Source organism: Schistocerca americana, chromosome X, assembly GCF_021461395.2.
Source record: "Schistocerca americana isolate TAMUIC-IGC-003095 chromosome X, iqSchAmer2.1, whole genome shotgun sequence".
NCBI lineage: Eukaryota > Metazoa > Arthropoda > Insecta > Orthoptera > Acrididae > Schistocerca > Schistocerca americana.
Window position 1 is genome coordinate 255,398,544 of NC_060130.1, and position 533,447 is coordinate 255,931,990.

At 40.7% G+C, this 533,447-nt stretch overlaps 3 protein-coding genes and 1 non-coding gene across 5 annotated transcripts; 3 read left to right on the forward strand and 1 right to left on the reverse strand.

Annotated features, from left to right (window-relative positions):
- Positions 1 to 973: 973 nt before the first annotated feature.
- On the forward strand, positions 974 to 171,920 carry LOC124555716 (run domain Beclin-1-interacting and cysteine-rich domain-containing protein). Of its 2 annotated transcripts, XM_047129723.1 has the most exons (8): positions 976 to 1,966; positions 11,069 to 12,043; positions 84,148 to 84,216; positions 94,451 to 94,569; positions 112,712 to 112,931; positions 121,924 to 122,055; positions 128,392 to 128,562; positions 171,559 to 171,920. In XM_047129723.1, exons 1-8 carry the CDS (start codon positions 1,646 to 1,648, stop codon positions 171,676 to 171,678), a joined length of 2,127 nt encoding a protein of 708 aa, XP_046985679.1. In that variant the 5' UTR covers positions 976 to 1,645; the 3' UTR covers positions 171,679 to 171,920. The 2 variants fall into 2 exon arrangements, with proteins under 2 accessions (XP_046985680.1, XP_046985679.1); XM_047129724.1 differs by lacking the exons at positions 121,924 to 122,055; positions 128,392 to 128,562; positions 171,559 to 171,920 and adding an exon at positions 120,749 to 121,013 and having other exon boundaries at positions 974 to 1,966.
- Positions 171,921 to 176,763: 4,843 nt separating this feature from the next.
- Positions 176,764 to 280,433, reverse strand: LOC124555693 (MAP kinase-activated protein kinase 2). The gene is made up of 8 exons (XM_047129696.1): positions 279,961 to 280,433; positions 271,437 to 271,576; positions 244,192 to 244,256; positions 228,846 to 228,953; positions 216,198 to 216,296; positions 189,829 to 189,904; positions 189,539 to 189,749; positions 176,764 to 178,352 (listed from the first exon to the last, which is right to left on the reverse strand). Exons 1-8 carry the CDS (start codon positions 280,108 to 280,110, stop codon positions 178,128 to 178,130), a joined length of 1,074 nt encoding a protein of 357 aa, XP_046985652.1. The 5' UTR covers positions 280,111 to 280,433; the 3' UTR covers positions 176,764 to 178,127.
- Positions 280,434 to 388,339: 107,906 nt separating this feature from the next.
- Trnas-uga lies at positions 388,340 to 388,414 on the forward strand. Its single transcript has one exon. It is a non-coding gene; the product is annotated as a tRNA-Ser (tRNA).
- Positions 388,415 to 390,512: 2,098 nt separating this feature from the next.
- Positions 390,513 to 494,542, forward strand: LOC124555202 (katanin p60 ATPase-containing subunit A-like 1). Its single transcript, XM_047129047.1, has 12 exons — positions 390,513 to 390,786; positions 421,565 to 421,755; positions 431,433 to 431,529; positions 434,255 to 434,438; positions 444,721 to 444,910; positions 444,988 to 445,078; positions 445,166 to 445,287; positions 457,405 to 457,584; positions 457,667 to 457,809; positions 472,385 to 472,497; positions 480,928 to 481,054; positions 494,095 to 494,542. Exons 1-12 carry the CDS (start codon positions 390,783 to 390,785, stop codon positions 494,291 to 494,293), a joined length of 1,641 nt encoding a protein of 546 aa, XP_046985003.1. The 5' UTR covers positions 390,513 to 390,782; the 3' UTR covers positions 494,294 to 494,542.
- The last annotated feature ends 38,905 nt before the right edge of the window (positions 494,543 to 533,447 follow it).

Consider the following 533,447-nt stretch of genomic DNA (forward strand, 5'->3'; position numbering starts at 1 on the left):
AGTGGCTGCTAAAGCGAAAGCAGTTTTCTCACGTAGATTTACTGCGAGAGTTGCAGGGCGAACCTAAAACATGGACAAGTATATTCATGTTTCTTTTTATAACAGCAGTTAATTTTCTATTATGTTTGCACACAAATATATTATTTTGAATAAACCTTTGATAAACGTATGTGACATATATTGTTTTACATTACCTCGTGTTCCATTTCCTCGCATATTGACACTCCAATTTCATCTTCAATTGTACTCCTGCTTGGTCTTGGCGTTTCTTGATCACTAAGAAAGCCAAGCAGATCAAAATACTATAACGTTGGCTGGTATACTTGATGTACTCCTACACCAGATCTTCTAGATTTCTGAACTTTGGATGACTCTTTTCGATAAACAGTTCGCAACGAATTTTTTTTAATTACTGTTTCTCTGTTTGCCGAGGCGTCAACTGCCCACAATTTTTCAATTAGAACATTGTATGCTGCTGTCTTTTTGTCTCGGTCACTATATTCTTTACTCTTAATCTTCCACAAACATGGGTGGTTTCTATTTATTTCAATGAATTCACTTACAAACTCTCGAGAACACTGACGAGTATCAGCCATTTTAATGCCCTGTGCGCTCAAATACAAACACTAGGTTGAGCTAACAGCTGTTTCGCGCCAGATTTGCGACGATCTCCTGTCCACACGCTCTAACTTGTCTGCGCAGATGTGGTTTGAACCCACAGATTTGAGAGGTTTCGCTCAAACCTCCAGCTCCAACTTCCAGGTTTGCACACACCTCAGGTTGGCGCAAATCTTCTGTCCACACGCAACGATCTGTCTGCGCAGATGTGATGTGCGCAGACCTTTGCGCAGAGAGATCGTTGCGTGTGGACGGGCCTTTCGACGTTGATTCTCGTTCGCGAGTAGAACATCATTGGTTTATACCTAGGAGCTTCGACCAGTATCTATGGTCGAAGCCTAGGAGGTTAAAATTAACTTCCTTGGTTTATTATCACATGGTAATATCACTACACCTTCGACCATAAAATATCTATGGTCGAACACTCGGTTAGTAAAGTCACTGATGTTTCAGGTGATTCTGACAGTCAGAGAAGTGGAAGCATGTTGTAGAGAACGTCAATTCAGAAAGAGCTTGCGTGGATAGACAATACTGATGGAACAATAGCAGCCTAGTTGTTTTTTTTCTTGTTTAAATGACGAATACATTGAAGTCTAAGGAAAAACTAGATCTAAGAAGACGTCTCGTCGACAGAGTTTGTGCCTTACGCATTTATATAAAACAAGGAAATACGTTGCATCGTCGCTATTCAACATGAAGTGCATAAGGATACACAACAGAATGAGCGTGGAAAGTAGTGCTACTTGAAATTAGTACAAACTAATTGTCTAATATGGTACGCAGTAAAGTCCTGGATTGTTCTACGGGTTCTTGTGTTCGATATTTTTCGACAGACTTACTACGCTTCTAGAGATTAACATTGTACGGACTCATCGTGCTGTGCTGTAGAAATTTGAAGTGTTGATGTGCCTGTTTGTGTGTTTAAACAGCTGTCTCTCGAGAAATACCTTGATTTGGACAACGTCATACAGTACGAAATCCCTTGGGCATCGCAGCAATTTCTTGTTAACATCGACGACCTGTGAAAATGAATGCAATAATTCGGAGTGTTACCGCTTTTGGTGGAAGAGAGAACATGGTGAAAGATTCTTTGATGAGCCATTTATCAGAAAGTGTGAAAGATATACAGCTTCAACACACTGAGCCTCAAGATGCTGCAAAAATTGTCAGTAACAATGACACAACGAACTCACTGTGCACTGTACTGGAAGCTATATTCATTCACGGCTTGAAAGATACGTTCTTAAATAGAGTAAGCCAGGCAATCGGTGCAGATCCTGACCAAAGACCTGAGCCAACGTTTTGGGGACCATTATTGGTTTTTTCTCATCGCGAAATAATCGATCAGGTTAGACATTTGACCATTATGTATTTGTTAAGTGCATATATACATTGGAAATCTCGTATAACCACTAACAACTTACACGGTATAAATTTGTCATTTACATTCTCTCTCTCTTAGAACAGTAAATAAGACTATCTGTTATATTGTCAGTGTTGTGCATCAACTGACGATGGATATGCATTTGGATAGACCTGATAAACTTCTGGACAGAGCTCGGAATAAGTTAGTATCAATGACGTTTTCTTTCATTTGACTGTTCTAGTAGCTCATGTGCTAATACTTTCTCCAGCACTCCTTTTAAGTTCACATAACTTATCAAGAGAATAATCGAATTTGGTAAAGTCAGTGTGGTTGATTGATGAAACTTGAATGTAGGCTGTACACTCTTCGTTTCCTCTCAACTTCATCAATGAAAGGGAAGAAGGAAGATAAGCCTTTGACTCCTCTTCATTTTACACTATTGAGTGTTGTAGCATAATTTTTTTTACAGAGAATTGGCGACAGTTATACTGGTAATCACATTTCATGTACTGTGTTTATAATACTGGTACCCCTTTATTTCCCTATGTTTGTATGTTGTCTGTTCCCTGAAAGTTACGTGTATACCAAAATACTGCAACCATTACCATGTAAAAACAGACTGTACAGAAACCATTTCTGTGATTCCATACACACTGTTAAGCAACAGTCACATAAGAAGCAATTTAAAATAATATAAGATAATGGTACATTTTAAAATTTGCTGCTTATGATTAATTCATCCAATCTGCATATTGGTATTACGTGTTTCTTTTTTTTCCTCTCCTAAGTGAGTCCTAAGGTTTTTAAATCAGTTTTGGTCTGCTGTTTCCCCAAATTACGCTATAGGAAATACTGCAACCATCCACTGGTCTTTTTGAAAATAATTTATTGTACCATTAAGAGTTTCGGGCCAGCGCCCTTTGTAAAAATGGTATTGTTGACTTCTTTGTAAGTTTTACATTTGTCTTCCTGAACTGAACTACCGTAAATACAGTTATATGTAGTTCAGTTCATTCAAACCTCATGGAATTGATAGAACGACATACATCTCCGCTTTCAAATTTGTATCAGGGGTTTTGTTGAACCAAAAACACCACAACATAGCAGACAAATAATCTGCCATGCAGCCTTTCAAGAAAAATTGACCTTGCATCAGCATATTAACAGTGGTCAGAAAACTTGTAAGCAAATTTTCTTGAGAATTTTTTAGAGTTGCATCAGATTATTCTGGGCAATTAATATTTGCATGTTGAACTTCGCATAACATAAATATAAAAAAATATAAAAATCAGATTGCTGCTGTGTCTTACACATCAGCATATACAGCTACATAGCAATGGTCCCGAATTTAAAGTTCATAAAATACTAAATTAAAAACATAAGACAGGAACACAGTATCTCCTGAACCTCATTAAATCAAACTACTCTGTGCATTGTCAGGAGTCAGTGTGGCAGTTAGCTTAAGCCCTGGGTTATATTTTATATTTGTTCCACATGAAGTACCACTTCGTGCTTTTAATGTATACCATATGACCTCTTTGCTAGCGTACAATTTGTGAGAATTACTTCCATGAAAAAGTGCACAACAGTTTGGTACTCGGATACCTCTGAAACAGTGAAGTACCTGTATGACCTGATACAGTGGGTGGCACACAGTGGTTCACCATCCTCAGCACAGAGGCTAGGTATATGGCTAGTCCTATAGGCACATGGGTCCAGCCAAATACCGTCTTGGTTGATAGCACTGGATGTCTATGGCTACTTATGTCTTGTTGATCCATAAACTGTGCATCCATAATCTAGCCAGGGTCTAAATTTGTGATAAAGGCACTTAAATATGTTCAGTGTCTTGAGGAACCTAGGCTTTTTTTTTACTGTTATATTTTGCTTGTCCCCTCCCTAAAACCCCCAGTTGCCCTCGGATGTCCCATTACTTTGATTGTATTTTTGGTGGGAGATGTTCTTGTCTTATTTATACGTATTTTCATGTTTGTTGCCGTGTATATGTGGTGATATCATAGGCACAATATTGGAGATGCTTAGAATAGCCATTTCCGCCATATTGATGACGTAATGGGTCAAAGCAGACGGGTGGGATCAGACACTTCCGTATTCCCAATAATTAGCATAACAGTAGAGTTTTTGTGAAGATAATGTTTTTTATAACAAATGCTCAACATGTAGGCAGTCATTCTTCAACAATATCTGTAGACGAGGAACAATGTTTTGAACAACACTGTACAGCATATCAGTAGGTATGGTGAAAAATTGCCGTCGGATGTTGTCTTTGAACATCCCTATGGATGATTGCAGCAGACTAGGGCCATCATGTAACCCCACAACCAATAATCTCATTGGTTGAGGCCTGAGAATCTGGGAGACCAAGCATGACTGGAGGGATGGCGCAGCACGTTATCCTCACCACATGATGTGGACAAGGGGTCTTTCACACTTGTAGCAATGTGGGGTGGAGTGCCACCCTGCATAAGTAACACCTCCCAGCAGGTATTCATCAGGCTAGGGATGATGGGATTCTGTAACATATCAGTGTACCTCGCACACAGCATGCTGGCAGTTTGAAAAGCAGCACCTTGCATTTCCTCAAAGAAAAGGGTCCAGTCACAATTGGTGTGAAAAATTCATGACACCGTAACTTTCTCATCATGCAGTTGGGTTTCCATGACAGTTCTAAGATTTTCAGTACCCCAAATTCTGCAGTTGTGGGTGCTGATAGACCCTCAGAGTGTGAAATGGACTTCGCAGGTCCACAGCACATTAAACAACCAGTCATCATCTTCCCGGATTTCTTTTAAATTCCCCCACTGCAAATGTTTTCTACATCACAAGGCCAATGGCTAACAGTTGATGACACTGTTTTTTGAACAGATAGCGTAGGAGGGAATGCCTTGGTGCTCTCCAAACAGTACTGCGTGGGATGCCGGTTCGATGTGCAAACAGGTGTCACTATGCTTGAGATGACCCCACTAAAGTCTCAATTTTTTCCTGAAATGCCCAAGCAGCAGTAACGCTTGCATGGATGTAGACTTCCCTGGTGTATACAGTTGATGAAAAGCTCTCAGGTTTCCAGGTGGGTGGCAGTGTTATGACATTGCAGCAAGTGATGTAGTCATCATCTTCTGGCGAAGCGTAAACATTGTATGGATGCTGTTCTACATATATCTGCTATGTGCCCCTCTCCACCTGGCCCTGGGAGGCTGGGTACAGAGAGGGTGACAGGCACAGTGTGGGGGAGGGGGTGAAATCACCACCATTGTCCTCGCGAGACAGGACCAGAATGCTCTAACCCCCACCATAGCAACTTCACTACACCACCCCCCTCTGCCTGCCAGCCATTCTGCACCCAGCCTCCTGGAGCAAGGTGGAGGGGGGGGGGCACACCGCAGATATAAGTAGGATGGCATCCACAAAATCTTCACCAGAAGACTATATGTACGTCACTTGTCGTAATGTTGTAGTTTTACAATACTGCCACCTGAATGGATACCAGAGAGCTTTTCATCAGCATTAGCTGATGGTTGTTGGTTGCCCAATATGGGGCTGATTGTCCAAACAACCTGTGGCTTCTAATTTTGTGATTTTCTTCACAGCAACTGCACCATTAACCATTCAAATACCCTTCTTATGGCAATAGGATGATAAATCTGCAGTAGTGGATTCTCCCGTCTGATTATAAGGCTTCACTAACGGCGCCATTTGTTGTAAAGTCAACATGTGACAATTTATTTATTTATTTTTTTCATCTAACCCCCTCTCACTATAGCTCATTTTATATGAGATTCTCATGCAGCGTCACTGATTTTTTGCTGTCCAGTACCATCTGTTGGCCAACTTTTTGCACTTGTTTTTTTTTATTTCAATAAAGCCCCATGTAATTTTAGGCATAGGTGTCAGTTTTTACATCTCTACGTACATTGTTCTGTCAGTTAGTGCATTTTCAAAATGTTAATGGACTGCATATAAAATATGTACATATTAGGTGTTACTTGCACAGGAAAGTCGATTTTATAGCTGCCTCCAGCTATATGATGGTGGATTGATACCTCCTGAATATATAGGAGGGGATCAGGAGCTTCCTGGTCTCTAGGATCCAGATCAGGCAACAGTAAACCATATGCTCAAAGGTATTTGCTACAAAGTGCTTTCAAGAAGTACTGACACATGTTTGAGGTGGTGGACTGCAGTTGCTTCTCTCCCCAGTTTGGAAACTTGGCCTGATTGCACATTTTATTTTTTAGGTTTTTTCTTGGAATTTTCTCCTAGTTGCAACAGCAGACTGTACATGATTTGGTCTTGTCTGGGTGTAGTACCAGGAGACTCTGATAGTGATTAAGTCTAGGTGTGGCATTTGGGGGCCCCCTCTTCCATCGCAGCTGCTCTAAGTTTCCTACTGTGCTTCCTGGGAATTCTTCTGATGGTATGTGTGCTGAAGTGATGGAACGGTTGAGTGCGTCCAGGAAGTTTTGACACACTCTTCTTGATCTCATTAAAAATACAGTGGCATTTAGCCCTCGCCACCCAAAAAGCTGAGTGTTTCTCAGTAGATAGTCAGCATCTGAACTTTCATTTTCCCACCAGTCTGATCCTGATTGTGGAGCAGCACTCTTCATTCCAGCAGGACAGCAACAGTCTTCGGGACCGATGACCATAGCAGTCTGGTCCCTTTAATCCCCCAAACCAACCAAGAAGCAACAGTCTTCATGGATGTCCTAAAGGCGTTGGGGATAGATGAGTCAGTGGGTTCGTGGGTCACTGTTATAATGTGATCCACCCATTCCTGAATGCTGTCTTGACATTTAAAGTGAGCTAACAGTACAGCATCTAGTTCACCTTTCCAAGCATCCACTTTGGCAGCTTTCTTTTACACACTTCTTGGTGTGCCCTACATATGCAGATGGGGGAATTGGTCATGGCAGTGCAAATTGCCAACTGCTTGACACTGAACAGTGTCTGAAGGGCAGGACTGCGTATTGATATCTACAGAAGAGAATGACCAATAGTGGTACTGAAGTGTATGCTCTGTCCCAGTCCAGGAGGAGTAATACTTCTAAATACATGACATTCTCAAAAGCTGGAACCTGGCAACAGATGGTGGTCGACCCCTGTGCACGAACATCCCCACAGAGGAGGAATGGTTGAGAAGTTTGTGAATTACAAGAACCTCTTAAGATAAATCTTGATTAGGAAGCAGGTACAGAGAGCATAGTGTCATTCCATTGGGCACACTCATACTATTTGAGCAACTGGTGGTGGTGGTGGTGGTGGTGGTGGTGGTGGTGGTGGTGGTTTGTGGGTACACATCAACTATGGCAGGAACTGCTTGTAACCTTAAGTTAACTGTTCTTGCTCCTTCATGTGTGTCCTGAACCCATTCATGTTCCAGTGCACTATGGGATCTATTTTGTCATTTTTGCTACAGAAATTAGATGGATTGTAGTTTAGGGTTAAAAAGAGGGACTGGTTGGTTCACTCTGACAGACTATGTATTCCTTTATTTTCACGGACGTGTCTTCTTCAGATTCACCATGCAGAAGAAAATGGTGTTGTTTGGCAAATTGTGCTTCTGTTTATTTGTATGGTGTTTTTCTTTTGGTGGCAATATTGGTGGGGATGTGTGCTTTGTCATGGTGCTTACTGTGCTTTGTAACACATCCCACCGAACTATAGAGTTTAAAGACTGGATTAATTGAAAATAAAGAAAAATTATGATGGTTTTAATACCTCAGGTGTTCATCAACCCTTCCTCCTCCACTTAAGTACAACTTGCAAAACGTTCATACAGCTGTGTTAAACTGTCAGAAAAGTGCTTCATTCAGATGTTTTTAAACTTTTGTGTCACATTGGGTTGAATGTTATGTCATTAAAGCATTGAACCTTATGTGAATTGTTGTACTAGAATTGCCTGCATTTTGGATTTCAGTCAAGTCATGAGAAGCAGCCCTATGTCGTAGGTCTTTTTTGGGAGTCAAGGTGTGCAGGACTAACTTTGCACACACTATGGTCACACAAACATAACTTTTATCACCAGGAATAAAATCAGTTTCTTAACTCTTTTGACAGATGGTATATTTCTAAGTGGAGCTTACCCTTTGTTCCCCCTCTGTACTCTGTGGCTGTTCTGCTTTTTACTGAAGTGAATGTAATGTTTTGTATGCAATGTCGACTTTGGCAACTGGCTTCTCAACCATTTGTAAATGCAGGTTGCTGCCTTGATTTGTATAGTATTTGCAGCTCAATGTAAGGTACTTGTTTGGCGGTGTATTTCTTGCCCCTTCTTTTCTGCCGGAGATATTTTGCGATTTTGAGTCTGCAGCAAGTTCAGTGGGAAAGTCAATTTAAAATTGGCAAAGTGAGTAGGCCTATGTGACACCTGCTTTTTGAGCCGCCTTGTCTTATCTACCACAATTGCCTTCCATTTATATGCAAATGACCATATCACTGTCACATTTACATTGTGGAGGACTTTGGTATGTATGGCCACACTTTTAAATGGAGGAATCCTTCCTTGCTGTATTCTGTCAATAAAAGTCAGAAGTTGGAATAGGCAGCAGTCTTCCCAATTTCACTTTGCCATGGAAGCAATTCACACAAATTGTCTGCTAGCAAAGTCATATGTTATACATTAAAAGCACGACATAGTGGTACTTGGTGTGGAACAAATGCAAAACCTAACCAGGGACGAAACTAACGGCCATGTTGGCTCCTGAAAATGCATAGAGCATTTAATGAGGTTCAGGAGATACTGTGCTTCTGCCTATGTTTTTAATACAGTGTTTAATGAAATTTAAATTGTGGACCACTGCTATATAGCTGTGCTTGCCAATTTGTCTACCAAGTGAACACACAGTGATCTGATTTTTGTAATTTTTTAAAATATTTGTGAAGTTCAGAACACATATATTAATTGCCCAAAATAATTTGATGCAACTCTAAAAAATTCTTGAGGAAATCTAGTTTGAAGTTTGCTGAACGTTGTTACTTTGATGAAGCAATGTCGATTTTTCTCGACAGGCCACATGGCTGTGCGGTAAATTGCTTGCTTGCCATGTAGGGTTTTAAGTTGACAAAACCACAGGTACAAATTTTGAAGCAGACATGCTTGGTCTTCTAGTAATTCCTTGAGCATTAAAATACATATCGGCAGAACAAAATCAGTAGCATTCCAGGCAGGCAATGCTGGTATAAGTCTAGTTTTACTCATTGTTTTTTCACCCTTATCTCCCCCCCCCCCCCTTTTGGTTCAGTTTGGATAGCTACAGCATTCAAATATAAACTTCATCAAATCTATGCTAATTGACAAATACCTAATTGATACTTTTATGAAAAATGCATGTTGTCTTATTTCTAATTACATATCTCACACGAAAAATCCAGGTTTCATTGCAAATGTACATTCTTAATTGTTAATATTTTATAAAAGATGATTTAAGTTTAAAAAAATTAAAAATTTAATTCTTTTTCATCCTTGTGTATTTTATGATTCAGGGAAATGGTCAAAAGCTTGCCAGGGATGGGAATTGAAACTGTGCCACATACATGGTGGGCAATCATTCTACCATGCAGCCACATGGCTTTTCAAGAAAGATTGACCTTGCTTTACCGGATTAAAGACAGAACTCCAAAGATGATTTTCTTGAGACTTTGAGAGTTGCTTTCAACTATATTTGCTGATAGATATTAGAGCTCTGGACTTCACCCATGTGGTACACATGTAAGATGGCTACTCAGCTGTTTTCTCAAATGTCCTCAAAATTTATTTACAATTTGAATTTAATATATTCCATGCAATATTACATACAGGCAAGGGAGCCAGTATGATGTATTTGTGCTGAAAAATTGCTCATTTGTTCATAATCTCTAAATATACTTACATCTATACAACATATGTACCCAGCAGACAGAAATGCCTGCAACATCTAGGACTCTCATCTTCTGAAAGGCTGAGAGAAGGTTTCCTGGATACTGGGGTACATGGGAATTAGTAGAGGCAGCACCTCGTGAAGCATACACTGAAATTGCTGTGGCCCCATGATTGTCTCTGTATGCTGTATCCTTACTGGTGAGATAACGAGTCTTAAGATAGTTGAAAGAAGACTGCTGGAAGCAAAAGACAATAAGCTGCAGCTGGTAAAAGTAAACTACATGGTCTAGCATACCAACACCTGGCCAAGAAATTGAGATGAAATCAGGTGAAACAAAGCTTCGTGCTTCGGTGAGAGCACTCACCGGATATGCTCCTTAGATTATGGAGAAAGTTTTAATGTGTCACCAGGGTGGCTGGCTCATTCAGTTTTTTATTTTATTTATTTTTTATTAATTATTCAGCCACACACACTTTCCTGTGTTGTTATTTTGACCAATACTGTGTATTTCAGTTAAAATTTTAACAGTGCATTTTAACAATGACAGTTTTATGTTCTGTGTGATTTGTTATGCCTGGGTAGGTGAATGTGTACAAAAATGGTGGTGTGCAATTGCAATTTTGAATGAGTTTAACGGCTGGATGATTTAACATTTAGATTGGCTTTATTGTTCCAATTATTAAGGCAGCTACATGGTTGGTCATCTTTTCTGTTCTAGCAGTCTATTTGACTAGGCCATTTTTCTTATGATGGTCCATTTTTTTCCCAGCAATCATTACTGTCTGGGTCGTGACTTGTTGTCCCTTGCGTATCAGTATTGCCTTCTCCGTGCGTCCTTGTTTTCATCTTGTTGCTGCATTTTGGTATCTGTCTTAACTTGCATTCATGTTACCATACTCTGGCTGTATTACCTATTGCTTCTGGGATCATGAGGCACTGAATCTTCTACTAAGGAAGAGGCGGTGTTGAGCAACAGGTGCGTACATTGCAAGTGAACTGATTCTTTCTTGCTACGTGGGGATATGTAGGAAGAAAATTTCCTAGAAAAGTGTTAGTTGTCAGGTCTGCCACATAGCCTTCATCAGTCTCTTGTAGTTTTGCTAACAGCTGTTTGTTGTACGTATTTTGTAGAAGTGAGAGATCATATTGCAGTTAATACAATGTTAATATTTTATTTATTTATTTTCTTTTTTTTTCCATCCAGGTAAATTCGCTGAATCTTGTTACAACAGATGTCGGTCGTTGCAGAGTGTGGCTCCGTATTGCATTAAATGACTGCTTGCTTTCAAGGTATTTGGAAGCAATGAGGCAAGATGGAAGTGCCCTTAAACCTTACTATCGAAGTTCTGCATTTGTTCGTGATGGTGAAAGGTTAGATGTTGCTCAGCGATTGATTGAGGGAATAGAAGGAATTACTGCTACACTGGCATGCAATTCCAGTTTACTGAATGTGTGGACCAATACACCATTGCTCCTTGCAGGCTTATGGACACCACCATTGCGGGCCTGTCCAGTAATGTCTGGTGTTGACATAGCTAGAACCCTAGATGATAATTATTGTATACCGCCTGCAGCTGAGAAGTCACCTAATACATCAGTATCACTGCCTGCATCTCTTCAAGAATCTGGAGTAAGCAATGTGTTACCACTTAGTGAAGATGAAGCTTTGAAAATAATTTTAGGTACACCTGTTAATGATGCACCAATTTCTGAAAGACTTAGGTTAGAGACAGAAAGGTCTAGAGAGGAAGACTCTGCAAAAAAGGTAATAGAAGATGAAAATTTGGAAGGACAGAAAAATGGAAAAGATATACCTGTGAGACCAAATGATACTAGTCATACAGAAGAAGGTTGTGAATCTTCAAGTGTTGGAAACTCTTTGTTCGGAAGAGTTGGATGGTCCTCTTCCTTTGATGAGGTGATGGAACAAGGTTCCTCTAAAAGACTAGAAGAAAATACTACAAATGAGAAGGAGAATATTGTTTCAAGGACGACTTCTAGTGCAACAGTAGTGATGCATAGCAGGTTAAGAAGCCCAAGTGAAGTCCAAAGCTACCATTCTTTGCTTGAAAGCTACAATTTGCAATATGTCAAGACTCCAGATATGAGAGAATTTCTCCAGCGCTTTGAAAATTGCTCCAGTGAAGCTGTGAATCCTGGAAATGGCTCTGATGATCCGGTAAGTTAATATTTAGTGAAATATTATAAATTCTATCTAAACATTAAAAAAAATTTAAATGATGTTTTGATATTGTGTTAGCTGAAATGACTTCCTAGTTAATTTTGTGGACTAACAGGTTAGTCCTATATTATTTTGTTCACGTTGTCATGATTGGCCAATTTAATTTTTGCCATTTTAAATTGCACCTACATAAATTGGCAATGCAAAGAAATTGGGATACTTGGAACAAAAATAATATAAGAAATTGTCTAGTCATATGAAAACAATGTTTTGTAGAAACAATTAAAACATGATTTACTGACTGTCATTCAAAAGAGTGTACAGTTAAGCATGTTGTTTTAACAGGCCATACAATAGTGTCTGTTAAATGACCAGAAATAGATGGTGTAGTCCGCATGTACCAGAGTTCCTATTTAAACTGTGGTAAAACCCTGTTAAGTACATGAGCATTATTAACAAACCAACTGTCAAAGGCATTTCTTCTTACCTCAGGACTGCAGAGTAATAACCAAGGAATTCAAAACTCTGTACATATAGACCAGTTCATATAAAATAACAAAGATCATGTCCATTTAGTCAATAGATCTTCAGATACCTCTTACTGCAGTTGGTATGTTAAGGCGTAAAGAAGTAAGGCACTAGAGACAGTCTTTGCACAACACAAAGGACGTGACTAATTGGGTGGCAGAGTACATGTGACATACCTGAGAGGGTGATGGTGGGAGGAGGCGTTGAGTTAGAGGAGCCCCTTCTTAAGCTTAGTGATGAAATGCTTGCTGAAATTGAAGCTGGATCAGCAACATTACTCTGAGAGGTTTCACCCTTGTAGATCAGAAAAAAACAAAATGTTAATGCGTTACTAGGAAACTGCACAAGCATTCCTGGTGAGGCCCCAGAATTAGTCTTATTAGTTCTTAGGAACAGATAGTTGGCTATAAACAGAAGTGAACAGCAGTGAAATCTAGGCGCCGGTGGTGTTTGCGTATTTATTGCCGTAAATAACTCTGTAGTATATAGTGAGGTTATTATCGATTCTGAATGTGTGTGTGTGTTTGAGTGACGGTAAGCATCAAAGGTCAGTCAAAGTTGTTAATCAGATGCTTTTATGAACCACTTGTCACAGTCTTTAGTGCCAGAGTGCTTCAGAGAGAACGTGGAGAATATAAAGAGTTAATTTCCTGATTATGTTGTAATAGGGATGGGATACTAGTGCAATTAAAACTCATTCTGAAAGTCTCATCTGAAAATTGCTTCGAGTAGATAGTTAAAGAACTGATGTGTGAGGGCAATGCCTTAGACCACCTAGTGACTAGCAGACACAAACTTCCCCCCTGCGGGTCCGGGGTAAGAATAGGCCCGAGGTATTCCTGCCTGTCGTAAGAGGCGACTGAAAGGAGTTTCAACTGTTTCGGCCTTCCATGTGATGGTCCCCCTTGGGGTTTGACCTCCATTTTTCAAAATTCTACAGAAGTACGAGCCTTTTGGGGAAGGACGCCTTACGTGGTGTACCACTGGTCCTCAGTGCACTAAGACCTTGGCACTCAGAATTGTACCGGCGTTGTAACCATACCCACTATTCCTCAAATTGGGCCTAAATGCCTGATGGGTTGTACAAGTTACGCCCATAGTGCATCCCCATCTGCACCTACGATCATGATGGACTTTCCATGGCACCAGAAATCCAGCACGGTAGCCAGCCCGTTGTGGTGGGGTCGTCATGTACCCTCTAGGTTGTAGCCCCCCCGACAACACAGGGATCGTACTGCCGATACCTGAGCTGCACCCTCCCCACGTCGGCCAAGGAGTAGAAGCCCGTCTCCTTGGGGCATCAGGACTCCCGGCAACGGTCATCCTGCCAGGTGGCCCTTGCTGAGGCTGGGTGGCGCCCGTGGGGAGAGCCCCTGGTCGGAGTGGGTGGTATCGGGGCGGACATTTCGCAGATGAAACGTCAACACGTATCAGGTCGCTCTGCGGCTGAGTCTTTCAAAAGGAAAGGTACTGTTTCTAGTTCTGGTTCTCCTGCCCTTTCCCCCTTGGCCACTCCCTGGGAGGAGGGACAGGCCCGCCGGCTTGGGGCGAAGTACTTCCCCCGCCATTTGGTCTGTTCTCGAACCGATGGGGGGACGTTCGCCACCTCCAAGCCCATGTTCTTTGTTCAGCACATTGAGGACATCTTCGGGGAAATCGAGGCTCTCAGTAAGATGCGTTCGGGGTCCGTTCTTATAAAGACCACCTCCGCCACACAGTCGGCGACGCTCCAGGTGTGCGACCGCCTAGGGGACATCCCAGTGTCCATTGTCCCGCATCTGGCACTAAATAGGACGCAGGGGGTTATTTCTCATCGGGACGTCCTGCTGCAATGTGATGAGGAGCTCAGGGCCAACCTGGAGCGCCGAGGCGTGCATTTCGTCCGGCAAGTCCAGCGCGGCCCCAAAGACCGTCGCATCGACACCGGGGCCTTTATCCTTGCCTTCGAGGAGGACATTCTCCCAGAGAAGGTAAAGGTGATGTGCTACCATTGCGACGTGCGACCTTACATCCCGCCTCCTACGCGCTGTTTTCGGTGTTTGCGCTTTGGGCACATGTCGTCACGGTGTGAGGCTGAGCCCCTTTGTGGCGATTGTGGACGTCCTCTTCGTGAGGAACATACATGCACCCCACCACCTCGGTGCGTTAATTGTCCTGGCATCCACTCGCCTAGATCCTCAGACTGCCCCGCATATCAGAAGGAGAAGAAGATACAAGAACTCAAAACTTTGGATCGGCTCTCTTATTCTGAGGCCAGGAAGAAGTATGACCGCCTCCATCCCGTGCCGTTGACCACTTCATTTGCCTCAGTTGTGTCCACTCCTTCCACGGTATCCTCACCCCTATCCTGTACCCCCTCCGCCTCCTCCGCCCATCAGGGGGCTCTGCCTCCGCCTCCCAAATCCCTCCCTTCCAAATCCTCCTCCCCCGTGGCCCCCGCCCCCTCTGCCCCAGGGGCCACCCTTCCTCCTCCTCCTCCTCCTCCTCCTCCTCCTCCTCCTCTCCCCCCGCCACCTGAGAAGCGATCCTCTTCTCAGGCGTCCATCGGGGAAACGTTCCGGACCCCAGCTTCCAAGGTCCGGCGTTCCAAAACGGACCCCCGCGCGTGAGGACCTTCTTCGGGTCCAGCCCACCATCCCTGTGCCTCCTCGGCCTTCCAAGAAGGCCTCCAAGAAGAAGTCTCTATCCCCCTCTCCACCCCGGCGCGTTTCGTCTGACGCTCCATCCGTGAATCGCTGCTCCCGGCCGTCCTCAGTTTCGGCGGGACGCTCTGCTGCCAGGCGCTCAGCTGGCCTTTCGTCGGCAAATGATGCTGCCCCTCCTACACAACCAGGGACAACGGCCGCAGCTGGCGACGACTCGATGGAATCGGATCCACCTCCCGCCGGTTGTAGCATTGTTCCCTCGCAACCTGGCCCTCCGCGGACGTCGAGGTGACCAGCTCTTCCCCCGTCTGGTTCCCCCAACTTTTTGACTAGCGATGGCCTTGTTACATTGGAACATAAGAGGTATTCGATCTAATCGGGAGGAATTACAACTGCTGCTCCGCCTGCACTGTCCGCTCGTCCTTGGTCTCCAGGAAACCAAGTTGCGCCCGACTGACCGTATTGCCTTTACCCACTATACCTCGGAGCGGTATGACCTCACCCCTGTGGACGGTATCCCAGCTCATGGTGGGGTCATGTTGCTCGTTCGGGACGATGTCTATTACCGTCCCATCCCATCCCATTGACCACCCCACTCCAAGCAATAGCTGTCCGTGTTACTCTTTCTGCTTTTACTTTTTTCAGTCTGTACCATCTACACTCCATTGTCATCTGCTGTTAGTCGGGCTGACATGATGCACCTGATCGTTCAGCTTCCCCCGCCGTTTTTATTGTTTGGTGACTTCAATGCCCATCATCCCCTTTGGGGCTCTCCTGCATCCTGTCAAAGAGGCTAACTCTTGGTGGATGTCTTCAACCATCTCAATCTTGTCTGCCTCAATACTGGCGCCCCGACTTTCCTCTCGGACTCTACTCGTACCTACTCCCACTTGGACCTCTCGAACTGTTCTACCACTCTTGCCTGTCGGTTCGAGTGGTATGTCCTTTCTGAGACCTATTCGAGCGACCACTTCCCCTGTGTCGTTCGTCTCCTGCACCACGCCGCATCCCCACGTCCTTCGAGCTGGAACATACCGAAAGCTGACTGGGGACTTTACTCCTCCCTGGCGACCTTTCCGGACCACGATTTTCTCAGTTGTGACAGTCAGGTCGAATACCTCACGGCTGTTATCATCAATGCTGCCGAACGTTCCATTCCTCGTACTACCTCTTCTTCACGTCACGTTCCCGTCCCCTGGTGGAACGAGGCTTGTAGAGACGCTATCCGTGCTCGACGACATGCTTTACGCACCTTTCGCCGCCATCCTACGTTGGCGAATTGTATTGGATACAAACGACTCCGAGCGCAATGCCGTAGAGTCATCAAAGACAGCAAAAAAGCTTGTTGGGCCTCTTTCACCAGCTCCTTTAACGGTTTTACTCCCTCTTCTGTCGTATGGGGTGGCCTGCGCCGGCTGTCGGGCATTAAGGCCCGTTCCTCGGTACCTGGCCTGACCTCAGGTAATGAGGTCCTCGTTGATCCTGTGGCTGTCTCCAACGCCTTCGGCCGGTTTTTCGCGGAGGTTTCAAGCTCCGCCCATTACCACCCTGCCTTCCTTCCCAGGAAAGAGGCAGAAGAGGCTCGGCAACCTTCCTTCCACTCGCTGAATCTGGAAACTTATAATGCCCCCTTTACTATGCGGGAACTCGAACATGCGCTTGCACTGTCCCGGTCCTCTGCTCCGGGGCCAGATGCCATTCACGTTCAGATGCTGGCACACCTTTCTCCGGCGGGCAAAAGCTTCCTTCTTCGTACCTACAATCGCGTCTGGACCGAAGGTCAGGTCCCCATGCGTTGGCGTGACGCCGTCGTTGTCCCTATACCCAAACCCGGGAAGGATAGACACCTTCCTTCTAGTTACCGCCCCATTTCTCTTACAAGCTGTGTCTGTAAGGTGATGGAGCGCATGGTTCATGCTCGGTTAGTTTGGATTCTTGAATCTCGATGGCTACTTACCAATGTCCAATGCGGCTTTCGTCGCCGCCGCTCCGCTGTTGACCACCTTGTGACCTTGTCGACATTCATCATGAACAACTTTTTGCGAAGGCGCCAAACGGTAGCCGTGTTCTTCAATTTGGAGAAGGCTTATGATACCTGTTGGAGAGGAGGTATCCTCCGCACTATGCACAGGTGGGGCCTATGCGGTCGCCTGCCCCTTTTTATTGATTCCTTTTTAACGGATCGAAAGTTTAGGGTACGTGTGGGTTCCGTATTGTCCGACGTCTTCCTCCAGGAGGGAACGGAGTGCCTCAGAGCTCCGTCTTGAGCGTAGCCCTTTTTGCCATCGCAATCAATCCAATTATGGAGTGCATTCCACCTAATGTCTCAGGCTCTCTCTTTGTTGATGACTTTGCGATCTACTGCAGTGCCCAGAGAACATGCCTCCTAGAGCGCTGCCTTCAGCGTTGTCTAGACAGCCTATACTCATGGAGCATGGCAAATAGCTTCTGGTTCTCTTAAGAGAAGACGGTTTGTATCAACTTTTGGCGATATAAAGCGTTCCTTCCGCCATCCTTACAGCTCGGTCCCGTTGTTCTCCCATTTGTGGAAACAACTAAGTTTCTAGGGCTCACGTTGGACAGGAAACTGTGTTGGTCTCCGCATGTCTCTTATTTGGCGGCCCGTTGTACACGTTCCCTTAATGTCCTCAGAGTTCTTAGCGGTTCATCTTGGGGAGCGGATCGCACTGTCCTGCTTCGCTTGTATCGGTCCATAGTCCGATCGAAGCTGGATTATGGGAGCTTCGTCTACTCGTCTGCTCGGCCATCCCTCTTATGCCGTCTCAACTCCATCCACCATCGGGGGTTACGTCTTGCGACCGGAGCCTTCTACGCTAGTCCTGTCGAGAGTCTTTATGCTGAAGCTGCCGAATTACCATTGACCTACTGGCGCGATGTACTGCTGTTGTCTATGCCCAACCACCCCTCTTACCAGTCCTTCTTCGCCGATTCTCTCGACCATCAGTACGGGTTGTATGTGTCTGCCCTGCTGCCCCCCGGAGTCCGCTTCCGTCGCCTGCTTTGACAATTGGATTTTGCCCTCCTTACCACCTTCAGAGAGGGTGAGAGCCCGACACCACCTTGGCTCCAGGCTCCGGTTCATATTTATCTCGACCTCAGCTCACTCCCGAAGGAGGGTACTCCGGCTGCAGTGTATTGCTCACGGTTTGTCGAACTTCGTGCTCGACTTGCCGGTCACACCTTTATTTACACCGATGGCTCCAAAACTGACGATGGTGTCGGCTGTGCCTTTGTCGTCGGGGCCGCCACCTTTAAATACCGGCTCCTCGACCAATGTTCAAGCTTTACGGCCGAGCTTTTTGCTCTCCATCAGGCCGTTCAGTATGCCCGCCGCCACCGCCATTCATCGTATGTACTCTGCTCTGACTCACTCAGTGCTCTTCAGAGCCTTGGAGCTTCCTATCCGGTCCATCCCTTGATTCAACAGATACAGCAGTCCCTCCATTCTTTCGCTGATAATGGTTCTCCTGTCAGCTTTCTGTGGGTTCCCGGACATATAGGAGTGCCTGGGAATGAGGCTGCGGATGCTGCAGCCAAGGCTGCAGTCCTCCTGCCTCGGCCAGCCTCCCATTGTGTCTCGTCATCTGACGTTCGTGGGGATGTTTGTAAGAGACTTGTGTCGTTGTGGTGGGATGCTTGGTCAACCCTCCAAGGAAACAAGCTCCGGGCAGTAAAACCGCTCCCAACTGCTTGGAAAACCTCCTCCCGACCATCTCGGCGAGAGGAGGTCCTTCTGACCAGGTTGCGGATTGGGCATTGCTGGTTTAGCCACCGCTACCTGCTCTCCGGTGACCCAGCCCCGCAGTGCCCTTGTGGTCAGGCATTAACAGTGCGCCATGTTTTATTGTCGTGTCCCCGCTTTAGTCAATCTCATGTTGTCCTGTCCCTGCCATCCACTTTACCGGATATTTTAGCTGATGACGCTCGAGCAGCTGCTCGTGTTCTGCGTTTTATAACTTTGACTGGCTTGTCCAAAGACATCTAACCTTTTTATTTGTTTTATCTGCATCTTTGTCAGGTCTTTCTGGTGTCCCCCCCCCCCCCCCCTCCCCTTGAGTTTTACTAGATTCCATGTGCTCTAACAACGGTGACTGGGCGCTAATGACCTCAGTAGTTGAGCGCCCTTAAACCCCACCAAAAAAAAAAAAAAAAAAAAGAGAGAGAGAGAGAGAGAGAGAGAGAGAGAGAGAGAGAGAAACTTTTACAATCGGTCAATGCTGATGGAAACAAATTGCAGAGTATCTAAGAAGTCAACATAAAATAGTTAACCCTTAGGGTGAAGATGTGGATTACAAATGGGTAAAACTGAAAAGTGTTGTATGATATGTCATAGAGAAGTATGTGCTGAGTAAGGGTATGAGAAATTGAAAAGCCCCACCATGATTTGAGAGCTAATTTCTACGAATGCAAAGAGATCTTCATCTCTGAAGAGAACTCAGTCTGTTAGACAATCAGAAGCTGAATGAAGCCAAAACGAGTTTGAGGAAAGCAATGTGAGGATAATTGACTGAATTTCAAAATAAAGTTTTGTCAAACAGTTTGATTAAAATTCTTAAGCTTTGGTCTTACAAGTCAATAGATAGATCTGAACCATCTATTCTGTCACTCCGTGACCATAGAGGTAGGTGGACAGATTGGCGGCCATGTCATTGTCAACCCTTAGGTGTCAGCAGATGTGGATATGGAGGGGCATGTGGTGAGCACACTGGTCTCCCAGCCCTTGTCAATTGGCACTTGAACCTGAACATAAATTAATAACCGTAATATATTTCAGTTAAATAGGTAAACTGGTCTGCTACTATTTGGGTATACTATTGGCAACAGATTAGTGGAAACAGTAACTACTGTAAAATACCTAGAAGTAACCATCTGGAGCAGCCTAAAATGGAATGACAACATAAAACAAATGGTAGGAAAAGTAGATGCAAGACTGAGATTCGTTGGGAGAACCTTATGGGTCCATTCTTTTCTGTCAGCCTATAAAATGAGTGATTTTTACATTTTGCTTTTTTTATTTTTTGAAAAACTGATGAAAAAATAATGTGCCGGATTTTTGAAATGTAGATGTAGTTTTGTCATGTGTTTTCGGTCATGTTTCGCAACAACTAATGAATAAATTGAAATAAAAAAATAGCGTATTACTGTTTGTGAACGTGCCCAAAGAGTAATTCTGCCAAAGTTAACTCGAGCAGGTGTAAAATTTAATAAAGAGGAAAAAGGAAAAGAAGGAAAGAAAAATTAAATGATGAAATTAGGTCTGGTTGCGTTGATTGTGCCAGATCTTCTTCATCCCCCACCTCACCCTCACTCACTCACTCCCTGCCTGCCTGCCTGCCTGCCTGCCTGCCTGCCTGCCTTCCTTTCTTCCTTCCTTTTGGAATTGTGCAAATCAACATTGGGTCCTTTTGGAATTGTGCAAATCAACATTGAGTGACACTGTTACTGAACGGAACTGTAACCCGTGCATATGATTGGCTCATGCCACCACTGAATATAACTATGAAAATCCTACAGTGGAATTGCAATAGCTACATTCATTGCCTTGCTGAACTTGGGATTGTTGTCCCTTTGTCGAGCAGTTTGCATAAAGCTACGGCAAACTCAATTTCCTACAAACTTGATCCACAACTTCTTGCCAATATCAAGTGTGTTTTAAAAATTGAACTTTGCAAGATCACCAAAAGGACTGTGTATGTTGGTATTTGCAAGTATATTTAGTGACCAAATATTGCTTAATACCATATTGGGAGGCTGTAGCTGTACGACTGTGGAAATCTAACCTCTGACTGGTTAGAGAGGCGTCATATTGAGAAATATCTACGATTCGACCTTTTGGGATTTTGTGCAGGATTTGTAGTGTGTTTTCAGTGTTGTCAGCATCATGGTTTTTCACTTGTGAGGTGTATAAAGATGGATTGGCTGTTGTTTATTTCTTTCATGTATTCTCTGAATCCAACAATGAAATATCTTCCCGTCTGTCGAACATAAAGTTTTGTGCAGTTATTGCAGTTAATTTTGTAGATTCCAGAATGTAAGTGCTTGGGGAGTATGGTTTTTCCTGAACATAATTTTGTGTTAAAAATATTTGTTGCTCTAAAGGCTAATTTCACATTTGTATTTCTTAGTAAGGCTTTTTATTTTATCAGATAGTTTTTCCGTATTGTTTGTTGGTACATAGGTGGTCTTCTTTTTAATGCAGTTTCTCTCATTAGCATTATTTTATGATTTATGGGGTCTCTTTTAGCTGTAAAATCGCATTAGGGTCATAATTGTTCTTGTATGTGATATATTGTAGTGTACTTGTTTCTGTATGTATGACCTGTTGCAGTGACAGATTGAGCTTTCTGTTTAGCACAGAAAGAATGCATATTTGTGAGATTTTGGATGTGAATATTTATGGTTAATTATTCCATCTGTAGTGGTTGGTTTTCAATAGATTTCAAATGAGTGTTTGTAGTTGAGGTAGTAGTTGTTGATTTTTGTGAGGTCCACAAAGTTTATAGATTTGTTTTTATAAAGTTCTAAATGAATTTCGATTTAGGGTGTAAATTATTGTATGCCTGGTGTATTGTTTGTATGTCGTGATAATTTCCTTGTATGAGTAGCATTGTCATCAACATAGCAGTAACAGTAAATGATACTTTTTTAGGAAGGGATGTTGTGAACTCAATAATTTTGTTTCTAGTTTATTAAGGAATATATCTGCTATAGGTCCTGCAATGTTACTCCCCATAGGCACACCATCTAGTTGTGTAAATTTTATCATTAAACTGGAAATAGTTTTGCAAATAGGTTATTTTGAGAAGTTATATGATTTCGTGTATACCTTCATGTGGTAATTTTCTTAGGAGTCATGAGATTATGTTCTCTAATATCTATTGTTTCTTGTAAAGGTACGTTAGTGTAGAGGTTTGTTCTGTCCAATAAAAGAAGTTTGGCATTATGTGGGATTTGTATGTTATTTATTGTATTCGCAAGTATTCTGGAATTTTTACAGTGTAGTTTTTCCCGTATTTGAAATATTTCATCAGCAGTTTGTTGGGTGTATTATTAATTCAGAAAGTTGGGCTGTTAATACTGTTAACAATTGGACACACAGGAGCTAAAGGTTTATGTATCTTTGTCTGTAAAGCATTGTGGTTCTTGGGTTCGTTACAATATTTTGTTTCAGTTTGTATTTCAGTAGTATTGTGTTGGAATTTGGTTTCTGATTTGTGCTGCAAATTTGTGGGATTGGTGCTTAGTTCAGTTATGTTATTAGTTTCACAGAAATTTTGCTTTAAGTAATCATCATGGTTAATTACCATTATCGGATTTAACTGCTAAAGTGTTGTTTTCTGTCGATTTTTGATTTATTTTTGGAAGAGTATTTTATTCCATTTTTGTACGTTGGTTGCATGCATGGCTTTTTTTATTTCTTGTTCTATGGTATGTAACTATTTTTGTTGTGGCAATGAGGTGATTTATCTACTTGTTGCAGTTTTCATGGTAAGATTGGAATTAAGTCTTTTGTTTAATAGGTTTTCTTCATCTTTCGTGAAAGATATATTTGTAAGATTTTAATGTGTGGGTAGAACTGGAATGGTGATAAAATTTCTTGTGTGGGTTGTGGTGATTGGTGGTGTGCAAATTTTAGGTTATTTTCTTATTGTGCAATTTTTGTATCTGTGTGCTAACTTCAGACACAGTTATCACTAAAATTAAATATAATGTCAGACATTAGAGGAGTAACACTGTTAGTACTAGTACACTAGTCACCTTTCCTCAATCCATTATCAAATGATGACTACTTGCGTGATAGCAGTCGTTTTTCAATCATCTTGTCCTTACCATACCACCACTCAAATGGTCACCTCAAGGAGGATTACTGGAACACTTATAGTTCAACCATAATTTTTGACACTGACACTAGGGGAAAGTGATGATCCTTTACAGGATATAAACAGTGTGACGCTGCATTAATTAGAGATTGCAATCTCCATTTCTTCAGGAGCTCCCCACAAAAGTAAGTTTCAGGTAAAACCAAGAAATTACCTTGGTTATTAAAGATTGCTGAAGGGCCCTCCAGCAAGTCAAATAATCTGTCAAGGATAATTGACTTACTTAGACTTAACTCCTCCAATGATAAGTAGCATATCGGGTAACGTGTCTCTCCCAACAAACTTGGATCAGCTGCCAGGATTCCAGAGTCCTCCCAGTTCATCTATCGATTGGAGATCCTGTGCAGAATTTTGTTTCCAGATGTTAAAAAGTCTTCCTCTCCTTAGATATCCATCCATAGCTTTCCACAATAGTGCTGATTTGGGGTTCCCCCATCTTTCATGCATAGAACATGCCCAGAATCTTTAGTCTTATTTCAGCAATGATTTTTTGCAGGCTGCATAGACCAATTCTTCTCAGCTCTTCATCAGTTGAAATGTGATCACAATAACTGATCTACAAAACTCATCTCAAGCATCACTGGTGAAGAACATTGAGATTGTATGCTCATTTTATTAACACTTTCCACATCTCGCATGCATGTATGATCATTGGTAGGATTATACAAGAGTACAGCTGAAGCTTTGTGGACATAATTATAGTCAATTGCAATATGGCTCATGTCTGTTGGAAGGCTGCAGAAGCTTTCCCAGTTCTGCTGCTGCTGTCTGCATCTGTGTTCCCATTATTACAGATAATACTTTCGAGATATGAAAATTATTCAACATCTTGTAATCCATTATTTTGAACTACAATTTCCGTAGATACATTTCCATTTTTTATGCACTTTGTGTATGTCTTATCACTGTACGTTTTTAGTACTACAGAACTGGTAATTCCATCCAACTTAGTAGTCATTAGTTGTAAACTTTGTATCATTTTTGCCGGAAGAGTGGTCATCAGCAGAATCCAGATCCGTAACCCTAGATTAATCATTCCAACATGCATTCATATTGGAGTTATCCATAGTTCTCATTATGAGATCTGATTAATATGAAAAAGAATGGTGAAAAAATGTAGCCTTGTGTAACACCTGTCAGAATGCCAAAGAATGTTGTTTCCATTATCCTTTTTTGTGCTACAACTTGAATCTAGATTGAGATTTCAGAAAACATCAATGAGATGACCAGGAACTCCATATAGGCTTAAAATTGTCCATAATGATTCATGGTATAAACTGTCAAAAGGTTTTTTGATTAATGAAGCTTATATTCACTGGACAGTTAAATTCCACTCGTTGTTCTTGTACATTTCACAGAACAAATATTTGGTCAAAGCAAGATCTTCCACCTTGAAAGCCAGCCTGTTCTTATAGTGGTCCTTTTTTTTATAGAACAAGGCAAAGGAATTAGTTGCTTCTAAAAGTCTATGAGCTTTGACCCTTTGTCTAATAAAGAGTAGTGTAAAATACATTGCCACCATCTGTACCTGAGCTTCCCATCTGGAGTGCCAAGATGTGTAGCATTTATGATTGCCAGCTGGCATCCACTGTCCTTGAGTGCCTATGTGGCTAGCCTTGTATATTGACCTGTTTACTATTGTCAGACATATCGTAGTAAGATCTGGTCGAGTATCTGCATCTAAGAAATACCCTCTTGCCATCTGTCAGTTCTAATGACAGTGTCGTCGTAACAGCCATCTGTGCCACTTCTGCTGTGCAGCGAGCTACCTTAATTTCAGTATTAACTGTATTTTTCTTACTTGTCACTTCTTCTTCCGTGTGTTTTTGCTTTTAGGAAGCTTTAATTGTCGAGTGCTAGTAATAGTGTTCCATAGATTTCGTGTTTGTTTTGAATACAGTCAGAGAGAGTCCCTTTAGTCAACCATAGTGTCAGTAGTGCTAGTGTTTGTTTTCAATACAGTCCAGAGAGAGGTAGTGCTATTTTCATTGTTTTCTACAAGAAGTGTCTAGCAACCACAGTTTAGTCGACAATCAACCGTCTTTAGTGAATTAGCAGTCTAGTTAAAAGTTGATTAACTCCCTACAGTAAATTGATTTCTTAGGATGGCTAGGATGTGTGACTGCTGTGTACGGATTCAGGAGGAGTTGGCCACTGTTCGAGAACAGCTGAGCATGTTGATGGCCGTGGTCAGTCTTCAGGCTGCTGCCTCGGAGTGTAGCGGCATTGGGGAGTCTGGTGCGTCGCATGGTACACCCTAGGTGTTACATGCTTCACCCACTGTCCCTGCTGTCGAGACATCTTCGCTGGTACCGGGTGCAGTTGGGCCACCCTTTCCCTAAGGGGAGTGGCGGGTTCAGCGGCGTTTGCGGCGGACGAGGCGGAGGGTCAATGTGGAGGCTGGTTGTGTGGCATCGCCCGCTCTGCCTTTGAGGGGACATGTGGCCGCTCCTTCAACAAGGTCCGACCAGGCACATGGGGGGAGGGGTTTATTAGTTATTGGGAGCTCCAACGTTAGGCGGGTGATGGAGCCCCTTAGGGAAATAGGGGAAAGGTCGGGGAAGAAGGCCAGTGTTCACTCTGTCTGCTTGCCGGGGGGTCTCATCCGAGATGTGGAGGAGGCCCTGCCGGCAGCGATAGAGAGCACTGGGTGCACCTGATTGCAAATTGTTGCTCATGTCGGCACCAATGACTCCTGCCGCCTGGGTTCAGAGGTGATCCTCAGTTCGTACAGGCGGTTGGCGGAATTGGTGAAGGCAGAAAGCCTCGCTCGCGGGGTGGAATCTGAGCTAACTATTTGTAGTATCGTTCCCAGAACCGATCGCGGTCCTCTGGTTTGGAGCCGAGTAGAAGGCTTAAACCAGAGGCTCAGACGATTCTGCGGAGATCTGGGATGCAAATTTCTCGACCTCCGCTATCGGATGGAGAAATGTAGGGTCCCCCTGAATAGGTCAGACATGCACTACACGCCGGAAGCGGCTACAAGGGTAGCGGAGTACGTGTGGAGTGCACATGTGGGTTTGTTAGGTTAGAGAATTCCCTCCCTAGGCCCAACAAGACGCCTCCTCAGTCGCGGCAAGGTAGGAGTAGGCAAAATGCAACAGGGAATAACAATATTAATGTGCTAATAGTAAACTGCAGGAGCATCTATAGAAAGGTCCCATAACTGCTCTCATTAATAAACAGTCACAATGCCCATATAGTACTAGGGACAGAAAGTTGGCTGAAACCAGACGTAAACAGTAATGAAATCCTAAACTCAGATTGGAATGTATACCGCAGAGACAGACTGGACAGTGAAGGGGGAGGCGTGTTTATAGCGATAAGAAGTGCAATAGTATCGAAGGAAATTGATGGAGATCCGAAATGTGAAATAATTTGGGTGAAGGTCATGGTTAAAGCAGGCTCAGACATGGTAATTGGATGTCTCTATAGGCCCCCTGGCTCAGCAGCTGTTGTGGCTGAGCACCTGAAGGATAATTTGGAAAATATTTCGAGTAGATTTCCCCACCATGTTATAGTTCTGGGTGGAGATTTTAATTTGCCGGATATAGACTGGGAGACTCAAACGTTCGTAACGGGCGGCAGGGACAAAGAATCCAGTGAAATTTTTTTAAGTGCTTTATCTGAAAACTACCTTGAGCAGTGAAACAGAGAACCGACTCGTGGCAATGACAAACAGAACCGAACTATTTGAAACAGTTAACGCAGAACAGGGAATCGGTGATCATAAAGCGGTTACTGCATCGATGATTTCAGCCGTAAATAGAAATATTAAAAAAGGTAGGAAAATTTTTCTGTTTAGCGAAAGTGACAAAAATCAGATTACAGAGTACCTGACGGCTCAACACAAAAGTTCTGTCTCAAGTACAGATAGTGTTGAGGATCAGTGGACAAAGTTCAAAACCATCGTACAATATGCGTTAGATGAGTATGTGCCAAGCAAGATCGTAAGAGATGGAAAAGAGCCACCGTGGTACAACAACCGAGTTAGAAAACTGCTACAGAAGCAAAGGGAACTTCATAGCAAACATACACATAGCCAATGCCTTGCAGACAAACAAAAATTACGTGAAGCGAAATGTAGTGCGAGGAGGGCTATGCGAGAGGCGTTCAATGAATTCGAAACTAAAGTTCTATGTACTGACTTGGCAGAAAATCCTAAGAAATTTTGGTCTTATGTCAAAGCGGTAGGTGGATCAAAACAAAATGTCCAGACACTCTGTGACCAAAACAGAGGATGACAGACTAAAGGCCGAAATACTAAATGTCTTTTTCCAAAGCTGTTTCACAGAGGAAGACTGCACTGTAGTTCGTTCTCTAGATTGTCGCACAGATGACAAAATGGTAGACATCGAAATAGACAACAGAGGGATAGAGAAACAATTAAAATCGCTCAAAAGAGGAAAGGCCACTGGACCTGATGGGATACCAGTTCGATTTTCCACAGAGTATGCGAAGGAACTTTCCCCCCCTTCTTTCAGCGGTGTACCGTAGGTCTCTAGAAGAGCGTAGCGTTCCAAAGGATTGGAAAAGGGCACAGGTCATCCCCGTTTTCAGTAAGGGACGTCGAACAGATATGCAGAACTATGGACCTATATCTTTAACGTCGATCAGTTGTAGAATTTTGGAACACGAATTAGGTTAGAGTATAATGACTTTTCTGGAGACAAGAAATCTACTCTGTAGGAATCAGCATGGGTTTCGAAAAAGCCAGTCTTGTGAAACCCAGCTCGCGCTGTTCGTCCACGAGACTCAGAGGGCCATGGACACGGGTTCACAGGTAGATGTCGTGTTTCTTGACTTCCGCAAGGCGTTAGATACAGTTCCCCACAGTCGTTTAATGAACAAAGTAAGAGCATATGGACTATCAGACCAATTGTGTGACTGGATTGAAGAGTTCCTAGATAACAGAACGCAGCATGTCATTCTCAATGGAGAGAAGTCTTCTGAAGTAAGAGTGATTTCAGGTGTGCCGCAGGGGAGTGTCATAGGACCGTTGCTATTCACAATATACATAAATGACCTTGTGGATGACATCGGAAGTTCACTGAGGCTTTTTGCAGATGATGCTGTGGTGTATAGAGAGGTTGTAACAATGGAAAATTGTACTGAAATGCAGGAGGATCTGCAGCGAATTGACGCATGGAGCAGGGAATGGCAATTGAATCTCAATGTAGGCAAGTGTAATGTGCTGCGAATACATAGAAAGATAGATCCCTTATCATTTAGCTACAAAATAGCAGGTCAGCAACTGGAAGCAGTTAATTCCATAAATTATCTGGGAGTACGCATTAGGAGTGATTTAAAATGGAGTGATCATATAAAGTTGATCGTCGGTAAAGCAGATGCCAGACTGAGATTCATTGGAAGAATCCTAAGGAAATGCAATCCAAAAACAAAGGAAGTAGGTTACAGTACGCTTGTTCACCCACTACTTGAATACTGCTCAGCAGTGTGGGATCCGTACCAGATAGGGTTGATACCCCCCAGGGGGTCAACAACTCTTTTGTGGACACGTGCGTAGCGAGCACGGGACCCCGAGATACTGTGGCTCTCCTTCCTTTCCGGGCTGCATACCTTCCCTTCCCTTTCCGCATCATTTCCCCGTCCCCCATCTTCGCCCCCCCCCCCTCCCCCTCACCTCTGGCTCTTTCCTTCCCTTTCTCCCCCTCTGGGAGTATGGTTTGTGCCTACGTCCGGAGACGGACGCTCGAAACTGTTCCAAATTCCTTGCTTTCTACACTTGCAAGTCCTCGTCCTTCCTCTGTCCTTCTCTTTTCCTTCCCTCTTCTCCTTGCCCTTTTCTCCGCTGCGGCGTTTGAGACCCCCTCTTCTTTCCTTTCCCTTTCCCTTTTTTCCTCCCTGTGCGTGTCTGAAGGCCGACCCACGCACTTTCATGCGTAGCCGGTGACAGGGTAACGTGTAATTCCCCACCCCGGGTAGACAGGTAGGACACGTACGTACCCCCTGGTAACGGCCAGGCCCAGGGAGGGGTGATTACCCGAGCTGATGCCTTCCGAAAGTGCCGATTGGTCCCTCCGTCCGTTTGTCGGGAGGTGTGACCTGAGGTGTGAACAATCACCTAAGGCGGGTGTGCCCTCGGTGAGGGCCCCCACAAGGGAGGAGCGCGCCATCGGAGACGCCGGTAATCATGGGGGATTCTTCCGCAATGGTTTCCTCACCTTCCACTATGTCTGCTCACAAACGTAAGATCACTGAGTCTCAGCCACAGAGGGTTCTTCCATCGTTGCCACAGTTCCTTGTTGTTTCTCGGTCTGACGAAGGTCACGACTTCTCCACGGTCAACCCTTTCATTATTCAGAAAGGTGTCGACGCAATTGCAGGTCCTGTAAAGTCTTGTTCCAGATTACGGAATGGCACCCTGTTGTTAGAAACACACAGTGCCCTCCAGGCTCAAAAATTGCTGCGTACTTCTCTGCTCCACACCTTCCCTGTCCAGGTGGAACCGCACCGTACCTTAAATTCCTCGCGTGGAGTCGTTTATACACGCTCCCTCGATGGATTGTCTGACAAAGAAATTCAGCACTACCTGTCTGACCAGGGTGTAACGGCTGTTCATAGGGTTATGAAAAGAGTTGACACGAACATCATTCCAACCCGCACTGTCTTCTTGACATTTGACAAAGTTCGACTCCCATCGAAAATCAAAGCAGGCTATGAGATAATTTCCGTTCGCCCTTACGTTCCAAACCCTATGCGTTGCTATCGATGTCAGCGGTTCAATCACACCAGCCAGTCCTGTTCCAATCCGGCCAAATGTGTTACGTGTGGCAAGGATGCCCATGAGGGTGCTTGTCCACCTCCATCCCCTCGCTGCATCAACTGTATGGGTGACCACGCTGCTTCCTCTCGAGATTGCCCCGTTTTTAAGGACAAAAAGCTCATCCAGGAAATAAGAGTGAAGGAAAAGGTGTCGACCTTTGCTGCTCGAAAATTATTCGCCAGTCGACAGCCCACCGTGCCTCAGACAGGAAAATACAGCACTGTCCTTGCTTCTCCTCGGCCAACAAAGGAGGCGGCCACGCAGACTTGCGACCTCACCTTTAGTACCACGGTCGTCAGATCGGCCAGCGCAAAGATCGCCCGTTCAACCTCACCACTTTCGCCTGCCCACTCTCTGGCTCACCCTTCGTCGGGTTCTGCTAAATCTCGAGCCAAAAAGTCAGACGCCAAGTCTTCGAAAAAAGAGCATACTCGTGAAGAGTTTTTACGTACCGCAACTTCACAACCATCGGTTCCTCCTTCATCTAAACATCGTACTTCCAAGAAGGCTACGAAGAAACACAGTTCCTCTCCTTCTCCGCCAAGGCGTGTCCCATCTACAGCACCACCTGGCGGAACTCGCCCTCGGCCGTCTTCTGTGTCGCCGAGGCGCACTGCTGGTGGCCGGTCAACCGGCCGATCGCTGGTGGCAGGAGCTGCTCCTGACCAACCTATGGATCAGGATCTTCTGCCTTCGACTGAATGCCATTCCATGCTGTCGGTCGCAAGCTCTGAGCAGTCATTGAGTTGACAGCACCCTTGGTCACATTCCTCCATTTTCTGTTCACCCTATGTCCATTATCCACTGGAATATCCGTGGCATTCGAGCCAATCGGGATGAATTGTTGATCCTCTTACGATCCTACTCGCCGGTCATCTTCTGTCTTCAGGAAACAAAGCTGCGTCCCCATGACCGCTTTGTTCTCCCTCATTTTCAGTCCGTCCGATATGACCTCCCCTCTGTTGAAGGCACTCCAGCCCATGGAGGACTCATGATTCTTCTCCATGATACTCTCCATTATCACCCAATCCCCTTAAACAGTTCCTTCCAATCTGTCGCCGTCCGTCTTTCCCTTTCTGGATACACGTTCTCTCTTTGTACGGTATACATTCCATCGTCCACACCAATGGCACGAGCTGATCTCCTTCATCTTCTTGGTCAGCTTCCACCCCCCTATTTGCTGGTTGGGGACTTCAATGCCCACCACCCGCTTTGGGGATCTCCACATCCTTGTCCACGTGGCTCACTATTGCTAGACGTGTTCCACCAAGCGGATCTAGTTTGCCTCAACACTGGGGTCCCCACATTTTTGTCTGCCTCCACGACAAATTTATCTCATTTGGACCTTGCGGTCGGTACTGTTCCGCTAGCTCGGCGCTTCGAATGGTTCGCCCTTGATGATACACACTCGAGTGACCACTTTCCATGTGTTCTTAGACTGCAGCCTCAACTGCCATATATGCGCTCGCGACGCTGGAAGTTTGCCCAAGCCGATTGGACACTTTTTTTGTCTCTAGCGACATTCGATGACCGTCGCTTTCCCAGTGTCGACGATGAGGTCACACATATTACCGACGTTATTCTTGCAGCTGCGGAACGTTCAATACCACGCACCTCCGAATTGCCCCGGCGCCCCCCAGTTCCTTGGTGGAACGAGGCATGCCGTGACGCAATACGTGAGCGGCGACGTGCTCTTCGCATTTTCCGTCACCATCCAACTCTTGGCCAACTGTATCCTATATAAGCAGCTCCGTGCGCGATGCCGTCGTGTCATCCGCGATAGCAAGAAGGCAAGCTGGAAATTCTTTATTAGCTCATTTAACACCTTCACTCCCTCCTCGGAAGTTTGGAGTCGGCTTCGACGATTCTCAGGCGTGCCTAGTTTCTCCCCGGTCTCTAGGCTCACTGTCGCGCATGATACCTTCGTGGACCCCGTCGCAATTTCTAACTCATTGGGTCAGCACTTTGCTGAGATTTCGAGCTCTTCAAATTACCCGCCAGCGTTTCTCCCGAAGAAACGAGCAGCAGAAGTGCGACATCTTGCTTTCTCCTCTCAAAATCACGAAAGCTACAATACTGTTTTCTCCATGTGGGAACTCCAACATGCCCTCTCTTCTTCTCGCTCCTCCGCCCCAGGACCGGATGGTATCCATGTCCAAATGTTGCTGCATTTATCAACCCATAGTCTGCGTTACCTCCTTCGCCTTTATAATCGAATTTGGACCGACAGTACCTTTCCCAGACGATGGTGGGAAGCTATTGTCGTTCCCGTTCCGAAACCTGGAAAGGACAAACATCTCCCCTCTTGCTATCGCCCCATTTCTCTCACGAGTAGTGTCTGTAAGGTTTTGGAGCGTATGGTGAATTACCGTTTAGCTTGGTGGCTGGAATCCCGCAGTCTTTTAACACCAGCCCAATGCGGATTCCGAAAGCATCGTTCTGCAGTTGACCATCTTGTTGCTCTCTCCACTTATATCATGAACAATTTTCTCCGGAAACGCCAAACGGTAGCAATATTTTTTGATCTGGAGAGAGCATACGATACCTGTTGGAGGACAGGCATCCTCCACACACTGTTCTCTTGGGGCTTTCGAGGCCGGCTGCCCCTTTTTCATCGTGAATTTATGGCAGAGCGCACATTTAGGGTGCGGGTGAACACTACTCTCTCCCGTACTTTCTCCCAAGGAAACGGGGTACCCCAGGGCTCTGTGCTGAGTGTTGTACTGTTTGCCATCGCCATAAATCCAATTATGGATTGTCTCCTTCCTGATGTCTCGGGCTCCCTCTTTGTGGACGATTTTGCGATCTACTACAGCTCTCAACGGACCAGCCTTCTTGAAAGACGTCTTAAAGGATGTCTCGATCGCCTCCACTCGTGGAGCATCGAAACCGGCTTCCGTTTCTCACCCAGTAAGACCGTTCGTGTAAATTTTTGGCGACGTAAGGAGTTTCTTCCGCCCTCCTTACATCTAGGTCCTGTCAACCTTCCGTTTTCCGATGTCGCTAAATTCTTGGGTCTTATGTTTGACAGAAAACTGTGCTGGTCCTCCCACGTTTCCTATCTTTCGGCTCGCTGTCTGCGTTCCCTTAACACCCTCCGTGTCCTGAATGGTACCTCCTGGGGAGCGGACCGAGTGGTCCTTCTCCGCCTCTATCGCGCCTTAGTGCGCTCGAAATTGGATTATGGAAGCATAGTCTACTCCTCTGCTTGGCCGTCTATTCTTCGGCGTCTCGACTCTATCCACCACCGTGGATTACGTTTAGTGTCTGGAGCTTTTTACACCAGCCCTGTGGAAAGCCTTTATGCTGAGACTGCTGAACCTCCGCTGTCCAATTGGCGGGCAGTCCTTCTGAGTCGATATGCTAGCCATCTGTCTTCCATGCCTGCTAATCCAGCCCATGACCTTTTTTTCGACGCCTCCTTTGATGTAGGGTATGCAGGCCGCTCCTCCTCCCTACTACCCCCGGGAGTCCGCTTCCGTCAACTGCTCCATTCTCTTTCCTTCCGCTTTCCTAAAACCTTCTTGACAACTTGGGGTACAGCACCGCCTTGGCTCCGTTCCCGGATCTACTTGCTCCGTGACCTATGTCAATTTCCCAAGGATGGTACCCCTACACTTGTTTACCGTCGGGCATTTGCTGCTCTATGTGCACAAATGACGGATGCCACAATTATTTACACAGACGGCTCGAAAACATCGTTAGGTGTAGGGAGTGCCTATATTGTTGGCGACATCCCAAATCACTTTCGGCTTCCCGACCAGTGTTCGGTTTATACTGCGGAGCTTTACGCTGTTCTCCAGGCTGTCCACTACATCCGCCGCCATCAGCGGATACAGTACGTAATCTGCTCAGATTCTCTCAGCTCTCTCCTCAGTCTCCAAGCTCTTTACCCTGTGCACCCTCTGGTCCACCGGATTCAGGACTGTCTGCACTTGCTCCACCTGGGGGGTGTCTCGGTGGCGTTCCTCTGGCTCCCGGGACACGCTGGTGTCTGTGGGAATGAGGCAGCCGATATTGCAGCCAAGGCTGCAGTCTCTCTTCCTCGGCCAGCTATTCAGTCGCTTCCCTTCACCGATCTACGGAGCGGTTTATGTCGCCAAGTTGCTCATTTATGGCATGTGCATTGGTCAACACTTCCCCATAATAAATTGCGGGAAGTGAAAGCCCTTCCTTGCGCTTGGACCTCTTCCTCCCGAACGCATCATCGGGAGGAGGTAATTTTAGCTAGACTCCGGATAGGGCACTGTCTTTTTAGCCATCGACATCTTTTAAGCGGCGATCCTCCCCCACTCTGTCCCCACTGCTCTCAGCTGTGGACGGTCAGACACCTTTCAATTGAATGCCCCTATTTTAATCCGTTACGCTCTCGTCTACAGCTATCGCCTGATCTATCGTCGATTTTAGCAGATGACACGCGCTCAGCCGACCGCGTTCTCCAGTTTATTAGTGCCAGTGAAATGACGTCAGTCATTTGAAGCTTTTTTTGGGGACAACCAACCCCTTTCGATAGTGGATTTTTAAGCATTCCTTCTGCTTTTAGTTTCTCAAATTTTATGACTTTGTTCCCATTGCTGCTGGTTTTAAATTTCGGTTTTTTCCTGTTTCCTAAGTCACGGGCTGGGCGCTAATGACCATAGAAGTTTTGCGCCCTAAAACCACAAACAAAAAAGATAGGGTTGATAGAAGAGATAGAGAAGATCCAACAGAGAGCAGCGCGCTTCGTTACAGGATCATTTAGTAATCGCAAGAGCGTTACGGAGATGATAGATAAACTCCAGTGGAGGACTCTGCAGGAGAGACACTCAGTAGCTCAGTACAGGCTTTTGTTAAAGTTTCGAGAACATACCTTCACTGAAGAGTCAAGCAGTATATTGCTCCCTCCTACGTATACCTCGCGAAGAACCCATGAGGATAAAATCAGATTAGAGCCCACACAGAAACATACCGACAATCCTTCTTTCCACGAACAATACGAGACTGGAATAGAAGGGAGAACCGATAAAGGTACTCAAGGTACCCTCCGCCACACACTGTCAGGTGGCTTGTGGAGTACGGATGTAGATGTAGGTGTAGATGTAGACATAGACATAGAGTAGCCACCTGTCCTTTATCACACATCTTGTAGAGTAATATAGTGTTGCTTTTAATTAGTGTGAACTCCATAGTGCCCTGCCATTGTACCGTGATAAAGCACCATGACTCAGTCAAAATGAAACAAACTTTCCTTGTAGAAGGCTGGTGTCATATTTTATCCTTCAACCATATCTGGAAAGATGGAGAGCTTGTAACTCAATTGAAGAATGTCACAATAAACTCCATGCTGAACTGTCAGAGTCAATGACCCCAGAAAGACCTTAAAGACAAAAAATGAGTCAGTCAATATTGCACATGCAATAGTGGTGGATGTCATGGTGACAACAAAAGGTACTTTACTCTATGCGTCTACCACCAGCAACCACCGTGTGTTCCAGAATGGGCCTACGAAATAAATATGGATGTGCTGCCATGGTCTGGATGTATGTGGCCACTCAAACAAACATTGCATTGAAGCTGATTGATGTTCCACACAAACATTGCAATAAGACATTTTGTCATTTACTCGCTCCAGGCATCCATGCCCTGCCAACTACAATGATGTCAGGTTAGGTGTTTCATGCAAACTATGCCCCGATGACCTTGATGCAATAAAATCAAAAATTCCCATTGCAGGGAGTGAGGAATCACAACACATGCAGCATCATTCTCTGTTTGCAACAGCGGAACATGTGACTACTGGCTGGGGATCGTCTTTCAAACTACAGTAGCAGTGTGATAACATGATTTGTTGGATGAATCAAATGTGTTGGCACTGACTGGTAACCAAGACAAGGACAATATCAGAACCAAACCTTGCAGTTTTTACACTGTCTATGGTGGGACAGACTTGGAAAGATTGAAGAGGGTTGTTAAATACCAGTGATATGCAAGCAAATAGAACTCCTGGCTGTACAGATATTAGTGGAGCTTGGTAACTGACTGTAATTACATTGCACTAAAAGTTTTCGATGCAAAAGCGACAGGCTTATTTGAAGAGCCAATTCTATGGGAGAGCACAGCTCCAGTCCCATAAGATGATGCTTCCACAGATGACACTACAGGCTTAACTAAATCAAATAACAACCACTTAATAATGCATCCTGTAACTGGTGAAATGCATCCCAACATTCTCAGGACCACACAAAGGAACATTTTTCTGGTGGAGCCAGTTCAGTGGAGCAGCAATTCTCACAGCATTTGCAATGAATTTAATATAATAGGTAAGCTTCCCCATGTCAGCTATGATCTCCTTAATATTATAGGGCATCTGTTAGACCGTTCGTGGTGCCCACGGGGCCCCGATCTATTGCAGCCCATTCTTCCTTCCCGGGCTGAATTTCCTTCCACGTTCCTCTCCTTCCCCCTTCCTTGTTCCTTCTGTGCTGCCCCATCCTCCCCTCTCTCGGTGTTCTTATGTCAACCCTGGCTATCCACCTGATTTCCTGAATTCCTTGCGGTTTTGTTTCCCATACATTTTCTCTTTCGTCCTTTGTGGTGTTTTTGATCCCCCTTTGGGGTTTGACCTCCACTTCCAAATTTTCTGTTTGTACTGTGAGCCATTTGGGGAAGAACTCCCCCCACCCCTAGTGTCTACAGTGTGGATTCCTCTTCCCCCTTCCTTCCCCGCCATAGCCCCCTCTGCCCTGCTAGGTCACCAGCAGGTGTAGCAGGTGTGGCGCTGTTGTGTACCCATTTGGCTGATGCCCCCTGACAACACAAGCATCACACTACTGAAAGCTGAGCTGCTCCGTCCCCGTGTATGCCAAGGAGTGGTTGTTTGTCTTCTTGGAGCATCAGACCTCCCAGCAATTACTGAAATGCCTACTCTCAAACGGCCGACTCTTCGAATGGTGAAGGATTATCAAATGCTGCTTCATACGATCCAGCAGCCTTCCCTTCCCTGGCTACACTGTGGGAGGAGGGCCAGGCTCGCCTTCTTGGTATGAAATGCTTCCCCAGGTACCTTTGTACTAGGATGGGTGGGGACACATTCACCACCACAAAGCCATTGCTTTTTGTGGAGAATATAGAGGACACATTTGGTAAAGTGGAGTGTCTCAATTTGATGCGGTCGGGCTCCCTGTTGATCAAATCTCCCTTTTCCACCCAATCTGCAACCCTTCATGCTTGTGATGCCTTACGTTTTGGGCATATGTCTTCCCACTGTATGGCGGACCCTCTGTGTGGTGACTGTGGACAGGCACCCCGTGAAGGAAGCCCCTGTGTTCTGCACCCTATGTGTGCCAATTGTCATAACTGCCATTCACCTCGCTTGTCAGATTGCCCAGCTTACAAGAGAGAAAAGAAGATCCAAGAGTAAGAGTCCCTGGATTGCCTGTCTCATGTTGAAGCTCACCAAAGATGAGACTCCATCTGGTGTCACTCTCCTCAACTTTTTCCTCTGTTACATCCTTTCCTCCTCCTATGTCTTAGTTACCTCAGTCCCATATCCTCCCCTCCCCCTCCCCCTGCCCTGCTGTTCTCACGACTTCCCATTCGGGGGCTAGTCCCCTCCCCGGCAAAAGAAGTGGCCACATTCGTCAGCACCTGCCGCTGATGGGGCTTCCTTCAGAGACCCCTCTCCCGGCATCTCTCGGGCCAGAAGCCTACTACTGCAACACGTCCACGAGATGCACCATCTGTACGCCCCAAGGTCTCGCACTGTCTTTAGATGCCAGATCGTGCAGGAGCCTGTACTCCCTCTGTGTCTGCCCTCCTTCACCTGAGGAGGAGGAGGAGGAACGCGAAATGCAAGTCCCAGGACAAGGCCCCCCAACCCCCTGCCCCTCCCCAGAGTTGCCATCTCCCCCCTTGTAACCTGAGTCTGATATCTTATTTATGGATGTCACCCTTTCCTTGTAAGTGATGACCACTGACAGAGTGGCATGACCTCGTCTCGGCTTCTTTATGTCGAACTTGGACTCGCACCTCACAATAATCCAGTGGAATTGCAAGGGATACTATTGTCACCTACCAGAAATACATCTTGTGTCCTTCTATTCTGTGTTCTGCTGTGTTTCTTCTCCTCAGGGACTTCAATGCACACTACCCTCTGTGGGGGAGTGCTGCTTCGACAGTAGGGCTCTCCTAATTGACCAACTTATTAGACTTCGATTTGTCTCTCCTCAATGATGGTTGCCCTGTCCGCTTCAGTGCTGCTCATGGCACCTTTACTCTTACCAATCTCACGATCTCCTTGCCTGCTCCAGTGGCCTCCCTACGTGTCACCTCATTATGATCTTTGTGACAGTAACCACTTTCTAGTGACTCTATCATTCCCCTGCCACTGCCAGGCAGACAGACCCCCACCTTGGGCCTTCCATAGGGCCAATTGGCCTTTATGTACATCTGCAGTGCACTTCAGTACCTCTCTCTCGAATTGCATTTATGTGGTTGTGTAGGGCATCTGTGACCCTATTCCTCAAGCTGTCGACACTGCTGTCCCCCCTATCCACAGACTGCTAACGAGTGCTGCAGTGATTTAAATGATACCCTTCACTGACCACCCTCCTTGCTTTTAAGTGTCTCAGTGCTAACTCTCATTACCTTATTAAGCAGAGTAAATAGAAATGCTAGGAGTGCTATGGTTCCTCCCTGGGAACGTATAGCTCTTCGTTGCAGGTTTGGTCCAAGCTCCAGAGCCTTCTGGGCCGCCAGCTACAGTCAACTGGCCTGAGTCTTATCCTCCAAGGTGCTCTGCGTACTGATACGTTGGTTCTTGCAGAACACCTCGAGACACAATTTGCGATGGCATCAGTGTTCTCTTCCTATCCCGCTACCTTTCTCTGGCTGAAACACTGTGTTGAACAGACCCCTCTCTGTTTCAACCCCCACCATGCTGAACCCTTTAATGAACCATCCAATGAATGGGAATTCTTGCAGGTTCTTACCTCTTCACATGACAGCCCCAGGCCCTAATTCCATTCACAACCAGATGATCAAACACTTGGAAGTTACCCAGAGGCAACATCTACTCAGGGTCTTCAACCGCATTTGGCTCATGGCTGTGTTCTTGTCACAATGGTGAGACAGTATAGTTATCCCTGCCCTAAGCCCGGGAAGAACACAATGTCTCTAGACAGCTACCGCCCGATTAGCTTGACAAACATACTTCATAAACTGCTTGAGAGGATGGCTACCTTCAGATTATGTTGGGTCCCTGAATCTTGGAGCAATTTGTTTTCATATCAGTGTGGCTCCTGGGAAGGATAATCTCCAACTGATCATTGACTCACATTGGAAACAGCAATCTGACAGGCTTTTACTAACCACCGGCACCTTGTTGTGGTCTTCTTTGACCCACGTAAGGCGTATGACCCTTCATGACTAGGGCTTTCGCAGACCCTTCAGATTTTTATCTGTGAGTTTTTATCCCACCAGCTGTTGTGGGTTAGTGTTGGCACTCTACTCAGCACCCCTCAGATTCAGGAGAACAGCTCCCACAGGGTTCTGTGTTAAGTGTCACACTCTTCCTCATAGCCATCAATGGGCTTGTGACCTCTGTTGGGCCTGTGGTTACCCCAGCATTGTATGTCGACAATTTTTGCATCTGGTGCAGCTCCCACCTAGTAGCATCTGCTGAGCGCCAGTTCCAAGGCACCATCCGACAGGCCTCTCTGTGGGCCATCTCCCTTGGCTTCCAGTTTTCTCCCTCTAAAACGCGGGTTATGCATTTTTGTCGTTGACTCACAGTACACACCAATCCAGAACTTTATTTAGGCGACCATCTCCTTGATGTTGTTGCACACTCCTGTTTCTTGGGCCTTATTTTTTATAAACTGATGTGGCTGTCCAATATTCATCTCCTGAAGACTATGTGCATGCAGAAGCTTAAAGCTCTCCGCCTCTTGGCCCACACATCTTGGGGTGCTACTCTTCTCCATCTTTACTGTGCTCTGGTCTTGTCCAGACTAGATTATGGTAGTCAGATTTATGCCTCAGTGGCTCCTTCCACTCTGAAGATACTTGACCCTGTTCACCATTGTGGGGTGCATCTGGCAATTGGTGCCTTTCGCATTAGTCCCATTGACAGTCTCCTCACAGAAGTTGGTATTCCCCCTCTACAAATACAATGGAACTATCTCCTGGTTTCTTACATAATTGCCATTTGCTGATTCCCTGTCCTCTGTGCAAGCAAGGAATGTCTCCCTCCTGATCATCACCCACGGGTGGGATTGCCAGTTGGGATGCATCTCATTTCCCCCCTTCGGGATCTCCATCTGCAGTCACTGGAATGCGCTCCATGTATTTCCTCCCATACCCCTCCTTCGATGATGCATTAGGAATTATATGTTCCAGGGTCCTAAGGTCTCTGTCGCCCCTATGGTTTTCTAGCGTCTTGTTCTTTCATCCTTGCAGAGTTCTAGGATGCCAAAATCTACTACACTGATCTTTCTAAGACGACAGACAAGGCGGCATACGCTTTCACATCTCCTACTGGCTTAGGACACAGTTTATCGCTGGGATCATGTAGTGTGTTCACGGCAGAGCTGCTAGCCCTCCATTTTTTTCTCAGGCCTCCCTCCACAGTGTTTTAATACATACCGACTCAATGAGCAGCCTACAGACTATTTACCGATGCTACTTTCATCATCCTTTGGTCCCTGCTATCCATGACCTCTCTGCTCTTTGCTGTGCTGCCTGCTCAGTTGTCTTTCTGTGGGTCCCAAGTCATGTGGCTGATGTTTGGCTAGAGGAGCAGAAACCTACTCCCCATTCCCCTGTGGATATGCGAATCTACATCAAATCTTTCCTTGCCCAAAAGTGGAATGCCATCTGGTACGCTACTACTCTCGGCAATAAACTCTACACAATCAAGGAGACACTGCAGTTTGGCACTCTTCCTTTTGCTCCTCTCTGAAGGAGTTCATTGTCTTATGATGTTTATGCATTGGTCGTACTAGGCTCACTGATTGTTTCCTCTTGCGTAACGTATCACCCCACAATGTGGTTGTGGAGCCAGACTGACAGTATCCCTCAATTGGTGGAATGTCCCCTTCTTTTGGCCCTTCGTCTTCCAGATTCCTTAAATTTAATATTAGCAGACAATTCACGGATGGTTGAACTGGTCATCAGTTTCCTCTGAGAAAGGGGTTTTTATTTTGAGATACAAGGTTTGCTTTACTCCCGGATCAGGGACAGGGTGGTTGTGGTTTGGGCCTCTCTACATGTTTTCCCAGTCTGGGACCCATGACCACATCCTCTTACGAAGACTGCTCTTTTATCCATCTGTTTTCCCAGTTTGTAAATTGGACTACCTTTTATAGCTTCTCTTGCATGTGTTTTAACATCCTTGTTTTTATAGTTTGCTTCTTCTGACTGGGTCCACAGCTCATGGTCTAGTAGTTAGTCTTGCTGCCTCTGGATCACGGGGTCCCGGGTTCGATTCCTGGCCGGGTTGGGGATTTTCTCTGCCTGGGGACTGGGTGTTTGTGTTGTCCTCATCATTTCATCATCCTCATCATTTGTGATTAGATTGGATTGTGAAAAAAATGGACAGTGTAAAAACTGGAACTTTGTACGGGCGCTGAAGACCGTGCAGTTGAGCACCCCACAAACCAATCATCATCTTCTGACTGGATCCATTCACTTTTAGCAGACCCTCTCTCTTCCGTGTGTAACTTTGAAATTGCGCAACTGATGACCTTGCCATTTAATTACATAACAACCCTGAATTAATCAGTCAATAGATAAATTTAACCCTTCATAAACCTGGTTCAAACAGTTCCTTGTGCATAAGACACAAGTCAGAAACATTAGTGTAACGCACTGACAGGCTGATCTTTAACACATTGTCTTGTATGCATAAGCTGAACAAATCGAACAAGTCCAAACCAATGATGTTTGCTCTGTTTCTAGAGCAGAGTACAAGAAATGAAACACATTTCGTAACTTCATGAAAAGTTGGCAGCAAACTGCACATGTTGATTACTAGAATTTCATGTCTGACAAAATAAAGTAAGCTGCTGTAACTTTGGGCTACCAGTCCTTTTCATGTGTGTCACCGAGCAAGGTGGCGCAGTGGTTAGCACACTGGACTCGCATTCGGGAGGACGACGGTTCAATCCTGCGTCCGGCCATCCTGATTTAGGTTTTCCGTGATTTCCCTAGATCACTCCAGGCAAATGCCGGGATGGTTCCTTTCAAAGGGCACGGCCGACTTCCTTCCCCATCCTTCCCTAATCCGAGCTTGTGCTCCGTCTCTAATGACCTCGTTGTCGACGGGATGTTAAACACCAATATCCTCCTCCTCCTCATGTGTGTCTTTATTAGTAAGGGAAACAGATGCACCCATGTCTAACTGCAGTTTGTCTTTTGAGCCCCTGTAATGTGGACAAAAAGTTTGTTTTTCTGTCTGTGAACCACAGCAATGTTTTCCACAAGGTTTAAGTACAAGCTTTTGGTTGTGATGAGTCTAATGACTTTGCCATTACAATATGCACTTGTCAATATCTACGCTGAAGCTGTGTGCCCATCTGGTGCAGGCTGTTGCAATAGCCTAGACTGCCTAGTACTCAGTGTTTGAACATGACCTTGTGCCCCACACTGGAAACTTTGTGTCACAACATGGACAAGCTTTCCAGTCAAGATTCGAAAAGCACTGAAGACAAGCTTTCCTACCTGTATTCTGTAGTACATGTCACGTACCATAGAACTGAAAGTTTTTACGTCCACATTTAATGTTTGTTTGAGTCCTGTTTTTATCCACTTTAACACTATCACAAACTTTAGACTGAGTGTCTTGAGCACTATTAACAACAGGAGTACATGGAGCCACAAAATCAAATTCAGTTGTGTCCATAATAGTTTGAGATTTCACAATAGACAAAACTGTTTTCAGATCAGGATCTGACAATATTAGAATAGCAGTGTAAATACATGTGTCTGACACATTTTGTGTGGTTGCATAACATAACATAACATAACATAACATAACTGTAACAGAGTCCACAAGAACGCTTGAAACCTATATTGTTGTTTTAGCACTCAGAGTTTGGTAATCCACTATTTTGAGGTTTGTGTCGGCTGTTGCTTGAGTCAAAAAAGTTGAAACCTTGCTTCTGTGATATGAACCTGTCTGTTGTAATTTTTGTTAACCCTAGAACAGACCCAGGCAGATTTTGTTTTAGAGATATCCTCAATAGTACACTACTTTCGCATAAGCCATTTGTTGTAGCCTTCAGTTAATGTTCCTAGAGGCCATTCCTTGTTTCATCATACCTCTTTGTTCACCAGTTGATTGTTGAAATGGTAGAAAAAGGGTTCCGGGTCTGAGAGACCCAGTCCGTCTGTTAGCTTTTCTTGTTTATGCACTTTTCTTGTTATACTGACTGTAGGCGATAAAATTGCTCGAAAATGGCTTGACAGTGCCCACTAAGTGAAGAAGAAATTGAAAAACTTACTAGAAAGTGATAATGAGGATTTGGAAGTAGATCCTAATTTTGTACCTGAAAGTGATCACAGTGCAGAAAGTGAAATGAGTGATGAACAGCTGAACAACGAATATAACATCGTTATTCCTGCCAGAAATATGAGTACACTTACTAACACTAATTGAGGGTCTCTCTCAACTATTGTGATGGTCCCTCTTCCAGTGAATCGTAACCTAGCTATTTGTCGAAAGACGGGCAAACTAAATGACTGGAAAATGTTCCCAACAAAAATGTCTGTACCAGAACTCACAATATGATTACACATTTGCCTGATGTTGAGAAGTCATAAGTGCTAACATCAGTGTCGAGGCATGGAAATTGTACATAGACAACAATTTGTTCAATTTGAGGAGAGAAAGCACAAATAGTTACGTAGATAATGTAAAACCCCTTTATAAAAGTGACGCAAATACTGCAAGAAACCTGAAAAAAATAGTTAAAGGCATTTTTGGGTCTTGTACATTTGACATTCTTCACGGAGGCAGAATGAATATAGAAGAATTTTGGGACACTGCGAAGATTTTGTTTTTTTTGACATGTTAGATTAGATAATATTCATACAAGAGAGGAACATAAAAAAGTGTTAAGCTGGCCGTTGTAAGTGATGTTATGGACAGATTAAAAAAAAAAAACTGCACAAGGCATTACACAACAAAGAAATAAGTTACAGTGGATGAAAGGTTACTATCTTTTCAGGGACATTGTTCAATCAGGGTGTACACACCTTCAAAACTTGGGAAGTATGGGATAAAAATATTTATCGTGGTAGATGCAACAACATAATATGTACAAAATTTGGAAGTGTGTGTGGGACAACAACCTGTAGGTCTCTACCAAGTGAGTAATGCAGCCGATGATTTTGTGCCCAGGCTTGTAGAGCCCAGGCTTGTAGAGCCCAGGCTTGTAGAGCCCAGGCTTGTAGAGCCCAGGCTTGTAGAGCCCAGGCTTGTAGAGCCCAGGCTTGTAGAGCCCAGGCTTGTAGAGCCCAGGCTTGTAGAGCCCAGGCTTGTAGAGCCCAGGCTTGTAGAGCCCAGGCTTCCATCTGCCCGCTCCATCTGTACTTTGTAGAGTTAAGCAAACAAATCGATTTGGTGTAGCTAACCACCTCGGGACAAGAGTCGGGGCACAGTTTTAAGTGCAGCCTATACACATTGGCTCCAACCATGGAAAGAAAAAATACATTGCACATCATGCTCGCAATGTGTGCAGTGAAGGGGGCCTCCAGCTTCTCCCGATATTCTGACCATTCCTCTTCCGTACTACTGAATGTGCGAAACTTGGGTGTAGCAAATGGTAGCAAACTTGCTTGCTGTGGTAGGAGGGTTGTCACCTGTTGAACATTGAACAGCAGTCATTCAATCTGCTGCTGCCGAAACTGAGAAACTTCGGACACATTTCCTGTGGCGACTCATGCATGGTTAAGCACTTGATGTAATACACAGAATGAATTAAAGACACATGGCAAAAGGCAAACACAGGCATAAAATGCATAGGAAGAACATGCACACACCAACACTTTGCAAGCAGGTGAGGCAAGTCTATAGAAACAGTCAGTCTCAGTGCTTTAAAAAAGTCATTAGTGTTCTGACGGGTTTGATGCGGCCTGCCATAAATTCCTCTCCTATGCCAACTTCATCTTGAAGTAGCACTTGCAACCTATGTCCTCAGCTATTTTCTGGATGTATTCCAATCTCTGTCTTCCTCTACAGCACCGTCTAGTACCATGGAAGTCCCACTGATGTCTTAAGAGATGTCCTGTCGTCCTGTCCCTTCTCCTTGTCAGTGTTTTTCACATAGTCCTTTCCTCTTCGATTCTGCGCAGAACCGCAGCATTCGTTACCGCAGCATTCGTTACCGCAGCATTCGATACCGCAGTATTCATCTGCAGTTCCACATCTGAAGTGCATCAGTTCTCTTCTGCTCCGGTTTTCCCACAGACCGTTTCACTACCATACACTACTGTGCTCCAAACGTACATTCTCAGAAATTTCTTCCTCATATTAAAGCCTGTATTTGATAATAGTAGACTTCTCTTGGCCAGGAATGCCCTTTTTGCCAGTGCTTGTCTGCTTTTGATGTCGTCCTTGCTGTCAGTCACTGGTTATTTTGCTGCCTAGGTAGTAGAATTCCTTGACTTCATCTACTTCATGACACTCAATCTCGATGTTTTGTTTCTGGCTGGTCTCATTTCTGCTACTTCTGATTACTTTAGCATTTCTTTGATTTACTCTCAGTCCATACTCTGTACTCATTAGACTGTTCATTCTATTCAGATGATCATGTAATTCTTGTTCACTTTCATTCAGGATAGCAATGTCATCAGCAAATTGTATCAATGATATCCTATCCACCTTGAATTTTAATCCCACTCCTAAACATTTCTTTTATTTCCATCATTGCCTTTTGGATGTACAGATTGAACAGTAGAGGCAAAAGACTACATCTCTTCTGACTACCTTTTTAATCTGAGCACTTTGTTCTTGGTCATCCACTCTTATTATTCCCTCTGGGCTCTTGTACATATTGTATGTTACCCACCTCTTTCTACAGCTTACCCCTGTTTTTTCTCAGAATTTCGAACGTCTTGCTCAATTTTACATTGTTGAATGGTTTTCCCAGGTCAGCAAAACCTATGAACATGTCTTGATGTTTTTTCTTTAGTCTTGCTTCCATTATCAAACACAAGATCAGAATTGCCTCTGGTGCATTTACCTTTCCTAAAGCCAAACTGATCGTCATCTAACACAGCCTCAATTTTCTTCTTATTTGTTGTACCGGACAAAAATACTCATTGGTACAGTGATGGGTTCTTTTATGTTGCTCCAGGAGAAGGTTGAGTGGATATTAAAACACACAAAATATTAGAGCACTTTATTGTAACATAAAGATAAATTACATAATTTTGTACAATCTATTTACACAGGAATGTCATGAGTATTTGTAACTGCCGTGGAGCATTAACAGATCTCTTGGTACTGACAAGATAAGTCTCTTCACTCGAAGTATAACTGGCAGGAATTTGAGTTCGGAATAACTCAATGTTAGCATTGCTGGTCTAGTGGAAAGACGATGTGGTCATCTTCATCGATGATTGAGGACTGGGGAAGAGCAGTACTGTGCTTGACCATAAGTAAGAGAGCAGTGGGGCATATCAAAAACCTTCTGGGCATGCCTAAGCAGATGTTACTTATTTGTTGATGATTCTGGCAATGACTATGTTCACGTGGGGTTGCATTACAAAGTACCAGTCTTGTTTTGACACCTCATTCTTCAGGTGACAGCACAAAAACAATATACTTGACTTCTAAGAGAATTGTGTATTCCTATACTAGACATTTTACCCTCACTTCTGCTGCCTCAAAAAAACTGAGAACAGTTTATAATTGGCAGCAGTGTATATTAACTGCCACTCCTGTCAAAGCCTGCTGAAATCTGGCTCATTCATAGCCTTCTATATATTAATATTTCATGTTACTTTGTTTCATGGCATGTTCTGTCATAATGAATATGTCCAGCAACTCAGCTGAGAACAATAGTTCAGTATCTTTTGATTTATTTGCTGCATATTGCAGATTTTGATGTAAAATACATAATTACAGTCTTGAGTCACTCTAATTCCATTTACTATGTTGCTTTTTTTCCCCTCTAGGAATCAAAAAATTCTGGTCTTTTGGGTGAGCTGGCTTCGTGCGTCTCGTACCCAAGGATTCATTTTCTTTTGCTAGTATCTTTTCAGGCAATGGTACTGTAACACTTTTCCCTATTCATACTATTGCCTAATGCTTCTAATACTTCTTGAGGCATTTCCCTCTTAACATAGTTGTTTCTATGAAGACCATGTCTTGTGAAATGGTCTCACATTACTGCTTGCTTCAGTGCATGTTACATGGGGTTTAAGCTGTCATTCTTCCCACACTCTGTATGTGATGGAATGGGAAGATGCCCTAGTAACTTCTACAGTGGTAGATACCCTCTGCCATGCACTTCAGTGGTTTGTAAAGAATGGAGATGTTGGAACATTCTAAAGATTTTTGTAAATTTCATGTTTGTTTCAATTGTTTCCTAATTTACATCAGATTTCATCATCAGATGATATCTGTGTTGACTCCTGACAAATATGTACATGTTAATTTTTTTCCAGTGTCTTTTTGAGAACTCTGGTGGAAACATTGCCTTCAGTTCTGTACTCATCATTTGTTCCACCCATTATCACACATCATCTCTCACTTTTGGTTAATGTGGCACAGAGTTTTGTGTTCACTGAGGATAGCTCCTGATTTCACAAATGCTGTTATTTTTAATGGGTCTGCATATCTGCTATTATAGTTGTAGTTCCTCTTCTGTGGCTGCTTGATACTGTTGCCCTCTTGAACTTTGTTTACCTGCATCTCTCACACATTTGTTATTTGCCTTGCAAAAAACATACCTGTGGCAGAAGTTTAAATTCTACAGCCCTATTTACATTTGTATGTTGTTGTGTCTTGTTATCCTCAAATGATAACAGCCCTAATCTTTTCATTGTGACAAGTTTGTTTCACCTCTTCCTGTTCGCAGTGAGAGAAATTTTTTTACCTGAGAGTTAATTGTTTCTTCCTTTTCACCTTCTTTAGCACTTCTCATCGGTGTTCTTAGTCTTGTCACATGCCTTTCTGCTAATTCAGAGTCCTTTTCAAGTTATTTTAAAACACATTCATGAATGTTACTGTAATATTTCAATAAAGCTGTTGCTTGGAGATTGCACATCCCGACTCCACACTCACAATTCAGGTTTACAACTTGAAACTCGTTAAACAAATGTAATGTAATCATTTTTGTATCACTTTGCATGATGTTCTCTTTAAACTTTACATGGTTGTTATTTACACATCTGTTGACCAACATGTCTTCTTGTGGCACCATCTTCAAATCATTGCATGTGTGTGTGTGCATGTGCGCGTGCTGAAACAGTTACCTAACAAAATAAGATATTGGAAATTAAATCACAGTAGGATTGTAGAAGTAAAAAAACATTATTCTGTATACCAAATGAAACTGGACATTGTAACTAACAAAAGTAGCAGAAATTGTGGCTTCCAGAAGAAAGAGTTCCATAGCCAAGAGAAATAATAAAATTTAGAAATTAACTATTGAAGTTGCACAAAACCTCTCATCAAGAGAAAAACAGCAATAAAATGAAAATGGATATTACAGACAAGGATCGAGTAAGTAGGAAGGCTTTGTGATATGCAATGGATGTTTCTAATTGCCAAATTATTAAAGCAGGATATTGCATTACTGTGTTTGTTCAGAGCAGAAAATTCTGTTAGACTCGGCAAAAAATTTGCCGAACAGGCAAACTATATTGTACAGTTTCATGTAGGATTGTTTCAAACAGAAAATTAATGTAGTTCTACTGTCTAATGTAGAATTGTTGTCTAGACTGTATATTTGCAGTGACTACAGTGCCAAATAGGCAGTCTGTAAAACTACACACTTGGAAGCCTTCAACTAATCCTGGATGACAACATAAATGGCAATTGTTGTATAAAATTAAATTTTTAATGCATTTAAAATACATTTTTAATGTTAACAGTACAAAAGTAACAGCCTGTGTTTGAGCTGTTTTATGGAAAGCAGCTTCATGTTAGTGCACACTAAACAGAAGCTTAATTTTATATATGTATAAATCTTTTCACATCAATTATTCAAACTTCTTATGTGTATTTGAAAATTCAGTCAGTCCTTTGCCATTATTCATATTTAATTAAAACTACGAAATTTCTTAATTACTAGGATTTTGTTAAAATGAAGTCAGTTATCGCTCTACTGTTCTTGAATTATGTGAATGTTATAAGTAAAGTAATTTGTTTCATTCTGAATGATTCAATCATTTGTAATTTCATGCATGTGCCAAGATTATTTGATTGTTCTTTCTTCTCACCATGGTTTTGTAATTCTTAACCATATAACATGTACTGAAACATGAAACAAATTTACTGTTCTCTTTATTCCTTTGTAACTTCATTTAAAACTTCATTGTTTTACTGCATAACATTGTACATCCAGTGCACTATTAATTGGACTGATGACCATAGATGTTAAGTCCCATAGTGCTCAGAGCCACTATTAATTAGTTTCTTAAGGAAAGTTGGGTGATGAACATTATTCTTACTAGAGAGGCAAAGCATGCTGTGAATGTATGTGTGAACATGCAAAATATTGGTTGTAGTAGTGCATGTGTACTCTGTCTACTTGAAAAAAGTAATGCAGTGAGAATTTTGTCCATTATCAGTCATGTACATGACTCTTATCACAATTAATAACTATGTAATCTAAAAACATAGTTGGGTCATTCCATGTCAATTCAACCAATTTGAGAAAATGTTACAGCTGATAGTCTCAGATTTGCTGAAATTTAGCACACCAATGCTACCAACTATGGAGCACTTTTGTACAAAATTTTAAGTTCCGCTGCCAATTAGTTCCAGAATTATGGCTTGTGAAAGAAGGTGGCGTGACCCGGAAATTGCAACCCGCATCTGGCAATCTATCTTCAGACCCAACTTCAGGTCTTAATAACTTTGGAACTATTCCACACAGACCAGTGAAATTTTTACAACCCAGTAACATCCACTTACAGAACACTCTTTATGAATCAAGACACCAACAACATATTTCTGAGGAAAAATAAAAAATTCCAAAATGTGACTAAAAAATGTAATACATTAAAAGGCACATATTGTAGGTGCCCTCTGTGCCAAATATAATTCACTCAAAAAGGGTATAAATTTTTTTGTGGTAAGCTTAATGTGGCCTAAACACACACAGAACTCATCATGCCCATATCAGTCACACAAACAGAGTTACTTGCACTCGAAAATACAAAAATTTGAAAAATTACCTAAAACATGGATTTTCTAAGTGTGGTAGCACAAAAGGGACAAGTGGTATCCAAGCAAAATTTCACACACTGCATAAGTATACCATAATATAATACGTGGCAAAATTTCAACTTTGTTATTGCAAGGCATTTGTGTACAATAAAAGTTGACAGATGTATTTGGTTATGTTTCTTTTAACACGATTTAGCAAGTAATAGTGATGATGCAGACAGTTAGTTTCAGATAAAGCTGCAGCAATTGTTGGGAACGATTAGGCAACAGAAAGTTAAACAATGGTAGTTTTCAGGGACAGAATGAGTCATTGTTAGGCAGGAACTACAAAGGAAACAAGCAACAATTACAGGTTACTCATGTTTTTAAGATTATAATTCAGACTGGTCAGTATTGTTGTGGAAAGTCAGTATGGAGGCAGAAAAGTGTACTAGTGGCGCTTTTGTTCAAACAAGTTGCAGTATTGGTATAGCACATGCATCTAATGTCATAAAAGAACATATGGAACAAAATGTGGCATTTGCTTTGTACTGTATGATCTGGATGAATCAGACCAAGATTTGTTGCTATGGAGATCTGGGATACACCCTGTGGCCACAAGTACAGTTCCAGGAAACTTTAGTGTTTATCATCATATGAAAGTGTTTCTGGATGAGTATTCTTTCCTACAAAGAAGTTGTTTTGATCCATTTCAGATTCATCAGAAGACAGTGAAGTGTAGCCTCAGAGAAATTGATATAAAATCAGTATTGAAAGTGAATCAGTGCATGGGACTAAACATGAAACCAGGACAAAAGTTATGTTCCAGGTGTGTTACACTGCTAAAAAATAAAGAATATTCTGATAATTTACATGACAGTGACAAAGAGTATCAACCACCTACAACCACCGCGGATGAGCAATTAAATACTTCAGTGACTGCTCTTGGTTTGTCTCCCATGAAGACACATAAAGTTGGGAAAAAAAGACAGGCCCAGCTATGGTAGAAGAAAACTACAAGAAGCTCAAATAGAATTAAAACACACAATAGCTGAGCTGACACACTAATGGTGGAAGAAGAACAACTATCTGCTCCAAAGGAACAGAAATCTTGCCAGAAATGCTCTGATTTGGACAAAATTGTGTGTGATTTGAAAGAAAAATGTGCCATATCCACATGCCAGAAAAAAGTAGCTATTCTTACCCTTGCACCTTCCAGCTTGTCTATTGACTACACTGCAAAGAAATTCAATGTTTCTACATATATGGTAAAGCAAGTAGGAAAATAAAAGCAACCCAAGGAGTGCTTCCACAACTTCAGCATGCTCGGGGTAAGCAATTGAGTTCAGAACTAAAGGTGCTAGTGTCGGAGTTTTATGACAATAATGACTACAGCTGAATAATGCTTGGAAAAAAGACTATGTAACGGTGAAAATGGGAAATGTACGTGTACAGATGCAAAAAAGACTGTTGCTATGTAACATATCAGAACTATATGTAGAATTCAACGAAAAGTATCCCAATACGAAAGCAGGTTTATCATCTTTTTTCAATCTTCGGGCAAAATGGGTTGTGCCTGTAAGTGCAAGGGGCACACACAATGTTTGTGTATGTGAGACCCATCAAAATGCTAAGCTGATGTTTGCTGCTATAAAGGATTCTGGTCTGGATTACAAAGGTGCAATGAAGCTGCTAGTGTGTGACATCAGTTCCTACCAGTGCATGACACACAGATGTGAAAAGTGTCCTGGTAAGACAAATCTTGCAGAACACATGAATAACAAACTGTATGGTGAACTCCTTATGGATGACGACGAACTTAATTCTTATAAACAGTGGACACACATGGATTGCACAAATCTTGAAACAAAGCAAAGTACACTGGAAGATTTTGTTGAAATGTGTTGTCAAAAAACGGACAAACTGACTACGCACAGCTTCACAGCAACAGCACAATCAGCTATCTCCAGTTTTATAAGGATAATTTGAAACAAGATGAAATTATAGTAATGCTAGACTTTTCTGAAAATTATGCATTTATAGTTCAAGATGTCATCCAAGGATATCATTGGGACAATGGTCAAGCAACTCTCCAGCCATTTGCGATTTACTATAGAGGTGAATCAGGTGATGTGTCTGTCATGAACCTGTGCATTTTTAGTGACTGTTTAATTCATGATGCCATTGCCATTCGTGCCCACGTTCACACTGTCGTGGCATATGAGGTGAAATCAGTCAAAGAGTTGCTAAAAAGCAGACTAGAATACATTAAAACTGTTGCAGGCACAAGGAGTCCAGCGGACTCTGACAATGTGCAGATGATCGGACTGTCCGGTTATAACTATAGGTTCATGCACACCTTTGTGTCTTCACAGTGTGTCTGACTCGGGATTCAGAAGCAAAAGCAGCAACATACAACCAGGTTGATATGTCATTGCTGTTTATGATGATAAATGGTACTTAGGATGTGTTGCAGAGTGCTGTGAAGCAGAAGGTGATGTATTTGTGAACTTCATGGCACCAGCAGGACCAGCAAGATCATTTCAGACAGGTGTTGGATTCCTTTTGAACATATTCTTATGACAGTTCAAGTTACTACCACAGTGTCAGGAAAACAGTACAATTTTCCACTCAATGTACAGAGTACAGTAGCTAATGTGTGGGAGAACTTCTGTTCGAAGCACAATCAACTGGTTTTTAGCAGTTAAGGTGTGGTAAACATTAATGATAGGTTGTGTTAATCTGTCTATATGTTGTTGCTTAGTGATTAAACAGTTGTGGGAGAGGATAAGAAGAGGCAGAACAGTTTACGATAAGTTTTTACAAAATTGTTTTGTGGGACAATGGTCAAATCACCAAATACATCTGTCAACTTCCATTGTATACAAATGTCTTGCAATAACATGCTGAAATTTTGAGATATATATCATTATGGTCTACTTATGCAGTGTGTGAAATTTGGCTTGGATACCACTTGTCCCTTTTGTGCTACCACACTTAGAAAATCCATGTTTTTCAGGTAATTTTTCAAATTTTTGTATTTTCGTTTGTTTGTAACTCAGGTTTTGTGACTGATATGGGCATGATGAGTTCTTTGTGTGTTTAGGCCACATTGAGCTTACCACAAAAAAATTTATACCCTTTTTGAGTGAATTATATTTGGCATAGAGGACACCTACAATATGTACCTTTTAACGTATTACTTTTTTTAATCACATTTTGGAATTTTTTATTTTCCCTCAGAAATATGTTGATGTTTTGATTCATGGAGTGTGTTCTCTAAATGGATGTTACTGGGTTGTAAAAATTTCACTGGTCTGTGGGGAATAGTTCCAAAGTTATTAAGACCTGAATTTGGGTCTGAAGATAGATTGCCAGATGCAGGTTGCAATTTCCGGGTCACGCCACCTTCTTTCACAAGTCATAATTCTGGAACTAATTGGCAGGGAAAACTAATACTTTGTACACGAGTGTTCCACACATGGTAGAATTAGTGTACCGAATTTCAGTCAAATCTGAAACTACGAGCTGGAGCCCCTGGTTGAACTGACATGAAATGACCCAGTTCAGTGTTGGGGTGTTTTAGGAGAATGTTAATTATGATAATTGTTAGTGCAACATATATGTATTAAAATAGCAGCATTCTTAACATTAACATCTTAATAACAACACCAATAATAATTCAACATTAAATAATCGGATACAATGCCTAGAAATAATAGTTTCAGGATATTGTACAGATTATTCTTCTGAATACATCAGTTTACATGTAACAATAAATTTTACATTATTGCTGTTTACATTTGTTAATATACAAATAAGTGTTGCAAGAATTTTTCCTTATCATTAGATCACTTGGGAATTGCCTTGAACTCTGAGCTAGACATACTTTAAAACACAATCATGAAGATAAAAAAACTTATCTGGGGAATAAAATGGATTTTAATTTAAATTATTTTTAATTGGTCTTTTAATTTGCTAGTAAGAAGGGCTGTGAGGCTTATTGGTTGGGCTTTGGCTAGCTTCAGCCCAGCTTCAAGTGTGCTTTGTTAACATAAAGATGTTCTGCGGTTATTTACATATTATCTTAATTTTTGTCTTGTATAATGCTGGTGTAGGTCAGTTTGTTTGTATTTATCATTTTCACAACCAATATTACTTTTAATGTATATTCACCAAAAATGGTAACCTTGCCTAATTTTAGAAACAGGTTCCAACATGATTCTCTAGTCTTGGCACCACAAATAATTCTGATAGATGAAGATAGTAACTACTCTCGAAAGAACAGATACCATTGATGACCGTGCAGCTTCTCTAGAATAAATGATAATTAATTGAAACCCTCAGCTGCTGACAGGTGTTGTTGATATACCTCAATGGAGACAGCTGAAAAGATGTGCCCTGACCAGGACTCGAACCCGGGATCTCCTGCTTACATGGCAGACGCTCTACCCATCTGAGCCACTGAGGACACAGATTGCAGGGACTTATCCCTTGCACGTCTTCTGTGAGGCCCACATTCCCAACTGTCCACAATCTACATACATAATGTACCTAATAGATATTTTCCCATCCATGGCTACCCAGCCATTGACCTTTGTCTGTGCAAATTCGCACAGGTTGCCCGAACTCTTACGGGAATAGTCACCTTAGTGTGCGCGAGTAATGAGTGGATGGGCAAATATCTATTAGTTACATTACGTATGTAGATTGTGGACAGTTAGGAAAAAAGGCCTCACGGGAGGTGTGCAAGGGATAAGTCCCTGCAGTCACTCTATTCATCTGTGTCCTTGATGGCTCAGATGGATAGACCATCTGCCACGTAAGCAGGAGATCCCGGGTTCGAGTCCCAGTCGGGGCACACATTTTCAGCTGTTCCCATTGAGGTATATCAACACCACCTGTCGACAGCTGAGGGAGGGTTTCAATTATCATTTAATTCTGATAGCTTTTTCTGCAATGTTAATAATGTGCTTGGGTTGGTTGGTGTTGTTGCAACCCATATTTTCACAGCATAGTTAAAATCTGATGAACAGTGAAAATGATAAGCAGTGCTTAGTACACGCTTACCCTTAAAATATTTGACTATCACAATTATGGCAAATATGTTTTAGACTGCTTACAGGCGAAATAATCGAAGTGCATGTCCCATTTGAGGATGTCCTGAATTACGATTCCCAAGAATGTTGTCCAGTTTTTCGTTTTTGCAATGTCATTTCCAATGGATAATTTAATACCAGAATCTATTTGTTTCTTAAATTTCATTATTGCAGTCTTTGAAGTTCTTACATTTAGATGTCTTTCACTGAAATATTTGATTGTTTCATTGGCTACACTCTTGCACAGCACCTCCAGACTGCCATAACCTTTGTGTTTGCACACAATTGAGGTATCATCAGCCTACAATATCCTTTCAGAGTTAGAACAGAGCTGTATATCATTAACTTAAATCAAGAAAAGAAGAGGTTTCAACATGGAACCTTGAAGCACCCCATATTTGATACCATTAATATTGAAGTTGAAAGATACACTGTTTCAAATATTAAAAATGGTTTCCTGCTGCTCATGTGTGATTTTGTTAACTGTAATAATCAGGTTCCATGACTTGTCAAGAAATACTGTTGCTGACACAATGAAAAGTTTGTGAAACAAAGCTATTTTATTTGAACAATGAAACATTTTGTGTCTAGATAAAATTATCGAAAAGGATTGCTATGGTATTTTTATATTTTTGGAGTAATTTGTACACTGTATGTTCTGTTGGTTCAAATGGTGGTGGTAAGTGATAAGAAATAATGGTGTCTCCAGCCCATTGAAGTATTATCAGATTTGCTTTATGTTTTTGTTGATTTTTTAATGCTAGAACTATTTAAATTTACTTGTATGTAAGTGTGGCCGATATCTGCAAAAAAAAAAAAAAAAAAAAAAAAAGACATGTTGTCAGAAAAGTTGTGTGGCACTGCTTTGTATACAATGAAGGTTGTAGTAGTCGTTATTTTGTGTGTGCATGCATTTATTTTTTATTCATTCGTCCACCCACCCTCCCTCCCTCACTCAGATAAAGAAATGTTCATGGAAACCTCAATGTAGATAGTTTATATTATTTATCTATGATGTGTGGCATGAAAAGAAAGGATCTTAATTCTGACAGGCCACTCTGGATGACAAGAAATAAACGATAATAAGAGCTCTGTGGTTTGTTTCCCATGATTTTTGTCATTTACTTCATGTGGCACTGGTTTATAAATGGACTGTGTGTGATTTACGTAACAGCAGTGACTACCCACACATGTATGTTCAATTAGGTGGTGCACTACTCAGTCTAGATATATATTTGTGTCTGCTCTAAAGTATTTGTTGCAGGATTTGTGGGAATACCTAAGGCACACAGTAACACAAAAATGCTTGTTATTTCTTATTAAAGTGTTCTAAATTGGCAGCATGGTTTAATAATCATGAAAAACAAAATACACTCACATAGTAACTATAATGGGAATGAGGTGTTTGAAAGTTTATTCAGTGGAACAATTAATGAGGGTCTAGACATGATTTTGCCATAGAAATTGTGTTACGGAACTCCAAAGAAACAAAATTTGAAACAAAACATACAGTACTTTAGTAATTTGTGTATAGACACAAACATGTTAGTAGTTTTACCAGAAAACACCAGTGAAAATTAAAAGCTATTTAGCCCTCAAACACAGGACCTGTCCCAAAAGTTGCTGGAATGAATTTTTTAAAATCATTTATTCAGTGTCAGGTTACAATCTTTTTCAGAACTTTCCAAAGTATTCTCCCCCTGCTGTGATGTACCATTGCCAATGCTTCACCCAATCATTGGAGGTGCTGTGGAAGTCAACAGGAATTTCCTTCAGTAGTAATCGAAGCTGCTTTTAGTGCCTCCAGCATCCCATGCCAAGTTCCCTTCAGGGTTCTTTTGATCCTTGTGAATAAAAAAAAAGTTCGCTGATGCCAGATTGGGGCTTTACGGCAGCTGGGACAGCATGGCCACACCCATTTTGGCCAGCAACTTGGAGACAGTGAGTGTGGTGTGACTTGACAAGCATTGTCTCGATTCTTGATTTGCTCATCCTTGCTTCTTTGGGCGAGGAGACTCCTTGGTGTGCCACTCAGTGCTCGGATACTTTTTTCAGGATTTTACTCAAAATCCACATCCTGTCCTCTGTGATCACATTATCCAAAAATTCTGGGTCGGTTTCATAGTGCTCGTGCAATTCCTGGCACTTCAACAAATGCTGTTCCTTCATCTCATTTGTCAGGACTTTGGGCACAGACTTTCCTCATTTGAAGATCCTAAGTTAAAAATAGAGTGAAAAATCATTTTGAGTATTTCACACTCCTCTGCAATTATCTGAACACTTAATCATTCGTCCTTGTCCATAAATTGACGCACTTTTTGCACCAAGTTTTTCATTTGTGATGTTTGTGACTATCATGAGCTGTCATCTTCGTTGGACTCCCGACTTACCCAGAACCTCTTGTGCCACATGAAAGTTTGGCTTTGTTTCATTGCCTCATCACCATAGGCTTTCCAAAGCATTTAGCATGCCTCCGCCCATTTTTCCCCCATTTCACACATGACTTAATTGCACAACACTACTCCAGAAACTGGTCCATTTATTGTTCAGTGAGGATGCAGTAGATACCTCTGCGCAGTGTGTGGCCTTCTCTGCGCAGTGTGTGGCCTTGGCTCAACGGCTTTATCCAAGGCAACTGTCACTGTTGTTGTTCCGAAGCTTATATCACCCACCAACTGCTCCGCCCCAGCAATCAGCACTGCCAACTACCAAAAATCATTCTAGGAACTTTTGGGACAGACCCTGTACTATGCCAAACAACAAAATTGTCCCTCCTGCAGAACCTTTTGTTATGAAATAGAAGTCTAAGTTCTTTGCTGCCCTTCAAGTCTGAGAAAGTTTGGAAACTACCCACCATTCTTCTTTCATGTGTAGCATTTGTGATAAGATTCTTCATCTAACACTAAGATTATACAGTTGCATGCAATAATTTTGGTGTATGTCCATCAGTTCCGGATTGAACATAAAAGATCATTTTAGCATTCTCACAAATGGCACTTATTCATTTGTTAAACTGGATTTAGCTCATCTGGTGTCCCATGGGACTTAGGGTAGTAATTGAATGCACTGTTACAGCTGAGGACTGCTTAACTTGCAGTCCTTCATGATTGATGTCTTCTCCACCAGTGATGGCGTCTTCCAGCAGGAAGTGATGAATAAATCACCTTTGTTCCCCTGTCACTTTGAGCCATCCTGCACACTGACAAGCTGTTCCTTGTCTGCTCATAATCGTTTGTCAGTGCCTGCTGACAGATTTTTTTCTGGATCATTTGTCTCTTTCTTGTATTCAAATATTTTGTCAGTAAACAGAATTCTATATTATATCAAATTGGCTCTTGAATTTTGTTTATGATTTGTGCAATGATAGTGTCCTTGATAGCCTATACTGTGATACCTGTTGTGTCATGACTTTGTTGTCATTCTTACCTGGTCGTCCCCATTGTTTTCGAAGAGAGCTCTCATCTTCTGCCACCAGTCTACATCTGCTCTACTTTCATCAATGTGACTGTCCTTACTGATACTGGCTGCTATTTGTCCCCATTATATGATTGGCACCTGTGGTATACAATGAAAACACTTATTGTATATCTTACACACAGTTTACCACAGCAGTCTTCCAGAATAAATTCAGTTTTGGTAAAAATACATGAGCTGAAGGAAGCACAAACAATTCAGTGGCCACCGTGACACGTATGGCTGTAAGCAGTGATAACTGCATATTAATTGGCCCGCAAGACATAAATTGGAACAAAGTGACTCCGAGTTAATTGTAGATTTGATGCAAAAAGTATTATTTGTCATAAAGCAACTAATAGTGATAAAATCACGGTAAAACATAAGCCACAAGAAAGCCTATACACTATTTGATCAAAGTATCCAGACTCCTATTGATGGAAATTGTGTGTGTGGCTACACTTTGCCTTTACGATGGCTTGAACTTTGCTGGGGACACTTTCAGTAATTTGTCTGTACTTGAAAGAATGGCAGCCCAATCTTCCCGTAGAGCCAAAACCAGAGAAAGTAGTGATGATGGGATCTGGAGGAAAAAATCAACGTTCTAACTCCTCCTGAAAGTATTCCATTGCATTCAGGTTTTGACACTGAGTAGGCTACTCCATTTCAGGAATGTTGTCTATCTCACAGATGCTACTTTTATGACAGGGTGCACTGTTGTGATGATGATCCAGTTGGTAATCATCTCCAAACTGTTCCTCTACTGTAAACAGTACACAACACTATAAAATGTGGTCATATCCTTCCAAATTAAGCATTTCCTTAAGCACAATAAGGGGATTACAACCGAATCGCAAAAAACATCCCCATATTGTACCACCACCACCACCACCACCTCCTCCTCCTCCTCCTCCTCCTCCTCCTCCGTACTTCATTGCTGGCAATTCATATGATGACAGGTAATATTCTCCAGGCATTTGTCAAACCCAGAACCTTACTTTGGATTGCTACAGGGTATAGTGCGATTCGTGACTCCAAATCACTTGTTTCTTGTCATTAAGTGGCATTGCTGTTTACTGCACTGACTGCAGAAGTGTGTGGCTTACGAGGAACAGCCAGACCATTGTCTCCCATTTGTTTTAACTCCCTACTCAGTCACTGTGCAGACTGGGCTGCTGGTAACACTTTGAAACTCATGAGTTGTTCCTTCCAGTGATGCAATTTTTTACAACTACCCTGTATAATGCTCTATGGTCCCTGCCCATTGGTACGTAAGGTATGCCTGACCTTGGTTTAGCTGTAGTCATTCCTTCACAACACATCACCAACAGTTGACTTTGATAGCTTTAGAAGGATTAAAATGTCCCTGATAGATTTGTTACTCAGGTGGCATCCAATGACTAGCCCACGTTCAAAGTCATTGGACTCTTCTGACTGACCCATTTTGCTGTTACTTCTTCTCTAATGACAACACAATAGTCTCCACCTCCTTTTATACAGGAAGGTCTGCCTCGCATGGCATCTAGTGGTCAATTCCATGTTACGTAGGGGTGTCCAGATACTTTTGGTCAGATAATGTGTAATGTACAATAGAAATTGCAGTGATACTCACTAATGTACGTAGGTCTTGGGGGAACAAAGGCAGAAGACAGAAACGAAAAAGTCTACATATTTTGTAAATGATAATTAATGCACCATATGGAAATAATGTGAAGAAATATACACGAACCAAAATAATAATTTGGTGTCATTATGTAAAAACATGAAAGGTCAAGAAAATTTAAAGTAAAATAATAAAGATCTTAACAGTATATTGATGTTGAAATCAAGAATTCCACATAAGCATTTGCAGAATGTTATATACAGCAACAGTAGACTAAATGTAAAAAAATGTATACAAGACACACATGTATTATTATATCACTTTTATATCTGGACAGTGTTATAGTTACTAGCATGTTTAGCTAAGAACTGATACAACCGATGACACTGTAGTATTCAACATATATTTAACAAAAGCAGCTACAAACATTTAAGACAAAACTGTTTTCTCCCTCTTTGCTTTGTGTATCCTTCCTCCACTTAGGCGTTTGGGCTCCTTTTTTTCTTCTTCCACCCTGTGTACTTCTGAAGTCTGGCCCACATGTGTGACGCATAACAAGTGACTGGGTAACACATAATTCCCAGCCCTGGGCCGACAGGTAGGGTTCGCACCTACCCCCTGGTACAGGCCAGGCCCGGGGAGGAGTGATTGTCTGAGCTGCTACCTTCCCAAATTGCCAATTAGTCCCTCTGTCAGGTGTTTGGGAGGTGTGACCTGAGGTTTGAACAATCACCTAAGGCAGGGGGGTTCCCTTGTGAAGGGGACACCCCAGTTGGAAGGAGCATGCCATAAGAGACACTGGCAATTGTGGAGGATTTTCTTGCAAAGAGCCACTCACCTTCACAGTACATGCTACGAAACATAAACAGAATTAGGCTAATCATTCAAAGAACCTTCCAGCTGCACCATGGTTCCTCATGGTTCCACATACTGAAGACAGTCAGACCTTCACAGTGGTAAATTGGTTTATTATTCAGAAAGGTGTTGATGCAACTGCCGGCCCTGTGAAATCCTCCTTTCATTTACCGAATGTCACTTTGCTTTTGGAGACTACTTCTGATTCGCAAGCACAACTACTGCATGCTGCTTTGCTTCTCCATGGCTATCCTATTTGTGTCAAGGCCCATAGAACTCTGAATTCTTTCCATAGTGTCATTTACACTAGAATGCTTGACGGTCAGGCCAAAATCCAAACATACCTCTCTGATCAGGGTTTCATTGCCATCGATCAAGTGATGAAAAAGATAGATGCCTCCTTAGCCTCCACAAATAAGCATTTTCTCACCTTTGATAGAGTGGTGCTTCCGTCCAAGATCAAAGTAGAGCTATGAAGTTATCACAGTCCAACCGTACGTTCCGAATCCGAAGCGCTGCTACCAGTGTCATCGTTTCAGCCACACTTGAATGTCTTGTCGACACCTGGCCAAATGTGTAACCTGTGTTGGGATGTGCATGAGGGCGATTGTCTGCCTCCTTGTCCCTACTGTATCAACTGCAGTGACGACCGTACTGCCGCCTCACGAGATTGTTTCTTGTATCTTGATTGGGCTGTCCAGTAGATCTAGGTGAAGGAAAAAGATCCTTACCCAGTCACTCGCAAGTTACTGGCTAGTCGCAAACCGTGTGTTCTACCATATGACACTTATAGTACTGTTCTTGCTACATCACGCTCCATGAAGGACATGGCCACACAGACATGTGACCTCAAATTCGGTTCTGAGGTTGTGCAATTGCCCAGTGTCATGGTAGCATCACCATCCCCTCATCCAGCTGTTCAACATGCCGTCATACTCTTGCCTCATGGGCCGAAGTCACCAGCTACACAACCAGCAGGCCGTATAGGACAGAAGGCATACTACCGTGAAGACTTCCTACATCCCCCAAGCCAACCAACACCTGAGTCTTCCTCTGCTAACCAGAATGGCTGAAAGGAGTCCAACAAAGGCAAACAGTCTTTTCCTTCGCTGACTCAAAGATCCTCTTCGACGGTGTTGCCACATGGTACCCTTGTCCGGCCGGCCTCTGTGTCACTGGAGCGCACCACTAACCATTTTTCTGTGTTGGACTCTGCATGCCGACAGCATGAGAAAGTTGACACTTCCATGGACCACGTGGAGCAGTATCCTCCTGCCTCTGTGCCGTGTAGCAGCGAGTCATCCTGTATGAGCAGCACGACTCCCCCATGAGATTGAATGCAGACCTTGGGGGGAAGGTCAAGGTCAAAACACACCGGAGAGAAATGCGAAAGCCACCAAGGTGACACCTCTTCGTTTTCTCCTCATCGTGACTCTCTTCCAATCGAATGTTTGCGGCCTTCGATACAACAAAGAGAATTTACAGCTGTTTTAGAATTGCAGTGTCCACTTGCACTCTGTCTTCAGGAAACAAAATTGTATCCTCACAACCACTTCGAGCTTTTGCATTTCTTTCCGGTCTGTTTTGACCTTGACCTTCCCCCCAAGGTCTGCATTCAATCTCATGGGGGAATCGTGCTGCTCATACAGGATGACATTCACAGTCAACTCATCTCCCTGTCTTCAAGCTGTTGCAGTTCACCTTTTCCTTCCTCACTTGACCTTTCCCCTTTGTACCATTTATAACACTCCGTCATTTGATGTCACCAGGACAGACTTCCTCCAGATTACTGCGCAGCTACCTCACCCATTTCTGCTGCTTGGTGACTTTAATGTGCACCATCCCCTTTGAGATTCTGCCAGAACCTGTCAGAGAGGTGCCTTCTTGGCTGACCTTGTTGATCATCTTAACCTCTTCTGCCGTAACACAGGAGCACCCACACTCCTTTCTGACTCCTTGCACATCTATTCCCATTTGGACCTATCCTTCTGCACTGCCCAGCTTCCCCATCATCTTCAGTGGCCTGTTCTTTCTGACACCTACTCGAGCGACCATTTCCCATGTGCTATCTGTTTGCTGACTCCTACCCCACATGCGTGCACACCCAAATGGCAGCTTACTAAGGCCAGTCAGTTTTACTCCTCCCTGGTGACTTTCGTCGAACAAGATTTCCCCAGTTGTGAGGATGAGGTGGGATATCTTACAAACGTTATCCATATCGCTGCAGGACATTCCATTCCTCACACTTCCACTTCACCACGCCGTGTCCGGGTCCCTTGGTGGACTGAGGCATGCCATGATGCAATTCGCACATGGGGAAGTGCTCTCTGCGTTTTTAACCATCATCCTACGATGGCAAACTGCCTTGATTATAAACAGATGCACGCACAGTCTCGTCGCATCATTTGCGATAGCAAACATGCTAGCTGGATTTCATTCATTAGTTCTTTTAACAGTTCCACTTCCTCCGATGGCTCTCTGGGACTGATATCCATTCCCCAATTTCTGGTCTGACAGTAGCAGACAATGACATCATGGACCCTGTTGCTATCTCCAACACCTCGGGCCACCATTTTGCACAAATTTCGATCTCTTACTACTACCACCATGCCTTCTCCCATCAGAAGTGAGTGGAGGAGGCTCAGGCAACACTCTTCTCTTCTGAGGATTGTGAATGCAACAATGCCACCTTTACTATGAGGGAGCTAGATCATGCTGTCACTTCATCCTGATACTCTGCCGCAGGGCCAGACGCTGTTCACATTCAGATGTTGCAGCACCTTTTTCTTGCGGGCAAGCACTTTCTGCTTAATACATACAACCGCATCTGGGCAGAGGGCATGTTTCCCAGACACTGGCGTGAAGCCACTGTCATACCCATACCTAATCCCAGTAAGGACAAACACCTTCCTTCTAGCTATCGCCCCATCTCTCTCACCAGCTGTGTTTCCAAGGTGATGGAATGTATGATTGATGCCTAGCTGGTATGGTGGCGCAAGTCTCGCGATTTACTAACCACTGCACAGTGTGGATTTCGAATGTGCTGTTCTGCATTTGGCTATCTTGTCACTTTGTCCACCCATGTCATGAATGGTTTTCTGCGGAAATCCCAGACTGTGGCAGTGTTTTTTGCTTTGGAGAAAGCTTACGACACCTGCTGGAGGACTGGTATCCTCCGTACTCTCTACACGTGGGACTTCCATGGCCGCCTGCTCCATTTCCTTGAGGAATTCTTAAAAGACCAAATTTTCAAGGTCTTTGTAGGTTCTGTGTTGTCAGACACCAGGAAAACAGTGTGCCTCAGGGTTCCATGCTGAGCATCGTCCTCTTTGCTATCGCCATCGCCATTAACCCTCTAATGGCCCATCTCCTGCTGGGCCTCTCGGGCTCCCTTTTTGTTGATGATTTTGCCATCTATTGCAGTTCTCCACAGATGTGCCTCATTGAGCAGTGTCCACAGCAATGTCTCGATCATCTGTACTCGTGGAGCATTGACAATGGCTTCTGGTTTTCCTCTGACAACACCATTTGTTTGAATTTCAGACGGCACAATTGGTTTCTCCTACCATCTTTACATCATGGGCCTGTTACTCATCAGTTCGTTGAAACTACTAAATTCCTGGGGCTCAGGCTCTATAGGAAACTCCCTGGGTTCTCCCACATGTCTTACGTGGCAGCCACCTGTATGCGGTCCCTCAGTGCCCTATGAGTCCTCGGTGGCACTTCCTGGGGTGCAGAATGAACCACCTTCCTCCATTTGTACCGGTCCCTTGTCCATTCACCGAGCGAGGTGGCGCAGTGGTTAGCACACTGGACTCGCATTCGGGAGGACGACGGTTCAATCCCGCGTCCGGCCATCCTGATTTAGGTTTTCCGTGATTTCCCTAGATCACTCCAGGCAAATGCCAGGATGGTTCTTTTCAAAGGGCATGGCCGACTTCCTTCCCTATCCTTCCCTAATCCGAGCTTGTGCTCCGTCTGTAATGACCTCGTTGTCGACGGGACGTTAAACACCAATATCTCCTCCTCCTCCTTGTCCATTCGAAACTAGGCTATGCTTTGTTTATGCATCTGCATGTCTGTCCCTATTACATCGTGTCAGTTCTATCCACCATCGTGGCATCCATTTGGCCACTGGCGTCTTTTACACTAGCCTGGTTGAGAGGCTGTATGCAGAAGCTGCCAAACTACAACTGTCCTACCACCGTGACTTTCTCGTCAGCAGGTATACATGCCGTTTGTCTGCCATGCGTGGCCACCCATCTTATGGCCCCTTCTTTGATGACTTCTTTGATCACCAGTATGGAGCGTGTCCCTCTTCTGTGTTATCCCCTGGAGTTCGCTTTCAGCTCTTGTTCTGGCAGCTTAACTTCAAGCTACCTGCAACTTCCCTAGTGGGTGTGAACCCTTCACCACCTTGGCTTCATGTAGCAGTGGCCCGTATTCACCTTGACCTTCATTCGCTTCCTAAGGACACTACTCCAGCCGTGCTTTGTCGCTTTCAGTTTCTCGACCTTTGCATGGAGCTTTGCGATAGTACCTCTGTATACACTGATGGCTCTCGTACTAACCGTGTTGTCAGATGTGCTTTCGTCATTGGCGCCGACGTTTTCCAGTATCAGCTTCAGGACACTGCTCAGTATTTACAGCAGAGCTCTTCACTCTGTATTGGGCCACAGAGTACATCCATTGAGACAGGCTTTTCAATTGTATCACCTGCTCAGACTCGCAGCACACTTCAAAGCCTCTGTGTGCTGTACACCACCCGTTTCTCAGTGCAACGGGTCCAGGAAAACTCTTGATGGAGTCACTGCGCTGCTTATGTTGGTTCCTGGTCATGTCACTCTGACAGGAAGTGAGGCTGCTGATGCTGCTGCCAAGGCTGCAAGTCCTCATACCTCAGTCCACTAGTTCTTATATTCCCTCCAATGATCTCTGTGTTGCCATCAGTCAGGGGGTTGTGTCACTTTGGCATCGCCACTGGTCCTCCCTTCATGGGAATAAGCTCCAGGGTATTGAGCTCTCCCAACGACTTGGATGACCACCTCTCGATCCTCCCACCACGAGGAGGTCATTTTAACTAGGTTATGTATTGGGCACTGCCTTTTTAGCCACCACTTTGTGCTCATTGCACTCAGCTTTTAACTGTCTGCCATTTCCTGATGGAATGCCCATTTTTTAACCATTCACATTCCCATGTGGATTTGCATCTGAGTTATCGCCCATTTTAGCGAACGATGCATGGGCTGTCGACTGCGTTTTACTTTTTATCCATTGTAGCAAAATGGTGAAGGCCATGTAATTTTTAGTTCTGGACCTTCGCTTCTCTATGTCATATTTTATAGACCTTTCTCCGTGTGCCAGTTTTTAGCTGTCATCTCTTCCATCGATTGGGATTGACGTGTAGTCATTTCTAACTCTTCTCTTTGTCTTCATGTTTCACAGTTTTGACATGTGCTTGTATGACCCTAGTTGTTTTTGCACCCTAAAACAAAATGAAACAAAACAAAAGTTGTTAGTAGGTGTACAGTGTAATAATAGCAAAATCCTTAACTCTTTACATTTATGTCATAACAAGGCATTATTTAGAATGAATGAAGATGAAATTACTAGATAAAATAGATAAAAGTTGTGCTATTTAGAGAAATTCATTGAGAGACACACAGACTGTTTCATGCATCACCTTTGTTTGCTTGTTGCTGACTGAGGTGTTACCATGGTCACCTCACAGGGGAAAAAAAATTAAATGACTTTGTGGCATTGTTGGCCGGGAGGCCCCATCTGGAGAAGTTTGGCCATTGAGTGCAAGTCTTATTTCAGTTGACACCAAATTGGGTGACTTATGTGCCGGTGATGAGGATGAAATTATGATGAGGACAACACAACACCCTTGCCAGGAGTGTAGAAAATCTCCAACCCGGTCGGGAATCTAACACGGGCCCACTGCGTGGGAGGCAAGCACATTACCACTCACCTAAGCAGGCAGACACCTCACAGGAGATTCATATTCAAAAGGAATGCCATCCAGCCACCATGTTTAAGGTTTTTCATTATTTTCATAAACTTTTTGAGGCAAATGTGAGAATGATTCCCTTGAAAAATACACAGCCAAGAATCATCCCCATCTTTGCGCTACCTGAATTTGTTCTCCATTTCAAATGACATCATGAAAATGGCATTAAACTCTAATATTCCTTCCTTTTTTACAATTTTTTTTATATTTCTACAGTTTTAGTTTTGAGCTGTGTGGTTGCATATATTCCTTTCATTACTTCAAGTTTTAGTGATTTTTTCTTCTTTTTATTGCTAAATTCATATTTTTATGAGGGCATGCTGAAAATTAATGCCTCCAAATTTTATAAGAAAATATTCCTGTATCCTTTTAAATAAAATGAACCTTATTAACATTCTACACTTTATTCTTCATGTCTTAAATATTTATTTCTTAATGTAGTCACGCTGGTGGCAAACAGATTTCTCTCAATGAGTGACCAATTTGTCAATAGTGTTACTGTAGAATGTGTGACTTTTTGGTGGAACTACAACCTCACCTCTGCTTGCACCAGATCATCACTGTTAAAGTGAAATCCTCTAAGATGTTCTTTAAGTTTTGGAAACATGAAAATTGGATGGGACCGAGTCCGGACTGTATGGAGGATGATCGATGATAGTGAACCCAAGGCAATGGATTGTTGCAGATGTCACAGTGCTTGCATGTGGTCTGAAATTATCATGTTGAAGGAGAGGGAGCTCCATGTGTGGACAAGCTCTTCAGATTCGAAACTTGATTACAGAATGGTGTTTCCCACACACCGACATAGTTATGTTACACAGTGCCATGTTACACACGACAATTCAGAGCCCTCTAGCGACAGAGGGCTGCAGATATGTAGACATGAAGAATAAAGATGTAGAATGTTAATAATGTTTGTTTTATTTAAAAATGTGTAAGAGTTTTCACATAAAATCTGGATGTATCACTTTTCAGCACGCCATCGTATTATACATTTAAACAATGTTGAATAATTAAATTCATCTGTCCTGGGCATTGTTAACATGTTTGAAATGAGATTCGTTTGTAAATTTTCTGTTTAGCTAATACCTTGAGTAATTACATATCCTAGCATCACACATGCACCACAGGATCAAGAGGATATGTTTGTTAATAAAATAAGTACAGTTATTGTGGAAACATCTACTAACCTCACCATCTGGACCCCAATATTAAGCACCTAGCTGCAGGACATGCTTTCTGAAATTCTTAAATAATTTTTTACAATAGAAAAGTGTCATTGTGAAATGGTGTTCATAACATTTGATGAAGTGGATACTCTACATACTTTTAGTGGGATATGTGGGATAAATGTGCCACCAATTCCCATATTTTACTAGATCATGTTTTTTAATTTTGGGACTAATGACTATCTAAATTTTTTTTCAGTTTGCATATACCAAAGTCATAGCCTTGGCTATGTTATACCGCACTGCCTCATGTCTAATTAGCACTGCATATTTAACACAATACCTGTCTAGATTGGCTGTGTTCATGATTGTGTACACACAGTTGGCTTCTGAAATTAATTGCAGCTGATAATAGACATTTCAGAGCAAGAAGATTTTTTTTTTTTCCAGTCTACTGACTGGTTTGATGCGGCCCGCCATGAATTCCTTTCCTGTGCTAACCTCTTCCATCTCAGAGTAGCACTTGCAACCTACGTCCTCAATTATTTGCTTGACGTATTCCAATCTCTGTCTTCCTCTACGGTTTTTGCCCTCTACAGCTCCCTCTAGTACCATGGAAGTCATTCCCTCATGTCTTAGCAGATGTCCTATCATCCTGTCCCTTCTCCTTATCAGCGTTTTCCACATATTCCTTTCCTCTCCGATTCTGCGTAGAACCTCCTCATTCCTTACCTTATCAGTCCACCTAATTTTCAACGTTCGTCTATAGCACCACATCTCAAATGCTTCGATTCTCTTCTGTTCTGGTTTTCCCACAGTCCATGTTTCACTACCATACAATGCTGTACTCCAGACGTACATCCTCAGAAATTTCTTCCTCAAATTAAGGCCGGTATTTGATATTAGTAGACTTCTCTTGGCCAGAAATGCCTTTTTTGCCATAGCGAGTCTGCTTTTGATGTCCTCCTCGCTCCGTCCGTCATTGGTTATTTTACTGCCTAGGTAGCAGAATTCCTTAACTTCATTGACTTCGTGACCATCAATCCTGATGTTAAGTTTCTCGCTGTTCTCATTTCTACTACTTCTCATTACCTTCGTCTTTCTCCGATTTACTCTCAAACCATACTGTGTACTCATTAGACTGTTCATTCCGTTCAGCAGATCATTTAATTCTTCTTCACTTTCACTCAGGATAGCAATGTCATCAGCGAATCGTATCATTGATATCCTTTCACCTTGTATTTTAATTCCACTCCTGAACCTTTCTTTTATTTCCATCATTGCTTCCTTGATGTACAGATTGAAGAGTAGGGGCGAAAGGCTACAGCCTTGTCTTACACCCTTCTTAATACGAGCACTTCGTTCTTGATCGTCCACTCTTATTATTCCCTCTTGGTTGTTGTACATATTGTATATGACCCGTCTCTCCCTATAGCTTACCCCTACTTTTTTCAGAATCTCAAACAGCTTGCACCATTTTATATTGTCAAACGCTTTTTCCAGGTCGACAAATCCTATGAAAGTGTCTTGATTTTTCTTTAGCCTTGCTTCCATTATTAGCCGTAATGTCAGAATTGCCTCTCTCGTCCCTTTACTTTTCCTAAAGCCAAACTGATTGTCACCTAGCGCATTCTCAATTTTCTTTTCCATTCTTCTGTATATTACTCTTGTAAGCAGCTTCGATGCATGAGCAGTTAAGCTGATTGTGCGATAATTCTCGCACTTGTCAGCTCTTGCCGTCTTCGGAATTGTGTGGATGATGCTTTTCCGAAAGTCAGATGGTATATCGCCAGACTCATATATTCTACACACCAACGTGAATAGTCGTTTTGTTGCCACTTCCCCCAATGGTTTTAGAAATTCTGATGGAATGTTATCTATCCCTTCTGCCTTATTTGACCGTAAGTCCTCCAAAGCTCTTTTAAATTCCGATTCTAATACTGGATCCCCTATCTCTTCTAAATCGACTCCTGTTTCTTCTTATATCACATCAGACAAATCTTCACCCTCATAGAGGCGTTCAATGTATTCTTTCCACCTATCTGCTCTCTCCTCTGCATTTAACAGTGGAATTCCCGTTTCACTCTTAATGTTACCACCGTTGCTTTTAATGTCACCAAAGGTTGTTTTGACTTTCCTGTATGCTGAGTCTGTCCTCCCGACAATCATATCTTTTTCGATGTCTTCACATTTTTCCTGCAGCCATTTCGTCTTAGCTTCCCTGCACTTCCTATTTATTTCATTCCTCAGCGACTTGCATTTCTGTATTCCTGATTTTCCCGGAACATGTTTGTACTTCCTCCTTTCATCAATCAATTGAAGTATTTCTTCTCTTACCCATGGTTTCTTCGCAGCTACCTTCTTTGTACGTATGTTTTCCTTCCCAACTTTTGTGATGGCCCTTTTTAGAGATGTCCATTCCTCTTCAACTGTACTGCCTACTGCGCTATTCCTTATTGCTGTATCTATAGTGTTAGAGAACTTCAAACGTATCTCGTCATTCCTTAGTACTTCCGTGTCCCACTTCTTTGCGTATTGATTCTTCCTGACTAATGTCTTGAACTTCAGCCTACTCTTCATCACTACTATATTGTGATCTGAGTCTATATCTGCTCCTGGGTACGCCTTACAATCCAGTATCTGATTTCGGAATCTCTGTCTGACCATGATGTAATCTAATTGAAATCTTCCCGTATCTCCCGGCCTTTTCCAAGTATACCTCCTCCTCTTGTGATTCTTGAACAGGGTATTCGCTATTACTAGCTGAAACTTGTTACAGAACTCAGTTAGTCTTTCTCCTATTTCATTCCTCGTCCCAAGCCCATATTCTTCTGTAGCCTTTTCTTGTACTCCCTCCCATACAACTGCATTCCAGTCGCCCATGACTATTAGATTTTCGTCCCCCTTTACATACTGCATTACCCTTTCAATATCCTCATACACTTTCTCTATCTGTTCATCTTCAGCTTGCAACGTCGGCATGTATACCTGAACTATCATTGTCGGTGTTGGTATGCTGTTGATTCTGATTAGAACAACCCGGTCACTGAACTGTTCACAGTAACACACCCTCTGCCCTACCTTCCTATTCATAACGAATCCTACACCTGTTATACCATTTTCTGCTGCTGTTGATATTACCCGATACTCATCTGACCAGAAATCCTTGTCTTCCTTCCACTTCACTTCACTGACGCTTACGATATCTAGATTGAGCCTTTGCATTTCCCTTTTCAGATTTTCTAGTTTTCCTACCACGTTTAAGCTTCTGACATTCCACACCCCGACTCGTAGAACGTTATCCTTTCGTAGATTATTCAATCTTTTTCTCATGGTAACCTCCCCCTTGGCAGTCCCCTCCCGGAGATCTAAATGGGGGACTATTCCGGAATCTTTTGCCAATGGAGAGATCATCATGACACTTCTTCAATTTCAGGCCACATGTCCTGTGGATACACGTTACGTGTCTTTAATGCAGTGGTTTCCATTGCCTTCTGCATCCTCATGTCGTTGATCATTGCTGATTCTTCCGCCTTTAGGGGCAATTTCCCACCCCTAGGACAAGAGAGTGCCCTGAACCTCTATCCGCTCCTCCGCCCTCTTTGACAAGGCCGTTGGCAGAATGAGGCTGACTTCTTATGCCGGAAGTCTTCGGCCGCCAAAGAAGATAACGCTGTTTTATCAGTGCTCAGACACACACTGAGCAATATTCCTACTAATTGCTATTTTGATGAAACTGTGTGTCGTATGGAGCTCGGCCTGGACTTATTCTACGTCATTTTTGGTACACTGCAAGGGGTCAGATACCAATTTCAGTAATAGGTTATTTATTTACTTTTTACAACAATGATTGTATTTAATGTGCTGAGCAAGATGAAAAAAATACCCCACAAAAGTATATGAATCTAATAAAATTGTTTGATTTTGAAGCTCTGTGTTTTATTTCATGAATCAACATCAGATAAGGATTTTGAAGTAAACAGAACTAGCAATAGGTGGTCTACAATGATCAAAATATATATCTACATTGAAGTAGAACTTAAAATTGTGTACATTTCAGTGACGCTTGCTACTTCAGAAATGCAAAGAACACTGCAATTGAAATAACAGGAAAGATATTGTAGCTATATCATTTCAAACTCAAGAAAGTATCACCTTGCTCAGATTAACACACAAGAAAATTGTAATTGATAACATCTACACTTATTCATGAATGTTGTGTGTCAGATCTTCATTTGAATATCCTCATTTACATATTCTGTATTGAATCTACACTGCCCACACATATTAATGTGACCACCTGTCAAAACCCCGCATAACCACCTTTTACAGCACAGACCGCTACAAGACGTGCAGGAAGAGAGTCAATGAAGTTCTGGAAGGTTCCAACAGGAATGTGGAGCCATGCTGTGAGCAGCTGTGCAAGGTTTCCCAGTTGAGGATCCATGACACAAAAAGCTCGATCGAGGTGGTCCCATAGATTCTCAATTGGGTTTAAGCCCGAGGAGTTTGGTGGCCAGGGGACTATGGTAAACTCACCCTGGTACTCTTCAAACCATGTATATACATTGTGGGCTATGTGACACATTGGATTGTACTGCTGGTAGATGCCATTGTGCCAAGGAAAAACAGACTGCATGTAGGGATGGACATGATCCCCAACGATATTTGCATTCTTGTATTGATCCATTGTGCCTTCCAGAATGACAAGATCACCAGGCAATGTCAAGAAAATATTCCCCAGACCTTAATACTCTTTAATGATTGTTGCAGCCTCTTTGCTTTCAAACATTTCACACTGTGCACACCAACGACCATCTGTCCAAGGGAGCGTAAATGTGATTCATCTGAAATATTGAACTACAAAAGTAATATAGTGAATTTTCATTCAGATTTTGGCTTCACTTTCCTGTCATTTTAGTGAACCAATCCAGGCATACATTGTTAAATTCATAAACAAAGCTAACCCCAATTTCTTTCCTTATCCTTGCCTAATCTGTGCAACTGAATATGAGCTTTTCTGCTATTACTTCTTTGTCAGTAAGATATGAGATTGAAGGATAGAGTCAGTGTTTACTATTTCCAACAATAATTTCGAATGTCAAAATTTAGTTGCAGATGAAAGTGCTTCAACTGTTGAAGATTACAATAAAATGGTATTATAGACTGTGTTTCACTGCAATGGCAAAATGCAGCCTATTGGCAGCATTTTTTTAAAATAAAAACTGCTACCTGTTCCGCAGTGGTATCCCAAAAATATGAAATATGGGCAACTCTTTGGGCCTAGTTTTATCAGTGCCCCAGAATCAAACGACACATTGTGTCACAAGACATGGGAAGTATTTTCATCTTGTTCTGCTGTGCCATGTAGCCTAAGTTCCTGGATGGCTTTTATTGACTCGATGAACTGTCTTGTTTCTACCATTCATTCATTTATTCATCATGTTCTGTAAAGCCGAGTACACACTGATATACTTATTTTCCTTTTTGGAGTATTGGTATGTTATGACATCCCAACGAGAGTACTAAACCACGTACTCCCAAAACAGTGAATTTGGCATCTGAATGATAAAACTCCATACTTGTTAACAATGATATGAAATTGCAGCATATTATACACTTAAAAAAAAAAAAAAAAAAAATGCGCCACAAAGCAATTATCCAAATGGGATAGAAATCGGGTGATGTGACACATGTGTACACACAAACAAATTTTTACAATTTCAGAATTGGACAATTTATTCTTGAGAAAGAACTTCACTAATTGAGCAAGTTAATAACACGCTGGTTCACCTATAGCCATTATGCAAGCAGTAATTCGGCTTGGCATTGATTGATAGAATTGTTGTATGTTGTCCTCAGGGATATTGTCCCAAATTCTGTCCAGTTGGTGCACTGGATTGCCAAAATTCTGAGCCAAATGTTCTCAATTTGGGACAGATCTGGGGACCTCACTGGTCAAGGTAGGGTTTGGCAAGTGCGAAGATAAGCAATAGAAACTCTCCTCATATATGAAAGGGTATTATCTTTCTGAAATTAAAGCCCATAATGGTTTGGCATGAAATGGGGGGGGGGGGGGGGGGGGGAGACAACGTGGGGTGTAGAGTATTGTCAACATCCTACTGTGCTGTAAGAGTGCCCCAGATAACAACCAAACCAGTCCTGCTATGAAATGTAATGGCACCCAAGACAACCATTCCTGGTTGTCGGACCATATGCCGGGTGACAGTCAAGTTGGTTTCCTACAGCTGACCAACACATCTCCAGACACATCTTTGCTGGTCATCAGGGCTAAATTCAAAGCGGGACTCATCACTGATGACAGTTCTGCCCAACCAGTGAGATTCCAGGCCCTGATGACGAGCGAAGGTGTGTCTGGAAATGCACTAGATAGCAGTGGGATACAAACCTGTCACCCACCATACAACCTGACAACCAGGAGTGATGGTCTGGTGTGCCACTTCATTTAATAGCAGGAGCTCTTTAATTATCATCTGTGGCATCCTTACAACATAGGAGTACGTCAATGATAGTCTACATCCTATTTTGTTGCCCTTCATGGCGAGCCTCCTGGGCCTGCATTTCAGAAAGATAATACCTGCCTGCACATGGTAAGAGTTTCTGCTGCTTGTCTTCATGCTTGCCAAACCCTACCTTGGCCAGCAAGGTTGCCAGATCTCATCCCAATTAAGAACATGTGGACATTATGGGCAGGGCCCTCCAACAAGCCATGATTTTGATGATCTAATGTGCCAGTTGGACAGAATTTTGCGTGATTTCCCTTTGGACAGAATTTTGCATGATATCCCTCTGGAAGCAATCCAGCAACCCTATTAATCAATGCAAAGCCGAATAATTGCTTGCATCACAGCTAAAGGTGGACCAACACATTATTGACTTGCTCAATTTGTTGAAGCTCTTTGTCTTGAATAAACTGTCCAATTCTGAAATTGTAAAAATTTGTTTGTCTGTAAGTGAATGTTACATCTGCCGATTTCTATCCCATTCAGATAATTCCTTCATGATCTTAGAGTGTATGATGTAGTCACTACTACAGCAATACTGTGCACTATACTTAATATACTTGTGGGTCCAGGGGTAAGAATAGGCCCTGTCGTAAGAGGCGACTAAAAGGAATTTCACACATTTCGGCCTTTATGTGATGGTCCCCTGTAGGGTTTGACCGCCATTCTTCAAAATTTTCCTTAAGAGTGAGCCAATTGAGGAAGGGCGCCTTACATGGTGCATCATGTCCATCGTGCATTGAGATCTTTAACCCACTTTCTCATCGTCGCATTTCCATCCCGCTCATTCTCCATCTCTTGGGCGAGGACACCTTCCTGGGTACGTTTTCCACCTGCATCGGGGATGACCATGGACTTCTTTCCACCTGATATCCAGCACAGTAGCCAGTCCGTTATGGTGGGGCTGCCATGTACCCTGTTGATTGTAGCCCCCTGACCACACAGGGATTGCTCTGTTGATGCCTGCGCTGTTAGCTCCCCATGTATGCCAAGGGGTAGATGCCCATCCCCCTGTGGCATTGGGACTCCTGGCAATGGCCATCCTGCCAGGTGCCCTTTGCTGCGGCTGGGTGGCGCCCGTGGGGAGGGCCCCTGGTCAGAGTGCGTGGCATCAAGACAGATGACACGTGATGAAGCGTAGTCCATGATCTCTTGCTGGTGGTGAAAGACCAGCAGTCTCTAAGCATTCATGAGCTCAATTCAATGCACAGAAGTACGATCCCAAATCATTCCCCTCCATGGCCGCACCATGGGAGGAACGTCAGGCTAAGGATGGCAGTGGATCTAATTCACCCAAATACCTCATATGTTTGAGAGCTTATGGGGAATCTTTCATGGCAATGAGGCCTCAGTTTTTTGTTGAGCATTTAGAGGACAATTTCGGGGAGCTGGAGGGATTGTCCAAAATGAGATCTGGGTCAGTCTTGATCAAAACAGCATCCTCTGCCCAGTCTCGTATGTTACTCGCTTGTGACAAGCTGGGGGATGTTTCTGTAACCATCATGCCTCATAAGAGCTTAAATAAGGTCCAGGGTATCATATTTCACAGAGACCTTCTTTTGCAATCTGACGACGAGCTGTGCTCCAATTTAGAGTGGTGAGGTGTACATTTCATCTGGCATGTCCACCGGGATCCGAGGGATAATCAGATTTTCACCTGTGCCTTCATCTTGGCCTTCAAGGGGGATACATTGCCCTAGAATGTCAGGGTTATGGTCTACCGCTCTGATGTAAAGTGCTATATTCCTCCCCCGATGCGGTGCTTTAAGTGCCGGAAGTTCGGCCATATGTCTTCCCGCTGTACTTCCAGCATCACATGTCGAGATTGCGGACACCCATCACATCCCAATAATCCATGTGCCCCGCCTCCCATCTGTGTCAACTGCAGAGAGCACCATTCACCTTGCTTGCCAGACTGCAGGATTCTCCAGAAAGAAAGGAAAATCATGGAATACAAGACCCTGGACTGACTGACCTACACTGAGGCTAAGAGAAAATTTGAACGCATGCATCCTGTACGTATGACATCGTCTTACGCCACTGCTACAACAGTTCTGGCAACATCTGCTCCGCCAACCCCAGTCACCTCTCAGAGACGGAAGACTACACCTGCGCCCTTGATGATGGGAGGCATTTCCCTTCCTGTTGCTCCCACACCACCTACTTTTGGAGCAAACCCCCCACCGCCCCGCCCCCCCAACCATCAGGGACGTCTGTCCCCACTTCTAAGCCAGAGAAGCATAAGTCTTCTTCGGCTTCTCTCACAAGGAAGGGGTCCCTTGGGTCACTCTCTTCCCAGGTTTCTGCTAGTGGGAAAGATGACACCCGCCAGTGGCTGAAGAGCTCAAAAGAATCTAGTCATAGGACTTCACGCTCATCCTCAGTCCCGGAGACTGAGCCAGTGAAGTCCTTCCAGACAGGGAAACCCAAGGAGCAGTGAGAGAAATCCAAAAAGAAGACCCGTAAGACCAAGGAAATTGCGGTGGCACCCGCACCACCACTACCTACAAGCTCTGTGTCTGAGAATGGGGTGGAGATTCTGGCGTCCGCTGAGGACCTAGATCTCACCAGACCCTCAGACACAATGGATATAGACTGCTCAGGCACTAAGTCGGTGGCAGCAGGTGACCCTGAGGCGTAAACTGCCTCATTGAATGTTCCGTGCCTTCCCAGTCTCACGGTGACGTCATCCTCCAGTGGAATTGCGGCGGTTTTGTCCACCGCCTGGCTGAGCTACAGCAACTGTTAAGCATTACACCTGCTATCTGCCTTGCCCCCCAGGAAACTTGGTTCCTGGCAATGAGGACCCCTGCCCTCCATGGCTGTAAGGGATATTACAGGAACCGTAGTGACTACAATCGAGTGTCAAGTGGGGTTTGTGTTTATGGTCCTCAACTCAGTCTGTAGTGACACTGTACCCCTTCAAACGCCTCTTGAAGCTGTGGCTGTCAGAAGAAGGATGACACAGGAAATAACTGTATGCAATGTTATAGCTTCCTCCTGATGGTGCAGTACCCCTGAATGTATTAGCTGCACTGATTGATCAACTCCCTAAACCTTTCCTACTTTTGGGAGATTTTAATGCCCTTAACTCCTTGTGGGGTGGCACCGTGCTTACTGGTCAAGGCAGAGATGTCGAAGCTTTACAGTCTCAGTTCGACCTCTGCCTCTTAATTACTGCAGCCGCCACACGTTTCAATGTGGCTCATGGTAGTTACTCGGCCATTGATTTATCAATTTGCAGCCCAGGACTTCTCCCCTCTATCCACTGCAGAGCACATGATGACCTGTGTAATAGTGACCCCTTCCCCATCTTCCTGTCACTGCCCCAGCATCAGGACCATGGACGCCTGCCCAGATGGACTTTCAACAAGGGAGACTGGGAAACTGTCACCGTTGAATCTCCCCCACATGGTAACATCGATCTGATGGTTGAGCAGGCGACTACAATTGTTTCTGCTGTAGAAAACGCAATCCCTTGCTCTTTAGGGTGCCCCTGGCGTAATGCAGTCCCTTGGTGGTTACCAGAAGTTGCTGAAGCAATTAAGGAGCATTGCCGAGCTCTACAGCGGCATAAGTGGCACTCTTCCCTGGAGCTCCTCTTAGCATTTGAATGGCTCCGTGCCCGCATTCGCTATCTTATCAAACAACAGAAGCAGGAGTGTTGGGAGAGATATGTCTCAACCATTGGGTGCCATATGTCCCCTTCCTAAGTCCGGGCAAATATCTAAAGTCTTTTTGGGTACCAGACCCCAACAGGTGTTCCCGGTGTTACCATAAATGGAGTCTTATCTACCGATGCAAACGCGATTGCCGAGCACTTTGCTCGAGCCTCTTCATCGGAGAATTACCCCCAGCCTTTTGCACTCTCAAACGACGGCTGGAAGGGGCAGTCCTCTCATTCACTATACGCCACAGTGGATCCTATAATGCCCCATTTACAGAGTGGGAGCTCCTCAGTGCCCTTGCACATTGCCCCGACACAGCTCCTGGGCCTGATCAGATCCACAGCCAGATGATTAGACATCTCTTATCTGACTACAAGTGACATATCCTCATCATCTTCAACTGGATCTGTTCCAATGGTGTCTTTCCATTACAATGGTGGGAGAGCACCATCATTCCTGTGTTCAAACCTGGCAGAAACCCGCTTGATGTGGATAGCTATCTGCCCGTCAGCCTCACCAACATTCTTTGTAAGCTGCTGGAACGTATGGTGTGTCGGCGGTTGGGTTGGGTCCTGGAGTCACGTGGCCTACTGGTTCCATGTCAGGGTGTCTTCCACTAGGGTCACTCTACCACTGATAATCTTGTGTCCCTCAATTCTGCCATCCGAACAGCCTTTTCCAGACGCCAACACTTGGTTGCTGTCTTTTTTGACATACGTAAAGCATACAGCATGACCTGGCGATGTCATATCCTTGCCACATTGTATGAGTGGGGTCTCTGGGGCCCGCTCCTGATTTTTATTCAAAACTTCCTGTCGTTCCATACTTTCTGTGTCCAAGTTGGTGCCTCCTATAGTTCCATCCGTAGTCAGGAGAAGGGAGCCCCGCAGGGCTCTGTATTAAGTGTGTCTCTATTTTTAGTGGCCATTAATGGTCTAGCAGCAGCTGTCGGGCCCTCCGTCTCACCTTCTCTGTATGCAGCTACGACTTCTGCATTTCGTACCGCTGCTCCAGTACTGGTGTTGCTGAGCGTCTCCTACAGGAAGTCATCCACAAGGTGCAGTCATGGGCTCTAGCCCAAGTTTTCAGCCATGAAGACATGTGTCATGCATTTTTGTCAGTGTCATACTATTCATCCAGAACCAGCACTTTACCTTAATGTCGATCCATTCACTGTAGTGGAGACATATTGATTTTTAGGTCTCGTTTTCGATGCTCATTTGACTTGGCTTCCTCATCTTCGTCAGCTTAAATGGAAGTGTTGGCAGCACTTCAGTGCCCTCCGCTGGCTGAGCAACACAAACTGGGGTGCAGATCGCTCCACACTGCTGCAGCTCTATAGGGACCTTGTTCAATCCCGCCTTGTCTATGAGAGAGTGATTTATGGTTCGGCACCACCCTCAGCATTCTGTTTGGTCGACCGTTTCCACCACTGCGGAGTTCGACTTGCGACATGAGCTTTTAGGATGAGTCCGGTGACAAGCGTACTGGTGGAGGCTGGAGTGCCTCCATTGAAGATCAGACGTGCACAACTGCTGACTAGTTACATTGCACACATTCATAGCTCTCCTGAACATCCTAATTACTGTCTTCTTTTCCCAACCACGCCGGTTCACCTCCCGCATAGGTGACCCAGGTCATTGCTAATGACTGCAGTTCGCATGCGATTGCTTCTGTCTGAACTGGAGTCCTTCCCTTCACCACCTTTCCTCGAGGTCCATTCATGTACACCTCCGTGTTGTAGCTGTAGGCCGAAGCTTTGCCTGGACCTTTCGTGTGGCCCTAAGGACTCCGTTAACCCTGGGACTCTGAAGTGGTTTACACTGATGGCTCGATGCCTGATGGTAATGTTAGCTTTGCCTTTGTCCACAGAGGCTATATTGAACAGCATTCTTGCCTGATGGCTACAGTGTATTCCCTGCAGAACTGGTGGCCATATCTCGTGCGCTTCACTATATCCGTTCATGCCCCGAGGAATCATTTCTTCTGTGTACTGACTGCTTGAGCAGCCTACAAGCTATCAACCAGTGCTACCCTCACCATCCTTTGGTGGCATCCTTCCAGGAGTCCATCTATGCCCTGGACCGGTCCCATCATCAGTGGTGTTTGTGTGGACCCCAGGACACGTCGGCATCCCAGGCAACAAACTCACCGACAGGCTGGCTAAACAGGCTACGTGGAAACCACTTCTGGAGATGGGCATCCCTGAACCTGACCTGCGTTCTGACTTACGGCTTTGAGAGATGGAATGGCATAACAGTACGCACAACAAACTGTATGTCATTAAGGAGACTTCGAATGTGTGGAAGTCTTCCATGTGGACCTCTCGTAGGGAATCAGTTGTCCTCTGCTCCTCATTGGCCACGCTTGGGCGTCCCACGATTACCTTTAGCAGCGTGAAGACCTGCCTCAGTGTCAGGACGGCGCCTGGTTGACAGTGACCCATATTCTGGTGCACTGTCCCACTTTGACTGCCCAGCGGCGATATCTTGGGTTACCAGACTCGTTGCCACTCATTTTATCTGACAACGCCTCATTGGCTGATTTTGTTTTACGTTTTATTCGTGAGGGTGGGTTTTACCGTTTGATCCAAGTTTTAGCGCACGTCCTTTGTCCCTCTGTGTCCTCCACCTTAGTGCTTTTAGGGTGGAGGTTTTAATGTGTTGCAGAGTGCCTGGCTTTTCCTTTTTATTCTCGTGGTCGGCCAGCCACTGTAATCTGCTTTCTTGTTTTACTCTCTTCTGTTTCTAACATCTCTGTTGTTTTCTTGTCCTCTTTTGTTCCTTTTATTGTTCATTGCCTTTCCTTCGTTCTTGTGGTTTTTCCTTTCTTTCCATTTTGTGTTATATGTCTCTTCTGTTTTATTCTCACACTTTTGGCATTGTTTTATTAGGAACAAGGGACCGATGACCTCGTAGTTTGGTCCCTCTTTTAAACCAACCAACCAACCAACTTGAGTGGTATTCAGGTATGAATAAAATTTGTATGTGTGTTTGATTTTGACGGTAATAACCCAAGGCAGTTCAATATAATGATTTAAATAATGAGAACTTCATAGGTTACTCATTTTTTTATGCTTAGCACAATGTGTTTCGAGAAATTATTCTCATTTTCAAGTGCATTTGTGCATTGGTTTACATGAATATGTTTGGTGAAGTTTGCAAGTGTGATTTTCTGACTCTCTTGCATCTTTTTAAAGTTAGACTGCAAGAGAGGCAGAAAATCACATATGCAAACATAATCAAACATATTCATATAAACCTATGCATAAATGCACTTGAAAATGAGAATAAAGTCTCAAAACGCATTGTGCTAAGCATTAAAAAATAAGTAATTGGTGTGCCTGTATTTAGGCTAACTGCACCCTGTGACCAACATACGCCGATGTGTCGTCAGCGTACATGGTAATAATGGAGTTGTTGTCTAGGATATTTGGGAACTCATTTACATAAAATTTAAACAAATGCAAAAAGATGTAAAGTGGAGCATTGTGGACAGCAAAATTTATATTTCTTATCTTTGAACTTCTTGTTTCAACCCTCTCATTTATCACGTGCAACTTGTGAACACCGTTGCTTATCTTTTAGGCACAATTCACTTAAAAGCATCAGCTCACCACTGGCATCACTGTTTATGAGTATTATTAAGAGTGCACCATGATGGACTCTGTTAAAAGCTTTTGAGAGGTATAAACATACTCCTGTTGCTTGGTAAAGCACTCTGTCTTCAGGTCACAAGTGGCCCATCGGGACCATCTGACCACCGTGTCATCCTCAGCTGAGGATGCTGACAGGAGGCGTGTGTGGTCAGCACACCACTCTCCCAGTCGTGACAATGGTTTCTTTGACCAGAGCTGCTACTTTTTGGTTGAGTAGCTCCTCAATTGGCATCACGAGGCTGAGTGCACTCTCAAAAACGGCAACAATGCATGGTGGCACAGATGGTCACCCATCCAAGTGCCGGCCACGCCCGACAGTGCTTACTTCAGTGATCTGACGGGAACCGGTATATCCACTGAGGCAACGCCATTTCCTGTTGCTTGGTGACCTTCATTAATATTCTTTAACACACAGTGAACAGACTCTACTCCCACAGACATTGTTCTCCAATCATTTTTCTAATTATACTCCTTTATGATTTTTGCATAATTTTCTCTGTTACTTTGCTGAAGGTTGGGACTAAGGCAACTATTTCCCCCTTTTTATACAAAGATTTGACTACACTCAGTTTCAAACTATGTGGCAATACACTTTTCTTAAGTATACAGCTTATTAGGTGGACTAATGGTGTGGGTAACTCTTACTTCCGTTATCTTCAATGGAAAAGGAAAAATTTCATTCCAGCCTGCCAATTTTTTATTCATGAGGCTCATTAGCTGCAGAATTGCTGTAATTGAAGGTAGCTTACAACCATTCAGTTCATTTTATTGTTTTACCTACATGGCCAGTCCCATTTCACTCAAATATCATTTTCAGTGGTATCTATCTATAAAGTAATAGTTAAATGTATTGTTGATAACAGAAGAATCAGAAACATTATCATTATTTAGATTTAATTCAGTATGATTAATCTAGTTTTCATAGTATTGTTTGTGATTTCATTCACTACTAATTGGCAAGACTTTGAGACACAATCAGAACTGTGTACCTACTTGCTAATACTTTCTGCTTCTAGCCTCCTAACTTTATCATTTAGTTATTAGTAAATTCTTGAGCATAAGTTCTTTTATGTTTAATTACATTTACACTGCCAATATATGATGCCTTGAACCACTGGAAGTTTGAGACAGGTAGCTGACACCCCATTGAGCTGAAAGCTAGCTTACAAAATATAGGTGCTATTTTTAGTAGATGTTCCTGGAAAAATGAACCCTTTCAGCTGAAATATTGAGTTTTTTTAGTTGAGGTACTGTTGGTAAATAATGTACACATGTAACTTTTCTTAAGAATTGAAAAAGTTTGTGAACCTGACACAATGTGGTCAACTTTGAATTGCACCCTATAGCAATTCATACCACTTTGTGAAATGACTTTTTATTGTCTCAGTTTTGCATACATTTATTTTTATCCAGATATTTATTTTGTAATATTTATTTCTTAATTCATTACAACTGAAAAGTTTACAACTCCGAGTTAGTTTAATACAGTCATAATTTCTAACACAAGATCCTTAAACGTTATTATCTGGTTACAGTAAAAATTAAGATAACAAAGATGTGGATGGATACTTTTTATGGACAACATAAATGTGTGCTGCCTGATTTATTTCAGTCACCAGGTGACTCATTTCAACAAATCTTAATTGCTCCCTTATATCACCCGATATAGTTTTTCTGTTAAGAATGTCAAACCTTGGTTATGTATCAGTTTGGATAATTGTTTGTATTTTATTTTCAGTCTACTTTTTCATCTGAATTTTATGTATTGCCCTTTCTATTATCATCATCAGTAAAAGCCAACCCAAGTGTGAAAATTTTCTTGTTGTGTCATTACAGTACTCTGCACTCTATGGATTGGGATTTGAAGTTGTTCCGAAGTCACCAACTTCACTGTTTGATATACCTGTGAGTATTGTGACTGTATTTTTCGCTTTCATACTTCACATTTGCATCTGTATATGTATGTTTGTCTGGATGGATGGGGTGGGAGGATGTAAATTGTTTCATTTCCCACATATGTGCAGATAAGAAAGTGATACTTTATGTAATATGCAAATAAATTGTTACTTCAGTGTAGTTTACTTTTCAGTAATGAAAACTTTAACAACAGTGTTACAGATACATTGTTTTTCAAATAAAATGTTTCTTTGTGACAAGTGGAGAGAAAATGAGCTACCAGTAGGTTTGATGGGAAGAGTGTGATGCCAATTTTTGCATCATTGTCTGATACAACTAGGAAGGTCATGGCTGTGAACCATGTAGCATGTGGAGATCAAAATTTACACTAAGATGATGGTTGAAAATACAGTAGACAGTGAATGTTATGATTGCAAGTAATGTGAGATCTAATCAGAAGTTATGAAAAAAGAATAATTTTAAACAGCTACATATGGTCAAAAAAAGTTCCAAATCAAAGTGTTGGTCCAGACAAGTGAAGTGACAGTTGTATTTGTGAATCAGCATAATGAAGGTTTCAAATTCGAAATATAAACTGCTGAGTCACCCAAGTGGTCAACTATTTATATCCTGTTACAGACCAACAGCTATCTGCCATGATCCCTGGCGTCGCAGCAGCTGAAAGCTGAATTATTTGCCTTACAAATAGCATTGCTGTTACTCTCCAAGTCTGTCTCCATACTGCTGGAATGGCAGTATATTAGATACCCCTCCCCTTTAAATGGCCCATAGGGCCAGTAGAGGCTGGGGTGAAACTGAGAGTGGTGATACAGAGGGGCAGGCATCTGTGCAAACAGCTCAGTGACAATAGATGCCATGGGCATTGTCACAGGGATTTGTTCTTCCTGTTAGGATGGAACTTCCACAGCTTGGGGCAGTAGTTTTTTCTCCACAAACTACCCATATTCTGTTGCCCACGATAATCTTGGCATAATGAGTTGATACAGGGTGCAGAGGTCGTATTCTTGCCTTGCTGGGAGCATGGCCAGGAGCTTTGGTGGGTAGTGTTGGAAGTCTGGGACTTAGCGATCTGGACCTGATACAGTGAGGAGGCATAACTGGGAGTGGAGGCCATTTCAGGCGGCTACTTGGACACTGATGAGGTTGTGTTGGACATAACATAATTTGACTGCCAGTGCAGGGAGCTGATTGCAATGGCATACAAGGCACTCTTGTTTGCTCCCCCCCTAACCAATAATGATCCATTGGGTCTACCTTGGTATATGGCCATACGTGCAAGCTCTGATTAAAGAGTTCATGTGATAGTATGAGCATGACTGTGTGGACTGGGCCCACTGAGTCATTCTCAGATTGGAAAGGGTATGGTGCATGTGTCCTTGTAACACATCACCAAGACTGTGGTCATATTCAGGTGTGGATCCATACTAAGAAAGGAAACATTTCAGAAGTCACCATCATCATCATTTTATTCACTTGGGCCTGTAAAGTTCCGACCAACTGCTCTCCTTCAGAGTTTGATGCAGGGTGAAAAGGAATGGTGGTCAGATGTAATATGCTACTTCTTTAGCAAAAGGAACAGACTCACCCAATGTGCATTGTTGGACATTGTCAGAGGTGATAGTGGTGATGCTCCCTTTGTGGTGAAAAGCATTGATAGAGCTCTAATTACAACTGCTGATGTCACTGATGATATCCGTGGGAAATTAGACAGACTCTCCACAAATAGTCACATGGCCCCTTTGAACAGGCCTGCAAAGTCAATGTGTATGCTGGCCTGTGGCTGTTTGAAATAAGTCATGGAGGAAAGTGTTGCACCAGTTTCAACTGACTTCACACACATTTATCAGGTCCAGGCTGCATGTTCACTGGTGGGTCAATGCCTGGCCAATATACATGACACATTGCCAATGTATTCATCCTTGACATCCCCTAGTGTGCCTTCTGTAATATCTTGAGGATGTGAGGCCAGATGAAACCTGAGATCACAAACCAGCACACTGACTCCCCTGTGGCCAGTGGAAGAACCTCTGATTAACACTGAGTCTGTAGTGCAAAGAAAAATATATCCATACGTCAGTCCATTGTAGCTCTTCTATATGCAGAATCAGTTAAACATCTAAGTTAGATTCAACACTGATACGGGGGGCATTCGGTAAGTAATGCAGCACATTTTTTTCCCTTGGCCAATTTCGATTGAAAAAATGTGGAATTTGTTTTCAGCCCCTAAAGTTTCATGAAGTTCTGACAGGTGGCAATGCTATAAATACCTTCACAATAGTCTCTGTAACGGGGATGCATTCCAAGCAGTGAGCTGTCATTGAGTTTCTTTTGGCAGTAAACCAAAACATCACGGATATTCACAGGCACTTGCAGAATGTGTGCAGAGACCCAGCAGTGAGCAAAAGCACAGTGAGTCACTGGGTGAGGCATCTGTCACCATCACAACAAGATCGCGCAAACCTGTCTGATATCCTCAATGCCAGCTGGCTGTACACAGCTGTTAACCCTTGCAATGTTGGAACTGTTCATTGCCACAAAAGTGCAAACAAACTTCTCCTTCTCCACAACACAAGGCCTGGCACAAGTCTGTGCACCTGAGAGGAGCTCACAACACTTCACTGGACTGTTCTTCCTCATCCTCCATACAGTCTAGATCTTCCACCTCCTGACTTCCATCTGTTTGGCCCAATGAAGGATGCGCTCCATGGGAAGCAGTATGTGGATGATGGGGAGGTTATTGATGGAGCAAGGTTTTTGCTCCGACATCGACCAGTAGAGTGGTATCGTGTGGGCCTACAGACCTTCTCATTACGGCTGCATAAAGCCATCACATTGAATGAAGATGATATTGAAAAATAAAGTTGGGTAGCCAAAAGAGTGCGGAATAATATGGTCTATTGGAATCCTGAATAAACCCAACCTCTTTCTGGGGGGAGGGGGGGGGGGGGGGGGGAGGTATTGCGGCATTTGTTGAATGATGCACCTTGAATATGCTTTGAAATCAGTGCAAATATGAATTGTGCCATTAGGCTTTTTGTTTGCCACAGTGGGCATCACCCATTGGCTAGATGTGACTGGTGCTACAACATGTGATGCTTCTATATGGTGGAGTTTTGCATTAATACACTTTTATTTTTACTTATTTATTTGGTCCATGCATCTTATAATGTACAGATGTACAAAATATGGAACAACTAGAACATTTGTACCTAGAACAAGATAGAAAAATAAAAAGAAATTTTATGCACAGTTGACTACTGTGTACATAGTATTTCCAGGACACAATTTTTCATAAGATTTAAATTTTTTGGGGAGAGGATTAGATCATATGGCCAGTGCAAGTTTGTCTTCAGAGACTCATCAACATAATAAAAGGTGTTTTTGATTAACATTTCCTTTACATTACTTCTAAAAGTATTGGTTCTTTTCCTAACAGATTGGGATAGGATAGGGATAGTTTGCTGAAGAATTTCTAATCTTATCACAACTTCTACTCAGTTTGGCTCACAAGATGAATGTTTGCCATGAATCGTATGTCATATTTGTGCGTTTATCCATTGGTAACAAACGAGTCAAAGTTTTTCTTGTTTTGTTTTACAAAAATAATTGTTTCTGGAATGAAAAGACAGGGCACAGAAAATACACAGCAGTGAGGATTAAAATTACAACACTGTGAACTGATAATACAACAAACATCATATGAAGTGTACTTCATGCTTGAACATTCAAAAAATCAGCATTTCAGTGCAACCACACAAAACAGGTTGAAGTAACATATCTGCATTCCTTAAATAATGGAACACTATGCTGTGGTTTTCACATTTAAGAATTAGATTAGATTGTTGATTGTTTGTGTGAAAACCAGATTACATTTTGTGAAACAGAGAGAAATGCCACCTAGCATGTGAAAGAATTCAACAGTGACAGAATTATAGCATATTGAGATTGTGTTTTATCGTTCCACGACATTGCTGTTAGCGATGGTAGAAATCCCACGACTATCATAGTTATGTGACTATGGAAAGAGAGGGCTTGAGAGGACTGTACTCAACACTGTGCAGTATCTCAGTTGTTCTGATATACAAGAATAATATTGGAGCTAATGGGATATCCCTCCATTCTGCTGTATAACCACAATCAAGTGCTCTTGCATGTTATCAGTGATGTTTCTTGTGTACTCGGTATGATTTCTGCTTTGGGTAGTTATCTTGGAAAACTTTAATGTAAAGGGCTTCTGTAAAGTTTGGAAGGTAGGAGACGAGATACTGGCAGAAGTAAAGCTGTGAGTACCGGGCGTGAGTCGTGCTTCGGTAGCTCAGATGGTAGAGCACTTGCCCGCAAAAGGCAAAGGTCCGGAGTTCGAGTCTCGGTCGGGCACACAGTTTTAATCTGCCAGGAAGTTTCATATCAGCGCACACTCCGCTGCAGAGTGAAAATCTCATTCTGGAAACATCCCCCAGGCTGTGGCTAAGCCATGTCTCCGCAATATCCTTTCTTTCAAGAGTGCTAGTTCTGCAAGGTTCGCAGGAGGGCTTCTGTAAAGTTTGGAAGGTAGGAGACGAGATACTGGCAGAAGTAAAGCTGTGAGTACCGGGCGTGAGTCGTGCTTCAGTAGCTCAGATGGTAGAGCACTTGCCCGCGAAAGGCAAAGGTCCCGAGTTCGAGTCTCGGTCGGGCACACAGTTTTAATCTGCCAGGAAGTTTCATATCAGCGCACACTCCGCTGCAGAGTGAAAATCTCATTCTGGAAACTTTAATGTAGCTTTAATCCTTAACTTCTCTGCACTCCTGTGCTAATGTTCCTTCATCTTTTGCCAATGAAAGGCAGTTACATACCTACATACATAATAGGGACACCATTTCAGCCTGTGTTAACTTCACCCATTTGAGACTACCTCTGCAAGGTGCCTGAATGGTGCCTTGTTGGCAAGCCATATGCACTGTCTCGTGTGATTTCCAACATATTCGTATCCTGCCATCAGCATGTACTGTCTGTAGTCCCTTTTAATACTTGATTTTCTCTATGGGACAAAGATCGGGCAATTGAGTTGGTGTCTGAATAACAGGGGGAATTATAAAGAAGGTTGCTTGAATAATACTTTTGTTTCCATTGATTATTTTCACTTGTTGGTTCACTACAGCCCATAATGCCTCGGCACCACTCCTAAAGGTTGGCAGATGAATTGTGATCCTAATCATATTTGATACCTTACTTTTCTGTGGCAGAGAATCTACCTCCCCATCCTGTTCACAGGGCACTTTTTGTTTTCTTGTATTTTGCAAATATTATTCAATGTACTTCCACCATCCATAACAGAAATAATTTCAGAACACTTGCTGTGCACTAGATTTAAACTTTTATTACAGTTTTCTTGGTCTTTCACTATCTAAATACTGTTTTTGTATGTCACTTTTACCCACTTACTATCTGAAGAAATCAAATTGTTTGCTTCAAAGTTTTGTGCACAGCCTAGTGTAAATTCAAATAAATCAGAGTATTCCTCACATGAAGCATCCAAGTTGCTATCCAGAATACCATTAGTTAGCACATTAATTGAAACTTGTATTTGAAAACCAAAGTCTGTAAAAGAATGTTGCTACTGGTGAAAACACCACAAAAAATGTTATTAGTATAACGTTGACTGTTACTTGTGTTTTTAAAGCAATAGGCTAGTTACTACATGTTACCAAACAATTTTTAGTTGGCTGCAAAGCTGGTGAACCAATATGCCAGTATGTTCATCATTAATTAAGGATACAGAAGCTCTGATATCCACTTGAAAAAATTCCACGTCCATGTTGTCGATGAACAGTTAGATCATCAGTTTGAGTAGAGATTTGATACTCACATACGCTTTGCAGTGTAGTGCCATGTATGACACCGACTGTGAGCAGCTTTGACTGATGACAGCCACATGTCAACCTTTGTTGCTAGGAAAACCTGTAGAATTGTGCTGTATAGAATTGCATTGGCTGTGACTGCTTTCTGGACCACCACCTCTGAAGGTCTCACTCTATGGTGGTACAACATGCAATGTGTGGTTTTTATGAGCAATAAAAAAGGTGGAAATGATGTTTACGTTGATCTCTATTCCAGTTTTATGTACAGGTTCCGGAACTCTTGGAACCGAGGTGATGCAAAACTTTTTTTGATGTGTGTATATGCCTGCTTCAAATTCTTCTGACACTTATTGGAACTTTGTCTAGCAGCCACTACATGTGTTTGTGTCTCAAAATGAGTGAAGCAACACCAGCTATCAAATGACAAGCTACTGAGGTCTGTGAGTGATCGTGATGTAGACCCAACTTGTAAATGTGGGTGCTAGAGGACAGTAGCAAAGTAGACTGAACATGAGAACAAGAAATGGTACTAGCCATGAAAAACAGCAGAAACCATTGGAGATATGTATTCCAAGGTTCCATTAAATCCCAGAAACCTAAGTGCTAACAGTGCCAGTGTAGACACCAGTGGTGCTGATGTTGACAGACATTGTCTTGCCCTGCTATATGCTCCAGCAGGTCACTCTGCTGTTTCTATAGTATAGGGTGGTTTTAAGTAAATTTTCACTACTTGAGAGGGCTCCCACAAATAAAGAGTGATCATAGGACAGTGAAACTTTATGGAAACGTTTGTAAGGACTTGTGGAAGAGCAATAACAAATAAACCATTGAAAGAAAGACATTTAATTTCCAAATGACAGGGTAACATTTGTTAATTGTGCACCACATTTACATCCCATGTTACAAATATTGCTCAATACAACAACCATCTGCATCCACAATGGCTTGTAACCACATTAGAGATTGCTCTACTGCTGCTTGAAACATCTCCGGTGGGATATTAGCTACCTTCCTCACTATGCTCATCTTCAGTCTCCAACGTGTTAGTGTCCCACTGATAAACCCTATCCTTCAGGTATCTCCACAGCCAGAAATTGCTTAAGTTCAAATCTGATGATCTCGGTGGCCACATAATTTGGAATGATCAATGAATGATTCAGTTTTCTCCAAATGTATTACAGAGTAAACAAGTGTCCTCATGAGCATTGTGAGGTGGATCTGCAACATGCATCAAAACAGTCGAGTCCAAAGCGCTTCTCTCTCAAAGAGAAGGGATCATGTGTTTGCAAAGAAGATCACATAACATGTGCCATTCATGCTGCATGTCCTTGGTCCTTAGGGCCCAAGTTCCTCAAAGAAAAATGGACCAGTCATGAACTATGCTGTGAAGCCCCACCACACAGTGACATGTTCACCATACAGGGGAACTTAATGAACAATTGTTAACAGCACTTTTCAGATGGTGAACCAAGGAATGTTCAGCTGTCCTGACACTGCTTGAAGTTCACACATTTTGTCCAGCATTCTCAGCCATCGCAACAGTAATTTCTTCAAGATTTGTTGTGTAATTGGCCATGGGCTTCTCCCAGGAGCAGCTCCAAAATCTCTAGTTAATTCAAACTTCAGAATAATGTTCTTCAACCCCAGTGCATAAGGAAGACCTCCCCATATTCCTTTAATATGCCAATACTCATGAAGAGCAGCAACACTGCAGTGCACTGTCAGAACTTTGGAAATTTGTGGTAAGGTACTGCTGAGGTCATCTGTCCCTAGGCTTACACACTATGTAATCTAACTTAACCTAATGACAAAACATACACACACACACACACAAACACACACACACACACACACACACACACACACACATACACACATGCCTGAGGGAGGACTTGAACCTCTGACGGGGCACTGTCAGTACCTCATTTTTATAAAGTTGGATGCCTGTATGGCAAACAGTTTTCCATCTACACTGGGTCAAGTAACAAAAGTTTAATTATAACCGTCCTGTGTTTGAATGTGGTGTTTTTGTTCCTGTTGTTGTTTATTCAAACATAGTTCCATATAAAAATCCAGGCCCAGAAAAGTGGGGTAACAGTTGTTATTTGTAGATTGGCATATCAAAGGATTCAAAAATGAGATACAAACTGCTGATCCAACCACCAGACTGAGTATTTATTTTCTGTTGTGGGCCAACAGCCATCTCATGCAACGTGTTTGTGATGACCCCAGGAGGTGCAGCAGTTGAAACTGGAACTATCTGCCAAACTCTGCCACCACACTCCTAGTATATCTCCATATTTCTGGGTTGGCAATATGTCAGACCTATGGTGAAAGCATGTAGGGAAAGAAGAAGAAAAGAGTACACAGAGAGATCTTGAGGCAAAGTAGTTCAAGGAAGACAGCCTAAATCCATGAGGAAATCTGTATATGAGTGAAGACAATGAGTTTGGACAAAATTTAATAGAATGCGCAGTCATCACCATGTTGTGTGAAGTGCTAACGTGAACATAACATTAATAATAATAATTTGTTCAAAGACCAAGTCATCTCTTACAATCTGGAGACTAATACAATATAGGGATTTTGTAAGATCACTGTTCTGAATTGGTGAAATATAATTACTGTTTAGAATTTATAAATGCAGCTTGTGTAAATACATAGGCAAATATTATTTTATTTTGAGGCTTCAGTCCATTTTTTATTTGTTAATATATGGGATGATTCACAATTTATCTTTTTTTTTAATGTTTAGTAAACAATATTATTTTATGCATATCTCTCTCTCTCTCTCTCTCTCTCTCTCTCTCTCTCTCTCTCACACACACACACACACACACACACACACACACACACAAATTGAGGAAATCAGCTGTGACATGGCCCTCTGGTTTTGAAAAATGAGTAACTCTTCTTTCCATTGAACATGATGTTTCTTTTAACTTCAGTGTATGTGAGAGCAATCTCTTCAACAAAATTGTTATTTTTGCATCCCATGTGTTTCTTGGCTATATTATATGCATTGTTTGTATTTGACAAGTAAGTAAAACGTCTAAAATATTTTTATTACATTTCACAAAGAAGAGAATATAAAGAAAAGAAAGTGATGAACATGCTAATCAAAACTTTCAGGAAGTTCAGTATCTTCTGGAAAGTTATATATGGATAGGGCTAGCAGACAAATGCTATATATGTGATTTAATCCTGTTATTATGACCACCTGCTACTACCCAGAGTAGCCATTCTGTGCAATATGGAAGACAGCTAGACTGACTGGTAGTGACTCATTCAGTTGCTTGCTGGTAATTTGTTACATGTAGCTGATTGAGACTGTGTAGCAGAGGATTCACAGAATCAATGTGGCTAGCAAAGTGGACCCCACCAATTCTCATTTCCATACAAGGCCTGGAACTGGGTGGCCAAAGAAGCACATGAAAGTCCTGATCATTTTCCTGTAACTGTTCTTGGAGATTTACACCAATATGACATGTTTCACTGTCATACTAAAAGACTGTGTCAGACAAAGGGTAGGTATTCATTATTTATTGGTGTGTATGATGTGCAAGTATGAATTTGTAATGAAAGCAAAATACAGTACCTTGCAAATGGATGTGCTCTGTGGAACCTCATATGCAGCAGGGCTTGTAGAACTGTCATTATAAATACATATCTTATATACCTATCATTCTAACTTATGATATGGCGGTTCTCATGTATCATATGCTGCTGAGATCAAATTTTGAGGTGGTCATAGTAATGTGGACTGACTGAATAGAAGACATTTGTGTCCGTGTTTCTCTCTCTCTCTCTCTCTCTCTCTCTCTCGCTCTGTCTCTCTCTCTCTCTCGCTCTCTTTCTCTCCCCCTGTGAGTGGACTTTGCTGTCCATCAGGCGCAGCACATTAGTAATGCTGTCAAAACTTTCTTTTCCCTCTCCGTTGGCAACAGTTTCACTCTGCAAAACAATTTGCTATGAAAAATATAATTCCGCATATTAAAAATGTCCCTTGAATAATATTGAACTGCAATTAAACTATAATAATTTATAATTACTAGTACTGTATGTCAACCTGTTATTGTTTGCCATTCAGCATTAGAATCTGGAAAGAGTTAATGAAGTATTGGGAAAAAGTAATACAGTTGTACACAGTAGAAAGTCATTTTCTGCTTCACAAGTGCAAAATTTGGTGTTTCTAGATGTTACATAGCTTTAATTCATTATTTCTCTTTAAATCTCCTCTACTATCAAGAAAGTGGAGGCGACTCTCTCTTCATTTGGACAAGTCATTTTGAAATACATTTTACAATTTATTTTAATATATGATTGTAGTGTGTAAATTACCAACAAAGATTTTCTTATGTATACATTACATGTGTTTTAGGAATTTACGTGTTTCGTTCAGCAGCTAGGGAAACTTGCAAGAGAAACTGGCCTCGATGCACAAAATTATACTTGTAGAGGGTGTGGAAGTGCTGTTGGAATTAATGCTGGGAAAGCTAGGTATGGATGAGCACACTCCACCTCATCTGAAAGTACTTATATCTTTCTTACTGGAATAAAAAGATAACTGTGTAAAATAAGTTTCATAGACACTCACATTTATTTTGTAAACTTTTTTGTCATCTTGAAATTTGGCAATATAACTTAAAAAATGTGAAAATGAAAAATAATTAAACAGTGTCATACATAATGAAATATGTACAATGTAAGTTTTAACACTTCCTTATAAGTATAATACAGTAAAGTAATGCTACACAATATTTGCATTTACTAATTGCAACTTAGTAAATGTGCAATGCAGTAAATGAAATATATTGCAGGTGATATTGGTGATTTCTGGCAGTGACTCGTAGAGCTTCCTAAAGCTTATTCTCCAAAGAATAACTACTTTTCACGAATCACTCAGGTGAAGACAAGAGTCTAAGTCCATCATCAATTTTACAATGTTATGATGCATCCTGTTTGTTTTTCTTAACCTTTTATTGATAAACCACTGAAAATGTGTGCAGGCCATGCACTATAAGGTGGATCGTGGAGGTTGGCACCGAAACTACTATTGGCTGCCTCAAACTGTCTTGGTTTTTGCAATTTGCAATAAGCTGATATCCATTTGTGTAAAGTGTTTGATTTAATACCTTTGAGGCTAAGAAATTATTGTGGGTTATCATGTTAGGATAATTTATTTAACTTGACCTTAACCATTTTTATTTACACTGGATTTTCCCCCCTAGGTGAAGTGTGTTAGACAGTACATTCACCAGAGATGAACAGAACTTCACAACAGAATGGTCTTGAACACCTGAAATAGTTTTTGTGAGATGAATAGCTGTAGTGTGTGTCTCACGTAATGACTGATATTGACACAGCTTTTAGTTCACACTTATGGGTTTCATTGGTTTAGTTGCCTGGCCTCCCTGTCCTGTGTCATAGATCCATGTCACTCACACCTGTAGTTGAAATGGGGACAACTTCCAAATATCATGTAGGACTCCTTTTCACCGTGCTGACAGCAGCATCATAGCATGTCATGGACTCCATGACACTCAGAAATCAAGTCATCTTGATCCATGAACACTCACATCCTGTCCATAACTCATAACTAACCATAAGAGCTAGGACCAGAGCACATTTTAAAGAAATTTAGAAGTGATGGAATGGTGGACTGTTGTGATGTAGGCAAACAAATCAATTTAAATGATTTAAACATAAGGCCCATTTATCTTTTGTTAATGAGAGGCAATGACAAAAGTATCAGGAACCTCATTTCATCCCATGTAAACCTCGCCCATGTGAGAATACCTCCACTGGCTGCCTGAATGGTGCCTTATTGGCAGGCAGGGTGTATTGTCTCATGTGATTTCCAACATACACATACCCTGTCATCAAAGTGAACTGCCATGTACAACAACTCATGACTTCAAGTGATCTTTTTCCATTCATTGTGTGTTAAATGATGATGATTCTGCTCCCATGCTAATTGCTGTACCCTGTGCTGTGCAATTTTCAGTGGTTGCTGTGTGGGGCAGTGGCTGCTGTACCCTATGGCAAGGTGATGCTTTTCAGTGATATGCAGTGAAGGGTTCCATGGATGATGTTTAATTCTCTTGAAATTTCTGGGTTTGCAGGTGTAGCTGATGGCACAAAACTATGAAATAACGTTTTGTCCCCATCTGGAAGAAACATCTTCAGAGATGTTTGGTGGTATTTTATCCCTGAAGATGTCTCACAGACAAAGGGGCCAAAATGTTAGTGAATAGTTTTATTTATTGGCAATGGTCTCTCTTCTTGGAAGTTTTAGCAAAAGTATGAATGATATAGTAATAAAATATTATATAGAACAGTCTTGATTGCATAAAAATACTTTTATTCATAATTGGTGACTGTTTTCAACCTGATGTGGATCACCTTTGGATCGTACTCTGTTTTTTAGAGTGCAGTAGAATAAAAGGAAACATGTAATGTAATGAAATTTAAGTTAAACAGAAATTATGTGATGTTATACCCAGTGATAATGTGTGGAGACAATGGAACTGTGGATACCACCAACTGCTGACTGTGTGGCTGTGTCAAGGAGTTTAATAGCAGAAGCCCTGCTCCTTGCCCGTCATCCTACATCACCTTTAGCCAATAGGATACAATGTGTGTAATACATGTCATACAGTATAATATAAACCTTAATAGAGGCTGGAGCAGAGGAAAAGCATGTTTCTCACTATTGAGTAACTGAAACCTGGTTTTATTTTTAAAATATCTCGCATTCAGTTATGGCACTTTTTGCATTTTTGGAATCTAATTACCTTAATTAGGTTTGTAAAATAATGCCGTTGAGGCCTGATGTCCTTCCTGCTGGACATACAAATTTGGATCCACTCCTGGAAATTACACATGGCTCTCTCCAACATTTTATTCAGTGCAGCTTCAATTTCTGGACAAATGGAAATTTTGAGATCATTGATTGTGCAGTGCTTGTTCATGCACGCTCTTGATTGCAAGTAGCGTGACAAAGAGAACTCACAGATCAATAGATCGGGTGAGTGTGGGGGTCAAGGACACCACCATACCGTGAAATGACATGTCCTGGGAACATTTGTTAAACCACTTTCTTTAATGCTCTCACCATGTGAGCTGTGGTACCATCCTGTTGGAACCACATTTCTCTCATATTCACTTGACACATTTCAAGTTCAGAATGATGAAAGTTGTTTAACATTTTGATGTAGCATACTCATGTCACAGTAACTATGGTTCCTCCCTCTTCAAAAAAGTAAGTCCAACAATCCCTGGAGGTGCTGCATCACAGTGTCACTTTTGAGCTGTGGAAGAGATTTTGGTGTAGTTCACGTGGGTTCTCTGACACCCCGTGCTGACAGTTCTGTACAATTAACTTAACCATCCACATGAAAACAGGCTCCATCACTCATAAGTACTGGGACATCTGCATCTTCTGTAAGTATAGTGTCCACCATGCCACAAAATTCTCTGCACTGCACAAAATCCATTTCACTAAGCTGCTGGACAATCATTACTTTTTGTGGGTGAAATTTGAGATCATCAAATAAGATGTGATGTGACATACCCAGTGACGCAGCCTGTCGCCTAGTGGATTGTTTTGGAGTAGCAAGAACTGCTGTTCTCATCTGTCTATGTTTTCTGGAGTTCAAACTGAACTGGGAAGAGCAGGTGGTTTCTTTTTCATCACAGATCCAGTACTGCTAAATGCTGCAACCCATCAAAATATAGTGTTTTAATATTGGAATGTGTCTTGAAGTCTGACATGAAACTTTCGAAAGATAAGACATTGAACCATGACCTCAGAATCATTGTTTCTAAAGAACTACTCGACCATGAACACACAATGCTCTACACTCCAATCCTCCATGGCTACTGAAACTGCATTGTCTGAGCTGTCTGCCAATGGTCAGTCAAGGTCAATACCCCCACTTGTCACCCAGTACTAGCAGTTTAAGAAACGTGCTTTTCCTGTGCTGTAACAATTTATATGTTATGCAGTTAAAATGTTGTATAATGTAATGTTAAAAAGTGTAATTGACCAGCCAGTGGCATCAGTTAACATATTACTAGACTGCCCTGTGCAGAACTTTGTGCACACCAAAGATGGGCTATAGGATGCTGCTGTTTATGTAACAAGCAGACACCTTATTGGTAGAGATCAAAGCTGCTACGCTGCTGCCATACTGCAGTTTGGCCACGTATGACCTACATATGTAAGTTGTCCTTCAACACTGACAACCAGTATTTTATTCAGTGCCATGTACTGCAGAAAATCCGTGTAACCATTGTCCAGCTTCGCCAGCAATACCACAACCGTAATAATATGTACAGAGTGCTATGTAATCGTTGTCTTGAATTTAATTACAAATAACTGTTTGTAAAAGTTTTCTACATTGGAGCTAAAGTATGGAGGAAGTAGCTTAATCTACCCATAACAATTTATATGTTGTTCAGTTTAAATTTTACATAGTATAATGTGAAAAAATGTAATTGACCAGCCAAGGGCACTCACTATCACATTAATATACTAAGTGCTGTGGGAGTTTGTGGGCACCAAAGGTGGGCTGTAGAACATCTGTCATTACCTAGCAACAAGGACGCCTTATCAGTAGCTTAAAAAAGGCGCTGTACTGCTTTCGGTTCAGCCGAGTATGGTCTTCATATTTGTGATGCAATATTGTTGGTTGGCACTGAAGGAAGACTTGCAAACAATGCAGATATGAAGATCATACATGGCCAAACCAAAAGCAGTATGGCAGAAGCACAATATCTTTGGTCATTATCAATAAGGCATCCACATTACTAGGTAATCAGCGACATGCTACAGCCCATCTTTGGTGTCTACAAAATCCCACAGAATGTAATCCACTAATTTGTTAACCAATGCCCTAGGTTAGTCAGTAACAGTTTTTAAGGTATATAAAGTTTTAACTGTAAATCACATAAATTGCTATTGTATATTAAGCCTTTTTCCTTTATATTTTAGTTCCAATGCAGAAAACGTTTGTAAACATTTATTTGTAATTAAGTTCAAAACAATGATTACACAGCATTTTATATGTGTTATTAGAGTGGCTGTGTTACTAGCAATGCTGGACAATGATTACAAGTGTTTTCTGCAGTACATGGCACTGCATAAAATGGCGGTCGGCGTTGTAGGACAACTGGCAGCCAACACAAATATGAAGACCATTCATGAATGGCCAAACTGATTAAGTATTAATAAAGGTTTCTCGGGCTTCCAGCCATGTCAAGTGATTTGAAATCCACGAGCTTTCGGCTGAGTAATCCTCAGCCATTGCCAAGTGGTGACTGTCTTCTGGTTGCTGCTGCTGTCCTTATATAGCTGCGCTGCCTTCCGTGACATCACTGGTGCCCACTCCAGCACCATATATGGTAATGTATGTGTTGTGCAGCTGCCGTGCCTGTGTCAACCTTCCAATGGCCGGGTCCCACACTGTGCTTAGCTGCAGGCCGCCGTCTTTATTGAGTGTATTGTCACAATTTTTTATTTCGTTCGCTTCTTTTATTATGCTATCCCAAAAACTGTTAGTCTGTGTGATAATAGATGTCTCGCTGAATGCAATATGATGACTGTTTTCTAATGTGTGCTCTGCTACTGCTGTTTGCTCTGGGTACCATTGACAAAAACATCTCTCATGTCCTACACAGTGCTGTTCAATGGTATGCACTGTCTGCCCGATACAGAACTGTCCACACTCACGTGGTATTTTATATTCTCCTGGCATTCTGAGGCCTATGTCGTGTTTCACAGGCCTCAAGAGTTGTCAAATTTTTGCTGGAGCCCTGAAGACCGAATTGATTTTATGCCTCTTTAGGAGCTGGCGTATATTTCCTGTTAATGAGCCACAGAACGGCAAGAATGCTAACTTCTTCAAATCCTCCTTGTAGTCTTTCTCATTACGTATTTTCAGAGAGATAGCTTGCGAAATCTGACGGTTGTTGTAGCCGTTTTCCTTGAATACTTTCCATAAGTGGCTCAGTTCCTTCGGCAAGTTTTCAGACTCAGAAACGGTTTCGGCTCAATGCACTAAGGTCCTCAGAACAGAACTTTCCTGTGATGGATGGTGATGGGCCCATGTGGGTGGGTTTCCGGTAAATGCTGTGGCTGAGACACCCATTTGCTATGTGGCAGACGAGGACATCAAGGAACGGCAAGGCACCATCTTTCTCTGTCTCCATCGTGAACTCGATTTTGTCATGGATGTTGTTGTAGTGCTCCATGAATTCTCCCAGTTTTTCATGTCCATGAGACCAGCCAGTGAACGTGTCGTCAACATAACGATAAAAGGAACTAGGCTTTTCAGGAGCCATATCCAGGGTGATGTTTTCAAAGTACTCCATGAACAGATTGGCTGCAACTGGAGCTAATGGGCTTCCCATCCCAACACTGTCTGTCTGGTTGATATATTCTCCATCATACAACAAATGTGATGATGCCAGAGAGTGCTTGAATAAATCCACAACACTGTCGTCAAATAACTGGGAGACAGATCTATAGAGTCTTTAATGGGAACGCGCATGAACAATGACACTACATCAAAGCTGACCATAATATCCCCTTCTCCAAGACTGATGAAGTCAGCTGTATTCTTGATGTGGTGCACACAGTGACCAACGTGTGGGATAAGGAGGTTGGTAAGATGTTTCGTGAGCCTGTAAGTCGGCAATGCAATGGTGTTCACAATGGGGCGTAGAGGAGTGTTCTTCTTGTGAACCTTTGGAAGGCCACACAATGTAGGTGGTCAAGTTGCTTGAGGGAAAGGGAAGAGATTTTTGATGACATTCTCTTCCAGCGAAGACCTCTTGAGAAGCTCTGACGTCTTCCTCATTATTCTTGAATTTGGATCCTTTGACAGTTTTTGATGTCTCCTCCTCCCGCATCAACCAAATAATGATGGCTGCATTGCCCTTGTCAGCTGGCAGGACTTTGAGGTGTGGATCGTTGCAGAGTTCCCGAAGATCATTATGCTCAGCTCTTGTCATGTTCGAAGTTGGTGGCTTGGATTTAGAAAGAATGCGGCTCATTTCTCAGCAAATGTCTTCTGCAGTTTCACTGGGCATCTTGTGAACTGCTCGTTCCATGCCACTCATTATTTCAGAAAAGGGGGTGCATAATTAAGCCTCATCCTGAGAGCCGACATGGCACCCGCATCGATGTTTCTGGTCGTCGTGTTGATAATGACACGTTCTGTTGTTTTCCACTCTGCTCCATGCTGTTGCTGTTAAATCCGGCCGAATTTCCCTTTCTGCCTTTCTGTGTTTGCCTGCTGAGATGACATTTGTTGTGCTACTGTGGCTGCATCAATCCTTTCCCAGTCCAAATCTGAGAGTGACTCCGACAATCACAAGTGGACGGCGATTAGCTCGCGTCCATTTGCATCCAACTGCTTTCTAGTATGATGTATCCTCTCTCGCCGTGAAACTATGCACTCCTGATTACAGTATGTCAGTGGTGTAGCATCTTTGATCACTGTTGATAAGGTGTCCATGTCACTAGGTAACGAGCAGTGTCCTACAGCCAACCTTTGATGTACATAAAATCCCACATAAGTCAGTCTAATAACATGATGCCACTGGCTGGTCAATTATATTTTTTAACATTATATTATATAAAATTTTAACTGTAGAGCATATAAATTGTTACATAACTATAACTTACAATAATACCCAGCATAGTATTATGGTTTATACTCATGAAGTATAACATGTATCACTTATGTTGTATCCCACTGGCTAACGATGACAACCCGCCAAGATAGCCAAGAGCGCTAACGCGCTGCTTTCTGGACTATGGTAGGCGCGCCGGATCCAGATCGAATCCGCCCAGCCGATTAACGACGAGGGCCGGTGTGCCGACCAGCCTGGATGTGGTTTTTAGGTGGTTTTCCACATCCCACTAGGTGAATACTGGGCTGGTCCCCACGTTCCGCCTCAGTTACACGACTCACCGACATCTGAACACATTCGCACTATTCCATGAATTACACTAAACACAGACAGCTGGAGTACACGAATTCCACCCCGGGGGTACAGGGTGGCAGAAGGAAGGGCATCGGGCCACCCCTTCATACTAACCTTGCCAAATCCGTTCCTAACAATGCCAACCCTGCGTCAGTGTGGGACATAGCACCAGTGAAAGAAAGAAAGAATTGGCTAAAGATGACATAGGGCAACAGGATAGGGGTGGGGCTTCTGCTATTTAACTCCATGACACCGCCACATAGTCAGTAGTCGACATCAGTGGATGGCATCTACAGTACCTGCCCCATGCCATCATCTCTATACGTCATCACTGGGCATTAATGTTTATTACATTAAATGTTTCACTCTTTTCTTTTGTACTCTAAATTACAGATTATAGTCCGAAGATGATCCACATCAGGTTAAAACCAGTCACCACTAATGAATGAAAGTGTTTTTATGGGATCAAGACTGTTCTATATAATATTTTATGACTAATTCATTGCAATTGCTGGTGTTCCTAATATGTTGGATTCTGAATTATATGGCTGCTCATCAGTTGTTGGCCAGCATTGAGTTGGTGAGTTATTTGATGTGCAGTGACCATTCTGTCTACTATCACAGTTTATAATAATTGATGACAAACTCTATTACTCACCCATTGTTGGTCGCAGATGCTGACTCTGGTGGCTTCTGTTTTCCCTGAGTCAAGACACTCAAATTACAACCTTGACTCTGTGTCACATGAAAATGTCGTTGTATGCAAGACCTCAGAAATTGGATGTCATGTTTGTCAGGCACCTATAATCTGGCCACAGAATGCATTGACATAGCGTATCCTGCCTATCTCTTGCTAAACTTCCAGTATTAGGTCTGACAGTGTCTCAGTCATTGTCATGAGAAATTATTCCATTCACTTTTGACTGGAGTTATCTGTCTGTAACACAGCGTGTATCTCTTATTCATTGGCTAATGGTTGTAGTCTCCTAATGCTAAACAGCAGCTCTCAAAATATAATGTATGAATTAGTGATGAAAGTTGGAGGGATAGGAGTGGAGCACTTGGTAGGAAGCTGTTATAAGATTTGTGTGTGTGTGTGTGTGTGTGTGTGTGTGTCTTGCTGGAAGTATAGGGGACAATAATAGTGAAGCAAGATGGTATAAGATGTATGGTTAGCCTTCCAAAAACAGTAACTTATGCTCAAGGGGATATGTACAAAGATCATTCCATAAGTCGTGACAACTATGGTATATCTTGTGATAATGCGACAACATGAAACTTCAACGATGTGCATTGGAGTAGTACGGCAGTGTGTATCTGAATGCTCACATAAAATAGGGTTCCAGTACAGAATGTCATGGCAGAGGTTGAAATGGAATACATGCATTGGAACTCTATGTAAATTTATTGCGCACAAGTACAAATGGAACAAGAATGAATCAAAATCAACTTTTGTGTGTCGAAATAGTCCCACAGTGCATACAGCATTTCCAGCAGTGGGGAAGTCGTTGAATGTCATTGGCACTGCCATCAGTGTGCGCCACCTGTTGCCGAAATGCCAGGAAGACATTCACTCTGTTTGCATAGTACGTCCCACACAAGGATTTCCTTAGTTGTGGAATGAGGTTAAAGATTGAGGTCTGGTGAGTAGGGTGGATGGGGAGGATCCATCTTGTAGCACAATCAACCTCACACTGAATATTTCAGGCACTAATACCAAGCCATCTTCGCATGCAGTCACAAACTGTCAGTTGCTTTTGGTAATGTTTGCCACAGACTTCCAAATGTATTTACTGTGATTACAGCATTGCCATACATTCACATGAGAAACCATAGTTACCATGACTTATGGAATGACCCTCACAAGATTTATCTATTGTGATAATTGCTGCATTAATTGTATGCCAAGTATGGGACTGCGGGTGATGAAGTGACCTTCACTCCATACTGTTCATATATTGACCGTTAACCATTGAGCTGTTTGCTCTCATGAAGAACAGTGTACACGAGATAGTCATAAAGTTTTAATTGCCGCCATGAAAACAATCAAGTTGTGACCATGAAGCTTGGTTATGGTCTTAGTCCTTCTCTGCATATTTACCCTACAACGTGACACGTATTTCCCAACAATGGGTCACTTGATGGAGATATTGATTGGAGACATCTGCATTTGGGCCTTTCAGGAAACATTCTACCTCAAAATTTATCTCATTGTCATTGTAGAAATGCATGCCACACAATGCTTTCTCTATCTGATGACTGAGGAAGAAGCCACTGGGTGCAAAGTCAGGAGAATATGGGGAAGGGGTGGGGGGATAATCATGAAATTTTGTAGCCTAAAGAAGCAGCATATGTGACTGTCCTGAGCATAATGAGTTGGGGTGTACTGCAGATGGGAACAGGTGGAGAAATCACCCATGGTACTATGTGAGACCAATCACATAATAAATTTGCCAGCACAGGAGTCCTTGCTGTGGAGGAGGGCTACCAAGCACACTTGTTCAGAGAAGCTCTAGAGATCCTCAAATATGACAAGAAAGAGTAAAGTTTCAATGTGAGTGTATCCTTGGTACCCATGCTGCAGTGAATGAATGACCAGGTAGCAAGTGCAAAACCACAGTGTTAATGACCAGGAAAAAGCCGTCATATGTTGACCTGACAGGCGTGTGTAAGCTGCAGCTGTGAGCTCAATTCCAATGAGCCACCCACAGTGGAGGGTGAAACCTTGACCATGCCAGCCACTTTTGCTGGCGAAAAGTCAGAAAAATCATCAATTGAATGTCGGCCGAAGAACCCGAGACAGAAGCTAACAGGCAGTCTGTCAGCAAGTGGCTGAAAAAGCCTAAATAATTTTGTAAAAAGCTAATTATGTAACTTTATTTTTTATGGTGATAATTTAAACTTTGTAACTACCCTTGATATTTATTTATTTATTTATTCCATGTGATCTGATGGTACACAGTGTGTTGCAGATGTCGGAAAATATCATTTAACATTTTTAACATGTATTAACGTAAGCATATAGTATCCTAATGTATTATATTGCTCAATGTTTTCAATTTAACACAAACAGCAAGATTACTATTCTAAGTATTCATTTACCGAGTAAAAACAGTGACACAACAAATATGACTTCACGGCTTTGCTAAATTTTATGCTGTCTTCGATGGACTTAATACTAGTGGGAAGATTGTTGAACAGTTGGAGGCCCTTGTGGAAAACTCCCTTTTTACACAGTTGAGTGTTTGTATGTATATCATGCAGGTTTGCATTTTTCCTGGTGTTGTGTTCATGTATTTCATTATTTTTTACGACTCTGGGGTGAGTTGGCACTATGTGTTTTCTGAAGAATTTTAGAGTCTCAAGAATGTAGAGGCAAGGCAGTGTAAGGATTTCCAACTTTCTGAAGATGGGTTTGCAGGAGTCTCTGGGTTTGCTCCCAGTAATAATCCTCATTGCTCTCTTCTGGATTCTGAATGTACTCAGAGCAGTTGGAGCATTTCCCCAGAATATTACACCATATTTTAGGTGGGCTTGTATATTAGTGTAGTATGCACTGGTTAATGTTTTCAGGCTAGCACATGTTTTCAGTACACTCAATGCATAACAGCCAGTACAAATCCTGGCATTTACCTTTCCTGTATGTGTATTCCATTTCAGGTTATCTTGAACCCACAGACCTAGGAATTTGAAGACAGTGTTGGTATCTATTGACTGGTTATTTATAGTGACAGATGGCTGAGAGGAATTTGCATTTTGTGTTGTGTGGAAGTTCATGGAAGCTGTCTTTTTGGTGTTGATAGTTAATCTGTTGATTTTTGCCCAGTTGCTGAGTTGATCAGTAGCCAAGTTCACAGCTTTTTGCACAGCCTCTGTATTCTCCCCTTTGAGGAGTACAGTTGTGTCATCAGCAAATATTATTGTTTTGTGTGCATCAACATTCAGGCCCAAGTCATTAATATATAGGAGGAAAAGTAGGGGTCCCAATACTGAGCCCTGTGGAACACCTTGCTTTACAGTTTTATTACTTGATAGTATTTCGGTTATTGAGTTGCTTTGTCTATTAGTATATTTCATGCTGACTCTCTGCATCCAATTGGTTATGAATGTAGCAATCCAGTTGTTTGCAAATCCTCTGATACCGTGGTGTTCTAATTTTTCCAGTAATATCTTGTGGTCAACAGTGTCAAAAGCCTTTGACAGATCCAGAAATATGCCTGTTATGGGTTGTTTTTTATCTAACAGTTCTAAAAGCATATTTATGCAATCATATACTGCAGTGTCAGTAGATTTGTTGCTTTTGAACCCGTGTTGAGCTAAACTTAGTAAATCTTTTTTTTCAATGAAGTCCATCATTTTTTTGGACATTATTTTTTTAAAAACTTTAGAAAAGCAGGATGAGATTGAGATAGGCCTGTAGTTATTCATATCTTTATTATCACCTTTTTTGAAGACAAGAATTACTTTAGAAAGTTTCAGAGCTTCAGGGAAGATACCTGCCTGGAAAGAACAGTCACAGAGGTGAGTTAATGGTTCAGCAATTGTGTGTTCACAATTTTTGATTACAGCTGCTGGGATACCATCAATTCCAGCTGAATATGAATTTTTTAACGCTCTGAGGGCTTTTGCAACATCATATTCAGTGACTTTGGTAATGAAAATTGACTCTGCACATGTGTGATATTTTTGGTTTGCTGGTTGGTAATTTGTGTTAGGATTATTTTGGACCAGTTTTTCAGCTATGCTTGTAAAGAAATTGTTGAATGAGTTCACCACAACTTCGGGATTAGATATAGATTCATTGTGGAGTTTGATTTCTATGTTCGTATGTGAAGCTTTCATTTCCCCTCTTTCCCTTTTTATGATATTCCACATTGCTTTTACTTTATTGCCGGATTTGTCGATGTACTCATCATTCTGCATCCTTTTTGCTTGTCTTATCACTCTTCTTAGGATACATGTGTAGTTTTTATAGTATTCTGTTAGTTGGGGGGAGTCACTACTTTGTTTACATAACATGTGGAGTATTCTTTCATGTTTGCAAGAGATTTTTATAGCTGGTGTAATCCAACTCTTGTTTCTATTATTATTTATTCTTACTGGTTTTTGTGGAAAGGCCTCTTCAAAGTGGTGGATCATTTTGTCAAGAAATATGTTGAATTTCATTTGACATCATTGGCTGTGTAAATCTCTGTCCACTTTTCTTTACTAAGGAGGGCATTTAGCTTGTTCAAGTTCTCTTGGGTGAAAACCTTCGTAAAGTTTTAGGTGGGACTGGGTTTGAGGTATCTTTGCTAACATCGACCTTTAGAATGACAGCTTGGTGGTCACTGAATCCTGCATTGTATACTTCTAGAGTTGGGTTAAGTTTATTTCTATTTGCAAAAATTTGATCTAGAGCTGTCTTGGATGTGGGTGTTATTCTAGTGGGCTCGTTTACAAGGCCATGCAGATTATAAGTTTTTGCAATGTTAATCAATGATTCCCTGTTTCTGTTGTGGGTGAGAAAGTCTATATTAAAGTCACCACATATAATCACCTCCTGTTTCCACTGACTTATTTTGAATAGAAACAAGTCCATTTGTAACAGAAAATCAATACTACTGGAGGGGGGATGGTAGATTGTAGCTACAATTAGATTTAGATCTGTAAGCTTTATGGCTGCACATTCAAAGATCTTATCTGTTCCTATTTCCTTTAGGGTAGGAAGTGGGCTATATTCAATGTGTTGTTTGATGAAGATGGCAACCTCACCATGTCCATCATTTGATCTGGAGTAGTGTTCACACAATTTGAAGTTGGGTAGTGAGATTAGCTTAACCACATCAGTGCAGAGCCAGTGCTCTGCTAGGCATACTACTGAGATATCACTGAGTTCACTGGTCAGCAAAATGCTTAAGTCATCAGTTTTGTTGCTCAAGGATTGGACATTGTGATAATAGATTTTCAGGTCAGAGTGGGGTTTACTCAGGGGGGCTCGAAGTCATATTTACTGTGTCACTGACCTTTAGTTTAAATTGTGCTGTATTCCAGGTATGTTGACTTCTGAGCAGTTGTGCTGGTTCTGTTGGTCGTCCTTGGCAGCCATCTCATCTTCCAGGTGGGCCTGAAAAGTATCCACATGCACTTCACACTGTTGAGGCATCACATTGACGTTTTGGAGGGATGTCTTGATAATGTTCACCATCACATTATTGATCCTTTCAGGTTCCTGACCTTTTTGAGGGGTCAGGGGGTTTGTGTTTCGTCTCTGTGACTTCATGACCCATTTGTCTAGTGTAGTTTGCACAGTATGGCCACTATTACTCTTTTTATTTCCCATCTTGTTTGTCTTTATCCAATTGCTTATTAGCGTCTGTTTATGGTTTCTGACTTTTGGTTTCTTATTGTCACCCATAGTTGTCAGGAAGGCCAGTCTATTGCAGATAATCTCCTTGCCACATTTGTTTAGGTGTAAGCCATGTGTTGTGAAGTGGTTTCTGGCTAGTCTCTCTATTTCAAAGTTCACAGCAATTCTTTTTTTGTACGCGTGTTTAGCTAAATTCAGAGCATGTATCAGGTGGAGGTTTGCAGTATTAATTTTACTATTTAAATTTTGAACATCATATCTCCTGGGCATAGGATGGATAATGATATTCATTTTGTGACTTAGAGCGAGTATTGGTTCCAATGGTTCTACCACATGCTTCAACATTAGATCGAGAGGTTTGTCTATGTCATTAGAACCCCCCATTACAAAGTATCACGTGTACCGAAGCATCTTGTCAAATATTCTGCATTTTTTATCACTTCATAAAGGTTGACTGTATGCCAATGAAAGACTTACCAAAGTACAGTTAGTGACTCAAAGCTCAGGTCAACAATACACTGGACAAATTTTAACATAGCTGACAATGCAATTGTGTATTAAATATGATAATGTTTCATTTAATTTTAATGGGAAGTCAGCAATCTTCCATACTTTTGCTTGTAAGACTGAAAACTTTTGACATAATTCTAAGGACATATTGATGTAACTCTACTGCATATTTCATGCTGTTGACCACTTTGTTACAGATTTGGCAAATTGTCTCTGAACACTTTCAGTAGCAATTATTATTATTATTATTATTATTATTATTATTATTATTATTATTATTATTGTTGTTGTTGTTGTTGTTGTTTCTCATTATTTTGTTTGCAGTTAATTCTTTATTTTCACTGTTGTATGCTGGACCTTATCTAATCCTCATTTCAGCTTGTAACATGTTTTTCTTGCTTCTTCCCTTTTAATCATTGTATTATCCAATGGTCTTCCCTATTAAATACACCAGTTCTCATCAGATCAGTGCAGTTAAGCAACATTGATAGTGGTCAGTACTCGAATGGGTAAATACTTGGCTATGTCCTACACTGTTGGCTGTTTTCCCTTTGCCTTATGGTAAAAGGGAGGAGGGATGGTGGCATAAAGTTAGTGTCAACCAGTCTTTGCACCCATGTCCTGGATTAAATTCCAAAACCTCTCCTCAGTCTCTCATGAAGCAAGGGGACATGGTACAGTTGATGGTGATCCATCCATCAGATGGGGATGTTAAGCTCAGCAGCCCTCTTGGTGCTATTCGAGAGGAGTAGGCTATCTGCCAGCACTGGGTTTCACCCTCTGCCTTTTCTCATCATCATCCAACACAAATAGTGCAGTCACCTGCACTTACCAGATATAATTATGTGCACAATTCTCTCACTTTGCGAAGGAAAGGTGCCATTGTATGTGTGGGACAGAAAAATTTGTCCGTTATGGCAGTTGAAGCCACCTTCAGGGTCTTCCAGCCAACGGTACCATACTGCTTCACTTTTTTAATCATTGCATTTGCAAGTCAGCAGCTATATAGATTTAGGTTTCCCATGGTTACCCTAAACTTCTTGAAGGCAAATGATGAGATGGTTGATTTCCTACCACATCCTTCCTTAGTCTGAGCTCCTGTTCTGCCTCGAATGGCCTCATTATCGATAAGATCTTACACCTTAATCTTCTTTCCTACCTTCCTTCCGTCCCTCCTTCTGTCCTTCCTTCCTTCTCTATTTTCCATTTGATGTACTGTAATGACAGTGATGTCTTTTGACACATCAGTCATGTTGTATTTATTGTGCTAAGTGTCCATTGTCCTTAAGCTGTACTTCTGCATTCATCAAAGGATAGTCTGTCTGTTACATCATCATAGTTAATACAAGATGGTATGTGAAACCCTAATCTTCCTTTAATTCAGGGTAATTGTAAATTATTGGACAATTTCATAATGATTTATATATCCACTGAAAATGAACTTGCATGTATGTGGCTTAAAGCAAATTATAGTGCTTGTTTAAGATCGCTGCCAGTTTCCTTCCCCATTCTTTTTCAAATAAAATTTGTTTAATGTCTCTAATATTCTCATCATCAGTGAGGCATTGAACCCTAATCTTCCTCCTTTCTCCCATTCACAGATCTGCAAATGCAGTTTCCTTCTGTGAAGCCACATCAAATGTCCATGAACACTTGAAGAACTCTCATAATCAATGGTGTATGTGTGAGTGTCTCAATCCCTACATTGCAAAAAGTGGCAGAAAATAGTTTAGTTTCACAGAAACTGAGAACTGAGTGAACAAGGTAGAAAGAAGTTTATTTGTGAAAAGGATAGATTGCTACTCACTGTAAAGATGACACATTGAGTTGCAGACAGGCACAACAAAAAGACTATTACACATCAGTGGTTCCACCCACATATCCGTCCATATTAAACCCACTAACCACACCTCCCTTTTGATAGCTGCCATCCCTTCCACACAAAAAAATCTCTCCTCTGCAGTCTGGCCACCCAGTCCCAACCCCTTGCCACAGGGATCATATCCCTGTGGAAGACCCATGTTCAAGACCTGCCCAATCAACCCTCCCAGCACTTCCTATTCCAGTCCTATCACAGGCTTGTCCTACCCCATCAGAGGCTGGACCACCTGTGGAAGCAGCCATGTCATACACCAGCTCTGCTGTAATCATTACTCAGCTTTTTATATTGGCATGACCAGCTGTCCACCAGGATGTACAACCACTACCAAACTGTGGCCAAGAGCAGAGTGGACCACCCTGTGGCACAACATGTAGCTGAACATAACAGGTTTGATTTCAATGGTCGCTCCACAACCCTGGCCATCTGGATCTTCCACTTTTACCACCACTTATCTGAACAGTGTGGATTGGAGTTATACTTGCAACACATTCTCTGCACTCAAAATCAGCCCAGCCTCAACCTATGGTAACCTACTGTAACCCATATCTTCCACCCAACAGTTTCTACCCCCACCCTCTCCACTCGATCTATCACCCCCCTCCCAATTAACGTCCCTTCGCTCTCATTGTGCACCGCTCTCTGTCAATGCACCCACCAGACTTTCCACCTCTCTGCTCCTCTGCTTTACCACTCCCTGTTTCCCTCTTCCCTCCCCCATAGCCTCCTGACACTGTGCCCAGCGGCCTTGTTTTGCCACCACCTAGTCCCAGCATGCTCCAACAGGCAGTGCCCACTTCTCTCCCCCCACACCTGTACCCTGCCATCCCTCTTCCACTCCATTCCGGATTGCTGCTTTAGTTTGACACAGTTGAATTCTGGCCAGAGATAGCAGTCGTGTGTGAATGAGGTGTGCTCGCTTGTGTGAATGTGTATGTTTCCTTTCTGAAGAAGGCTTTGGCTGAAAGCTCAACTTACAGCTGTCTTTCTGTTGTGCCTGTCTGCAATTCAGTGTTTCATCTGTACGATGTGTAGCAATGTGTGTTTTTCATAATATTGTTGATATTTTACCTGGACTTTCCATTGTAAGAAGCTTATTTGTGATATGTATGACCTGTAGTGCTCCACCTCTTACCTCACCCCCACCCTTTAGGACTGATATAAGAGGCAGTATGTGACAGAGAGCAGTCAAATGTGTCTCATTGTATGGAAAAATTCCAGGAGAAGTTTTGTAGCCAGACCACGCACTTTATCACTGGCATATGTCTACACCTCTGTGGCTTTTCAGATCATTGAACCTCTCACCAACAGAGCATGCCACCTGTAGCAGTATCATAGTGTATAGGATGTAGAGGTCTAATGAATATTGTGCAAGTTATCATCTATAATCGGTGTAGGTTGATGACTACCCAGACCAGATCGTGTATCTAACTTAATGGCAACCTGCACATTTTGAGAGCATGTCTGGATATGTGCAGCTTTCCTGCAGTAAAATGTTATCTTCCTCTGATATTGTAATTGTTTACTTTTATCCACAGTACTGCATGCTCTATGAGGATTCTAGTAAAAGACAATTCCATTTCTCACCCTGGCTGTTATATAATGGCTGTCATTTGTACCATGATGAGCTGATTTTGCTGTTTGCCATTGTACTCCTATACTTGTAAATTTACACTTCCACCCCTTGTGGGTGTATAAAAATGTTTGTCTGACATTTTAATTTCTAGCAATTCCACATTCCCTTTCTGGTTAAACTATTTTATTTCTAGAAATTAGTGGTCTTTACAGGTAATTCATATTGTAATTTTGACATCTTGATATTTGGCAATGATTTCTGTCATTTAATTGCACTTGGTTTTTCTTCTCATCTTTTTTGAAAGAAATTCTCGTTCACATCATTTTTTCAGGGTTTGCTCCTTCAGTGGTGGGTACTTCTGTTCTGAATGCCATGTAGGCGAAGAATGGATCATTCCAGCGAGGGTAATACATAATTGGGATTTTCGAAGATATCCTGTTTCTGTAAAATCTGCTGCATTCTTGGCTGATGTGCAGCATCATCCTCTTTTGGATCTGAAAGTTCTGAATCCACGGCTGTATTTGGCAATAGAAGAAATGACTCAGCTTCAGGTGAGCAAGTTCTCTCATTCTGGTTCCATAATCATATTACCTATTGCAATATTGTAACTGTCCAATAGTGGCTCAAGTGTAGCTTCTCTTTGTGAAAAACATCATTGTATGGATTCAGTTTTGAAAGTACAGTACACAATTCCTGTTACATACACTGATGAGCCAAAACATTACGACAACTGACTACAGCAAGATTGAATGCTGTCTGGTGGTATTGCAGGAATTTAACATGGTAATATATGTATATAAGCAGAGTAGAGACGAATTGGGGTATCAGAATCATTCTGGTGACAATACAGGCTGCAATAGGGGAAATCCACTGGCATAAGTGACTTTGACAGAGAAACCTGGGAACGTGCATCTCAAAAACAGTGAAGCTGTTTGTGTGCTACTGCCATGAGCATCTTATGGAAACTCATTGAAATAATTAGGCAATAAGCTTTTAGAAGTCCATGCCTAATCACAGAATGTTGAAGTCTTAGGCTTACCCACTCTTTAAAGCAGAACAGGTGCTGATGTGTCACAGATCTGATTTGTTTGGTTTTGTTTTGCTTTAGGGCACAAAAAACGACTGGGGTCACATGTGCCCAAGTCAAAACTATAAAATACAAAGACAGAGAGGAGTTATAAAATGATTATATGTCAGTCCCAACTGACATAATAGAAGACAGCTAAAAACAGGCATGTGGAAAAAGGGCTAAAAACGTCACCATACAGAAGCGGAGGTCCAAAACTAAAAATTAAATGGCCTTCGCCATATTGCTTTGGCGGAGAAAAAGTAAAACGCGGTTGACGTATCACGTGTCATTTGCTAAAACGGCCAATAACTCAGACTTCAAAGCCAAGCGGGAACATAAACGGTTAAAAAATGGACATTCCATCAGGAAGTGGCAGACAGTTAAAACTTGGGCGCAATGTGTACAAAGTGGTGGGGTAGCGCCCGCAGTCTAGTTAAAATGACCTCCTTCCGATAGGAGGGCTAGGAAGAGGTCATCAAAGCCACTGGGACAGGCTGAATAATCCTGAAATTATACCCAAGAAGGGAGGACCAATGGCGATGCCAAAGGAACAACACCTCCTGACAGAGGGCAACACAGAGATCATCAGAGGGAATATAGGAAATAGCGGGCTGAGGTATGAGGACTGCAACCTTGACAGCAGCGTCAGCAGCCTCGTTTCCTGGCAGACTGACATGACCAGGAACCCAGAGAAACATCACATTGGCTCCACAACGAGTGAGCAAGTGACAGTTTTGCTGGACCCGCCGCACTAAGGGATGGGCAGTGTACAGTGCACATAGACTTTGAAGGGCGCTGAATGAGTCTGAGCAGAGGACACAATTGAAAAGGCTGTGTTGCCGGATGTACTCCTTGGCCTGATACAGGGCGGAGAGCTCGGCTGTAAATACTGAGCAGTGTGCTGGAAGCCAATATTGAAAGACATGGGTGCCAATGACGAAGGAACACCCGAGTCCACAGGCAGTACGAGAGCCATCAGTGTATACAAGGGTGGGTACTATCACGAAGTTCCATGCAAAGGTTGTGAAACTGAAGGCGATATAGCGAGGTTGGAGTAGTGTCCTTAGGAATCGAATGAAGGCCAAGGTTAACATGGGCCACTTCATGAAGCCAAGGTTGTGAAGGGTTCACACCCACCAGGAAAGGTGCAGGTAGTGTGAAGTTAAGTCGCCGTAGGAAGTGCCAAAAGTGGACTCCAGGAGATGACAGAGAAGAGGGACGTGCCCCATACTGGCGATCAAAGGAATCATCAAAGAAGAAGGCATAGGACGGGTGGCCACGCATGGCAGACAAACAGCATGCATGCCTGCTGAGGAGAAAGTCACGGCAGTAGGACAGCGGTAGTTCAGCAGCTTCAGCATACAGACGCTCAACCAGGCTAGTGTAAAAGGAGCCCGTGGCCAAACGGATGCCACGATGGTGGATTGTGTTGAGATGGCGTAAGAGAGTTGGATGTGCAGACTCATAAGCAAAGCACCCCTAGTCTAGTTTCGAACAGACAATGGACCAGTACAAACAGAAGAGGGTGGTTCGATCGGAACCCCAGGAAGTACCATTGAGGACACATAGGACATTGAGGAACCGCGTACAGCGGGCTGCCAGGCAAGACATATGGGAGGATCAAGAGAGTTTCCTATCAAGAATGAGCCCCAAGAATTCCGTAGTTTCAATGAACAGAAGGGCAACTGGCCTAAGATGTAAAGATGGTGGGAGAAACCAATTGCGTCACCAGAAATTCATACAGATGGTTTTGTCAGTGGGAAATCGCAGATCTGATGACAGACTACAGTGCTGGAGGAGGCACAAGTGTTTCACAGTGCATTTGTCAGTGCACATTGTTGAATAGGGAACTTCTCAACGGACATTCCCTACATGTACCCATTTTGACCTAATGACATTGTCAATTATGGTGTCAGTGGGCATGGGATCATTGAAACTGGACCATGAACCAATGAAAAATGTTACCTGGTTGGATGAATCACATTTCTTGTTACACCAGAGTGATGGTCATGTCCAGATACAGATACAGGTGAAAGAATGCTTTAAAAATGCCCAAACATACCCTGTGCCACAGACACAGGTTGATGGGGGCAGTTCTATGCTATGAGGTGCACTCATATGGGCTTCCATGGGACCTATGGTAGTAATTGAAGGCACCCTGACAGCTGTGAACTACATGAATATTATTGTGGCCCAGCACATTCCTTTATTCTTGTTGCCTTCCCTGAGAATGATGGCATCTTCCAGCAGGGTAACTGTCTGTGTCACAAGGCCAGACTCTTGCTACAGTGTTTTGAGGAGCATGTTGATGTTTTGGCCATCAAATTTGCCTGAACACATCTGGGATGCTATCAGGTGTCAGCTCAACGTACACAAACCATAAGCCTGAAATTTACAAAATGTGTGTAGATATCTGATGCCACATACATTCAGAGATTCCATGCCATGTGTGATCACTGGTGTATTGCTTTCCTGAAGTGCACAAACACACCGTAAAGCAAGTGGCTATAATGTTTTGACTCGTCATTGTGGATAACTACTGTCATGTGGAAATGCAAATGCCAGAAAGTACACATCAGCCTACTGTGTTGTTTTTGTAGCCAAGAGGCAAAAACATTTGACTAATGCACAGATACACTTTAAGTAGTGGTTCAGTAATCTGTCTGCTATTCAGCATCTTACTTGTTATTCATAAGCAAATGAAGGCCAAGCACATGTGGTAAGCTCAAAAACTCTTTTTACTGCCCTATGAATCAAATCAACACAAGCACTCCAATTAACATTGAAGACAGACTCTTTCATGATGAGTCTCAGCACTCATAACACTGATTTTAGTGAGATATTGTTTGATACAAGTCTTAATTTTGAGTGGGTCCAATTTGCATTATATCACTATTGCGGTTGCACATTTATGGTTCTGTTGTCTCCTTCTTTGTGAATTCTGGATTTTGTTATAGGCCTACATATCTGAAGTCATTCATCACCAAACAAAGTTAATTGTCTGTACTTTTGAAAACCTATGATCAAAGACTGTGAACTGGATAGTTTCAACTTTCTCAGAATCACTGTCAACTGTTGACAACAAATCATAGGTAGTCAATTAATCAGCTTTATCCAGTATCCCCAAAAGAAGCTTTCAGTGTCATCAACTCCTAGTTTTGTTCAATTGGTTATGATGAAATCAGTAGTAAAATAATTAAATATTGTTTAGTTCAACTTAGTAATATATTGAGTTACTCGTGTAATGAATCTTTTTGTGGTGAAACTTTCCCAGACAGACTTAAATGTGCTGTTATCAAGCAGTTTTACAAGAAAGGAGGCAACATGTTAATGATGAATTACAGTCCCATCTCATTACTGTTAGTATTTTCAAAAATGCTCAAGATAGTAATGCACCAGTGGTCACCCATTTGGAGCGAGTAAGGATTAGTTATCTAGAGATTTTCTTTTTGAACTCACTTCTGTGCTCTGAGTTTCCTGCTGCTGAGTCCACTCCCACCTCGTCCACCATTTTAGCACATGATGCGTGGTTCCCACAGGGAGGTTGCTGAAATGAACTTATACCTTGGCAGAGCTTAGGTCACAAACCTCGACCAATAGGAAAATGGGAGGAGATCATGTGAGGCATAAGGAGATCATGTGAGGCATCAGATTTTATGAGAGGAATGTAGGTTCCAGAATTGGCTTTCTCTCTGCCAGCTTACTCCGATCTGAGAATATGCATCTTTTCCTTGTTCCACTATAACCTAGTTAGAATGTTCCCTCCAAGACAATGGCTGGCTGACCACATTCCCTAGGTGCTAGAGCACTGCATCCACATGGCAGAACCATGTCAGCAGTGCTCGCTGTCCATCACTTGCTTTGCACACGTTGGCATGCGGCCAGCAGTTTCAGCAGTTTGTATCAAGTGGCTTGGAAAAAAAAGGTACATTCATTTAATAGATGACAAAGAATTGGACCAATAAATGTCATTGGATTTCAAATTTATCTATTATTCATAAGACTTTTTATTCGCAGATGACAAATAAATGTTTTTATTTGTGTAAGTGAATAATGTTTCGAATAATATTTGTTATTCACAAATAATTAATAATATTTTTTATCACAAATAATTAATAATATTTTTATCTATATTCATTATACATCATTAAAATAAATTTTGCCCAACTCTGATGGTAAGCAAAGTGCATGACGCATGCGCACACTGGAGATTCTCAGCCTATGTGCGAGTGAATGCATGCGCGTGCCTTCCGCTTGAAGAAAGCATATATCTTGCAAATTAAGTCTCACCTCCTTATGTGGAATGTATCACTTACTACGAACATCGGTGATGACAGCTTGCAACAAATGGAACAAAAATTCACTATATTATTCGCTACGATAGCATTTCATGCTCACATTAGCTACGGCATTCACAGCAGAGTGATCAGAACACTACTGAACACTTGTTGGCCATCAGAGAATGCATAATGTAAGTGCGCAGAACAAGCCTAAACTCGACCACTCCAACTATACGCATGGCAGCATCGGTAAACTTTGGCAGCTTCCACAAAGTGTACTCGCTCTCTCTGTCGTGCACCGTAGCCGTGTGAACACCACGTAGATTTGGCACATGCTTGCAGTGCTCTATAAGTGTGCCCATTGTTCAAATGTGTGTGAAATCTTATGGGACTTAACTGCTAAGGTCATGAGTCCCTAAGCTTACACACTACTTAACCTAAATTATCCTAAAGACAAACACACACACCCATGTCCGAGGGAGGACTCGAACCTCCGCCGGGACCAGCCGCACATTCCATGACTGAAGCGCCTTAGACCGCTTGGCTAATCCCGCGTGGCTGCCCATTGTTACCCGTATCATGTATTACATGGTCTGTAGCTTGCCAGTGTGCCTCTTCTTATTTAAAAATACCCCCTTTGTTGCCCACTCCTAATGCTGACTCCTCAGGCACCTGAATGATGATGTATAATAAACTTTATACATATTTAGTACAGAAAAACATACTTATTACCAAACAAATTATTTCAAAAAGAACTGTCAACTGACATATTGACAGATGATATACTGTAATCAGTAAATCAGAAATTACTACCATTGGGAATATTTTGTGACTTGGCTGAGACTTGCGTGTGTGAACCGTAATATTGTAATGCGAAAGTTAAAATATTACAGAATAATAAGCACAACAGGTTCATGGTTTTTATGTTATCTGAATGACAGAAAGCAATATTTGTCAGTTCCATGTCAGGCGCATAACAATGGGCACTTGGAGTTTAGAGAAATCAGATGTGGTGTTCCTTAAGGTTCTATTTTGGGTCTTCTGCCATTTCAACAAGCAAAATTTATACCTTTTGCACACAATACAAGCATAAGAATAAAAAATAGTACCAGTCTCTTTATAGAAAAGGCAATTAATGAATTATTCAGGAACATCATCAGATACTTTCAAGACAAATTAATTATCATTGAATTTTGACAAGATTAGTACATAAAGTTCAAGAGTCTCACAGAACTCTGGAAGCTGTAAAGGTAGGTTTCCAAATACAAGAAGTAGAAAGTGTTACGTTTTTGGGACAACTGGTAGATCACAAACTCAATTGTTGTGTGAATCTCCTTTGTTCAGCTATGTTTGTGGTACACATGATCACTGCTATAGGAGATTTAAAACTGAAGCAGCTAGTTTATTCTCCTTATTTCCATTAACTAACAAGTTATAGAATCATTTTCTTGGACAATTCAAGCTACAGGTATTATATTTTCAAAAAACAGAAGTGTATTGTAAGAATTATATGTGGTGTTAACTCAGAAACATCCTGCTGAGACTGGTTATTTGGACAACTATTTCACAATTCATATATTCATTTATGTCCTTTGTTATTATCATTATTTCTCTTTCCTTAAATATTAGAAAGAATTGTGAATATGACATTAGCACCAAAAAGAACCTCTACAAAGACTTCAAGATCTTAATTTAAGTACAGGTACACATGTATTCGATAACCAACCAGAACACATTAAATGTCATGTAGATAAGATAGTGTAATTTAAGACTGAATTAATGAACTTTCTTTTGGGCATTTCCTTTCACTCCATTGAAGAGTGTCTTCACAGAAACTCTTAAATTTAATAACTTAATATTTTAGTTTAATACAGCGTGTACATAAAGTCTGGGAACACTTTCAATTATTTACTGCACAAGAACTTAACATTGTACAGGTGTCATACATATTGCTTTTAGAAGAGAAACTCTGATTATTTTTATTTTTTTTTTTTTAAATATTACAAACATTCAATATGCGAACCATTAGTGACCCGGCAGACGTTAATATGGTAATCGAATTCTTGCCATACCTGTCCCAGCATGGCATCATCGACTGTGACAGTCACTTCCGGTATTCTCTCCCGTAGCTCTGCTACATCACATGGTAGAGGCGGTACATACACCAGATCTTTAATGTGGCCCCACAGAAAAAAGTCACACGGAATGAGACCTGGTGATCAGGGAGGCCATTTCATGAAACAGCACCTGAACTCGCCATGTTTCTGACTATAATCTGTTCATCATAAGAATGAACCTGATGTAAACAAACACAAATGCAATGATTGGTCAGAAGCTGTGATACACAAACATTGGTATTGTTACGCTCTTGGAAGTAGGTCCTACTTATGTGTTATATATCTTATTACTAAGTTACGTTAAATGAAACTTACAGATATTGAAATGTATTAACAGTCATCAACGTTTTTCTTAATCACGCTTTAGCTATGTAGTTTTTATTTAAAAAATCATGTACAGTCACAGCATCTGCAACGTTGTGCTCTGATTGTTGTACTGTTAATGCGCAGCATGAAAATGGCTGAGGCTGCTATCTGTTCCGTAGTGAAACATGCGCATGGAACACAGTTAAAAAGTGTTGAGAAATAGGCTCTTCTTAATGTTTTTCATAAATTTACAGAGATAATTGGCTTTGAAGTTTTTGCAGTGGTGTATATACTGATACTGCAGTTGATGAACATATCCACATTAAACGTTCAGTGCAGTCGGAAGTGGAAAGAAATGTGAACTAAATGCGGTTATTCGTGCATCGGTTCAAATCTCCCCACTATATTTTTTTTCCTCGTTCAGTTTGAAATACCTACATCTTGTAATTATAAAACTCATCATTTTTTTATGAATAATGTACATCTTCTTGTTTCTAATAAACATGAAAAACAATCATTTTCACAGCATCGAGCACATCACACAAATGCTGCATTTTTGCATTTCCTATTGTACCATTACAATATGAACCCGACAGAACTGATCTGGAGCCAAGCTGTGGGATTGGGCCGGAGAAGTAACAAGACTGTTAAGCTGCCAAACATGCTGGAACTAACACACGCAGCTTTTTCACACCTCACTGCCGAATTCTGGTGGGATATAGAGCGGCTTATCATAAATGAAGAAGAGAAAATGCTGTGCCTGGTTGGCCTCGTGGATTCTGTTGTTGATAGGCTCTTTATCAACATAGCAGGTGACACTTCCAGAACTCAAATGTATTTCTTGGATTCTGATAAGGAAGGAGCTAAGAGATTACCAGATGACTGACCGTAAGTAATACCTTCAGTGGTTTCAATATGGTGAAATCCTTCAGTACTCTCTTACGTTACACACAGCTTATGTAGAAAAAATTACCCTGTGGTTAAGTCAGGTATTTTCATCATCCTTGTTTATAATTACAATAGTACGTTAGCTAAAAACAATAATGTGTAGTGGTTTTCGTCTAGTTGTCTAAGGAGCGTATTGTGGGGGATATGCAGTGTATTATTTCATTCTGCTTAAAAATTAAATGACATCCAGTGCTGTATTGCTCCTCTGCTCGTCTCTTTCTATGTATGCACTACAGTGGGCCACATCACTGCAGGCTATCTGTACCAGCTTACAGGCCAGTGCTGTCCAAGTTAAATGCACTGGTAAAGCTGTTGTCCTGTATTATTGCTAAGTCGATGTGCCCGTAACCCACAGCAAAAAACGTACCCTTATTATTGTACTTGACAGTACTTGAGACGGCTTGGCTTTAATCCCATGTGAAATGGAAATCCAATGAGGTTCCAGCAAATGCCTAAGAATACATAGTGCAATGTTCACATCAGGTTTATTCTTATAATGAATGGATTATAGCACTGACTATTAGCAAGTTAACAATCTATGCTGTGGCGGTAGATATGTATGATATCTGTACAGTGTTTGGTTCTTGTGCAATAAATAATTGAAAATGTTCCTGGACTTTATGTGCACCCTGTATATAATTAGAATTAGTGCTGTAATACAGTAATGTAACATTATTTCACTGTTTTGCACTTAAATTAAATGTATATCTTTGACTTCTTTCCACATCCCAGAGAGCACTCTCCATGAAATACAACTCATTTAATGTAATGTAACTGAAAACTAAACTATTTCAATGTATGACATAATCATAATGTATTACAGACTCTACGAATACAGCTAAATCTTCTTCGTGCATACCTGTTTACATGCAGGGAGCCTGTCATTGAAGATCTTCAGAAACATGTTTGGCCAAGAGAATATTTATATGAACATGTTCATCTCTACGCCGTTTCGGTAAGTGTCTTAGTTAACTTTATGTTGTATAAAATTCTCATGTCCTATCATGTCCTAGGTATGTCAAGGCAAAGTCAGAACTGAAATCTCAGATCACTTGTGTTGTTGTATATAACTTCTGTATATATATATATTGGGCTTTTAGTGATTGGGGCTGAATGAGGTAGTTTACCATTACAATACTGGATGTACCACCTACAGGAATATTAAAGAGGCTGTTAGAGAAAAGAGAAAACCAGTAATAAGAAAAGAAGTGGAAGCTGAAAATTGGAAGGAATATATAGAGAGGCTGTACAACAGGAACGAAGGGAATATTATAGACAGTGAAGAGGAAGTAGATGAAGGTGAGATGGGAGATGTGATACTGTGAACAGAAGTTGGTAGAGCGCTGACAAACCTAACCCAAAACAAGGTCCCTGGAGTAGATGGAAGTTCCCTCAGAACTGCTGACATCCTTGGAAGAACTAGCCATGACTAAACTATTATACCTGGTGTGCAAGATATATGAAACAGGTGAAATACCCTCAGAATTCAAGAAGAATGTAATAATTCCAGTTTCAAAGATATCAGATGCTGGCAGGTGTGAATATTACAGGACTATCACTTTAATAAGTCATGGTTGCAAAATACTGACACAAGTTATTTACAGCAGAATGGAAGAAGTGGTAGAAGCTGACCTCAAGGAAGATCAGTTTGTGTTCCAGAGAAATGTTGGAACATGTGAGGCAATACTGACCCTAAGACTTATCTTAGAAGACAAGTTAAGGAGAGCCAAACCTACATTTATAGCATTTGTAGATTTGGAAAAACATTTTGACAATGTTAGCCAGAATACACCCTTTAAATTTCTGAAGGTAGCAGGAGTAAAATATAGGAAACGAAAGTATATTTACAACTCATAAAGAAACTGGAAGGCAGTTGTAAGAGTCAAAGGACATGAAAGGGAAGCAGTGGTTGAGAAAGGAGTTTTTCAGTCTTTACATTGAGCAAGCTGTAAAGAAGAGCAAGGAGAAATTTGGGAAGGGCTTTAAAGGGAGAAGAAATAAAAACTTTGTGTTTTGTCAATGACATCATTGTAATTCTGAATTCTGTCGGAGAAAGCAAAGGACTTGGAAGTGCTGTTGAATTGAATGGACCGTGTCTTGAAAGGAGGATATAAGATGAACATTTAAAAAAAAGAGGTAATGAAATGTAGTTGAGCTGATGGAATAAGGTTAGGAAACAAGGCACTGAAAGAAGTAGATAAATTTTGTTGTTTTGATGCTTTCCCTTGGATTCTGTGGTGCGGCCCACAAAGAGAGCATCACTTGCAACGCCACCTGTTTGGTAGCACACAGAGAGCAGGCCGTGACAAGATATACAAGTTCACCATAAATGCCAGGCCAAAACACAGCTTGGTACGTGAGAACCTCGAATGTCCCTGTTGTAGGAGCTGAAGTACATTCTGCCATAGGGTGGTTGGGATCACAACTCTAGGCAACAGCCTCTTTGTAGCTAAGAGAACAACACCACCAAACACTGGAAGGCAGTGATGGAGTGCAAAATAGTTATGCAAAGGATCAGAAGCCTTTCCTGGAATCATGTCCAGCCAACCATTCTGAATATGAACAATATGACTCAAAACCAAGTCAGCAATGACAGCGTTCCCTTGCGCTGTATGTTGCACCTCAACATCTAAGTGAAAACAAAGGAGTTCATCCTGATGAAAAGTAGGATCAGGCCCTATCAGAAGCCAGGACTGTTCATCCTCAGAGGCATATTGCATGGTAGGCCGAAAAGTTTCATAGTTTTAGTGAGACAAAGCAGAGTGAGTGAACAACAAAACTGAGGACTTGTGGTCAGTAATGAGGTGAAATTTTTTGAGGATATAGACTAAAGCAAGTGCTTCCTTTCCAGCTTGGGAGTAGCGCTACTGAGTGGAGCTGAGCATTTTTGATGCATAAGCTATCAGATGTTCGGAAACATCCTTACCCCGATGTGCGAGAACAGCCCCAAGGCCATACTGAGAAGTGTCTGTTGCCAAAATGAGGTGGTGGCCAGGATGGAAAGTAGCCAAATAAGGATCAAAATGTAATTTAGATTTCAAAAGTGTGGACGCACACTCGCAGGCCAGCATACGCTGAAAAGAAAAGTTCTGGTGGAGCAGCTCATGGAGGGAATCAGCAGATACTGCCATACCTAGAATAAATTTGTGATAGTAAGCAATTTTATCTAAAAATGCATGAAGTTCTTTGACATTTGTAGGGCAAGGCAGAGTTGTGACCGCAACAACATGATGACATAAATCCCGAGAAACCTCGAATCCAAAGTACACTATGGATGGCTGAAAAAAGTGTGACTTGGCCAAGTTGCATTTCAACCTTGCAGTATGTAAGACTGTGAACAAGGTGCTTAAGTTACGTGAATGCTCTCCTGTGGAAGGAACCGTCAGTATGGTGTGATTGAGATAGTCGATACAGCCTGGAACAGACATCGACAGTAGTTACAAAAAACGCCGAAAAATCGCTGGGGCACTAGGCATATCAAACAGGAGGCACTGACATTGGTACAACCCAAAGGGCATGTTAATCACAAAGAGCCATTTAGTATCCCCAACCAATGCAACCTGTAAATAGGCTTCAGTTAAATCAGTTTTGAAGGAGAACTGGCCCCCAGTGAGTTTAGCCAATCATGTGGACGGGGCAAAGAGTAGGTGTCAATGATAGATTGAGAATTAACTGAAACTTTAAAGTCGCCTCAGAGCCAAAGCTGACCAGTCAGGTTTGTACCAATTCCTTTAAAGCTAATAAATTTCAGATTGTTGATTGTGGAAGTCTATCGTGTGGCCTTCCAAAAACTGAAATAGCATTTATGGCACTTGTCTCATCAGGCTCTTGCCTTTGCCTTGTCTTTTTCAAAAAATCAAAAATGAATATTGTCAATACACAGAATTGTAAGGCAGAACCATCAGATGGATATAATATAAGGGTTTGAGTATGAGTCAGTCATATCACAGAACTTAAGAACAGTTCTTTCTAAGAAAAGAAATGAGATATGATTTGAGTGATTGTAAATGATAGATGTGTCAAGTTCGTGGAAAAAAAAGGCTCAGAAGCAATGCAATGTGCCTCAGGTTGTAGCTGGATTTCATCATAAGTTTCCAGGGCATACAAAAGATAAGAATTTTTTAAAGATAGTGTGATTTTATCAATGTGTTTACCTCATAAACATTGTACATAGAAGTGTTATTCATTGTATTATAAAAGTCTGTGCCAAAATTAGGGGCTGAGGGGTGCCTGTTCTTCTTTTCCTACTGAGCCAATTGATTCACACAACACTTCTCTTGTATGTAATAGAACCTAACTGTGGTTAACAGAGAGAGAAAAATGAAACTTAAAAAATAAGAGTCATCTTCTGTTCATTCTCTCAGCATTCCTCAAAGGATCATTCCAAAATTTGACTGTGTGTGCACTGACACTTTACAGCAAGGAGGGTTGTGTGCCTGGGAAGCTGCATGTGAAATTACCATGTTCCACAGCAGTATCACTTGAAAATTCGACCACTATTCTGAGAGAGAAAACATTGAAGATTTTCCTAATATTCATCACCACAGTCAACAAAACCAGATGATTTATATATTTATTTATTTATCAGCTATTAGATGTAATTAATTGACGTGTAAAGTGAGGCATCTTTTGATATGAGCATTATATCTTCCATAAATGAATATTTCGATTACTGGAACTTTGACATAAATGAAAAGAAAGAAAGAAGTTTAACAGAAAAATTGTACAATGTTCATCAAGAACAGGAATAGGCCCAGTACTCTTCCCTGTGGTTTCCCTATTTGATCTTCTTTGTGCCTGAGAATTATTTCTTACTACTTACATCTAATATTTCTACTTTCAGGCAACTGTCTGTCAAATAATATGTAGTCAGTTTGTGCGCATTACCTCAAACCCATAAAACTGTACACTTTCTATATGTATCTCATGATTTGTTTATAAATGCCATAACAGTCTCTGAACACAAGTACTTGTTTATTCAATTACCGGCTTTGATCATTTTGATGGTCTTCAGTTTGATCTAAATACATAAATGTGCATATGTTATTTAAAAAAGTGCATAATCGTAGGCTATCAATGGTAAGAAGCAGTGTCATAATATATATAGACTGGAAAGTTGGCAATATATATCTGTCTCCATGAAGTTGACAGTGAAAGCAATTAAAGTAGTACATTGTCATGTGGATTAAAATCGTGACAAAATAATAACCACATATGTCCCGTAATATTAGATCATCACTTTCACACTGTGCTTGTAACACCGGTGCAGACAGATGAGAGGTTGTGGCCTCGAGGTGTTGTAGGCTGAATACAGTTGTATTGTAGCCTGAATACAGTTTGCAGTGGTGTAATACCAAGTTGGAAATGTAATGTCTGCATACAACTGCACTGCTAGACTGAATACATAAAATGCAATTAACAGCTGGAGATATAATATGAGACAATGGGGAAATAATATGAGCCAACGGGGAAATATTAGTTTAACTTCTGAAGGTTAGGTACAAATAAATGATTGCCTGTATGCAGTACATTTAAGTTAATAGTCAGCAACTTGTCAAACGATAAAAAAGTCGTGGACATTGCAGGTGTACCAAAAGCAAATCTGAGGAACCATTAGTGGCAAGGGGCCAAGAGATAATGAAAATAGACAGACTGAGGAATAAAATTAATAAAAGCTCCAAGGCTAAACAAAAGTATGATAATGAACTAAAAATTATAATCGATAGTGTCTAGAAGTAGTCTGTAGCATGTACAATCCACAAATAAGTGAATTGAAAGCAGCATATCAAAATATGTATTGTACGTATTACAGACTACTTCTAGGTATTATCTGTTGTAATTTTAACAATAGTTCATCATCATACTTTTGTTTAACCTTGGACCTTTTATTAATTTTATTCCTCAGTCTAATCGTTTTCATTATCTCTTGGCCCTGTGCTGCCAGGGGTTACTCAGATTTGTTTTTGGTATGTCTGCTGTACTCATGACATTTTTATCATTTGTCTTAACTGTACTGCACATGGCACATACATTTATTTACAGCAACCCCTCACAAGTGACAATGCCACTTACGGCTACATATTTCAATTGCTTCATCTGTCAACTTCATGGAGGCAGGTATGTTTTACCAACGTTCCAATCTTTGTGTATTACGACACTGCTGATTATGGTTGATAGCCTACCAATAAGCACAGTTTTTATAACATATTTATATTTCTGTATTTAGATTAATCTGAAGATTATAAAAACAATCAAAACCAGTAACTGAATAAGCAAATTCTTGTACTCAGTGACTGTCGTGTCATTTACAAACATTTCACAGCGTTAGAACGCTGTCAGCTTTACAGTGACTATGTCACTCCTCATTGATATCTCAAGATTAACTAAATCAAAAGCTTTTGACAGCTCACGAAATATCCCAGTTGTTGATTTTTCCATGTCGAATGCCTCTATAACATTGTCAACAAGTTTTTGATTATGATCAGTACCTGTCAATTACGGTTTGTAGGTACCGTGAGAAGAATGAAAATTAACTCCATACTGCCTTTTGGGGGACATCTGGAAGGACTTTATTGATGTGAACAGTAGGTAACCTCCTCCATATGATCAAATTGGCCTCTAAACGCCCTTTATGAACAAACCCCTCCACTCTAGTCTATGAAGGAGGTTGGCAACAAAATATCTTGAATGGAACTTCGATCAAAAGTGTTGGTTTCTCTTCACCAACAAGTGCAGATGGTAATAACAGAAGTGTATGGTTGTGGCTAGATACCAATTCACAATACCCGTGGGTCATCAGGGACTTGAGTCAAGGTCAATATTATGTCAGATGCCTTTCACTGCCATCAAGGCTAATTTGCAGTGTCAGAAAAGAATCCTCCAATCCAGGTACGGCTCCTGGTTTCCATACTAGGGAAGGCTGTGACATTTATAAGTTGCAATTAATCGAGCAACATCAGAAAATGATCACCGATTCAGGTGTAATTTGTAGTTTCCATACAAGGGAGGGCTGTAACATTTATCAATTGGATCTAATCTAGACCTTGGGGTATGCTACTGATGAGTCCATCATCAACACCAAGATTTCAAGGGGCAGATGGGGGGCAATATCACTTTGTAGCTAAAATTTTGTATTCTGTATCTTGGTTCTATTTCATAATCAACTACGAAATAAAACAAAGATTTTTTTAGTCAGGCGTACTTTTACATATTTTGATAATATTATATACTGGCAAAAAAGTGTTTCTCTCAATTTGGCTGTTTGCGTTCTAAAACATTTTCTGCTTTTCAGGATCTCTTTCAAATTCCATCAGGTTCTCTTGCACAATTACTGCAGCGTGTTGTTTCATTTGGGCGACAGCATGTTTTAAACTGCTGGCTTTGCAGTCAGAAAGGATTCATCTGTGAAGTCTGCAATAATCCCAAAGTAATATACCCATTTGATGTGGACTCAACATATCAGGCAAGTAGTTATATTAGTTATACATTGATTTTTTAACAGTTTTGCTCAGTATTTTGCTTTGAACAGCTTTATAGAGAACTTAAGCTCATTTCTCTCAGTATATATGCTAGTTTTACAGCTGTTATATTTTATATGGTTTGTAAAACATAGAGGAAACTGTAATGCCGATACCAATTAGTCTTTGAATTAAAGTAATAATAATTTGTAATACGTATTTGCGTGCAAGAATGGACATTATCAGCAGACTGAACTTCGATCACTCACAGGTTGTCAACACAAGAATTGCCAGGTAACAAGTGATGCCAGTTTCCTGAAAACCTCTGTCAATTTCCAGCAGCCAGTTGTTTTTAACTCTCATTGAGATGGCAAGACATGAATTCTTTTCGTCAGCTTATTGTTATTCATTCTGAGAATGTGACCACAAAATTTTAATCATATTTACCTGAAATCGAAGACATTTTCTCAATATGCTGTATAATTTCTGAAATTACCTTTTCCTCCAAATTCCTCCTAAGCAGACTGAGCCAAAAATTTTTCCCTATAATTTTTCTTCGTTGATTTTCTCTGTTTTGAATTAGTGATTTGCCTCAAATTACCTAAAATATAATGTTTTCAGTTAATTTAATGTTTCAGAATAATGATTTCTTTTGTTACATCTATTCAAGGTGATTGTGTAGGGTTTTAGTAATAAGGAGACAGTTTCTTTGTTACTTTGCAACTTAATCCTAAAGGTGAGCCAATTTCCCCTAGGTATCTGAATTTAGGTACATGAGACATTTTGTCAAATTTAGTTACCAAATGTTGTTCCTTCCATTTACTGAGTGTTTATATATGAGGCTAATCCCAAAAGTAAGGTCTCCTTTTTTTTTTATAAGTACAGAACTGTGTTTGTGTGGCAGTTGATCACACTGTTATTGAAGAGTGCTTCACGTGCTGTGTGTAAACATGAGCACGCCGCACTGAGGCACTCAGTCTTGGCTTGGCAGCCATTGAGAATGGAGCTCCCATTGGATGTTACCGCCAAGTGTGAATTGCACACAGTTATTCAGTTTTTAAAACGTAAAGGGCACTGTGCCAATTGAAATCTATCACCAATTGACAAAAGTGTATGGTGAGTCGTGCATGGATGTCAAAAATGTTTGTAAGTGGTGTAGAGAGTTTGCAGCTGGTTGGACCGAAATTCACGATAAACAAAGGAGCGGGAGACCATCAGTTTCTAAGGAGACAGTGTTGAAGGTTGAGCAAAGCATGCATGAAGATCAGCAGATCACCCTGGATGATCTCTGCACGTTGGTTCCTGAGGTTTCTCAAAGCACCGCTGACAGAATTTTAACGGAAACATTGAACTACCGGAAGGTGTATGCAAGATGGGTGCCACGCATGCTGACTGAGGACCACATGCGGCAACGAGTTGATGCTTCCCGCGCATTTCTTCACTGCCTTGCAGCCGAAGCGGACAACTTTCTGGACTCAATTGTCACGGGTGACAAAACCTGGGCATACCACTTTACACCTGAGACCAAGCAACAATCATGCCAGTGGCAGCATCCTTCTTTAAACAAACACAGTCTGCCAGTAAAGTCATGACAACCGTTTTTTGGCATCAGAAAGGGGTATTATTGGTCGACTTTATGCCCACTGGGACCACAATTTATGCTGACAGGTACTGTGAGACTCAAACGGGCAATTCAGAACTGAAGAAGAGGAATGTTGAGCAAGGGCGTACACATTCTCCATGACAACGCTCGCCCACACATCGCTCGGCAAACCGTTGCTCTCTTGCAACAGTTTCAGTGGAACATAATCACCCATCCACCCTATAGTCCTGACTAGGCACCCAGTGACTATCACCTGTTCCCCAAGGTAAAAGAACATTTGGCCGGAAAGCACGTCAGCTCCCATGACAGGGTGAAAGAAGAGGCTCATAACTTTCTAAACAGCATGGCGGCGAGGTGGTATAACATGGGCATACAAAAACTGCCACAGCGTCTACAAAAATGAATCGACAGAAATGTTGATTATGTCGAAAAATAGCTAAATGTTCAAGCTGTAAACTGATGTAAACCATTGTAGAAATAAACAGGTCTATGTACTTATAAAAAAATAGGAGACCTTACTTTTGGGATTACCCTCGTATTACATAAAGTTACAGCCTCGGCAAAAACATCTTCAAGTTAATCAGAGAACCGACTCATGAAGATAACATCTTAGATATGCTGGTGACAAGCAGACTCAAACTTTTCAACTCAATTAGTGTAAAACAGGTATAAAAAGGAATACAAAGAAAGCGTAGAAGATATTTATGCTTAGCAAGAGTGACAAACAGATTTCAGATTACTTGAGTGGTCAGCTTGGAAATTTAATCTCCAGCCCTCACAGTGTTGAGCATCTATGGACATAGTTCAAGAGCATTGTATGTTTTTCTTTAGACAAGTATATGCCGAACAAAATTGTGAGGGATGGAAAAGACCCACCATGCTGGAAAGCTGTCATGAAAGGAAAGAGTGCTTCACTGCAAGTGTAAACATAGCCAAAACCTAACAGACAAGCAAAAACTAAATCAAGCCAAAATTAGTGTAAGCAAGACTATGCTTGAATCGTTCAATGAATTGGAAAGTAAAATTCTACCGATTTGACAGAAAATCCTAAGAAGTTTTGTTGTTATGTTAAATCAGTAAACTGATTGACGCCATCTGTCCAGATACTCTGTGGCCTAGTGACATTGAAGTGTAGGATGATACAGAAAAGGCTGAAGTATTAAATCTCTTTTTCCAAAACTGTTTTGCAGAAGAAGATTATACTGTTGTTCCTCCTTTAAATTGTTGCACAAGAGACAAAGTGATAGATATGGAAATAAGTAACCATGGGGTAAAAATGCAATTGAAATCACTCAACAGAGGAAAGTCCATTGGCCTGATTAGATATCATCTCGATTCTGCATGGAGTATGCAGTAATGTACAGTAGGTCTCTAGAGGAGCAAAGTGTTCCTAATGTTTGGAAAAAGGCATAGGTCATTCTCATTTTCAATAAGGGACATCGAATAGACACACAAAACTGTAGGCCTTTATCTCTGATGGCAGTCTGTTGTAGAATTTGGGAATATGTCTTAAAATACTAGTGTATTATGACTTTTCTGAGGAATCAACATGGGTTCTAAAAACAATGATCATGTGAAATCCAGCTCACACTGTTCATCCACAAGACCTAGAAAGCAGTAGATACATGTACCCAGATAGACTCCATTTTCTTTTGCTTCAGGAAGGCATTTGATACAGTTTTGCACTGCCACCTAATAAACAAAATAAGAGTGTATGGAATATCAGAGCAACTGTATGATTGGATTGGAGAGTTTGTAGCAAAAAGAACACAGCAATTTCATTCTGAACAGAGAGAAGTCTTCACCAAGGGAGTGTTATAGGACCATTACTTTTCACAATATACAGGGTGTTAAAAAAAGTGTTGAATATTTTGATAGGTGGTAGTAACCATCAAAACAAGAAAAAAATTACAGTAAAGATGGGTCGAGAAATGCATACTTTCTGAGATCTGTACACTCGTCCATTGTGGCTAAAGGTGTTAGGTTGTGAATATGTCTGCCTCCATTACAGACAAGGTAAACATCAAGGAAACAAATACTGTGTGGGTACAGAGGTTGCCTCAGTTATCTGTCAGCAGGGTTCACTATAGTACATGTCTCATTGTATTGATGACATATTCTAGTGTACACATCAGTCTTAGCATTGGGTAGTCTATAGGCAGTTGAGTTTTGTTGTAGGTAATTTAGTTTCAGTCTTGTTAGTGTGCATTATTGTGCAGTAAAATACTTGCAATGCTGGCTATGTAATGTAGTGCTGTATCTATACTTACAAAAATGGCTTAATTGTTATGTTTACTGTTATTGTGATGCCTGTACTGTTCTGTAGACGAATGGTCAGTCATTTTATTTTCCCGTACACATGTTAGCAATGGAAGCATATTACCCCACAAGTGATGTGGGGATTATGATTTTCTGCTATGGGCCAACAGATGGAAGTAGCCTCTGAGTCCATGCCTTCTACACAGAAAAAGATCCATGTGTACCATCCAATAAAATGTTCGGCCACCATTTGAAGCATCTTAAGGACATAGGTTCTCTAGGATCCCACAGGGCGAACTGTGGATGGCCTTGGTCAGTCACATACCTCAGAGCAACATAAGGCATGAACCAGCTCTTGTCTGGGCAGTAATACATGAATAATTGCTGGACCCATACCATGTTCAGTGCATCCAGGCCAGATCATCACCATAGCAGATTGCAGTTCCATCAATGGCTCCTTTCTGTGACATATTTTATTTACCAATGAGGTGGGGTGCAGAAGAGATGACGTTTCGAACATTCATAACAAGCATCTGTGGACTGATGGAAATCCCTATGCAGTTGCAGAAAGAGGGCATCAACATAGTTTCTACATCAACATATGGATGATAAATTACTGGGACCTACCACAAATATTAAATGGGGTTCACTATCACCAATTGCTTACTAACATGCTTCCTTTAAGTTGTTGGAGGATGTGCCTTGTCAGCAAGGCTATATGTATGGTTTATGCATAATGGTGTGCCAGCACATTTCCTTCACAGTGCACATGGGCATCTAACGCTGATGTTTCAGGACCATTGAATTGGCCGGGGAGCTCCCCACACTTTGGTCTCCCTGTTCCTAAGACTTCAGTTCCCTAGATTTTTGGTTATGTGGATACTTGAAGGCATTAGTCTACACCACACCAGTCAGTGATATCCAGACACTACAGGATCACATCTTTAATGCATGTTAGCACTTACAACAACCACCATTTGTATTTCAAAGAGTGTGTGATTCCTTACGGCAAAGGGCAGAGGGGTTCATTGCCATGGACATACATCATGTTGAGCACTTCCTGCAGCAAGTGTCATGAATGGATATCAGGTTGAAGCTCTCCTGTGAACAAGTATACAGATCTCAGAAAGTATGCATTTCCAGACCCATGTTTATTGTACTTTTTTGTCCTGATTTTGGTGGGTAATACCACCTCCCAAAATATTCAACACAATGTTTTATCACCCTGTATATAAATGACATAGTAGATAACTTCGGAAGTTCCATGAGGCTTCATGTGGATGATGCTGTTGTATACAGAGAAGTCACAACACTAGAAAATTGTATCAAAATGTATGAAGAGCTGCAGAGGATTGACACTTTGTACAGGAAGTGGCAGTTGACACTCAACATAAACAAATAGATAGAAAGGCCCTTTATTGTATGATTACATGATTGCAGAACAGTCACTGGAAGCAGTTACTTCCAAAAAAATATTTAGGAGAATGTGTACAGAGTGATTTGAAGTGGAACGACCACGTAAAATTAATCACTGGTAAGACAGATGCCAGGCTTGATTCATTGGAGCAGTCTTCAGGAAATGTAGTCCATCAACAAAGGAAGTGGCTTACAAATACTTGTTCAACTAATACTTGCATGTTGCCCATCAGTCTGGGATCCGTACCAGACAAGAATGGTAGAGGAAATAGAGAAGATCCAAAGAAGAGCAGCTTGTTTCATTGAAGGTTCATTTAGCAAGTGTGAAAGCATCGTGGAGATTCTCATCCAACACCAGTGGCAGACACTGCAAGAGAGGCATTCTGCATCACAGTATGGTCTGCTGTTAAAGTTTTGAGAGTGTATGTTCTTAGAAGAGTCAACTAGTGTATTGCTTCCTACTATGTTAATCTTGCAAAGAGACCATGAAAAGAAAATTGAGAGATCTGAGACTACACACAGACTTACCAGCAATAATTCTTCCCATGAACCATACGCAACTGGAACAGGAAAAGGGGGAAAGTGACAATGGTACACAAAGTATGTTCCACCACACACAGTAAGGTGGATTGCAGAGGACGGATGTAGTTGCTGAGGGAATGAGATTAGAAAATGAGGCACTAAAGGTACTAGATGAGTTTTGCTACTTGGGCAGTAAAATAACTCATAATGGCTGAAGTAGAAAGGATATAAAATGCAGACTGGCAATAACAAGAACAGCATTTCTGAAAAAGAGGAATATGCTAACATCTAATATAAATTTAAGTGTTGGGAAGTCTTTTCTGAAGATATTTGTCTGGAGTTTAGCCTAATACAGAAGTGAAACGTGAACAGTAAGCATTTCAGAGAAGAAGAGAATAGAAGCTTTTGAAATGTGGTGCTGTCAAAGAATGCTGAAGATTGGATGGGTGATTTGAGTAACAAAAAAGGAGGCACTGAGCTGAATAGAGAAAAAAATGAAGTTTTGGGTCAACTTGACTAAAAGAAGGAGTTGGTTGATATGACACATTGTGAGGCATCAAGGAATAATCAGTTTGATAATCGATGGAAATGTGGAGCATAAAAATTGTAGAAATATCAAGGATTGAATACATTAAAGAGGTTCAAATAAACATATGTTGCAGCAGTTATATAGAGATGAAGAGACATTCACAGGGTGGACTAGCTTGGAGAACTGCACCAAACCAGTCTTCAGAGGTTAGAGGCACCATGTCACTCATTGCGCGGCCCCTCCTGTCAGAGGTTCAAGTCCTCCCTTGGGCATGGGTGCGTGTGTTGTTCTTAGCATAAGTTAGTTTAAGTAGTGTGTAAGTCTAGGAACCGATGACCTCAGCAGTTTGGTCTCGTAGTAATTCACACACATTTAAACATTTTTGAGGACCACAACAACAAAAATTAAAAAGATATGTAGAGGAAGCATTGAGCAGCAGACAGGTACGTTTAAAAGTAGGCTGTTGGAAAAGCTACCAGACCAAGTCCTTCGTCAAATGTAGACACATGTTCACTCATGCACAAGTCACACACACATTGTCACTGTCACCTCCGGGCACTGAACCCCGACTGAGTAAGTAATCTTGGTTGAGGTGGATAGTGGGCATACGGAAGAGATGTGAAATGGTGAGGGGGAGGGATAACAAGGGAGGTTGGACAGAGATGCTGCAGTACTGCCTGTGTGAGTGTGTAGGGATATGGAGGGGACATGATGGTGGGCTGCCACTAAGTACAGCATCTGGAGGCTGTGTTTTAGTGGGAGGACAGGCAGAGAAGAGGAAAGGACTATGTGGGTGCACTGGTGGATGAGGGGGGAGGGTAGAAGGCATGTGTGAGGCTGTAGTGGAAGCAGAGCAGGGAATAGAAACAAGTGGAGGACAGGGACTAGCAAAGATTGAAGCCAGAGGGATTATGAGAGAGTTGCAGGGAAAGTTCCCAGTTGCGCAATTCAAAAAAGAAGGTGTTGGCGGAAAGTACCCAGATAGCACAGACTGTGAAGCAGTCATTGAAGTCGAGTATACTGTGTTAAACTGCGTGCTCAGCAACTGGGTGGTCCAGCTGTCTTTTGGGTACATTCTGGTGATGAGCCTTCAGGCAGACAGCTTGTTAGTGGTCATGCCCATGTAGAATGCCACACAGTGATTACATATAAGTTGGTAGACCACAAGGTTGCTTTCACAGGTGCCCCTGCCTTTGATGGGGTAGGAAATGTTTGTGACAGGATTGGAGTTGGTAGTAGTGGGAAGATATATGGGACAGGGATATGAGCCATAGGGCAAGATGTTTGGACCACTGGTGGAATAGGGACGGACAAGGATATTGCATAGGTTGTGAGGGTGGCAGAATACATTTGTGGGAGAGATGGGAAGTATATTTGTCATTTTTGGGTATGATGAGAGATAGCTGAAATCCTGGTGTAGAACATCATTCAGATGCTCTAATCCTGTGTGGTGCCAAGTAGAGACCAGAAATGAGATCTGTATTCTCACTTTAAACTCACCAATGGGTGTCACCGTATGCATGGAGACTAAACTCGACACTCGCTACCACTGCTCAGTAAACTGAAAACTCGTCACTTGAGCTTGTTGTTGGGTACAAGTGGACTGTACAAGTGTAGAAAGGGGAGTGAGTACACAAGTTCATAAGTGTAACCACATACTTGTGGCATTGTCACTACATACACAACAGTTGGGCAAGACGATTATCTATGGCACAATCCGTATCACTTCAGGCAGGGGGGTTACCTTCATAGTCTCAGATGTTATTGCATTTAGCATATGTTAAAATTCAGGCGTAAGTAAGAAATATATATTTTTTTGTTTTCTCCAAACAAATTCCTGCCCCGAGATGACACTGCGAACACCATCTCAAAGGTGCTAATTTCGGAAAAAATTTTAAAACGCTGTAGCTCTGTAACAGTTCTAGATATTTTGTTAGAGTTTTTTTTTTATTTGAAAGACAATTGCTTTATGATTACAATGGTATCCTCCATTTGGACATATCTGTCAAAGTCCTTTTGAATTTTTTTTTATAATTTACAGATTTTTTTTCCTAAAAATGCCAATCCAGAAAAGTTATATTTTTTTGTGTTGTACTATATTCTCTGTAAAGGAGAGCCTCCACTTTTAAGTTGGACACGTCTTATTCCGATCCCCCCCCCCCCCCCCCCCCCCAAGGGTAATGTATGTCTTCACTGAAGTTGTTTCTTACTAATTTCTTTGTTACAGTGTTTATTTCTATTGTGTTTGTTGCAGTTATTTCCTATCAGTTTCTTTGTTGCAGTTATTTCTTTTCACTTTCATTGTTGCAGATATTCTTACACTTCATTGTAGTTTCTTTGTAGTGGTTGTTCATTGCAGGTTTCTGTGTTGTTCAGTGCTAATTTGTTTACTGAAGGTGCTTCGAAGAAATCTGAGACCATCCAGTGAGTTCTGTGTTTTCATGAGGAGTTTTCCAATTGACACAGTTGCAGTGTGTTTTGTGAAAAGGACTGTTTGAAAAGTCTCCTGACTGGGGTCATGGGAGAGTGAAGTGTGCTGACTATTTGCATATCCATAAAAGAGTGCTATAAAAGACAAACAAAAAAACAGACTTTGTTCAGGTTGGGAATAAGTTTTCTCATTTGAAGATTCTGTTTCAAAGTGAAGATGTTTCCAGTGACGACTCTTTGTGTTCTAAATGTTTTGACAGAATAACAACATTTATAATATCTGAACAAGGTGAAGCCTCCCATGGTGCAGATGATGGAGATTTTGCATCAGTAGAGGAAGACGTAAATAACCTGAATCAATCAACTACAGTGGTAGGTATTGGTCCTGTTAAGAAACTGTGGTCAGTGAAGTCGAGTCATAAGCTCTATGCCTCAAGAAAGTGCAGAGAAATTACTAAACCTGTAGATCAATACACTACAGCAAAACTGACCACACTCTTCAAAGTAGAAATTTCATCTTCAGAAAAAATGAACCAAAGCACTCTTGCATCTCTTTCCAGGAATTTTTCACAAATTTCAATTCAGCTGTTGAATATTGTGCATCCTACAGTGAAAAGGTGCAAGTTTTAACTATTATCCCAGAGAAATTTTCAAAGAAAACAATTTTGAAGCACATTACATCAGTATCAAAGTACATGGGAGACAAATCAAGAAATGTGAGGTCTGTAAAAGGAGTCTTTGGAAGACCAGATCCCTATTATGGTCACCCTGTCGAAGCAACTCAAGTTCAAATAGTGCAGTCATTTTATCTGGAAGATAAATGGGACTCTTCTCACCAGAGTGCCAACAAAAAAGACACTATAACTGTACAAGTTGAAGGTCAGAAAGTTGCGAAAGTGAAGGGGTACATGACTTACAATATAAAGAAACTTTTGCAATTTATAAGAGCAACTATATAACTTTACATATTGGAAGATCAAAATTTTATGCGCTATGACCTAAGTGGGTAGTTCCACACCCAACTACAGATGTCTGTTTATGTATGTACTGTGCAAATTTTGAACTTTGTGTGGTAACTTTGAAGAACTTACTGGAGCGTGTGACATATAACACCTTGGTTGGGCGTGTGAAGTCATTAGTGGTCTGTGACGTAAAGCGAGAGACTTGTTTGTTTCAAGAATGTGGTGACTGCCCTGGAAAGGGAGGACTGTCTTTACAGAAACTTGGCCTGAAGGGCGTAGCAGATAACTCTGTAGAAATTATGTATGCAACATTGGAGGAAAATAAACTAATTAAGAAAACTGTTGCCTTTGACAGTTTCATTGATGAATGTGGTAAATTGCCAGTGAAAGCAGTACCATACCAGCATGTGAAGAAATTGCAATAACAACACATTGCAGAAGTGAAAGGCTGTGCACAGGCTGAAGAACTATGTTTAGTGCTTCACTGTGATTTTGCTGAGAACTGGTCTGTAATTCTCTCACAAGAAGTACAAGGGTATCATTGGAGTAATGACCAGGTATCAATTTTTACAGGAGTGACATATTTTCAAAACAAGACCACAAGTGTTGCAGTCACAGGACATGACTCAGTACATGCTTTGCTAGCAATGCACAAAATTCTTCAACTGCAAACAGGGGCAGAGAAGATCATCATCATTTCTGATGGTGCTCCTAGTCATTTTAAAAATCGCTATCAGCTGTTTGAACTGAGTAAGTCACTTGTGCCAACTGACTGCGTATACAGTGCTACTGGTCATGGGAAGGGGCCTTGTGATGGTGTACGAGGCCCGCTGAAGCACCATGCTACAAAACATAATCTTCCCAGGCCAAATACAGCTGTGATTCAGAATGCTGAGGATTTCACGAGAGTTGTGAAATCTTACACATCCACAGCCCTCATTCTCTTGTCCAAAGAGGGAATCAAAGAATTCCGTGAGCAGAAAAGGAAGAATGGTCCAAACAAACTACGCCTGTGAAAGGCATTCAGAAGATACATTTTTGGACTCAAAGTGATGGGTGAACTCATATTGCACATACTTTAAAGAGCAAGAAAGAAGAAATTTTGTTCATTTGGCCAACACCTCAGAAACAGCAGGATAACATTCAGATTCACAACTTGAGAAGGGGGCTGTTTGTGCTGTATGTATATGACTGTGATTGGTGGATTGCAGTGGTTATAGGCATCAGTTATGAGTTAAATAAAATTGTAGTGAACTTTATGCTACCACATGGATCAGCTGCTGGATATAAGTTTCCAGCTGAAGGACAGCAACAATGCAATCAGTGCTCACTTCCTGTTCACAATGTTTAGAAGATTGTAAGTGCTCCATTTCCTATTGATTCAACAGAAAGGCATCACTATATATCAATGGAAGATATTGAAGCAGTGGAACACATTTTTAATTCATTGACTGGCTAATTTCAGTACAAAACAGAGTGCACAGAAGTCGTATAAATTGAAAATTTTAAGTCCTTGGACCTTTCACATACATTTTGGAACCATTTAAAATGCTTGAAAAATGAGTCTCTTACTCATCTTTCAAAACTAAAATTATGTTAAACAAGACTAGGTTTTGATTTTTATGAACCTGTTGTGTGATAATAAAACAGGCTTTATGTATGACAAAAATTTGAATTGTTCATTAAACATGTTCAACCTAAAAGTGGAAGCTCTCTTTTTCAGGGAATGTAGAACTATGTGGTACTAATCAACAGAAAAAAAATCAAAATTTACTGGATTGGCATTTTTGAAAAAAAAAAAATCCATAAATTATAAAAAAGTTCAAAATGATATAGTAGAACTTTGACAGTTAAGTCCAAATGGAGGATTTCTTTGTAATCATAAAGCAATTATCTTTCAAATAAAACAAAACCAACAAAATATCTAGAACTGTTCCAGAGATATGGCATTTTAAATTTTTTTCCAAAATTTGCATCTTCTGTATCTTGGAGCAGAATTTGTTTTTGAGAAAACAAAAAATACATGTTCCTTGCTTAGTCCTTCATTTTAACATATGCCAAATTCAATAACATCTGAGACAATGAAGGTAAGACTTTTTCCTAGCCTGCCTGAATTGATATGCACCTTGTACTGAAACCACCCACCGCATTTTTTTGTCTGTATATGAAGGCTAATCTCAGAAACTACTGAAGGATTTTGATACATTTTTAATAGATAGGCTGATTCACAAGGAAGGTTTGTGCATATTATTTATTACCACTGTGCCAGACAACATTCTACCTTGCACTACCATGGAGACTGCCTTAACATGCCTGTTTGTAGCTGTGTTTATTAAAAACCAGCCTGAGATCACTTAATGATGCTTATGAGTGATGAGACAACTCTTTTTCACTGGTTATCATAACTTTAAGAAATTCCTGAGAGACAGTGGTCCCCCACCTAGGCATAACAAGGAGATTGTTGGAAATGCTCATTAAATTTAAATAGTATTATATCATATTAGGGGCAGTCAAATGAAAAAGAGACAGATGGGATAAATGTAAGTATACTGTCTATTATTTCAAAAGTAATCACCACAACTGTTAATAGGCTTATCCAACTAGACAAGACAGCCAATGCCTGTATGGAAAAATGTTTGTGGTTGCTTAGGGAACCATTATTGTGCTGAGGCGAGCATCTCTACACTTGAAGCAAATCAATGACCATGATTGTCTTTCTTCAGGGCTCAAAAAATACAGGAATCACAAGGGGGGAGGTTTTGACTGTATGGAGAATGTGAAAGGGTTTCCCAACAAATTTCTGTAGCGTAATCGAAGCAACAGGTACGCCAGCTCTGTGAAAAAAATTAATGACCTTTTTCTTTGACTGCAAAGGCCTGCTGCCCATTGACTTTCTATAACACGGCCCACAATTACTGCACTGCGGTACATGGACACTTTGAAAAAAAAAAAACTTAAGTGCACCATCCAGCCCAAATGCCCAGGAATGTTGATGGGTGGCATCATTCTGTTGCAGGATAATTCCTGCCTGCATGTTGCTGAGGTGGTTTCAAGTATACTGCAAGAGTTTCTCTAGGAAGCCTTTACACATCCTCATCCTGAAGAAAGACATTTGTGCCCGTCAATTTACTTTGGATGAAAAGTTGCACACAAGCGTTCAATCATGGCTCTGTAGGCAGCAGCAAATATTTTTCCATGAAGGTATTGACTGTCTTGTATCACTGTGGGATAAATGTATTAACAGTTATGGTGATTACTTTCGAAATACTTTTTTCCATCTGTCTCATATTCATTTGACTGCCCCTTATGATATTTCATTAATATGTGAATAGTATCAATATCAATTGACCTAAGTCACAAGCATTTAATAGGTCATTGTGGCTCTGAACCAATAAAATGTCATCCATGACATTACGGCCCAGTTGACTGTGATGCTCAGTAACAACTAAACCTCTGACATTTCTCTCACTAGATCCACTTGATGCCGGAATATGCAATAAACAGGCTAGAGAAGGTACTGTCATTTCATTTTCTTTCCACTTTCCACGAATATCAGTTTCTGACCCTGCATCTGCTTCAGTAGCAGTGATTGAAAGGTACAACAGTACTTCGAGGTGTTTGTTCACATGGTCCAAATTTCTCACATACATCTGGAACGTCAGTGGATGTTGCGGTATTGATAGGCCTAGTGTACTTACGTGTGAACCATGAGCAACTAGAAAGAACATTGATCACAGTTTGTCGCAACTTTCCCTCATAATAATGTTCCAAATTCTTAGAGTAATAGTGTTGTTCACTCACCTGAAAAATATTTACACAAAGAACACCATCTTTTTTGAAAACATTATCTCTGTCTTCAATGCTCAACATCAAAAGTTCACAATGTGGTGAACACAAAAGTGTTGCGCTATTGTAGTACAAGAGCAGTTTAATCTCGTCATTCTATCCATCTATGTAACATTTAAATCTTAATTTAAGTATTGCCTTGACATCACTGTCTAATTCATTAGGACTCAAGTGATTATCCAGAAGTTTACTCCATCAGAGAAGTACAAAATGGAGAGTTGGATAGTTTTCTCATTCTAGATCATTACTAGTTTCTTTGAATGGCTTGATAAACAGGATAAGCTCATTTAGGATCTGCTCATCTATGTTCTGAAGTCTACTTAACTCCTTTTGTGGGAGGTACTCCTTAATCTCAATCAGTGCACCAGATACTGAAATCAGCATGTCTAGCAAAGTATTCCAACAGACTTCAACCTCTTTGTTTGAGTGTTTTTGTGAGTCTCTTTGAAAGGCTTGCCTCTTACAGCATTCCACTAGTACTTAACATAACTTTATATTCCCTCATACACAAGTTAGTTTTGGCTATGATTGTGAAAACTCTGATTTAAAAGTATGTTTGAACAAAGTGTTGAGATAATGGCAAGTACAAGGAAGTCTAGTGAAGTCTTTCAGAGCTGTATGTGTGTTCTAACCTTGATCTATTAAGAAAGATGCTGACTTCATTAAGTCCTCAGAAATTTGCAAGGACTCAGAATGGTAAACAAGCTCCTATAACACATAAGCTACTATTTTGATCTATTAAGATTTGCAAGGACTCAGAATGGTAAACAAGCTCCTATAACACATAAGCTACTATTTTTTTTCTTATAAGGAAATAGGGTGGTAAATAGTAATGTGTTCTTCATGTACCATGTTTCACCAATACTGGATGATACACTCACTGTAGTGCAGGTTATTTTATGTGCACCATCCATTTGTATATCAATTTGGGAAGAAGTTCTTTTATCAGTAATAGCAACAGTCACTCATGAAACCAACACCTTTTTAATAGCATCAGCAATGAAATTACTTGGTTTTTAACCGTAATCAAATGTCATAGTATAGCTTCCACATCACATTCGCTACCCATTTCACCTCCTACAGTCCTGAGTGCTTGGCTTGTGATTTTGAAACCTGATGTTTGAACCATACTGAATGGTCGAAGATCTTCGCAGCACATGAGTGCCACTGAATCACAAATAGCGCACATTTTCGGCACAATGATATAACAGTGAGTTTTAGTTATGTACCTTGTTTTTTTTTTGATGGAGCACATATGTTTCCCATGGTGGAGGTTGCATAAAAAATAATATAAGCAAGATAATGAAATTGGTTTTTGGAAAATGAGGGGAGAGCATTTTTCCATCTGCTTCCGTATCTTCACAATATCCAGGTAAACCAGATTTTTTTCAATGGAATAATGTAACTTTTTAAGGGCAATCAATAGCTGGTGAAATGGGAATCAGTGCATGTTTGCAACAACACAAGTGAAGAAATTAGATGTTTATTTTTTATAACAGCCAACACAATCATCTCATGAGAATCAGACACTGTATTAATATTTAAAATAATTCTCATTTATTGTTTGGTCTCAGTTGCACTTTTTCAATTACATGGCATGTTACGATCACTCTGGATCATCTGCAGGTCTAAGTAGTTGTGTCAGCAACCCATCTTGTTTATTCAGAATCTCATGTTCCATTCTCTGTATGAGGCAATATTCAATTAAGAAAAAACACTCTGACACTCTGCGATCATTACTGAAAGAACAAAATAATATAAGCTGTTTACACCAGCATTATGGTGTGTTGAATGTCTTTTCGTTGCACCCTTTGGAACACATCTTTGTGAATCATACTTTTAATTTGATTCAATTAAGACTTCATTTTTACTATTTATGTATACTACTCATCTTATTTGGCTTGCCAGCAAGGTAAAAAAGTCTCTTGTGGTGGCCATTTTTGCAGTAGCTTTATAAATTGCAATAGTTTAAAAGAAAGATGCCTTTGTAGCATGAAAAAGGTGTCTTTCTTTAAACTATTGCAATTTATATTCCAGCAAGATAGTGGAATCATGATTTTTTTTCCCCCTGAGTGCCATACAGCCGTGGGATAATGCTTGAAAGGCCATTAAAACAGCATCCATCTACTTTCTTGGCCATCATTTTCTGGGCTGGACCTCAGCAGAGTATAGATATGCAAGGGTATCTTGATTGTCATCTCACTATGTATTACCTGTTATTTCATTAACAAAGTATTGTTCTGAAATCATTCATAATTGCAGAACTTCATATCAGAACTTACATTTTGGCATAGTCAAACAAACTACTAGTCACTGCAGAAGGTGCTATAATGCCAAAACCAGTACCTGTCTCCCTCCCCCCCCCCCCCATTGCCCCTCCCCCTCTTTCCTAACAGGAGTCTTCCTTTTAACATTGCTCGACAAAATACAACATGGTAAAATTGATATGTTATAGATCTGAAGTTTATGTAAAGTTCAGAGGCAAACACATCTAACACTTAAATATCTTTTATCTCATGCCATTATTTAAAAGACAAAACTTGTTTCAATGGAGCATCCAACTATGAGTATCTAGGTTACTCTATATAAACTGTCATCATTTGAAATTCATACAGTTTTATAATGCTTGAATAAAATGATATACAAACAGATGATTTTTACATTTCCTCTAATAATGAAAGATATGTGACTCACGTTGATGCTTTTATTTCCTTATTTGTGATACACTGATTTTGGGACCAATAATCAAAAAGCATATTGCTGCACATTACAAGCATATAAATAACAACATTATTTGTCAGAAATGAGCACCTGTTTTGTAACATATCCAAATACTGGCAGAAACATTATCGAGACAGGCGGAAGGAAATGGAGTCAAACTGTAGGAAATTACTGTCAACTGACTTAGTTTTAGGAGTAATATTTTGATATCAACCTGAATGGTAGTGTACCTAGACTTAAAGGGTCAGTATGGAATGAAACACATTGAAATCACCATTAAAGGAACTCAGTAAAGGACCTTCCACTTCATTTCATCACAGTTGTTTGGTATTCTTCACCAGATGGCATCAAATAGAAGGCAGCCCAGGAGGAAAGGTCAGTATTCAAGGATATGCTAGGAACAATCATTCAAAGCAAGAAGGTCTAGTAAACATGGGGTATAAAATGCATACCTTAAGAGCTATGAGCACTTCTTCAACTTTGATACTGTGAAATAAGTAACTTCTGCTGCTGCAAGTTCTTTGCATTCCATATTTTGAGAGTATGGACCAAAACAAGAAAAAAAGTCCTGCAAACACATGCTCTACTGTCCATACCTGAAGAGCTACAAGCACTTGTGCATCTTCACTACTCTGAAACACATCTCATCTACTGAACAAGTGTTCATAAATCTTCAGGGATGCATGTTAGAGCCCATGTTTGCCAGACAAAATTTTCTTGTGTTGGTCCATACTACCTCCTCCCAAAATATGGGAAGCAAAGAGCTTGCAACAGAAGATATTTGTTTCACAGTATTAAAGTTGAAGAAGTGCTCATAACTCTTAAGGTAGGCATTTTAGAGCCCATGTGTACTAAACTTTTTTGCTTCAAATGATCATTCCTATCATATCTCTGAATAATGAGCATTCCTCCTGCACACCCTGTATAGAAAAGTCAGATTTCCCCTGGATCAGTAACTATTCTTTCTCAAACAATATCTTTCACTGCTCATGAATGAGATGAATAGAAAATATATAATGGCTATGATAAATGTTATTTTTGTTATTAAATACTGCTCATTTTTAACACTTTATTAATTACATTTTAACCCAGTAGAATTGTGGAACATTGAACATAGCAAGAAAATTATGAACACATTTTTAAGCTGTCCTGCCAATAAATTGGCAATACCAGTTTTAAATCATTTTGGATTCATTTTTCTTACTCAACGTACCACTCACTTCTACTGCTCTCATAATATTCAACAAAACCATAATGACACTTCAACACAGTTGGAAGATTAACAAGTCTCATTATCTTTTTCAATGCACATTGTCCAGTTGTTCTCTGCAATATATTTTTCCAAATATTATCCTCACACACAAAGTCATTCACCTCTTGTAGATTAGTGAGTGATGTCACCACCTACTTCCTGCAGTTCCACTGTTAGCTTGCTCGTGATGCAGAAGGGCACCTGTTGTTAGTATTACACTTATGTATCTGGACTACTCCTTAAATTTCTTCTTTCTAACACACTGTGCATTATCTTGTTCAGTCAGAGTAATTTCTCTATGTCTGCAGCTTGTGATCTAGTGGCTAGCATTGCTGCCTCTGGGTCACGTGGTCATGAGTTAGATTCCCGGCTGGATAGGAGATTTTCTCCACCTGGGGACTGGGTGTTTGTGTTGTCCTCATCATTTCATCATTATTCATGAATGTTGCAAGATTGGACTGAGTAACGATTGGGAATTTGTATGGATGCTGATAATCGTGCAGTTGAGCGCGCCACAAACCAAACACCATCATCATCATCAATAATTACTCTACACTATTTTTTGCTTTTTTCATTTAATATAGTTTCATGTAATTATTCCTTTTTTTTAACTTCCTCAGAATCTGTTTCACCATTACAAAATTAAAAAGGAGAAAGATTTTCTACATCCATGATTTTGTTCTGTACTGTTGTTGTTGTTGTTGTTGTTGTTGTCTTCAGTCCTGAGACTGGTTTGATGCAGCTCTCCATGCTACTCTATCCTGTGCAAGCTGCTTCATCTCCCAGTACTTACTGCACAACCTACATCCTTCTGAATCTGTTTAGTGTATTCATCTCTTGGTCTCCCTCTACGATTTTTACCCTCCACACTGCCCTCCAATGCTAAATTTGTGATCCCTTGATGCCTCAGAACATGTCCTACCAACCGGTCCCTTCTTCTTGTCAAGTTGTGCCACAATCTCCTCTTCTCCCCAATTCTATTCAATACCTCCTCATTAGTTATGTGATTTACCCATCTAATCTTCAGCATTCTTCTGCAGCACCACATTTCGAAAGCTTCTATTCTCTCCTTGTCCAAACTATTTATCGTCCATGTTTCACTTCCATACATGGCTATACTCCATACAAATACTTTCAGAAGCGACTTCCTGACACTTAAATCTATACTCAATGTTAACAAATTTCTCTTCTTCTGAAAAGCTTTCCTTGCCATTGCCAGTCTACATTTTATATCCTCTCTACTTCGACCATCATCAGTTATTTTGCTCCCCAAATACCAAAACTCCTTTACTACTTTAAGTGTCTCATTTCCTAATCTAATTCCCTGAGCATCACCCGACTTAATTCGACTACATTCCATTATCCTCGTTTTGCTTTTGTTGATGTTCATCTTATATCCTCTTTTCAAGACACTGTCCATTCCGTTCAACTGCTCTTCCAAGTCCTTTGCTGTCTCTGACAGAATTACAATGTCATCGGCGAACCTCAAAGTTTTTATTTCTTCTCCATGGACTTTAATACGTACTCCGAATTTTTCTTTTGTTTCCTTTACTGCTTGCTCAATATACAGATTGAATAACATCGGGGACAGGCTACAATCCTGTCTCACTCCCTTCCCAACCGCTGCTTCCCTTTCATGCCCCTCGACTCTTAAAACTGCCATCTGGTTTCTGTACAAATTGTAAATAGCCTTTTGCTCCCTGTATTTTACCCCTGCCACCTTTAGAATTTGAAAGAGAGTATTCCAGTCAACATTGTCAAAAGCTTTCTCTAAGTCTACAAATGCTAGAAATGTAGGTTTGCCTTTCCTTAATCTATTTTCTAAGATAAGTCGTAGGGTCAGTATTGCCTCACGTGTACCAACATTTCTGCAGAATCCAAACTGATCTTCGCCGAAGTCGGCTTCTACCAGTTTTTCCATTCGTCTGTAAAGAATTCGCGTTAGTATTTTGCAGCTGTGACTTATTAAACTGATAGTTCAGTAATTTTCACATCTCTCAACACCTGCTTTCTTTGGGATTGGAATTATTATATTCTTCTTGAAGTCTGAGGGTATTTTGCCTGTCTCATACATCTTGCTCACCAGATGGTAGAGTTTTGTCAGGACTGGCTCTCCCAAGGCCGTCAGTAGTTCCAATGGAATGTTGTCTACTCCCGGGGCCTTGTTTCGACTCAGGTCTTTCAGTGCTCTGTCAAACTCTTCACGCAGTATCGTATCTCCCATTTCATCTTCATCTACATCCTGTTCCATTTCCAAAATATTGTGCTCAAGTACATTGCCCTTGTATAGACCCTCTATATACTCCTTCCACCTTCCTGCTTTCCCTTCTTTGCTTAGAACTGGGTTTCCATCTGAGCTCTTGACATTCATACAAGTGGCTCTCTTTTCTCCAAAGGTCTCTTTAATTTTCCTGTACCCCTAGTGAGATAAGCCTCTACATCCTTACATTTGTCCTCTAGCCATCCCTGCTTAGCCATTTTGCACTTCCTGTCGATCTCATTTTTGAGATGTTTGTATTCCCTTTTGCCTGCTTCATTTACTGCATTTTTATATTTTCTCCTTTCATCAATTAAATTCAATATTTCTTCTGTTACCCAAGGATTTCAACTAGCCCTCATCTTTTTACCTACTTGATCCTCTGCTGCCTTCACTACTTCATCCCTCAGACCTACCCATCCTTCTTCTACTGTATTTCTTTCCCCCATTCCTGTCAATTGTTCCCTTATGCTTTCCCTGAAACTCTGTACAACCTCTGGTTTAGTCAGTTTATCCAGGTCCCCTTTTTGCAGTTTCTTCAGTTTTAATCTACAGTTCATAACCAATAGATTGTGGTCAGAGTCCACATCTGCCCCTGGAAATGTCTTACAATTTAAAACCTGGTTCCTAAATCTCTGTCTTACCATTATGTAATCTATCTGATACCTTCTAGTATCTCCAGGATTCTTCCATGTATACAACCTTCTTTTATGATTCTTGAACCAAGTGTTAGCTATGATTAAGTTATGCTCTGTGCAAAATTCTACCAGACGGCTTCCTCTTTCATTTCTCTCCCCCAATCCATATTCACCCACTATGTTTCCTTCTCTCCCTTTTCCTACTTTCGAATTCCAGTCACCCATGACTATTAAATTTTCGTCTCCCTTCACTACCTGAATAATTTCTTTTATCTCATCATACATTTCATCAATTTCTTCATCATCTGCAGAGCTAGTTGGCATATAAACTTGTACTACTGTAGTAGGCATGGGCTTCGTGTCTATCTTGGCCACAATAATGCGTTCACTGTGCTGTTGGTAGTAGCTTACCCGCACTCCTGTTTTTTTATTCATTATTAAACCTACTCCTGCATTACCCCTATTTGATTTTGTATTTATAACCCTGTATTCACCTGACCAAAAGTCTTGTTCCTCCTGCCACCGAACTTCACTAATTCCCACTATATCTAACTTTAACCTATCCATTTCCCTTTTCAAATTTTCTAACCTACCTTCTCGATTAAGGGATCTGACATTCCACGCTCCGATCCTTAGAACGCCAGTTTTCTTTCTCCAGATAACGATGTTCCCCTAAGTAGTCCCTGCCCGGAGATCCGAATGGGGGACTATTTTACCTCCGGAATATTTTACCCAAGAGGACGTCATCATCATTTAACCATACAGTAAAGATGCATGCCTTCGGGAAAAATTACGGCTGTAGTTTCCCCTTGCTTTCAGCCGTTCCCAGTACCACAACAGCAAGGCCGTTTTGGTTAGTGTTGCAAGGCCAGATCAGTCAATCATCCAGACTGTTGCCCCTGCAGCTACTGAAAAGGCTGCTGCCCCTCTTCAGGAACCACACGTTTGTCTGGCCTCTCAACAGATACCCCTCCGTTGTGGTTGCACCTACGGTACTGCCATCTGTATCGCTGAGGCACGCAAGCCTCCCCACCAATGGCAAGGTCTATGGTTCATGGGGGTAGGTGTTCTGTACTATGTTCAATAATGTTCAAAGAGTCAGTATTAACTGTTTATTTGTCACAAATGTTAGGATCCTTACATGCAAGAATATCTGCCCATAAGAAAGGAAAAAACTGAAGAACAGAGTTTAATGTTCCATCAACAATAATAACGTTACAGATGGAGTACAAGCTAACATTGTATTATTCTGGGAACAAGAAATTGGACTTTTTTTTCTAAAGGAAACATTGTGACAGTTACCTTGAGAGATTCAGGAAACCATGGAAAACCTAAATACGGATGGCCAGACAATTATTTGAACCCTTCTCCTCCTAACTGCAAATTCAGTGACTTTACCGTAGAAATGTTCCAACCTAAGATGATATAACCACCTGAAAATGAAATCTTTTCTTTGATTAAAATTTTAATCATAACTGTATTTTAGAGTGATGTAATGTGGAGCCATGATTTAATGAGACACAGATTCAGCAGCACAAGCACACTGTATACTGTGTAATGACGGTGCTGTCTCCCACTCTCAGTTGTACATCAAAAAGTTATTTTATTACATTTAATATTGTATTTTTCTGTGGACAACTACCTGGTAATTTGTTTGTGATCCAAAACTGCTCTGTAGCGAAGAGGATACTGACAGTTTTGTATATTTCCTCTCAATACATCTCAGCTGTCTTCTTGTCCAACAACAAACAAGTGTATCTGTCCCCATTGAAGACATCTATATCAATTTTCTTTATCTCTCTCTTTTCCTCTATTTTTTTCTTCTGTCTTCATTGGTTTCTATAACATGTAATTTACTTTCATTTTATTTTCATACAACTGCCATACTCTTCTGTCAGTATATAACTACCCACAACTGATGGAAACATATTGTGAAAATGTACACATAAAAATGTTAACAGTATGGACACTGTAATTATTAAATTCATTAGTACTAATTGTATTTCCATTACTGAATCAGTATTTTCTATTCTTAGTGTAAGATAGCTGGAGACACACTTCCTTAAAGAATATCTGATTTGACGTAATACTCGGAGCTAAATGCTGTACCCTAGACAGATAAAATAAATAAATTACATCTCTTATGAAGGGATCATTTGAAATCACAGTACACCTTCCACACCTTTCCTCCCCCCCCCCTCCCCCCCCCCCCACACACACACACAAATTCAGTTTACATTAGCAACAGGAAAGTGGTTTGGCTACCACATGGTTAGCTGGCCATGAAATGCATGTATAACAAACTTGTTCAAATCTGACAGCAAATTCTTATGGCTTGTACATACCCTGTGTAAGCTTCTAATCTGTGTGTCACAATTCTTAATTTTCATCTACTTCTACATCTACATGACTACTCTGCAGTTCACACTTAAGTTCCTGGCAGAGGGTTCATTGGACTACCTTCAGACTACACTGAGGTGACAAAAGCCATGGGATACCTCCTAAAATTGTGTCAGACTTCCTTTTGCCCAGCATAGTGCAGCAGCTGAGTGTGGCATGGACTCAACAAGTCGTTGGATGTCCCCTGTAGAAATATTGAGCCATGCTGCCTCTATAGGCATCCATAATTGCAAAAGTGGTGCTGTGCAGTACTTTGTGCACAAACTGACCTCTCGATTATGTGCTGTAAATGCCATGTCAGGCAATCAGGGTATCCAAATCATTCACTCGAATTGTCCAGATTGCTCTTCAAATCAGTTGCAAACAATTGTGGCCCAGTGACATGGCGCATCTTCGTTTGGGAAATGAAGTCCATGAATGGCTGCAGATGGTCTCCAAGTAGCCGAACATAACCATTTTCACTCAGTGATCAGTTCAATTGGACCAGAGGACCCAGACCATTCCATATAAACACAACCCACACCATTAAGGAGTCACCACCAGCTTACACAGTGCCTTGCTGACAACCTGGGTCTACGGTTTCATGGTGTCAGTACCACACTCTTAACCCTACCAACAGCTCTTACCAGCTGAAATCGGGACTCGTGTGACCAGATAGCAGTTTTCCATTTGGTCATGAGCCCAGAAGGCACTTGTGTCAGTCGTCTGCTGCCATAGCCCTTCAACACAAAATTTCACTGCACTGTCCTAATGGATACATTTGTTGTAAGTTCCACAATGATTTCTGTTGTTTTTTCACACAGTACTGCTTGTTTGTTAGTACAGACAACTCTACAGAAACACCCCTGCATTAAGTGAAGGTTGTCGGCCACTCCGTTGCTGTGGTGATAGTTAATGCTTGAAATTTGATATTCTTGGCACAATCGTAACACTGTGGATCTCAGAATATTGAATTCCCTAACAATTTCCAAAATGAAATGTCCCATCTGTCCAGCTCCAACTACCACTCTGCATTCAAAGTGTGTTAATTCCTGTCATGCGGCCGTAATTGTGTTGGAAACCTTTTCAAATGAATCACCTGAGTACAAATGACAGCTCTGCCAATGCACTGCTGTTTCATACCTTGTGTACTTGATACTTCCACTATCTGTATAAGTTCATATCACTATGCCAAGACCTTTGTCACCTCAGTGTATTTCTCTACCATTCCACTTGCGAACAGCCTACGGGAAAAACGAACGCTTAAATCTTTCCATGTGAGCTCTGATTTCTCTTATTATTACAATGATTATTTCTCCCTTTGTATGTGTTAGCATCAACAAAATATTTTTGCATTCTGAGGAGAATGACACAGAGGATGACACGCGTAAAGCTGAAATACTAAACACCTTTTTCCAAAGCTGTTTCACAGAGGAAGACCGCACTGCAGTTCCTTCTCTAAATCCTCGCACAAACGAAAAAATGGCTGACATCGAAATAAGTGTCCAAGGAATAGAAAAGCAACTGGAATCACTCAATAGAGGAAAGTCCACTGGGCCTGACGGGATACCAATTCGATTCTACACAGAGTACACGAGAGAACTTGCCCCCCTTCTAACAGCCGTGTACCGCAAGTCTCTAGAGGAACGGAGGGTTCCAAATGATTGGAAAAGAGCACAGGTAGTCCCAGTCTTCAAGAAGGGTCGTCGAGCAGATGCGCAAAACTATAGACCTATATCTCTGACCTCGATCTGTTGTAGAATTTTAGAACATGTTTTTTGCTCGAGTATCATGTCGTTTTTGGAAACCCAGAATCTACTATGTAGGAATCAACATGGATTCCGGAAACAGCGATCGTGTGAGACCCAACTCGCTTTATTTGTTCATGAGACCCAGAAAATATTAGATACAGGCTCCCAGGTAGATGCTATTTTTCTTGACTTCTGGAAGGCGTTCGATACAGTTCCGCACTGTCGCCTGATAAACAAAGTAAGAGCCTACGGAATATCAGACCAGCTGTGTGGCTGGATTGAAGAGTTTTTAGCAAACAGAACACAGCATGTTGTTATCAATGGAGAGACATCTACAAACGTTAAAAGTAACCTCTGGCGTGCCACAGGGGAGTGTTATGGGACCATTGCTTTTCACAATATATATAAATGACCTAGTAGATAGTGTCGGAAGTTCCATGCGGCTTTTCGCGGATGATGCTGTAGTATACAGAGAAGTTGCAGCATTAGAAAATTGTAGCGAAATGCAGGAAGATCTGCAGCGGATAGGCACTTGGTGCAGGGAGTGGCAACTGTCCCTTAACATAGACAAATGTAATGTATTACGAATACATAGAAAGAAGGATCCTTTATTGTATGATTATATGATAGCGGAACAAACACTGGTAGCAGTTACTTCCGTAAAATATCTGGGAGTATGCGTGCGGAACGATTTGAAGTGGAATGATCATATAAAATTAATTGTTGGTAAGGCGGGTACCAGGTTGAGATTCATTGGGAGAGTCCTTAGAAAATGTAGTTCATCAACAAAGGAGGTGGCTTACAAAACACTCGTTCGACCTATACTCGAGTATTGCTCATCAGTGTGGGATCCATACCAGATCGGTTTGACGGAGAAGATAGAGAAGATCCAAAGAAGAGCGGCGCGTTTCGTCAGAGGGTTATTTGGTAACCGTGATAGCGTTACGGAGATGTTTAATAAACTCAAGTGGCAGACTCTGCAAGAGAGGCGCTCTGCATCGCGGTGTAGATTGCTCGCCAGGTTTCGAGAGGGTGCGTTTCTGGATGAGGTATCGAATATATTGCTTCCCCCTACTTATACCTCCCGAGGAGATCACGTATGTAAAATTAGAGAGATTAGAGCGTGCACGGAGGCTTTCAGACAGTCGTTCTTCCCGCGAACCATACGCGACTGGAACAGGAAAGGGAGGTAATGACAGTGGCACGTAAAGTGCCCTCCGCCACACACTGTTGGGTGGCTTGCGGAGTATAAATGTAGATGTAGAATGTTGGTGACTGAAATTTCATGAAAAAACCTCACCACAATGAAAAATGTCTGTTTTAATGATTACCACCTGAACTTGCGTATCACACCTGTGACACCCTCTCCTCTATTTCATGATAATACAAAATAAGCTGCCCTTCTTTAAACTTTTTCAATACAAACAAGCTGATTTACTTAATGACTTACCATTAATTGGAATGGACTGTGACCTTTCTGACAGGAAATCATGAATCCAGTCACACAACTGAAACGAAACTCCATAGGAACAGAGTTCGATTAAAAGCCGCTTTTCAGGAATGGTGTCAAAATGTAACTCATAATGTTCAAACATAGTATATGTTCCAAAATCATTCTGCAGATGGATGTCAGTGATACGGGTCTGTAACTCAGCAGTGCTCCTATTTCCTTTCTTGAGTATTGGTGTGACGTGTACAACTTTCCAGTCTTTAGGTACAGATCTTTAATTGAGCTATTAATTGAGTTACATGTGGAGCTTTTATATCAGAATACTCCTAAAGGAACCTAATTGGTATACCATCTGGACCAGAAGACTTACTTTTATTAAGTGATTTAAGCTGCTTTGCTACACCGAGGATATCTGCTTCTAAGTTACTCGTGTTGGCAGCTCTTATTAATTTGAATTCTGGAATATTTACTTTGGCTTCTGTGGTCAATTTTGGAAAACCATGTGTAGTAACTCCAATTTAGTGGTGGTGTCATCTGTAACACTATCACTGCTATCAGGCAATGAAGGTATTTGATGTGCATCTTCATGTTTTCGCTGCATAAAGACTGTTCCATAAAGTTTCAGGTGTGCAGCCGCATAAATTCAGCTTCTTCTTCTAATATTTTGGCCGCATACCATCCATCCTCTTCAGAGTGAGCCAAAGTGACTAAGGCTCCAGCACTTACTCGGGTTTAAAAGGACGGAACAAGTGCTGGGGTGTTAGTCACCTTGGCTCACTCTGAAGATGGCTGGATCGTATTCAGCCAAAATATTAGAAGAAGAAGCTGAATTTATGCGGCTGCATGCCCGAAACTTTATGGAACAATAAAAGTATTGATTGTGTCTTGTGCTGGTGTACTCTTCATATGACCAGAATCTCTCTGGATTTTCTGCCCGATTTCAGGACAGAGTTTCGTTGTGGATACTATTAAAAACATCTTGCACTGAAGTCCACGCTAAGTTTCGAGCTTGAGTGAAATTTCACCAGTCTTGGAGATTTCACATTCTTTTACATTTGGTATGCTTTTCTTGTCCGCAGCTCGTGGTCTCGCGGTAGCGTTCTTGCTGCCCGAGCACGGGGTCCCGGGTTCGATTCCCGGCGGGGGTCAGGGATTTTTCCTGCCTCGAGATGACTGGGTGTTGTGTCGTCTTCATCATCATCATTCATCCCCATTACGGTCGGAGGAAGGCAATGGCAAACCACCTCCACTAGGACCTTGCCTAGTAAGGCGGCGCGGGTCTCCCGCATCGCTCCCCTACGCTCTGTAAAGGAGTATGGGACTCATCATCATGCTTTTCTCATTGCTTCTGCTGCAGAGTCCTGATCTGTTTATTTATTTTTTTTTTTTTTTCTCCATGGTGTATCAGTTCCATCCCTTTTGTATAAATCTCTCAATTGCTGTCTATACTATTTCTTTAAATTTAAGACACATCTGATCTACACTTTCATAGTTAGTTTGGAAGTCATGGAGACTGTCCCTTAGAAAGACATCAAGCAAATTTTTATCTCCTCTCTTAAAGAGATATATTTTGTATTTATTTTTTAGTGGATTTGGATGTTACAGTATTCCGTCTCACAATAACCACCTTGTGGTCACTAATCCCTTTGTCAGTCATGACACTCCCTATCTGCTGAGGAGGATTATTTGTTGCTAAGAGGACAGGTACATTTTCGCAACCATTTACACTTTGACTGGGCTCGTGAACTAATTGTTCAAAATAATTTTCAGAGAAACCATTTAGTATGATATTTTATGCCAAGCACAAACTTTAAACATGTATTTTCAGCACCATATTGAGGGTGATTCTAGTCACCACCAACTATAATTGAATGAGTTAGGTACATATTTCAAATGAGATTTAAGTTTTCTCTTGAACCATTCAGAAACTGTATCATGTAAGTCAGAGAGCTGTTGAAAGGAATGAGTGATTAATTTATTTCTGTTGTCAGGTACAACCTCTACCCATACTAACTCACAGGAACTATCTGCTTCAGTTTCACTACCACTGGTAACAGCAACAAACACATGACCACCAACTGCATTCAATCTGTCCTTTCTGAACACCGTTAGGTCCTTTGTAAAAATTTCAACTGAGCTAATATCCAGCTTTCAGTACCTATAACAGTATGAGCATTATTGGTTTCAATGGGGTGTTCAATAGTGATTTACACTTTATTTGTTGCCATCATTCATGGTGGGCCATCTGATGCATCTTTACCATTGCAGGTATGTAGTACATTTGTTTATCCATATATTTCAGGACAGTCACTAGAAGTTTAATCCCAGCACATTACATCCCATTTTCCCAACTGCTGTCTTTATGTTAGCTGACAACAGCTGACTGGTGGCAGTGTGTGGAGAGCATGCATTGCCATGAAAAACCTTGTACAACGGGGTGGGTGACTGGAAAAGTGGTGGCATATCTTGAAGAAAGTGACCAGTTCTGGATGGAAAGTGACTGTGTTAACACCAGTGAACATTTCAAGAGTGGAAAAGCTTATTCAGGAGAATAGGTGCATCACATTCATGGAACTGGAGGTGGCCACAGGACATGCCACAAGCATTCTACACCACATAGTGTCTGAACACCTTAAGCTTGGGTAAGTGTCTTCTAGGTGAGTTCCCAATACCCTGAATGCAACACAAACACGACAGCACAAGGATGAGTGCAGTGATCTCCTTCAACACCACAGCCAGGATCCAAAAGGGTCATTTTCCAAACTCGTTACTGGCTGTAAGACTTGGCTTGACTAACATGAGCCAGAGGCCAAAGCCCAATCAATGAAGTGAAAGCATAAAGGCAGCCCCCTGCTAAAGAAGTTCCATATAGCATCTTCAGTGGGAAAACACATGGCCATTCTTTTGGGAGAGGGATGAAAACCACCTCATTGAGTGGCTGGAACTGGGGACCACCATTAACAGCACAGTGTATGTGGAGACTCTTCAGAGGTTGCCCCATGCAATTCAAAAGAAAAAGCCAGGAAAATGAGCGAAAGGAGTGCTCTTGCAACACGACAGCACTTGTCCACATACGAGTCAGAAATCCCTGGCTGCCATCGCTGACTTTGGCTTCCAGGAACTGCAGCACCCATCGCATTCTACTGACTTGGCCTCTTCAGATTGCTATGTATTCAGGGCTGTGAAGAAACCTCTGCTGGACATCATTGCCCAGACGTCCATCAACTGCAAGCAGCAATCCTGTGGTGGGTGTGACAAACTCCAAAAGACTGGATCGATGGTTACGACATTGGTGGCGCAAGCGTGCAGCTTACTGGAGACAATATTGAGAAAGAGCATGTATCTGCTGAGGCCAAGAGGTTCTTAGTGAGTGTAAAAAAAGATAAAGTGTAAATCAGGATGGAACACCCCTCATATTAGTTCTTGGAGCTCTGATTCTTTCCCAAGACAGCTACAACAATTTTAATATTCAGTTGTATGCAGGAAGGGAGATAAGGTTTAACATCCTGTAAAGGAGAACAAGCTGAGGTTGTTGAAGGGTAGGAAAGGATGTTGGCTGTACTCTTGACAGGGAAGTCCCAGCATCTGCCTTAAGTGATTTAGGTAAATGATGGAAGTCATGAATACAAGTCCATTGTCTGTCTACTGCACCAGCACACTCAATAATTGTAGACTGTTAATAAGAATTGTCAAGCACAAAAGAAAATGTAAGTAGATTTCAGTTTAACAGCCTGAGGCAGAAACTTGCTTGGTTCCTGTTATTTTGTGGTTTTCAGGACACACGTTTTTGCACATTCACAGTGGAATTATTTTCCCAGACTACTTGCCAGTTTCAAACATACTATTTCATGCTGCGTGTAGGTAGTACCGAGCGAGGTGGCACAGTAATTAGCACACTGGACTCTCATTTAGGAAGACGATGGTTCAAAACTGCACCTAGCTATCCTGATTTAGATTTTCCGTGATTGCCCTATATCGCTTCAGGTAAATGCCGGGATCTTCCTTTGAAAGGGCACGGCTGACTTCCTTCCCCATCCTTCCCTAAACCGATGGGATCGATGGCCTCTCTATTTGATCCTCTCCCCCCTGAATCAACCAACCACCCATTTAGATAGCAGGTTGCACATTATACCCAAAAGTCGAGAAGTTACAGATTCATTATGGCAAATTTCAACTTGGCTTTACAGTTTCACAATGGAACAATGACCAAATAAGTGTACAACATTACATTCATTTCTTCATACACTGATGAACCGAAACGTTATTAACACTGCCCACTGAAAGATTGAATGCCTCGTGGTATGTTGGGCATATGATGCAGTAAGGAAAGTATGTGGAACAGAGATATGTCGAAGGTACAAGCCAAAAGTGGGGCAGATCTGATGACAAGAGTACAATGCTGGTTCAGGACAGAGTACAACGCTGGTTCAGGCACAAGTGTTTCAGACTACACCCTTTAGTGCTCATGCTGCAGATGGCACTCTGCAGCAGACGTTCACTTTGTATTCCCATGTTGACGTGACATCAGTTCCAATTGCAATGGGCATGGAATCATTGAGATTGGACCATGGATCAATGGAAACATGTTGCCTTGACAGATGAATCACGTATCTTGTTACACGAGGTCTTAATCACAGACGCAGTGTGGTGTGGTAGTAATATTCTATTGAGGGGAGGGGACATTCACCTGGGTTTCTGTGGGACCTGCAGTAGTAATTGAAGGCACCATGACAACTGTGAACATTATTGCCAACCTCCTGCGTCCCTAAATGTTTGATGCTTCCTTAATGGGGATGGCATCTTTTAGCAGGATAATGGTCTGTGTCACAGAGCCAGAATTGTTTACAGTAGTTTGAGAAGCATTATAGTGAATTGATATTGGTAGGTATAATGCATGTCAGGGGAAATAGTTTTGACGTATGTTCTCCCAAGGATGTCAACAATTCTGAGTGAATGTCATTTGCTCCAGTATCTCTGTTTTGACTTACATCATTAAGAGATCTGTCAAAATCTTCTCGCAGTATTCTATCTCCTCTTCCTTTTCTATAATAACATCAACCACAACCAAGTTAGCCTGATCTGAATTCGATGGAGCACATCAGGGACACTATCAGGTACCAACTCCACACCCACAAACCACTTTCCCATAATTTATTTGAATTGCGGACATGTGCATAGACATCTGGTGCCACATACCTCCAGAAAACTACCAAGGACTGTTTGAATCCATTTCACATAGACTCAGTGTTGTATCATGTTCCAAAGGTGGACCAAGTAGGTGGTCATAACTTATTGGCTAATCAGTGTAGCTAGGCACACTTTTAGTGGCAGTTATTCTGGTAATGTACTCATTATGTAGTTTTAGACCATATTGATTTTATACCTTTCCAAATGGTGCAATAGAGTTCATAAAAAAAATTAATCAGGATGAAGTTCTGGGGCATATTTCTTGCTTGCATACAGACAGCAAAATGTAGAACTTTTTACTGCAGCAGAAAGGACAGTAGATGTTTTAACTCACTAATGTTAGCAGTGATTATGGAAACAAAAAACAGCATATCTAACAATTGGAAGCAGCAGATGGTAAACTATTTGACTGCTATTACTGCTAAGCTATAAATATTAACTGGTCAAACATTCAGCTTGGTACAATTGCAGCATTTCTCATTTTACAATTACTAAATGCTATTGTTTTGATAATGCTCTTAAACTTGTTGCAGACAACATTTGTGAAGAGAGTATTTTTTTCTGAGTGACAGTAAATGTAGATATAATATTTAGCTTATTATGTGAGTAGGCCAAATAGACACTGCAATAGATTACACTCTCTGTGTTTTAAATTATTTTCAGTGGGCTAACCAAAATTAAGTTCTTCCAAGTTTTAAAACTTTAAGTGAGCTAGGAATTTTATTGCAGTAGTTATTTGAATTTAAAAGTGTAACTGTCAGTAACTTTTTCAGTGTCATCCATAGTTAACCTTATTTTGGACATTGTGATTAATTTGTTTCTTATCATGCAGTCAGGCATGCTGTTTAATAGAGCTAAGTGAGGCTATTTTATGTTGTGAATTGCCTTTCCTGCTTTTGCAAGGCAACCAAAGTTGGTTTGTTGATGTCAAAAACTAGTTGTGTAGTAGCACATAAATGATGTATACAAGTCTTGGAGAGGATGAAAGAATTGGCCAACCACCTGCGTAACATGGGTTTATTAGAACCATTGACCCAGGTTTTCATAATTATAAAATTATTTTCTTCAGAAGGAGACAGTAACAACTACAAATTTGTAATGATGACAAATTACACATTGGTTACAAAAGGATAAAGCAAAACAAAAACAACAGATGCAGGTTAAACTACTAGAATCCAAGTGTACACACTTACTTGTTACATGTGTGTTGAAAATCTACATTAGAATAAAGTTATTTGGCACTTGTCAAGTCAAAGTTCACCTCAAAAACCATAAGGTAACAAGCCATTGTCATCAGGTAAAAACAGTGTGTACATCATGTATAAAACTTGTGAACTGGCTGACACACTGGGCACTAAAGTTAAGGTAACTTATGTGTATACGGCACTATGTGTGTATCAGTCAAGCAATGTGCATATCTGCATATGAATAAATATGCTGAGTAGCATATGTCTAATAACTGACAAAAATAGTGTGTGGCTAACAAATATCTTAAGCCTCCATTTAACAGTGCAACCTAGAACATGAAATATTTTATATATTATAGACTGCTAATAAAATTATTTACAAAGCCGTGTCTTAAAATTCATTATAAAAGAGAATTCTATAAAAACATAACTTTCTTAGAACAATTGCAGGCACAATGGATCTAGGGACAAAGACTGTTGCTTCAGATAGATGAAATGTAGTAACTAAAAGATTTATTTAGGTTCTAAATAAAAACTCTGACACATCACATCTTAAAATAGTTATGAATGTTGGACGCCTTTCATTATGATGTGACAATTCAGCAGTACTCTAAATATACAGATATACAGTACAGTATAAGCGAGGTGAAGAAGTCTGTATGAGGAAACTGACATCAACACAGTACATGCAGGCAGTAAACAGTTATTAAGTGGCCATGAGTAAGGGCTTGAAGCCAAAAAGGTAATTCTTATTACTAATAAGGTGAAATCACCAGCAGTGCAATCAACTTTTTGAAACCATCTATATGGTGATGTAGGTTAAGATCAGACACTGCAGCCATTCTCCCTGGTGGGTCCTCATTTGCAAGTAAGTTGGGGGGGGGGGGGGGGAGGGGGGGGGGGCGTACATCAGTATTCTGTAGTTTAGTTGTGTGTATAGAATAAAATCTTCACATGCAAGAGGTTGTGTTTACTGATCTCATCAGGTCCATGAATTTTTTTATTTTTAAATCTATTGAAATGACTTATCATTTTTATTCAATTAATTGGTTTAAATGTAATTTTTTTAATTCCATTTCTTCGTCACATAATTTTTGTAATAATATCAACGTCTTCAATTGCTCTCATTTTCCTTCTTGTCATTCTTTCTTCACTTGAAATCTTTGTTCATGTGTTTTAATTAATTTTATGTATTAATTACAGATTAATTTCTTTTGTTTTATCACCCTGTTCTTTTGTCCACATTATTGCATTCATTATATTTGTTTCTCATTTTGCTTGAATTTCATTTTACTTATTAACCAGTCTTTCATTTAAATTTTTATCTGCATTATTTTGTCTATAGTGCAATAGGTATTTAGGTTATAATATAAGTGTTTGTATGACGATTATAGTGCAAAACAAATTGCAACATTTGGAAACAAAAATACATTTTTCACACCATTGCATAAATAGATTATTTAGTCTTGTTTTTTAACTGGTAGATCAGAATTTTCAAATAATTTCATATTATAGTTGGTAAATACAATTAAATTCATATTCGCAAAAATTCTGATTGGAAAAGGAATATAAAGAAACAATGAAACAGTTGAAAAAGTTCATACGATGATTAGAATAATGTGAAAAAGGAATAGAAGTAAAAAATTACATTTAAACAAATTAATTGAATAAAAATAATGAAGTAATTTCGATGAAGATTTAAAAATTAAAAAAAAAAAAAAAGAGATTTGTGCATCTGATGAGATTTGATCCCACGACCTCATGCATGTGAAGCTATTATACCACACAAGGATGCTATAAAATGTTACTTTTCTAATGCTGTTGACTACCATGCAAAATTTGGAATGTTTTTTCGACAGTTACTCTCAAACAAGAAACCACTAGGGTGAATGGCTGCAATGTGTGGTACCTGGGATCTTAACCTACATCAGTTTCAAAAAGTAAATCACACCACTATGGACCTCTCCTTATAAGCTGCAGCTGTTCATTCATGATAAAAACCACCTGTATTAGCTAAATGTTTAAAAATCTCAAGCTCCTCCAATAAATCTTACAACCTTTTCCTTCTTTATGTAAAATTACCATTTCTTCAAGCTTTCTCTGGGAGTGTTCAGAATTTAACAATTGATTTGCGTGCATGGAATTATATACACTCCTGGAAATGAAAAAAAGAACACATTGACACCGGTGTGTCAGACCCACCATACTTGCTCCGGACACTGCGAGAGGGCTGTACAAGCAATGATCACACGCACGGCACAGCGGACACACCAGGAACCGCGGTGTTGGCCGTCGAATGGCGCTAGCTGCGCAGCATTTGTGCACCGCCGCCGTCAGTGTCAGCCAGTTTGCCGTGGCATACGGAGCTCCATCGCAGTCTTTAACACTGGTAGCAAGCCGCGACAGCGTGGACGTGAACCGTATGTGCAGTTGACGGACTTTGAGCGAGGGCGTATAGTGGGCCTGCGGGAGGCCGGGTGGACGTACCGCCGAATTGCTCAACACGTGGGGCGTGAGGTCTCCACAGTACATCGATGTTGTCGCCAGTGGTCGGCGGAAGGTGCACGTGCCCGTCGACCTGGGACCGGACCGCAGCGACGCACGGATGCACGCCAAGACCGTAGGATCCTACGCAGTGCCGTAGGGGACCGCACCGCCACTTCCCAGCGAATTAGGGACACTGTTGCTCCTGGGGTATCGGCGAGGACCATTCGCAACCGTCTCCATGAAGCTGGGCTACGGTCCCGCACACCGTTAGGCCGTCTTCCGCTCACGCCCCAAAATCGTGCAGCCCGCCTCCAGTGGTGTCGCGACAGGCGTGAATGGAGGGACGAATGGAGACGTGTCGTCTTCAGCGATGAGAGTCGCTTCTGCCTTGGTGCCAATGATGGTCGTATGCGTGTTTGGCGCCGTGCAGGTGAGCGCCACAATCAGGACTGCATACGACCGAGGCACACAGGGCCAACACCTGGCATCATGGTGTGGGGAGCGATCTCCTACACTGGCCGTACACCACTGGTGATCGTCGAGGGGACACTGAATAGTGCACGGTACATCCAAACCGTCATCGAACCCATCGTTCTACCATTCCTAGACCGGCAAGGGAACTTGCTGTTCCAACAGGACAATGCACGTCCGCATGTATCCCGTGCCACCCAACGTGCTCTAGAAGGTGTAAGTCAACTACCCTGGCCAGCAAGATCTCCGGATCTGTCCCCCATTGAGCATGTTTGGGACTGGATGAACCGTCGTCTCACGCGGTCTGCACGTCCAGCACGAACGCTGGTCCAACTCAGGCGCCAGGTGGAAATGGCATGGCAAGCCGTTCCACAGGACTACATCCAGCATCTCTACGATCGTCTCCATGGGAGAATAGCAGCTTGCATTGCTGCGAAAGGTGGATATACACTGTACTAGTGCCGACATTGTGCATGCTCTGTTGCCTGTGTCTATGTGCCTGTGGTTCTGTCAGTGTAATCGTGTGATGTATCTGACCCCAGGAATGTGTCAATAAAGTTTCCCCTTCCTGGGACAATGAATTCACGGTGTTCTTATTTCACTTTCCAGGAGTGTATGTTATCTCCCTTGCCCAGCAAGTGCTCTTAATGCTTAACTTTGACTGCCCTTCCCGATTTTCCTATATATCATCTCAGGCAGATGTCATACATTTTGCAAACACCTGAGTTGGTAAACAGATCTTTTACCCCCAAGCGTCTGCACTAAATTTTTCTTTAAACTATTATTGGTGGAGAATGAGACCTTACAGCCATATTTTTTTAGTGAAGAGGGGGCTAATCCTGTACAGCATGTTACCCAGAAAAGGTACAGAAATTAACTTTTTGCTTTTCCCTTTTTTTCTTCCTTTTATTATTAAGCATTGAAATTTTTTTAGCCATTTTATTACAGAGGACCTGGTCGACTACAGCTGGATCACATATGTTATTACTCACAATTATATTGATCAGGTTGATTTCTTTCTGTTGACATTCAGCAGATAATGGCGTAATCAAAGTGTGATTTAGTGCTCAGTGGAAGATACTTGATGAGCATGTGGGTGAAAAAGAGTCTGCTGAAATAATGTCTGAGTAAGTCAGTTTAGGAAAAATGTTAGTTTATTTTCCTTTTTTTTTTTATTCTGTCTGTACAATTTCAAATGCAGAAAATTTAACTCCCTGTTCTTGTTTTGCAGTTCTTTTGCAAACTTAATTTTCTCACAAAAATTATTGAACGTATAAAACAACTGACCTAAACAGCGCCACCAAATGTGAAAATCAACTCGTCAAACTAACAGGTGTAAAATCGTATCTTATTACCCAGCTCAGAATTAAGTCTGATCTTTCATCTAGGAAGGTAACAAAATAATGGATAATAATCAAAATAGTTGTGAAATGATCATTTGTGTACTGCAACTGCTGTATTCTTTCAGTTAAGGAAGACAACCTACAGTGTACAAGGTGGTGTGTAACTATTTATGTATACAATTTAGCATATGTAGATGGTGAAATATGGAAAAGTTTTATGACTTTCAACATAAGCACATTATTGATGTGTTGCTGGTTGAAGGAAATATAGCTAAGTTCACTTACGAATTAAGTGTATTGAGTGTACAGTGTCCAAGGTGAAGAAACAATACACAATTCACAGCAAACCTCTCAAATCTATTAGTGCATACGATCACTATCCAATGTAAGCTATGCAAAGTGAGGTTTTGCAACTAGCTTTCCTAAAAAGTTATCAAGAAAATCCATTTAAGAAGTAAGTAATGGATAACTGAGGAAATTAAAATCTCATGAAAGAAGAAAAGGGAAATTTAGATAAAGGCTAGAATAAATCCAGGTCTGATGTTACGTCATACTACAAAAACATTGTAGTATTTTTTAAGAAAGTTATTAAAGTGTTCTGAAGCCTGCACATCTGAACAAAAATAATGCATATAATAAGATTAAAACTAAAGGGGAGACAGGACAGCCAGAGTACAAGCTATCATAAAAAGAAAACTAAATGACAATGCTGTGTAACAATTCACAATTACTTTTAACAACCACTTCCTAAACAATGCAACAAAAATCCAATTAACGGTTAAGTTGAAGAATCAGTAGAATATATTAAAATACCATTCCACAAAACCTTAAGCAACTAGAAGTAGCACCAACATCCTTCACTGAAATTAATAGAATTGTACAAATTCTAACACACACACACACACACACACACACACACACACACACACACAGAAGCCTCATATGTTGTTGGAATTTCAAAAAGAATTCAGAAAAATTGCTCTGATTAGTGAGAAATGTCATCAGTAATATATGTAATGCATCAGTGCCACAGCAAGTTTTTCCTACATGTAACATGTTGACATGCCATGCAGCCACCAGCAACCACAGCAGAACTATATGCCTAATACCATGTGCCTGGTCTAGCCTGGTGGTGAAATATCCATCACTAAGTATGTATTAGTCAGTGTGTTAAGTAGAAACAACTTATGCAGTACATCACAATTTGGATTCCAGAATAGTTACCCGATGGAGAATGCTGTTTAAAAATTCGCTCGCCAAATATTAAAAACCTTAAATAATAAAATATCGCTGTTTTTTGTGATTTTTCCAAGATGTTTGTTTGTGTAGATCATGTTACTCTCCTACAGCTTGAATCATACTTAACAAACAGAATGCAAAAAGGTGTACTGAATAATTCAAACAATGTTGGAACATTCAAAAAGCAGAATTGGTACTTTTTACAGAGAGAAAGCAACAGAAGAGATTGTTAATTATGTTTTTTCAGAGAAGTATTAAGTGGTTCTCTGAAAATAGACTCTCCCTTAATTTTGAGAAAACACATTATATTCAGTTCTGTACGGGAGCATCAGACCAACAATTGATGTAGCACATGAGCAGGTTGTGACGTTCCCCTGCTTTATCGTCCTCTGTTGATAGTCCTCTGTGTCGATGCACTGCATTTTTATACTGGCTGAAAAAATGAGATTGGGGGGGGAGGAGGAAGGGGGTGGAAGTTCAACCCTGACTACTATAAATGAAGGGCTTATTTCAGTGTCCATTACCTCCACTTTTATGCCTATAATGCTTCTGAAATTAATGATCCAAACAAACAGAAAGAAAGGTTCATCTCTAGCAAGAAGCCATATACTTGAACATTTCTGGTATCTCAACTGCAGGTTTTTCAGTGCTCATTTAACTTTAGGACTGTCTCTCAAAATGGGCTTGTACCACTATTGAAATAATCCCTTCAAATGATGTAGCTGACAGTCGCACAGTTGTGTATCACAGTTCTTTACTCTCACTATTCACAAGCCCCCAATATAACAGACATATGACCAGTTAACTATGGACAAATTTAGATAAGCCTCATTAATGGCGTCCAGGCAAACATCAGCATACTGCTAAAATAGTTTGCTGTTGAACATCTGTCAGCAGTAAAAAACCTAACCACACAGTTCAGTTTTTTTTTTTTTTTTTTTCAGGATAATACTGACACTGTAATTTAACACACGGCCTGTTGGTGTTGCACTAATTCCACTATACAGTTGACGCATTGTTATTACTCTAAATTGATACAGGCTTCCCATCCAAAAAATTGACTTTGGACTGACCAAAAATCGGGCCTTTATATATCCAAACAATAATAGGTACTGAATATATAGGAAAAAATACTTCTTTTAAACAGTTACTTCTACCACAAAGTTTAGGCCAAATTATTTGTTTAAATAATGAATTTAACAGATATAGTTATGCAAACAATGCTTTTGACAAATCTGGTAATTATTTTTGAAATTAAATAAGGGTTGGCTTTGCTAACATGTTTTCAAATAGAGCCAAATAAATACTTAAAGAATCCTAGTACTACTTCTTCCAAATGTTTATAATTAGTACAGAATTTATATTTGTTTGTATGTCAACAATAGAATCTAAGTTGTGACACAGTTACTGATTTCACCCTATAACAAAATACACTCCTGGAAATGGAAAAAAGAACACATTGACACCGGTGTGTCAGACCCACCATACTTGCTCTGGACACTGCGAGAGGGCTGTACAGGCAATGATCACACGCACGGCACAGCGGACACACCAGGAACCACGGTGTTGGCCGTCGAATGGCGCTAGCTGCGCAGCATTTGTGCACCGCCGCCGTCAGTGTCAGCCAGTTTGCCGTGGCATACGGAGCTCCATCGCAGCGACAGCGACAGCGTGGACGTGAACCGTATGTGCAGTTGACGGACTTTGAGCGAGGGCGTATAGTGGGCTTGCGGGAGGCCGGGTGGACGTACCGCCGAATTGCTCAACACGTGGGGCGTGAGGTCTCCACAGTACATCGATGTTGTCGCCAGTGGTCGGCGGAAGGTGCACGTGCCCATCGACCTGGGACCGGACCACAGCGACGCACGGATGCACGCCAAGACCGTAGGATCCTACGCAGTGCCATACGGGACCGCACCGCCACTTCCCAGCAAATTAGGGACACTGTTGCTCCTGGGGTATCGGCGAGGACCATTCGCAACCGTCTCCATGAAGCTGGGCTACGGTCCCGCACACCGTTAGGCCGTCTTCCGCTCACGCCCCAAAATCGTGCAGCCCGCCTCCAGTGGTGTCGCGACAGGCGTGAATGGAGGGACGAATGGAGACGTGTCGTCTTCAGCGATGAGAGTCGCTTCTGCCTTGGTGCCAATGATGGTCGTATGCGTTTTTGGCGCCGTGCAGGTGAGCGCCACAATCAGGACTGCATACGACCGAGGCACACAGGGCAAGCACCCGGCATCATGGTGTGGGGAGCGATCTCCTACACTGGCCGTACACCACTGGTGATCGTCGAGGGGACACTGAATAGTGAACGGTACATCCAAATCGTATCGAACCCATTGTTCTACCATTCCTAGACCGGCAAGGGAACTTGCTGTTCCAACAGGACAATGCACGTCCGCATGTATCCCGTGCCACCCAACGTGCTCTAGAAGGTGTAAGTCAACTACCCTGGCCAGCAAGAGCTCCGGATCTGTCCCCCATTGAGCATTTTTGGGACTGGATGAAGCGTCGTCTCACGCGGTCTGCACGTCCAGCACGAACGCTGGTCCAACTGAGGCGCCAGGTGGAAATGGCATGGCAAGCCGTTCCACAGGACTACATCCAGCATCTCTACGATCGTCTCCATGGGAGAATAGCAGCCTGCATTGCTGCGAAAGGTGGATATACACTGTACTAGTGCCGACATTGTGCATGCTCTGTTGCCTGTGTCTATGTGCCTGTGGTTCTGTCAGTGTGATCATGTGATGTATCTGACCCCAGGAATGTGTCAATAAAGTTTCCCCTTCCTGGGACAATGAATTCACGGTGTTCTTATTTCAATTTCCAGGAGTGTATATTAACTACAAATCATCAAAATAAATTAGCAAATTGATGACATACACAAAACTAAGCACAGAATTAGATCTGGTGCTATATTCTTTAAGAGTGAGGGCCAACCTTTCTCTTTTATGAAAATGCAGATTATACTCATGAATGTTAATGGTAATTAGTCAAAAATTAAGTTGAGGAGGCAGATGGCATAACAAGAGAGGAAGAAAAGAGGTCCCAGCTTTCTTTGTCACAATGTGTTCAGTAAATAGGATAAAATGCTCCAAATTTTTGGGTGTATGTATCGATATGCTCTTCATACATTTCCACTTAATAATGTCTTATGGAATAATGTTCTCGGGTAACTCATCACTTAGAAAGTAATAATTGCACAAAAGCGAGGTGTGTGTGTGTGTGTGTGTGTGTGTGTGTGTGTGTGTGTGACACACACACACACACACACACACACACACACGTGTGCACACACACAAAATTTGTCATAAATAATCCATCGGTTTTTGTATAAAAATCATACTGTATTTACAAGTATTCGAGCTAACAAGATGATGCATCTACTTAACTTTGAAAAATGTAGGTCAAAAGTTATTTTAGCCTTATACCTTCATGGGTGGGGCTACTAGCAATCAGAAGAAAAAGTCATTTGATTTCCTTGTTGGAGTCCATACCCTCCACCAATCACTCCTAACATAACAACAAGTACGTGTCTTCAAACCAGTCTGCCGATAACATTCTGCTTAATGATACCAGTCTTTTCATCAGAATTCTAAATTGAATACATGCTGTACAGCACTGATGGCCTAATGTGAATGTTTCACTTTCTTTGATGATTTAGCCATAAATTTAGTGATGTAATCAGTGACACATTCTTCAGTGTTTCAGTCTTCACATTTTAGTATATATATATATATATATATACAATTATTTTTTTATAATAGAGGGAAACATTCCTCGTGGGAAAAATATATCTATGGCCTTTACAAATGTCTGCTTGTGTCTGTGTATGTACGGATGGATGTGTGTGTGTGTGTGTGTGTGTGTGTGTGTGTGTGTGTGTGTGTGTGTGTGTGTGTGTGTGTATATATATACCCCTTTTTTCCCCCCTAAGGTAAGTCTTTCCGCTCCCGGGATTGGAATGACTCCTTACCCTCTCCCTTAAAACCCACATCCTTTCGTCTTTCCCTCTCCTTCCCTCTTTCCTGATGAGGCAACAGTTTGTTGTGAAAGCTTGAGTTTCATGTGTTTGTTTGTGTGTCTATCGACCTGCCAGCACTTTCGTTCGGTAAGTCACATCAATTATTTTTTTAATGTAACAAATATATAGAGACCAAAAATTGTGTGTGTACAGCAAAATAAAACCTCCAGAACACCATTCCTAATTCCAAGAACTTTCTGGTGACATTCCCTTGAGCTCGAAGACTTCTTAAGTAATAGAAATCAGTACATTGTCTTCAATGACGAGCGTCAGGAGACATGGGCACTGTCAGAAGTGCCCTAGAGAAATGTGATATGACCATTCTGATTCACTATATACATAAATGATATGACTGATACGGTGAGCAGCAATCTGTGACTATTCACTGATGATGCTGTAGTACGTGGGAAAGTATCATCATTGAGTGTCTGTAAATGGTTACAGGATGACTTGGACAGAATTTCTATTTGGCTTGATGAATTGCAGAAAAATGTATGCTATTGCAAATGAGTAGAAGAAACAGTGTTAGTGATGTGCTGCTTGACACAGACGGGTCAATGAAATATCTAGGTGTAACATTGGAAAGCGACAGGAAATGGAACGGCGGCTAAGGATGCTATGGGATCCCCTCCAGGTCTGACATCAAAACAATTTAGAGACGTGCCACTGGTTTTGTTACCAATAGGTTTGATCAACACATGAATGTTAGAGAGATGCTTTGTGGATTCAAATGGGAATCCCTGTTTGGTAAGGTGGGTAGATGCCATTGTTTTCGTGAAACACTGTTGAGAATATTTAGGAAACCCACATTTGCTGCTGACTGCAGAACAATTCTACTACTGGCGACATACATTTGGCCAAAGGGCCATGAAGATAAAAATTAGGGCTCATATGGAGGCACACAGTCATTTTTCCCTCACTCTATTTGCAAGTAGAACAGGAAAGAAAATGACAGTATATATGTAGATCTAACATGTATATTTAAAAAGCAAGCATCAGTGTCCTTGAGTACTTTATAGTATTTATATAAAATTGAAAATTGTTCCAGTGTCCAGCCTGCCATGCTGTTTTCCATGGAGGATGCCTTAACGCATCGAAGCCTTGTCCAAAGTGCGAACGTCGTCAGAAGAGGGAAGTGCTTCCACTTCTTGAAGCTTCAGATTTATGATTGTCATGGCAATCTTACGTCAGCATTTTTCTCATTTGTTTTTCAATGATGTGCTTGAACTATATGCATGATAAGAAATGTCTGCAACTATATGCATGATAAGAAATATCTGGTACTGCTTATGTAACTCCATTGTGCCTGTGGAACATGTTAACACAACATTGTATTACAAAATTTGAAATTAAGTGTGACACCAAAAATCAATTTGCAATATGTAATAAAACAGTAATATCACAACCTTACCTGCCCTGCCCGCAGCACTAAATGTCACGGAGAGAGGGTGAAAAGTTTTTTATGCATCTGAGTGCATCAGAGCAAAGTCAAGATACTGGGCTATTAATCTGCCCAGAAATAAAGTTGGGCAAAGTAATAATAATATTGATTAAAAATCTCCAAAAGACTGTTCTGATTTAAAAATCTAAAAACTATAGATAATTTATTTTGTTGAAAGAGGGAGTAGTTTTCATGCTAATGCACAAAAGTACCTGTCTGAAAAACTGCTGGTTGTGCTTCAATAAAAATACTTGCCATAAAAGAATGTGTTTTAAAGTTTCTATGTAAATTTTCTTCTCTAGCTTTCACTGGGCATAAAATTAAGATATCTTGAGAAAGATGAAGTACTTTAATAATACAGTTTTAAGCAATAATATTTGATTTCCCCTAACTCTACTCAATATTTTTATAATAAGTAAGGTATTATTTTTAAGTATGCCAAACATACAAATTATTTCAAAATTAATTCACCGACTTAAAATTCCTTGACATCAGCTGTATGAGGTATAGATCTACTACCCAATAGCAACATATGAAAATTTGTGACAGACAGGGACTCGAAACTGGATTTCCCACTTATCACGAGTGGCTACCCATGCGCACTCCCCAGAGTGGCCAACCCAAATCTCCAGTGTCACACTGTCTAACATCCTTACATCTTAGTCCACTAAATTCATTACCTAACACTTGCAGCATTACTTGGGAGAATGAGACAACAAGGAATCAAGACCAATGTTATTTTCATCGTGTGCCCACCTAGGCTTTGAATACTTACCTACATGTCTGAAAAAATAGACAATGTTGACGATCTGCAGCTGTATGAAATATTTCTAAAATTAATTCACTGACTGCAAATTCCTTGGCATCAGCTGTATTAGGTATTCATCTGCTACCCATTTCAGCACAAATTTTCACATCACTATTGAGTGGAAGATCTATACCCATACACTTTACGTCAAGGAATTCACAATTAGTGAATTAATTTCAAATTATTTCTTACAACTTTGAGCCATCAACAATGTTTTTTTCTTTCAGACACGCATGCAAACACACACGCAAATTAATTACTCAGAATTCTTTGGAGAAAAGTTTTATGCATGTTTTCAGCTCTGAGTTGGAGCCAGCCCAGAACATATATACGAGAGGCCATCAAAAAGTAAATTACACATTATTATAGTGGGCCGTGTAACTTAAATTGAATGCCACACTCCACTTCGTAGCAACACAAAACACATGACACCTTTCCACATTCTTACCAAGTTTCCAAAAAACAATGGTCAGAACATTTTACCAGTCGTTTAATTCCTCAATGCCAGAAATCTGCTACTTGCTTATAGACATTGTGTGAATGTCATCATTGGAAATGAAAAACATTAAGCATGTAGTGAAGCTAACACGTATCTCATTAAAGATCTCTCCATAACTGATTATTTAGTAAGAGTAGTTGTCATACAGTGTTGGCAAATGGGACAATGTCAGATAAATATGCTACCTATAGATCATATCTTGGGAGTTAGTTTTTGGTATTATTTAGTAGCTGATCATGAAATGGCTAGAAGATGCTGTATGTAAACTTTCGACTAAAATGGATTTGCAGACTGAGGATGAAGGTGGTGCAACAACAGATCCGTGTTGCAATTCCATCTGCTGTTTATACTTTCCATAAAGCAGATGTCATCCACATCTTAAAAAATGCACTTCTCTGATTCTAGCTCTGCAAGACAGCTAATGTATTCACCAATACTAATGGGAATTTTCAGAACCTATTATTTTTTTCACATTTTCTCCTTCCTTGATTATGCCTTCACTTGACATTCAATAACACAGTTTTATTATTATTTTTTAGAAACAATTACAGAAAAAGCTACAACTGCAGTTAAAAGATGACAAACTGGTGCAAAGTAGAAAAGACGAACCAGTGGTCCTTCCGACAGGATTCATACCTGCGTCAGTGTGAAGAGCCTGAAAAATGTTTGTTATTATTGCTATGTCCCATTTCAGTTACAGTAAATTTGGGCTGTCTTGACCACATTTGTATTTATAAAAGTCTTATGAACTTAAGGCTTTCCAAGGATTGCTATTTTGGTATACCAGGGTATTCTTTTTGAGACAGATCAGAATCTGTTACACACTTGTCTGAGCATCTGCCTCATAATCAAAACCCCATTCTTGGTACTGAAAGACATACATAGTTCAGTCAAAATATTTCACTTTTATATCCTTTCATCTTCTGAAGTTTTCCAGTGAACAGTATAAATGACAGCTGTCACTTGTTAATTCTCTTTGTATTCCATCCTGTCAAAGGAGTCTCGTATTGACATCCCAGGTGCAGTCATTATAGAAAGCTGCTGTGTAACCAGCTAATAAACTTCCATTATGATAAAAGTCACAAGAAATAATTATGACTATGTAGTGACTGAATGTACTATTTCAACCACACGGATCATTTTCATAACAACACAATCGTCTCCAAATATGCAAGTACCTCCAATCCATCCTACACTCAAATAACTTTTTTCTAAATTTTAATTTTTAAGCCTGAACTTTCTAACTCTCAGTTGTTTTATTTTCCCCACCTTTTCTCTGTTTCACCTGTCTCACCTCTACATTTCTATTGGTTATTCCAAATCTAGTCTCCGTGTAAGTTTTCTTATTTCAGTCCTGAAACTTATTTTCACATCTCCTGAATTCTGCCTTATTACCATGCCTGACTCTTGAATTTCAATTCTTCATAGTTCATTGGTTCATATATTAAGAGAAATCAGCATCCCTCTGTTGGCTCTATTACTAAGACTGAAGTCTAAAATCTTATACTATCACCAAATATTTGCTGAACTGGCTGAATTGAGTGTACTGTGTGTTTTGTGACTGAAAAGCTCCTGAAAATTATTAGTGAACAACAATACTATTCCACCTGAGAGTGAAGGTGCTTTGGTCAGCTTATCGTGAATCGCCATGTAAGGGTCGCCAAGGGAAGGAAGGACAATACAACTACAGTTATACAATGTAATCTGCACTACCCCTGGTGATTATAAAGTTATGAAGTGGGTGGTCAGTCACACAAGGGGTACATGCTAAGTTCTTCATCTGCTGCATCAGCTTTACTGGAATCTATTCCAATTTCATTTATTGTCAGTTGCCATATCACTGTCACCTTCATGTACTGCATATTCATGTTCACTCTCCAGACCAGCATTGATTATTATCCTCTCTATTGCTTCTTCCATTAACCCATCTCTGTGCCTGTATTCCGTTTCAATCCCTTTTACATGTTTGCAAGCTTTAATTCAGTCATGTTGGGTAATCTTAGATACAGACTCTCTGGTTATTTGTGTCAGCGTAATTCCATTAATTGAAGAAACATTTTTTCCTGCTATTTGTCATTTCCCTGTATTTCAGACTAGCTCTGTAGTGTTCAAATCACAGTCGTAGGGTGGGAGCCGTCTGAGAACAGTATATTGCTCATGCTTTAAAACTGTATCTGCTTTGAAAACAGGCTTTGGCTTATTATAATGCACAATTTCTAAAAGCTCATTTCTTGTTAAGCTCGGTTGAAAACTAATGTTTTTTGTGAATGAGCCATTCAATCATGCGAGTTGTAGTACCGAGAGCTTTATTTGTCTGAACATATTATACAGTGTTAACAACAACAATACTACCAGGTACGATGTTAGAAATCATCAATGTCTCTTTTAACTATTTGTGATAATTATTCCACATCATTGCAACAATCTTGGGATTTAGATTTCCAATAATGAATTTACTGCTCTCTATATGAAATCCATTCCACCTCCAGTGTGGACAACAATAGCTCTTTGGGCCACACTACTGTTAGCCATTGCACTCAGAACTACTTCACACTGCCAGCACTTTTTCATGGTATAATGCGTATACACCCACATTTCGTTTGTGAATACCATTCGTTTATTTATCCCCCTTTCATCATTTCTAATTGCCCTCAAGTATTCCACACTCTTTGCAATAATGTCACAATATTCTATCAGGAGGGTTCTGTTATTTTTATATTTTTGAAGATATATCCCATCTCTCAAAATTTCCGGAAATGTTTCCCTCCTCCCCAGAAAATTTATCCCAGTTTTTCAAAATATAAGCAGCTTTCTTAACATTACAATTTTCGTCTTCTGCTCATAATGCTCCAAAAATTGCATTCTAATTCGTGTTTTATCAAAGTCATCTTGAGAAACTACTTCCTAGAACACCTTTGTTTTGTAGAAGTTTTGACTTTTTCTTCCATTTGTTAAATCTTCAACAACCCGATTCTGCTTTTTTTCTTCCAGGCAAAATTGCACAACTTTTAATATAAGCTCTTTTTCACCTGAATGTGTCGACATTTACGACAACATCCTGTTTTCCACTCCCATGATTATGGACAACACCTCATTGCACTAGTTACAATATTTCATGACTAGGCGCTAAACCATTTCTTAGTATATGCACAACTGACCTGAAAGCATTGCTAGTGTGATGTGTTTTCCTTAGTCATCTCCGTATTTGTTTACTGTAATATTACCGCGTTTCCAATAACAGCCCCTGGAAGCCAAGTGCAATAATATGGTGGTTGGGTAATACACCACATTAAACTCTTTCCAGCGTCGAGTGTGTGTGTGTGTGTGTGTGTGTGTGTGTGTGTGTGTGTGTGTTGGGGAGGGGGGGGGAGTAGGGATTGGGAGGAGAAAGATATTTTAAGCCTTATTCTCTAGATTACCAAACATAATTCATAACAACAACTTTTAAAAGTAATACTGAAGATACTAAAAACATTTAAATGTATTAAAAAATGGTCACAGAGACTTCAACAATCAACTTGCTTGTTTGTATTGACAAATATTACACAGCATCTTATACATGATACATTTATTAAATGTGAGCCAAATTTTTGCACATGGCTTCTGCAGTCAAATATTTTCTATTCTGGATTGCTTATAATATGATCACTTTTCAGATTTAGTAATGTGTGTCATTTCAAAATAATACAAATACTTCATAATACTAATTTCCGACAAAAATACAAAAACAGCATTTATCATACACAAATGGTGCATACAGGTTTTATTCATCTACAAATTTTTGTCTACACAATGCAGCAGTAATATGTTGTCAGTTAACCGGTTGATGTCTTGTCTGCAATCTACTGAAAATTGTTTTTAACAACACAATCAACTCTCCCGTATCAATGGGAGAGAACCATGCTCTAAAGCACTTACAAATGAAAATAAACAACTGAAATATTACTTTGAGCAGGACAAAATGCACTTTTAATTGTTTCTTCTATTTTCTGATACTACCTGTTTCATTTACAAATCTTCTGCACATATTTTTCCTAAGAACTATCTGTACAAAGCCATAGGTACACAACTCCAAGGCATGAGCCTAAATCTTCTTTTAACTGGCTTTTTTTAAGGCACGAAAGTGTAACAAAACACAAACAGATTACACATCAAAATGCACAGCACTCAGTTTCCTAAGAATGATATCGCTACCACCCAAATGCGAACCTCATCACTTCATATTGCTTAGGTTATCTCCAATTCTGGTACAACAAATACTGATGATCAAGAACTCAAGTCAGTGTGTATTCATTTATGGGGTCATATTTACATAGCTAAGAATGTAAACATGTCAATCCAACCATAGAAATATTTGTCGATACAGGCAAACTCTTCCTTTGGCTGATGTGGTGATCTTAAGATCTGCATGGAAGTATACTGAGATTTTCTTACAAAACTAAAGTAAATGAAATTCACAGCTGAACGTAAGTGCATAAATACTGTTTTGAAAAATTAAGTAGCTAAAATATACCAACAGTTCAAAGAGGAGATTAAGCACACTGTCAAAAAATTATCAATGATTTACTGTATAGAAACAGTATCATACAACCCATACAAAACTCTCGTTTTCACTGTATTTTTAGCTCAGATGTAAGAATTTGTACTAACAAACTCTGCACTTTCTGTTACTCAAAGTTAATACTCCCCTATGAAATGCCAAAAAAATTAACACACACAGACACACATACAGTTTCACAAATCACTTTACCACAAAACTAAGCCCAGTACAGAGTCTTATATAACCCCCCATCAATGTTCTATTGTGGCACACTTCACTTTGTTAACAGCACCATTCAATATAGCAAATATTTCAGACACTGTTCAAAACTATTGCTGGTGAATACCACCAGCATCTCCTGCAACACGTTTACGACGTTTATTGAGAAGAGGGTTGTTCGAATTATCTAAATTTTTTATGTGAACCTGGTCATAGTCAACTCTCATAGTTGCTAATGAGCGTGTCATTTCTTCTTGAACTTCTGGCCAGATATCTTCCCCTTCTCGCAGCATTCTACCAGTATGTAAAGGAGTCTGTGGTACTTCTGTATATTGCTGGAAATTAAAAAAAAGTATCACTGGAACAAACTGCGTTAAAACATTTTCCCATAATGGTCACCCTAGATACCCTCTCATCGGAAAGACAAAATGTAATAAATTAGCATTAATAAAAATGAGCATCTTATTAATTGCACAGTATGAACCATTCTTTTTAGATGTAAAGGGAGTCTGTGTGTAAAACCAACATTTTTTAACACATCAATTACAATAAATTCAAACGACAATAGACAATTTACAAGTCATGACAGGATGACAGATTTCACACAAAATTCACAGCAGTAAATCAAAATAAAAAGCATGTGATATTTTGGAAACAGTTATTATACACGGATGGAAAAAAGAATTACAACACCACAGACGAGTTGAGCAAAAGTCGATAGGTATGTTTCATCTGAATGATGATGTCTATTCAAATTTCACAACAGTTACATAAAGAGTGTCGCTAGTAGTGTCATAATGAGGACAAAAATCAAATTTGCTTTAAATACACACTGTAATGATTGTGAGTGTTAGTTACCTTTGAGATTGGCTGCATTGAGTTGATGTCAGTCAAGAATGACTTTTACGGCAACAAAGGCACCATTACTAACGTCTCACTGAGTTTGAATGAAGTCTTGTAATAGGGTTATGAGAAGCTGGATGTTCCTTCCATGATACTGCAGAAAGACATGGCAGGAATGTAGCCACTGCATGTGATTGCTGGCAGTGGTGGCCACAAGACTGTATGGTCACTAGAAGACCAGGCACAAGACAGTCATGTACTACCAAGAGCAAACACCGTCATGTTCAGTGTATGGCTCTGACGCATCATACTGCAACTGCAGCAGCAATCTGAGCGGCAGTTGAAACCACAGTGACACAACAAACTGTTATAAATTGGTTACTTCAAGGATAGCTCCGAGTCAGATGTTCTACAGCATGCATTCCACTGATCCCAAGCCACCACCATCTGCAACTCTAGTGGTGTCAAGCGAGGGCTCATTGGCAGGCAGGGTAAAGGTCTGTTGTGTTTTCTGATAAATGCTGGCCTGTCTCAGTGCTAGTGATGGCACTGTGTTGGTTGGGAGAAGGCCTACTGAGAGCTTGCAACCATCTCGTCTGTGTGCTAGGCACACTCAACTTATACCTGGAGTTATGGTCCGAAGTGCAATTTCATGTGGCAACAGGAGCACCCTCGTGGCTATCTCACGCACCCTATCTGCAAATCTGTAAGTAAATCTAACGATTTGCCTGTTGAGCTGCTATTCATGAACAGCATACATGTTCTACAGAAATAACATGTTGCCTTGTCCTGCTTGACCACCAGATCAGTCTCCAATCAAGCACATATGGGACATTGGACAACAGCTCCAGTGTCATCCACAAATGGCATTAATCGTCCCTGTATTAACTGACCAAGTGCAACAGGCACGGAACTTCAGCTCACAAACTGACATCCAGCATCTGTACAAAACAATGTGTGCATGTTTGCATGCTTGCATTCAACATTCTGGTAGTTCCACCAGTTATTAATGTACCAGCATTTCACATTTGCAATGGCTTATCTCGCACTTACATTAATCTGGGATCTTGCAATGTTACCCACACAAATGTATTCCCTAAATTTCATTACTCTACATTAATGACTTTATGATGCTCCATTTTTTCCTGTCAGTGTTCTTGTTAAAAAAAGACAGCTCACCATGTTTTGTTCACAATGTAAAGTGGCAAAACAACCACTAACTTTGACATAATACATTTTAAGATGACAGTGAAGACCATTAAAAAAGCTACTAAAAACTCAAATAATAGAAGAAATTTCATCAAAATGCAGTACAACTAATTACTCAACGGTTAAGTCAATTGTGATAGATCAGCATAATGTGCAACCAGTGGACCGGATAGATGATCCATTAGAGCACCAAAATATCAAACATGCCACACTATCATGAAACACATATGGGAATAGGAAATTCTGCATTGAGAGCAATGATAATTGATTATTCAACACAAAACTCAGTAAAAAAGGTGACAATATTATAAATGTATCTAGCAATCAAATAAGATCTGTGAACATGGCACAAATTATCCCAGGATGATGGAACACAAACCACCAAAATTTGGTCCAGAGAAACACTAATCACATTATAAGCCCAAATAACTGTTAACAACCAGTGGGAGATATATCAATGCCACACATTTTCACTGTGGTTTCTATCCAATGTCAGCATGAAAAAAATTCAAGCAAGGGCAACCAAATGGCAAAACCCTAAGCTTGGTCAAGACAAACGTTGGACGGTATTAACTCATAAATCACTCCCATCCAGAAACAGAAGATACAGAATTTTACCATGCACACAGGCATACAAGTCTGGATGTAAATCTTGAGGCAATATTTTGTTTGGAACTGAAAAATCACTATCAATCAAAAAGGACAAGAAATAATGACTTTAAAATCACTCTTGCCTAAGACAAGCTAACTGAAGTAAATGATCAAAAATGCTAACACTGTCCAGAACAAAGTGTGCACTGAAATGTTAATGAAACACAAAGCTGGGGTAAAAAATGGGAAAGAAGCAAATTACAAATATCTACATACTGAAACAGAAAGCAGGATTAGAAAACACACAGAAAAATGGTGGGATAATCAAAATTTTTCCTTCTATTTTTCAATATCTCCATCCTGAACACTTCCATAAATAGATTCTGTAAAAGTGGATGCAGTGTGAAAACATCCAGGCAAGGTACTGTTTTTGGTCTTATGTGAAGGATTTTGTTGCTTGATCAAAATTTTTTATCTCCAGCTGAAGTTATGCATGAAAAACAAAATCTTATTAAAGAAACCCATATACCTGTTGTTGCTGTCTTTATTTATATGTATTGTATTACCCCTTCAATTTTATTAAGTTTACTTTTTTGAGCAGCTTTATAAACACAACAACAGCAGATAATACTGCCTTACGCACACACTGACAAACATCAATCATTACGCAATGAAAGCATCATATTAATTCCCAGAGGGCAATATATGTATCCTATTACTAAGTCATCTGTTTTATCTCAGGGCAGAATGTAATTGATTGAACTCAATGACACAAAAAACCTAAGCAGGGAGGGGGGAATTTGTTTGATTTTGTTAATTCATGCTGGAGAAGAGAGATTTACTTTATGAAAGGTGAACTAAAAATGTCTTCTATTGCTAAATGTAAGAGGTAAGAAAAATTTATTGCCAAACATTTGCACCCATCACCATTTGCTGCTGTTGATAGCATTCTCATAATTAATTCTTCAATTAAATGCACAGTACTGCTTTATCTGATATGTCAACTATATCAGCTATTTCATACGATTTTAACTACTGATCATCAAATACTTTATTGCACCTTTCCTCGACTTTTCATCTCTGCTTGCATTTTTGGGAATCCTTCACACGGTCAAGAGAAGTACAGCTATATCTGAATTCTGTCACTCATCTATTCTTTTCCTGAAATTCATCCCACATCTTCATAGGGTTGGGATGCTAATTTTTGGATCTGGCAATGTTGGTGGTAAAGAATGATTAGATGCCCTTCCTGTCATAACACCTCCCCCCCCCCCCCCCCCCCTCCCTCCAACCACTCCTAGAACAGCATTTGTTTGCATCTAGAGTGGAAGTTTGCAAGCATTTTTCAAATGTTTGTGAATCATATAACTAAGGCAGGGCATGGGACCAGCCCAGTATTCACCTAGGCAGATGTGGGGAAACTACCTAAAAACCACATTTAGTATAGCACACACATCAGTTCTCATCGTTAATCTGCCATGTCGATTCCATCTGGGGCCAGAGCACCTCCTGGAAGCGTATGCTAATTTGTGCAGCCATCCGATTGGGTCTCATCATTCATCTGTTAACTGTTTAAATTGGAGCAGCCAATACCTTACAAACCTTCACCGACTTTTGATCTCCCCCCCCTTTCCCATTTGCTATAAACCATCCGAAACAAAGAATTTCACAGCGGCATGGTATTAATGTCTATCCACTCAAACAAAACAGAGCCACAGAAATACTTTCAGCTGCTTTGCTGTAAAAGCAAAACTATTTCACAGATAAAATTGAGACTTGACTAACGATACTGTGCAGCCTATACTAGCAAAATGAAAACAAAATTTAATCATTATCAATGCCGTTATTTTTCTGGGCCAAGAACTTCTCATCTTTCCAGCATACTGAAACATACAGACTTTTTGTACTTCAAATTTATATTGTTTATCAGCAAAATGGATTATAAAGCAGGGTAGTTATCACATAGGTCAGTGAAGTAACAGTTTTCTTTGTCTTCAGAACCTGCCTCTCCCACGAAAATTACACCACTGATCACAAAATTTGTATCATCCACCTGCTCCAAAATGTACTAATGCAAAACGTACATTAACTTTTTTAAATGTAGCTCAGAATAGTCTTCACCTATTAGTCTTAAATGAGTAACTGGAGGTGAAAGTTATAGAATTTTGATCACTTGACATAACAATCTTTAGGGCTCATACTAAAAATATAGAAATAAAAGTGCTCTGAGAGGCAAATATAAGGTTAAAAATGTTATACATAGTAAACCATAAACCGAAAAAAAGCCATACAATTAAAGAGTGTATTTGGTCAGTTCTTAAACTAACAATAAAATAAGGAAAAAGGAGCGTGTACTGAGACATCAAGTGTAACATCTTAACACCACATTAAATATAAAAATTTTGTGGAAATTACAAACAAATCTTCAGAAAGCTACTGCAATAATATCAATACGCATTTAGACCAGGCCTGGCTTGCAAGCACTTCCCCATCCAACTCTATTCACACAACCTAGTCACAGCCTCACTCCAGCCTATGGTTTGATTGTTTATCAGAAATCAAAGTGTGTTTGTACAATAGTTTCTTGAAAACATAGGGTCTCTTAACATTTAGTCACAGTCAGACTTCACAGAGGCATCGCTGTTTTGTTGGTCTGCTTCTCAGTGATTTATTCAGATTTACTCCCCTTAATATTGGGCTATCAGTTAGGTTATCAGGTCTTTATTGTGGCTATTTTTCTATTGAGGTTCTTGAGAATGTCAAGAAGGAAGAATACTGAAAACTGTGTTTTCTATGAGGAGTGGGAGATTATGTACTTTTTGTACATAATTCCTATAAAAAATCCCAATGTTTAATACATAAAAAATGCTTGCGTAAAACCAAAGGCAGTAACTGTGCTTATTTCTCTTCATTCCATGAGGCGACTTACAAGTATCAATCTCACTACGAACAGTGCGCTTTGTAGACAAGTTAAAAAAGAAATCCAATAGTTGCTTGAACAATCGAGTCTTAAAGAAAAAGGCTTTCACTGCGCTGCATGAAGCATGCTTAAAACTTGCAAAAGATCGAAAATGCTTCACTAATGGCATACTTGTGAAAGAATGTGCAACAGAAATGGCAAAATCATTTGCTTACAAAGATGCTCTCTAACAACAGCTTTGTCATATAACACTATAAAAAGCAGAATTCTTGATGTGAGCTAGAGCATATAAAATTAAGCTTATCAATTTAATTGGAAACTCAATTATTCTTTGTGTCTGTGCACAAGAGAACTTATCAAAAAGATCTCAGTCAACTACTAATTTTTATTCACATAGTAACGGATAACTTTTCTGTAAATGAGGAGTTACTTGCCTAAGTTCAACTGTTTAGAACAACAGGTTTGGATATTTTTAATGAAATTAAAAGAGTGTTGACAAAATTGGTGGTTTAATTGGTTGGTGGTGAAAATGGCTTCACTGACAAATTAAGAAAAATGTTTAAAAAAATTACTTTTCACTGCATTATTTTTTTATGAAAACTGTCAAATGATCTCCACAATAAAAGATGTAAATGAAATGAAATTATGAATATAACACATGGATGAAAGTGATCACCACATCACTGAAAACTTAATTTTTGGAACAAGCTGACATGAAATACAAAAACCTACTTCTTCATTCCAAAATTCGTTTGTTGTGTGTAGAAAACTGCTAAACTTGTTCTTTTTTTTCGCAAAAGAACTTTTCTTTTGAATAAAGAAGGAAAAAATTGGATTCCATGGAATTTTAAAACAAACTGAAAGATTAACTTTATTACGATTTGAATTGACTTTTGCATGGAAAGGATGCACTGTGATATTTTGTAGCTGTTAATGGATTACGTTATAAACTTAAGCTGTTTAAACTGCAACCAAACAAGGAAAATTTTTATGTCCCACGTTGCTATGAATTGAACAAGAACACACAGAAGCAAAATTTTCAAGATTAACTTCCATTATTGATGAAGCCTCCAATGAGTTTCATACTTGTTTTTAATATATTAAATCTTTGGAACTAGATATCACTTTCTTTAATAATCTAATGACAATTAGCAACTTACTGAAGTGTTACAAGTAATCTTCATGAACAACGCTGCAGTTTACAAAAGACCTGTTCATGCTATACAAAACAGATGGCAATGCTTCAATTTTTGAAGTCATGCCATAACATCGGTATCCAAAACTCGCAGAATTTGCACTTAAAATCCTTTTTCAGGTCATCATATCTGGGAAAGTACATTTTCTTCAATGAAGTACTCAGCATAATGCAGTGGCCCATGAGTTGTTTGTACATCAACTTCGTTTGGCTTCAATGCAAATTGAAATCGATATTGCAGAACTTGTACCAGAACCATGTTATGTAAATATTTGAATATCCCTTTATGTGCATACAGAAGTTTGAGACAAATAATGAAATAAAAATAGAAGTTTATGTCTTACAACATTTATCACAGGAATGAAATTTTAACAACAAAATGTTTGAAATAAAATAGTATTACATAAAATATTTTGAGGGTTTCAGCTTTTTAGTATTACTAAAATGTGGGTGCCACTGATTTTAAAAAGTTTCTGGAAGGTGATTCACATTTGTTACATATGTCACTTCATGTATTACAACAAATCACTAAATACTATAAATTTATGTCCACCACAGCTTTTTTTTCTGTCTGTACATGAAGGCTAATCTCAGGAAGCACTACAGGTACTTTATATAGTTTTCACTAATAGGCTGACTGATTCATGAGGAAGGTTTGTGTATATACAGTAAAAACCTGAATTAACAAATCCACTTTTACGGAAATTCTGTGTGTTTTGGCATGCAAATACAAACAGCTAAAAGTTCAGCAAAACCTGATGATCATATTCAAAAACAAGAAGGTGTTCTTAAAAGCCAAAGCTGGACCCATAAGGAAAATATTCTTTTAAAATGGTGGCAGCATTCCTATAAGTAGAAATATACTGCAAGAGGAGGCTCGTGAAATCATTTTGAAGATCAGTGTTGAAAATTTCAGTACAGTTGATTGCACCATTTTTTAAAAAAAAATGTCAATCTGTGTGTAGAAAGTGTGAACTACTGGAAAAACATTACATTGCCATAATTGATACAGGGTACTGAGTCCAAAGATATTTTGAAATCAGATGAAACTAGCATCTTTCGTAATTTACTTCCTCTAAAAATGTATTCCATTAAGGGACATAAATGCCATGGAGGTGAAAGCAGTCAATAAAGAATGACTGCACTGTTGTGTGTAAATAGTGATGGAAAACAAAAGCAATGCGCAGATGATGTCAGATTTCTCAAGTGTTTAGGTGACAAGGTGGCTGCAGTAGTGAGGAATACAGTATTTATTATTGACCAATGTTCTGTCTTCCTAAGGAAACATCATTACTGAGAAATTTAAATGTTGTGTTCCTTCCTACAAACTGCAACATATGGACATAGACATAATACATTCTGTTAAACTCAAATATGGGATTGCAGTTATGCAGAAGTCAATTCCAACCCTTGAGAGGCAAGAAGTGATGTGACTCAAGATTCTACAGGCTATGCTCATGTTTGTTGCTGCCTGAAACTGTGTATACAAGAGACTGTTTTGAACTGTTTCACAGAGGTTATTGGGGTACATCAGTTGCTGCTGAAGACAACACTGTTTCAGAAGAAGGAAGCAGTAGACATTCCTGAAAATGTGACATTCCAGGACAGCATCTTGTGGTGGTGATGATGATGATGATGATGATGATGATGATGATGATGATGCACTGGGTCTGGAGATATGCAGACACACAGACTAACAGACACTGGACATTTGCAGGGAACAACCAGTTCAAAGGAGGATTTACCTGCTCCAGAGTTATGGGTACTCTGACCCTCTCCCACCTTTCGGGCCCCAGACACTGTTCTAAAACTGCTACAAAAAATTACACGATGTTGTTTAATGTGAAAAGGGCTAATTGTTCAAATAACAGTCCACAAACAAGAGGAAAGTATTGTTTGGCTCCAGAATATGCTTGAAATAGCAATATATGGATGCATGAAAGTATGGTACTACAAATTTAAAACAAAACTAACTCCTAGCTCTTCACATTTAATTTTTTTTTAATATTGTTTAAACACAAAATTCTTAGGTAGTATAAGTGTATGCAATAATGGTTACATTTAACACTTCGGAATGTGTTTAATAAATGATAATCTGGGACACTGATTTCACATTAAAAATTAAAACTGTTTTAGCTTCTCAAATTAAATCATAACAGTATTCCACAATGCAGCTACAGAAAACTGCATCCACTTCGAACAGTATATCGTATTTATACAAGAACTGTACGTCATTCTCACGATATTAGGAAAAATGATTGAGGAATCTGGCCATTTAGCTGTAGCAATATTTAGTTACCTGCTGATCAAAATCTGAATCTGTATATATTTCAAAAATTTTATTCCAATTTTTTTATATCTGCAAATTATTCTACATTGGCACTGATCTTCATTGCATATGAAAGAACAATCACACAACACAAAATAAATATTCCTTTACTTTTCTTAAATTTACTAAAAACATTATTACGTAACAGACAAAACTGTGTCACAGGTTTTCAAGGTGACTTGCATTGCCATTGTTTGCTGATATTACAACACCAAACATCACTCAAATGTCCTTCCTGTTGCCACAAATTTCAGTTACTCCTAACCTTTTTTCAATTTCCTCTCCAATTACCACGTTTCCCCTCTCTATTCCATCCCATGACATTTTTAATTCTTCATAAGCCACATTAATAAAATAGCAAGAAATGCTAAACTGTTCAGTATCTTGTCTTCTTGAAATCATGTGGCTAAATGAAAATGGTGACGCAAATACTGATAGTACAATGGTGGCTTCAATATACTGGACCGATAATACAGTACTGTTAACCCAAGGACGTGCTAAAAAGTAATGCCTCTGAATTTTTGATGTGAAAACTCAATGTTTTTACATAAAACAAATCTTGTTAACAATCTACAGCTTTTTCTTCATGTCTACATATTTATTTCTCAATACAGAAACCCTTGCAATGAACGCATTTCTCCCAACGAGAGACCTGTTTTTGGTACAGTCACTGTAGAATGTCTGACTTTGTTGACGAAGCCACAACCTCAAATCTGATTGCACCACATCATCACTATCAAAGTGAAGTCCTCAAGTTTTAGAAACAGCTGAAAATGAAGTGGTGCTGAGGCAGGACAATATGGAGGATGTTCAACAACAATGGACCCATAGCATTGAATTGCTGAATATTTCACATTGTTCATGTGTGGTCTGCCATTGTCATGCTGATGGAGAGGGTGCGCCACACGTGGACAATCTCATCGAATTCAAAACTAGATTACAGCACGCTGTTTCTCACACATTAACATAGTTATGCCACAATTCAGAGTCCTCTAGTAGCAGAGGGCTGCAAATACGTACACATGAATAAAGATGTGGAATGTTCATAATGTTTGTTTTATTTGAAAATCTTTAAGAGTTTTCAAATAAAAAATTCACAGCCATTACTTTTTAGCAAGCCCTCATAAAGTGTTGAGAAAGATGCCAACACACTGACTTAAAAGTGAGGATTAGCGGACATCACCGGCCTTGTCTCAAGTGACTGGTGACCAAACTACCTGGCAAAGGTGGTGTCCACAAATCTCCAGCAGACCCTACTGTCTATATATCTCCGTGTCCACATTTCTTTAGTATCCATTGCACCATGTTTTGCAACTACTGTGCATGGAGCCGATAGCATAATGAACCACTTTTCCTCTTTTAATGTAGATGAATCACTTCTAATTAATATCAATCAATTGGAGCAACAACTTCTGTCAACACAAGATGCTACAAGGACAAAACAATTCTTCTTGATTTAAAAAAACAAAGTATTAAAGGAAGTGTTTTGCGCAAAGTGTGATAATATGTATATGTGTTTCTGTACTTAAATTTATAGCATAGGATTTTGATAAGTTCACAATTAAATAGCACTTACATCACCTAAACAACTTTTAATTATGTTTCTGGGTTACTCCCATTTACAGAAAGCCCCTGTTTACAGAAAACCTCTGTTTAAGGAAAACATATTTTAGTCCCCAGCGATTCATTAATGGTGGGTTTCACTGTAGTTTATAAATATTTTGTGTAAACTGGCTGACCTATGATGAAATCAAGTCCCCTATCACTCTTTCTATCAGTATGTGCTCAGGAACTACTGTAAAGCTTTTGATACTAACACATCAGCTCATTCACAAGAATGGTTTTTGCAAGTAATTAATTACCACTATATCAGACAAGTCATTCAGCCTGTGATACTTAATGCTACCTGTATGAAGCTGGAGTGGATAGCCAGTAATTATTATGCGTGATAAATGATTTTATACATAAACTACAATTTTACTGCCAGTTTACTTACAACAAATCTCTCAATTATATTCAATAAATAAGTTCTTTACCTGTGTCAAGCTGCAAAGATGGTGGCAACTAAAATAGATCACTCTCTCTCTCTGTAGTGAGTTGGATAAGATTTTAATCAGGTGTATTGAAAGTAAACAACACACTACACTATTATAGTTATTGTATATTTTCACTTCTTATGAGCAGTACTTATTTGTTGTACTATTTGAAGTGGTATTATATAACAAATAAATAACACTTCACAAAAATATCTTAAAGTCAGCATTACTCACACTTCAGTATTGTATGAGTGGCAACCTTAATTAAAGTGATAGAGCAAACCCCTCATAACATGTTGCGCAGACAATAAACAATAATAATGACTGAATCAATATTCCTATGTGATTTACTTCAGAAATTCTCGAACTTTATATAACGAATATATAATGATACTCACAGCAATCCATTTATTCTGCATCACTTGATCTATCGTAAGGCGGTGGGTCGGTTCGATACACAGCATACCACGGATAAGATCTTTTGCGTCTTGTGAAACATTCTGCCACTCAGGGTTTGGAAAATCATACTGCCCTGTTCGTATACGTTTTTTCATACCTGGTGATATTGCCAGGCCATGGTTACTGTAAAAGGGTGGGAAACCACATAACCTGAAAAGAGAATGCCATCAAATCAGAATTCGGAGAAATGCTAACTTCGAAAGGGAACAAATCAAATATGTGTACTTACAGAATATACATTATAACACCCAATGACCAGATGTCACAGCTCTTGTCATACTTTTCTGGTCCAAGTACCTCAGGTGCTGGAATAAAATTTGAAATAAATCATTTTCTACGACATTAGATTTTGAGACTATTTAAATTACATATACATGGTGTTTAAAACAGATATTCCATATTTTTAGAGATGGTAGAATGGACAGAGAAGAAAAAACGTCCCATAAACATGGGCTCTAAAATGCATACTTTAAGACATATGAGCACTTATTCATCTTTGCTACTATTAAACATCTCTTCTACTGCATGTTTTTTGCTGTTACAAATGACATACAAAATGTACTAAGCAAATGAAAGCACATTCCTCATATGCCCACGGATAAAACATGCAGTTAATATCTTTTAATGTTGTTACTGTACACTATATTCACAGTTCTGGCTAACTGCAGTGCATACATTAGTTCTAATGGAACCAGTGTATATTTTGATAACTTTGTGCATTCTGGATATTTTACAGCATACAGGACACAAGCCGTACAGTAGCTACCATTTGTCAGGCCATAACAGAAGGTCATGACTGCCATTTCCTTTGTGCAATAACAGCACTCCATTACGCTGTTGAATGGAAAGATAAAATTAAAAGTAAAAGCATTACACAAACTTATCAAAATGCAAACTGTTCCATTAGCATTAATGTATACGCTGCATTTACCCAGAACTGTGGACACAGTTTACAGTGACATCATGAAGAGATGTTAACTGCATGCTGTATCCATGGACAATAGCAGAGGAATGTGTCCTCATTTGTTTACTGCATACAGTTTCACAGTAGTAAAGATGAATAAGTGCTCCTAGCTCTTAGGGGTATGCATTTTAGAGCCCATGTTTAATGGACATTTTTGCATTGTTTTGCTCCATGCTACTACCTCTCAAAATACAGAATACTTTTTTTAACACCTTCTATATTGGATGAAAGCCATTATTTGAATAAATCATTAGTCTGCTAGTTAACATCAATGAAAAGTAATATCAAGCAGGAACATACAACTAGGCTCTGAACACATTCTATTGTACAAAACTTACACTATGTTCATTAAGACTGAAAAGATATATAATCTAGACCAACAAGAACAGGCCCGTGTACCCACTGAAATCTAAAATAAAATTGGAAAATTATGAATAATTACCTTAGAAGACATTATGAATAAACATTTTTATATATACTTTGCAATGACCAGGAGAAGAATATACGAAATATGAGACCCGAGTTTCTCTCAGCATATGCAGTGTTCCGATATATGCAGTGTTCAAATAACGTACGGGGATACAGCTGGGTGATGTCGGCAAGCATCAATATTTTGACAGGAGCACACACTGCCATTTTCAAAGCAAAACTTGAAAATACTTTGCAAATGGCAGGGTGTGCTCCTGACATAATATCAGCAGTTGTCAACAATGTCATCCAGCTGCATTCCCTTAAGTTATTTGAACATACATGAAATATTTTGGGCAGTTATATCATTCATATTCATTTACATATATAATGCTTTCAAATTGTTTAAACCACGTGTGTTCAACCCACAGGCTGCATGCAGCCCAAAGCAAGTACCAATGTGGCCCAAAAAGTGGGCATCTATCCCACAATCTGTAAAAAAATTCTGTTAACGTAAAGTTATGATAAACTGAACAAGTATATTACGTGCAGCCCAAAAATACTTGTCTTCTTCCAATGTGGCCCAAGTAAGCTAAAATTCTGGACATCCCTGGTTTAAACAAAACCACACTAATAATGATTATTCAATTAAAAATGTTAATGACGTTCTCTGGCTCAGAAACAAACTATTGAAAAAGTAAGGTCATTTATCAATTGGTGTGGAGATGGAAGACAATGTCTTGATACATTACTTTAAGAAGGTGCCAACAATGTAAAGAAGAGAATTAGTCACTATACGGGGCAGTATGTTAATGACAAGTGAGCACTATCAACCTAATTCACAATTTCCAAAGAAACCATTAGAAAAACCATACCCACTAAGGCCCATTTTAAATTACTTGTCTTACTAGTTCTGTATAAGCAGTAGGCATAAAAGTTTCAATCATCACCTTGAAAACAAAATTATGTGATTAATGTTTTATTTGTTTGCATGTACATGCCTACAGTCAAGCCCATTGATAAAATGGAGTACCGTGCATTAACTCATTTTCTGCATTTGAAAGAGAACAATGGAGCACCAATCCATACTGTGAAAGCAACAATGCACCACCATATGACACAGTGGTTAGGTGGTGCAGACGCTTCCACTGTCATCAAACAAGTTTGAATGACGAAGAACGACAGACCATCTCTCTGTGAAGAAATGAGAATTGCAAGAGAAGTGGGTACACTGGTTTCCAAAGAAGGGTGATAGTGAAAACAGTGAAAAATCAGTCATGGGTCAATTTTCAACATTTTGAATATAACAAAGATTGACACCTGCCAATTTCCGCGAATGTACATACCCATTCAAAAAGCCCATCAAATGGAGGCAGCAGCAGGTATGTTATAGCTGGGTCACGCTAATTCAGATTACTTCCTAATCACCATGGAAATGGGCAGGGTGTATTAAGATGACCCTGAGACAAAGGAACAAAGAAAGCAGTGGCAATGTGAAAGCTACCTTCACGTGATGACCTTTAAGAAGGTTGGCAAGTCTGTGAAAGACATTTCCTAAAGGAAGGGTGCCCTCAAAAAACAACTCAGCATTTTCAGATCATCTTAAGAGAACCAAGCATAATCAGCATCCTCCACTATGGCCCCAGAGGAAAAAAGCAATCACTTTAGGAGAAATTAGGGATTTCCAAGTTCGTGAGATGGTCTGGAGGACACAGTCTCATTGAGTAGTTGATTACAACAAACCAATTTTTTTCGTGATATTGTGTTATCCATCTTCTTTCCAAAACAAAATCTTCCTGCTGACCCCCTTTTCCTTATACTATTTCCTTATTAAAATCAATTCCTCCTCCCCCCTTTCCTTTCAATGCTTATTGCACCTTTCTTTCCATTCTTCCTTGGTCAAAATTTTCCTCTAACAGCACAACACGTTTCCCTTTCGTTTATTATAACATTACCATCCCTCTTGCATGAGCCTCACACGTCACACTATGTCCACTTTTATAACCCCCCTCCCCCCCCCCCCCCCCCCATTTATCCGATTCTTTCATATTAATACATAATTCATTTAGCCTCCTCCCCTTTTTCCTCCTCCTGCCCGCCGCCCCTCCTCCATCTTCCAAATTCCCCTTAACGTCAATTATATTCCCACAGTTCCAGCACTGCCACCTGACTGGCCCTCAGTTCACTGCAGTTCTCATTCTGTGACCTCGCAGCACCACATCTGTATTTACAGTCAACGAGGGCACTGCAGTTCCACCTCAGTTTGATGGTTATAGATGCATATTTAACACTATACCGGCTCTTCCTTCTGCTATGGTGAGTTTTAATTACATGACAACTCTTTCTCATTACTATTATATTTTATTCATCCCCCCCCCCCCCCCAATTCCATCTCGTTATGCTTAATGTTTTCACTATTTATCTATTTACCTCTTTTTCAGTTTCCCTTGCAGTTCATGACAAGCACGTTTTCCACTGTTTCACAAGACAACCGGCCCTTATACTTAACACTTTCAGTGTTCAATCAAGTAAGTTTTTGAAGCTTTTTTCTTTAATTTACTCACTTTTTAGTTTTAGATCTGCTGCTTGCTACATTCCTGTGTCTGTGTTGTAATTATTTTCTTAATGTTCCAGTCTGATAATGCACTAACCACTTGAAATGTGTAATTGGAATTTATAAAGCAGTTACATAATTACAACATAGACTGTTCAGTGATTTGAACTTTATTTTGTGCTTATTCAGTGGGACTTTTTGATTTGTATCTTGTGAAGCATTCGTCAGTGGAAGTACATTGAAGTTATTTTATTCATCTTCCGATTTTATTTTCTCATGACTAAGGAAAGTTTGGCCTTAACAATCAATTTGTAGCATGCTAAAGAAATTTCAATATTTGCAGTTATTTAAGGGCTGAAAAAATTAAGTGTTAAAGAATTTAATTCAGTTACAATAACGGAGAAGTCAAAATTTTTCATGTTTTACTATGAATACCGACAGGCAGGGAGGCAGGCAGAACAGAAACCTCAGATGGAGATTGCTCCTACTTATACAAACATCTAATCTGTATTACTAAAATGCTACCCAGAACCCAGTACCAGTTGCAGCATTGGGGCAACAAAAATTATAATTTCAATATTTCACTTAATTATTGAATGCATTTAAAACTTTAAAATGCTGTCATAATCTACTTATTAAGAGTTAGAATCTTACATTGAAAGTTTAACAGAATGTTACAGATATTACTGTTAGAAACAGTGCATTTGTCTTGAGCTGGCATAACTGACGGTGCAGAAACACCCAGATTTCATTCATCCAGTATTTGCAAATGAGAGCACTTAGCAACTTACAATGAACTTTACATATAATTTACAACTGTTACAAAGCATTTTTCCTCACAGGCACCCCACTGCCCCCCACCCCTCCCCCCACAAAACAATGAAAGGGAGAAAGTTTATCGCTTACTACATTTTCGCTGATCATGCAATTAAAATTCTGCATCAGGTACGAAGTTTTAATTTGTTACTTCTTTACTACTAATTCTCTTCTTTGAATAAAGTATCTACATATATCACTAAATATACACTACCCTCCATAAGTTTGGAATCACCTAGTAATTATAAACAGTGGAAAGGAAAAACAGTATAAAAATGCATTTTGGTGTTTTCCAAATGTTTATTAAGCTCAAATAATACACAGGAAGATGCAACAATTAAATTTTTGATTCCTCAAAATAGTCACCGTTTGCTTTCATCACTGACTTGCACACACTCAGCATGTGCTGCATCAGTTTTGGCAAGGTTTCAGTTGGAATTAATCGCCATTCTTGCTACCGGACTTCCAACAATTGTGACCCACTCATGATTTCCCGTTTTTGGATCCTCCTGTCCAATTCATCCCATAGCAGCTTGATTGGATTACAATAAGGGGATGGGGGCGGCCATTCCATGTTCTTCAATATTTTATTAACCTCTAGAGACTTCACATAGTTCTGACACAAGCGAGACGTACGAGGGGGAACCCAAAAGAAACCGGATTGTTGTCATAAAAAATTTATTGATGAACCTTTTTACAAAATTACTTCAGTCACCTTCAAATTACTCTCCATTACATGTGCTGCACTAGACAAGTCTCTTTTCCCACTGTTGGAAGCATGTTTGGAGCTCTTCAAGTTTGATATTGTCTAGTGCCCTTTGCGAAGCTGTTTTTACCACCTCCACATCATCATAACGCTCCCCTTTTAGCATTTTTTTCATTCCTGGAAATAGGAAAAAGTCACACGGGGCTAGGTCCGGTGAATATGGAGTGTGGGGAATGACTGACCACCTCTGAGATGCCAAATAGTGGGTCACTCGTAAGGCCGTGTGTGCTGGAGCATTGTCGTGATGCAGAAACCAGTCAGCTGATCGCCAAAGTTCTGGGCGTTTCCTCCTCACATCCTCTCGCATACTCCTTAAAACGTCCAAGTAAAAGTGCTGGTTAACAGTCTGGCCAGGGGTACGAATTCCTGATGCACAATTCCACGAACATCAAAACAGACGATGATCATCGTCTTCACATTTGACCTCACTTCCCTTGCTTTTTTTGGCCTGGGAGAGTCGGCAGTCCTCCACTGGCTTGACGCTTGCTTGGTTTCTGGGTCATACCCGTAACACCAACTCTCATCCCCTGTAATGACTTTGTTCAAGAAGTTTGGATCACATGCAATCTCTGTTTTCAAGTCCTTACACACATTCATGCGGATGGTTTTTTGCTCCTGTGTGAGAAGGTGTGCAACAAATTTAGCAGCAACACGTCTCATGTGCAAATCCTCACTCAAAATCCGCTGGCACGAGCTCCAACTGATTCCTGTCTCTGCTGAAATTTGGTCGATCGTTTGGCGACGATCCTCGTTGATCTTTTGGCAGACTTTTTTAATGTTCTCATTTCGCGATGTTGAAGGGCGTCCAGAACGAGCTTGGTCTTCAACACACATCTCACCAAGTCTAAAGCATCCAAACTACTCGAAAACCTGTGTGCAGCTCATAGCGTTGTCCTGGAAAGCTTCCTGAAGCATCTGGTGTCTCCCCGTTGCAGTTTTTTTAAGCAGGAAACAAAATTTCACACACACTCTGTTCTTTTAAAGTTGCCATAATGACTTCACAGAGGTAATCCGCCAACAGTCAGAGAAACACAATACCACACTTGCACGTTCAGCTCTACACTGACGCTGTCTGCACAGCTGTTTCATGAAGGTCTCTACTAACACCATCTAGCATGAGAACCCTGTACTATGTCTACGAGTGGCAGCGCCCTCGGAGTCCGGTTTCTTTTGGGTCCCCCCTCGTATGTTTCGGGTCGTTGTCTTGCTGCAAGACAAACCCTTTCTCAATCAGACGCAAACCAGATGTCTTAGCGTGTGACTGGAGAATGGCATGATAATCCTTTTGGTTCATTTTTCCATCTATTTCACCAAATCTCCGACTTTATTCCCTCCAAAGGATCCCCATACCATCACAGAGCCCCCTCCATGCTTTACGGTTGGAATTACGCACTGAGGAGATTTAAGTGTTCATGAGGTAAACGGCCTACAAATTGACTGTGTTTACTTCCAAATATTTCGAACTTGGATTAATCAGTGAATAAGACTCTTTCCCAATCCTCCGATGTCCAATGTTGGTGTGCCTTAGCCCACTGAAGCCTGTTCTTCTTGTTAACAGGGCACAACAGTTGTTTCCTTGTTGCTACATAACCTTGGAGGTTGTTGTCTGCCAGGCGTCGTCTCACTGTTGACTCACTCACCGGTGTATCCCTCATTGCGTTTAGTTCTGCAGTCAATGCTCGGGCAGTTTTTAATCTGTTACATTTACTGGTCACTACCAAACACTTTTCCTGGCTTTATGATATTTTCCTGTGGGATACTGAGTGAGGACAATCTCCATAGGAGTCTGTTTCTCAATGCCGGTGTATAGTTTTGATCACTCCGCTGATGGAAATCATCAGTTTCTTTGCTATTTGTTGGACACTATTGCCTTTTTGGTACAAAGTGATTATCATTACCTGTGATTCATAAGGAATCTGGCACTTTGGGGCCATTTTCAATTACTTTTGCAGTGTGTTATACCTTTATGCAAATGCAACTACAAGTGAACAGAAATGTAAACAACGTACCTCTACATAGCCATGCAGTCTACTTGTGCCACCTGGCATGTTTAGTAGAACTGCTTGGACAGATAACGTCAGTTTACATAAAACGGAGCACTACTAGTATGTTCCAATATGTATGTATATGTACAATAATTAAGTGTACAATACTGTACGCGTCATTATTAACCATTATTTGAGCTTGTTATTCTGTATTCTAACCAATAACTCACATAGATCACTTTCATCTTCCTCCATTGTAATACACAGCATGGTGTTTCCAAACTTATGTAGGGCAGTGTACCTGCACATTTATTTCATTGTATGACACACAGCTCAGGAGCTATGACATTGTAAACAGTGAGATGTATGGAAAACTAGTTTTTGGCTACAAATTGGGCGGAAATTCCCACACTACATTCATTCCGTGTTTCATAATGAGAACACAGACTTCCAACAAACCTGAAGTATAATTTCAAACATTTCCTAAATGTTTTCTTGATTACATGCTCAAAGGCAAATATTTAACAGTTAACTCATTTGTAAGGTAATCATATATTTGAAGCTGTTTTATACATGGGAATTTGATTCTTAAAGGAATTGTGGGTTTATTGATATTGAAGAATATACAAACATTACAAACATAAGAAATTTCTGGAACCTTCCAGAAATGATAAATGCTAAATAACAAATAATTGCTGGTACACAGGTTTGAACTGATAACCCACAGGACCCTAGCCAGGGATGCAAACATGCAGCACAGCTCTAGTGTTGCACCATCTTCTGGATAAAAAGTGAACCATTGGTTCAGAAGTTTTCATGAAGCTCACTACAGCACACGGATCTAGATCTTGTCAGTTGTCAACTGTATGGCAGCACTGGCAAATCATTGAGTTATGGTATCGTTTTCAGATCCTCTTCATTATGCGAAGGACTGAAGGTAGCCTCTCCCATCAAAGCTGCACAATTGTTGAGTGGCTCTTCAGTTTCCATCATCGATCCTTGCCTAAAGACTGTAATAAGGCTTCATACAGATTACACTGACAACATCTCTGCACATTTGTCTTCCTGATGAAGGACCATAATCCTCGACTTAGTAAATGACATCAGATAAGTGAAGAATGATAGTCCCACTTCCTGTACACGAGTAAAAATCCATACCAAGTCTCCCCGGCACCACAAATTAAAGAGCTTTTTTTGTATGAAGTATATAAATATCAATTTTATAACTTCAGAAGCCTTTTTCTTGTTTCAATATAACATTTATTTCTGTTACTGATGCAGTTTGCGTTTTATATCAAAGACCTCATCAGTGGGTTTCTTTTGTAATAACCCAGTTTTGTTTTTTACTTATAGAGTCGAAATTGTTCACACCATAATTTTTACATGAATACAATGTTTCTTACAGTTGCTAATCTGTCTCACCAAAACCTGTTTTCCCCCTCATATGGTCATAGGCTGGAGGGCACACTTCCATTGTACTCAAGTGTTTCACATCATTTAGGGAGTGAAAAAGTATGAAAATTATAAAACCAGAATATCTCAACATGAATATGTGCTGAGTTGTTGTTATGAAAGCCAAAACATGTCACATGTAAATAAATATAACATTGGAAATCAAGAGATAAACACTGTTCTAATAAAAATAAAAATATCCTTTTCCTTATACCTGTAGCCTTTGAGTTCTGGAAATATGACATTTATGATAAGCACTAATGTTTTTAAAATCAACTGGAGGAAATACATGACCTGAAAGAACTCTGTCTTGAGCAAATCCAATTTGCTTCTATTTTCACCCATGCAGGTTTCAGTGATATTTCACAATCATCAGTAGATTCTCTTTATTTTTCTGCTAAACACCATGTAAAATGTTACAGGAGAATAGTTTAGTTTTAGGATTGTGGGCACTATATTTAAAAACTTACAAGCACATACTGTTCATGTAGCTAGTTGTCATCTGCAATACAGCTGACATTGTAGTACATTTTGTCATCTGCAACTAAATAAGGATTTTTCTACACTACACTGCTTTACGGAATGAAAAATTTTGCAATAAAGTGGAACTATTGATATGGACTCCAAACTAAGGTAACTTTAAATCAAACCAAGAACAAAATATTTGAAACCACTGCAAAATCGCAGTAAAATTGAAACAATACTAAATAATATATTGGTATCATTATGTAGTCATATCTTCTAGATGAAATAACCAGTCACATACCACAATGACAAAAGAACAGTCCACCGAAACATGAAACCCAAACTAAGAATGGAAAGGTACAAAAAGTTAAATTCCCTAAACCTCACAAGACAGGCAGACACAACAACCACCAATATCAGTTATCACTATACAGGATACTAACCACCGCCGTCCATTCACAATAACTCAAACCGAACAACAACACACAAACAAGCCAGTCTGTAATTCCTTCGACACAGATTGCACGAAGCTCCACTCGATGCAGACAACTAAAAAAATGAGCTTCAAATAACCAAACAAAAAGCTGTTGAAAATGGATATTAAACAAACATAATAGCCAAACTGAACTACAAAGATGAAAGGAATACCACCACATAAAACAGAATACCAACAACTTGCAAACAATGGCACATGTGTGCATCCTCATATACTGAAACTTCACACACCTGAACTATAAGCATCCACAATAAACAAAAGGTACTTATGTACCTAAGTACAAACACACACAAAATAAGGCAAACACCTGAGCCATGGCAGCCTGTCATACTGTACTGATATCAATACGCTCCTATCTTTGGCTATATGATGTCCAGTGATTGCAGCTCCCTCTGGCATGGCCTGGAGAGCCAGCTTGCTGGGTTCACAAGGGATATAACAGTTGGCATCATGACGGGATGATCAGTGACAACCAAGTGGACAGAAGGCCTTTAGTTGCTACCCATCTACGTCTGTGTTAGCATAAACTGGGAAGGATATGCAGGGCTCATGTTGGCCTACGTTTGGCTTGCAGTGCCAACGAACGTCAGGAGTGGATCATTAAAAACCTGCCAAGCCATCGGACGCGTGTTTACTGAATTTTCAGATACTCCAGTTCTGTTTATTGGTACTCAAGTTCGTGCCTCCATAGAATTTGCACGCTGAATTTTATGAGCAAGAATTTGTGTATTAAAAAGGTCTGTTAAAATTTTTAATTGGATCATCGTACATTGCATCTTATTGGACATTTGGTTTGTGGATTTTAAATGTCTGTGGAGCCTTTAATTTGGGTTAATGTTAGATTCATCTCTACAAGGAAGCTTGTTGTGAAGTTTGTTGGCAATGTAGTATTTGTGTGTGTTTAAGTGCTTCTATCTGCCTGTTATTAATTCTAGCCTTCCCTAAAGCAAATAACTTTCAGCTGATATTGGTTCTGGTGCACCGTATTAGTTGATGTTTAACATTATCACAAATTGTCTATTCCTGGTGTGAAAGCGGTCTTGCATGAATGTTATCGGGGTCAGTGTTCAGAACCATGTGACTTACATTTAACTTGAAAATTTTGGGTAAATGTTGTGTTCAATTTGTAGTTGCTATCTGGTGGAACATTAACCATCTTTCTGGACTTGGGTGCACTTGTCTTATTCATCGAGGCTAATGTACTGCTTATTCTGCTTCAGGTCATGTATATTGTGCTTTTATTTTACATGGTTTATATGGAAATTTCACTTTGTTTTAGGACACATTGTCTGTTCTGAGCTTAGCTTGGACTATGTACATGCTCAGTAGCCATAGAATTTACAGCAATTGGCTGGGGGTTGGCTTAACCACTTGTTCCAGGGAGATTTGGTATAAATATTTAATTCTTAAATTTACTTAAGCCAACTGAAAGTGGTATCTTAATTTTTTCTGCTAACTTGTTAGGTGACTGTTAAATTTAGAGTACTGCTCTGTAAGAAAGAGGACAAACTATTGGGAGTTAAATCATTATTTACTATAATCTTGACTGTGGCTTGAGCTTGCACTTATTGGAATTTATTTGTGCTGCAGGGAGTTTTGTTAAGATTGCTTGTGTTCTGGTCCTGATGCTGCTTAGTAATCCTTGTGAAGCCCACTCATTCTGGAGCCTGTCGGCTTACACAGCCACCTGTTTATGCAATTCTGTGCACAAGGCTTGGGCAGAAAAAGTTCGACTGTCCGTCTTCTGGAGTGTTATTTCTTCCAAGCACAGCTATGGCCTTTAAAGCTTTAAAGTTGAAATTTTAAAGCAATTCTGAGTCACTCTATTTAATTAGAAGAGGCTCTCTCTTTATAATTTATTGCTTCTTTAAGTTATTTAAACATGTTACTAGTGGTTAAGGTCTCAACAGTCATACTTATTCAATGTAAATTTTAATTAATTGACTATTATTGTGGGACCCTGTAAGCCTTGCTACCATATCTGTTTTATGAGGTTTTAAATATTTTGTTCTTCTTAGGTCAGTTTGTATTTTAGTATAAGAATTTTCTGGCAGTGGCCTATTTTGTGATCAGTTCAGTTTTATTAAATTTTTTATTGGTATCTTCTGCTCAGGAAGCTTTGGTAATTTTTATGGCTGTTTACATCTGGTTTCAACTTTGTATCATTGGTCTTTTATCTTATAGTCTTGGAAACAGTGATTGCGTGCGAGCTACAATTGATGTTTTCTGCCATCACTGATTATTGTTAAGTATTCAAATTAACTGTTGTTTAATTAAATTGGGTCTGTCCAAAATTATTGTACCAGTGAATGAACTGTGACAAATCCTCATTGGTCTAGTCCTTCCTTATTTTCCTTCCTGACCAAATTAAGAAGCCGTATTTTCACATTTCATTTCAGCGTGGTTGGTAACACTCGGAAAACAAGGACTGGAAATAGTCTACAGAACTGGTAAATCAACATGAAAAAACTAAGGACAATGACAACAACACAGATGAAACATCACATCTGGGCTTTATCATTTCACATGTCAAGAATACAAGACTGGGCAGGCATTTAAATTTTCAACATTAGATACAAATAATACACAAAAGCCCTTAACAGTGACATATCACTCCACTTTGTAGAATATATTGTTGTCAAGAACCACTGGCCAAAAATAAAGATAAGCAGTAAGCTAAGTTACATTAACAAAGTGCAGAATACGCCAAACACCAACAGGTAGAGACACCTGTTTTTTGCAAAGCATGAAATCCTAAAATTTTACAAATTTTGCAGAAAAGCCAAATAATCAAAATAAATTCAGAAATAATCAATGAAACTGTGTTGAATCACATCATTTAAAGTTAACGGTCAAAATTTGATTCAAGTGACAGCAAAGAAATTCGAACATCAATGACAATCAATCCTGCACTACTTTGATATACATCAGTATCTTATATCATACCAAGTATTGCTAACTTCATTTCCTGCAAAGGGAAGTAAGATGTTCAACGATGTCTGGTGCTTTCTTTGATATAGCTACGTATTACATGTTGGAAATTGTTGTTAATCACCAATGCATTCAATTTTATATTTTGAGATTTGTTTTATGCTGTAGTTTACTAGTATGGTAGTGACAGTTTTTGCTGAATAAAAAGAATTTTCACTCGAAGGATTTTACGTTTCACAAAATTAGAGATATACTTGTGTATAAATATGGCAATGCATGAATTGCGTGGTACAGAAAGGATATGTGCCTAAAACATATTAATGACAGTTCTTCCCATAGGAGAACAAGGAGAAGAAGATGCTAATGATAAGTATCAAAAGACAAGTAACTCTCACAGACAGTCTGCAGTGGTGAAACAAGTGCAAACTGATAAACAAGAATCTATTTTATCAACAACTTGAGCTTTCATAGTGGCTACTACTTCACTGGAAAAGGTTTATCATCCGAAGCTCAGTGGATGAACAAATATGTACCAGGTTTTTATAATATTACACATTTTTGGAGGGGAACAAAGACGAGTTTAACTTATACTGGTGCCAGTTCAATTGAGGGGCTTCAGAACAGCAATTTTTGTAGTGTTATCAAAAACAGACAGACAGGGTTTTATGTAATGAAATATAGCTGAGAGGGAAGATAATTCCTACGTGCTTACCTAGAACCCATCATACTGCTTGAAAAACTAGTTTTACTTTTATAGCAAGAACGAGACTGAGCTCTTTCGAATCAGCAAAATTCAAACTTTTCTTTGCTCTTACAGCAAGAAATTGAAAATGTAGCAATATAGTTACCTACTCAACCTAACCAAACTGTAATGTGTCAAGATGTCATAATGTTTACAGCATGAAGTTTTGGGATGATGTAGTGAAGTTGGCAATCCCCTCTTTACATGTATGCGAGTCTGCTGCAACAATGTGCGGTCACTATGTTGGCAACCAGAAGCCTACAATCAAACCAATATCCACTTTTTTTATTATTATTCTGATATTAGGCATGGCAAAATACGAAGACTAGTGAGCTGAAACCACTGAAGACAAATGCAATCGCAGGCACAATACATACCACAAATGATGATCAATCATCCCCAAGAGCATTTTCAAATCGATTCAGTACTCCACGGAAAATTAGTAACTGTGTGGTTATGCTCTTTTTCTTATTCGATAATTTAGTTTCTTAAATGGTGTTAAGTAGTACTCTAATATCAGGCATATTGACATTTTTAAAGTGCTGGAGACTTGGCCTCAGATGGAAGATTGAGGGAAGGTTCTGTATCTTGTTTCATAAAAGAGGTGGAAGAAAGATTAGAAGAAGCTGTAAAAGATGAGAAAGTTTCAATTCTTTGCAATGAAACAATGGACAGAAAATAGCAGTGTGTGTTTATGGTTCTGATAAAAGTACTTAGTGGTGGTGATGGTAAACTTCAGAAGTTGTTCGTTGGGAGAATGAAAGTTATTGCAAAATACAAATGCTACAGAATGTTCAAAATCAATTATGAGTGTAATTCAGGAACTTTAATTTCAGTACCAAAAGTGTTATTACACATGCAGTGCTGGGTTCACAAATTAAATTTTGTGAGCAGTGTGTGAGAACTCTGTCATTTGAACCATTCTGTTGTGTAGGCAAAACATATCTTCCTTAAAGGTTTTCAGAAATTACTGCAACCAGTCGCCTTTTATGTAGATGTATTTTATTTAACCATGACCGGTTTCGAGCTGCCTAGCAACTCATCATCAGATAGTATATACATTTAGTGCTTTTTTGTACCCATTGTGTGGGTGGTTGAGTATCTGTGGCTAGACAGAAACGAGAACAAATAATCGCTACATGTGGTACAGTAACACGAAATATTTACAGCATAATTTATGTTTAACGTATAAGAACAAATAATCACTACATGTGGTACAGTTACACGAAATATTTACAGTTTAATTTACGTTTTGAGGTGTTACTTACAGATAAATCTTTCTGCAGGTATATATATATCTCTTTTAGGCGTATTTTTGAAACCATTGTGTCTTGTTTTTCACAATTTCACAAGTTAAAACTTTCACTAGATGTAGATTACTTGTATGAGGCACTGTTGGAAACATATATCTTGTTTTTCGTAAACATCGCTGAACACACTTAGCCACAGATACGAATACAGGATTTACACATTATAAACAAGCCAAAGATTGCAATATAACTACAGTATCAAAGATTTCAAGTTGACCAGAGGCATTATTAGTCATCACACACACTGACAAGAGATTTGTCTTTATTACATAGAAAATAAATGTAAATTAGCTTAAACTAGTAAAATGTTTATTTATAAATTAACTGTGCAATTTAACAGGTATATAAAAAACTAGATTTTTTACATTATATTTCAGTTACATTTAAGATAATTGGTATTGAGAGTATTATGACAGCTAATTTCTTGCTCCTTCCATTGGCTGATCTTGGCATATGATGTCTGGGATGAGAGGTTGATGGTTAACTTGAAATAATAAGTGATGCTGATACTTGAAAGGGTGTGGAAAAGGAGTTGGCGGTGGGGGGGGGGGGGGGTGTATAGGAAAAAGGAGAGGGGGGGGGGGGTTGAGAGGGTGATGTGGAGAGAGAAGAGGGGGGGGGGCATTTTGTTTCTGAATGACTGTTTAGTTTTTTAAGTTCAAAGAATCCTTAAAATTCTGAAAGAAGGAGTTATTCGCCAATTCTGTCTGCTCATTTAAAATGGTATGTGGGGAATTATGTTTGTGGGTAAAAATCTCTAATTGTTCGAGAAGATCCATCTTGAATCCCTTGTCTACAGTGTGTAGGATTTGAAGGTTAGTTTTAATGTCTGTTATGGAATGTTTATTATCTGCTAGATGGGTAGCAAAAGTGGATCTATTTAAGTTGTTTAGGCGAAGTGCATCAGTGTGCTCTTTGTATCGGATCTCAAAATTTCTACCTGTTTGCCCTATGTAGTAGCAGGAGCAGCTGTCACATCTTAATTTATATATACCAGATTTTTGGTAGGGTGTGCTGGCTCTTTTGGTGTTGTGGACTATTTTGTTCTGTATTTTGTTGTTAGTGTGAAAACTTATTTTGACATTATGTGGTTTGAATAGCTTAGCAAGTTTGTATGAGATATTGCCGAGAAACGGCATACAAACGAACTTGGTTTCTTCTGCTACTGAGGTCTGGCTTACTGGTTTTGCTTTGTTAGATATAATGTTTTTATCTAATTTTTCCAATTATGCTTGGGTCATAAGCATTGTTTGATGCTATTGTTTTTAATATATTGATTTCATTAATTTTTGCAGTAGGATCAGCTTGAATCTTGTTGATACGGTTAAGTGCTGATTTGAAAAAAGCTAGTTTATGCTGATTTGGGTGGCATGATGTATTGTTTATTATGACATCTGAAGTGGTGGGTTTCCTATATATCTGAAATTTATGTTTGTTGTTGTGATGTGTTATGTTTAGGTCAAGAAAATAGATACCTTTTTGGGTTTGGTGTTCTACTGTGAACTGTATTTTGGGGTGAACATTATTAAGTTTACCAGCTAAGGCCTCAATTTCAGTGGCTGTCCCATCATATAATATCAGGGTGTCATCAACATATCGTTTATAATAAATGATTTTGTCTGTTTCTATTGGGTTTGCTTTAAAGAATTTAATTTCGAGATCATTAATGTAGATGTCAGCAAGAAGGCCAGCTAGACTACTGCCCATTGCTAGACCATCATGTTGAATATATATTTTGTTGTTGAAGGTGAAGTAATTGTGGGACAGCACTAATTCAAGTAAATCCATCAGCTCACAGATTTCCATGTCACTTAACTTTTTATGTTGTAATAAGTTATTTTTTATTATTCGAAGTGTGTCTATTATAGGTATGTTTGTGTACAGGTTGATAATATCAAGGGATGCAAAGTTAGCTGCATTGGGAATGGAAATTTCTCTGATACTGTCAATCAAATCATAGGTGTTTTTTATGGAATAATTGGTTGGGAATGTATAATATTTCTTGAGTATTTCATGCAGTTTTTTAGTCACTTTGTACCCTGGGCTATTTATGGAATTCACATTCCCAACCAATTATTCCATAAAAAACACCTATGATTTGATTGACAGTATCAGAGAAATTTCCATTCCCAATGCAGCTAACTTTGCATCCCTTGATATTATCAACCTGTACACAAACATACCTATAATAGACACACTTCGAATAATAAAAAATAACTTATTACAACATAAAAAGTTAAGTGACATGGAAATCTGTGAGCTGATGGATTTACTTGAATTAGTGCTGTCCCACAATTACTTCACCTTCAACAACAAAATATATATTCAACATGATGGTCTAGCAATGGGCAGTAGTCTAGCTGGCCTTCTTGCTGACATCTACATTAATGATCTCGAAATTAAATTCTTTAAAGCAAACCCAATAGAAACAGACAAAATCATTTATTATAAACGATATGTTGATGACACCCTGATATTATATGATGGGACAGCCACTGAAATTGAGGCCTTAGCTGGTAAACTTAATAATGTTCACCCCAAAATACAGTTCACAGTAGAACACCAAACCCAAAAAGGTATCTATTTTCTTGACCTAAACATAACACATCACAACAACAAACATAAATTTCAGATATATAGGAAACCCACCACTTCAGATGTCATAATAAACAATACATCATGCCACCCAAATCAGCATAAACTAGCTTTTTTCAAATCAGCACTTAACCGTATCAACAAGATTCAAGCTGATCCTACTGCAAAAATTAATGAAATCAATATATTAAAAACAATAGCATCAAACAATGCTTATGACCCAAGCATAATTGGAAAAATTAGATAAAAACATTATATCTAACAAAGCAAAACCAGTAAGCCAGACCTCAGTAGCAGAAGAAACCAAGTTCGTTTGTATGCCGTTTCTCGGCAATATCTCATACAAACTTGCTAAGCTATTCAAACCACATAATGTCAAAATAAGTTTTCACACTAACAACAAAATACAGAACAAAATAGTCCACAACACCAAAAGAGCCAGCACACCCTACCAAAAATCTGGTATATATAAATTAAGATGTGACAGCTGCTCCTGCTACTACATAGGGCAAACAGGTAGAAATTTTGAGATCCGATACAAAGAGCACACTGATGCACTTCGCCTAAACAACTTAAATAGATCCACTTTTGCTACCCATCTAGCAGATAATAAACATTCCATAACAGACATTAAAACTAACCTTCAAATCCTACACACTGTAGACAAGGGATTCAAGATGGATCTTCTCGAACAATTAGAGATTTTTACCCACAAACATAATTCCCCACATACCATTTTAAATGAGCAGACAGAATTGGCGAATAACTCCTTCTTTCAGAATTTTAAGGATTCTTTGAACTTAAAAAACTAAACAGTCATTCAGAAACAAAATGCCCCCCCCCCCCCCTCTTCTCTCTCCACATCACCCTCTCAACCCCCCCCCCTCTCCTTTTTCCTATACACCCCCCCCCCCCACCGCCAACTCCTTTTCCACACCCTTTCTAGTATCAGCATCACTTATTATTTCAAGTTAACCATCAACCTCTCATCCCAGACATCATATGCCAAGATCAGCCAATGGAAGGAGCAAGAAATTAGCTGTCATAATACTCTCAATACCAATTATCTTAAATGTAACTGAAATATAATGTAAAAAATCTAGTTTTTTATATACCTGTTAAATTGCACAGTTAATTTATAAATAAACATTTTACTAGTTTAAGCTAATTTACATTTATTTTCTATGTAATAAAGACAAATCTCTTGTCAGTGTGTGTGATGACTAATAATGCCTCTGGTCAACTTGAAATCTTTGATACTGTAGTTATATTGCAATCTTTGGCTTGTTTATAATGTGTAAATCCTGTATTCGTATCTGTGGCTAAGTGTGTTCAGCGATGTTTACGAAAAACAAGATATATGTTTCCAACAGTGCCTCATACAAGTAATCTACATCTAGTGAAAGTTTTAACTTGTGAAATTGTGAAAAACAAGACACAATGGTTTCAAAAATACGCCTAAAAGAGATATATATATACCTGCAGAAAGATTTATCTGTAAGTAACACCTCAAAACGTAAATTAAACTGTAAATATTTCGTGTAACTGTACCACATGTAGTGATTATTTGTTCTTATACGTTAAACATAAATTATGCTGTAAATATTTCGTGTTACTGTACCACATGTAGCGATTATTTGTTCTCGTTTCTGTCTAGCCACAGATACTCAACCACCCACACAATGGGTACAAAAAAGCACTAAATGTATATACCATCTGATGATGAGTTGCTAGGCAGCTCGAAACCGGTCATGGTTAAATAAAATACATCTACATAAAAGGCGACTGGTTGCAGTAATTTCTGAAAACCTTTTCACACCACAGTCGCAGTGTTCCACATCCACAATGGATAAAAGTCATATCTTCCTTAATACCCGAAAGAGAAAGCATGCATACATTCAATCCTTAAATCATAAGTATGAAAGTGATGCCACAAAAGTTTAACTTTTCCCTATTATTGTCTTCACCAGGTGGTGGAACTCTTGGTTTAAAAGTGTCAAGTACCTTTGAGAACACTTCACCGTTGTTGAAACTGCTGAAGAGGAGGGTGTTGCTGTGAATTATTTTAAAGCCTTGACCTCTAATAAAGTAAAACAAAAAAAATTCAGTGTCCCACAATTTTTCTTGTTGAGAATTGCTCAAAATGTTGCAACTTGCTGCTGACGTAGCTACAAGATACCATTAATTCATGTTCTACAATCTAAGCTTAGTGACCTTTCAAACAGCTAATAAACTTCATAAACTGCCTAAGCAAACGCAAGTATATTTAATATCCCTGTTCCATCTGTACAAGCCTGATAAAACTAAACCACTTGATGTGGTGTGACACATGATAAGAGTGTCATTTCTTCTATAAATAAATTGTTTGATACAAGAAACATAATGAAATGTGATACGAGTGTTGAAATCTCACAGCTAATGAAGCAAACTCTTTCAACAAGAACTTTCAACATCACAATATCTTAAACCACACACAGTGTTATGGACATAGTTGCTAGTTCTAGTAGAGAAGGTAAAGATGTTGATGTGACTGCTATTCTTTCCCTGAAATCAGAGTATGGGCATTTTATGGAAGGTGCAGTGAAAGCAGTGAGAGGTCATTTTGCAACAGATTGTAATAATATGTGTGACAGGAGTACAGCTCTGACTCCAATAACATGGAAGTCAAGGTATCCTTGTCTTTGTCAGACTGATTTGTTGATTACGTACATAGGCTAGGCCATACTTATTTAAGTGGCAGGATAAATGGTCTCCAAACATTCATGCTTTTGATGTGTGTGTTCATCAGATGTCTACTTTTCATACCTTTTCATAGTTTTTGAATTTATGTAAAAATGAAAAATGTTTCACTGCAAATATGCAATCAATAATTTTTCATTTAGCTTATATTGCTGGAAAGTAGAAATAAAATTTACTGAAATTTTTGACAAAATGATATAAAAGTAGCGAAAAATATACTAAAGTAGCTTTTTAAAAATGACAAAACCAAGCAAAAAATTTTCACCACAGACAGGTGCCTCTACCTATAGGAGATTCTACTGTCACGGGTGGGACAGTTGCACTATATTTTTCAACAATCAAAAGCTAACATAACAATGTATAAATTGAAATAAATTAAAGATTCATTGGTCATCATATGAACAGCTGTTTTAGCTTCCCTTTAAATCTGAATGTCAGAAGTTCACAAACTGACCTGTTAATCATGTTTAAAACTTTGTCACGGGGCGGGACAGCAAATTGACACAGCATTGAATGCCCATGAACATTTTACAAGAACTCAGTGAATTATGCACGTATTTTCTTTTGAAAACATTACGTTTGCACTAATAAAACAATGCTGTACATGATGAAATATTAGTAAATATTAAATTGTTAATACTTATAAAAATTGCAATTGAAGACCTCATCGATGCAATAGGCAACTGTCACAGTTGGGAATCATTTTAAGCAGAACAATTTTTTAATTTAAAATTAATTTTATATCAGTTGGTAGCTGAATGAGTAGTTAACATTTTCATACATTCCTTCTTATTTAAATAACCTTCTAGGAAAGTACTGTTATGTATAAAGAAGATAAATTTCAGTACAGTATTAAAGACCTGGTTACCTAATTATTTCACTTTAAAATCTCTACCACTATACAGTTGAGTTTTCATCTAATTGTTCAAACTCGAGGTAGAATACATGCTTCTCATCAGCTCTGAACCCCTTTGTCCTACAGGTCTCATACATGCAATTTGTATTTCTCCATTTTCTTTAACACCTTTGTGCAACGGCAGTGTACCTTCATTCTTTTGATTTCCTTCTTGCCATTTGAATCTCCACCAAAATAAATGTTTCCGGCAATTTTTTCCACAGCTGGTTCTGAACCTGCAACTTCTTGGGGATTTGGGGAGTGTGTGTGTGTGTGTGTGTGTGTGTGTGTGTGTGTGTGTGTGTGTCAGTCATTGAGGGTATGATTCATCACCACTCATCTCAGAGTCTGAATACCTGAGGGAATATATATATTTTTTGGACATAAAGTTGAAAACCTGCACTTTCTCTAAATCAGATTTAGAAACCTTCTGCAACATATTAGGAGTCATGTATTGTAGCCACTGAAGTAATACTTGCTGTGAATCTCTCATGTTTTTAATAGATTTCCAGTGTCTGTCCAGAATGTGCGCGTTTTCATCAATTTGATATCTTGTCTAAAGAAGAAAGTTACTCCACAAATGGCTGATGCGGCTCAGTCTTTTAAAGTTCCTGTGCATTGCTGATGACTTCTCATTGCTTAACTTTATTCCAGCCACTTCTTGTTACATTACTGATGCCATCCATCGCACCTTTCACATGTGACATTACAGGGAGAAATCATTCTTCAGACACTTGCATCATATAGCAGAGGTTAGAAACAGTGAATTCATGCTCTAACTGACCTATGCAACCACCAGAAAAATTCTAACCAAGATCAAGTTTGGAAGCTCTTGTTTAAGTTAACTTATCTTCAGACAAACAAACTCAATACTCCAGAATGAGATTTTCACTCTGCAGCGGAGTGTGCGCTGACATGAAACTTCCTGGCAGATTAAAACTGTGTGCCCAACCGAGACTCGAACTCGGGACCTTTGCCTTTCGCGGGCAAGTGCTCTACCATCTCCAGGTTCGCAGGAGAGCTTCTGTAAAGTTTGGAAGGTAGGAGACGAGATACTGGCAGAAGTAAAGCTGTGAGTACCGGGCGTGAGTCGTGCTTCGGTAGCTCTGATGGTAGAGCACTTGCCCGCGAAAGGCAAAGGTCCCGAGTTCGAGTCTCGGTCGGGCACACAGTTTTAATCTGCCAGGAAGTTTCAAACTCAATACTTTTCATGACAGTTGGTCACTCACAACTGCAACTTCAAATAAACATGAACAGTGATAACTGAACTTGTGTATGGCTCCAGTGGGCATTTTGCACCCTTGTCTTGTGTCAGTGATACATAGTTTTCTGCAAAATCTATTTGCAATATCACTTTATCACCACAAAATGATGCTTTCTGTTTAGAAAGTTGCAGATTGCTTACTTTTGGCAAAAAAACTGCTCTTTGAATTTCTTGAGTTGAGGCTGAAGCTCATTAATAGTTTCGTCAATAGTTCCATTAACAGTCACTTGTTTATGGCGACCCTCATTTTTGTCCATTGTTTAAAGAAATTATTTCACATAAATAAATTTCACAATAAGAAATTATTTCACATAAATAATTTCACTTTCCACCAGTTAATTCCTGCAAACTCATGATGCACTTTTTACATTCACTTGTCATGCATGTCTCCCATTGTAGGTCACAGCACACAAGACTCAAAGTCAGTGTGAGCAGCAGTGAAACTTTCTTGTGAATGGCCTCAATGAGGAAATTTAAGTTAGCACACTATTTGCACACACATTTCCGAGGTTAGTAGATGTTTTTAGGCTGCAATCCATACAATTGTGATATCAATATCTGGATTTTCTTCCTTGAACAGCAAAACACGCTTTCTTAAATGTCATATTTATATGAAGTTTCTGCAAGCTAACTCTTTTCCCAGATGCTGGGTCTACAATATACTCAGCATCCTTTATAGTATGTGTCTGCCTGCTGATTTCATCACTTGTGAAAAAAAAATTGTATTTTAGCAGATTGTCATATGTATGTTTACAAGATTTTTCCTGTCTGCTAACAAACTCTGCTTTGGTTTCTTTTTAGGCAGGCTTTCTCATGCAAGCTTTTTTTATGACTACAGATTTTTTTGGGGGGGCTGAAAAGAAGCACCTCTTTACCTGAGAAACAGCTTTGACGAGAGACTGGGGACATTTCTATCACCCTAACCGGAAGCACAGGTCTCAAGCTCACTTCAATTGGCACAGACTTTAGTCTCAGCCAGCACTTTCTTTGCCTTTCAGCTTCCTTCTTCCAATATTCAATTAAAAATTCTTCACAGGAGGCTGTCTTTATCTTCAAATTTCCCAGTCTTCTTCTATCCTGTTCTTTTTCTTTGTATTTACGAGTGTTGTATTTGCTGGCATCTTTGTTCAACTTGTTTTGAAGTTTTCTCATGCACTCTCCTGATGTTTTCCCCATTTTCTGAATAAATAATAAGTCTGTATTAGGGTAAGCTATTAACACAGTTTTAATACCAACCAACATAACAACAAGAAGTGTGAAATGGTTTAGATTGATAGTGACAATGCAAAAATCTGTCATGGTTGGGACCCAATTACTTTTAACAATTGTACCTGGTCAGTTATAAACTATGGGTCAATGGATGTTTTTATTTGCTTTTCTCACACCTAACCTAAAATAAACTCAATTGCTATATGCAGAGTTAGAAGTAAACTTTTTCATGTTTGTCACAGGTGGCATACTAAATGCATAGTCAATTTTCTGAATTAGTTGCATGATTAATAACTTACCTTTTTTTAAAAACTGAAGTTTATCTGAAAGATAAGGTCCAGCTCTTGCAACTTAACAGTTGAATCAACAATGGGTACAACCTAAATTGAAATAGCTGTTAACATAAAATGCAAACATGTAGTTTTCCTTCCTTATCTGCAGGATTGACAACTTTGTTTAACAATATTTCCTGAAGTAATTTTAATAATTTTTAAGACAGTAAAATTTAACTTTCGTAGATTCAGAAAATTATGACAAATTAAATTTAAAAAATATTAAAAATAAGCCTCAGGCTCAATTTGACATGGAATCATCTGATAGTATAATTTTAGTCCCAACTTTATGTTCTATAAAGTGATGTACTGTAGAGAAATGCTTATTTAGTTGCAGATGACAAATTACCAAAATATCTGTACTGCAGATGAATGATACCAACATGAAGAACAATGTGTGCTACTAAGATATATATTTTGTGATGGTGTTTTGATATAATGACCATAATCCCAAAATTTTACATAATACTTGCCTTGTAATATTCTACTTGTGGTTTGACAGAAATGTAAAGGGAACCCACTGATGGTGAAATCACTAAAACCAGTATAGGCAAGAAAGTGGACAAATGTCTTTGCTCAAGGCTGAATCCTTTCAAAACATATTTATTTGTTGAGGCAAACAGTTAAACAAAGTCTGCTTTCACCTCACTCTGAGGAACAATTTATAAAGGGCTGCAAGAATATATCAAACATAGCTTCTTTCTTTTCTCATATTAAGGCCAATTCACATTTCACACTGGCTGCCACATCACAGCATGGCATGCCAAAATATTCCACAATGCATTCATTTCAAATGGTGACATCCACACTGGTCATAACGCCGTGTCATGTCACCATCAAGGTTACTCATGAAGTTTTGACAGACAGTGTCATCATCAGTTGCTGATCACATGGTCCCCTCCTGATACATACCTGTGCCTTCATCCTCCACACTTTATTTCATTGTGCTTTCATTAAGTGATGGTTTTCATGGTTGATATCAACTGTTATTCTGCATCTTTATTATTCATTCTTTGTCATTGGTTTTTTGTTATTTGTTAAGACTGAAAACAGTTGAAAACAGCCATGGGTGTTGAGCTGAAAACAGCCATGGGAGTTGAGATCAAAATGACCACCTTCTGAATTAAAGAGAAAACACACACACACACACACACACACACACACAAACCTTTGTCTCTGAATACTGAGGTCAGATTTGTCTGTCCTCAGCAGTCACGACAGTGGTCGTGTATGCGTGAGTTGCCTTTGTGTGTGTGTGTGTGTGTGTGTGTGTGTGTGTGTGTGTCAGAAGGAGGCCTTTTGGCCGAAAGCTTTAGCAGTCTTTCTGTTGTGCCTGTCTGTGACTCAATATCTCTACAACATGGTGAGTAGCAAGCTATCCTTTGCATAATATTGTGAGTATTCGATCCTGGGTTTTCCATCATTTAAAATAAATTACAAAAAGCAGCAAATTTCATGGTTTTAAGTCCCATCAACAGTGATACCAGTATAGTTCGAGCACTAGCTTGGATTGAACAAGTACAGCGAAGGAGTGTGACGATGTCCTTTTAAAATGAAGCATCCCAGCATTAATTTAGAGAGATGTAAGAAAAATACCAAAATCCTTTGTGTGGATGGCTCAATAAGGATTTGAATCCCATTCCTCCTCTATGTAAGTCCATTACCATAACCACTGTCGCCTTGCTCTAATCGTTAATCTCCCCCCCACCCCCCCCCCCCCTTTTCTAATGTATACACTTGTCGAAAACTATGTCTCACCATACAGTTTGTCATGACTACAAATGCTTATCAACCGAGACTGACTGACAATCTCTCTTCCTTGCAAAATCTTCACCTATGATAGTGAGTGGCACTATCACCACATGTACAATACATGTCACAACATAATTCCGATTGCGAATGACAATTGTAGAGCACCTCACAAATCCGAAGAATAACTAATGGCAATAAAGGTAATCAATCTTACACAAAAATGGAACTGTCCAAACATATGGATATAGTGTCAGTCTCAAGCACTTACAATCACTGTAATTGCCATTGCCTATGCTGTTTGCCTTTCAGCACATTTTCAGTATTGTTGTATATGTCCTCTCAACTGAAACATGTCAGAGTCAAATTTAAGTGTTCACTATGGACTTTTTTTATTTTTTACTTTTTATTTTGTTCTTTTTTTGGGAGGGGCGAGGGTGGGGAATGATCATTCATTAATGTAGTTCCTTCGATCACTCTTAAAACAGACAACTTTCATTGCAATTCTTTCACTTGACATGCACAGTATCAAAGTAACCAACTGATAAAATCACTCAAATAAGGCAGGTTCTGAAAATATACAGTAAATAATCTTCTTTCATTTATAATACATTAACATCCAAATGAGAAATAGAGCTTAACACTGAAAATTCACTGTTGATGGGAATAAATCACAGACTTCAGGAGATATATTTCATTAATTAAAGAACAAAATATAACTGAATTTACCAAACTAAAATACACGCACACGCACTGGTGCGCGCACCTGTGCGCGCGCGCGCCCACACACACACACACACACACACACACACACACACACACACACACACACACACAGTAATATAGACACATTAAACCAATTTTGGACTAGTACATAAACTATACAAATAAATCTATAGAGCTACAATCTGAAACTTTATACTTACCAACGTAATATGGTGTGTAGCATGGTGTTTGCAGTGTATCCTTCGAAAAGGTTTCTTTAGCAAACCCAAAGTCAGTGAGTTTTAGTATACCTGTATGATCTGCAACAATTTGTTTTGATTAACTGTACACAGTATAGTAAGAACCTGACAGTTGAAAAATAGACATATGACACTACAAATATATACAAAAAAATATTTTGCAGTTTTACACTTTAAAAAAACTCCTATAAAATGCCAAAGTATCTTACGAGCTAACCTGTTATTGTGGAATAGGGAATCTGTGCAGACTCAAAGTTTCAGATCCACACATACTCAAAGCGGGAATGTCTGTGGGGGTCATCCACTGATTTAATTGTGTATATCCTGATGTTCTAACAAAAGAAGCTTTAATTTTAAGGCTGTGATAATGTTACAAACAAAAGGAATTTGAAAACATGGGAAGAATGGGCAATATTTGCAATGTCAGCATGTGAGCAAGAGTCAACAAGTACGGTAGAATGCTCCAAGTTTTTGAGTGTATATACTGATAAAAAACTTGAAATAGAAGAACTATATAACTGAACTTCTCTAACAATTAAATTCAGCTACTTTAGCTCTTCACATAATTGCTAATCTTGGAAACAAAGAATCAATCTCCTGACATATTTTGCATATTTCCACTCAATAATGTCTTAAGGAATAATTTTCTGGGGTAACTCGTCACTTACGAAGATAGTATTGATTGGACAAATGCAAGCAGTAAGAATAATATCTGGTGTTCACCCATGTGCCTCTTCAAGGAGCTATGCATTTTAATTGCACTGTCCCAATACATAAATTCACTACGAAATTCATTGTAAATCATACAGCACAGTTTGAGAGAAACGGTGATGTCCATACCTGCAACACTTGAGGGAAAACTTATCTTTACTACTCATTATCAAAGCTGTCAGTGGCTCAGAAAAAGTGTTTAATATGCAGCAACAAAAATCTCTGATCATTTGACCAGTAACACAATGTGGCTGACAGGTAGCATAGCATATTTTAAGTATAACTTAAAACATTTCTCCTGGACAACTCCTCCTGTTCCACTGAGGGATTTCTAATTAAAAACTGGTACTCACACCTTGTTATGAAGTGTAATTGTATAAGTAGGACTAAATAATATTGCGGTCACTGATGTTAATACTAATAATGTACACATATCCTGTAAACTGACTTGTTTCACATCATTTTGATAAAAGAATTATTCAAATGATCTATGGACCCTGTGACTAAGTAGGGAGAAATCAACAATGGATTCCCACAACCTAGTGTCCACTATTTTACTTGATACAGGTATCCCTACTAGATTAGTGTATATTCAATAAGACATGTAACAGAGATGTGAAGTAATAAGACATAGTATACAAAATGCCACTGCAGCCAAGAACCATTTTGGCATTTCTGTCTGTTCCATCCATAACTGAGCATTAGTTGAACATTTGGTGATGATTTTCACTTTAGTGAAAGCTGACAATATTTCCTCTCATAGCATTTCTTATGGGCCACAGAAAAGAAACACCAAGTATTACACAAGCTAGATACATAGTGTTCCTTATGCACGAGGGTCGTTCAATAAGTAATGCCCCACATTATTTTTAAAAAGCCATTAACATACATAGACAAACGTCCTTGTTGGTGCTTCACATTTGATGTTTGTTCTGTGTGCTGGTGAAGTTTCGAACTGTTCTGGCATATTATTATTATTATTATTATTATTATTATTATTATTATTATTATTATTATTCTTGGTTTGTGGGGTGCTCAACTACGCGTTCATCAGCACCCATACGAAGTCCCAATTTTTTACACAGTCCAATCTAGCCACTGCTGCGAACGATGATGATGATGATGATGATGATGATGAGGACAACACAAACACCCAGTCCCCGGGCAGAGAAAACCCCAACCTGGCTGGGAATCGAACCTGGAACCCCGTGATCCAGCGGTAGCAACACTAGCCACTAGACATGAGCTGTGGACATTCTGGCAGATGGCAGAACCGTGGTACAACATCAAAATGGTGTCTACATAAACCCATGTTACAAGCAGCATGCTTTTATTGAATTCTTGTGTGCAGAAAAAGAAACTGTGGTGAACATCCATAAATGTTTGTGTGCAGTGTATGGCGATGCTGCACTCGATAGGAGTAGAGTTGGGTGAGAATAAAGAAAGTTACAACCTCAGAAATGCAGAAACAGAACTCCATGATCAGCCACACTCAGGACGTCCTGTCACAGCCACTGCTTCAGACATGCTGAATCGTGCGGCTGCCATCACCAGTGAATAAGCAAAATCATAAGAAATAAGTAGGTGATTTAGGCAACTTGGAAAACTTAATGCCACATTTGGAAGACTGAATTTTAAGTGGAGTCAATGGACAATTTCATGAATATTAAAGGACACAGCCTTCAGATATCTTGTAATGAATAAAGGAAGGAATCTACGTTTGAAGAGGAGATATATTGTTGTTGCAAGGACAGTATTTTAACACTAGAGCCTCAGCTTATTCTTTTTTTTTTTTTTTTTTTGGCACTCTTTTGCATTATTGCCTAGAGTGCTGGACTTCTGTCACTTTTTTATGAAATTAGGTAATTAGCAATTATATTTAATTTTACATTTTAGCGGAAAACCTTGAAGATTCACTTAGAACCATGGACAGTACTGTTCTGCCGCCTCTGCTGCAGCCACTACAACCATTGCATTTTTCCATGTAGCTTCAATGCTTACTGTTAGATTGTGTTTGGTCAACAATCGAGAAACTCCCTTTTAGCTCACTTCCTGATGACATTGCAGTTTTCCAGCAGGGGAGGAGAGGGAAAGTAGGTTGAAGCATGTCTGACCGTGTATGCAAGTATTGCACAGCCAGTGCTTTGTTTCATAAAACATGGTTTTAGTAGTGCATTCTAACTGTGTAAATAGTGCTTGCAACATACAAATTTATTATGGTCAAAAGTCTACAAACAGAAGCGGACATTATAAATGTGCTAAATGAGATTTTGGATCATGAATCTGAGGGCGAGTCACTGAAGTCGTCTTCTAAGGAAAAATTTCTGCCACCTGTAGTTCCAGATTTTTCACCAGATGATGATATTATTCCTTCGAATGTTATACTGGATATTGATGGGGAAGGTATGCATATTTGTGTGTTCATTTTTATAATAATTATTGTTTATATATGTGCTGCATAGACACAGATTTCAATTGCAACACTAATGTTTGTATGTTGTTGCTTCCTTGAGTTTTTGCAAGTCTTACATTACATTTATGAAGACGTATTTTTTGTTCCAATATTCCACAGTATACTGAATACCAATCCATGTTGTAATACTAATTATTACTATTACAGGAACAGCTGCCAAAAAGGCTAGATCAACTTGTGGCCAGGGGCATTGCGTCAACGAAATGACCAAAGTTGTGGACTACAGCAATTTCCGTCAGGTAGAGATATTGTAGCACCAGACGGAACAACCTGGAAAGTGGGAATTATAGGTGACTGTTCAGCTGGCAGATACAGATGTTTTTCACCTTCACGTTTTGAAAGACCATGCAGGACCATCACCACATGCAAAATGAAATGTGAATGAGACCTGCTACAGTGCTTGGTATCTTATGATAATAGACAAAATTTTGAAACACACTGTCAAGTGCACTGAGACCGAAGCACGTCGAGTTATGGGTTCAGATGAATGGACTATGAATGTTGAAGAACTAGAAGCTTTAATAGTTATACTGTACGTCTGTGGTGCTATAGGAGCGAAAAGCTTAGATCGTCAATGAATTGTGGTCAATGAAGTTGGGAAATAATTCTGTGAAGTCAACAATGGCTCATGACAGACTCAGACAGATAACACATTATCTCAGATTTGACATTAGATCCACAAGATCAGAATGACCGAAAGTAGACAATTTTGCTTCAGTATCAGAAATCTGGTATAAGTTCGCTGGGAACACAGTTACATAACGGGTCCATAAACAACAATTGACAAACAGCTTTCTCCTTCAAAGTCCTCTTGCAGATTCACACAGTTCATGGCCTCACAACCAGACAACTATAGGCAAAAGTATTGGATAGCAGTAGATTAAGGCTCCAGATAAATTGTGAATGCTTTCCTTTATGTAGGAAAGGATTATACTAGGCCAAATGGTGAATGTCTTGGTAATTTTGTTGTGACAATTTTTTCACCTTCATGGCTCTCTCTGTAACCTTGGAAGCAAATAAGACAAGCCCAAATTGATCCTGCAGGGAAACTCCAGTCTGTATCAAGATGGGGAAAAGAAGTATTATACAGCACAGCATTGTTGAAGAAGAATGATACCACACTGACAGTTTCCCACAGAAAGAGCAACAAGAATGCTCTGATTCTCAGCACTTTGCATCCTTACGTTAAATTTGAAGATGATCTGAAAAAGAAGCCAGATAGAGTTACAATTTAAAAAGGCTCTAAATATGAAGTCGACGTGGTTGACCAAATGACTCACAAGTACTCTGTCAAAGTAGCATTAAGACATTGGCCTGTTCACACATTTTACAACTTGCTAGATTTGGCTGGGATAAATGCCTAGGTATTGTACAATGCTCTAAACGAGAAAAAGTTTTAACGCAGAGACTTCGTACTGCAGCTGTGGGGAGAGCTTGCTCAGAGTACGCAGCTACCATGAAGACTACTGCCTCAGTCACACCCGAAGACATTCCTGAGAGACATAAAAGTGAACACGCTGCCTTGTTGTCTGCAACAAGACTATTATGTGTGTTCATTATGTGATGGTAGCCAGTAAGTCACCCAGCAAACGCATGTAAGTGTTTTAAAATAATAAATGATAATTTGCAAAAAGCTACTTTATTTTTGTCGATTACATAATAAAATTTCCAGCACTTCAAAGAATAGATTCATTAATAGTAATGATAACCCACTGACATGACAGTGAAATGGAAATATACGCAGGTCATTAGTGACAATGCTGCAGTTCAAGGTATGTCCAAATATCAACAATGTCATATTTATCCCACTGGCAAAACCTATGTAATCCAGAACCATGTATGGTCAATGTGCCAGAATAGAAAAGGGTGGCTTGGTGATTTGCAAGTTATGGTTGGTAAAGATCTCATTGTCATTAACAAAGGATCAGTAGATGTGGAAGTCATTCCTCAGAAATTTCATATTTAAGGAAACAGAGTAAGATTTTTTAGGATAAGTACTGTGAAAAAATAACATTCACATGCAAGTTATTACTGTACTTCCCTCAAATCTGGGTTTGTTATGGGCAAAGGCAACATCCACTCTGTAAACCAACCAAGCCATCGCTATGCATGCTATGAAATCCAACATTATCACTTAGTTATCATGTAAAGGGTTTCTCCAGAAACTTATTACGAAGTACACTAGAGTTGCTGATGCTTGTCAAAGGCCATGCATCCACATATCATGCTTACGAAATAAAAGATCACATAGAACAGCATGGGCATCCAGTCATGCAGACTACCACTGTAGCATTGACAATATGATCCAATCTGGACGATGTGGGCACAGATGAAAATCACATTTTTTGGAGAAAACCAGTATGTTTAAAACTGTGAATGTTAATAGAATTGTGCACACTGTGACTGACTACGTCACAATTTCTGGATGAGCAGATGCTTAAAACGTAAAGAAAAATTACAAGCCAAGGATTCCGAAAGAGAAATTAGAAATTCTATTACTGAGCCTTTTTTCATGGAACTTCAAAAAATATGATGAGTGTAAATTTATGGCTATTAAGTCCATCATTCCATTTCACAGTACCAGTAGCTAAGGATACAGTAGTTATGCAACACTGGGTTTCATTTATGTAGGGTAAATAGTGATCTCCAACAGCTGCTGCTTGCATGAGCATTAAAATATTGTATTTATCCATCAAAAAATCAATCATTTATGGAATCAGAAACTCACCAAGTACAATTTTATTTACATTCAACAGGTTACTAAGTTTGATTTGAACAAACTAAGCACACGTGTTTGGGATCAACAAATACCATTCCTTCTAAAGAGATTGAATACATCACCTTCAGCAATACCATTGTTTTTCACTTTGATCCAGACATGTTTCAGAGCTGAGACTGGGAACTGTGTCTTTTTTTATTCATTTCATTATTACATAGTTCCATATTTGTTGTTTATTTGATTGTCTTTGTTGGTACAGGAAAATCCCCAGAATTTGATATCTACAGTTTTTCAATCAAAAAATATTTTTAATGTGTTATATTTTTGTTGTTGTCCAATGGTTCAGATGCCCCAGTTTATAGAACAACAGTAATATGCTGCCTACTAAGCACTAGACATTTCCCTTTGAAAGACAAAACTCTCACGATAACAGTATTGTTAAATGCACACATGTTAACATGCACACAAGTAAAGTCATCTTTCTGGGTACTGAAGTGACAGCATACAAAGGCCAAACTGATGATATTGGAAAGTATTTTCCCTCACTGTGTGCTGACAGCTTCGCTCAGCTACTCTCTTGCTAGCACGGCACTAGGACCTGTCAGATGTCTTTTCTCTGGTGTTTGAAGATATTTTCAATGCTTTCTTCTGAAACTGTTACTGCTCAAGGAGTATTTTATGTTATGCCCAGGGTCAACAGAAGAGGCCTTTGTGTTTATCATCACAAAGAAAATACTCAAACAGTCTCTTTGTATGCCAAGAAAACACAGCAAAGTTGAATTATTCATGGTGATACCTTTACAATTATATTTGCCACATGCTATTAAATATGGCTTCTATAGCACAGTTTCACAACCCCGTTACTCTACTGAACTTTCAATATGGTAACAAAGGCTTTACTAGTCTCTAAGAATGAACAAAGAGATAGTCCTAACTTCTGAAATGACAGGTTCCTTTTTCAGTGAAGCAAAGATTTAATATGAATAAGCTATCCAGGCACAGGTCACAACCCATCCTCAAAGGTTCCAAGTTTGAGTCATGGTCCAGTATGCTGTTTTAATATATCAATAAGTATCAAACCAGCAACCACACTGCTGTAGAGTGAAAATTCATTCTAGAAGCAATCCTCTAGCTGTGGCTCAATCATTTTCTCAGCAGTATCATTTCTTATCAAAATGCTAATCCTGCAAGATGTGCAGCAGAACTTCTTGTGTAGTCTGGAAAGTAGGACAGATGTGCAGGCAGAAATGAAACTATGAGGCTGGGTCGTGAGTCGTGCCTGGATAATTCAAGCTATAGAACACTGCCTGCAAGAGGCAAGATTCAGGGTTCAAGGCCTAGTCAGGCATAGTTTTAATACAGGAAATTAAAGTTTGAGTAATTATTCCTTCCCCCCCCCCCCCCTCTCTCTCTCTCTCTCTCTCTCTCTCTCTCTCTCTCTCTCTCTCTCTCTCTCTCTCTGTGTGTGTGTGTGTGTGTGTGTGTGTGTGTGTGTGTGTGTGTGTGTGTGTGTGTGTGTGTGTGTGTGTGTGTAGGGGGGGGGGGGGGTTCTACTTTTCTATCATAAGGTGAAAGTAGGAGGTCAAACAGTGCAGGATTCTAACTAAATGGCATCAAATATCGCTACAGGGCTGGCCTGAACGATCTCATTCATGACACTGCCAAGCCCAGCAACCCCCCGTCGGAGGTTCGAGTCCTCCCTCGGGCATGGGTGTGTGTGTCGTCCTTAGTGTACGTTAGTTTCAGTTAGGTTAAGTAGTGTATAAACTTAGGGACCCATGACCTCAGCAGTTTGTTCCCATGAGACCTTACCACAAATTTACCACAACCTCAGCAACCAATTTCACAGTAACCACTACCAAATGCTTTTTGTTCTGTGTTGCTCATCATTTTCTTTCCTTATTCTGAAACAAGTGAAGATACTAATCTTGATCCATCACGGAGTTCAATTAAGACCCTCATGACACCAGAAGTGACTGGTGGGCCATACAACCATATGTCAATTCTGCCTCATGACAGGAAGGTGTAGATCCTTTCCTCTCACCACTTCAACTCATCTGGTGGTCATAATGCTAGTTTACTTGCACTCATGGCCAATTGCCAGTTTTTACTGTCCGCACTCTACACTATACCAACTGGAAAACAAAAGCTGTCAACATATTCTGACTATTCCAAAAGTCTCCCCCTATATGCAACTACTTTATTTTCAGTTCTACTCCTATGCCAAGTACCTTGTCAGTTCTATCTGTACCAATGTCACATGTGGGTCACACAGCTATGAATGTCCACAAGGATCAAAATCAATATTCTTCAGATTTTGTAATTCCCTGAACTGGGTGGGAAAAGAAAAATAATGTTGACAAAAACACCTTAAATCATAAAAGTACTCTGTTAAACAGCAGGAAAATGCTGGTGTTTCTCAACAAAAACAATCTATAGTTATAAACTTAGACACGGTCAAAAGAAGAAAACAAGCAAAAATCATTTCAGTTTCAGATGAAGTTTTTGGAACAGCAAATAAATGTTCAGTCAAAAAGCTCCAAAATCACCACTTTTTTTAAAAACAGCCAATTTCAAAGCACTAATGCTCTCTGTCTTTAAGCACACAGCGGACAACCTTTTATATTTGTACAAGCGCATGATGAAAAGTAATGCATCCGAAATTTTTACGTGAAAACTTACAGATTAAAAAAAAATAAAAAATAAAAATTTTTTATTACCATTCTACATCTTTATTCATCATGTCTACATATTTATTTTTCTGAACATAATCACCCTGGTGATGAAAACATTTTTCCCTCCAGTAGTTGATACTGTCACTGTAGAATGACTTTGCTGATGTAGTCATAACCCCACCTCCGCTTGCACTTCAAGATCATTATCAAAGTGAAGTCCTCAAAGGTGGTGTTTAAGTTTTGAAAACAAATTAAAATGTGATGGGCCAAGTCGGGACTGTATGGATGCGGGGACAAACTATCTGAATTCAAAACTAGATTACAGCATACTGTTTCTCACACACAGACATGGTTACATTACACATTGCTATAATTTGGAGCCTTACAGTGCCAGAGGGCTGCAAATATGTAGACTGAAGAATAAAGAAAGTGTTCCTGACATTTGTTTTATTTAAAAATCTTTAAGAGTTTTCACATGAAAAATTCAGATGAACTATCTTTCAGTACACCCTCGTATGTCTGATCACTGAAAACATTAGATGCAAATTTCACCAAAAATATGTGCAAATTTTCCCAAAAATAGATGCTACATTTTCAGGTCCCTTTACACATATAGCTAATTTCGTAAAGTAATATTTCACCAAGCACTGTAGTTGGTTGACTGAAAGTTGAGGGATTAAACAACAAGGTCATCAGTCCCTCAATCAAAGGGTAGTTCATACAGAATTAGTGATATCTGCGAAGTATGCGTTGTGATGATGAAAATATATAGGACCAATAGGGCCAAGGCATTGAACTATATATTAATGCTGCAGCTGAGAAAGAATTTAAGAAGCGTATGGCTCGGGCCGGGAGGTAGGTCAGAACAAATGAGGGGTAACCCAGACCTCGTCCAATGGCTAAAAAAGCCATCCCCTGCATCCACAGCACAATCAAGGTCAAGACAGTTACAGAGCAAAGAATGTCTTCTACATGGTAGATTCACACCAGTAAAAGTGAGAAGGCTAAAAATTCAATGCACAGCCGTTTGATCGTCATTAATAAACAAGAGAGAAATAGGTAAGGCAGCAGGTGGGTATCTCCAGGGCTCTGCATGCGACAGGAGTTGTCCGACCCACAGCTGTCCCACCCTTGCTCCAATGAGGTCAAGGCATTTTAAAGAGCACCCATTATTCAACAGAGTGTTATCTCTAAAACAGAAAATAGGAGACAAATAACATCTAAAAGCAATAAAAACAGAGTAATAGAGGGATGAAAGGGTGAGCTGGTCTAGATGGTAGCATCGGAAATCACCCAGACCCAGTATGCCGTAGGTAATGCCCTAACCTCAAATACCCCATCCCTGCCCCAGAGGGAGCTTAAAACCATATATCTGAAAGTAAAAACCACATTCACGGAGAAAACAGAGACCCTGTTCAACTGTCTATGATTCGTCTGTCAATATTTGAGACAAAGAATTTGTAAAGCCATGCTCAGCATGGAGAGTTAGAAGGTGAAGGCCACATAGGATGGTGAATTCCTTCCGGGCAGAACAAAAGGATGAGTGCCATGCATCAGTATTCTCTTCAATAGTGCAGAGTTGGAGAGGGCAGTAGTCAACTACACGACATTCCACCTCTAAATGAACAGAGGTCTTATTTGCACCCACAAATGCGCTCCTGGGACTGGCAAATTGAACTGGGGGTGGGGTGGGGGTGGGAGTCGGGGGTAATCACTCCTCTAGACAACCAGTGAGCCAGTTCACTTACTGCAATATCCATGATGTTGGAACAGAGAAAGACAACTGAGCAGTCAGTACGACTAAGTCCAACAAGATGGTCATGAATAGTTGAAACAACAAGGTGACAAAACCAACATCAGAAAATGGCCTGAAGCCCGAAAACTAAAGTACAGGCTCTGTTAACAGCTATCAGCTCTGCTGTTTAAACACTACATGCTCCTGGCTGTTTAAACACTACATGCTCCTGGCAACAGATGGTGTTCCCGTCTGACAGGGGACGTAAAAGCATGTCCTGTTTTATCAACGGTTTTAGAGTTTAAGAGCCATTCGTGCAAAAAATTGTAGAACTTTGAGACTCCTCAAGAACTGAATGTAACAGATACAAAGGCCATCGGAGTGACAGACTTTAGGATGCTGAAGTAGATCGGTTCCAATTCGTGGCTTGGGCACCAACCAAGGGTGGATGTGCATTAAAACACTGGAAGCACATTCCAGAAAGGGGAGGTGGAGATCCCGGCAGAGAGCTGCAAGGTTTATTCCAACTGGTAATCCCACCCAAGAGTGGATATCAAAAGGTCAATGGCCCTTGTTTGCAATATGGGACTAGTCTGGAAGGTGCCGGTGGCCAGATGAGCTTCAAAAGGATGGACTGGGTCTAACAATTTCAAAGCCGAAGATGCCGCCAAGCCATAAACCTGACAACCGTACTCCAGTGGGGATGAGACAAGGACCTAGTAAATATGGAGAGGAGTAGTATGAACTGCACCCCAAGAGATTTGGGCAAGGAAGCAGATAACTTTAGGCTCAAGCATGCAACTGGCATTCAGCTGATGAATATGGAGAAGCCAAGTCAGCTTTTTATATCAAAAATCAGGTTGAACTGTGCAACAACTTCCAGGTGCTAGGTACCTAAGTAGAGTTCTGGGTCAGGATGGATAGTGGTATGACAACAGAAATACATGACCCACGTTTTTGCAGAAGAGAACTGGAAACTATGGGAAAGGGTCCATGCAGAAGCCCTTCAGCTGGGACCTTGGAGCTGGCATTCAGCTGAGACTACCAAGTGAGAGCTGTACCAAACACAAAATGCTCATTGATGGCAATGAGGAAGAGAGTGACACTCGAGACAGAGCCCTGTGGGATGCTGTTCTCTTGGATCTGTGGAAGCTGAGTGAAATACCAACTCAAATCCAGGACAGCCAGTGAGATGATAATAAACAAATAATAAACAGTAGGGAGCCTCAAAAGCCCCAGTCACGGAGGGTAAGTAATATGTAGTGGTGCCAATCAGTGCTGTATGCCTTATGTAGGTCAAAAAAGACTGCACTGAGGAGTTGGTGTCCAGAAAAAGCCTGTGGATTGCCATTTTCAACCATCCCAGATGGACAGTTGTGGATCGTTCCTCCCAGAAACCACACTCAGAGAGAGATGAAAGGCCCCAAGGCTTGACAACCCAACATAATCTGTGGGCAACCATTCTTTCAAGCAATTTGTTGTGCTTTGAAGTCGCTTAGAAGTTATAAGATCGGAGTGTGAAGGAGGTTGCTTGAAGTGATGCAGGGCTCTTCAGCAATCCTTAACAGCTATGGCAATGGCTTTGGTCCACAACAGCACCAGCTGGCAGTGGAGGGGACCTGTAGGAGGGGGGGAGGGGAGAATAGCAGTTTCAATGGCATGGGTGATCACATTGGAAATAGTATTGCACAACCTCGATGGAGGAGGGGGGAGGGAGGGAGGGAGGGAGGGAGGGGGGGGGGGGAGAGAGAGAGAGAGAGAGAGAGAGAGAGAGAGAGAGAGAGAGAGAGGGAGGGAGGGGGAGAGGGAGAAAGGGATGGAGGGAGGGAGGGGGAGAGGGAGAAAGGGATGGAGGGAGGGAGGGGGAGAGGGAGAAAGGGATGGAGGGAGGGAGGGGGAGAGGGAGAAAGGGATGGAGGGAGGGAGGGGGAGAGGGAGAAAGGGATGGAGGGAGGGAGGGGGAGAGGGAGAAAGGGATGGATGGATGGAGGGAGGGAGAGGGAGGGAAGGAGAGGGAGGGCGAGGGGGTAGGTGGAAGGGAGGGAAGGGGAGGAAGGGAGGGATACAGGGGGAGGGAAGGAGGGGTACAGGGGGAGGGAAGGAGGGGTACAGGGGGAGGGAAGGAGGGGTACAGGGGGAGGGAAGGAGGGGTACAGGGGGAGGGAAGGAGGGGTACAGGGGGAGGTAGGGGGACAGGGTGGGGGAAGGGGTGGGGGGAAAGGTGGGGGAAGGGGTGGGAGGGGGAAGGGTTGGGAGGGGGGAGGAGAGAGGGGGATAAAATTCGAACAATACATACCTGGCTTTGTATAAAGCAAATTTTCTGGCTTCAGATCTCTGTGAGCAATGTTCATATCATGAAGATGTTTGACAGCTAGGCAGATTTCTCGCATTATTTCTGCTGCTTCTGCAAAGATACAATTAAAAGTATGTTACAATCTCTGAATGTGTGTAAAAACATGAAATAATTTTATATCTCAATGTGAACACACAAAACTTAAGTTGAAAATTAAGATCTTGGTCACCAAGCCTCATCAGTCACGTATCGCAGCAAATTGTTAACCTTATAGCATTTTCGAAGCCTTCTGTAACAATCTACAACTTAGTCTATATCATATCCATAACTAAAACTGTAACATGAGAATAATTTTTAAATATTTTAAATTCATGGGGAATCCTATTAATCTCTCTTCAATGATAACCTTTTTTTTTTTTTATCAAGGCCAGATTTTGTTACTTGATAGTCTTACCTATAGCTTTCCTTTAATTAATTCCACACAAAAACCACACAGGCGAAACAATACACTTAAGAAAGAGGTGATGAAGTTTTCCCCTTTCAAACATTTCATTATTATTACATTATCTGATTTATGTAGTCTTTATTAATGTGGGACGTAATCAAATTCAACACATTACAAAAAGGAAGTGATGTGAATGTCATACACTCACTCTGAAAATAATTTTATAATAATCATAATTTGCTTGTAATAATATAAATAGGAGCAATGCACTTGAGCATATGTTGGATCCAGACACCTACAAAAGTTTGCTGTCAATAGCTTTATAGTTTTTTGCGTATGTCTTCTGCACATTTTTGAAATTTAAAGCTCTTGTTTTGCTTTGATTTACATTGGTTAAATCAGTTTACGACGTTTGTTAGTATTTGTATAACTGAATTCAGAAGCATCTCTACTGTTTTACCACTAATTAAGAAATGTAACTTACATCAACATACTGACACCCTTGTATAGTTTTACTTCAAATGCCTCCTTCTGCCAACAGACCTTAGCCAACTATATTCCACGTGTGAAAAATATATATATAAAAAACAAAGATGCTTTAACTTACCAAACGAGAAAGTGCTGGTATGTTGATAGACACAATAAAACAAAAAACACAAACACACAAACAAATATTCAAGCTTTCGCAACCCATGGTTGCTTCATCAGGAAAGAGGGAAGGAGAGGGAAAGACGAAAGGATGTGGGTTTTAAGGGAGAGGGTAAGGAGTCATTCCAACCACGGGAACAGAAGGACTTACCGTAGGGGGGGAAAAAAGGACAGGTATACACTCGCACACACACGCACATCCATCCGCACATATATAGAGACAGGCAGACATATGTAAATGCAAAGAGGTTGGGCAGAGATGTCAGTCGAGGCGGAAGTACAGAGGCAAAGATGTTGTTGAATGACAGGTAAGGTACAAGGGGCGGCAACTTGAAATTAGTGGAGGTTGAGGCCTGGAGGGTAACGGGAAGAGAGCATATATTGAAGGGCAAGTTCCCATCTCCGGAGTTCTGATAGGTTGGTGTCAGTGGGAAGTATCCAGATAATGCGGTTGGTGTAACACTGTGCCAAGATGTGCTGGCCGTGCACCAGGGCATGTTTAGCCACAGGGTGATCCTCATTACCAACAAACACTGTCTGCCTGTGTCCGTTCATGCGAATGGACAGTTTGTTGCTGGTCATTCCCACATAGAAGGCTTCACAGTGTAGGCATGTCAGTTGGTAAATCACGTGGGTGCTTTCACACGTGGCTCTGCCTTTGATCGTGTACACCTTGCGGGTTACAGGGCTGGAGTAGGTGGTGGTGGGAGGGTGCATGGGACAGGTTTTACACTGGGGGCGGTTACAAGGGTAGGAGCCAGAGGGTAGGGAAGGTGGTTTGGGAATTTCATAGGGATGAACCAAGAGGTTACAAACGTTAGGTGGATGGCGGAAAGACACTCTTGTCGGAGTGGGGAGGATTTAATAAAAGATGGATCTCATTTCAGGGCAGGATTTGAGGAAGTAGTATCCCTGCTGGAGAGCCACATTCAGAGTCTGATCCAGTCCCGGAAAGTATCCTGTCACAAGTGGGGCACTTTTGAGGTGGTTCTGTGGGAGGTTCAGGGTTTGAGGGGATGAGGAAGTGGCTCTCGCTATTTGCTTCTGTACCAGGTCGGGAGGGTAGTTGCGGGATGCAAAAGCTGTTTTCAGGTTATTGGTGTAATGGTTCAGGGATTCAGGACTGGAGCAGATTCGTTTACCATGAAGACCTAAGCTGTAGGGAAGGGACCGTTTGATATGGAATGGGTGGCAGCTGTCATAATGGAGGTACTGTTGCTTGTTAGTGGGTTTGATGTGGACGGATGTGTGAAGCTGGCCATTGGACAGATGGAGGTCAACATCGAGGAAAGTGGCATGGGATTTGGAGTAGGACCAGGCGAATCTGATGGAACCAAAGGAGTTGAGGTTGGAGAGGAAATTCTGGATTTCTTCTTCACTGTAAGTCCAGTCTTGGCTCTATCAACATACCCACGCTCTCTCGTTTGGTAAGTTACAGCGTCTTTGTTTTTATGTGGGTTTTCCCATGTGGATATATATATATATATATATATATATATATATATATATATATATATATATATATATATATATATATATAAAAAATCATACCCAGTCTCAAGTTCATACCTGTAGGTGTCAGGTCTACAGAGTAAAAAGTCTAATTATATGTATCAGTTTCACCACTACCTATCTTCTGAACCTCTTTGTCCAAAAACTAAAAAGAAATGTTCAATTAAAAGTGAACAAAAAATCTACTGGGGTGTGTGGTGGGGGCAAGGAAGTGGCATGCGGCAGGTATAGCAGGGTAGGGGTTGGGAGAATCCTAGTTCTGCCTGTAAGAGCATTCGGCAACAAGGTGGACAGGATAGAGCTGCTAGGTGCAGCATTGGAAGGCTTCGCTGCATGGGGAGGGGGGAGGGAAGAAAGAAGAGGAAGGACTTTTAAGTGCATTGGCAGGATAGAAGGTATGTAGGCAGGCAGGCGTGTGTGTGTGTGTGTGTGTGTGTGTGTGTGTGTGTCAGTGAGGTAGTGGGAGCAGGGAAAGGGACAGGCGTGTAGAGGATAGGGACTAGTGAAGACTGATGACAGAAAGGAGGAAGGTTTATCTGTTTAACAAGAGTAATAGGAGGCAGATTTCAGACTACCTAACAGATCAAAATGAAAGTTTCTGCTCCGACACTGACAATGTTGAGTGTTTACGGAAAAAGTTCAAGGGAATCGTAGAATGCGTTTTAGACAGGTACGTGCTGAGTAAAACTGTGAGGGACTGGAAAAACCCACCATGGTTCAACAACAAAGTTAGGAAAATACTGCAAAAGCAAAGAGAGCTTCATCGCAAATTTAAACACAGCCAAAGCCTCTCAGACAAACAGAAGCTAAACAATGTCAAAGTTAGCATAAGGAGGGCTGTGTGTGAAGCATTCAGTGAATTCGAAAGTAAAATTCTATGTACCGACTTGACAGAAAATCCTAGGAAGTTCTGGTCTTACGTTAAATCAGTAAGTGGATCGAAACAGCACACCCAGACACTCTGGGATGATGATGACATTGAAACAGAGGATGACGCGCGTAAAGCTGAAATACTAAACACCATTTTCCAAAGCTGTTTTACAGAGGAAGACCGCACTGCAGTTCTTTCTCTAAATCCTCGAACGAAAAAAGGCTGACATCGAAATAAAAGTCCAAGGAATAGAAAAGCAACTGAAATCACTCAATAGAGGAAAGTCCACTGGACCTGACGGGATACCAATTCGATTCTACACAGAGTATGCGAAAGAACTTGCCCTCCTTCTAACAGCCATGTACAGCAAGCCTCTAGAGGAACGGAAGGTTCCAAATGATTGGAAAAGAGCACAGGTAGTTCCAGTTTTCAAGAAGGGTCGTCGAGCAGATGTGCAAAACTATAGGCCTATATTTCTGACATCGATCTGTTGTAGAATTTTAGAACATGTTTTTCTGCTCACATATCATGGCATTTCTGGAAACCCAGAATCTACTCTGTAGGAGTCAACATGGATTCTGGAAACAGCGGTCGTATGAGACCCATCTCGCTTTATTTGTTCATGAGACCCAGAAAATATTAGATACAGGCTCCCAGGTAGATGCCATTTTCCTTGACTTCCGGAAGGCATTCGATACAGTTCCGCATTGTCGCCTGATAAACAAAGTAAGAGCCTACGGAATATCAGACCAGCTGTGTGGCCGGATTGGAGAGTTTTTAGCAAACAGAACACAGCATGTTGTTCTCAATAGAGAGACGTCTACAGACGTTAAAGTAACCTCTGGCGTGCCACAGAGGAGTGTTATGGGACCATTGATTTTCACAATATATATAAATGACCTAGTAGATAGTGTCGGAAGTTCCATGCGGCTTTTCACGGATGATGCTGTAGTATACAGAGAAGTTGCAGCATTAGAAAATTGCAGCGAAATGCAGGAAGATCTGCAGTGGATAGGCACTTGGTGCAGGGAGTGGCAACTGACCCTTAACATAGACAAATGTAATGTACTGCGAATACATAGAAAGAAGGATCCTTTACTGTATGATTATATTATAGCAGAGCAAACACTGGTAGCAGTTACTTCTGTAAAATATCTGTGAGTATGCGTGTGGAACAATTTGAAGTGGAATGATCATATAAAATTGTTGGTAAGACGGGTGCCAGGTTGAGATTCATTGGGAGAGTCCTTAGAAAATGTAGTCCATCAACAAAGGAGGTGGCTTACAAAACACTCGTTCGACCTATACTTGAGTATTGCTCATCAGTGTGGGATCCGTACCAGGTCGGGTTGACAGAGGAGATAGAGAACATCCAAAGAAGAGCGGCGCATTTCGTCACAGGGTTATTTGGTAAGCGTGATAGTGTTACGGAGATGTTTAGCAAACTCAAGTGGCAGACTCTTGCAAGAGAGGTGCTCTGCATCATGGTGTAGCTTGTTGTCCAGGTTTCGAGAGGGTGCATTTCTGGATGAGGTATCGAATATATTGCTTCCCTCTACTTATACATCCCGAGAAGATCACGAATGTAAAATTAGAGAGATTCGAGTGCGAACAGAGGCTTTCCAGCAGTTGTTCTTCCCATGAACCATACGCGACTGGAACAGAAAAGGGAGGCAATGACAGTGGCACGTAAAGTGCCCTCCACCACACACCGTTTGGTGGCTTGCGGAGTATAAATGTAGATGTAGATATAGTAGTTACAGGAACAAAGGACTTGTTGTAGGGAGATTTCTGGCCTGCGCAGTTCAGAAAAGCTGGTGTTGATGTGGAGATTCTAGATGGTGCAGACTGAAGCAGTCAAAGTGAAGCACATGGTGCTGTGCAGCATGTTTAGCAAATGGGTGCGGTTGCAGCTAAACTGGACCACCATGTTGCTGAACATGCTGCCTATCACAATCTGCTTCACTTCAACAACTGTTTCACAGCCTATGCCATCCCTACAATGCATCCTTTGTTCCACTTTGCTCCAGATGCCCCCCCCCCCCCCACCCCACCCTGCGCCCTGACCTCAACTTACGCTTGTCCCTGTCCTCCACTCCTTATCCCCTTCGCTGCTCCCACTATAGCACGCATGCACACACATCTTCTATCCTGCCAACACACTTTTAAGTCCTTTCCTTTTCTATATCCCCCCCCCCCTCAAGCACAGCCTCCTGATGCTGTGCACCTAGCAGCCCCATCATGTCCCTGCACATTCCCAGAGGCAGTACTAACATCTGCCCCCACTTCTACCCTAGTATCCCTCCTCCTTCCCACACCATGTCTCCTCCTTACACCTATCACACACCACAACAGATTGCTGCTCACATCAGATGCACTCTCAGTTGAGCCATAGTGTCTGGAGACAGTAGGCATGTTAGTGTGAGTTGTGCTAATGTGCGAGTTCTACTTCTGAGGATTTGTCCCCAAGTTTAAATATTTCAAGTATGCTTTTCACTGTGCCTGTCTACGACTCAGTGTCTCTGCTGTGTGATAAGTAGCAATCTATCCTTTCCATACTGCTGTTATTCCATCCTGGACTTTCCATTGCTTGTTCAGTTAGAAAGCTTTCCCCCCAATCTGTTTCCTTTTTTAATTCAGTTAACTGAGCTACAATCCATGGATTTTGCACTATTACTTCCTTTTCTGTAGTAGCTTTAACATTCTGTAAATGTGGATGGTTATCTTTCACATCTATAATTTTACTTTTTATCAAGCTCTAGCCATTGTGGTGGAATTTGTGGTTCAATCACTACATTATCTGGTCAAATTAACAGTGAAACTAGGCCACTATTAATATTCATTAGTAATGAGGATTAATTTTGGAGGCAAAATTCAAGTGCATTTACTAACAATCAACTACTACTTAAAAAAAGAATATAAAATGTGAAAGAAACGGATTATCTACTAACATTGCCTTTTTTTATATTTAGGTGAAGTATAGAAGCAGTATGATTCCAAATCATTCTGTGATGGACACAATCTCCACATATGCCATTAATGACTGTTCACTAGTTCTTTGTCCCGCACACCATGACTCCTGAACAAAAACAATGCTTGGACACCAGCTCCGATTTGACTGAAGTGCATAATGTGGACGATTCTTTTGTGAAAAAAAAATCATCAGACATGATGAGGCTTGGTGTTATCAATACAAACCCTCCACAACACGACAAAGTGAAGGAATTCACATGAAGGGTCAGCAGTTTGACAACTTAACTGTCATTAAAACCAATGTGACATGCAAACTAAACAACATCTGAAAGGAGGACTTTTCTAGCAGTTCCACATGACTGTATGAACATTCTATGCATTGTACTGAAGTCAGGAAGAGGGAGGGGGGGGGGGGGCGCTATATAGAACACCTGAAACATTAAAACCAGCACCTCATCTTTCCTTTATCTTTTATTAATCCTTTAGTTGAGTTGGTAGGTAATTTCATGTTCCATGGCTCATTTATACAATAAATTGTGATGACAGAACGAGTCATTTTACATTCACACAACTTTTTTTTTTTATTTTTTATTTTATTTTTTTTAAATATGGCTACATGCTCATCATTTACAAGGGTTGTTTTCTTTCTTTTCTTTCTTTTTGTTAAAAAAAGAACATACAAATGTGAGTTAGTAATTCTTACCCACCACCTTTCACACATTACAATAATAGAAATTCATGTACAGAATAGAAGCAGTTGTCAAGGAGAAACTCTAATTTTGTTTTCAAAGTTTACTTCACCATCTGTCAGACATTTTATATCACCGGGCAAGTGACCAAAACTTTTGGTTCCGGCATTGTGCGCCCCTTTTGGTGCTAGAGACAATCTTAACCTTAACTTGGAGTAATGAATGCCATTGTTCTTCTGGGATAGTATAAGGAGTATTTAAATGAAAATGTACGAAACGTCATAACAACCAAATTGATCGAAATTTGCAGATACCGCTTTGGTATAACATATTGAGTCAGCTAGGGATGTAGTGTCATCACACCCCCTAAAAAATTCACAGCTGTGCCCTCAGCAAACAAGGTGACACTCACCACCTTTTTTAACAACAAAAATAATCAATTACTGATAATATAATGTAAATGAACAGATGAAAAAAATCTACTCGCCAAGCAGTGGCAGGGGAACACACACACACACACACACACACACACACACACACACACACACACACACACAAGGATTTAACTTTTACAAGCTTTTAGGAACAGTGGCTCCCCCTCCTGGCGGAAGATTCATAGAGGAAGGGGGAGGGGGGGGGGGGAGGTGAAGGAAAAGGACTGGAGAGATTTAGGGAAAGGGGTACAATTTAGAAAAGTCACCCAGAACCCCAGGTCAGGGGAGACTTACCAGATGGGATGAGAAGGAAAGACTCTTCCCCTCCCATCCGGGAAGTCACCCCTGACCCAAGGTTCTGGGGAGACTTGCGCAGGCGCAGTAGAGACTGAAAACCGTGGTGAATGGTCATTATTTCCACAAACCTAGTTACGCCCATCAGCCACTACGCCAAGTAGAAGTTGGCAGGGGAAGGAAATAAAGCACAACTTTTTCAAACTTTTATCAATTCAAACCTTTTTAGTAGAGTGCCATGGTTTCAAGAAACTTAACCACATAACATTTGTAAATATTGCTTGAAGGCCAATGCCATGCCCGTGTTATTATATGTCAATTATGTCAGTTTTTTCTCCATGAACATTGTTTCATGAAGTGTAAATCGTGAGAAAATTATAAATATGTTGACATAAAATGTAAAATTGGGTACGAATTAACATTGTTAAGATAGGAAATTTGAGTAATAATAAATGTCTTAAACAGAAGGATAATGTTAATTCCAAGAATGTAAAAGGGCAGTTATACTGTATGCAATGTCTCCCCCCCTCAGAATAATCTTCCCTGATTACATTGCTTGAATTACTAAATACATCTTTCTGCATTATTTTGGTTGGGTGTTGCCTTGTCATGTGATATTTTAATACAAAAACATTTGCACTGGGTCTATTTGACCTGAAATTGAAACAATACTCCATTATTCCACAAGACAATCATTTAAAATATAGTTTTTTATTCCTTTTTAAAGTTTCAATGGCATTTTGATAATCTTTTATTTCCAAATAAGTGATTTTTGAATATGAAGTTTCAGTAACCTTCTAAGATGGGGCTTAACCCTTTGGCACATAGTGTCCACTTCAGTGGACAGCTGTTAATGGTCACTTCTTCGGAGTTTTCAGTTGGTCCTGGGCTGCAAATGCACAAACTCCACTGCAGTGAGCACTCCCAATTGGTGTTGTGCCCTGTTCACATTTGCAACCTCACGAGTAATTGAAAACACTACAGAAGTGACCATTAAAAGATGTCCACTGCAGTGAAATAATATGTTACTTATTATCTGGTATAAAATATCAGTCTCTGATATCTTTTCAGGATGTGCAGACCACTTTAGTATACTTTTTACATACATGTTTGAAACACATCACACACACACACACACACACACACACACAGTGGAGTGCTTGCTGGTTTTGTTCTTCACATCCTCACGTGCTGGCACCAGTTCCTCTCTCCGATAGATAAAAGCTTTATTTTTTGTCACAGATTTTGACATCAAATCAGAACTCTTCATCCTTTGGACACTATAGTCAATTTATAAGTCCTTAGCAACATTCTTCAGAAACTCTCATCTTATAACTTCACTGGCACAGTTCAATTTGTAAAGGGTATATGAATTCAGATCAGACACCTTTACCAAATGAAAAAACACTGCTAATGGCCATCTTCTTCTTGTTCTGCCAACAGTGTAATTACTACGTAACTGATCACAAGTGCCTACTCAACCTTTCATGTGGTTGTAACACGTTATAACTTCTGGGTTTTTCTGAGAGCCTGTATCTTCATCAATCTCTCCATCATTATGCATCATGGAGATGAGAACAACAGATTGCGATTTGGCTGGAACACACGATATCGCTGTTACGTCTTAGGTAAAGCCAAACACGATTAAAGCAACAGTTCTTTGGTTATTGGGCAAAAAATGTGGAGGAATACCTGGTTTGTTCTTTTTTTCAAGTTCCCACTAATATTGACCTTATTTCCAATAGAATCCTTGCAAGACGTACACTGGTATACCAGTTGTCAATAGTTATATTTCTGCCAATATCTTCATCATGCTCACTTATTTCAATGTTGTCCTCTAAATCTTCTGAACTTTTCTTAGACAGAGAGTTTGTCATCAGTTCATAGCAGCTCTGACAATTTCTTCATGTGATAGAAACTTTGACATTTTCTGAAAGGATGCGATAAAAACAACGTTGAGACCCTCTACGTATTTAATAAACACTTCCTAAAGCATGTAACTGGTCAGAAAAGTTATAACAACAAATTACAAGGTGATGTACATGAAAGACAATGATGGTGTTCATGTGTAAATGCTCCAGTTTAATCGCTTCACTGAAATACTACAGAGCGTAGTGGCCATGGTTGAAACATGCATGAGAACAAAATAATGATGGTGACAATGGTATTAAGTAGAGCTCAAGAGAACCACACAAAAGAAGAATTTACACAGGACCAGCTACCTTTGTAATGATTAATCCAGTCTCAAAAGTTTCTTGTGACAATTTTACCTGCCAACCACACTTATCAACTGCCAGGAACCCACCCATGACAGCAGTATCGTTTTTGGCAGTAGGTACCATTCTTTGAACAATAACAGGTGTATTAGGAATGCAGTACAAAAGAGGTACCTTGAGAGCTTTTAACTGCTATTATTAATTTTGATGTGACTATTGATCTACTAGTATCAAGAGATATCACAATAGAAGTAAAAATTATGGCAGACAGTTTTTAAGAACAGTTTCTCTAGTAGAACGACAGGGGATTGGGATTTCAATGTTGAGTGACAACTTCACATTACACTGTTTCCGAGAGATCACTTCAGCTCAATGATACCCATACTGCCCCCTTGTAAAAGTCGTCAACATGAGGAGTGTTGAAATGGATACAGCACAATCATCTACTTAAGTTCTAACTTCGTTCTTTTCTTGACTTTTTGGGTGCAGTAATTTTCCTCTTTAATAATAATGGCGTCAACCTTCGTTAGTCATTGTCCTTACCCATCTAGCTCCTTCCCTGTTCCCATTCCAGCACTACACAACCCTCTATGCCACCTGCACAACCAGTTGTTTTACTCCAGCCCTTTTCCGCTACTATCACCCCCCCCCCCCTTGCCGTCCGTCTAACATCCCAACTGCACCAAGTTACCTTACCCTCTCTCCACCTTGTCTCTGTATGCTTCCACAAGCACCACTTTACTGTTCCCACCAGTACACTGCTATCCCTCCCTTCCCCAGCCTCCTCCTTACCCTCACTATCTGGTTGCTTCTCCTATCATGCACTGCTGCTCGCAGTCTGGCTTAAAGCTTACTTTCTGACAATCTTTTTGTTGTGCCTAACTGCAACTCAGTACCTCCGCTATATGGTGAGCGGTAACTATCCTTTTCATTATATTGTATAAGACATTAAATTTTGCTAGAGGAAATGAGGTTCCACAACATTAATACTGTACAAAGTAACCGGTTAGTATAATATTCAACAAAAAATGCACTAATTTTGGCTACATAATTCAGCTAATGTCAGTTATAAATGGTTTTATAACATTAATTATCCCTAATAGAGTTTTATTTTGAATCCAGCACTGAACAATATGCAGTGCATGTACACAAATTCACCTGAAAGGCACCTCTTTAAAGAGGAACACATTTAGTAGTGCGTTCATCATGTAATTTGTCTCATACCTGCGCAGACAGCATGGTAAGGGGAGGGATGGGGACATGCTGGTAGTTTTGTGTGGCCATCGTGCTGTAGAGGTGGCGCAGTTCAACAGCTGAATCCTACCCACAAGCAGAACTTGCAAGCTACAGCTAACAAGTCTGCAGACAATCATATTGACAGCTTATGCCAGTATGATCCATAATAATTCACAAAGTGAATAGTCTCTGACTAGAGGATCAAATGAGGGGATATAAACAACTGATACAGGCACAGCTAACTGCCAGCTCAGCAGACGACCACAATCTAAGGCAGTTGCACTTTCAGAACAAAGGGGGTGAACTCAACCAGTCCATATCTGCACAGTTTCAAGTTATTTTGCACAAGCAATACAGCTTTGCAATATATTATTGTATGCTTGAATGAATTTGTTGTAAATAACCATCCATTCATTCACAGTTCAAAAGTCATTTTTCAACATTAGATGAAGAAATGAACTTCATTGAACTTCTTTAAATAAACACAAAGGAATTAATGGGATTAGCTGCCAATGGGCTCTAATTTAAATCAATGGGGAAAGATGAAAATTTGTGCCAAACTGGGATTCAAACCCAGTCTCCCGCTTACTAGGCAGATGCACTGACCACTGTGCCATCATGACACAGTGCTCATCGCAACTGCACACACTACCCTAGCATGCTAGCCAGATTCAAACTCTGAACTTATCCACTCACTGTTGATGTAGTGCTCCTTGCCAATTATCCTCATCACTTGCAGCATTTCACAGATTCTTGTAACAGTTTGAGTGTGTTGTGCAACGGCACTGAAGTTATCACTGGCCGTCCTTGTTGAAACTTCAGGAAAATCTGACAGGCTCACTGTTTTTCATGATATACATGAATGATACTGAAGAAAATATTAAGTGTAATGGGAAACTGCTGTTCTGTACACAAAAATGTTTGAAAAATGCCATGAAACTCTTCTGTTTTGACATAAACATTTAACTTGTTGGTTCAGGAGCACAATGTGGACAATATTATGTAAAAATGCATGCTACAGCAAACACAAAATTATTTTGGCCTTTTATTCAGGGCAACTGTTTTCAATCATGACACACTTCATACAAAACTTAATAATGGCATGCAGAAACAGTTAACTAAATAAAATCAGAGAAGTCAAGTATCTAACAGTTAAAAAAAGGTAAATAAATAAATAGTGAAGTGAGAGTCATCTTACCTACATGGCAGTGATAAGCACACAACTTCTCACTTATCTTTATGAAAACAAAACATGCTACAGACGCAACACTGATAGAATCCCTAACCTGAAAGTATCGTGTATGAAAGTACTGCAAGGAAGCAATCTTTGGTGAGAATTCCCATGGCTACAAATCTTTGATACCAGATTTTAGAAATGACCTGTGAAACAATAGTATGGTATGTGGAATGGCACCTTGGTCCCATTTTAAATTTGATAATGTTTTCATATATATGAATGTCATACAAAGTGAATGGTGATTCTATGGTCTGTCATTGTTTATAGATGGGTATCTGCAACGCTGTAAACAGACACAATGGTAACCACTTGTTCAAAAACAAAGTAAAAACTATAACACTGCTTCAACATACTCTTAGTGCCCTATTCCTCTAAAACACACTTATGTTTTACTCAAAATCATATCATAAGCTGTTTTACAGAACAGAAATTACTGTTTCTCTAACTGCCCATTCATCTGTCAAGCACGATACTGTCTGAAAATGTATGGGACATATTCCATAACAAAAATATACAGCTACTGAAATAAGGAACAGCCTGGCAGCAAATTTGAAGTTTCACAGGGAGGGGGGAAGGGAGGTTGGTAATAACATGCTGAATTTCCCTATATAGTTCATAAAAAGTATGTTAAGTTTTTTTCACAATTCCTGAATTTACTACAAGTTAACATGCAACACAAGAAGCTGCTTGATATCATAACGAAAGAAGGGTATATACCACTTTGGACTGACTAGATAGAATCATTAGAAAACTTGAACATACATAAAATTTTACAATAAATATCAGGCTTGCCACTGCAAATGCCTTTGAGGAGTAAAGTCCTTGCTACCTGTGGTGGTGGTCAAGTGGCGTAAGACAAGACCTGTGTTCAGATCGCATTTAACTTCCCTATGAAAGGTTCAAGTTCACTTGTTGCAATTTTTTTATCTTTGGCAAACCAATTGACAGTGTCACAAAATTTATACATTTTTGAAATAAATTTTACTGCAAACAAGGAAAAAAGTGATAAAAATAAGGTTTATGAAAGGCATTTGATCATCTGTGTCACTGTAAGCTTTGTGTTTCTTGTTTGAGTTCTCACACAGATGTTGATATTTTTTATGGAATGTGATTGCCTCTCTCTAACTACAAGACATTTTACACAAATTATGTGAAACACGATCACAATAGAACAGGTGAACACACAGTCTTTATAATGATTTAATTAATGATCATTAACACATAAAAACACCACAATTATTAATAGATACTCTGAAAGTAATCGACTGTTATACACCTCTCAAGACACTTTGCAAAACCACAATATCTATCTCCCACCATAACAACCTGTAGCCAGCTTCAACATTTCACACATCATCATCGTATACATGATCATACATTTAAATAAACAAAGTTTGCTTTCCATTGCATACTGGGCAGGAAATGAGTGCCCCATGTAAACAGCTTTCATCCAATGTACTTCGCTCAGAGGGTTTCAATGCCTTCCCTATTTCTATGATGAATGTCACCTGACATACTGCGAAGGCTTACCAGGACAGAAAGAAAATACGTGAAACTTCAAATTTACTTCATAGAAATAACATATAACTTTTGAGACAATTTCCATTTTGCTATGTACAGATTTTGCAAGAAGTGTGAATCAAACCACTGTAGATCTAGGTGCAGACCTCATACCACTTGGTCACCACACCTGTGAGCAAGGACTTTATTCCTCAAGTATGACAAACTTCCCAAAATTACTTATTATTAAACTTCTTGGTAGATTAAAACTTTGAGCCTGACCGAGACTCAAACTTGGAACCTTTGCCTTTAGTGGGCATGTGTTCTGCCAAGCATGACTCATGACCCGTCCTCACTGCTTTATTTTCATCATTACCTCATCTCCTACCTTCCAAACTTCACAGAAGTTCTCCTGGGAAACTTGTGGGACTAGCACTCCTGGAAGAAAGGATATTGTGGAGACATGGCTTAGCTACAGCCAGGAGAATGTTTCCAGAACGAAATTTTCACAGTGATCACTCCGCTCTCCCCTACAGAGTAAACAGCTCATTCTGGAAACATCCTCCAGGATGTGGCTAAACCATGTCTCTGCATTATCCTTTCTTCCAGGAGTGCTAGTCCCACAAGTTTTGCAGAACAATTTCTGTGGAGTCTCGAAGGTAGGAGACGACATACTGGTGGAAGTAAAGATGTGAGGATGGGTCGTGAATCGTAGTTGGTAGAGCACTTGACTGTGAAAGCAAAGATCTTGAGTTCGGGTCTATGTCCAGCACACAGTTTTAATCTGCCAGAAAGTTTCATATCAGTGTATGCTGGGCAGCAGAGTGAAAATTTAATTAATAAAATACCAATTCTTTCATTTCTCCAATATTATTAGGTTGTGAACCTGAAATATATTATAAAATCTCATTATTCTTTAATATTCCTCATCCTAAATGGAGCCTGTGCCTTGACTTTTTTGAAAATGAAAGCGTGCACACCCCCCACCCCGCCACAAATTAATAATGCTGTAGCCTAAAACAAACATAAACAAATAAAAATAAAAGAATTGTTTGGTCACAGTGCTGATAATAGACTAGTGCTGAGGGATGTCACAGCAGGCAATGGCAAAATGGAAGATAGAGGCTCAGGACTCATGGGTTGAAAGAGTAAATCTGACCTGGTGTAAGAGGAAAAACAACCAAATTAAGGCATATTAAAGATACTTCTGCTCATCCCTCGTCCATAATGGGATACATAATATTTAGACTTCGGAAATGTTGACACAGAAGAGTAGTAAACAATTATACAATACCTCTTTCAGTGAAGGCTCCATCTTGCCTGTCTTGTATTCGCTGGAACAGTTCACCACCTTCCATGCTGAAAAAGGAAATATAATCACTTAGTCAATTAGTGTGTCTCTCTCTCTATCTCTCTCTCTCTCTCTCTCTCTCTCACACACACACACACACACACACACACACACACACACACACACACACACACACACACTTACAGTTTTTTTGTCAGATAAGACTGTGTATCTCTTCAATACTTAAAATACAGTAAATACAACCTCAAGTACTGACCAACATCACAGAGAGAAACTATGTTAAATATATCATACTACTGACAAATATAAAGATAGACCTGCAACCAACTTAAGTCACTGCCTGGAAGGTGGTGTGTAAACCTGCTGGTTGTCTCAACAAAAATAAACATATCTTATTTCACTCAAAGTACTGCACTTCACTAGCAATAGGAGCTACATGGATTAACCTAGCCTTCCACGCAACAATCAGAACTGAAATTATGAAACACTCTCTAAAAGAAGTATAGTCCTTTGAGTAAATGACACATACCATTGTAACCACGAACTTTATGCAAGCTCTGTCTTTAATTATTTTTTTCTATTTAACATCTACCTGTCAGCAGAATCACCACGAATGAAGCAGTAGTTCATGTGTGACATGATGTTAAAAAAATGTTGTTATGAAAAACCAAACAGGAAATACAGGATGGTCAGAAACAGGATAAGCTGTTCTGACAAGCAATTGTTAAGAAAAAGATACGATATGTTGTGCTGTTTTCAAGTTAATTAACACTGAAGTTACCTAATCAGCCTATTGCATGTGCAAATTTGAGTAGCCCGCAAAAGACAGTCTCACCAAATGTGTTCGCCATTCAGTTTCCTAAAATTGAACAAGAGAGCAATACAAAAATAGAACATGGGACAGTAGTAAGGTCTCGTGCACTGTCATCTATGCTATGAGAACAACTGACACTAAATGTACTCGAATTTGTGCATTCAACGGCCTGATTGGTTAACTTCAACAGTAATAACTCTGAAACAGTGAAACATACTGGATATTTTCATAACTATGATTTCTCAGCACAATCTATCCTGCAACACCCTTACAAGCTTTTCAGACTGTTTCTGACCACCCTCTATATTTTCTTTATTTGTCTACATACTATTATTTACCGATTAAAGACAGATTTCATCATGACTGAGCAAATTCTAGTAGCCCCTAGAATAATTTAGCAAATTCAGAGAAAACCTAAAAAACTGGACTGGGAGACAGTGATTCATACCGTTACACGCTTGACTATGAGGCTAGTGACAATGTTGTACCACCTTGCTAACCAGTACAAAATATGAAGTTAAACAATCATGTATCACCAGCACTACCCTCCCTGCAAATAGAACAAAAAATGAACCAATTTCACATTTGGCGAAAAAGGCATAATGACAAAGTGTATGGATCATTCTGGCTCTGAACAGTGCACAGTAACTACAAACCACTAACAGTGAGGCAGAAAACAAACAATTGTAGCAGGAGCATCAACATCACAACTGTTTACACAATTATGTGTATTGTCAACAAACGTTAAGTAGTTGGCACATTAAATTTGAGTGGCATCTTAATAATATTCAGTGAATGATACTTAAAATTCAAATATCAACATCAACATTTTTCTATGGAAATGAAGGAAACAGAATTAGTAACACATGTATCAAATATTGTGTGTAATCACTTTTTCATAATTGCAAAGAGTGTGTAAAGGCTTTTGCATGGTAATGCTAATGAAATTATGAATGGCGACACTGAACTGATAAGACACAGGAAAATACTAAGAAAAATTCCAAATAAGATAAAAGAAATAAAAAGTGAAATTAATATACAACAGACACACATAAAAGTAGATCACACCCAATTATGTTACAAACTACAATTGTTAATGATGAGATATGGGACACACACACACACACACACACACACACACACAAACGAAACCTGAAAGAGATGTTATGTAAAGAGGTGCACGAGATATGTAAAGAAATAATAGAAAAACGAACAGATGAAATTGGAGAAGAAAAGAAGGAATAAAGAAACTAAAGTGTTTAACAACACTTTGACATCAAGGTTGACAGAATGAGGCACGGGATTAAATCGCCTGTTACCTATTCGAAAGAGCCATCCCAGCACTGAACTGAACTGAATTTATATAAGGGGAGCATACAAAATGTAATTATGCATAGCTAGGCAAGAATCTGGATCTCATGCCTTTCCATTCAGTGTCTTAACCGCTTCACCCTATAGAAAATGGTGTTACATCAACACTTTGTAAGGTTAATTCCATAAAAGTTCTTGAAACATCATAGCTTCAATTTTTCACTAGTCTCTGATAAACGTGACTTGCTTTCTATTGATGGAAAATCAAGGGCGGAATACAATATAAGTATACCGGTCAAAAAATTAACCACATCCCAGACACACCTTCACCCTAATATTGTGCAACACCGCACCTTTATCCACAATAAAGGTCTCAATTTGGTGAGAAAGAGTGTCCTCAAGATGTTTCTTCAGCTGCATCAGTCAACTGAAGTCACTAATGATTAAAGCCCATAAGGCTACCAAATTGTGGAAGTGCTGATTGCTGTGTTTCACCTGCTGTTTCAAATAATTCCTGGCACGAGTGTTCACAGTATTATTTATCAGGAAGATGTAGAAGAAAGGCTAACATTTCCAACCGTGCGCACACACAAAATCCGAAAACCCCCCACACCCCACTGTAACATAGTAATAATAATTAAATTATTGTTTATGTAAAACTTTTTATTACACTAAATGCTTTAAAATGTCATCCTGATTACATAAATTTGTAACAAAAATTAATTTACATTTCTCTTCATCTACATAACCAAAGATTTCCACGATACTACGAGACTACCTTCAAAACAGTGTTTTGCACTTATTAGAGCCTAGACACCATTTCTGATCCCTTCAGTGTTTACAAAGCGTGATGGTGTGCATTATGTAATACGACAGGGAAAGGAGCCAGTGACCAGTGGAGCTTTTTTTTTATTTTTAAACAATGGAAACTCCAGACTGGACTATCAACATAGGATAGATTGCTACTCACCATAAAGATGACATGTTGAGTTTCAGACAGGCACAATCAAAAGGTTGTTACACATTATAGCTTTCAGCCAAAGCCTTCTACAGCAAAGAAAACACCAACACATTCACACTAGCGCACACACTTCACGCACACGTGACCGCCACTACAGGCAGGGGGTGTCAGCAGTGTCAGAGGTTGTCAACAATGTCTTCCTGTTCCTCATTACACAGTAGACTGTCATTTGCGACCACGAAATGTGTGAGAATCAGTGCCCCAGGAAAAGGGGTGGTTCCACTGACGCCATTTATGTCACCCCCAGTGGCCTTTTCGTGCCGACTGAGTGGCAGTATGTCTGGAATGTTTTCCTTGGCCACTCATAATAAAACATTTTGATTTCAACAATGTTTCCAAGAAGACAGTAAATGTAGCTATCACAACAAATGACATCAAAAGAAAAGAGTTTTTACTGGGTGATAGCCATCTTAGAGGTGTTGCTCACGAAATAATAAATGTCAACAAAGAGGTAAGTGCCCTATGTTATATCAAACCAGGTGCTCGCATTGACCAAGTACTTTCATTAATAATCGATATTCCTCAAAAGATAATGAACAAAGGCTACATTGTGATCTGTGGTGGTTCAAATGACGTTGCACATAATGAAGGTTTGCATGCTGCTAATGTCTTAAAATAACTCTAAACCACCTGAAGCATTCCAACGTAATTGTAGTTGATATTCCACACAGGCACGACTTATTACAATCCTCGTGTGTAAACAAGGCAGTAATTGCAACAAATAGATGTTATGCAGATATCTGCAGCAATTTTACTAATAGTCATAGGATTGAAACTCACAAATTTGGCAGAGAACTTTACCACTCATGGTCTTCACCTTAACTGGCATGGAAAAACTCATTTAGTAATTTATAATTTGTGACATAGTTGCAAAGCCAAGGAACAATGTCTACACAAAAGAATTATATCTGATTGAAGAGTGTACCAGTACACAAAATAATTGCAGGAACGGATATAGGCAGACTACATTGGACAACTGGATGGTGAAAAAAAAACAAGAAAGAAGTGCATCTTCCCAATCTGCAAGTGTGTGGAAACAGACTAATTTGGAGAGATGGGTAGTAAAAAATACATTGCCCAGACCTTCAATCAAAACTACTTTTTTAGAGAAAAAGAGTAACTGCTTCTGCTAAACAAAAACTTGCAATTTATCACCAGAACAATAGAGGCCTAAGTAGTAAGATCAATGAGCTTATAATCAATATACATGAGCCACAAGGTATAGATTATGCCCATGTTTTATGTTTTAGTGAGCACCATATTAAGTCTGGTATAGAAAAACTTATAAACAATTATTACTTAGCATCATCATTTTGTATAAAATGTAAAGAAAAAGGAGGTGTGCCATTTATGTTAAAAATGGTATCACATGTAGAGTAATTAATGTGCAGAATTATCGTTTAGCACAACATTTGGAAGTGTGTGCCACAGAATTGTCCTTGAATAATTCCCATATATCAATAGTCACAGTTTCAGGGAACTTAAGTCTCCTTTTGAATAAGCTAGATGGTCTCCTAATATACATATTCAAACACAAAACAGATGTGATAGTGCTTGGGGACTTCAATGTTAACTTTCTAACAAATTCTAGAAACAGAGCAGACCTACAAAATCTGATGTCAATGTATAATCTGGTTTCTGTGATTAGTTTCACTACTAGAATAACTTCGTGTACAAGCACACTGATCAATAATATATTTATAGACCAGAAGAAAAAAAAGGTGATATGACTACCAGGCAAGTCATGAATGGTCTATCTGACCATGATGGACAAAGACTCACTATAAACAGCACAAGTATTTATGTGGATGGTAGTGGCCCCAGTTGGAAAACAGAACAGTTAATGAAGAAACTATTCAGATTTTTAAATCTCATCTCCAAGCCACACACTAGGCACCTACGTATAATTTAGAAAATTCCAATTCCAAGTACAATTTTTTTTCAATAATGAAGTGGCAGTGAGATTTGAAAGCACCTTCCCAAGAAGGATATACAAGATCCAAACCACAAGACATACCAAAAAGCCCTGGATAGCCACTGGTATCAAGATTTCATGTAAAAAGAAGAACTGTACATTCCCACAAAAATTTCAGACAACCACACCCAGCTAAATCACTATAAAAAATACTGCAAAGTACTAAGCAAAATTATTCAGAAGTCGAAAAGTTTGTATATGTGCTCCAAAATTAATAAAACTAGTAACAAAATCAAAACCGTATGGGAAGTGATAAAGAGTGAGACTGGTGCAAATTTCCCCAGTAGGTCCCAAAACATTGTTCTCAATAATGGAGATAAGACAGGTACAAAATCAAAATCTGTGGCAAAAATTTTCAATGAGTATTTTCTAAGTGTTGCTGAGAAAGCAGAACGCAATGGTTCCTTAGAAGAAGCATTAAAAATACCGAAAGGTCACTTCCCTAACTCCGTAGAGCAGATAGGTATAGCCCCTATAACAGTACAGGAAGTAAGAAAAACCATTATTTCTTTAAAAACAAAAAGTTCAGCTGGTGTTGACATCTCTAGCAAATTGCTGAAAGCCTGCTGCAATGAGTTCAGTGAAGTCCTAGCTCATATATTCAATGCCTCTCTAAAACAAGGTAACTTCCCTGAAATGATGAAATATGCTACTGTAAAGCCCCTCTACAAAAGAGGCAATGCCTCAGATGTTACAAACTATCGGCCTCTCTCTCTTTTGATTACATTTTCTAAAGTTCTCGAAAAGCTAATATATGCCAGAATAGTCAGTCACCTAGAAAAACATGCAATAAGTAGTAAAAACCAGTTTCGATTCAGAGATGGTATCTCCACAACTGAAGCAATATTTTCGTTTACGAATAACGTTTTGGAATGCCTCAATAAAAAGACATTGCCTGTGGGCATATTTTGTGATCTGTCTAAAGCCTCTGACTGCGTTAGTCATTGAATACTTATAGAGAAAACATGTCACTATGGACTCCGAGGACAAATGGGCAACTGGCTCAAATCCTATCTACAGGGCAGACAACATAAAACAGTGCTAGATGGTAACAATAGTCACATAGGAGGGGTAGTGTCCAACTGGGGAACAGTAAAATATGGAGTTCCACAAGGTTCTGTCCTTGGTCCCCTGCTATTCCTCATATATATATCAATGACCTACCATTGTCCTCAAACAAAGCAAGCAATTTTACAATGTTTGCTGATGACAAGTATTGTGATAGACCATAAGATACCCTCTGATCTAGAATTAAATGCCAACTTGAGGATGTTCTGAACTGGTTCACAGTAAATTCTCTACCAATAAACCTCAGCAAAACTAATTATATTCATTTCCATTCTGGTCACAAAAGTCCACAGGAAATAAACATTATACATGAGAGCCAGCAGATAGAGAGAGCAAATTGTTTGAAATTCTTGGGCATATATATAGATAGCAGGCTTAACTGGAAACAGAACATCAACTAAACCCTGAAAAGGCCCAGCTCAGCAACATTTGCCATTCGGATAATCACCAAAATCTGAGACATCAATGTCTCAAAATCTGCTTACTTTGGCTACTTTCATTCACTTATGTGTTATGGAATAATCTTCTAGGGCAATTCACCACTATCGAAAAAGGTTTTTACAAGTCAGAAAAAGGCTGTCTGAATTTTGTGTGGATTGCCTCCAAGAATCTCATGTCGCAATCTTTTTAACCAAATAGGGATCCTAACCACTACTTCACAATATGTTTTCAATCATGACATTCATGTTTCACGATCCCCCTTAATATGAAACAAACGAAATGTACCATCACCATAACACAAGGAGGAAATATGACATACACTGTGACCTGAAAAATCTGTCCCTGTTTCAAAAAGGTGTGAAATACACAAGCACAAAAATCTTCAATGCACTTCCAAGTAATATAAAGTGTCTATGGGATAAAAAAGTACTGTTTAAGAATAAGCTAAAAGAGTTCTTGCTTGAAAACAGTTTCTATTCTCTAGAAGAATTCTATAGCAGAAATAGATAATTTTATTTCCCAAATACTATTGTATATTCCTGCCTCAACATAGCTTCTTGCGTTAATCAGATTAATTGGTGATCTGTAAAAAATTGTTTGGACAAAATCAGAATGTTGTACCTTATGGAAACTAATGTAATAATGAACTAAATGTTTTTGAGTCGTTGCACATCCATGCTTTAACACGCAGAACTGGATCTACGGAATATGTATTGCAATAAATAAATAAATAAATACTGGGCATCGCAGTTCTGACTGCCAACACAGAGGTGTTGGAAGAAGGGATGAAAAGCAGATAAGAGGGGGTATGACGACCTTCCAAACGTGGGAAACATCTACAGCAGCATTGGGCAAAATTGTGATGAAATTAGGTGCCAATGTGACATCATTAACCTGCCTTACATGTCACATGAACTTCTGAGCTGTGGTCTTTACTTCACACATGTCAACACCTTACTGTTTGAAGCATCCCTGAACCCGAGGCTGATGTTGCTGGGCACCATGTTTTTGCACCATTACAGACAAATGTTGTATACACCTTTAAGCCAAATTTCAAACTTATGCATCGCAACGGGTAGGAATCACTGGGTTTTGTAAAAGAGATTCTTTAATTTCCTTGCACAGTGTATTTATCTTTCTTCATTTTAAAAATCAAAGCGTTCAGAGGAAGTTCTTTTTCATCGTGAAGTTCAGCGCACAACTAATGTTGGTGGTGGTAGGTGAGGGGTACTACCTAATATTTGATTGCACTCAGGCTTAACGGTCTCAGAACGGTTGGGAACCACCGCCCTTAACACGTACATCCCATATGATGATGGCAGGGTAACAGGGACCTTGTTGTTTCATTTAATATGAACAAAAGTCACAGTACAGCCTAACCAAAAATAATTTCACTTTAAAGTAAAGTCTTTATATTGACACAAAAAATTGTAATTCTACAAGCTAAAAATTGGCTGCAAAAACAAATCATTGAAAAATGAAAACTATTACAATTGTAAAATAAGGGCTACCAGTGTATAACTTGTGAAAAATAGAAATATTAAAGCTTAAAGAATTCACACAAAAGACGAGGGAGAGAAATCCAGATTCTCTGAGGAAAGAAAAATTATTCAGAATGAGGTATTAACTTAAAAATAGATCCCGTACAACTATCAAAGTAAGTCCATGACTTAAGAATATATTACTGGGCAAAGGACACGTGCTCACTGGATTTCAGGAACAAATCATTAAATATTATGGTAAAGGTCCAAACTCTTAACTACCACGACCATACCAAAATACTGTGAAGTGGAATACCAGTTGTTGAACTTTATCACCAAATGAACAAATGCAACAAGTCAGATGGATGTATATTACACTACGCTATTGTTGAAAAAATTGTGAAACACTCTTGATGCTTTTCAGACATATTGTTGCTAAGATAGACTGTGCAGAATATTTGAGAGTGTAACACACTCAACAAAAACTGAAAGAGACTTTACATTGCACACAACCCAAATGAAAAGAAAAGCTCCAACTGCAGTACTTAGGAACTGGTAATGAGCAATAATCTGGTAACAGTCTCCATAAATAGTATCGACAATGAAATAGAGATGCTAAAACATCCTTCCCTACAATCTTTTATGCAAAATGAATGACAATTTCTTAAGCATAGGTATCATGAAGTACTACCCTATAAAACCCAGCCTACTGCTAAAGTGGAAGAACTGGAAGATGGAATACTAAATGTTATGAACGCTTGGTGTCTGTTCTTTCGAACATGTTCCCTTTCCCTTTCCCCCTTGTACAAATCCACAAATTAACTGGATTCGAGCCCCATCTCCGATATCCACAGCGCATATTCAAATGCATTTATCACAATGGCTTCAAAACTTCTACCTTTCATTGCAATGAGGGAATCCTTTTGGGAGCACATCTATTATGCACCCAGGGAAGCTAATGCACTCCCCCATAACCCCCCCCCCCCCCTCTTTACAGACTTCAGTTACATCTCTAGATCAGCAAATTCGAAGGCAATTATTATAGTTATGAACACTGTAAACATCAAGGAAATTCTGAAAACATGTAGTGAACCTTCGGCTTTTATTGGGTTTTTGAACTAAAAAGCAAGTGGATTCACACAAATGCATACACACAGCAAACAGACCATGTTGAACCATATACTTAAAAAAAAAATTAGGGAAGCAGACAGCTATGTTAATGACAGAAACTAATAGATAACAATGAACATAAATGCAAAAAGTGCACTCTGGTTTAGCACACACACAGGTGACAGACATCAGAAGGTTTTAACCGTATTTCAAGAACTAGACCTGTTAATGGCGAATTTTCCAGGGTTGTTTTAGACATGCCACAATAGGTTGACAAGTAGTGAACACAATATAATTACATTAACAACAAACAATAAAAAGACATTTCTTGAGGAAAGATTTTGCTTTTGCAAAAGCGAAATGAAACAAGTTACACGTAACAAAATCTCACATCTACAGAATATCCTGCAGTAGAGACCCAAAAGAGCATCCACACAATGCCTTATTATGTTCAATTCTGGGCATGTGATTCATATTTAAAGCAATGCAAGCACATATGTGCATGTGCAATCTGTTTGAAATGTGTCATGGCACATTGCTTCATGTGTTCGGTAGGAATCTCATACGCTATATAGCAAACAAAAGGAACTTTTAGTAAGTTGGTGCCCAAGAGTGTTTCGTTGTGTAGTGTGTTACGGCTATATTTTCAGGTAATTTATGTGCAAGTTGTCTGTTGATTCTGTTAGAATGCAAGCTGAAATTTGTAGGTGATTACAGACAAAAAAAGGTCATAAGGAACTCTGTATCTCAAGTACATTTGAAGAAAAATTTGGGATGTGATGCCCTGAGCACCAAGTATAGGGTTGACTAAAAATAAAAGTCACTGTTCATTTTAATGTAAAAAATATGTTAAGTCCCAGAGAAGGAAAACTATTGACACAGCCTACAAATTTCTGAAAAGTGCATGTGCAAAAATGGACTAACACACAACCTTTAATGGCTAATAGCACAAAGATCAAAGAGCTTGAACTGAAAAAAGTGCCATAGGACATCAAGGACGCAAACACGAGGGCACACTGAAAAGTAATGCCTCTGAATTTTTTATTCTGTTTTCAATATCAGTTAAGGTATTACATATAATGCATATTACTCAGTCAATTTTCCTGCTTTGCTGACAGAAATTTCAACCTTCCACCACTAGAGGGCTCCAAATTTTAGTGTAAAACATGGTAATGTGTAACATAACTATGTTGGTACATGAAAAGATACTCAAAAATGCGAAGCACGAATTCAAATAGTTCATCCACTAACGGGGCAGCTCCTCCTCCAGCATGACAATGCCAGACCACATGTGTGCTGCAACATCTGGAACAATCCGCTGCCTTGAGTTCACTGTCACTGATCATCCTCAAAACAATCCCGACTTCGCCCTGTCTGATTTTCACCTGTTTTCAAAACTGAAACAACATCTTCAAACACTTCACTTTGAAAGTGATGAAGTGGTGCAAGCAGAGGTGAGGATGTGGCTCCATCAACAAAGTCAAACATTCTACAGTGGTGGTATCAACAAATTAGTTTCTCAACAACAGAAATGTATTCATCATCTGGTTGACTATGTTGACAAATAAATATGTAGACATGAAGAATATTGCTTTAGAATGTTAATAATATTTGTTTCATTTAAAAGGCTTTAAAAGTTTACACATAAAATATTCAGAGGCATTACTATTCAGCATGCCTTCATATAAGTGTAGAATAGGTTACATCTATTGATGTGGATTCTGTGGTCTATGACATACATCAATTTGTTGAGTCCAAAGATGTTAAACTAAAATCCTTTTTGAGTGAAGTTACATACACAATTCTTTATAAAATAAAATAAAAATTATGTAATGAAAGCCAACTAACCTTTACATAATGACAAAGAACATCCCTCAAATATTTCACAGTTTCAGGAATGATAAATGAAGTGCTTTGTTTCAAAATGTGAAATAGTTCAGATTCATATACAAGTTGTAAATAATGAAATGTTATTGCCAGTCTCATTGCTATAAGAAATGAATTATGCAAAATAGTATCTTGTCTACAGATACAAGTTCTAGGTTTCAAAAGCAGAAAATGAAAATCTTGCTGTGACATTCTTCTGAAATTTGCAAACAAAAAGTCATGATCACTTTGTATTTCACACAGTACAGTACCTTTGTTATTTTGATTATGTTTTATCCATAATCACCTGTGTGTTTTCTTTTTCTGTCACCTTTCATTACAATAAATGCAACACAAACTGCTGAGATAAGAAATGGGTGCGTAGAAGACTGATACAACAACCACGCAATGGTTGAACATGAGTGTGCATGTATGTACAGCAAATTGTTTCCACTAAATTTTGTGGATGTTCTTTTTTCCCACGCATATGCCCTTACGCATGAGGGAAAGAGGCAGTGTGTGGTCATACAATAAGTACAGAAGCCCTACAAGAAATAGTAAAAAATTAGCAACTCTTATGTATACCCAGAACTGCTATCACATCATTAACAAAGATTCTGTGGTCATCTGAATCAATGAATTTTAGATGGCAAATAACGTGAGTTATTAGGGACAACCACAGATCAAAATGTCACCCCCCCCCCCCCCCCCCCGCCTCTCCAGCAAAAGAAGCCTGACTGACAAAATATAGCAATCTCAAGTTCCAATACCAAGATCTGCTTGGTCAGCACAGACAGACACAATGAAAAAGCTACCTTAGAAACCTGTTAAAGACTGGTGTGTGACGTGTACCATACAAAATACTGACAGGTAAAAATCCAAACTCCAGTGCTTCTGCCCACAATGAAAACTAATGGTGGATCAATGACCTGTGGATGGAGAAAGACAACAAATCACCTTATCAAACAGTGCAGAGGTGCACTGCTGGTTCATACTGTCCAGTGGGTGCAACATTTCGGCAATCATACATGTTGCCATCATCAGGTGCACTGATGAAATGACCTCCTGGGGACACACAGCCAACTTTTACCCCCTCTCCATGTAACTCATTATATACATGGTCTGTCCTTAGTGCACGTGTTGGTGGCTGCATAGGCATTCACGTTGACACTTGTGGCAAGTAACGCCCAGCAGGTCACCCTGATTGCAGTGGCATCGGTGTGGTTACTCCATTCGCCCTAGCCACAAAAATGTTGTGTCTGTTGAGAGTCTTCTTAATTAAACCTAGAGTTGGTCCCCAAGTCTTGCTGAGATTATGGACGCAGTCCCGGTGGATAAGACTGTCCCTGGTGCATATTTTGATTGCACCTCTAATGACACTGTCCCAGTATTATGAAGTTTGAGTTAAAATCCTGATCCATTTTTATTCAGTCACATCAGTCTCTGACAAACAGTTATCTGTGACAGCAAACTTTATTGGATACATTAGTAGTGTGCGCCACTGGTGTTCTCAACATCGATATTCAGTGGTGCATACTGTTTGTCCAATATATGTCTTGCCATACTGGCGCAGTATCTGATGTACCCTGGCTTTCCATATATCAAGGTGATCTGTGATGCTCCCCAATAATGCCAGTGTTTTATTGGGTGGGCAAAAGGCTGTTCTTACTTAGTGCTTCTTCAGCATGTGCTCGATTTTTCCCACTACTGTGCTGGTGTACAGTATAAAGATCATAGCTGCATCCTTCTAACTTTGCCCGTCTCCACTGGTCGTACTGTAGTGGTAGGGCACCAAGCACACTTAATATACCATTTCGCGTAACCGATTTTCTGGAACACCATTCTGAGGTGTTCCAGTTCCTCAGGGAGACACTCTGCATCTGAGATGGTGTGTGTTCTGAGCATCCCAGTCCTCTGCACAAAGCGGGCAGCTGTCCGCACACTAGCACAGTGTGCGTTTTCTTCCCATACACAGTGTGGTCCAGGGTCCTTCCACACTTATCATTATGACATCCAGGAATGGTAGTTTTCCCTCTGCCTCAATCTTCATAGTGAACCTGATGTTGAAGTGTGTGGGGTTTAGGTGTGAGAGGAAGTCATGGAGTTTGTTTCCTCCATGGAGGCAGATGACTAATATGTCATCCACATATCAGGAAAAGCAAGTGGGTTTCCATTTAGATTACTTCCAATACTTCTTCCTCGAAGTGCTCCATATACAGATCTGCAACCACAGACAAAAGTGCCAGTCTCACTGTCTATTTATAGTCTTATCCATTAAACAGAAAATACGTGGAGGTCAGGAATGGCTGAAAAAATTGGTAGCCTTAAAGTCAACTTTCTGACAAATGAGTTCTAATGACTCTCGTAGAAGAACCCCGATGAATAGCGAAATATCAAAGCTCACAAGGGTGTCACAGGCCTACAGCCTGCAGCTTTTGAAGCATTTCACGAAATCTACATATGTGCATATGTGGTGTGGGCATTTATCAACGTAAGGGCTTAGCACATCATTCGGGTATTTTGCCAGCAATCATTTAGGAGCCCTAATGTTGCTAACAATAGGATGTAACAGCAACCCCACTTCGTGTATCTTAGAGAGTCCGTGGAAGTCTTGGACGCACAGGTTCTGGTGGTAACCTTTCTTGATATCCCCTCAGGAAAATCTCAATCCTTGAAAAGTGCACTGGGTTTGTTTTCAACCTTCTTGGTGGGGTCAGCATTGGTCTCCCTGGAGGAGCAGTCATCTAGCAGGCCCTGCGTCTTCCGAGTGTTGTCCTTGTGGGTTGGGACAACCATAGCATTGCCTTTGTCAGTATGTAAGACAACAATGTATTAGATCCTGATTGCCAATTCTCTCTGTTGGTGATGTTTGACATGTCTAATCACCAAAATATTGTGCCCACTGGATACTATGGATCGGCAGTACACGTGTGGACTGTTCGTTCAACTAATATGCAGCAGAAACTGGAGAATCACAACAATATATCTGTTTGGAAAAGTCTTCACAGTTGATGACCCCGATGCTATCAACTGCACAGACAGATTGTATATGCGTTACACACTGAATACACTAATACTTTGGTAACTACACTGTTTACTCAATAAGTAGTAGCCATAACCATAATAAAACTGAAAAAAAAGGCTCCAGGGCCAGACAACATTCATGCTGACATTCTAAATGTGTAAATTGTTCCATATCCAAACAGATTGCTTAATGATTCATTAATAATGGGTGGGTCCCTGTCAACTGGAAATTAGCAAAGATTTTAATAGTCAAAAAGTCTGAATACAAAGGTCCAGCTATAGGCCAATGTGTCTGATTAATACAACTGCATAGTTCTGGTAAAGACCCCTGTGTGACATTACAGCCCGGTCTTCAAGGGCTTAACAAGTGCCTTGGGTTTAGGAAAGGGAAAATATTGAAGGTACACAAAACAAGGTGCTCAAAACAACAAACAAATACATAATTGTAATATTAACTGACATTGCTCGAGCCTTCCACAATTTATGATGATCCACATAGTTTGTGCAGATGTGAGAATAGGAACTTCACTGACTATTACTACATTTTTGCATTTACTGTAGAAGTACAATTGTGGCACATGCAGCCAGAATGCAAAAAGTAATCAAAAGCACTACCAAGGGGTGTCCACAGGGTCCTATTTGCAGGTCAATGTTTTGTAATTTGGAAATCAAACCTTTTTTGCAGTACTCTGAAGAAGATGACAACATCGATTGGCTGGTAATACATGTTGATGAAATCTCGGCTGTGGAGGGAATGGCAAATGGGGTCCACTCACAGATCCAGTGATGATATGCAGACAACAAACTAACCAGTCCCACAGAAAACTACACACCTCTTAAAAGTTCAACTACCCATGTGTGGAAATCCCACAGAACACTTCCATTCCCAAACAATTACACCAATTACACCCAGGAAGCTAGCTGGTTGGAAAGCATAACTTCAGACAACACATTCACGCAATTGCACAAAAAGCACATAACATTATGCACAAAATTGCGCACACATCCCAGCTAACTACAAACTACTACTGTATTCAATGAGGACATACCATGATGCCACTTTTATGGCCATCATACACTTTGCAGAAAATGTCTGAGCGCACAGACTTAAGGTGTGTGCAGAACAGGCAAATCCTGCGTCATACACTCCTTAGAGTCAAAGGGGCTTGGGCATAACATCAACCAATGCTCTGCTAGCGATCTGCGTTACCTACCCAGTAGACATAGTAAGATACTGTGCAGTCCCCTGCTGTGCGTATAAAGGGGATTTAACGGAAGTTCAACAAATAACAGAACAAAGATTAACAAATAAGTCCAACTCCTGAACTGGAAGGTGAACTCAAGCCCCAGCCCAGGTATGGAATATTACTTAATGAAGCATGGTCAATACCTGTGCAGATTCTGGAGCCTTTCTATTTTTCAGTTTTATTATGGTTATAGCTACTACTTCTTGAGTAAACAGTGTAGTTACCAATGCTACTTGCTTAGTGTGCAATGGCATGAATGTGTTGTGTGAAGTTATGCTTTACATCCAGCTAGTGTCCTGGGTATCATTTTAACTGCATCTTCAATAATGGAATTAGGAGACCTATAGTGAGAAATTGATTCCTACATGAAGATCTAGGATATCACAACATCAGTTCTTGACATGAAGAAGACAACTACACCTGTATCCCAACACTTACCAAATATCCCCGCCACTCCCCCCAATCCTAACTGGTATAATCAGAGCAGCAGTGGAAGTGATAGCATGAACGCAAACATGAGTGACAACATGCTAACGAGTTCAACTAATGTTGTGGAAGGCACAGATAGGGATTATGCAAATGTGATTGTTGTATTAAGGAACGTGCATCTGCAACTTGCATAACAGTGCCACACTAGATAGACATGCAGTATCATATCAGCCCTGCACTATTACAAATATCCAGTTTCTTATACACTTTAGCAGCAGTGAGTAGAAGCTGCTCATCAGAGGGTGGTGCAAGATATATCAAACAATGTATTGGCTGTTGGCTTCTGTCCCAGGATCTTCGGCCAATGTTTTTTTAATGCATGTTGGTGAATTTTATCATGTAGTTTGTCTCTCACAGCACTTACTCCACCATGACTGATATCTCCAACTGTCCCCACCTGCAATATCGTTTATGTTAGATGAACCTGGTAATGATGGACTGTCCTATCATTTCACAAAGACTTTTCCACATGTACACAGTATGTGGCATCTTTCCAGCATTGGGAGTTAGTCATTTGTTATCTTCTTGGTTAGTTAGTCTTCACATCATGTTTGTGCAACATACAGTCAGTTCTGTCCATCACCCTGGGGATGGGGGGCAGTGAGACCATACCTGCCATTTTCTCTTCCAATATGTCACTTCTCTGTGTGTTGGGTATCATTACACTTCTTATTAATGGGTGGAGTACCCATTTCCCCTCAGTTTAGAGCACATTCCAGGAAAGACTGACACTTAATAGACTCTGAAATAAATTAAAACTTGGACCAAACATCCCGATTTTGATGTTGCTTCTTTTTTTGCCAAAGAACCATTCAATGACACCTGGAACATACTGGGTCCAACTTGCCAGAGGACAGTACGAAACTGTTCCACGCATGTCTTACCATGGGCTAGTTTATGTGGAATGGCAATTTATATGAACAGCTGAAAAGTGTCAATTAGGTACTCTACTTTGTCTGGCAGTTGACAATTTCTTCATGGACGATATAGAATGACAGGCACTGGACGTGGCACCCTATAGACCCGAGGTGTGGTACGGGTATGTTGAAGACACCTTTGACATCTGGAGATGTGGTGAGGAACAGTTTGGTAACATCCTGAGACATATGAACAGTCTCCAAGTCACCATCAGATTTACTCTGGAGGTGAGAAAGAATAAACAGCTACCGTTTTTAGATGTGCTGGTTATGAGAAAAAAAAGGAACATTTAATAAGTTTGTATCAAGCTCAACAGTTGCACCATCTGGGAAATGAAATGTAACACTTCAAAAGTTTTGTGACGAGCAATGGGTATTTTATCAGTTGCGTAAGAAGTGGCATGAAACCTAGCACCTGTGCAAGTATCATGCCCACCGAAGAAATGCTGAGTGTGGTTTTTCTGCCATCCATCCCCAGGAGAGCAGACAGAATTGATGGTATGTTGTGTAAACACAGCATAAAGACAAACAAAGATGATCAAAGAGTGTCTCAGATGAGAAAAAGAAGAAAAAGGACAAAAGGGAAACACTCGCAATGTCGGAAATATACCATATGTGGAAAAGTATGTGGGAATGACCGGACAATCCATTAATACCATGATCGTCCAACAAACAGTACTGAAGGTTCAGACAGGTGGAGAAATTGGCCATGGTACAGCATGCACTGTATAGGACCGACAGAGCATACAATAAAACTCATCGACACGCAGGTTATCACTCTGGAGAAAAGCTACAATGCCCGTTAGCTCAGGAATGCCATAGAAATTCACAAACATGACAACAGTGGAGGAAGCCTCAAGGTAAACAGATCCTGGATTCCTGTACTGCGGCAAATGACCATTGCAGGTAACATAGAGAGAAACACATTGGTAATGACCAGGGGCAGGCCCACGGACATTGGCATGGCAGGTACATATTACCTCATGGCACGTACACATTACCTCAAGTCACAAGCTTGACTCCACTCCACCACCAGCAATGGAGGATGTATCTTCAATAATGCCAGCTACTAATGTTGACAAAATATCAGAAAAATCATTAAGCATCTGTTGAAGATCCCGAGACAAAGGTCAACATTCAATAGGTCGAGAGGAGGCCACAAAAACCTCGACAATTTTTTAATACATCAAACATAATACAAAACTGAAATAATCTCAAGGCTTTTGAGGCTTTTTTGTACACCCAGAATTTTAACAGTTACCAGTGAGATACAACAGTAACACGCTCCAACCCAAAAGAGCAAGTATATAATGTGACTGTCTTCCCTGTAACTATCCTCACTGCCCTTAATGCTTGGATAGGGACTGCAACTGCTGTGTTCGGATGCAGGCTGAGTTGGCATCCCTTCGCTCCCAGCTTCAGGCAGTGTTGGCTTCGGTCACACAGCTTGAGGCTGTTGCCAATGGGCATCACTGTGGGGGTCCGGATGGGGGTTTGTCGGGGACGGCCAGCTCGTCCCACGCATCCCCTGATCGGACTACGACTGTGGTTGCTCGGGATACTGCCCGCATTGAGGCTGATCCCTCACCTGTGGTAGAGTGGGAAGTTGTCTCAAGGTGTGGCAGGGGGCGAAAGACATTCCGGAGGGCTGAACGGAAAGCCTCTCCAGTTTGTCTGACAAACCGGTTTCAGGCTCTGTCTCAGGCTGATACTGATCTTCGGCCTGACATGGCTGCTTGTCCTGTTCCAGAGGTTGCCCCTCAGTCTGCAAGATCCGGGCAGTCGCAGAGGGTGGGCTTACTGGTAGTTGGGAGCTCCAACGTCAGGCGCGTAATGGGGCCCCTTAGGGAAATGGCAGCAAGAGAGGGGAAGAAAACCAATGTGCACTCCGTGTGCATACCGGGGGGAGTCATTCCAGATGTGGAAAGGGTCCTTCCGGATGCCATGAAGGGTACAGGGTGCACCCATCTGCAGGTGGTCGCTCATGTCGGCACCAACGATGTGTGTCGCTATGGATCGGAGGAAATCCTCTCTGGCTTCCGGCGGCTATCTGATTTGGTGAAGACTGCCAGTCTCGCTAGCGGGATGAAAGCAGAGCTCACCATCTGCAGCATCGTCGACAGGACTGACTGTGGACCTTTGGCACAGAGCCGCGTGGAGGGTCTGAATCAGAGGCTGAGACGGTTCTGCGACCTTGTGGGTTGCAGATTCCTCGACTTGCGCCATAGGGTGGTGGGGTTTCGGGTTCCACTGGATAGGTCAGGAGTCCACTACACGCAACAAGCGGCTACACGGGTAGCAGGGGTTGTGTGGCGTGGGCTGGGCGGTTTTTTAGGTTAGATGGCCTTGGGCAAGTACAGAAAGGGCAACAGCCTCAACGGGTGCGGGGCAAAGTCAGGACATGCGGGGACCAAGCAGCAATCGGTATTGTAATTGTCAACTGTCGAAGCTGCGTTGGTAAAGTACCAGAACTTCAAGCACTGATAGAAAGCACCGAAGCTGAAATCGTTATAGGTACAGAAAGCTGGCTTAAGCCAGAGATAAATTCTGCCGAAATTTTTACAAAGGTACAGACGGTGTTTAGAAAGGATAGATTGCATGCAACCGGTGGTGGAGTGTTCGTCGCTGTTAGTAGTAGTTTATCCTGTAGTGAAGTAGAAGTGGATAGTTCCTGTGAATTATTATGGGTGGAGGTTACACTCAACAACCGAACTAGGTTAATAATTGGCTCCTTTTACCGACCTCCCGACTCAGCAGCATTAGTGGCAGAACAACTGAGAGAAAATTTGGAATACATTTCACATAAATTTTCTCAGCATGTTATAGTCTTAGGTGGAGATTTCAATTTACCAGATATTGACTGGGACACTCAGATGTTTAGGACGGGTGGTAGGGACAGAGCATCGAGTGACATTATACTGAATGCACTATCCGAAAATTACCTCTAGCAATTAAACAGAGAACCGACTCGTGGAGATAACATCTTGGACCTACTGATAACAAACAGACCCGAACTTTTCGACTCTGTATGTACAGAACAGGGAATCAGATATCATAAGGCCGTTGCAGCATCCCTGAATATGGAAGTTAATAGGAATATAAAAAAAGGGAGGAAGGTTTATCTGCTTAGCAAGAGTAATAGAAGGCAGATTTCAGACTACCTAACAGATCAAAAAGAAAATTTCTGTTCCGACACTGACAATGTTGAGTGTTTATGGAAAAAGTTCAAGGCAATCGTAAAATGCGTTTTAGACAGGTACGTGCCGAGTAAAACTGTGAGGGACGGGAAAAACCCACCGTGGTACAACAGCAAAGTTAGGAAACTACTGCGAAAGCAAAGAGAGCTTCACTCCAAGTTTAAACGCAGCCAAAACCTCTCAGACAAACAGAAGCTAAAAGATGCCAAAGTTAGCGTAAGGAGGGCTATGCTTGAAGCGTTCAGTGAATTCGAAAGTAAAATTCTATGTACAGACTTGACAGAAAATCTTAGGAAGTTCTGGTCTTAAGTTAAATCAGTAAGTGGCTCGAAACAGCAAATCCAGACACTACGGAATGATGATGGCATTGAAACAGAGGATGACACGCGTAAAGCTGAAATACTAAACACCTTTTTCCAAAGCTGTTTCACAGAGGAAGACCGCACTGCAGTTCCTTCTCTAAATCCTCGCACAAACGAAAAAATGGCTGACATCGAAATAAGTGTCCAAGGAATAGAAAAGCAACTGGAATCACTCAATAGAGGTAAGTCCACTGGACCTGACGGGATACCAATTCGATTCTACACAGAGTACGCGAAAGAACTTGCCCCCCCTTCTAACAGCCGTGTACCACAAGTCTCTAGAGGAATGGAGGGTTCCAAATGATTGGAAAAGAGCACAGATAGTCCCAGTCTTCAAGAAGGGTCGTCGAGCAGATGCGCAAAACTATAGACCTATATCTCTGACGTCGATCTGTTGTAGAATTTTAGAACATGTTTTTTGCTCAAGTATCATGTCATTTTTGGAAACCCAGAATCTACTCTGTAGGAATCAACATGGATCCCGGAAACAGCGATCGTGTGAGACCCAACTCACTTTATTTGTTCATGAGACCCAGAAAATATTAGATACAGGCTCCCAGGTAGATGCTATTTTTCTTGACTTCCGGAAGGCATTCGATACAGTTCCGCACTGTCGCCTGATAAACAAAGTAAGAGCCTACGGAATATCAGACCAGCTGTGTGGCTGGATTGAAGAGTTTTTAGCAAACAGAACACAGCATGTTGTTATCAATGGAGAGACGTCTACAGACGTTAAAGTAACCTCTGGCGTGCCACAGGGGAGTGTTATGGGACCATTGCTTTTCACAATATATATAAATGACCTAGTAGATAGTGTCGGAAGTTCCATGCGGCTTTTCACGGATGATGCTGTAGTATACAGAGAAGTTGCAGCATTAGAAAATTGTAGCGAAATGCAGGAAGATCTGCAGCGGATAGGCACTTGGTGCAGGGAGTGGCAACTGACCCTTAACATAGACAAATGTAATGTATTGCGAATACATAGAAAGAAGGATCCTTTATTGTATGATTATATGATAGCGGAAGAAACACTGGTAGCAGTTACTTCTGTAAAATATCTGGGAGTATGCGTGCGGAACGATTTGAAGTGCAATGATCATATAAAATTAATTGTTGGTAAGGCGGGTACCAGGTTGAGATTCATTGGGAGAGTGCTTAGAAAATGTAGTCCATCAACAAAGGAGGTGGCTTACAAAACACTCGTTCGACCTATACTAGAGTATTGCTCATCAGTGTGGGATCCGTACCAGATCGGTCTGACGGAGGAGATAGAGAAGATCCAAAGAAGAGCGGCACGTTTCGTCACAGGGTTATTTGGTAACCGTGATAGCGCTACGGAGATGTTTAATAAACTCAAGTGGCAGACTCTGCAAGAGAGGCGCTCTGCATCGCGGTGTAGCTTGCTCGCCAGGTTTCGAGAGGGTGCGTTTCTGGATGAGGTATCGAATATATTGCTTCCCCCTACTTATACCTCCCGAGGAGATCACGAATGTAAAATTAGAGAGATTAGAGCGCGCACGGAGGCTTTCAGACAGTCGTTCTTCCCGCGAACCATACGCGACTGGAACAGGAAAGGGAGGTAATGACAGTGGCACGTAAAGTGCCCTCCGCCACACACCGTTGGGTGGCTTGCGGAGTATAAATGTAGATGTAGATGTATTTACAATTATGTTTATAAATGCACTACTAATTAGTAAATTTTAACAGTTAAATGTTCATTCTTCTTTTTAAATCTTCATTTTCTGGTGAATAAATATAAATTTAGTGATAAAATAATATATAGCACATTATTGATCGCATAAAAACACTTTTATTCATAAGTGGTGATTGGGTTCGACTTTATGTGGATCATCTTCAGACAGTACACTGTAATTTAGAGCGCAATGGAATAGGGGCAAATATTTAATGTAATGAACATTAAATTAAACATAAATTATATGATGTTATGCCCAGTACAGCATTCAGCCAGAAAAACTAATAACAGGTGGATCACGAAAGGTATAAGAATATCATGTAAGACTACGATATCACTCTATGAGCAGAGCATTAAAACACATGATACAAATGTCCACAATTATTTCAAATATTACAAGAAGATACTTCGTAAAGTAATATCTGAAGCAAAATGACTAGCAAATAAAGCATACATAAATGAGTCTCATAACAAATGTAAAGCAATGTGGGATATTGTCAGAAAAACTTTAGGAACTGACATCAAACAAAAAACACCGGAATATCTTCAGCACAATGGCCAACAAATAACGGACATCAAACATATCTGTCATACATTTAACAAACACTTTTCAGGAATAGCTAACAGCCTATCATTTGGTCGCTCTTCACCAACAAAATCCTATCCTCCAAAATGTATAAGATCTGACAAATCAATTTTTCTAATACCTGCGCCTTTGAAAGAGGTTCTGCTAACTATTAGGAATATGAAAAGTTCCCTCTCATCTGGCCTTGATGGTCTACCTGCCTATGTAATAAAACAGGTTGCCAATGAAATAATACAACCACTCTGCAACATAATCAACTGCTCAATGAATACTGGCATTTTCCCTCAAACTCTCAAAACCTCCAAGATTGTTACCTTTCTTGTGTAACGGAACTAACATGGAGTCAACAACTACCGACCCATATCCCTTCTTCCAACTGTGTCCAAAATAATTAAAAAAATTGTATATACCCGTATAATGTCCTTTCTTGTAAACAACTCCCTACTAACAGCACAGCAGTTTGGTTTTCGTAAAAATAAATCAATCAATAAGGCTCTCTTTTTGTTTACTGATGAGATAATAGAAGCATTTAATGAAAAACATTATGCTTCTGGACTTTTTATTGATCTGACAAAAGCATTTGATCTAGTCAACCACAGACTACTACTCCGCAAGCTGGATGCATATGGTATAAGAGTCTGTAATGACTGGTTCCAGTCATATCTATCAAACAGAGGGCAGCTGGTAGAAATAGCAACAAATGACGGAAGAACAGCCCATTCAGATACAATACCAGTCACATCAGGGGTCCCACAGGGTTCAACCTTAGGTCCCCTCCTCTTCCTTAGCTTCATTAATGATCTCCCAGAACACCTACCCTCAACAGTACCTGTTATTCGCCGATGATACAAACCTCCACTCTTGCAACATTTCTCCACACCAGGTTAGAGCTGACCTAGTTGACAGCAGTGAAAGGCTCCCATACTGCCTCTATGAAAAACTCCTACTTAATATGGAAAAAACAACTCATATGGTCTTCTGCCCATCAAACAACCATACAACACATATGGAACCACTAATTATGGACAAGAAAGTTATTGAACAAGTCAGTGAGACTAAATTCTTAGGTCTCTGGATAGATAACACACTGCAGTGGTATATCCACAGAGAGAAACTACTGTGTAAATTGAGTAGCCTGTGCTATGCCTTCAGAATTCTTAGCCGAAGCTGTGATGTGACCACCATTAAAACTGTATACTTTGCACTAGTGAACTCAGTCCTCTCATATGGCACTCCATTCTGGGGGGCAATAAATAGGAAAACATTCATTATGCAAAAGCGAATTGTCAAGGTCATGTTAAGATTGCCACTGCACACACCTACCAAACCAATCTTTAAAGAACTCTGAATATTACCTGCACCATGTATATACGTCTTAGAGACTGTTTCATTTGTCCGTAAGAATCTTCATCTCTTCAAAACAAATAATGACATTCATGATCATGACAAGCAACATTCATCTAGATAATCAGAGACTCAGTAAATGCCATGATGGTGAGAGGCAAATAGGCAGCATACTTTACAATAAATTACCTTGCTCAGTCAAGAATAATAAAAACTCTTTCAGGAAGAAAGTTAACAGTATATTGCTCCAGCATTGTTTTTATTCTGTTGCTGAATTTATGGAGACCAATATATGTCATGTGTAGCTTTAATTTAGTCTAATATGTCAATCTCAAATGACTGTAATGCAGATATGTATTTTATGTATTCTGTCATATAGTCAACGTAAAAAAAAGTATTATGCTTCAACAATTCATTGCTGTAACTTGTATCCCATGTCATGAACATGATTTCGTGGATAAATAAAATAAATATGTGGAGATAATTGTACGGAATGGGAACTGTAGATAAAACCCACTGATGTCAACTGCTTACTATGTGGCTGTGTCACGGAGTTAAGCAGCTGAAGCCTCATCTCTTACCCATCGCCCTACGACATCTTTAGCCAATGGAATACAACGTACATCATACATCATGAATATAAACCTATGCTGGGTATAATCACAAGTTATATCTAAGTAACAATTGATATGTTATACATTTAAAATTTTACATAATGTACCATTCAAATGGTTCAAATGGCTCTGAGCACTATGGGACTCTGAGGTCATCAGCCCCTAGAACTTAGAACTAGTTAAACCTAACTAACCTAAGGACATCACACACATCTACGCCCGAGGTAGGATTCAAACCTGCGACCATAGTGGTCGCGTGGTTCCAGACTGAAGCGCATAGATTAAAAAATCTAATTGACCAACCAAAGGCATCATGTTACTAGACTGCCCTCTGCAGGACTGTGTACACCAAAGATGGGCCGCGAGGGGTACCCACACAGTCAGCATTCAACATCAGTGTGGTATCCACAGTTCCTGCTTTGTGCCACCGTCTCTACATCACTGGGTGTGACATCACGTAATTTATGTTTAACTTAATGTTCATTACATCAAATGTTTCTCTCTTCTCAGTTGTATTCTTAAGTACAGAGTACGGTCTGAAGACGATCCACATCAGTTTGAAACCAGTCACCATATATGAATAAAAGTGTTTTTATGCAATCACGGCTGTTATATATATTTTATTACTAGTTCATTGCGATCACTGCTATTCCAAACATATTTATAAAGATTTCATGAAAATTTACTTCTCAAAATAGTAACCAAATGATGGAATAATTTGGCTATGAATTACACCCAGTAATAATTTCTAAAAATCTCAAACATATAAAATAGGTGTTAATCTATCTTCAACATATTTTATAATTAGCTTTGTAATGTGTGACCTCTGTTACATTCAATTTTAGCTTCGTATTCCTGTCATTACTGTGCATCTTTGCTTCCTTTCAATACTGAGCTCTAAGAGCCTTTTCTTGCCTTCCTGTTCTTTCCCCACAATGTAACATGTATAACTTTTCATCCTATTGTTCTTTCATTTCATCTTTAACTGCTACATCCATAAGATATGAACAGGATGATCCAAGCCTTTAGTGTAGAGGATCCTGAACTGAGTACTTTGATATTAGGGACTAATAGACAGAAGGGAATATTTAGACTGCCCGGTCACATTAATGTGACCATGACATCCAGTTGCAGTACTGGCATGCAAATTCCACCAATTGTGGCTGAACCAGGTGCCTGCTGCAGAGACTCATATGCATTGACATTTGCTGAACAGTCACTGAAGAGTACTGTTGGTAGTTCCTTAGTTCATCTGGGCAGTTAGTTGCTGAACAGCTGCATGTCTATTCACCAGTACACATCTCCGCAGCTGTTGTTCACCCCCGTCATCTATGGCCCACTGGGCACCACAGTGCCACATTTGGATAGCACCATTTTGCCATGCAAGGTATACTTCAACCGTGGCAGCACACAAACAGTTCATAGACTTATTCGTTTAGGAAATGCTTCCACCCTTGGTCTGAAAGCCAACAATCATGCTCTTTTGGACATCAGATACGTCTCTCTGTTTATGACTTACAACAGCTGAAATTGTTTTCCACATCCCTTTGACACGCTTCATTTACCCTCAACTGCTAGTGCTGCCGTCTGCCACTTGATTGGTTACTGCCACTGATGTCTAATGTAGGGACTGGTCACATTAATGTAAATGGACTGCAGTTCTTTTTCTGACAAACAATTTGCAACTTACAGCAATACAATGACCATGAATCTCACTCAATGCATGCATCACAAAATAATCTATTGACAGAACTAAACTGTGCATTTAAAATCATATGGCCTCATTGGTTGCAGAGGTTGTTAATGAAGAAGTTGCAAATAATGCACCACCAGCACTTTCTAAACAGTATTGTTCAAAATGTGCATTTTGCATTAAAGTTGATAGGTGCATACTGGTGAATTTCCTCTCACATTGTCAAGTAACATTCTAGTGTGAAAATAATTTCTTTGTTGAGAAACTTGGCCCACTTCCTGTGACATGAAAAACCCAATTTCTATTCACAGTGATGGACTTTTTACAGTTACAATGATGCCAGTTGAGAAACTTTTATCTGTACATTTGCCCGTCTTTCTGTGCATTACACACAGCTACATCATACGTTAAATGCCTGTCTACAACTTCTTGTAATGTGAAACACTCCACCTTCAAAAGTCAGTCATGAACTGAAAACAATAGTAAAATCAGTACCACCAGTGTTGACGCAGAAGGCAGTTGTTTGTTACAAAATATAAGCAGTTTATAAACACGTGATCCATGCACGTTGCTAGTCTAGACAGCGTATTGCCTAAAAATTCATTTCTAAGAATTTATTTATTGTAAGTAATGATCCGTCATCCTCTGCAAATATGAGAGGTTTTGAACAGTAGTGCTGTTGACAAGATGACTCTTACATATGCTGTTATTTATATATATTTGACGATGCTGGTGCTGATTTTGCGTTTAACATTAGACGATGCCACTATGGCTGCAGTGCATTGGGATATGTTTTTATAAAATAGATCTGAAGATGGTCATTATAGACCAAAACCGGTAGTCTGATGACAAAAAAATTTGTGACCATAGACGTAAAGTAAAGGAAATTTAAATGTTAAGAAGTTCCTCTATTTGTGAGGTAACAAAGAAACAGCTGAGGAGAGTAACAAAACAATTTCAGCAGACAGACTCACCACTCCATAACAACAAGAAGGCACTTGTTTCCACTGTAACTGTTCTCATAAACATCAATTATATGCACAATATGCCGACAGTTGCTGGCCCTCCAATGCAAATCGACCTCCCGCCTTGCCTTCGTATTGTCATGCAGCACCTTTAACAAAAAAAATAAGTAAGCAAATAAATAAATAAGGAAACATACACTTCCCTACAGTAAAAACAAAATTTCACCATTTTTCCAAGAAATTTTACTTCAAAGCATGGCAGTATCACATGCTTGGCCTGACATTTATGGCATCTGCAGATAGCAAAAATAAATTTGTTTAACATATGAGACAGAAGCTTCTCAAAACATATTTGATATGTGAATGTAAGTTTAAATCCGAAATAACTATTCAGCAAACTTTCCCTATGACAACATAATCAGTTCCACCATTCCACAAAGCCATAATACATTCCTATAACAGCAAGGGGAAAAAACCTGTCTGGACATGAATGCACACACCCATATTTGTGTGTGTGTGTGTGTGTGTGTGTGTGTGTGTGTGTGTGTGTGTGTGTGTGTGTGTGTGTGTTCAATAAAACAAGTTTTAGCAAGTGGCCAGAGCAGCAGAAGACACTTGGATAGCTACCGACAAGAAAATATTTGGGCTAATATTTTTGGAGCCTTCTATTTAGAGTGGGAAGTGAGAACACCGAAGCACAGCTACAAAGGAGCTCCTAGACTAACAGTGAGCAACGAGGAGTGTTCCCCACACAATTTCTGAAAGAAAACTGTGCACCGAAGGAGAGGTGTGGTTATCCAACTCGTCAAAGTTGTCTAAAAATAAAAGTATTTATGTTAACAAAAACAAGTACGCATGTAGCTCAGCAACAAGAATCAAAATGATCAGTACAATTAAAAAGGGCTGAAGGACTACATGAGATAAAAATGTGGGCAGCCAATCTGATCTTTTGTGATATCATACAACGCAGAAGACGAAACAAACCCCCTCCCCCTCGGCTAGTCCTGCTGCAGGAATTCAGCTTCTGCACCCAAGAAGCAGTCCCCTAATCAATGTAGAATACTATGCTTGCCTCAAAATGGTAAAAAACAGTTGATGAGCCCATAGTGAAAAACTTCAAATGAGAACCTACTCTCTCAGATAAAATGCAAAACCAGATTCATCATTTGGATGTAGTCACATAACAGCAGAGGCAATGAATCCTAAAGTTTCAGTGTCTGCTGAAAAGCAAGGAAGTTGAGGCACTCTTAACGGGACACGAGCCACTGACGATCATCTCACCTGAAGGCATGTGCGCCCTCTTGCTTGGTTCATCACCTGTACAGTTCTTAAGAGTGTTTTTGCAGGTTAGGAAATTTTTGTGAGGTCAAGTGCATAGGCACACCAAGACCGACGGTACCACAGCTTCCAAAGTCCATCAATGACTATCAGATTAAGGCTCACACTTAACATGGACCCCTGTGAGACTATTCTCCTGTGCACGAAGTATGCCGTTGAACGGACCGACTGATAACAATGCACAACAACTTAAGAGAGAAAATTCCAATTAAAAATCTGGAAAGATGAAAGGAAGGTTAGAGTTCAAAGTCCTGCCAACAGCAAGGCCACTGGAGACTAAACGCAACCTTGGATTATAAAAGGATGGGGAAGGAAACCAGCCATGCCCTTTTCAAAGACCTCGAGCAATTTAGGGAAATCATAAAAAACCTGAATCACAGAGTGCTGAGGAGTTCTCATTCATAGAAAGGAGTATTACATCATTAGAGCTGTTGTGTAGGAATGTAAGATGGAGGGGTAGCTGCCTAATGCCCATTTCGGATGTTCGAGTGCGGTGTGCCACAAAGTGTTCTGTAAAACTGTCACCATGAACTTTGCCTGCTCAAAGGATACTACGAATACTGATTGCTAGTTGATAGCCAAAGATACAACCTAATTTGACTCACATCTATTTACAAAAAATACAAAAGGGCATAGTTATCTATGGTAGCGACATATCTTTCCCAACATTCCTTCTTTGATACTGTATGAGAGTGAGTTAATGTGCCCGAGCACAGTATCTTTTAAAAGCAATGAACTTATATAGAGATGAGTGGCACTTCTGTCACTGGAACACCAATCTGCTATCTCTGATTGCTTCGGCATTTTCCCCGACTCCTCCATGGGAGTAACATCCAACGCGGTGTTCCCAAGGAAAGTGGCAAAGTTAATTCTATGGTGAGCACTCGGTCAGCTAACAGTGTTGGGGGAGGACATGAAAATCATGAAATGATCACTCTTGCATAGGTCTTTGTGTATCCCCTACTGTGACAATGTACACGTCGAGAGATACAAATCAAGAGATTGATGACAGAATTTGTTTCATGTGCCATACAAAAATAAGTTAAGAGTGCTGCTGTTGAACAAACTTAAGTGAATATCTGTGATAACTTGTTCCATAAGAGTGCCTTGATCAGGTGTTTTACCATTACCCCAAGACCGGGTTGTGGGCACTGAAATCACCCAGGAGGAAGAAACGCTGAAGGTAGCTAACAGATCAGGCTAGCTATCTCTTGATATGTCATCTCCCTATCTGGAGGATGAGAGAGATTACAGAGAGTAAAATCAATAGCTGTCTGTGTGTGTGAACAGCCACAGCCTCTAATGTTGTACTGAGTGGTGCTTTACACTAAAAGTTCCTGCATGTGTAAGTGTACAGATACCACCTGATGCTCATTCTGGGCCAGCTCTATTTTTGAAATAGGTACAGTGATGATGTAGGGTAATGGAATATAATTCAAGGAACAGTTTCCAGAAGGGCACAATATTTCTGGGCATAATGATAGTAGCTGTCCAAGTTCTCCTAGGTGGTGAAATTAAACATTAAAGTTTAACTGGATGATGCCTGTAGATGTACCCAGGAGTGGATTAGATGGGATGGTATGGGACTGAACTGACAGGTTTAAGGGACCAAATTACTGTTTCATTGATCCCTCCACTCTGCGAACGTCAAATTTTTAAAATTATTAAAATTATTCTAAAAATTAGATGGAAGGACAAAACAACCATTATGTTTGTATGGAATTGAAAAAAAATGGAAGGAGAGGATGAAACCATCCATAAAGGATAGATAAAGTACTGTAAGATGGGAGAAGTATGCAAGGAGACAACAGCTGAATATTTTCTGTGGCATTTCAAGTAGCAAGAGGCACACCTTCTATGTCAGATCAGTATCATTATAAAAGACTGTTGAGATAGGTAGGTCAATAAAATGGCAGGTGTAAATAAGGCAACACCTTTAGATTAAAACTATGAGTGATGTCGAGGAATAAACAAATTAAAAGGTGGGCTCAGATCAACACACAAGGGGCTCCTCTTCAGACTTGAATGCCGTGGGAGGTGATTTCTCATCCTGGCTAAGGGGCCATATTGTAGGTCTTCAAACAGGTTATACAAGCCATACTTAGAGATATGGTGAAATATTAGGCAGCAGCTTTGACTTCATCAGCTTAAATTGACTGTAATAAGTCAGTCAGCTTTAGTGCTTTGCCTTATCACAGTGAGAGCGAGGCACTATTAAAATGTGTGCCACTGATAGAAGGGCACAACAACTACAGTAAGGTGGGGCATCTTGTTTAAGAACATGTTCATGAGTCAGACTTAATGTAGACAATGCGGAGACTGCACGAAACTGTAGTTACCTGGCATGACATGACACATCATGACAACCATGCAGTTGTAGAATCTTGTGAAGAATGCTCTCATGGACAACATGTGCCACTCCCAGTACTCCTTTTCCATTTATTAATTCACACTGTGATTCCCCCCTCAGACCGAGACTAACTCATACAAATAATATAGCAACATCCAATTCCCTAGTATTGCGAGAAAAGTGGGAGGAAATTTTGCAGACACATGAGACTAAAAAAAAAGTTTCAGAAATTCTCTAGCATGCTCAGAAATCACTTTCCCTCTCAAAACACAAGTAATAAGATGCACTAACTCCAAAAGCATCAAAAGCATACCCCTCTATTTCACAGTTACAAAAGAAGAAGCTAATTGTAAGTTCATAAAAGAGTCATCAAAGAAATGCCAAGCAGTCTGGAAAGTAGTAAAGAAGGAATAAAATAAAGTGTCCTCTAAAATGGAAAACATCACTCTGAACCATGAGAACAAGAGTTACTGATGCTCAACATATTGCAAATTTTTGCTGTGCAGATATCATAAACAATTTAATAGTCCATGACAGTACACTCCTCTCCCTCTTTAATCTACATCTGCAAAACAACTCCACGTGAAATCCTCAGTGCTGCAACAATCTTAGAAAATTTCATCAGGAATTGACAGTATTCCAGTTTAGCCCTACATCATACAGCAATGTATTGCAAACATTTCAATGGCTTCTCAACAGATCTTTTCTGGCAGGCACACTTCTAAACTGCCTAAAAGCCACTAAAGTGCTCTTTACTCCTAAAAAGGAGAGAAATCAAATATGGAAAACTATAGACCAGGTGCATTATTATCAGCTTTACTATGGTTAAATTTTACTTACATCAGCAGCGGCAAGGGTACTCATGTCGGCAAAAACCATAGAATGCTGTGAATTGTTTGATATTGGTGTTAATTGGTTGATAGTATACAAACTTGTACATTTTCACGCCACTCTCCATATTAATGCAATTTTTTCTGGGGTAATTAATATACTGAGTTGGCAAGGATACATAAAAGGACCTGTCAACCACTGAACAGGAACAGTATTAATTATTTACTTCATGGTCAACACGAAAGACTATTCCCCTGATTCTATATGGTTGTATTTTTCCAGCATTCAATGGTCATCGTCAACATTAGCATACTACACTGTCACTGCTGTTTTTAGTAAAATCAAACAAAAACTAATGTTTGTCAGGTTAATGAAATTTTAAGAGGACAACAAAATTCTCTACTCAGTATGACCTTCGAAAAAATAAACTCTCAACTAGCGCCATCGCCAATTTTACACAAAATGCCCTAAAAACAGAGGACAAAAAATTAATGCCACTGACGTATTTTTAATTAAACTTACCTAAAACCTTCTACATTCTGAAACACAACATACAATTGCAAAAGCTCCAAGTGTGTGAAGTTAGAGGCACTACACTAAAATGTTCATGTCATACGTGACAAATAAAATAAGGATTCATGCCATACTTGACAACTAGGAAACAGAAAATTTAATCATTCTTGGGCCAGACCAATCCTATTTACATCTTATATAAAGGAGGTAGGCCTGAACACTGAGTCACAAACAAATAGGTTTTCTGCAGACAATATAAACACCTGAAGACAACTACAGCCCAACTAAATTGATGGTTCAAAGGGGAATAAGCTACCGGTAAAAACAAAAAACCACATTCCTAAATTTCCGTTTAAAAGATGATGCAAACAACAACTGTGTGAAACTCCGACAATATTATATCTTCTTTGGGGGAAAGGCATTTGGTTTCAAAATGACTTCAAATGGCATCTACATACAAACTAAATAAATGGAACCTATGTAATGCTATAGTTCTTTTACTTTCTGTTAAAAAAGTTTTCGATTGTCTGAATTGCTTACGATGCCTATCTGCGCAGGATTCTGCCATACTGAATTATATTCTGGGGTAATACAAAATCTAATTCAGTTATTTTCTCAACTCAGATCTGTAACAGCAATGCAACATGCTTGAAACTTGTATTTTTGCAAATCTCTGGTTTAAAAGTTACCAAACCTCCCACATCCTCAAATGTATAACTAGAAATTTCTATATATGTTAGAAATGATTTAAAACGCAAACAAAAAAATTAATCTCCACGTATATGATACAAGGCAACAAGAAAAGTGTCCTGTCCACTACAAACATTGTGAAACAAATTTACAATCATCTTACATGTGAGGTAAAAATTATTTCTTCATTCTCTCTCTCTCTCTCTCTCAATGTGTGCTTCATTACCTCCAGGCATTGTTAAATGGATATTATAGTTTCATCAAGAACCTTTGTAAGTTACCCATGAACCACGGTGATTCGGACCCTCTGAGGGTAACACTGACTCCAGGGTCAATTTCACCTTTTTCTTTCTATCTCTGAATAAACTTCTAAATCATCTTGAAAATAAAATTCATAATATAATGGAATTAGCTGATTTGAATTCACACATGTTAAAATAAAATTTAAAAAGTACTACAGTATTTTATATATATTTAGCAAACCCTATATATCTGCTTCAAATTCAATTAGGATAAGCATTCTTGCCCCAGGAGCGTGGTTAATATTGTCATCATCAGGTTCTTATATGTTCAAATTCGCAGAATTTAATGAAGTTTACTGACCTTGTTAATGGTACAAACAATTTTAACAATTAAAAATTCACATTTCTTTAAAAGAGGGTAATGTTGACCCTCTAACCTTTTTCCCTTCAGGGTAGCATTGGCTCTCTAAATATTATTGCTGAATTTCCATTAATGCACACGTACTTGCCTAAACATGGTGTAAAACTAAAGTGTAATTTATAACCAATGTTAACAAATTAAGATTAGGCAACAACGAATTTACACTCATAGTCTGTCTCTGTTGTATTGTGTTTACTGCAGAAGTTTTAGATTGAGATTGGTGTTTTGTTTTAACAGTAAAGAATGGAAACAATTAGCTGTAACTTCATCAGACAGTGAATTTAAAGAATAAAGCGTTACTTTCAATTAATAAAGCAAATCCACAACTAAATTAACAATTGAATTGCAATACCCAGAACTTAACAAGGTCTTTAGGTACAAGATTGTACCTAGATTTGGATAGCGAAATGTTGGGTGAAGTGTCTTCGTTAACTAAAAATAATGAAGAAACAATAAAGGGTGTAGCCAAGAGACTACGCATATCAAAAAACACAGTGACAAACCTCTTATGGGAAAAACCAATTAAGATAGGAAATACAAATGTCCTATGACTATACTAGCAAATTCTAGTGCCAATACTACTGATTGGGAGTTTCCATTGCATATTCATATTAGAGGATTTTTTTTAAAAAAAGAGAGAGAGAGAGAGAGAGAGAGAGAGAGAGAGAGAGAGAGAGAGAGAGAGAGAGAGAGAGAGGGGGGGGGGGGTCCAAAGTCATTCAAAAGCTCATCAAATGAAAATGTGTGTGCACTGTATGAAAAGTTTGAAAAGTTTCAATCTGTAAGTACCAATGAGACAAAAGATCCTCAGCCTATTTGTTTCAAGTCCTCCACAGCTAGCCTAATGAACTCTCAAAGGCCAAGGAAAATCTCTTCCAAAACCACGATAACTCTTCAGCAGTCAATGAGCTTGGTGTAATACAATTGCCAGAGACGCTGGAAACTGATGAAAGTGATTTTGTACCTCCAGACAACCCTGTTGTTGAAGATTTACTGCACGCTAAGTGTGAGTGTCAAGATCTTTTTCAAAATGTCTCTCTAATGGCGAAAGTAATTGGTGGAAAAGGAGGAAGCAAACTTTTCACCATGTATGTATTATTCAAAAAGTTGCAGCAAAAGGAAAAGGTAAGTGAGATAATGGGGCATCACTCCACTGAGCCAATGAAAACTAAATTTTTTCCAAAAGAACATTGTATATTCATTACCCCATTTGGTAATGTGACTGACAAGCTGCCTCCGACAAAGCTATAGCCTGATGGGTGTAGAATTCTGTTTCTAGGGATGATTCTAGTGAAAGAATTTCAATGTTCATTTTTTTCAATAAGAGTCTTTTGTGGTGTGTTTTAAATAAAGGTGATGGGGTTCATAGAATCCCTGTATGGGGGTCATACTCATACAGTACTACACTAAAATTTATCCAAGGACCATTCTGAAAGTGTCTATAATAAAACAAATCTGAGCAGGGTAACACTGACCCCTTTCGATTAGTTTTTTCCCTACTAATCTATGAAAATTGCAACATACACAGTGCATTACGGGTGTTTGTATAGAAATAACATAAAATAATAAAAAAATCACCAATAACAGAAATTGATACAAGCATCAAAAAGGGGGGCGATCTCATCCCAGACAACGGTACGAAATGTGAGTTAGAATAATAGTTGTGTCTCAACTCCCACTTTTTCACCGGTTTCATAAGGGCTAGACAGCAGCAAAGGGCGTTATTATTTCTCTCAAGTATAAACACCAAATAAGGTTATGTACCGCCCCATCACTTACATACACTGCAACGAGCTTACAACAACAGGTTGAAATTTGTGTACTTAACTCCCCTCCAATTGAAAGTACATAACCTACAGTAAAATTTTACAGTAGGTTAGCTAATGAAACTTAATCCACTACCCAAAAAAGTTTGACCACAATTTGTGTCAACGCTGAGAACTGTTTCCTTCATTGCACAAGCATATCGTACGATCCTACATTGTTATTCTACATAGACGGCGTTACATGCATGAAAATTAATACTGAGTAGAAACCCAATTCATAGCACCGCAGGTAATAGTCATTATACAGTTATTTTCAATGTTTATATAGCCCTACTCGAAAGCGGTGCAAATTTACTTTTTAAACATGTAAGATGGTGCATACCTTCAAAGCATACTTTTCCCTCGTTCTCTTGTTGTAACACTGGACGACCTTCCCATTAATACCAAGACCTAACACTGTGTTGGAAATTTCATAGTCGTCTGTAATAGGGCTTGTTTTCGGCACCTTCGCCTTCACACCTACTTCATTCATGATATACTTTGACTCCTCGTTTTGAAAACACGGCAGGAAAAATATTTTCTTTTATTCACCTCAAGAACACCACACTACTAAGAAAACAATACAAAACATTGATTCAATTCTCTAGTTCCAACATCCACTCGCTCAGCATCCTGCCAAATTATGACTCACATACGAAGATAGACGATAGCAAAGATTTTCATAACTGATGCAGCTATCTTTGTTAATCGCATATTTGATTATACTCGCTGCATTTGAAACTTAACTATATGGGAAGAACTTTGCTGACCACGTTCTCCACACCACATTTCAATACACACCGAAAATGTTGTTTTAATGCTTTAAACATATTCTATTCTTGTTACTGCCACAGGAACTGTTGATACACAGATATCCTTCACACTGTAGGCTCTCCGACTTGAATATTGTTATTCGCTTATCGCAAATCATCATATGATATATGGCGGAAAGTATATCACTTTCCTTAAAGCGACTTTTTATACAGGCAAATATAAAAACTAACAATATTCTTTGGCACTCTATTTTATTTAATTCGCGTCCTAAAGGCCCGTCCACACGCAACGATCTGTCTGCGCAAATGTCTGCGCACATCACATCTGCGCAGACAGATCGTTGCGTGTGGACAGAAGATTTGCACCAACCTGAGGTGTGTGCAAACCTGGAAGTTGGAGTTGGAGGTTTGAGCGAAACATCTCGAATCTGTCGGTTCAAACCACATCTACGCAGACAAGTTGGAGCGTGTGGACAGGAGATCGTCGCAAATCTGGCGCGAAACAGCTGTTTGCTCAGTCTAGTGTTTCTATTTGTGTGCACAGGGCATTAAAATGGCTGATACTCGTCAGTGTTCTCGAGGGTTTGTAAGTGAATTCATTGAAATATACAGAAACCACCAATGTTTGTGGAACATTAAAAGTAAAGAATATAGTGACCGAGACAAAAACACAGCAGCATACAATGCTCTAATTGAAAAATTGCGGGCAGTTGGCGCCTCGGCAAACAGAGAAAAGGTAATAAAAAAATAATTTCGTTGCGAACTGGCGAAATTATTTGCGGATGGATGTCGAAACTTATAATTATCTCTTAAACCATGTAACCCCTCATATTATGAGAAAAAATACTTGTATGAGAAGGGCAATTTCTCCTCATGAACGCCTGGCAGTAACATTAAGATTCCTAGCAACAGGAAGGAGCTACAATGATTTGGAATTTTCATCTGCAATATCGAAACAAGCTTTGAGTGAAATAATACCCAACACATGTGAAGCTATTTACGCTTTCCTGAAGGATGAGTTCATGAAGGCAAGTCAAGTAAATTAGTCTGTCAGCGAACTGTTTACCGAAAAGAGTTATCCAAAGTTCAGAAATCTAGAAGATCTGGTGTAGGAGTAGATCAAGTATACCAGCCAACGTTATGGTATTTTGATCTACTTGGCTTTCTTAGTGATCAAGAAACGCCAAGACCAAGCAGGAGTACAATTGAAGATGAAATTGGAGTGCCAATGTGCGAGGAAATGGAACACGAGGTAATGTAAAACAAAACAGGTTCGCCCTGCAACTCTCGCAGTAAATTTACGTGACAAAACTGCTTTCGCTTTAGCAGCCACTGTCTGCACCATTTTGACCGCTTTCTCTGTTTCCTGCGGTTGGTCTGAATGTTTTTTGCAACACAAGTTGCTAACACAGACCACAACAGAACTTCCTCCATTTCTATTTTTCAAAATAACTGAATTAAATTTGGACGTTTTCGGGGAGCGTAGTCGCTTGCCACTGATATTTCTTTTCTACACCGACAGATGGCGGGCGAGTAGTAGATTGGGGTTTGTGTCGTGTGAACACACCACATTTGCAGCGATCTTTTGCATGTACAGACATCTGCGTCGATGTCTGCGCAGACAGATCGTTGCTTGTGGACCGGGCTTAAGCTCCATGGGAAGAGCAAATTGTAGTGGATTACTTTGTTCCCACAGAAAATATCTGTAGTTAAGGTACATTACGATTCTTCTCCAGACAAATATCTGTGCTATTCCTCCCATCAAATGTTAGAATTCCTTCTCAAAATCAAAACAGTCCAAGTGCCCATGAGACTGTAATGGAGTAGCAAAAGATGTCAGGCAGGTCTATTTCACACCATGTAGCCTACATAAACACACGGTTATACAAGTATATAATTCTGCACACAGCCTAGATAGAATATATTGCGCACAAAAATAAACCGCTGGTCATTAGAGCAAAGACCGCTAGTAAAAAATTCACTTATTGCATGTACATAGTACATAAGGAAGAATACAGGGTTAAATTTGTAAGTGATTTGGGAAAATAAAGGGCGTAACTTTCAGCAACAATGGCTGAGGTTGGAATAGGCATCAGCTGAAGCTGAGTTTGGACGATCGATATGGGTATGTCATGTCAGGCTGCTTCAGTCCTATGCCAGAGCTCACTAGTCATAGTGGTGACTGAATGCTACATATCAGTCTCTCGGCAACACACGATCAGATGTTTGAAATGGGTGAGAGATCTGTAAAACGATCACAGAGACTTTGAAGATTGGGCGCAGTCACGCCATAAATGTAATGCCTGCTGTTCAAAATTACTGGTTATGCGAACGAGGGGTGATCGTGTTGTGTAGGCCTAGATGACGCTACTCCTACCTACTTTGTCCAGTTGCGCTGAAAGACTAAACATTTCCATATTCAAGCACGTGGTACACTTCATGCCACATCGATGTTTGTTGCATACCACCTTCATGGTGGTGAAATTTTAATGGATAGCAATGTAAATGTGCTTCTGGAATTTTATTTTATGCAGACTGTACAGACAAAATAAACAGCAGGACAGAATACTGCCACTCTGTACAATGCCGCCAGTACATCTATATGTATTTCATTCAATGTCTGCTTTACAGTTGGTAGTCTAATACACAGAAGTGACAGTATGTGGTACTATTGCAGTGTTGTGCAACTCCCTATGATTTTTCAGTTCATATCTCCCATATTCTTATATATTATTTGGGTTTAGGAAGACTATACCATGAAACATGTTACAATCAACTACATTTGGTTATCCACCACTGTCTTATTGCCCAGTAATTGATCTGAAAACCCTGCTGAGGGCGAAGCATATTCAGGCATTTTGCACTCCCATTGCAACCCCCTAGCCAGCTCATTGTTTTTTTGTGGCAGCGAGGAGTCGAGGTCTGTTCATAGTGCTAGGTAGCATGCATATCAGTGATGTTACAGGGTGATGCAGTCATAGTGGGAATTCCCAGTCTAGACATAGTTCCAAATGACACATTACGTAGCACGACTCTATGGAGGACACTTCTCCCAGCTTTTTCTCCCCCTGCAATGTTAATTTGTTATCCAAGCCATTATTGGCGCTATTGTAGCCGTTTTGATAATATTCGTCATGTGTGAATATTATTTCTAAGAACCATGTGAATATTAGTCGACCATGATAGTATTCCACCTGGGAGTGAGGGCGTTTCAATCAGCTTTTCATGAGATAGCATGTAATCAGGGTTGGTAGTACAAGCACAACTGACCTGAAAACAATAACAGAGTAATATATTTTCCTTAATGTGCATTTCCACCTGTAAGCCTCGCAGCTAGTTTCTGTGCAGCTGAGCTTGCTCCATGCAAGTATTGGCTGTGTGAACACAGGTGTAAATGGAATCACTCGTGCCCACATGTTGGGTCCAAAATGGTTCAAATGGCTCTGAGCACTATGGGACTCAACTGCTGAGGTCATTAGTCCCCTAGAACTTAGAACTAGTTAAACCTAACTAACCTAAGGACATCACAAACATCCATTCCTGAGGCAGGATTCGAACTGCGACCGTAGCGGTCTTGCGGTTCCAGACTGCAGCGCCTTTAACCGCACGGCCACTTCGGCCGGCCCACATGTTGGGGAAAAAAATCATTCACCTACAAGTGTTTCTCTTCTTGCACGTTGGGCAAGCACAACCACATGACAACCAGCTGCAAGGAGCCCAGGTGTAAACTCACCTTTAGTCGCCCTGTACTTGTTTACTGCAATTTCACCAAAAGTTTCCAATAATGGACAATTGCAATGATATCGTGGTTGAGTAGTAGATGTTGTGTTGTTTCAAAGTGATTGGTCTATTGGTTTCTGATACCATATTTTTTGTGTGTTGCTGAATCTGATGCGTTTAGGACAGTGAGAACTAATTTGTCACGTAGTTTCTAGGTTGTGCAGTGCGAGTGAAAATGAATAGAGCAAATAATTTATAAGGTACAGACTTTTCCTACATTTCTGATGAATTTGTAAATTTGTAAATTTGTGGTAAGATCCAGTGTGCGATTTGCAGGGGGGGGATGGGGGGATTTCCCCCCTCTGCATCAGACCATCCCCTCCTCTGGTTTTAGTTTATGCATCCCAACCTGGGATGTTTATTTCCCACGCACTGGAAATTTGTGGAGCCGAACACTGAAAGTTTTTAATACAGTCTTATTATTAGTACCATTAATATGTTTGCTTATTAATTTTGAAAAAGTGTTATGTAGAAATTAAGCATTTCAAAATATTTACAACTAAATCATCATTCTCAAGTTGTCATCGTTGCTTTCGTCTAAGATGCGTCATCCGTTTACTTGCAAGCTTGCGAGGGAAGTTGTGTGGCAGTCATGCCGCAGCAGTCGTACCGCAGAGTTGGGTGAGCTGGGGGCTGAAATTCCTACCCCGTGCCCTGACACAGGGTGGTGACTGGCCCGGTACCTGTGCGAACATTTATCGTTGGGCCACCTTTTGGCAATGGTATGGTGCGGTCTAACGCGCCTGGGACGAAAGCACAAAGTAGTGCGAAACTGCGAAGTGAGCAACGGTACCTACCAGACGGGATTGGACAGTCTGACTTTGCTAGTCGAGAACCATGTGGGTGGAGTTTAACTCAGGTTCCCCAGCGTCGCGTACTCCAAATTAGTTGGTGCCGTTCATTTGTTGCCTCGTGTCCGCCAAACACACGGCGATCTTCACACGTTCCCGCTTCAGTAGCTTCATTAGTAAGTTGAGTGCGTCCGGGCCTGTAAGAACTACGGAATTTCAGGATGACATTCAAACAAAGCAAAATTTCTGATTTCCTTAAGAGCAGTGCACTACCTGATACGTGTACCAACTGTGACAGTCAGGATACTAACAATGGTGCTTAAAGAGTTAAAATAGACAGTGAAAGTAAAAAAGAAAACGGTAATGATGGTGCTAATACAGGGGAAGAGACTGAATCTCCAGTGACTGAATACTGTGTCACGTCTCAAGGTAGGAATGGGAGTAACAATACTCTTGAGATTATAGTAGGATATTATGTTGCCTTATCAAGTTTTCAAAACTGCCAAAAGACTAAGCCGTGGCTGTCTGTAAATGACAAAAACTTAGTAATATGCACAGTGTGTTCACAAGTTCGTGAACTGAAGGTGGAAAGCAGTAAACGTGTGCGTATCGATAACGCGTTTTTAGCTGGTGGTGTTTCCGCTAATAATGCCAAAAAACTAAATGATAAAATCGGGGATCATGAAGTGCGTAGAAATTATGAGTATAAAAGAAAAGAAAAGTTAAGAAAAATTCGTGAGTGAAAGTGAAAAGTTGTGGGGAAAACAGCATCAAGAAAATGTAATCGCAATTGCTTCGTTGTTTAGATCTGCATATGTAATAGCTAAACAGAAATCATCATTCAAATCGTATCCTGCAGTAATCGAAATACAAAATCTTAATGGTTTATTGAATGTAGCGTGCTTCATTCTGACCATGCATGACGAAATATCTTTATGTTTGTAGGAGAAGAAATGGAAAAGAATCTTGCTCACTTCCTTGTAGAATCGAGTACAAACTTTAGTATCATTATGGACGAAAGTACAACGGTTTGCAATAAGACTTGTTTAATAATATATTTACGTTTGTCCCTTGATGGAGTTGCTTGCAGTTATTTTTTTGACATTGTTGGATTAGAAAGTGGGACAGGAGAATGCATTTTCAACACACTGTTAGCAGCTGTTGAAAAGTATGGCATTACAAATGATGTACTAAAAAACCACCTTGTAGCTATTGCAACAGATGGTGCCTCAACAATGCTTGCACCTTACAAAGGGGTAGCCACTCTACTGCGTAGTCATTTACATAAGGATTTAACTGTCATTCGTTGTATGAACCACAAAATGGAATTAGCTGTCCATGATGTTATGAATGAAAATTCCTTATATTCTGTGTTTTCTCGAAGTCCCAAAAATCAGAGACTACTACAAAGTTTTTCACAAGAATTGTCCTTGCAGCTATTAAAACTAGGCCGTATTTTTCGCGTACATTGAGTGGCTTCCTCATTTAATGCTGTTCGAGCTCTTCTTGAAAGTCACACTTCTCTTGTCCATCTTTTTTGAAAAACTGAGACATGATGGTTCCCGATCAACTCAGGAGAGATCTAAATTGAAGGTTTACTAAAACATCTCACAAAGTGGTTGCTTGTAATGGAATTAGTTATGCTTTATGAGGCCCTAGAAGTTCTGCAAGTATTATCATTCTTTATGCTGAACAGAAATTCTTCAATCCTTAAAGCAAAGCAGGAAATTGACGTAGCTATAAGAACTCTTCAAACACTGAAAACAAATGACTCACCACGAATTAGAATGATAGTACAAGAGTTGGAGGAAAAGCACACGTACAAAGGGGTATTAATTAAGGAACCATCTTGTGATGAATGTAACAGATTTCAGACATTTTGGAAGAAATTTTTTCAGTCTTTGATAGACAATATAAAAAACCGCTTTGAGAACCTGGATTTCTTTTCGGATGTAGCCATATTAAATTCAGATACATGGCCTTCAGATGATTATGAACGTGTGTTTTATGGTGACATGTCAATTTCTCGCTTGTGTAGTATGGTGGATTTTAAATTACATGAAAGCACGTGTGTGTCACTAGTTAAAGATTTTTGAATCTATAAGGAAAATCCTCAACACACGCCCAATTCTGTGAAGGAACTTGTGAAAGATGTCAAAGTTGTACCTATATCTACGGCTGAAGAAATTTTTTCATTCTTTGGTAGACAATATAAAAAACCGCTTTGAGAACCTGGATTTCTTTTCGGATGTAGCCGTATTAAATTCAGATACATGGCCTTCAGATGAGTGTCAGAAGTTCCATGCGGCTTTTTGCGGATGATGCTGTAGTATACAGAGAAGTTGCAGCATTAGAAAATTGTAGCGAAATGCAGGAAGATCTGCAGCGGATAGGCACTTGGTGCAGGGAGTGGCAACTGTCCCTTAACATAGATAAATGTAATGTATTGCGAATACGTAGAAAGAAGGATCCTTTATTGTATGATTATATGATAGCGGAACAAATACTGGTAGCAGTTACTTCTGTAAAATATCTGGGAGTATGCGTGCGGAACGATTTGAAGTGGAATGATCATATAAAATTAATTGTTGGTAAGGCGGGTACCAGGTTGAGATTCATTGGGAGAGTGCTTAGAAAATGTAGTCCATCAACAAAGGAGATGGCTTACAAAGCACTCGTTCGACCTATACTTGAGTATTGCTCATCAGTGTGGGATCCGTACCAGATCGGTTTGACGGAGGAGATAGAGACGATCCAAAGAAGAGCGGCGCGTTTCGTCACAGGGTTATTTGGTAACCGTGATAGCGTTACGGAGATGTTTAATAAACTCAAGTGGCAGACTCTGCAAGAGAGGCGCTCTGCATCGCGGTGTAGATTGCTCGCCAGGTTTCGAGAGGGTGCGTTTCTGGATGAGGTATCGAATATATTGCTTCCCCCTACTTATACCTCCCGAGGAGATCACGAATGTAAAATTAGAGAGATTAGAGCGCGCACAGAGGCTTTCAGACAGTCGTTCTTCCCGCGAACCATACGCGACTGGAACAGGAAAGGGAGGTAATGACAGTGGCACGTAAAGTGCCCTCCGCCACACACCGTTGGGTGGCTTGCGGAGTATAAATGTAGATGTAGATGTAGATGAATGTGAACGCGGATTTAGTGCCATGAATTTAGCACTGACTGATCAGAGAAATCACTTACAAATTCCGACACTTTCAAATCTACTTTTCATTTCAATAAATGGACCTCCACTGCATTGCTTCGATGCAGAAAAATTTGCAGCAATTTGGATCAAGTCTCAGCACCATAGCGCCCTTGACAAACCAACATGCAAATCCTCGAATCTTCAGGGGCAGTATCATTCATCTCATCTCTTCAACTAAACTCCATAAGTTAAAATGACAATTATATACTGTAGTACTAGCTGAACCAGCCACACTTTGCTGTGGCTTTGTCATAATACGATGATTTAACAAATTAACATTCACTTATAATTTCAGAGTGTTAAAATTAAGCACAAAAAACACAAAAATTTTCATTTTACATTTTATTCATCTCATATATTAGTATAGTTTGAGTATCGTATATTACATTAATCATTTACAAAGTTGTGAATTAACAACATATGAAGATTTATTAATTTTATAAATGAGGTAAATCAACTTTTCCCACTCCTCATCTTCTCCTGCCCTTCTCTCTGTCCATCTGCTTCTCTCCTTTATCACCTCCTACCCCCTCCATCACTCTCCCCTTCACTAAGGTCAATTTCTCTCCCCCTCTAAGTCAATCTTCTCCTCCCCTCTCTTTGTGTCCCTGTAACACCCAACACTAATATATTGAAAGCAGTAATTTGCGTCTACAATTGCCATAAGGACAATGCTGAATGTTTTTTTGTAGTTGATGTATTCACTTCCAGTATTCGGAGGACACATAATTTGCACATTTTTGCCATATATGCCTACTATGCAGTGAGGGAAATTCCACTTCACTTCGAAATTTCTTGCTACCTTCTGCCATTCTTCAGTATCCTTTGGAATCTGAAAAGTAAAACATACTGATTACTACCCCTATTTTTTCAGACTGATGACAGAGAGGACACAGTATCAAAAGATGACGGCGATGTAGCTCTTGAAGAACATGTACCTCCCATATATGTCAAGCACATATTTTCAAATGTTCTTTTTAATGCGGCCATGGGGGAGTGTGATCAGCAAACTCCGAGCATCGAAACATTGCTTGCCAAACCTAGCTGTGAAATTGTATATGGGGGAATTAATAACTGTGACGAATTTGTTCAAACAGAAACAGAAGAGCTCGAATTAGTTCGATTTTAGAAATAACTATTTTAACAGTTCTTTGATATCCATTGTAATGTGCTTAAAAATGCCAATAAAACATTACTTAAATGAAATCAATATTGAATGTAGCGTGCTTACCTTTATGTAATTCTTCAACACCAATGAAATAGCAGAATATGATACTTTAAATAAGTACATTAGTGACTTGTATGAATCGCCAGTGGCTAAAAATCGTAATGTGATGGCCCATAGAATTCTTGGTGAAATACTGTCATGGCAGTTGTTATCTTTCTTTACAATAATAGGTGTAGTTAACTGCAGCAAGTAATTAAAGTCTTCAGTCGACATTCTCGTAAAATTACTAAATAATGCACCATCGTCTGCTTCTAGTTCCTAGGATACTATTTCGTGGACCTTCTTTAAATACTTTTCTCTTCCACCATCGTTTTCTTTTCCTTTGTTTTTCATTTCCGTTGTTAACTGCCTGTGCAAGTAACAAGTAGGCCGCCGCTGCGATCACTTTATCATCCATTATACTGCAAGACCGACACACGTGTGGCACAAAATCTGTTGCTTTGGTATAAGTTAACCTGCCGCACGCAACATACGCCGCAAGATGTTGCCTGTTGTAGCATACTACAAGACGACGCACACCACATTTCCGTAGCATGCCACAATGTTGCAAGACATAGCCCCAGCGTAACGAGGTTTTAGAGCCAGGTCTGTTTTGTATGGTGGATGTGATGTGTTGCGTACGAAACTAAAACCTGCAATCAGATCCAAACGTCGTGGAAAACTGTGAAGAGGTGTCATCCTGCAGCAAGATGACGCTCGCCCACATTCTGCCAAACGGACAGCCGACGCAATAAAGGAGTTGAGATTCGAGGTGCTGGAACATCCACCATACAGTCCAGACCTGGCTCCAAGCGATTTTCACATGTTTGGACCCTTAACGGAAGCACTACAGGGAAGAAGATTTGAAAGTGATGAAGACGTTATTGCTGCGGTGCAAAATTGGTTACGGATGCAACCGAAAAACGTATTTTCTGATGAAATAAAAAAAACTCGTAAAACATCGGGAAAACTGCATTGAAGTCCAGGGAGGTTACGTAGAAAAATAGCGCATGTTTCAGTTTTCCATCGTCAGAATAAGTACAGTTTTTCACAAATGTGCCTTTACTTTTTGAATTCCCCTCGTATACCTGTACGCAGATGATTTTGTAGATAAGCTTTACCTATAATGTACTTTTAAAGATATAACAAGGGATGCCTTTTCTGATAGTGCATACGCGTGAATAGTGAGTTTCGGCATTAACATCTATTTATAAATAACTGTTTAACCATGGGTAACGCCACGGTCCAAGCTAGCAACATATAGAATTATAATCACTCCCTAAGACATCCCCCCCCCCCCCCCCCCCCACTGGTAAAAGCACAAATCGCTCGCTGGTATGATCTTATGGGACCAAACTGCATAGGTCATCGGTCCGTAAGCTTACACACTGCTTAATCTAACTTGAACTAACTTACACTGTGGACAACACACACACCCATGCCCAAGGAAGGACTATAACTTCTGACAAGAGAAGCTGCGCAGACCGTGACAAGATGCCTTAGACTGCGTGGCTACGTGCTGTGTGAGGAGAAGCTGGTTGTGAAGAGTAGAATGACCATTGGCAGTTTCAAATATTGTACAAAACATTGGCACTAGAAATTGGAAGTCTTAGACAGCATTAAAATAGATATTGATAAAAACATTGATTGTTTATGTGGCTGTGAAGTTAAAAATGCAGTATTCTCCTTCCCATGCCTGTTGTTTGGTGGGGTATCCTCGTGGGCGAAAGTGGTAGTTACGGACATAAATCGTCTGAGCACTAAAGTGAAGGAGCATGAATCTTTCTACTGTTCACATGCAAAGTGGTTTAAGATTTACATTTTTTGGAACTATCACTGTACCTGAACAACTGGATAGTGTGTATAGAAGAAAAATTGCGAAGGAAGTGTGTTTAGTGCATATATTTTTGGATAAGCTGAAACTACATCATGAAATATCTTCTATCTACCTAGCACAAGAATTTAGATCATTGTCTGGTGCTATTAGTCTAGCGAAGTTTATAAGACGATTATTTAGTGGCCTAAACTTTTGAAGCCAATCCTCACAATTCCCATGGTTTCAGTCGAAGTAGAAAGTTGCCTTTCAAATTTGAAAAGAATAAAATCATTATTATGCAGCTCTATGAGCCAGGAAAGATCGTTAGTCTTGGCGATGCCTTCCATTGCAAGAGATATGCCTTTTTTCATATACTCTTCTCCTATGGAATGCTTCTTTGGGGAAACTCTGCTGAAGCAAAAGTGGTTTTCCTTTTGCACAAGGAAGCCATTAGACGTATTTTTGGTTTGAACAGCTTAATCACTTGCAGGTAGTACTTTATTGAGCACAAAATACTTACAGTTCCAAGTCTATACATGCTCAAAGTACTTATGTGCCCCAAACAGTATGTCCACATGTATGAAAGTAGATCAAATGTGCTCTCATACGAAACCAGAAACAGAAACTTACTGGACATTCCTACATTAAGTAAAGTCCAAAATAATTTTTTACATACTCACAAAATATTTTTCAGCACTATACCAATGAGCAAAGGGCATTGCATGAAAATAAATAATAATAGTGGTAAGAAATGGTTGAAAGAAAAAGCATTTTACAACACACACACATACACACACACACACACACACACACACACACACACACATATATATATATATATATATATATATATATATATATATATATATATAATGAAAAAAAGATGATATTTTATTGTAAATGTGACTGTATCAAACAAAATTCTAATCTCGGGCATACAACCTAATTTGTGATCTATGCAATCTGTGTAACAAAACTAATTATGTGATGAGTACCAGAAAAGCAATAACTATGCAATAATGTTTATATATATTAACCATTTGTATAACCCTCTGTATATTCATTTTTAAAACTATTTGTATAATAATGTATGCACTGATGATACCTTTTGCAACACAACAGTTGTTTACAGGAAATAAATTAATTTAGTTCAGCTCAAAAGAGATCTTGTGATGGAGATAGTAGTCTCCGATCAGCTGGACTGACACGTTTCCATCAATAAAAAACAGGAAGGTAGATTTTCAGTACATGTGAGGTATGAATAAGTGTACTTAGAATGTATAATTCGTCTCTTATTTCCAGTTATTTAAATGTGAATATAATTAAGGTTTACTAGTAATGCAGTTCATTACATAAAAATAATAGTTTTTCTTGATAGTCAAACAATCATATCATGCTCTTTGCCGCCGATATTCTTGTGACATAGATATATCTCTAGCTTTTCACAGCACCGGCAGTCCACAGACTGCCTTCTTGCTGGTTTAATGTACTTGGTGACATTTGACTACTACTCTGCTGTAGCAAGCCACCGTTGGAATTAACAAAACTAATCATGCGATGAGTACCAGAAAAGCAATCACTATTTAATAATGTCTATATATTAATCACTTGTATAACCCTCTGTATAATAACCCTCAATTAAGCACCTGTAGAATACCGCTATTTGCCAACACTTACAGTGTGACTGCATGTGGATAGAAGCGAGAGGATATAGGTCTAGCTCCTGGTAGAGAGTATCATGTGGTTATTGGAATAGAGAACATTCAACATCTTGGTGCTAAAGTGCAGTATATGTGGCAAGAATGGGACTATTTGTGCAGCATGACAGAGTACGTTCAGAGAGAGATGATGAATGAATACAACCCATCATGTTCCCCTATTAACATTAAATGGTGAGGCATCAATTATCAACATGTATGGTAAGGCAGTGAACGAATTAAAAGCTGAGGGCTCAGCTGTGCATATTAAACATCCTAGTTTGGTGAAATTAAACAACTTGTACAATGATTCACTGATTGCTGCAGATAGAATAAGCGGCTGGTGTCCTTATATTAGAACTGTTTACAATGATTTCATGACCTCTTTACATCAGTACCATCTGTCTAGAAAACAACTAGAACAGTATACAAATACCTACATTCAGCTAACATCAAAATACATCATACAAAAACCAATAAGCACAAAATCTGTGGAAGTTGAATTAACTGCAGTAATGTCTATACAGGGTGAGGCGAAATTCACGCACCAAGCTTTGCAGTGTGACTCCTCACAAGTCAGCAATAAAAAAATGTCTGTCACAAAATTTCGACTGGCGAGTACATCCAGCAGAAAAAGGATGTTAAAGTGTGGCAGTCTTGCAACACTGTAACCACATGTATGGCAACTATCTTTGTCAGCACATATGAGTCATGCTGTACAGATGGTGCAGTGGGTAGAGTATTGGGATAAGCATGCAAGAGGTTGAGGGTTCGATCCTGGTTTGGGACATATTCTTTTTATTTGGTAAATGTAGTCCATGTGGTACGATATCTCAATCGCCAATAGTGACTGCAGCAGGTTCTTCAGAAAACATTTGTACTTACATAGACGATCGTAGAAATGGAAGATTGGTCAGCTTTGAAAGAAACCCTTTCCATGTCGTGGACATGAATTTATTCGCACCACTACATCTACTAGATGCGGAACCTGTTTTTCTTTGTACCCTCCTTCAGTGGTCCCGTTGATTAATACCAACTACTATTCTTGCCTCGTTCAGGTCCATTACATTTCGGTAGGGCCTTACGTTACCAGTAGGACTAGCAACATGCTTTGTGAATAATGTCCAAACTCAGTTACTATTTCAATGTGTTATCACCATGGTTCCACTAATTATGCCTTTCAACACTGAGTCTGATAACCTCATGTTGTCTAGTACATATCTCATTGCATTATTATTATTATTATTATTTGTTGCGGCCACATGTAGTAAGCGTTTCTTCAAGCAGTGGAGAATGTCAAAAGACAGGCACGCCGGCGACTGAGGCGTTGCGAAGTAGGCGTGGCACAGATAGCCTTGCTGACAGTTGCAGTCTACTAACAAGCTGACGCAAGGACGCACACAGGCCGAGCGCCGAGCGAAGCCTGGAGAGTGCTGAGTTACGCTGCAACATACTGCGGGAGTAATAACGAGAAGCTGCCACTGAGCGCAAAAAACGTCCTCCTGCCGGATATAAATAATGGAGCGCAGGCAGCAACGGACAGAAGCCATTAGGAAGCAGTTCGGATCTGAGGACGGATGTGATCCGTGTCCGAATGTTCAGTCTTCGTAGGTGACGATTCCGGAATTCTGTTCCAGCTCGCAGGAGTCATCCGTTTGCCGCCAGATGTCAACTTCAGCTCTGGGGGTCGGCCCGAGTTCGGTCGGCACCATGGCTGACTAACTACAGCGAGAACTTCCAGCAGGACTGGCCGCAGCGCGGTCTTGGTCACAGGCGCCGCCAGAGACTGACGCCCGGACTCCATGGCAACCCGGCCATGACGGGACCTCGCGGACATTGCGACTGACGGCTTCCTAGCCGCCGGTGCAGCAAGCGTCGGCAGCTGGCCTCACGGCAACGCGGCTCCGTGCGGCGACGAGTTCATCTCAACCACAGGGCATCCTGACTTCAGCGGAGCACTGGTGGCTTGAGGCTCCGAGTGCGATCGGCGGCGCGCATTGCGCGCATTGTCGTTGAATATACACAGCAGCAGCCAGGCGGAGGGATCCGCATGGCTGGGCAGCGGCGACGAAGGAGAAATTGTAAAGAAAGTTCAATAAATAATTGTAAAACTCCACGCCGTCTCAGTCTTTGGCGCAGCCACTGTCTCTGCTGCTAACAAGTACTGCAGAAGTCGTAACAAGTAGCAAACGGCCGTAACAAGTGGTGTCAGGCGCACCCACGCCATGACTTTGACTAGCACCATGCGGAGCAACCGAGAAACCGAATAGGATGAGTCCAGCAACTGCTTTCGCTCTATGTTTTCTGTGTAGCTAGACATGTTGAGGGTAATGTTAAGGGGAGTGTCATTTGAGAGGTCTAGCAGCCCTGTAGACTTATCGCAGTTTCGTGGGAATGATAGTCACGTTAACTTAGTACCATCTAAATGTGTAGTGTGTGGATTAACAGGTCACGTCGCTCCTTGCGATAAATTTGTACCAAGCACTTGTGATGTGTGTTGCTTCGATGGTCATGTAACGGGGCAGTGTGGTAAGTCTAGATGGCTTGCCATTAGATGTGCTAGGAATTAACTTGCTTCTGGGTAATACAATTTTATTTTTGTGAGGTGAGGTATACCACACGGAAAATGCCAGAAACACATGCAACTGGGACAAGTGACGCCGTAGTCGCATTGACAGAGCAAGTTAAGAAACTGATTGAAGAAAATAAGTTGCAAAAGCAGCACATGCAGAGGATGGAGCAACAATTGTTGCAAAATACTCAATCAGGCTCGGGAAGCGACACTGTAGAATGCAAGGGTATTGTCATTTCCGGTGTGGCAGATTGTCCAGCGGCTAATTTGATACCTTCCTTTTCGGGTATAACATCAGAGGATGTGAATGTTTTCATTGGTGACGTATGTAGTACTGCTAGACTGTGTGGCTGGTCAGATGAAATGTGTTTGCAAATGGCGAGGTTACGGTTAGTAGGTGACGCAAAGACTTATGTGTCATACCACGAAGGGTTAAAGGATGCTACTACGTTCACAGAGTTGGCTGAGGGATTATTGCAAAGGTTTAGGAAACAAAACAGTGCCACATTTTTTATAGAAAAATTGGGGAGGGTGATGCAAAAAACGGGTGAAACGGTAGAAGAATTTTCACACAGAATTAGGAGAACGAATGCGCACACGTATGAGTTAACGCAAGATGCGAGTGCAAATGAAGTTCTATTGAAAGAAGCAGGGAATAGAGATTTAGACGCATTTTTGGGAGGGGTCTCGCCGGATTTTTCACGCCGGATACGGATGGAAAACCCAAGTGACTTGGCAGCAGCATTGCGCATAGCTACACATTTGCAGGAAGTGGATAGCGCCACTTCTAGTCTTCCAAAGAGTGTTACCATTGTGGGAAGCAAGGTCATTTTAAGGGACAATGTCGGGAGCCACAGTGTTTCAATTGTCAGAAAATAGGGCACAAGGTACAGCAGTGTAAAGCCAAGAAACGGGTTAATGATACAGCAGGTAAAAAACTGTTAAACGAAAAAGGGAGTGTTCCTGCCGTTGGGGGGGCATTCCCAGTAAAAAGAGGTACTCAGAGAGTGCACGAAGAGGCGGATTGTAGTTTGATGGGTTGGATAAGTGGTGAAGAGTTTTAGTGGATACTGGAGTGCATGTATCAGTTGTCAGTGTGGACCTCGTGGGCAAGAAAGGATTGGAAGCTCCGAGATACAGATTGCGCGCAGTAGGTGATGCACTACGGACAGCACAGCTCAAGTTTAAGATAGGGAACGTGTGGTTCCGGTAGCAAATGGAGGTGTTGTCAACTGTGGGACAGGGATTTTCAGCAATACTTGGGTTGGACTTCCTGATTAAACATCACGCCAAAATTCACCTTTCGCAACATATGCTGAAACTCGATGGGAACTTGTTCTCAATGGGTACAGCCGTTGCAAATGTTTCAGAGTCGCAAGGTGCACCGATAGCTAAGGTGATACCAACTAAACTGTATACAAGTGCATTAAAGGTGATTTCGTGTGACAAAGTACGAACAGGTACAGGGAAGTTGATCTGGGTACCGGTGGATGTCGATGTGCCACAGCAGGGGTTATTCTTGGTAGAGCCACTACCGAGTAATGAGGTTTCAGACGAAAAGTATTGCTTTATTCGTAGGAGTGTATCACGGGTAACGGACACAAACGGGCAGTTTATGGTTCCGGTGAGTTTAGATAACTTCGGGCGGGATGATGTCTATCTGCCGAAGGGATTAGTAATAGCCACAGTAGAGTTAATGGATGAAGAGGACATCGATAGTTCGAGGCTAGACTATGATGTAAAGCGAACCGTCAGCACGTCTGCACTTCGTGACAAGGTAAATCATTTGAGAGGAAATGATCGTTCGTGTATGGAATCATTATTACTAAGGTATAAAGCACTGTTTGAAGCACAGGGTACGTCGTATTCCGACAGGGAATCACGCTCCAATGTATCGTAAGCCATACAGACTACCGAAACAATTACAACCAGTAGTAGAGCAATTAGTAGAGCAACAACTGGAAGATGGGATAATCCAGCACACTAACAGTCCTTGGTCTAGTAGCGTGGTCCTAGTTCCGAAGAAGACACCGGACGGGTCGAAAAAATTTCGCTTTTGTTGCGATTACAGACATTTTAATGAACGAACAGTGGCCGACTTATATCCGATTCCGAATATCACAGAAACGTTAGACAACATAGGGCAGTGTAAATTTTTCTCCACTATGGATTTGCGAAGCGGTTATCACGAGATTGAAGAATGTCCCGAGGACAGGCCAAAAAGAGCATTTACGACGCATTGTGGTCACTTCGAGTATAAAAGAATGCCGATTGGACTAAAAAACGCTCCAGCAGCTTCTCAGAGGTTGTTGGATGGAGTCCTTCGCGGGTTGAAACCGAAAAAATGCGTGGTGTATCTGGATGACATTATAGTTTTTTCAAGAGATATAGAGCAGCATGTGGAACGGTTAGAGGAGGTGTTTAAAAGATTAGAGGCAGCACGGCTAACATTAAGTTTGGACAAATGCCATTTTGCGCAAGCACAAGTAAATTATCTCGGGCATGTTATCAGTCAGCACAGGGTACGGACAGATCCTCGTCTTACTTCTACAGTACGGGATTTTCCGGTTCCGCAAACGGTTAAACAACTGCAATCATATATTAGTCTTGCGAGCTATTATCCAAAATTCGTACAGGGGTTCGCAGAAATAGCGAGGCCACTTTCTAAGTTGCTAAGAAAAAGTGTTACCTTCCAGTGGACGTCAGAGTGCGAGAAAGCATTTCAAATGTTGAAACGGATACTGACATCAGACCCAGTTTTGAAGTTTCCAGGCTTTTCTAAAGAGTTTATTCTACAATGTGACGTGTCTAATCACGCTCTTGGGGATGTACTTGGGAACGAAATTGATGGCAAAGAACATCCGATTGCGTTCGCGTCTCGTCAACTTAACAAGACGGAACAAAATTACCCCACGACGGAGAAGGAATTGTTAGCGGTAATATCCGGGATTTCGTACTTTCGATGTTATCTGTACGGTAGAAGGTTTAAGGTTGTGACGGATCATTCAGCTCTGAAATGGTTATTAGGTCTAAAAGACCCAACGAGTACACTAGTGAGATGGGAGGTGAAACTCAGTGCGTTCAATTATGAGGTAATACACAAGCCAGGTGTGAAACATGCCAATGCTGACGCATTGAGCAGGGAAGTGGCAGTATTACAAGTAACAGGGGTGACCGAAGATGAGTGGAAAAGGGCACAAGGCGTGGATAGTGATTGCCAATTGTTCAGAAAGCAACCGCAGTTCCTAGAACAGGACGGGTTATTTTTCAGGTCGACGAAATGCGGCCCGCGCGTCGTCGTACCAGCAGCGTTAAGATCTGAAGTTTTGCAACAGGCACATGACCATTTTCTTTCATGACATGGCGGGAGAAGAGCTACGGATAGGCAGATAGCGGAGAAGTTTTGGTAGAGGACACGACGTCAAGATGTGGACGAGTACGTCAGGAATTGTGTGCCATGCGCACAGCGTGCGGACTTGAGCCATCAAAGATTCAGCTTCAAAGATTACCAGAGGCAGACAGACCTTTCCAACAAATCTGAATCGATGTATTAGGTCCACTTAATAGGAGTGCAGCAGGGAATAAGTATGTGTTAACAGTGATTGACCACTTTTCCAGGTATTTAGTCATGTTCGCATTACCAGATCAGAAAGCAAGTATGGTGCCACAAGCTTTAGTTAATAACTGGTTACTCAGGTATTGGATACCTCAGTCCTTAATCTCGGATCAAGGTACTAATTTCACGTCTGATCTGATGAAGCAACTGTGAAAGTTACTGAAGGTAAAGAAACTACGGACTAGTCAATTCCATCCACAAGCAAACGGAAGAACGAAGAGAGTGCATCGCATGATTGCTAAGATGTTGACTCAGTATGTAAATAGTCAACACACTGACGGGGACGTGTACTTGCAATTCGTAACCCGTGCATATAATAGTAAGGTATACTAAAGTACACTCCTGGAAATTGAAATAAGAACACCGTGAATTCATTGTCCCAGGAAGGGGAAACTTTATTGACACATTCCTGGGGTCAGATACATCACATGATCACACTGACAGAACCACAGGCACATAGACACAGGCAACAGAGCATGCACAATGTCGGCGCTAGTACAGTGTATATCCACCTTTCGCAGCAATGCAGGCTGCTATTCTCCCATGGAGACGATCGTAGAGATGCTGGATGTAGTCCTGTGGAACGGCTTGCCATGCCATTTCCACCTGGCGCCTCAGTTGGACCAGCGTTCGTGCTGGACGTGCAGACCGCGTGAGACGACGCTTCATCCAGTCCCAACATGCTCAATGGGGGACAGATCCGGAGATCTTGCTGGCCAGGGTAGTTGACTTACACCTTCTAGAGCACGTTGGGTGGCACGGGATACATGCGGGCGTGCATTGTCCTGTTGGAACAGCAAGTTCCCTTGCCGGTCTAGGAATGGTAGAACGATGGGTTCGATGACGGTTTGGATGTACCGTGCACTATTCAGTGTCCCCTCGACGATCACCAGTGGTGTACGGCCAGTGTAGGAGATCGCTCCCCACACCATGATGCCGGGTGTTGGCCCTGTGTGCCTCGGTCGTATGCAGTCCTGATTGTGGCGCTCACCTGCACGGCGCCAAACACGCATACGACCATCATTGGCACCAAGGCAGAAGCGACTCTCATCGCTGAAGACGACACGTCTCCATTCGTCCCTCCATTCACGCCTGTCGCGACACCACTGGAGGCGGGCTGCACGATGTTGGGGCGTGAGCGGAAGACGGCCTAACGGTGTGCGGGACCGTAGCCCAGCTTCACGGAGACGGTTGCGAATGGTCCTCGCCGATACCCCAGGAGCAACAGTGTCCCTAATTTGCTGGAAAGTGGCGGTGCGGTCCCCTACGGCACTGCGTAGGATCCTACGGTCTTGGCGTGCATCCGTGCGTCGCTGCGGTCCGGTCCCAGGTCGACGGGCACGTGCACCTTCCGCCGACCACTGGCGACAACATCGATGTACTGTGGAGACCTCACGCCCCACGTGTTGAGCAATTCGGCGGTACGTCCACCCGGCCTCCCGCATGCCCACTATACGCCCTCGCTCAAAGTCCGTCAACTGCACATACGGTTCACGTCCACGCTGTCGCGGCATGCTACCAGTGTTAAAGACTGCGATGGAGCTCCGTATGCCACGGCAAACTGGCTGACACTGACGGCGGCGGTGCACAAATGCTGCGCAGCTAGCGCCATTCGACGGCCAACACCACGGTTCCTGGTGTGTCCGCTGTGCCGTGCGTGTGATCATTGCTTGTACAGCCCTCTCGCAGTGTCCGGAGCAAATATGGTGGGTCTGACACACCGGTGTCAATGTGTTCTTTTTTCCATTTCCAGGAGTGTATAAAGCACTGTTTGAAGCACAGGGTACGTCGTATTCCGACAGGGAATCACGCTCCAATGTATCGTAAGCCATACAGACTACCGACAGGATTGTCGCCGTACGAAGTGGTGTATGGGCGGAAGATGCCATCATCTTTTGACGTGCTTCGTCCAAGGCTGGGAGTGGAGGGCGAGCATGTACGGCAATTTGCGAAAACCATTAAGGAAGTATGGCAGAGAGTTAGACGAGCTAACATGAAAGGGTTGGAACGACAAGAACAGATGGGAGGTACAATGTAGGCCAATGGGTGCTACTAGCTAATCCGTATGTTCCAAAAGGGAGAACCAAGAAGTTCACAAACAAGTTCCAGGGACCGTATCAGGTAGTGGAAATGACATCACCTGTCAATGTAAAATTACAATTGCCTACCAAGACAATGGTGGTCCACGTTAGTAGAGTTAAGCCGTTCCAGGGGGTAGTGGATCCGTGTATATGTACTTCTCCTTCTGGCAGAAAGCGAAAAGAAGCGCCAGAAGCAGACAGTAAACCGGGTATTAAGTATAAGTTGCGTTCGAGCGATGTATAGTTAGCAGTAATTATCATGTGTGTATTATTTTTGTGCACGGGCAGGTGAGTGTGACGTTGATGTCACCAGAAAAATTCAGACGGAGTCTGAAGCAGGCAGAGGGAGAGTTTCCAGAAGGGGTAGAGCACGTAGTGCCGATAATTGAAGCGAGTGTGTCACTTTTTTATCATATGTCTAGGATTAAGGTAACAACGGATCTAGTTAAGATGTATATAGAGATTAGATTTCCAGTAACTAGTGTGGGGAGACAGTATCACTGTTACACAGTGCAGCCTTATCCAGTCAGATGGGAGTGCATGGGGAAGGGTGTACAGTTCAGGACACATGAGGTTTTATTAATTTCTAAGGAGGGGGATACTCATGCTACTAAGTCGAGTTTAGAGTTGAGTAGATGTCTAACGGCGTCAGTTTCCATTTGTCTATCATGGATTGTTTTCACAGGCAAGGGGTTGTGTGAGATCCAGTTATTTAGTTCAGAAGCAGAAGCTTCGGAGTGTCGGAGAATAATAGTGAAGCCTACATTTTCAGCAAGTTGGGAGGCATTGGTTGCATTCTGTATTCGCTACAGAGAGGATATCAGTCAAGTGTTATTACAATGGGAATTGGACAACAACCATGGAAATGGAATTACGGGATAGTGGTTTGCTAATCAACAGGACAAATTGGGAAATAGTAGGGGATCGTTTCAGCTTACCAGCGACAGTCACAGGTGTCACCAAGGTTACAGATACTCATCTGACGTTGTACTGCCCAGATGCGTCATTCAGCATCGCTCCAGGAGAAAATTTGACGTATACCTTGGGTGCTACACTATCGCAAACGATAGATAATCTAGTAGATTCGGAAAAAGGTCAAATTTCAATGCAGCAATTATTAAGGCATGTGGAGGAGTACAATACCAGGCGGAAACGTAGCGTAGTGACCATTGGTATTTCAATCAGTACTATTATCGTGTTGACTGTATTTATCGGTGTGGTATATGTCTTATTAGAAGGGAGAATTCAGCATGTTAATGCAAGACCACTCCATGAGATTCCTGTAGAATGGATTACCAGTAGGGCATGAGTAATGGCAACCTGGATGTATATGGGGAAGAGGTAGAATATAGGATATAACTAGATTTAACGTATAGGGTAAATTCGGGGACGAATTTAATTTTTAGGAGGAGGCAGTGTTGCGGCCAGATGTAGTAAGCGTTGCTTCACGCAGTAGAGAATGGCAAAACACAGGCACGCCGGCGACCGAGGAGTTGCGAAGTAAGCGCGGCACAGATAGCATTGCTGACAATTGCAGTCTACCAACAAGCTGACGCAAGGACGCACACAGACCGAGCGCCGAGCGAAGCCTGGAGAGTGCTGAGTAAGGAGAAGTGAGACCAGCACGCTAAGTTACGCTGCAACATACTGTGGGAGTAATAACGAGAAGCTGCCACTGAGGGTAAAAAACGTCCTCCTGCCGGATATAAATAATGTAGCGCAGGCAGCAACGGACAGAAGCCATTAGGAAGCAGTTCGGATCTGAGGACGGATGTGGTCCGTGTCCGAATGTTCAGTCTTCGTAGGTGACGATTCCGGATGTCTATTCCAACTCGCAGGAGTCATCCGTTCGCCGCCAGATGTCAACTTCAGCTCTGGTGGTCGGCCCTGAGTTCGGTCGGCACCATGGCTGACTAACTACAGCGAGAACTTCCAGCAGGACTGGCCGCAGCGCGGTCTCGGTCACAGGCACCGCCGGAGACTGACGCCCGGACTCCATGGCAACCTGGCCCCAGGGCGCGTGGTCTGAAAAGAAGACAGAATGACTGAGCCGAACATCGTGAAACAACTAGCCAGGGCTAACGGATATCACCAAAACGTTGTCAATAAATTAATACGACAGAAACAGTGCGTGAATGCAAGGAAGAATACCGCAAAGAATATTATGAGAGTCACAATACCATACTTCGGTGATATTTGGCAAAAAGTGGCTAACATTTTCAAACCTTTTAAAGTTGATACTGCTTTTCAGACCAATAATACGCTGCAGTTTAAACTAAGAAATAATTTGCAGGAGGAAAGCGATAAATATGAGAGAGCTGGGGTCTATAAAATTCAGTGTAACACGTGCAAGGCAAGCTATGTAGGCCAAACTGGTAGGTCCTTTAAAGTACGTTACAAAGAACATAGTGATGGTTTCCGGCTTAATAATTTCGAAAAGTCAGCTGTAGCCACGCATATTTGGGAAACGGGACACCCCATGTTGGGAATAGATCAGGATCTCGTTATTTTCATAGACAGGACAAAGGCAAAAAGCTGGATCTACTAGAACAGCTGGAAATTACGATACATAGCGTGGATAATCAGAACACACTGAATGAACAGCTAACTGGTGATAAAAATAACTTTTTCAAACATTTCACTGGTTTCTTTTAGTAACAACATTTTTAGCAATTGGTAGGATACCATCATTTCATGAGGTCCTTGGAACATGTATACGTTATCTGTTTGTATAGACATCTCTATGACTTTCTTGTTTACTTGCGCGTGAGCTCACTCGCGTTTCAGTGTCGTGTTTGGCTACGTGGTGTGTGGTATCAACGAAGACGCACGGGCGGTTTACGACGATAGAGGAGAGAACCATGTGGTTAGATGTTGAAAACCATAGGCGACACCATTTTAGAGTTTTTTTATATTTTGACGACTATGTGGAGATGCACCTTGGAAGACATGGCTGCAACAAGGGAAGTAGCCACGATGTTTTAATTTTATTATCAATTTTATTGTGCCTGGTGCATGTTGCATTTTAGCGAGTTTTAACAGGTTCTTTTTATTATTCTGATGATTTACATTCACAACCACGACCTCTCATCCAGTATGGATAAAATCACAGTTAGGTATCGAACTTTTTGGAGAAAAAGGAACACAGGAACCTAAAAAATGTGTAAATAATTGCGTCAACTTACTGGACTTCGTACAAAATCTAGTCAAGTTAAGAGCTAAACTACCAAATGAGAACTCAGAAACAAAAACAAAATTAAACACAGTTCTCAGTTCAAATGCAAGATTAGAAAAATATTTATTGTAGCCACCATAGTGCACAAAAAAGCCTAGGGAAGAGTCAATGACAACAGCGTGGACTTTGTGGAAATTAATTCTATGAAACGAAAATCATAAATTTGTGAGCAGAACCACAGCACGAACTCACTCAACCGAAGTGTAAATAGTAACAAATCAAGTGCTGTGCATCGGAGTCCTTTAAACTACAACAAAGTAAACAAACTGAAGACAAAATGTCGTTACATATTGCAAGTGATCTCCCCAAAAAATTAACTGATAGTTAACAGCAAATTATCACATATACATGCAGTTCAAATGTAATTAGTAAACAAAACAACAAAATTAAATCAAATGTGTATATTGACTTAATACATGTGAACAACTTCTCAAGTAAACAAAAACATGCCACTACAGCGACATACATTCCAAATGTAAATAGCAAGTCGTCTAACGAGACGTAAACAAACTAGTGCTACGATCTAAATATCGCTAAAGATCCTGTAAATCTCAGAGACGAAAACTAACAAAAATTCAGAGGCACCCTTTGAACAAGTCTACAGGAAAAGGAGGAGAAATGTACAGTTTGTCAGTGTTGAAACGTGGCTGAAGAACATAAGCATTCGTACAAAAATATACTACAAAATGCCAAACTTAAAACACGACTAAGCAAATAGTCGGTACAACTTAAGAACAAGGAATGCTGTGTGGTGAAAAAGGGCTTGGTTGCATCTGACCAGAGTGAGAAGTGAGACAACTACAGAAGACGTCATTAGTTTCCAGCGAAAGACGTTTCGTCAGCATAGCAGCTTCACTGCTGACAAGCTCGAAAGTAAGGGACTTATTAACAGCTTAAAAGTTAGTGTTGACTTTGAACTAAGATACAAAGTAATTGTTAGCATTATATGGCCCAAAATATTATCATGAAGCGTTTTTATTTCGAAGAATAACCATTATCCTTGTGAAATAGCCTTCTCTATTATAACCAGATACCAGGATCAACTAAGTGAAAACGAATCACATACTACCCAGAATGTCACCCCTACAGTTATAAGCAGTGCCAGTGTACAATGTCTTAGGACTAAACTTGATGTGCTGTCATTCGTTATAGAAGTGAAGCCAGATGTGCTTAGTCTATGTCAACATTGGTTATCAGTGCAGGAAGCTAAGCACTACACCTGTATTGAATACTTAAACTTGCTAAGTGCATAGTATAGAACAAGTGCTTCTTTTACTGGTGTATCTATATATGGCAGCAGAAAATTCAGTCTTAAGGAAATTGATTTAAAACGCTACTATGTGGACCTAGGTTTAGCATTGGCCGCTTTGGAGTTTTAAGATCTTAATAAAATTGTTGTCTCAGTATGCCATTCTCCAAATGCAACTTCGAAAATTTTCTCAGTCAAATGGAATTTTGCCTGTGCTACTTAAGACACTTGAAATCTAAAATCGAATTGTGTGCTGATTTCAGTGTACACTTTGGTGAAGAGAGCACTAAGAAGAGATAATTTATGTATCTAGTAGCCAGCTATGGGCTTTTTGTAGCAAACCATCTACCAACCGAAGGTGATGCCTGCCTTGACACTGTGATCACAAATGTAAAAACTTGGGACTATGAGATGAGTGTTGTTGACCCACTGATATCTCACCACTGTGCATTAAATATGAAATTATATACAAGAAGAGATAAAAATCAACCAACTGTTACCAGGAATTCTAATTATATATTCAAAAAGATCATAAATAAGGAAACATTAAATGCCTTTCAGACAGCAGTATCTATCTAATTATGTACTAAAAGGGGTCATAAATACGGAAACTTTAAATGCCTTTCAGACAGCAGCATGTGCAGTAAAGTAGGAGCCTGGGTTGCAGTGAATGGCATCAAGAGATGCATTTAAACAGTTTTTCCAGATCAACAGAATCAAATTTGACTGTATCTATCCACAGAAGACCAAAAAAAATCCTGCAAGCGTGTCAGAACACAGTCGCAGTGTGAAAGAAAAATGTGGTATACTGAAAAAATTAAAATGCATCATACTGCTATTAAATGATTACTACAAAACAGCAACATATCCCAGTGCAAAGGAAGTGTTCTACAGCAGATATTTACAAGTAAAAGGCGTTATAGAATGGATTTAGCAGAAGCCAAAAAGAAAATCAGTTCATTGAAAGAGCTGACAACCCATGAAAGGCAGCCTGGGACCCAATCAATGAACACAAGAAGAAAACCACCTCTTTGTTCAGCTTGTGTAGTCCAGACGACTTTAATAGTTATTTTATTGACAGTGTGGAAAACACTACAAGAACAATCCCAATGTCCTCAAGAAGATTATCTATGAAATTGTTGAACCATTAACTATGGTAATTAATAACTGTTTTACAGCTGGTGAATTTCCAGACTTTCTGAAACTTGCATGGAGAATACCAGTTTATAAAAAGTCTGACACAGCCCTGACAGCAAGCTTCAGACCAATCTTAGTCATTCCAGTCTTCCCTAAAGTCATTGAAACTGCAATGAAAGACCAAATATCAAATTCCTTTGAAATCAATTAACTCTTCACAGATGTGTGGCATGGTTCCCAGAAAGGCAAATCTGCAACAGCAGCAGCACCACATATGGTCGCTGGGATAAAGCATAGTTTTGAGAAAAAAGAATCTGTAGCACTGACATTTTGCGACCTTAGTAAGGCGTTTGACTTCATTCCTTGTACGGTACTCCTAAATAAGCTCAGTAAATATGGAGTTGGAGGCACTGTTTTAATAACCCTCAAATTTTATTTGGAAAACAGAAGACAGATCGTATCAGTCCAAAGAACTCCAACACTTGAACGGAAGTTGGTATACAGCATGCCACAAGGATTGATAATGGGCACCCTCGTGTTCTCAGTATTTGTAAATGATTTAAGCTCATATGGACAATACTTGCAGTTCATAAATGGTACACTCTCTACTCGAAAGGCATTGATGCCTGAAAGGCCCAAGAAAAAGTAGATGCTTTGTGTGATGCTACAAAGGAATGGTTTGTTATAAACAAGATGAAAATAAATGAAGGAAAAACATAAAAATTGGTAAGTAGCTTCAGTGACAAAGAATGCCTAAAAGTGCAAGAACTGTGAAGCTTCTGGGTTCGTGGTGTATAGTATACTCATTTGGCAAGAACATACTGTAAATGTGTGTGACGAACTGTCATGAGTCAAATACCTCCTGAGGAAACTGAAGGTTGTGATAACTGATCAGTATCTGCTGATGTTATATTATTCGCTGTTATACAGCAATATCAGCTATGGCCTGTTACTATGGGGTCAGGCTACAGTCTGCAAGAGAATACTGCTACTACAAAAAAAGCAATACGGACCACAATGTCAAGCAGGAAACTGCACCACTGCAAACCCATCTTCACTCATATAGGAGTGATGACAATTTTCAGTCAATATGTCTTCACCTGTCTCATGTATGTGAAAGAAAATCATGAAACATTCACCAAAAGGAGTGACATCCACAATTATAACATGTGCACCAAGAAAGACATTGGCATCCCAGGCTGTCAACTCTCCATGATACTGGACAGTTTTCCAATAGTAGCTATTTAAATGTTCAAGCAGCTAAGTACTAAAATGCAGTCCCTGGGCTTGGTGAAATTTAGAGGAAAGATGTCGCAAAATTTAAGCCAAAAATCACTGTACAGTTTAAATGAGCTCTTTGACAGTGAAACAGCAAACTGGATTCCCTAAACAATGGACTGCCATATGAAATGAATTGAACATGTACCGGTACTTGTTGAAAATTTCTTATTCTGTAAGTCATACTTACACAATTTTTTCTGTATTATTATGCATACTTATGCTAATTTGTTTCTGTATTATAATGGTTGTGTAATCTTAACCTCGTAACATAACGCAATCAATACAGTCTTCAGTAGCAAACGATGTAGCTATGCTAATAAATGGTAATATATAAAGGTACACAAAAAACTGTCATGGATACTTACGTATTGTAGATTTCCAGTGGTTCCTAGGTCTCTGTAGTGCTGCTGGGAGTGGTGGATGATGGACAGAATGCCACTATTGTTGAGACAAAACATTATACATAATTATAAAAATGGTGACAAAAGCAGCTGACATCACATCACTCCAGTGTGCAGGCTGGTTTCCCAGAAAGAGACATTCACCCTCGCACTAGCAAAACCTCAATACCTGCTGCTGAGTACATGCTTTTGAGAGGTCGAGAGACATTCTCACAACGAGTGTGCAGCGTGCATATGGTATCAGGATAGCTGCTGCCGCATTCACGCTATAGTTGGAGGAAGTCATGTCATTTGATATTCAGCACACACAGTTCTCATGGCCGTGTGAATACTATTCAGTAGTGCTTCACATACCAATTCAACACCATGCTAGCACAGACTGAATAACACGTAACCACTGTTCATTATGCTCTCGGAATGTGCACGTTTTGTGCACACGGTATCAGGATAGTTGCTGCTGAGTTTTCGGTGTAGTTGAAGAAAGGCATATCATTTGAAGTAGTCATGCTGGTGTGAATACTACTCAGCAGTGGTTCACATACCACACAGTGCATGTGCTGGCTTCACTACTGTGTGTAAATTGATGCAACTGGAGCAGCGGACCATATGTGGTCGAGAAGCTCCGCCATCGAAGCAGGATATGGAGCTGAGAAAGAAAACAGTTCATCAGTTCAAATATTGGATGATGTATTACTTTCCACTTGAGTTTATGCAATATATTATTTGTCTTTGAGCATACAAGAGAGAGGGAAAAAGGTCCGAAATCATACTTAAAGATTGTGCAATTCACTCAACCTCCACATATGACTCGAAACCCAATTGAGGTTAAATCATTCGATAATGCTAGTAGATTTTGTGAATACTAATACATCCTGATTCTTTGAAGAAAACGACCTCCCATGTACACTACTGGCCAATAAAATTGCTACACCACGAAGATGAAGTGCTACAGACGCGAAGTTTAACTGACAGCAAGAAGATGCTGTGATATGCGAATGATTAGCTTTTAACAGCATTCACACAAGGTTGGCGACGGTGGCGATATCTACAACGGGCTGACATGAGGAAAGTTCTTTCTCATACACAAAGTTCTTTCTCATACACAAACAGCAGTTGACCGGCGTTGCGTGGTGAAACGTTGTTGTGATGCCTCGTGTAAGGAGGAGAAATGCGTACCACCACGTTTCCGACTTTGATAAAGGTCGGATTGTAGCCTATCGCGATTGTGGTTTATTGTATCGCGACATTACTGCTCGCGTTGGTCGAGATCCAATGACTGTTAGCAGAATATGGAATCGGTGGGTTCAGGAGGGTAATACGGAATGCCGCGCTGGATCCCAATGGCGTCGTATCACTAGCAGTCGAGATGACAGGCATCTTATCCGCATGGCTGTAACGAATCGTGCAGCCACGTCTCGATCCCTGAGTCAACAGATGGGGACGTTTGCAAGACAACAACCATCTACACGAACAGTTCGAAGATGTTTTCAGCAGCATGGACTATCAGCTCGGAGACCATGGCTGCGGTTATTCTTGACGGTGCAACACAGACAGGAGCGCCTGCGATGGTGTACTCAATGACGAACCCGGGTGCACGAATGGCAAAACATCATTTTTTCACATGAATTCAGGTTCTGTTTACTGCATCATGATTGTCGCATCCGTGTTTGGCGACATCGCGATGAATGCACATTGGAAGCGTGTATTCGTCATCGCCATACTGGCGTCTCACCCGACGTGATGGTATGGGGTGCCATTGGATACATGTCTCGGTCACCTCTTGTTCGCATTGACGGCACTTTGAACAGTGGACGTTACATTTCAGATGTGTTACAACTCGTAGCTCTACCCTTCATTTGATCCCTGCAGAAACCTACATTTCAGCAGGATAATGCACGACAGCACGTTGGAGGTCCTGTACGGGCCTTTCTGGATACAGAAAATACTCGACCGCTGCCCTGGCCACCTCATTCTCCAGATCTCTCACCAATTGAAAACGTCTGGTCAATGGTGGCCGAGCAACTGGCTCGTCACAATACGCCAGTCACTTCTCTTGATGAACTGTGGTATCGTGTTGAAGCTGCATGAGCAGCTGTACTTGTACACGCCATCCAAGCTCTGTTTGACTCAATGCCCAGGCGTATCAGGGCCGTTATTACGGCCAGAGGTGGTTGTCCTGGGTACTGATTTCTCAGGGTCTATGCACCCAAATTGCGTGAAAATGTAATCAGATGTCAGTTCTAGTATAATAGATTTGTCCAATGAATACCCGTTTATCATCTGCATTTCTTCTTGGTGTAGCAATTTTAATGGCCAGTAGTGTAGATTATCCCAGGCACCTTGCACATTTTGATTCGGCAATGGTTCGTGCAGCCCCAGGAGAACGAGCAAGTTCCCACTTCAGTATGTCCCATACGTGTTCAGTTGGCGGGAGATCTGGTGATCTAGCTGGCCAAGGCACTTGTTGTACATCACGAAGAGCGTATTGCTTCGCAGCAGCAGTATGTTGACGCGTATTTTCCTGCTGAATAATCACATCTCCAACATGTGGAAGAAATGGCAGTAGCACAGGGAAAAAGCTTGTGCAATGCAGCGGGCGCTGACTACTTTAGCCAGCAGAAATACTAAATCTGACAGCGAGTTGGCACTGATGGCCACCACATCATAAAACCTGGACCTGTGTACCGTGGGCGAATGCATTCTGGAATAGGCAGCTCACCAGTTCTACGCTATACCCACGTGTACGTCTGTAACTCGTATACAGTCAAAAGATACTCTCATCACTGAAGACAACATAGAGCCATTCCATCCTCCAGTCAATCCTTTCACGACACCCAAGTTTCCACGCTCTTTCTGTGTCGTGTTGTCAGTGGTAGCATGGGCAGAGGCACATGTGATCTTAATCCTGCTGCAAACAGACGGCTCCCAATGGTGCCTGATGACACAGCAGTGCAACATGTGACTGGATTTCAACCCTGGATTATGTTAGGTCAGCCACCGTTGTTCGCACATCGCGTTGATCTTGACGTACGTCTGTACTACGCAGACGTGCAGAACCTGACCAACAGGTGTAGGAATGTTCCTCAGACCGCCGTTGAAAAACAGCAACACACATCGAAATTATGGAAGCTGAACACATATATTAAAATTTGTACCACAGCTAGGTTTTTTTTGGGTGGGGGGTGGGGGGGGGGGGGTTCGATGTATTTTGGTCGAAGCGGACGTCACATGATATCCATTCCATTGAGGTTCTTTGTTGATCTTGTCACTCAGTCTTCTTTTTATTACAGAGACAATGACCGAACACGCTGAGCTACCGTGTGGCGTTTTTTTTTTTTTTTTTTGTTACTCAGTTTTTTTATTACAGAGGGCGAACAGGCCTCTGGCCGAACACACTGAACTACCGTGCCTTGCTTACTAAGTAGGAATGTTAACCATTGCACCACTGCAGCACTGTGGCTAACATTGCTGCGTTAACCGAAGTGGTGTGGCGGTGTAATGGCTAGCATTCCTGCCTACTAAGCAATTATTCGCCTTACGGCACGCTAGCGGCACGGACGTCTTGTTTACGTCCTCGCCGCGCAGCTCGCTCGCGGAGTTGTTTACGTGATTCTGCCGTCTTAGCGCGCTATATTTCCTTCGACAGAGAATGTCTTATGCCCACAGAAAATCGACACTGAAGATTAGCTTTGCACCTGAGTATGCCCGACCAAAAGCACTGGAAATCGAACAGTTTATCAGAGATGAAGTCAAGATTGATTGCGACGATCTTGTTGGTATCCACCTGTCTATAGTGAGCAGTGTGGTATATGTGAAATTGGTTAACGAAGACATATGTGAAAAAATTCTAAGTGCAACTCGAAGTGGTCTTAAGTTCCGTCACTCTGATGGACACATCGGTGACGTTAACTGTGGAACATGTGGCATTGGACTGCAGACGATACGTTTATTTGAACTCCCTTTCGAGGTGCCTTCAGAGGTCGTGGCTGCTCGTGCATGAACTGAACCTCACCGATACTTGGGACCGCGTGCATGGTGATCGGCGTGGGTATACGTACGCCACAAGCCATTCAGCAAGTCGTCCTGACCGTGTCTACGTTTCCCAAGGAATCGTAACTGCCACGCTTGACGGTGAGCTATGGCCTACCGCCTTTTCCGACCATATCGTCTACATTTGCACTGTTTCACTCCAGAGTTAAGGTGTGGCGCGGTCGAGGCCTGTGGAAGCTGAATGTCACCCATCTCAAGGATCCGGAATGCAGGCAGGTCATAGAAACGTGGTATCTGCATTCCGCCCGTATGGAAAGGTGGTAGTAATACAGCTGAAAAGTGGGTTCAGTTCACTGCATACCCAGTTCTCAATGAAGTACGACAGATCCTCATACAGCTAACCAAACATGTGCCGTCCTACTTATATATTGGTGGCTGCCGTGCAATTATTATTTATGATGGCCAGCCGAAGACATGCTCGGGATGTGGCAAAGAAGAACACCTCCGTTCCAGGTGTCTGCAACGCAGAATCACACAGTCACCGTCTGGGGACCTGCCGGCCACGACCGCTCTGACGACGCTACCGCTGACGTTTGTCGAAGTTCTCCATAACGACCCCCGACCGCGATCACCACTGGCTCCTACTACTGCCACATCGTCGTCTACGGTAATGCCTCAGACTGTTGCAGATGGACCGACGCCCTTGCCTCCTCCTCCCGACATTTGCAGTGCTGAGTAATCTCAAGGACAGGGGATGGCCCTTGACTCAATGGTTGCGCCTACCGATACTTTTGTGCCTGACCATCCGGATCCCCAGGCGTCTTCGGACACTGAAGATCACGTGCGCAAGCAACGGTCGCCGAAGAGACGTCGGAAACGGTGGATCACCAAGTCTGACACCTGCGTTGGTCGAGATCCAATGACTGTTAGCAGGGTATGGAATCGGTGGGTTCAGGAGGGTAATAAGGAACGCCGTGCCGGATCCCAATGGCCTCGTATCACTAGCAGTCGAGATGACAGGCTTCTTATCCGCATGGCTGTAACGGATCGTGCAGCCACGTCTCGATCCCTGAGTCAACAGATGGGGACGTTTGCAAGACAACAACCATCTGCACGAACAGTTCGACGACGTTTGCAGCAGCATGTACTATCAGCTCGGAGTCCATGGCTACGGTTAACCTTGACGCTGCATCACAGACAGGAGCCCCTGCGATGGTGTACTCAAGGACGAACCTGGGTGCACGAATGGCAAAACGTCATTTTTTCGGATGAATCCAGGTTCTTAAATGAGAATGTATGCTTTCCCGGTGTATACAGCTGGCGAAGAGTTCTCGGGCTTCCAGCCGGGTGGCGGTGTCTTCACGCAAAGTCTCGGCACTTCGCCAGAAGATGATGAGTATGTCACTCGTCGAAACGTCGCAGTTTGAAGACACCGCCACCCGGCTGGAAGCCCGAGAACTCTTCGCCAATCCAGGTTCTGTTTACAGCATCGTGATGGTCACATCCGTGTTTGGCGACATCGCGGTGAACGCACATTGGAAGCGTCTATTAGTCATCGCCATACTGGCGTATCACCCGGCGTGATGGTATGGAGTGTCATTGGTTACACGTCTCGGTCACCTCTTGTTCGCATTGACGACACTTCGAACAGTGGACGTTACATTTCAGATGTGTTACGACCTGTGTCTCTACCCTTCATTCGATCCATGCGAAACCCTACATTTCAGCAGGATAATGCACGTCTGTATGTTGCAGGTCCTGTAGGGGTCTTTCTGGATACAGAAAATGTTCGACTGCTGCCCTGGCCAGCACATTCTCCAGATCTCTCACCAATTGAAAATGAGCAACTGGCTCGTCACAATGCGCCAGTCACTCCTCTTGATGAACTGTGGTATCGTGTTGAAGCTGCATGGGCAGTTGTACCTGTACACGCCACCCAAGCTCTGACTTAATGCCCAGGCATATCAAGGCCGTTATTACGGCCAGAGGTGGTTGTTCTGGGTGCTGATTTCTCAGGATCTATGCATCCAAATTACGTGAAAATGTAATCACATGTCAGTTCTATTATAATATATTTGTCCAATGAATACCCGTTTATCATCTACATTTCTTCCTGGTGTAGCAATTTTAATGGCCAGTAGTGTATAAACAAGTAGTAGTGTACTGTCTGTTCTATGCCACTTTGTTTATACTGGTCGCATACATTCAGGGACAAACTTGACTGATTTATGATCCCCTGGCGATTAATTGATTTATGACCCCTGGGATTGATTTATGACCCCCTGGGGATGGTCTGCCCTTCTGAGAAACCCTCACACCCTCTCAACCTTCCCCACCCCTCTGTGAAATACCCAACGCCACCCTCTTTGCCCTCACTGGTACAGACACACTTTTGATATCAAATTAATTGATAATTAATTAAGTCGATAAATTAACGAACCCCTCCCACTCTGGGAAATCTTCCAGCTCCCCTCCCCTGCCCCACCCGGAAATTGGTTGGAAAAACATTCCATTTGTGCTGGAGAGGAAGGACCTCACAACACTAAATTCAAATCATGTCTGGGAATGTAAGATGGACATGCTCTAGGTCACAGTCACTCAGTGGAAGAATCATGAAGTTTCAACAGTAGCCGAGATCACAATCTGTCTCTGCATTGCAGAAGAAGTGCAAAAGTAAGTAATCACTACATGTCTATGATACTTTTATCTCACAAGCGGTTCTTCTTCTTCTTTGTCAAGTTCCCTTTCTTTGTTCAGCTCCGTGTCATTATATGTGGATGCTTATTGTTTCTTCTTCTTTGTTCAGGAGCTCCATCTTGCATGTCTTGACAGGTTGCGACATCCAGTGTGTCTGGACCAGCAGCAGCAACCATCAGCTTGTTGGGACTTGCAGTGAAATCGGGCATGTCAGGGCCAGCAGCAGTAGTAGCACCATGTTATCCTGTGGCACAGCTGACTGGCATGTCAGAGCAGGACAACGAGCTGCTGTTATCCATCCCACTCATTGATTTAGACACCCCGCAAGTTCCCACCTCTCAGGAGAACTGTGTTGGGGGTTGGTCAGAACTGGTCACTGACATATGTACCATCTCAGAATATTTAGGTGTTACTGCAAAGACAGAGTGTTGATATAGTGGATGAGAATCTGCTGTTTCCTCTCAGTGCTCTACCACTTTACACGTGAACTATATTTAAAGCTAGCAGTTCAAACTGCTTAAATATTGGTATAAAGGACCAGTGGACAGTGACTAGCGCGTTGTGTTAGAGACTGAAAATGCATCAAGAAGTGTTGAAGTGTGGTTTATGGAGTTGAAATGGGCTGAACTGTGTAGTGCGGAACCCTACGTCAACCAAAAGATGACTGCCGAGTATTCTCCATCTCCAAACATTTACTGTACTGGCCTGACGCTGTCTATAACATCACTGTACAACAGCATGACACTCATGGTGAGATTTGGGAGATGATCCATTTATCAGAAACACTCCACCATCAAAAAACTTGTTTGGCCCACGGATGGTGCTATTGCTTGTGCTGGAAAGACTGAACTATGGGCTGCTGTGTGTTCAAACTGTGTATAAAGACATTGCGAACTATCTGCGTACATATAGTGCACATGCAGACGATTTAGAACACTGTATCAATACAGTGTCAAAAAAAGAAACTAAAGGAGCATCCATCAGTTTGAGAGAAATACACGCTGAATTCTGTGCATACAATGAGAGGCACCCACATGCCTTGCTCATACTGTGGCATCAAACAATCAGGCCTGCAAGATGAGTGGTCTGCCAAGCGAGTGGATTCATTCTTAGTTATCGGGTAACATGAGCTCTAGTACTCACAATTAATTTACAAATTATTCTCCTGTTTGAATATAATGCACGGGAAACGGGTAACGCACTCTGACTATTAGTAATTTACACAACTCTGACTGTTCGCTACGCACTGGCAATACCACATTTTCTTTCTTACCCAATGGCTTTGATCAACACATGGCCATCGCACTGAATATGAATGGCGCACACATTATAAATTCTGGATACCATGACAACTTACTATTCGAAGAAAAAGGCCACCAATCTTTTTCTTTTCACTATCTTTTTTATTCTGATAAATTCTATAACCTAAACACACCATTACATTTTCTACAACAATTGCACATGAGAAACTCCGCCCAGTGGGCATGGCTTTACATTGGTGATTCTCTATCTTATGGTCTCGTAATTATCTAACACTACAGAGCACTTTCTGGATAGGATGGTGGTTCTTTTGCTATATCTCACACTTCGACTCTCACACCCATCATCACGAAAATTTCCTCCAGACCGAGCGGTACAAAAAGGAACATGCATAGCCGACTGCCTCTGAACCTATCTTGCTACTCTCCCATCCAAACCACACATACCTAAATTACATGACATACACCATACTGGCAACATGGAATATAACACAAGGAATAGTCACAACGTTATAATTGCATCACTTTCAGCTTTCCCACTTCAATTAGTATTCATCCCAGTTTCACATGATGCTGCCCCACTTCGTAACTTTTCTTTCCTACTATGAACTCTGGAGGATATATGCACGTCTTCCTGTGCAATGCAAGCCAAGTGGCGTTGCTTGATAGAAGGCTGACTCACCTTGATTCACTCTCAGAGTATTATAGTTTGAATCAAGCGTCACACGGAAACATAACACGCAAAGTAATATTAACAACATATTCATCACACACGCGAGTCCTCAACTGATTCCATGGACGAGTACTTCTGCTTATCCTTTGTCTCATACACAGATTGAGACTCACACAGTACTCACCACGTGGAAGTACTCGTCTCTAATTTCCAGTCCTGCACACGCCATTTCTTAAATATTTCCAACTTATAGTACACACGCCTGTAATTCAGCTTAACTTATGCACTCGGAAGTATTTCACCTTATTGCTACACGTGGTTTCATTGTGACCGTTGGTCACTTCCAAAGATTACTACGATCCCCTTAATATTACCTGCCTGACATTTAATTCTCCCACAAAAGTTCCTGAAATAGAGAAATTATTATTCCAAACCACTCTTAAGTATTCCACATGCATACCATTCTCTCCACTCTTCTGTCTTTACGGAGCACACCTAAGAAAGGTCTTACCAACACAAGATCCAGCGACAGAGTGCTGAAGCATGGCCGTTCTTCAGGTCATCTCGCATCTCCCACAAGGTGGGGGACCACCATGCTACCGTATTGGCTAGCCACATTTCAGGCACTCAAAGCTCAGGTAAATTTCATCTCTTTGGTTCCACCAAAGGTGACCAAAGGACCGTCTCAAAGATGATCATATATTGCACATTCACTATCTGCGGTTAGCAGATGACCATACTACATTCATCCATTTCACAGATCTCGCCAAATTGGATGTAGGGATTTATTTTGTGGGAGTGCACATGTGATCAATTAAATAAATAAATTGTCATTCTTTCCTACACTGGTATCCAGCTTCAGTGTATTAAGTGAAATTGAGTTATTATTACCAAAAATATGTTGTTCTGACAAGAATAACGAAGAATGTTGTAACTATTTTCAATGTTGGGCGGTACTGTACTCTTTCAACAAGACACCTTTATTTGCAAAATATTGTACTGTTGTGAAGATTGAACCAGTAAATTCTTACTGGTACATACCACAGCTGATGCATAAATAAAAAAATATTATCGCAAATCTTTGTTGTTTTTCTTCTTTAACTACCCCATCATTATACAACATAAGGCATAGCCATTATAGCTCAGTCGGTAAGATGATTGTGCTATAGTGGATACAGAGACATTATAAAACCATTATTATTATTATTGTTATTATGATTATTATTATACAATCGATATAGCAGTGGTGATAGTATTGGCATTCAGGATAGAAGTGTCAGCAAGCAGTCCCCTCAGTATATATACTATGATGACCCCAATGAGATAATAGAACAACTATGACTGCTCGTGGCATCAGCTGCTGTGGGTAATACCACTCATCCAAATGAGGTTGTATCAGTAATTTCAGAGCTTAGAGACAGGGATATAATAGAATAAGTATGGAGATGGTAGTCCAAGAGCTGCACAAACCAGCATGCAAAACATGCCCTCATAGGCATGTTATGATTAAAGGTTTGTACGACTTGTGGCAGGCTGATCTTGGAGATATGAGGGAATACTCACACGAGAACAATGAATTCAAATATATTTTAATGGTTATTGACACATACTCCAAATTTTCCTGGGCATTACCTGTTAAAACAAAAATGGGGAGATGTGCTGCAAAGGTGTTTGAACATTTGGTGCAGACAAGGACGAATCGATGCCCTGACAACCTCCAAACCGATCACAGTGGAGAGTTTTACAAGACCGTGATACAGTGGTATGGAATACATCACTACTCTCAACATTCACCCATTTGAAGGCAAGTTTTGTGGAACATCTGAATAGGAAATAAAAGGTCAAATGAAGATGCGTTTTAATCTTTGTAGCTCATACAAATGGACAGATATCATTCCATAAATAATTGCACAGTACAGAAAACCAAACATAGCACAATGAAAATGAGACCAACCCATGTTTGTGATAATGGAGAAATGGATAAGGTGTACTATCATATTAAAATGCTCGATCCACATCAACAGAAATTTAAGGTGTGTGATTTGGTACATATCTCAAAAAACAATGTAGCACTTGAGATGTCATACCTCCCCAACTGATCAGATGAGATATTCATAGCTTCCAAGGTACAGAGAATAAATGCCAGAACTTACATCTTTAAGGATAGTAGTTGCACTGAGATTTCAGGGTGCTTTTACATTGAGAAAATGCAGAAGAGCTCAGAACAACATGTGTTTCTCATAGAGCATGTCATAACACATTGAGGGAATATAGCACTAGTTAAATGGCTTGGGTTTCCTGCAAAACAAAACAGCTAGATTGAAGCTGACGAGTTACTATATAAATGGGATGTAAGGATCATAACCATCACAGTAGCATAGCATGCATGATAGGAGACACATTATAGGATATGGTGGTATTCTTGACAAACTTCTCACAGAATTGCATATTCTAGGGTATAATTACAGTAGACCTTAAACAAAGCTTCAAAAACGTTTGGCTCATGGTGATAAGGAGATTAACTTGCTTGACGAAGTGTGTTTGGAACACGAAATTGCATATGCACAATATGAAGAGCTCTGGGTACATCAAGCTGCAGACTGAATCTTACCTGATAAAGCCAACACAGTATGTGCGAGAAAGGATACTGTTATAGGGCAGCGCACTGCAGCATTTGTAGTTGATAAAACTATGCTTGGTAAAATTAAGTTGGGCTTGGGTGTGAATTTCTAGCAAGTTATGAACGCTGCCCATCGTGCACTCAAGAAGAAGAAGACAACGATGAAGAAGAAGTGGTGTTTAAATAACTGTATCCTGACAGCGATTTATGCAGTTAAAGGTGCCCTGAACCATAATGGACCGGTTAAAGCACCCAAGGTTCTACCCATACCCGAGGCATCAGGGGGGAGTGGAGTAATATGCTCACTGGAGTGGTGACATACAACAGCATTCTGAATATCACAGAGGCTAACAATAAGCATCATCTGGAAATTAATGGTGGAAAAATAATTGTGTAAATGGGACCTGGCACATACGATATTGGATTTAAACGCAGTTTTAAAACGGTCTAGTGCAAACACCAATATACTTAAATCTGAAATAAAGACAACAAGCGCACCAATTGACTTCAACCAGAAAGAATCAATAGGATGGCTACTGGATTTCAGTATGGGAAGAAGAATGATTTTGAAGAAGGATCCTAATAAATTCTACAATCCCTGTCAGTACAATCCATGTCGACTGTAACATTGCAACAAACTCTCATCTCAACAATGTATTGATTAGTACCATTTATGGATTCTTCCCATCAGTGGGAACAGGGTATAAGATACTTGAGATCCCTACCAATACCGTTTACCTACAAGTAACAGTTTAGGCAGTGGACTACCTGGAGCTGCGTATTGTGGACCAGGATAATCAACTTATCCACTTTCGCGAAGAGGAAATCATTGTACGGCTATATCTAAAGGGTAACCAGGACTGACCCTGAATGTGCACATACCGAGAAGCGGCGGCGGCGACCTTCAACCAGCCAGGAACTGTTGCAGGCAGAAGCGACGATCTTTAACTTGCCGAACCAGATGCGTCGGTGGTGAGCTTCAATCAGTCAGGGATCACAGCAAGCCTGTATTGTCAATGAAGACAGCATGAGCGTAAGCTATAAAACCAAAGTGTACAACACAGCGCGGCACTTAACAACAGAACAGCGAGGTGGTAACGTGTGCAAACTACGATTTTCTTAACTCAGTAGGTCTGAAGACACGCAGTGACGTCGTTCGGTATTCATTAGCCCAGTGGAATATGATGACTGTATTATACACCATTTTTTAAATACTGTCGAGCCCCTCCACGTCTACATCGGCATGATGGCTAACACATAAGGTCTACAGCCATCTCTGCATGCTAGTTAGTTTTCACTAAGCGAGGTCTCACAGGATGTGGGTACTGCAATATCTGTGTACGTCTGATTATGATTAACCATTAATATGAGCTCCTCTGGAGATAGATTGGGTCGAAAGTTGAACGAAGGGCAGAGGAAAAAAGTGCAAAGGGAAGAGCCAAGGGAAAAAACCTCAGCGGTAGTTTTGGGTCAGGTTGTAAGAGCAGCAGCCTGTGACAGATCATGCAAGGGTAGGTTTGATTATAGTTGAATTCTTTCATCTTGGCAGCTCGCGCATGCCTGCCCAGACGCGGGAGAGTGCTGCGTTGCCAGTTGCACACGACGCACGTGCCAATAGAAGCAGCGCCATAGTATAACTAGTTTGCAAGCTTACGTTTAGGGGGGAGCGCGCAGTTCATGAAGTAAAGCCACCACGGTAGCATTAACCCTTTCGCTGTTACAAAGACGTGCTCCCTGCATTCCGCGCTGTGCGCGATTTTGTCACTGCACTGCTCGCCTGTGCAGACATGTGGTGTTCCCACTGCTTTGACACACTTATCATTCGATTCCACAAAAACTATTTGGCCCAAAAATTAGATTTTTACATGTCTTCTTGACTGATACCTTCCCCCCATAAATGACCTAATTTTGTTTCGATGTTCAACGCAGTTATTATGCAGCATTAAATGTAGTAAACCATTGCACGAAATTCTGAAGAGTTTGCAGAGGTAGAAGTCCATAGCGTATATTTCCGTATGGTCGATTTTAGTTGCCACAATGTTGAGAATGAAATGTGGACAAGATACATAAATTTCATATAAAATTTACTGTATAACAATATCTCATTTAAGTACCACGTAGGTGTCGTACGTAATATTGAGAAATATTCCGTCTTTCGCGACTGTAACAAAAGTTTTATTTACGCTAAGCACGTTTGGCTTCATTTTAAAGCACTTCAATGAATCAAAAGGAAGTAGACAACATACATTAAACAAAACTGTGGACTTACAAAAACATTAGGACTTGAATATACCGTCTATCAGTGAAGTGCTCTGAGCTATGTCAAATATAATTTTTGTGTGTGGCACACACAAACATCATTTATTTGCTAAAACACTGATCTGCCAACACAAACGTCGAATATTGTGTTACCACAGCACAAAACTTCGAAAGGTGACTTGGCAATGGAGGAGACAAAATACTGTCCACTGAAGATGCTTCAAAAGAGAGAAACGCGTCTGGTCAAAATAAGTCGCTTATTACAGTTGCAGAAGAGGAATATATTTCAGTACCATAGGTGAAACTGCGACTGTGGAACAAAAACAAGAAAGAGAACATGAGTACCATTGTGTATGTGCCATACCTTTCATTGATTGAAGTGCTTTAAAATAAAGCCAAACGTGTCCGGTGTAAATAAAACTTTTATTACAGTCGCGAAAGACAGAATATTTCTCAATATTACATACGACACCTATGTGGTACTTAAATTAAATGAGGTATTGTTATACAGTAAATTTTATATGAAATTTAGGTATCTTGTCCACATTTCATTCTTAACATTGTGGCAACTAAAATCGACCATACGGAAAGTATACGCTATGGACTTCTACCTCTGCAAACTCTTCAAAATTTCGTGCAGTGGTTTACTACATTTAATGCTGCATAATAACTGCGTTGAACATCGAAACAAAGTTAAGTCATTTATGGGGGGAAGGCATCAGTCAAGAAGACGTGTAAAAATGAAATTTTTGGGCCAAATAGTTTTTGTGAAATCGAATGATAAGTGTATCAAAGGGGTGGGAACACCATGTGCCTGCACAGGCGAGCAGTGCAGTGATGACAAAATTGTGCACAGTGCGGAATGCGGAGAGCACGTGTCTGCAGCAGCGAAAGGGTTAATGAAGAGACAAAGCACTAGAAATTTCAAAAAATTGCGTTCAAACGAATATAATTCATGAAGTAAGGCACTTCGATATTGTTTTTAAATAATTAAAATATTAAGTTCCACACAAGGTTTGAACTCATAACCTTTCACATAGAAGTCCAACACCTTAATCATTACACTAATGCAGATCGTCTGCCTACCTAGCGGAGTGCGGAGTCTAACACGGTACGCAAAATACTGACAAACACTTTTGGTATGACTATGAATTACTCACGCTTCGTCGAAGTACAATTGGAAATAAACAATTACCGCTCTTCTTTAGTGCGAAAAAGCGGTTCGTGAGATTGCTACAAAGACCTTTCCTTCCTATCGCCTGAATTAGGAGTCTTATTGCTTGTTTGGTTTAATTAATTAATAGAATATGAAGCAATTGGTATAAAGAACGCTTTTTCCAAACTATCTATAAAAGAAAGTCTGCTATCAAGACATTGCTTTTGTTCTAGTACTTTATTTATGACTGAACGTTTCTAATACTGAAGACACTCGTCCATGCTATGCACTGCAGTCGAGATCTGGCAACGTCGTTCTCTGTTCATTGGCTGACTGTGTTTTGTTATGTCAGATGCGCAGAACGAACCTAAACTCGGCCGCCAACATAAATGATGCGCACTTTAGTAGTGGGCATCATGCAGGCGGATACCTTTGACGTTATGAAGTGGAGTTACTCATCAGTTGCAGCTGGGTAATGGCGTTGGATTTTCGACCAGCATCAGCATACCTGTAACAGTTTGGTTCATTATCAATTAGCATCCGATACATCATACATCAGAATCATGATGTAGGGTAGTGTTGGAGGTTTGTTTGTATGTTAGTGTATGAGCTTGGTGGGTTCCCTACTATAGCCTGTAGGTCGCCTGTGGTAGCAGCTAGCATATCCAGTTGATATTGCTCATGTGCAGGAGCTTGCCGAAGTTGACGCTTGTGAGTGTGTATTAGCTCGCTATAGGTGGTTGTGCCATGTCTTTGGCTACTTATGCTTCCACCTATGGTTATGATGTATTATACACCAGGAATACTTCTCACATAAACCTTAAGCATCAACAACATTTAACAAGAAGAATGAAATTAGGATTGTCATATGATACCAAGACACTATTTAACCTTCCCATGCAAGAGTTTCATGCATTTTGATGGATCATCTACGAAAAGGGATGTTACTGCTACAGTGGCATCGAACCTCACACATAACGCTTTAGCATACCTGTCTCATGAGATACGATATGTACTCATTGAGGTCGAGATGGACCATACACGGAATGTAGGACTAACATCAACTCTTAAAACGCATGCCTCTGCTTCTCCCTCGGATTTCAACGATTTAGACGAGCCAGGGGATAGAAAAGTGGAAGAGTAGAAGAGATTTACTGCATGAACACCTTAAAAATTCATTATGGGATACTTTGAGGGAATGTGGCAAACTGTTCTGAATGCAAAAAAGGAACTTATTCTGGTACAGAGTGTGACGAATAACAACTCACATACTCAAGGAGCTCAAGAGAAAAACGAGATCACCATCAATAAAATACTATGGAAAATGCAACACATTGTTGTATTGAATGAGCAGCGTTTGAAGCTTTTAAAAGTTCTGAATGCCAGAGTATTTCTACTGTTACCATTCCATTCATGGGATGTTTGGGGGAGTATAGCAAATGATTCCACCAAATTTTATAATTATGGGTTAACTAATGTCAGAATCTAATTGAACCCCGAATTCTACCTGTATGATAATTTATGCCTGCAATGGGATGAAAATGTAGACAGTCTAGCATATGACATGTATGCAAGGTTCTGTACTTCATACTATGAAGAGGAGGGATGTCGACTCAGTCCATGGAAATTCAAAGAGCTGGCGCCAATCATTGTAATAGACGCTCAAAGCAGAGCGAGATAGTTAAAGCTGGACCTATAGATGAACAAACTGAATTTGAGTCTTCTGAAAATTTCCCAGGACTCACTGCTGCATATACTCTAGTTCCACATGATTCTGTGATAAACTAGTACCCCCTCAGTGGTATTGCACATCGATTAAATGAAAATCATGTTACAGCCTACTACCAACCATGTTTAAGTTTATTAATTGAACAAGTGCTAGATCATACCTAGAGCGTTCCACAATAGTATCTCAGGGTGTGAAAATCATTAGAGACGCTCAGCCTTTCTATAATTATGAGTGGTAGACAGTTCGTATTTAAAGCTATTGCATTCATACCATACACAGAAGATGCCAGAATAATGGAGACATTCTCAATAAACATTGCATCTCCAGGGTCTTTGAAGGATGCTCAGTATGTTAAAACATGGGGAAGTGCTAAGTGGTTAACATATTTGTACCTTGGAATTCACTGTGATGATCCTGGCATACGCTATATAGATAGGACGACGCTTCGATTGTTCGACCACACATATACCATCATCTACGTGAAGGGTGAAATATGGCATCCCGGCTAAGACACAAGTTGAAAATATGATCACTATTTTTTATTTTATAAACTTAAATTTGCCATATTTCGTGACAGTACCTTTTCCATTAGACGTTTGCAAGCAAATATAAGTCTTGGCTTCAGTTGTCTAAGTATGATTCCACAATGCATCGTTGTCGGCTGCAGAAAATGACGTGGTTCAGCGTGTTTCTCTCATTTTGGTGTTTCAAATACAGTTTCTTCAAATGTAGTTTCTTCTTTTCAGATAATACAAAAATAATAGTAACATAATTCAAAATTATTTATGACTGCGACCTTCACATTGTTCTTCCGTCAACACACACCAAGAGTTAGCTTCCGACTCGGAATGACTATAGTCAAAGACTACTCCAACGTCAAAGATATTTTACACAATCAGTTTCTTTGCTATTCTTCGATACATTTTCTAATAGTAATCAATATGCTTTTACTCTCAAAAACAGAGGTAAATTAACATATAATAAGACAAATTATAATAAATTCTGACAAAAATATAAGAAAACATTTTCAATTCAGTATCGACAAATATGGTAAAAAAATAACATCTCCCAGATCCATTACAAGGGGAAGGAGAATATCACATTGATGTGTCTAATCTTCAAGTTTGCTGCTATTCCAGAACTGGAGTTCTGAAGGTACCCTGCTCTCCATCAACTCACGAAGATGTTTGAAAATAGTGTTGTGTCTGCTTACGAAAATGTAAAATTAAGTTGCATGAAAAATAAATTATTTTTTTTTTGCCTCGCAATCTGTGCATGATTTCTCTTCACCCTGTTCCCACTTTAATAGTATACAGTTTTACCTAGATACTGTATCTATGCTTTTCTTCAAGTACTGGTGATATAATTTTAGACATGTTCGCTATATGTCTTTGGAACTGGACATGGTCAAGCGCTTCTTCCTTCCATAAGCCAATTCGTGCTCCATGATAGGCGTAATCCCATGCAGTCTATGTTAAACTTCACCTTCATGTCCGAAACTAATGTCATTTGTGTCCTCTACATCCTTTATATATTCAGCTGGGATAGGTTTCTTGTAAGTAACAACAAAGACGTAAGGTAACGAATATTTTCATTTATTCAACGCTCACAGATACAGTTCAGTTCTTGAGATTACAATTCAGTTCTTGAGATTACAATTTGAATTTTTTCACATAATACTTTCTTTAATGATAACAATCAAAAAATTCACTGGTTGAAATATAACCAATTTTCAAATATATATAAATCTATGCTAAAAACTAATGTGGTGGTACTTTTATTCTTACACTATAACAGTCCCAATAATACCAGTTACATGGATGAACAACAATAATTCTAATGGCCTGTGAACTTTGTACACTTAAAAACTAATCTGACTTGGACAGCTAATGGCAGGTGAAACTTAAAAATGATTCAAATGGCTCAGAGCACTATGGGACTTAACTTCTGAGGTCATCAATCCCCTAGAACTTAGAACTACTTAAACCTAACTAACCTAAGGACATCACACGCATCCATGCCCGAGGCAGGATTCGAACCTGCGACCGTAGCGCTCGCGAGGAAACTTAAAACCTTTTCTATTTATAAATGTACATCGCACACACACACACACACACACACACACACACACACACACACACACACATGGTATGCAAGATACAAGATTTACATTCGTTATTCCTCATACATTTTTTAAATAATTGTATACAGTTTTTCCCTTCATCAGTACAATCATTGTGCAGTCCATACATACATTTTTAGTTAGCACACATGGTGTGCAAATATATTTAAATTGGTGTACATAGTACACACATAATGTGCATAAATATTTACATGACATGCATGCACGCACCCACCCACCCACCCTCCCACACACACACACACACACACACGCACACACACAAACACACACACACACACACACACACACACACACACACACACACACACACACACGTGCGCGCTCACACACAAACAGATACACTATCATAAAATGGTCATTCTATTATCCAGCATTTACACCCAGTCTCATTCTCCCCCCCCCCCCCCCCCACTCAATCAGAATCCCCCATTCCCTCTCTCTCAACAAATGAATCGTACAACAACAGGAGAGTTTCAATTCTGTCATCACAAATGAATCATTTTTCGTCATGAGACGACAGGTCTACTTTACACTGAAGCACAGTGTACACTTCGTGTCCTCTCAATTCAATACTACACACATCAAAGAAAGTTTTGCATCACCCCGGTTCCCAGAACTCCTGAAGATGGACGTTGACAGTGGATATTGTATCACAGATATAGTCCCTTTGACTGATCAGAAATGTCACTAATCCCGCCAAAAGATGTAAACAACCATGCATGAGCAGCACTTACTAGACGGATGGGGTCTAACAGCCAATGAATTTGTCATTCCACCAGGAAGGAGGTACACGGTTTGTGTTGTCTGTAGTTCAACCATGCCTAGATGGTCAATATCGTGGTTAGATCGCCTCCACATTGTTACTTTGTGCCAGGAAGAGCTCTCAACAGGGGAAGTTCAAATGGTTCAAATGGCTCTGAGCACTATGGGACTTAACTTCCGAGTTCATCAGTCCTCTAGAACTTAGAACTACTTAAACCTATCTAACCTAAGGACATCACACACATCCATGCCCGAGGTAGGATTCGAACCTGCGATCGTAGCGGTCGCGCGGTTCCAGACCGTAGCGCCTAGAACCGCTCAGCCACTCCGGCTGGCCAACAAGGGAAGTGTCCAGGTGGCTCAGAGTGAACCAAAGCGATGTTGTTCAGACATGGAGGAGATACAGAGAGACAGGAGCTGTTGATGACATGCCTCACTCAGGCCACCTAATGCATACTACTGGAGTGGGAAGCCACTACCTATGGATTATCACTCGAAGGAACCCTGACACCAACGCCACCATGTTGAATAATGCTTTTCATGCAGCCACAGGACATCGTGTTACGAGTCAAACTGTGGGCAACTTCACTCCCGACGTCAATGGCGAGGTCCGTCTTTGCAACCATGACACCATGCAGCATGGTACAGATGGGCCCAACAACATGCCGAATTGACCGCTCAGGATTGGCATCATGTTCTCTTCACTGCTGAGTGTCGCATATGCCTTCAACCAGACAATCGTTGGAGACGTGTTTGGAGGCAACCCAGTCAGGCTGAGCAAATTAGACACACTGTCCAGCGAGTGCAGCAAGGTGGAGGTTCCCTGTTGTTTTGGGGTGGCATTATGTGGGCCGACGTACGTTGCTGGTGGTCATGGAAGGCACCGTAACTGGTGTACCATACGTGAAAGTCGTCCTCCGACCAACAGTGCAACTATATCGGCAGCATATTGGCAAGGCATTGATCTTCATGGACGATAATACGCACCCCCATCGTGCACATCTTGTGAATGACTTCCTTCAGGATAACGACAGTGCTTGGCTAGAGTGGCCAGCACGTTCTCCAGATATGAACCCTATTGAACATGCCCAGGATAGATTGAAAAGGGCTGTTTGTGGACTATGTGACCCACCAACCACTCTGAGGAATCTACGCCAAATGGCCATTGAGGTGTGGGTCAATGTGTACCAACAGTGCTTTGATGAACTTGTGGATAGTATGCCACGACGAATACAGGTATGCATCAATGCAATAGGACGTGGAACTGGGTATTAGAGGTACCGGCATGCCTTAGCATGCCTACGGGCACATTGGCAAAGTCCGGCACAGATCCCTGGCGCAAAGCAAAGAAGCACATCAGGATCGATCAACAGTTCGATGCCACGATTAATTTCTTGAGCATAGCGTCTCAGAACAACCCAGGTCCTGTGTAATAAAAGGCGGAATCCAGAAAATGTGTGGTCATGCATAGATTCCGGAATTTCTAGAAAACGTTGGCAGGCAAGCACACGTCTGTGTCAATTAAAGCTCTGCATACTGTCCTAAAGCGGAGATTTTGAATTCCCACCAGACATTCACAGCATGCTCATACTCTGCATCCATTATGGCATCCCCTGTAAGGTTGCTGGAGGATGCAGTTTTGTCAGGTAGTCTGGTTTTGTTGAGTTTTGCCGTAGTATCCAGGTACTCGTGTAGGAAGACCCCCTTCCCAGTTATGCATTGAAATTTTTCCTTGTTAGGAAATGCAGCTCGACTGATATGCATATCCTCCCTGCGTATAGTTTCAACAAGTTTTTGGAGTGGTGGCTGCATAAAAAGTTACAAGTCAAGGAAGTGGAGCTAAATACTGGGAATCGTTCCTTTGAAGAATTAGATATATTTCTCGACGCTCCCAGATAGAACACTGACCTGATTTTTCCCCTAGCCGAAATTGTTATGACGATTTAAATTATTTTTTGTTTTCTCATTAACCCAAAATGGGTAAAACTAAGTACTTTCGTTTTGTTTCATGATTCATTAAGGAAATACTTCTTAATACATTTCTATAACAACTGTTACCTAAGAACAATTAAAGAAAATCAAATTATCATTTTAGTTATATCTAAATTTTGAATAGTATCAAAAATTTAAATATGTATGGGGTGTTTGGTTCACAAATTATTTGACCATCAAATTCAGAACTACGTTTACAGGGAGGCAATAATAATAGTTTCTCTATAGAAATGATCATTATGTTTAACAAATATTCCCTCAGCTAAATTAAAAGGCACATTAATAAACTCAAATGGAAATATTTTGATAACATATATAGCAACAGATTTTAATTAGGTTCAATAAGTTGATTATTAAATCCTAAAGGTGATCTACATAATTTTCTTTATCGATAAAGAATTTAAAATCATTATTGATAACAATTCTATTTAAAATTATATCTTCTTTAATATGAATATTTGGTTTTTGGAAATTTTTTTAATTTTCAAACTGTATTGATCAACAGGAATTTCTGTTCTTTCTCGATAACTGCTAGGTTATTATTTTGCGATGTAATATTAGGAGTTAAAAAATTGAACAAAACCGAACTAGTGAAACACTTTAATAAGTTTTTCTTATTGGATCTGCTAATCGTTTTTTAAGAACACAAAAATTATAACACAGTTGCAATAATAGTCTCATGTATATTAGTAGAAATTGTGTAAATAAATGGTGGAAAGAGAACCAACAATAAGAACTCCAGAAAAGAAATTAAGAAGCAAACACTGAAAAATTTTACCAAATTCCATTCAGTGTGCAATTATAGGAACAAGTGGTTGTGGAAAAACAACACCAATGGTTCACAATTATATTTTAGGAGTGAGTTGGTTTTATTGGAAAAATTAGTCATGTGTATGTTTATTCAAAAAGTTTAGATCAAAATATCAGGAATAACAAAACATCAAGAATATATAAAAAGACGTGAAAGGGGTTGTAGAGAACTTCATGGAGAGCATTAGGGAACGATTGGCAAGAATGGGTGAAAGAAATACAGAAGAAGAAGAATGGGTAGCTTTGAGAGATGAAATAGTGAAGGTAGCAGAGGATCAAGTAGGTGAAAAGACGATGGCTAACAGATATCCTTGCGTAACTGAGGAGATATTGAATTTAATTGATGAAAGGAGAAAATATAAAAATGCAGTAAATGAAGCAGACAAAAAGGAATACAAATGTCTCAAAAATGAGGTCGACAGGAAGTGGAAAATGGCTAAGCGGGGATGGCTTGAGGACAAATGTAAGGATGTAGAGGCTTATCTCACCAGGGGTAAGATAGATACTGCCTACAGGAAAATTAAAGAGACCTTTGGAGAAAAGAGAATCACTTGTATGAATATCAAGAGCTCAGATGGAAACCCAGTTCTAAGCAAAGAAGGGAAAGCAGAAAGTTGGAAGGAGTATATAGAGGGTCTATACAAGGGCGATGTACTTGAGGACAGTACTATGGAAATGGAAGAGGATGTAGATGAAGATTAAATAGGAGATATGATACTGTATGAAGAGTTTGACAGAGCACTGAAAGATCTTAGTCGAAACAAGCCCCCAGAAGTAGACAACATTCCATTAGAACTACTGACGGCCTTGGGAGAGCCAGCCATGACAGAACTCTACCATCTGGTGAGCAAGAAGTATGAGACAAGCAAAATACCCTCAGACTTCAAGAAGAATATAATAATTCAAATCCCAAAGAAAGCAGGTGTTTACAGATGTGAAAATTACCGAACTATCAGCTTAATAAGTCACAGCTGCGAGATACTTACGCGAATTCTTTATAGACGAATGGAAAAACTGGTAGAAGTCGACCTCGGGGAAGACCAGTTTGGATTCCATAGGAATGTTGGAACACGTGAGGCAATACTGACCCTACGACTTATCTTAGAAAAAAGATTAAGGAAAGGCAAACCTACGTTTCTAGCATTTGTAAACTTAGAGAAAGATTTTGACAATGTTTGCTGGAATACTCTCTTGCAAGTTCTGAAGGTGGCAGGGGTAAAATACAGGGAGCGAAAGGCTATTTACAATTTGTACAGAAACCAGATGGCAGTTATAAGAGTCGAGGGGCATGAAAGGGAAGCAGTGGTTGGGAAGGGAGTGAGACAGTGTTGTAGCCTCTCCCCAATGTTATTCAATCTGTATATTGAGCAAGCAGTGAAGGAAACAAAAGAAAAATTTGGAGTAGGTATTAAAATCCATGGGGAAGAAATGAAAACTTTGAGGTTCGCCGATGACATTGTAATTCTGTCAGAGACAGCATAGGACTTGGAAGAGCGGTTGAACGGAATGGACAGTGTCTTGAAAGGAGGATATAAGCTGAACATCAACAAAAGCAAAACAAGAGTAATGGAATGTAGTCAAATTAAGTCGGCTGATGCTGAGGGAATTGGAGGAGATTAGTGTTTAACGTCCCATCGACAATGAGGTCATTAGAGATGGAGAGCAGGCTCGGGTTACAGAAGGATAGGGAAGGAAATCGGCCGTGCCCTTTCAAAGGAACCGTCTCGGCATTTGCCTGAAGCGATTTAGGGAATCACGGAAAACCTAAATCAGGATGGCCGGAGACGCGATTGAACCGTCGTCCTCCCGAATGCGAATCCAGTGTGCTAACCACTGCGCCACCTCGCTCGGTAGAAAATTGGATTAGGAAATGAGACACTTAAAGTAGTAAAGGAGTTTTTCTATTTGGGATGTAAAATAACTGATTATGGTCGAAGTACAGAGGATATAAAATGTAGACTGGCAATCGCAAGGAAAGCGTTCCTGCAGAAGAGACATTTGTTAACATCGAGTATAGATTTAAGTGTCAGGAAGTCGTTTCTGAAAGTATTTGTATGGCGTGTAGCCATGTATGGAAGTGAAATGTGAACGTTAAATAACTTAGACAAGAAGAGAAAACAAGCTTTCGAAATGTGGTGCTACAGAAGAATGCTGAAGAATAAATGGGTGTATCACATAACTAATGAGGAGGTATTGAATAAAATTGGAGAGAAGAGAAATTTGTGGCACAACTTGACGAGAAGAAGGGATCGGTTTGTAGGGCATATTCTGAGGCATCAAGGGAGCACCAATTTGGTATTAGAGGGCAGCTTGTAAGGTAAAAATCGTAGAGGGAGACCAAGAGATGAATACGCTAAACAGATTCAGAAGGAGGTAGGATGCAGTAGGAACTGGGAGATGAAGAAGATTACACAGGATATAGTAGCATGGGGAGCTGCATCAAACCATTCTCTGGACTGAAGACCATAACAACAAGAATAGGAAAGTAAGTGTAACTGTTGGTTACAGTTCAATTCTTTAATTTTGTAATCATATTTACTTCTAAATTTACGACTTAAAGCTTTTCTATAGTTCCAATATTCCAAAATATCACAAATATTATAGCTTTAAACCAAGGATTAATTTTTTCATCAATGATTATTAAGACTTGTTTTTTTTCAAATATAAGTTTATTATTTTTTAGATCCACAATCGTTTCCATTTATATATAAAATATTAAATGTATTTTTTTTTCAATTTCAAGAAACTTCTTTCCCTTATAAGTGAAACCAAAAATAAAATGATCGCTCTAGGGTGCAATAAAGGACAAGTAATTTATAAAAAAATTGATATATCAAAACAGCATTTGCTTTTGAAATCAGGTTGTTATGACGGCAAAAGAAAGAAGTAAAAGGAACCTCTTCCACACTGCCATATTAAAATATTTATTTGTAAAAATGTGGTAAAGAAAAAAAATTTCTAATTCTATTCATAACTGGGATTATTCATCAGACAAGAAACTAGCTTTAAAATATGAAAATAATGATGTAAGAGATTATGAAGGAGCTGATTTTTTTGTGGAAAATTTATTTGTAAGTTTTATTCGAAAAGACATCAAGCATCAGCATATCATGAAAGAATTTTAAAAACTAATCATTTTGTTTCCTTTTTTAATCTGATATGCAACTTATGAATTCTTGAAAAATGGTTTTTATCGTGTTTCATTTTATTCAGATTTAATTTCTATAGACCATATGTTAATTTATTAATTCCACTTTGTAATATCAAACGTTTATCATCATATGAATTTTACTCCATTCAACTGTTGATATTTCATGTTAAAATGATCTGAAAAAATTCGTTTATCTTTATTGCTTTATTTTGTCAGTTAAACATTTTTTATATTCGTCGAAAGTAATAACATTTTGCATAACATATTTGTTATTTCATTTAGATTTTTCTTTTCTTGGTCACCAACTTTATAAGGAGACATGTTTGATCTTTAATTAACGTTTCAGATATGGTTTCCACAATTTTCATCTCTTATTTTACCTAAAAGTATCAAATTTACTTGCAGAATTCTAAAAATATTATCTTCTGAATAATCATTTGTATGAAAACAATCAATCATTGATACCATATCAGTATAGAAATCTTCAGTTCTTATATCAGAAATGAAAGAATCAGTTATCATATTACATAAATCAATTATTTCAGAATATTTTGATTTCATAACAATATATTATAAATCCAAAATTTTCATTTCTGAAACATCTAGAAAGCACATTCCAATATAAATTAGTTTATTCAACATTATTTTAATTTTGTTCATATTTAGTGCAAGTAAATTTATTGAAATATGGCAACATGTTCATAATTTGGTATTGAAACATGATTCATAAATTTTCTTGGTTCTGTTATTATTAATAATTTGGTTGTATCTATTACTTTCCATTGTTTTTCCAAAGACCTAATAATTCATTAAGTTGTAGAAATATTTTTCAAAATCGTTAGTTGTTTTTTTAAATTGTGTATCAAAATTAATTTAATTCCCCAACCAATCTTATTGTTCAAGGAATATGATCCTGTGAATTTTCTTTAATTTTATTCCATGATTAAACCATTCTTTAATGTTTCTCCAATGTAAACATAATTTCTCTACTATTTAAATTTGCTAATAGTTTATATGCTCTTTCTGGTGCTATTGGTAAATGTTTATGTAAATAAAGAAATTTCGTTTGTTCTAAGTCAACTTGTAATATAAAAGCAATTAAATTTATCTGTCATTTTAAGAATTTATTTCAGAGGTAAAACCTTCTGGTTCTACCCAACTAAATGTTTTAAATGGTACAAATTGAGAAATCCCCCAATCATATATATTGTTTGCATCTAAATATGCATGATTAGTTGATTGCTCTGTTGGTTTATATTTTTCGAATATTTATTATTTGATTTTTCATAACTTCTGACAATTCGAGAAAGTCCACTTCTAAATCCTTTTTCTATAAATAAATCATATCATAATCATGTAATAAAAATATTTTTGGTTTTATTATTTTTAACATAAAATCAAAATTAACCCAAATGCAGTAAAATACCAAGATGGATAAAATTAATTAGATTTAATAGAATGTATCTCTTAAATTTCCAAAATCTGTTAAAAAGAAAACATCAAATTTATTAAATAATTTTGTATTTTCATTTAAATATTCAATATTGAATATTTTGCTGGTTTATAATCTTCGTTATATATTTTATCTTTCTTAATTTTTGAATAATAGCATTCTTATTTTGGTAATTTAGTTTCTAATAATTTTTCTTCGTAATAGATATGCTGATTGGGATAAACTCCGTTTTTAATTGTTTGATCAAATTTCTCAGCTAAAAATTTTTTTGCTGTTTCCCTATATTTTTCTTTTGTATGATTATCAGATAATTTATTATTACATGATATCATTAATTGATATGAATCTAAAAATCTTAATGTTAATTCTACTTCAACGTGCTTCCTAAAAGAAATGTATTGTTGTTCATTATTTGGAACTGCATCAATATTTTTACTATCTATTGCTAATTCTTTGACAAACAAATGAATATCGTAATTTGATAAATTATGAACTAAAACTGTAATAAATTTAGTATTTCAATAGTTAATTTGTAATCTTCAAGTGTTACTTCACGATATTTTCATGTAAAATTGAGTTCACCTTCTAATTTCATTTCACTAAAATTAAATTTTTTTCACAAATAATACATTTTTCTGAGTTTTTTAAATTGATTACACCTTATTTAGTCACTGTCATTGGCCTAGTAAGACTATATAATTTAGCAATTTCTCTTTATCCTTCATTTAAAATTTCAAAGGATTTTTTTCTGCATCTTTACCTGTATAAGTAACTCGATTTTTATAATTTCCATTGGAATATTGAATATAATTATTTAATGAAATTGGTAAATGTTTTTGATATCTGTTAATATTTGATTTTTCATGATTTGTTTGACAAGTTTTCAAATCTTTCAGTATCTAAATATTCAATATTCAATATCTAAATAAAATTTGAAAGAAAATCTTAATGAATTATTATAATACTAAAATAAATTTTTTGACCTTTATCAGACATATTTTTTATTCCTTTATGGTCTTTCGATCGTTTTCAAAAATGTCCTTTGCTTGTGAATGAAAATATATTAGATTACGATCTCAAAAATACATGCTTCTATTGTGTTCACTTGATTGTTAACTAATTGATCTAGATAGATTTTTTTATCCAACATTCATGTGAATTATTTTCTTCTCGAATAAAGTCTAGGTTAACATGGGTTTCTTGTTTATTTTGTGTATAGTAAGGAGGATATACAACAATTTCTTTATTCATACTTTCATACAGATAAACAATAACTGAAATATTTGATTTCATTTCACATTTTTAATAACCTATTAACTGAACAGGAAATTTAATTTTCTGTTTTTCAAAAATTTCATATAGATTTAATCTAGTATTTTATAGTTATTAATTCTTTTGACATGGTCAGTTGCTGGCAATTTAGGCGATTTCATTGAATAAAGAATACATTTTTGTTCTTTGTTGTTTATGATAACTACAACTTGAATGAGATTTTCACTCTACAGTGGAGTGTGCGCAAATATGAAAATTCCTGGCAGATTAAAACTGTGCAGCACACAGTTTTAATCTGCCAGGAAGTTTCATACCTACAGCTTATTTATCTTGAATTACTTTTGGTAAATCGATATAACAAGAACTAAAATTAAAATTGTGTTCATTAAAATTTAATTCCAAATTATCTATATGAAATAAAGACCAACCAAATTTTTCCTTTGCATTTCTTCACTTTCTGTAAATTATGTATTTGTTGGTCTTTGATAATAATTATTCTAAATTCGTTGTTCTTAATAAAACTTGATCGACAATTTTAAAATTAATTTCTTGTATTCCTTCTTGTTTTAATTGCAATAAAATTTCGTATTAACCTTAAGTCTTCTTTGCATTAATATTTTTTTTAATTTGACTAAAAATTTCTTGTATTTCAATAATGTTAACATCATTGTTAATTGCACAATTTCTCATTCTTTATTTAAAAAAAGAAACTTTTCTATAAATTCGGTTAGGTGATTTGAAAAAAGGATTAATCATCTACAATACTGAACACTGATACAGTTTTCTGAAAATTTCTATATTTGTATTTACTATAAGTTTTTAAAAATTATTCTCATTATCGTTATGATTAATTTTTCTCAGATCTGTTAATAAGACTTTAATTTTTGTTATTAAGCTTAGAATAATATTTTAATTTTTTAGTTCTACAAATTTTACAAATATCATTTAAAGAGGTTTTACTCTGATCGTTATGGTTATTAATTTTTTCTTTAGATTTCTTTATAAAATCGGGTAATTGACTTTTTCTAACTTAGAAAGATTTTTCTTCGTTTTACTGATTTGATGAAGTTTTTTTGAATGTTATTTATTCAATTCACTATCGATATCATTGCTATTAATATTGACAATAGGATTGACAATAAGTCTGATTAATTTTTGATTATCAAGTTTGAAATCATTCTTCTAATTTTCCTTTTTTTCCATTGATCGAGCCTCTTTCCAGGTTTCAAATTTTAGTTCTTTCCTCATTTTTTTAATTAAAATAATCAAGAAATTCCAATAGATTATTTCTAGTTACATTTGAAAACCGTTTTCTTCACAACAGTTTTCTAAATATCTATAACTCAATCTATAAATTCCTTTACAGTAATTTTCGAAGTTTTCAAATTATTAACCTTTTTTTACCATTTTATTTTGTTTATATTTATATAGAATGAAACTTGGTTATTGTTTTATTAAAATTGTTTTGTTTAAAATGTTCCTTTTGAGATTTTTAATTTAAATTTTAATCGATGATATAGATAGGCAAGTTTTAATGGTTCTTATTTATAATTAATAAAATTAAAATAAAATTTTTTAGACATGAAAATTTTTAAGTGAGAAAATGAGAATTTGGTTTTTTTAATATGGGCTAATAAGGTTTGATGGTTCTTATCTACATGGAATAAAAGTATTAGATTTGAAATATTTTTAAATGAGAATATGAGAATTTAGGCGAAGAGGTTTTTTGGTTGGGAAAAAATCTGAAATTAAATTCTTGGTATGCAACCTGGAATTTTTACTCCAAAATGCTCTTTGATCCAAAACTCTCACCAATATACTACTAACAAGCTTTTTATCTTCCATAGTTTTCGTTTTGTAGTATACTTTTTGACCAGCTAAGTTAATATGTAGTGGTGCATATGTATTTTTTGAACGTTTTGTACTTCCATTGATATAATAACATTAATGTATCCTAATGCTCTTAAGACCTGTATAGCCTTTTATGATCAGATTACAAACCACACAATAATGTATACGTATTCAAGGTTCTAGAAGTGCATGCCATCAAAACGTCTATATAGAGCTTTCAGCCTGTCACTATCGCACCTTGACAACAGCAGCTGCTATAGTGGTTGATGTGTCACTACAATGTGTCTCATTAATGGTGCTGAAAGATACTCAGTAATAAATGCGTGCAAATACAGATCATTGTGCGTAGACAGCTGCCACCACCCTTTACAGAGGAATGGGGTACTTAAAACTCTAGTACATAGGGCGCGCACTATCTCTGACGCAGAGAGTCTACCCCAGGAATTGGAACATCTGAGAACTGTATTTCGAAAAAATGGGTACTCAGAGTGGCAGATTCAACGTGCTCTCCGCCCAACCACTGCAGCACAACCTGTTGAGATGGATGAAGTCACGAGGGAAAATCGTCCGCATTCTGAAGAAACACCGGGTCGGAACTGTGTTTTGTCCTCCAAATAAAACTTGTGCACTGGTGGGGAGCGCCAAAGATGACCTCGGTTTGAGGAAGGCCGGCGTGTACCAGATTCCGTATCAATGTGGCAAGTCGTATATTGGTCAGACGATGCGTACTGTCGAGGATCGATGCCGTGAACACCAGAGGCACACTCGATTGATGTATCCGAGCAAGTCGGCGGTCGCTGAACATTGTTTGTCGGAAACTCACGCCATGGAGTATGACCGCACGAGGATTCTGGTACAGACGTCGAGATACTGGGACAGCGTTGTTAGAGAGGCCATCGAAATTCGCACCAATGACGACCTCATAAACCGTGACTGTGGCTATAATCTTAGCAAGGCTTGGGAACCAGCGATCGGGTTAATCAAGAGTAAATCGAGCAAATGTATAGTTGTGACGACCACGGCGGACAGAGCCATCACACCGACGTCATCTCAGACGCCGTCGCAATCTGTTCCACCGCGCGACCGTGGCGCGGGGCGCGGACGGCGGAGGGAGCGCGCCGCGGGCGGAGGGTATTTAAATCGGCCGCCGCCGCGACCGAACCCAGTTCCCTCTGAGCAGCCTTAGCGTACGGATCTCCGTGCCAGCACGTTCACAGGAGCTCAGTCCATCAGTTTACCTGATGATGGCGACATGTATGATCGCCGAAATATTGTGCCCGTTGGACACTATAGACCGGCAGCACACCCGTGGATATTTTGAGTACCTTGAATGTTTGTTTGCTTTGTGCTAAAGCCTCCTTTACTCTCTTTATAGAGATGTCAATGCACGTTCTTACGTTATAAGGCTGCAGATCCAAGTTATTTTTGAAATTTTCACCATGCATTTTATGCTAGTTACACTTCTTTTATACAGAGGCATGGTGAGGATAGAATATTTAACTGTTGAAAAATCTGCTTCAAGGGTGTTATCCTTGAACTGTTGGTAATTAATCTGACAGCTCATTTTCGTAGTGTGAAGGTGGTTTTTGGGTTTGTCTTATTACTGTTAGAAACTAAATGACAGATGTCACATCATAGAGTGAGATCGCCAACTATAATACATGGAAAATACATAGTGCAACTTTGCGAATTTACAGTCCAGTCAGTAAAACAGAAATGTATTGTAGCATTATGTTCGAATTTAAATCATTCCTATAATGTAGTACTGCAAATATTAAATTGCAGAATGTAGCACCACCCTATATTTTCGAAAATAACAAATATAACAGAGATATATTATGTATAATTTGTATAATTTTAAATGGATAAATTAAATTTTCATTTACAGCTGCCATAACAACTTTCCCAATTACTTCAAGAACATAGTACTATCATCACCTAAAATCTTTTATTGAATAATAGCACCTCTGCACTAAGATGGAGATAATTTACATTTTTTCAGACTAATTCCTCTCTGTGGAAGTTTCTCTCTCTGAACTTGCTATAGATTTACACAGCCAGTTACTTGGGAGTCTAGGGAAGGGATACATGTAATTGTTTTTGTTCCTTGTATTGTATACATGTTGAAAAAGGTTTTATACAAATATTTGGGATTATTAAAATACACAGTTCATAAACATATAGACAGGAAATATGTAAAAATCCTCAGATTTATATACAGCGATCGCAACAAATCACCAAGATTTGCATTCAACATGTTTCTATTAATTATCTTTGCAGTTCAAAATAGTAACCTACTTACATATTCACAGAAGGTAAATCTTATACATCACAGAAAAATCGATGTCAGTGTGGCTGCATACCTCTCTTGTGTCTATACCTGTTGCACAGGACAATATTAGTGCTCCAAAAGCAAGACTTTATAGATTTTAGTCACTTAATGTGATCATGAAACCTGCAAAAGATTTATTTTCAAATCTACCCAAAAATATTTGTCGGAACTACAAGACCCTGTGATGATGAAGCGAAGTTCGTACCATTTCCTGATATAATGGACCTAGTGCTGCAGTGGGGCCCCATGAAGCTATCGTTTACAAAACTTCTGCACGTGAAGAAGCGCTAATAACTTTCTGTTTTAGAAAAAATCGATAAGTAAAGAGGTTGCTGAACAACTAAATTATGTTGATAAGTTCACACAGTACAAACATGTCAATACTTACTTTATTTAAAGAAAGCCATCATGGATTTATTCATGAAAAGACAAGAAAATAAGGAAAACTGGGTTGGCACAAGCAGCACAAACACATGAAATAAAAATGTACATTGAACTTTTTAACATAAGAAATTATAGAGCATCATCAATGAGTAACATTTAAATCAACATTTACCTGGAAAGTGTGGAGGAAAGACTGAGGTGGTTATGGTTAAGGAAATAGGCGAAGTTATCTTTCTCTTGGGTCAACGACATAAGTTCCCACCACTTGAACTACTCAGATGAGTGATGACTCGACTCAAACAGTACAAAAAGAAAAGGCCAAAAGATCATTAACAGCACATGTATGCTCTGTGATCTATGCAAACTCATCTTACTGTTAATTTAACCGCCATGTTCGCTTAATCAGAGATCTTACTGTCCAGCCACTCATTAATGACTCTAAACGTCGTACCACATGCTCTTTTTACCTCGACTGTATTGATGATTACAGCTGCAGATGACGCAATGTTGCTGCAAGGCACGCCCTGTATGTTGCTAGGCTGCTACCCCAGTGTGCCGATATAAGACATCGGCGCTGATATCAAAGTCCACCCACCATCCACTACAGGATGGAAGAGTCAATCGCTAACCAAACCCCAATGATTGTGGACATGGAGGCCTGAATCAGCTAGCCACCTAATGATTCCTCTATGGAGACCCAAATCAACTCTCCAGCTGAAGTCAGAGCAGAGTGCTCTCTGTGCTCCCACAACTAGTCATGAGACAGCATGATTTTTTTTAGCAGGGTCTTCTGGCATCCTGTGAGTCGGTGAAGTGTCACTGAAGGCTCAGTTATCTTACCCATAAGGTCACTGATCATTGTTGGCCGTTCATTTCTAAAGACAAGGACTTCTCCAGCGAATCTGCAGCACACGTGCATTGCACCACCATCCCCTGCCGTTTCCAGACACAGATAGATGTAAGTGCCATCACACTTACCATGTGGCCCGGCTAGTTGACGCCAGCCACCTCATACCACATCCACCAAGTTGCCAAACAGGAAGACCGCCATAAGTTCCTATATCTCCACATCTCCACTGAAGTGGGGACACAGAACTTTTGGCGCAAGTCAGCCTGCCACTCACTGTATCCCATGCACCAATGTTACGCTTAGTGAAATCGTAATGTAAGGAGATGAAGTAAAGTGAAGAATCTACTACACACGAACCCAGAAAGCACTCATTATCCATTTGTAAATTATTCTGACATCGAAATCAGAGCGAACTCAAGTAAAAGGTTTAGAGAATATTTGAGAGGATTTTCTTTGCTGGTTCAGAGAAGTTTTCATTTTCACTACACAAAACGTTCTGCTGATCTGCTTCACTACTTTCAATCTGCCTTGGTGAACAAATACATGTTTGAAATGCTTCTTTGCCTTTTCCAAGATATCAAAATCTTTATCACATTGCATGTATGTATGACCAGATCCATAGACCTTAAGATGTATTTCATCAGTATGCTGTTTTTGCCTCATGACATACAAGCAGTATTTCAAAATAAGACATATTTAAATATGCCTTAAGTATTATGAAAGTACTCTTAAAAGCATATACATTAGGCGGTTACAGTACCTTCAAAGAAGTACATTCATGACCCTTCATTAAAGATAACAACAACTTTGCCTCTGCCTGCCATTTCACCTACACTAGTTATATTCTAAAAGCAGTTCAGGTATTGGCTTAGAGCTTAAACTTCATCATCACAGTATATGGCATTGTGAGAGAAATCGTTTCTAATTCTTTTAACTGAGAACAGATCCACACATTAGCTTTCCAAATGTGCATTTCAATCATTTTTTGTGATACGTCATTACTTCTACTTATAATCTCAGCCTCTCCATTATTGGGGACTGGTTTTCTAATATTACACTGCAACAGTTTTAATTACTCTAGTGGACATCCAATCACACTCAGCTGCTTTTTTTATTTTTGGAAAAAATATTTTGATTGAGTTTCACTTTCATCAAATATGCTACACTTAGTTCACAGTGCCCAGATCGTGATCCAAATCTAGATATTTATTTGTATTCACGTCTCATTTTGATAATTTATTAATAATTTTTATAAATCTGATAATTTATTAATATTTGCAATGAACTGGCACCCAGACGAATTTTCGAAAACTCTTGACTGCCAGCTGTCGTGCCATATAAAAATTTTGCAACTGACAATATGATCTGTGGCGGTTACTGATGATTCAGTATGAACTTTTTAAGTGTGATTTTTTACAACGACCTTTAGCAACTTTCTAAATATAATGTTACGTCATATAACTTACCTTTATTTTAGTTCTTTGTGCAATTTGCAATTGAGTCTTCAATTTACATGTCATGTTACTAATCTCGATTTTATGTGGAAATGTTTCACTGAAGCACACAATCGTTTTCTTGAAATGCATTATTATTTCCAAAGATTATTACAATGCCTTACCAACCAGGTTACTTCTCTTAGAATAAGACAAAATAAGGTCATATTTTCGTTGAAGAAGTTTCTTTTCATACAGATTTTTCTAAACTCTGGTTTACGAATTTCTGGCAATTCGATTGCAGGTAAATTTTCAGTTGTAATCTTAACAATGTTTGCTATGCAGCTTCCTATCCTCCCATTTTACTTAGTGAATTCAGACAAGTTTAAGTCAGGGCAATAATCTGTATCAACTCACTGTATTCAGTATTTACAGACATGTGAGAAATAGGTGGATATAGTAATTCTCATTTGTTTTTCTTCTCTTCAATTTCTGTATGAGACCCACCAGCGTAACTAGTTCTGAGCCTGGATCCGTATGCTAAAATGAGTACGATATTTTCTTTCGTAAGTGCTACACAGGAACTATCAAACTAGACTCCCTCGTTTTAGGAAAGTGTGTTAACCTTTCACTTTTTCTACTAATGAAGCATATAGCAACCTACACGAATTCTATTACTTTTACAAAACCTACTGCGTGAAACACTGTTATCTAATTTTTTGGAGTTTGTGATGCAACTTTTTCATTCTATGTGTGTTCAGTCAAGGGGGATTGTTATATCGCCTTTCTGATAAGAAACTTCTAGATAATTAAGTTTTTACTTCCCTGCTTGCAGCTTATATTAGACTTAATGCATTTATGGTTAACTGCATTGTTCTGAAGTTTGTCCCATCTTAGTATTTAAGTTTTACTTTTGCAAGTAGGTTTTCATCCTCCTAACAATTATTCATTTGGAGATTAATTTTTGAATGTGATCTATATTCAAAAACAGACATACTTTCACTATGTTGTCTGAATAACAAAATCCAAGTCACAAGTACTGTGACAAGTTTTTAGATCTGAATCTGCAGTATACTGACTGAAACTGGACATTGTGATCTAGACTATGTTATCCACTTATTCATCCATACCAAAGTTGAATTTATCGCTTATTTGTGAAGGATGTTGTGGTTGGATTCTCTGTCTTTGTGCATGTTGTTGTCATTATGCTTGGCTTCTTCAAGTTCGTCTCTGAGGCAGATTGGTGTGCAGTTCGTAGTTTCTTATCATGGCTGTCAGTATGTTTATCTTGTGCTAGAGACCCTCATTCTTTAATGTGATGCAGACTGTTTCATTATGAACAGCACTGCTGTTCCACTCTATAATACTTTCACCATTGTCACACTCTCAGATGATGTGGTATAGATCCCAATTTCTCTACATTCAAAGGTGCCTGTATTGTTCCTCTTATTGGCAAAATGTGTCACATTCTTTATCTATCTGTCTTTTACATTGGGAGGAACTGGTATGTTCGTCTGCCTGTTGCAGATCTGCCTCAGGTTTTCTGCCATTCTCTATCACTGAATACTAATATCTCCTTCACTTTTTCTTATTCACTCTTTATAAGCCAATACTTTGCCCCTCTCTCGCATACTGCTATATATAGTGGTTGTATGGCGAGTATCAGCAGGAACACCTGGAGTGGACGGTGACAGGCTCGACGTGCCCGACTCCCCCAGTAGTGTTTCGACTTGATGAGAAGAAGATGAGCGAAACATGAAGCCAATGTCACCCTCAAGCGATGGCCGGACGTACTCGTACCTCCTGGCCCTGCCAGATGCACTACTTGAAGGCTAGCAGAATGCAGCCCATCAAACAACCAGGAACACCTCAGTCGAAGCGGTGATATACCTCCCTGCAAGGCATAAGAGCATATAGGGCGTCCATAAGTTATCTTTACAAATTAAGACTTTAATAACTTTGAAACTATACTGAATGTTAACATATGGTTTTCAACAAGTGATAAGACAACTCATAGCCCAATCTGGAAAATGATTTCTGCATGTGCTGAAACCTCTTTCTTGTTGCCCTTGATTATTCCAGGAAATCAATGCACTTATTTTCTCTTATCTGGATGGTTATTTATCCTGATTGTGGAGTTTCTAGCTTTACATAATGCTCCATTTAGCAACAAATAAACTGATTTGTGTGCTGTTATAGTTACTATGTTCTCTACACAACAATCCATTGGTGTTTTGATAAGCTGAATATATTTCCTTCTATTTTGCACTTATACTTGCAACAATTATTATTAGCAGACGGTCACATTTTCACATAAATCACCTGAGTACAAATGACAGTTCTGCCAATGCACTGCCATTTCATACCTTGTGTACCTGACGCTACCACCATTTGTATATGTGCATATCGATATATCATGACTTTTGTCACCTCATTTTATGTTTACATACAGAAAAACAATGTGCATGACATGCTGGATTTTTACATATTATATTTGTTCTCAGCACAGAAAAAACGAGGTACAAAAACTGTATATACAGGGTGGCCTAGATATGCTGTGGCAAATTTCTGGGGGAGATGGGTCACATCATAAGGATTCAGAATTGCATAGAAACCCATGGCCACAAACATTGTCGTACACTGCTTGGTTGTGCTGTACACAAGAGTGCTGGAGGGGAGCGCCACTAGGTGTTGCTATACTTAAGAGTACTGGATTGGGATGTCAGGATTTCTTCATTTGAGCACTAGCCAGCATACAAGAAGCATGGAACATCGTACGAATGGTGAGCTTGCAGACATTCACTTAACGTCTGGAATAGCTGAGTGCAATGGATGAGCCACTGGGCACATTTATTGAGAACCCTTCTCTGACAGACATCTACTGCACCACTGAATGTTTGCATGTCTGAATCGAAATTTGTGTGAGTAAGGATCATTAAGAAGTGGCAAGGCCAGTGAAGACAGTTAACAATTGGCGCATTTGGTCGTTACAGGAGAAAATGTGTTGGATATTGTGGAGAATAATCGAAGCACCAGCATATGTGCCATGGCCTTATACTTAAGTATGTGTCGCAGCGTGTTTTGAACTCCGAGTCCTTACACACCTTTCTTCTCCAAAGGGTGCAGTTAAGGCACCCCAATGACCAACATGCACATATGTATTTTGTACTGTGGTTTCCGCAACAAAGTGGCCGAGATGTGCATTTCCAAGCTTATGTGTTGTTCACTAATGAGGCCACATTCACTAGGGATGGCCTGTTAGAACACCACAATGAGCATTTGTGGGCACAAAAAAACCCTCACAGTGTGCGTCACCATGTAGTGCAACATTGCTTCATAGTTAATGAGTGAGCAGGTTTCGTAAGTGACTGCATAGTCTACCCGAGCGTTTTGCCATCCTGATTGACTACTGTGAAATATCAGACTGTTCTGGAACAGATTCTTTCCAGCTTGCACAAAGATGTCACACAAATGTGAGAGGCAGCATGAGGTTTTAACATGATTAGGCACCTGCTCATTTTGGATTGGCTGTTTGTAGACATTTAAACAGGTAATTCCCACATCGATGGATTGGTCGTTGTGGAGCGCTTCTGTAGCACTCACACTCACCAGATTTATCAAACCTTGATTTCTTCCAGTGGGAAGCCATGAAATCTCTCATGTATCGTAGTTCTGTGGAGTTTGAAATGGATCTCGTCGCAAGAATAGTCTCCACAGCTGCTAAAATCAAAGAAACACCAGGTGTGTTAGAGCATGTCTGTCACTGAATGCTCTGTCAGTGTCAGGCAGGCGTGGCATCTCATGGTGAAAACTTCGAGCATTTGTTGTTACATTAGAGGTGTATTTATGTCATACACCATATGTACTCATTATGTCCAATAAATGTTTCAGATTAATCATTCTTTTGTTTTCTTTCCGATTTTCGACCTCTGCTACCACTTACCCTTGACAATTCCAGACGTGGGTTTCTATGCAATTCTCAATCCTTATGATGTGGCCCATCTATCCTAGACATTTAGTGCAACATTAATGCAAATGTAATGTATTGCGAATACATAGAAAGAAGGATCCTTTATTGTATGATTATATGATAGCGGAACAAACACTGGTAGCAGTTACTTCTGTAAAATATCTGGGAGTATGCGTGCGGAACGATTTGAAGTGGAATGATCATATAAAATTAATTGTTGGTAAGGCGGGTACCAGGTTGAGATTCATTGGGAGAGTGCTTAGAAAATGTAGTCCATCAACAAAGGAGGTGGCTTACAAAACACTCGTTCGACCTATACTTGAGTATTGCTCATCAGTGTGGGATCCGTACCAGGTCGCGTTGACGGAAGAGATAGAGAAGATCCAAAGAAGAGCGGCGCGTTTCGTTACCGGGTTATTTGGTAACCGTGATAGCGTTACGGAGGTGTTTAATAAACTCAAGTGGCAGACTCTGCAAGAGAGGCGCTCTGCATCGCGGTGTAACTTGCTCGCCAGGTTTCGAGAGGGTGCGTTTCTGGATGAGGTATCGAATATATTGCTTCCCCCTACTTATACCTCCCGAGGAGACCACGAATGTAAAATTAGAGAGATTAGAGCGCGCACGGAGGCTTTCAGACAGTCGTTCTTCCCGCGAACCATACGCGACTGGAACAGGAAAGGGAGGTAATGACAGTGGCACGTAAAGTGCCCTCCGCCACACACCGTTGGGTGGCTTGCGGAGTATCAATGTAGATGTAGATGTAGAACATTTATGGGGCACCCTGTATACAATTACAAAACATAATTCAGAAATATATATTCAGAGTACGTCCCAAAGGGTTTATATCTTTTGTTTCTACAGCTGATGCACTTTTCAACAGCTTGGAATACTCACAGCACAGCTTACAAACAGTTAACACACTTTTATTCTTCCAGCAATTTGGAATATTCGCAACACAGTTGACGAACTTGTACATTTTAATTAGAGTTCACATGTAATTTTTATTTGTAGCTCCCTTGTGCAGCAACTTGGAAAACTCATAGCACAGTTGACAGACTTATCCATTTTAACTACATTTAAATGGATATTTAGTTACAGTCCCTCCCTCCTCTCTGAGACATAACGCTAAACTAAAATGCGTTATCGTTTGGTATGGCCAGCAGCAGTGAAACTTAACCTACTATACAAAAAATAGACACATGGTGTACAAAAAACAATATAACTTGCACACATACACAGTACGCAATCACACACATCCATGCTCTCTCTCACACACACACAGACACACACACACACACACACACATATATATATATATATATATATATATATATATATATATATATATATATATATATATATATATATACACTCCTGGAAATGGAAAAAAGAACACATTGACACCGGTGTGTCAGACCCACCATACTTGCTCCGGACACTGCGAGAGGGCTGTACAAGCAATGATCACACGCACGGCACAGCGGACACACCAGGAACCGCGGTGTTGGCCGTCGAATGGCGCTAGCTGCGCAGCATTTGTGCACCGCCGCCGTCAGTGTCAGCCAGTTTGCCGTGGCATACGGAGCTCCATCGCAGTCTTTAACACTGGTAGCATGCCGCGACAGCGTGGACGTGAACCGTATGTGCAGGTGACGGACTTTGAGCGAGGGCGTATAGTGGGCATGCGGGAGGCCGGGTGGACGTACCGCCGAATTGCTCAACACGTGGGGCGTGAGGTCTCCACAGTACATCGATGTTGTCGCCAGTGGTCGGCGGAAGGTGCACGTGCCCGTCGACCTGGGACCGGACCGCAGCGACGCACGGATGCACGCCAGGATCCTACGCAGTGCCGTAGGGGACCGCACCGCCACTTCCCAGCAAATTAGGGACACTGTTGCTCCTGGGGTATCGGCGAGGACCATTCGCAACCGTCTCCATGAAGCTGGGCTACGGTCCCGCACACCGTTAGGCCGTCTTCCGCTCACGCCCCAACATCGTGCAGCCCGCCTCCAGTGGTGTCGCGACAGGCGTGAATGGAGGGACGAATGGAGACGTGTCGTCTTCAGCGATGAGAGTCGCTTCTGCCTTGGTGCCAATGATGGTCGTATGCGTGTTTGGCGCCGTGCAGGTGAGCGCCACAATCAGGAATGCATACGACCGAGGCACACAGGGCCAACACCCGGCATCATGGTGTGGGGAGCGATCTCCTACACTGGCCGTACACCACTGGTGATCATCGAGGGGACACTGAATAGTGCACGGTACATCCAAACCGTCATCGAACCCATCGTTCTACCATTCCTAGACCGGCAAGGGTACTTGCTGTTCCAACAGGACAATGCACGTCCGCATGAATCCCGTGCCACCCAACGTGCTCTAGAAGGTGTAAGTCAACTACCCTGGCCAGCAAGATCTCCGGATCTGTCCCCCATTGAGCATGTTTGGGACTGGATGAAGCGTCGTCTCACGCGGTCTGCACGTCCAGTACGAACGCTGGTCCAACTGAGGCGCCAGGTGGAAATGGCATGGCAAGCCGTTCCACAGGACTACATCCAGCATCTCTACGATCGTCTCCATGGGAGAATAGCAGCCTGCATTGCTGCGAAAGGTGGATATACACTGTACTAGTGCCGACATTGTGCATGCTCTGTTGCCTGTGTCTATGTGCCTGTGGTTCTGTCAGTGTGATCATGTGATGTATCTGACCCCAGGAATGTGTCAATAAAGTGTCCCCTTCCTGGGACAATGAATTCACGGTGTTCTTATTTCAATTTCCAGGAGTATATATATATATATATATATATATATATATATATATATATATATATATATATATATAAGAGGGTCGCACTGTTCCACGTCCATGCACACATTTTTTCGCCATACAATAAGCGAGTCCCTTCTGCTGAGAGGATCGAAACCATACGATACATACATTTTTCATTTGGGAGCTAGAGTGTGCATATATGTGGACGTGGAACAGTACGACACTCTTATATATATACACTCCTGGAAATTGAAATAAGAACACCGTGAATTCATTGTCCCAGGAAGGGGACACTTTATTGACACATTCCTGGGGTCAGATACATCACATGATCACACTGACAGAACCACAGGCACATAGACACAGGCAACAGAGCATGCACAATGTCGGCACTAGTACAGTGTATATCCACCTTTCGCAGCAATGCAGGCTGCTATTCTCCCATGGAGACGATCGTAGAGATGCTGGATGTAGTCCTGTGGAACGGCTTGCCATGCCATTTCCACCTGGCGCCTCAGTTGGACCAGCGTTCGTGCTGGACGTGCAGACCGCGTGAGACGACGCTTCATCCAGTCCCAAACATGCTCAATGGGGGACAGATCCGGAGATCTTGTTGGCCAGGTTAGTTGACTTACACCTTATAGAGCACGTTGGGTGGCACGGGATACATGCGGACGTGCACTGTCCTGTTGGAACAGCAAGTTCCCTTGCCGGTCTAGGAATGGTAGAACGATGGGTTTGATGACGGTTTGGATGTACCGTGCACTATTCAGTGTCCCCTCGACGATCACCAGTGGTGTACGGCCAGTGTAGGAGATCGCTCCCCACACCATGATGCCGGGTGTTGGCCCTGTGTGCCTCGGTCGTATGCAGTCCTGATTGTGGCGCTCACCTGCACGGCGCCAAACATGCATACGACCATCATTGGCACCAAGGCAGAAGCGACTCTCATCGCTGAAGACGACACGTCTCCATTCGTCCCTCCATTCACGCCTGTCGCGACACCACTGGAGGCGGGCTGCACGATGTTGGGGCGTGAGCGGAAGACGACCTAACGATGTGCGGGACCGTAGCCCAGCTTCATGGAGACGGTTGCGAATGGTCCTCGCCGATACCCCAGGAGCAACAGTGTCCCTAATTTGCTGGGAAGTGGCGGTGCGGTCCCCTACGGCACTGCGTAGGATCCTACGGTCTTGGCGTGCATCCGTGCGTCGCTGCGGTCCGGTCCCAGGTCGACGGGCACGTGCACCTTCCGCCGACCACTGGCGACAACATCGATGTACTGTGGAGACCTCACACCCCACGTGTTGAGCAATTCGGCGGTACGTCCACCTGGCCTCCCGCATGCCCACTATACGCCCTCGCTCAAAGTCCGTCAACTGCACATACGGTTCACGTCCACGCTGTCGCGGCATGCTACCAGTGTTAAAGACTGCGATGGAGCTCCGTATGCCACGGCAAACCGGCTGACACTGACGGCGGCGGTGCACAAATGCTGCGCAGCTAGTGCCATTCGACGGCCAATACCGCGGTTCCTGGTGTGTCCGCTGTGCCGTGCGTGTGATCATTGCTTGTACACCCCTCTCGCAGTGTCCAGAGCAAGTATGGTGGGTCTGACACACCGGTGTCAATGTGTTCTTTTTTCCATTTCCAGGAGTGTATTATTGTCGTGCCATGACAGGCCAATTCTCAGCTGCGATACAATGTGCACCTCATGTCTTTATGACTGAATACTGAACTGCTGCACCATATGCAGAGCGGGGGTGGAACACACCCAACAGCGCCGCTTGGGCACTTCAAGTAGTCTGCAACTGAAAGAACCATTAATGCACACCCTTATCCCATCTAAGTGTGGCACCTCTTTTATACTGTATGAGTACATTTTTGAGCAGAGACTTGCAAACTCTACAGTCACTGGCCCATTCGCCTCGTCATTCATCAGGGCGATAACCTTATTGTTCGTGGGAGTTATGCCACAAGGATTATCAGACACATATCCAGTTGTCTCGAATGAATCACGGTGACATCTTGTTACTTCATATGGATCACAACACTTCACGCAATAGCTGAAGGTGTCAGTATCAATATAAAGTGACTTTGGATTTGCGAAATGAGTTTTCGTCAAACCGTATTGAAACTAGTACATTTGGAGTTTGGATAGGTCTTATGTAAACATATCCACACAAATAGATTACGTGAACTCTACCGAAACCTTAGCCATTCCCAGAGCAACGAAATATTTGTTGAAGAGTGTGGCCTATTTAAAGTTTGGTCAGGCGATATAGTCCACTGCTCCATAACGCTCCTTCCAACGGGTGACTACTTAAATTTCGCGATGCTCTGCGACATTTTGCATAGTTCTGCATAAAACTGCATTATTCGTAAGTTTATAAAAGTTTTTCCCAAATGTATGTGTCACGAGCCCTCTTTTCAGTGTTTAAATCAATATATTCCTTAAATCAGGGACGCTGGATGACTCATTCCAGTTTCAACTTCAAAACCTCAACTTGAGACATTGCAGGAGATTATGATAATGTAATATATACATTTTTCCCTTCTGCGTTGTAATCAGCTTAGGGAGGGAACCGTGTTCCAGATCTCAGTGCTCTGAAATAGCGACAAATCGGCTGTGCTCTTCATGCAGTCTAACAGGGTGCGTTAAATCTACCACTAGACAGCCACCTAAATCCTTCAAAAAGTAAAGGTTGTTGCATGGGTTACCTGCATAAGTTGTTTACATCCAAGTGCATGATGTTACTTAAATCACCACATGCACTGAACTTTTCATGCATTGGCAGGTTGTTTGCCTTGGCATGCCTATGGACACATTGACAAAGCCTGCTGCGAATCCCACACTCATAAAACAACATGCAAACATGGGTCAAAAGTTCGGTATAGACATGTGTCTTTTTTAGCATAGTGTCCCACGAAAGCCCTGGCGCAGTATTGTAGTATGTAGGATCCAGTTCGTATGTGTCCAGGCATACACTCCGGAATCGTATGAAAATATCTGCAAGTAAGTGCACATCAGTGTCCACATAAAGTTTCATATATTCCTTTAAATTAGGGATATCGAACTCCTACAATATACTCACCATATGCCCCTAGTTTGCATCCGATATGGCAGTGCCTGAAAATTTGCTGTAGAATGTGGTTGTGTCAGATAATGTGGATTCGTTGAGTTTCTCCCACAAATTCAGATATTTGTTTGGGAAAACCCCATTCTTCGTTATGAGCTGAAACTTAGCATCATTTGTAAATGCAGCTCAAGTGAGATGTAAGTATTCCTGACACATCGTTTCAGCAAGTGATGCCTGCGTGAATCTCAGTGAGTTGAGGAATATCAGTGTTGCTTTCTTGACGATTCTCTAGGAAAACGAAGCGTAGCTCTCAGTGGTAGAACACTAACCTGTTCTCTGCTCTCTCCGTACTCATCCAAGGGCTTGACTAGGAAATGAGCAACACACACTTAAATTGTGGCTGAAAATGGGTATGTCTCCTGTGAACTGGTAATGCGAGTTTCATGCATTATGTTCAGTGTCGCCAAATTTGCCAGTTAGATGGCAGTGATCCTTGTGTGGTGTTTCCGCTTCTTTATCTAACAGCTACCCATAAACAAAACAATCAACTGCATTCTTGAGTCCAGAACCGCGCGACTGCTATGGTCGCAGGTTCGAATCCTGCCTCGGGCATGGATGTGTGTGATGTCCTTAGGTTAGTTAGGTTTAAGTAGTTCTAAGTTCTAGGGGACTGATGACCTCAGATGTTAAGTCCCATAGTGCTCAGCGCCATTTGAACCATTTTTTTTTTGCATTCTTGAGATCTTGGAGATTCGGGAATCCAGCCGGATGTTCGCGTCGTTCTCGCACGATATTTCAACAGCGTGCCTCTCTGTCTTCTTCAGGTGCTACCTGAGACTGGTCCTTGGGTCGATCGAGTCCAGTATTTATGACTGGAAGGAGCTGCGAGAACGACTCTAACATCCGGCTGGATTCCCGAATATCCAAGATGTCAACAGATCACCGGGAAAGCATGAAGAATTACATCAGAAGGCTCTGCAGGGAGGAGATGTACCACAACATCAAGAAGCTGGACAAGCTTCGACAAAGGAAAGGGAGGATGCTGAATTCTCTCAGTTTCCTGTTGAGATGCCGAGAGGGGAAGGTAGTTCCAGTTTTCGCCAGGATCAAGCATCACGTTAACTCCAGAGCGGCAAATAGGATCAAACACCAAGCTAGTCTCGATCCGGTTAGAGAGAGAGTGTGCGACTTGAGCCACCGACTGGATGTGACGTCCAGGGATTTGCTATATCTTCACCTAACCATAGCAGCTTCCTTGACCGCTCAAGACTGGGACCAGGTTGACGGTGCCTCCTGGTCTCTAGCAGAATGCACCAGCAAGAAGTCAATGGTATGCCAACTAGCCAAGTTTGAGCGCCTCAACAACAAGGTGCAACAGACTGGGGACACTCCCATGGTGGTCAATGTAAGTGACAAGCAGCTCGATGAGACCACCTTACAAGTACTTAATAAGGGCCTCAATTTCTCAGTGACCCCTAGAGAGATCCGAAGAGGGACCTGCAGGGCGCTCACCAAGACCAAGCCACCCAAATCCTACATTTCAGGTGATGAAAGGGTGGCACTGAGGCGACTCTGGGAGGATGACAGCATTGTGGTGATGCCCGCAGACGAGGGGAACTCCACAGTCATCCTAAAGAAAACAGAATATGACAGAAAGATGCAACAACTTCTGGAGGATCCTGCATAGAGGTCAATAAGTAGCGACCCTTCAGAGAAAGTGGAAAAAAAGACCAGGTCTCTGTTGAAGGAGACGGGCCTGCCTGAACAAGTCGTCAAGAATAAGCGGCCCAAAGTGCAATCACCACCTAGACTGTATGAACTCCCCAAGGTTAACAAGGATGGGGTTCCTCTGCGACATATTGTCAGCAACATTGGCGCAGCAACTTACACTACTGTGAAATACCTGAAGAAGATGTTGACACCACATGTGGGTAAATGTGCACATCACATCCGGTACTCAGAGGATTTCCTGCAATGGCTGAGCCAGCAACACATCACAGACACAGACATCATTGTTAGTTTCGATGTGGTGTCTCTCTTCACATGGGTACCACTGAAGGAGTCACTTGAGCTTATTGGAGAGAAGTTCAATGGGGCGCTCCTTGTCCTATTCAGGCATGTACTGACTTTGATGTACTTCCTATATGGGGGTCAATTTTACGAACAAACAGAAGGGGTGGCGATGGGCAGCCCTCTATCACCAGTGGTGGCCAACCCATTTATGGAAAGGTTTGAAGAGGAGGCACTCTCTTCAGCCACATATCAACCCAAGTGCTTTTTTAGGTACGTAGATGATACCTTTGTCATCTGGCCCCATGGTAGGGAGAAGTTAGACGAATTCCGGCTACACCTGAATCTTTCCATACGAACATTCAGTTCACAATGACAGTGGAGAAGGATGGACTACTTCCGTTCTTGGATGTTCTAGTGAAGAGAAAGGCAGATGGCACATTTGGACACAGTGTGCAACGCAAATCTACGTACGCTGACTTATATCTACAAGCCAGCAGTTGCCACCATCTGGCACAGAAGAACGGAGTGCTCAAAACGCTGGTCCACAGAGCACAAACTCTGTCAGATCCTGATAGTTTGGCCACTGCAATAGAACACTTACGATCAGTGTTCAGCGCTAATGGGTACTCCTCTAGAGATAACCAGAAGGCACTTCATCCTGCCAATCAGCCACAGGATCCAGAAGAAGAACCAGAAGAGGCAAAGAAGATGGCATATCTGTCATACGCCGGACCTATCTCTGCCAAAATCAGCAGAATTTTCCAGAAATACGACATCAAGAGCATATTTTGCCCACCCACCAAAATTGGGGCTATGCTGGGGAATGTAAAAGATGACCTGGGGCTACGCCATCCAGGTATTTACAACATACCATGCCAGTGTGGGATCTCATACATTGGCCAGACCACCAGAACTGTGGACATCAGGTGTAAAGAACACCAGAGACATACCAGACTCAGAGAGGAAACTAAATCAGCCATAGCAGAGCACTGACTGGAACTTGGTCATTCAATGGATTACAATGACACCAAGATTGTAACACAGACCTCAAGATTTTGGGACGGTGTCATTAAAGAAGCCAATGAGATTGAAGTAGGGAGTCCATTCGTCCCGTTTTTCCCGGGACAGTCCCGTTTTTTACCAAAATGTCCCGCTGTCCCGAAAGTTTTTTTAGGGACGCTCAAATGTCCCGTTTTTTATGATTCCGCTTGGCTAGATTATTTTACGTTACTGGTTGTTTGAGTTGATATTAACTGCTCAATTATTTACGCTAGGAAGCGTGTGATGACTTTCAGCATACCCCAAACATGTACCGAACTGTCAGTAGTTGTAAGTAATTTTAAACGCACTATAGGTTACGAATAACAACGAAGATTCTTCTCTTCTAAATCGATCCACTGAATCCGACCTTTCGGTCCAGAGATACTCAACACCACTAATACTTGTTCTCTGGCTTTCATCACCACACTGTTAATGTTTTGCACTGTGCAATCACTGTTTCTTTATGCCAAAACGAAAGTGTAATTTTAACAACAATATAAAAAGTGAGTTTCCTTTTATCACTGGTAGTGGAGAAACTGTAGAAAGTACGTTGTGCAGATCAAAATTTGCTATTGGTCATGGTAGAAGGTCTAACATTGTGAATCACATTAAGACTAAGAAACATCGCATGAGTGATCAAACGAAAAGAGCAAACAAATGCGTGAGTGAGTACTGTTGTTGTTGTTATGGTCTTCAGTCCTGAGACTGGTTTGATGCAGCTCTCCATGCAACTCTATCCTGTGCAAGCTTCTTCATCTCCCAGTACCAACTGCAACCTACATCCTTCTGAATCTGCTTAGTGTATTCATCTTTTGGTCTCCCTCTACGATTTTTACCCTCCACGCTGCCTTGCAATACTAAACTGGTGATCCCTTGATGCCTCAGATCATGTCCTACCAACCGACCCCTTCTTCTAGTCAGGTTGTGCCACAAATTTCTCTTCTCCCCAGTCCTATTCAATACTTCCTCATTAGTTATGTGATCTACCCATCTAATCTTCAGCATTCTTCTGTAGCACCACATTTCGAAAGCTTCTATTTTCTTCTTGTCCAAACTATTTATCGTTCATGTTTCACTTCCATACATGGCTACACTCCAAACAAATACTTTCAGAAACGACTTCCTGACACTTAAACCTATACTCGATGTTAACAAATTTCTCTTCTTCAGAAATGCTTTACTTGCCATTGCCAGTCTACATTTTATATCCTCTCTACTTCGACCATCATTAGTTATTTTGCTCCCCAAATAGCAAAACTCCTTTACTACTTTATGTTTCCTTTCCTAATCTAATTCCCTCAGCATCACCCGACTTAATTCGACTACATTCCATTATTCTTGTTTTGCTTTTGTTGATGTTCATCTTATATCCTCCTTTCAAGACGCTATCCATTCCGTTCAACTGCTCTTCCAAGTCCTTTGCTGTCTCTGACAGAATTACAATGTCATCGGCGAACCTCAAAGTTTTTATTTCTTATCCATGGATTTTAATACCTACTCCAAATTTTTCTTTTGTTTCCTTCACTGCTTGCTCAATACAGAGATTGAATAACATCGGGGAGAGGCTACAACCCTGTCTCACTCCCTTCCCAACCACTGCTTCCCTTTCATATCCCTTGACTCTTATAACTGCCATCTGGTTTCTGTACAAATTGTAAACAGCTTTTCGCTCCCTGTATTTTAACCCTGCCACCTTCAGAATTTGAAAGAGAGTATTCCAGTCAGCATTCTCAAAAGCTTTCTCTAAGTCTACAAATGCTACGAACGTAGGTTTGCCTTTCCTTAATCTAGCTTCTAAGATAAGTCGTAGGGTCAAATGGTTCAAATGGCTCTGAGCACTATGGGACTTAACATCTATGGTCATCAGTCCCCTAGAACTTAGAACTACTTAAACCTAACTAACCTAAGGACATCACACAACACCCAGTCATCACGGGCGCGGGAAGCGAGAACGCTACCGCACGACCACGAGTTGCGGACTCGTAGGGTCAGTATTTCCTCACGTGTTCCGATATTTCTACGGAATCCAAACTGATCTTCCCCGAGGTCGGCTTCTACTAGTTTTTCCATTCGTCTGTAAAGAATTAGCGTTAGTATTTTGCAGCCGTGACTTATTAAACTGATAGTTCGGTAATTTTCACATCTGTCAACACCTGCTTTCTTCCTGATTGGATTTATTATATTCTTCTTGAAGTCTGAGGGTATTTCGCCTGTCTCATACATCTTGCTCACCAGATGGTAGAGTTTTGTCACGACTGGCTCTCCCAAGGCTATGTAAACTTAAAATCAGTAGCAGAAATGGATAGGCAGTTGGCAGCACAAGAAGCTACGTTTGCATACCACAGTGCAATGCATAACCATAGCTTTAAGTCAATGGACTGTACTACAGCAATTGTTAAAAAAACTTTTCAATCCTATATTCACATGTGGACACACAAAATGTAATGCAATCATGTCAAATGTTATTGCACTGTATGCAGCTCAGCAGGTTTTAAATGAACTGAAAAGTGCTCGATTCATTTCTGTAATGATTGATACATTGAATCATCTGGATCTGAAGTTGGTTCCTCTCCTTATCAGGTACTTTCACCCTGAAAATGGCATCACGGTGAAAGTGCTCGAATTGGTTAATTTAGCTGCAGAAACTTCACATTACTTCAGAATTATGTGCTGGAGGTTTTAAAGAAATATGATCTTGAGGGAAAGGTTATTGTAGTTTCTGCAGACAACAATAACATCAATTTTGGTGGTAAGCAGAGGAAAGGAAAAAAACGATTTGTTCTATAAACTGCAACAGAACAAAGTGAATATTATATAGTAGGTGTTGGCTGTCCAGCACATGTGGTGCACAATTCCTTACAAGCTGGCTCAGATTGCCCACCCATCGTCTGCCAATTAATTGTAAACAAAATCTACCAGCATTTCCACATATATACAGTAAGGGTTGAATCTCTGAAGTAATTCTGTAAGTTTACTGAAACTGAATACAAAACTGTACTTGGGCACAGCAAGACAAGGTAGCTATCTCTGCTACCAGCATTGGAAAGAATTGTAGAGATATTTCCTGCTTTGAAATCATATTTCATTTCCCTTGATAAGTGTCCTTTTATCCTTAAACAATTCTTTGATAACCTTGTGTCTATTGTTCTTTTACATTTTCTTGTTAGCCAGATAAAAACGTTTCTCCACAACAATTAAATGTATTGAGAAACAAGAAATCACAATAGTGGAAGTTTATCAAGAAATAAACAAATAATTGGGCAAATTACAATGTAGAAAATCTGAAAGTTTTCTCACATCCTTTGTACATGAGACACTAAGAAAGCTGGAAGAAGAGGGTGAAATTACTGTAGAACAATTTCATATTTATGCTGACATCTTCTATGACTCTTGCATTGAGTATATTAAAGAACGGTGTTTACCATTTCTCACGCCTTTTAAAGCATTTGACTGGGTTAATACTGAAAAGGAGCAGCTACAGTGGAAGGATATTCAGGACTGTTGTGTTTTTGTTAAAAGTATTGTACCAAATTTTCCTGTTGATGAAGACGAACTGTTTGATAAATTTTCATGTGCACAGAACTTCATAAAAAGTGAAGAAGGAGACAAAGAAAGAGTTAGTGTAACGTGGTGTAAAATATTTGCTTATTTCAAAAGTAAAAACATTAACATGAAAAACATGATTCATTTGGTGGAGTTTTGTCTGGCAATTCCTGGGTCAAATGCTGCTGTGGAACGTGTGTTTTCGTTAGTGAACTCTTTGTGGTCAGATGAAAAAAACAGAATGAAAGTTGAAACAGTGAGGGCCTTGCTCATAGTCAAAATACACTTTAATGGTGTATCGTGTACTGACTTTTATGATACAATTTCAAACGAAAATGCACTTCTTGATAAAGTATATAAAAGTGAAAAGTATGGTGATAGTGTGGCAGAATAATTGTAAAAAGTGATTTGGGGTCATCTGAGTGCACGTTGTAAAGGTAAACTTGTATGTGTATTACATTAGTCTATACAATATTTATGTCCCGTTTTTTTCTTCATTGTCCCAGGTTTTTCTCTAATTTATTTTAAATGTCCCCTTTTTCAATGAAAATGAAATGGACACCCTAGATTAAGGTCACAGATAATCTAATCAACCGTGACTCGGGATACCAAATCAGCACTGCTTGGAATCCAGCGCTTGAGCTTGTGAAAACTCAACGCAGGACACTCCGGGATTCTACAAGAAATAGAAGTTGAGACCGAGAGAACAGCCGTGAGACAAGGCGTCGGACGTTAGAGACCAGATTTGACACACCCCAGATCATGAACTCAACTTCAGAAGACGGTCAGGCCGGGCGCGGACTGCGGTCGGAACGCTGGCGACCAGAGAGGGCCAATGTAGCCGCGTCTGGTGGGCACGGACCGCAGACGGAACACACGACGCGGCGCGGACCGATTATGGAGCGCCCAGCACGAAACAGAAGTGGAAATCACAGTAACAGTCATGAGACAGAGTACCCAACATCTCAGATGGGGTCTGACACACCTCAGATGACGACCACAACCATTGAGGACGGCAAAAACGAGCGCGGACGGCAGTCGGAACATCCGCGACTGGAGGTTCAAAACAATGGTTCAAATGGCTCTGAGCACTATGGGACTTAACATCTTAGGTCATCAGCCCCCTAGAACTTAGAACGACTTAAAACTAACTAACCTAAGGACATCACACACATCCATGCCCGAGGCAGGATTCGAACCTGCGACCGTAGCAGTCCCGCGATTCCGGACTGAAGCGCCTAGAACCGTACGGCCACCACGGACGGCGAGACTGGAGGGGTCCACTAAAGCCGAGTCTGGCGGGCGCGGACCACAGACGGAACACTCGACTCAGCGCGGACCGATTAGGGAATGCCCAGCTCCTTCCAGGCATAAATACTGGACTCGATCGACCCAAGGACCAGTCTCAGGTAGCACCTGAAGGAGACAGCGGGGCACGCTGTTGAAATATCGTGCGAGAACGAAACTAACATTTGGCTGGATTCCCGAATATCCAAGATGTCAACAGATCGCCAGGAAAGCATGAAGAATTATAACTGCATTCTTGTTTAAGAATTGAATCATATGTGCATACAACTTGATATGAAGTTAGAAAATGTAAATACTGTTCTGTGAGAATGGTACATGAAGCAGTAGGATCGCCCTCACTTCTCTGCTGCAGGAGCGAGAAGACATTTAAAGTCGACGTATACAGAAAGGATACTTGCTCGTTGCAAAGAAAATTCTTAAACTTCAAAATCTTATTCTCCTCAGTAGGTACGACAACTAATACTGGATCCTTGTTAGAGCAATCCTCCAGATACTGTGTTAAGTGCTCACTCGTTATAAACGAGTTCACACACCTAGGGCAAAAATGCCGTTTTTTGACTGATTTTACTTGTTTGAGAGGATAGAAATCGGGACATGCGTTTGATCCAGTAGTAGTGTTTTTTCGCTCTTGGAGGTTGACAACGAACCGTGTGTGTCACAAATTGACCAGCGAATTTGTAAAAGTAAAGATGGACCTACAACTATGTGTGTAACAACACCATCATCTATCTGACTTCTGTCCCAATAGTTCATATACATAAATAAATATATGGGGGTTCTGCCTCTGAAATTTACCTATATCCTGAGGGCTCCTGGGGAATTTAGCACCATTATATTTATAACATCCACTAATATTCGCAGGATACAATCTAAGACCAAAAAAAATCGCTACAAAGGAATTATTCAAATTGGACTGAAATCAGTGGATGTGATGTACATGTACAGACAAACAAATGATTACAGTTTCAGAAAAATTGAATGATTTATTCAAGAGAAAGAGCTTCACAAATTCAGCAAGTCAATAACATGTTTGGTCCATCTCTGACCCTTATGCAAGCAGTTATTCAGCTTGGCATAGATTGATAGAGTTGTTGGATGTCCCTCTGATGGATAACGTCCAAATTCTGTCCAACTGGCATGTCAGATCGTCGAAATCCCGAGACTGTTGGAGGGCCCAAACGATCTTAACTCTGGAGACATTCAGCAACCTTGCTGGCCGAGCTAGGGTTTGGCAAGCATGAAGACAAGAAGTAGAAAGTCTCGTCATATGTGGGTGGGTATTATCTTACTAAAATGTAAGCCTAGGTTGGCCTGCCATCAAGGGTAACAAAACCGATCACAGAATACCATCGATATACTACTGTGCTGTAAGGAGCAGTGGATGACAACCAAAGCGGTCATGATGTGAAAAGAAATGGCACCTCAGACCATCACTCCTATTTGTCAGGCTGTATGGCAGGCGACATTCAGTTTGTTATCCCACCACTGACTGGGGCATCTCCATACATATCTTCTCTGGACTTACGAAGCAGAACTGATCACTGAAGATAATTCTACGCCATTCAGTGAGATTCCAAAATTAAGACATGTCTGGAGCCAACAGCTGTGGGATAAAAACCAGACTGTCACCTGCCATACTGCCAAATAACCATTTCTCTTCATACAGGACTCGTGAGGTTGTCATCCATGACACCCTTACAGCACAGTGGTATGTTGCCGATATTCTACTCCATGTTTTGTTGTCTTTCATGGCAAGCACCTTTCCACACACCGTCAGGTGGCTTGCGGAGTATGGATGTAGATGTAGATATAGAAGCCATGCTGGGCTACATTTCTGTCAAGATAATGCCCTCTCCACATTATGAGGGTTTCTACTGCTTGTCTTCATGCTTGCCAAACCCTACCTTGACCAGGAAGGTTGCAAATTCTCTCCCTAGCTGAAAACGTTTGGAGCACTGGGAGCAAGGTCCTCCAACTATGAAGTGTTTTTCAGGATCTAAAGCACAAATTGGACAGAATTTGACATGAAACCCCTCAGGAGGACATCCAACAACTCTTTCAGTTAATACCAAGCCGAATAACTGCTTGCATAAGGGACAGAAGTAGACCAATGCATTACTAACTTACTCAATTTGTGAAGCTCTTTCTCTTGAGTAAATGATCAAATTTTTCTGAAATCATTTATTTGTCTGTACATGTACATCACATCTAGCGATTTCCGTGCCATTCAGATAATTCCTCCACTGTGGTTTTTTTCTTAGAATAGTTTTTCATGGAAGATATACGTTTTTCTTATAATTTTCTCCACTAGCCAGAAATGAGCACAGAAAGCAGTACTAGTAGTTATTTTGGACATTAATAATGGCTTTTTTCAGCTATATCTTTGGAAGATGGATATGGGAGACTGGATCATACATATGTACATGAACTTCCAAATATAAAACTCTACAGAGAGCTTTACCCAAATCTCTTTGCTGGAACTAACAACTTAGCAATTGAGGTGTCCCTCAATATCTCGCCATTGTCTCCTCAGTTATGTATGATGACATTCTTTGAGACATCCACTTGAAAAGTTCGCTTTCCAGAATGGACATACTTCCATTCACGAAAAGAATTTGATTTTGGTACCTCACCATATTACAGACGCGAATAAATAAGATCCCGTCCCCAAGTATGCCTCAAATCACTGAAAATGGTTACTCGTCCGCAGCTCGTGGTCGTGCGGTAGCGTTCTCGCTTCCCACGCGCGGGTTCTCGGGTTCGATTCCCGGCGGGGTCAGGGATTTTCTCTGCCTCGTGATGACTGGGTGTTGTGTGATGTCCTTAGGTTAGTTAGGTTTAAGTAGTTCTAAGTTCTAGGGGACTGATGACCATAGATGTTAAGTCCCATAGTGCTCAGAGCCATTGGTTACTCAGTGTGACATATCTGAACTTCCTCATCTTCACTGTCAGAATGGTTGGAGGGTCTGCTGCAGGCTGATAGTTGATCACCACTAATTTTATGGAGACCTCATCCCAATGGCCAAAGTGTCAGTGACAGTGATACTGCTGCTGTTCACAGGGATGGTGACACAGGCATCAATGGTGCTGATGCTGCTGCTCGTGACAATCCAGCTGTCAAAGTCCCATAATTGGCTTGCACAGAGTCACTGAAACATAAGGAAACACATGCCGTGCTGTATCTGGCTCACTAGAACTATGACGTTTTGTTAACTGCACATAGAAGCAACAGCACTTGACACATCTACACTGACATATATACAGAGGAAGGAGAGAAATATCGTTTACTATTAGTAAAGGTCTGGGATGACATGGTCAACATCTGAATATGTTTACCCGCCAACCCTCAGATGTTTGCAGTGGTGAAAACCGCATATGTGTCAGAACATTACTTGATTCTGAAACAGCAAGAAAGAAGTAGTAGGGCAACAGGGGTTCGAGGACAGTTTGTTAGTGCAGGTTGCATACATGCAGAGGCAAACCTCTTGTTCTCTATTGATTAACAGGTTTTTAACCTGTTGCTCTGCTAAGAGGATTATGATCCTCTGAGGAAAATCTGTCCTATTCTTCAGTTAAATGGTTTACTGTGTCAACCCTATTCTTCCTCCTCGTCCTACCCCTCCCTCTCCTCCTTCAGTCCCCTCTGGGAACTCCCTCGCCTATATATGCATACTTTTGATATCAATTTAACTGACTAATTAATTAAATCGATCAATTAATTAACCTCACCCCCTCTGGGAAACCCTCAGTCCTCCCCCTCCCCTCCCCCACTGGAAATTGGCGGGAAAAAGACTAAGTTGAAAATGCTGAGTGGGCTTAGACACAGACACCCTCTTCCACCACAATGTGTCCATTAGACATATTTGGTGAAAAAAAAACTAGCGATCATGAGGCATACGCCTGCAACACATGCACAGGCACAGACGTTGAGGAAACAGAGCAAACGCACTGCAACTATAGAATATATGCTTGGAGGTGATCAGTTGCCATAGAGTACTGTGTTACACTAGGCCATCCAACCAGAAGAAAAGTGCATTTGTGCTTCGTGTTGACAGCTGCACCACATTTACAAGCAATTTTAGAATACATGGCAAGAAGTGATGTGATGATTTCATGGGCAGAACTGACATAAAATCGATAAAATAACGAAAAATACTTATAAATTGAGGGAAAATACGCTAAAATGTGGGGGAAATCGTGGCAGTACTGGTATGTCTTCTGCTTGGTTCAGGAAAATTCTCATACATTGGGACGAGTATGTGAAAGCAAGAGAAATACAAGAAAAAGTTAACATGGAAACACCAGGAACCAGGGAAACAGTCATTTTTTGTAGACAGCAATAAGGTGGTAGGAACAGAATGTTTAATGTGAATGACCACCAAATGTAGAGAAATAAATTTATATATGTCAGATCAAAAGCTCAGGTGTGACCCCAAAGTTATCGCCAACTGACTTATAAATTTTTATAAGTATTCTTAGTTAAAGCATTTTATTACCAGGTGGGGTAACTGCAATATATAACTAAAGAATGGATTGCGTGTTTGACCCTGTGCAGAACTGTTTAGGTGTTTTATAGTTTAACAGTCAGTATTTAAAATGTGCTTCTCTGTACTCTCCACCTATCACAACCATACGATGTCAGCCAACAAATACCTTACAAACAGTTGTTGTATAGTTTTTTAACAGCAGTCTACTGTATGTCTATTTAGGTAATAGTGATACATGCAAGTTGACTGCTGTCTTTGACGCTTTCCTGTAAAAGAGACCCATCTGCCTCTAAACTGACATGGATCTGCGTTAAGGGATGGATAGAAAGTAAATGGAGTAATCTTTTGCTATTGGTTGTAACGAGATATGATTTAATGGTAGACAGATGATGCATTCTGGAGAGAGGGATATGTTGCTGCAGGTCTTTCATCACGTATTTAAAAAGTTTTTTCAGTTGTTCTTTTGGAGTGTATTAGTTGTGTGGTATACCCTACAATCGACTTGTACACGACTGCGTGTTCTGTGTGTGACTTAGAGCACTATCTACCTGCGATCATTACCAACGAACTTCCACATACCACAGTCATCAGAGAACCTACAACTCAAGTGCAATAATGAAACATATCCATAGATGGAAAACCTGTTTCAATACCCTCTTCTAGACGAACGAACATGTGTGTGAGGCACTTCATTTCTCTGTCACATCTTGGACATAAATCGAGTCTTCAGTTTCATATAGATACAAAGTGGCTATTACTACATTTTCCGTGTTCGTCCTATCCAAAATGCATGCCTGTGGTTCATCAGGGAGAAGGCAAGTCTTAGGATTTTTTAGTAGGTTGGTGCACAAGATGCGCGAATATTCTCCTAAAAAATCAAACAGCATGTGGGTATGTCAGCAATATGACTGCAAAAAAATATTAAAAATGACATAAAAGCAGTAAAATTTGAGGAAAACCTGGTATAATCACGAAAAAACGATGTGAGACACGTAAAAATTGAGGGAAATACGATGAAATATGTATAATCGTGAAAATCTAGTAAACTTTAGTATGGAAATTGACTGAGAATACATAAAATTATTGAAAATTACGATGAAAAGAGTACTGAACAAAATCAATAAAATTGCGTGTTCTGGAGGAGGAGAGTAGATTGATGCTACATACACATGCCATAATAGTGGAGAGAGGAGGCGTTCTAGAGACATGGCGTCAAGGTGAAACAGCAATACTATCCTGCACATTAGGAGTACAACCTAACATCGGACCATGACTTCAGTGTGTTAGAGAAAGATTACTAGAGGCGATGCCAAACTGCGATAAGACTATTACATATCCTCTGGCTACTGATTGTGGTGTTCATTTCCTCGTAATATGTCACTGTTTCTTCGTATGTGTTCTCGGCTGCCGGCGATCATTTTATACGACTGTTGTGAACATATCATAATTTCCAAACCGTAATCAGGCTTGAACTTCGTGAACAGCAGTCGTCACACACCTTCAAAACCTATGTAGTGCTTGTGTTACAAAGAATTGCTGTTTTCATTGGAGTGCAAGGTAGTAGATTTATCACTTTTCAGTTTGTCACCATAGTTTATCTTAATGAAACTTGCAGAGAGAATGTATTACATTACATTACATTGGAATATTAACAGTGTTGCATTCCACACGACTAATCGGTCGGAAATTGCACTGCTCTAGAATTATAGTGTGTTTTAAGTGAAGAACCGTGTAGCCTTAGGACTGCATATGTTTCTGGTCCATGATCGTTTCTCTCTTACCAGTACCTTCTTGGTACTCACCCCAGACATTAGAACAATACTTCAGAATTGATGCCACAGTTGATTCACGTAAAATGTTTCAAGCAACATCTGAGACAGAAATTGGGAAGCATGCCGTGGTGTCATTGGTAGGCGTTGAAATTACGGAAAAACTGGTATAACTGCTAAAACTGATTGCACTATCAACCGTCATGCTTATTAGAGTACATTCTTCCAATATCAATGGTGTCTTTTCCATCCCATCCAGCAATTGGTACACTGTTGATTACCCCATAATGATTGACTGACATCACTTGTTTGAGATGGAGAGAAAGTCTTGGTGGGAGCAGCACCTTCTGGGGATGACCTGCACTGAAACAATGATCGTAGACATGACTGCAATATGAGGAATAAAACGAAATTGGACACATAGACATCTGCTACCACCTCACTGACGAGGAATCACCTTTGGGCAGCTATTTGGGAACACCCCACAATGCCGCAAACTCTTCCAGTTTCCATATGTTGCGATGTCTTTCGCATTTATCTCAATAAGAAACACCGCCTCTGTCCTTTATTTCAGTCATCCTGTGCGTTGTGAGAGCAGCAGCATAGTTTACACTATGCAATGTCCACTTTTCTGTGAGGTCCAATGGATCGACACATGTAAGTGCTGGTTTACCACCTGAGATAGATCTCGAAGTTGGGGCGGAAAAACAAAATGTATGGGGGTGTACAAAATTGTAGTCATACACTGTCATGACGTATTATAGCAAAAAAGAAAAAAACACACACACACAAATAAACAAACTGCTTATGAAAGAACAATGGAGGGACCCCCTCTTGCGACTGATAGTCTGTGGGATATGGTCCTCCTACAGTACGACTGATGAAACTTTATGCTGGTCTGTGCAAGCGATTTCAGTCACTGGCCACCTGCTCCAGTAGACCAATACCTGTATATGTGATAGGACCACCACATATGCTCGATATCAGCACGCAGACAGTATTTCTTTCCCAATATATGGGAAGATAGGGACACGGTAATATCTTATCGAGTTCTCTACAGGGTGACATTAGCAGGGTTTTTATAGTTCGTAGTTGCTCTGTTGGATAGAACAAAATAACGAGGATAGAGAGAGTGTTTGTGCGACGGTCATGAATGCACCCTTACATTTATGTAGTTTGGAGATGCATTGCAATGCAGTAGCGAAGTCCTAATCCTTCTTCCAGTTCTCGTATGATGTGGAGTCCTCCTAGTTTTCCCGATAAGAAACACCACCATAACTGCTTCTACTGTCTTTTTCTACTACCTCATGTTGCAGAAGAAAGCTTCATTTGGTGCTGGCCCTACACACTGTACAATGTTGTTGGAACTATTAGAAAATGTTCCCATTTCCACCAAGTCATCAAACATGATCCTGTCGTATTAATTCAGCTCACCCCATTTCTCAATGGATGCAGAAGGGGGTAGACATAGCGCTCTCCCACTTCTGCTTAGTTCAGAGTTTGATGAACAATTACAAGGTGTAGAGGGACTGTCTAAAACCACATTGGAGTTTTACCGTATGGGATCCTTAGCAGATAGGTTCGAAAAACAAAGGTGATTCGTTTCAATATATGAGAGTGTCACAAATATGAGTCACCAGTGGCTGTAATCATTAAAAGATACCTCCATAGGATCCAACACAGGTATGAAGTTGAATGGAGAGACTTGATTTCAAATCACAGGCAATATTTCTACCAGAAAGCGTAACTCTATCGGCGACTCTTGTGTGTGCCTGTAGAACAAAGAGCGCTTTTATGCAAGGTGACAATAACATAGTCATTGTGATCGTGTTTTTAATAGTGCAGTCCTCACGCAAAATATGTTTTGCCAGGGGTAGAATCCTTCTGTGGTCAGCTTCAAACGTCAGTTCCCAATAGTGTTCTTCGAAAAGAACGTCGTCTTCTCTCCAGGGGTTTGCATTTGAGCTACCTGGTGAGTATAATCCGACTGCTGGAAAAAAATTACTCGCCATACAGAGTGACTCTCATGATCAGTTTAATTAATTAGTCCATCAATTTGATATCAGTGACGTGTCACATGGCGAGTGGAAGCGATGGCTAGGGTACAACAGATATCATTCTTGAGATGGAGAGGTAAGCAAAGGTTTTTTTCATTGTGACTATATCTTTTAACGAAATTTCAATCTCCCACCTATACAGGGAGAGATGACCGTCGTAATAAAATCAGATTTATTACCGAATTTATAAAGTACGTGCTATAAACCTGATATTTACAACTTCTCTGTGCCGTTACCTTAAGAGACATTTTATGTGGATAGGCATTTTGTTACTTTAAGGGCTTTCAAAACTGAGGAGGCGTCTTCTGATAGAGGTAGATCTTAGCACTCCATCAAGAGCCAAAAATGAGTTTAATATTCTAGCCCTGTAATGCATGACATAACAAATATTATGCTCATTTTAACAGACTTTTTCTACCTAATGAGAAAATATTAAAGGGAATGTAGCCTATTTTCACAACAAGTAACAATACTTTTCCGATGTGAAAAAGCATGTAAGCCCTGATTTATTCTGTCTTCGAAAATAACTTGTATATAAGGGAGGAATATACATTTCACAGGCGGTTAGGTACAAAGAATGCGCCGACCTGTCTGATATTTCCCATGGATTCGGGGGGCCAGTGGAGTGATCAGTGTGTTGGGTGAGCAGGGGTGGAAGTGTATATTGCGTAAAAGAAGATTCAAAATGGCGGATGTTTGCACTGGATGTATGGATAACATCCGAATGTGGACATTGGCGCTGCATGTGGGCATCAGGAGATGAGCGCAAGGGATGGGCGAGTGTTTCAGAAATCTCCAATATCTAGCCATGACAACTTTGCTATGGACTCGATCGTGGTTTAAGTGTGTCATGTTTGGTGTTTCTCAGTACCACAGTGGACTCTCTCTTGCAGTGGTATTTGCTGTTGTCTCTATCCTATCACGCAATAGACTTTTCCTCCTTCCGAATGTAGGGGAGAGAATTTAGGAATTTTATAGCGCTTTAAAAAGCTTGTCATGGTGTCAAGTTCCCGATTGATAGTGATCTCTGACATCTAGCCATGACAACCTATTACTACAGACTGTCTCACAGTTTAAGTGTGTCGTGTTTAGTGCTTCTCAGTATATCACGATAGATTCTGCCTTGGAGAGGTATTTGTTGTTGTTACTATCCCATCACGTGGTAGACTCTTTCTCCTCCTGAATGTAGCAGAGAGGACCAGTTTAGGAATTCTATAATGCTTTAAAAACCCAGTCGCAACGTCAAATTCCCGATTTATCAATTTATTGTTTCCAATAACTGTACTGCAAGCACGCATGTGTTCGGTACGGGCAGGCATGGCCTGCACGGGTGCGGGTCTCTCTCACGGCTGATGTGGACATTACTATTCTGCAGTCGGTGGACGGCGCGCGCCTCTCGATCGCTAGTTTGTGTGATCGGTAGGATTTTTTCCACCAGGTATGTTTAGTGGGAACGTTGTGGGAGAGGGTGTTTCTGCTCTCAAACGTCGATGCATACAAGACCTCGGATATATTTATTGTTACGATCTATTTGTGGTGGAAATTTCATTACTTGATTTGTACAATGTTTGTGTGTGATAGTCAAACGTTGTTATGAAGAAGGATCCTCGTAAGTTGGAAGTGATTGTTTTAAGCTATCTGTTAGACTCCTCTAAATTGTTAAACAGCTAATTTAATAGGGTAGTGCAAACGGATTATTTCACTCTGTTGTTCGTATCGAAATTGCGTTAGCCAATAGGAACACTGTATCCTAAGGAGAGGTGAAAACATCTGTCTGCATGTTTCGAGACGTTGGTTCACACAGTCAAACGGGGGGCACTTGAGAGAGGCAGGGACAGGAAGCGAGTATGGAATTTCCAGATCAACAGAATGCTGCCACTTGATGATTTGTTTGGGGGCCTCGAGATTAAAGGCGGCCGATATGCGGTACGTGGTCGGTGGTATTTAGTAACGTGGTCTGTAATTAGAACTCTGGGAGGTTTTGACCTATGTGGTGGTGCCCTGACGATAGACACAAGCGCGGGAGACCTCAAACTGTGGCTCCTATACCGCACTTCATTCTATTCATGATCTATAGACCACTTTTGCAGGGTTTAACTATATGACTGCTGTATGTTTCTCGACCTGCACAAGACAGTTTATCGCTGAGATTCTAATCATTTGTTCATCTGCAGAAAGTGGCGTTGGTTTTCTAAATATGTCATTAACTTTTAGATATATAATTGTTCTTATTTTCCCATCTGTGCTTCGATAAGTGAGGAAAATAAAAAATAAGAGCCTTAACATCCCTGATTCTGGAAGCAAATATAAATTAAGCCCACTCAGCATTTTCATGCGTCATGGGAATCAAAAAGCACTGCAGTTGTTTAAATATTCCATACTGCCATGTCACCCACAAATTGTTTAGATAAACAGTATTCCATACACTGAAATAGATTGCCCACCAAATGGTCAATCAACTGAGTCTTTTTCCCGCCAATTTCCGGGTGGGGAAGGGGAGGTTGAGGACTGGGGCTTTCCCAGAGGGGGAGGAGTTTAAACAATTTAATTAATTAGTCAATCAATTTGATATCAAAAGGATGCTAGTATTGGTGAGGGGAGTTTCCAGAGGTGAGTGGAGGAGGAGGGGGAAGGAGAGGGGTAGGGGTGACATGGGAAACCACTTAACCAAACAGTAGGTTAAGGAACTGTCAATCAAAAGGAAAGATTATCCCCAGGGGGTCATAATCCTCTTAGCAGAACAATGGGTTAAGGACCTTGAGAACAATGTATACTGGCCCCTGAATGTTTGAAACCCACATTAACAAATTGTCCTCGCACCTCTGTTGCCCTATTACACACACACACTGTAAAAGTATATTATGTGAAAGCCCTACATTATCATCAACATTATCATGCTGCTGTGACAGGATGGCTAGAATCTGAATATACAGGGTGATGTTTATCTGCAAACCCTCAGATGCTGGTGATGCCAGAAACAGCATGGGAGCCATGATGTTAAGTGATCCTGAAACAGCAAGAATGATACTAAGTATGTATGAAAAAAATTCAAACACTTGCACATGTACAGAGAGAGACATAACATCACCAGGATCCTGAGCTGCTACAGTCACATCAGGCTCCTGTGATGGCGCACCCACAGGGCTTGCCCTTAAAGTATTATCATTCAACAGCCCTAAAATAACAATGTAATTGTTAGTAAGTATCCAAAATACAGACACACATTCACATATAGAAATGATAACATAATGCAACTTCTATAGATTATTTGAATGCCCATTAGCAGTAGTATGATGAGGATGTCCTGTATGCTTTAAAGGAATTTTTATATTGTTATTGCTGTTTAATGCAGTTGAGTGACAAATTTATTTTCGGTGTATGTTTATTGCCTGTTTATCACATATATAAACAAAAATGTTAAAAAAAATTAGTGTAGGGATGAGAGAATGTGAATTGTTTGTCATATTTCTGTTGTACTACAATAATAACTCAGGAGGGAAACATTGCTTAGTTTGTGTCAGTTATTTGTTTTTGTGGGGATTTAGTCGCTGGGTTAAAATTTCTGTGGGATTTCTATCTTATTTTTCTTTAGGTTTTAAAAAAAATTATTTCTCATGTTTTGGAAAAAACATTCTACTGGGCTATCTTTGATGTCATAATGTGTCAAAATTGTACTCCTTACTTATTCCTGGCTTCTGGAAAAACTTGGAGCCATACATTGAAGTAGCATCGTCTTGCCACATAATGGTAGCAAGGACCCTGTGCTTGTGTTCATGTGCCATCATGGTGTGTGCAGCAGACTCAGTATTGCGCTGTTGCATGCAGTCTCATCAAGAATAAGTTGTAATGGAATGTGTTAGAAAATGGAATTAACAGTTGAAAGTGATATCTCAGTTTGTAAAAGAAAAGTATTTCAGTAATTTAGTTATTTCACAGAAAGGAGATTGGGACTAATTAAGAGATTTATGGTTGATATAGTATCGTGCCTCAAAATCAGTAACTTTTGTGAAGAAACATATTGACAGTAGAAAGTAAATGAAAGGCTTCCTCGATCAGTGACTCTCTGTTTAATTAATGAGAATGAGCATAACAGTTAAACGAGGCTGGATGAGTGTTGGCATTGTTAGAGAAGTGTGTTATGTCCAAAATGAACAATAAACCAAAGTAATTTCACTTGTAATATCATTATTTCAGAGTGACATTTTTCATTCTTTAACTGAATGACTTCATTATTCGGAGTGTATAAGAGGCACGTATTCATATCAGGCATATCGTCAAGTTTATTTCACAACAAAGCATGGTGTCTTTGTAAAGCTTACATACTTGAATGTGATAGTCCTATAGCCACAAGAATAAACAAGAAAAGACATTAAGAAGACAAACTAAGCGACATTTTATTCTGAGGACAGAGAGTTTGGCGGGCAAACTCAACACTCTCTCTTAGAATCAGTGGACATGTGATTACCACTTAAATCGATATCTACAGAATACTTAAACAATAACTTGTGAACATTAGATTCCAAACGTCTGTTCCAGCTCTGCTACTAAATATTTTAATTGTTTCAGGGAAGTCCTCTGTCGTGACAACATGCTCTCCCTGCATTACTGACGATGAGTGCACATTGCTGTGGAACAAAGCAGAAATATGGACTGACGCATCACATAGTCGATACCATTCATCGGCTGATAACATCATTTTAGCTTAACAAAGTTGTGGAGTTTCTAATACAACCACCTCATGGAACTCCTAGTCGGATATCTTACTGACACTGATGAATTTACAACCTGTGTTGCTTAAACTGTAGCTAACATTAAAAAATGTAATTACCACATCATGCTGCTTCTTCAGCTCATTTGCTGCTGCTGCTCTGCAACTCGACATCCTAGCCCTCTGCCGATTCTCTCACGACTGGATGAGATATTCACTGATTACTGTTTATCACATTATTTGCAGCAGTGTATGAATCTTAGAAAAGAAAGCTATAAAAGACGAAATGCTGGCCTCTACTACCAATTCATACATAGAATTAATGAGGAATTGATCATTTGCAGACCGAATGTACTTGTCATTAACTTAAGTGAGGGCAGTGAGTGGATATTACAAGTCAGGTCTGCTGATGCGTCGACCATTACATCGCTGCTTCAGGAGAACAGTGACTGCTCAGTTTTTATGTATTCAAGAAAACGACTTACCTTAGACGTTCTGAATATGTTATGATGGTTCAGCTGGAGGGTTATGGATTCCAAGATGACGACAAGTGAGTCATCACCGTCGTGTTCAAGTGACTGAAATCACGAAATATTTGTAAAATGCCTTTTCACATTCATAGGAAACTTACTGAAAGAAGTAAAAGTTTGAATGCTGCAAAACGTTTATCTCTTTCCACACAGCTTATTCTTCTGTATGTGATATTTAACATGTATTTAAGTTGCTGCCTCAAGTGTTTAAAAAAGATGTTTTTATTTCTATTTCTGTGCCCCACTATAAACATTATAATGTGAAAGCTGCATTGAAGGATTTCCTGCCGTTAAACTGCATTGTGTTGGTTGTAAAATGGAAAATAATAATATATGATTGTTTCCTATTCACTGTATTTTTAAATAGTAATAATGTGTGTAGACTCTGTGGTTTATAAAATATTTAAGACAACACTGGCTAAGCCATGGTGTCTACAACTTTTCACAAACTATTATTTCATAAGTGAATGAGACACACTTGAGGGATACGAACCAAATCATGGGTGGGCTCCGGTGGCCATTTATCAAGACCTGGTAAGCGCACCCTAAACACATGCTCCGTGTCAGACAGTCACTCACACTTGTTTAAATAGTAAGAATGTGTGTGGATATGGCAGTTTAGCAAATGTGTCAGATGCTACCAACTAAACCATATCTCTACTGCTTTTCATGAATTATTATGTCATACTTGAATGAGACTCACTTGAGCATCACTCCACCTGCCCTTACTGAACAATGTGAACCACACCATGGGTGGGCACCAGCGCCCATTTATCGGCGACCTGATAAGCCACAGGTCTTTGGCTGTCAGCACATGCTCCATGTCAGACAGTCACTCACGTCTGTTTGACTCAGCAGTGGCATCGGCAGCAGCAGTAGAGGTAGCACTTCCAGCCTATGACTCACGACTGGGGAAGACCTAGAACGACGAGGACACGTGCAATGGACGAGGCAATTCTTCGTGCAGTTGACGATAACCCTAATGTCAGCGTCAGAGAAGTTGCTGCTGTACAAGGTAGCGTTGACCTCGTCACTGTATGGAGAGTGCTACGAGAGAACCAGTTGTTTCCGTACCATGTACAGCGTGTGCAGGCATTATCAGCAGCTGATTGGCCTCCACGGGTAAACTTCTGCGAATGGTTCATCCAACAATGTGTCAATCCTCATTTCAGTGCAAATGTTCTCTTTACTGATGAGGCTTCATTCCAACGTGATCAAATTGTAAATTTTCACAATCAAAATGTGTGGGCTGACGAGAATCCGCACGCAATTGTGCAATCACGTCATCATCACAGATTTTCTGTGAACGTTTGGGCAGGCATTGTTGGTGATGTCTTGATTGGGCCCAATCTTCTTCCACCTACGCTCAATGGAGCACGTTATCATGATTTCATACGGGAGACTCTACCTGTGCTGCTAGAACATGTGCCTTACCAAATACGACACAACATGTGGTTCATGAAAAAAATGGTTCAAATGGCTCTGAGCACTATGGGACTCAACATCTGTGGTCATAAGTCCCCTAGAACTTAGAACTACTTAAACCTAAGTAACCTAAGGACATCACGCACATCCATGCCCGAGGCAGGATTCGAACCTGCGACCATAGCGGTTACGCGGTTCCAGACTGAAGCGCCTTTAACCGCACGGCCACACCGGCCGGCTTGGTTCATGCACGATGGAGCTCCTGCACATTTCAGTCGAAGTGTTCGTATGCTTCTCAACAACAGATTCGGTGACCGATGGATTGGTAGAGACGGACCAATTCCATGGCCTCCAAGCTCTCCTGACCTCAACGCTCTTGACTTTCATTTATGGGGGCACTTCAAAGCTCCAGTCTACGCAACCCCGGCACCAAATGTAGAGAGTCTTCGTGCTCGTATTGCGGACGGCTGTGATACAATACGCCATTCTCCAGGGCTGCATCAGCGCATCAGGGATTCCATGCGATGGAGTGTGGATGCATGTATCCTCGCTAACGGAGGACATTTTGAATATTTCCTGTAACAAAGTGTTTGAAGTCACGCTGGTACGTTTTGTTGCTGTGTGTTTCCATTCCATGATTAATGTGATTTGAAGAGAAGTAATAAAATGAGCTCTAACATGGAAAGTAAGCGTTTCCAGACACATGTCCACATAACATCTTTTCTTTCTTTGTGTGTGGGGAATGTTTCCTGAAGGTTTGGCCGTACCTTTTTGTAACACCCTGCATATTCTTTTAATAGGTAGTTGGATAGCACATGGGTGAGGCTATGTGTGAAAGGAAAAAACTCTGTAGGAGACACAAAGTGCTTTACTCATTATTTATCTATATATTTCATTGCATACTGGTAGCACAAAATTTTGAAAATATCTACCATTTGTAGGTCTTACACTTGTCCTGCGTGGCATTCAAGTCAATAGGCGGCATTACCCACGTAGGAATTCCATTGGTGAACTCACTCTCTACAGTCTTGACTGATTCTACAGTTACACAATTTGGTACAAGTGCTAACTCGTATTTATAAACAGTTCCCACAAGTTTGTTCATTGTAACACTATTTTTGCTCAAACAGTCTACAAATTCGTGATAAGTTGCTCTTATATATCGCTGCAGCAACGCAGTCTTTCTATAGTGATCGATATTGCACACTATGTATCATCTAATTTCACAGCACTTGAATGTTTTAGGTATATATTTGGGAGCCATGAAGTTAACGCTAACTTAGCTTTGCTGTATGTATCAACTGTGGCGACAATTAGTCCTAACACTTGAACATAAATTGGTGTATGGAATAGATCACACTCTTCTGTCAACTTATTCTCCACATAACCTATCACACTGCACATATATTCCCACTAATACCATGAATACTGAACACATTTACTCGTTTAGATCCATATGCAATAACTATGCGTTTGGAGGTGAACAGTAGTACCCTTCATCGGTGACTTGCCTGCAGTTCAGTGAGCTGTGGCAGCTCCAATGGTCATGGCTGCTGCTCTCGTGGTAGTACAATATAGTGGAACGACAGTGGGTGCTGTGGCTGTGCCAGTAAAGTATAGTTGATCTACACCAGGTCCAATAAATCAGGACGCCCATCTGTGGGCTGCTGTTGTGGCAGTGTGGCCAGTGATATGTTTGTGACCTTATCGGTCAGTTCTGCTACCACCGGATCAGGGGTGCATTGCACTGCTGGAACAATAACATGACATAGGTATATATTTGAATATATATTTGTTAATAACAATATTAATAACAATCATATTATTATTAGATACTTAATTGCAAATCCAACAGCCTTATTCCTCTTGTAACTGTGGGTGCTAGCTGTTTCCTGCTGCTGCTGCTAATGCTTCATCATTCTTTCACTGTGAATATTAAACCTCGAAAGATGGCAGCTTGGGCAACTGGATTCATAATATAAGAAACAGATGGTTGGAGAGACCTCATTTCATATTGGTTCAGCCTTACTATCGGTTCACAGGGAGAGGGAGGTGGAAGGTAGGAAAAGGGAATTACCCTTGGTGACCTTGAATATAACCCACACAATTGCCTAAGATGTGTGGGTTGTTCTCCTGTGTGACCTTGATCAATTCTTGGTGGTTCCCCAGGGACACGGGAGTTCTGATGGTCTTGAATATAAATCATCCAGGTTTGTAGCCTGAAACTAGATAAATAACTTGAAATAACCTTATCTTATGAGTGACCTTGAGTTGAGATCATCATCTGTGCTTCAGCCAGCCTTGTAGCCCTGCTAATGCTTTCCTATAAATGTGTAAATGAGGATGTTGTAGTTTTAAGCAACGATGATGAGGAAAGACTGAGATTACAATCTGGTGTCGTTACAAAAAGCATCCAACACCACCAATCGACATCTATGAAAATTATTTAAAGTCTTGATTTTACGTAATTCGAAGTGACAGCTTATTAACACAAAAAACTAAAAAACTACTTACTATGGCAATACATCCATGGACATAATGTGTCTTTAAACTCTCTTACCAAGTTTAATGTTCCCAACTTTAATTGTATATCGGATTTCAGTTTCATTTTAAACATTGATGAACTGCTAATAGCTCCCAAACCATTGCTTGTGAGGTTAAAAAAGCAAATATGAAATCCCTAGAGCAACAGGAATGCAAGAAGATAGAAAAGGCCTAGCTGCCCAAGTACCATGTTGGACAATGGGTAATGTTGATCAGCCCTCATGTTCCAAAAGGAAAGATAAGGAAATTAATTAATGAATACCAGGGGCCTTATCGGGTAATTAAAATGACCTCTCTTGTCAGTGTAAATCTACAACCTGCCACTCATACCACTGTTATGACTGTGGGATGAATCCACTCATTCCACAGTACCCCAGAAGCCCTGCTTTTATTGCCAGCGCCTTCCTTTAAGGGGAGAATGTAAGAGGGAGAGAAGAAAGGTAAGACCCAGTGAAATGAACAAATTACCCGGTTACTCCCTACAGTTGCTCCAGTTTACCTGTACACCCTAAGGTCACGACGATGCCTTGCAAGTTAACTGAGAAATTCTTCTTCCTCTAGAGCATGGTTTGGACCCAATCCAGGGTCAGTCATCAGTGGACAGCAGATGACAGCACCTCTTCAGGCTGAGCAGGTCACAGTTTGTCCTTCAAAGCTGATATACGAGAACACGATCTCAAGCTCATGTGTGCTTAAAATGTTCCACACAGAGAAACCTATGAAAAGTGGTTACAGGGAGAGGAGGGGGGGAAGGGTGAGGAAGAACGAATACTTCCAATGGAAGGCTCAAATTGTCTTTATTGTCTTTCTTTGGTGCCAGACCTGGTAATTGTCACGTGCACATGCTCTGATTACAGGTACAAGGACGAGGGAAAATAATCAGTGGTGTCCATTATAACAGTCTGGCCCTAATTTTCAGCTACCTGCCTCCATTACTGTAACCATATTCTTGAGTACTCTACCTGCTCTACCTACCCACTTTTCCCTTCAAAATTCTCCCTCTGTAAAGCCTGAGCTACCTGAGCACTACCATGGATTCGATTCTTCTTGCATCATTATACCAAATACTAGCCACCTCAGAATGGTCATATTTCGATGGAACAACTATTTCGACATATAAAGCAGAATCATAAAGAACATCAGCATAGACCAATTATGTGATGAATCTCCATGTCAATCTCACTTCTAATTTTACTAACAATAGGCACCATCTATTGATATCTCTATCATATAGTTGCACAGATACCTCCCCTACCAACCTCTCACCTGCAGATTTTCCTAACAGTGTTGGCACCCACGAGGAAGAAGCTTACCTGCTGAAGAGTTGCAAAAGAACTCCTATAAAAGATGTGAACCAAAGACCAAGTGAATATGTCTTACATGAACTGTGAAAAGTTAACTAGTTCGAGGTACAACAACAGAAAAAAAATCAAAGCGCCAAATTCTTTCAAGTGGGGAAGAGTGTACTGGCAAGAGCCAAAGGCAAAAGAGTTCATTGGCTTACCCCTTAGAGTAGTACCAGGACATATGTGTCCTGCGATAGATTATCAGAGAAACATCTGGAATTTGTTGCATGTTATTGCTATTTATCGGTATCCCACTGATAAAGGGAAGCCTACAACGGTTAGCAGAATTCTCATAATTACAAACTGCACCTGTAGGTTGTGCTGCCCTCAAGTTTCATTGTTACACCTTCTCATTGTATTGTCACATCGAAGTAGTTCTCACTTACAAATAGCCAACCCAATTACCAGATTTGAAAAGTGGGTTGTCTTCGTGCCTTCCTGGACAATGACTTGCTCCCGCAAGTTGATGGTTGGCACATCTTAGATGAAGCAGATATTGAGCACTGATAGTATGAGTTACAAACTTGCGAGAGATACCCTGTTCACTGATGTGTGTCTGTTTTCAGTATGTTTTATAGGTTTTACACAGTTGTCTTCTGAAACCCTTGAGGTACTTATGAATAACCCTATTGTCCTAACCCCCACCCAGTTTCCTTGGAAAACGAAATGGCGGGAAATATTCTTTTCATGTTGTTACTTCTGACTAAAACGTTAATTAAAATAACCATACATTAACGTGTAATGAAATAACAAGTAACCAGTTGCATAAAGGAAATTTAATTACTGTACCGGTTTCAGGCACATAGTGCCCTTCTTCAGAAGGTTATACCTATTGCATTGTTTACGAGTGTCAGCAATAAGGCGCATACAGCAAAATGCTATGGTCATGTGTTATATAGTGTCTGTACAAAATTACTATAAAGAAACGAAACAGTAAGTGCAGACATCATGCCATAAGAGGAGTTAATTAGCTAATTAGTTCCTGGTCAGCTTTATACTAATTTTATACAGACATTACATACCACATGACATGGTATTTTGCTGTAAGCATCACATTGTTGACGCTCGCAAATAACAAGATAGGTATAACCGTCTGGAGAAGGACACTAAGTGCCCAAAACCGATAAAAAAATTAAATTTATTTGATGCAACTGGTTGCTTATTACACTACTGGCCATTAAAATTGCTACACCACGAAGATGACGTGCTACAGACGTGAAATTTAACAGACAGGAAGAAGATGCTGTGATATGCAAATGATTAGCTTTTCAGAGCATTCACACAAGGTTGGCGCCAGTGGCGACACCTACAATGTGCTAACATGAGGAAAGTTTCCAACCGATTTCTCAGACACAAACAGCAGTTGACCGGCGTTGCCTGGTGAAACGTTGTTGTAGGCCCCTAATGCCCCGTGCAAGGAGGAGAAATGCGTACCATCACGTTTACGGCTTTGATAAAGGTCGGATTGTAGCCTACAGCGATTGCGGTTTATCGTATCGCGACATTGCTGCTCGCGTTGGTCGAGATCCAATGACTGTTAGCAGAATATGGAATCGGTGGGTTCAGGAGGATAATACGAAACGCCGTGCTGGATCCCAACGGCCTCGTATCACTAGCAGTCGAGATGACAGGCATCTTATCACCATGGCTGTAACGGATCGTGCAGCCACGTCAACGATCCCTGAGTCAACATATGGGGGCCGACCGCGGTGGGCGAGCGGTTCTAGGCGCTTCAGTCCGGAACCGCGCGACTGCTACGGTCGCAGGTTCGAATCCTGCATCGGGCATGGATGTGTGTGATGTCCTTAGGTTAGTTAGGTTTAAGTAGTTCTAAGTTATAGGGGACTGATGACCTCAGATGTTAAGTCCCATAGTGCTTAGAGCCATTCAACATATGGGGACGTTTGCAAGACAACAACCATCTGCACGAACAGCTCGACGACGTTTGCAGCAGGATGGACTATCAGCTCGGATACCATGGCTGCGGTTACCCTTGCCGCTGCATCATAGACAGGAGCGCCAGCGATGGTGTACTCAACGACGAACCTGGGTGCACGAATGGCAAAACGTCATTTTTTCGGATGAATCCAGGTCCTGTTTACAGCATCAAGATGGTCGCATCCGCGTTTGGCGACATCACTGTGAACGCACATTGGAAGCGTGTATTCGTCATCGCCATACTGGCGTATCACCCGGCATGATGGTATGGGGTGCCATTGGTTACACGTCTCGGTCACCTCTTGTTCGCGTTGACGGCACTTTGAACAGTGGACGTTACATTTCAAATGTGTTACGACCCGTGGCTCTACCCTTCATTCGGTCCCTGCGAAACCCTACATTTCAGCAGGATAATGCACGACCGCATGTTGCAGGTCCTGTACGGGCCTTTCTGGATACCGAAAATGTTCGATTGCTGCCCTAGCCAGTACATTCTCCAGATCTCTCACCAAATAAAAACGTCTGGTCAATGGTGGCCGAGCAACTGGCTCGTCACAATAAGCCAGTCACTACTCTTGATGAACTGTGGTATCGTGTTGAAGCTGCATGGGCAGCTGTACCTGTACACGCCATCCAAGCTCTGTTTGACTCAGTGCACAGACACATCAAGGCCTTTATTACGGGCAGAGGTGGTTGTTCTGGGTATTGATTTCTCAGGATCTATTCACCCAAATTGCGTGAAAATGTAATCACGTGTCAGTTCTAGTATAATAGATTTGTCCAATGAATACCCGTTTATCATCTGCATTTCTTCTTGGTGTGGAAATTTTAATGGCCAGTAGTGTATTTCGTTATGTGGGACTACAGTTGCTGAGGATGGAGAAAATATTATACATTAATGTTTATGAAATAAAAGGATTAGGAGATACACTTGTTGTAATATACAGGTACAGCATTACATAATGGCTCCTGCCTTGGAGCTGCAGCCTGCCTGTCGGTCAGGACCAGCAAGTTACTGAAACCAGGGAAACCTCAGCATGTGCCATATATGATATTTTGTCGTTCTTAACACAGGATAGGGGGAAGACAGGAGCTCTGAGATCAGTCTGCAATTTCCGAGCGGTGAGGAGAAAATGCAGAAAGACAAATTCCCAGTGAAGACAGGTTGATGACTTGGATCAGCGCCAAACACAGTCACAGGGCACCTACGAGAGGGGCGGAAATTGGAACTCGACAGGCTGCTTGCAGCAGGAGACTCTTGGAATTCAAGGGTTTGATTAACACTATACAGGGTGGTCCATTGATCGTGACTGGGCCAAATATCTCACGAAATAAGCGTCAAACGAAAAAACTACAAAGAACGAAACTTGTCTAGCTTGAAGGGCGAAACCAGATGGCGCTATGGTTGGCCAGCTAGATGGCGCTGCCATAGGTCCAACGGATATCAACTGCGTTTTTTTAAATTAGGACTCCTCATTTTTATTACATATTCGTGTATTACGTAAAGAAATATGACTGTTTTAGTTGCAGCACTTCTTTCGCTTTGTGATAGATGGCGCTGTAATAGACATAAACTATGCCTCGCAATTTTAGACGAACAGTTGGTAACAGGTAGGTTTTTTTAAATTAAAATACAGAACGTAGCTATGGTTGAACATTTTATTTCGGTTGTTCCAATGTGATACATGTACCTCTGTGAACGTATCATTTCTGAGAACGCATGCTGTTACAGCGTGATTACCTGTAAATACCACATCAATGCAATAAATGCTCAAAATTATGTCCGTCAACCTCAATGCATTTGGCAATACGTGTAACGACATTCCTCTCAACAGCGAGTAGTTCGCCTTCTGTAATGTTCGCACATGCATTGACAATGCGCTGACGCATGTTGTCAGGCGTTGTCGGTGGATAACAGTAGCAAATATCCTTCAACTTTCCCAACAGAAAGAAATCCGGGGATGTCAGATCCGGTGAACGTGCTTCGACGACCACTCCACCTGTCATGAAATATGCTACTCAATACTGCTTCAACCGCACGTGAGCTATGTGCCGGACATCCATCATGTTGGAAGTACATCGCCATTCAGTCATACAGTGAAACATCTTGTAGTAACATCGGTAGAACATTACGTAGGAAATCAGCATACATTGCACCATATAGATTGCCATCGATAAAATGGGGGCCAATTATCCTTCCTGCCATAATGCCGCACCATACATTAACCCGCCAAGGTCGCTGATGTTCCACTTGTCGCAGCCATCGTGGATTTTCCGTTGCCCAATAGCGCATATTATGCCGGTTTACGTTACCGCTGTTGGTGAATGACGCTTCGTCGTTAAATAGAACACGTGCAAAAAATCTGTCATCGTCCCGTAATTTCTCTTTTGCCCAGTGGCAGAACTGTACACGACGTTCAAAGTCGTCGCCATGCAATTCCTGGTGCATAGAAATATGGTACAGGTGCAATCGATGTTGATGTAGCATTCTCAACACCGACGTTTTTGAGATTCCCGATTCTCGCGCAATTTGGTTCAAATGGCTCTGAGCACTATGGGACTCAACTGCTGAGGTCATTAGTCCCCTAGAACTTAGAACTAGTTAAACCTAACTAACCTAAGGACATCACAAACATCCATGCCCGAGGCAGGATTCGAACCTGCGACCGTAGCGTCGCGCAGTTTGTCTGGTACTGATGTGCGGATTAGCCGCGACAGCAGCTAAAATACCTACTTGGGCATCATCATTTGTTGCAGGTCGTGGTTGACGTTTCACATTTGGCTGAACACTTCCTGTTTCATAAAATGGTTCAAATGGCTATGAGCACTATGGGACTTAACATCTGAGGTCATCAGTGCCCTAGAACTTAGAACTACTTAAACCTAACTAACCTAAGGACATCACAAACATCCATGCCCGAGGCAGGATTCGAACATGCGACCATAGCGGTCGCTCGGTTCCAGACTGAAGCGCTTAGAACCACTCTGCCACAACGGTCGGCCTTCCTGTTTCCTTAAATAACGTAACCATCCGGCGAACGGTCCGGACACTTGGATGATGTCGTCCAGGATACCGAGCAGCATACACAATAGCCATACATCAACACGATATCAACCTTTTCCGCAATTGGTAAACGGTCCATTTTAACATGGGTAATGAACACGAAGCAAATACCATCTGCACTGGCGGAATGTTACGTGATACCACGTACTTATACGTTTGTGACTATTACAGCGCCATCCATCACAAAGCGAAAAAAGTGGTCCAAGTAAAACATTCATATTTCTTTACGTACTTCACGAATATGTAATAAAAAATGGGGTTTCCTATTTAAAAAAACGCAACTGATATCCGTTTGACCTATGGCAGCGCCATCTAGCGGGCCAACCATAGCGCCATCTGGTTTCCCCCTTCAAGCTAGACGAGTTTCGTTCTTTGTAGTTTTTTCGTTTCATGCTTATTTCGTGATGTATGTGGCCCGGTCACTATCAATGGACCACTCTGTATGTTAGAGATCAGACTAACTACTACACTGAAGGCTAATTCTAGACATTAGAAAAAGCCAAGCTGGCAATTGGTTGCACAACAGAAGTCATTGCCTGAATCCACGGAGGTGAGTGCTAACAGTAGTAGCGAACACTAGCAGTATGTAGTACAAACTTGAGAGCAGCACTCCAAGTGAGAAAAACAGACATGTCAGAACTTACCGAAACTGGCCATGAGCGACACGATCAGACTGAGAACTCTCTCTGAATACAAAAACAAGGGTTTTTAAAGACTAGAGGTGGCACACTATTTCTCCATTTCTACAGTTGACCCACAAATCTACCAACACTTAACAAGCTTCAGCCAATGTGATGAGTCACCCTCCTTAGCTTTAAACAGAAAACTGGACAAAATGAACATTATGTTATATGATAATGTTAATGCTACAAAAACTCAAATGCTTCGCACTCCAGATTTTACTTTTTGCTATACTTGAATGTTTATTATTCATGTAATAATAAAAATGTAAAAATATCTCCCAAAAAATTCAAAAAATTAAAATTACACTAGTACTTTTTAGATGTTTTATTTTCCTTCTCAGAGGTTTCCTTTGCACTTGCTGGAAATTTTTGTACGGATTTCAGGACAGATTAGCTTCTTATAACAATGGCAAAGATAAGATACCTTTTTCTTCTTTTTTGAATCATACATCATTGAGCAAGTTTCGCGTTTTTCCAATCGTTCGACAACGTTTTGTACTCTTCGTTCCACTGCACCCAAAACACAGTGATGGATGCACGAAGTTCACATGGTATGTGATACTAGTTGTCTCGCTTTTTAAATGTGGTGTCACCAACGAGTTTACAAGCTTCTTCGACAGTTAAAGCGGTTCACCTGAGCACCGTCTTTGTAGGAATTGTGAAGGACAAACATATTCATCCCACTTATGTCCAACATGCGGAAAAATAATAGCATTGGCCTTCCTTGGAAGAGGCTTTGACGGCCAAAGATATTTGTTTCCGCCTAATGTATTTCTAGCAGAAGCTTCAGCTAAACGTTCAGTCTCCACAATTCTGTGTTTATCTCTCTGATCATTTGCTTCATGCAAGGAATTCACAGGTGGCAAAACAAATTCGTCTTCACTTTCACCTTGTTCCTGCACTGTACTATGTTCACTTTCAACGTCGTTGTCGCTATCTGATCCAACATCACTTCCTAAACTGTCACCAAGCCATTTTTAAACAGCATTCTCGAAGTCGGGGTCGGTAACATGAACAATGGAAGTATACGTGGCTACTGAATCCGCAACACGAAGTCCCAAGTGCGGTCTCAGAGACTGCTAGCACAAAAGAAGCAGTAATAGTGTAGGTCTACGTCATATTCAAGTGGCTACTGTCAAAGGAAGCCACGATAGCTTCGAGAAAGAGCAACAACACAACACTGTAATCTCCTACCATACCATTACGCATTAGCTACAGAGTAACAATAACTATTAGCGGTGTGTGAGACCACACTTGGGAGATTAAGGGTTAGATTCCTCCCCTTCTCCTACTCGGTAGGTAGGTATGCTTCTGGACTTTACATTTACAAACTCCAAGTTTGGTAGCAACAACGTTCAAATGAAAGATAAAAGTCTCTGTCTCTTTAACTATGGCCAGAACCAACAGAGTTTTATGTCACTTGGATCCGCCCTCAGTCCTTTTGTGAGTGGGGACTAATGTAGAAGCACTCTAACCTGTGTAAACTCACTGACATTGCCGTTCTCTGGGGTAATCATCAAGCTTTCTGCCTTTGTTAAGATGTGTCTTCTCGTGGCCATCTACTACTGTGACGCCTTACAACAGTGCCTAGACGTTGGATGGAGTTATCAGCTAATTCTCTGAAATGAAACTTCTCCTCTGGGACAGCTGCCCAGGGTGTCTGCAATTTGCAGGACTCTAGTGTTACCATTTAGCTCTGGTAACCTAACTGCTACCACTTTTGCCTGCGCTCTACATTGCGTCTTTGCTTTCTTATCTTGGAGTGTCCTTGGTGGCTCCCAACAGCCTTAAGCATAAGAACAAACAAGTCATTACGTTATCAATATATGACAATTTGAGGGGAGTTGGAGCGCCCTATAATGACAATGTTTAATTTAGTGACTTAGCTTTCCTGTATTTCAGGAACCACTGTAGCCATTGACATGAAACTTTTACAGGACATTGAACTGCTTTCGGAAATACATTTTTTTTTAATACATGGTTAAAATTTTGTGTACTTTTTTGTACATTTATACTAAATAATTTTAATTATACATAACATTTTGTTCTTCTTTTAGTTCAGTAGATTCAGGATATGTATGTTATTACTCTCTGAAAATTTGAATACTCTACTCGAAGTGGTTTCTGAAATTTAAAGAAAAATGCAACAGAAAGTGTAAATTTTCAGGAATGGCTTCTAAAGTTTCAGAAGACTGTAACTCAATATAAGCTTAATTTTTTTATTTTTAGTCACTCAGAAGCACGCTGCAACGTACTGTATCCTCTTGATCATTTTCCAAGTTTTTTCTCCTTTTCTTTTTTATGGTCTCCTTAGTGGCCAACTGTCCTGCATACTCTGCTTTATTAATGCTAACCTTGTCCATCCATTCAAGTTCTCTGATGCAGTTTGCTCCAGGATTAATTCCCATATACTGCAGCACTTTCACCCTACCAATGTTGCCATAATTGAAAGCAATAACAGCATCACTGACCACCCAGTTTACTGTCTTCATTCCAACAAAAACATTCTTTGGTAAGTGAGTACATATAAGATTATTGAACGACTCATTGGGATTTTGAGTTTTACCATGCAGACACTTCCTCAGTAGAATGAGAATTTCACTCTGCAGCGGAGTGTGTGCTGATATGAAACTTCCTGGCAGATTAAAACTGTGTGCCGGATGGAGACTCGAACTCGGGACCTTTCTTTCAGGAGTGCTAGTTCTGCAATGTTCGCAGGAGAGCTTCTGTAAAGTTTGGAAGGTAGGAGACGAGGTACTGGCAGAATTAAAGCTGTGAGTTCGGGGCGTGAGTCGTGCTTGGATAGCTCAGTTGGTAGAGCACTTGCCCATGAAAGGCAAAGGTCCCGAGTTCGAGTCTCGGTCTGGCACACAGTTTTAGTCTGCCAGGAAGTTTCACTTCTTCAGTAATTCAGGATTTTCCAGGTCTCTGTAAATAGGTTTTATGATATCGATGACTGCTGCTGGGATGGAATGTTTATGGCTGTATGAACTGTTTGAGTGCTGGGCATTGCGGGAACCACACAATGAATCAGGTCCAGAAGGGCAAAGTTGGTGTACTGGTTTTTCACTAGTTGACAGTCTGTGGAAGAAGTTAGCCCATACTGCCTGCTTCATTTTCAACAAATCCTGAATATTATTTCTAATGGCCATCCCATGACACTGCTGTAGTTCATCAATGATTTGGTCTGCCTCTTTTGGGTTTACCATCGGAAAGTTTCTTGTCTCTCAAACTTTCTTTCAACTTCCTCAACCTGGTACAAATCCTCTTCTGGGCATGACCAATACATTCCAGTTTATAAGACAGCAATCCACAGCCTTCCATATAAAAAACTACAGATTTTATTAGACCTTTAAGTAATGCATGTAAAAATTTTAACATTTTTAACTGGTGCAGATTATATTTAAAAAAATAAAATACAATACTTCCCATGTTAGTTTATAAGTGATACACACACACACACACACACACACACACACACACACACACACACACACACACACACACATATATATATATATATATATATATATATATATATATATATATATCATTTTATTTGGAAAATTGCAAATTTTATAGTGAGATAAAAATCCAAAAACGTGAAAAAAAATTTCCATTCTAATTCCCTTTGAGGCGGTCATATCATAACAAACCCACGGCCAGACTGGTTGCTGAGTTGATGATTCATCAAGTCGGTGTCTGCTGTAGTGTCGGCTTTTGCTTAACTTTTGTACCGACAACACTTCCTATCAGGGAGTTCAACGGCAGCACTGACAGCCTGAGTGTCAAACTGAGGCCCTCCCAGCCACTGAGCTACTTGGCATCCACTAGCACCAGACGCCTCCAGCCAGGCGCAGGTCCAGTGTTCATACCTGGATGCCTCTGTAGACTTACACCACGCCAACTAGCGGCCAGCCAGCTGAGCCAGCACCATCGGCCGCCTGAGTGTACTACATCTCCTCACTGCCGTGCTGAGCTAGACGTAGCAATATTCAGCTGCGTCACCTCTATGCAACGTCCATTGCGATGGGTACAATGTCCACCACCCAGCGCCTTCCTGACTTTGATACAAGTTGCCAGTGTACTTTGTTGGTAAAATCAAGGTTTCTGCTGTTAACGGGCTACTTTTGATTCCTCGCCAACTTCCACCAGAAGGATACCCGTTTAAAGGTGTTCAGAAATGTAAAATCTTGTGCTTCATAAAATGGGAAACATGGTATTCTATGACTACAGAATCAGTGAGTCACAACTGGAATCGGCCAACTAATGTCAGTACCTGGGTGTAACAATTTTTATATGAAATGGGACTATCACATTAGCTCAGTCATAGGTAAATAAACTTTATTGGTAGAATAATAGGAAAATACAATTAGTGTGAAGAGGCGATTGCATGCAAGCACTCGTGCCGCCGGCCATAGAATATTATTCAAGTGTGTGTGACTTGTACGAGATGGGACTAACGGTGGATATTGAACGTATACAATGTTGGGCAGAACGATTAGTTACAGGTTTCTATGATCCATTGGAGAGTTTCAGGGAGATTCTGAAAGAATTGAACTATCAGACGCTTGAAGACAGACGTTATACCTTGAAAGTCTTTAGACAGTTTCTAGTACCAACTATAAGTAAGTGATAAAGCTAGGAATATAGTACTATCCCCCACGCATTGCCTGCGTAGGGTTCGCGAAGACAAGATTTATTACAGCACGCACAGAGGCGTTTAAGCTATCATTTTTCCTGAGCTTCATAAGTGAATGGAAAGGGGAAAATCTGAAATAATTGGCGCAATGGAACGTATCCTCTATCATGCGCTTTACAATCGTTTGCAGAGTATAGCCGTAGAAGTAGATATGAAGATAAAATTGTACACCAAAGAATTATTGGATTGTGCTGTACTTCTCGTCGGAAAAGGCATATGCATAGCGTCGATCGTAGCAGACAATCGATCGTAGTATCTGACAGAAGTCGACTGGCACGTAAACGCTGCACTTGTAGACATTTGTTTGAGTTTTGTTGCTTGTGTAGGTGAAACTTAGTAGTCGATGATTCTGCGTAAACTCCCTAGGTGTTTTGGACTTGGGTCAACATAAATCAAGTTTGTGCCTTTATTTATTGTATACACACAAATACCCATTGGTATTACTGTCATCTAAGTACCAGTAGTAGTGAACAAGGTGGATATGTTTTGGAAATGTTCGACTGAATAACAGCGTCGCTTGCATATTGCCTCTATTGATGTGTAAGTAATGCAAAAGTATTGATATGATATATATGGAGCCAAAATAGTTATCAGTTGAAAATTCGGAAATGAAAACGCCGTCGTGCATTTAAAAGTTGCAATAATTTATTAGCCTATGTGTTTCACAACAAACATTATTCACCCTCTGCAGTAACCAATTACTGAAGGATTAAGGTGCATTTGCATCTCTTCTTAAACTATTTGGGACTCCATTAGATGGTAGTGCATGTGGCGAATGGTTTATGTTCAATGGGTAGTCAAAGCGTATAAAATATTACTGCCGTCAGCTCTTACACCATGAAGCTGCATTTGGGTTCAAGTTCATGTATGATTTAGGACAATGATAACCTACGCACTGACCCGTTAATAGCTTGAAAACTGTTGCACCAAAAACTCGAGACCTTTCTGTTGTTGTTATTTTACGTAAAATAACCGTAACTACGAAATGCTTGATGAATAATTTTGTTACAAAAAGGTTTTTATATTTTTCGAAGGTGACTATGCTATAGAAAAACCTTTAAAATCATTGGGAGAATAATCAGAAATTTCGTAGAATAATTTTCAATTTGAAAAGAAGTGACAACGGTAATTTCATTTCCTTGATTGTCAGTTTTTAGTGCAGGCCTTTATTTAATTTTTAAGTTATTATAGTATATGAGTTATTGACAATGTTCTGGTTCTCTTATCACCGTCCAAACCTGTCAGTAGACAAAATCATCTAGTACATGAAGTATTCTTCTCTTACCGTAAAACATTTTGCTGTGTACAAGTGTGTGTTTAAATCTCGGGGACTCATTGAATCTGTTGATACCAACTTCCTTTAACTCATCAAAATCCAGAAGTATATGTAATTTCTTGACATTTTATTTGGTGGCTTTGCCAGCTCCCAAACAAATAGTCAATTTCCAACCTGACATAAACGTTGAGCTTCACTGCAGGTCAGTCTGTTCCTTCGAACTACATTCCAAATCACAAAACAAGATAAATGAATATTCTTCATGTTCTATTCTATCCCTGTTAGTGAACATATGACAAAACAATATTGTTACCTTGAGAATTGAAGCAGTTGTCCGTTGTCTGTAGGGGTTCCACTGCTGAACACTATTGTTCACTTGTTGGCTGCCCCTTTGTGAAGACTGTTTCAGTGACCCAAAGTTTAATTCATAACATTGTCCTGCCATTGGAAGAGGTTCATTGAGAGATAAAGGTATGGGGATGAGATTAATGCCATTGGCCTCTTGTACCCCAGTAGTGTATAGTTGACCATATAGAGTTTAGTATGGTACAAGGATAAAATATTGTGCAAATACTGTACTGTAAATATGTTTAACCTCTCCAGTATTCACTTCAGATGCACAATACTATTAGGATGGTACATCCCACAACTGTCTCAGAGAAGGTAATTGTTCTTCATGACGTGATAAAATATTTCTTGGGAACTGTCAATATCATTGAGTTCATGCCACACAAATTTAAAGCAGAAGTCTATGTTGGTCACTGACTGTATTAGGGGACAGTAGTTATGACCACTTCACCTGTTTCTGAGCTATGCCACTGGTAGAAGTGTCTTTTCTCGTTATCAGTTGAAATGGCACAGTGGACAGCTACTATATTTGTATTAAGGAGGAAGGTGATTCAAATAACAGTATGGTCCAGATTTAGATTTCCAGTGATTTTTCCCAAATTTCTTAAGTTGAATGCAAGGACAGTTCCTGTGAAAGAGCATGGCTCACTTTGTTCCCTTCCTTCCTCAATCTTAGCTTTTGCTATATCTCTAATGACCTCATCAAAGGGATGTTAAACCCTAATCATCTGTCCATCCTTGGATCAATTCAAAAATACTGATGTTTCAAATGAAGTTATACAGCAATATTAAATCTGTTGCCAACACACTAATTCTGCAGTTAAACTGCAAAATTTTTCAAGTTTACTCTCAAAATATTCATAAATGTGTAAGCACTTGTGAATACAGACGTTACTTGGGTGTCACTTGCTTCATTTCTTCCTTTGCAGGGCTGCTACAGAAGTCTGCTGCCTACTTTTAGGTAGCAAAAATGAAAAGGAAAACCAACCCCAGAAACACTCACATTAAAATATATACACTTTTTTCATGTGTATTTCATTTGAATATGTCTTGGTTTGTAATATGATTTCTAAATAGCCCACTGCACCATATAGTCTGACTGAAATTAATCTCTTAATTTATTGCTTAAAAGAAAATGTGTTAATTTATTTCTGTTCATCTTTTTATGCCTTTTTTTCTGTGCGATACTTCATAGTGCATATTGTATCCAGCACGTATCGGATTCTTTTCAAGTAAATGAGGCCATTACCTTTTGAGGTAGTAATCACCCTGTTTTGAGTGTTTTTACTGTCTGGTGCAATAATTATGGTATTGAAAGTGATAGAGAAAAGAATTTCCTACTTCATGTCTGGAAGTATACTCTCATATATATGCCAGAGTGATTTGATCATTATGTTTATATAAAGTCACTTCATAATTGTTTTTCATTGGTGAATTTTATATGGGTGCCATGTGCGAATTCTGTCATCCATCCCCATATGGGTATCATATGTAACAGCACAACTTTTGAAGTGGAGAGTATGCCAAAATCTTAAATAATTTGAAAATTTACTGGAATATGAGCATAAATTAAATGAGGCTTTTAAGTCTGTAGCAAACTTTAACAGTAAATTACTAAAATAATGTACCGAATATTTACAACTGGTATAGTTTTTGAATTAGGTGACTGTACTGGTCCAGATGTTGGAGAAAATGCAAACTGTGCTAGTGTGTTGTGTCTACACATCTTTCATCATTAGCACATGGTTGCTGTGCTACATACTCTTTTACTTATTTTATAAATGATCCTCACTGATTATGAGGTTACTTGAGCTTAGAGCAGTGCAAGCATATATTTTAAAAGTTAAACTGAGGGATTTGGGAACTAATTAATATTGAGCTCCCTGTTCTGCAAATGCTCAGACTAAATATCCTGAGAAATTCTGTACTTAGTTCTTTGTACTTATCTCCCTGTGATATCATAGCTGTTTAGTTACTGTTGAACATCAACTTATCAGAAGCTCATCTCTCGTTAAGTCTTGATGGTGAGTGCATTGAAGTTTGTGATACTGTTATACCACTGTTTCCAGAGAAGTCACCATCGGCACAACCTTTTTTAAATAAAGGTTGTGGTGACAGGCTCATGGGTAATGTAGAACATTTAGGGCACTAAGTGATAACTTTGTTCTGAATTTGTGGACACAGTGAATGTGTCATTACAAAAATTTACACATTGCAAACTTCATACTTATGTTTTCGTCCCTCCTGAAAATTTCTATTTTCCAACTGGTTTGATATTTACAAGTTTTCAGTGTTTGAAGATATTAATAATAACAACAATGTATCTGCTCAAATTACTTAAAATAAATGAGACTGATTGTCTGATGATGATATAGACTTAGTCCTGATCATATCCTTTATTTTAATCATTAGTGTAGTAATAGTCTGAACATCTTTGGCAGTTAAGGAAATTTAATCTAAAATGAGCATAAAGAAAGTACCATAATTTCCTATTTTGGGTGCTGAGCTAAAGATATCAGTGGATTGCAGTAAATGTTGTTCCATGAACTTCATAAGAAGTTCCATTCCTGTGCCAGTATGAAAGTCCTATTTGACATATTAATCAGTAACTTCAATAACTACGCCATGCGGCTAATCACATGTTAAGTTTTCACAATTTGTGGGTGCTGGGGATTCTGTTGTACGAGGGCCACCCAGCAAGTAAAGAACATTTGCACATACAGTTTGCACACCTGTCTTGTGGCAGCCAATCAGTGGTTTCTGGTGTTAATTGTGATGTGGAACAGCTACCTAATGTGGTTGTAACTGTTCACATGGTAAGTGCAGATACGACTGTGGCAGTGACTGTGCTGGTTATGGGTCATGCAGACTGTGAGGAGGTGCAAGATGTTATAACGTTTCCTGCAGGCAGAAAGTGTTGGACCCTGTGACATTCACCACAGACTTTTTACTGTTTGTGGCGAAGGCGTAATGAATGCAACTAGTGTCCGGAAGTGGCACATAATGTTTGCGAAAGGGGGAACATTTGTTAATGATGAAGGGGGGTCAGTGTGAAACTCCGTCATCACAGATGTGCGGAACCAAAAGGTGGATGACATCACTTGAGAGAATACACGATTATTGACATGCATGAACAATGTAAGGAAGTGTCTTGTTCAGGTATGCCTGACATTGTCTGTCAGCACATAGGGCAACAGAAAAACTGTGCACGGTGGGTGCCACACATGCTCACGGATAATCAGAAAGCTGGGAGAACAGTTGATGCATTAGTGATCTTGGAGTGTTACAAAAGGGATTTTTACTGACCATATGGTGACAAGATGAAACATTGGTGTATCATAATACCCCAACAATGAAGCAACAGTCTGTGGATTGGTGTCATCCTCAGTTGCCACAGAATGCATGCTTGTTCTAACAGAGTGCGTCAAGTCAAAAATTGATGGTGTCTGTAATCTGCGATGGGGAGGGGTCCTCCTTATGAATTTCATACCTCACAGCACAACAGTCAGTTCTGATGCATACTGTGCTACCCCTGAACATCTTTGTTGTGCTATCCAGAACTGCCAAAGAGGCAAGCGCTTGTGTGGAATTGTTCTTCCACATGACAATGCACGTCCACATTCTGACCAGCAGACAGAAGCGTTGCTGTGTGAGATTCCTGTGGGACATCTTTGAGTGTCCTCCCTACAATCCGGACCTGGTACCATTGGACTTTTCCTGTTTCCAAAACTGAATGAATACACTATGTGATCAAAAGTATCCAGACACCTAGCTGAAAATGACTTAAAAGTTCATGGCACCCCCTCCATTGATAATGCTGGAATTAAATATGGTGTTGGCCCACCCTTAGCCTTGATGACAGCTTCCACTCTCACAGGCATATGTTCATTCAGGTGCTGGAAGGTTTCTTGGGAAATGGCAGCCCATTCTTCATGGAGTGCTGCACTGAGGAGAGGTATTGATGTCAGTCGGTGAGGTCTGGCATGAAGTCGATGTTCCAAAACATCCCAAAGGTGTTCTATAGGATTCAAGTCAGGACTCTGTGCAGGATAGTCCATTACAGGGATGTTATTGTCGTGTAACCACTCCACCTCAGGCCATGCATTGATGCTCAATCGTGTTGAAAGATGCACTCACCATCCCCAGATTGCTCTTCAATGGTGGGAAGCAAGAAGGTGCTTAAAACATCAATGTAGGCCTGTGTTGTGGCAGTGCCACACAAAACAACAAGGCGTCCAAGCCCTCTCCGTGAAAAACACGACCACACCGTAACACCACTGCCTCAGAATTTTACTGTTGTCACTACACTGGCAGATGACATTCATCGGGCATTCGCCATACCCACACCCTGCCATCGGATTGCTACATTGTGTACTGTGCTTCGTCACTCCACACAACATTTTTCCATTGTTTAATCGTCCAATGTTTACGCTCCTTACACCAAGCAAGGCGTCATTTAGCATTTACTGGCATGATGTGTGGCTTATAATTAGCCACATGAGATCAAAGTTTTCTCACCTCCTACCTAACTGTCATAGCGCTTGCAGTGGATCCTGATGCAGTTTGGAACTCCTGTGTGATGGTCTGGATAGATGTCTGCCTATTACACATTATGGCCCTCTTCAACTGTCCTCGGTCTCTGTCAGCCAACAGACAAGGTCGGCCTGTACGCTTTTGTGCTGTATGTGTCACTTCACGTTTCCACTTCCCTATCACACCGGAAACAGTTGACCTAGGGATGTTTAAGGGTATGGAAATCTTGCGTACAGATGTATGACAAGTGACACCCAGTCTCCTGACCAGTTTGAAGTCCATGAGTTCCACGGGGCACCCCATTCTGCTCTCTCACTATGTCTAATGACTACTGAGGTCGCTGATATCGAGTACCCGGTACCCGGCAGTGGGTGACAGCACAGTGCACCTAACATGAAAAACGTATGTTATTGGGGGTGTCCCTTGCTGGTAAACATTTTGCAAATGAAGACACCTGAAGGACTCTGTAATGACCTTGTTGAATAGCCAGGAGGCCACATGGTATGAAGAGGGTATACACAAACTGGTGTCATGGTACGACAAATGCCTTAATGTCAAAGGCAGCTATTGGAAAAGTAGCCAAAGTACTTGCCAAAACAGGTATATTCAGTTTCGGTATTATTATTAAAGAGTGTCTATCTGGATAGCCCATGTACATGGCACTATAAACCAAAATTGTCTCTCTGGAACAGTTTCATTCTGTGGTTTAATCAGCATGGTCTTGTAGCTTTTTGTGTATTCTTTCCACTGCATATGTTTGTGTTACGGATAAGAGAAGGTATTCTCTTGGTATTTTTTTCTTCACTGATCTGAGATACTGTCAGTTTTGAAGAAACTACGGCTGCAACTCGGGCTCTTTTGCACTGAGTCTGAAGTGATATACCACCACAAGTCTTACACTCACCACACCAGAGGTTGCTGGGGTACATTAACTGGATGTACATTGCTGAAAATAAAATGTAACACCCTCAAGAACAAAGCAATATTATTGACAAGTGAGGTGACGCTTAGTTCTTCATTGTAGAAGTACATGATCACAAATTCAGACCAAATGAAACACACATCAGAATAAAGGATGCCCAGTCACACCAATACACAGTGTACCCATCTCCAGCAGCAACACAGATGGGTATTCTTGCTTGCAAATGATCATAAAGGTGCCAAATGGCATCATGCAATAGACTGCCACAAGCATGTTGCACCTTTTTGTGTAATTTGACAATGAATGATTCTTGCAAGCTCTGTAGAATAGGTTCCCACTTCATGTTCCACACATGTTCAATTAGTGAGAGATCTGGTGATCTTGTTGGCCAGGGCAGTTGTTGTACACTAAGAGTAGTATGTTGTGTCACAGCTGCTGTAAAACACCAAATGTGACCATGAACTGTAACTGATGGCTCACCATACCATGAACCCTATGGGTCATCATTGAATGCCCTCTGGAATATACAGCTCAACAGGTCTATGCCATATACATGTACAGCGTCACTCACATACAGACAGAACCTACTCTCATCACCGAAAACAACAAAGTGCCATTTCACTCTCCAATCAACTTTCACACCACCAGAGTAGCCATACTTGGTGGTGTCATGGTGCCAGTTGTAGCCTGGCCAGAGCCACACATGATCGTAATCTTGCTCTAAGTAGATGGTTATCAGTGGTCCCTGATGACACAGCATACAGGGGTGACCTCGTCTATAGACCACTGCTAAGGGCAGTGACACACCATGGATACATGGTGCCCAACATGGGCTGCAGTCCATCAGTATGTCCATCCAGTTTCGTGCAGGTCCACAATCAATGCACTTCACATCGCTGAAGTTGTACAGGAGTACGTACTTATTGGTGGAGCATGGTTGTACCCTAGAACGACTCTTGCGAACACTGTTTGCTTCTAAACTTTGCACAGTTATTACCTGCAGACTCAAAACAGAGGGTGCACGCAATGGCTTCCTGAGTGCCATCTGATTGCCACAACTGTGAAAACTGAATCGCTAACACCGCAACTGCTCAGTATGCACATACTGTTGTGGACTGGCAAGACAGCCAATCCACGGTGACGGGTAGCCGAAAGGCACGCGTTTAAGCTCACGCAGGCTGGCGTGAGGTCTGGAACAGGTAAAGTAATTATACTAGCAAAAAAGGTACGTAGCTTCTGGAATACTTAACTTTAATCCATAATTGGTGAACATTGGTCTGACGGTACATGCATCACAAGATAAATAGCAAATGATAATGGCGCCTTGCTAGGTCGTAGCAAATGACGTAGCTGAAGGCTATGCTAACTATCGTCTCGGCAAATGAGAGCGCAATTTGTCAGTGAACCATCGCTAGCAAAGTCGGCTGTACAACTGGGGTGAGTGCTAGGAAGACTCTCTAGACCTGCCGTGTGGTGGCGCTCGGTCTACAATCACTGACAGTGGCGACATGCGGGTCCGACGTATACTAGCAGACCGCGGCCGATTTAAAGGCTACCACCTAGCAAGTGTGGTGTCTGGCGGTGACACCACACATACTATACCCTGATGCCACTGGACACTCCTTAACGGTGTTACATTTTTCCAGCAGTGTATTCGTGATGGTATATCACATTGCTAATAGTGTTAAACTGTTAGAAGATGAAGCTATAGTTGCTTTGAAATCAATAGTAAAAAAAAAAACAAAAAAAAAACAGCTTTGTGGGGAAATAATAGTAAGAGAATAGCCCTCTGCACAACCAATTTCCTGCACCGTGAAAGCAACAACATTATGTACTTGGTATCAAATACTCATACAGAATGAGTGCCGATGGTTCATCTGATCTAATGAAGTTTCTAACTGTAACATGTTTTTCAATGCTGTACACCACTTCCCATATATGCTAGAAACCTCAATGGAGTCGTTACCACATATATTAAATAGTTGCAATTATGGTATGTGTGGCTCTGGAGTACCAGGATCCTGTGCTAGGCAAGGATAGACAGTTTTCTTTGCAGGGACTGCCTACAGAGTGACTTAGCCTGCTATTCATTGAGGGCTTGCTAATCTAACTGAATATCATTTCCATACTATTCACAATTTTATCACCAGAAGAAAAGAAGGGGTCTATATTTTACTAGCCTTTTTCAATTTTTAATCACACATGTTCCATAAAAACTGAAATTAACAAAAAAAATTTAATATTGGTTTGGGGAACTATTTTGATAGATGTAATCTGGTTGAATAAAATTCTCAAACTCTCAGGGGGCTCACAACGCTTTCATCAGTAAGTGCTTGGAGAGCATGGGGCCCCCAAGCTATTGGAGCATCTTTTTCCTTTCCTTTCCTATGCTGTAGTCTCTCATCTCTGAGTATCCTTCCTTTGTTTTCTCCCTTTCTCATGGTGGCAGCCTTTGATGTCTTTTCCAATATTCCATGGGCTCTGCTTTCCATTCTCGAAATATTCATTCATTCGTCACTTTTGGCTGAAGTAAATTTTGTTCTCCTTGTTTTGACCTTAATTTTCCAATTTTTTCTGTAGTGTTGATTGATTTGGGAAGAACACACAAATTTGTATCTACTGCAAGCAGTGTTAAAGATCATCTGCACACAATACTTGTATAGGGTCTTCCATCCCCTTCAAACCAAACATGGTAGCCAATACGGTGTGCTGGGGTTATCGTTTACCCTTTCAGTTGCGCCCCATGATAAACAGGGATTACACTGTTGCTAGTTCCCCATGCACTCCAAGTAGTAGTTGCCCATCTTCTTGGGTCATTGAGACTCCCATCAGTGGCCATTGTGCTAGATGGCTTTGGCTGTGTCAGGGTGGCTCCCGTGGGGGGGGGGGGGGGGGGGAGGGGGGGGGGACACCCAATGATCAGAGTAGATGGCATCAGGGTGGGTGTTTTGCACATGAAATGTATTAAATTACACTGAATCAATGACTGTTCTGATGCGGCAGTCTCGTCAGAAAGGTATAGAAATTCCATTGTGGACAGTTATAACCCTATTGCTTTCCCTAACCTGGTTCCCACATAGGAGGAGGGACAAGCAAGACATCTGGGAGCAAAACTATTTATCCAATACTTAGTATGTACTTGAACTGATGGAGATGTTTTTACTGTGACAAAGCAATTATTTTTTTGTGGAACCTACTGAAGATAAATTTGGAGAAGTTGAGCCATTGGGAGAAATGCGCAATGGATCACTATTGATAAAAACCACTGACTGGTGCTGCACAACGTACAGCTCTTCACCCAAGTGAACAGCTGTGTGACCCTTGCCCCCCACACAAAACTTTGAATATGGTTGAAGGTATCATATTTCACAGAGACCTTACGCTTCAGTGGATGAGATATGGCCTAATCTTCAGTTGCAAGTTGTACATTTTGTCCAATGTGTCTGAAAAGATCCCAAGAAAAGCTGAACAGATACAGGCACCTGTATCTTAGCCTTCAAAGGAAATGTACTCCCAGAAAAAATGGTCATTTTGTACAGGTGTGATGTGAATCCTTAAGTGTCACTGTCCATGAGGTACTTCTGATGCTCAAGCTTTCATTGAAAAAACTCCAGAAATTCAATTAGTAAATCAGTTTGGCTTGCTATCTGAAGTGGAGGAAGGGCCTCATCCAGATGTAGTTGAAAGTAGGTTGAAGCAGAATATTAGCTTAAAGAAAAGAGACAGGTCGGAATCAAACCAGAATAGGAAAAGAGGAATTCTACTTTTAGGCAACAGTCATGGGAGGGGTGTGGGCCAGCAGCTTCAGGAGAAATTAGGTGCAGGGTACCAGGTCACAAGTTTTGTGAAACCAAGTGCTAACCTTAGCCAGGTGACAGAAAGCTTAGGTCAGCTATCCAGGGATTTTGAGTAGGAAGATCAGGTAATTATAGTTGGGGGAGTAGGAAACAGCCTGGCTATGAATCCAAGATACAGTATTAGGAGTGACCTGGATAAAATAGGAGCAGAAACTGAGCACACAACTATGGGGTTCGTGGAGGTCTTTCAGCGCCATGATCAGCCCTGGGTAAACACTGCTGTAAAGCATGTTAACACTGAGCTGAACAGGATGCTCCAGACACCGGCAATATCTCACATAAGTGTTATTCCAGTAAATGCTATTGGTAGGTGGGGATACGCTACACACGGCCTGCACCTGAATAGGATGGGGAAAAATAAGTTATCTTCTCTATTAGCAGAAACTGTAAGGGGGTCTACTGTCACACAAGAGGTGACCCCTGTGGTCAATGGGTCCAGGCAGACAGATTTTTTAGGTTAAAGCCAAAGCCCAGACATATGACAATCAAGATAAATAGAATGAAAGAAACTTCATGTACAGTAAATAGGGGTAAAGCTAAGGGCAGTATCAACTTACTTCATCAAAATATCTGGGGAATAAAAAAATAAAGTAGATGAGCTATTAGTGTGTTTAGATGATCTCAAAAATAAGAATGAGATTGATATACTCTGTCTGAACACCATGTAACCGTGGGCATGGATAGTGTCAGTATAAGTGGGTATAATTTAGCATCTTACACTTGTAGATCTAGGATGGATAAAGGAGGAGTTGCCATTTTCATAAAACAAGGGTATAAATCCAAAATTGTATAAGTAAGCAAATTTTGTGTTGATCAACACTTTGAGGTTTGTGCATGTGAACTTCAGCTAGATAATGTAGTTTTGATATTAGCAACAGTGTACAGGTCCCCATCAGGAGACTGGGAGCTATTCATAAAAAAAAGTTTGACTCCCTATTATGCTGTCTGTCAGACAAAAGGTAGTAGTTATTAATCTGTGGTGATTTCAATGTAAACTTTCTAAATAATTCTGAGAGGAAAAGTGAACTAGAAGTGTTATTAACAACATATAACTTAGAACAAGTGCTCAATTTCCCTACACGTATAGCTCAAGGCAGTAGCACGCTAATAGATAATGTATTTGTACAGCAAGAGGATGTAAAACAAACACATGCTTTCCCTGTGGTAAATGGATTGTCAGACCATGATGCACAACTGATTAACTTACAAAACGTAACAGGGTGTACAGTTCGGAAACGATTAAGTAAAAGTTTAAGGTCGCTCAACCCGGTATCTATAGAGCACTTCAAAGAAAGCTTAAGAAATGTTAATTGGGTGGATGTATATAATGAGCCAAATGCTAATGATAAATGCAACCTATTTCTTGATAAATTTATATCCCTTTTTGAACATTGTTTCCCAAAGAAAATTACTACATGTAACACCACACACTTTTCAAAGAAACCTTGGATTACTACAGGTATTAAAGTGTCTTCAGAAAGAAAAAGAAAACTTTATGAGACAGCAAGAATTAGTAAAGATCCAGAAGTAGTTTTACACTACAAAAATTATTGTAACATACTGAGAAAAGCTGGAAGGAAATCAAGAAATATGTATGTTAGAGAAGAAACTAACAACTCCAGCAATAAAATAAAATCACTGTGGGATGTTGTTAGAAGGGAGACAGGAAAAGTAACCACTGGGGTGGGTAGTATTACTATTAAGGAGAACGAGACCATCCTAACCAACAGTACACAAGTAGCTAATGTATTTAACAACCATTTCATAAGTGTAGGAGAAAAAATTGGTGAGAACAGTTCGAAAGAAAAAGCCAGGCAGTACATGAAAGAGTCAGTTTTGAAAAAATTTAGTCAGATTAAGTTTCACCCAACAACCTCTCGTGAAATAAGTAAAATTATTAAATCTTTGAAAAATAAATGTTCTGTTGGAGTAGATGACATCTCTAATAAGATATTAAAACAATGTTGAGCAATTACAGCTGATGTTTTGAGTCACATATGTAATGCATCATTAACTCAAGGTATTTTCCCAGACAGGTTAAAATATGCCATTTTCAGGCTGCTCTACAAAAAGGGGGGACACCAAAGATGTCAATAATTACTGGCCAGTATCCTTGCTTACAGCATTTTCAAAAATCTTTGAGAAAGTAATGTACTCGAGCGGTTAGCCATCTCAACAGTAATGGGATACTTAGTAAATCACAGTTCAGATTTCAAAAATGCTGTTCCACTGAGACAGCAATATACAATTTCACTGTCCACATACTAGTCTTTAAATAATAAAATATCACCAATAGGAATTTTCTGTGACTTGTCCAAAGCATTTGAATGTGTAAACCATGACATTATGTTACAGAAGTTACAGTTCTATGGTATAAGTGGAATAACATGGTTTAAGTTGTACCTACAGAACAGGAAGCAAAAAGTTTCCTTATATGAATCAAGTGATTTAAATAAGTTTGCCACTTCATCTAACTGGGGTGAAATTACATTAGGTGTTCCACAGGGTTCAACCATGTGTCCCCTTCTGTTCTTGATATACAGGGTTATTACAAATGATTGAAGCGATTTCACAGCTTTACAATAACTTTATTATTTGAGATATTTTCACAATGCTTTGCGCACACATACAAAAACTCAAAAAGTTTTTCTAGGCATTCACAAATGTTCGATATGTGCCCCTTTAGTGATTCGGCAGACATCAAGCCGATAATCAAGTTCCTCCCACACTCGGCGCAGCATGTCCCCATCAATGAGTTCGAAAGCACCATTGATGCGAGCTCGCAGTTCTGGCACGTTTCTTGGTAGAGGAGGTTTAAACACTGAATCTTTCACATAACCCCACAGAAAGAAATTGCATGGGGTTAAATCGGGAGAGCGTGGAGGCCATGACATGAATTGCTGATCATGATCTCCACCACGACCGATCCATCGGTTTTCCAATCTCCTGTTTAAGAAATGCCGAACATCATGATGGAAGTGCGGTGGAGCACCATCCTATGGTACGTTTATCTCCCTGCTTGCTTTATTCGTCGACTTCCGCGGGCTACGCGAGAACTTGCACGCACGCGTTCAACCGTTTCTTCGCTCACTGCAGGCCGACCCGTTGATTTCCCCTTACAGAGGCATCCAGAAGCTTTAAACTGCGCATACCATCGCCAAATGGAGTTAGCAGTTGGTGGATCTTTGTTGAACTTCGTCCTGAAGTGTCGTTGCACTGTTATGACTGACTGATTTGAGTGCATTTCAAGCACGACATACGCTTTCTCGGCTCCTGTCGCAATTTTGTCTCACTGCGCTCTGGCGGCAGAAACCTGAAGTGCGGCTTCAGCTTAACAAAACTTTATGAGTTTTTCTACGTATCTGTAGTGTGTCGTGACCATGTGTCAATGAATGGAGCTACAGCGAATTTATGAAATCGCTTCAATCATTTGTAATAGCCCTGTATGTGAATGACCTCCCTTCCTATCTGAAACAGGAAGCTGAACTGACACTGTTTGGTGATGATACAAGCATCATTATTAATCCGGTAAAAGAAACTCCAATTGAAAATGATACAAATAAGGCCTTTGGAAAAGTCATTAATTGGTTTTCTGCAAATGGGCTTGCTCTAAACTTTGAAAAAACACAGTACATCCAATTTTCTGCTGCAAAAAAGTACAGTTCCTTCAATAAATATAACACACCAATAGAAGTTAGTAGACAGGGTAGAGCATAATAAGTTTTTGGGTGTACACATAGATGAGAATCTTAATTGGAAAATTCATATTTTGGATCTTCGAAAGCGACTAGGCTCAGCAACTTTCGCAATCAGAATAATTGCCAATTTTGAGGATGTAGATATTAGTAAGCTAACGTACTTTGCATACTTTCATTCTCTGATGTCATACAAAATAATATTTTGGGGTAACTCAACATTTAGGCAAAAAGTATTCACTGCTCAAAAGAAAGTGGTTAGAATAATATGTGGGGTTCATAGTCGCACATGTTGTAGGCATCTTTTTAAAAGATTGGAAATTCTTACAACAGCCTCACAGTACATTTACTCGCTAATGAAATTTGTTCTCAACAACATGGACCAGTTTAAAAACAACAGTGACATTCATGATTATAATACCATAAAAAAGAAAGACTTACACTATCCTTTACTCAACCTATCTTTGGCACAGAAAGGGGTAAAATATGCTGCTATAAAATTTTTTGACAAATTACCAGATGAAATAAAATGTCGGACAGACAGCAGTAATAGCTTCAAAAATAGGTTGAAATCATATCTCCTTGACAACTCCTTCTATATCATAGGTTAATTCTTGAATAGGAATAAATAAATCTTTAAATATAGGATATGCATTTTGTGCCATTTAAGGTAATGGGGTAAATAATAGAAATATTTATCCTTAACTCTGTTTAAAAAAAAATCTTGTTTCATATGTGCATTTCTTGTGCACTTGACATGTTCCACATCATAACGGCTACCGTACCTTGCAATTGATCAACGGAACACGCAACCAACTAACTAATTGTATGTCATCCTGCTGCACGGGAGACCCAAAATGCAGTAACTGCAGAGGATCACTCCAAGAAGGTAGTTATTGTGAACAACCAGTTTTGTGTGTCAACTGCACAGGATGCCATCCTCCACATTCATCTGTTTGCCCAGTCTTCAAAAAGGAAAAGGATACACAGGAATAGAAATCTATTGACTTCATGTTGTACACTGAGGCAAGTGCTTGGATTTGGTTTGTGGTTTTGGACATTCGTTTTCTTCCCTTCCGTCATTCCTCAACTATTCGTTCTTAGCTACATGGTCCTTGGTTCATGAAGGGAGGTCACCCAACACAGCCTATATTCCAGATTTTGTTCCCTTCTCTCTTTGCGCCCTTCCATTCCTGCAAAATTATTATGCCAATAGACCTAGTGTGGTAGCCATTGTGTTGAAGTGAATTAAACTTTCTTCCTGTGGTGGCCGCATGGCCCCATCAGTCTGTTCTGGAGGTAAAACTTATTGTAACACAGAAAGATATGACCCAACAGTGTTTCCTTCTCTGGCTATGCAGTGGGAGGAATGTACGACTCAGAGACAAGGGGAGAAATACTTCTCCCAGTACTAAGTGTGTACTATGACCAATGGTGATTCCTTTTCGACTACAAAACCACTAACCTTCATTAAACACCTTGAGGACAGATTTGAGGAAATAGCAGCACTTTCAAATATGAAAAGTGACTCGGTTTCGATTAATATAGCCTTCCCTGCTCAGTCATGAGTGCTGCTCACCTGTAACAAGCTGGGTGACATTCTTGTAACTATAACTCCCCCAGCCTCCACATGGTACAGGGCATCATTTTGCACCTTGATCTGCTTCTACATATGGATGACAAGTTTCATGCCAATTTGGAGTGATGTGGAGTGTATTTTGTCTGTCTTGTCCAACCAAGAGTAACAGGGGGTTACTGGAGCTTTCATCTTGACCTTTGGAGGCAACTCGTTGCCTGAGATCAGGGTAAAGTATCGCTCTGATGTCAAGCCATATGTTCCTCCTCCCATGCGGTGCTACAGGTGCGTGCAATTTGGACGTGTGCCTTCATGTTGCAACGCCAGGCCCGTCTTTAGGGATTGTGAATGTCCATTGCACACGAACACTCCTTGTGCCCCTCCCTCCAGTCTTTGTCAACTGTGGACAGCACCATTCCTCCTGTTCACTGGACTTCACTGTTTTTCAATGAGAAAAGAAAATACAAAATACTTGACTGACTCTTATATCAAGAGACCAAGAAGAAATGTGATTGCCAAGGGCACACTCGAATACACTCACTCCCCAGGTAGTTGGAGGCACCCTCCTCATACTGCTTCCCTCACATCCTCTTGGGAAGTGTTGACTCCCTACCCACCCGGGATGTCAGTTTCCAACCACTGGCCGGAAAAGCAATGCCTTTCTCTGGGGTCCCTTACTGGGAAGGGGTTCCTTGCAACGTCCCCTTCCCAGGACTATGCTGATATGCAGCTGGATACCAGCCAGTGGCTGAAGGAGCCAAAAGTTGTGGGTCATATGACTTTGCGTTCCATCTCTATCCCAAAATAATTTTAAAACTGGGGCAACCTCAGCTAAAATAGCTATACATGATCGCTTGAAACTTCATATAGTGAACAGTTTTTTAAGGTACAGGTGTTAAAACTATTAAAATACAACTGAATTAAATGTCCAATGGTCTGCTGTAGCTGTATTTTTTTAGGCCACTTGTAAGTGACGCACAACCGGGTTCTCACCTATTTGATTTGTATCTTCTGATGGAAATGTCTGTACAAAATAACAACACTCCATTCCTGATCTCCACAACAACTTGGAGGTACTACATAAGGAGACAAAGGGCACTGTTTTAAACATGCTTGAGGAAATACATATAACAAAGTCCAGAAGACAGTCTCCTGATAATACTCTCAGTAATCAAATGGAGTTAAGGCACCGAGCTTTATTGGCCAGTTTTGACTATTTAAATGTTTGAAGTTAGGCATCTCAACATCTAATCAGTTGGTTAGCTTATTATAGCTTTTTTATGTTAACATTAGTGTTTACTCCCACTGCCAGTCCACATGGAGGTTATCTGCTCTGTTCAATGTCTACACTGTTGTAATAATTCAGAAGTAAGTTTTAATGATTTGAAATAAGTAGTTCACCTTAGCAACATTAGTATATTTAGTATTATTCAGGTTCAATTGTATGTAATACAAAGCTGAGTCTAATAGTTTGCATGGTGACCGTAAGTCCTCAACCGAGCACTAGTATCACTTTCTTTTTTTCCGTGTTACTTGTGTTAGTTCAATTTTTGTCACTGTCTCAGAATCAGGATGGCAGTCACAACACCCAGGATGCTCATAGCATATGTTGGCATGCTGAATTATATAATGAGCCTTTCACTAATGGGGAATTGCTTCAGACTCTTGCCTCATCTCACAATACGGCCCCAGGCCCTGATTCCATTCACAATCTAACTGTTACACAATGGCTTGATCTCCTAAGGTTTTGAACCACATTTGGCTCGATGGTGTTTTCCCTTTGCAGTGGCGAAATAGTATCATTCCAATCTTTAAGCCAGGTAAAAATCATACAATTGTCGACAGTTACTGGCTGATAAGCCTCACCAGCATGCTCTGGAAGCAACCTGAAAGAGTGGTTGCTTGCCGAATATGCTGGCAATCCAACGGGCTTTTTCTAAATGCCAGAACCTAATTGCAGTCTGTTTTGACCCACATAAGGCATCCACTAAGGTGACAATTCATGGGATATCGATATGCGCATATACATATGGTGGTAGTATTGCATACATGTGGTATAATAGGGCAGTGCATTGGTGGAACTGTCATTTGTATTCGCGTGATTCGTGTAAAAAGGGTTATGACGCGATTCTGGCAGCACATTGGGTATTAACAGACTTTGAATGTGGAATGGGAGCTGGAGCTAGACACGTAGGACATTCCATTTCAGAAATTGTTAGGGAATTCAGTATTCCGAGATCCTCTGTACCAAGAGTTTACCAAGCATACCAAATTACGGGTGTCACCTTTCACTACAGGCAACACAGTGGCTGATGACCATCGCTTCATGACCAAGAACAGCTGCATTCATGTAGTGTTGTCATTGGTAACAGACAAGCAACACTGTGTGAAATAACAGCAGAAATCAATGTTGCACATATGACAAACATATCTGTTATGATAGTGCTGCAAAATTTGATGTTAAAGGGTTATGGCAGCAGACAACCAATGTGAGTGTCTTTGCTAACAACATGACATCACTTGCAGTGCCTCTCCTGGGCTCATGACCATATTGGTTGTGCCCTAGATGACTGGAAAATGGTGGCCTGTGTAGAAGAGCCCTGATTTCAGTTGGTAAGAGTCATGAGAGGGTTAGAGTGTGGCTCAGACCTCGCAGAGCCATGCCCCCAGGTTGCCAACAAGGCACTGTGCAAGGTGGTGGCAGCTCCATAATGGTGCGGGCTATGTTTACATTGAATGGATTGGGTCCTTTGGTCCAACTGAACTGATCGTTAACTGGAAATTGTTATGTTTAACTACTTACAGATAATTTGCAGTCATTTGTGGACTTCATGTTCCCAAACAACAAAGGAATTTTTATGGATGACAATGCGCCATGTCACTAGGCCACAGTTGTCCACAATTGGTTTGAAGAACATTCTGGACAATTTGAGTGAACGATTTGGCCACACAGACCACCTGACACGAGTCCCAACTGACATTTGTGGGACATTATTGAGACGTCAGTTCATGCACAAAATTCTGCACTGGCAACACTGTCATAGTTCTGGATGACTGTAGAGGCAGAACAGCCCACTGTTTCTGCAGGGGACTTTCAACAACTTGTTGAGTCCGTGCATGTTGAGCTGCTGCACTATGCCAGTCAAAAGAAGGTCTGACAAGATATTAGGAAGTATCCCATGATTTTTGTCACCTCAGTGGATTATACCACCTGATGGCATCAAATTTTACTTACTCTCCATGACTGGGGATTTTGAAGCTCACTATCAATTCTTATTTGTCAGTTTCATCCCACTGATTGCTTCGGGTGCAAGTTGACACTTCACTCAGCTCTCCCCAGGTCCAGGAGATCGATGTCCCACAGGACTGTGTCGTGAGTGTCACTGTCTTCCTCATCACTATCAATGGGCTAGTGATTTTGGACCACTAGTCACCCCTGCACTGTGTATATTGATGACTTTACATTTGGTACAGCTCCTACTTAGGAGCCTTAACTTAATGCCAGTTTCAAGTTGCCATCTGATATGCCTCTGTGTGGAGCCTTTCCCATGGTTTCCAATTCTCTCTTGCAAAAATGTGGGTCATGAATGTCTTGTCATCATGCCACAGTTCATCCTGACCCAGAGCTGTATTAGGGTACACAGCTCTCGAAATTTTTTGCACAGTCCCATTTCTTGGGCCTTCTTGTTGATAAAGGGCTGATTTTTCTGACCCATAGTCATCAACTAAAGACCAGTTGCATGCAGAAGCTTACTGCTGTGCTTCCTTGACACATCTGTTACAAGTGTGGATTGTGCTGCTCTTCTCTGTATTTACTGGGCCCTCGTCTCATCCTGACTGGACTGTGGTTGCCAAGTTTATGACCTGGCAGTACCTTTGTCTTTCAAATTGTTAGAACCAGTCCCACATCGCAGAGTTCGCCTGGCCACTGGCGCTTTCTGGACTAGTCCTGTAGTCAGTCTCCCTGCTGAATCTGGAATCTTCCCTGTTAAGTTCCGATGGTACTAACATGTGATAGCCTTATGCAATCGTTTTTCAACAGTTGCCTGATCATCCAATGTTCCCATTCTTGTTGCATGAGGGACGTTGCCTTGATAACCATTCTTGAATGGGATTACCAGTTTGAATGTGTCTTGTAGCCCTCTGCAGGACCTTTGCTCCTCTTTCCTGGAATCTACTCCCCATGTTTTCTCGCAGGCCCTCCTCCTCCCCCCCCCCCTCCCCCCCCCCCCCCCCCCCCCACCTTTGGTTGGTGCACAAGGCAAGAATTAGCAGAAATTTATTTAGATGTCCTAAAGTCTGTTGCACCTGTGGTCTTTTGGCATTTGTTACGTTCAGTTCTTTAGAAGATTCGGAGTGCTGCTATTTTTTTTTTTTTTTTTTTTACACATTTGGCTCTAAAACTGTGGATGAGATGGGATATGCTTTTACATCCCCTGTTGGTCTGGACCACCATTTGTTGACAGGAACATGTAGTGTTATTAAATGGGGCTTCTTTGAACACATTTTAATATGTAGTGATTCAGTGAGTAGTCTTCAGACCATTGACCAAATTTACTCTTGCACCCTGTATTCTGTTGTTCATAACCTTCTCACTGAGCTGAGACATACTGACAGCTCAGTTGTCTTTCTCTGGGTCCCAAGTCACGTGTGTATCTCAAGGATGAACTAGTTGATGATTCATCTAGAGGAGCATTTACTTGTCCCCCCATTTGATTTTCCAGTCCCAGGTCCCCCCTGTGGGCCCGGGGGTTAGAATAGGCTCGAGGTATTCCTGCCTGTCGTAAGAGGTGACACCTTTTGGCCTTTATGTGATGGTCCCTTGTAGGGTTTGACCTCCATGTTTCCAAATTTTCCTGTAGGGCCAGCCAACTGGGGAAGGGCGCCTTGCATGGTACATCGTGTCCATCATGCATTGAAATCTTTAGCCCACTTTCTCATCGTGGCAGTGCAGTCCTGCTCATCCTCCATCTCATGAGTGACTACACCTTCCTGGGTGTGTGTTCCTCCACCCACCATGCAGTGTCGTTTTATGCTTCCATGAGAACCATGGAATTCTTTGCACCTCATATCCAGCACCATAGCCAGTCCATTGTGGTGGGGCAACCCTGTATCCCATGGGTTGTAGCCCCGACTACATAGGAATCGCTCTGCCTGTGCCGTTAACTCACCCTGGGGCATCGGGACTCCCAAAATGGCCATCCTACCAGGTGGCCTTTGCTGCGGCTGGGTGGTACCCATGGGGAGGACCCGTGGTCGGAGTGGGTGGCATCAGGTGGATGACACGTGATGAAGCGTACCACCACATCACCAGCTGGTGATCAAACACCAGCAGTCTCTAAGCATTTCAAGTCTCAGTACAGTGCAAGGAAGTATGATCCTAAATCATTCCCCTCCCTGGCCACACCATGGGAGGAATGCCAGGCTAAGGATGGCAGCGAACCTTATTTGCCCTGGTACCTTGTATGTACGAGAGCTGATGGGGACTCCTTTGCCTCAATGAAACCTCAGTTTTTTTGTGGAGCATTTAGAGGACAACTTTAAGGAGGTGGAGGGATTGTCCAAAATGAGGTCAGGGTCAGTCTTGATAAAAACGGCATCCTCTGCCCAGTCATGGGCATTACTTGCTTGTGACAAGCTGGGGGATATTTCCGTTACCATCACACCTCATAAGAGCTTAAATATGGTCCAGGGTATTATATTCCACAGGGACCTCCTTTTGCAGTCTGACGACGAGCTGCGCACCAACTTGAGCGATGAGGAGTTATTTCGTCCGGCGCGTCTATCAGGGTCTGAGGGATAATCAGGTTGCCACTGATGCCTTCATCTTGACCTTCGAGGGTGACACATTGCCTGAGAAGGTCAAGGTGATGGTCTACTGCTGTGACATCAAGCCTATATCCCTCCCCCAATGCGGTGCTTTAAGTGCTGGAAGTTCGGCCATATGTCTTCCCGCTGTACTTCCAGCATCACATGTCGAGATTGTGGACATCCATCCCATCCCATTACTCCACGTGCCCCACCTTCCATCTTTGTCAACTGCGGAGAGCATCATTCCCCTTGCTCACCAGACTGCAGGATTTTGCATTGAGCAAGGAAAATCATGAAATGCAAGACCCTAGACCGACCGACCGACCTACACTGAGGCCAAGAGGAAATTTGAGCACCTACATCCTGTGACTGTGACCACCTCTTACGCCGCCACTACGAGCACAGTTGTAGCTCCATCAGTTCTGTGAGTTCCTGTTGACTCTCAGAGCTAGGAGACTACACCTGCCCCTTTGACGGGTGGGGGTGGGGGGGGGGGGGCACTTCTCTCCCTGTTGGTCCCGCACCACCTACCTGAGGAGCACTTTCCTCCCAACCATCAGGGACACCAGACCCCACTTCTCAGCCGGAGAAGTCTTCTTCCGTTCCTCTCGCAAGGAAGGAGTCCCTTGGGTCACTCTCTTCCCAGGTTCCTGCTAGTGGGAAAGATGACACCCGCCAGTGGCTGAAGTGTCCAAAGCAGCTGGCCATAGGGGTTCATCCTCAGTCCTGGAGACTGAATCGGTGAAGCTCTCCTAGCCAGAGAAACCCAAGGATCAGCGAGAGAAATCCAGAAAGGAGACCCCCAAGACCAAGGGAATTGTGGTGGCACCCACACCACTGCTGCCTACAAGCTCTGCGTCTGAGGGTGAGGTGAAGATTCTGGGGCCTGCTGAGGACCTAGATCTCACCAGACCCTCAGACATAATGGATATAGCCTGTTCAGGAAATAAGTCGGTGGCAGCAAGTGACCCTGAGGTGTAGACTACCTCATTGAGTGTTTCATGCCTTCCCAGTCTCACGATCACGTCCTGAACTCGGTATGTAGTAAACCTGTGCCCCTTCAAACTCCTCTTAAAGCTGTGGCTGTCAGGATACGAGCGTTACAGGAAATAACTATCTGCAAAGTATATCTTCCTCCAGATGGTGCGGTACCCCTGAACGTATTGGCTGCACTGACTGATCAACTGCCTAAACCTTTCCTACTTTTGGGAGATTTTAATTTCATGTCCATAACTGCTTGTGGGGTAGCACCATGCTTACTGGCCATGGCAGAGATGTTGAAAATTTACCATCCCAAGTTGACATCTGCCTCTTAAATACTGGGGCTGCCACACATTTCAGTGTGGCTCATTGTAGTTACTCAGCCATTGATTTATCCATTTGCAGCCCAGGACTCCTCCCATCTATCCACTGGAGAACAAATGATGACCTATGTTGTAGTGACCACTTCCCCATCTTCCTGTCACTCTCTCGGCATCATGCCTACGGACATCTACCCAGATGGGCTTTAAAAAAGACAGACTGGGTAGTCTTCACATCTGCTGTCGCCATTGAATCTCCCCCACGTGGTGCCACCGATGTTGTGATTGAGCAAATCACTACAACGATAATTTCTGTGGTGGAAAACGCGATCCCTTGTTCTCTAGGGTGCCACCAGCAAGAGACAGTCCCTTGGTGGTCACCGGAAGTCGCAGAGGCAGTTAAAGAGCATCAGTGAGCTCTACAGTGACGGAAGCGGCACCCTTCCCTAGAGCACCTAATAGCCTTTAAGCAGCTCCGTGCCTGCATTCGCCTGTTTACAAAATGACAGAAACAGGAGTGTTGGGAGAGGTACGTTTCGACCATTGGGTGCCATATGTCACCTTCCCAAGTCTGGACGAAGATCAGACGTCCTTTTGGGTACCAGACCCCAACAGGTGTCCCCGGCGTTAACATCAGTCGCATGCTTTCTACCGATGCAAACACAATTGCCGAGCATTTTGCTGAGCACTATGCTCAAGCCTCTGCATCGGAGGACTACCCCCAAGCCTTTTGCACCCTCATACAGTCGATGGAAAGATAAAGTCCTCTTGTTCACGACATGCCACAGTGAACCCTATAATGCCCCATTTACAGAGCGGGAGCTCCTCAGCACCCTTGCACATTGCCCCGACACAGCTCCTGGACTGGATCCGATCCACAGTCTGATGATTAAACATCTCTTGTCTGACTACAAGCGATATCTCCTCGTCATCTTCAACAGGATCTGGTGCGATGGTGTCTTTCCATCGCAATGACAGGAGAGCACCATCATTCCGGTGCTAAAACCTGGTAAAAATCTGCTTGATGTGGACATTTATCGGCCCATCAGCCTCACCAATGTTATCTGTAAGCTGTTGGAACATCTGGTGTGTCGGCAGTTGGGATGGGTCCTGGAGTCACGTGGGCTACTGGCTCCATGTCAGGGTGGCTTCCACCAGGGTCGCTCTACAACTGGTAATCTTGTGTCTCGCAAGTCTGCCATCCAAACAGCCTTTTGCAGATGCCAACATCTGGTTGCCATCTTTTTTGACTTGTGTAAATCATACAACATGACCTGGCAACATCATATCCTTGCCGCATTGTATGAGTGGGGTCTCCTGGGCCCACTCCCGATTTTTATCCAAATCTTCCTGTTGCTCTGTACTTTCTGTGTCCAAGTTGGTTCCTCCCACAGTTCCCGCCATATCCATGAGAATGGGATCCTGCAGGGCTCTGTATTGAGTGTATCTCTTACTTTTAGTGGCCATTAATGGTCTAGCAGCAGCTGTCGGGCCGTTGGTCTCACCTTCTCTATATGCAGACGACTTCTGCATTTCCTACTGCTGCTCTAGTACTGGTGTTGCCTAGTGGCGCCTGCAGGGAACCATCCACAAGGAACAGTCGTGGTCTCTAGTCCACGGCTTTCAGTTTTCAGCCGCAAAGTCGTGTGTCGTGCACTTCTGTCGGTGTCGTACTGTTCATCCGGAACCTGAACTTTATCTTAATGACGGTCCACTCACTCTAGTGGAGATGTATTGATTCTTAGGACTGGTTTTCAATGCCCAATTGACTTGTCTACTTCACCTTCATCAGCTTAAGTGGGAGTGCTGGCAGCACCTCAGTGCTCTCCGCTGCCTGAGCAACACCAACTGGCATACTGTACACTGTACACTGCTGCAGTTCTACAGAGCCCTTGTTCAATCCCACCTTGACTATGGGAGTCTGGTTTACGGTTCGGTGGCGTCCTCAGTGTGTGTTTCCTCGACCCAGTGCATCACTGTGGCAATCGCCAGTGTCCTGGTGAAGGCCGGAGTCCCTCCATTGCGGATCTGATGTGCATGACTGCTCACAAGTTATGTTGCACACGTTCGTAGTTCTCCTGAGCATCTGAATTGCCATCTCCTTTTCCCACCCACGGCAGTTCATCTCTCGCCCAGGTCAGGGCTCACGATTGTGATCCCTTCTCTCCAAACCAGAGTCCTTCCCTTTACCATCTCTACTTCAGGTCCATTCATGTATACCTCCATGGTGTACACCTCGGCTGAAGCTTCATCTGGACCTCTTGCATGGCACTAAGGACTCCGTTAACCCCGCCACTCTCCACTGTCTCTTTCTCTCGATTCTTGATGTGTTACAGGGCTCTGAAGTTGTTTACACTGATGACTCGATGGCTGATGGTAATGTTGGCTTTGCCTATGTCCACAGTGGCCATATTGAACAGCATTCCTTGCCCGCTGGCTGCAGTGTATTCACTGCAGACCATTTGGCCATATCTTGTGCACTTCAGTACATCTGTTCCTGTTCTGGTGAGTCATTTCTTCTCTTTTCTGACTCCCTGAGTGGCTTACAAGCGTGCTACCCTCGCCATCCTTTGGTAGTGAACATCCAGGAGTCTCTCTCTGCCCTGGAATGGTCCATCCGTTCAGTGGTGTTTGTGTGAACACCAGGAGAAGTTGGAATCCCAGGCAACGAACTTGCCGACAGGCTGGCCAAACAGGCTACGTGGAAACCGTGTATGGAGATGGGCATATGTGAAGTTGACCTACGTTCTGTCTTACGCTGCAAGGATTTTCAGCTTTGGGAGACGGAGTGGCATAACAGTATGCACAACAAACTTTGTGTCATTAAGGAGACTGTGAATGTGTGGAAGTCTTCCCTGCGGGCTTCTTGCAGGGAATCTGTTGTCCTTTGTCGACTCCGCATTGGCCGTATTTGGCTTACACATGGTACCTCCTCCATCGTGAGGACCCACCTCAGTGCCACTGCGGCTCCCAAATAACAGTCGTCCACCTCTTGCTGGACTGCCCACTTTTAGTCGCTCTGCGGTGGACTTTTAACTTTCCCAGCACCCTACCTTCGGTGTTGGGCGACAATACCTCAACAGCAGCTTTAGTTTTACATTTTATTCATGAGGGTGGGTTTTATCATTTGATCTGAGTTTTAGCACATGTCCTTTGTCTCTAGGGCTTTTAGGATGGAGGTTTTAATGTGGCTTCTCCTTTTTTATTCTCATGGTCAGCTAGCCATGGTAATCTGCTTTCTTGTTTTTTGTGGTGTCACCGCCAGACACCACACTTGCTAGGTGGTAGCTTTTAAATCGGCCGCGGTCCGCTAGTATACGATGGACCCGCGTGTCGCCACTGTCAGTGATGGTAGACCGAGCGCCGCCACATGGCAGGTCTAGAGAGACGTACTAGCACTCGCCCCAGTTGTACAGCCGACGTAGCTAGCAACAGACACTGACGAAGACTCTCTCATTTGCCGAGAAGATAGTTAGCATAGCCTTCAGCTAAGTCAATTGCTACGACCTAGCAAGGCGCCAATTATCCTTTGCTATGTATCTAATGAAGCATGTACAGTAACAAGACCAATGTTCACCAATTGTGGATTAAAGTTAAGTATTCCAGCAGCTATGTACTTTTCTTTATAGCATTCATTACGTATCCTGTTTCAGACCTCACGCCAGCCTGCGTGAGTTTAAGCGCGTGCCTTTCGGTTACCCGTCACTGTGGATTGGCTGTCTTGCCAGTCCACAACATTTTTAATCTCCTCTCCCTGTTTCTTACGTCCCTCTGTGGTTTTCTTGTCCTGTTTTGTCCATTGTAGTGTTTGTTGTCTTTCTGTCATTCTTCCTTTCTCGTGTTATTGTGTCATTCGTCTTCTTTGTTTCCTTCTTTCCCTTGAGTAAGTGTTCTACTGGGAACAAGGGACCAATGACCTTGCTATTTGGTCCCATTCCCCCCTTTTTAAACCAACCAACCAACCAACAAACCAACCAACCAACCAACAAACCAACCAACCAACCAGTCCCAGGTCCAGGTGCAAATAAGACCCCTGCTTACTTGGAGATGTAATGACAGCTAGTTGGCTATTGTCCCCTCGAACTCCACAGTGTCGTGGAGACTACTTCTGTGTGGTTATCCTTTTGTTCCTCCTGGAAGGAATTCTCTGCCCTATGTTGCCTCAGTATCGATTGTATCAAGCTAACCTATAGTTTTATTTAAATAACTAACCACCTCTACATTGTAGTTGTGGAACCTTACAGACAGTAGCTTATACCCTGATTGGATGCTTCCTTCTTTTGGCATCCTGAATTCTTTGCCTAAAATACTGACAAATGACTCTCAGTTGGTGGAACAGCTTCTCCATTTTCTCTGTGAAAGTGGTGTTTATTTTCAGATATAAGGTTTTAAGCTGTCTCCAGAGCAATGGCAAGATGGTTGGTGTCGTTGCATCTCCCAGTGCATGCAGGGTCTGGGGGACTCCAGACCCTACCACCTTGACCAGCTCTTGTAGCCCTATCTTGCTGTGTTTTAATTGCTTGTATTTGTGGTCATTTGTGGTTTGACTCCTTTTCTACCACATCCTGTTTATGATTTTAGTGGTAGCACTGTGCTAAAAAGTGGGTACTCTTTAATGCCTTGACTACACTGGAGCAGCAGTGGGCCAGCTGTGGATGGAGCAACTCCTGTTACTTGCTGAGCTCTGGAGATGCCCAAATGCTGCCTTACCTTTTTCTCTCTCGTTTTTATCGCTGACTGTCCAACTGATGTTCATTTCATCTTTAGTCTTTTCGGTTTTACTCTTTTGAATCTTCTGACTTGAAGACATTATTTTTCACACTCCATTGGGCTAGGGGGCCTTAGACATGGGGTAGGGCTGTTCTCGCTATTGGGTGAGCCATGTGGACCCCTCATCTGCTCTGACCTACATACTGGCCCAATCTATACAATCCTCCATAAATTCTTTCCGAGTTCTAGCATCAGTATTGCCTTCACTGCCTCAGCGTTACTGCTCCTACATACTTTCACGATCAGAACACGTATGTCGTGGATGTCACAGTCTAGATTGAGGAGCTGATGACCTTGCCGTTTACACCCTTAGCCCTCCCATCAGCCAACCAGCCAATCTGCAATGTGTTCCCATGATGACCACTAGTTTGGTAAGGAGCTATTATGGTAGGGTGTTTAGTTCCTCCTCCAGCACAGTTGACAGCCACTGTATGGTTGTTGGTGCATGTGGATGTGCTGCAATTTCTCTCTCCGACACATCCCATATGTGCCTGATAGGATTTAAGTTGGGTGAATGGGCAGACCAGTTCATTTGCTGAATATCCTCTCATGGCTAGATCTGCTCCATCTGCACAGTTCAATGTGGTCACATATTGTCATCCATAAAAATGCAGTCTGGGCCAAATGCATCCCTGAAAAGGTGCACATGGGGAAGTAGTACAGTTTCACAATGACATTGATCAGTGCGTTCACTGTGTTCAAAGATTTTTAGGTCAGTATGTTCGTGCAACCTTATGCCTCATCACACCAAAACACCTTTACCACCAGTATGATAATTTTTTAGTGTTGGACCTGTTCCCACTTCTCGCCATATGAGGGTACATAATGTACGCAGGAACGTTGTTGAACATAAATCGTTTTGGTGGGTGATGTGTTATGTTGTGGAGAGGCATAATGTTGTGTGGGTGTACTGACCTCCGAGCCTTTGAACATGGTACACACACTGGTCAGTGTTATTGTGACAATATACTCCTTTGCCATGTGCATATTTTCAAGGATGCCCTTAGGCCTGACTTCATTTTTATGGGTGATAATGTATGACTGAATCAAACTGCGCAGGTGGAGCAGCTCTTCAAGCAAAAGCTATTCAGCAAATGGACTGACATACCTGTTCCCCTGACTCGTATCACATCGAGCATGTGGGGATACGCTTTGCAGCATGTTCACATGCACCAATGACCATCCTGCAGTGTCAGCCATGCTACTTTAGGACTGGTACGCCCTACCACAAGAACTCTTTATCAGCCTTCTGGTGATAAAGGAGCATAGTGCAGAGCATGCACTGCCATCTGTGGCGATCAACCACCCTATTAAGAACAGGGTCCTGCCTTTTGTAATGTACAGGGTGGGAGATACACTAACCTAACTATTAGGATTAGGAGAATGGTGAGTCAGTATTCCCATGACACATTGTAAGGAGTCATTGCAGCCCAATTGTTCAGTAACACTTAAAAAATTCACAAAGATTTTGTTAATGATCTTGTGGTTGCTTATGTGTACTATCAGTATTTAAAATGATGTCTTCAGTTTTACAGGCACAGTTGGCAGCAGTCTCACTCCTGAATACCCCTATATCCCAGACTGTTTCAGTATTATTTCAGGGCTGCTTGATTTTATTTCAGGATTGGTTGTTTCACTGCTACAATAGGAACGTCATGGTTATTTGATTATTTTGCTTAATATTTTATAGTACTTTTTGTATTAATTTTTTGTGCAGACTTTGCCTGAATTTTTGGATGTAATGTTCACATCTTGTTTTTGTTGGGAAGATATTTTTATCCCGTTTGTTTGCCATGACTTGTTCATGGATTTCTTGGGTTGATTTCTGCAATCTGTTCTGGGAAAGAAACCTTCAAATATTGTTGCAATTTCATTGCTGAACATATTGTATGTGGAATTGACATCTTTTTTGCATTAGATGTGCTTCTAATTTACATCTTGGAGGCATGATTTATAGGCTTTACTCATTTCTTCATTTATTAGTCTAACTACTTTTCAGTGGATCTCAGTTTTATTCTGGCAAATGTTCATAGCATTAATAGGGAGCCTCTGATCATCATGATCCAAGACACCATTCAATACATTACTGATAATGATTCTGCTCACTTTCCCTTGGTCTACAAAAATGTTTTCAATTATGGCACTTGAATTTGGAGCTACTCTGGTGGGAGAATTGACTACTGGGACAAGGTTGTTAGGTGTGCATAAAATTTTCCAATCTGTCTGTCTTCCCACTATTCCACATTGAAATTCCTAGTACTATGATGTTCCTTTCACATTTAAACAAGTGCAGTCAAAGTGAGCAGCTGCTTCACAAAGATGCCAAGAGTCCGTGGTCAAAATAATTTACAAACAGTTCAATGGCATATGCTTTAAAATGTTGCCCTAGACAAAAATTGTGTAAATAAATACCATTTCATTTGGCACTATTCCTAACAAAAACAGCAACAATACCTCTTTCCCTTTGTTTTCTGCAGTGTGTCGGATGGTAAGTCTTTCAATACCACAGCAGATATGGTGCTCAGTGAAGAACAGTGTAAGCACATAGGCATGTCTGTACTTTCATGCATTACTGCTTTAGTGCTGCAATCACTAGAATTTTTAATTATGTTAAATTGAGATCTTCTTTTGTTCATTACAAATTGCTATAAAAACAAATTTTTCCTTATTGCTATACATCATTGCAACAAGGACAAAAATATATAGTGTGGGTCAAAGGACTTATAGAAAAGTGTAGTTTATCTGTCATTTTGAGTGTTTTATGATTTTTCTGTTTTAGTGTTAACAAGTTTGAAATTGTAACCTTGATACCTCATCATAGTAAATTTACTCCCATATTAAATTTATATACAGCACCTACATAGCTGACACAACATCCATTTGGTAAGAATATGACAAAGAAAAAATATTTAAAAAATATTGATGTGTGTGCCCGCATCTCGTGGTCGTGCGGTAGCGTTCTCGCTTCCCACGCACGGGTTCCCGGGTTCGATTCCCGGCGGGGTCAGGGATTTTCTCTGCCTCGTGATGGCTGGGTGTTGTGTGCTGTCCTTAGGTTAGTTAGGTTTAAGTAGTTCTAAGTTCTAGGGGACTTATGACCACAGCAGTTGAGTCCCATAGTGCTCAGAGCCATTGATGTGTGTGTATGTGTTTTATAATGTCCTAAATAAATGTTTTTACCCAATGTTGGGTCATGTTTAATCCAGCAGTTGTATTCTACCGATTACAGATGTCAGCAGATTATCAGCAGATATGTCATCAATGCTTGATGAGCTTCAACGAAATCTTACATTAGCTCGTGAAGAGGCTATGTTAGGGAAGTACGAGTCCTCAGATTTATATTATCAGTTTACACTTAGATTAATACCAAAAATTAAGGCAACTATAACAGATCAGTTCCAGAAGGACAGGTGGTCACAGGTATGTTCTTCAAAACCCAGAAACATATATTTAGATTTAATATTCGAAACACATTATTTCTCTGAATTGGTGTCGAGTTCTTTTCATATGATTTTGTGTCTAGTCTGCTACACAGAAATAATCAGAACACTTCTCAGTTTGTTATTCACATGTGTACATATTCTAAATGAGTTAAGTTTCTAGAACTTGTTCCAGTTATGAATCACACAGGTGTGAAAAATCTTGTTAAAACTACGCTTTGTAATAGTTTGCATTCGGGATAAATTGAAAGCTATTTGCATTTTGAATTAATACAAGATGAGAAGGGTCCAAAAATAAAGTGCATACTGTTTGATAGCTTACTATCTTCGAAACAAAATGAAATGCAGTTGTCATACATTGAAACAGACTCAGTTTCTACCATCAGCAAGTCAAGACTGGGAGACCATGGTGTACACTCAATACTAACTGTACAATGTATCCATCGAACGTGCTGAGCATGTGCCAACACCTCGATTGTTATAAGGAAGAATGAGCGTGTTGTAAGTAAATTCTCTAGTCTCCAAAAGCTCTTGAATTGCAGATACAACCATTATTTGAAACATATAGAAAGAAATATGTCGAGTTAAGATATTTTTAGAGAAAAACAGACTAATCAAACCACGTCATGCCAAATCATGCATTAGAGTATGGTGGAGTCACTGCATTGTCTGTGTGAATGTGTGAAAGGGATATATTTTTTGTAAAGATGAGTTTGCACAAACTAACAAAGTCATACTTGGAGGTGTTAGGCAGTTTGAGATGTGTTACAGAACACTTTCAGGACAGTACAAGCTACCCTAGATTAATGAGTCTACTCCAGTCCAAGTCCAGTCCAAACACTATCAGAGTTCTGCCAGTAACAAACAGTCTGAACTACAATCGGTGTAAACAGAACCAACATGCTGATCGGCACGCATTTCACTGATTGTGTTACAATTTACCCAAACTCTCTGTTGGCCAGCTTATGTGCAAGAGTCGTTTCTTGTCTCATCAGAGAGTGCACCTAATGCCAAGCAACATATGGATAGTGATGGCTCAGCAGTAAATAGTAATATTGCGCCAGCCACTTAGTTTCCATAGTGGCCTCATGTGACACAACTGTATCTTCTTACCTCCCAGCAGCATCTCCCAGGTGCTCATAACTCTTTTGTGAGTATGTACTTGGCCAACACAGGGCCCCAACCCTTGCAGGGCTACTTCTCTTTCTGTGCTGTAAGCTACTATTCTATCCCCCTTCTGTCTTTCCATTGAATGGTCTTCTTGGTGCCAGTCACACTTGGATTTGGTTTCTGATTATGGATGTTTCTTTTTTGTTTCTTCTCCAGCACTTAACACTCTTTTTTTTGTCCTAAACTATGTGGTCCTCATTGGTGGGTTTGATGTACCAGTATTCTTCTAAATTTTACAGAAGTCTGGATCATGCAGGAAAAATCGCCCAATGCAATGTATATTCCACCCTCACACATTTCTATCTGGCAATGGTAATACTCCCTAAATGTAACACAATAGCCATCCCATTGGGAGGGGGCTTGTTGAGTGCCTGCAGTGTGGTAGCCCCCTGACCATGTAGGAATTGCACTGTTGGTGCCTGGGCTGGAAACTCCCTTGTATGCCAAGCAGTATGTGCCCATTGTGGCTGATGCACGAGGACTCTGGACTACAGATTACTGGCCAGGTAGCTGTTGCTGAGGCTGGGTGGCATTTGTGGGGAGAGCCCCCGTTCAGAGTGGATGGCACCATGGTGGATGACTCACATATGAATCAGATGAAACTGTCTTCTCCTGATGGCTGCACGGCCCCAGCAGTCTCTTCTGAAGGAAAAGGTTCTTACAATGGGAAGAGATATTACTCCAAAATGTTTCCTTCCCTGGCTGTGATGTGAGAGGAACCTAAGGCAACGAGACAAGGGGAGAACAACTTCCCACAGTACTTAGTTTGCTCTTGGACTGACAGAGATTCCTTTTTGATCACAAAACCGGTGTTACTGTTGAACACTTTGAGGACTGGTTTGGGGAAATAGCAGTGATTTCGAAAATTGAGTAATGGTTCATTTCTGATTATAATGTCATCCCCTGGCCAATCATGAGCACTGCTTGCCAGTCACAAGCTGGGTGACATTCCTGTTACTATCGCCCCCCATAAGCATCTCAATATGTTGCAGAGTATAGTCTTCCACCATGACCACCTCTTACAGACTGATGATGGATTACATGCCAATTTGGAGGACAGGTTGTGCATTTCATCTGTATGTGGTGTTCAAAAGGGACCAAATGACAATAGGGCTGCTACTAGGACCTTCACCTTGGCCTTTGAACATGACTCACTGACTGAAAAGATGGAGTTGATTGTGTATTGATATTGTGTTGATTGTTTATTGATATGAAACTTCCTGGCAGATTAAAACTGTGTGCCGGACCGAGACTCGAACTTACTTGGGACCTTTGCCTTTCGCGGGCAAGTGCTCTACCAACTGAGCTACCCAAGCACGACTCGCACCCCGTCCTCACAGCTTTACTTCTGCCAGTACCTCGTCTCCTACCTTCCAAACTTTACAGAAGCTCTCATGCGAACCTTGCAGAACTAGCACTCCTGAAAGAAAGGATATTGCGGAGACATGGCTTAGCCACAGCCTGGGGGAGGCTTCTGTAAAGTTTGGAAGGTAGGAGACAAGGTACTTTCAGAAGTAAAGCTGTGAGGACGGGGTGTGAGTCGTGCTTGGGTAGCTCAGTTGGTAGAGCACTTGACCGCGAAAGGCAAAGGTCCCGAGTTCGAGTCTTGGTCCGGCACACAGTTTTAATCTGCCAGGAAGTTTCATATCAGCGCACACTCCACTGCAGAGTGAAAATCTCATTCCCGTGTATTGATATGATGTGAAACAGTATGTACTCCCTCCCATGTGGTACTTCAAATGCATGAGATTAGGGCACATGTCCTCACATTGTAATGCTAGCCCCATCTGTAGTGATTGTGGACGTCAGTTGTACATAAATGTACCTTGTGCCCCTCCCCCATTGGTGCCAAAAACTGTGGAGAGCACTGTGGCCCTGTTCACTGGGCTGCACCATCTTCCAACGAGAAAAGAAAATCCAAGAATACAAGACACTTGACCAACTGACATATCAAAAGGCCAAGGAGAAATATGATTCTTTGTATTGTGCATGTGTGGTGGTAATAATGATGATGATGTATGCTACAGTTACGATGACATCATCCTCTCTAGCAACTGTACCATAGCCCTTTGTGCCTTCTACATGGGACTCTCAGAGCTGCTCAACTACAGCCCCTCCCATGGTTGTTTGGGTCCTTCTCTTACAGCTTCCCCCACATCCATCTAGGGATCTTTGCTTCTCCATGCATCGGAGATGTCAACCCCCAGCTGGAGAAGGATCAACCTCCTCTGACATCTCTCACAAGGAAAGGGTCCCTCGGGACATTCCCCTCCCAGATTTCTGCTGATCTGCAACCAGATACCAGCCAGTGGCTGGACGACAACGACGACGACGACAAGTCGTAGTCCTCCGATAAGACAAGAGACTCAGGTGGCCCCATGCCACCAGACCCCACGTGTTCTGAGTCTTTATCCAAGGTGGAGTTCTTGATGGTCCCTGTGACAACAGACCCCCCCCCCCCCCCCACACACACACACCACAATTCAGAACCAATGTATATGGATGCCACATCTTTCAACCGATGGCAGCAGGTAACTATATGGGCATGATATGCTGCCTTGGGTTCATCATGCTTGGACAGGTTACTGCTGATAGTGTGTGTCTCCAGTGGAACTGTAGCTGTCTCTTCTGCAACCTGGCTTGTGCTTTGACTTCTTGTATGCGTTTCCTCTGCTTTCTGCATTGTCCTTCAAGAACAATGGTTCCCATCAATGTGGGCCCCTACCCTCTTATTCAGCTGTTGATCTTTTCATTCACATCCTGATCATCTCCCTTCTATCTACTGGAAAATTCATGATGACCTGTGTGAGAACCATCACTTCTAGATTGACCTGTCCCTCCTTCAGCATGGCTCGCCTGGGTGTCCATCCAGATGGGCTTTCAATAATGCTGACTGGGATACCTTCACTTCTGCCATCACCCTCAATACCATACCCCATGGAGATATCAGTGCGTCTATCCAGAGTACAACCATAGCCATTATCTCAACTGCAGAATTAATGATCCCCTATTCCTCAGGATGCCCCTGTCAGAAGGCAGGACCTTGGACCTCCGAAATAGCTATGTCCATTAAAGATTGCAGAAAGTCTCTCCAATGCTATAACAATATCCATTGATGGAGCACTTCTTTGCCTTCAAATGGCTCCGTGCCTGGGTAGGCCATGTCCTGAAATAACAAGAACAAGATTTCTGAGAATGGTATGCTACTACCACTGGACTTCATACCCCTCCTCCTCAGGTTTTAGTAAAGATTTGACAACCATATGGACACAAGTCACCCACAAGTGTACGCGATATTTCCCTGAATGGCATTGTCCACTCTGAGCCAGACACTGTCGCTGAACATTTTGCTCTGCGTTGTGCCTGAGCCTCTGCATCTTAGAATTATCAGCCTGCATTTCATGACCATTTGATCCCTTAGAAATTCACACACATTTGGACATTTCATGACCCTGGACAGCAGGTGCAGTGAATTCACTTGCCTTTCACTATACACCATTCAGTGAGTGGGAATTCCTCAGTGCCCTAGCCATTTGCCATGACACAGCTCCAGGTCCAGACAACACCCATAGTCAACTGCTCAAACACCTATCAATGGATTTCCAATGTCACGTCCTAGATGTTTCTAACCATATCTGGAGAGAGTCAGTTCCCATTTCAATAGCAAGAAAGTGTTATTGTTCCAGTGCTGAAATGAGGTAAAAACACCCATGAAATGGACAGCTATCACCCAGTTAGTCTTACTATGTTCTTTGCAAGTTGCTCGAATGTATGGCCTGGCAGCTGTGTTGGTACCTCAAGTCTCAGGGCTTTTTGGCTTCGTCCCGGGACAGTTTTCACCAAGCCTGTTCTACTGCTGACTATTTGGTCAGCGTGAAGTGTGCTCTACATTCAGCTTTTGCCTGATGTCCACATCTTACCGCCGTCTTCTTTGACTTGCAAAAGGCTTACACACCACATGGTGTCATTATATTCTTGCTACCCTACGTGAATGGGGTCTCCGGAACCCACTCCTGATTTTTAAGTTGATACGTCCCACAGTAATTGCTATACAAAGTGAGTGGGGTCCCACAGAGATCCATATTCAGTGTGCCCCTTCTTTGTAGTGGCTATCAGTGGTCTAGCTGCAGCTGTTGGATCTAAAGTGTCACCCTCCTTGTATGATGAAGACTTTTGTTTTTACTATCACTCCTCAGCTATGAGTGTTCTTGAAATCCAACTGCAAGGAGCCATATGAAATGCTCAGCCCTTTCCTGTCACTCGTGGCTTTTGGTTTTCAGCTGCCAAGACATTTGTCATGCACTTCTGTCACCACTGTACTGTTCATTTGCATCTACATCAACAATCAGTTGCTCAGTGTGGTGGAGTCTTAACACTTTTTGGGCTGGTTTTTGATGTGCTGCTGTCGTGGCTTCCCCATCTTTGCCAACTTACGCAGAAGTGTTGGTCACACCTTAATACTCTTCACTACCTCAGTAACACCAGCTTGGATGCAGGTTGCTCTTTGGCTCTGTAGCTTTACAAAGCTCTGATCCTCTCCCACCTTGATTATGAGAACCTGGCATACCTTGTTATCACCTTTGCCGTTGTGTGTGCTGAACGTGATAGACCATTATGGGGTCTGACTTGTGACAAGTGCCTTTTGGATTAGCACTTTGATCAGCCCACTCATGGAGGGTGGGGCATCTCCACTACAGATCAGGTGCCTGCAACTGCTGCTCAATTATGTGATATGCGTTCTATGCTCCCCTAAGCATCTGAACTACCATGCCCTATTTCCTGGTAGGGAGACCCACCTTCCACAACAGAGGCCCAGGACTGGAGTCACGATCATAGTTTGCATACAGTGTCTCTGCTCTGAACTCCAGTTTCCCCCACCAGTTTTGCCTACATACATCCAAGGTGCTAAGCGGATGCAGTGTATTCTCTGCTCCCCCCAGGGGGCTCATGGTTCTTTCGTGAGTTCGTGCTTGGTGCCCATCCTTCCTTTCCAGGTTGCATTTCCTTCTCCGTGCCCCTCCCTTACCATCCTCGCTCCTTTCCCCCTTCTCCCTCCTTTCCCTCTCATGGTGTTCTTACTTATATTGATCTGGCTATCCACCTGGTTCCTGTATTCCTTGCAGTTTTGTTCCCCTTGCCATTTCTTTTTCATCCTTTCTTTTTGGCCCCCCTATGGGGTTTGATCTCCACTGCTAAATTTTTTCTCAGTAGTGTGAACTATTTGGGGAAGAACTCCTTCCCTAGTGCCTATGGTGTGGATTCCACTCCCCCTTCATTCCCCTCTTCCTTCCCCACCCTAGCAACCCCCCCCCCCCCCCCCCCTCTGCCCTACTAGGTCACCAGCATGAGTATCTGTGTTGTGGGGATGTTATGTACCCACCTGGCTGAGCCCCCTGACAACACTGGGATCACACTTCTGATACCTGTGCTGTTGCCTCCCCATGTATGCCTAGGAATGGTTTCTTGTCATTCTGGAGTGTCAGAACTTCTGGCAATGACTGCCATGCCAGACAGCCCTTGCTGGGGCTGCATGGCACCCATGGGGAGAGGCCCTGATCAGAGTGGGTGGTATCAGGGCAGAAGCTTTGCGAATCAAGCTCCAAAAATCTGGCCATTCTTCTGTGGCCATTTGTTAGTATTTGGATCCCACTTTGTATGACATTGGAAGCAGTTGCCATCCAGGTCCACTTGGACTCTGTTGTCACAGTCTCCCTCCTGACGGGCCACCTACATCTTCTGCCATCCTTCAGCAACGAACCCAACTGTTCCTCCTCCTTGGGGATTTTAATGCCCCTCGCCCTTTGTGGAGCATTACTTTTATGTCTAGTCATTGACCAGTCTCTTGCAGACCACAACTGTTCCTTATTAATGATGCTTATTAATAGGCTCAGAGTGACTGCTTACCTGTTTGGGGCATCGGAACTCCCAGCAATAACCATTATTCCAGGCAGCCATTGCTGTGGCTGGTTGGCGCCCACGAGACAAGCCCCTAATCAGAGTGAGGGTTACCAGGGGGGACGTTTGACACATGAAATGTATTAAACTGTCTGGACTCTCTCCTGCGGCTGTGTCTCTTTCTAGGAATAGTTTTGTCTCAGTTTTTGTTTCTGCCTCCCCTGGCCTTTCCCCCCTTGGCTACCCCATGGCAGGAGGGCCAGGCCCACCAACTTGGGGTGAAACCCTTACTGCAGTTACTGATCTGCATCAGACTTTACTGCCACCAAAATCCCCCCTCCCCACCCCCCACCCCCCCTCATAGTACATGTTGAGGACAATTTCGGTGAAGTTGAGTCATTAAGCAAGATGAGATCTGGCTTCCTCCTAATAAAGACAACTTCTGCCAGTTAGTCGGCTCCTTCTGTCCGTGTGACCACTTAGGAGACATACAAGTGAATATCACTCCTCACAAGTCTTTCAGTATGACACAGGATGCAATTTTCCATAGGTATCTTCTCCTCCAGTCTGATGTTCAACTTAGGGCTGGTTGGAATAACATGGTGTTCATATCGTCCGATGTGTTCAGAGGCCCTAATGACAGTTGTGTAGACACTGGCATTTTCATGCTGGCCTTTGAGAGGGCCCCCGTCTGAGGAGGTTAAGGTGATGGCTGTGTCCTTCACATGTACTACAAAGAAATGCATGTCACATAAACACAAATTTATTTGCATGAGCATGAGAACGCCACTTAATGCTGTTCACAAAAGAAACATGCAGTGTCTCTATAAACATGAAATGTAACACAATTAACCTAATCACTGATGCTAACTTCACTCGGTCACTTATACTTTAACTATTGAAACTGACCGTCATTAGTTCAGAGCATCAACTATAGTGCTAATACTGGTGATGATGTATGCTGCTGCTTTTGTGGAACACTTAAATCTCATTTTTCTATTCTGTTAGATGTGACACTGATTTATTTCTCAGTTGCTGAAGACCAAGGTATTTGAAACTTCTTAACAGATTTAACCCATGTGCAGGATCATAACACAAACCTGAGACCTTTGCCTTTCATGGCCAAGTGCTCCACTGAGTGAGTATCCAATCTCAACTTGCAACCCACACTCAGAACTGCACTTCAGCAAGTACCTCTTCTCCTACCTTACAATATACATTCTTCCAAAACTGCTACTCCCTCAAGGTATGCAGCAGAACTTCTGTGAAATTTGAGAGGTAGTAGCAGTGGTATTTGTCTGAGATTGTCTTTTGATGGCACTATCTTCATAATCTTAATGGGGCCAATGTAGTACTTATGGAATTTTTTGATGCAGTAATTTTTCACCTACTTGAAGTGCTATTTCTAGTATCCACACATTTTCAATGTAAACTGGGTTTTACTCTCTTGTTGTGGCTTCTCTTTCTTTTTCGAATGCTGTTTGGAGCAGCTATTCATGTGATGTCTTGAAACAAAGTGAGAGCTTTATACAATCATTGGAGGTGCTCTCTGCGTCCCACCCAAACAGTACTACACAAGGTGGTGCACTTACACTGTCATGTGCTAGAATGTCCGTGGCTATTTTTGAAGTACAGCACTTTTCCTACCAACAAACATAGGATCTTCTGCATGATTAAGTCCATTGGATTGGAAGGTTGTCTGCAACAGCGATCCAAATTTGTCTGATCCTATTATTTTGTTGGAGTCATTTCAGTAGTATCTGACATAATTGAGGCACAATGTGGGTCAAAATAAATTGATTTGATGGTTCTCACAAAATATGCCCATTCTAATTTCTCCAATGTAATTTTGCAAAAAGCTCCACAGCTTCCAAGACTGGGTGAAATTTCTCATCAGTCATAGAAATCTATTGGCACAGTTTCATCTAATTTTCCAGGTATATTGTGTTGTGTATCAGACTCCCAGCTACATCTGTAAAATGATTATCTACAACATTTACTAATTAAAGTACCTCATAAATATAACAACACCTCCTGTTATCAGACAGATCTATTCTGAATTCAACAATTCGTATTTGCAGTGTAGGATTGAATATTTGAGGTGGGGGCACCTGTAGGCAACTTGTATAGGATATGCAGGCGTAAAAAGAGAGCAATTAGAATAATTGCTAATACAAGCAAACAAGTGTTGTAGATACTGTTTCATCAAGTAAAATTTACTGACTCTTTGCTCTTCATATATTCTTAAGACAGTTGTGCTTGTAAAAGAGAATATAAAAAAAGTATGATGAATATGCACAGCACACCAGCCGGCAATAGGAACCGGTATTGCACACTGCATGCCTCATAGCTTGCACCAATATAATAGTATCTCTTGTGCTACTCTTCATATATATTCATTATATTTATGACATGATATTGTTTAGAATTTACAAAAATAATGATATGCTGAACTGTAAGTAATTATGGACAAGTTATTGTTGTTGTAGTTGTTAATGCAAATAATTTTCAGTTGGTTTTATTTCCCACATGTGTAACTTTAAAACTATTAATGAGAAACAAATATTTTTAATGACCAAACCATTGTTGCAGCATGAGCTTGAAATTATTGCTGAATATGACTATATCAAGAGCCTGGATAAAATACTGACACTCATCAAATATGGGACACAGGGTGACCACCCACTTTGTAAGTTACATAATCTATGCCAAAAGTCAGCTACTTAATTAATTTGTGTTATCATCTTTATGTAATTGTCTTACCAAGTAAATTGTGTTTGGTGTACTGTTATACATTTTAGTTTTTCATTTATGTTCAGCTATTCACCTTTTGCTTGAATAAGGATATGTTTGTTGAAAATGCTGCTAGCTTTACTGACTGTGATACTGTTTACATCTTACTTCTGATTAAGATGATAATGCTTGTACATTAAAATCTGAATTTGTTTTACCTGTGCAAGGAAAGAAGTAATCTTATATCTATTATACAGGAGAATTGTAAGTAACAAAGAAAATTACATACTTTCTATATACAGAGCTGGAACTTAGCACTCTGAAGAGGGTGCAAAGCCTGCCCACTGACCCTTTGTTTGTATGAAATGACATGGGGATAAAGCAGTTATCTAGATCAGTTGAATTTTAATTAAGTGGGTGTGATATTTGTTTTAGATTAACAACGAAAAAAATTGTTTGGTGTTGGTGATTAGAAGGCTTTCAGAAATAGGTGATACCAGTGTGCTTGTGGCTGTACCTTCTGTGTGTTCCCATTGGTAGGCCAAACTGTTGGGTGTAAAATTAAGGCTAAGGACAGTTCATAACTCAGGCATTGTCTATGGAAATGAAAATTATCATAGTCATGGTGCAGAGAGACAGTGAAAGAGAGATCTCTCAAATGGATAACTTCTTTCACTTAATGCTTGAATGTATTTAGGTTGCACATGAAAATCTTAGAGTTCATAGGACAGGGAGTCCTGTATGTATAAAAGTACATAAAAGTACTTTTAACTGGACTGACATGCATCTGTATTAGAAGCCAACTCGCCCTGTAATGAGGATGATACTATACCTTATCACATTACTTGCATGTGCTTAGTTTGTAGACTATCAGCAATGTCTTACTCCTCTCTACCCACCCACTCTCATTGCACTTAGTGAGGTGGTTTCCATGAACTTGTGGAAGTCCCTTGGTCACTTCTCCTTGTTGACAGGATTGATATTTTCATGAAGATTGTTTTTTTTTCCATTGCCCAGGAATTGGCATACTTGCAGTCCCATTCAGCAGTCATACATCATCCAGATATTGGTTGGTTGTTGTTGTTGTCTTGTTGTTGTCATCTCTTTTAAAGAGTAGATCATATCTGTTGTGAGACACAGTGGAATCACAATTTGAAGGTTTAATTGCAGTTCATCTTGTTAGTACCAGTATTTCACATGGTGATAACAGATCCAGAAAATTATGGATAGAAAGATTGGGCCATACTAAGTATTACTGGATAACAAGGAATCATGCCATACAAAGCAAAAGAATGTAAAGACCCACCACAAACTTGTGGATGGGAAAGATACTATCATTGACAACTACAGCAGACAACAGTGTTCTTAAAACTTCAATAAACTTGACAATCACAGGTATATATTCAAATTTGTCTGCAAACAAGAAAAGTCATGATATAGTATCATTCTTGTCCTAAATGGATTGGGAGTCATGTGGGTGGCAGAATCTAGAACACAGAAAAGCAAAGACGCAAACTTGTGTTAGGAAAGATGCCGGCTTTTACATAAAATTTTGATTACCAGTTTCAATTTTTCATTAGTCTCCTACAGCACTACAATTGGATGTCAAGGAATTACAGGGCTATTACAAATGATTGAAGCGATTTCATAAATTCACTGTAGCTCCATTCATTGACACATGGTCACGACACACTACAGATACGTAGAAAAACTCATAAAGTTTTGTTCGGCTGAAGCCTCACTTCAGGTTTCTGCCGCCAGAGCGCTCGAGAGCGCAGTGAGACAAAATGGCGACAGGAGCCGAGAAAGCGTATGTTGTGCTTGAAATGCACTCACATCAGTCAGTCATAACAGTGTAACGACACTTCAGGACGAAGTTCAACAAAGATCCACCAACTGCTAACTCCATTCGACGATGGTATGCGCAGTTTAAAGCTTCTGGATGCCTCATGGTTTAAAGTTTACAGCCCTTTTTCTTCTGCGAAAAAAACGTTACAGGACACGTGTATCTGGACATGCTGGAAAATTGGCGCATGCCACAACTGGAGACCGACAGCGCCGACTTCATCTTTCAACAGGATGGTGCTCCACCGCACTTCCATCATGATGTTCGGCATTTCTTAAACAGGAGATTGGAAAACCGATGGATCGGTCGTGGTGGAGATTATGATCAGCAATTCGTGTCATGGCCTCCACGCTCTCCCGACTTAACCCCATGCAATTTCTTTTTGTGGGGTTATGTGAAAGATTCAGTGTTTAAACCTCCTCTACCAAGAAACATGCCAGAACTGCAAGCTCACATCAACGATGCTTTCGAACTCATTGATGGGGACATGCTGCACTGAGTGTGGGAGGAACTTGATTATCGGCTTGATGTCTGCTGAATCACTAAAGGGGCACATATCGAACATTTGTGAACGACTAAAAAAACTTTTTGAGTTTTTGTATGTGTGTGCAAAGCATTGTGAAAATATCTCAAATAATAAAGTTATTGTAGAGCTGTGAAATCGCTTCAATCATTTGTAATAACCCTGTACTTTAAAAAATTGGAAATACAAGAATTAAAAATTTAGTTTCCAAGCAGGCAGCTATAGAGTTTTATTATGCTAAATCTGGAAATACGGTACTTTCATTTACTACTATCATGTCTAGAAATCAACATAAGTTTGTTTATGTTCTAGCTATTAGACCACGTTATCTCCAGGATATGCTTTCTACCAATGAATCAGAACCATATCTGTTGCGTTCTACTTCCGATGATGGACGAAACTGGCCACTTTCCTTGAGAAAGGATCCTGACGTGTGGCCACCACCACCACCAAGAGATCCTGATGTGTGGCCATCACCAACTCCTGTTGAGCATAAGTAAGGCATTATGGTTTTCATTAATTAAAGCATCTTATCTATCTGGTAGTTGATAAATGTGACTGTTTTGACATTACAGGTCTTACTTCAGAGAATGTTCATTTTTAATAGTGTTTGACGTTGGTAGATCCTTACTTTTTACATATTGTCTGTGAGTGTGTTTGTGTAGAGTTTCATATTAAACTAAAATTTCTCTCTCTTATATGGCAGACTTTTTACCTTACTTGTAACATATTTAGCATGGGAAACCTGTCTGACCAGAGTGATTTTTCATCTTTCATAGATTTGTATTTCCTAAAGTGTGCATTGGCGTGCCTCTTATTTTTCAAGTTTGATTTTTTACTTTGTAGAACCCATAGTTTGGGACTGCTGCATAGAAAAATTGTTTATGTGCCGTTCTGGCTCAAATATGAAAGGTGAAGACGGGCCCTCTAGGCCCCTACCGTATTCTTGGTTGGGTGATAGGAAACGAAAAATCACGTTAAACAATATTTAGTTTTATCTCAAAAGACTAGCGTGCAGAAGTAACTAATTAATCAACAACTTCATTTCTTTCAACTCGTTATTAATATTGCTCTATTAACTTTAATAATGAAATCTATAAGTCGAGTGTGTAAAATGTTTGAGGCTAATACAATAAAATCACACTTTTAAAAAAATCTTTGACGATATGTTTCTGTGTCATAGAAACTTCTAATGATACTCAGATACAATGTGAAGCACTTACTGTTTCTTGTTTTTTTATTATTTATTTAAATTATTTATTGTATTTCTCCATTAGGTTGACAGCTTTCACCCCGATCATTTAGAGCTCTCAGTTTAAGAATTATACATAGTGTGGAAGGTACCTCCCTGTGATTTCTTGTTTGCATTCAGCATCTCATTGTTGGAAGAACATTAAATTGCTGAAACTGGCTTTATGGTAATTTCTCCAGTAACATACACAACATAACCTTTGATTGATTTGACTTGTCCAACATTTATTGTCACATTTGATGATACTGTGACCATTTGCAGCCATAACATAAGATGTTATCACAGACACACACTTCCAATATCCAAATTATCAGTATGACAATTCACTGTCCACATTTATAACATAGTTCTGGCAGAAAAATGCCACAACACTGGCTTCTGTGTACATACTTAACACAACAGATTTCCAAATATATGGCACCATTACACAGACATTCATAATGTTGACAGAAAGATATGTGATCTGCATAAATGTTATCCACTGATTGACTCAAAGAAGTTAAAAGATAGTACAAGTAACCACAAACATGTTGATTGTAAGAATGTGAGTGTACATTGTCCCAGGGTGTTAGTCATGTCTGAACATGCCCAGGACTGAAAAGTTTTGGGTGGTGTAGGCTATTTAGACTTGCATATGAATATTTTTAAATTTTGGAAACTATGTATTTATTTATAAAATGGTATGGTTGAAGTTCAATAAAGTGAATGAACTGTATGTTCATGAAATAAGTTGGTTTACGTAATAAATGGTCAGTTACAGTACAAAATAATGCAGTACTATTTTGTATGTGTACACAAGGAATTACCTATTTATGAGTACAGGTGACATATTTGAAATTATGATAAATAATGCAAATTCTTAATTAGTGACTTAATTGGTTAATGAAGAGTGTCATTTGGTTGAGAAAAGTTTGGGCAGTGAGAGTATAATTGTAAAGTTAGAAACTAATTAGGTATAATGACACAAAAGGCAACAGTAATTGTAAGTGAATGCAAACTTCAGTACTAATTGTTTTAAATTGATTAGTTTCAGAAAAATTACAACGTGTTAAACAAAGTCTGGAGTCTTAACTTTCTAATAGTAGGTGTCAGTATTTCCAAAATTACTTATTAGCTCAGTCAAAGTATACAATTATCTGCTATGGTAATAATTTCAGTTATTAATTACTCTTAATATGATATCCAGAAAAAACAAATGCATCATTGTAATGTGTGTACACACAGTAGAAGAAGAATGGGTAGCTCTGAGGGATGAAGTAGTGAAGGCAGCAGACGATCAAGTAGGTAAAAAGACGAGGGCTAATAGAAATCCTTGGGTAACAGAAGAAATTTTGAATTTAATTGATGAAAGGAGAAAATATAAAAATGCAGTAAATGAAGCAGGCAAAAAGGAATACAAACGTCTCAAAAATGAGATCGACAGGAAGTGCAAAATGGCTAAGCAGGGATGGCTAGAGGACAAATGTAAGGATGTAGAGGCTTGTCTCACTAGGGTAAGATAGATATTGCCTACAGGAAAATTAAAGAGACCTTTGGAGAGAAGAGAACCACTTGTATGAATATCAAGAGCTCAGATTGCAACCCAGTTCTAAGCCAAGAAGGGAAGGCAGAAAGGTGGAAGGAGTATATAGAGGGTTTATACAAGGGCGATGTACTTGAGGACAATATTTTGGAAATGGAAGAGGACGTAGATGAAGACGAAATGGGAGATAAGATACTGCGTGAGAGTTTGACATAGCACTGAAAGACCTGAGTCGAAACAAGGCCCCGGGAATAGACAACATTCCATTAGAACTACTGATGGCCTTGAGAGAGCCAGTCATGACAAAACTCTACCATCTGGTGAGCAAGATGTATGAGACAGGCGAAATAACCTCAGACTTCAAGAAGAATATAATAATTCCAATCCCAAAGAAAGCAGGTGTTGACAGATGTGAAAATTACTGAACTATCAGTTTAATAAGTCACAGCTGCAAAATACTAACGCGAATTCTTTACAGACGAATAGAAAAACTGGTAGAAGTGGACCTTGGGGAAGATCAGTTTGGATTCCATAGAAATGTTGGAACACGTGAGGCAATACTAACCTTACGACTTATCTTAGAAGAAAGATTAAGAAAAGGCAAACCTACGTTTCTAGCATTTGTAGACTTAGAGAAAGCTTTTGACAATGGTAACTGGAATACTCTCTTTCAAATTCTGAAGGTGGCAGGGGTAAAACACAGGGAGCGAAAGGCTATTTACAATTTGTACAGAAACCAGATGGCAGTTATAAGAGTCGAGGGGCATGAAAGGGAAGCAGTGGTTGGGAAAGGAGTGAGACAGGGTTGTAGCCTGTCCCCGATGTTATTCAATCTGTATATTGAGCAAGCAGTAAAGGAAACAAAAGAAAAATTCGGGGTAGGTATTAAAATCCATGGAGAAGAAAAAACTTTGAGGTTCGCCGATGACATTCTAATTCTGTCAGAGACAGCAAAGGACTTGGAAGAGCAGTTGAACAGAATGAACAGTGTCTTGAAAGGAGGATATAAGATGAACATCAACAAAAACAAAACAAGGATAATGGAATGTAGTCAAATTAAATCGGGTGATGCTGAGGGAATTAGATTAGGAAATGAGACACTTAAAGTAGTAAAGGAGTTTTGCTATTTAGGGAGTAAAATAACCGATGATGGTCGAAGTAGAGAGGATATAAAATGTAGACTGGCAATGGCAAGGAAATCGTTTCTGAAGAAGAGAAATTTGTTAACATCGAGTATAGATTTAAGTGTCAGGAAGTCGTTTCTGAAAGTATTTATATGGAGTGTAGCCATGTATGGAAGTGAAACATGGACGATAACTAGTTTGGACAAGAAGAGAATAGAAGCTTTCGAAATGTGGTGCTACAGAAGAATGCTAAAGATAAGGTGGGTAGATCACGTAACTAATGAGGAGGTATTGAATAGGATTGGGGAGAAGAGAAGTTTGTGGCACAACTTGACTAGAAGAAGGGATCAGTTGGTAGGACATGTTTTGAGGCATCAAGGGATCACAAATTTAGCATTGGAGGGCAGCGTGGAGGGTAAAAATCGTAGAGGGAGACCAAGAGATGAATACACTAAGCAGATTCAGAAGGATGTAGGTTGCAGTAGGTACTGGGAGATGAAGAAGCTTGCACAGGATAGAGTAGCATGGAGAGCTGCATCAAACCAGTCTCAGGACTGAAGACCACAACAACAACAACAACAACAACAACATCATTGTAATCACTGTATTGAAAATTATCATATGAATATATGTGAAATAGGGCATGAACAATATCTAAACAGATTTTGGCATGTATATGATGTGGATACCAAGAGTTAGATGAAAATTAAGAAAAAAATATAATTATTGTTATTAGGATTGCAGTAGGTGGAGATGGGAAGATTCCATCTTGATATGTTGTAAGTGTTGATGAAATCTGTCTTAAAGAATGTGTCACTCAAATCAAATCTGAAAAAATAATGTTATTTTAATTAGAAACAAACTCTTTTGTTCAGGTCTGCCTCAGTCATTTTAATATTTTCATCTGATGTTTATGCCTCATGATTTAATGAAGTACTCGTTTTTTTGGTTTTCAATTCAGAAGCTGTCAGGTGTTATTCAACCTTATATGTATAAAAATGTTGAAATAATAATGAATTCTAAATACATTTTTTGTATTCAGAAGGTGCATTGGGGCTTTAGGAGGAGTTAAATATAAAGAGAGAAGACAAAACACAAATTGCATTTTCTTCTTGTGAACATAATTCAGATTTATCACAAACATAAAAATGTTCAAGCAACAAATACTTTTCACCACCCACTCTGCATGATGAATATCTCCTAGAGTACAGAAAGGTACGGGACGAAATGGTCCTCTGACAAGAGATCTGAGTTAATTCTAAATCTTAACCTTTCAGTGAGTGTTTCAGGTACAGTTTTTGCTTGCTCTTTCACACAGTAAGTTAAATGGCCAAAATGTGCATAAAATTACCTGCATTGAATGGTGGTAGATTTTCTTTTATTTTCGAATATAGTGTGATCCATATAAACCTGAACTATTTTAATGAGTCACAACACTTAAACCAATGATGGGGCACATTTGTAATTCATGGAAATGATACTTCACAAATGGGAGACTACATATAATACATACAAACATACATAGTCCTCACAGCAAATGTTGGAAGTGCCCTCCGCCAGCATCAATGCACAACTGTACTAGCTTCACCATATTCTACGACTTTCTATCTTTACCAGTGTTGCTTATTTCATATGTAGTGGCCTCATGGAGTTGTCGAGTTGTCCATGGTCTATTCTTGTACACTCGGCTTTCAAGCTACCCCCTCACAAGAAAAAATCTGAGTGGGAGGGGAGGGGGGGGGGGAGGGAGGAGGGGGTAGGTCATGGGGGCCACAATTTTATGAGACCATTCAGTCACCAAAGAAACTGGTAACAAGTTGCATGAAAGAATTAGAGTTGTGACACAGTGTTCCATCTCATTGGAAATAACCTACCAAAGATTGACGACATCCAGCTGGTCCACAAATGTATTGAAGATGCTCATATAAACTGTAGTGTCTACAGTTGTATCAGAGAAAATGGAGCCAACAACAATCCTGGAAGCTGCCACCATACACCACACTCCAACCTTTTCATCATGCAGTGGTGTTTTGTGGATGATATTGGGGGTTTACACCAGTGCAGTATGTGCTGTTTTGTGTGTTGATGTAACCGGACCTATAGAACCATACCTCAAATGGAAACCAGGTTATGGAGGAAATGTTTGGACAAGAATTTTTTTTTTTTTAACTCAGTGTCTGTTTATTGCAGTGCTTCCATCATGGACAATCTGTATGGTCACAGTGCCAATTTCCTCACAGCTCTCTGGCATGTGCCATACAAAATGCCAGTCTCCTGGCTTAGTCGATGCAACGATTTCCTTGAGAGTTCTCCAAGCATTGTCAACATTATCAATAACCTCTGCACTCAGTGATGGTCTATGTTTTCCCACGTCACTGTTTAGTACACCAGTTGTCTCCAATTTCCTTGCAACTGACAAAATTGTTGCCTTTGTTGGAACATCACACACATTGAATTCATTCCAGAATGCCCATTGTGCTGTAACAAATGAGTCTGTCTTCCAGTATGCTTTCACAATAGAAACTTACTCTTAAAGTGTGTACTGCACGTTTGTGTCATCTAAAGATTGCGTACAAATCACTAATTTGCTTGTTATTGTCCCATGGCCCGAAATACACCTTGAAGAAATTTTTTTATGTAGTCTTTTACAGAACAATAAAATTTTAAAGTTTTTAATATTCAGCACATTTACACCTAGGTAGAATGCTAAAACTAGAAGAACACAATCCCTAAATTTAGTAAGTTTCTCTAGATTCTATCTAAGTGCCAACTGTTGACTGTTCATTTTTTGTTTCTTATTTCCATTACCAAAACAATCACATATTACTATTAGTTAAGATGTAGCAAACTTGTCCCTGAGAGAAAAGAAATTTGTAGGAAACATACCATGCTATTCACCAATTACATTTATGTTTTTGTTAACACATAAATGTAATTGGTGAATAGCATGGTATGTTTCCTACAAATTTCTTTTCTCTCAGGGACAAGTTTGCTACATCTTAACTAATAGTAATATGTGATTGTTTTGGTAATGGAAATAAGAAACAAAAAATGAATAGTCAACAGTTGGCACTTAGATAGAAACTAGAGAAACTTACTAAATTTAGGGATTGTGTTCTTCTAGTTTTAGCATTCTACCTAGATGGAAATGTGCTCTTGTTGGACACTTGTGTAAGCCCTAAAACTAGAAGAAGAGTAATGTTATTAAAATTGGTGTGATTTACTGTTCTTTAAGTGTGGTCATTTGCCACAATCATTTATCTGCTTGTGAGTGGCTGAACTTGGCAAATAGTCATGTGTTGATTAACTGTGTTCTGCACTGAGAATAGAATTAGCGTATCTGCTTTTGTCTGCAGGCCATGGCCAAACTATCAGGGTGTACTTCGTGGATTAACTGAAAGCTTCATAAGGCTTTTTGCAATCTATTCCATACACCACAGAGACTTTCCTACTAACCTTGTAAGGCCCCAACCTTTGGAGAAAGGCTGTAGTGTAGAGAACAGTTCATCTACAACTTTGAGTGGTGTTCACGGCTGGTGACAACAGGTGTGCCAGTAGGGATAGAGGTGTTGTATTAGGTCCATTAGTATTTCACTCTTTATGATTGTATATTATAGGTAAATAGATTACAAAATGTGATAAAGAAAGTAATCAGAGTTTGGGTGTCAAAATAACTGATGATGTTTGAAGTGATAAAGAAAGTAATCAGAGTTTGGGTGTCAAAATAACTGATGATGTTTGAAGTAGGGTGCATACAAAATTCCGATGGTGACAGCTAGAAAAGCATTTCTGAAAAACGGAAGTTTTTTGACATCACATATTAATATTATAAATGTGAGAATAACTATGCCTGTTATGTTATCACAAGCAAGCTGCTTAACTGATTTTTATGACATTTGAACCCTGAGGAAGAACATAGGGTACTAGAAAAATGGAAAGAAAAAAAATCAACCCCTAAGAGGGTGCAGTAATGATGCAGGCATGGAGGTCGGTGACTTGGGGAGTATGTATAGGTGACCAGCTGTTGCCCGTGGCTGCGATCACAAATCAGGGGAGTATGTATAGATTGCTAGCTGTTACCCATAGCTGTGCTCACAGATCAGTAGTTTTGTTATGATCATTGACAGGAGTAAGCTAGTCAAATGTAAATTGAAGTGTTAGGAGGGCCTCTCAGGAGGTATTTGTATGGAATGTATCCTCATACAGAAGTGAAATGTTGATGATAAGCAGTTCAGATAAGGAGAAATTTTGAAATGAGGTGCTACAGAAGAATGTTGAAAATTAGGTAGGTAGATCAAATAACTAATGAGGAGCGGCTGAATGAAACTGAGAAAAAAAGAAACCTGTGGCACAGCTTGACTATAAGAAGGGTTCAGTTAATCCTGAGACTTTCAGAAATTGTAAATTTGATAATGAAAGAAAGTGTGGAGGTTAAAAATTGTTGAGGGAGGCAAAGGCTTGAACACAGTCGGCAAGTCCAAATGGATGTTGAATGCAGAAGTTATTCAGAGATGAAGAGGCTTGCACAGGATAGACTGACAGGAAGAGCTGCATCTAACCAGGCTTCAGACTGAAGACCACAACAACAACCTGCTAGTAACATGTAAATGTATCAGGGATAAAATAGATGGGAAATTACAGTAGTATTGCTAAAGTTTTGGAAGTACTCAGGTCTATATGGGAAAAGGGTTGCAATTTCCCTCTTAGTAGGGAAAGTTTGATTATAGTTTACAATGGTATGTCACCTACCAACACACAACATATAATGACAGCAGGTGATGGTCTCTATTCAGAAATATTGCTATGTTCACATATTTCCCAAAAGCTCTAAATATAACTGGGAAATGTTTCAAAGTAGTGTCCTCTTTTAGTTACTTGGGAGCCTTAATATCAAATAACAGCATTGGAAAGGCTATAAGGGAAAGAATACAAGTAGGGGACAGAGCTTACTTTGCAAATGTACAACTCTTCAGAAACAGCCTTGTTAAAAGAATAACAAAACTCCCAATATATGAGGTTCATTCAAATTTAAACCTGGTTAGTGCATCTACCTTTGCCTTAGATGGGAGGTGGCACCATGTAACTGTGGATATGGTGGCGCCATCTATTGGCAGAGAGACTGACGCATGCACACTGTTTGATGTTGCATAACACCCGTGTGGTTTCACGCCGAAGAGAAGATGGTCACACAAGTTATCGTCCACTACCAAACATGTAGGCGAGTAAGTGGGAACAGTAAGGATTGATTTGATTTTTGGCGGCAGAGGGAGTTGGAGGCCGTGAAATGTATCGACGGATGAAGGCTGTGTACGGTGAGTACAGTCTGAATCATTCAAGTGTTGTGGAATGGCGCAAACTATTCCTTGAGGGGCGGAAGTCACTGGAAGATGATGCTCATCCTGGACACGCTCATCGTGTCACCACACTAGAGATGATTGCAAAGGCGAATGCTTTAGTCTTGAAGAATTGCAGAATCACTGTGGACGAGATCCATCGGTTACTGGGTATTAGAATGGGCACCGCCTACACCATAATGCATCAACACTTGAACTTCTGAAAAACTTGTGTGCAGTGGGTTCCCCCCAACTGGCCACTGAACAGCGCAGGACTCAAATGGTGCTGTCTTTGAGTCATCTGCAGTGTTACCATGAGGAGGAATACGGCTTTCTGTTGCGTATTGTCACAGTTGATGAAACATGGTGTCACCATTTTGAACTGGAAGGCAAGCATCAGAGCAAGCAGTGGAAATTCTTCACCACCGCCGTGCACACCAGTTCTGGTAAGGTCACGATGTCCTTCTATTTTGACCACAAGGGCCCACTGCTTGTCGAGTTCCTGGGACGGGGAACCACCATCAATGCCCAGTGTTATCAAGCCACTTTACAGAACCTTAGACGAGCCATCCCAAACACGGCCAATGCAGTGAAGACGACATTGCAGCAGTTTCGGTGGGAAATGCTGGAACGTCCACCGTACAGTCCCGACCTTTCACTGTGTGACTTTGATATGTTTGGATCTCTAAAACAAATTATTCGTGGACATAGATTCGCAACGGACAACTAAGAGTGTGACTGGGTCAAGGCCTGGATCTGACAGCTTCTTCAATAATGGAATCAACCGGCTAGTGTTGCTATGGGATAAATGTGCCAACAGTTTTGGTGACTATTTTTGAGTATGTGTACTGTGTATAACTACATTTTTGAGTTAATAAAATCGTTACCATTACTTTACACTAGTGACCGAGTTTCATTCGAATACCCCTTATATAACTCCCTCGTTCAATCAGTCGTCACATATGGGTCAGAAATGCTGATGCTGGCAAGAGACTACACAAACATTCTAAGAACCTTTTAGTGAAAAGTACTAAATAAAATATATGGCGCAATAAAGGAGGAAGAAGGCTGAAGGATACGCTATACTCCATAGCTTTAGGCATTAATACAAGGAAGAGATATTGTCAAATTTGTTAAATCACAATTAATATGATGGCTAGAGAACATGTGGAGAGAATGGCAGAGCACAGGATACAAAAGAAAATAATAGAAGCTATGATACATGCTGCTAGACAGAAAGGGAGTCCTAGAAAAGGGTGGATTGATGATGTGTTAGATCATTTCACCAACATGGGTGTCCGGGAATGAAAAAAAAAAAAAAACTGAGACTCGTGGAGGAAAATATCTGATGGATCCAAGGCTCACCAACGGCTATAATGCTACAGAAGTAGTGACAGTAAGCAAGGTAGTCAAATATAAATTTACGTGTTAGGAAGTCTTTTCTAAAGATATTTATGTGCCTTTTACAGAAATGAAATATGTCTACATTTTCTAGAGAATAAATACAGCAAAATTCATCCTTTCATAATATCCAAAATAATTTTCAGAATGCCACAGTCAACAAAAAATATCAGAAATGCAAAGAAAGACACTGGCCGACCTACAGCACGAAGTAGCAAAGCTAATATTAATACTGGCAGTAGTAGTACTTTGTCAAGAAAACCTGATACTAAAGGTGTGAAAAAAGATGAAAAAACGAAAGTGGGGAAGAAGGACGAAAAGAAAATCGAAAATAAGGTATGTGTTATGTGTAGATATGGTATTCGTTGATTGTTTGTTTCACATATAATCAAAGAAATTTATTTTTGTTACAGGAAAAGGGTGATAATGAGAAGGAAGCACCAGTAGAAGAAGAAAGGAAGTTTGAAAGTAGTGGTTATGATAGAGATCTTGTGGAAATGCTTGGTATGATCTGTAAAAGAAATGTATAATTACTTATTCTTAGTTTCCACTGTGCAACTGAACTTTATCTGTAATTAACTGTTCTTTCAGAGCATGATATTTTGCAGAAAAATCCTAATATCCATTGGGATGATATCGCAGATCTTGCTGAAGCCAAAAGGTTATTAGAGGAAGCAGTAGTATTACCAATGTGGATGCCAGATTTTTTCAAGGTAGGTGTGTGTGCACTTGTGGGTACGTGTAAACGTTTGCTTGTATTTGGAGAAAGGTGTCGTGTTCCTGTGAGTACATGTAAGTAGACAGACTGAAGTGTCAGCTGTAGGCAGCACACAAGTAAATAGCCCGTGTATAAACAAATAAACACAGTGTTTTGAATTGAGAGAAGTAGTTCAGCTTCATAACATCAAATCTTGGGGATCATGAAACAATTTAAATTTGATTGATTAAGCACAATCTTTCAACCCCTGTAAGGAGAAAACAGTTTTAGAATTTTGAACTACTGTAGTAGGAGGAAAAACCCAAGTGAAGTCTTCTGAATAGACCATAAAAATAATACAGCTGTCTGGTAATGAGGAAAGCAAAGTGCCATACTAAGCCTCGGCTCTAAATGATAGGAAAACAGCTCTGATCGTAAGTTCTTAACACACTTCAGATAAACACCGTCATAGTAAAGTTGTTGAATCACATGGAAAGATAACTAAGTTTGTTCAAAGTTCACAGCACATGTAGGAAAACAGCAAAGTCAGATATAAATTCTAAATCTAACGACACAATCCGGAGCAGTTAATCTACATTTCAAGCAAGCATGTTTTATGTCCCGGGAGACCGAACAGCAGGCAATCACAGAAATATTATGAAATCAAGAATCAGTCTTCCTGTAGGGGCCTAGTGGTGTAAAATGCCTTGGCATTTATGAATTTTAAATAGTAATTGATAAGCAGCACTTATAAAAAATTTTAAGATGATGTTTTGTATTCGAACAGGTGTTTTGCAACACCGCTTCTATAGTGGTTGGGCAACCAAATTGAAAAAGTTGCTTGGGAGTTGGCAAGAGTTATTAGGGGAAATAAATTGGACTGTAAACATAACTTTTTACATCTTTATGAGAGAAATTCTTGAGGTAGTGCATAATAAAAAAAGGAAAACAACACTCCAGTTTGAAAGTAATTTTTGAAATAAAGTATAGTTTATACACTCATGCTCATAAACTAAGGATAACTTCAAAATGTGGTGCCACACAACGTGGCACTACACAAAACTGGCACTAATAGCATAGGCACTTAGGGAACATACACGGCACAGATCAGTAAGTCCACGGTATTAGTGATAAGCTGAGAAAACTGTTTCAAAACACATGTGCTACAAAACGCCACTGTTTCCTGCGGATGTACCCCAACATCAATATGAGATACGATCACCATGCGCATGTACACAGGCTGCACAACGGTTTGGCATACTCTGGATGAGGTGGTCGAGCAGCTGCTGGGGTATAGCCTCCCATTCTTGCACCAGTGCCTGTCGGAGCTCCTCAAGTGTCCTAGGGGTTTAAAGACATCAGCGATATGTCGATCGAGAGCATCCCAGACGAGCTCAATGGGGCTTAGGTCTGGAGAACAGGCAGGCCACTCCATCCGCCTGATATCTTCGGTTTCAAGATGATGGCAGCTCGGTGGGCCCGTGTGTTATCATCCATCAGGAGGAAGGTGGGACCCACTGCACCACTGAAAAGGCAGACATGCTGGTGCAAAATGACGTCCCGATACACCTGACATGTTACAGTTCCTCTGTCAAAGACATGCAGGGGTGTACATGCACCAATCATAATCCCACTCCACACCATCAAACCATGACCTCTATACAGGTCCCTTTCAGGGACATTAAGGGGTTGGTATCTGGTTCATACCAGATGAAAACCCGGCAAGACTCACTGTTCAGACTATACCTGGACTCGTCCGTGAACATAACCTGGGACCCCTGTTCCAATGACCATGTACTGTGTTCTTGACACCAGGCTTTATGGGCTTTCCTGTGACCAGGGGTCAGTGGAATGCACCTTGCAGGTCTCCAGGTGAATAAACCATGTCTGTTCAGTCGTCTGTAGACTGTGTGTCTGGAGACAGCTGTTCTAGTGCCTGCGGTAAGGTCCAGAGCAAGGCTACCTGCAGTACACCGTGGCCGTCTGCGGGCACTGATGGTGAGATATCGGTCTCCTTGTGGTGTTGTACACTATGGACGTCCCGTACTGTAGTGCCTGTACACGTTTCCTGTCTGCCGGAATTGTTGACATAATCTAGAGATCACACTTTGTGGCACACGGAGGGCCCGTGCTATGACCTGCTGTGTTTGACCAGCCTCCAGTTGCCCAAGTACTCTACCCCTCATAACGTCATCAATATGTGTTCTTTGAGCCATTTTCAACACACAGTCACTATTAGCACATCCAAAAATGTCTGCACACTTACTCGCTGAACCGTACTCTGACATGTACCAATACATCTCTGCGTATGTGGACTGCTGCCAGCGCCACCGTGCGACGACCACATGTCAAATGAACCGCGTGGTCATACCCCGAGGTGATTTAAACCCACAAACTGCCCACCAGAGCATTGTTTCACCAGGTATCAGCATTATCCTTAATTTATGAGCATGAATGTATTTAGTAACTAGTGTAGGTAGTATTTTTATTTATAGTATACTACTGCAAAAAATAAAAAATTGTTGTCAATCAGTTTCTTTATCTTCATAAGCTGAAGAAAAATCATGATGTTCCCACTCTGCCTCCGATTCTCCTGAATCTGATTTCTCACTGACTACTGGGTACCTTTCCATTTTGTCTGCACTTGGACAATTAAGTATGGGTTTTTCCTTAGGTAAACAGGCTTATGTCGTGTTACTGCTCCATTTATCAGCTTCCTTTTATAGGAAAGGTAGATAAGTTTTGCAGCTGTCTGATATGAATTTTTGATACTGTGGATTCATCCAAAAGTGCTGAAGGAAAGCTCTGTATTAGCAGATGTAACTGATGTGCCCTGAATTTTAACAGCAACTTCTGCCGATTCACAAGTTCCTCTTAAACATCACCACCACAATAAAGGAATTTACACGATGATTTTTATCTTCCTGAGGGTTAGGACCTGCTCCTTCCCACAGAAATTATCTGGACCAAATCCCATGTTTGTCCCTATTATCAGCCAAGCTCTCTGTAACCTGAATAACATTTAATATGTGTTCTTTGCTGTGCCACAAACAAAGCTTATTGCATCAAGCATCTTGCTAGGCTTCAGGTTACTTACATGGTACTGCTGGATCAAGATGATTAGCTGCCAGGTGCGCGTAGAGTCCTTGTTAGTAATCCTTTTCATGTTAGTATTCTAATTTTATCCTTACAGCAGTGCCGTCATATGAAAGTAGATAAAGGAGCAGAACAGAAAACTGTACTTTGCCTCAAACGTCACTACATCACACAATAAAGCTTACTTTTTAAGAATAAATTTATCATTAAGAAACACATGCCAGCTGTTCAATACATTCAGTTATAATTTTGTTATCAGTAATCATTCTTCAATAACATTCAGAGATTTTAGATGGATTCTAAAGCATGTTGCATCACAAAGCAATGACCTAAGGACAGTGTGTGTGTGTGTGTGTGTGTGTGTGTGTGTGTGTGTGTAGTGCAACAGAGAGCGAAGAGTAGAACAGGTAGCATTATACTGAAGCATCAAAATAACTGATATAGGCATGCGTATTCGAATACAAAGATACGAAAACAGTCAGAATACGGCGCTGCAATCGGCAGCACATGTATAAGACAACAAGTGTCTGGTGCAGCTGTTAGATCAGTTACTGCTGCTACAATGGCAGGTTATCAAGATTTAAGTGAGTTTGAACATGGTGTTGCTGTCAGTGCACGAGCGATGGGACACAGCGTCTCCGAGATAGTGACGAAATGGGGATTTTCCCATACTACCATTTCATGAGTGTACCATGAATATTTGGAATCCGGTAAAACATCAAATCTTCGACATCACTGTGGTCAGAAAATGGTCCTGCAAGAACAGGACCAATGAGAACTGAAGAGAATTGTTCAACATGACAGAAGTGCAACCCTTCTGCAAATTGCTGCACATTTCAATGTTGGGCCATCAAGTGCCAGCATGTGAACTATTCAATGAAACATCATCGATATGGGCTTTTGGAGTCGAAGGCCCACTCATGTACCCTTGATGACTGCACAACACAAAACTTTATGCCTCAGATTGTATTGAGCAGGTGGACGTGTACAGATATGGAGACAACCTCATGACTCCATGGACCCTGCATGTCAGCAGGGGACTGTTCAAGCTGGTGGAGGCTCTGTAATGGTGTGGGGCATGGCCAGTTGGAGTGATATGGGACCCTTGATATGACTAGATATGACTCTGAGAGATGACACACATGTAAGCATCCTGTCTGATCACCTGCATCCATTCATGTCCTTTGTTCATTCTGACAGACTTGGGCTCCATCTGGACAATGCGGCACCCCACACATCCAGAGTTACTGCAGAGTAGCTCCAGGAACACTCTTCTGAGTTTAAACACTGGACACCAAACTCCCCAGACATGAAAATTATTGAGTATATCTGGGATGCCTTGCAATGTGCTGTTCAGAAGACATCTCCACTCCCCTTTACTCTTACGGATTTCTGGACAGCCCTGCAGGATTCACGGTATCAGTTCCCTCCAGCACTACTTCAGACATTAGTAGAGTACATGCCATTTCATGTTGTTTCACTTCTGTGTGCTCACACGATATTAGGGAGGTCTACCAGTTCCTTTGGCTCTTCAGGGTAAATGGCAAGTAGCAGACAGTGACACATGGCTTTCCTTGGTACAGCAAGTTGAAATGCTAGTAAAAAAAAAAGAAAAAAAAAAGAGATTCACTCTTCTTTCCTTGCATTCTTAGTAATAAAGGCAATGAATGACTACATGGGTTTAAGCATAAACATTTACTAACTTTTAGTACTGAGACTATCATTCCATCCTTTATTTTAATTGGTAAATTATACATTCTAGCAGAAAAACTTTAAAAAGTACTTTTAAAAAATGTCCAGCTTTTGGGCATTTAAAACTGCTTTGGGCAAATTCCTGGGCAAATGCCCATTTATAAATGTTCTGCCCACTGGGCATTTGCCTGGTCCACATCACTATTCTGGCCACATCTTTTGTAGAGAGGCCACACTGCAGGATCCAGGGCAAGGATGTTGTCACAGACAGTGACTGCAGCATAGCAATGACTGGGGTGAGCTCCTGATTGTGAAAATGCAATAAGAATTTGGCATCTGGACAAGGTAGCTCGCTTGGTGGGAATTGCTACCTGGGGTCCCTGCACCACCATAAATACAGCCCTTGGCGCCAGGATATAGTCAGTTTTGCTTCGTCATGTGGCTGGCGTAAGAAAGAGGTCTGTGGTGCTATCAACCTCTGTTAGCACTTTAGTCATGTCTTGATAGCGGAGGACTGAGCTGGGATCATATCCAAAACCTTTCAGTCTGTTGTCTGTACTACAGAGCCACCAAGCTACACTACAGAATCATAAGAATTAATTATGTATGTACCCAGTAAAGCTTATGTCAGCATTTACCACTCCATTTTATGGAAAACATTAAAGGAATTTGACATCCTACCGAAATACATCCAACTAATTGCAGATTGCTATTGTTGATCAACTTGTTAAGTAAGGTTTGGCAACCAACTATCACCACCATTGTGTTAAAAATGGATTGAGAAAAAAAAATCATTGTTGCCAATACCATTCAGCATGATCTTGGAAAAAGTAAGCCGTGACACTTGTCAAATCAAAGAAATGGTGATGCTAGGAGCACACACAATCCTGCCATTTGTTGATGATGTCATGCATATTGCCAACACCCTGGAGCAAGTATACAAAGATGCTCTCCGATTTCTCCACAGTGCAAAGAAAATTTGACTGATGGTGAATTATAATAAAACAGTATATCTCATTGTATTACACCATCAAGCTCTCCTATCTTCCATTGTTATTGATTGGCATATCTTTCAGCAAGTTCAAGAATTCAAGAACCTGGGATTCATACTGACTAATAAAAGTGAAGTAATGAAAGAAATGACTCAACGAATAATAAATGGAAATGAAGATCACACTTTGTTTGCCACGTTCACAGTATAAAAATTTTTATTGTTCCAAGATAACAACAATTGTAACAATAAAAGTCTCTATACTGCAGTCACGGAGTGTGAAGTGTACTCTTCATTTCGAAACCATACAGATTGATCGACAGCACAACATGTGTACCTTACAGAATAATAAAAGCTAATAACATGTTCTTTAGTATGAACTGTTTATTGAAGTCTTGTCTGATGTCACAGAAGGATAAGATTCAGCTGAACATGACACTAGTACGACTGGTCCTTCTGTATATTTGTAAAACCTCAGCAACAGTCAAAGAAGCGATCTGTGCCTTCGAGAGGGAGGTACTTTGAGATCTCTGTGTACCATACCATGGGAGGTAAAAGGGAATAAAGAATGAAAGACCTATGTCAGCAGTTTTGAACATTCTCAACATGCTGGAAAATGCTCGAGGGGATGTCCAAGGATAAAGTGGAAGGACTTAGTACTAACTATCCTAAAATTAGTCTGTTGCTTTTAGTTGTTCACAGTTGAGTTAAAACTTTGTTCACTCATTTTGTAGCACTAAAAACATGAGTGAATTGCTTAATTATATCAACAAGACACCTATATGTGGAAGTTAGAGCAGTCTTTGTACAGTGGAGAAAGGTGCTGCAGATTGAGTTTCTGTTGGCTGCATTCTCATGGCTGGCTGTTTATGTAGAGTACTTCTGCATGTTAGCAGGGGGAGGGGGAAGTAATGGCAAGTGCAGAGTCAGTTGAATTTTGTAACTGCTATGGCCTTCTGCCTATGAAGTACAGGATGTCCCACAAAAAATCGGTACACTTCACACCCGAGTTGAAGTAACAGTGAACTAACTAAAAATGAATAGATAACAGTAATGTTAAAAACATGTAGTTACTTGTTTATAAGAGATGCTGGAGGTGGTGCCCATGGGCATTTGGAGATAGTGTTGCCATTTCACAAGCAATTCAACTAGAGATGATTAACTGGTTCGTGAGGCATACCAGTTATATGTGGGATACCTCTATTTGTGTGTTGCATTTGTTCCACTGTAAAGCAAGTAAATCTGTGCACAATCCAAAGGTTGGTTTGAATACTGCACTGCTCTACAAGGCATGGAGGTGTGCCCTCTCTGAACTGATTTATACAGCCAGTTAGACAGGGACCTACATTTCAACATGAACTCCAAAACACAGAGCAACTGGACTTCGCTTTTTTCTTATTTTTAGAGATGAAAGAAACGATAAGTAGCAGAAAAACTTATACAGTCAATGGGGTATCAGACCCAAAGCCTTTGGAGTTGTAGTCTGGAACTTAACCGAGTCACCAACACTCACTTCTGTACAGTCCGTTAATAAGTTATTTGTCTGTTAGAAACAGCAGTGAGCCAGGGGAAGAAACACTAGTCATATAATTTGGTACAAGAAGTAAACAAAGAAAATGCAGTGGCATTCTACATTATTCATTAATTACAAATAATTTATGTATGAATAAAATTGTCTGAATGATCTACATTATTCATTAGTTACAAATAATTTATGTATGAATAAAATTGTTTGAATGATCTACTTGCTCGAATAATCGTCCAGATTGAAATTTATTCAAATAATGCCCATTTCTGCTTACCATTACACCTTGTGCTTCCTTCCTCTTCATGTTCATTGTAGTTAATATCGAAACCATAATGTGTCTTATTACTTCATTTCCTAGATTTATGCACGAGAGCCTATAGTATAGCTGCTTTGAAGTTTTTTGTTAATTATAGATGAAGCTGACAATTATAATCTGTTGTCACACTCCTCAAAGTAATACTTTTCATTTGTTTGATCCTAAATGTGTGTCAGTGTTGGTGTGATTGTTGTAGCTGACTGAGTGTAAGCATTATTTCGTCAGCTGTTCTTTCAACTAAATTTACAGTTGTACAGCTAAATCAGTGCCCTTCAAAGCATGCAGTGTTCAATTATCTCTCTGATATTTGTTATACATAATTTGTTATACATAATCATACTCAGTTGCTGTGGTAATGCCTAGTGAATTAAGGTATACAGCACACACTCTCCTTGTAGAAAACATATAAAATTTACAGCTATAAATAAATTCTAATTATAAAAGCATTTTAACACTTGGTGAGCCCATTAGTGCTGCTATGTGATGATGAAGCTGCAAAGAGTCTGCTTCCTTAGCTGCGTAGCAGGGCCAGTCAATGAATACATGCGAGGTGATACAGAGTGTGGTACCTGCCGACCGCGTGCTTCTGCAACATGAGCAAAGCAAGTGACAACAGTGAGCACCGCTCATGCAGTTCTGCCACATGGTTTCAGTGCTCTGGAGTGAATCTCTTCATCTGTAGATCACTCCTACGTCCTACAACCATTTGAACCTGCTGACTGTATTCAAGCCTTGGTCTCCTCTACAATCCTCCCTGCCCTCACACTTACTTCCATTATCAAACTGACAATTCCTTAAAGTCTCAGCTGTCTTATAGTCTTGATGTGTCACATTTCTTTTCCCTCATTTTGATTCAGTACCACCTCAGTTATTCGATCTACCTCTACATTCTCTTGTAGCACCACATTTCTAATGCTTATATTCTGTTCTTGTCTTAACTGTTTATTGTCCTCTTTCATACAAGACAACACTAAATACTGATACTCTCTGAAAACACTTCCTAAGACTTAAATTTGATATTTTGTTATAAATAACCACACAATGCTGCAAAGTTTTTGTTTGTTTCAACCTAGCGATCATAATCTGGCAGAACTTGAATACAGTACGCAAGAGCGTACTTTTTTTCTGATAGAAAAGACAGAACACAGTATGACAATCATGTTAACACAGAGCACTTATTTGTAAAATTTTTCATAGTGATGCCACTTTTTTATAATTTTGACTTGTAATCCATGATTACGTCTCACTGTGTGAATATGTTGTCCTATAAGTACGATAAGCATAATACCATGGTGTTACATATAAAAACTACATTTCACGTTCAGCCATGATGTGCCTTGCACATGACACAACTGATTTAGGGCTCTATAATCTATTATGGGTCAGACAGGTCGTATTGCACTGTCAGTGTGTTTTAGGTTGCAGTCAATAAATACACTACATATTATATTACAATTTTATGGTCATTCTTTCTGAATGAGAAACAGGTTGTTATAACATTATCATTGCCATTTATATTTCTATTCAATGTTAACATTTTTCTCTTCCCCGGAAACTCTTTTATTGATGGTGCCAGTCTGTATTTTGTATCCTCTCTGCTTTGGGCATTGTCGTCCGCAGCTCGTGGTCTAGTGGCTAGCGTTGCTACCTCTGGATCACGGGGTCCAGGGATCAATTCCCGGCCAGGTTGGGGAGTTTCTCTACGTGGGGACTGGGTGTTTGTGTTATCCTCATCATTCCATCATAATTCGTGAAAGTGGCTTGACTGGATTGTATACAGATTGGGAATGTGAACAGTTGCCGATAACCACACAGTTGAGCACCGCGCAAACCAGTCACCCTAGTCTGACAACATTGCTTGATTTAACTTGACTACATTCCATCACCCTTGTTTTACTTTTCTCAGTATTCATCTTATTACCTTTCTTTCAAAACACTACCCATTCCATTCAACTGTTCTTGCATGTCCTTTGCCATCTCGGACAGAATTACAGTGTTGTTGGCAAACCTCAAAGATTTAACTTCTTCTCCCTTAACTTTAATTACCTTTCCAAATTTCTCCTTTATTTCCTTTACTGCTTGTTCATTTTACAATTTGAATATTATCAGGGAGAGGCTACAATCCTATCATCTCAGTTCTTTCTCAATTACTGCTTCCCATTCGTGCCCCTTAATGCTTACAACTGATCTCTGCTTTCTGTAAACGTTGTAAATAACTTTTCGCTGCCTGTATTTTACACCTGCTATCCTCAGAATTTCTAACAATGTATTATAGTCAACACTGGTGTAAGCGTTCTCTAAATCTATAATTGCTGTAAATGTTGGCTGCCATTTCTTTATTGTATCTTCTAAGATAAGTTGTATAGTCAGTATCGGCTTCTTTATTCCTACAGTTCTTGGGAAGCCAGATCATCCACATGGTCAGCTTCTACCAGTGACCTTTTTTCTGTAAATAATAAATGTCAATATTTTGTAACCAGGACATCTTAAACTAATGGTCTGGTAATATTCACACTTGTCAGCATCTACCATCTTTGCAATGGGAATTATTACATTATTCTTGAAATCTGGGAGGATTTCACCTGTCTGAAATATCTTGCATAAAATTTGGAGTAGTATTGTCTTGTCTGACTCTCTCAATAATTCTGAGGGCGTATCATCTACTCCAAGGGACTTGTTTCAACTTCAGTCTTTCAGAGCTCTGTCAAATTCTTCTTGCAGTATCATATCTCTCATCTCATATTCATTTACTACTTCTTCTCTTTCTGTAATATTGTATTCAAGTTTGTGTTCTATAGACTCTCAGTGTTTCTTCCACCTTTCAGCTTTCCTTTTCGTAGTACGGGCTTGTCATCTGAGCTTTAATACTCATGCAGGTGCTTCTTTTTTCTCCAAAACTTCTTTAATTATGCTATAGGTGGCATATATCTTTCTCATAATCAAGCAGGCTTCTACAGCCTTGCATTTCTTATCCAGCAAATCCAGCTTTGCCTGGTTTTGAACTCTCCAGTTCTTTCAACTTATCTAGGTTCCATATCCTTAATTTCCTACCCCTCTGCTTTTTTCTGGTTTTATACTGCAGTTAATAATCAGTAAATTGGGACACCCCCCCTCCCCCCCCCCCCCCCCCCCACACACACACACAAACACACACACACACACACACACACACACACACACACACACACCTACACCTACACCTACATAGTGCCAACTAGACTGATAGTGCCAACGATATTTTGTTTTTGTGGCAAGTGGGCTGGTTGTGGTGGGGTAGTGTTGGGTAGTATGGGTAGAGGGAGATGGAGGTTGTAGGTAAGGAGAAGGACTGGGTATGTGTGCCTAGTGGGTCAAAGGGGGGCTAGTTTGACAGCTAGGAATGCAGGAGGGAGGGATGGCAGGTATAGTTGTGGTGGGCAGTGGGAAGTGGCACGCACTGAAGGGTATGTAGTGATGTGAATTGGGAGGGGGTGACAGGACAGAGGATGGGGAAACTGTTGTGTGGAGGGTGCAGGGACAGTGGGTTACCTAAGATTGAGACCACGACAGTTATGGAAGTGGAGAATGGGTTGCAAGGATAACTCCTATCTGCATTGTTTAGAGAAGCTGATAACTGAGGGAAGGATCCAAATGGTTCATGTTGTGAAGCAGCTATTGAAATTGAGCATGCTGTGCTCAGCTGCATGTTGTGCCACCAGGTGGTCAACTTTGTTCCTGACAACGGGTTGGTGGTGGCCATTCATTCTGGTGGACAGCTGGTTGGTAGTCATACCAACATAAAAGGCTGTGCTGTGTTTGCAGCAGAGTTGGTACATGAAATTGCTGCTTTCACAGGTGGCCCGGCTTCTGATGGCATAGGGTAATCCTGTGACAGGGCTGGAGTAGGAGGTACTGTGTGTGTGGATTGGGGAGGTCTTGCACCTTGGTGTGCCACAGTTTAGGAGGGGTGGGAAGGATCTTGGGTAAGATGTTACTCATCTTAAGGCAGGATGAGAGATAATCAAAGCCCTGGCAAGGAATATGGTTCAGTTGTTCCAGCCAAGGGTGATATAGGGTGACAAGGGTGGCACTTGTTTCTAGCTGATTCTTAGTGGGTGGTGCGAGGATTGGGGGTGTGTGAGGATATGGCACAGGAAATCTGTTTGTGGACAAGGTGTAGGAGGGTATTGTCTGTCAGTGAAGCCCACCGGCCGCAAAATAGCATTGGCACTGACAGTCTGAGGATAACTTCAAAAACTGATAAGTTTTTTTTCTTTTGTGTGTGCTTGTCGACAACTCAATCCTTCTGCTTTTCAGTGAGTGGTCTCCTTTAATCCTAACGTATTCTAATATAAATCTATACAGAGATCGGTTAAAATTGTTGTGTCGTGGGAGTGGTTCTAATTCTCATATTAACCATACTTTCTGTTGTATGTAAATAACCTTACAGATGGAAGTCATTTCAATGAAAATTGAGCCTTAATGTTGCAAAATGTTATATTTATTTAAACTTTCATTTCTTCCATTTCAGGGAATCAGACGGCCGTGGAAAGGAGTTCTTATGGTTGGACCTCCTGGAACAGGCAAGACAATGCTAGCCAAAGCTGTTGCAACAGAATGTTGTACAACATTTTTCAATGTATCATCTTCAACTCTCACATCAAAATACAGAGGCGAATCAGAAAAACTAGTGCGACTCTTGTTTGAAATGGTATCTATTTTTTATTTGCTACTTGTGGCACAATGAATGTGTTTGAAAGCTTTCTAAAAGGTGGATTTTAAAAAATTTACAGGCTCGCTTTTATGCACCAAGCACAATATTTATAGATGAAATAGATTCATTGTGTTCAAGAAGGGGATCAGAATCAGAACATGAGGCATCACGCCGTGTGAAATCAGAACTTTTGGTGCAGATGGACGGCATAAGTTCAAACAGGCACGTGAACATGTTGTGTTATTAGATTTTTTTAAATCTAGTTATTTGTTAAAGTGGATAATGGATTTTTTAACTGAGTATGTGTAAAAATGCTTTTGATTATTATGCTGTGTGTATTATCATTGGAGAATTGGTGAAAGTTCAGTAGATGTGTAAAGTGTACAACATGCTAGCAGTGTTCTGTCCCAGAAAAATGTCAGTCTGATTCCAATGATTTTTTTTGAAAGTGAATTTTGTGGAAATAGATCTTCCAAAAAGCTTCAAAAATTCAAACAATGCAAAATTCAGTGACAAACTGGTGTAGTCAAATATGCCATTGCAATGCTGTGTCATTGGCCTGCTGTAGAGCATGAAGATCACTTGTGTTTTCTGTTGGGGCACCTCTCCATAAGACTGGTGAGTCAGATTTGTTACCTCGTAGGTTGTGAAGGTAGTTCTTTGAGGTTTGAGTTGTGTGGAAAATCTGCACTAGCTTTATGCTCTTTTTCATGTACTGTAAGTGCAGTCTTCCTATGCATATTGTACAAAACACATTATAATAATCCACCTCCCCCCCCCCCCCCCCAGGGTGGGGGGGGGGGGATTTTGTGGGTTCTTGCATGGCTACCACAGGCCTCCAGCCTTTGCAGCATCTTTTCCCTTACATGCTGCATATATATCCTGTTGCTATTCTTTTTCCCCCTCCTATGGGGAATGTGTGGGATGTTTTTGGAAATATTTTCGGCATTTTCAGTAGCCGATATCAGAACAGTCTCTCCACTGTCTTTTTTTCCTTTCTTCTTTCTTCATTCCCCTTCTCCTGTCCTTCCTTCACTTTGGCATTTTAGGTCTTCTTTTTCTTCTTACTCCCTGTGCACTCCTGAAGGCCAGCTCATGCACCTGATGCTGGGTAACGTGCAATTCCCAGCCCCAGGTCGACAACGAGGGTTCGCACGTACCCCCTGTTACAGACCAGGCCCAGGGAGGGGTGATTGCCAGAACTGCTACCTTCCCAAATTGCTGATTGGTCCCTTTGTCGGGTGTTAGGAAGGTGTGAACAGTCACCTCACGTGGGTTCAATCCCCACTAAGGGAGGCTCCCAGTTGGAAGGAGCACGCCATCGGAGATGCTGGCAATCGTGAGGGATTTTGTTGCAATGAGCCAATCATCTTCTTCACAATCAATGTATACTAAACATAAATGAAATGAGGCTAATGATTCAAAGACCTTCCCAGCTGCACCACGGTTCCTCATGGTTGCATGTATTGAAGATGGTCAGTCCTTTGCTACAGTAAATCTGTTTATTATTTAGAAAGGTGTTGATGCAATTGCTGGCCCTGTGAAATTCTGCTCTCATTTACCCAACGGCACTTTGCTTTTGAGACTACTTCTGCTTCTTAGACACAACTGCTTGCTGATTCGCTCCTCCATGGCTATCCTGTTTGTGTCGAGGCCCATTGAACGTTGAATTCTTCCCGTGACGTTATTCACACTATGCTGCTCAATGGTCTGACTGAGGCAAAAATCCAAATGTACCTCTCTGGTCAGGGAGTCAATGCAGTCCATTTGGTAATGAAAAAGGTAGATGCATCCTTAGTGCCCACACACCTCTTTTCCTCACTTTTGGTAGAGTGGAGCTTCCGTCAAAGATCAGAGCAGGCTATGAAGTTATCACGGTCTGACCATACATTTCAAACCAGTGTCATCGTTACAACAACAATAACAACAATCAAATGTCCTTTTGACACCTGGCCAAACGTTTAACCTGTGCTAAGGATGCTCACAAAGTTGACTGTCCACCTCCTTCTCCCCATTGTATCAATTGCAATAGTGACCACACAGCCTCCTCCAGAGATTGTCCCATGTATCTCGATGAGTGGGCCATCCAGGAGATCTGGGTGAAGGAAAAAGTGCCTTGCCCAATCACTCGCAAGTTGTTGGCTAGTCAGAAACCGTGCATTCTGTTGTCTGGCGTTTACAGTACTGTTCTTGCTACAGTTTGCTCCATGAAGGACATGGCCATGCAGATATGCAGTCTCAAATTTAGCACCACGGTTGTAAAATCACCCATTGTCAAGGTTGCATCCCCGTCTCCTCCTCCAGCTGTGCAACAAGCCACCAAACTTTCGCCTCAGAGGGCGAAGTCACCTGCTACAAAACTGGCAGGCCAAAAAGGACAGAAGGGATACTCCCCTGAAGACTTCTTATGTCCCTCCAGCTGACAAACATCTGAGCCAACCAAAAAGGCTCCAAGAAGTCAAACAAAGGCAAACGGTCTTTTCCTTCACCGACTTGGAGATTCTCTTTGACGGTGTCGCCACGTGATACCCTCACCAGCCTGACCTCTGTGTTTCCAGTGTGCACCACCAACCTTTTTTTCCCTGCACTATACAGACCGACAGAGCTAGAATTCTGACAACTCTGTCGATTGCGTGGACCAGAATCCCCCAGCCTCTGCGCCCTGTAGCAGTGAGTCTTTCAAGGCTGGGACTCGGCAACTGCCGAGGTGACATCCCTTCATTTTTTCTCTCCTCCCCTTTCCTTGTCATGACTCTCCTCCAAGTGTATGTTTGTGGCCTGGGATCCCACAAAGAGGACTTACAGCTGCTCTTGGCATCACAGCGTTCGCTTGTTCTCTGCCTCCAGAAAACAAAATGTTGTCCTCATGTCTGCTTTGTGCTCTCACATTTCTTTCTTGTCTGCTTTGACCTTCCCCCGAGGAGGACAGCATTCCGTCTCGTGGGGGAGTCATGCTGCTAATCCGGGATGACGTTCATAGTCAAACCATCTCCCCGACTTCAAGCTGTTGCAGTCCGCATTTTCCTTCCTCACCTCACCTTTTCGCTTTGTACTGTTTACATCCCTCTGTCATTTGGTGTCAACAGGGCAGACTTTCTCCAACTTATTGGGCATCTCCCTCACCCATTTCTGCTGCTTGGTGATTTTAATGTGCACCATCCCCTTTGGGGCTCTCCCAGAACCTGTTGGGGAGGTGGCCTCTTAGCTGACCTGAGTCACCTTAACTTCATCTGCCTTAACACGGAAGCACCCCACGTTCCTTTCAGACTCCATGCACACCTATTCCCATTTGGACTTTTCCTTCTGCACTGCCCAACTTGCCCATCGTCTCAAGTGGTCCGTTCTCTCTGATGTGCACTTGAGTCACTATTTCCCCATGTGCTATCAGTTTGTCGACTCCTACCCCACATATGTGCACACCCAAATGGTAGCATTCTGAGGCCGACTGGAGGCTTTATCCTTCCCTGATGACCTTTGACGAACAACATTTCCTGAGTTGTGATGACCAGGTAAAATGTCTTACAAACATTGTACTTACCACCGCAGAATGTTCCATTCCTCCCACTTCATCTTTACCGCCCCGTGTCCCAGTCTCTTGGTCGACTGAGGCATACCATCATGCAATTCGCACAGGGAGACATGTGCATTTTTAACTGTCACTCTTATGATGGCAAACTGCATTTGCTATAAACAGTTGTGTGCACAGTATCGTCGTCGTGTTCTTTGGGATAGCAAAAAAGTTAGCTGGATTTCATTTACTAGATCTTTTAACAGTTCCACTCCCTCTTCCGTTGTGTGGGCCAACCTCCGACAGCTCTCTGGGCTGAAGGTCCATCCCACAATTTCTGGCCTGACCATAGCAGATGGTGTCATTGTGGACCCTATTTCTATCTCCAACACCTTGGACCGCTTTTTTGTGGAAATTTCAAGCTCCATCCATTATCACCATCGGAAACTAGTGGAGGAGGCTCGGGTGATAACCTTCTTTTCACAAAAATGTGAATGCTACAATGTCACCTTTACTGTGAAGGAGCTAGATCGTGCTCTCACTTCATACTGATCCTCCACCCCAGGGCTAGACAGTGTTCACAATCAGATGTTGCAGAACCTTTCTCTTGCACAGGGAGACATGCGCATTTTTAACTGTCACTCTTATGATGGCAAACTGCATTTGCTATAAACAGTTGTGTGCACAGTATCGTCGTCGTGTTCTTTGGGATAGCAAAAAAGTTAGGCATGGCAGACAAACAGCATGCATACCTGCTGAGGAGAAAATCACAGCAGTATGACAGCAGTAGTTTGACAGTTTCTGCATAGAGACTCTCAACCGGGCTAGTGTAAAACGGACCAGTGGCCAAATGGATGCCACGAAGGTGGATAGTATTGAGATGGCATAAGAGGGACGGACGTGCAGATGCATACACGAAGCACCCATAGTCTAAGTTTTGAATGGCCAAGGGACCAGGGCAAACGGAGGAGGGTCGTTTCATCCACTACCCAGGAAGTTCTGCAGAGGACACGTAGGACATTGAGGGACCACATACAGTGGGTGGTCAGGTAAGACACTGAGAGGACCAAGAAAGTTTCCTATTGAGTATGAGCCCCCAGGAATTTCGTAGTTTTAATGAATGGAAGAGAAACAGGCCCAAGATGTAGAAACGGTCGAAGAAACCAATTGTGCCCCCAGAAAATCATACAAACTGTTTTGTCAGTGGAAAAACAAAAGCCATTGTCGATGCTCCATGAGTAACAACCATCGAGACAATGGTGAAGAAACAAGTCTGTGGAGAACTGCAATAGATGGCAAAATCATCACGGAAAAGGGAGCCGGTGAAATCTGGTGGGAGACAGGCCATAATAGGGTTAATGGTGCTAGCAAAGAGGATGATGCTCAGGACAGAACCCTGAGACACACTGTTTTCCTGGATTTCTCTTTCATATGTACAATTGCACCTAGGCAGAGGGCACATTTCCCAGACGCTGGATTGAAACCACTGTCATACCCATACCTAAGCCCGGCAAGGACAGGCACCTTCCTCCTAGTTATCACTCCATTTCTCTCACCAACTGTGTTTGGAAGGTGATGGAACGTATGATTCATGCCCAGCTCCCAGCTGGTATGGTGGCTAGAGATTTACAATTTACTAACCACTGCACAGTGTGGATATAAATTGTGTCATTCTGCAGTTGACCATCTCGTCACTTTGCCAATCCATATCATGAATGGTTTTCTGGGGAAATAAGAGACTGTGGCCGTGTTTCTCGATTTGGTGAAAGCCTATGACACCTCCTGGAGGACTTCTATCCTTTGTACTTTCTACACCTGGGGCCTCTGTGACTGCATGCCCAGTTTCCTTCAGGAGTTTTTTTAAAAGACTGAATTTTCAAGGTACGTGTTGCTTCTGTCTTGTCGGACACCTTTATCCAGGAAAAAAGTGTGTCTCAGGGTTCTGTCCTGAGCATCATCCTCTTTGCTAGCACCATTAACCCTATTATGGCCTGTCTCCCACCAGATTTCACCGGCTCCCTTTTCCGTGATGATTTTGCCATCTATTGCAGTTCTCCACAGACTTGTTTCTTCACCATTGTCTCGATGGTCGTTACTCATGGAGCATCGACAATGGCTTTTGTTTTTCCACTGACAAAACAGTTTGTATGATTTTCTGGGGGCACAATTGGTTTCTTCGACCGTCTTTACATCTTGGGCCTGTTTCTCTTCCATTCATTAAAACTACGAAATTCCTGGGGGCTCATACTCAATAGGAAACTTTCTTGGTCCTCTCAGTGTCTTACCTGACCACCCACTGTATGTGGTCCCTCAATGTCCTACGTGTCCTCTGCAGAACTTCCTGGGTAGTGGATGAAACGACCCTCCTCCATTTGCCCTGGTCCCTTGTCCATTCAAAACTAGACTATGGGTGCTTCGTGTATGCATCTGCACGTCTGTCCCTCTTATGCCATCTCAATACTATCCACCTTCGTGGCATCCATTTGGCCACTGGTCCCTTTTACACTAGCCCGGTTGAGAGTCTCTATGCAGAAACTGTCAAACTACTGCTGTCATACTGCTGTGATTTTCCCCTCAGCAGGTATGGATGCTGTTTGTCTGCCATGCCTAGCCACCCATCTTGTGCCTGCTTCTTCGATGACTCCTTTGATTGCCAGTAAGAAGTGCGTCCCTCTTCTGTTACCTCCTGGAGTTGGCCTTTGGCTATTGCTCCTGCCGCTTGACTTCATGCTACATACCACTTTCCTAATGGGTGTGAACCGTTCACCACCTTGCCTTCGTGTGGTGGCCCATGTTCGCCTTTGCCTTCATTCACTTCCTAAGAAAACTGCTTCACCATTATTCTATCGCCATAAGTTTCTTGATCTTCGCACAGAACTTTGCTATTGTACCTTTGTGTACATTGATGACTCTCAGACTGAGTGTGGTGTCTGGTGTGCACACTCTTGGGAGCCACTGTGATGTTTATGTGAGTCCCTGGTCATGTCAGTCTAATGAGAAACAAGGCTGGTGATGCTGCTGCCAAGGCTGCAGTCCTCGTACCTCAGCCCCCTAGTTCTTCTATTCCCTCCAGTGATCTCTGTGTTGCCCCTCCAGGGAGTTAAACCTCTTCCAGCAGCTTGCATGACCACCTCTCAGCCCTTTCGCCATGAGGAGATCATTTTAGCTAAGTTGCGTATTGGGCACTGTATTTGCAGCCATCACCATTTGTTAAGTGGTGCTCACCTGCTACTTTGTGCTCATTGCCTTCAACATTGGACGGTTCACCATTTCATGATGGAATGCCCTTTTTTTAACCACTAACATTCTCATTTATGTTTGCTGTCTGAGTTATCGGCCATTTTAGAGAATGACACACGAGCTGTTGACTGTGCTCTACTTTTTATCCGTCGTAGCAGTATGGCGATGGACATTTAATCTTTAGTTCAGGACCTCTGTTTCTCTACGGTGTATTTTGTGGACTTTTCTTCAAGTCTCTGTTTTTAGCTGTCTTTCCTTCCGTTGATTGGGTTTAACGTGTAGTCGTTTGAACTCCTTTTTTGTCATGTTCTACAGTTGTGACATGGGCGCATATAATGCTAGTTGTTTTTACACTCTAAAACAAAATGAAACATTATAATATTCAACTCATGTTTAGTTTAGTTTTCCACCTTTAACAGTAGCGTATTTCATCTATATTTGTCATAATCTACATGAACACTGGCTTCCAGACTGTTACAGGAGTCTGTTAGTGAGCATAACCTCAACCAGATGTCAAGACATAAATTTATCTTCGAGGAATCTCTACATTTTATCTGAATTTTTTCTCTTTATTTGCAGAAATCACTTTCTTGAGTGTTATAGCTTAAAAAAGAACTTGAATTCTTTATAATGAGACAGGCCTGAAATTAAAACCGTATCAGTGAGGCTTATTTAAAGATTTTTTAAAAATGTAATCAACATTGCATCAGTCAGAATTCAGAACCACTATGAATGCTGTTTCTTATTTGGGATGAGTTAGTTGCCGTTCTTAAGCTACTGGAATTTGCTCTACTTTCAAGCTATTAGAAGTTTGGTGTGGTTGGGTGAACTTCTGAGTGTCATGTTCCAAGGATACCAAAGGTACTTCAGGCACTATCATCTCCAGGGAATACTGTTTCCTCTGCTGGAAGTACAAGATGTATCACCACTCATCCACTTGATAGTGAGTGGCATGTCCGGGAGGTCTAGGGACCCTGTGCAGGGGAGGCAGGAACCTGGTGGAACTAAAGTTATTATACTCATTCACCAAAATCAAACAGTTTGATGTGCTTTCTTCCACTAAAACTGAAACTGTCATAGTGAAACACACTTCAGCTGTTATTTGTCAAGGGATGGGTGGATGGGTGCAGATGGGCCAGGGTCTATTAATGATTGCCAGTTCAAAGCTACAGCCATTACACAAATAGCAAATGGGGATGGGAAGGATCAACATGTGCATTCTGTGTGCCTGGAAGCCTTATTTTGCTTGTTGAAGAGGCTTTTCTGGCTGCCAGTGAGGGAGCAATGTGCAACCAACTGCAAATTGTGGTGCACCATGGAATGAACAGAGCCTGTTATTATACATGGATCATTCCAGTGACTGGCAGACTAGGTTAAAAATACCATCCTTGCTCACAGTTTTTCAGCGAAGCTCACAATTGGAAACATTGTCCCCAGTACTGATTCGGGCTTGCTAGTTCCAAGCTGAGTAGAAGAAACTTAAACAGATCTGTGACAAATTAGGCTATGACTTTTTGGACTTGTGGCTTAGTGAATTGTAGAAACCCCTCCCCCCCCCCCTTCCAAATTGTTCAGGGGTACAGTATACTACCCATCAGAGATATAACTTGGGTGACCCCCTCAAATCCAGATAATAACCGTAGGAGACTCAAAGAGGAACTCAAAACAGTTAACTCTGGTCAGAAGCAAGTAGAGGAATTATGGTGCGCGTTTAGAAGAGTATTTGATGAAGCACTGGATATATATGTATCTAGTAGAAATTTTCATGATGGGAAGGATCCTCACTGTAAAGAAACAGCGACTGCTGTATGGTATGTGTAAAACAAAGCATAGGGTTATAGACAGAGAGATAGCGAATGAAATGCTTTTGGCTGTCAAGAGGGTAATGTGTCTAAAGCCTTCAGTGATTCTGTAGCAGCATTTTAGTGAATGATCTCCAAAGTGGAGGGAAACAAAGCAAAAGCAGGAACACTTACTTCCATTTTCAAATGTTCCTTTACTAAGGAAGATACAGAATGACTTGCCCAGTTTACTTCTCACATCACTGCAAAAGGGAATGATAAAAATATTAGTGGCAGTGGTGTTGAGAAAAGGCTAAAATTAAATAAGGCTCCAGGGCCCAGTGGACTTCCAGTCAGATTCTATAAAGAATTTACACCTGATTTAGCTCCCATTGTAACCATTGTATATCACAGATCTGTGGAACGAAGAACTGTGCCCAGTGGTAAAAAAAAAAAAAAAAAAAAAAAAAAGCACAGATCAAATCCATCTACAGGAAGGACAGCAGATATGTTGCATAAAATTACCATCCAATTTCATTGACTTCCATCTGTTGGAGAACCCTAGAACATTTTCTGAGCTCAGACATAATGAAGTATTTGAACAGAAAGACCACCTCCAAGCCAATCAGCATCTATTCTGAAACCATCAATTGAGTGAAACCAAACTTGTGGTTTTCTCACATGACTTACTGAAAGCTATGGATCAAGGCAATTGTGTGGGTGTTACATTTTTTGCTTCTGAAAAGAATTTGGCTTGGTACCATAATAACATTTATTAATGAAAGTAAGCTTGTATGGAGTATCAAACAAAATTTGGGACTGGATTGAAGATTTCGTGGTAGGGAGAAGACAGCATGTTCCTTGGGATTAAGTCATCGAGAGAAGTAGAAATAATTGTTGTTCATGTTGTATATTAAAGGCCTGCAGACAATATTAATAGTAACCTCAGACTTTTTGCAGATGATAGTTACCTGTAATGCAGTACTATGTGAAAAACAACTGAGCAAATGCAATTAGATTTTGATAAGGTTTGAAAGTGGTGCAAAGATTGGAAACTTGTTTAACGGTTCACAGAAGTAAAATTGTGCACTTCACAAAACTTGGAAAAATAGTATGCTGTGACTAAAATATCAGCACTGGGTGCACCCGACTGCAAATTGTTGCTCATGTCGGCACCAATGACTCCTGCCGTCTGGGTTCAGAGGTCATCCTCAGTTCATACAGGTGGGTGGCGGAGTTGGTGAAGGCGGAAGGCCTCGCTCGCGGGGTGGAATCTGAGCTAACTATTTGTAGTATCGTTCCCAGAACCGATCGCGGTCCTCTGGTTTGGAGCCAAGTGGAAGGCTTAAACCAGAGGCTCAGACTATTCTGCGGAGATCTGGGGTGCAAATTTCTCGACCTCCACTATCGGGTGGAGAAATGTAGGGTCCCCCTGAATAGGTCAGGCGTGCACTACACGCAGGAAGCAGCTACAAGGGTAGTGGAGCACGTGTGGAGTGCACGTGTGGGTTTTTAGGTTAGAGAATTCCCTCCCTAGGCCCGACAAGTCGCTTCCTGAGACGCGGCAAGGTAGGAGTAGGCAAAATGCAACAGGGAATAACAATATTAATGTGGTAATAGTAAACTGCAGGTGCGTCTATAGAAAGGTCCCAGAACTGCTCTCATTAATAAACAGTCACAATGCCCACATAGTACCAGGGACAGAAAGTTGGCTGAAACCAGATGTAAACAGTAATGAAATTCTAAACTCAGATTGGAATGTATACCGCAGAGACAGGCTGGACAGTGAAGGGTGAGACGTGTTTGTAGTGATAAGAAGTGCAATAGTATCAAAGGAAATTGACGGAGATCCGAAATGTGAAATAATTTGGGTGAAGGTCATGGTTAAAGCAAGCTCAGACATGGTAATTGGATGTCTCTATAGGCCCCCTGGCTCAGCAGCTGTTGTGGCTGAACACCTGAAGGATAATTTGGAAAATATTTTGAGTAGATTTCCCCACCATGTTATAGTTGTGGGTGGAGATTTTAATTTGCCGGATATAGACTGGGAGACTCAAACGTTCATAACGGGTGGCAGGGATAAAGAATCCAGTGAATTTTTTTTAAATGCTTTATCTGAAAACTACCTTGACCAGTTAAACAGAGAACCGACTCGTGGCAATAACATATTACACCTTCTGGTGACAAATAGACCCGAACTATTTGAAACAGTTAACGCAGAACATGGAATCAGCGATAATGAAGCGGTTACTGCATCGATGATTTCAGCCGTAAATTGAAATATTAAAAAAGATACCAAGATTTTTCTGTTTAGCAAAAGTGACAAAAAGCAGATTTCAGAGTACCTAACGGCTCAACACAAAACTTTTGTTTTAAGTACAGATAGTGTTGAGGCTCAGTGGACAAAGTTCAAAACCATCGTACAATATGCGTTAAATGAGTATGTGCCAAACAAGATAATAAGAGATGGAAAAGAGCCACCGTGGAACAACAACTGAGTCAGAAAACTGCTGCGGAAGCAAAGGGAACTTCACAGCAAACATACACATAGCCAAAGCCTTGCAGACAAACAAAAATTACGCAACACGAAATGTAGTGTGAGAAGGGCTATGCGAGAGGCGTTCAATGAATTCGAAAGTAAAGTTCTATGTACTGACTTGGCACAAAATCCTGAGAAATTTTGGTCTTATGTCAAAGCGGTAGGTGGATCAAAACAAAATGTCCAGACACTCTGTGACCAAAATGGTACTGAAACAGAGGATGACAGACTAAAGGCTGAAATACTAAATGTATTTTTCCAAAGCTGTTTCACAGAGGAAGACAGCACTGTAGTTTGTTCTCTAGATTGTCGCACAGATGACAAAATGGTAGATATCGAACTAGACGACAGAGGGATAGAGAAACAATTAAAATCGCTCAAAAGAGGAAAGGCCGCTGGACCTGATAGGATACCAGTTCGATTGTAGACAGAGTATGCGAAGGAACTTGCCCCCCTTCTTTCAGCAGTGTACCATAGGTCTCTAGAAGAGCGTAGCATTCCAAAGGATTGGAAAAGGGCACAGGTCATCCCCATTTTCAAGAAGGGACCGTCGAACAGATGCACAGAACTATAGGCCTATATCTCGAACGTCGATCAGTTGTAGCATTTTGGAACACGTATTATGTTCAGGTATAATGACTTTTCTGCAGACCGTAAATCTACTCTGTAGACGATCGTGTGAAACCCAGCTCGCGCTATTCATCCACAAGACTCAGAGGGCCATAGACATGGGTTCCCAGATAGATGCCATGTTTCTTGACTTCCGCAAGGCGTTCGATACAGTTACCCACAGTCGTTTAATGAACAAAGTAAGAGCATATGGACTATCAGACCAATTGTGTGATTGGATTGAAGAGTTCCTAGATAACAGAACGCAGCATGTCATTCTCAATGGAGATAAGTCTTCCGAAGTAAGAGTGATTTCAGGTGCGCCGCAGGGGAGTGTTGTAGGACCATTGCTATTCACAATATACATAAATGACCTTGTGGATGACATCGGAAGTTCACTGAGGCTTTTTGCAGATGATGCTGTGGTATATCGAGAGGTTGTAACAATGGAAAATTGTATTGAAATGCAGGAGGATCTGCAGCGAATTGACACATGGTGTAGGGAATGGCAATTGAATCTCAATGTAGACAAGTGTAATGTGCTGTGAATACTTAGAAAGAAAGATCCCTTATCATTTAGCTACAATTTAGCAGGTCAGCAACTGGAAGCAGTTAATTCCATAAATTATCTGGCAGTACGCATTAGGAGTGATTTAAGATGGAATGATCATACAAAGTTGATCGTTGGTAAAGCAGATGCCAGACTGAGATTCATTGGAAGAATCCTAACGAAATGCAATCCGGAAACAAAGGAAGTAGGTTACAGTGCACTTGTTCACCCACTGCTTGAATACTGCTCAGCAGTGTGGGATCCATACCAGATAGGGTTGATAGAAGAGAGAGAGAAGATCCAACGGAGAGCAGTGCTCTTCGTTACAGGATCATTTAGTAATCGCGAAAGCGTTACGGAGATGATAGATAAACTCCAGTGGAAGACTCTGCAGGAGTGACGCTCAGTAGCTCGGTACGGGCTTTTGTTAAAGTTTTGAGAACATACCTTCACCGAGGAGTCAAGCAGTATATTGCTCCCTCCTACGTATATCTCGTGAAGAGACCATGAGGATAAACTCAGAGAGATTAGACCCCACACAGAGACATACCGACAATCCTTCTTTCCACGAACAATACGAGACTTGAATAGAAGGGAGAACCGATAGAGGTACTCACGGTACCCTCCGCAACGCACCTTCAGGTGGCTTGCGGAGTATGGGTGTAGATGTAGATGTAGATGACTCACAGTTGGAATCAGTCAACTCATCCAAACACCTGTGTGTAACGGTTTGTAGAGATGTGAAATGGAGTGATCACATAGACTCAAAGATATGGTAGGGGCAGACTTCAGATCATTGGCAGGATACTGGGATAATGCAGTCAGTCTACAGTGGAGATTGGTTACAAATCACTTGTGCATTCCGTCATAGAATATTGCCTAAACATGCTGAACCAATGCCAAATAAGCCAAATGGAGATATCTAACATATGAAAAGGAAAACCATACATATGGTCACAGGTTTGTTTGATTTGCAGCAGAGCATTGTGGAAATGCTGAAAAACCCTGAATTGGCAGATGCTTGATGATAAACACCAGTTATTGTTCAGAAGCCTTCTTGCAAAATTTCAAGAACAAACGTTAACTGAATAATCTGGACACGGTCTTCAGTCCTCTATGTATGGTATTGCTGTAAGGACCAAAAAGACAAGATTAGACGGCTTACTGTGCACACAAATGCATTTAATCAGCCATTCTTCTTACACTCCATACACAATTAGAATGCTAAAAGCCCCAACAAAAGTACTTAGGCTTTTTTTTTTTTTTGCCAGTTTAATGGGAAAAATTGTGCTTTTGAATTCATTGAATACTTCTCACATTGCTATTATGAATTTTGTCAATATTCAACTTTTGTTTGTCAACAAGGTTTCATTTGTTTTAAAGCTTTGCTGAAACTCTGTCTTCACATCAACTGTCTTTCTAACATGCCTACTGAATTGTGGCAGGTGTTTTCAATCCCACTCACAACTTTGCTCATCACATACAAGAACAAAGGATGTTGTACAATATTTTTAAATTATATTTGATTGATATTGTACATTTTGAGCCCCCAGGCGTAACTGAATGATGTTGACTGCTCTACATAATTTGCTGTCATTTTCCTGGCACACTTGCAAAGAAAAACCATTTTCCTACGTTTATTAAGATTCTTTTAAATGGATGTATTCATTTATGCTATAACAGCTGTACTTTCATAGACTCCTTCCTCTACCTTTACTGAAGTGAAGATTCTAGGTCTGTGACCAGTGATAAATGGAATTGTCATAGACAGTTTCAAATTGTACAAATATCTCAGTCCATAGTTTGAATCTGAACATTCTTAGCACAAAAGTGAACAGAAGCTACAAAACTGGTTATAAAAATATAATTTGTGTCATTGCCAGGAAAATTTTAAGTTGTGCTCGTTTGAAACTAGTTGGAATTTCAAAAGTTTCACAAAATTCTTAATGACGGGTTTGAATGATTGCTTTATATTATGCAGATCGTAACTGACAGTATGTATTGTTACACCAGAAACTGTAATGATGTGGATGGTGTGATCTGATTAAACTACAGTTAGTAAATTATCAGACCACTTTAGCTACAAATGAACTTAGTATTTTGTGAAATATTATTTATATATACAACTTGTCTGATTTAAGTGATGTATAGTTGTAGCACTGGGCATCAGTAAAACAAGACTGAAAGTGATGCCAAGTCTTCTGAGACAAAGTTGCTTGCAGTTTGACATGGATACAAAAAGGATTTCTGAAATAAAAGAAACCTCAAGATTGAAACAATTATCAAGTAAAAAACATTTAAAAACTATTTAATTTGCAGTTATTGTTGTGCCTATAAACAACTAAAAGAAAACACAAATGCTGTGTTAAAAAAGCATTACTTTCAGTCCTCGAGAGAGGGAAGTGTTTGAATAAATGAAGTACGAGAGTTATCAAGAACCCAGCATCATTTCTTAATTAATTTTTAAGCACTGTAGTTTCTTATAACTCATTCCTCTCACTTGCTTAATTCTATAGTTATCATCATTTATAGTGATTTTAATCCTATCTACTGTGTTCTTTGTTTTGTAGTGATGAGCCAGGAAAAATAGTTATGGTACTTGCTGCCACAAATTTTCCGTGGGATATTGATGAAGCTCTAAGACGAAGACTTGAAAAACGTATTTACATTCCTTTACCTACACGTAAGTCAGACATTTGTCTATAAGAATGAGATTAAATGTTTTCACTTTTTCGAGAAAAAGAAGATTGCTGTTTGGTGGTATGAACTTGTTTTTATACATCAGTTACCACTGTAGCCTTAACAAACACCATTTGCTTAAAATGAAATCTTCCTCTGTAAAGAGAGAGAGGGAGAGAGATTGATTGATTGTGTGAGAATAGTGTATGGATATTATAAGCAAAAATTACGTTTAATTTCAGAACTGCATCATTAAAGTGATTGTCACCTCTCTCTTCTACACTGTGCAACCCTATTACTGTCTCCCATTGTGACACAGAAGTTTGAAATTTGGCTCAAAGTTACCTACAACCTTTCTCTGAAATGATGCAAAAGCATGGCACCCTACAACGTCACCATCGGGCTCAGCAACGCTTGAGACAGAAAGATGACACACACAAGGGAAGGCCACGGCTCAGAATTTCATGTGAGGTTTGAGGTGGGTGAATGATGTCACATTGATACCAAATTGCATCACAATTCTGCCCATTGCCACTGCGGACATGTTACACGACAGGAAGGTCATCACACCTTCCTCTTTGCAACATTTCACCTTTTCTTTCAACACCTCTGCAATGGAGGCTAGACTGCCATGCTGGGCATTGAATTCGTGATTTTCTTTTAGGTGGCCAAGGAAAACATTTCAGATACACCACCACTTGGTGTCAACACAAAAATGGATGCCTGTCATTCCAGTGCTTAGTGATCAGTGACTGTCCATCACTGTACAGTTACATTTTTAAAGTGCTCAACAAAGGTCTACAGGTGGTACTGAGGGTGTAGCCAATCTGGGGCATCTCGGAGGCCCTCAGGGGCTCAGCATTGATTTGCTGAGTACTGGCTTGGCGACCCCGGGGTTCCTAAGATGGGGACTGGTAAGTGCCACCAGTTCCCCATCACCGTAAGCTCTGGGCATGCTTCAGCAACCGCGGCATGGCAGCGGAATGTTGTGTGTCCCAGGGAATGGGGATCTTGGCTTGAGTCGCAAGGATGGTATAAACCTCTATAAAAAAAACCTCAATCTCAAGGTGTGCTGCACACTGATGGGATGCATACCTGTTGAGATGGAACAGTCATTAGCGGGCAATCTCTGGGGAACCTTGTGTGCTTCAGTTGTATAAGGCTTACTCAGGCACGTGGGGCTCTGTCTGAGTGGACCCTTATTTCCCTAGCTACTCTTGGGACCGAGATGGAACCCTCAAAATCATCATCTTTTCCTCACAGTGGGAAGGGTGTACCACCTGGGAACATTCACATCCATTCATCCAAAAGAATGAGAGAGACTAGTCCTGTTGATAATAAAACTACTTTGGACTGCAGTAACAGGGCTCATGGACTCATGAATAACAGTGTGTTTCTGGTGAGAAAGAGGAAGGAGTGAACATCTGAAAAAGTGTCCCAGTTTTATATCCATAAGTTTTTCGAAGGCCTTGCTGGAACATTTAAAAACTATGAAACAATTGTGTAATGGCTCATTGTTGGTCAAAACTAACAGGTCAACACAAGTAGACCTTCTTAAGAAATCACAGGAACTAGGTGACTATGATATCATTGTTGAGATGCACGCCTCTCTCAACTCCAGTAAGGGAGTTGTCACATGCTGAGATATCATGGACATATAATCCATTCATCGTAAGAATAAACCTGATGTAAACATTGCACTATGTATTCTTCCGCATTTGCTGGAACCTCATTGGATTTCCGTTTCACGTGAGGTTGCCGCCAAGCTGTCTCGAGTACTGTCAAGTATGATAATAGGGTATGTTTTGTGCTGTGCATCATGCACACATCGACTTAGTGATAATACAGGACAACAGGTTTACTGGCGCATTTAACTTGGACAGCACCTCCTCAGGAGGTATGCATGCCATTTGTCTGCTACGTGTCGCCACCCATCCTATACCTCCTTCTTCGATGATTCCTTTGATCATCAGTGTGGGGTGCGTCCCTATTCTCTGTTACCGCGTGGAGTCCATTTTCGGCACTTGCTATGGCAGCTTAATTTCACACTACCTGCAACTTTTCTGGTGGGTGTGAACCCTTCACCACCTAGGCTTCGTGAAGTGGCTAATGTTAACCTTGGCCTTCATTCGCTTCCTAAGGACACTACTCCAGCCTCGGTCTATCACCTTCAGTTTCATGACCTTCGCATGGAATTTTGCTATAGTACCTTCATATACATTGATGGCTCACGGCCTGACCATGACGTCGGATGTACCTTCGTCATTGGCACCCTTGTCTTTTGGTATCGGCTTCCGGCACACTGCTCAGTATTTACAGCCGCGCTCTTCACACTGTATCATGCCATGGAGTACATCCAGCGACATAGCCTTTTCAATTGTCCTCTGCTCAGACTCACTCAGCGCCCTTCAAAGTCTATGTGCACTGTACACCGCCCATCCCTTAGTGCAGCGGGTCCAAGAAAACTGTCACTTGCTCACTCTTGATGGAGCCAGTGTGGTGTTTCTGTGGGTTCCTGGTCATGTCGGTCTGCCAGGAAATGAGGCTGCTGACGCTGCTGCCAAGGCAGCAGCCCTTGTACCTCAGCCCGTGAGTTCCTATATTCCTTCCGATGATCTCTGTGTTGCCGTCTGTCAGGAGGTGATGTCCCTTTGGCATTTCCAACAATCCCACCTTCCCAGGAATAAGCTCCGGCTTATTAAGCCTCTCCCAGTGCCTTGGACGACCTCCTCTCGGCCTTCCCACATGGAGGAGGTCATTTTAACTAGGCTGCATATTGAGCAATGCCTTTTTAGCCATCATACGATAAGTGGTGCTATCCCACCACTTTGTACGCATTGTTCCCAAGTTTTAACTGTCCGCCACTTTCTGATATACTGCCCATTTTTTAACTATTTATGTTCCCGTTTGGGTTTGCTGTCTGAGTTATCGGCCGTTTTAGTGAATGACGTACAGGCTGTCGATTACAATTTACTTTTTATCCGCCAAAGCAGTATGGCGAAGCCCATTTAATTTTTTGTTTTGGACCTCCGTTTCTGTATGGTGTCTTTTTTTTTTAGCCCTTTCTCCATGTGCCTGTCTTTAGCTGTCTTCTATATGTCAGTTGGGACTGACATATAGTCGGTTTTTAACTCCTCTCTGTCTTCGTGTTCTATAGGTTTGACATGGGCTCATATGACCCCAGTTGTTTCTTGCACCCTAAAGCAAAACAAAACCAAAGTTAAAGTACAAACACTGATGAGCCCTAACCAAATAGTTGTATTGGGTGACAGAACTTTCAGACATAATTGCATATAGGCAAGCAAATGGAAGCATGAGAGAAGTGGAAATGTTGTACAGGACCAAATATCTGTGTAGAAGACATTTGGCTCACACTGTTTTTTGCAAAACTGTTCCAATTTTTAATTGTAACGGGGCAATTGGTATCACAGTAAAATGACCGAGGATGACGTCAAAGTATGTGGACTCTAAACTTAGAAGATACAGTGCTTGCTGAAATGGATGAGGTGCCTGCAGTCAGCACTCGATCACTTGCACGCAAATTAATGTTTCGCAGATTACTGTGTGGCTAGTATTGTGGGAAATGTAGCTACATCCCCTACCATCCACAAAAAATATGTTCTGAATTCAGACCTCGTGTTGTGTTCAGCGCATGGTTCTTGCAGCGTCTTACAATTAATCCTTACTTTCCTGCATATTGGCTTTTCATGAATGAAGCCTGTTTCAGAAGAGACTTAATGCTAAATAGTCTTAATAGTCATGTTTGGGCTGATGAGAAGAGCCATCAACACAGATATTCAGTCAACATTTGGGCTGGCATAGTCAGTGATTACATACTAGGCCCTTTTCGTCTTCCTGCCCACTTAAATGCACCAGTTTACACAGTGTTAATCAGAAACATACTACGCAGCTTTCTGAAACATATCCCACTCGTTATTCATTGACTGATGTGGTTCCAACATGGAGCCCCACTTCACTTCGTACTGAGGGTTCATGAACACCTGGCTCAGATGGTCCCTGAAAAGTAGGTAGGTAGAGGAGGTCCTGTTTCATGGCCAGCACATTCACCTGATCTCACCTCACCTGATTTCTTCATGTGAGGCCTTGTGAAAAGTCCTGTGCAGAAGATGCCTGTCAAGGCTGAAGAGGATCTCCTGGCAAGAATTCTCTCTGCCCATGACAATGTTCAAATGACAGTGGGAAAATGAGAAAGGATACAGATTATGACAGAACTTTGTGCACTGATGCCATGCCTGCCATAACACTGGAGGATGCCACTTTGAACAACTGTTGTAAATGCTGTGGGTAAATTTAATTCATTATTACTGTACCATGGACATAGGACTTTTGGTTTCTATGACATTAAGTTATGTTTGGTGAGGGGATTGGGGAGTATTCAGCAGGAATTCTGTACGTCATGATCAGATTTCAGAAGTTAGGCCCCTTGGTTTGAACGGTGCGCAAGCATGTGGTGGAACTTGAGTAGATTTTCACTTATATCTTACCACTCAGCCATTTTTGTACTACAGATTGACACATTAACTCTTCCCCATCATCTCTAAAAGCTGACTTCACCTCAAAAAGCTATCCCACCTTCTCCTAAACTACTTGAACAGTGGTATTTCCCTTCCTGTCCCTCTGCAGCTCCTAAACAGCCACACTATCAACCACCACTCCTCTCCTACAAACCAAGCTTGACCAACCTCCTTAACATCCCACAGCCTTCACTACACCTCCCAGACCAAGAATAACCCATAATCCCAAGAACCAGTCTCAACAGTACAGTGTCCTTAACCTCTCATGTAAATCACTCTCCACCGAGCGAGGTGGCGCAGTGGTTAGTACACTGGACTCGCATTCGGGAGGACGATGGTTCAATCCCGCGTCCAGCCATCCTGATTTAGGTTTTCTGTGATTTCCCTAAATCGCTCCAGGAAAATTCCAGGATGGTTCCTTTGAAAGGGCACGGCCGACTTCCTTCCCCGTCCTTCCCTAATCCGATGAGACCGATGACCTCGTTGTTTGGTCTCTTCCCCCAAACAATCCAATCCAATCCTAAAGCACTCTCCCCTCCTGAATTATCTGTACTATCTAAGGATCTTACTTTCAGCCCAAAACCTGCATTTGATCATGCTGATTTGGTGAAGGACCTCCTTTCCTTCACACATAATGTACATTGGAAATATGAATTTGCAACCCAAACCCAAAACCTTTCCAGCAGCAAACCTGACATTGAAACCTGTCTTGAGCAATTCAGACCACAATCCCAACTTGATCCACCACCACTACCTCGAAATCATCCCTTACAAGCCTTCCAAGAATTCCTTACCTCCAGCATTGCCTCACAACCCTTCCTCAGATTCCTACAATGTGACCCTAACCTGTCCTCTGCAGAACTCCAGGCTCTATGTTCCCTAAAAGCTGATGACTCCACATCATTATCCCCCCAGCAAACAAAGGATCTACCACTGTAGTACGTGACTGAAAGGCGTGCATTAATGAAGGTTTGTGCCAGCTGTCTGAAACCTCTACATACAGTGTCTGCCATCAGGATCCCATCCCTTTGGTTCAAACTGACCTGCAGTCCCTCCTTAAAAACCTCAGGCCCCTCACAAGGTTTAAGACCTCAATCCATAGAACTTCTCACCCCACACAAACCATGCACCCCCATCTTTTACCTTCGTCCTAAGCTCCACAAACCCAATCATCCTGGCCGTCCTACAGGTGCTGGCTTCAAAGCACCCACCGAATGTATATCTGCCTTAGTTGATCAACACCTGGAACCCATAGTGCAAAAACTTCCCTCCCACATCAAAGATACCAATCATTACTTAGATCAACTGAAATCCATGCCCGTCCGACACCCACCACACATGAAACTTCCTGGCAAATTAAAACTGTGTGCCCGACCGAGACTCGAACTCAGGACCTTTGCCTTTCGCGGGCAAGTGCTCTACCATCTGAGCTACCGAAGCACGACTCACGCCCGGTACTCACAGCTTTACTTCTGCCAGTATCTCGTCTCCTACCTTCCAAACTTTACAGAAGCTCTCCTGCGAAACTTGCAGAACTAGCACTCCTGAAAGAAAGGATAATGCGGAGACGTGGCTTAGCCACAGCCTGGGGGATGTTTCCAGAATGAGATTTTCACTCTGCAGCGGAGTGTGCGCTGATATGAAACTTCCTGGCAGATTAAAACTGTGTGCCCGACCGAGACTCGATCCTTTCTCAGAACTCCACAGGTGTGAACTAGCAATACTATATGTCCTTTGTTCTCGCCACCCACCTGGCCTTAATTTACATAACTACTCTTTGCTTCACTCCGTTTTAATTTCCTACATCTTTCATTGTCTTTTCCATCTATTTTTCACCGCCCCCTCCCACCTCTTTTATGTACAATACACTTAGCTTCTCACTCTTATTAACTCGTGCACAATGTTTTAGTAGTAATCTCTGTCTTGCGTATTACCCTGTCTTCCACCTTTAAGCTCTCAGGTTTCAAATCTCGTCTGATGCAGTCCCCAACAATCAGTCTTTCCTTCTCATCCCATACGGTAAATCTCCCCTGACCTGCAGTTCTGGATTACTTTCCCAAAATCAACCCCTTTTCCTAGACCACTCCAGTCCTTTTCCTTCACCCTTCTTTCTTCCCTTTCAACCCTTCTGCCTGAAGGAGGAGCCACTAGCTCCAAAAGCTTGCCAGTCACAACAGTCTTTTATATGTGTGTGTGTTCTGTCTCTGCTTGGTGAGGAAATTTTTTATCTATCCAGTTAAATAATCTCTGAAAGTTTGGAACATAATTACGGAATGCTGTGTAGGTTTAGATGTATTTTTGATGTTGTAAAAATTATCTGAATTTTCCTATTGTTTTAGACCAGCAGACATGGTAGAATGTCAAAGTTTTGTTATTGTATTAACAGTGGCCTCACAATTTCATTGGCAAGTTCTTTCAGGTTGATGTGAACACATTTACATGTAATTGTCCTTATATAATGTCCATAATACTTGGGTAAGTGAATGATAACTGATCTTTGATGTGCACCAAAGTTCTCACTTTCTCATTGGGTTTCATCAGTTTCACTGTAATTCCCAAAAGAAATCCAACGAAATGGATGCTCGGGTAAGTGAATGAGAACTGATCTTCAATGTGCACCAAAGTTCTCACTTTCTCATTGGGTTTCATCAGTTTCACTGTAATTCCCAAAAGAAATCCAACGAAATGGATGCTTTCAAGGCTGACTGGTCCCTGTATTGTCCAAAGGCTCTGTTGATATAGAGGAAGGTTTCAAGTGTTGATTGAGCTAGGAATATAATCCACCATGCTGTACTCAGTTGTCCAGCCAACTTAGAAGACAGCTTTTTACCGAGGTGGGACGAAGACTGTATCTCTGCTATCATTATTGGGCATGTGGTTCTGCAGAATTTAAAGTAAGAAATTACTGCAGAGAATCTTATAACATTTTGAGTAACAAGGACAAAATTCCTTTGTACCAAGGACGAAAAGTTGGAATTGTGACAGGAATTACTGAGTTCATGAATAACCCTGTGATTATATTGAAAATGCTGTAGGGTCCATGAAGATAATAGATAATAAAACAACATAGAAGATATTTCCTTTCTACAACAGTGAAGAACAGTGAAGAACAAGAGTCCCCAGATCATTCCAAGAGACATAGCCTGGGCAATGGAAGAGTATTTCACTAGAACCACTCCTGCCACCAGTTTGAATCCAGTTTTCTGCTGTCAAAAGGTTGTGAGTGAGGGATATTTGAGGCTTCTGTGCCACCAGCTACTTTATCTAACTTTGATAGAAGTTCATAATATTTTTCTGTACATAGAAGAATGAAACATTTATTGTGATGAAACAACATGAGAGTAAAGCAATAGTTTGAAAATTTCATGGTGTACATAGTAATAACTTAAACTGGAAACTGCATATAAAAATCCTTTACACTGAAGTTCAACAACTATTGCTCTATATATTGAGTGCTGATTTTGGTGAGCTATCAGAAAGTTATTACATGTACTTCAATATATTTAATAATGACGGGACAGTTTTACACCTAGATGCAAAGTACCTGTTACACAGAAATGGGCAATATCCTTCTTAAGCAACTGGAAATGTTAACATATTCACAATAAATTTATTTCCTTGTGAAGTTAATCATTAGCAACCTAAAAAACTTAAAATCAGTTGAATTAATCAGTATATCACTAGGAATAAAAATTGCTTCCACTATTCGCTGCAGATTAAAGGGCTTGACTTCTCCTCCTATTCGATTGAGTAAATATTCAGTGGACAGTGTGCTTGCACACATTCCGTCCCTCCTCCCCCCTTTTTGGGGGGGGGGTGGCATTCCATTGTTATATTTTGCAATTTCATTTGGTTGCTGAATATAAACATAATGGTCTGAAATGGTTCTGTTCTTCCAGTTGAAGGTCGTGAGGCATTATTGAGGATCAATTTGCGAGAAGTGAAACTTGACCCTGATGTGAATCTCAAGGAGATTGCTGATCAGCTTGATGGCTATTGTGGAGCAGATATTACAAATGTTTGCCGGTAAGTGTTACTGAAGGTTAAGTGCTTCTTTTGTCCTTGTGTAAGTATATGTTGTGCTGTACTTGATTTCTGTAATTTTTTTTTTTTTTTCCATAGCTTACTGTAGAAAATCCTGTGCATAGTAAGGATGAGCAGACATATTATACCGGATAACTAAATAATCATTTGGTTTCGCCAGTTGACAGTCAGGACTGCAGATATGACAGTGTACTGTGGAGAAATCTTTCAGACAGGAGGTCCTTCAACAGTGTATAAAAATTTGGTTGCTTCAAAAACTTTTCCAATTTAAATTCACTATTGATAAATTTGTAAGATAATGAACTCATTACATAATAAACTGCTCACCTTGCATATCTAGGCTTATGATAGCATATGTTGCCTGTGTGTATGGCATAGAATCTATGGCTGGGGAAGGGGGAGGGAGGAGTGTGGCAGGGGTAACTGCTGCTAGGGAGTATAGGCTAAACTTCATTGCATCTAAGGAAGTGGTATAGTGTAGTGCCTGTATTTTACAGACTGTAGCATGGGGGACAGCTCAAAAGTTTCAGGATGGGATGCCAAAGATTGTACGATGAAGGACGAGCTGGATTTCATAGGTTTCTTACCATGTACTGAAGGAGTTTACTGGTACGCAGATAGGTGAAAACGATGAATCTATTTCATTTTAATTCTTGCCTGAGAATATCATTGTTCACAAAAGACTCAGTTAAGTTACAAAATATTCCCAGTGGTTAATAGTTTCTGATTTATTGATGGTACTTATTATTTTCAAGATAAATATAGCTTGGTCAGTTTAGTCATTTTTGAAATCCATTACTTTTGCTACAGAGAATGCTTTTTGTGGATTTCTAAAATTCTCTTTAAATGATTTTCTCACATTTTTGAAAAAATGGTGGCAATAATGAGAAGAGGCTGTAATTATTGACGATTGTTTCATCTTTGTGAAGTGGCTAGACAATAGCGTATTTAAGTCTGTCTGGGGAAATACCAATATGAAAATACGCATTACATAAGCAACTTAGATCATTAGGGAACTGCACTTACTCATCTCCACAGGTTTCGGCAAAATTTATAGCATATGTAGGGCTTGGTGAGAAATGAAAAATGACTGAGGCACGAGTCATTTATGTTAATATAGTTTCCAGGCAGCGGTTAGGGCAGCAGAGAAGAATACACAATAGTAATCTGAGGTTCATGGGTAGAGCCCCTGGATGAAAATGTATTTATTTCCAATTTTTTACATTACTCTGCAAGTAAACCAACATTACGCACAATATGTTGTGTTGGCTGAAGAGCTAACACCGTGTTACTAGTGGAGGCCGAAATGCACGCGTTTTAGCTCACGCAGGCTGGCGTGTGGAGGGAAGGATGTGAGGTCTGGAATATGACAAGGAATTAGAATTCAGAAAGTGGACATAATTAGTTTGATACTTAACTTTAATCCATTAATGATGAATGTCGCTCTTGACGGTACATGATTCACAATATTATATGTTCAGAATACATTCATAGTAACTGAATATGGCGCCTTGCTAGGTCGTAGCAAATGATGTAGCTGAAGGCTATGCTAAACTGTCGTCTCTGCAAATGAGAGCATATGTAGACAGTGAACCTTCGCTAGCAAAGTCAGCTGTCCAACTGGGGCGAGTGCTAGGGAGTCTCTCTAGACTAGACCTGCCGTGTGGCGGCGCTCGGTCTGCAATCCCTGATAGTGGCGACATGCAGGTCCGACATATACTAACGGACCACGGCCAATTTAAAGGCTACCACCTAGCAAGTGTGGTGTCTGGCGGTGACACCACACAATACATTGTGTCCATTAATATTTTCATAAAAGGTATATAATGGAAAGACAAAGGAAAATTTGGGATTGCAAATAAATTCCCAGGAAGGTGTTGTAAGGTGTAAATCAGAATTTTGTATATATGGCATCAAAAGGAATGAAGCCCATGATAGACCTTATAACTGTCTGAAGACATTTCTCTAACTCCTTGTTGTACAACAATGTTCAACTTGGGCCATTCTTAATCCCTCAAAACAGGAACAAATTCATCTTTGGCAATATCCTGTAAAAATGTTATCTTTATTTGGTAATGCTCAATACTGTAGTCCTGATCCTTGTCAGTACTGTTTGCTGCTCCATCCACTTGTCTAAGCAATGCACTAAGGCTCTGTTCTTACTTCCAGTGCTGTTGTATAAGGGACTTCCATTGTTGCTAGTTGCAATTATCATGATAACCCATTCTCTGGTGGCCAGGGTACTCTGATGATCCTGTTTTGATGTTGATATGATCAAGTCATTGAAATGCTGTTGCTTTTGAAAGAACAAATTCACAATGTGCTACTTTGAAGCTTTCGTGATAGATTTCTGTAGGTGGAAGAGAAAAAAATTCCAAACATAACAGCAGTAGCTATTCCCACACAATGTCAAAATACTTAAAACAAATTATGTCTAATGCCAATCAGTATATCACATTTTAATACAGATGAAATTAGCTGAGAGGATATGGTTAAACTTCGGCTCCAGTAACCCTGAAGAATATAACTGCCCTTTTTGGATGGAGGAGTCAGAGCATACGGTATTTGTGACTCGCAATATAAAACCAGGACCAGACATAGTGCTCAGTGACATATTGCAGTATTTCAATACCAAGTTGGGAAAAAACTTCCCCAGTTCTACACTGATTATTGGAGGGAAGCAATCATGATTCATGTCCTGAAACCCAGGAAAGATCGCATATGCCCACGTAGTTATTACAGTCTTTCCCTTACTAACTGCAAAGGAAACACATTGGAATGAATGATCAACAGCCGCTTGTTATGGGTTCTAGGAACCAGTAAACTCCTCAGTCACTTTCAGTGTGGTTTTCGTAGGTATTACTCTACAGTCTAATACTTCTTGAGGCAGCAGTAAAAGAGGCGTTTTTGTGTAGACAGAACTTGATGGAAATATTTTTTGACATTGAAAAGGTATATGACATTACTTGGAGAGAGAAAATTGACCAACTACTATATGGATGGGGCTTCTGGGGTTGTCTTTCCATTTAGTGCAATCCTGCCATTTAGGATAAAATTTTAGGTTCAGAGTTGGCAGTGCACTCTCAGGAAAAATAGTCGGGAGAATGGTGCCCTTACCTCTACATCTACATGATTTCAATTAATGCTTAGTGTTTCACAGAGGGTTCATAAAACCAGTTTGACTATTTCTTGACCATTACACTCTCAAATAGATGTGGGGACTGGATGTTTGTGTTGTCATCATCATCATCATCATCATCATCATCATCACAGCATCATTTGTGACTGTGGCTAGATTGGACTGTGTAAAAAAATTGGACTGAGTAAAAATTGAGACTTTGTATGGGCATTGATGGCCACGCAGTTGAGTGCCACCAAACCAAATATCACCACTACCACTCTCAAATAGCATGTGGGAAATGTGAACACTTGAATCTTCCTGTGAGATCAGATTTCCCTCATTTTATCATGATGGTCATTTCCCCCTATGTAGAAGGGAATTAACCAAATTAATATTTTGGCATTTGGAAGTTGGAGTTACGAATTTCGAAGAAAGATCTTGCTGCAATGAAAAATGCCTTTGTTTTAATTATTGCCTTTCCAGCTCACCATGTCAGTGATATTCTGTCCCCTGTTTTGTGATGATACTGCAAACTTTTTCAGTGTCTTCACCAATCCTATCAGGTTGCACCTGTTAAGTTTTCTGCCGATGAAATGCTGTCTTTTTCTCTGTCTTCCTTCTCCTGCACACAAAATGTTTTGTGATGGTTCCAATTTAAGTTGATCATAATTGTAATTCCTAAGCATTTAGTTGAATCAGTTGCCTTAAAATCTGTTTGATATATTGTGCAACCAAAATTTAACAGAATTTTTATTCCTCACATGGAGGTTCCCACTATTTCAGAGTCATTTTATCACTTTTTATACTATGCTCCCTCAGGGGAACATATTAAATGTTGTCGTTTTTGCAATAATCATCAACAGCTATGTGTCAACTGGCAGAAGACCTGTATCGTGCTCTTTACATGAACAATTTTTCAATATGTTATTTGTCTTCCAGTCTCAAGAGAACTGGTCAACAACTTGCCTACTTACCACACTGTGAAGCATTTCAAAACAAGAGGTCTAAAGGCTCTAAACATTTTAAAAGTGCCTGAGTGGCAGATGCTGGGTGTCATGCAGATCCTTCTTGTTCTATCAAGGCTGGACTGTGCCACAACCATCCTATTTAAAGACCTTTGACTCTAGTTCACTATGAGATGACAGTAATCTTCAGGACAAGTCCTATTCATTGCCTCTGTGTCAGGGATGGGGAACTGCCTCAAACCTTTTGGGCAGAACTTCCTAATAGTGCAACATGTGTATAGTCTGTCCTCCCAGCTTTTAATCATTTGTCATACCATCTTCAGAACAAATTTATGTATACCAAAGAAGAGCAACAAGACCATTTAGAATTAGAGCAAAGAAGCTGCTTTCAGAGCTCAATTTAATGCATGTGAATGTTTTTGCACAGGTTGGAGGTAGTATACCCTCTGGCTAGTAATGAGACCAAGGTTACATTTAAATTTGACATGGTGCAACAAATTTTGTTCAAAAAAAAAAAAAAAAATCTGGTGTACAAGGCCTTTGTAAGATTTTAGAGGAGATCCAAAATTCATAGATATTTACATTGATGGGCCAAAGCAGTGACATACTGCTGAGTAGTTTCCCGTGGCAGTGCCCTTGGGATTAGAGTTCCAGAAAAATTTACTGTCTGCGGTAAATGAGGTGCAATCAACAGAATAACTTTATCTCTATGTCCACTACAGACGTGTCAGCAAGTGAGCAAGCTGACACAGTAGCAAGGAATGCTTGCAAGGAAAGTAATACTGTCCTGTTCTGTACCCTCGAGTGCTATTGCCTTGTTGTTGGGATGGAGAGTTGTGTGTCAGTTAAATGGGTCAAATGGCTCTGAGCACTATGCGACTTAACTTCTGAGGTCATCAGTCACCTAAGACTTAGAACTAATTAAACCTAACTAACCTAAGGACATCACACACATCCATGACTGAGGCATGGTGTACCAGTGTCAGTGTGCCACATCTTCCTTGTTGCATTTTGTATTCTGACAAGTTGCTGATCTAAAATTATTTCAGCATGCTGGAAGTTCATTAGGGGTGAGGGGTATTGTTGAATGGAGTGGACAGGGGCAGACAAGGGGGTTGGGGAAGTGTGTCTGATGGCTTTTAAGGAGGCAGAGCAGATGCATGGGATAGGAATTCAGGAGGGAGAAGCAACAGGTACACGGGATAGAATGTGACAGGGGCAGCAGCATTACCAAGTTTCTGCATCACGTGGTGGTGGTGGTGACATGGGCGAGGATTGCGAGGGGGTACATAATAGAGACTGGGGAGTCTGAGGAAGTGTGTCAGTGCAAAATGAGGGGAGGTTGGGCAGGGGGCTAGTGAAGATTGATGCAAGGAGGATTCTGGGGATGAAGGATGTCATTAAAGAACAGTTCCCATCTGCATAGTTCAGAGAAACTGGTGTTGGGAAGGGGGCCACAGGTTGTGAAGCAGTTACTGGAACTGTGCATATTATCTTCATCAGTATGTTCCGCCAATGGGTAGTCAATAGTCAACTCTATTCTTGGCCATGGTTTGGCTGTTGCCATTGATTTGGGTGAACATTTGTTTGGTGATTGCGCTCTTAACATGCTGTGCAGAAATTGCAGCAGAGCTGTTATGACATGACTGCATTCACAGGTGGCCCTGCATCCGAAGTATAGAATAAGCCTGTGATGAGGCTGGAGTAGGATGTCCTGGAGGGGGAAGGGGGGGATTATTGATACGCCCTCCATCCCTGCAGTCATGCCCTACATCCCTCCACTCACACCCTCTGTCCTCCAGTCTCACCTTGCTCTGTTCTGTCACCCAAATCCAGTCTTCCACATTCATGGCATCATTATTGCCATACCCTCAGGTGCCCAGCATTCGTTTGCTGGGTAGGGGCGTGACAGCCGTGGGGCTCCTGAGCAGGGAAATGGTAAGCGCTGCCAGTCCCCTGTCACCATAATCTCTAGGCATGCTTCAGCGACAACTGTACAGGGTGGCACTGGAACGGTGTGTGTCACATGGACTGGGGATCTTGGCTTAACCACCCGGATCGTGAGGATGGTAAAATCATGTATTAAAAAAAAAAAAAAAAAAAAAAAAAAAAAAACCTCGCTCTCAAGGTGTGCTGCATGCTGAAGAAATGCACGATTTTTGAGGAGGAACAGTCACTAGTGGGGCGACCTCTGGGGAACCTGGTGCACATCAGTTGTATATGGCTTACCGGGGCTATTGGGACTTCTTTCCCCAGCTGCTCATGGGAACTCCATGAAGCCTAACATTTCTGCCTCAGCAGTTCAGATGGTCCTTTGTGCAGTATTAACATGCAAAATCCTAAGAGGCCTCATGTGGCTAGTCCAGCTGTGACATCTCTTAATTTCAGGGAAAGGATTAACAGTAATGGACCACATCTTGTTGTGATGAAACATGAGCATGGTTCTTTTGAAAAATTCTTGCCTTTCTGTATCCATAAAGCTCTGGAGGGAGTTGCAGGGCAACTCAAATCTATTGAGGGGCTGTGCAATGATACTCCCTGTTGAGACTATGAAGCTCCCCATGGACTCGCATTCTGGAGGATGACAGATCAATCTCGCATCCGGCCACCCTGATTAGGTTTTCCGTGATTTCCCTAAATCGCTCCAGGCAAATGCCGGGATGGTTCCTTTGAAAGGGCATGGCCGACTTCCTTTCCTGTCCTTCCCTAATCCAATGAGACTGATGACCTCACAGTTTTGTCTCTTCCCCCAAACAACCCAACCCCAACCCCAAGGCTCCCCATGTAAATAAGCTGTTGCATGACAAGCTACTTGGAGAATATCCCATCAGTGGATATGGATACAAAAGAACTGCAACAGTAACAGGAAAGTGCACGGGTGATTGAAGTCCAAAATGTTATGAAAAGGGTTGATGGTGATCTTCAGAATCAATGTCATTTATTCTACATTCAGGTTGCCAGGGTATATTGCAGCACACTTTTTTTGCCTCAAAGTTAGATCTTATGTCCCAATCCAATGCACTGCTTCAAGTGTCAGTGCTCTGGACACACCACTGCAGGGTGTTCCAGTCGAGCTACATGTGGAAGATGTGGTACCGCGGCTCATGAATCGGGTTTTCAGTGCACTGCCCCACCCATGTATGTTAATTGCTCCCAGGCCCATCCGGTTTGGGGTGGGGACTATCCTGTCTTTACCGAAGGAAAGAAGATTCACTTGTGTCTCATACTCTGGCGCAAAGGAGGAACTTAAGGTCACTCAGCCACCAAGTTTTGTGAAGTCTTTTGCCTTGACATTGAAGCAGGCTGTCCAGATGATCAATGTTGGCACTCAGATTATGAAGGTTCATCAAGACACATCTACCTGCAGCTGTAAATGCATCTGCCAGCCTGTGCACAGTGACAGAATGTGCTTTGGGTTTCTGCAACTACACTGAAGAGCCAAAGAAACTGGTAAACCATCCTAATATAGTGTAGGGCACCCATGAGTACTCAGAAGTGCCACAACACAATGTGGCATGGACTCAACTAATGTCTTAAGTCGTGCTGGAGGGAATTGGCACCGTGAATCCTGCAGGGCTGTCCATAAATCCATGAGACTATGAGGGAGTTGAGATCTCTTCTGAAGAGCACGTTCCAAAGCATCCCAGATATGCTCAATAATGTTCATGTCTGGGGAGCTTGAAGCCATCTGAAGTGTTTAAACTCGGAAGAGAGTAGCAATTTTGGACATGTGAGTTATCGCATTGTCCTGCTTGAATTGCCCAAGTCCATCAGAATGCACAATGGACATGAATGGATGCAGGTGATCAGGCAGGATGCTTACATACATGTCACCTGTCAGAGTCATATCTAGACATATCATGGGTCCCATATCACTCCAGCTGCATACGTCCTACGCAATTACAGAGCCTCCACCAGCCTGAACAGTCCCATGCTGACATGCACGGTCCAAGGATTCATGAGGTTGTCTCAATCTGCTTGATGCAATTGACTTGGCCAACCAGGCAACATGTTTCCAGTCATCAGCAGTCCAATGTTGGTGTTGATGGGCCCAGGTGAGGCATAAAGCTTTGTGTCATGCAGTCATCAAGGGTACACGAATGGGCCTTCACCTCCGAAATCCCATATCAATGATGTTTTGTTGAATGGTCCCCACGTTGACACTTGCTGATGGCCCAGCATTGAAATCAGCAGCAATTTATGGAAGGGTTGCACTTCTGTCACCTTGAATGATTCTCTTCTGTCATCGTTGATCACATTCTTGCAGGATCTTTTCCTGGTCACAGTGATGTCAGAGATTTGATGTTTTACTAGATTACTGATATTCGTGGTAGACACGTGAAATTTTCATACAGGAAAATCCCCTCTTCATCACTACCTCAGAGATACTGTGTCCCGTCACTCGTGCCCTGATTATAACACCACGTTCAAACTCACTTAAATCTTGAAACCCTGCCATTGTAGCAGCAGTATCCGTAACAACTGCGCCAGACACTTGTTGTCTTATGTAGGTGTTACTGACTGCAGCACCATATTCTGCGTGTTTACATATATCTTTAATTCAATATGCATGACTATACCAGTTTTTTGGTGCTTCGGTGTATCTTCCCCAGTGGTATTTCAATAGAGATGCTCCTCTTGTTGTTGTGTACAGATTTGATAAATATGGGGCTGAGTGCATGCTTCTGCACTGCAACAGTGTTGTACTCTCAGTACCTCACTTTGATTTCTGGCCCTTGCGCACGATATTCAATGGGAAGTTGTCGAAGACTTGCAGGTCGGTGATCACTTTCTGATCTGGATCCACCAGGCAGATTGGTGCCCAACAGAAAACAACTGCAATGGGCACTCAGTAGAGGATAACAGACACTTTACAGCAGCCTTGCAGAGTTTGAACTCTGAACAGTGTCCAGGAATAGGTGGACACCTATTAATGAAGGACTGACCACACCGCTGAAGCATTGATTCAGCAGTTCCCTGGACAACTGTAAAGGCCACCTGTCCCTTGGTGGGGCAAGTACTGCCTCTCTGCAATCAGGCCCAGCTGGGCTGCTGTTCTGCTTAGGTTCAAGTGCCGCCAACTGCATAGAACCTCACTGCCTTTCGGGTGGTAAGGGCTGAATGCCACTGAATTACTTGAGAGAGCAAGAAGATATCATGACTATGGTTCCTGAACACCATTAGCCATTCCACAAAGAGTACCGTTTTATGGCAGACAATCAGGAGGATTTATGAGAGATCAGGGAAGTGCACAGTGGTGGCCATACTTCGGAATGGCACTCTCCAAACCAGCCTGCGAGACATTTTCCAGACTGTGGCCGCCTATTTTGCCACTGTTATTGCCACTGCCCAGTCATGATCCAACTTTCCAGTGCCACAGGCCACAGAGTGACTTCTGAGAGGGGCAGTTGGGACTTCTAGTCCATAACTGATGAAGATTACAACTGTTCCTGGTCCATGTGGGAGCTGGAGTCTGTGTTGTCTGTGGCTCATGATACATCCGCTGATCATGATACAATCCATTATAGTATGCTACAGCACCTCACAGGGTGAAGCAAAGACATTCTCCTTTTCCTTTTTAATGTCATTTGAGCATCAGGTTACCTTCCTGACTCGTGGAGAGAGGCAATTTTAATTCCTCTTTTAAGACCCAGGAAAGACAGCACATGCCTGAGTAGTTATTATAGTGTTACCCTCACTAGCTGCATGGGGAAGACCTTGGAGTGGATGGTCAACCACCGCCTCATCTGAATCTTAGAATCCAGGCAGCTCCTTAGTCGCTTTCAGTGTGGGTCCAGGAGATACTGCTCCACCTATGATAACCTGTCCTTCTGGGAGGTGTCTGCACTACACACTTTCCTGCACCAGCATCACCTTCTGACTATATTTTTTGAAATTTAGAAGGCATATGATATTACTTGGAGGCATCGTATCTTTGAACAGCTCCACAAATGGGGTTTTTGTGAATGCCTTCCCATTTTTATTTGAACCTTCCTCTTGCCACACTATTTTTAATACCAAGTCTATCATGTCCTCTCTGCTTAATTTGAGCGGGAGAACGATGTCCCTCAAAGCTGTGTTTTAAATGTGACTGTCTTCGCCATAGCTATTAATAGTATTGTGTCAGTTAAATGTCTGTCCAGTGTTCCTTGTTTGTGGGTGATTTCTGTCTTTTGTTCCTCTCCAAGCCTTTCAATGAAAATCTGTCATTTCCAAATAACTCTTTGTTGATTGGATGAATGGATGGAGGAGTGGGGTTTTAAGTTTTCAAGTAAAAAATCTGTGTGCATTCTTTTTAACTATTTCCATTCTGTTTTAATCTTTCCTGAATTGAGGATGAGGGAAACTGTTCTTAATTTTAAAGACACAGTGAGGTTTCTGGGCCTCATATTTGACTCGAAGCTTACATGTTAGCCACACCTTAAAGGCCTGAAAAGACAGTCCCTCAAAGTGCTGAGTATTTTAAAATGTCTTAGCCACAATTCATGGGGGGCAGACAGGACTTGTCTGCTCCAGTTTTACTGAGCCTTCATGTGATCTCAGCTTGATTTTGGGTGCACAGTGTATTGGTCTGCAAGACCTTCTTGTTAAAAGGTATTGGACATGGTGCACCATGAAAGGATTCGGCTGGCCATTCAAGTGTTCCGAATAAGCCCCATCCCGAGCCTCTATGCTGATGCTACTGAACCACTGCTTAACATCTGGCGATGGGTGCTCATGGTGTGCCAGGCATATAAAATGGTGTCCATGCCATACATCTCTGCCATTGCTCGACCTCCAGTGGAAAGGCTTTTTCCTAATTGGCAGCCAGTGATGAGACCCTGTTCACATGAAGGATTGCTTTATAGAGATTTGTGGTTGGTTTTAATGTTTTACATTGGGGATGGAGCAGATTTCCATCTTGGCTCCTCCAGAGGCCCAGACTTGACGAATTGTCGAAAGATTGAACCCTAGATCTTACATTTCAATCTCTGTTTTCTACAGTTTTAGATAGGCAGTGTGATTTTACAGTGGTGTACTCTGATGGATCCAAACAACAGGACCCCCTTGGCTGTTCCATAGTGTTCCTAAACTGTGTCATGAGGATTCACCTTCCTCACACATATATCATTTTTTCAGCAGACTTGCATGTGATACTGAAATCGCTATAGCAGATGTGATGTGTTCAGGACACAAGGTTTCTCGTCTGCTCTCATTCCCTTAATGCACTAAATCATTGCAGAAATTTTATCCATCTGAGAAATTGTTGCACTGATATATGACCAACTGTATTTCCTTCAGTGGTGGGGGAAGCAGGAGTCATTTTTGTGGGCAGCAGGGCATGTGGATATTCAATTTTGGAAGGAAGAATGAACAATAAGCTGTGGTCAGTCAAGTCAAGTATTCCTCCAACCAGTGACTCGAGCAGGCTGAAGTGATCCTTAAATGCCTCTGGTTACTGTTGTTTTAAACATGGCTTCTTACGATATCAAGAGCCCCCCTCCCCCCGCCTCCCGAGTTTGTGATGCCTGTAGTGTGCAAATCACTGTACACCATATTTTAACTGAGTGCATTCTCTATCATAATGAGAGGGCAGAACTGAATCTTGGTGGGGATCTAACCTTTATTTTAGCTGATGATGAGGTGAGTGTGGTCAGAGTTTTAAGGTTTTGTGATGTTTCTGGACTCTGGCCTCAGCTTTTAGGCTGGAGGTTTTTGTGTGTTGCCGTGTGGCTGGCTCATCTTTTCTTCTTCCTGCAATCAGCCAGCCACAGCCAGCTGCTATGTTGCTTTAACTCCTACCACTTCCTCCTGTTTTAGTGTTGATATGAGACCTTCTTGTCATACTTCAGTGCGGGTGCACATATGATTTGCCGCAGTTTTGTCACTTTCAATTTCCGTTGCTGTTTTTGATCTTCTTTGATGTATTTTGCTGCCACTGATCTTATTATTTTTGTCCAGGCATTAAAGACCTTGCAATTGTGCACACGAACCACTGTATCCATCATCATCCACCATGAACTGCACAAACTAAACGATGCCAGTTCCCATGTCACATTCTTATTCTGGGCACCTGCTGTCTTTCCCTCCCACGTTCCTATCCCATGCACATGCTGCCTCACTTCCAGCCATCAGCCACACTTCCGCAACCCTGCCTTCTGCTGTCTGTTTCCTTTCTCCCCTCCCCCACTCTACCTGACAGAACTCTCACCCCCAATCGAGCTTGAGAATTGCAGTCATAGCACAGTGTTTCAACCAGCACAATGTAGCTACACATGTATACATATGTGGTGATTGTATGTGCGTATACTGTTACCCAACATTTACTTGTTCCCACAGTTGCTGACTATTTCTACGTTTTTATTAGTGTTTTAGCCAGCCACTTGTACCAGGGAATAACTTTAAAACTTTCTTCAGCTAATTTACCTTTTTATTTCATGACTATTTTGTAGTTTTATTTAAGCACAAGGAAAGTGGATGAATTTACATGTGAATACACATGTTCCCATGTGTGACTATTAGCCATTTAAATATGTTGTTATGCAACCAGTGTCTCTACTGTCATTGCTAGACAGTCTTTAAATTGTCTAGTGTGTGTCCATGGACTGTTGTCCCAAGAAGATTGTGTAAGAGGAAAGGCTTCTCAATAAGCATTTAGTTCATATTCTGCAAGGGTCGTGATAGAACTATACCATTTAGCACCCTTAAACCACTGTCACAGTCATTAGCAAATAAAAATTTAAAAGCTGCATTCTTTTCATTTGGTATCCAATTTATATTTTGCCAACCATATAGAAAAATGTTCTTCACACATTTCACCCTAATACATGCACTGCTTAAGACAAAAGAATTCATTTCACTAAGTGGATGTCCATGAAATTTTCAGCTCATTAACTGAATAGGGGCTTATTTATGGGCTGAATCGTTTCTGTACCAAATGTTCTCTCTTGTTACAGTGATGCATCAATGATGTCAATGAGACGCAAAATTGCAGGGTTACGGCCAGACCAAATTAAGCAATTGCCTAAAGAAGAACTAGACCTCCCTGTAACAATGCAAGATTTCCAGGAAGCATTAGCGAGATGTCATAAAAGTGTCTCCAAAGAAGATATTAAGAAGTTTGAGAAATGGATGGATGAGTTTGGTTCCACATGATGGAAACTCATGTAACCTTGTTTGGCTACAGAATAATTGGTGATGTACATCTTCTGTAACATAACTATTCTGTCAATGGGTTTGAGTGCCAATTGCCAATATCTGAGAGGTGTTCTGCATTACAAGTTAAATGTAACCACATTAATAAAACAACTTAAGGATGCATCTGTTCCAACACATACAATAATGTTTCAGTAAATGTTAAATTTGTCAGCTGCAAAATTTGAAATAAATTTATTTTATGATTAATCAACTGTTTGTTTCTTGAAGTTTTCCCAGCAGATAGAATACTCCGTCAGCTTTCGGGCATGCATATTTGCATCAACTGATTGTAATTTAGTCTCCAACTCACTTTGAAGTGGCAGTCCAGTTATCATCTGAAATATCAGAAGAAATAATTTTGTCCTGGATGCATGCCCAAAAGATGAGGGAACAACTATTTGTTAATTTAACACATTTGATACTAGAATAAATTATCAGTTAAACTTTCATGACTTGTGATAGGAAGAGCATTTTTTGTATTGGAGTATTTACTTTTGTGTACCATGTACATAAATGGATATCATAGTAATACAACGTAGCCGATGTGATGAAGGTTCCCAAGTTCCCTATATACGCAGAAAAGTTGCTTTTTTTGTCATTAATTATAATAACACACATTAGTCTCTGGAATACTGCTTACCTCTCAAACATGTTTTTATTTCATCTTATCAGTGTATTTACATTGTGAATCATTAATTTTGACAATTCTTTTATATATTTGAAAACCCGAATAATGTTGACAGGTCTATACTCATCTAATTGTGCAGAAGGATTGTCGTGTTGTAAACAGAAATACTGGTTGATTATTACAGAAAACAGATTTCTTATTTTTCTGTATTTAAATTTTCATGTACTTCATGAAATCATATTTCTGTTAGCAAAAATACTGTTGTCTATTCACAGAACACTGATTTAAAAACACCACACTGAACTTGTGTTCTCTGTGGTTCATAAGTGGCATGCATTGCTATCTGTGACTTGGCTGAATATCATGATGATGATGATGATGATGATGATGATTATAAATACTCAGAGAACCTTAAAGAACTGTATGCCCTTTCTTCAGAGAGGAAGGAGAGTTCAATTGGGGAAATTTAGAAGGGAGGGGAAGGTCACTCAGCTCCTATTTTGAGAGGAATCCAGCTGTTACAAGAAGGACCTTTCGACACCATCACATCAGGTAGGTTCCTTTTAGCTGAGGGCCTGAGTGCCCTGACAACAGATCATCACTCTACATTTCCTCAATAATTGCTCTTTCCTCACATAAGCCTATAATCTAGTTTGTGTTAATATTGGCACCTGCTGAAGGTAGGTACTATTTGGTCAGCCTTTCTCTCTCTCTTTGTAACAATTTTCCCACCTTAATTTTCCATGTGATACGTTAAATTCCTAAAGAATTTTTAAAAAGACATTTGATATCAGCTGTTATTCATTTTTTTTATACTGATTATTAGTCCCAGAAGACAATTGAACTGCTTAGTGCTGAAAGGCAACATGTCCAAGTTTCCTACTTTTACACAAGAGAGGGAAAAAAAACAATTTAGTACAGTTGATCTCTTGACATGTGTTTCTGTTTTTTGATGTAGGTATACTTGCTTATTATATTCATGTAAAAGTCACGTATGACGTAAGGGGAAACGGGGTGGCTTTGTTGGTGTTGGACAGATCTGCTGAAGGCATATGATACCACCTGGTGACATCACATCTAATCTACACTGCATGAGTGGAGTTTCTGGGCAGTTTACCCATGTTCATCCAGAATTTCCTCTCTCTCTGACTTTTTCAGTTCCAGATAGGTTCGACTCTCAGCAACCAACATGAGCATAAAACTGGAGTGCCATAAGGATCGGTTCTAAGCATAACGCTGTTCGCTATCACCATCCATAGTATCTTAAATGCAGTGGGTCCCACAATCTCTCTGTCACTGTATGCGGATGAACTTTGCCTGATTATGCCTCTGCGTCACTTTGTACTGCTGAGGGCCAACTTTAGGGGGCTGTCTGGAGAGTTCATGACTCTGGCCTTGAATCATGGCTATTAATTTTCTCCTGCAAAATCATGTTGTGCATTTTTCCTGACTTCAGACTGCACCCGCACTCAGAAATTTATCTTGGTGACCATGTACTTGAAGTCACTGACAGTCTTCAATTCTTAGGTATTTTATTTGATGACAAGCTAACTTGGCTGCCACATGTACTCTGGCCTAAGGCAACTTGCTTGAAGAAGCTGAATGCTCTCAATTTTCTTATTACTACCTCGTGGGGCACTGATTACATTGTCCTGAGGTTTTACAAGGTGCTGATGTTATCCGGCTTTGGACTATGGATGTGTTGCCTATAGGTCAGCAGCACCATCCATACTGAGCTTTGTGGGTGCTCTTCACCACACTGGCGTGCAGTTGGCAGCAGGGGTCTTCTGTATGAGACCTGTTGACAGCCTACTAGTGAAAGTCAGTGGCCCACCACTGCGGTTTAGGTGACAGCAGCTTCTGACAAATTATGCAGTTACAAGTCAGATGCATACTCAACCATGTCACTCAACTCTGTTCTCCAACCAACAGTTGAGACTGTGCATCACCCAAACTGAGTAGACCAGCTGGTGTCCAACTTGATACACTACTGAAGGACCTCCAACAGCCTCCTTTAGTCTGCATTTCTAGAGCTCCCTCTCAACACCCTTTGTGATCTGAGCCCTGTCCTGTGATGTGGATGAACCTCTTTTGTGGCCCGAGGATGATGCTGATCCTACCCTTCTCCGGCACGTGTCTCATTCAGTCCTCCACGATTATTCAAATTTGGTATGCATCTACACGGATGGATCAAAGTCAACAACAGGGTTGGTTATGCTTTTTACTTATGCTGAGAATGTGCAGCTTATACACTGCTGAGGCTTCCACATCTTAGGGTTTGCGGTAAGTCAAATCCTTGGCCACAAAGAACTTTCTGATCTGTAGTGATTCCATGAGTTGCTTAAAAAGCATATCCCTCTGCTATTCCAAAAATCTTCTGGTTGCCAATATCCAGGATCTACTGGTTGACCTCTACAGCTCTGGAAAGTTGGTGACCTTCATCTGGACACCAAGCCACATAGGTATTCCAGGAAATGAACTTGCCAATCATCTAGCCAATGATTCAGCTTCAGAAGATCAACTTGACATCAGAATACCAGCACCAACTTATGATTACCACTTCAATCCAATATTTTAAGGCTCTGGGAATTGTAATGGCAGGATACTACAGCTTAAATTGAGAGGGATTAAAGGGTTCGCTGGGGTGTGGCTCACATCTTTCCAGGCCTCTCAGAAATATGCCATTGTGTTGCGCCACCTACGCATTGGCCACAAGAGATTCCCCCATGAGTTCCTACTGCATCAGGGATATCTTCCTCAATGCAGCTGCGGTAGTCTACTGTTGATAGCACATGTTCTTGATGAGTGCGCCATGCTGGCTGATCTGTGGCATACTATCTTGCCTACCTCACTACCTCAGATGCTTGTGGATGATGAGACAACCACTACCAAAGTGTATTTTCTGAGGCAGAGCGGATTTCACACTAAACTACAAGTATAATACTCCTCCACTTTCAGTCTTAGGGGTGTTTGTGGAGAGGGAGAGCCTCCCCATGCAACAGGTATGTCCCATGAGACCGCAGGTTACTTTCCTTCCCCCTCACCTTGTTGCTCTTTTAGGCCCTCTTGTGTTGGATGCTGCCTGGGTTCTCTCTATTTTCTTTTATCTATCACGTTACAACTAGTTCACATTCTTTTTCAAATTCTTTGACTTGCTTATATAGTTGGAGCAGCCAATTCCCCACTTTTTTCACTTTTTACATTTTTATTTGTTTCTCTAATTAAATGGAGGGATTGATGACCCAATAGTTCAGTCCCTTTAAACACACAATTATAATCTTCTTCTTCTTCTTCTTCATCCTCCTCCTCCTCATCATCATCATCCATATAAATGTCTCTTATTGTAATAAAAGTTATTTGTTATATATTTCTGAATAATATTTGACATTTTGCATGGTTGTGTTACTCTGTTATCTTCCTCTACATCTCAAGATTCAGTTGTTGTGAGCCATGATGTGACTGAATTCCAAAACTGCATCTTGTCTTGAGGGATATTGGCCAAATATTTCTTGATATCATCAATTTTGTTGCTATTTATAGCCAGTACAGATATGTAGGCTTCCTTTAAAGGAAGTTCCAAAGATTGTACAACTTTTCTCAGCCTGAAAGTCTCCATCATCAAGCCAGCAGTATTCATGGTGCACGTAAATCTATGCAGGTTTTCAGCTGAAAAGGTTGTCTCATGGTATTCTGAAATAGTGAGAATCCTCTTCAGGTGTCTAGGAACAATTTTACCATATGAATCATAGGTCGGGCAAATTCTTTTGTAGAATATAGGCTACCAGGAACTGTAGTTGATAAAAGAATCCACCTTCATTTGAACACTGAAAACATCATTTTTTTAGGAATGTTTTAAGAGTTAAATGTCATCACCGTTGTATAGTATATTTTGTCCTTCAGCTTCCTCCTAATTTCCCTGAAATCCCTGTCATTTGGCATGAACAAGTGAATTCTGACGGGAAATATAACGTAAATATTATTGAATCTTTTAATCTCACCCAGCACCATCATCATCCCACCCAGAGTATTGTTTCTGTTCTGGCCCACATGTTTGTCCTGTAATAGATATAACATTTTTACATCTTTGGCAGTCTCATTCTCGATGTATCACACACTGCATCTGAGACGTTTCCTCCCACACCTTCATTGAAGTTAGGCTGTGTACACTGAAAACTTTCATGGTAAGTTGCCTCAGGTAGTAGGTGTTCTAGACAGGAATGCAAGATAGCATCCTTCACACGTTTGGCAGTGATTTGCTTAAAGGAGACATAAAAGTTTTTGGCACTGCACTCGGGTACCAAAAGTTTGGCAATGGCCACTCATTTCACATTTTTCATTCAGGATTGAGCTTTTAATTTTTAAATTGAGCTCCTTCCATGTTACACAGGCATCCTTCACAGGTGGACCAAAATCTAGGATATAATTCTCATTGAAAAACTGCCAGAAATAATTGCAAGAAAATATATTCTCATGTCCTATGACTGTGACAAGAAAATCATGTTCTTTTTTTCATAAACGTATCATACATGATTTTTACATTAAGGTTAGCTGCAAAATGCTTTCTTTCTTTACCACTATAGTAATCACTTTTTATTGGAAAGCTTTCAATATGCACTCTCAAGTGAGTTAAGATGTATCTGGGTATTGCATTGCCAGATGTGTTCTTTCCTCTCATTTCCTTATGTGTTTCATAGAGTTTTAAGGGGTGTGAAACGATATAACACTGATCCAAAGTTTACGCATATATTTTCATAAATGCTTTTTTACAGACATTTCTGTGTCCAACATTATACTGTGTTTAATACTTCACATTGACAGTTTGGCTTTGTTTTAGACGACTCTGATCTAGGCCTTTCTCTTTCTATTGGACAAACTTCCGTTGGAGTCTGGATATAAATGTCTTGTTTTGTGTTTGTTTCCGTATTATTAAGTTTGAAAAACATGTCCGTCATGTCTTCTTCCGTGTAAATGTCCAAACAATTACAAACAACTTTCTGTGGAGGGCAACCACAGCTCAGAGACATTGTAAGTAACAATAACAACATTCAACAGTCAATAACTATTCAGATTATCATAAAAATTACGACAATTAAAACGTCAATTGTGATGAGGTGTATGCAGGTGCTTTATTCACAACTCCTGGTTTCACATCAGTATAGATGCATCCTCAGCTTCATGTGTCAAAAATGTAAATCATTGTGTGAAAATTTTGAAATTGTAGAAATATAGAGCCATTGTGTTGACATTCAACAAGGAACAGTGATGAGTACTCACAGTGGTTATATTCCCATAATGTAGATGTATGATTACAGAGTCCCAGCTTTTGGGAAGTTATTCACGTTAAATGTCGAACATGGGTGTACACAATTTTTTTTATGAAATCTACCATTGTGGTTTGACCTTTAACTTGGATAACTTCCCGAAATCTGGGACTCTGTAATTGTCCATGTACAGTATGGAAATATAGCCATTGTGAGTACTTGTCACTGTTTCTTGTTGAATGTCAACACTACTGGTTTGTGTTTTTACTGTTTAAAAAATTTCACACACTGATTTGTATTTTTGATAGATATACCTAACTATATGGCTTTTGGAAACACCTCATCATTCTTGACTTTTTAATTGTTGTCATTTTTATGATAATTTGAATGGTTATTGAGTGTCATCATTGTTATTCATAATACACAAATAATTATTTTTGGAGCTGAACCAAAAAAAACAACAACAACATAAATTAGTCGTAACTAAAAGTAAGTTACATAGGTTAAATTTTGTAAAAGGAAGTGGAAGTTGGGTTATGTTTGTGAAAATTAGTTTAGGTTAGATTAATTTGTGAAGGTGAGTAAGTTCATATAAGTTAGATTAGACTTGTATTTTATTGAAGGATTGTGACACTTCCAAGTATTACAGTGGGTAGCCTGATTTAGTAATTTGAATAAGTAAACTATTTCGGAATGAAACTAAAATATTTACCTGCAATCATCTGAGCCTGGTGTTTTAGTTGGTATCATTTTTCCTGCCTAGTTGACATGCTGATTTCCAGACACTATGGTTTCTTTAATTACATTCCTTCTGTAGAGTTCTTGGTTAATGGTTCATTTCCTTTTTTCTCTTCTGTCCTCTCATTCTCAGAGGTACTCATTGTATTAAATTATAGTACAATTAGAACATAACCTGTGACAAAATCAACACAAAGAGGTTGAGGCCAACTTTGTAAAACAACAAAGCATAGTCCCACCACCAACATGTGCCAGACTAGTTCACTCTCTGCAGTAAGTAGAAAATTGCCAAACCTGTGTTATCATGCAAACTGGTTTCCTTTTTGTGGAAAAGAATGCATTTATCCACTCAGAACCACAATTTTTATATATATATATATATATATATATATATATATATATATATATATATATATATATATATATGTGTGTGTGTGTGCTTCATCAGGAAAGAGGGAAACATGAGGCTGAAATGAAAATGAAAATAAAAATATATGGGGAGAGATAAAGGTGAACTAGAAAGCAGCTGGAGATCTGGTGTGAAAAAAGGCGAAAAAGTGTTGGTTAAAGCTGGGCTATGTTGATCCTGTGGTGAACTTGTGTTGATAGACAACGATGTGCACAAAGGTTAGGTGGTGGTGTTGCTGCCAAAACACGTTAAAGGGTGGAGAAATTCAGGAAAATTTCGAAAAAACTGCATGTAAATATATTAAAAGGAGTAGTTTTGTGGTGGCAGATTATGAAAATGAGGCTTACAATTGTCTGACGAAGAAATAATGACGTTAAAACCTGTGGGGAGCGGCTAAAAATGATCAGTGATGTGGGAAAAACGGAAATGGAAATAAAGCGAAAGTTATTAGAACCAGCCGAAATGGTTGTTTAATAGGTGAAAGGAACTGTTTGTGAACTAGAAACGGTGGATTTTGTAGCAGCGGTAGTGTTGAAAGCGGGGAAAAAAAAAAAAAAAAAAAAAAAAAAAAAAAAAAAAAAAATTTTTGTTATGGTTTGGAAGTGGGTTACGTATTATTGAGTATATGTAGGCGGGATAAAATTGTATAGTAGATTACGGTAAAAAGGAGAAGGTGAATACAAAGTGAAACTAGTGGCAAAAACAGAGAGAGAAAATAAGATTTCGAAATGCAACAGTGACAATACCAAACGTAATTGTTGGGTTCAAATTAATGATATGGATATAATAGAGGGAAACATTCCACGTGGGAAAAATATATCTAAAAACAAAGATGATGTGACTTACCAAATGAAAGTGCTGGCAGGTCGATAGACACACAAACAAACAACTATATATATACATATATAATAGAGGGAAACATTCCACGTGGGAAAAATATATCTAAAAACAAAGATGATGTGACTTATCAAATGAAAGTGCTGGCAGGTCGATAGACACACAAACAAACAACTATATATATACATATATAATAGAGGGAAACATTCCACGTGGGAAAAATATATCTAAAAACAAAGATGTGTTACTTGCCAAACAAAAGCGCTGTGTCTATCGACCTGCCAGCGCTTTTGTTTGGTAAGTCACACATTTTTGTTTTTTTTATATATATATATATCTTTGGAAAATTTGTTAATGAAGTACATGCTGCAGCTGTAAATAAAACTCTTGAATGTATAGATATATTTTGAGCTTCGGTACCTCGGTGGTAAAGTGCCAGGTTGCAGATTCAAATGCCTTGCAATCAGTGCCTGGTTAGTTTAAAGACTTTTTCCTGTCACTTTTCACCTCTTTTCCCAGCAGTGTTTATTGATGTGAAAAATGCCAAGTTGAGGAGAGATCTTGTGGAATTTTTCATATCTGTTGTCATTCTGTTTTCTTTTTAAGACTTCTCGTCACAAGTTGCTGTAAAATTCGCTTTCCTTACAGTCACAAGATGCAAAAGAAATAAAAAATTCTTTTCTTCTTCACTGGCCCGATCTCTTGACAGAATGTTTCATTGGTGAGGATTTTCCAGACTTCTTCAACCTGGTATTTATTTTATTTATACAAGTTCTGATTATTCTTCTTTCAGTTATGTGAATTTGACCAGTTCCTTCATTTTTAATTTGTAACTGGGTTTCACAAGCTAACCTGGCTTCCAGGAGAGTTATGGTATTGTAGTGTAGGATCTTGGGGTCTATTGACAAGCATTTTTTTTGTAATATGTTGACCAGATGTTCTTTCGCGCATTAGTTATACTTGATGATTTCTCAAAGAAACTTAAACTGTGGAGATATGTTAATGTTTTGATTGTGTTTGGAGACTTTACTTATACCCAGGGGTTTCATGGGCATGATCTCAATTTTCTCAAATGATATTTCGGATTCTAATTTTAAGGTGTTTTTTTTTTTTTTTTTTTTTTTTTTAGACTGGTGATCTGGGCATGAACATTGTCCATGTCAAGGGCTAAGAGAGGTAAATCACCTGCAAACCCCAGACAGTATGTTCTTACTGACGGTTTCTTCCAATTTTCATTTTAGATGGGTCTTCTTTTCACTAAATCTTCACAATGGAATCAAGGGCTACATTTAAAAGCACTGTGGATAATCTATCACCTTATCTAAGACTAGTTTTTATTGTGAGAGCTCTTGAAATTTCTTCCCTGAGCTTTATCTTAGAATTTGTGTTGATTAAAATTAGTTTGATGGTTTTTATGAATTTGGGATAAAGACCATATGATCTGAGGATTTTTAAAAGTGTGGATCAATGTGTACCATCATATGTTTTCTTTAAACCCATGAATGAAATAAAGAGCCGTTTATTTCTGAACGTGTAATATCCCATCATTTATTTCAGGCTGATAATTTGGTCTGAGCAGCTTCTGTATGGGTGAAATCCTCCTTGGTATTCTCAAAATTGTGGTTCGATTGTTTTTGTTCTTGCTGTAAATTATACATAGAAAAAATTTATATGTGCAGACCAGAAGGGTTACTCCTATGTAATTACCTCGATTGGTCTTATTTCCTTTTCTAAATAATGGATGAATTATTCCTGCAATCCAGGGCCCAGGAATTTCCTGTATAATCCACATTTTGACAAGAGATTGTGGTGGAGATATTTTATAACTGCAGGTTTTCCTGCATTTTTTTGAGGTTTCTGCACAGATTTTGTCTTCAACGCATGCATTGTAAGTTTTTAGGTCTGTGATTCTGAGTTCTACCTTGTTTATGTTTGGAGAATCTGTTAGATCAAGGGTAGCTAATATGAATGTGTCCATATTTGCTTGAAATATTTCTAGTGGGTCATTGCAATCTGAAAGTCTGTTGAATCTCTGCAGAGTTTTCTGCATTTTCTTGGTTATTATATGTTAACTTTCTTGATTTATCTCTCGGCATTATTGTTGGGCATTCATATTCTTTAATATATCTGGAAAAAGTTTTGTAATAATGTTGAGATTGCTTTTTCTTGAAATTTTGTTGTATCATCTCTTGAATTTTTTTAAGATGTTTACTTTTTTGGTTTGGTTTTATGGATGAAATCCCTTTGTTTTATTAATTCTAAATTTGATTCTTCTTACTTTTGGGATTGTTGGTTTATCCAAGCTTTTGGTGTCTTCTCTCTACCACTTGTGTCACATTCTTCATTTTACCAATCCTGTTTCTTCCTGGGATATATTGGAGCTAATTCTTCTGCTATCGATTTTAATATAATTTTTGTTAGTGATTTGGTGTTGATACACTGATCCCCAGGTTTTCTGTACTAATCCATATTTTATATTAATTTTGTTTGATTGAATTTTCTCCTGTTTTTACTTTTGTATGTTACACAAAATTGAAATTTGTCCATGCAGACATGATCTAGTTGCCATTTACCTTTGAAGTCAAGGTGTTTCCAGGGCTTTAATTTATAAGGTTTCCTTTTGAAGCATGTTGATTTTGAGAAGTTTGCAGTTCCTGCAAATTTCAAACATTTTTTGACCAGTTTTGCTGATTTGCTTATGAGCTGGCAATTTTCCAACGATACCTTAGTATCTTCTTTCTTGTCTCAGTTGTGTGTTTAAATCACCAAGAATTTAAATGTGTGATGAAAAGGTGTTCGTTAAGGTTTGATCCAGGAGATCCTAGAAATTTTGTCTCTCTTCTGTCCTTTGGTGTGTTATTCGTCTGGTTGGGGGGGGGGGGGGGGGGGGTCACATGTGTTAATAATTGTGTAATTCTTATTTGCAAATTTCAGAGTTAAGGTTGCAAGTCTGGATGATCAATTTTTAAATTTTATAATCACACAATATTTTGAGATTTATTAAAAATCCATTTTCAAATTGTGGGCAATTTTTCATGATTCATTTTCATGGTATTCCTTTATAATGTCGATATCCATATGATTCCATAGGCTGGTCTTTATCACTGTTCCAAATTTCTTGAAGGGCTGTGATTAGAATTTTGTGTTTGTTCATGATGTCAGTAATCACCTTTAATTTCCCAGTCTGACCCAGAGAGTGAACATTGTACACCAAGAAAAAATGAAATTGGTGTAGGTTGAATTTTTTGGAGATTTTGCATGTGTGGTGGCTTACGGATTTTTAGACACTCCAGTCCATCATAATCTTCTGAGTGACACTCCACCAAGTCTGAATGCTTTCTTTTCTGCAGTCTATGGTTGCACTCTGTAAAATTCTTCAAAAGGCTTTCCATGGTCAACTGTATAAGTTGCCACATTGAAATGAGAATAAATCCTCAGATTAAAATTCTTAAAGGTATTCAGAAATGGGGTGATAAGAGATGAATGATGATGCTATGAAACTGTGAAGAAGACCAGAAACTGAACAACAGCCTCTGACCTCAAAACCTAATACCACTTTGGTCAAAGGAAATGAGAGATGGCCAAGTGAGGCCGATAGGACAGCAGAAAGGAGTAGTCTGACACAGATAAGAGGAAGGAATTCTAGACTCAATGTGGGGCCCCGTGGTTGCCATGTGTGTTCTCCAAAGATTGGAATCTCTGGAGTTGGAGGAGGGGAGAAGGGAAGTGGTGGTAGGGAGAGAAAAGCTTTAGTATACAGTCAAGGTATGGTTTGTGTTCCTTGAAGTTTTCACAGCAGATCGAATATTCCATCTTCTTTCGGGTGTTGTCCAGGGTATTGATAATTCTTGTTCCAATATTCTGACCGATAACCTGACAGCTGTTCTCAAGGTGAGCTGCTTGTAAGATTTTTAAATCACTTTACACAGTACTGTGGAGTAGACATGTGTGTTAGAGATAACAGTTTTGGTAATGAACATCACTCATAGATAAAAATTTATCCATCCAAGAGTAAAACAAAGCAGGTGCAGAGTCAACAAAGTGAGAGCACAGATATGAAGTGAGAAGTTTCAGAGTTGTTCAGCTGGAAATCCTATTTGCAGTTGAGCAAGTTGTGTGCTAATTGAATTTCCACAGCTTCCTTGACCACTGAATCCCAGTAAGATGAGGCCATGGCCAGCATCTTAACTTTATCACAATCCATGGAATGGCCAATGGAAATACAGTGTTCAGCCATTGCAGATTTATTGGACTATAGAAGGTGAATGCATCACTGGTATTCCATGCAACATTCTTGTACAGCCCTCTTATTACCTGGGAATGGGCTGATAGCATAACTTGGGGAAAATATGACTAGACACATCCAAATTCTGTGGTAAGGCAGGTTGTGTAAAGCTTGACAGCTTGGCTACTTTGTCTCAGCAGTAAATGTCTTTTAAATGTTCTGTTTTTAATCTCATGATATGGACAACTCAATGATTGTTATTACATTAACATACTTTATCGGAGGAATTGAAGAATCCACTAAAATACTACCCCATGATGTCTTGGAAGAAATAAGACGTGAAGCGTACGAACCACAAACAAGAAACTACCCATAAAAAATCTTTATCTGAGAGCACTGCATTTCGTAAACACCGACACAATAGCCAGATGGTAGTCCTTCCTGCAGACAGAGGTAATGCTACTGTTTTGCTGCAGAGAGATGTCCACACAGAGCAATCTACACTTTTAACTAACTCTGCATCCAGGAGGACCATTTCACTTGGTATCTATGAAAGGTACACTAGCATATACTTCTTTTTTACATGTAAGTATATGTTTTGTATTCTTTTTTTCTGAAACATTCAATATCCTTGAGCACCACCTCATTATGGATCTACAAAATGAAAAGTAAATCTAATCAAATCTCCCAACCACTGACTAAACAGGACTGCCACACAAATAAAAACATGAAGTCCCCCAGCTGCATTTGACTACTATTGCAATCACTCATCTATACAGGGTGTTCAGAAATTCCCATTACAAACTTCTAGGACATGTAGAGGAGAGTGAATGCATAATATTTTGAGTGGGAACCAATGTCCATAAGCATACTGTTTCCGTTCTTTGACGGTTTCAGCTCAGAAGTTTAACTTGTCCACTTCCGCTTGAGAAACTGAATTAGATGTGATGCAATACAATTATTAGGTAACAGTTCAAAAGGAAAAGTAACAAAACATTGATTTATCATTTAAGCAAATATTTTTATGTTACCACCCAAACATAGTGTGTTTACATTATTACAAAACAAAAAAGAACCCAGCATACTGTATATACAGAACAGTATTGATGCATTACAACAGCGGATTGATGTGGTGACCACCAACATTATTACAGACATTGTAGCTACAAAGCATGTTCTGGTACATTCTCTCCATCCCATCTGGTGTCTTCAGTTTCTATTGCTGCAGCCAGAACTTGTACCAGCAGATCTTTCTCTGTCTGCACAAGAATCTCATCAATTAAACTTTGCTTATGAACCTACAAGAAGTAATCCATAGGAGTTAAATCTGGTGATTGCAGTGGCCACATGGTTTGACCACCTTGACCTATCCCTCTTTCACCATTTCATCTGTTGAGATGTCTCCGAACAGCACATGAGAAGTCAAGTGGTGCACCATCATGCTGAAGCAACATTTAGTGACAGACATCTTCCAAGAATGGATCCAATATATTTTGTAGGAAGATAAAGTATACAGGACCAGTTAGCTTGAGTGGAAGGAGGTATGGCCCAGTCACATGACTGTCTAGAGTACTTGCCCACACATGAATACCAAACCAGTGCTAAAAGTCCTGAATGTGCATGGCACAAATGTTTTTGCCCAGACATGGCTGTTTTGCAAATTTGGAACATAGTCCCTAGTGAACTTACATTCATCTGTGAACAGAAGTTGACGTGGAAACAGGGGTGTGTTGATGCAATGGTGCAGGAACCACAAGCAGTAGGAAATGTGTTGTGGAACTTAGCTAGACCTGTAGCGTGTACCCTTTGTAAGTAGTACGGATGTAATTGTTGCTCACATGTAGCATACCGGACAATACTGTGACTAACACCCATTGCACATGCAGTTGTTACAATACTCGTTGATGGGTTCTCTTCCTGCCTCCTAAAGATTGAAGATACGTGTGTCCTGGAGCTGCTGTGTAAATTGGACAAGAAGTTTGTGCAGTGGCATGCTACATTGTGGAAAACATTTGTGAGCCAGCCGATTATCAGCTCTTCCATTATGTTGAGCTTCGCCATACACAAGGAGCACATTTGTGTATTCCAAAAAAGAGCACTAAACCATGTTTTCTGTATCGGAGACGCACAGGCATGGAGTAGGTCTCGCAGCAAGGCAGATTTTAAGTGACATCAGGTGACTGTCTGACAGCACATGTCATCCCGTCTACCCAATTGCATACCAGGACAAACAACTCTGAGACATATCTCTTTCCCTCAGCAGACATGGACACATCTGAATCAAAATTGTCATAGAACAGAAACAGTATGTTTCTGGAAATGGGTTCCTGTTCAAAATATTATGTACTCACTCTCCTCAACAAGTCCTAGAAGTTGGTAATGGGAATTTCTGAACACCCTGTACACTCTTGGGTGAGCTCAGCTGCTGTAGCAGTTTTCAAATGTATACATGTTTATCATTTAGCTGTGGTGCACTTCTGTGCTAATTCAACTGAAATGCTAATGGTAGATTTTGCATCAAGTCATTGGCTTTAAACTCAACAGATGGCATTTTAAACACATACTGTATATAACTGTTCATCACATGGCTGTCAGTACTGTCAGCAAACTCTCGCCACATTTAATGCTTTGTGGCAGTCTAAACATGCAAAAGTTATGGTGTAAAGAATAAAATGAAACTTTCTTTGCTTTTCTGTGCTGCAAAGTCTACTAAAAATGAACCGCCAATAAATAATTTTGGGTTTGTTTTATGAGAAAAGTAAACTCTAAGATGAAAAAAAAGCAATGCACCATGAAGGAATCATCCAAATGGAACAAAACGGTAGAGGTGATGTACACGTACAGAAAATTATATGATTTCATTTTCAGAAAAATTGCACCTTATATTCAAGAGAACAAACAGAGAAAGTCAATAACGTGTTGGTTCACCTCTGGCCCTTATGCAAGCAGCTATTTGGCTTGGAATTGATTGATTGATGTTGAATGTACACCTGAGGGTTATTGTGCCAAATTCTGTCCAACTGGTGCATTAGATCATCAAAATCTCAAGCTGGTTAGAGGGCTGTGCACATAATGCTCCAAACCTTCTCAAATGGGGGGAGATCTGGCTACCTTGCCTGCCAAGGTAGGGCTTGGGAAGCACAAAGATAAGCAGTAGAAACTCTTGCCCTATGTGGTTGAACTTTATCTTGTTGTAATGTAAGCCCAGGATGGCTTGTCATGAATGGCAACAAAATGGGACATAGAATATTGTTGACATACCACTGTGCTGCAAGGGTGCTGCAGACAATAACCAAAGGGGTCCTGCTACAAAATAATATGGCACCCCATACCATCACTTATGGTTGTTGGACCATATGGCAGGCAACAGTCTGGTTGGTATCGTACCATTGCTCGGGGCGTCTAGAGTCACATCTTCAGGGTTCATCGGGGCTCAGTTTGAAACAGGATTCATCACCGAAGATAGTCAATTAGATTCCGTGCTGAATATATCTCTGGAGACGCCCCATATGGAAGTGGATTACGAACCTGACTGTAGCCCGCCATATGGCCCAACAACCAGGAATGATGGTCTGGGGTGCCATTTCATTTCATAGCAGGACCCATTTGGTTGTCATCCACAACACCCATACAGCACAGTGGTACGTTGACAATATCCTATGTCCCATTTTGTTGTCCTTCATGGTAAGACATCCTGGGTTTACATTTCAGCTAGATAATGCCCACCTGCACATGGCGAGAATTTCTATTGCTTGTCTTTGTGCTTCCCAAACCCTACCTTGGCCAGCAAGTTCACTACATCTCTCCCTAATTGAGGATGTTTGAAGCATTGTGGGCAGGACACTCCAACCATCTCAGGATTTTGACAATGTAATGTACCAAGTGGACAGAATCTGGCGTGATACCCCTCAGGATGACGTCCGAGAACTCTACCAACCAGTGCTAAGTGAAATAACAGCTTGCATAAAGGCCAGAGGTGAACCAAAATGATAATGACTTGCTCAATTTGGAAAGCTCTTTCTCTTGAATAAATCATCCATTTTTTCTGAAATTGTGATCAGCTGTTTTTCTGTACATGTACATGACATCTACCAATTTATGTCCCATTCAAATAATTCCTTCATAGTGTGTTGCTTTTTTTTCTCTCGTAAAGAGTGTATCCGCGTATGTTACATGACTCATGAATGCAAACAGATACTCGTTATTCTTCCATGATAATTAAAAAAGGAAAACAAGAACACCAAAAACTACTACAAAGTAATGAGAACGACAATGCAGTGCCCAAGACATGGTTGCCATGTCTCTCCCACAGTACTAAGAGAATTAATGGAGTTTCCTATGTATGACTGAAAACCTCTTGTGACCTGACTGTCTCATCTCTATGAGTGTTGATATCAACCATTCAGAACCAACCATTCTCAATGCTGTAGTTCATGCAGATGGCACCTCACTTGCATTTTGTGTTAAAGGCACTAGGGAATGAGGATAAGTCAAATTTTGTTCAAAATTTCATTTGTTTAGAATTATAATCTAAATATCACATCTTGTTTGCTCTAGTGAGTTTTGAACTGCACAGAACTCAATATCAAATACAGTGATAAGGGCCAATTATACACTGAAGTGACAAAAGTTATGGGATACCTTCTGTTATCGTGCTGGACCTCTTTTTGCCCAGCATAGTGCAGCAACTCGATGTGCCGTTGACTCAACAAGTCGGTGGAAATCCCCTGCAAAGATACTGTGCCATGCTGTCCCTACAGCTTCCCATAATTGCAAAAGTGTTGCCGGTGCAGGTTTTTGTGCATGAACTGACCTCTCAATTATGTCCCATGAATATCTGATAGGATTCTTGTTAGGTGATCTAGATGGCCAAATCATTTGCTCGGATTGTCCAGTGTGTTCCTCAAACTGGTGACATGGGGCATTGTCATCTATAAAAAATTCCATCATTGTTTGGGAACGTGAAGTCCATGAATGGCTGCAAATTGTCGCCAAGTATCTGAATGTAACCATTTCCAATCAATGATCAGTTCATTTGGACCAGAGAACCCAGTTCATTCCATGTAAACACATCCCACACCATTATGGAGCCACCATCAGTTTGAACAGTGCCTTGTTGACAGCTTGGGTCTACTGCATCATGGGGTATGCGCCACACTCGAATCCTACCATCAGCTCGTACCAACTGAAATTGTGACTCATCTGACTAGTTCACAATTTTCCCGTCATCTAGGGTCCAACAGATATGTTCACAAACCTAGGAGAGGGGCTGCAAGCAATGTTGTGTTGTTAGCAAAGGCCCTCACATTGGTCATCTACTGCCACAGCCCATTAACACAAAGTTTTGCCACACTGTCCTCACGGATACATTTGTCATATGGTCCACATTGATGTCTGTGGTTATTTCATGCAGTGTTGCTTTTCTATTAGCGCAGACAACTCTATGCAAATGCCACTGCACTTGGTCATTAAGCAAAGGTCGTTGGCCACTGTGTTGTCCATGGTGAGAGGTAATGCCTGCAATTTGGTATTCTCAGCACACGCTTGATACTGTGGATCTCAGAATATTGAATCCCATAATGAGTTTTGAAATGGAATGTCCCATGCATCTAGCACAACTACCATTCTGCATTCAAAGTCTGTCAATTCTTGTTGTGCAGCCATAATCATGTCAGAAATTTTTTCACATAAATTACGTGAGTACAGATCACAGCTCCACCAATGTACTACCCATTTATACCGTGTGTACATGGTGATAGGACAATCTGTATTTGGCACATTGTTATCCCATGACTTTGTCACCTGAGTGTGTAAGACCTGTAGAAACCCTTCCCACCTCTTATAAACTATTAAAGCACACAGCTATAATGTATTGCAGTTATAACAGTTTTCTCACCATTCTATCATTGTGACGCATTTATTTCTGTCGAAATCCTCCATCCCTCTCTCTGTATAAATTTGGTGTGTATATTCATACAGTTGCACATCAAAACAACAGTTGAAAAATGTTTTACGCATTTAAGTGTACGCAGCATACTCAGTTGAGATACTTTGTTTTCACCAATGATGCTGCATGGTGGGAACTGGAGTCTCCACGAGAACAAGGAGTCAGTTCTTCAGTCTTTTCAGTGGTTCTGAAGACTTAAATAGCTGCAAATATTGCAAGGATTGGGAGTCAAGTTATAATGGGCAAATAGCATACTTATTGTTACAAATAGTTTTAACATCCACTTTTTTTAAAAATGATGTAGACCAGGATGTTTAGTAAATATTAGCACCAAAGAACAATAAGCATTAGAGTATGACAAGTGAAGGTCTAGTACTCATTTGGTGCAACAACAAAATAAGCAAGAAAATCAGGCATTATATAAAGGTTAGTGACATTAAATGATACATGCCAGAAATAAACTGACTGCGCACTTGCATGAGAGTAATGTGTAAAGAGTACAAATAGTGAAATACTATAACAGAACTACAATAATGTGACAGAATTTGTGGTATTAAGATAGTACAACTACAGTTAATTTAAGTTTCTAAAGATGCTTTTTGAGCAATGGCAAAATCACCTTGTAATGTTTCATGTAATTACAATTGTACTGGACTGCTTATCAATACCCGAACAATGTATAATATAATTACTTGATTGTATAAGAGGCCAAATGAATGACATTTATGATCTCCATGTAGTCCTGTATGGTATTGGCGCATACAAAGCAGCCACATGATAAGATTCATATTATACAGTTTGTCTTATAAATGCTGTGTGTGACATTTTCTTTTTTTATGCAGGGCTTTTTGATAACTATGTTGTAGAGTAGGGAGTGAGCACTGAGATACAATCAATCAGCCAATAACCACAGCAGAGTGTGCCAGGAGAACGATACTAGTGATTAACTGCAACTTTAAGTGTTGCACCCATTATCCCCACCACCACAAATCCAAAACATCTATACAGCAAAACAAAGGCCACTTGGCCATCAGACTCTGACAACAAGCTCCCCCACTATCACCATCAAATAGTAAGGGGAAGCCATTCCTGACAGCAGACCATTGCATATCAGCTGCCTCATTTGAAGGCATTGCAACCAGGTGACATAGACAACATCAACTAACTGGGACCACCTAAACTATGACACACTCCAAAAAGATGCTAGACTAAACAGATTGAAAAATAGAGGCCTATTCCAAACTGCACAAAGCCTGGTATCATGATTAGTCCACTCACTGGGAAACACCTGCTGTTCGATAACACTACAGATGTATCAGATATTGCTTAGGTTCAAAAACTTACTAACTGATCCATGATCATTGTGACATTTTAGGCACAGTGTACACAAGGAAGTTGGTAAAGCTAAACTTTGGTCAAATATGTAAGGATTTGGTAAGAGCACATGGCAGGACACTTCAGTCATACCAAGTCAGCATCACAGTGTTATGTATTCACAATGTCCATAATTAACCTTTTGCAGCTGTGTGCAATAAGGGGCATCTTACCAAGCACTGAACTTGGCAGTGTTCAGAAGAAGTTGGTGTGGGTGTAATGTATCTTTAAGAGCCTTGGCACAAATGATGGGTAAGTAGTAGCCCCCCCCCCCACCCAACACACACACACACACACACACACACACACACACACACACACACACACGTTACTAGAGGTCATGCAGCAATGAAGGAAAGTTCAGCTACCGTTTGCAAGAACATAGTGTGGACTACAGGTCCTCAGAATGCACCAACATCAACTTGATGATGAGAGGTATAGGTGTGCAGTGCGATGTCAGCACTTAAGAAAGGATTTAATTTCGCACCCTCACCGAAGGACATTCCTCTCTGTGAAATAATATGTGTTTTCAAATAGGCAATCTGCAAGCTCCCAAATGAAACAGCAAATGAAATAGAGTGTGAAATGAATCATATTTTCATGAATGAAAAGTTAGTGGCACATAACATGACCAGGGCTGAGCGCAATGTCCTGCGAGCAGTACGCAGTGATGAAAGGATTGTGGTCCTCCCTGCTGACAAGCAATGCAGCCATAATTATGGAATACATGGACTATGATATGAAGATCTGTGAGCTACTGAATGAAGATAGTTACCGGAAACTCCCATGTGACCCAACATCAAGAAAAATAACGAAGACATATGAACTTCTCAACCACTGTTGGGTGGAAGACAGTGTGGTCAAGAATCTTCGCCCACAGGTACCTGCTTATGCTTTAAAGTACTTGGCCAATCTCTTCGCTCTACATGTGGGATGCTGCGAACATCTTATTAAAAATTCAGCAGATTTTATCAGCCGTATTAACTGTCTTTGACTGAATGAGAGTGAAATTATGGTCAGTTCTTATGTGTTGGCCCTGTGTATGAATGTGCCTATCAAAAACTTGTTGGACCAAATATCACAGTTCTTTGTAACTGCTGTGGTCGAGCTATTTATATTATGTTCAGACAGAGGGCCTTGCTCCAGCTGTTGCAAACCTCTCCATTGATAATTTCGAGGATATTGCCTTAGATATGGTGCCATGGAAGCCTAGTTGTTTCTTTCAAATGTTGACAACATGTTAGTCATTTGACTCCATGGATGTGAGAAACTTGACAAGTTCTTGGAACATCTCAGCAACATTAACATTAAATCCAGCTCACCATGAAAGCAGAAAAAGACAATGCAGTGCCCTTCCTCGATGCCCTCATCTGCCACAAACAAAATGGATGCCTGGCCCACAGCATCTACAGAAAACCCACCAACACTAATCTGTACTTGAGCACCATCAGCCATTTTCACCCAGCACAAGCACACTGTTTTACGAATTTTGTTGCCTCATGCAAGAATGATATTGGATGCTGATAACATGCTCTATGAGCTGTGCCTCCTTTGCAAGGTCTTCAGGAACAACTTCTATAACATTCATCAAATAAATGAAGTGATTTCAAGCCACAACCACAGTAAGACAACTGACGAGGACCAGGAAAAGAAACTTGCTCTCTTGACATTCTATGGCTCCATGTTGGGCAAGATAAGCTACGTGCTGAAAATACACAAGATCAAATCAATGTTCAAGCCTCCAACAAAAATCTATCAATGCCTGTGACTAGTTAAGGGTGGAGCAGGTCTCAGAACATCTGGCGTCTTCAGGATACGTTGCGAGTGTGGCCAGTCTTATGTCAGACAAACAGTATGCAGTACCCAGCAATTGCATGGTTGACGTAGGTACATCAAACACTTAGTCAACATATGCTCATATATGGTGATGCCTTAGGCACCAGTGATGTCACAGATGGAAGCTAGTGCACATAAAGGGCATACCAGCAGCCAGCTGGCAGTCATATCACTTGACAATGGCCAAGGCATTCTTAGTCGAAGCTCATGTAATTTGAGTCATTGAAAGTGGCTGGAAACCTGAGAACTTTTTATTCATTGTTATTGCTGTGAGACTCTGCATTCTTACAAGGTGGTGATTGCTAGACTGTACCAGATTGCAGGAGTGCAAAAATAAGTCTTAAAAGAGCAGATTGAGCAAATGCAGAAAGGTTATATAATTGTCAAAAAAGTCAGATACCATCAAATATTGATGGACAAGAGGATAGAGAAAAAACTGTCTTCAGTTTGATTTAACAGCATTATGAGTAGAAGAGAATGCCAATGGGACTGAAAGGAGCACCAGGACACTTTCAATTGCTGATAAACACAATACTGGCAGATCTGCATGTGGTAAAATGTTTTGTTTATCTAGACAACATAGTATGCTATGGAAGAAATAATGAAAAATTCCATGAAATCTTTGCTAGGCAGCAAGAACATAATTTAAAGCTGCAATTGGATAATTGTGAGTTCCTAACAACAGAAGTGATCTTCTTGGACCCTTGTATTACAGACGAGGGAGTCTCACTGGACATGGTGAAGGTGCAAAATTCTTCCGTCAGCCAAGAACCACAAAATAACTAGAAGGGTTTGTTTGTGGCTTAAACAGTTACTATAGACAATTTATTGCAAAATTTAGCAAAATCACACAACCACTACACAAACTGCTAAAGAAAGAAGTGGAATAGGAATGGGGCAAAAGACAAAACAATGCTTTTGGGGAGCTGAAGGAGAAACTGCTTAATCCACCACTACTTCAACATCCATACTTTGAGAAGACATTTGTATTGATGACAGATACAAGTAATGTAGCATTGGGGGCAGTTTTGTCACAAGGCAAGAAAACTGCTGAAGACTGACTTGTGCCATTTGCATCTAAGTCGCTGAACAAAGCAGGATTTGAGTTCAAAACTCCTGAAGTGGGGACTGAAGGTTGAAGAGTATGACTATGAGGTAATCCACAAACCAGGCAGGCTAAACTGTTATGTAGGTTTTCTGATCAGAATAGGGCCCAGAGTCCAGGAACAAATAGATGAGAAACACTTGGTTTGTGAAAATATTTATGTAGAGACAGGGGACAGCTCTGTAGTGGAAGCAAGTGGGAAAAGTAATCCCATGAGCATGTGAGAAGTGTGTGTAGCCCCAGAAGTGGAAATGGAAACAGATAGTGAAGAGGAGAATAAAATTGTATAAGCACTGGTGCAGAAAGAAGTGAGCTATTGTGGACTATGTACAATAGTCTCTGTCCTGTCAGAGAAATAGATACACAAGGTGAAAACATGAATGTGTTTAGAAATTCATGTTTCCATTTCAGGATGAATTTAATAAATTTACTTGATCAATGCCAATAGAAAGGCAAGATACAGACAAAGTAGCTGAAGCATTTGTCTAACATATAGTACTAATGTATCAGATTCTGTCAGTTCTTTTAATGGACCAAAATTTGAATTTCATGAGTGAAGTTTTCAGAAGAGAGTGTAAATTGTTAAGGTTTAAGCAAATGCAGACTACAGCTTACCATCCAGAATCTAATGGCTTGCTGGAGAGAAGTCATTGTACTCTGGTTGAATGTCTAAGACATTTTGTAGCAGGCGATCAAAGTTGTTGGGACATATATACACCATACACAATTTTTGTGTTTAATACTACACCACACAGCAGTACAGGGTACACACTGTTCGAACTACTGTATGGAAGGAAACAAAATATACCAGGAACACTGCAATAAGAGTCAACTCATGTAAGTTAGAATTATAATTCAAATGTGAATAGATTAAAGACAAGAATGTAAGAAGCACACAGAATGGCAAGAGAGTTAATAGTAAAGCATAAGAAAACTGGTAGGCAACAGTATGATAAGAAACGGAACCTGATGGGATTGGAAATAGGTGACAAGGTATTGCTATTCAATGAGTCAGTAAGATGTGGCGGATCTAGAAAGCTAGATTCACAGGGGTGAGGGCCATGAAAAAAGGAAAAGAGGTGGAGCCCCTCCACGCCCACTCCAGCAAGATGGCCAGCTCAAAAGGTCTACTGCCATCTCTGCATAAGGTTTAGTTTTCACTAATGTGATGTGTCACAGGATGTGGGTACTGCGATGTTTGCATATATCTGGCTAAGGTTAACCATTAATATGCGCTCATTTGGAAATAGATTGGATTGTAAGTCGAATGAAGGGTAGTGGTTTGAAAGGCAGTGGGAAAAAAAGTGCTAAGGCAAGAGTCAAGGGAAAAAAAACCTCTGTGATAGTTAGGTCAGGTAGTAAGAGCATTAGCAGATGTCTTGCTGCCTGGGATAGATCATGCAAGAGTAGGCTTTGTTAGTAGTGGGTATCATGCATGTCAATACCTTTGACGTTGTGCAGTGCTGCGACTCGGCAGCTGCCGCTGAGTGCTGGTGTTGATCTCTCGGTCAGTGTCAGCATGCCTGTAGCAGTTAGGTTCACCATCGTTTTGTGTACGATAGGTCATATACCAGATACACAGTGTAGGGTGATGTTGGCAATTTGTTTATGCATTAGTGGGCGAGCTCATTGGTTTCCCTGCTGTAGCCTGTTTGTTGGCTTTAATGGTAGCTGGCATACCCAGTCAATGTTGCTGATATGCAGGGGCTTGCCAACGTTTGTCGCTTGTTGGTGTATGTTAGCTTGCCATAGGTGGTTATGCCTTAGCCAGTAGTGTCTTTGGCCGCTTATGTTTCCATCTATGGTTGTGATCACATTTTCCCAGAGTAAGGATGAAAGGATTGTTCGAGTGTCTCAAGTTCCTGTATAGTCATGTGGTGTGTTTTTTGAATACTTCATTGAGGGATTCAAGGTGGTATTCATAGTGAAGATCCATGGTGCGTGTGTTGCGTGGAGTATTGCTAATGATGCGTAGCACTTTGTTCTGTATGATCCGCAGGCGGCACAGGCGTGTAGGAGCTGCATATCCCCAGATGGGGCTGTGTACATCATCAGAGGTCTATTCAGTGTCATGTATATGGACCTTGACACCCTCCGATTCAATATACTTTCCCTGTTGAGCATTGGGTAGGTTGTTTGAGCCTCGAGTGCACTCTGTTGGCAACGTATTCTATGTGGTCCCCCCAAGTTAAGTTTCCAGTCCAGCCAGACACCCAGATATCTGACTTTCTCTTGGAAACGTATTGGGTGTGTATGTAGTGTTATCTGTCTGCAGTGTTGATGTTTGCACAGTAGTTTCGGTCTGCATGTGAACAGAACTGATTCGCATTTGTCGACATTTACATACTTCAATGAAGCTGTTGCTACGTATTATAAGGAACATGTAGAGGCTATAGAAAGGAACTCAGAAGGACTCTTAAGGTTGACTAAGGAACAATTAATATTGTCTAGAGTCAACAGAACAGTAAGTGAAATAAAGGGAAATGAAAACACCTTCAAATCAGGAATGGAAGGACTGGAAAGATTCATGAAGTCATATGTTACGGATACAGATGCGCATTTAAAATGGTAGTAACAATATGTGAACAGAAATTGCAACTGTCAGATGTACTTGGGGCAATAGAAGCAGGATATGAACATTTGATAAATATACTTGTTAATACACAAAAGGGCATATTGCAGTATCACATAATAAGTACCATTCAAATGGAAAATTTCTCAGTTTAATAAGAGTAGTGTTAAAAGATAAGACATTTCCTGTTGCTCTAGCTGAATCATCAGGATACCTCTTGTTAAATTTAACTAATACAACTATATTCATAGTTGGAAACACATTAGCTTATGTAATAACTGTTCACTTAGTTGATAATAATGTGTTTGGTTTGTATAAAATGTTTCCATTACCAAAAGAGATTCCTCAGACAGATGAAAGGCATATGTTTATTCAGCCTGAGAAAGAGTTTTTGCTAATTGATGAAGCAAAGAGATAGTATGCAAAGCTATCATCTGAACAACTAAATTATTAGGAATTAAATGAGAACAGATCACTGTGCAGACAAATCTTTGCCTTGCTCTCATCTTTTGATTAGGAAGAGTGTGAAGCAAAACTACTTCAGCCAGTACATGAAATTCCAAATGACTGTGTAAAAAGAAGAGTATCTTTAAATCATAGTATTTGGGCACAGCGGAAAGCAAGCTCCAAAGAATCTATCATTGAAAGTAGTTAAAAGTAAGTTTTCACAGTCAATGTAAATGGCATGGTACAAGTGTGTTCATACAGACAGATTGAATTATATACAGGGTGATCCAGATGAAGTTTTGGATGAGATTATCTCGAAAACTATACATCGAGTAAAAATAGTGGGTAAGACAAGTTTGTAAGCTCAAAGGGAGACATCAAATAATACTACACGTGACCTCCAGCCCCTGCCCCCTTGGGTGGGCTGGGGAGCAACTTTTAAATCTTAAATGGAAACACCTATTTTTATTGCAGATTTGAATTCTCCATAAAAAAGTAATCAAGTTTTGTCTGAAACATTTTTTCACACCATTGACAGATGGCGCTGAAATCGAGAAAAATTAAAATTGGGGAAGAACTCTGATTTATTTAGAATTACCCAAGAAAGATGCATCAAATCAATAAAAAATGTGCACCAATTCTTTTTTTATGCCAAATTAAGCTATTTTTGTACAAAATGTACTGTATCCTACATTTAGCGTTACCCAGGAACAACAGCATGGACATAGTAGAATGATGTTCCCATGGGGTGCTTCATTGGTGAGAGTCCCCTTGCCCCTCACATGTTGGGATGCTTCATTATTGTGAGTCCCCTTGCCTCTCACAATTTGGGGTGCTTAATTAATGAAATTAGTCATGAAGAAATTGTTCAAAATTATCCCCATTTGCTTCAATGCATAAAGTCAATCGCCTGCGAAAGTTGTCCACAGTTTTGAGCAGCACATCCCGTGGTATGGCTGCACACGCTATATGAATGTGTTGCTCCATATCGCTTCGGGTTGTGGGCTGTCTTTCATAAACAATATTTTTTAAATAACCCCACAAGAAAAAATCAGGAGATGTTAGGTCTGGTGAACCTGGAGGCCACTGAATTGGTTTGCCGCGCCCTATCCACTGACCAGGGTACCGTAAATATAAAACGTTCTGAGCATTTTTTAGCATAATGGGGAGCTGCTCCATCCTGTTGGAATCACATTCGGTGCCTAGTTTCTAAATCAACATCTTTCATTAGCTCCAAGAAATCACCGCGGAGAAGTTGTAAATAAGATTCCCCAGTAACATTTCGGTCAAAAAACTACGTTCCTTAAATTCCACACCAGACAATTAACGACCATTTGTGTTGATTGTCAATGGGTCTGTGCCAGTGTGGATTGACAGGGGACCAATAATGACAATCATGACAATTAAATTCGCCATTGTTTTTGAATGTGGCTTCATCGGGGAATATAACGTATCTAAAAAAAACTCATTGTCTCCTCTTATCATTTCCAAGGCCCACTGGCAGAAATGTACGTGTATTTGCATATATTTCAGCATTAATATCTGTGTCAGTGTGATATGATATGCATGATTATTATGTGCCTTCAAAACCCTCAAAACAGTTGATTTTGGTATTCCAGTTTGTCTCTGAATTACACGACAACCAATTTTGTGATCCAGTTGACATAGGCGAGAATGGTAATGGTATGAGCGTCATTTTCATTGTATTCGCGATGATGAGGTGGACGGTGCATGTATCCATTTCGAGCTCGTTGAGTACAATTTTGTATAATGTTTTCGCTTGGATGTCGTCTGTTTGGAAAACTATCATCATACAATTGTGCAGCTGCAGCATAATTGTTATGGCAGTCACCTAAAATTAACATCATATCAACAATCTCTGTGGGAGGATAGTGAGCCATGTTTTGCTAAAGAATAATTTACTTTTGTCAGTTGATGTTTATGGCTCACAATCTGAAAGTGAAGTGACATCTGATCGCATTGCACTGATCTTTATACTGAGCCATAGTTCGCAGTTTGGCCACGGTAGCACCACGGTCGGGTGAGTAATGCAATTGTGAAGAGTTCCCTTATGAGATTTTATTACCGTTCTGCCTCCTTCCATCAAAAACTCTGACGGGTAGGATCAGTGCCAAATGTCAATGGTTGAAAAATAGTTTCAGACAAAACTTGATTACTTTTTCATGGATAATCTGAATCTGCAATAAAAATTGGTGTTTTCATTTAAGATTTAAAAGTTGGCCCCCAACCCACCCAAGGAGGCGGGCGCCGGGGGTCACGTGTAGTATCATTTGATGTCTCCCTTTGAGCTTACGAACTTGTCTTACCCGCTATTTTCACCAGATATATTGTTTTTGAGATAATCTCATCTGAAACTTCAGATGGACCACCCTGTATATTAATATGACTAAGAAAGATATGATACTGCAATCAAATTTGGAATTTGACTATTTTGTAATAAATAATGAAAAGACAAATATATCCTTGTTAAATATAGAATTACCTTTAGATGATGTTGTTATCCAGCCTGATGATTTGAAAGTTGTGAGCAAAAGGTTAGATGACCTGGAAACAGTTGTCCATGAACAGTAGGTGGAGATGACACTACAGACACTTAACACATTTTTCTGTCATGGTGTATGCAGGCATAACTCTTATTATATTGGTTATATTAACATTTTGATGCAGACAATGTAAACACTGCAGGGACTGTTTTAGAATTATATACAATTATTTTAATAATAATGATTGTTGTGAGAATTTTGTTGTTAGAAGTACTATAGAAAACCAAGGCACAAAAAAAAATGCAGTATCTCATCATTCGCTAAATAGAGGCACAAAAGAGATAGTAATCTATGAGAGAAATCCTAAAGACCATGATGTGACAGTAACTTTCAGAAATATCCATTAAAATTAAAGGAAAACGTATTGTAATCTATAAATTCTGTGATGCCAATGTGTTCTCTTTCAGAAAATAATGGCATGTGTGAATACAGTACAGCAATGTATTATTTTTAGAAAAATGATGTAATGTCTGAATATTGTAATACCGATGTATTCTGTTTTGTAAAAGATATTGTAATAACAGCAAGATTGGATAAAATCATGTATTATCTTTCAGAAAAGTACATTTGAGTGTCTTTATGGTACTATTGTAATTATGCACAATATGAGAAAATAAAAACAAAAAACCAAAATAAGAATCCAAGAAATTGTTGCCACTCTGAAGAATGGAAGTTTTCGCACTAAACTGTTAGCTAGAAGACTTGCTTTTTGGCCAGGGGCTGATGACAAAATTTTCCATTTCATTACGACTTGTGAGCAGTGTGCCCGACAACAGGCAGCTCCCAGTGTGTCTCTGTCTCCCCGTCCCTATATCATTTCTACAACAACATCTGCGACACAACTATCAATAACTTCTTGTGCGTTCCCTGTAATACCTCTTTTAGTCAAGTTGTGCCACACATCACTTTTCTCCCTAAACGATGCAGTGCATCTTTATTAGCTACTTGATCGACCCACGTAATCTTCACTACTCTCCTGTAGCACCATATTACAAAAGCTTGAAATCTCTTGTCTGTCCTGTTTATCATCCACATTTCACATCTGTCCAATGCATTGAACAATTATATTCAGAAAATACTTTCCTAATCTCATTTCCTCAGCAACTCCTGATTTAATTTGACTACACTCCTTTACACCTCCATTGATGTTCATCTTAGACTCGCCTTTCAACACGCTAACCATTCCATTCAACAGATCTTGTAAGTACTTTGCAATCTCTGAAAGAATTAGAATTTCACTGGCAAACCTTTAATTTTTTATTTATTCTTGCTGAACTTCTGACTCTTTTTACAAATTTCTCCTTGGTTTTGTTTACTGCTCTTTTGCACATATGAAACCCTGTCTCAATTACTGCTTCCCATTCATGTCCTTTGACTCTGATAACTGCAGTCTGGTTCCTGCACAAGTTGTAGATTATCTTTTACTCCCTGTATAATACCCTTGATGTCTTCAGAACTCTGAAGAGTGTATTCAAATCAACATTTTTTTACATCATTTGAAATTATAGCTGCTGTTTGATGTACAAAATAACCCATTAGCTCCAACATTTCCTCCCTTGTATGAGCAAATTATGTTCTGTTTGATAACATCTTCAGAGGTTTTCTATTTCCTACACCTCAATGTTGGTACTGTTATGGGTAGTTGGAGGGTATTTAGAGCCACCTTCAGTCTGTGTGTGTTCCAGAGGTGTTGGCAAGGGGGAGGGGGGGGGGGGGGCAGTAGGTGCATTTGGACCTGGAACCACAGGGCCCTGATTTTTATGATCTAAAATATCTGAGAAATTATCACTAAAATTGCCTGAAAATAGGGCTAAAATGATATAAAACATCATAAAGAAGTGAGTTATTTAATGAACTAGAATAACGCAAAACTTTCTAGGATGTTCAAACCGAAATTAAAAAGGATACTTAAGTAAAATAACTATGTTTTTCTTTAAGAAAACTCATTCTTTGAAGACTTGCCAAAATTGTTGTGCATCCATCTTATACCTATTACAGTGTATGACAATCAGCATGCAGAGTTTTCTGAAAGTGAGTCTGTTGTCAGACAACACATGTTCACAGTTAAACAAAAACTTTCAACTTTTGCTGGAACAACTGGTGTGTGGACTCTGATATTTTCCTTTAGTCTCATACATTTTGCCTCAGGTACTGTAATGGACTAAAAATAAGAGATGGAAGAAAACAAAAAGTGTTGAGACAAGAAGGAAAGAAGGTTTCAAGGTCTACCTATTACAGTATGAGTGCGTAAAGCATCTGTGCCAAAATAGACTGAATCTTTGCATAATCCAGAATGATACAAATGATAGATTAGAAACTGAATAGCAAAATATAAAGCTATGTATTGAACATACTGCAAATGAATCACTTGGAAAAATAAATAATAGAAGAAATAAGAATGAACTATTAATATGGAATAAAGATAGAACTAAAGCAGTTGAGTAAAATAATGAACACACAAGATATTTTTGCAGGTGAAAACAGAATAGGTGAAACAAGAATATAAAGAGAAAAGAAATAAAGTAAGAACTATTGTAAGGGAAACAAACAAACTGTGTAATGCTTTTTTGAGCAGAATTGTACTCGATACCCCTAGAAGACAGTCCATAGCTTAAAAGTTGATAAAGTATTTAAATAAAACTGATAAAAGGACATTAAACCTAAATATAATACCAGAAGATAAATAGATAGCAAATCACACACATCTGTGGTGCAGTGAAAACCAAGCATCAGAGGAGGATGCCCTGAAATGGATTAATGATATGATAGTTCTCTTATAATATTCCAAGAACTAAATGGGACCCTGGGGAAAAAAAAAATTCTTCATTTATACAATGTATGTTGGACAAGATGCCAAATCCCAGAACCACAGACAGTTGAAGACATCTTATCAATCTTTAAAAAAGGTAAATGGAATGAACACAATAATTTTTATGGTATAGCATTAGCAGACACACCATACAAGATTTAGACCAAATAACAAATCAACGTCTGCAGTTTGCTGAAAATCTGTTACCTGAAAAACAAAATGGTTTCAGAAAAGCAAGAGCCTGTATGGTGGCAGAAAACCTAAATAGAGGTACAAAAATAAGAGTAAATACTAATTGCGGTATATCAGAAGACATATCTACAAACCAAGGGGTCCAACAAGGGTGTAGCTTATCACCCACACTTTTTAACATAAACATTGACGATATGATTGAGACGTGGAAACAACAAATTGATCCAGTTTGAGATTATCACACCTTCTTTTAATGCAGTGCATTTAGTTACCTGGAATATATTGAACTCAGCATAGACAACAGACTTCAGAAATATCCAATGCTATCTAGAACAGTCAATAGAACATTGGGAAGTAAAGTTAGGGAAGATGCAAAGTCAAGTTTTGTAAGGAAATGGCTGCCTCCACATTGCTATTTGGAAATGAACCTTGGACAAGTACTAAAAAGAAAGTAATTAGAATTCAAGCACCAGAAATGAAATTTCTAAGAGGAGTGAAGGGCTGCACAAGATTAGATTGTCTAAGAAATGAGGATATAAGATCAGAGCTTGGGAGATATGCTCTAAATGAGAAGCTCAACTCTAATCAACAAAGCTGTCTCGAACATCTACAATTAATGCCAGATTAGAGATTGCCACAAGAAGCCTTAACTTTCAGAGTTATAGGTACAAGATTTATAGGAACACCAAGATAAACATGGCTAGATTCTTAGACGATGGAATAATCTATGGCTTGGACCATGTTGAATGAAGAAGAAGAAGAAGAAATTAGTGGCATAAAGAGGCAATTTTGATTAGCCTGGCACTCATTATATCCAAGGTTGATTTATTCTAAGGCAGTTAAAGATGCATTTTCTAAGTTGCGAGTGCTTTTCTGCCAATGTATAATGCATAGCAGACATCATGGCGCATTTATAAGCTGCCCATTCACGTATTTCAAAAAGTTTCACAAATCTGAAAAAATGCATATTAGTTTTGAATGTCATAAAGATGCAGGTGAAAAGCAAAGTAATTTTGGTAATGTTGTAACAAACAAAACTTAGAATATGGAAGAACTCATTGATGAGAATCTTGGAAAACTAATACAAATTAATCATGCTAAGTTGAAATCAGTTCTTTTCCTTGATTTTGCTACATACTGAAGACACTCACCACAGCAGTCCTCAAACACCCGACTATTTGTGCAGTTTCTGAAATGCTAATGCTGAGCCTCCATGCCATCACAATCTGCCCTCAGTCAAACTCAGACATATTTTGTGCCTTCCCCATTCTACAACACAGATAGCACATTTACTGATACTATATGCACCATGTGTGTGTATGACTAGCAGTCATTCCTTGCCAGGTGACACTGCTGTCACCTGGATGCGCTTATATTGACAGTAGGTCAGTGCTCGTAATGTTTTGGCTGATCAGTGTACGTCTTGCAAACTGGGTGGAAGAGTTTTGTCTGGCTCTTCCGAGACTGTCAGTAGTTCTGATGGAATATTGTCTGCTCCTGGGGCCTTGTTTTGACTTAGGTCTTTCAGTGCTCTGTCAGATTCTTCTTGCAGTCTTGTATCTACCATCTTATCTACATCCTCTTCCATTTCTATAATATTGCTTTCAAGTACATCTCCCTTGTATACAACCTCCATATACTCCTTCCATTTTTCAGTTTTGCCTTTTTCGCATAGGACTGGTTTTCCATCTGAGTTCCTGATATTCGTACAGCTGCTTCTATTTTCTCCAAAGGCCTCTTTAATTTTGCTGTAGGTAATATCCTCCTTTCCCCTAGCGATACATCCTTCTAAATCCTTACATTTGTCCTCTAGCCATTCCTGTTTAACTATTTTGCACTTCTTGTCAATCTCATTTTGTAGACATTTGTATTCCCTTTCACCTGCTTCATTTACTACATTTCTATATTTTCTCCTTTCATAAGCTAAATTCAGTATCTCCTATGTTATCCAAGGATTTCTACTAGGTCTTATCTTTTTACCTAATTGATCATCTGCTGCCTTCACTATTTCATCTTCCAAAGCTACCCATTTGTCAATTACAGTATTCCTTTCCTCTGGTCCTGTCAATCACTGCCTAATGTTCCCTCTGAAACTCTCACTAACCTCTAATGTATCCAGGTCCTATCTCCTCAATTTCCTACCATTTTGCAATTTCTTCACATTTAATCTACATTTCAGAACCAATAAATTATGAGTAATGTCAGCACCTGCCCTGGAAGTGTCTTACAATTTAAAATCTGGTTCCAAAATCTCAGTCTTACCATTATATAGTCAACCTGAAACCTACTGGTGTCTCCAGGTCATTTCCACATATACAACTTTCTTCCGCAATTCTGAAACCAATTGTTAGCAATGATTAAAATATGCTCCATGCAAAATTCTACCTGACGGCTCCCTCTTTCACGATTTTCCCTTAGTCTGTATTCTCCTACTATTTTCCCTCTTTTTCTTTTCTTATAATTGAATTCCAGTTTCCCACCACTATGCAATTGTTACCTCCCTTAGCTATAGGAATTATTTCTTTTATCTCATCATACATTCTTCAAAATCTTCATCATCTGCAGAGTAAGTTGGCTTATTAATTTTCTCTACTATGGCGGGTCTGGGCTTCATGTCTATTGGTTATGATAATGCGTTCACTATGCTGTTCATTGTAGCTTACCTGCATTCCTATTTTCTTATTCATTATTAAACCTACTCCAGCATTACCCCTATTTGATTTTATATTTATAACCCTCTATTCACCTGACCTGAAGTCCTGTTCCTCCTGCCACTGAACTTCACCAATTCCCACTAAATGTAACTTGAAACTATCCACTTCCTTTTTTAAATTTTGCAGCCTGCTTGCCTGATTAAGGGATCTTACATAACATGTTCTGATCCATAGAACACCAGTTTTGTTTCTCCTGATGACATCCTCTTGAGCAGTTGATAAAGAACCAAATGGTGAACTCTTTACATCCAGAACATTTTATCCAAGAGGATATCATCATCATTTAAACATACAGTAGAACTGAATGACCTTGTGAAAAATTATAGTTGTAGTTTCCCCTTGCCTTCAGCCATTTGCACTACCAGCACAGTAGGGCCATTTTGGTTGATATTACAAGGACAGATCAGGCAATCATCCAGGCTGTTACCCCTGCAAATACTGAAAAGACTGCTGCCCCTCTTGTCTGGCCTCTCAACAGATACCCCAACATCACAGAACATTTGGGTAAGCAATTCTTTCTAATAAGACCACTGAATGACTTGATGTAGTAACTTATGAATAGCTGTCAGTCATTGACTGTATAGAATGTGAAAATCAACTGGGTTTGACTGGTAAACTTCTGGCTGCTTACATGTGAAAACTTTATAGTAAAAGCAGTAACTAACTTGCAGCAACAACCGTTTAGGCAGTAAATACTGACTTGATACCCATTTACCACTTCTTTTGAGGCAATAAATCCTAATTAATTGTACATTGAACCTTGTATGCAAGTTATTTAGAATCCCACATTTTGTGTCATCTCATAGTCTCTGTAGCCTTGTACCGTGGGAAGCAAGGAGAGGATGATGTTTGATGGCCAGTATTCTCCTGCTATAACACAAATGCACGCATGTATTAACAGGGTTCCCTATTAACATAAACAGGAAGCTACTTAACTTAAGGTAGTCCAGGTGTTGTGGCACAAGCTCTCTGTAATAGTCCACATTAGCCTCACTGGTGGTGAATTAAAAAAAAACATCCAAATGTGTGTGAAATCTTATGGGACTTAACTACTAAGGTCATCAGTCCCTAAGCTTACACACCACTTAATCTAAATTATCCTAAGGACAAACACACACACCCATGCCCGAGGGAGGACTCGAACCTCCGCCGGGATCAGCCACACAGTCCATGACTGCAGCGCCTTAGGCTGCTCGGCTAATCCCGCATGGCAGCGAATTAAAAGTCCACTACATACACTATTCTGGTCGCTATCTGCTGCCTGAGACTGAGACTCTGATTGTGATTGCGGCTGTCTGCGAATGCAAGTGACTGGACTGTGAATGGTGACTCAACTTGTTGACTCACTGGATGACTGACTGACTGGGCCCTCCAGTCCATGACGGTGATTTAAATACTGACAGCCGAGAGGGCATTGACAGTGCATTTCTTGCGAGTCTCTATTTGGCCTTTCTCCTGATAGGCATGTTGCGTGCACCTACTGTCGATCTTCTCGCAACCTCTTTGGCACCTGGTGTGCTGGCTGCAGCTTATTCCAGCACATCCCCTTCCCGCCAAAATGCTGCACATTGTAGTGAGGTTGCAAACGACAACAGGGAGGGAGGCAGGACACTGGACATAGAGATGAGCTGGGAGCTATAGATGTGGAGGACAGCATACTCCCGACCGTACCCCACCATAAAACTGTTGCCAGGGCACACATCCAGGCCTGAGGGTGCATCATGGGGTGATGACAGTAATGGTGATGGCGACGGTGATGGTGGGTCGGCGAGCGGGGACGGTGGGGATGAGGGTGCATCATCCATCCATGCCCTGGTAGCACCAGCAGGTGGCTGTGAAGGCCGCGTGGTCCTATGAAGCCATGAATCTGGGGGAAGAAAAGCAGCAGAATCACGGGCCAAATGACATGCACAAATTTTGTTCTGGTTTTCAGCACACAAACCATCAGGTCCTTCAATCAAATGCATTCCTGGATCAAGACTCTTTCCCAGCGCCCACGGTTGCCACAAACCCCAAAAAGAACAAGATTGTGCAGCGCAAAGCGATACTTGCAGAACATTGGCGGTGCCGGGTGCTGCGATCGGTGTAGCAAGTGTAGCAGCATCTGATGGTGGCGGCCATGTAGAAGTTCATGTGGTGATGGTCCGTCTCGTGGGTGGGAGCGATAGGAGGCGAGAAAGAGTTACAGTACCTGTTCCTGTGTGTGGGTGGTGCGAAGCCTGGCCATCTGTGAAACGGGGCACTTGTTAGATGATGAATGCCATTGCATTCACAATACTGTTCAAAATCACATGAAGTGAACTCTGGTCCATTGTCTGACACAAGTACTTCTGGCAAACCTTCGATGCAAAATACTGAGGACAATTCTTGAAGCCGGCTGTTGTGGCCGTTTTTGCTGTAACATATCGGTATAAACCATGGCTACCCCGCCCCCTCCACCCACTGCCCCCACGCCTCAGCCACAGACGGCCAATATGATGGGTCTGACACAAGTTTTTCAGTTTCAGAACCAACAAACTGCTGCCCTACTAACGACGGTACAACAACTACTGGCTGCACAACAGCCGCACAACAGACAGACCGACTAGCCCAACAAGTGCCGCCGACCAGCATACCAACGTTTCGGCGCCGGCCGTGGTGACCAAGTGGTTCTAGGCGCTTCAGTCCGGAAGCGTGCGACTGCTACGGTCGCAGGTTCGAATCCTGCCTCGGGCATGGATGTGTGTGATGTCCTTAGGTTAGTTAGGTTTAAGTAGTTCTAAGTTCTAGCGACTGATGACCTCAGATGTTAAGTCCCATAATGCTCAGAGCCATTTGAACCATTTGAAGCTAATTCTTGAATGGTGCTACGTGACATGGTACAGTTCATAGGCACCACAAATGGAAACTTGCTAAAAGAGTCTACCAGTATGAGCAAACGAGTGTTTAAAAATGGTCCTATAAAGACTGTGTGCACTCATTGCCATGGAGATTGGCTCTTAGGCTAAGCTGAGAATGTCTGTGGTAGAGCGGACTGGTTCTCCGCACATGCCCAACACTGTGACATCATCTGTTCAATATGAGTTTCCATGCCTTTCCAAGTACAGTGTACAGGGCTGTCACACTAATTGTTTAGGGCGAACAATTCCCCAATGTCCTTGCTGGAGTAATCACAACACATTCTTTGCAACACTTTGGATATATGCACATGCGATTATCCACAGTCATTTTGAACTACAAACACACCTTGTTGTACCGAAAGATTTTGCCAAAGAGCAAAGTATGAGCGCACAACTGTTCAATGAACGAGACCAAGACGCACAAATGTAATGCAACAAAATCTTGAGATCTGGGTTTGCTTCCGTGGGCTGTGAAATTTTTCTGTAGTTCAAGGGGAAAGATTCCAGCAATTGAGAGTCCTGCGCATCGATCTGGCAACAAGATGCAGTAGACGCATCAAAGTCAGAATCTGGGCCCATTGAAAGGCGAGATAAGGCGTCTGCATTGCCATGCTTTGCCGTAGGTCAGTACACAATTTCATACGATACTGAAAAAGCAACAAAGCCTAGCGTTGCAGTTTTTGAGCAGTGCATGTAGGAACCGGCTTTGATGGATGAAATAAGGACTGCAAAGGCTTGTGATCTGTCTCTAAAAAAAAGAATTTGCGACCATACAAATAGTGACGGAATTTTGTCACACCATACACAATAGAGAAAGCCTCTTTTTCTATTAGAGAATAAATGTACTGAGTTTGAGTTGACAACTTTGAAGCAAAAGCAATAGGACTGTGTTGTGCACGAATTCTATGCGAAAGCACAACTCCGATTCCGTTGAAACTGGCGTCGATTTGCAAAACTACCGGCACGGCAGGTTCAACATGTACTAAACATCTGTCACTAAGCAAGGCATTTTTGAGTTTCTGAAATGCGTAGTGACAGTGTTTAGTCCACACAAAAGGTACATTTTTGCGACGCAAGTGATGGAATGGAGCCGCAATCTGAGCAGTATTTGATACGTATAAACTGAATGTAATACGTCATCTTGCCTATTACTGACTGCAGTTCAAACACATTGCGAGGAGCAGGCAGGCCACGATTGCAAGCAAATGAGATTGGAGGAATTGTACACCCTGATTGTTTATCACATGACTTTAGCACTGTAGTTCAGTTTGAAAAAAGTCACATTTTTCGAGACGACACTCGAGTCCTGCATCTGACAACACTCGAAAAAGGGATCCTCTGGTGTATGGCCTGAGACGACAATATCGACAAGGTAATTTGAACAAAATGGTACTTCTGCAGTCAGCTGTTCCAAGTAACGTTGAAAAATGGTGCGTGCAGAAGCACTGCTGAACTGCAAACGCAAATACCTGAGCAGTCCTAAGTGTGTATTTACACAAACACTTTTTGTGATTTTTCATACAATTAAATTTGCAAGTAGCCATCACGAAAATCTATCTTAGGAAAGTAACGTCCTGCACCAAGTCTGTCCACGAGTCCCTCAGGGCGAGGTAATGGATAAGTGTCAACATCTGTCTGTGGGTTCACTGTAGACTTGAAGCCAACACAAATCCGAATTTGACCCGCGAGCTTAGGCAAAAAACGAGAGGACTTGTCCATTGACTAGCTTGAGTGGGAGCAATTACACCATTATCTTGCAATTATTTCAAATCATTTGCTACTTTGTCTCTTAAAGCAATTGAAACAGTGTGCGCCTGAAGAGCTTGACCCTCCTCCGTGGGGGTGGCCACAGAGGGGAAGGCCGAAGGATCAGAAGAAGGGGTGGCACGTATGCTACCACTCTTAGAGACGGCCACAGAACCGTCAGGATGGTGAAGCTTTTGTCGCTTCATGCGTAAGGCGTCCACCCTAGTACCACCCACTCCAATCAGGGGCTCGGTCCGTGGGCGCTACCCAGCCACAGCATGGGCTGTCTGGCACGGCGGCCATTGCCGGGAGTTCTGGTGCCACAAAGTGATGAGCATCAACTCCTGGGCATACACGAGGCATTAACAGCTCAGGTGCTAGCAGTGTGATCCCTGTGGTTTCAGGGGGTTCAGCCAAGTGGGGTACTTAACAGCCCCACCACACGGACTGGCTACCGTGCTGGTGACCTAGCTGGAGGGGGGCCAGGGTGCAAAGGGAAAGGGGAGGGGAGGGGGAGAGGAACCTGCACCGTGGAAGCTAGGTAGGGAGTTCATCCCCAAATGGCTCATACTCTACGGAAAATTTTGGGAATGGAGGTCAAACCCCAAGGGGACCAAAAACACCGAAAAGGAAATGGAAACAGCAAACTAATCAATAGCACAGACCGAAACAAAGCCAGGAGGATAGCCAGGCCGACATAAAGAAGTCCACTAAGAGGGGAAATGAGGGGGCAGGGACAAAGGAGTAAGGATAGGGAGGGAGAGGAACAGGGATGGTAATGCAGCCTGGAAAGAAAAGGAGACTGCAATAACTTGGGGCCCCATGTGCG

Coding starts and splice junctions, on each gene's coding strand:
- LOC124555716 (XM_047129723.1), top strand. CDS start 1,646: ATGAATGCAATAATTCGGAGTGTTACCGCTTTTGGTGGAAGAGAGAAC. Junction 112,932..121,923: donor AAGAAATGACTCAGCTTCAG/GTGAGCAAGTTC, acceptor AATGTATTACAG/ACTCTACGAATACAGCTAAA. Junction 128,563..171,558: donor ATGTGGACTCAACATATCAG/GCAAGTAGTTAT, acceptor AAATTGTTCCAG/TGTCCAGCCTGCCATGCTGT.
- LOC124555693 (XM_047129696.1), bottom strand. CDS start 280,110: ATGAATGAAGTAGGTGTGAAGGCGAAGGTGCCGAAAACAAGCCCTATT. Junction 216,297..228,845: donor TTTGCTTTATACAAAGCCAG/GTATGTATTGTT, acceptor AAATTGTTGCAG/ATCATACAGGTATACTAAAA. Junction 189,905..216,197: donor CTACACACCATATTACGTTG/GTAAGTATAAAG, acceptor ATTTTATTCCAG/CACCTGAGGTACTTGGACCA.
- LOC124555202 (XM_047129047.1), top strand. Junction 457,585..457,666: donor TGCGACTCTTGTTTGAAATG/GTATCTATTTTT, acceptor AAAAATTTACAG/GCTCGCTTTTATGCACCAAG. Junction 457,810..472,384: donor GACGGCATAAGTTCAAACAG/GCACGTGAACAT, acceptor TTTGTTTTGTAG/TGATGAGCCAGGAAAAATAG.